Source organism: Balaenoptera borealis (genome assembly GCF_965194805.1).
Source record: "Balaenoptera borealis genome assembly, chromosome: 13".
Classification (NCBI taxonomy): Eukaryota; Metazoa; Chordata; class Mammalia; order Artiodactyla; family Balaenopteridae; genus Balaenoptera; species Balaenoptera borealis.
In genome coordinates, this window is record NC_138870.1 from 47,748,581 (window position 1) to 48,296,025 (window position 547,445).

The following is a 547,445-nucleotide window of genomic DNA, read 5'->3' on the forward strand; positions in this document are numbered from 1 at the left end:
GGCCAGGCTGGCGTGAGGATTTGGGGCCTTTCCTTGACTAGAACTTTAAAAGGGAGAAGGGTGGTGCAAGCCTCCCTCATCTCTAATGTGAATTTCTGGCGTCGCCTGCTGTCTCCCTGATCTCTGACTTCCAGACACCAGAAAGTCAGACACCCAAGGTACAGCCTTAAAACACCGCCCAGAAGGGGGCAGTGGCCAGAAGCACATTCACTGGGCTCTGGGAACCGCTCGGCGCCCTGTGGACTCAAAGCAGCATTCCCTTACGGACTCAGGCTTGGACAAAGGTCCGGCACTCAGCAGACACCTCCTTAGAACTCGAGGCCTGGAAACAGAGGTCCAGGGTCCCTCATCTTATTCCAAATCCCTGTTGCTCGGAATCTAAAACCCCGACTTGGTGGGAAGCCAGTCAGAAGGTATAAAAAAACAAAACACCAAACAAAAAAGTAAATGAGCCCCGACCTCTTGGGGCGAAGGTGGGTGGACCTTCCTTAACCCCACCCGCTGGTGATTCACCTCCCTCCAAACCAGGGCCTGCCTCTCCTGGTGCCAGGCAAACAGGGCGGGGCGGGTACTAAGGTGGGCTCCATCCCCAAGCCCTAGGCGGGCGGACAAGCTCCGGCGTGTCCCGGCGGGTGTCCCTGTTTACTCCAAGTCCGGGAGCGAGGTGGGGGCAGGCTGTCTCGGCCCCTCCCCCACCCCGCCCCCCTCCGCCGCAGGCCCCAATCCCCGTCCAGGTTTTACAAAGTCTCCAAATGAAAGCTCAGCTTCTCCCCGCATCTTCCCCGCGGACTGGCAGCCCCCGACCCCACCCCAGTCATGGGAAGGCACAGTCAGGGTTCCCCCAGGAGATCAGGCCTCTGTCCAGACCTCCCGGTCTTGGATCCGCAGACGGGGCCTGAAATTCTAGGGCAAGACACCGAGTTTCAAAGAAAAGCCGCTCAGCTCTCCTCAACCCCCCTGCCCAACCCCCCTCGCCCCTTCAGCTCCCGAGCGCAAGGGAGAAAGGCCCAGTCACGGGAATGGGCGCTCCAGGCCCAAAATCAGCCAGCGGGACCCCGGGAACCCCCCGCTCTCGGACCGGTAGCCAGAGATCCAAATCTGGTCGCCGCTCTGACTCCCCCTCCCCAGGGCAGCGCGCCAAATCGGCGCATGCGCACTCACAAGATTGCCGCGTAGCTCTTTCTCCCCCCCCCCCTTTTTTCTTTCCCCGCCCCTTCTCTCCCTCCCTCCTCTCCCGGTCCCCTCCCTCTCCCCCCCCCTCAGCCCGCCCCGCGGCACCTCAGTCCGGGGAACAGTGGTGCGAGCTCCAGGCCCGTGCACTGAGGAGGCGGAAACGAGGGGAGACCCCATAGCTCCATCAGGCCCCTTCCGAAGGCTCCCCCACCCGGTCCACGCCCCCCACTCCCCCACCCCGCCTCCTCCCAATTGTGCATTTTTGCAGCCGGAGGCGGCTCGGAGATGGGGCTGTGAGCTTCGCCCGGGAGGGGGAAAAAGAGGAACGAAGAGAAAAGCCGGGGGTGAAGGGTTTGGATTTGGGGGCAGAGGGTGCACCCCCGTCTGCAGGCCCTCCCCACGGGGCTCCGAACTCTACCTCTTCACCCAGACCCCTGGTGAGCTTTGCTGAAGGATAGGATAAGAATAGAGGAGGAGAAGGGAGGAAGGAGGAAAAAGGGGACCCCCCAATTGGGGGGGGGGCGGCGACGGCGAAAAGTAACAGGACCAGAGGGCAGGGGGCTGCTGCTTGCATCAGCCCACACCATGCTGACCCCGCCGCTGCTGCTGCTGCTGCCCCTGCTCTCAGCTCTGGTCGCGGCCGCTGTCGATGGTGAGTGAGATTCCGCGGCCCCCTTGGACCCCTGGGGACACCCACTCCCCAGCCCCCACTCCTGCGTTCGGATGGGAAAGGGAGACGCGGGAGGGGGTGCCTTTTGTTATCCCAGCCCAGCTGACACAGCAGCGGCCTGACTGGGGGTGGGGATGGGGGTCCAATTTGGAGGATAGGGGCCCCAGGCAAATGATGCTTCTGGGACCCCCCCCCCCAGCCCAAACAAAGACCAGAGGCCTGGGAAGGGAGAGGAGGGATCCCCCTTTTTCTGATTCTGGCATCTAGAGGCCTTCTTTTCCTATCTCTGGTGGGGGAGGGCCTCCGCCTCCCCTGCATCCTCCACCCCCCCCACAACACATCTGAATTGTAAAGGAATCCGGATTTGCTGTTTACTGGCTGCAAAAGGGGGCGGGGGTCCTTTTGCAGTGGCCTCTGCATCTGGAAGGGGAGCCGGGTCAGGGGTGCCCCGCTGGGCAGAGGGCAGGCAGGACAGGGGGGATGGCTGTGGTGGGGAGAGAGAGGGCCACGGGAGGGCCCCCTGCTTGGGTGTGGAATCTGGGCCCTTGGAGACCGGGCTTGAAGGCCTGGGTCCAGGATCCAGCGGGCTGCCAGCCTGGGTTCCGAAATGAGCACTTCCCCCTCTCAGGGCCTCTGTCAGTAGCCTGGAAAGGGCTGTGTTGGGGGCTGTAGCGGGTGGGGGAAGGCGAAGCTATATGACTTTGAATTTTCCTTCTTAATTCCTGGGAGCTTTGAGATGAAAAACGTTAGATGTCATCATTGGGGTAGGGGACTGTAGAATGACCTGGAATGCTGAGGTGGGAGGGTGGAGGAAGGCTGCTTTCTCCCTGACTTCTGGTCTGATCACAGTTTGTACTGGAAGGAGAGTTGGAGGCTGGATGGGGTTATGGCTATGCCCCCACCCCCTAATTCCCTGCTCCTTTGGTAGATGTGTTTATTTCTCTCCACCATTTCCCCTCCTCCCCTCATACGCACACACTTTGTATACTGCAGTTAGGTTTGGGCTAGAACTGTGTCCTTTTGGAGAAATGGGGTGCCCTCTTGCCTTTCTTTAATGTCAGCTATTTTCCCTCTTACTTGTGAGTCACTGGTTCAAGTCTTGCTCAAGCTCTGAGCTGGGGTCATGGGGTTGGGCTGGGCTGGGCCCCTGATTTGGAAGGGGTGGGATCTCATCCCTTCCCGTCATTTTAGTCCTCTCATCCAGGGAAAAATCTGGACCCAATACCATCATGCACCCCTCCTCCATCTTCTAAATTTTGCCAGATTGTGATTGGGAAAGTTTTTCTCTGAAACCAGACTATCTCTCTCTCTCTCTTCCCCTCCCCACAACTTGCTTCAGTGGGAGGAGGGAGGTTAGGGGGTCAGGAAGTAGCTGTGCCCAGAAAGACAATATATTCAGTAGCTCTCAATTATGCCGTCTTGGGGACTCTGTCTGCCTAACCCCCACCCCACATCAATTATCTGCCCAAGAGGAGGAAAGAGGCTGTGCCCTGAATACCCTTCAGACTAGCCCTTGCCCATGACTTCTTCAGTTATGCATGTTGTTTCCTCTTGTTCTCAGCCCTGTGAAGTGAGAGGGGAAACTGAGGCAGAAAGATTTGGGTACAGCGGCTTCTGGGAGGGATAGAAAAAAATTTTAAGAGAGAGTGACCCATCAAGAGCCCCACGATGGGAGGTGGATGGAGTTAGGCAGAGGGAAAAGGTGGTCTCTGTGGAGAGCAGAAAAGGTCCCCAGCCTGGTCAGGAATGGCCCCAGGGAACTTCACCCCCAGGGTTCCAGAGCGGTTCTGTCTGCCACACCAAGTTGGTGGGTGGTGAGTGGAAGAGGGAGACTGGATGTGTTTTCCTTAATGGTCTCCCACGCTTTTGTAAGTTTCCACCCAGTCCACAGCTGTAACCCCAGCTCAAACCAAACTCTATCCAAAGTCCTGGAGAGAGGACCCCTCCCCAAACACACATAGTGTTCTCACCTTAAGAATGGGAATAGTGAATCATCAGTTCTACCCCATTCTGTGGGGTGGGAAAGGGAAACTGCACAGACCTGTAGGGCCAATGTTGTCTAGGACAGCCTAGGGATTCCTCTATTCCCACCCCTGCCCTCATGTCTCAGGCCCACAGACACGGAACTTTCTCCTTCATTTTCTGGAGAAGGACACGTCCTGGCTCCAGGTTACCTGACTCAATGTCTAACCTTCCTTTCTGCTGCTATCACAGACCTTGCTGCTTTCCCTCCAGGGAGCAGCCCTAGGGTCCTTCTCCACCATTTCTGCCTTCTCTGCTATGCCTGAACCCAATTCCCAGGGTCCCCTTCTCTTTGGGAAGCAATGTCACTCCCTGCTAGTAGATAGAATTGAGTATACTTGCTACCTGGGAGGATGGAGAAACAGATGGAATGGGGAATGGGAAGAGGAGTTACTGAGGTTCCTGCTGAGATTAGGAACATTTTGTAGTGGAGAGGGCTGGCTGCCTTCCTCTCTCCTACCCATCTCCACGTACCCCCTCGAGCCAGTGTATTACCATTTATCAGACAAACTGGACAGTTAAGTGAGTTATGAGGCTGAGTTGTTTGCCTTCTGGCTCTTTGAGAGATGGTTCCAAACTCCTTTCTCCCCTGGTCAGACTCAGATCTTGGACATCTCCCCTCACCCTCATCTGTCAAACCAGGGATGTGTAGGACATTGATTTGGGGATGGAGGGATATTTTGATGTTTGAGGCTGCTTCTCAAGACTTCCTTTTCTCCTAATCTTGCTCCCCCTTCCTCCATTTTCTTTATATTTTTTTGCCCCCAACCACTCCCCATCACTGGGCCTCTTAAGGATGTCAGCAGGGGCCCTGGCCAGAGCCAGATCCTGTCCAAATCCCCGGAACTTTACAAAACTCCTTCCTTACCTTTGGGAAGCCCTTCCTTACCAAGTCTAACTTTCTTTCCTCTTGCTGTAGTCTCAGCCTTTGCATATCAAAACCCCAAGCCTAAGGCTTATTCCCCTCAGTAGTTTCCTGTCAGGGCACCACCCCCTCCCTCCCCAACCCTCTGAACTCTCCAGCATTCAAGTCCTCCAGCTCTGGATGGGGGCTTCTTGCCCTTTGGGAATCTGAGTGCAGTTGAGTGGGACCATGCAAGCTGTCCCTGACCTGGTGGAGCTGGGTGCTGGGTGTGGGTGTTTGAAGAACCTAGACCCATGCCCCTGTGTTCAGTCCCAGATTTCAGCCTGGTTAGCAGGATCCTGCATTGTTTGGAGAAGGAAGCAGTTGGCTCCGGATTGCTTCCGGTGCGGTGGCCCCAGGCCCCAGTGTTAAAACCTCCCTGGGAAAGAGGTGAGGGACAGTGAAGGGAGGTATTTATCCCTCTTGCACCCCCAGGGAAGATGAGAATCTCCTGGAGGCCTTGGCTTCCCTGTTGAAGAGCTTCAGTCTTCCTTCCTCCCACCCTCCCAATTCCGTGGGAGGCAGCGGCCCCTATTCTGAGTCTCCCTTGGGTCAGGCACTGCTAGGGCAGGGACTCTCTTTGTCCAAGTCAAGGTATATGCTTCCCCACCCTGAGTCTCAGGGATGTTATTCTCCGGGTTCATCCCAAGACAACTGTGTCATTGTCTTGGCAACCTCTCGGCTGAGACCCCTTCCCTGGTTTTTGCCTCTGTCTGTCTATCATTGGTGTGTGCTCTCTTGGCCTCAAACAACCTCTGTCTCTCATCCTCTCATCTCTCTTATCTCATCCTTCTCTCATCCTTTGTGGCATTCTCTGTCTTGTCTCTCTCAGTCTCTGTCTCTTGCTTTGTCTCTGTCTGTCTCCATCCACCTCCATCCAGGCCTCTTGGTATGTTGAAAACTACCTGGGAGCAGAAGTCTCTCCTGGGCTTTCCCACGTGCTCGCCATTTTGGAATTATTCTTCCCCTCCCAGGCCAAGCTTGGAATATCCAGTTCGGCAGTGAAAGTTCTCCCTCCACTTTCCTCCAAGTTCCTCTCTCTTCTTCCCCCTCCACTAATTTTGGAGAGAATGTTTCTGGAAGAAGGGAACTTGATACCCTTTGTGGGTTGAGTAAGAGAGGGAGTGCAGATAATTCAGAAAGGAGGAGGGAGGTTAGACTTCTGGCAGAACTTCCTCATGACCTGAGAACTGGAGAAAGGTGTGAGGAATGGGTCAGGAGCTTAGAGCTTTTACTTCTGCAGCGCATAAGCTGTGTGTGTGTTGGGGGGTAGGTGGGAAGGGCTTCTAAAGGCCTGGTGAGAGATATGCTGACCTCTGGAGACATTCGAAGGGTCTGATTTTACTTGTGGGGAAAGGAAAAGATGGTGGGGAGGTCAGCCTAATGTCCTGCTGAGTCAATATTGACTCAGGATGGAGGGGGAGACCCTTCCCCTCCCCCAGCAGCCCAAGCCATCCTGTCTGTCTGTCCAGGCCGCAAAGCAGAGGCCCAGACTCAGGAATGACAAAAATGTGTCTGAGCCTCGCTGAGCTGCGGGAAGGAGCCACCGGGTAACACCCAAAATACATAAAATTCAGTGAAAAGCTCTTGGTTAGGGTCTGGGAGGCCCCTGCTGTCCCACCCCCATATGTCTGAAAGTTTAGATTCCTGCAGGCTCTGCCCCCCACCCCCTGGCCACCCCCTGGCTCCTCTGTTCCCTTAGATATATCACGTGGCTCCTTTCAGAAAACATCCCCTGATACACAGCCTATCTCTCCCTCTGCTGTGTCTGCTCTTGAAAAGGGTCTCAGGGGTCTTTTTCACGCTTACCCTGTCTCGGGTCTCCTGGGTCTTTAGGAAATCTCACCACCTCTCTTCCTCTCCATCTCTGCTCCCAAGGGGATCAACGGATGGGTCCCCTCCTCTGGAGAAGACTCCCTCAGGGCTGTACTTCCCAGTCACCCTCTCTACTCTGGTCAGGCCCTCTCACCGCCCTTCCCCACCCTGCCCCCAAGGTCCCAGAATGGGACAGGACGACAGCCAAGGCTCAAGCAGGGCAGCGGGGTCCGTGTTGTGTCTGGAAGCACACCCAACCCTACACCTCCCGTTCTGGCTCCATCTTGGTGGCCCTGGGGGCCATGGCTGGGCTGGGTGCCTGGGTTTGAGGGGGGGCAGGGGTGTTGGCCAGAGTTAGCATGGCGGTCACATTCATCTCCGGGCAAAGCTGAGAACAGACGGCCCCTGTGTCCTGGCGTTCTCTCTGCAACCTCACTCGCTCTCCCTCCGTAGTCCTCTCCTCCTTCTTCTCCCTTCTCTCTTCCCTCTTCTGTCCCGTTCTTGTCCCTTTCCCTCTTCTCCACCCTCTCCCCTCCTCTCTGAGGAGCCCTGAAGGCCACTGCCACCTCCTATAATCCCTGTCCCCACTCCCAGCACCAGAGGACCCTGCCATTTCCCTTCTTCATCCTTCTTCATGTGGCTCCATCATCGTGGCCAGTGAGGAACCGCCGGTTCAGTCACTAATCGCTCTGTACCTCAGTTCCCTCGTCTGTATGATGGGGATTGCAACAGTACCCACGTCACAGGGTTTGAGGATCTAAATGAGTTAATGTGTACAAAGTGTTTCAGCTCAGTGGCTGACACAGAGTGACCATGTTGAAAAATGTTAGCTCATATCCTTAGAAAGCCCCAAGTCTCATGAGGGGCGGGAGGCAGGGGAGGCCTCTAGTTGCTCCTGAACTTAAGGCCACGTTGTTCCCTCATCTAAGGCCACAGAGGTGGGTTTCCTGGGTGCTGGCATCGGATGCGGAAGGCGCAGCTGAGGGCAGTGGGGTTGGCTGCTGGCTCTAAGCAGATTACAAGTTTCCTACCCCACCGCACTGCAGCTCCCTCTGCCTCCAAGTGAGGCTTCCCTTGGCTGTGTAGACTGCCCCAAAGTAGGTTATTTGTTTCTTTCCTCCCCTCTTCCCCCTGAAGGAAATCAAAGACAGGCCTCAGCCTTCACACTTGAGATTCCTAGGGCTTTCTCCACCATCCCTGATGGAAAGGAAGTTCTTTCACATCTCTCGAGACCCTTGTGCTGCCCTGACCTGTGGGAGACGTGCACCTCCAGTCCCCCTGCCCCGGCCCAAAGGGATGCTGCTGTGGGACAGGGGCCCTGAGCGCTCCTCTTCCTTTCACTCCCCATCCCCCGCTCCCTTCCCTCCGCAAGAGCACATCTGGTTTGTGAATCTCTCTCATTCCAGCTTTCGGAGTTTGCCAGCTGCTGTTTCCTCTGTAGAGTTCAGGCCAAAAATGGGGGTGGGGGACAGCGGGGGGACAAAGTGAGGGCCAAAGGAGGAGGAGATCGTGGCTGGGACTTGGAATGGAGGGGAGATTGGAGTGACCAACCGGTGACCTCAGGCCTGGGCTGTGAGTTCTACCCTGGGGAGGAGAGGGGGCGTGGACTAAAAGTCCAGGTGGAGGCAGGGGTGGCATGGGGGCCTTTCTGGGCTCCAAACAGCCCATCTGCCTCTGAGTCCCATTCCAGCCCCCTCTACCCGCCCCCCGACCAGCCAGTCTCGGCTGGCCAGGGGAAGAGGACCGTTCTCCGGCATGCTAACTAGGCTGGCGGGCTGTTTCCCCGGGAAGACCTCACAGCTGGCCCAGTGGGGCAATGAACTCAGCATTATCCACCTCCTCAAGGGGCCTTTATTCCCTGCTCAGGGTGGGGGGGAGGGGAGGGGGACTCCGGGGCCGGGGGCCTAGCCAGGCCATCCTTGATGTGTTTCCTGAACTCGGCTCTCATCCTGGCCAGGGGCCTGAGTGCAGTCCCCTCTGCCAGAGATGGGGGTTAGGGAGGGAGGACGTCTTCTCAGTGTGGCTCCCCTCAGACTAACATCCATCCCTGCTCAGAGCCCTGACATACTTTCCTTCTGCTCCGTCCCAGCCCCGAGCTCACTCTGCCCTGCTGTCTTCCCAGGATGCTGTGGCTCCTGAGGGGCCATCTCGCCCCTCCCTGGCACCCCAGTGCCTAGTGCAGTGCCTGGCACAGAGCTGGTTTCCAGTGCACGACAGCCGAAGAGAAATGGGATTGACAGAGACCAAGGAAGAGGCGATGAAGGGCTGGGAGACTGGTTGGGGGTGAAGGAGGGGGGTACTTTTCTTCCGTAGAGGGCATGGTGACGGGATTGGGAGGAACAACTCCTGAGAACCTCTCAGTGAGAATGGGGAGACTGGTGTGCACTGGTTGGTTAAAAGCTTAGAGTCAGCTCAACTGGTATGAGTCCTGATTTTGTCACTTGCCTGCTGTGTGAAGCCACCTTCTTTGAGGCTTGGTTTCCTCATCTAGGAAATGGTGGTATTAGTAGTACCTACTTTGTCATATTGTGGAGAGGATTAAATGAGATGATACATGGAAAGAACTAGTGTACCACATTTCCTGGCACATACTGAGGTAACAATGAGGGTTAGTGTTACCATCTTTAATTCATCCTCAGAGAATGAGGTAAGAGAATGGGGCAGGAGCAGAGGGAAGCTGGTGGGGGTGAAGGGTTAGGGCAAAGAGGTCCCGGATATAGGACCTTAACAGGTCGGCTGGGCTGAAACCAGCTCCTACAGGTCACCCCAGCCATCCCCCTGCCTCAGCTCTCCAGCTCTGTCATCCTGAGCAATCTTAGGTGCTTCTTACCTCTGGGGGCATCTGCTGAAAGTCTAACCAGCAAGGGAGGCTGTGTCTTTAGAGAATGCAGGTGGAGGCAGTGCTCCTCTGCTGATGCCATCTCCAAGCCACCACTGTGCCAAGGGCACCCCAGACACACATCCCATCTGGGGACCTGGTGGTTAGGAGTTGGAGATGGGCAGGATGATGGGTCCCAGGGACCAAAAGTGTCCCAGAGGGCGAAGGAGCAGAGAGGTTAGAAAAGACCAGCTCTGGACCTCTGGCGAGATAGGGAGGAAGATAAAGAGAAAACACGTCAATGGCCTAAATGCCCCATCGCTCTCAGTCAGCAAAGTGGGGTTGCTGGTGTCTGACCAGAGTAACAGAGAACAGCAAGGGCTTTGACCCTGAGGACTGGGGGAGGGCACACCGAACAGGCAGTCTTCGGGACTGAGTGGGGGGCAATTAAATGTGCTCCCTGCAGCCTTCCCCTCCCGCCGTCGCAGGTACGCAGTTTTCCGGGAGTGAACCCCAGCCACGTGCCCCAACACATGGACTGTGGGTCAGAGTCTGGGCCAGATGGAGACTGATGCTGGGGGAGGAGGAGGAGCCCTAGAGGGCTTTAAGGCCATAGAGTTGGCCTCCATCCCTCATTCACACCCCTGTTCTCTTCCCTTGCCCCCAGTCCCTAAGACTTGCAGCCCCAAGCAGTTTGCCTGCAGAGACCAGATCACCTGTATCTCAAAGGGCTGGCGCTGTGATGGTGAGAGGGACTGCCCCGATGGATCTGATGAGGCTCCCGAGATTTGTAAGTGCCTTTTCTGGATCCCTCCCCCACACCACCGATTTATGCCTTTTCCTTTTGGCCCAGGCAGTTTGGGATGAGGACAGTTGAGCTCTAGCCTGGTGTGGACCTTGCTCTATGATTGTTTGTACATGACACAGCTAAAACTGTCCTTTCCCCCTCTTCAAAGAGCCTGGCATGGTGCTTGGTGTGCTCAGAAATGAGCTCCCTCAGCTGCTATACTCCCAAGCCAGCCAGAGATTGTGTTCTCTGGGCTGACAGCTTTGCTGGAAGGAGAGGACCCAGGCTCCCCTCCTTTCTGGCTCATCCCTCTTCTTCCCACCTCTGAACCTCCTGATCCTTAATGAGTGCCCCCAGGTCTTGCTGGGTCCCCTTCCTGTCCTCAGGCTCCCAGGCCAAAGGCCACTGGCTCTTGCTCAGTCTCTGTACCAGAAGCCCCACCCCTGCACACTTCCCGCCCTCCCCCTCTCCCCCTGCCCTCCGTAAGTGGTGTAATCAGAGGCAGCTGTTTAAACTGGGAGAAAGGTCCCCACCCAGGCTTTACCCTGCCAGTGGGGGGGAGTGGAGGACTTTCTGGCGGGACCCTAGAGTCCTGGGCAGCTGGCAGAGTCTCTCCCCTGCTGGGCTAATCTGGGCTGGGGTCTAGGGGACCCTGCATTCCTAGGTCTGTCTCCGTTCTCTCTACGGCTTTATCCTGTCCCAGCCCCATCTCCACACCCTCACCCATAATTATTAGGGGTAATTTTAGGGCCAGAAAGGGAGCCACCAGTTCTCTCTGCCTCACCCCCATACCCTGCCCTGGAGGTGTGGGAGCCAGGGATATTCTGCAAGTGTTTGTATGGGGGGGTGGCTCAGCCTGGAGCATCTTCTTGTCTGATGCCGTCTTTATGCCCCACATTTCTGACCCCAATGCTTGGCGTTAGGGATAAAGAAAGCCATGCGGAAGGTCCAGATCTGGCTCTTTTTATCCATCCTCCCTTTAATTTGATGTAAACCCCACCTTATACACATCCCCACACTGTCCCCACTCATGCACACTCCTGGACCCGTCACACCCACACTCAGCCCCTCCCGGGCACTGACTCACTCCCCTCCACCCTCCCCGACATACACAGACAGAGGCAGATGCTGGCACAGACACGCTCTCACAGCAACGCAGAGTCAACACTCTGAAATGGGGATGCAGAGACACAACCTGCACTCAGACAGATGCTCCCAGACACTCACACACAAACCCAGACTCGCTCCCAAAAGGACATGGAAATGCACATACTGAGGCCAGAAGCACCAGCACACGTGGAGATTCACAGATTCACCCTCACTCCACACCATTCTGCTCCACGGTACACACCTCCCTCACCTGTGCACGCGGACTCCTACCAGGCACAGGCGGACAGGTGCACTCACATACAGACACTCTCTCACACCTTGTCCAGGCTTGGGAGCCAATGGGCAGTGGTCTGTCTACCAGCCCACAGGTTCAGCCAGCGCCCTAGGTCACCTGGCCTCCTTAGAATCCCCTCAGGAGCTCTACCCTGCCCTCCCCCCAGCCTATCTTCTTGGGCAACAAAGGAAGTACCAAGACATCATCAGTGGGCCACAGCCTTTGACCGTTTCCAAAGCCTTGCATCAGGCAAGCTGCTCTGGGGCTGGGGGTCTATAACAGTGCATCCAATAGAAATATAATGCAAACCATGTACACAATTTCGAAATTTTCTAGTTGCCACATTCAAAAAGGTAAAAATAATCAGGTGAAATTAATTTCAATTTTATTTTACCCAGTGTATCCAAACTATTATCATTTCAGTATATTATTTGTTTAAGAGTATTAATGAGATCTTTTGCATTCTTTTTTGTGGCTGTGGTATTAAGTCTTCAAAAGCCAGTGTGCATTTTATTTTATTTATTCATTCATTTGTTTGTTTGTTTTCGGCCATGCCATGTGGCTTGCGGGATGTTAGTTCCCTGACCAGGGATTGAATCCAGGGCCACGGTAGTGAAAGCACCGAGCCCTAACCACTTGGCCACCAGGGAACTCCCATTGTTTTTTGTTTGTTATTGCCAGTGTGCATTTTATACTTACAGTTGGAACTAGTCACATTTCAAGTGCTCAGTAGCCACGTATGATGCTGCATATTGAGAAGTGCAGTTCTAGAAGACTTGGTCCAGCTCTCAGCCCCAGGCTCTGTGACCTGGGGAGCTATGGGAAGGAGGTGTACTTTGTCTCCTGAGTGTAGAATGTGAGGCATTGGGGTCCACAGCATGGGGCATTTGGGGAGTGGACTCTTTGCTAAAACCTAGTTCTCCCCTCCACCTGGCGGCTCCCAGGTGTGTAGCTGCTATTGGGAATGGCAGAGGAGAGCTCGAGGTTGAAGAGTCTATCCAGGCCCTAGGCCTCCTGAGATCTAAAAAGTGCAGGTGCCTGAAACCCCAGTCCCAGTTCCCCACTCCCTCCCCCAGTGAACAACTAGGCAGACAGCCTCTGTAGCCAGCGCCGTCATGCTGGCCTTTCCATCTGCCCCCAGGTCCACAGAGTAAGACCCAGCGATGTCAGCCGAACGAACACAATTGCCTGGGCACCGAGCTGTGTATTCTCATGTCCCGCCTCTGCAACGGGGTCCAGGACTGCACAGATGGGTCGGACGAGGGGCCCCACTGCCGAGGTAAGGGCTCTTCCACCTCTCCTGTCCCAGGTGGATGCAGTGAGTTCTCAGGTGGGCACCTGACAGGTTTGGAGGCCTGCCATCCAAGGACTGTCCTTGCACCTTTGGGGAGGATGAGGCCTTGTCCTGCTCCCCGGGCACTTCTCTGTGTGTTCTTGGACATGTCACTACATGTCACTCTCCAGTCCCCAGTTTCCCACCTGTGAAATGAGAGCTTTATACTAGATCAGCGTTTTTGTACTTTTTATTTTTGTAAATAGCGGGGTCTTTTCTTCAAATGGTTTCTTACATGAGTAGGAAAAGAGAAGAGCAGATGCTGTGATTGAAGCTGGGGTGGGGGGGGTTCTAGAGCTTTGTCCCCCTGCCTCCCCTGCCAGGGCCCCCAAGGGCGTCCCCTGGGAAGTGCAGATCTTTGAGGCTCTCTGAAGTTGCTTGATGGGAAAGTCACCCAGGCTGAAGAGGGAACTGTAGGATGATAGGTCAGACTTCCTTCCCTGACCTGCAGGCAGCTCAGGTCACCAGCTCTGCAGTTCTTCCCCTGGAGGTCCCCATGACCCAGGGAGAGTCTGGATCTCACGTGAGCAATGGGAGAGATTCTTTGGGGGCAGGGGGGACAGGCAGGGCCTCAGGCCTGTGAGTCAGGGAATGGGGACTTCTCCTACTGCCCTCAAGGTCTGGGCCTGGAGCAGAAGGCTTTGTGAGGCCCTAGGCAAGCCCCTGGGTGTGGGGCAATCTTCCCTGGGGGGGTGGGGACCGTGTCCTGTGCCTGTAACGCGTGTCAGAAAACATCTGCCTGTGGGAAGAGACACATCTGGATCCTGTTCACTGAGGGCAGGGAGTGTGGAGCAAGGGAGTTTGTGGAAGATTTTTATCCTTTCCTTTGGTTGATTCTGCATGTTTTCGTCTGAAGCTCCTGGAATGGGATGCAGAGTGTGGGCCTAGGGGCTGACTTCAATTACCACGCACGTCCCATCTTATCGGATGGCGCGTGTTCAAGTTTGCTTGCTTTTGTATACCTGGTCAGTATCAAAAACAACCAAGACCCTCAAAAACCTAGGGTTTGAACTTCCTTCTCTGATATAACAGAAGTTGGACCTCATCATCCTCCCACCCCATATCCAGAAGAGAAACTCTTTTCCAGATTTTCCAGAACAAACACTATTTCCCCCCTGTGTTGGGGGAGGCTGGACAGGGCAGCATATTCGGGCTCTCGGGCAGAGATGGGGAGGAGAGGGAATAACTGGGGCCTGGCCCCCGATCCCAGCTCCTCCTGGCAGGCTTAGTGCCTCTAAACGTCTTAGCATCTCAGGCAGTGCTCTCTCCTAGGTGGGAGGCGGGGAGCAGGGGTGTGAGGCAGCTGGACAAAGGGGTCTTTGTGGCCAGGCCGCCTGGCCCCATGCAAGGCCATTAATTGGGTCGCTGGTCTGGGGGGGCAGCTGCTCTCCCACCTCTTCCCCCTCCTGTCTCATTCCCTTCTGTCTCCCTTGTGGAAGTGGGTCAGTGGCAGGAGGAAGATTAGAGAAGGATCCCAGGGGAGCCAGTTTTGCTCCTCCTCCTATCCTCTACCTGGACCTTGGGCCTTCTCTCTGAGGCCTCTAGAGCTCAAGGGATGGGTTGCAGGGGTGCTTCTAGACAAGAGCTGGGGTGCTGCACAGAAAGACTCGATTCCATGCCAGCTCTTCACCCTCAGCCCCAAAGCCAACATTGCAGTCCTCGGGCAGTGCAGGCAAGAGGTATGTGAAGGGGATGAGAATCACTGTCCCCACTTCCCGTTGACCCCAACAAACTAGCAGAACCCCTCTCCATGCGGACAGAGGGAGTCCAGGGCAGCCAGAGCAGGGAGATGTGGGTTCTAAATCATAATTGGCTGTGTGACCTTGGACCTGCCTTATACCCACCCTTGGTCTCAGTTTCCTCACTGGCACTATATTTTTTAGAGTCGATGCTTCGTAAGCCCCTTCATCTCTGACACTGCAGGCAGCAGAAGTGGTTTCTGAAGGGTTGGGGGAAGGTTGTAGTCTGGGTACAGCTGCCGGGTCTGGAGGCCTGAGTACGTGTCGCCTGCTCCCACACAGAACAGCGAGGACAGTGCTCTCATCTGGGCTGCCAGCACCACTGTGTCCCTACACTCAGCGGGCCCACCTGCTACTGCAACAACAGCTTTCAACTTCAGGCAGACGGCAGGACCTGCAAAGGTAAGTGTGCCCGCCCGCGCGTGCTGGGGGTGAGGGGTAGTGGGCCGCGCAAGACAGGAGGTGGGGTGACAGGCCTTAGAGCCTCAGGGCATGACTGTGGGCCCTAACCACTTGCTTCCACCAGACTTCTTAAAAGTCATCTTAAAAATTATATAAGTCAGGGACTTCCCTGATGGTCCAGTGGTTAAGACTCCACGCTTCCACTGCAGGGGGCGTGCATTCGATCCCTGGTCAGGGAACTGAGATCCCACATGCTGCGCAGCGCAGCCAAAAAAAAAATTATATAGGTCATATGTGAGTTTTCTTGTAAAAAAAAAAAAATTAAAGCATTATAGATAAAACCAAAGTCCCCTTTGACAAATCCTCTTCAGTTCTGGTCCCTTTCCCATCTCTCTGGAGGTCAACTCTGTTACCAGTTTGCTACTTCTCTGTCCAGGCCTTTTTCTGTCCATGTATACATGTACTCATGGAGAATCTAATTGAAAGTACTGTTTATGTGCATGTGATTTTTTTTTTTACATAAATATCATACTGTACATATTTTTTTTCAATTTTTTCACCCAGTATGTTCTAGAGATTTTTCCATGTTTATATGTAGAGATCTACCTCATTCTTTTAAAAACCACTGTGATGTATGACTATTACCACAGTTTACTTGGCCATCTCCCTTTTGACGCGTAAGCTGTTCCCAGTTTCTTCTGTTACACACAATGCAAACTTTTCTGTTTTAAATTTACCTCCCTGGGGTCTTTGCACAAATGCCACCTTCTCAGTGAGGCCATCCCTACTGCCCTAAAATCCCACCCCCAGCGCCTGCATTCTCTGTCCCCTTTCTCTGCTTAATATTTTTCCATAGCACCAGCCACTTTCCATTGCACTAGCTCCTCTAACATGCCATTTACCTTTTTGTCTTATTATCATAGTAACAGTATTTCATTTATTATCATAATTTAAGTTTTATGAGGGCATCAATTTGAATCTGTTTTATTCACTGATGTATCCCCTTAGCCTAGAACAGTACCTGACACATAGTAGGTACTCAAGAAATCTTTTCTGAACGAATGGATAATATGCACGTGTGTGGATATTTCTCCAGGGTAGATTCCAAGTCTGGACTCTCTAGGTGATAAAGTTTCCACATTTCTTATTGTAATAGATTCTGCCAAACTGTCCTCCGAAGTAGCCATAGGGATGGACACATCCCTGGTGGTGTCTGAGGGCACTCCCTTCCCTGCCCTTGGCACGCTGGAAATGACCACACTCTCGCCTTTTCCCGGCAGACTTTGACGAGTGCTCGGTTTATGGCACCTGCAGCCAGCTGTGCACCAACACAGATGGTTCCTTCACATGTGGCTGTGTGGAAGGGTACCTGCTGCAGCCAGACAACCGCTCCTGCAAGGCCAAGAACGGTAGGTGGGGTCACCCGTGGCCATACAGCTGGGCGCCCTCAGTGTTGTTCCCTGATGAGGAGTGGCCGGAGAGGTCCCAGGGCCACTTGCTGCATTGACCCTTCTCTCCTCCGTCTACAGAGCCGGTAGACCGGCCCCCTGTGCTGCTGATTGCCAACTCACAGAACATCCTGGCTACATACCTGAGTGGGGCCCAGGTCTCTACCATCACACCCACTAGCACACGGCAGACCACAGCCATGGACTTCAGCTACGCCAACGAGACGGTGTGCTGGGTGCACGTTGGGGACAGTGCTGCCCAGACACAGCTCAAGTGTGCCCGCATGCCGGGCCTGAAGGGCTTCGTGGATGAGCACACCATCAACATCTCCCTCAGCCTGCACCGTGAGTCACCTGCTCCAGCTTGGAGGGCAGGGAAGGGCAGGGGAGATGGGCAAGACACAGCCTGTCTGGGACAGAGTCAGAGGGATATTCGGGATGACCCCTGTCTGGGGCAGGAGCCTAAACAAAAGCCCCTGACGGAGGCCGAGGCAGGGGGTTGCACATGATGACACTTGTTTGGAGCCGGGGCAGAGTTATGGCTGTGCTTCCTCCCCTCTCTCTGAGCTGAATCTCTGATGGCTCCTGCATTTCTGGCTCAGGGCAGAGAAGGACCTCCCAGGAGAAGTGCCCGATGGGGGCAATAACTGGTCAACCTCCGGGGACCAGGGGCTGTCCCTTTTCAGAGAGAGGAGTGTTGATTAGTCCACAGAGGGGCTTTCCCACACAGCAAGAGCCAGAGCAAGGGAAAGAAGAGGCCTGGAGCCAGAGGAGCCTTGCTAAGTTGTGGCTGAGGGCAAAGGAGCCGTGGCCAGGCTGGATCCATCTCCTCTTCCATCATTTCTCTTGGGGGCATCTCCAGAATGGACTCCCTGCTGCAGCATGGCTGTAGGGGTCCTGAGGCTGTTTCTAGGGGGCTTTGTGGCAGGAATGAGCCCAGAGGAGGAGTCGTGAGCGCTGGGGCCATGTGAGCGTTCTCAGATATCCTGGATGTTCCCCTTCGGGGCTCCCTCCCAGGCCATACTTCGCTGTCTCAGAGGTGGAAGATGGGCTGTCACTGGGGATGGGGCCAGGGCATAGATCCACTGCCTGGAGCCGTCCTGCTCATCTCAGATGCTGCTACATAAACAAACAAAACATCTGGCATCATCACATTTCCAGGAAATGCACCACAGGGCTGAGGGGGGAGGTCTGGCCTATGGTTGATCTCACCCCCCAGGAGAGAGGGTAACTTGATCTGTGACCTTGAGTAAACCAGAACTCCCTGTCTCTGCTTTGATTTCCTTATCTGCATAATGGGTTTGAGCTTGTCTGGCGAGATCAGATAAATTGCAGAGAAAGCCAGAAGTAACTAGAGGCCAGTGCACACAAGGTTTAGGATGGTAAACCTGGGTCCTGTCTAGAAGATCTTGAAGTTCCTTCTCTGGGTCCCCATGTGATGATCCCCACAGAAGACCAAAATCCCAGGAGGACACAAGGGCTTAGTTTTTGAGGAAGCAGGGGTTCCTCCAAGAGCCCTCACCCTCTTGCAGCCTCATTGTGTGGTCCACACCTCAGCTGCAGCCCTTCCACAGCATCCCAATAGCTGTTGGTGACCAAGGCTCACCTGTGATAGACCTGTCCTCCTTGGAGTGCTGGGCTGGGGGCTGCTACGCCTGGTTGGCTGAGCTCTTGAGGGGTGGGCAGTCGTGGTAGGTAGGGTAGTATTAGGGTGAGACCCCATGAGACCGCTGCCTTCTCCCTGTTCCTTGTCGACGGTCCCACCCAACAGGCCTGTCTGGGCAAACAGCTCCAGCAGTTCCCTCCCTGGCCCTGCCTCAGGGCAGCCAATGGGCTGATGAGCTTGTGGGTAGGTGGCTGGCGGGGGTGCCCTGATGGGAACCTTTTTTGCTCTGGCCTGGCCCCTCTCCTGCCTTCCTCCCCAGGAGAAGCAGGAAATAACCTCAGGTGGGTACCCCTCCCTTGGCAAACAGAGCCTTGCCTTCAAAGTTTGCTGGATTCGTTGGGCCCCTCTGGGGCAGAGTCCAGGAGGCCAGAAGAGACCGGAAGTTTCTGGGGAGAAATGCTGCTGGGGCAAATGAATGGGTTCCTCTTGCCCCAGCCTCTGTCCCTTCCTCCTGCCCTACCCCCACCCCATGCCCCATGCCGCCTGAATGTCTGGCTGTCACCCTGAGGATGGTTGTTTTGCTCTCATCCCAATGTCTGGCTGTCACCCTGAGGATGGTTGTTTTGCTCTCATCCCACAAACTAATTACGGACCCTGAGCTGAGGACGTCGGAAGTGTCTCTCCCCAGCACCCTCCCCCCGCCCCCAGTTCATCCCCCTTCGCAGGCGAGGCGGATGGTGTGCAGCGTGGCTGGTCCCAGGCACTCACCTGTGCAGTGGGTTGCCGGCCTGTAATTAGCTCCCCCAGGGGCAGGAAGAAGAAAGGCTGCTGCTTTCTCCTGCTTTCTCTCTGCCCTCTGGGGGAGCCCTCCCTGCAATCATGCCATTCTTGGCTGACCGTGACCTCCGTCGGACCCCTGGCCTGAGCCCCATGCAGGGGGGAGGAGTCTGACAAGGGTGAGGTGCTGGAGCCCAGAGCCCAGAGGCTGAGAAGCCCGCCTGCTGGTGTGGGAAGAAGGGGGAGCCTGCCCTGGAGAAAACTCTGGAAACAGAAATAGAATAGAAAGAAGGAAGGAGGCCAGGAAGTGAGCCCTGTTTCACATGGGTCCTCGGGCGTTTGTGAGCCAGGCCTGCTCAGTCCTGAGCCCTCGGAGGGCCCCTCCCAGGCCCCACAGTGGTTGGTGTGGCTTCATGACTGGCTCTGTGGAATAGGCTTAGGGCCGAGGTCCGGCCTTTTCCTGTCTGAGCCCAGCTCCTTCCCTCCGTTTCTACTCAAGAGTGGGGAGAGACCCACTGACCGCATCCTCACGCGTTCTGACAGATGTGTGTGAGTGTGTGTGCGTGCGTGCCTGCGTGTGTGTGTGTGTGTGTGTGTGTTTTCATCCCTTAACAGGCTGGGCTGCCAGCCCTTCCTCCCCCAGCCTGTGTCTTGCATTGGCCTGGGTTGGGGGGTGGGTCTTAGGAATCAGTCCTCATCTCTTCTCCTCCCTCCTGGGATGTAATTCCACGGTCCATCCTCCCCTCTGCCGCTGCCCCAGCAGGACGGGGAGGTCTCTGAGGACTCTGATCCCATGACTAGAGAACACGATGGGGTGAGCCAGGAGACCCTCAGGGAAGACCGTGGCCCACCCCTCAGGGTTTACTACTGCCTTTCCCAAAGCAGGAATGCCTTGATTTTTAGGTCGTGTATGGACTTGCATTTTTTATTGTTATAGTTATGTTTTTATGTAATACCCATTAGGAAACTCCTACAACTAGCATATCAAATCTATGATTTCATAGATTGTTTAGGATGCAGCAAAATAAGAAAAGTGAGTTGATGTAAAGAAATGGTAGGTAAATGGTAGAGCAAGCTGTGCATAAACATGGCAAGCATTTTGAAAGTGACAGACAAAAGACTGAAGTTCTGGAAACCAAGGCCAAGAGGAGTTGACAGGCCTGGCCTGCCCACCCTACCCCCCACCTCTGACCACCCTCTCAAGGAACCTCAGGCCCTGTCCCGTCCCCTGCAGGGCCGCCTCTGGGCAGGACTGGAGGTCAAGTCTGCTTGACCCCAGCCCAGCCCAGCCCTGCATTATCTAGGCTTCACTCCTCTGACTTGTCTTCCCTGAACTTTGAGGATGTTTCTACTGTAGAAAGAACGAGCACAGACTGCAGGAGCGGGGCCCTGGGAAGATGTGTGTGTGGTGAGGGGAAGTTCTGAGGTTGCAAATAGAGGCCTTGAAGGACATAAGGTTTGCTGAAGTCACTTCGTTTGGGGCTGTGTATGAGGGAATGCTCTGGAGGGGTCCTCGGGGGTCCTAGGGTTTCCTCCCTGTACCATGCTGCATGGGGAAGGAGGAGATTGGAGGGGAGGCCCAGAAAAGGCCTCCTAGGCTGTAGGCTGCAAGGTTGCGAAATGGGTCCCCAAGTCCAGCTGGCCAGCTTCACTTTTCCCTCCCTCTCGTGTGTGTGTGTGTGTGTGTGTGTGTGTGTGTGTGTGTGTGTTTAAAATCACAACAGGAAATCGGGCAGTGATTCGTCTAGAGAAGGGGCAGAGAAAGAGAGAGTATCTCCTCTGAGTCTGATGAACTGGCCTCCCCACTGGAAGGGGAGCCGTGCTCCCACTGAGCTGGGCACCCAAGGCCCTCTCAGCCCCCACCCCAGCCTACAGAACATTTCCAGTGTCACAGATGAAAACTGGCCACCTGCTTCTTTGGCCTTTCCACCCATTGGGTGTCAGAATATTGGGGGGCTCTCGCCAGCCTACTCTTGGCCTTGGGCCCCCCGCATCCTGGTGCTTTTGCTTCCCATTCCCATTCCGAGTTTCCTAATCATTTAATGGCCCTTCTCTCCTCTTCCTGGCCAGGCCAGCCCTGTGTCTCCCGGCACAGCTCCAGCCCAGTCCTCTCCTCCCCCGCTGTCTCCTTGAAGTTGCCTCTCCACCCAGCCTGCTCCCAACAACCCCCTCCCTGTTTTCAAGCCAAAGGAAGTAACTTAAGCAAGAGAGATGTGTTTTAGAGCCCAGCAAGAATTTCTCAATAGTGGGAAGACCCTTGTTCTGATTCTGAATCAGAGTTGCAGAGCCCAAGCATCTCATCCCCGGGACCCAGGACTGAGAGCCTGTGTGGACCTGGGCCAGTCAGGGGAGGGGAGCGGGGCTGGAAGTACAAGCGGGGCAGGAAGGGAGCCCAGGGACAGAGCTGACCCAGTGTGGCTGATCCCCAGACCTGCTGGTGGAACAAGAAGAGCTGAAATCAGGACCCAGCAGGAAACAGGAGTGTGAGGACATGCCATTTAGCAAAACTTCTGCCAGGCCTGCCCCGTGGTCTCCTCCCTACCTGCAAAGGCCCCGGGTTCCCGAGCATCTCCCCCAGCCCTTGGGTGAGATCCCAGAGTGGCTCTGACAAGCAAGAACGTTGCCTGGCAGACGTCTTGTCCCACTGTCTTAGGCATCCTCAGGCCAGAAAAGGAGGATCCTGGCAGTAGAAGGGAAGGAAAAAATTAAGTCCCAGCTCTAGGACAACAGAGTGAGCACTCAGCATTCACCAAATATTTGTTGAATGAATCAGTACGTGTGTGTCAGGCGCTGGGGACAAAAATGAAAGACCTGCCCTGCCCTTACAATATTTGTAATCAGGTAAGCAGGCTGTGATAAAAGGGGCTTATGGAAGCCTGCAATACAGAAATTTTCCTTCTGGGGGCCTGAACTGTCTTGAAGAATAAATAGTAGGTGTCAGCCCCAAACTGCCCACCTGGAGGGCCTACCTTCAGTCAGGAGGCCACAGGGCTGTGGCTGGAGGCACAGATGGAAAAGGTAAGGAAGGATGGGGTTGAGGTGAGGGAGGATCATGCAATGGTATGAACAACAGCTCCCATTTGTGGAGCGTTTATCATGTGCCAGGCCCCGTGCTAAGTGCTGTTAATGCACCATCCCATCCCAGATCAGCAGACTGAGACTCAGAGACATCAAGTGACTTGCCCATAGTTCCACAGTTGGAAGGTGACAGAGCTAGGATTCACACCCAGGCTGTCAGTGTCTGGAGGCTGTCTGGGCCCAGGGCAGAGCAGAGTGATGGGAGAGGCAGGGAAGTTTCCTGGAATAAGGGCAAGAACTCAGTGTGTTCACTGGGGATGTGGTTAAGGTAGAAATGGGATTTTCCTTCCTCGTCCAGAGACCTGGTACCCTATTCTGCAATCTTTAGGTGTGTGGATGTGTTGGGGGATATTTCCTCAAGGCATAGAGACTCTCCTCCTTCCCCAGAATTATTTTAGGAAGAGTGACTAGAATCCTGCGGCTGAAGTTAGGGTCTTCTTAGGAATGGGCTGGGGGCTGTTGTTTTTGGAAAAGCAGCCACCGTTTAGGGAGACACCTCTTGAGTGATGTGAAGTATGGCAATGTCGAGGAAAGCTGGAGTGGTGGTGAGTGCCGAGCGCTGAGCATCAGGGTTGGGGCACAGGGAGGGCTCAGCAGTTACAAACACACAGCCCAGGTCTATTCTGGGACCTGGAACTGAAAGTCCTTTGTGATATCGAAGACAGGCTGTGGTCTATCCTCTGTCTCATTACGCTCCCAGCTTCCTAGCCTCCTTCTCTACCCTGGGATCCCTACCCCTCAGCCTCCAGACCAGCCCCACACTCCTCCCATCACCACACAACATCCCTCCCCTTGGGTTTACAGGATTCTCCTGTCTTCAGGATCTGGGGCCTTTGGCCAGAGAGCCCTTGTGGAGGGTGCTGTGAGGTGGATCAGTCCAGAGAAGGCTGGGCCACGAGGGGCCAGCTGCCCTCTGGGCGTGTGGAGACAGAATGTCAGGTCCTCCAGGCCGAAGCCCAGGACTCCAGTTGCCCCCTCCACGCCCCGGGACAGGGGGCAGTGGCCCAGACACTGCCTGCAGGGAGCCCGGGAGGGAAGGTGCCCTCTCCCAATTTGAGCCCGTCTCACTACACTTGGAATGGGAAGAGTGGCCAAGCTTGTGTATGTGCGTGTGAGTGTGTGCATGTGTGCGAGTGTATGTGGTGGGGTGGGCAGAGGAGTCTGGACTTTAGAAGAGAGGAAGATAATGTGGTGGAGGGGTTGGATAACAAAGGATTTTTGCTTGCAACTAATAGTCTCCAGCTGCAAAAATACCAAAGGGGAGCCCAGGCCGGGCTGGGGACTCCAGTTCTTGCCAACTCCTCACCGGCCTGCTGAGTGGGGCCCTGTCTGGCCTTTGGGAGGTGGAAGAGGAGACGAGCCAAGGGTAAATACCTGAGAGCGGGACGATCCTCTGCCTTCCTTCCTAGGCCAGGAGGGAGGCTCGAAGGTCGGCCATCCTGAGGCTGGAGGGGAGGATGTGGAACTGCATCTGGGATGGGGGGAGCATCAGATCCCTTCAGGTTTCTTCCTCCTCCCCTCTTGCCGAGGGAAGGGTGGATGGGAGAGCAGGGGAAGGGTGTTGCCAGCCTTGGAGCTGGGCAGTGACTCAGGGAAGCCTCAGGAAGTTGGAGAGAAGGACGCAGCTGCCCCAGATGGTGCTGGGAAAACAGCTTTGAATGATGAGGTTCGTCTACATGCCAGCATCCCCCAGACCCCCACCGTGCCCACCAAGTAAAGGGCACACAGCCCTGTTTGCCTTTCACCCACCCTGCTGGCTGCCTGGGACTGCGGCAGGGTCCACCCACCCCCGCCCCCCTGGCCCCAGCTTGGGACCTTGGTTTCCTCTGGACGTGGTCCAGCAGCGTTCATTTTCATCTGTTTTCTCTGTGGTCACAGTGTGGGGTAGTTTGCTCGCCTAACCCCTGCACTGGGCCCTCTTCCTACCCAGCCTGGGACCCAGGCGCCCAGGCTGCTCTGCCCCCTCTCTTTGACCTTGTCAGTAGGGGACAGTACTGGGGCTCAGAGGAGAGAGTTGCTGGGTTTAGGGACACATCAGCAGTCACAGGGGTAACACCTCACCCCTGTGACCTCTTTCTCTAGTCATCTTGGGGTGGGGTTCAACAGGGGGGACCTGAAGAGGAAACTAGTTTGGTGAGAGTCTCAGATTGGCTCTTTCCCTTCCTCCCTCAGCCTAAGTCCTGTGACTGTGAGTCAGTGTCAGGGCCTGGCCAAGTTCCTTGGGAGCCGCGTTCCTGTTCCCTTTGCCCCCCACCCCTACCCACTGTTAGGAAACAGCCCCTGAATCCCTGTGAGGGAGGGGGGAGGATTAGGGAGGGCTGAGCAGAAAAGCCTAGTCATTATACCTGTAGCTGTGTAGGGACTGAATAATCCTTACCAGGTTGAGTGTGGCTAGTGGGGATTTCAGTAAAAAATAAATAAATAAATAAAAAAGTTTCAGCCAAAGACAGGTGGTCCAAAGATTCCTTTTTACCTGCTGAGGAAATTGGTGGAAGTGGAGTGCAAGGCAGGGGTCCCAGGGAGTCATTGTCTTGGAAACTTCCCAGCTTGCAAGAAGTATCACCTCTGATAGCGGTAGTTGGAGGGGGCAGTGGGTGGATGGGAGCCAGTGGGTCCCGGAGAGAAGGAGCTGCACTGCCCCCCGGGAGGCCAGCAGGGGTCCCGTCCCCAGACTTCCTGCCTCCTAGACTTCCTGCTGCCCTTGCCCCATCCCTGATCTCTTAGGCCCTTTTTGCCATAGACTGAGTATGGGCACCTGGTCTCCATCCTCTTCCCCCACTCCCACCCTTCTGAAGCTCCCCCTCTTTCTGAGCCATGCCTCAGTTTACCTTCAGAGTCCTTTGATGGCTCTCCTCCTCTGCACTCTCTCCTCCAGCCCTATATCTTATTCCCTGCTCCTTCCCACCCTCCCGAGGACTGGAAGAAATTGAGAAATAGGGACATTGAAGAAACAGGGGAATGGGAGTGAGTACAGGAAGTTTGACCCATGCCACTGGTTCCAACCTTTTGCCACCATGGACCTTCCCTTTTCCATCTCTGTGGACCCCATATTTGGACATTCTCTTCTCTCAGATTGGATTTATTGATGGATGCCCTGCTTTTCCATTTTTAAAAGTCATGCAGCACGTACGGCTTCCAGTCAGTGCTCCTGGCTAGTGTGATACAACTCGACGTACCATACAAAGATGATGAAAGTCCAGCCGAAAGCAGAGATGTGTGATGTTTTCTTAGCCTGAGTGCTCTTATCTCAAGTAAAAGCAGATTTTAAAAATTCTGGAATGAGCTAGTAGACCTATCCTCACTGCCTTTTGGAACCCCAAGAAGATGGTCCCATTCAAGCAGGGGCTAGAGTTGGGAAACCTGTCAGTCAGCCAACCAGCCAACAATTACCCAGTGCCCCTGTGTGCCCACCCTGAGCTCGGCATGAGGAGCAGGGCTGTGTGGGGGGATACTCAGAGACTTCTCTTTGGAGAGACCCTGTTGGTGAAGGGTGGCCAAGAACACGAGGCAAAATGTGCCACTGCCAGTAACTCCCGTAAGAGCTCAGGGAGGAGAGACAGCCGTGGCATGGGTGGTAAAGGAGGGCACCCCGCAGGAGGTGGGCTTCCCACGGTAGGTTCTGCACCAGCAGAGGATGGGCATGTCTGTGGGAGGACCTCCCCCATAACCCTTTCGTTCACACTCTCCAGACGTTGAACAGATGGCCATCGACTGGCTGACAGGCAACTTCTACTTTGTGGATGACATCGATGATAGGATCTTTGTCTGCAACCGAAACGGGGACACGTGTGTCACTTTGCTAGACCTGGAGCTCTACAACCCCAAGGGCATTGCACTGGACCCTGCCATGGGGTGAGCGGGGCAGGCAGGGGCACTGGCCCTGGAAGGAGGAGGCAGAGGCTGTGGTAGAAGGGAGGGTGCCCAGTGTCCAGACCCCATTTAACATGCCATCTGCTCACAGGAAGGTGTTCTTCACTGACTACGGGCAGATCCCCAAAGTGGAGCGCTGTGATATGGATGGGCAGAACCGCACCAAGCTGGTCGACAGCAAGATTGTGTTTCCCCATGGCATCACGCTGGACCTGGTCAGCCGCCTCGTCTACTGGGCCGATGCCTACCTGGACTACATTGAGGTGGTGGACTACGAGGGCAAGGGCCGGCAGACCATCATCCAGGGCATCCTGGTGAGGAGGAAGTCTCGGCCGGGAAACCCTTCTCTAGGCCTCCTGGGAGGGCGGGGGACAGAATGGGAGCGTGGTTGCCCTGAGCCCTCTGGTAGGGAGGGGGTGGGCATGAGCATCCGGGGGAAAGGACAGGATATGGCTTCCACTCGGATGGCCACAGTCATTTTAGAGACCACCGTTTACTTCCCTTTTCTCACTTGAGTTGGGTTCTTACAACAAGCCCCTGGAAAATGAGCAGGCAGGTGTCTCAGTTCCCTTTTGGTGGCTGAAAAAAGGCAGGATTCAAAGAGGTTAAGTGATTTACTTGAGGTTACACAGCTGGGAAGTAGCACTTGAACCTAGTCTAGAAGCCCTTCCAGCTCAGAGATGACATCTCTATTCTGGGATAATTAGGGTGACCCTCCATCCCGATTTGCCTGAGACTGTCCCAGTGTCAGCCCTGAAAGTCCCCTGGGCCAGTCTTGGGCAAACTGGGACAGTTGGTTACCTTAGATACATTATGCAGGTAGCAGAGGCTGTTATCAGGCTTGCTTGGGGCCAGTCTGTTCTCTCAACCCTCCCAAAAGCTGGGAGCTAGAGGCGGGCTAAGAATGTTCTCTGTGGACAGAGTGTAGGGCCCAACTCTACTTCAGTGCAAAATCATCCCATCATTGAATATGTGCCTGGTTCTGAGAGGGATATGGTTCCTGCCCCCAAGGGGTTTGAGCGTAGTGGGTAGAGTAAACCCACAGATCACCAGACAGTGTATTACAGCCAGAAATGGAGTGTGGAAGGAGAGACTGTCCTCTCTGGTTAGAAGATTCCAGAAGCCCTTCAAAGAGATGCTCTGTGAAGGATGGATGGGATTTGACAAGCAAATCTCAAGAACAGGATAGTCCAGAGGAGACAGGAGTAAAGCACGGAGTCAGACAACTGGAATGAGTTTGGGAATGCAAGTAATGGAGTCTGGAAGAGAAGCTGAGGGGCTCACCAGGGGCAGAGAGGGAGGATTCTCTTCTCCTCTCACGTTGACCGTTCCTGCCTGCCCATCTCAGATCGAGCACCTGTATGGCCTGACCGTGTTTGAGAATTATCTCTACGCCACCAACTCGGACAATGCCAACGCCCAGCAGAAGACAAGTGTGATCCGCGTGAACCGCTTCAACAGCACCGACTACCAGGTCGTCACCCGTGTGGACAAGGGAGGTGCCCTCCACATCTACCACCAGCGGCGTCAGCCCCGAGGTGAGCGGGGTTCCACAGCCCCTCTAGGGACACCCCTGATTCTCTTGTGGCATGACTGCTTCTCCTAGTCTTCCACCCCAGACTACCTCCTCTCCCCCGTCTGCTTCCCCTGCCGCCCCTTCCTGCCCCTCAGCCTCCAGATCCCACCCCCAGGGAGCCCCTTGCCCCTATTCTGCTCGGGACGTAGATCACCGCCCCCACCCCCAGTTCCCTGGCTGGTCTAGAGTAGAAGCATCTGGCTGTGGGCAACAGTGTGACTCTGTCCCCTGACCACAGAAGTCCCCACCCAAGAGTCTGAAGGCTGGGTGGTGTCAGGGCGGAGGAATGCCAGTTCTGTGGCTTCCGAATCCCCAGAGGGGACAACAGGCACAAAGACCTTAGCAGGAGGGAGAGTGGTCAGACTGCAGGAAGCCTTCTCAAGGCCTGGCACAGGGGCTTCGAGGGGTCCTGACCAGCTCTCCACCCTGCCCCAGTGAGGAGCCACGCCTGCGAGAATGACCAGTACGGGAAGCCGGGCGGCTGCTCCGACATCTGTCTGCTGGCCAACAGTCACAAGGCGCGGACCTGCCGCTGCCGCTCCGGCTTCAGCCTGGGCAGTGATGGGAAGTCGTGCAAGAGTGAGTGACAGGGAAGGGCTTGTATGCCTGATGGGGTGGGACGGGAGGGGTCCTTACCTGCCTCCCATAGCGCAGCTGCATCTGTCTGAGATGCAGAAAGATGGAGGGGCTTACCCAAAGTTTCACCCTAGTGAGGGGCAGGGATGGGACTTGCGCTCCCATCCGAGAGCAGGGCTTATCCCGCTACCCGACTTAGGCTCCGGAGAACACTGTCAACTGGCCCATTCATCCCTTCATTCCTTCATTCATTCAACAAGTATCTAGTGAGCACGCGCTGTGTCTGGCACTGTCCTGGCAGTGAGGGTTCAGCACTGAACAAGATAGATGTTGTCTCTGGCCTCATGGAGCTTATAGTCTGGCAGGGGAGGCAGACAAACACATAAATAACTTGAGGTGAGGGTAGGTGTTAGGAAGAAAATAAAGTGCAGCTTAGAGTTAATGATGACAGCGAAGGCTCCAGTTTAGACAACCGTCAGGGAGGGCTTCTCTGCGGAGGTGAAATTAACGTCAAGCTCTCTGTGAAATGAGGAAGTGAATCATGTGAATCATGTACCTGAAGGAAGAGCGTTTCTGGCAGAGGGAATCTATAGTGCCGAGGCTCAGAGGCCAGCGTGAGCTTGGTGTGCTGGAGAGCAGAGAGGCGGCAGGGGGACGGGAGTGGGGCGGCACGTGAGTGAGGGGAGATGAGGAAGGGTGTTGGATCATATTCTAACTGGAATGAGAAGCTCTGGGTGGCTTAACAGATTTGATTCACGTTTGTAAAAATGATCATGCTGGCTGCTGGGTGGAGGATGGGCCGCAGGGAAGTGGCAGGACGCTGTTTCTGCGGCGTAGGCAAGAAGTGATGTGGCTTAGACTAGGACGAACAGAGGAAGTGGTCAAAAGGGACCTGATTCCAACATATTTGGGCCACTAATTTCACTACTCAACAGAAGGCACTTACTGAAAACATGCTACTTTTGCCCCATTTCCCACCCCTAGAGTGCATAGGAAAAACCCCCAGGGCGTTGTTCCCTGGACCTTACATGCTTATGTGTCTGTCCATGTGATTCAGACCCCCTGCTGTCCCCACACCCTTGACCCAGTACAGCCGGTGCATTGGCTGGGTGGTGGTCGTGTGTGTGTGTGTGTGTGTGTGTGTGTGTGTGTGTGTGTGTGTGTGTGTCTGACTTTGTGCCCCTCCTTGTGCCTGCCTTAGAGCCGGAACACGAGCTATTCCTCGTGTATGGCAAGGGCCGGCCAGGCATCATCCGGGGCATGGATATGGGGGCCAAGGTCCCCGACGAGCACATGATCCCCATCGAGAACCTCATGAACCCCCGGGCCCTGGACTTCCATGCTGAGACCGGCTTCATCTACTTTGCCGACACCACCAGCTACCTCATTGGCCGCCAGAAGATCGATGGCACTGAGCGGGAGACCATCCTGAAGGATGGTAAGGGCCCCAAAGCGGGAGGTGTGTGGATGGGACCCCCAAGGCACGCGCCCACCTGAGGCAGGAAGTGATTTGGAGCCTGGGCATCTCTCTCCTGGTGCCCCTTCCAGCGTGGAAAGTCCCCTGCTGACTGGCTAGCTGGGCTGGTTGGCATGGAGATGAGGGGATAGACAGATTGACCCCTGGGTGACCCCCTTCTTGGCTGAGCCGGAAAGAGCCCAGAGGATGGATGGGTAAGGCAGTGTGGGCCGTCCTTGCCAGCCCTTGGGAAAACTCAGGGTCTCTCTGCCATTGGCTCTGAGCCCTGGAGCTGCATGCGGCGCACAGCCGGGGAGAGGCCTGAGGCTCTGAATCGGCGCAGACACACCGGCACACGTGTGCACACACAGGGTCTGTGCAGCCGGACCTCACGGCCGCCAAGAGCTGCATGCTTACATGTCCTGAGAAAATTGTGTTTTGTGAATGGAATCCAGTTTTTTCCTCTGAGCTGCCCCAGCAGGTCAGCAGTGCACTGTCTTCTGAATATCCATCGGCGTGGGGGCTCTGAGCCTCCGAGTGCTGCACCATGCCTCCCGGGTGTTAGGAACTCCCAAACCTGCACTCGGGCCCCCAGGATAAGGCTTCCTAACCAATCAGTCTGGCTGATGCTGGTTACCACCCCTTGCCCTGCTCTCCATCCCCCACCTCGGCTCAGAGAACCTCAGCCGTCAGCAATCATAAGACTTTGGGGAAATCAAAAGTAACTCCTCATCAGGAAAGGATTGGGGTTCCCTGTACCAGGGATGCTATTTAGCTTGAGATGAAGCCTGTAAGTGAAAAATCACTTCCTAACTTATTCATTTTGTTAGCTCAGGATTTTTAGGCCTGGGATGTGGCATCGCACTTGTGCCCAGAGCCACATGCCTATTGCTTCAGCTGTCCACCCCAGCTCAGGCCCCCGACGTGCCTTCTCGAGTGAGCCCACGTGTGCCACGTAGGTTTTCTTGCTGCCGTGTGCAGCTTTGAGAGACCCTGACTCAACACAGATGTGGCAGCACAAAAGACCTCCCTGGCTCCTTCCTCCAACCTCCTATTCCATCCCATTCCAGCCACTGTCTAGGGCACAGGAGGCTCCCTGCATTCCCCACTAGCCAAGTGCTCCAAGGTGCAGGTATCTTAAGAGCCAGAGGCAGGCAGATTTGAGCCTCCTTTGAGGCTCTCCCTCCTTGCTCCGCCCCGCCCACTGCAGGCATACACAATGTGGAGGGCGTAGCTGTGGACTGGATGGGGGACAATTTGTATTGGACGGATGATGGGCCCAAGAAGACCATCAGCGTGGCCAGGCTGGAGAAAGCTGCTCAGACCCGCAAGACCTTAATCGAGGGCAAAATGACACACCCCAGGGCCATTGTGGTGGATCCGCTCAATGGGTGAGTCCTCCCACGGCCTTGGGTGGGGAGGAGCCAGGGACTGCGTGGGCCTCAGGACTGGGGGATAAGAGAGAGAGTGGACAGGGGAGGGCAGCCGAGGTGGCATGCTTAGGCGAGAATTGGGCTAAAAGGGGAAAAGGTGTCCCCATCTACAGGGCAATGGGAGTGATGCTCTAAACATACATAGAAATCTGGTCCTGTCACTCCCAGCGGGCCCTCCCCTGGCTCCCCTTGCCTTTATCAGCCCCGGAGTCTTACAGGGTCTGCCTGCAGCTCGTTTGACCTCATCTGCACCTCATATCCTGCATTTGGAAGTTTTGTCCTCACAGCCTGCTGTCTGTTCCTTAAACCAGCACTCCAGCTCTTCCTCCCTCAGGGCTTTTGCTCTTGGAGTTCCTCTGCCTGGGACTCCCAAGTATTTGCATATGTGGCTCCTTCTCAGCATTCACATCTCAGCTCAGATGCCACTTCCTCAAAGAGGCCCTCCCCACCGGCTGCCCGGTCACTCTCCATGCCATGCGCCTGCTTTGAGTCCCTCCTGACTTTTCTCACTCTCAGTTGTGTGTGACCCTCTTGACTGACTTGTTTCTTGTCTGTGTCCTGGGTGGGACATATTTCTATGAGAGCAGGGGCTTTGGCTGCCTTGGTCTCTGCTGGGTCCTCCAGCGCCAGAACTGTGCCCAGCTCAGTAGGCATTCAACAGATATTTGTTGAATGAAGGAATGAATGAATGAAATATGTGGGCCAAGGGTGAGCAGGGCAGGAAGACCCCTGTGAGGAGCTCTGGGATGGCCCGCATGGATTGGGGTCACAGGGGAGGATGTTGATGGCAGGAGTGGCTATGTGGTGCTGACCAGTAGCTGCCCACAGGTGGATGTACTGGACTGACTGGGAGGAGGACCCCAAGGACAGTCGGCGAGGGCGGCTGGAGAGGGCGTGGATGGACGGCTCACACCGAGACATCTTTGTCACCTCCAAGACAGTACTTTGGCCTAATGGGCTGAGCCTGGACATCCCAGCTGGGCGCCTCTACTGGGTGGACGCTTTCTATGATCGCATCGAGACCATCCTGCTCAATGGCACAGACCGGAAGGTGGGCAGGCGTGCACCTGTGTGTGGGTGTTCATGTGTGCGTTGCTGGACCACATTTGTAAGTGGGTGAGGCTGTGTGTCTGAATGTGTGGGCGTCTGTGTGTGTCCGGGCCTGTGTGCTTCATGTGTGTTTACCTGTGAGCCTGTGGGTGTGTCCCTCTGTGTGCTTGTGTGCCTATGTCTTGCGTTGTTTGAGGATTGCTTCTATCAGAGTATCTCTGTGACCATGCACATGGTCTGTGGGCCTGACCACCTGTGTGAACACCTGAGCATACACATCGTGTGCACCTCTGCCCGGTTGTGCACATACAGGCAGCACACACTGGCGTGTGCCTGCACTGTATGCCTCTGTACAGGTGCGAGATGCCTAGAGACGGTGTAGACGCACGCTCGTTCATTCCGGGGGGCTACGTGCTTCATTCATGAGCCCCGTGCAAGTCTAGGCGTGTGGACCAAGCTCTTTCAGGGTATATAAGGCCCTTTATGATGTGGCCCCTGACCGTCTCTGTGGTCTTCTTTCATCCTCTGCTCCCTGCATCCCAGCACTTGGAACAGCAGCACTAGACAGCTTTTAAGTCCAGCACACGTCAACGTGCTGCCCTCTTTGCTGCTGCTCATGCAGATTTTTCTGCCTCCACCCAGCTCCTCCTCAACTGGCACAGCACTCAGGGGCGGGCCACCTCCTCTGGGGTGTTGTCTCCAGACCCCTCTCCACCGCAGACGGCCTTGTGTGCCTTTCCTGAGACAATAGGCAGCTCCAGAGAAGGGATCACGTCTTGTCCATTTCTTAGTGCTGCCTTAGTAGATCCTGGCAAATGTGTGGTGGATGAAGAAACGAATGTATGGATCCTGGCTGTCTGCTCACTACTCTGTGTGTGCGCGTGCGTGCGCACGTGCACGTGTGTTGGAGGGTTATGAATGAACATGAATCAGCCCAAGAGAGGAGTGTGGGCAAGCTCCCCTTCAGCGCTTTGCTGGGTTCAGGGTCTGACACTTCACGGTGTGCACCCTTGGGGGCTTCTAGGTTGATGGGGAAGACAAGTCCCACACCCAGGCCGTGGACATATGAGTGTACAAAACACTGACTCCCCCCGGACCTCCCTGAGGCACCCCCACTTGTCTCCCAGCTCCTTGGTAACCTCTTCTCCATTCCTAGATTGTGTACGAGGGTCCTGAGCTGAACCATGCTTTTGGCCTGTGTCACCACGGCAACTACCTCTTCTGGACCGAGTACCGGAGTGGCAGTGTCTACCGCTTGGAACGGGGCACAGGAGGCGCGCCCCCCATTGTGACCCTTCTGCGCAGCGAGCGGCCCCCCATTTTTGAGATCCGCATGTACGATGCCCAGCAACAGCAAGGTACCCCTGGGCTGGGACTTGGGTCTGGGGTGGGACCTAGATGGGGGGGTGAGGCTCCTGTGGAGGGTGAGGGCACTCCCCAGGGATCCTAGGCTCTGACTTTTTTTTTTTTTTAAAAAGAAATTCACGTTCTTTTATTTATTTATTTATTTATTTATTTATTTATTTATTTATTTATTTTTGGCTTGTGTTGGGTCTTCGTTTCCGTGCGAGGGCTTTCTCTAGTTGCGGCAAGTGGGGACCACTCTTCATCGCGGTGCGCGGGCCTCTCACCATCGCGGCCTCTCTTGTTGCGGAGCACAGGCTCCAGACGCGCAGGCTCAGCAATTGTGGCTCACGGGCCCAGTTGCTCCGTGGCACGTGGGATCCCCCCAGACCAGGGCCCGAACCCGTGTTCACTGCATTGGCAGGCAGACTCTCAACCACTGCGCCACCAGGGAAGCCCCTAGGCTCTGACTTTTGAGACTCTCTAGAAGAGAGGCCCCCACCCCAATTTGACCTTCTGTGTTCCCCATCTTCCCCCCGCCCCATGCCTGCATCTCCTCTTCCTCAACCCCTCCATATTTCCTCTTTCTGTCTCCTCCTTTTAATGCGTCTCTTCCCCCGGCCTCTCATCTCCCCTCTCTGGCCTTTCCTGACCCTGCTGCAACCCATCCCCTGTCCTCCCCCTCCTTCCTCCTCCCACCCGTGACCCCTCCTTCACAGTGGGTACCAACAAATGCCGGGTGAACAATGGCGGCTGCAGCAGCCTGTGCCTGGCCACCCCTGGGAGCCGCCAGTGTGCCTGTGCTGAGGACCAGGTGTTGAACGCAGACGGTGTCACTTGTCTGGGTACGAGGGGCCCAGCTGGGGTGGGAGGTGGGGGAGCAGACCCCAGCAGGAAGAGGCCACAGTGTCCCCGTCGGAGATGAAGGAGGCAAAGAGGGCCCTGGGGGGTAATAAGAGGTGAGGGATGGGGTGAGAGAAGAAGGCTCTGGGGGCTGGAGGGTGTTTAGGGGTGACCGGGGGGTGGGAGGTTTGGGAAGGCATGAAGATCAGGGGAAACCAAGTGAGGAGCAGGACAGCTATGGAAAGAGAAAACCATTAACTTCTTTTACATTTATTTCCGCATTATTAAAGTTATACAACAATAGTTCAAAATACTGGAAATTAGAGGAGAGAAAAAAAGCCCAATCTCACCAGCAAACACCACTATATTGTTAGTATTTTGGTAAAGGAACACCATCCTTTTTTCCTTAGGTGGGTTTTTACATGGTTGGAATATACTGTATATAAATGTTTTCTGCCCCTTTTGGCTCATATATGTCACAAATTTTCTGTGTTATTATTGCATTATTTTAAATAACCCTATTTTTTAATAAAAGCGGGTCATGCTCATTGTAAAAATAAACAGTATAGAAAAATACAAAAGAGAAAGTACAAATCACCCCAAATTCCACCACCCATAGATTCCACTGTTACCATTTCAGTGAACCACCTCCCAGTTTCTCTATATATTTACTTTTGCTTAAATGGAATCGTGCTGCACATGCTGTTCTGTTTCCTGCATTTGTCACTTGACAGTGTGTCATGAATACATCAGCAGAATTTCTAATGGCCAAAATATATTTCATTTGGTAAACATCCCATAATTTACTGAACCATTTCTCTACTGTTGGATGTTTAGGTTGTTTCCAGTTTTTTGTTGTAATCACTGCCAGCATTTATTGAACACAGACTATGTACTAGGCATGGTTATAAGCAGTCCTCATGCAGTAACTTATTTACTCCTTAAAATATTCCTGTAGGGAAGGTATTTTTATTATCCCAATTTATAGATGAAGAAATTGAGGCCCAAAGTTAGAGCAGGGGTTTGAACCCAGGAACCCTGACCCAGAGTCTGTTTATTAATCACCTGCTCTGCTATTTCCTATAGCTTCATGCCTTCGCATATTCTGGATGATTTCCTTAGGATAGAATCCCAGAAGTGAAAATGGGTCAGTGGGCCATAGCGTACACCTAAGAGTGAGTGACTGAGGCCAGGTGCAGGGCGAGAGGATTGGTGAAGAGGAGCTTAGAAACTGAGGGGCCAGCGTAATGGAAGAGTCACCTATATGGACGTTGAAATCACCAAGAATAAAGAGGGAGTGATTATGGAGAAAGTGACTCTGAACCAGGAGCTAAAAACCCTTAAGGATGCTGGGGAGTAGCCTTGGGTCCTTTGAAGTAGGGGTTCTTATAGTCTAGTAATGTGAAAGTCAACACTGATTTTTCAGAGGGGAGAGAGGGAGAATGGTCGGGAAGCAGAGGTGAGGAGCAAGGCGGACACATACGGCCTCCAGGTCCAGTGGTCCTTGGGACCCACAGGATTAGAGGGGGTGAGAGATGGGTCAGAAAGGCATGCACAGAGTAGTGGGGTCCAGGGCCAGGGACTGACGTGGGCGTCCTGGGCTTCCTGAGCTTACCCTGTGCAAACACAAAGGACGAAGTGATTTCACTGCTGATAGCCGAAGGCAGATGGCGGTGATGAGGTGTGAGTTTTCACTCCTGCCGGTAGAGTTGATGCATTTTTGAAGGAAAAAGTCCAGGGACCAGAGCGGGGTCCGGGGATCCTGGAGATGACTTCCAAGGGGCAGTTCATGGAGATGGCAGGGAGGGGCAAGGGGCGGTCTGCTCGGTGGGGACAAAAGGATGGGGGGCTCTAGGCTCTCTTGGAAGCTTCTTTATTCTCAGACCACATTGCAGTACTGGAAGCAGCAGAGCAAACATCACCCTTGTGGCCTGAGAAAGAGTTGCAGTTTCCATCCAGATAATTTCTTCACGAAGAACTATGCACTAGGAAAGATTACTGTGTATATTATTTTAAAATCATAAAACAAGCAAACAGAGGACAGGGGGCTCAGCACCTGTCCGTGACCTGGGTCTGACTTTCCCCCTCACGCCTCGTGGTGCCCACAGCAAACCCGTCCTACGTGCCCCCACCCCAGTGCCAGCCAGGCGAGTTCGCCTGCTCAAACAGCCGCTGCATCCAGGAACGCTGGAAGTGCGATGGGGACAACGACTGCCTGGACAACAGCGACGAGGCCCCCGCCCTCTGCCGTGAGTCCCCGCTGCACAGCCGGCCCTTGGGCAACAGCTGGAGAGCTGGGGGCCCCTCCCTCTGGCTGACCCCTGACCTCTCCCTCCCCAGATCAGCACACCTGCCCCTCGGACCGGTTCAAGTGCGAGAACAACCGTTGCATCCCCAACCGCTGGCTCTGTGACGGGGACAATGACTGCGGGAACAGCGAAGACGAGTCCAATGCCACTTGTTCAGGTGTGGGAGGGGCGTGACCACACCGGCACCCCTCAGTCACCAGGGCAGGGCAGGCGGGAGAGCCAGGCTTGGGAAGACAGAGGGGCCTCAGGGAGAGAAAGGAGCACGGGGCACCCAGGGCAGAGGGGAGGGAGGACAGGGTTGGCTGGGAGGCCCGTGCTTGCAGGGGATAGAGCACAGCTCTAGGTTGGGGATGACAAGCGAGGCGGGTGGATCTTCTCCTTGGAGGACACCAGCGACCCCTCGAGAGATGGGGTGAAGCGTCCGGTGTGAGACCACGTAGGTGATTTTGAATGATGTCTCTAAGAGGAATAGCTTTGAGGTCCTTGGGGAGACTTCCAGAGAGGCAGAGAATAATAGCAAAGAAAATGAAATTAAAAAGGGGACTCAGCTATGAGCACTCACGCCCATCCCTGTCCCCAGCTCGCACCTGCCCACCCAACCAGTTCTCCTGTGCCAGTGGCCGCTGCATCCCCATCTCCTGGACGTGCGATCTGGACGATGACTGTGGGGACCGCTCCGATGAGTCAGCCTCATGTGGTGAGCAAGACAGCAGGAAGGCCAGGCTGGCACGGGGAGGGAGGGCCCACGAGAGCGTGCCCTGGGGTGGGGGTGCTGGAGAGGTCCTGCAACTTAGTACTTGGGTGGCCTTGAGCAAGTTACTTGATCTCCGTGGGCCCCTGTGAGTTTCATCTGCAGAGTGGGGATAATACTGGCACCCACGTCACAGCACTGACGTAGGGGTTCAGTGAGATCATGCGTGGAGAGCACTCAGCACACGGCCTGCGTTTGGTAATTAGTTGCTTGAAAAAAGGATGCTTAGAGGGATAGGAGTGAATGGGCAGAGTTCCAGGCCAAGGCACCTCCACTTAGCCTTCCCTCCCCCATCCGGCTGGGCTGAGGGCTGCTGGTTATGGGAAGGACCCAGCACCCACCTGCTTGGTGCTATGATGCTAAATAATCTTGAGGACCCTACTCAGCTACTCTTTCTCCCTGACAGCTTATCCCACCTGCTTCCCCCTGACTCAGTTTACCTGCAACAATGGCAGATGCATCAACATCAACTGGAGATGTGACAATGGTAAGAACTTGTTTCCCTTCACCTGCCCTGATTCCTAGGAAAGCTAGAAGCCACAGCCAGGCCCTGGGTGGCAGGTGAAGGGGTTTTAGAATCAAGCCAGGGCCTTCCTCCAGTTCACAGAAGCCCCCCTGGGTTGTCTGGGAGAAATAAGGACAAGCTAGAAACACTGTGGGGGAACCAAGATGGACCCAGGGGATACGCTGCCCATCCTCTGGCAGAGGCTCAGGGGCCAGGGAGAGATGAGCAAGAAGGGCCAGAGGGGCAGAGCAAGGAGAGCCCATGCCCAACTCCATTCTCCCTGCAAACCCCGCCTCCTGGGGTCCCTCCAGGCTCTGGCTCCAGACTCGGGAGCCCACCTGGCGGTCAGCCCTGGACCAGGTGATGTCAGCCATGGGGGCCAGGGGACTGTTGTGTCTGTGCCGTCTTGGGGCTCTGGTCGTGTCTGGTGTGGTGTTGTGACGTGTTGCAGCAGTGGCTCGAGCCCTGGCTAACGTGTGTGAGGATGTATTGGGTCAGCCCCATGTTGCCCCTCATCTTTGCTGTGTCTCGTGTGCCAATGGTTGCCTTGGCGGTTTCTGTGTTTCAGAGAAGGATTGTGGGGACGGCTCTGATGAAAAGACCTGTCCTGAGCCTGCCGGTCAGTGCATAGAAGCACATGCACCATCTCCCCTAGAGCCCCAGCTGGCCTTGGGCCTCCTCCCAGGAGCCCCATGCAGCTCCCCTCCCCAGAGCTCCTAGGATGTGAAGGAAAAGCAAAGAGAGAAAAGAGAGAGGAGATGATAGAAGGAGAAAGAAAACAGTGAAAGGGAAAGCAGAGAGGGCAGAAGGAGCCTTTCACAGGAGAGATGACAGAGAGGTGGGGACAAGAAGACCAAGACAGGGGGGAAAGAAAGCATCAGAGATGCAGAGGCAGCTGGAAAAGAGGCAGGAACACAGCCCAAGGGGGACGGCCAAACCCGTCTTCTCAGGCGTCTTGAAAATGTGAAGGGAAGTCTGGTGGTCCCCCCACGAGGCCTAGAAAGCAGGACATTGGCTCAGTCACCCTCAGATGCCTTCAGGAGGGGCCCCCGTGGCCTTTCCAGCTGCAGGCAGTGCCCCTCGTGAGCCGGGAGCCCAGAGCTTGGGGCCGGTGATGCCCACACTCAGGGCGGGGCCTGACTAACACCTTCCCTCCCCAGCAGAGAGGCCTCACCTATACCCCGCCCACCTTTGTCCCTCCAGAGCCAGAGAAATCCCTGCCTTTCCCCCAAAGCAAGCGGACCCCTGTTCCCACACCCTGCTGAAACGGGAAAGGAATGAGTCCCGTCCCCAGCCCCAGCCTTCCGAGACTCAGGGAAGGGCCCTCCTGGAGCCCGCCCTGCCTCTCCCTGCCCCCATCGCGTGGGCCATGGTGCATGCTGCAGTCTATGCAGTTTCTGTGTCTTTTCTGTTTTTTATTTTCTCAGTGGGAGGGTTGGGGTGGGTCGAGGGTGGGAATGGGGAGGTGGGAGTGGGGGCCCCATGCTGGGGTCATAGAGAAGGCCACTTGCTGACCCCCTGCTCTCCTCTTCCCTTCTTGCCTCCCCCCAGACAATGACTGTGGGGACAACAGTGACGAGGCCGGCTGCAGCCACTCCTGCTCTAGCACCCAGTTCAAGTGCAACAGCGGGCGCTGCATCCCCGAGCACTGGACCTGCGATGGGGACAACGACTGCGGGGACTACAGCGATGAGACACACGCCAACTGCACCAACCAGGGTGGGTGCCTGGGGACCGGTGGGCTGGGGACCAGACCATCCACCATCCATCCACCCTCCCCACTGCGTGTTGCCACCACCTGGGAACCAGAGATAACCCAGACGTGGCTCTTATCCTTCAGCAGTTTCCAGTCCTGTGGGAGAGGGAGGTTGTCGACAAATCATTGTCACACGCTGTTAAGATCTCAGGCTTTGCAGTTGGGTGGCCTTGGGTTTGAGCTCCATCTCTGCAGCTTACTATCTGGGTGGCCTCGAGCAAATTATTTAATCTCCATGGGCCCCTGTGAGTTTCATCTGCAAAGTGGGGATGATAATAGCACGGGCATCATCATGTTGATGTGGGGTTTCAGTGAGATCATGCACGGAAGGCACACAGCTTGTCTTTGGTAGCTGGTAGCGTGAAAAAGGGATGCTCAAAGGGGTAGGGGTGAATGAGCACAGTGGGGACCAAAGGAGAGAAGGGTTGGCTCTGTGAGGTCCCCAGTGCCCAGGCCTCCAGGACCTAGCGTCTGTGGGATCCCCCGTGGAGGCGGGGGTTACTGGAAGGCACGGACCTCCTCAAGGGATGTTGGTTTCTCATCCCTGGCCGATGGTTACCATGGAAGAATGCAGACCCAAGATTGCCCTGACTTCAAGAGAAGTCAGAAATGCAGATTTATATGTGAAATCTACCCATTTTAAAGCACTGGTATATTAGTTTCCTAGAGCTGCTGTAACAAAGTACCACAAACTAAGTAGCTTAAACAACAGAAATTTATTGTCTCACAGTTCTGGAGGCTAGAAGTCCAAGACCAAAATGTTGGCAGGGTTGGTTCCTTCTAAGGGTTATGGGGGAGAATCTATTCCAGGCTTCTTTCCTAGCTTCTGGCGTTTGATGACAATCTTTGGCGTTCCTTGGCTTGTACATGCTTTACCCAGATCCCTGCCTTCATCTTTCCTGGCGTTCTCGCTGTGTGCGTGTCTGTCTCTGTGTCCAGGTTTCCTCTTTTTATAAGGACGCAGTCATATTGGATTAGGGCCCACCCTAATGACCTCATCCTAAGTTGATCATCTGGAAAGGAAGACCTATTTCCAAATAAGGTCATGTTCATAGGTACTATGAGTTAGGACTTCAGCATCTTTTTAGGGAGAGCAAATCAACCAATACAACTGGCAATTGATTTGAAAAGTTTTAAAAACATGGCAGACCAAAATCTCTCTGTAGGCCTCATCTGGCCCCTGGACCACCAGCTTACAACCTCTGCCTTGTAGAATTAAGGTGCGCATAGTGGGGACAGTACTGAAAGCACTGAGTACCCACTGCAGGCCCAGGACTAAGAGGGAGGGTGGGGAGGGTCACCCGAGGCCCGGGAAACAGTCACTGAGCCTCGAGGGCCATCTCTGAGAAGGGTCGGGTGAGTGGAACAGGTAATAGTGCCTTGGGATTCTGAGAAGAGGACCCCTGGAGGCCCGTGATGTGGTGAGGTGGGAAGAGCTCTCTGCCCCTCACAAGCTGGGCGAACTTGGACAAGTTGCTTCCTCTGAGCCTTGACTTCCTCCTCTGTGAAGTGAGAGGAGATGTGCGGGGACCTGGCCCGTGGGAGCAGGGATGTCATGATTGGTAGCAGTTGTTAACTATGGTTGTGAGCTGGAATGGTCTGGGACCATTCCGGAGGAGGTGGGATTTGAACTGGGCCCCGATGAGGGATTAGGCTGTGGGTAAACGGACAAGAGAGGGGGTCTTTTTTTTTTTTTAATTTTTATTGGAGTCTAGTTGATTTACAATGTTGTGTTAGTTTCAGGTGTACAGCAAAGTGGATCTGCTATACATATACATATATCCACTCTTTTTTAGATTCTTTTCCCATATAGGCCATTACAGAGTACTGATTAGAGTTCCCGGTACTATATAGTAGGTCCTTATTAGTTATCTATTTTATATATAGTAGTGTGTATGTGTCAATCCCAATCTTCCATTTTATCCTTCCCCCCCTTACTCCCGGTAACTAGAGGAAGGGTCTTTAGATGGAGGGTGGGAGTGGCCTGGAGAACCCAGCAGTAAGACTTAGAAGGTGAAACTGAGTACTCCTGCAGGGGCCAGTGGGGCTGGGTGGGGCCCCTCAGACTAGAGGGGACAGCGGGGAGTGAGGCAGTGCCTGGAGGGGGCAGATTACAACAGCAGGTGAAAGCAGGTCAGGCACTGGGGACCTTCGAAGGATCTCAGAGCTGGAAGGTGATAAGGTGTAGGAAATGCTTTCAGAAGGCAATCCTGGAAGGGCATTAGATTGGAAAGAGGTTCAGGGGCCCTGAGGAAGGAAAATCAGCTCGGAGGCTGCTGCTGAAATCCAGGCATGAGATGAGCGCATCGACCGTGTTCATGGTGGGGCAGGCAGGAGGAGCAGGGCATGTGGGGCAGCGGGAGTGTAAGGTGAGGCTTGTGCACAGTCACCTGTGCCTCGGGTGCTGCTTCCACTCCTTCCCCAGACTCCTGAGTCCGATCTCACCGTAGCAGCCAGAGTGATGCTACAGAACATGTCAGATCTCTCCCCCAGCCCTGCCCTCAAGCCTGCACTGGCTCCCTGTACACTTTGAATTCATGCTGAGCCCCGCTCCATGGCCTGCAGGACTCCCCCAACCTATCTGACCTGCATTCCTGCCACTCATCTCCTCCTTCACTCTACTCCAACTGTGCAGCCTTAAATATGCCCTGGGCATTTTTCAGATATGCCTTGCATGGTCCTACCTCAGAGACTTTGCACTAGCTGTTCCCTCTTCCTGGAATGCAACTCCAGTTAATCTCATGGCTCACGTCATTCAGGCCTCTGCTCAAACATCTCCTGCTTAAGGGCCTTTCCTGACTGTCTTGTCTCAAGTAGCATCCCATCCTCCCTGGCCTTGACCTGGCTTTGTCTGCATAGCCTTGATCACTACCTGCAGTTCCATTCTGGATTTTTGTGTCATGTCTTCACTGTTTCTCTTCCCTGCTAGAACTTCAGCTCCATGAGGGTAAGGACTTTGTCTTGTTCATGCTGGCACCTGAAACAGTGCCTGGCACACAGTAGGTGCTCAATAAGTGTTTGTGAAGTGAATGAATGAAACGGAGGCTAGGCTAAGGTGGGGGCATTTGAGCTCTGGCTTAGCAAATTGCTTATCCAATCAAGCTCTCGTGTGTAAAATAGGGAGATTAGACAAGATGATTTCTGAGTCCTGGAAGGTGTAATAGCCCTGACTGAGTTAGCGCTTTCGAGGAGTGTCAGCAGGACTCAGAGAACTCTCCATCCCTGCCTCAGCTCATAGCCCCAGGCTGGGTATAGCAGGAGGGGGTTGAGAAGGTAGAGAGGGGAACAGCTGACCTGGAGCCCTTAACCCCCCCCATGCCCTCCACCTGTCCCCCTGCAGCCACAAGGCCTCCTGGCGGCTGCCACAATGATGAGTTCCAGTGCCGGCTGGATGGTCTGTGCATCCCCCTGCGGTGGCGCTGCGATGGGGACACTGACTGCATGGACTCCAGTGACGAGAAGAGCTGTGAGGGAGTGACCCACGTCTGTGACCCCAATGTCAAGTTTGGCTGCAAAGACTCCGGTAAAAAGGACTGAAGGGAAACAACATGGACAGGAGGAGGCCCTGTTGAGAGCAGAGCAGTGGCAAGGGAGACAGCACCGTACTGTGAGGAGTGGGGTGGGGACATTGTGAGGCAAAAGGCTGCACAGAAGAAGCTTGTGCCTGATGCATGGGGGAAGGTATGAAGGGGCCAGGGCCTGCACTAAGGGCCCTGGGAACCAAAACCCTCACCGGTGTTGAGCTTCAACACCTCCTACAGATTCCTGCTTTCTTTGTTGCCCATGTGAATTTGACAGAAAAAGCCTCAAGGTTCCTAGTGGACCCCAAAGCCTTGTAGTCATGACCCTGTTAGAGAAGCCCACTGGGTCTGGGAAGAAGGGCACAGAGAGCCCTGCTGCCCAGGCCTGGCCCCTGATGCTCTACCCATCCCCCAGCTCGGTGCATCAGCAAAGCGTGGGTGTGTGATGGCGACAGCGACTGTGAGGATAACTCGGATGAGGAGAACTGTGAGTCCCTGGCCTGCAGGCCACCCTCACACCCCTGTGCCAACAACACCTCGGTCTGCCTGCCGCCTGACAAGCTGTGTGATGGCAACGATGACTGTGGAGATGGCTCGGATGAGGGAGAGCTCTGCGGTGAGGCCTGGGCCTAGGAGAGGCCCCAGCAGAGGAGTGGGCAGCGGGGCTGGATAAGGAGTCTGGGCCAGGCCAGGGCAGTGGAACAGGACAAGCTCTGTGGGGAGAGGTCTCAGACTGGAAAAGGGCAGCTCTGGCAGCTGGGCAAGTAGTACCCAGAGCAATTAACAAAAGCCCGTGTCGATTTAGGACTCACTTTGCCAAGAGGCTGTGCTAAGCGTCACACTGTTATAGCATTTAATCCATAAAGGAGCCCTGTGAGGCAGATATGATCCTCACCCCCATCTTACAGATGAGAAAACTGAGGCTCAGAGAGGTTAAATAACTGGCCCAAGGTCACACCGCTCGTGAAGTGCTGTGGTGCAGTGCGGCCCCACCCTGCAGGCACAGCCCACTCAGCCACACTCGTGCTGCAGAGCAGTGCAGAGCAGGCTTTCAAGATGAAGGCACCAGGGTTGATGTGGTCAGGGCAGTCTCCCATCCTGCCGAGTGAGTGAGAAGGTCAGGGGAGGAGGGTGTGCATTCAAGATCAGAAGAATGGGGGTCAGGGAGGGCCACATGGTGTGACTTGGGGATGAGGAGCAGAGCAGAGCAGAGCAGCCTTATCTCCTCTGAGCCAAGCAGAGTCAGGTTCTCGGAGGAGAGGAGTGGGAGATAAGGACTGGCCCTGAGAACTGCTGATGGGTCATCATTCAGGGCTGGCAGGTCCCAGCGTGTGTCAGAGGACCCAGAGCAGCACATTCCCTACCACAACCCCCGCAAAATCACACCTACATCAGGAGAGAGAGAGGAAAGGGGACCCTCCCAGAGAGAGGCGAAAGGCTGGGGCCCCCACGGTGGGCTCAAGAAGGGGCAGGGAAATAGAGGCCAGAGAGAGATGCAGCCATGATGGAGGGGTGCTCCTCGGGGGAAGGAGAGGGTTGGTCCTACATGGTGGGTGCCAAGGTCCCAACCCTGGTTGTGAGGGAGCCTGGGAAGCAGTGGGACAGAGGAATGGAAAGAAGGACACCACAGGCAGGGTGCCAGGGTGCCATCTCGGCTACTGGGGACTTGGGGCCCAGCCAGGCCACGGTCCTGCCTCCTTCCAGATCCTGACCCTGATCCTTTGCTCCCCACCCCCCAGACCAGTGCTCTCTGAATAACGGTGGCTGCAGTCACAACTGCTCGGTGGCACCTGGCGAAGGCATTGTGTGCTCGTGCCCTCTGGGCATGGAGCTGGGGCCTGACAACCACACCTGCCAGATCCAAAGCTACTGCGCCAAGCACCTCAAGTGCAGCCAGAAGTGCGACCAGAACAAGTTCAGTGTGAAGTGCTCCTGCTATGAGGGCTGGGTGCTGGAGCCGGACGGCGAGAGCTGCCGCAGCCTGGGTGAGACATGGGTCGGGGTGGCTGGGCGGCTGGGCAGGCCAGGCAGGCCTCTGAGCTGCAGTAAGCTGGACTTGGGTGGCCGAATGCCAGAGGCTGAGGTTTCCATCCAGGCCCGGTGCCAGGGCCCATGGAGACCCTCCCTGCCCCTGGACAGGGTGGCTCGGAGGCAACAGGCCCCTTGTGACCCCATCACACCCCTCCCCAGACCCCTTCAAGCCGTTTATCATCTTCTCCAACCGCCACGAGATCCGGCGCATCGACCTTCACAAAGGGGACTACAGCGTCCTGGTGCCCGGCCTGCGCAACACCATCGCCCTGGACTTCCACCTCAGCCAGAGCGCCCTCTACTGGACCGACGTGGTGGAGGACAAGATCTACCGCGGGAAGCTGCTGGACAACGGAGGTGACCACCGCCTGCCCAGGACCGACGCGGGGCCCAGTGCACCCAGACCGGGCCCTTGGGCGCTCAGAACCATGGGACCAGATGCAGGCTGCCGGGAGCAGAGGCCCTTAGCTCCCCTGTCCCCCACACTCTTGTTAATTGGGTTAGATTTTGCTGTGGGTCTCAGTGCCTGACGCCCCATAATTATTGTCAGCAGAGCTGCCAGACTGATAATTAACAAAATGATCAGCCTTTCTTTGGAACGGCCAGAATTGCAGGCTTGCAAGAAAAAAGGCATTTAGGGGTGGGGTACCTGAACCCTGTCTTCTGTCCCAAGGCGGCCTGACCCATCACAGATTTCCTTCACTAATAATACACATTCCTGGGACTTCCCTGGCGGTCCAGTTGTTAAGACTCCGTGCTTCCACTGCAGGGGGGCACGGGTTCGATCCCTGGTCGGGGAACTAAGATCCCGCATGCCCCTCGGCGCGGCCAAAACCAAAAAACAAAAAAACCCACATTCCTGAGCCCCTGCCACACACACCGGGCCCAGGGGAGACAGCAGGGAGCAAACAGGTCAAAACGTCTGCCCTCATGGAGCTTACACACCCGTGGGAACATCAGATATAAACACAGCAAATGAGTACAACACGGACTGTGACGGAGCGGGTAGCACTGTGGATAAAGAGAAAGGAGGCAAGGTGGGTAGGGAGAATGGGAGTGGCATTTGAATAGGATGGTCAAGGAAGGCCCCCTGAGAAGCTGACGTCTGAGCAAAGACTTAAAAGAAGCACATTTTACTAGAGGAGTTGGTATTTTTTGTAATAGAGAAAACCTGGAACCATCTCAAATATCCATCAACAAGGGGATGGCTAAGTAGACTATGAAAATGTTCACACTATGTAATGGTTTCTAAATTAATGGCATATATATACATATATATGTACACACACATATATATATATGTATATAAAACCATCGAAAAACCTCTAGGACTGTCTGTGGGGTGACTTCTAGAAAGTTCTGTCTGCCTCATATTGGGTCTAGGTCTGTTCCCCAAAGCCCTCACCCTCTGCTCTGACCTCCTACCAGGGGTTAGCCCTTCAGAGAGTTGCAGGCAGAAGATAGCTGCCACTTCCCCTTCTCCAGTGTTCTAGAAGCCAGGCTTCTACTTGACCTCCTGAGGCAGGGGGCCTGGGTGAGGAGACTGGGGGCTCTGGGAACCCCAGTCAAATCTGGAGCACACCAGAGGTGTTCGCAGAGGTGTCAGGGTTGAGGGCAGGCCATCCAGGGTTCCTAGGATATCGTGAATTCACCCTGCCCCAGGTGATTCTAACCTCCTGCAACCTCTCTTCTCCAGCCCTGACCAGTTTCGAGGTGGTGATTCAGTACGGCCTAGCCACACCCGAGGGCCTGGCTGTAGACTGGATTGCAGGCAACATCTACTGGGTGGAGAGTAACCTGGACCAGATTGAGGTGGCCAAGCTGGATGGGACCCTTCGGACCACGCTGCTGGCCGGTGACATTGAGCACCCAAGGGCGATTGCACTGGATCCCCGGGATGGGTGAGGACCCCGCCCAGCCCTATTCTGGCCTCGTGACCCCCCTGAAGCCCCGTTCAGCTGAGCCGGGCCAGGCATAGCTGCCTCCTCAATGCTATTCGCTCCCTCCGGCCTTCACCAAGGATCCTAGCACAGCCCCTTCCCTGGGCCTCGACCTTGGCCATCCTGACCCCCTCCCCGCTCCCCAGGATCTTGTTTTGGACGGACTGGGATGCCAGCCTGCCCCGCATCGAGGCAGCCTCCATGAGTGGGGCTGGGCGCCGCACCATCCACCGGGAGACGGGCTCTGGGGGCTGGCCCAACGGGCTCACTGTGGACTACCTGGAGAAGCGCATCCTCTGGATCGACGCCAGGTTGGCACCCGGCACCTCACCCAGGAGGCCTCCATCCTCCCCTCCTTAGGGACAGGGTGGAGCCAAGGGTCCCAGGACCTGGCAGCCATGAGGGTGGTGAGAAGGCCCGGGGAAGCTGGAGCCAGAGCCACACGGCCAAGGGCCCAGGAAGAGGACTGAGTGAGGGGAGAGTCTGGGCTGGGGAAGAGGTGCAGATGGAAGAGGGTAGAGGCAGGGCTGCCCCCAGCACAGGAGTGCCCGCCGAGGGCCGAAGTGCAACGCCATCCTCACTCACACATCTGTGTGCTCTCCTAGGGGCTCTGTCTGCCCAGGGAGAGGGCATACTTTTTCTAGGTGGTGTCCCCAAAGGGGGTGCCTTTTTCTAGTCTTCACCACACCCCTGTGTGCTAACAGCAGCCCTGGGGAGAAGCAAGCTGAAAGACCTGGGTCAGGGGAATTGGGGTCAGAGCTGGGATCCCAGACCTCGAGCCACGTGGTTCCTGCTCCACAGGGTGCCGTGGGCTGGGGCATGGAGGGTGGGAGCCCCAGGCCACGTGCCCCGAGGTCTGAGGTCCCCACCGGCTCCTCACTCTGCCCCGACCACGCTCTCAGGTCAGACGCCATTTACTCAGCCCGTTACGACGGCTCCGGTCACATGGAGGTGCTTCGGGGACACGAGTTCCTGTCGCACCCGTTTGCAGTGACACTGTACGGTGGCGAGGTGTACTGGACGGACTGGCGGACAAACACGCTGGCCAAGGCCAACAAGTGGACCGGCCACAACGTCACCGTGGTACAGAGGACCAATACCCAGCCCTTCGACCTGCAGGTGTATCACCCCTCCCGGCAGCCCATGGGTAAGGGACCAGAAAGGAGCCAGCAGCCTCTGTAGAAGCTTCCAAGAGAGGAGGGGTCTGTGCTGGGGCGGCGGGGTGAGCCAGCCTGCTGACAGAGGCGGGTCTGGCAGCAGCGATGCTGGGACAGGAAGGGGAGTGGAGAGGGTGTAGGCCAGGTGAGCAGGGCCAGTAGGGTCACTGGATGCTCTTGCTTTCCCCTGCCCTCCCAGCTCCCAACCCCTGTGAGGCCAATGGGGGCCGGGGACCCTGCTCCCACCTGTGCCTCATCAACTACAACCGGACTGTTTCCTGCGCCTGCCCGCACCTCATGAAGCTCCACAAGGACAACACCACCTGCTATGGTAGGAGGCCGCCCCTCCAGAGCCGGGGTAAACCAAGGCTGAAGGGGAAAGGGTCAGGTACCCAAGCTCCAGGTTCTAAGTGAAGGTAGGCAGTCTCAGCTGGGAGGAGCCTGAATGGAGAGGCTCCAGAGACAACTGATGTAGGAAGAGGGTGGCACTCCGGCAGGAAGGTTATGCCCAACAGGGTCTCCCTGATAGCCAAGGGCCAGCAGCAAACAGAAGGAACCAGGAGAATCCGGGGGGGTGGGAAGCGTGGAGGCAGGGGGCCGCCCTCAGTGACCTGCCCCTCGCCCACAGAGTTTAAGAAGTTCCTGCTGTACGCACGTCAGATGGAGATCCGGGGCGTGGACCTGGACGCCCCCTACTACAACTACATCATCTCCTTCACGGTGCCTGATATCGACAACGTCACGGTGCTGGACTACGACGCCCGAGAGCAGCGCGTTTACTGGTCCGACGTGCGGACCCAGGCCATCAAGCGGGCCTTCATCAACGGCACAGGCGTGGAGACGGTTGTCTCTGCAGGTTCTGTCCTGGCCCTGGAACCCCTACTGGGCATGGGTAGCCCCGCAACCCCGCCCTCGCTCCCAACCCTGGTCCCAGCCCCACTCCCTGGTCCCCTTGGTCCTGATGTTCCTTCTCCAAATTCTTTTCCCTCTCTGTGCTCCAGTCCTGATTTCATGATCCCTGTTCCCCCAGAAACCAGGCTGGCCCCTCCCCTCGAGCTTCCTGACCTGTGTTCTGAAAACACCCAATCACAACTCCCCACTGTGTCCCCAGACTTGCCAAATGCCCATGGGCTGGCTGTCGACTGGGTGTCCCGAAACCTGTTCTGGACAAGCTACGACACCAACAAGAAGCAGATCAACGTGGCCCGGCTGGACGGCTCCTTCAAGAATGCGGTGGTGCAGGGCTTGGAGCAGCCGCACGGCCTGGTTGTCCACCCGCTGCGTGGGTAGGTCCAGGGCCCAGGGTTGGGGAGCATGGGGTGTGGGGTGGGGGAAGAAGAGGACCCTGACTCTCCCCTCCTGGCACCCCCAGGAAGCTCTACTGGACGGACGGTGACAACATCAGCATGGCCAACATGGACGGCAGCAACCGCACGCTGCTCTTCAGTGGCCAGAGGGGCCCTGTGGGTACGAGCTTACCCTGCAGCCCTGCAGCCCTTCCTCCCCTAGTTCCTCCACCAGGAGATGCTCTCAGGGTTCTCCCCAGTTGTCCCTCCATCTCCCCAAACTCCTGGCTTAGTACTTGTTCTCACCACCCTCCTCCCAAAACCACACACATACTCTGTACCTATCCCCAGACGTGAGGGGCCCAGCTGGGGCAGGCTCCTGGATCCCGGCCCTGGTGCCGTGCTCTCTGGCAGTGACACCCCCCCTCTTCCAGGCCTGGCTATCGACTTCCCTGAAAGCAAACTCTACTGGATCAGCTCCAAGAACCATACCATCAACCGCTGCAACCTGGACGGGAGTGGGCTAGAGGTCATCGACGCCATGCGGAACCAGCTGGGCAAGGCCACCGCCCTGGCCATCATGGGTGAGGGCCACTGGGTGGGAGCAGGGACCAGAGCAGAGCAGGTGGGCCGGACTGGCCAGGAGACAGGGCTGGCCTGGGGGCGGGGCCTTCCCCAGAGTCTCATCCCCTCCTGCCACCACAGGGGACAAGCTGTGGTGGGCAGATCAGGTGTCAGAGAAGATGGGCACGTGCAACAAGGCTGACGGCTCGGGGTCCGTGGTCCTGCGGAACAGCACCACCCTGGTGATGCACATGAAGGTCTACGATGAGAGCATCCAGCTGGGTGAGGTGGGGGGCAAGGGGCAGGGGCAGTGGGATGGGGGGTCACAGAGGTTGGGGCTGTGGCTAGGAGGGGCTGCAGGAAACCCCGGGCAAGCAAGCGAATGGAGATGAAAATGGGTTAGGCTCTGTTCACCACCCAACGGGGCTCCTCTTTCACAAGGGCCAGGGGCCCTGCAGGACAGAAGACCTGAGAGCTGGGTTGGGTGGTGACCCCCACAAGGTCCAGGGGCCCTGCAGGACAGAAGACCTGAGAGCTGGGTTGGGTGGTGACCCCCACAAGGTCCAGGGGCCCTGCAGGACAGAAGACCTGAGAGCTGGGTTGGGTGGTGACCCCCACAAGGTCCAGGGTAAAGGGGTGTGAGCCTGACACCGCGGTCCCGAGGAGAGCCACTAACCCTTTCTCTCTGCCTCCCACTTGACCCCAGACCACGAGGGCACCAACCCCTGCAGCGTCAACAACGGCGACTGCTCCCAGCTCTGCCTGCCCACTTCGGAGTCCACCCGCTCCTGCATGTGCACAGCTGGCTACAGCCTCCGGAGTGGCCAGCAGGCCTGCGAGGGTCAGTGCCCCTGCCTCTGCTCCCCGCCTTGACCCTGGTCCCCAACCCAACCCGACCCTTCCTACTCTACCGCCCACCTTCCTCTTCTCACCTTGGGGACAAGACCGAGTTCATCGTGTATTAAGTGTTCTCTGGGTTAGATGCTTAGTCAGCGCCCACTGTGCTGCTTGCCGTGGAGGAAGCCAGGGGGCAGAAGTCCCTGTCCCTGTGCTCTGCAGCCTTAACCAGGAGGGGGGGCCAACATGAAGTGGCTCTGACTTCAGTAGGATTTTGGAGAAATAGACGTTGGAGGGGGCGCCAGGGCCACTTCATGCAAGAGGTGTGTTGGCTGCTGGGTTTTATAGGGCACGTAGGATTTGAGTGTGTGGTTTGAAGAAGGGACGATGTGCAAGGCAAGGGGTCCAGAGCAATAGGAGGGTGTGTGCAGGGCCCTGAGGTGCCAACCCGCATGGCGCAGGGTGTGGGGAGCCATGGGTGAGGCTGTGGTGTAGGCGGGGCTCCACGGGTTCTCAGCCAGGAGCACCTGGAAGGTGGTGTTTGGGGCAGATTAACCTGGCGGCAGAGAGCCGGCTGAGTGGGGGAGGGAGAAACCAAGGCAGTCAGACCAGTCAGGGGGCTGTTGGCCTGGGCTGGGGCTTAGCAGCTGGATTGAAGAGAAGGGGTGAAACTCAGAGACATTTCACAAGAACTTGCTGACTGATTTACAAGCCTGCCCCAGGACAGCATTTCCGGAAGTGCACTCCTGGGAACCTCCCTCTTTGATGTGATAGATGTTATAGAAAGAAACACTGGGTTGAACGAAGTTTAAGTGTTTTTCTGCTGCACAGTTTCTCAGAGCCTTGAATACGCTCATCTGCACAGAATTTTTCACGGGACGACTCTAGTGTTTGGGGTCTCCCCAAACTCACTCGACCATGAGTCCTTTTTTTCAGGGAGCCTGAGCAACCAGGACCCATTAGGGGATTCATTTGAGGACAGGCTGTGTGAGGGGATAAAGGCAAGGGAGGATTCTAGGGTGCATGGAGAGTGGCGCCTGGTAAGAAATGGGAAACTGGGAAGGAGACTGGCTCAGGAGCGAGGTGTCAGAGACAGGGGTGTGACACAGACCAGATGGATGAGGACAAAGAGGAAATTAAGGTGGAAACCTAGAGTTGGGACTCACCCAGTCCTATTGTCTTGTGTAAACCTCCCCAGATTCTCCCTAACACCTTTGGGGGTGCAGGGTTGTGTGGAGTGAAGAGGGACTGGAGGGCAGAGCGTGGCGAGAAAGCCAGGTCTCTGCTGCCCTCTAGCGGGCACTAAAGGTCTCACAGGTGGTTCCCCAGAGCTGCACGCTCCCTTGCTCTCTCCCAGCCAGGTGACCTCCCTGCCCAGGCCCCAGGCTAGAGTATGTGTTGAGGGGGGAGGTGTGATGGCTGGGAGAAGGTATCAAAAGGGTTTGAGGGTGACAGAAGCCAAGCTTAAGGGGTGTCAGCAAAGCCCATGCCCAAAGTGTCCTTGTGTTGCAGGTGTGGGCTCCTTTCTCCTGTACTCTGTGCATGAGGGAATCCGGGGAATCCCCCTGGATCCCAATGACAAGTCAGACGCCCTGGTCCCAGTGTCGGGGACCTCCCTGGCTGTCGGCATCGACTTCCATGCTGGTGAGCCATTCGGTGGCAGGAGAGGGTGGGACATGACCTTCCCTTTGGGGTGGTGTGCTCTGGGGCTCCAGGGAGAGGCTACCTGACCACAGCTGGAAGGGGCAACACTTACCAGAGCTGCCCCTGCCCCGCTATCTCAGCTTCCAAGTCCCTGGTCCCCCCAGCTCTCAGTCACCTCTATCCTTACCCCCTTGTGATTTTGACCTCCCACCTTCCCCCTACCTTGTTGAGCGTCCCCATGTTGGCTCCTCCACCTCCAGAAAATGACACCATTTACTGGGTGGACATGGGCCTAAGTACCATCAGCCGGGCTAAGCGAGACCAGACGTGGCGTGAGGATGTGGTGACCAATGGCATTGGCCGCGTGGAGGGCATCGCAGTGGACTGGATCGCAGGTGAGACGCGGAAGGGCTGAGGGACTGCAGGTGAGGCAGAGGACTGGGGAAGTGGGGTCTCGGAAGGAAGGGTCTGAAGAAGGGGTGGGCAGGAACAGATGGGGAGAAACGGGGGTATCAGGGGGCTGGAGGGGACCAGGTACCTGCATCCCCACCCGACCCCTGAGCCCCCCCCTTACTCCCTCCTCAGGCAACATCTACTGGACAGACCAGGGCTTTGACGTCATCGAGGTCGCCCGGCTCAATGGCTCTTTCCGCTACGTGGTCATCTCGCAGGGTCTGGACAAGCCCCGGGCGATCACTGTCCACCCGGAGAAGGGGTGAGGCGCTGGACAGGCTGACCACTCCTGGCTCTGGTCTGGCCCGGTCACTCTGGCCACAGGCCCCCTCTCCTCCATGTTCTGGGGACTGACCCCCCTCTTCCGCCTCCACCCCAGGTACTTATTCTGGACTGAGTGGGGCCAGTATCCGCGTATCGAGCGGTCTCGCCTGGACGGCACTGAGCGAGTGGTGCTGGTTAACGTCAGCATCAGCTGGCCCAACGGCATTTCAGTGGACTATCAGGTTTGGATGCAGGCTTGGCCCTGGGGCCGATGGGATGGACCCCGTACTCCGGGGGGCAGCTTCCCTTACCCTGTGCCCTGCTCCCCGTTGAGTCTCGTGTGATGAGCCCATTGGTGGGTAGATACGGACCCAAGGAGTCATGGGGTCCTCTGGCCCAGCGCCCCACCCAGAGTAGGATCCCACCACCCCAGAAATGGCGGAGGGGGTCCCTCAGAAGCGGGCACTGGAAGAATGCCGAGAGGTCGGCAGATCAGCAGGTCAGGGAGCGGGAGGATGTGGAGGAAGGAGGGGAAAGACGAGAGAGGCAGGAGTGAGTGGGCCCTGGGGACTGGCAGTGAAGCGGGTGCCTCCGGCCCACAGGATGGGAAGCTATACTGGTGCGACGCCCGGACCGACAAGATCGAGCGGATCGACCTGGAGACGGGCGAGGACCGCGAGGTGGTTCTATCCAGCAACAACATGGACATGTTCTCGGTGTCCGTGTTTGAGGAGTTCATCTACTGGAGTGACAGGTGGGCCACTGTCCTGGCCTTCCCCTGGGCCGTCCGTTCCCTCCCCCTGGCCCCGGATGACGTCCTGCTCATGGCCCTTCCCTTCCCCCAGGACTCACGCCAACGGCTCCATCAAGCGCGGGAGCAAGGACAATGCCACAGACTCTGTGCCCCTGCGAACGGGCATCGGTGTCCAGCTCAAAGACATCAAAGTCTTCAACCGGGACCGACAGAAAGGTGAGGCTGGGGCTCCGGGCTGGGCAGGAGAGGCCGGAGGGCCCCACCTGGGAGCCCAGAGTGAGAAGGGCTGGGAGAGGAGTTAGACCCACAGGGCACCCTCTAGGGTCCCACGAGGCTGAGGAGTTGAGCTCAGGGGCCTGGAGGGTTGTCTGAACTGGGGATACTGAGGCAGAGCCGGGCGCCAACCAGAGTTTCCACCTCTGCTGAGATGACAGAGGCACCAAGGTGGCCCTGCTCTCTGTAACCTCTGCCTTCCCCGTTTCCCCCCACCCCCAGGCACCAATGTGTGTGCGGTGGCCAACGGCGGGTGCCAGCAGCTGTGCCTGTACCGGGGGGGCGGGCAGCGGGCCTGCGCCTGCGCCCACGGGATGCTGGCTGAAGATGGGGCGTCGTGCCGCGAGTACGCGGGCTACCTGCTCTACTCGGAGCGCACCATCCTCAAGAGCATCCACCTGTCGGATGAGCGCAACCTCAACGCGCCGGTGCAGCCCTTCGAGGACCCTGAGCACATGAAGAATGTCATCGCTCTGGCCTTCGACTACCGAGCAGGCACCTCCCCGGGCACCCCCAACCGCATCTTCTTCAGCGACATCCACTTTGGGAACATCCAGCAGATCAATGACGATGGCTCGGGCAGGACCACCATTGTGGAGAGTGAGCCCAGACTTCCGTTCTTCCCAGGAAGTGGAGGGGGAGTGCAGAGAGGGTCAGCACAGACTCAGGGTAGAGAAGCCGCAGACACCAGCCAGCCCACCCCTGCCCCGGATCGGAATCCCACCTGCCTCGGTGTCCCTGACATACGGCCAATGAATCACACTGCACCCATTGTAGTTACTTGAAAGTCTCTCCTCAGTTGGAGTCAGAGTTGGCCCCCTCTGGTCATAGTTCTGCCCCCAGGCTACACAGAATAAGCTGAAGCTCTCCTCTGTGTGTCCACTGCTCACAGAACAGGCTACAGAGGTGGGGTGGGTTCAACCCCAGACACAGGATTTTAGTCACTTGGGCAAGTTTTCTGTGCTCTCTCAGCCTCAGATTGCTCGCCAGTGCACAGAGACAGGATGACCTGAGACGACAGGTGGGAGAGCTTAGCTCGGTGCAGGGCACATTGTGTGAGCTCCATGAAGGGTGGGGGGGTTAGAGCTGTCATCCTAGGACAGCCTTTCAGCTCTTTGAAAACTGCTATTTTATTGCACTAGTTTTCTCTTCTCCGGGCTGGATGCTCTTAGGTCCTTTGACTCATTCATTTGTTCACACATTCATCACTCCTGTCCGTAAAGACCTGCCAGGCGCGGAACTAGGAGCCGGGTATACAGTGGTGATAAAAACAGACCTGTCTTTCAACCTCCTTGGCCCTTTTCTGCCTCATAGAATCCAGTCCCCACATCTGTCTAAAAATGTAGTGTCCAAAGCTAAACTCGATACTCTGTAATCGTCGCTTGATCAGGAGAGGCTGGCAGAAGTGTCCCCTCTCTCCGGGCCATTGTTCGGGCTACAATACTTCTATTAATGCGGCCTTCTGGCAACCACATCGCCAGACAGCTTGAAGTCACTGAAACCCCTGAGTCTTTTTTCTCTTAACCTAAGTTCTGCTACGTCTCTTTCATCATGCACTTAGTTCTTAACCTGAGCCTAAGATGTCTACCAGACAATCCAGTTCAGGGTCTTTTTAAGTAGGAAGCTCCCCAGTACAGCCCACGTGGGAACTGATTTACTGAAATCCAGTTTGCGCCCAACTTGGTAGAACTCTAGCTCCAGGAAGTGTGACCACAGCATAAAGCCAAATCTATCCAGCCATGGGAAGACACAGAAAGAAGGGTTAGGGGGATGGACCATGGATCATTTGGGTGGGAAATAGGGGGTTGAAGAAAGGGCTGGGGACACCGAGGGCCACACCCACACACGCTCCCCAGCTCCCACACTTCCCGTCCAGCCCCACCTACACCAAGGGAGAGGGTGCCCCAGGCCATCCCCTTAGCATGGGGATGTCTGCTCTCTGGCTGTGTCCTGACCCATCGCTGCTCCTGTCTCCCCACAGATGTGGGCTCTGTGGAAGGCCTGGCCTATCACCGTGGCTGGGATACTCTCTACTGGACAAGCTACACGACATCCACCATCACCCGCCACACGGTGGACCAGACCCGCCCGGGGGCCTTCGAGCGTGAGACGGTCATCACCATGTCTGGAGACGACCACCCAAGGGCCTTTGTGCTGGATGAGTGCCAGAAGTGAGCTGCGGGCCCAGGGCATGGGGACAGTGGGCCACAGGGTGGCAGGAACTGCCCCCAGGCAGACCAGGAAAGGGGATGCAGGAGCAGGGGAGGCTGGCTCTAACCTGAGCTCAGCCACTTCCTTGCTGTGTGACCTTAGACCAGCTGCGTGACCTCTCTGAGCTTTGGTTTCCTCATCTGTAATATGAGGACAATAACATTTCAGGTGCCTCATCAAGGGGAGGATGAGAGGGCTGTGGAGGACCCTCTGGCTTGGTGATTAATTGATTCATTCATCAGAGAGCCATGTTCAAGGCACACAGTAGGTCCTCTGTCTTTCTGGGTCTCCAAGCTTCAAGCAAAGATTGTTCACTGAACACCTGTTGTGTGGAAGCCTTGAGCTGGGCACATTCAAGCCACCTAGCTGGGGAGAGAAATCACTGGTGGGAAACGGCTGACGGCACAGGGCTGGATGCGATGACCGAGAGGCAGCAGGGGGGCGGTGGGTTGGCACAGGGCCTGGAATTGCAAAGGCCAGGGAAGGGCAGCCCGCATGAGAGCTTTGAGCAAGAGCCGGAGGAGGGAGGGCTCCAGGCAGGGAAAGACTGCAAGGGGCCTCAACCACGCCCAGCCCAGTTGAGGTTCTGGGGCTGGGGGTGCGGGGGGGTGCCGGGGGGTTGGTGGGGGACAGGCTTGAGGAAGCCCAGGAGGCTGGGCTAAGGTTGCAAAGGGAGAATTTGGGAGGAAACCCCCCGGCATGGTACACACCCCCAGCCTCCACCCACTCTGCTCTCCTGCATGGGCAGCCCCCGGCCCCATCACGTGGGCCTCTAGTGAGCCCCCAGCCTCACCTTAGGACTGCTGGCCCACATTCTAGCAAAACTTTTTTCCCCTGGGTTTAGCAGCGCTTGGAATGTTTTCTCAAAGCTTTACTAGGAAACTAAGGAACAAACAAAACCCAAAAGCAGCTACTTAGAAACAGTGAGTGCACCAAACCTAGATTCCTTACCCTGATGTAACTCACGCCCGGCCCAAAGCCGGCCTGCCTGGCACCGCCAACCAGCTCGAGGGTCCTTCCTGCCTCAGTCCTGTCCTGCACGTACATGGCTCATGACGGAGATCCCGTCTGCCCCGCCGTGACCCTCGGCGACTTCACCTGCCTGGGGCGGGCCCCCCCGGGCCCGTCCCTCGTGAGCCTGGAGCCTCCATGGAGGGGCCATGCTCTGGGCCCCCCGGCCTGCCTCTCACGTTTGATTCAGAGCCCACTAATTTCCTTTGCTCTGAGCTCCGGGGATTCAGTCCTTCACTCAGCAAATGGTTTTTGAGAACGAGCAATGTGCTGAGGATCCGATGGGGAGCAGGGTTGTGTCAGCCCTTTGTCAGCATATTTGATTCTTGCCCTCGTGAGGCTGCAGGGAGCTCCATGAGTGGGTGACGAGGACCTGACCCAGGCTGGAAGTCAGGGAACGTGTTCTCAAGGGGGCAATGCATGAGCCAGGTCTGCAAGACGACAGAGTGAACTGAAGCCGGGCAGGGCACAGGAGAAAGAGGTGAACTGTCTGATAGAGGCCCTCCCTTGGCCAGAAGGAGCGAGCGCTTTGGAGGAACGGGAGGGAGCCAGTGTGGAGGGGGCAGTGGCCTCCCCCAGCCCGGTTAGAAAGTCACCGCAACCCTGGGTGCTGACTGCCTGCCCCTCAGGAAAGCCTCTCCTCCCCACCATTCCCCACGGCCCTTTCCCGGGGAGTGGTTTGACCGAACTTGGAATCCACAGTGACAGCACGGATCGTTCTGCCACGTGTAGCAGTTTATCATGATAGCAGGAAAGCCGCTTCCCAGCACAGAGTGTGCTGTACCTGAGGGTGTGGGTGTCCCTGATGGGAAGGAAGATGACTCTAGCAGCCGCCTTGGGACACCCATTTTCTCTTGTGGAGGCCAGAGGGAGATGCCTCCATCTGCGCCCATCCTGATTCCAAGAACCACCAGAAGCCCCCCCTCCCCCTGATGAGGCCTTTAAAGCCAGAGCCTTATCCTCATGGGCTCAGGAGCAGCCAGCATCTCCCTAATGGGAGGGAAGCATCCTTTTCCTACCTGAGCACAGTGGCAGGATGGAGAGACGGGGGAGGGGGAGTGTTCAAAAGAGTGAGACCTGGAGAGGTTTGAGGAGATAAGTCCAGCAGCTCTGCAAGACAGCTCTGTAGCCAGAACAGCAGAAGGACAAGGGACACAGGGGCCCGGGGGTTGGGAGGCAGAGGGCAGGTCCTGTGAGGGAACTGAAAAGCGGATCCGGCTTTGGTGTAGCTCAATGCTTCTCAAAGTCCAGGGTGCATGAGGGTGACCTGGGGAGCGCTGGGAAGTCTGGTTCCCTGGCCTCACCCTACCCTGACTGCATGTGAATCTCCAGGACAAAGACCCAGGAATCGCCATCCAATGCAGGTGGTCTGAGGACCACACTGTCACACCCATGTAGTGCTTGACCAGCCCGGAGGTCTTCCACACCCATCTCTGGGGCCTCACCACCACCCCCACCCGAGAAGCACGGCATGGCTGGCCGTTCCCACCACGTCCTTCACTGAAAGGAAGCTGAGGCTCAGAGGGGCCAAGAGGGATGTTTAGGTCAGAGCTAGTAAGGGGCAAAGCTGGGGCTCAGATCCCAAATATGCAAAGGCCTTAAATTATGGAGAAGGTGATTCTTGGGAACTTGATGGTAGAATCCATGCATCCTCAGGACCTAGGACACACTAGACGCCCAGCGGTTTCCTGGATGCCAGGAGAAGAGAGAAATGAAGGGGAAAATAATCGAAAATCCTCACATAGAACACACAGCTGTTGTTTAATCCTCAAACCACTCTATGGGGCAGGTAGTAGTATTATTCCTATTTCATAGAGTGGGAAGCTGAGGCACACAGGGGTTAAGTAACTTGCTAAGGTTCCTAGCTGGTCAGTGCTGGAGCCAGGATTGGAACCCCAGAGGCTGACTCACTTGGCTACGCTGTCTCAGTAAATGCAGGTGGCCATTTCACAGACACTGAGAAACACTTGTGCACGAGCACATACACACACACACACACACACCCCACGCACACATGCAGGCTGTCTGTGTGGCAGCCCTTCCCAGGCACCGGGGCTGTGTTGGCCTTGGTGGCTCTGAGGTTGCCTGTGGTGCAACCTCAGGTGTCTAGTTGACACCCTGGCCGACCCCTGGGTCTGGCTGTCTGCACGCCCGGGCCTGGTCCCTCCACGGCGGACTCCCTGGCTTTGAGTCCTGATCTCCGTGGCCCTCTCTTCCCCCAGCCTGATGTTCTGGACCAATTGGAACGAGCAGCACCCCAGCATCATGCGGGCAGCCCTGTCAGGAGCCAATGTCCTGACTCTCATCGAGAAGGACATCCGCACCCCCAATGGCCTGGCCATCGACCACCGGGCCGAGAAGCTCTACTTCTCCGACGCCACCCTAGACAAGATCGAGCGGTGCGAGTATGACGGCTCCCATCGTTATGTGAGTCTCCGGGGCAGGCAGGACGGGCGGCACGAGGGGGCTGACATTGGGGTACTGCCGGTCAGCCAGGGAGGAGACTGCCCAGGCTGAAAGCAGGAGAAAGCAGGAGAAAGGGAGGCCACCTGGCACGGTGGGAAGAGCCAGGAGGACAGTGAGGAGTCCCAGTCAGGCCCTGACCTTGCCACTTAGCCATCCTCAGCCTTCCAGGCTTGGTTTCTTCAGCAGTTAAATGAGGAAGGTGATCACAGGTCTTTGCAGATCCTGCCCCTTCCGTGACTGTGTCTAAGGAGCCGGGCCCCTGGTCCCTGGAGCCAGCTGCAGGGGGTGGAGGTAGGGGTGAGAGTGATACCTTTGACGGGCTGATGCTGTCTCCGCAGGTGATCCTGAAGTCAGAGCCCGTCCACCCCTTCGGGTTGGCTGTGTATGGGGAGCACATCTTCTGGACCGACTGGGTGCGGCGGGCCGTGCAGCGGGCCAACAAGTACGTGGGCAGTGACATGAAGCTGCTGCGCGTGGACATCCCCCAGCAGCCCATGGGCATCATCGCCGTGGCCAATGATACCAACAGCTGTGAGTGGGGCCGCTGCCACCAGCCTTGCTCTCCTGCCCACCGTGCCAGCATGTACACACACACACACACACACACGCACACACACAACTGGTCTGAGTCACATCTTTGGACACCCCCAGCACATGCTCTAGCCATTCCTCCCACTCAGAACCATACCTACCCTCCAGAACCTGATCTCACACCCATCCCAGGCACTGCCTACTCCACCCTCTGTGTGCACGTGCACAGACACGGTCCCACACTGGCTTGACGACCAAGGGTCCCCACACAGATGTGCAGCTGTGCCGGCCTCTCACACACTCCTCACACGTGCCCCAGGGCGCCCACCACGACACACACGACCTTAGGCTTGACTCTCTCCAGAGTACGGCTCAGAGCCCCAGTCACCCCACCTAAGAGCACACACATCCTCAACCTCAGGCTCACCCAAATGCTCCCACCCGGCCTTCCCACGGCAGCCCCCGCCCCAGCCGTGAGCCACCGTGTCACAGGCGGTGCCAGGAAGCTCGTCGAAGCTGTTGGGGGTGGGGGGGGATTCTGCGTGTGCACAGCAGAGAACGCGCTTAGCCCACTGTCCTCCATCCCTGCCTCAGGCGAACTCTCCCCTTGTCGCATCAACAACGGGGGCTGCCAAGACCTGTGTCTGCTCACTCACCAAGGCCATGTCAACTGCTCCTGCCGAGGGGGCCGCATCCTCCAGGACGACCTCAGCTGCCAGGGTGAGAGGGGGAGGAGGGAGGAGGGCACTGACGGGGGGCCCTGGGCGTAGACGGGGACCGTCTCCTCCCAGACTCTCCAACAGCCCAGCCCCACAAAGCCTTTCATCAAGGTGCGACAGGATGGCCTCAGTTCCTGGGGGGAGAGGCGTATGGGCACTCAGAGCCCCAAGGCCCTGCCTCAGGAAGCTCCTCCACCTTCCTCCCCAGCCGTGAATTCCTCGTGCCGAGCTCAAGATGAGTTCGAGTGTGCCAACGGCGAGTGCATCAACTTCAGCCTGACATGCGACGGCGTCTCCCACTGCAAGGACAAGTCTGATGAGAAGCCGTCCTACTGCAGTAAGGAGCCTCCTCCAGCCCCAGAGCCCCCGCCCGCGCCCCCAGGCCCCCACCTCCTGAGTCACCCGCCTCAGCCCGCAGCAGGGTGCGGCATGGGAGTGAGAGGAGCAAAAGCCGCCCCCCGCAACCCCGACCCGAGGAGTCTAGCCCCATGCCGGGCCCGTAGCAAAGCCTCAAGTTTGTCAAGGGAGCAAACGCAGGACGCCTCATCAGAGGCAGCCCCTCCCCTGTAGCTGCTGCTGACTGTGGCCTGCTCCCCGCTCCGCAGACACACGCCGCTGCAAGAAGACTTTCCGCCAGTGCAACAATGGGCGCTGTGTGTCCAACATGCTGTGGTGCAACGGAGCAGACGACTGTGGGGACGGTTCTGATGAGATTCCCTGCAACAGTGAGTGGGACCGGTGCCGGGCCTCGGACCGCCCCCAACCCTGCCCCACCCTCTCCCTTGCTGATCTTTGGTCCCCAGGCCCCAAGGAGTCTGGTTCAGGGCACTATATGATGGGGCTGGACAGGCACTTTGGGCCGGGAGCTCTGGCCTGGGCCTGCCTGGCCCCCCCAGGGAGGACCCCGCCTGATGGTACTGGGTGGGTGCTGTTCTAGAGACGGCCTGCGGTGTGGGCGAATTCCGCTGCCGGGATGGCACCTGCATTGGGAACTCCAGTCGCTGCAACCAGTTTGTGGACTGTGAGGATGCTTCGGACGAGATGAACTGCAGTGAGTGATGCCCCTTTCCTGGGTGCCTCCTCGGGTGCCCTGCCCTCCTGCCCGGGCTCCTCTCTGCCTTCCCTCTGGCCCACGTGGCAGCCTCAGTCCCCTCCCAGTCTGCCCCGGGCCTGGGCTCCCTGAGACTCAGGGAGGGGGCGGGGATTGGAAAGTGTGGGCAAAGCACCACCACCCCCCTCCCCCCTGAACAACACGGTTCAATTTTCTAAAACGCTTGAAGGCGCCGTATGGGCCAGCAGCTCTAAGGGAGGGTGTTTGGAGGGAACCTGGTGTCACCCCTCATCCTCGCCTTCGCCAGGCGCCACAGACTGCAGCAGCTACTTCCGCCTGGGGGTGAAGGGCGTGCGCTTCCAGCCCTGTGAGCGGACCTCCCTCTGCTACGCGCCCAGCTGGGTGTGCGATGGCGCGAACGACTGCGGGGACTATAGCGATGAGCGCGACTGCCCAGGTCGGGCCAGTGGGCAGGTGTGTGGTGGGCAGCAGACCCCCGAGGTGGCTGTGCCTTCATGCCTCCCTCGCCCCCAGGTGTGAAGCGCCCCAGATGCCCCCTGAACTACTTCGCCTGCCCCAGTGGGCGCTGCATCCCCATGAGTTGGACGTGTGACAAGGAGGACGACTGTGAACATGGCGAGGATGAGACCCACTGCAGTGAGTGACCGCAAGCACCCGCTCGCCTGAGCTAGGCACCCAGAGGACCTGTGGGGTTGGGGCTTCGCCTTAGCCGCTGAGACCCTGTCCAGGCCCCGCCTCTTGGTTCCCTCGCAGGAAATGCCCTCCTTTGAGAAGGGCACCCAGGGCTTCACCCCATGCTCCCAACCCAGACCCTCAGGCTCTGAGACGGGGGCCGTCTCTCCAGCCCCTGCTGAGCCCCCCACAGAGGGTGCCATGGGTATCTCTCCCATCCGTCCTCTGGCATCTACCTGCCCAGCTGGGTGACCCGCCATCCCTCCCCCATCTAACTGTGGCTTCTGACTGCCCCAGACAAGTTCTGCTCAGAGGCCCAGTTTGAGTGCCAGAACCATCGCTGCATCTCCAAGCAGTGGCTGTGTGACGGCAGCGATGACTGCGGGGACGGCTCGGACGAGGCCGCTCACTGTGGTGAGAGGGGCCTGGGGTCTGGCTGGGGAGGTGGCCCCGGGAAGGGCAGAGCCCCCCACGCACCCCACCCGGGGACAGCACAGCAGTGGGGACGTCACCCCAGCTGCCTGGCCCTGCTCCTCCCGCTCCTGCGTCTCTCAGTGGCTCCCTGTTCCCTCCACAGAAGGCAAGACATGCGGCCCCAACTCCTTCTCCTGCCCTGGCACCCACGTGTGTGTCCCCGAGCGCTGGCTCTGTGACGGTGACAAGGACTGTGCTGACGGCGCTGATGAGAGCGTCACAGCCGGCTGCTGTGAGTGGTGGGGCCACAGTCTCACTTTGCAGAAGGGGAGACCGAGGTCGAGGGGAGGAAGTGTTTCCGCAGGGGTCACTCAGGCAGTCAGTGGCAGAGCCCTGTCTACAGCCCAGGTGTCCAGACGCCCCGTCCAGCGCTCTGCCCATTCTACCACTCAGACCACAGGAAGGTCGGGGGGTGACAGTCAGCAGCCGGTCGGGCGGGGGCTGAGGGGCCGTGTCCGCCTTTGTCCGCAGTGTACAACAGCACCTGTGAGGACCGCGAGTTCATGTGTCAGAACCGCCAGTGCATCCCCAAGCACTTCATGTGTGACCACGACCGGGACTGCGCCGACGGCTCTGACGAGTCCCCCGAGTGTGGTGAGCCCGGGGCCGCGGTGGGAGGGGGCCCCGCCCTCCATGCACAGGCCGCCAGCCTCACCTGCCCCCTCCCACCGCAGAGTACCCGACCTGCGGCCCCAACGAGTTCCGCTGCGCCAACGGGCGCTGCCTGAGCTCCCGCCAGTGGGAGTGCGATGGTGAAAATGACTGCCACGACCAGAGCGACGAGGCCCCCAAGAACCCGCACTGCACCAGCCCAGGTGGGCCCCACGCGTGGCTCCCTCCCCACTCTCGGCCCCTGGCCCCATCGCCCAGACCGCCCAGGACCCGGCTGACCCGCCACCTCCGTCCCCCCAGAGCACAAGTGCAACGCCTCCTCGCAGTTCCTGTGCAGCAGCGGGCGCTGCGTGGCCGAGGCGCTGCTTTGCAACGGTCAGGACGACTGCGGCGATGGCTCGGACGAGCGCGGCTGCCACGTCAACGAGTGTCTCAGCCGCAAGCTCAGCGGCTGCAGCCAGGACTGCGAGGACCTCAAGATCGGCTTCAAGGTGTGCTGTGCCCCGGGTGGGAGCCTCCACGCTTCCGAGCCTGGCTGGGGCTCCCTTCTCCATCCCTCATTCATTCATTCATTCATTCATCCATCCATCCATCCAACAAGGGCTAACTCAGCTCCTGTTTTGCCAGGCAGTGTTCTAGGCACTGGGGACCCAGCGTTGAGCAGAACAGAAATCTCTGCTTAGTTGGTTCTGCATCTGTTTGGAAGGTAGAGCCAGCAGGCTTTGCTGGCAGATGAGTTCAGGGGCACGAGAGAAGGAGGGGCATGCAGATGTCAAGCAGGCACCAGATGCGCAGGTCTGCAGTTCAAGGGAGAGGCCAGAAAGGAGAGAGAGTCTGGGAGCTATCACCATAGAGACGGCATTTAAGTCATGAGTCTGGATAAGATCCCGAAGGGGGCGAGTGTAGATGAGGAAGAGGGAGGTCCGAGGCCTGAGCCCTGTGCTCAGCCACGCTGAGGGCAGTGAGGTGAGGGGGGAGCAGCAGAGGAGCCTGAGCAGGGGCAGCCTTGGGGGCGGGAGAGCAGCCAAGCGAAGAAAGTGCTGGAGGAAGAGGTGATGGGCTCTGTCAGATGAGGCTCGCGGGTCACGTAAGAGGAGGCCTGAGCCTCGACCTCGGGACGCAGAGTCGTGGCGGTCACTGGGGACTCACGCCAGTGGTTTGGGTGGGGGTGAGAGCCCGACGGCTGGCGTGGGCCAGCTCAGTGCCTGTGTGCTGCCTGCTTCCCTTGGTGAGGCTGGGCTTCCCCGTCACAGCCAGCCACCCAGGGTGGAGGGGGCTTCTGACCCTCGGTCTCGAGGTGAGAGGCCTGCAGTTCCTGGGGCGGCCCAGACCCCTGCCCGTGCCCACCCCAGGCTCCCTGTGCCCGCAGTGCCGCTGCCGCCCTGGCTTCCGCCTGAAGGACGACGGCCGGACGTGCGCTGACGTGGACGAGTGCAGCACCACCTTCCCCTGCAGCCAGCGTTGCATCAACACCCACGGCAGCTACAAGTGTCTGTGCGTGGAGGGCTACGCCCCCCGCGGCGGCGACCCCCATAGCTGCAAAGCTGTGACTGGTGAGACGGGGGCTTAGAGGGTGTGCCGTTGGCCCTGGCAGGCAGCCGGGGGCTGTGGCGGGCGGGCTGGAGCAGCAGGGCTGAAGGCAGGCTGGGGACCGGGGGTGCTAGAATGTGCCCCAGCCAGCAGCTGAGCCGGCCTCCTCTGCCTCCAGACGAGGAGCCGTTTCTGATCTTCGCCAACCGGTACTACCTGCGCAAGCTCAACCTGGATGGCTCCAACTACACGCTGCTTAAGCAGGTGCCAGACCCGCCCTCCTCACCCCACTGCCTCCCCAGACCCACAGCTACGTCCCTCACCCAGTACAGCCCCTCGTTCTCCACACTCGGGCCCATGGCCATCCCCCCACTGACTTCTCCCGCCATCCACGTCCTGACTCTTCGGTTGCTCACCCCCCAAACCAAGGGCCTAAACAACGCTGTCGCCTTGGACTTTGACTACCGAGAGCAGATGATTTACTGGACAGACGTGACAACCCAGGGCAGCATGATCCGAAGGATGCACCTTAACGGGAGCAATGTACAGGTGAGGCCGGGGGCAGAGAGTCAGCCCGTGTCCCTGCCCAGAGGGCCCTCTCTGTTTCAAGGCCATCTCCCCTTCTTCTCACCCACCCCACTGAATTATTCCTTTTCCCCGCTCCACACTGAGTCACCGCAGGACTCTGCTTGTCCTTACTCCTCTCTCCCCTAAGCCCAGCGAGCGAGGTCTAGGAGATTCCTGTCTCTCTTTCCCTAATTAGCAGTAAGTTCCCCTTCTGTCTGACCTCCCTTAAACCTGTGCTCCCGGGCACTGTGGGGTTTGGGTTGTGGTCTCTCTCATCCAGAGACCCCTTTCCTCGAGCCTGGGCTGACACCATGCCCGGGGCTGGGCCTTTTCCATCCACTGTGTTCCTAGAGTGGCTGAGAGTCCTGCCCCAACTCACCCAGGGCCCTTCCTCCCTGCCCCTGCCCGCAGGTGCTGCACAGGACGGGCCTCAGCAACCCCGACGGGCTGGCTGTGGATTGGGTCGGCGGCAACCTATACTGGTGTGACAAAGGCCGGGACACCATCGAAGTGTCCAAGCTCAACGGGGCCTATCGCACGGTGTTGGTCAGCTCTGGCCTCCGTGAGCCCAGGGCTCTGGTGGTGGACGTGCAGAATGGGTACGTGGGCGAGGAGGGTTGGGGGAGCCTCTGAAAGCAGCTGGTACACTCGGGCGTCCAGGCCCAGCCTCCCTGCAGGCTCCTGGTGGGACCAGTTGCTGGATCTCTCAGGGCTCACTGCTCACCCACCTGACAGGTACCTGTACTGGACAGACTGGGGGGACCACTCACTGATCGGCCGGATCGGCATGGATGGGTCTGGCCGCAGTGTCATCGTGGACACCAAGATCACGTGGCCCAACGGCCTGACACTGGACTACGTCACCGAGCGCATCTACTGGGCCGACGCCCGTGAGGACTACATTGAGTTTGCCAGCCTGGATGGCTCCAATCGTCACGTCGGTCAGTGTGCCAGTGAGGCTGCCCAGGCACAGCAGACCTAGTGGGGATGGGGGTTCTGAAGCTACAGGGGATCAGGCCTTTGGGGCAAGAGTAGGCTTAAAAGCCAGAGGGCATGGTCTGAGGACACCACCCACCAGGGGTCTGGGGGTTCAGAGCACCCCAGGGTATGCCCCCTGGATCCGCCCAGGCCTGAGGCCACCACCAGCTCCCTCGGGAAGGAGAGAGAGAGGCACCTTGCCATGCACAGTTTCAGATGACAGGCCCCGAGGAAGGTGGGAGCAGGACTGGGGCTGGCGTACCCAGGACGCCCCCACTCCCTCACAGGGAACCGTAGAGTGTATTTGGGCAGGAACCTGCTGTCAGACAGGCCAGGAGTTGCGTTTCAGCTCTGCCACTTACCAGCTGTGCGGCCAGGGGCTGGAGCGGGGCTAGTGCCCACCTCACAGCATTGCTCTGGGGTTAAGGGCCCAGTAGGGAAGGCGCCCAGTACTACTCGGTGCTGACCGGCCGCCCGGCCTGTCCCCCGGCCCCCTGCCGCCCTCAGTGCTGAGCCAGGACATACCACACATCTTCGCCCTGACCCTGTTCGAGGACTACGTCTACTGGACCGACTGGGAGACAAAGTCCATCAACAGAGCCCACAAGACCACGGGCACCAACAAGACGCTCCTCATCAGCACACTGCACCGGCCCATGGACCTGCACGTCTTCCATGCCCTGCGCCAGCCCGATGGTAAGTGGCCAAGGACCGAGAGCCGACCCCCGATGAGCCAGGCACGAGGGGCCCCTGAGGTGGGATGGGGCTCCACCGTCTCAGCAGGGGTTCCAGCCCACCCCTTCCCCAGCACTGACCAAGCAGTGCCTGCAGACACCAGGAGATTCGGAGGCCTATAGACAGGCTGTGCTCTGGCTCTCAGGAGCTACAGCCCAGCTGGGGTCCAGCCCTAGTTTTGTAGCAGCGAGGCCCTGAGGCCGTCCAGTAGAGCAGGTCTGGGTGGAGACCACCAAGGCCAGACCCCAAAGGCAGGCAGGCCAGAGCTGAGGGGGAGAGCACAGGGGAGGCAGCCTGCGGGGTTCGGGTCCAGCCTGATCCTGGGACCTCAGGAGAGTCCTCTCCTATCTCTGGCTTCAGCTCCCTCCTGAAAGAGCAGGGTCTGGACCCATCCCACCTCTGCCCAGGATAGATGGGCCAGGCAGCCTTTGAAAGACCAGAAAACGTGTTACCAGTGAGCACTGCCCTCGCCCTGCCAGAGGCCGGCGGCCCAGGGAGCAGTGGTCCGTAAACTGGGCCAGTCCGCCACCCTCTAACCACGTTTCCTCCGGCAGTGCCCAACCACCCCTGCAAGGTCAACAATGGCGGCTGCAGCAACCTGTGCCTGCTGTCCCCCGGGGGCGGCCACAAGTGTGCCTGTCCCACCAACTTCTACCTGGGCGGCGACGGGCGCAACTGTGTGTCCAACTGCACGGCCAGCCAGGTGAGGCTCTTCCCCAGACCCCGCTCCCCATGCCTCGTTCCCCGATCTCCCACACCACTACCCGCACTCCTCCTGGGACCCCAGCACCCGCCCTACTGTCCTCACACATCTGGTTTTCCCACGCTAACACCCCCGCATTTCTTGCCTACCTCTTGTCTCCCCACAGCAATACTTTTACACCCGTCACCTCACACAAACACCCCACCCCCTAACCCTGACCCCCCCCGCCGACCTCCACACAGATGCCCCCTCGCCTGGCCTTCCTGCGCTCACCACACCCCAACCTCCCATCCAGCTCAACCTCCCCCCGAGATACCTGACCCCCCTGCTTCTTTGAGACATCCCGGCCCCTCGAAAGAAAACCTCCTGAGTTCCCCAGACCCCCACCAACCCCTCTCGCCCCCACCTGCCCTCCAGTTTGTGTGCAAGAACGACAAGTGCATCCCCTTCTGGTGGAAGTGTGACACGGAGGACGACTGCGGGGACCACTCGGACGAGCCCCCGGACTGTCGTGAGTGCCCGGGCGGGGTGGCAAGAGGGTCCTGCGTCAGGGCCGCCCGACTCCCGAGGCCCCGAGTGGCCCACCCCCCGGCCCTGCTGATGCTGAGCCTCCCCTCCCGGCAGCCGAGTTCAAGTGCCGCCCAGGACAGTTCCAGTGCTCGACAGGCATCTGCACGAACCCTGCCTTCATCTGTGACGGGGACAACGACTGCCAGGACAACAGTGACGAGGCCAACTGCGGTAAAGCGCTGCCCTCCCGCCCCGCCTTGTCCTCCCCGGGATTTGGGGGTTTGGTAACTGCGCTCCCAGGGCAAGGAGGCTCAGCCCACAGCGGCCACCTCTCCAGGCTGGACTCCTGCTGCTCCAGCCCTGGGCCTGCGCTCTCCCCCCTGAGGGAGTGGGACCCCCGCCCTTCCCGAGTCCTGCATCCACCGTTAGTGACCCTCCCCTCCTCCCACCCCCACAGACATCCACGTCTGCTTGCCCAGTCAGTTCAAGTGCACCAACACCAACCGCTGTATTCCCGGCATCTTCCGCTGCAATGGGCAGGACAACTGCGGAGACGGGGAGGATGAGAGGGACTGCCGTGAGTGCCCCGGGTGGTGGCAGGGAGGGGGGTGGTGGAAAACGGGCACGGAAACACGATTCACATTGAAATCTAGCCCCCGCTTCTTCTAGGGGTCGTGCTGCTCTCAAGTAATGTTACTAGATGAGCAACATAAATTATATGGGGTGTGACTTGGTTTGCTCGTAAAATCATCATGCACATCGTAGAGATGTGCAGATCCAGAAGACAAAATCACCAAAATTGAAGATAATTTTCCTTCCTCCCAAGAAATTGCTGGCAGGGCCAGGACAAGGCCAGGGCTTGGAAGAGGGAGAAGATGGGGATCTTGAACTGTGGTGGGGAGGCGGAATGGGCAGGTCCTCATTCTCTCCCCAACCCCGCAGCCGAGGTGACCTGTGCCCCCAACCAGTTCCAGTGCTCCATCACCAAGCGCTGCATCCCCCGAGTCTGGGTCTGTGACCGGGACAACGACTGTGTGGACGGCAGTGACGAGCCCGCCAACTGCAGTGAGTCTCCTGGAGCCCACCCTCCCTCCACAGTGTCTGCTGCTCCCACCACCCCCACGTGTGACCCCCCTCGATGGCCGCTCCCACCCAGACCACACCCTCACAGTGCATTCCTGAAAGGAGCCTCCCCCTCATCACTGGGCCACCCCCTTGCAGCCCAGATGACCTGTGGAGTGGATGAATTCCGCTGCAAGGACTCGGGCCGCTGTATCCCGGCGCGCTGGAAGTGCGATGGAGAGGACGACTGCGGGGACGGCTCGGATGAGCCCAAAGAAGAGTGTGGTGAGCTTCCCCAGCCCTGCTCCAGGGGAAGGCACCTGACGGGGTGGGCTGGGGCTGCCTGCCGCCTGGGTCCCCGTACGGCCTGTGCCCACCACCTCCTGTCTAATTCCCGTCCCCACTCCCGCCAGCACCTCATCAGCACACACCTGCCCACCCTATGGGATCTGTCGATCCCCTCCCCAAAGCAGCTCCCTCCACTCTTGTCCCTCCTGCCCCAGAAGTTCCCATAGACTCCACATCTCAGAACACGGCCTGGACTCCCACTGCTGACCTTTGTCAGGCTGGAATGCCCACTCTCCCGCTCCTGGCCATCCTGACCACACCTTCCGGGACCCTGACGTCTGCCCCCCACTCTGTCCCTGACTGCCCTTCAATCTTGCCTCTTCTAGACGAGCGTACCTGTGAGCCCTACCAGTTCCGCTGCAAGAACAACCGCTGTGTGCCGGGCCGCTGGCAGTGCGATTACGACAATGACTGTGGCGACAACTCCGACGAGGAGAGCTGCAGTATGTCCCCTACCCCGTCCCACCCGGCCCAGCAGGTGTCCTCCCCCAGGAGACCTCCCCGCGCAGTACCCCTGCCCCTACTGCCACCAGGCTGCACTAGAGCAGGTGGCTGCTTCCCAGGGCTGGGGGTCAGGAGCTCCCTCCCGCCTCACCCCCCCCCCACCCCGCTCCATGTTGTGTATTTGAGTTTGTGCCATTTCACCTCATCTCATGTTTCTCTCCATTTTCACACTGTCCTCTTGGGGTTGCAGAGGTAGGTGTCTCTGATGTGCCCGTGCTCCTACCACATCCCCTGCTGCTGCCCCAGAGCCCACCTGTCCCCGTGCTGTGCCAGCCCATCATCCTTTACTGACCTCTCCCTAAACCCTGGTGCTTGTCTTAGTGGTCTTGTCCCTCCCTTCCCCTCCCCACACACAGTCTGTCCTGAGGGCAGGGCCAGGGACCCGTGCCCTCTCTCATGTGTCTGCCCCAGAGGGGCAAGTGTGAGTGCCCTCTGGGCCCGACCAGTCCCATGAGGGCAGCCAGTTGGCTTGCCTGGGATTAGTTGAGCATCTTGGTCATTATGCCAGTCAACTGTGGCCTTCAGGGACACAGGGATGGGTGATATTGCTCTGCAAGGGCTGGAGATGCTCTCAAGGGCTGAGTCCCTATGCCCACCCTCCTGGGGCCTGTCTCTCCCCTGTCCTTCCCAGCCCCTCGGCCCTGCTCTGAGAGTGAGTTCTCCTGTGCCAATGGCCGCTGCATCGCTGGGCGCTGGAAATGTGATGGGGATCATGACTGTGCAGATGGCTCAGACGAGGTGGGCAGGGAGACCAGAAGGAGGGAGGGATGGCCTTAGAAGAGTCAGGGCAGGCCTGCAGGGGTGCCCAGGTCTGACCAGGATGCTGCTCCTGCGCCCACAGAAAGACTGCACCCCCCGCTGTGACATGGACCAGTTCCAGTGCAAGAGTGGCCACTGCATCCCCCTGCGCTGGCGCTGTGATGCAGATGCTGACTGCATGGACGGCAGTGACGAGGAAGCCTGCGGCACTGGCGGTGAGCCCCTCCAGCTCGGCTCCCCAGCCCTCCCACCCTACCCCCACCCCGCAATAGCACTTAATCCAAGAGTCAGTTGGGTTGAAATCCAGCAGAAACCTGTGGGCTGTGTCCACCCAGGCCCCATCCCACAAGTTCCAACACAGCAGTCAGCTGCCCTGAGAAGTAAAGTCCCTGCTCACTTTCCTTTCCTGGGGCAGTGAGGCAGCACCTGCCACTGGCCTGGGCTCAACAGCCCAGAGGCGGCAGTGGGCAGGCCGGGTGAGAGAAGGTTGGCGCTTGGAGCAGTGAGGGCAGATATCCTAGCTCTGCGCTGGTGGGCTGAGGACAGGGATTGGACCCTAGGTCTCCTGACTCCCAGCTGAGTGTACCTGCCATTGAACTACAGTAGGCCCCGGAGCCCTGCCACACCACCAGAGAAAGAGGGCTCTCTGGACCCCTCTGGACACTTTCCCAAAAATGCCTCTTCTCCCCTAAATACCAGAGGAGGCAGTTCTGCCCAGCTTACCCAGCTGGTAGAAAATTAGGAAACTCGGGTTCGATCTGGTGGTACCACCACTTTCCCCGTGTTCCCTCTAGGTCTCTGCCCCTGGAGGGAGGGGTCTGGGCAAGACCCGGCCGCCAGCAGCCTGGGGCTCAGGGCTCATTCTTTACTCTTTGCTCCCCCTGACGCCCAGTGCGGACCTGCCCCCTGGACGAGTTCCAGTGCAACAACACCCTGTGCAAGCCGCTAGCATGGAAGTGCGACGGCGAGGACGACTGCGGGGACAACTCAGACGAGAACCCAGAGGAGTGCGGTGAGGCTCCAGGGGCGGGGCGGGGCTTCGGAAGGGGCGGGGCTCCCCGGCGTGGGCGGGGCTTCTGTCGGGGCAGGGGCGGGGTTCTGACGCACCCTGGTGGCTCTCGGCCCGCCCCCGAGGCTGATTCTGACTTGTCTCCTCTCCCTGCTGCAGCCAGGTTCGTGTGCCCTCCAAACCGGCCCTTCCGTTGCAAGAACGACCGCGTCTGCCTGTGGATCGGGCGCCAGTGCGACGGCACGGACAACTGCGGGGATGGGACTGATGAGGAGGACTGTGGTGAGCAGGGGGCCAGTAAGGGGGAGCCTGGGGCGCCTAGAGTGGGGGTGCTGCACAGGCAGTGGGGCTGGGCCAAGTGGGCTCATCGTCCAGTGAGCCGATTCACCAGGAGAGGGGAGGATCCAGAAGAGGGGAGGATCCACTGCCGGGAGCCTGGGGGCCCTGTCTTGGAGGGAAAGAAGCCCCTGAGGAAGGTATTGAGGTGGAGACTGAGAATCAGGATGTTTAACCAGATTCCCCTGAAGCTTGACAGCCAGGCTTGGGACCCCCTCTACCCGTGACTGACTGGGGGTTCCAGTGGGAAGAGGGGGCAGGGTGGTAAATACCCTGGACCTCAAGCCCCGCCCTCCCCCAGAGCCGCCCACGGCCCAGACCCCCCACTGCAAAGACAAGAAGGAGTTTCTATGCCGGAACCAGCACTGCCTCTCCTCCTCGTTGCGCTGCAACATGTTCGATGACTGCGGGGATGGCTCTGACGAGGAGGGCTGCAGCATCGGTGAGACCCGGCGTGCTGGTGCGGGGTTTGGCCGGGAGGGGTGGAGAGCCGAAGCCCAGGCCTAGACTTTCTGTCTTCGCAGACCCCAAGCTGACCAGCTGCGCCGCCAACGCCAGCATCTGCGGGGATGAGGCACGCTGCGTGCGCACCGAGAAAGCCGCGTACTGTGCCTGCCGCTCTGGCTTCCACACGGTGCCAGGCCAGCCTGGATGCCAGGGTAGGAAGGTGGGGCCCAGCGGGTCGGGCAGAAGCCCCAGCCGCAAGACTTTCCATGACCCTCCTGTGTAACCCCCAGACATCAACGAATGCCTACGCTTCGGCACCTGCTCACAGCTCTGCAACAACACCAAGGGCGGCCACCTGTGCAGCTGCGCGCGCAACTTCATGAAGACGCACAACACCTGCAAGGCGGAAGGTAGGAGCTGGGAGAGGACGGAGAGAGGGGGCGGGGCTTACAACGCCAGGATAAGAAAGGGGACCTGGAACGCTGTGTTTTCCTCCAAGCACCCTTGCCCAAGCTTGGAATTCCAGACCCGCAGTACAGCTTTCTGCACTCAGTTCTGGCAGCCCTGCAGGGGCCAGAGGTACTGGGGCTGAGGAAGTTTGGGGGGAGAGCACGCAGGCGCGCATCACCATACTTACAGAGCCAAGTGTACCCTACCTGCATATTCCCATTATGCTTTTTTCAGGTTTATTGAGGTATAATTGACAAAATTGTAAGATATTTAATGTGTGCAAGGTGATGATTTGATGTACATACGTCTTGTGAAAGGATTCCCCCCATCGAGTTAACACATCTATCAGTTCACGTATTTACTTCTTTTTTTTTTTTTTTTTGGTGAGAACATGTAAGTTCTACTCCCACATATGCTTCGACGCACACCTGCACCTTCCTCATGCCTGTATACAAACACACCCCACATCCATGTATGCACACCCAGGCATACACACACACTGTGCACACACAACCCCGCCACACGTGCCCAAGTGCACTCAGATGCCCATGCACACCTGCCCCCCTCCATGGCCATGCTCATACACCCCCACATACGTGTGCACCTGCAAGCAGATATCAGTGTGGAGCAGGGACCGTGGTGATGCTAGCAGAGGCCATGAGGAGGCAGAAGTCCCTGAGGCTGGAGGAGGAGGGACAGCAGGTCACACTAGATCACCTCAGGAGAGGAGAGGAGGGGAGGGGAGGGGAGGAGAGGGGAGGGGAGTTCCAAGGGCTGAGGCTGGAGTCCTCAAGCCTGGCTCTGGGGCAGGATGACAGAGGCTTCTGGCTGGGTCAGATGGTTTGATTAGGAGGAGAGACATTGTTAGTGTGAAAGGCTTTGGGCTGGGTGGGGAGCACATCGCGGCGGCTCCTTCCAGCACCAGGCCCAACAGCCCCCAGCCCCACCTTTCACCCCCGCCAACATCTGGTCTCTTGTCCCTCCAGGCTCTGAGTATCAGGTCCTGTACATCGCTGATGACAATGAGATCCGAAGCCTGTTCCCCAGTCACCCCCATTCGGCTTATGAGCAGGCCTTCCAGGGTGACGAGAGTGTCCGCATCGATGCCATGGATGTCCATGTCAAGGCTGGCCGTGTCTACTGGACCAATTGGCACACGGGCACCATCTCCTACCGCAGCCTGCCACCTGCTGCGCCTCCCACCACTTCCAATCGCCACCGGCGACAGATTGACCGGGGTGTCACCCACCTCAATGTGAGCACCCAGCCTGGGGTGGGACCTACATGGAGGCACGGGCTGGGTGGGAAGACTCCAAAAAGCAGACTGTTCAGAGCAGAGTTTGCAGAGGACAGCGGAAGGGGCAAAGGGTGAGACTGGCATGCAGGGCAGACTTCGGATTATGCCATGAGGCACGGACAGCAGGTAGACAGAGCAGCACCATCATCAGTAGGTGTTTCTGCCACACGGCAGCCCGAGGCTACAGGGCACAGGGGGCACCTGGCCGGCAGCATCAGAGCCACGTTCAGTTCCTGATCGTCACAGCCAGCCCACTAACTAACCTATTCCATCTTACTAACCTATTTCGTCTCTTTGGGCCTTACTCTGTTCCTCAATAAATCAGGGTCATGATATCTAGCAGGGACAGGCTGGCGGGGTGTCGGGGGGCTGGACAATGGGCAGGAAGACAAAAGGTGGAAGCCTCTGAAACTGTAACCCCCTCATCCAGATTTCAGGGCTCAAGATGCCAAGGGGCATCGCCATCGACTGGGTTGCCGGGAACGTGTATTGGACCGACTCGGGCCGAGATGTGATTGAGGTGGCACAGATGAAGGGCGAGAACCGCAAGACGCTCATCTCCGGCATGATTGACGAGCCCCACGCCATTGTGGTGGACCCGCTGAGGGGGTGGGCAGGGGTCCTGGGGGGAGGCATCTGGGCTGGGGCTAGGAAGCCCCTGGGTTGGAGGTGGGTGCCCAGCATCCCCCGGCTTGTCCTTCCTGTCCCAGACCAGCCTGAGGTCAGAGTCCTCCGCAGGCCCCTGGGTCTTCCAGGCTGCGCCCAGCCCTGGCCCTCCCTGATGCTGCCTGGGGTCCTGCTGGCCTGCTCAGGTGGGGCCTGACCTCCACTTGGCTAGCTGTCATGGGCAGCCAGGTTCTGGGCTTCTCCTCTGCTCCAGGGGGCAGCTCTGCCTACTTAGACGACTCTGGAGCAGCACAGTGTGGTTTTAGAGTAAAAGATCTTTAACCTGGTCAGGAAGTTGACTCCCCCCAGTTCTCTCTGGAGGAGGTGGACAAGAGCGCCCTCCTCTCTGTGTACCCAGCAGTCTCTGTGCCCTGTGCCCACCTTGAGTGGCCTCCTGTGGGAGCCCAGGTCCTAGCCACACTCATTCCTTCTCCCTCCCCAGCACCATGTACTGGTCAGACTGGGGGAACCACCCCAAGATTGAAACAGCAGCCATGGATGGGACCCTTCGGGAGACACTGGTACAGGACAACATCCAATGGCCCACAGGTCCGTGCAGAAGTGGGCAGGGGATGTGGGAGGGGTAGGCTCGCTGAGCCTGGGGCCACACAAAAGTTAGGGAGGGGAAGAGGCTTGGACTGGGGTGGGACAGATGGGTTGTGGAGGCTTTTCCCAGAAGAGGTGATTGGGAGTGATCATGGGAACAGAGTGGAACTGTCCCAAACATGGAGACAGTCCTGCTTGCTCCCTCAGCCTGGGGCAGGGAGGCTGGGCCCTCACAGTGCTCTCTGCTCCCCCAGGCCTGGCCGTGGATTACCACAATGAACGTCTGTACTGGGCGGATGCCAAGCTCTCAGTCATCGGCAGCATCCGGCTCAACGGCACTGACCCCATCGTGGCTGCTGACAGCAAACGAGGTTAGAGTCCACCAGCAGCCTTGGGCCCTTGTCCCCCCCTCTGAGCCCAAGGCCTCACCTAGCACCTACCATCCTCCTCAGCCTGGCCCTCAACAGTCTTGCAGTGTCTTTCAGGCCCCTCCCAACCAGACACCCCCTGCACCAGTCCTGCAGGCCTGAGGCCTGACCCTCTGGGCCACTTTTCCATTCATTCATTCTACCAATGAGTATTGAGCTGCTGCGTGGAGGCGATATGGGTAATAATAGGAACTTAGCCAATGTGAGAAGAGGGAGCAGAAGTTGATCCTGACCCCAGACATCTAGGGCTGATGGGACCTTTTGCCAGTAGTGGCCACAGCAGGAGGAATAGGTTGAGGAGAGTTTGCTTTGGGATGTTTGAGTTTGAGGTACCTGGGAGCCTTGGGGCCCAGTGTCCTGGAGAGTGTGACCAGGGCCTGAGTCCCCTCTGACCCCTCTGCAGGCCTAAGTCACCCCTTCAGCATCGATGTCTTTGAGGATTACATCTATGGCGTCACCTACATCAATAATCGTGTCTTCAAGATCCATAAGTTTGGACATAGTCCGTTGATCAACCTGACTGGGGGCCTGAGCCACGCCTCAGATGTGGTCCTGTACCACCAGCACAAGCAGCCTGAAGGTGAGCGGAGACAGAGAGCCCAGGCTGGGGCAGGGAAGGCCAGGGGGTGCTGAGTCTCCAAGCTGCAGCCTCAGGTCCTGGTGGGCAGGGGAGGTTCTGGGTCCACAGGGCTCAGCAACCTCCCCCGCTTGCCCTCACCTGCAGTGACCAACCCCTGTGACCGCAAGAAGTGCGAGTGGCTCTGCCTGCTGAGCCCCAGTGGGCCTGTCTGCACCTGTCCCAACGGGAAGCGACTAGACAATGGCACCTGTGTGGCTGTGCCCTCACCAACGCCCCCGCCGGACGGTATGCTCACGCCCCTCCCCGGTCCCCCATCCCATGCTCCAGAGCCCTCCTCCCTGCAGCCCCTGAATTCCCCTCCCCACCCCCTGGCTCTGCCCCTCCCCCCATGATCCTTCCTGCAGCTCCTCGGCCCGGAACCTGTAACCTGCAGTGCTTCAATGGTGGCAGCTGCTTCCTCAATGCACGGAGACAGCCCAAGTGCCGCTGCCAGCCCCGCTACACGGGCGACAAGTGTGAGCTGGACCAGTGCTGGGAGCACTGTCGCAACGGGGGCACCTGTGCTGCCTCCCCCTCCGGTACGGCCTTCAGTTCTCCTGCTGGGACTCCTCCCGGCCCCTGGGCCCCAGCCCCTCCAGCAAGCCGCCTCCGCTCAGACAAATCCCCAGCCCCTGCCCTGCCTTACTTCACCCCTGCCCCCAACCCCGTGTCGCTTTCCTCTGCCGTCTGCCCTCCGCCCAGGCCCTCCCAGCCCTGTTCCCCTGCAGCAGGGCAGGGCGGCTCAGTGGGCCACAGCCCCGCTCACACATCCTCTCCCGCCAGGCATGCCCACGTGCCGGTGCCCCACAGGCTTCACGGGCCCCAAATGCACCCAGCAGGTGTGTGCGGGGTACTGTGCCAACAACAGCACCTGCACCGTCAACCAGGGCAACCAGCCCCAGTGCCGATGCCTGCCTGGCTTCCTGGGCGACCGCTGCCAGTACCGTGAGTGAGCCGTCCCCGGGCCCTGGGGCAGGGGACGATGGAGCTGGGGGTCTGAGAGCGTAGGGTGATGTCACAGGTGCGAGTTCTCTGGAGAGAGGCCGTTTGTGGCCCAGCCAGGCCCAAGTTGCCAGTGCTCCCCCGCGGAGGGGTCAGCACACTTCCCCCCACCGAGGTAGTGAGCCCTCTGGCATCAGGATTTTTCAAGCAAAAGCAGTGCCCTGTCAGGATGCTCCGGGACATCTTTGTACCCTGGAGCCTGTGACGTGGGGGCAGCCAGGGGCTCAGGAGGAGGCGGGAGTCACCCAAAAGGCCTGGGGGTCCCCTCAGGTGGGCAGCTGCCCCCCACAACCCCTGGGGGACCCTCCCGAGGGTGGCATTCGAGGCACCTCCTCTCGCACCCCCCCAAACCACAGGGCAGTGCTCTGGCTACTGTGAGAACTTCGGCACGTGCCAGATGGCTGCTGACGGCTCCCGGCAGTGCCGCTGCACCGCCTACTTCGAGGGGCCCAGGTGTGAGGTGAACAAGTGTAGCCGCTGTCTCGACGGGGCCTGCGTGGTCAACAAGCAGAGCGGGGATGTCACCTGCAAGTGAGTGGCGCCCCGCCCTGCAGTCTGCCCGGCCAGACCCTGCCCTGTCCCACCCGCCCCCCACTCCTCCCAGCCCCGCCCCGCCCCTTCCCCAGCATCTCACACGCCCTCCATCAGCCCTGCCCAGCCTCTCACTCCTTCCTGCAGCTGCTCCGATGGCCGGGTGGCCCCCAGCTGTCTGACCTGCGTTGGCCACTGCAGCAATGGCGGTTCCTGCACCATGAACAGCAAAATGATGCCTGAGTGCCAGTGAGTTGGGCCTGCGCCTCACTGAGGCCTAGATTATCCCTCCCTCCCCCATGTCTGAGCCGGACCAGCAGAATCCTGCGGTCCCTCCCAGTTTCCCCGGCAGTCACGGTTGTGGACGTCATGCCTCCTCAGCTCTGCCCCTCCCGTCTGCAGGTGCCCACCCCACATGGCAGGACCCCGGTGTGAGGAGCAAGTGGTCGGCCAACAGCAGCCTGGACGTAGGTGGCAGCGGTTGGGGAGGCAGGGCTGCCGGGACCTGGGACAGAGGGCTTTGTGCCTCCTAAGCCTTTCAGACTGAGCTTCCCGCCTCCTCCCCTCTAGATATGGCCTCCATCCTAATCCCTCTGCTCTTGCTGCTGCTGCTGCTTCTGGTAGCGGGAGTGGTGTTCTGGTACAAGCGGCGAGTCCGAGGGTGAGTTATGGGGAGTCTGGAAAATTGTGGCCCTGATTTTACCACCCTAGCCATATCCCCCTGGAATCCCTGCCCCCAACCTCCTTCCTCCTCGCAGGGCTAAGGGCTTCCAGCATCAGCGGATGACCAATGGGGCCATGAACGTGGAGATTGGGAACCCCACCTATAAGATGTACGAAGGCGGGGAGCCTGATGATGTAGGGGGCCTACTGGATGCCGACTTCGCCCTGGACCCTGACAAGGTGGGCTGGGAGGACAGGGGAGGAGGCTTCCAGGACAGGGACAAAGGGCTGTGGGTGGGGTGACCAAAGGTATTGGGCTGGATGATGGAATGGAGGTGGGGATGGGGTACCCGGGCCACAGAGCCCAGCCCCTGAGCCCCACCTGACCCCTCTGTCGCCTTGCAGCCCACCAACTTCACCAACCCCGTGTACGCCACACTCTATATGGGTGGTCATGGCAGCCGCCACTCCCTGGCCAGCACGGATGAGAAGCGAGAACTCCTGGGCCGGGGCCCTGAGGACGAGATAGGGGACCCCTTGGCATAGGGTCCTGCACCATCGGACTTCTGCAGAGAGCCTCCTGCCCCCTGCCAGAGAAGTCCTTCAAGGAGCCCCCACCCTGCCCAGCCAACCCCTCCCCAGCCCTGCTGGGATGTATAAATGTAAAAATGAAGGAATTACTTTTTATATGTGAGTGAGCAAGCGAGCAAGCGAGCACAGTATTATCTCTTTCCGTTCTCCTTCCTGCCTGCTCCTCAGCACCCCGCCCAATGCTGCCTTCCGGGAGGGGGCGCAGGAAGGGGGCCCCTACAACTTACAGGTATAAGGGGGCCCTGCCTCCCACCTTCCCACCAAAAACGCAGCCCCACTGGGAGAGCTGGTGGTGCTGCCTCCCCCTCCCTGTACAAGACACTTCGTCAAGGCTCTCCCCTCTCATCCCCCCCACCCCTCCCAGCTCCCTGAGGGCTGATTCTGGGATTCTGGGGCGGGTGAGTCCTTTGCTGCCCTTGTCTGGAAGATTTGGCTCTGGCTGAGGTAGGAAGGAAAGGATGGAGTTTTTTAGTTCTTCTTGGGGGAGGCCATCCCATGCCCCAGCCCCTACTCTAGGGGCACCTCTGAGATGGCCACACTCAGTATCCCTCCCAGACAGGCCCTCCCCCTCTCCAGTGCCCCCACTGTGGCTCCCAGGGCTGGAGACTTTCTTTGGTAAACACTCCCCCAGGCTCCCCTCCCCTGGGGATGAGGAGGAAGTGGGGCACACCAAGGAAGGGCAAGCGGGCAGCCCCGTTTTGGGGATATGAACGTTTTAATAATTTTTGCTGAATTCCTTTACAACTAAATAACACAGATATTGTTATAAATAAAATTGTAAAAAAAAAGCCGTTTGTGTCTACCTGAGTGGGAGACTCTGGGAGCTGGCCTGTGCTTGCATGCTCCAGCCACCAGAGGGAGCCATGCTCTGTGCTGGAGGGAGGCTTGAGCATCGGGTCTTCAGTGCCCTTCTGGAGCTCCATCCCCCTTCACTGGGCTGTGGCAGGGAAGTGGGTGGCACTGGACTTGACCAGAACGACCTGCTTCTCCTGGCTGTGTGAACTTGAACCAGTGACTTCACCTCTCTGGATCATGTGTTCTCTCTGGCTCTAGGACACTAACTCCAAGATCTGTTTCTCTGTACTGTCACTTCTTTGGGACAACACTGCCACCCCTACCCAAAATTATCTCCCACAGTGAGAAATCCCCCAATAAGAAATGAACACACTGGGGTTGTGAACGGCTTTCTAATCCTTCAGGGTGGTCCCATACAGCTCTCTCCAAGTTTGCTCTTGAAGCACTGACATCTCACACTTCATGGAGAGTAATTAATCAGATGCCAAGAGTCAGAACCCTGGATTCAGGAGAAGGAGGGCCCCTGGAGTTAAAGCTGGGAAGACTAGTTTTCCAGGCCCCACGGTTCACCAACAGACACATCTCACATCCCAGGGGTTGACAGGAAAGGACTGCTACAACCAAAGGGGGTACCAGGTCTACTTCAGCCCCTGCCCAGAGAAGGGAACCTCTTGCAGAAGGTCACACCGCTTTACACGGTCCAAGATTGAGAAAGGGTTAGAGCCCCGCTCTCCCCACAGTAGCAAATATGCTCAGTGATGGCAGCTTTAAACGTCTGAAGGACCCTTGCCAAGCCCAAGGGGGGAGCACTGCCTTTCATTCCCCCTCCCTCCCTGGTTTAACCTTCTCAGTCTATTCCTCCTTTCTTGAGGACGCTATGGGTCCAAGCACATCTAGAAACAAGAGCCCTCCCCTTCCCTCTTAGGCCTGAGATGCCATCTCCAGCCTCAGCTTCCAAGCCAGTTCTGCGATCCTCCACTGCCTCCCGGGCTCCCTAGGGCCCCAGGGCAGAGTGATCCGGCTGGGGAAAGGGGGCGTCCTTGTTGATCGTTTAGAGGGAGGCTTGTGTCCTCATCTGTCCACCAGGTGGCGTACGCACTCCTGCAGCGCAGCTCATCCTCAAGCCCAGCACAGGCCCCTCCCCAGGACACTAATTATGCACCTCCAGGCGGACCCCAGCCCAGCCTCTCACTTCCTTCCCTTGGGCTATTCTGCCACACCCCCCTCTTCCCTCCTCCAGCCCGCTCTTCTCCCTCCCCCAGCGCCTGCCTACTACCCACCACCACCAGCCCCACCCCCTCACTCCCTCCTTCTGCCAGCCGCGCATCTGGCGCCCCCGGGGAGCCACTGATTCTCTGCCTGTCGCCTCAAGATCCTGGGCAGAGCGAGAGGGGCACCCAGCTGCGGCTTGGAACATACACCCCTCCAGTCAGCATCCTCCCTCTGCCCACCAGGGTGGCCAGGAGAGGGTCTACCAGGAGGCAGTCCTCAACAACTCCCCACCTGCCAAGGATGGCACAGAGACCTAAGACAGAGATGGAGAAGAGACAGGGGCAGAACCAGAGGCAGAGGCTGATACAGACGGAATGAGAGACAGAGACACAGAGATGGAGACAGGGAGTGGGGTGTGTGTGTGTGTGTGTGTGTGTAGCTGGAGACAGAAAGCAGTGACCTGAGACTAGCAAAAGGAGGAGAGATGGGGTGGGTAGGACTCCAGAAAACCAGGACTCTAGTGATGGGCTTCTGTCCTGGGTGCCCTGGGCCTGAGTGTGCCTACTTCCCCAACTGCCCACTACCATTTCAGCAGCCCCTGTGCTTGGCACACAGGCTCAGGATTCTGGATGGAGCCTCTTGGCCTTGGGCCTTCTACCCCTTCCTGCCTCCCTCTCTGCCCCACCTGCACCCAGGTTCCTACCTCCTGGCTTCTGTCTGTCTCTCTGGGTGTCTCTGTGTCCACCTCATCTTCTCAGCATTCCTAATCCTTGTTTTGTGTCTGTCACATCCCTATATCTGTCTTTGTGTGTGCCTGGGCTTGTCTTTCGGACTGCCAGTGCCGGTGTACACCTGAGTGGGTGTCCATCTCCATATGTGGATGTTTGCCTCTCTGCCAAGGCAAGGAAGGTGGGGTCGGCTGTGAGTACCTGGCTGGGTATGCTTGTCTCTTGGTGAGAGTGTCCATTTGTCTCTCTGTCTCTGTGTGCTCCTGTGTGTGTGTAAACCAAGTGTGTCCATCTGTGTGGATCAGTGCCTCTAGGTGTGCACCTGTCTGTGTGTGTGCGCTGCTCTCTGTGTGAATGTGTTTCTCTCTGCCTGTATGTTCACCTCTGCAGTGTGGCCTGCCCCTGTGAAGCACCTGCATGCATGCCTGGGGGCATGTGCTGGTGTCTCCGGGTATGTGTCTGTCTCTCTGTCTCTCTATGTCTTTGCTTGTCCCTATCTCTCGCTGTCAAAGTGTCGGTCATACCACAACCTCAGCCACAGCCTCAGTACATAGCAACAGCTGACAGCTGAAGACTCCTTGGGCAGGAGAGAGAGAGAGACTAGTGGGAGGAGGGAGGGATGAAGAAACAGCCAAGAGGACAGGGCCAGAGACAGGACCAGGCTGGAGACAGAGACAAGGACAGAGACAGAGGAGGAAGGGGAGAAGGATCTAGAGGAGCTGATGGTGAAAGATGGGACACTGGGAGAAAAGGGATGGAGACTGCACCAAGAGGCCGAACAGGCGGCGCGGTTCCTGCCCAACCCCACACGCGGGGATGCTCTGGGACGTGTGGAGGGGTCGGCGGTGGGGGGCGAGGGGCAAAGGTGAACGGCGGATCTAGCGGAGAGGTCCTGAGACCGCAGAGGTGCCTTGAAGGCGGGGGCGGTGGGGGGGCGGCGGGCGCCGTTTGTCAGCCCTATTGACAGAAGTGATGGGGTTTCCGTCCGTGATCAATGATTCTCATCTCCGGGCCGAATGAGCCGCGGGGCGCCCATCCATCCCCGTCAGCGCCGCGCGGCGGCAGGCGCCCGGGGCCCAGCCCGCCCTCACCTCGGCCCCTGCCCTGCTTCTGCCCTGGGACCCTCCAGGGCCCGGAGCATCGAAGGGGCCCGGAGCTCCGAGGGACCCTGGTCTTGCTGGGCCGCTGAGCCTCCCCAGGCCCCTGCTCCACCGTGCCCTGCTTCGGGAACAAGGTCCCGGAGCCTCGAGCCCCACTCCCGGCCCTATTCCTCAGCGGTGCACAGACCCGGCCTCTCGGGTACAGGGTGCCCGAATCCCTCAGCCCTCTCCACTTCGCACCTGGGCCGGGGGCGTGTCTGGGGCGTGTCGGGGTGAAAGTCACCTTCGGTGCCCCCAGCTGGGCGGGAGGGGGCGCGCGGGGCGCGGCCGGGATTGGAGCTCCGCGGAGCCCCGCCCCCCAGCCCGCCCGAGTCAGACCCAACTTTCTCCCCCGCCCGCGCCCCGCCCCCAGCGCCGCTCTCCGCTCCTCTCGCCGCTCAGTCCGCGGGCCGCGCCGCCCGCTCCCGCCGCTTCGGCAGCCACCCCGCGCCCTCGACCTCAGGCCCGGCTGCCGCTTGCCCGGGACCCGCCCCGCCCGCCCCGCCCGGCCTCCCGGGAAGATGCGGCTGCTCCCGGAATGGCTTCTCTTGCTCTTTGGCCCGTGGCTCTTGAGGAAGGTAAGGGCTGCCCTGCGGTAGCGCGAGCGCTGGGGTCCGGGATGCAAAGGTCCCAGAGTGCGAGGGGCTCTGTGCGCCCGCCCCGCCTCCCGCTCGGAGCTTCCGAACTTTGCGCGGCGTGGGGGACGCGGACAGACAGATTCCCGATTCAGGATAGGCGCTCTCCCAGCGCAAGTTGGCTGAGGGTCCGGGAGGCTGGTGCCAGGGTGGAGGCCCGACTCGGATCCCGCTCCAGGCGCGGCGGGGGAGGGGACGAAGCCCGACCCGCGAGTGCGCCAGACGGAGCGGGAGTGCGAGACAGACAGACAAGCCAGCAGGGTGTCAGCCTTGCCGTCTTTCCGCGCCAACCTCGCTCGCCTTCCTCGCTGTCTGTCCTTCCGCCCATCCACCCCCGCCTTCTCATTTCTCTTCTCTGCCCTTGTCACAATGCCAGGTGGGCACTGTGTTCCGAGGATACACAGCTCGAACACACGCGCGCACACACGGACTCACACAGATACCGCCGAACTTGGCTACAGTCTCCCATCACATTTCCCGCGGAGACACCATCTCCCCTGCACAACCTCACAGACACACCCCTCTCTCACGCCCGGCGGGTAGGGGGAGAGGGCTGTCTGGAAAGAGTCTCTCCTCCTGCCCTGTCCTCGCCCCCATCTCCCTAGGCTGCCTCCTTCCCTGAGGCTCCAGGGCGAAGACAGAGGCTAAAGGGGCCCCGACTTGATCTGCCTCCCTCCCGACTTGGAGGCTTCGATTTGTGTACACGGCGCGCTCGTGTGTGCTGGTGTGGAGTGCGGGGGTCAGCGTGTGCACCTGTGTGCGTGCCTGTGTCTGGGGCAGCCAGGCTTGGGTGTCTAGTGCTGGGGTCCAGGGTGCGTGTCTGCTGGTGTGGCGTGTGGTGTTGGCTCTGAAGGGGTGAGTGCAAGTGTGCCTGCTTCACAGTGCAGCCATCTGTGCCCTGCCGTGAGTCCCATAATGGGGGCCTAGGCCCAGGACCCCTATCTTCTTCCATCAGCTCCCCTGTCTCTGACTTTACTGTTTCCTACCCTAAGTGTGACCTACCCAGTTTGGGGCAGACAGGTGGCTCCCCAAACCCCTACTCCCTGCACCCCAACTCCCAGACCCTGCAGAATCTGGAAGGGGTGTAGTTCTCCCCACACACCTGGACCCCCACCTTCTCAGCCAGATCGCACTCAGCAGCTCCAGCAGGGCAGGGGCTGCCCTAGTGAAGCTGGCGATGGAGCTCCCTGATTCTCCCAAACCCGCCTGGTGACCTTGAGGAGCTGGAAGGTGGGCAGAGGAGCCCCCTCCACAAAAACTGCTTCCACTGGCAGGAGCTTCTTTTGGACCTGCTGCCTAGCTCTGCCCATAGAGCCCTGTGGGAGGGGGTCTGTGTCCCACAACCCACCCAGGTGTGAAGGCCCCGGAGGAGAGGTGGTGGGGATGGATGGTACTCCCCTGCCCCTCCTTTCTAATTCCTCCCCACTCTCCTCTCCCCTCTCCCCATTAAATAAACTCCCCTGTGGACCTATCTGGTTTAATTTCCTTTGCCCCCTGAAGGGGAATGAAACATCTGGTGAAGACTTGAGGGAGAGTAAGCGCGAGGATGTGAGCGATGGGGATGTATCTGAGTGTGCTAGAGCTGCCGCTGTGGGCCTCCGTGTTGGAGTCCGTGGGGGAGAGTGTATCTACCATTTAGTCCAGCTTGTGTGCATGTGAGAAGCTGTGTTTACGTGTACATACAGACCGTGGGTGTGTGAATATGTATAACTGCATGAGGGAGTGTGTGTAGGAAAGAGTGTGTCTGAGTACCTATCTGTGTGCGCTTGTGTGCACTCGTGAGTATGGGGTGTGCTCATGTGTTTACCCCGAGGTGTGTCTCTGGTGGATATATGTGTGTTGGGGTGCATGTGTTGTCTGTATGTGAGTCTCCGAGGCTTGTGAGTGTGTATCTGCTTTCTTGTCATTTTGAGTGCGTTTGAGTGTGAGCCTCAGGATGTGTTTACGTATCTGAGTGTGGCTTGTGTGTGTGTGTGTGTGTGTGTGTGCGCGCTCAGGGCTATCTCAGCGCCGGAGCTGGCACTGGGTTGACACTGGGTAAGAGGCTGGTGGGGCACAGTTTACAGGGAAACCCTAATTGTCCAACATTAACAACCCTGCCTTCTCCCATGACGCGCTCACTTGCCCCTCCTTCAGGAGCTCTCTCCCTCCTTCCTCCTTGCTCCAGGCTCCCGGTCTCCTTTCAGGGCCTGCGACTCCTGGCTTCCACTGCCCCTGGGGCTCTGGCCCAGGCCTCCTTCAGGATCTTTCTAACACTGTTTTTGAGTCCTCTCTCTGTCTCTGGTCTTCCCCACCCCTTGCCAAAGCGGCCGCCTACTGGGAGAAGCAGCAGGCGATCAATAGTCACTAATCACTAATCACTAATTACTAATTAGCTGGGGGAGGGCAGGGGCGGGGCCCTGTGGGACCTTACAGCTCTATCATGCCTCAGGGAAGGATTAGGCTGAATTGAGTCTCTCAGCACCGGCTGGCCCCAGCCCTGCATCTAGCCACCCCCTCCTGCCTCCCTATTCCCCTCTAGCCCCCCAGCTAATCTCTGGCTGGGCCACTTAGGCACGTGCAGCCTGGGCCAGGGCCCAGAGCTGTCCGCAGGGATTTGGGGGTAATCAGGGGCCGCAGCTGGGCCAGGGACACAGGCGAGGTGGGCGCTGTGATAGCTCCCTTGGGCCAGGGCCTGCGAGTATGGGAGGGGCACCCGCGGAAAGAAGAATTTAAATGGTCTTAGGTTTGGGGTGGGGGAGGAGCTGGAGGTCCAGGACAGGGTGGCTGGGGAAGAGGTGAGGTACTTGGGGGACAGAAACAAGGTAAAGAAGGGTCACTGGGGTCAGAGACAGGGTCTTTGGGAAGGGGCGAGATAAACGTTCAGAGAGACCAGGTAAGTGGAGGGGGCATCCGGGGGGTCAGAGATGAAGTCATCGTCGAGGAGATGCGGAACTTTGGACCGAGCCCTGGAACTCCACATGGGCGGGGGCCAGGACAGGGGACAGGGTAACAGAGAGAGGGCAGGGTCGGTCATGGGGGTGGGGTCCCAGGGCTCAAGGGTGGCTGGGCGCAGTGGGGAGCCGCGGGGCGGGGATGGGGAGCAGGGAGCGCTGCCTTGAGCTCTGGAAATTGGCGAGTCTCCCCCTCTCCCTCGCCTACCCCTCCTCCACCTCCACCCCGCCCACTCCCCCTCCGGCTCCGGCTTCGGGAAATTACATCCCAGCTCCGCGGCTCCCACTCCCCCCCACACCGCGCCCCGGAGCCCGCGCCTTTATAGGCACATTTATTGCAATAATAAAGTGAGACGCAGGGCGGGGGGCGGGGGGCGGCTGTTCCCGGGGGGACTGCGCCGGCTCTGGGAAGCAGGGAAATAAAATAAAATAAAATAAAATCAAAATTCAGATAACGGTGAGCCTTGCGCTGCAGGCCACGAGCAGGCGGGCAGGCGGGGCTGAGGGGGAGGGGGCGCCCTGCCCAAGGGCAGAGCCCGCCCCACCGGCGATCCCCGCCCCCTCACGCTATAGCTATAGTAGGGTCTGGAAGGAGGTATCTTCGCCACCACCTGCCTGGCCCCCTCCCATAGCTTGATCCTGCCGGTCTTCTGCCTTTTCCTCTGACTTGTCTCCCATACCTGTCCTCAGCTCCTGTCTCCCTGTCCCTGTCTCTTATCTCCTTCCTTGTCCCCCATTTCCCATTCTAGTCCCCATTCACATTCCCCATCCCCAACCCCATCCCCTGGGTCTCTGCATCCCTCAGTATCCCTGTTTCTGCCCAATAACCATTTCCCATCCCCCATTTCTCTTCCCACCCCCATCTGGTCCCCATCCCCATCTCCCAGTCCCTATCCCACTCTCATTCTTCCCCAATGCCCATCCCTCATCCACCATCCCTGTCTTCCTCCATCCCCATTTTAGTTCCCACCTTGTTCTGTTCCCCCACCTTCATTCTCCTGGCCCCTATCCCATCTGCATCCTAGTCTCTGCCCAATGCCTGTCCACCGCTTCTGATCTCCTCTTCATCCCTGTTCCAATGCCTGTCCTTGTTCCATCCTTATCTCTGCACCATATACCTGTGCCTGCCCAGTCCCCCTCCATCTCTGTCCCAGTCTTCACCCCAGCCTGTCCAGTCCACCCCACTTCTGTCCTCACCCCCATCTCTATCCCTGGTTCCCAGCCAGACCCTGGCTATTTCACCTGCCCTGACTGCGGTGCCCGCACCTCTTTCTAGGTGCAAGGGTTCAGTACGCTATTCCCTCTCCTTCCCCAACCCAGGCCTGGAGCACTCCTCCTCCCCAACCACAGGGTGCCATCCCCTCCCCCAGTCAGAATCCTGAGCCACCCCGCCTGACCCACACAGCAGGAGAGAAGCCACCGACAGGTCTGGAGGCCTGGAGGCCTGGAGGAGGTGTGCCCTGCAATGCGGCTGGGGGGCCGACAGCCTGATCCTCCCGCATTCCCAGCGGTCCCGTCCCAAAAGAGCCCCCCCACCCCAGTGGAGTTTGTTCAGCAGCAAAAGGCAGCCTCAACTCCTCTCCAATGCGTGGGCTGGCTGCCTTGGGGGCAAAGCACTCCTGGCTCGGCTCCCGCCCCGCCAGGGCCCGAAGGCGTCTGGTGAAGCACACCCCCATCCTCACCCTCCCACTCCCTCCTGCCCCCCTAAGCCGAAAACCGGACTAGCTTCTCCCCTCCGCAAATGTCACTGCGCCCAATTATCTTAATTAAACCAGCTCTGAAGTGAGGGGGACCCTTCCTCAGACAACACCCTGCTCCCACTCTCATTTGTAGAGGGGGAGGGAGAGCACCATGGATTCTAGGCAAAGAGGGACTCCCTTATCACCTTGCTTTCCCCTCCCTCCCATCCCCACCCACGGTTGGAGACAGACAATCTGAAGGATAGAGGGAAAGAACCACAGTTAGACAGACAGAAACAGAGAGAAAAACAGAATCACAGAAGGAGAAAATTAGAGACAGAGTGAGGAAGAGACAGAGACAAAAAGAGACTGAGAGAGGGAGAGAGAGAGAGATGGAAAAACAGTGAGAGGGAGAGGGAGAGCAAGAGAGGGAGAGCGAGCGTGCGGGCAAGGAAGCCAGAGGGAGGATTTGATTTGATTTGATTCCATGTTCCCATTTCTCGGCTCGTTTCCTCGAAGACTCTCGCCCCTCCCTGACTGAGCTCTCCACACAGGGTGGCTTCGGCCGCCCACCGCCCCAGCCCCGCAACTCTTCCCTTTTATCTTGGCTGTCTGCAGCAGCGGGTGGGGGGCGCGGGCGCCCAAAGCCCAGGGATTTGCCAGGATCAGAGAAGTGCAGGCAGCAATTTGTCTGGGATCACAGTGGGGGGACACCTGGCACCCCTCACAGCCCAGCCAAACCTACTTGCCTCTCCCAGCCCCTGCCTGGGAGGAGTCGCTGGACTGAAGCAGTTGACAGGTCCTGCACTGGGTGCAGGATGTCTGGTGCTGCTGGGGTGTGCTGGGAGGGGATAGCTCAGAGGCATTCGGGGTCATAATGGCAGGCTTGGGGACCGATGGATGCCCCGGAAAGAGCTAGTGATTGGGCCCAGAGGGGTGAGGAGATTAGGTGTCAGAGTTCAAATGACTCGCCCCCAACCATTCTTCGACTTCCCCTGGAAGCTTCACACGCTCCCTCCTCCGGGGCTCAGGCCCTGCTCTCTCTAAGCCCACCTCCTGGGGCCTTGCTCCCTCCTCCTGGAAGGCCCTTTCCCCCTCCCCCGTGGCCCTGGACCCCTTCCCCTCAGCCCCTCTCAGGCCCGCCCTCCTGGTGTTAGTTGCCAGCTCGAGCTTGTCAGTCTGAGTCAATCACTCTTGACGCTCCCGCCCCCCTCACCTGAGCTGGGAGGAGAGATGGACGGGAGGAGGAATGAGGGGGGCGATAAATATGTATGACGAGCGGGTGGCGGCGGCATTAATAACCCAGGATCGCAGAGCTGTGGGAATGGGGACCAGGCGGTGGAGATTCTAGCCCAGCAGCTTGACTCTGCCATTCCTGTCCCCTGTGGACACATGGTGTATGCAAACAGAGGGGGACACCCATGCTGCCTGGCCTCTTTACCTACCCAAAGCTCATCCTGCAGGCCAGTGTGGGACACCCCCCCCTCCCCAGAACATTCATATACAACTCACACATATGCACCCCCCAGGGGAACATAATGAGACCACAGTTGTTATATCATTGTGGATACACTGACACACACCCTTGAGAAAGAGCTTGACACATGGACAGGGGATGATAGGAGCTCACACAGGGAAAGTGACACCCTCAGTGAATCACACACAGCCACCCTTAGATATACAGCCAGTCCAGGCATACAACTACACCAGCCACACAGATGCAACTACCACAAACTGAAACACAGCCTCACTCAGATCAACACACACAGACAGACAGACACAGCCAACCCAAGCACATATGCAACCTGGACACCTATACATAGCCATCACAGACTGATACAACAGACGTTCAGTCGCCACAAGCAGGCAGACACACATGACACAGCCTCCTCAGACTGATACACAGGGGCATACAGATACACACACACACACACACACACACACACACACACACACACACAAACACACACACACACACAGAATCATCACTCCAGGCAGGCAGACACATACGTACAACCCTCTCAGGCCAACAGAAATACAACCACCCCAGACTGACACACGCAGTACTCCCTGCCCCCCAAGCCGAACCCACACGCAGTAAGGGCCACACTGAATGGCCACAGCTAGCACAGTCTGACTGACACACTCTGACATGCACGGCTCCTCTCCCTCTCCTTGCTGGAGCAGCATCTCCATATTTCTTCCTCCCGCTCGCTCGCGTCTCCTTCACTCCCGGCCACCACCCCACACACCCACACACACACCCCCGCTCCGCCCCAGATAATTGATGGCCCGGGCCTGCCCGGGCAGTTCTCGCCTATGGATCCATCTTGTACTCCCCCGTGCTGTCTCCCAGATCGGTGGCCACCTGAGACACACGGAGACGAGTGGGGGCAGGCAGGGGGTGGTCTTCCAGCACCCTCCCAGCCCAGGGAGACCACCAGGCGGCCTCCCCCACAGCAGGAGTGCTGGAGGCAGAGAGGGGTGCCCACGTAGCTCCCAAGCCTCAACCCACAGCGTCCAGACTCTCCACTGCTCTCCGCAGCTCTATTGGTTTCCCTTGCTTCTCCACACAAGGCAGTAGAGGCTGACGCCCGGGTGAGGGCTCTGGTCTTGGCAAAAGTGTTGGGAGGTCTCACTCTTTCTTGATGCTGGACACTGACAGTGGTCATGGCCTCCCTTTGCTGGAATCCAGCTTCTCCCTGGCCCATTACTCCCAGCCAAGCCCGAGTCCACAGCTCCACTCCCTATTCAAACCCACATTGGCTTTGGCCTTTTTGGCTTTCTCAGCCCTCATCAGAGTTCCCAGAACACAAGGATTCTCGGTGTCATTTCACAGATGTAGAAATTGAGGCGAGACCACACAGCTTGAAAGGGCTGCAGGCCCACTCAAATGCGCACTCCCTGAGCAACTGCTCCGGGAGGCCCGATTCCATTTGGTTTCCTAGCGGCTGTGGAGAGGGACCGGCGTGGCCCTGGCGGGTGGCCCCAGACAATCCCAGCGTCTCTCTTTTCCTCTTTCTTCGTCCACAGGCCGTCAGTGCCCAGATACCAGAGTCCGGAAGGCCGCAGTACCTGGAGCTGCGCCCGGCCACGGCCGGAGGGGGAGCCCCTGGCCATCGGCTCCCGGCACCGCCGAGGTCCTCCGACGGCCTGGGCACCACCCGTGCCTGGAGCTGGGCCTGGCCGGCTAACCACACCCGGGCACTGGCCCGGGCTGGGGCGGCGGGGGCCCCCGCGCAGCGCACCAAGAGAAAGCCGTCTATCAAAGCGGCCCGCGCCAAAAAGATCTTCGGCTGGGGGGACTTCTACTTCCGGGTGCACACTCTCAAGTTCTCGCTGCTGGTGACGGGTAAGATAGTTGACCATGTGAACGGTACCTTCAGCGTGTACTTCCGCCACAACTCGTCCAGCCTGGGCAACCTCAGCGTCAGTATCGTGCCGCCCTCCAAGCGTGTCGAGTTTGGGGGCGTCTGGCTGCCGGGGCCCGCCCCCCACCCTCTGCAGTCTACGCTGGCCCTGGAGGGGGTGCTCCCTGGGCTGCGGCCCCCGCTGGGGCTAGCGGCCGCGGGGTCGGGGCTAGGGGGCACCCTCGGGGGCGCGCTGGCGGGTCCGCTTGGGGGCGCGCTGGGAGTGCCCGGGACCAAAGAGTCACGCGCTTTCAACTGCCACGTGGAGTATGAGAAGACGAACCGCGCTCGCAAGCACCGCCCGTGCCTGTACGACCCATCGCAGGTGTGCTTCACCGAGCATACGCAGAGCCAGGCCGCCTGGCTCTGTGCCAAGCCCTTCAAAGTCATCTGCATTTTCGTCTCCTTCCTCAGCTTTGACTACAAACTGGTGCAGAAGGTGTGCCCAGACTATAACTTCCAGAGCGAGCACCCCTACTTTGGATAGTGCGCCCCGCCCTCGCCCGGGCCGTGAGCTTCCCGCGAAATCCCGGACTCCCTAAGTGGGACCTCTCCCCGTACCCCGCAGCTCCTGTGGCCGCGTCCACCCTTTCCACTCTGGGGCGGAGAGGAACAGCCCTCCGGGGGACCATCAGTCGGCGTGGGTCCCCTTTTCCTTATTGGGAGTGCCCACGAGGCTGGGGGTAGCCCCCTTGGCTACAGCCCAAAGTGGAGGAGCAAGAGCGCAGCCCCAGAATAGGCGGGGCTTGGAGGCGGTCCCAGCGTCTCCTGCGTCCACACTGGGTCCTCTTTACGCCCCTGGCGCTGGGCTGGATACTCCCTTTGCCCGCAGCTTTAATAACGCCTGGCCTGGCACCCTCATCCCACCCTGACTTATCCCCAGGCACTTGTCCTCCACCCTGTACCCACGTAAATACCATAAAGGCCTATAAACCGTGGCCTATTCCCATCCCCTTCTGCTTGCCGTATGCCTGTCCCCCTTTCCCCGCAACCCCAATAATTAAGGTAGCGGAAGCGGAACTCCTGGGCATAGGCGATCGACCCGGCCCCTGCCCTCCGCCCGCCTCCCTCCGGTCCTTGCCATCCTGCTCCAGCTTTCCGGCTGCTTCCTCTCGGTGATTTTTTTTTTTTTCCTACACCAAAACAGACGGGAAAGGGAACAAAATAAAGTGAAATCCAATACGCGTCTGTGTGAGACCTTTGTAGGGAAGGGGGTGGTGGTGGTGGTGTGGGTTTATGTCTGGCAGAGACCTGGCCAGGGCCTCCTTCCTCGGCGGCTCGTGGGGAAACTGAGGCAAATATTGACGGAGCTAGCACCTTGGAGGTCATCCAAGACCAGATCAGATACAGATGAGGACGACCCTTGGGGTTGGAGCCCTGCCTGAGGTGGGAATTTTCCTCCCAGAGGTGGGCGAAGTGAAGCTGCCGAAAATAGGATGGGGATTAGACCTGACAGCGGACCACCAGCGGGCTACTTTGGGGGAGGCGGTATAAGGCCTTGAATGGGATGGAGATGTAGGGACAGCGTAGGCAGAGCGCTGACAACCTGCTAAGCTCCGCGGGGCTGGCGGGAGGCGGCAGGTGGGGCGGGGGGAGGGGAAACGGTGTTTTCGGCATCTGGAGTCATCGATCTTCCTTTTCCTTCCTAATTCCGTGGGCGCTGAGTTTGCAGACAGTTGGGGGAGGGAGGGAGAGAGGCAGGGAGGCCTGAGACGAGGGGGTGGGGGAAGGGACGAGCGCGAGTTTGGAGAACCCAGCAGCGTCACTGCTGCTTGCCGTCTGCAAACGCAAACAAGGGCCCCTTCAGCCAGCTGCCCACCCTCCCCACCCCCCGCCTCCAGCTCACTCCTGTCGACACAGCTGCTAATTTTATCCGCCCCCAGCCCTGGCCCGGGCGTTAATTGGCTGCGGCTTCATTAGCAGTTCTCAAGCTCAGCTCCCCGCCCCCCGCCGCCTCCCCTCGGGACCCCTGACTGGGGAGAGGGAGGAGGTACAGACTAGCTGAGGCACAGAACGACACCTCGTCTTCAGCCTTCCTTCGCCCTGAGTCCTGGGTCAAGGTAAAACCGGAAGAGATCAGTGTTCTCCAGAGGATTGCCCACTGGCTCCAGCGGGAAACTGAGTCGGAGGTGAGTCTCACCCAGACACACCTGGGAGTGAAAAGTCAGTATGGGGAAAATAAATAGGTGATGGATGGATAACAGGATCAACTGAAAGGAAGAGGAAGGTCGGAAGTGGCTCTGGGTCAGAGATTATAAGGAGAGGAACCCAGCAGACTCCCAACACCAAGCTTATTACTGGAAAAAGCTGAAAGCACCTGAGGCTAGAGTGGGAGGGAAGGAGGTTAGAGCTAACTAATGGGGGACTTCTGAGGCCTGATATGAGAACCAAGTGGGAATGGCTGGAATTAGCAAGTTAGCCCATCTGGGCCTCAGTTTCCTCACTTGTAAAGCAATAATAAAATAGCCTGTTCTGGAGATTAAATGAGACTTTGCAAGTGAATAGGCTTTGTGATGGATTGTCCTCCCCCTCTTTGACTCACAAACCTATCTCCTCCATCGCCATCCTCTCCTCCTCCTCCCCTTGCTCTTAGGACATCTGGACATCTGGGAGCAGAGTAAGGTGCCTCTGCCTGTAATTGCATTTGTTGTTCACCTCTTTATGGACCGGCAGTCAGTGATCTATTCTGATATTTCCACAGCTATGGCATGCCTAGCATGGTGAAGGGGCTCAATGTGTCTGCTGAATGAATGAATGAATTGTAATGTTGTAAGGCAGTGGTTCTCAAATTCACTGCTTATTAGAATCACTAAGGAGAGGTTTTGTTGTGTTTCAGCGTGAGTGGGCAAATGCCCACTCTTTAAGATCCATTGAATTAGAACCTCTGAGGAAAGGCTCCCCACTCATATATTTATATCACATTTCCCAGCCAATTCTGATGTCCAGGTTTGGGAACCTACTCCTGGAGGGATCGATGAGTCCCTCCCCTAAAGGATGAGTCCTGATGAAGTCAGGCTACAAGGAAGATCCCTTCCAGCTCCAAGGATCTATAGCCCTAGGATACAAAGAGAGCTCCGTGATTGCTGGAGCAGCAAGAATGAATTGGTAACAAAATTCAGCAAGTGCAAGGAAAGGAGGGAGCACCTCAGTCAGCTCCCGGATGTCCCAGGGAAAGAGGAGATGGCCACGGAGGAGGCAGGTTTGTGAGGATGAGGGAGGGGAATGATCCATCCAAGAGCATGTTTACATACAGCCTCATTTAATTCCTACATGTTGTTTTATTATTGATTTATAAGTGAGGAAAATGCGGCTCAAATAGGTTAATTTGCTAGTTAGTCCCAGAGCTGGAACTTGAACTTGGGTCTCTCACTCTTCCAAACCAGGGTGCTTTCCAGTGCAACAGGGTTCTTCAGCTTGTATAGGACTCTTTGTATTTCCCAGAGAGCCTAATAATGCTAGGTTCACTCAGTAGACACCCAATAAATTGTTGCTGTCTGGACAACAGACAGGAAAAAAAAAAAAAAAAGAAAGAAAACCTTGAAGAGCTTCAGGACAACGAGGAGATGGGGCGGCACTGGATCTCTTTTCTTTCAGGCAAAAGCTTCTGACCCTGGGGCTACAGACGGGAAATGAAAGTGAAGAAGAGGGGAAAAAAAACTACAATTCCCAAAAGACCATAAAGCGTCCACCTTACGCATGCATAGACCCCGCCCTAATTCTGTGGCTTCCCGGCAGCTCTTTTCGCGCATGCGCTCTCCGATCAGTCTTCTTCCAACCCCTCGTTTTTCCCGGACGGAGTTGGTGCCTGGAACTCCTGCGACCTTCATCTCCGGTTGCGATGTTGCCCTTCTCTTTGCTCTGGGCGACTCGGGTAAGAATGGGGCTCCGGAGGCTGGGTGACTAGTAGGAAGTAAGCTCCCCTCCTATCCTAGTTAACTATTCACAAACTTGGGGTTCTCTTGGCTTTTAAACGCACGTGTCTGGGTCCTCCGGAGGGGAGAGCGGGAGGGGAGAGAGAATGGGCAACTAGGGGGTCCCTGAGACCCCCGGTGCACGCGGGGTGATTGGGGTCCCTCTCCATTCCGGTAACCAGATGCCCCAAGGCCTTGTGACCGCCCATTTGACGTGGCATTAGGGAAGAGAACTGTGGACCCTGTGCTGGCCAGCGAGCGGGGTTCCTGGCCTGGACCGGCGAGCTAAGTCTTTCCTGCGAGCTCTGAGCCATGCAAATGATGCAGCTGGTCACCCTTGCTTGTATCAGGGGTCCCACAGCTCTGTGGGCTGGAAGGAGGTGGAAAGAGTGGGAGCACAAAAGACAAGATGTGGGTTTTGGCTTCCCTGCCAGCAGTCCACCCCCAACCCCGTACACACACCTCGTCCCCAGGGGCTGCTGAAGGTCTACCCTGCCACTTCCGTTGCTCTGGAAACCACCTGTACAGCTCGTTGCCCTAACTCTTGCCAGTTTGGTTGCCTCCCACCCTGACTGGGGTATCACTTTGTGAAGGCTCTGCAGGAAGACCATGCGTTTCTGTGGGTGGGGACTGCCCCTGAGTTCCAGAGACATAGGCTTCTAGAGGACAGACTTTGCCCGAGGCTTTGCAGAGTGGTTCAAGGGCAGAGGTGGAGGGAGAGTCTGAGGTGAGGTGAATGGACCGAATCAGAACCACCCCCTGGACATTGATCTCAACCTTGGCTCTAGAACTGGCTTTTGAAGGTGGAGGTGGAAGTGGTGAGAACTGGAACAGACCGATGAGACAACTGGCTGCTGGATATGGAGCCTGAGGGCCTGATAAGCATGGCTGAGGGTTGTTGACTGTTTTTGTCTGGGCACTTTTTCTTTGACCCTGTCTTTTCCTCCCCCAGCCTCTGCGGAGATGTGGTCAGCTGGTCAGGATGGCCATACGGTGCCAGCACAGCGAGGCAGCCCAGACCCAGACTGGAGAAGCAACCAAGGGCTGGTCAGGCCAGGAGAGTCTATCGGACAGTGACCCTGAGATGTGGGAGCTGCTACGGAGAGAGAAGGACAGGCAGTGTCGTGGCCTGGAGCTCATTGCTTCAGAGGTGGGGCCTGGGAGAGGGGCCAGGGCTTAGGCCACCGTGGGTGCTGCAAGTAACAGGTCATCTTCCTGCTATTTCTCCAGCTCTCCCTTTCAGACTCAGGGCCTTCCTGCTGGACCTCATCTTCCTCTCTTCTTACTGACCTCTGAAGCAAAGGCAGGGCCAGTCTGGCTTATGGGATGGGGCATTAGAAAGCTTCCAGAGCCTCCCGGGGCTCCTATAGTTTAGTCTGGTCCCTCTTCCATCCCAAGAGGAAAGAGAAGCTTGGAAGCACAGGTTCAACTGGACAGGTGGCCTTGCTGGAGACACCTATCACAGCAGCTGGGTTTCTGAGGATGCTGCTCTGGCCCTGCCCCAGGCCTGGCACGGAATCCTGAATGAACAGAGCTTTCTGTAGAACCCGGCTCCTCCCTGCAGCCTGGGCCTCTGGCAGGATGGGGCTGTGGGATCCAGGGAAGGGGGCTCAATACCTTCTGACATTGCCCCCTCCCCCACCCCAGAACTTCTGCAGCCGAGCTGCGCTGGAGGCCTTGGGGTCCTGTCTGAACAACAAGTACTCGGAGGGTTATCCTGGCAAGAGGTGAGGGCTAGGCACCAGAAGGCTGGAGGACAGCCTCAGGGATGGTGATCCCAGTGGGGGACACCTGCCTGTACCCTCCCAGTGTGTATAGAGAAGTGGCCTTCCCAGTCCTTTGCTGCTGGTCCAGGGGGATGGTGGAACCCTTTCTCTGTGCCCTGATCTACTCCCCTCCCATTGCAGGTACTATGGAGGAGCAGAGGTAGTGGATGAAATCGAGCTGCTGTGTCAGCGCCGGGCCTTGGAGGCCTTTGACCTGGATCCTGCTCAGTGGGGAGTCAATGTCCAGCCCTACTCGGGGTCCCCAGCCAACCTGGCTGCCTACACAGCCCTTCTGCAGCCTCATGACCGAATCATGGGGCTGGACCTGCCCGATGGGGGCCAGTGAGTATAGATGGGGTGGGTGATGGGCTTGTGGGCAGTATGGGCGTGGGAGAAGAGTAATTTGTTGAACACCTACTGTGTTCCATGCGGATGAAACAGGGCTCTCCCAGTCCTGCAAGTTCCAGTGAATGAGGAAGATAAGACCCCGGAAAGCGGTGCCCAGAGCCATGAGGGTGGTGCCTGCTAGGAGCAGTGTTCCAGAGACCCCGGCCTTTGGGGTTGGGCAGGAAGGGAGTGGCTAAGTCTGAGAGTTATTCCACTCTGAACCTGCCTACTTCCTCTCCTCCCCTCCCAGTCTCACTCACGGCTACATGTCTGATGTCAAGCGGGTCTCAGCTACATCCATCTTCTTCGAGTCTATGCCCTATAAGCTGAATGTGAGTGCTCCAGGGTGTGGGGAGGGAGCTGTGAGGAGCTGCCCTGCTTTCTTCTTAGGGCTTTAGCTTTTTGTCTGTCTGTCCAGCCCAAAACCGGCCTCATTGACTATGACCAGCTGGCACTCACTGCTCGGCTCTTCCGACCTCGACTCATCATAGCTGGTACCAGTGCCTATGCTCGCCTCATCGACTACGCCCGCATGAGAGATGTGAGTGGAGGGCTGGAGTACCCGCCCCTCCCTAAGGGCTGGTGGGGAGATTTTGGAGGAGGGGCAGCCTTGGGCAGGCCTGTCTGGGCCCTCCCCAGGCTGAGGCCTGTCTCTGTACCTGCCCAGGTGTGTGATGAGGTCAAGGCACACCTGCTGGCGGACATGGCCCACATCAGTGGCCTGGTGGCTGCCAAGGTGATCCCCTCACCTTTCAAGCATGCGGATGTTGTCACCACCACCGCTCACAAGACCCTTCGAGGGGCCAGGTCAGGCCTTGCCTCTCACTGCCTTCACTCCCGGGGCGTCGTTGGGCTGGATCTGAGGAATTCATTCCCACCAGAAGCCCTGTCTATGACAGTTCTCCTTCTCTTGCCCGTGGAGGCAGTTCCCCGACAGGGGGTTTGGGGGTGGAGGTGAGGGCTGCTCCCCTCAGCCCCTGGAGTCTAGCACACTGAGCACAACTGTGCTGGACTCTGAGAGCCTGCGGGGCTGGGCCAGCCAGCTTCCTCTGTTCTCCCCACCCCCTTGCCCTTTCTTTTCGGCTTAGCTTCTGACCACCTACCTCCTGCACAGGTCAGGACTCATCTTCTACCGGAAGGGGGTGCGGGCTGTGGACCCCAAGACGGGCCGGGAGATCCCTTACACGTTTGAGGACCGAATCAACTTTGCTGTGTTCCCGTCCCTGCAGGGGGGCCCCCACAACCATGCCATTGCTGCGGTGGCTGTAGCCCTAAAGCAGGTTGGGGAGCCTACTCTTGTGGGGTGGGTGGGGCATGGCCTACAGGTTCAGACCCTGCACCTTGCCAACTGAAGTTGGAGCTGATGGAAGGGAGGTGCCAGGATGGGAGGGGGTTGGGATGGGGTCACACTATGCTGGGGGTGGAGGGGCAGAAGGGGCAGGGCTTAAGGTGGCAGTGCTGCTGTCTCATCTCCAGGCCTGCACCCCCATGTTCCGGGAGTACTCCCTGCAGGTTCTGAAGAACGCTCGGGCCATGGCTGATGCCCTGCTAGAGCGAGGCTACTCGCTGGTGTCTGGTGAGCCAGGGGGTAGGTGAAAGCCTCTGTACCCTCAGGCAGAGGCCCAGGACTCAGTACTTCCTGCTTACTGTCCCCCCTCAGGTGGCACTGACAACCACCTAGTGCTGGTAGACTTGCGGCCCAAGGGCCTGGATGGAGCTCGAGCTGAACGGGTGTTGGAACTCGTATCCATCACGGCCAACAAGAACACCTGTCCTGGAGATCGAAGTGCCATCACACCTGGGGGCCTGCGGCTGGGTGAGACCTGGGTTCCAGGAGGGAAGGGTGGCTGCCAGGTGGGCTTTGGCCATGCTAATCCTCTCCTGCCTCTCTCCCAGGGGCCCCAGCCTTGACTTCTCGACAGTTCCGTGAGGATGACTTCCGGAAAGTTGTGGGCTTTATAGATGAAGGCGTCAACATCGGCTTGGAGGTGAAGAGCAAGACTGGTGAGTGGGCAAGACCTCCCCTGCCCCCACACAGTTTACATTCACTGTCTCCCCCCTCCTTCAACTGATCGGATGGCCTTCCCCAGAGCTCTGACCACTTTTTTTTTCTCCCCCATCTCTAGCCAGACTCCAGGATTTCAAATCCTTCCTGCTCAAAGACCCAGAAACAAGTCATCGGCTGGCTGACCTCAGGCAACGGGTGGAGCAGTTTGCCAAGGCCTTCCCCATGCCTGGTTTTGATGAGCACTGAAGGCACCTAAGAAATGAAGGGCACAGACTGACGTTTATTCCTCTTCCCCCACCTGGACAAATTAGGGGTGGGGGTAACTGCCTATCTTCCAATTTTTTGCTGGAGGAGGGGAAGGCCGCCCACTTAGGGGAAAAGGCGGGTATAGTTCCCCTTCCCAGGATTTGTAGCTGAGGAGGTTTCTTCTTGTAACAAGACTTAGAAGGAAGAGGCTTGGGGCTTTCTGCCCTAACCTCTCTCATTATCTCAGTGTTATAGACTCCCTGCCCTCTCTTGGGGAGGGGGGAGTTCCCCTTGTGAGCCAGAGGAAGGAGTGGGTAGGCACCCTTCTTTCATTTTTATCTAATAAAATGCTGACCTACCCTGAGCTTCTGTTACTGTGGGAGGGGTCCCCGGGCCAGGTGGTGATTTGTCTCCCTCAGCATGCCTCCCTTCCCTCCCACCACTACCACAAGGACCCCTGGGGCTGCAGTCTCCTCTCCCTCTGATCAGAGCCGACACCAGACGTGATTAGCAGGCGCAGCAAATTCAATTTGTTAAATGAAATTGTATTTTGCCCACGGCTGCTTCTGTTTGATCCCAGGGGACGGAGAGGAGCAGGGGAGGGGTGGGGAAGGCAGGGGGAGGCCCAGGTGTGAGGTGGGAGGGGGTGCCCATTGGCACGGGAAGCAGGGGGCTTGGGCACTGGGAGGAGCAAGCTTCACCTCCTTGGGTGTAGGTGCCTCATCCCAAGCTGGCTGGGCTGTCAGTGACGAGCCTGGCCGAGCCCAGTCGAGCCAAAGCACCGCCCCTGGGCTGGTGCCCAGAGCCTGGGCTAACGTGGGGCCCGCCACGTCACTTGGCACTCAGGCCTCTGCTTGGTCTTGGCTCTCACGTAGGCCACGCTCCACACGTAGTGTGCACCACGCCCTGTGAGGCCCGCAGGGCAGGGGGACTGGCATGGCCTTTTGGGTTGCCCAGGCTACTGCCTGCCCACCTAACTCCCCCTCCCCCTCCCCCTCCCCCTCCCCCATCGTGGGACTGAAGCTGAGGGTCAGAGGTGCTTCCGCTGCTGGGAGCAAAGGAAGAGGGTGGGGGTGGAGCTGCCTGCCTCCTCGTGGGAACTGGCCTGTGTAAGCAGGAGCTGGACAGGGTGGCTAGAGTGGTGCCCTGGGGTTGACGTTGGAGAGTGGAAGAAATGAGTAGGCTGGCTGGTGGTGGTTTACATCGACGTGCTCTGCAACCAGGCTTAGAAGTCTGGCCGGTCTTTCTTCAGTTTCTTATAGTCAGTGGAAACTGCAAGGAACTACAGGAGAGAAAGGGGGATTGCACCGAGTGCCCTAGGCCTCCCTTTGCTGGGGTGGGAGGTGCCAGCTGGGATCAAGAGATGAGCGGATCGAGGCGCAACCCTGAAGCCACTGGGAGTTACCTTGTATTGGTCATTGGGGCTCAGGCGGTTCCAGGGCTCGGGGTTGTTCTTTCGGTCCCAGCTGTGGAGAGGGAGGGCGAGGGAGGGGGAGGGGGAGGGTTAGGGTTTCCTCTCTGGGAGCTAGGACTCTGGAGCTTCAGGGGACCAGCAGGGTCTGCGCCCCCGCCCCAGCACGCCCCCTCTTCCGCGGAGGTGGGGGGCATTTCCCAGAGACTGAGAGGGGAGGGGGCACGTTAGCGGGTGCTGACAAGTGAGACAAGAAGGCTGTCAGCATTGTCAGCCTGGGGCCAGGTGATAGACGTGACAACCCGGCCCAGGGACTCCCGCCTGCTCCTTGCCACCCCAAGTTAGCTCCATAGAGCAGAGCGGTGGGAATCAGGCAGAAATCCCGAGGCGCTGGGGTTGTAGTGACGTGCCTCGAATTCAGACAACGCCGTGGGTGCTTCTGCGTGCTGGAGGACCCTACGCTGCTGCCGCCGCCTCTGGCGGGGCTTTCGGTCTCCGCGCCGCCCCGGCCCCAAAGGCACCCGCAGCAGCTCACCCGGCTACACCCCCAGCGCTTGGGCGGCGAGATAGAGGTACCAGAAGGCCACCGGCGGCCAGCAGAGAGGCGTCACCATGGCAACGCGGCCAGGAGCGGTGCTAGTTCCGCAGCCCAAAGCGGGCCGAGTCGCCAGCCACTGAGGAGTGAGCTGTCTGGTGGGCCCGAGCGAAGGCGGGGAGCCTCGCAGGTCAGGAGCGGGCTCCATCCCCGAGATGCCACCTGCCTGGAGATTCCCGCGAGGACCACTCATTCCCACCATTCCTGGGAGGCCTGTGCGTCCCTGTCTCATCTTGCCCCACCCAGGACCCCTTCCTGCGTCCCAAGCCCGGCCTTTACCAGACGTCGGGGCTGCGCAGGGCGAGTCGCAGCAAGTAGAGCATAGCGCTGCCCATGCCCAGGCCAATGAAGCCGATCATCGGGATGAGCTGCGGGAAGACAGAGGGAACTTTCAGGGGCAGCCCCCTCCCAATCGCCCTTTACAAGCTTTTCTGCTCGGCCCGCCCGCTCCTCCACCCCGGGTCTGGCGCCCCTCCCTTCCGCGAGGGAGGACCGGCAGCCACCCACACCACATTTTTGCCTTAGTCTTCCTCAACCTATTGCGAGTCTGTCTGAGGTGGATTCAAGGGACACGGAGGGCATATTGCAGGGATGGATTGAGGGCACCCTGAAGAAATATTAGGAGCTTTGGGGGAACTAGGCAAGAGGCAGGGTACCGGGAGATTTGGGGGTTGCCAGGGCAGCTAGAGAGTTAGAAGGTAGAATCATGGCTCCTGGGACCAAACTCACCCCGGGATGTCTCTTGATCTGCCGGTAGAAGCGGGCTCCGAGGCTGGTTCCTGCCATATCGCCTCTCCAGTGTCTGGTCCTCTCCAGCGTCCCTGCTCCCTTCCTCCTCCTGGGGTCCCGCCCCTCTCTGGGGAGGGGTCAGCCCAGCCCAGCCTGGCCCAGCCCGGCCGCTTCATCAGACTCACCCCGCCCCCAGTCTCTCTCCCTACAGCAGTTCCAGGCTCGGCTGGGAAGAGAATTGTTGGGGAACAGGGGCATTTCTCCTCATCCACTCTCCACTCCAAGGGGTCAGACCCTCGCCCATGGGATATCATCATGCTTTGGGCTTTGCGCTTGTCCAAGGGAGAGGCCTCTCAGACTCTGACTCAGAGACTGATTGAGGGGGATCCAGAAGTGGGAGGAGGGACTCACCATGGGACAGGCAGACAGACCTCCAGCAAAGTGCAGGTGGGAGTGTTCACAGGTGGGACCAGGAGGGGCCAGGAAAGAATGAGGGCATCTGTAATGCTTCCCTGACACCCCTAGAGCCACCCAGGAGCTGGCAGGTCTTGGGGGCCCTGGTTCTGTCTCCCTCCACAGTATAGTGGGAAGAGGAGGAGGACAGGTAGACCAACAGCACTAAAGCTGCCCCAGCCACTCTAGTCCTGGGTGGTTTCTTCAAGTTGGTTTCTCCAAGTTGTGTTGTGGTTAGCCTGGAACAGTGTTTGGAGGCCAGGGAAGCCGGGCATTATCTTACACCTGGCTCAGAATAGAATAAGTCAGTTGGTTGAGTTTGGGGGCTTGAGAGACTTCCTTCCCCTGCCTACCTGGTGTAGCCATCCACGGAGGCCACGTTCTGTCTCTGGCTGTGATGGAGAGAAAGAGAATGGAGTAAAGGAAACGGTCGAGGAAAGATAGAAAAGATGTTGAAGGAGAAAAGAGAAAAAGAGACAGAAGCGTCGTAGAGCGATTGCCTCCCTTTAGGCGACCAACTGGGGTGTATGAACTCGCGTGTATGCTATGTTGTCAGGGTGGGAAAGCTCACTGCCACCGTCTTTGGGGAACTGGGGTCCTAGGGACCCAGGAGCTGAGACCTAACCACCTCTCCCCCCTCCACACTAACCTCCATCCTCCGTGCCTCCCCCACTGCTGCCCTGGCAGCCCATCCTACAGAGCTCTCTCACTTCTCCCCTCCAGAGCCCCGTGGTGCCCAGGCAGGGGCGAGCTGTGCACCCACCGCTGTGCCCCTCAGAGCACCGAGAGGGAGAAGTCCCTTTCTGGGGGCCCTCCTGCTTTCGCCCCGAGCTGATACATCCCCAGCCTCCTGCGCTGACAAGCGCGGCTGTAATTAGGCTGCGGGGTCCCGAGCTCTCCGCCTCCCTCCGGCGGATAATGAGATAAAGTGTCAGAGACACGGCGAGAACAAAGAGACAGAGACTCAGTGCTTACGTGTGTGGGGGGACGGGGGAGGGCGACTGACGGGATGTCAGAGCCTGGAGCAGCACAGAGCCCGGCCCTCCCTGAGCACCCGCACCTCCAGGGCTGGGTCAGAGGCTGAGGTGTCCTGTCACCTGTGCCCCTTAGCCCTCCAGCCTCTGGGACTAAAAATCACTCCTGGAGCTCGAGGTCGAGGGCCGCACAGCTGGGCTGCACATCTGGCTCTTGTGGCACAGCTGGGGCGCCAGGATGCCGATAGGGATGTCTGGCCCCTGTACCGCGCCCCTTTGCTTCTTGGGCCCTCTCCTTCCTTCCGGTGCCCTTTCTTGTGAGTTCCAGTGACCCAGGCCTAGCGCATTCCGGACCCTCTGACCCGCTTCTTTCCTTGGAGCCGCCGTTGATCCTCCTGCCTTGGGCCTCTGCCGGAGTTCCTTATTACATTACTGCTTTCGCTCTTGCCTCTCTGGGGCTCCTTGCCCCTTCACCTGCTTCTGGTACTTGTCTCTCACCCCTTGTCGGTGACCCTATTTCTAAGGTCCTGCCCATCTCTGGATCGTGGTCTCTGGGGCCAAGCTGAGACACAGAACTCCTTGGGTTCCACATCCCATTTCTTCCCACCTCCCCGCATTTTCCCACCAGAAGGACTCAGGCCACGCTGACCGAGCCGACAGAGGTCATTAGCTGCGGAGTAGGCGTGGCCAGGGGCGGGCTGGTTTCCCGCTGGGATCTGACTCTGAACCCTAACCCGTACAGGACACGAATCTGCGCTCTGGTGGAGCCGAACGTCAAAAGCAGCTGGACTCCACGGAACAAGTTGGCAGCGGGGCCGTGGGTGCGGGCGCCCCCTGGAGGCGGAGCTGCTCTCAAGCTCTTAGGGGACGATGCCCCAGGCGCCCCCTATCGGGCCGCGCTGGCCCTGTGCCCCGCGGCTTTTGAGCAGGTAAATTAGTGCCAGGAGTGTCGGTCCGGCCAGCAGGCCAGCCGTTCCTGCCACTCTCACCGCCAAGGCAGTGGGCCCCTCAGCTTCCACTCTTCTGTTGTGAGGTGGGGCCGAGTGAAGGGAAGGAGAGGGGACGCGGAAGCTCCCACTTCGCCAGCTGTGGGCACCCCAGGTTCAGGCCAGTTTCTCTCGACAGGCTGGGCTGCCCCAGATGCCCGGGGCTCCGCCTCCGCTCCGAGACTGCTCTCTGCCCTCTGACCCTACCCGCCCCAGTCTCTGGCTGCCCATTTTTTCTGTGTCTGCTTCAGACCCTATCACTGTCTCTCTGTTCCTTCTCATTCTGTCTCTCCGTTCCTTCTCATTCTGTCTCTCCCTCTGCAGCTCTCTTTACCTGGCTGTGTCCCCCTGCATCTGTTTCTCTGTGTCTCCCTCCGTTCGTCTCTCCTTCCCTCTACATTGCTCTACCTCGCTGTGCCTCTTTACAAATGCCTCTCTCTCTGTCACTGTCTTTCTCCCCCCCTCCCATTCCCCGGTTCTATTCCTATTCTCTGCCTTGCTGCCCCTGGGGGTCTGCAGCAGTCCAACGGGACAGCCTGGGGACACCTCGGGGCACTGCCCAGGGTCCCCTTCCCGGTCACCTCCACACGCCCGTCACCTTGGCGCGGGCTCCGTCTTCCGTCTGCAGCAGTGGGGCGTGGAGGGGGCGCCAGGGTGGGAAGACACAGTGCCCAGCATCTGCTCGGGAGCCCCGGGGCCCCTGACCCCCTCTGCCGCTATTAAGGACGCCGGGTCCCGAGGCTCTGAGATGATCATGATTGCATCAGCCAGACAGCCGCGGAGCCGGGAGCCGCGCAGCGAGCGAACCAGCGAGACAAAGACGCCTGCGCCATCTGTTTATGCAAAGCGCTCTCCGCCCGGGACCCCGGCGTCCCGGTGCCTGGCCCAGCTCGGGGCATAGGGTCATGAGTCCGCTACTGCCCGGCGCACCCGCCGCGCTGCGGCTCCCCCACTCCCCAGCACCCGGAGGGGCCGCGGGGCGAGCGGAACTGAGGGGGGCGGGGGGTGTTGATGTGATTGGAGCGGACGCGGCTCTTTCTTCAATAATGGATGGAGATGATGCGGACGGCGGAGCCAAGCCCGCCCGGAGAGGAGAGAGGAATAGAAATCGGGAGAGGAAGGGGCGGGGACGGGAGACTCACCCTGGCGAGCGCACACGCGCGCGCGCGCACACACACACACATATACGAGCGTGCGTGCGTCACACTGTCATTCGAATATACGCCGCCGCGCGGCTCACACCCAGGCACACGCCCACGCACTGTCACTGAGGCACACACACCTGCAGGCAGAGACGCCCGAACAACACACACTCACCAGAAGCTTTTCCTTGTTCTCACACATACACGGTCCTGCAGGTAGAAGCGCACGTAAATGCCCACACGCGGGGCACACGCAGGAGTGAAGAATGCACAGACACGTAGACCCGTCAAAGCACATATGTACATCTGACACCCAGGGGCTGAGACAGCCAAAAATCTTAAGAGGTTAGGGGTGGGGCAGATCGGGGACAAGACACATACTCAGCGGCACAGGCACACACCAGGGGCATACATACCAGGGGTCCACACATATACACACACACAACACCTGGGACTCTGATAGACACACATTCAGGGCACAGACACACACACACACACACACACACACACACACACTACAGAGCAGGGACACAGACACCCATAATCAGCAGGGGCACAGAGAAACCCCCTTCCCCCTTTCCCCCACACACTCAGAGTTTCACACCCACACATGCCAGAGCTGCTGCCTGTGCCCTGCGGTGGCGAAGTGTGGCAGAGAGGTCACTGGGATCCTTGAAGCAGGCCTTGTTAGTCTAGCCATATAATGAGTTTCTGATGATAGGAGATTCCTGGGGCTGTGGACCCTGTGCCCCTGCTTGACTGCCTACAAACTTCCTTTCTTGGCCCCCAGGGCCAGTGGTGTAGACCTTAGGCCTCTCTGGCCACAGCCGACCCTGCCAGCCTCAACCCGGGTAGCTGGGGGAGAGGTGGGAAAGCCATAAAGGGATATTAGCAACTGCCTAGGGAGACTCCCAGCACATCCCCAACACAGCCAGGAGGCAGGCTCATCCCTGGTGCTGCTCAATCCTCGGACTTCAAGGGGCACTTTCTTTGCTAAGAGCCGGGTGGGCACTGGGGAGGGGTAGGACGTGGGTTGTGTTCTGGACCCTAGTAACCCGGCCCCTCCTTCAGTCTGTTTTCAATTCAGTCAGCTCCTTGGCCCAGACTTATGACCTTTGCAGTGTGAAGCAGCATCATCCATCACCCAGGTGGCTGCTGGCAGGGGTGGGGGGCGTTGGGGGCTCACACAGGGTCGCTGTCCCTCCTGCCTCCCTCTCCTGAGACCTGCTCTCTTCCCCAGGGTCCACGCGCGGGGCAAGTAGTGGGGGGAGGGTGTGACCAAGAGGCTCAATTGCTATAACTGGGCCTTGCGTCCCCACCCCTGACACCCCAGCACCCGTCCTTCGAACTCGGCACAGCCTCCCCGCTCCTCCCGCCCTCCCTCTCTCGGGCCCTTTGCTTAATTTCCTATTAACTGCTGATAAATCCAATTAAACCGCCGCTCTAATTAGGGACAGCTGCCGGCTCCGGGAGGCGGGGGAGGAGGGTGCCCCCCGAGTGTAGGGGGAGAGAACAGCAGCTCTCTCTGCTTCTCGGTACCCCTACACCAGCACTGCCGCCCAATGAGCCAGTAAATTGGTTTTGCTTCAGCATTATGTGTGTGGGGCGCTCTCGAGGATCTTGGGGGGCTCTGGTTGTGAGTCCCTTTGATCGTTTGATGAAGAGTTGCGACCCAAGCCCTATCCGTCCCTGCCCCCCGCTTTGGTGGTAGGTGGATCCTGAGGAGGGATCGGGGCAAAGGTTTGATTTGTGTGCGGTGGTGGAGGGGGGCCTGCGATCTGCTATTCCAGCCCAAGCGTGATTCGAGGGGGCTGCCTGAGCTTCCCTTTATGACCCCGCCGCCGCCCCAAGGCGTCCGGGACAGTCAAGGGCAAAGGGAACAGAAAACCGAACCAGGTTCTGAGGCGAGTCTTCTCGTGTGCTTCCCTACCCCCAACACACCTCAGCCTTCTGGAAGGAAGGGGGGCGGCTCCCGTCCCGGGCCCTCCTCTTCCCCAGCCCAGCTGAGACTCTGCCCTTCCCCCGCCAGCAGCAGATGGTGCCCGGGCTCCCGCTGCCAACCTTGCTAGGCGGTGCCAACCTCAGGCCTGGCTGACAACCGGCAGAAGAGAAGAGGATCTCTTGACTGGCCAGGCTGACCCTCCCCCACCCGCCATCTCGCTCAAGACCCTCAGCCAGCCCCATTCCAGCGGCCACCCCAGGCTGCCGCTCACTGGTCCGCTCCCAGGTCCCTAAACTCCTCGTCTCCTTCAGCTCCCTTTCCTACACCTTCCCGCTCCCCGCCACCTGCCACCGCGACCTGGGCTGGTACATTTGCATATTTGCATATGCAAATGATACATTTGCATACGGAACACGGCAGTGGGGGTCTCCGCTTGAGCTGCTTAGCTGTCTGCCCCGCGCCCTCTCACTTGGTACCTGTCGCAAAGGGCTGGGGCGGGGGCAGCGCGGGAGGGGTTAGCCCCCCCCCAGTCTCGCTCGCTCAGTTCCCGGAGGACTTGAGGAAGTGTTGCCATGGAGACGGCACGCACCCCACCCCCTTCCAGGACCAGGGTCTCGGGCTTGGTGTCTCCGGTTCTCTCCTCTCCCCCCTGCCCCCCCCCCCACCCCCGTCCCTCGCACTTCAACCGAGATCTTGCATCGCCCCCTGGCGGCCTAGCTCGGAACTGAGCCAGGTTCGGAAATGCAAGGAGCTGCCCACGGCGAAATCACTAAGAGCTAGTGGGGCCTACCCTGCTACCCGATCCTGCTCCCAGCAGCAGGGGCGCGGGGGACGTGACCCCAGTCCAGCTCCCCTTTCTTCATTAACGACAGAGGCCTTGCCTGGGGGACGCATCTGTCTCCCCACCTCGCACCAGCCTCGGCCCAGGTGGGTCTCGGGTTACCCGATGGTAGTGAGGGGAGAGCTGGGGAAGATTCGCCACCCCTTCCTAGGCACTCTCCTCCCTCTCCCCTCGGCCCCCAGTTAAACAGCAAACTTTTCTAACTTTTGTCAAAACTTTAATAAATTCGCAACATTCGATGCTTCGCCTCAATCCCCACTCCCGTCTCCCTAGTGGAGACGCATTCTTTTTCCAGATCTCAAAGGCTGGACCTGAGGGGTTGCGAGTGAGGCTGCTCCCGGCACCAAGTATCCGACGCCCTCGGCGGGGGAGGGGGACGGGAACCAGTCCCTTCCCGGAAGCACCGTCACGTTCCGGCGGGCCTTCCCATCTCCCCCACCCAGCAGTATAGTTGCTTTCGCCCCTTTTCTCCCCAACCTCCACTGGGCCTGCCCAGAATGGGGTTTGGTTATCTCCCGCCAGCAGGCGTCTTCACGCCTAAATCTCCTCCAGGAAGTCGGTGGGAAACAGCCCCACCTTGCGGCCGGTGTAGACCTTGACGTAGCCACCGGCTTCATCTCCTTTCTGCACCACAATCTAAAGGATTAAGGGACGAGGGAGGAGAGGAGTCAAGAGAAAACAGTAGAAGAGCTGAGCAGGGGAGTCCAGAGTTATGGAGGCCCAATCTAGTCCCATTAATGTTTTAAGATCTGCAAGGAGTGTAGTTTGCAGAGAAGCCTCTGGGCCTGGGGTTGAGTTGGGGCACCAGAGCTACCTGGTCCTTCTTGAGAGTGATCTGCCCTATCTCGCGGTTCCCCACGAAGGATCTCGTTACGCGGTGCACACGCTCTCCAGACCGGACCCGAATGATGAAGTTTGGAGGGAAAAATCCGACCTTCTCCCCTATTTTCCCCTAAAGGAGATGGTAGGGGGAATTAATCTCACAATCTCTGGTTCTAAACTCAACCCATGTCCCACCCGAGTCTCAGACATTTCTCTTACCCGCCACCACTCCTCATTGGAGTCATCAATGACTGTGATCTTCTCTCCAGGCCTGGGAGAGGAAGGAAGGGGCCTCTGAGATTTAGGGGCCTTACACATTCAGTCCCTTGGCTGTGCCCAGGTCCAGCCCCAAATAGGCTCCATGCCTGAGTCCCCCCTTTTCCTTTCCCATAGGGAGCTGGGCTCTCCCCTCTCCACTCCCAGTACACCGCCACCCCAATCCTAAGGCCTCTCACGGGAAATCCAGATCGTCCTTCTCCAGGGCTTTGAATCGATAGAGAGCCACAAAGTAATGAGACTGCTGGAAGCCAGGCTGCTTGTGCTGGGGGTGAAAGGGGGTGATGAGTCTCAGGGCACCTCTGTCCCAGACTGAGGGGCAGGAGGCCAAGGTAGGGGTATTTTCTAGACACACTACATTCCACCTCTTTCCTGTCCCAGAACTAAGAGGAATGTGTTGGCTGTGTGTATGTGTGAGGTGGTAGAGAAGACAGGTTAATGATTGGAACCCATGAAATAAGTGTGAGCTTCTGCTGAGGCCGTGAGTGGCGTGAGTGGTGTCAGACCTGGGTTGGGGAGAGGACTGGGGTCTCTGTAGGGAGAAAATATTCTCACTTTGTCATCAGGTGTCTTCTTTTCAGCTTTCTTATCCCCATCAGGGTTTCCTGGAATGGGAAACACCGAAAAATTGTCTCTGGCTTCTGGAGTGTAGCCCTCAATCCCTTACCTTACTGTTCCAGGGCCTCTTACCTCCAAACCTGGCATGGCTCTTTGGCCCTCCATCTCCTGTGCCACAGCTGAGCCCTGACCCTCCTCCATCTCTATGGATGGAGGTGGCTGTTACTCACCATTCTGGGGTTTGCCTTCCTGTGGTCTGGCAGACTCTGGCTCCTCTTCCATCATGGCTGCTAGAGACTGGAGAGGGCACTAGAGTTAGGAAGATGCTGTCTTGGAAACCCATGCTTGCCCTGGCTCTCAAGTCAGACCAGAGAACTAGAGAATAGGATCTCAGTGTTGGAAGGAGCCTTGGAAGAAGTATCTAGTCAACCACCTGCCTAATGCAGGGACTTCCTCTGAAATAACATGGCAGGTGACCACCCACATTGTGCTTGAATGTAGTTGACAGGAAGCTCACTACCTTGCAAAATCCATGTCCTTTACTATAATGTCTGCCCTTAAAAATACTACAGTGTGTAAGAGAAAAATTACAATTTTTAGCACAATTTTTAGAATTCCCTTAAAAGAACAGAACCCGAGTGGGCCTTTCTGGAAGCAGTCAGATCACATTGATAGTGCCTTATAAGTCATAGTTCACTCCAAGAAATCCCTAATTTGCACCCAACTTCCATATCAACTACTTTGAGGCCAGATCTCTAGTTCTGTTTTTGTGCAGTTGGTTTTCTTTTTTTGATCCAAGAACAGTTAGGTATTTTTCCTTACACAATTTTGAATGATTAGTTCTTGGTCTTTCTTCTAGTCTGTAAGATTTTTCAATACATTATTCAGGGTATGAGTTTTCCCTCCTAGGTTTCCCACAAACTTAATGGGATATATCATTTATATCTTCATTTGTATCAGAGAGAAAAATGTCCATAGGTGAGGACTAAGGACTAAATCATGTCATAAAGCATCAGAAATCTCCCTCTAGTTGGAAACTCCCTATAGGACCAGAATCCTTTGGGGGCTGTCATTCAACTAATTTTAGGAATCCATCTAACTGTAACCATTATCCACATTAGTCCATCCTTGTTGTCCAGAAAGATATAAGGATATGCTAACAAATTCCTTGCTGAACTAAATACGTCTATTGTATTACCAATCTAGTAACCTATTACAAAAGGAAATGAAGGTGCTCTTGGCCACAAGCTTTGTGCCTCAGTTTCCTCATCTATAGGATAAATGGGTCAGACCAGATTATCTTCATGGACCCTTGGGGGGGCTCTAGAATTCTCTGATTAGTTGGCATGACAAGCTCTCCTCTCCAAATCCAAAAGCATAGCTTTTCCTCTGTTGCCTGGCAATGCCAGGACCCTGGGGCCTAGCCTTTAGTTAGTTATGGTGGTTTATCTGACAATTTCAGAAGGGAGCTCCTGGAGTAAACACATGCTATGGCAGGAATTGTTAAATTGAGGCCTTTTAAAACTGCATGCAAAAATTTGTCTGTTGGGTTATGTGCAATTTTAGGGGAAGAGGATCCCTACTTCTGTCAGCTTTCCAGAGAGGAGACAGGACCTGCTCCATGGGGTCTCTGGAAGGCCTCAGTAGGAAAATTGGGTGCTCACATTTTTTTTATCTGCCTGTCCCTTCTTCCGTTCCTTGTTTGCCATGATCACCCCAGTGCGAAGGGTTTCAAACACAGGGTCATTGCGATTGGCAGCAGCTAGTTGGAATGGGAGAAGAAAGGAGACATTACTGGGGAGGCAGAAAAAGGCTTGGAGGAAAGAGAGACCTCCTAAGTAAGGGAGAGATGGGACTGAGTAGGTGCGTGTGTGTTTAGAATTAGGAAAGTGTCAGCTGGGTATACCTAGGGTCATCAATTTATAAAGAGCTCTAAAGACATCACTGGAAATGTGATGGAGAAAAATATTTACCAGCACTCCTTCCAGGCAGAGCATTATATGATGTTGGAAAGACAACTCTGCTAATGAGTTGCTTGGGAGTTGGGGAATGCTCAGAATCACTATTTTCCTTTTAAGGAGACTGGTCCTTTAACTGCTGGCTTTTGTTCCGCTGAGTGGCATGTGCAAGCTGGGGTACTACCACCAGTGGGTTCTTCTTTCTCCATCCATGCTCCTCACAGAGTTCAGCCTCTCCTCCAAATAAATGTTGAGCAAATTGTCAACAAATACACTTTTAAGGGTTGCCAAATTATGAATCTGCCCAGGATGCCCACAGCTCTTGGTCTGGCCCTGAGTCTGGCACTATGCTCTAACAAGGATGAGGACAGTCTGCTTCATGCTTAGAAATGGTTTTGCATATGAAGAGCAGAGTTTGAAGTCAGGCAGATGAAGGTTTCAGTCTTGGTTCTGTCTCTTTCTTACTGTACAAAGCCCGTGCTAAATCTTATCTCCCTCTGCTATGAAACAGGGGAATATTGACTCTGCATCCAAGATGGCTAAAATATTAGATTGAGCAAAAACCATAGGAAATAGAGTCTCAGAATTTGGCTTCCCAATCTGGAGATGGTGCTGAAACCATCTCTAGGCTTGCCCATTCCCTCAGGTCCCGTATGGGGCACTTACAGAGATCTTTGACACAAGCGTACTGCTGGTTGCTGTAGAGAGGGGAGCTATAGGCCCGACGGAAACCAGGGGGCTGTAGGATTGGATGGGAGAAAGCATTAGAGATAACAAGGTAGGGTCCAGAACCCATCTCTCCCATGAGTATTCACGCCTTCTTGGAGTAAGAGATGGGTTGAGGAAAAAAAAAGCAGGGAAATGGGTGGGATGATTTGAGGAGGGACTGGCAAGGAGGTAGCTGGCAACACGTCCCCTCCCTTCTACTTTCTTGCTCCCCAGAGCCTACTCACGATCTTGCCGAAGCATCTCTGCATCTCCACATAGGACTGACAGTGTTCGTGGATGTTAGTTTTGCAGTTCTTACAGCGAAGCCCAAATTTGTTGTTGACTTGGGAGATGGGGAGAACATCTGGGTGAGGTTCCTGATTTCCCTTCCCCTTTGTACCATTGCTGCTACTCTAGCTCTTAGGTCCTTTCTCTGTCTGGGACCCAACACTCTCAGTCTGTAATAGTATTTTCTTAAAGCCAAATCTTACCACAGCCTGTCTGATATACAAATACTCCTTTCCTAAACACTTTCCCCCACCCCCTGCCTTCAACATCACACTTTCCACTTCCCTTCATGACTCACGCACAATCATCCGGGCACAGACATCACAGAACTTGGGCTTCTTGAAGAAATGATCTTTGAATTTGTGGGGCTTATCATTAACAAGCTTAGGAGGTTCTGGGGGTGGCTCCTCCTCCTCTTCTTCCTCCTCTTCCTCATAGATGTAGTAGATGGGCCCACCCCCAGCTCCCACTGCCTCCCCATTGGCCTGGGGCTCTGGGGGAAGCTCCATCTCCTTTGTCCCTGTAGACTCCTTCCTGAATAATTGCTTCAGCCGCTGTAGCTGAGGGAGGGAGTGAAGGAAATCCAATGTTAAAAGAACTGTCTTGCTTTCTAGAGTAGGTAAGGCTGAAGCTAACTATACATTTTTCTAGCCTGGGGCAAGGGGCACACCCCAGGATTAGGGGGTATCGGGGGCTGCGGGTGCTAGCTAGCATTTTAACAATAAACGAGTCATATACAAGTGAGATCAATTCAAGCACTTTTCTTCAAGGGCTGCAGTGGTTTCCCAGCTCCCCCCACCCGGTGGTCAGAAGCCCAGACTCACCCCACTTTGCCGAGTCTCTGCTGGGAAGCAGGAGGACTCCAGCACCTCCTTTTCTGTCATCCTGCAAGAGGTTGGACCCCACTGTGAAACCTAATCCCTGACTGCCATTCTTCCCTCCCATATTCCTGTCCCTTGCAGTGGGGTGGTCCTTGAAGGGGAGGCTTTGGGAGAAATTTGGTTAAACAGAGATCCTTCCATAGGGCTTATGAGCAGAAAGATTCCATGCAAGTCCAGAGAAAAGCCCAACAGACTAAAGACCTTCCCAACCAGTTCCTCAAACCAATAACCATCCTTCTACCCTGAGGGGCAACCCGAGTTTACAGCCCCAAGACAGTGCACAAGGCTGTGTGGTTTAGGGATTTTCCTACAGGTACTTTGTTTCTCTTGGGAATCTGTGGGCAATAGAAATGTGACACACACCTTCCCAGATCCCCTTTCAAGAGGTTTAATGTGTGTGTCCACAAGCATGCATGGAGGGATGGGCTGGGGACATTTGTTCTCCTCTACCTCTCTCTTGAGCCCTGGGGGCCCAGTGCCTAGTTCCCAGCCTGCCTCAGGCCTCAGCTATTTTAAGTTTTCAGAGTAATATGAGCCTTTCCTTCCCTTACTACTCCATTCCCCTGATCCCACCCCCACCCCACCCTCTAATCCTAGCTCTTGTCCTGGAGTAGAATAATAATAATTTCACTCCTAAAACCCAAACTACTCACAGACAAGCAGAGAAATGAAGAAGCTGAATAGACTACGGATTGGGGAAGCTTGGGTGAGCAGTCCTGGAAATGGAAAGAGGATGAAGAGGCAACTTACGTTTGGAATTCCCTAAGTCAGTCCACAGCCTGTGGAGGAAAGAGGGAGCCCCTGGGATCTTGACGGTGGTGCTGGGGGAGGGCTGGTCCTCTTCCTTGGGGGCTAAGCCCCCCCAGTACTCTCTGTACTCACACCAGCTACCCAGACGGTGTTTGTAGACCTCCTAGCCTCTCGCCTTGGTGTCAGAGCTGAAATGACAGGGCTGGAGGAAAGTGGACAGCTGAGCGACAACAGCTGACACAGAGAAATTGGACACGGGGAGGGCTGGACCCTAACTCCTCCCACCCCCCCAGAGCTGCTGTTGCCTGGTTTTTCATCTATGGTGTGCAGGTCAGGACTGGCTAAATTCAGGAAGGTACATGCCGCATACTCATATAGGCGATTTTTTTTTTTTTTTTTGGTCACACTCTGTGTGTGTGGCTTGTGGGATCTTAGTTCCCCATCCAGGGATCACACCTGGGCCCTCGGCAGTGAAAGCGTGGAATCCTAACCACAGGACCGCCAGGGAATTCCTACATGTGGGTGATTTTAAATGACTAAAGGTAAAGATGAATTATAAACAGGCTTCTCCGTTCCCTTTTCCCAAGGTCCAAACACCTCCCCAATTCTACCCTCCCTGGATCTACTTTAGGAACTAGCCTTCGACTTCTCAGCCACCACCTTCTTGTGGCCATGGTTTTTTTTACCCTCAAGCATCAATCTAGCCTCCAATCTTCAGGAAGGAAAGGGCTTGGAAACTGGTGAAGAAAGGAACATCTGAATTTTCAGAGCTCTCCTATCAGCCAAACTAGATTGCTTTCTTATCCATGGGTAGTTAGAAGGGTACCTTGCTGCTATCCTGTAAGGGAGTGAAGAACATGTAGTACTGCTTTGTTCCCTCCAGCTGCCCCCAGAGATATCTTTCCCCTATTCCTCTAAAATCTTGTCCACAGGGTGAAAGGAATTCTAAGAGCTATTAAAAAAAAGCCAGGCTGGGACTTCCATCTGAGGGGTTCTGGGGGAGTGAGGGTCTAATGATCACATAGAGATTGTTTTGTTAATATTGGACAGAAGGCAATAGCTGTCACACATGGAGTTTTTATCATCTGTAAGTAATGTCCCCTTTCCCATGGGAACTGCAGACTCTTGGAGGTAGGATGGCCAAGCCTCAAGCTTCCTTTATCATTCTGATTCCCTGATTCCATCTCTTTCCTCTGGTGCATATGATCTGATGGGTCAATGAGATATCTGGCATTCTTATCTCACAGGGATGCAGCCTTTTCCTAGTCTGAGCTGTGGCATGGCTGAAAAAGGAGATACTCCCATCTCAGAGCAATTTGGAGGTGGTAACGTCGTGCTGCTTTATCCCTTGTATCTGTAAGAAGTAAAGGATTATGTTGGAGGTTGGGCCAGACAAGCTTCAGAGGAGGCTGGCTAGAGAGATACTGCTACCCAGACACAAGGGATTTCCAGGGCAATGTGCTATGTCATTTCTGCCTACTGTTCTTTTTTCCTTCTTTAAGGGGTGGGTGACATTGAAAAGGGGCTGCTGGATGGTTCTGGGTCAACAGGCTCTTTAATGGCCCTTGTCTGACAGGCTGCAAAACAACAGGGCTAGCTTTGGGAAGATAGAGGAAAGCTCTATTATCTTACAGGCAAGTGACTTCTGCTCTTCACCTTTCTTCAGCTGCACAGAACAGGGACTGCTAAGCACACCTGGATAGTATGACATCTTGGCACAGCAAGTTCAATTGATGTAGCTTTTATTGTAAGAAACATGCAGTTCTGTTCCTGCCAGGTAGAACCCAATCCTCTGGCTTTGGGATTAAAGAAAGGCCCAAGTCCTCCATCCCTGAAGAGTTTTCAGAATATGAGATGGACAGGTATGAAGCAAGCATCTCGACCCAGTTTTGGACGTCACTCACACTCCTCTGGCTTAGCTACCAGGGCCCTAAATGAGTATCACAGAATTAACAGGGTGGAAGGAACCTCAGAGGTCGCCTAGTCAGTCCAAGTCTCTTATTTTACTGGTAAGAACTCAGAGGTCCAGAGTTGAGAGTGATGTGCTTGATAAACCACAGTTAGTGGCAGAGTCCCATTATAGACCCAGCCATCTATCAGAATTATTTGTAAGGAGTAGGACAGGATGCAGGGAACAGTGTTAGGAAGATACGTGTGCATATGCCAGAGAAAGCCATCCCAGCCCGCATCAAATCCCTCCGACCCCACCCACACCAGGGTGGCAACAGAAAACGGACTGATGTCCAGTGACAGATTTTTTTTTTATATTTAAAAACAAAATCAACCCCCCCCCGAAGAACCCCCCAACAAACAAAAAATCAGATTAAATAAAATTTACAGTGAATATACCCAGCAAACATCTGTATGTGCAATTAAATACTGTGTCTGTTACTGCAGCACAAACCTCAAACAAACAATATACAAGTATTCTAGGGGGTGGAGGGAGGCCCAAGTTTTAACTCTGTGGGGTTTGGGGAGATAAGATGGGGTGGGAGAAAGGGGAAATCAATTTCAATTTTTCTTAATTCTGTCCATATAAATATATTCATAAAGACCAAAAAAGAAAAGGGAGCTTGGGATGGTAAGGAAATAGGAGAACATGGGAGTGTGGGACCCTCCCAATTCTACCTGACCAAAAAATATGAAAGAATTAATTTCATGGTGAGAGAAGAGATAAAAAATCATAGAAGAGGATGGGAAAGAGAGGGAAGCAGACATGGGGCCAACCAGGGAAAAAGAGGGACCCTTGGCAGGGGAGTGAGAAAGAGTCCAGTGCCAGTGTGAGTGTCTGTCTCTGTTTCCATCTTCATCCCTACTCTCTTAGGCTCCAGTTTAGTGTCTGTCTGTGGACCTTACCTTACCTTCTGCCTGTCTGTGGTCTGACAGGACCCCTTGACCCCCTCTACCCTGCCCCACCCCTGCCATGCTGGTCCCTTCTTCTCCTCCATTTATTGGGAGCTGGCTCGCTCCAGGATCCTCAGGTCATAGTTCTTTTTGGCCACTCTAAGTTTGAAGCGACTCACAGAGTTGTTGAGGCGAAGGGAGGCATTTTGGGCAGCCAGAGGGCTGGGGAACACAGCCACGATGGTGTACAAGGCAGCGAGGTCCGAGTGGCGGCCATTCTCAGCAGTCCCACCGTTGTCCCCCCCACCCCCACCAGGCAGCCCCTGAGCATCCTTGAGCCACTGGATCTTGGCGCCGGACATGGCAAGCTGAGTGAAGAGTTTGTCCGCCTCGGTACGGGTGATGCCCTCAGGGAGATCTGTCACCTCCAGCACCCGTCCCAGGACTGGAAGGGGAGGAGACAGGACATGGTTGTAAGAGGTATAGAGTAGGAAGGACTGGCCAGCAGCCCAGCAGAGGAGTATCCAGCTGACCAAGTCTGTATACAATGTCCTCAAAAGCCCAGCCTTTCTCACTTAGCTCTTTCCTCCCTCCCCAAATCAACCCAACTCCCTACCATCCAGACTCTGATCAGGGCAACTAGGAGACACAAAGGAAACTTTCTCTTCTCCTAGCCTAGAGATGTAGGCAAGAGGAGACTGGGAATCAGAATCCCAGATTTAAGATCTGGAAACCTATACCTCAGTTCTCTCACAGGGTGCAATTACTGTGAAGAAAGTGTGGCTTTTGGTTATGTTCTTTCACAAAGTTAATAGCTCAATCTGAAATATGTTCCATTCCCTTCCCAGAGGCTGGCCCAGGTAGATTCCTCTTTCTTATCATCTAGGGAAGTCAGTTTCCCTTCCTTTCCTTGTTTAGCAAACTGCTTCAGTAGGCGAAACCCCAAGAGATCTTGTTATGCCTAGTATGGTAGGCCTGCAGGAGGAGAGTTACTCCCCCATATTCTCTTATCAAGCCTCTCCTAAACTGGGTCTAGGACTACCAAAGGTAGACATCCTAGATCAGGGTCAGGACCACTTCCACAAGATTGTCTGTTAATAGCAGGCTCAACAAGCCCCATCACTGTGCTATTCCCAATTTTCACCCTCGTCTTCCCTAGGACTTGGAATTGCTTGGTAAGGAGGACTGAGACACCTCACTTCTCCAGCTTCTCTTTGGTCTTGAGTACGAAAAGGTCCTCTTTTGACTCCCCACCCTAAGCTGGTTTTTCTCACCATCCTGGGCTGGTAATGCAAGGCTGGAGGGGTAAGCACCTTCTTTTGGGGATCCAGCAACCTGTCACTCACCAACATCTGTTGTCCCCAGGTCAGTGGAGGCAGATTTGAGTGCTTGTCTCTTGCTCCGGTTTCCATGCTTCAATCCACTCTGTCCCTTCAACATTCGAAAGATAACTCTCATTCCAGGTAAACAATGACTGCCTTACATCCCAGTCTTTCTGAGAGATTAAGGAGCAGTACCCAACCCTGAGGACCCCATCCCACCAGGCAGTCAGATTGGCCAGAGAGTGGCCACTGAGAGACAAAGAGCCTCTCCCTCTTGGCACTGGGGAAGGGGTGACAGGAATGAGTACAGGAGTGGGGTAAAGGCTCTTCCCACTTCGTCCATTCTCTCTGTGTTGTCTCTCTTGTCCACCCAGCTAGTTGAGGTGGATGGCTCAGAAGCAGGGGCCTGGATGAGAAGGGGACTCTGATGGCCCTAAGGCTGATGGGAGACACCCTTACCTGGTGCACCGTGTAAGTTGACTGGCCATGGAGCAAGGGAGGGCAGATGGACAGATTGTACTGTAATGGCTGGCCCAAGAGGGAGTAGTGACCATCACCTAGGGAGGAAGAACAGATGGTTTTCTGGGAGTTTGAACTACATGGTATGGCTTTTATGAGACTTCATGGGGCTTTGGAGATGGAGAGCAACAATGCATACTATTGCTACTTTTTCTACGATAGGAGTGCCCATGTCACTGATTTAAGAGTTGTCTCTCTTCCTAAACCCCTTGGCTCTCGGCTGTATCTCAGACAAAAGGGGTTATTAGGTTCCTTCACCTTTGAAGAAGGGCTCTGTCCATTGAAGACAAAAGGCCCTGGAGGAAACCTACAGACCCTTATGACTGTCTTTTGTTTCTCATATAGTTTCTTCTCACCTTAAACCCAGGGCTCAAGTTTCTGACTCACATGAGAGGCAATACAATGCAGTGGACAAGAACACAGACTTACAGCCAGACTGCCTAGGTTCAAATCCTAGCTCTGTTACTGAAAATGGGATGTTGGGTATGTTTTCCTCTCATTAGCACTGCTGAGGTTAAATGACTATAAGACACTTACAGCACCTATAAAGTAAAGTACTTATAAGTAAAGCACTTAGAGCAATGCTTGATACATATTAAGTACCATGTGTTACCTATTATTGGTGATAAATACTGTATTTCAGAGCACTTTGACGTTTTAAACCATATTTTCATCTTAATTTTATACTGCTTTTGATAGCCACGGCAGAAAGCAGATAAGACTATTTCCATCTTATGTGTGATTAACCTCATTTTATAATATTAGGAAACTGAGGTCCTGTTTTAAGTTTAAGTAACATGTTCAACATCACAAAGCTAGTTAGTTGTAGAACTAGAATTTGAACCCAAGTCTTTTAACTCAAATCCAGTATTCCCTCTTCTAAAACCATAATGTTTCTGACACATACCGTTTCTGACACCACCCCATATTCCCAGCCCTCAGACTCAGTACTGATGGATTAAACTCTTTGTTGTTCATTAGAAAGTTCAGTGAACTTCTTTTCCCTGGCTCATAATCACCAGGGACTTGGAAGTAAATACTAAATATCTAACGGAGATCTAGAGTAAATTAACTATGGGCAGCACTAAAGAGGGGCAGGTGTCTTTGGCCTAAACAGGGCCAGAGTTGGATGACCAGCCACACTGGTTCCCTGCCTGTTGCTGCCCTCTTGATCTCCCCACTTGGGAATGGGATGCGAACAGCGAATTTGACAGCAACCAGCCCTTATCTAACCCCTTACCCTGTGCTGGACCCCCAGGACGGGGGAACTGTGTGAGGACAGGAAGGGGACTGAGTCCTGTGCAGACGTTGCTGAGGCTGGTGACAGGAGAGGGTGCTGGAGACTGAGTAGGAGATGTGACGGGGCTGCTGCTCATTTGTGTGTTGGCCTGTGGGAGAGAGAGGAGTACACATCATACACACACTAAACATTACCCTCTGGATATTCCTATGGCTTGGCTTAACAGTCACCCCTCTCAGGAAACTTCTCTTGCTGAACTCTGTCAAAGTCAGACTGCTCCTTCAAACTAGCCCCTTAGTCTCTAATTAGTTTGTATTATTATTATTATTATTTTAAAATTTATTTTATTTTTGGCTGCGTTGGGTCTTCACTGCTGTGCGCGGGCTTTCTCTAGTTGTGGCGAGCGGGGGCTACTCTTCGTTGTGGTGCGCAGGCTTCTCATTGCGGTAGCTTCTCTTGTTGCGGAGCACGGGCTCTAGGCGCATGGGCTTCAGTAGTTATGGTACGTGTGCTCCGTAGTTGTGGCTCATGGGCTCTAGAGAGCAGGCTCAGTAGTTGTGGCGCACAGGCTTAGTTGCTCCGCAGCAGGTGGGATCTTCCTGGACCAGGGCTCGAATCCGTGTCCCCTGCATTAGCAGGCGGATTCTTAACCACTGCGCCACCAGGGAAGCCCAGTTTGTATTATTTTAATATCCACTTTTTGACATACTGTTTTAAGTATTCCCTTAGCATTTTCAAGCATGTGTCCCATCTGCCACCTTAAATCTTAGGTTCCTTGAAAGAAGATGCTCTCTTCTATTTCTTGTGTTTCTTCCCGAAAAGTGCCCAGGGAAAGACAAGTAACAGAGGTTGCTCAGTCAATGGCAAAGATTACTTCCTGAGAAGAATCTGGTTACCTCCCTGCTAAGACAAAGGTGGGTTGCAGGGACTCACCTGGGGGCTACTGTCAGGACTGTACAGGTCTCCAGGTTTCTGCCCCCGCTGGTCCATGCTGTAATATTTACAGTGACTCCACTGGACCATGGATGGGTTCTGGGGGGGCTGGGGTCCATTAGGGACATTCAGCTGCATGACCACCACACCTGGTCCAGAAGGTGACACTCCTGGGTGGCAGGAAAAAAGCAGTTGGTTGTGAATTCAAACTACATTTTAGGCCTGTCAGCTAACCCTAGGTGGAAAAGCCAGTAAGCAAATCCACCTACTGGCTTCAGGGTCACTTAAACTGTGTCCTGCCAGGAATCTGAGATAGTTGCTGATTTGGTCTCTGACTCTCTCTCAGACCAGTGGAAACTTCGAACCAGTGGAAGTTTGAGTGGAAGATGCCAATGCCCTCCTGGCCTTCACCTGGTGAGGGGTACTTTGGTATGCTTGGCAGAAAACTACTTCATTTCTGTCAAAGTTGGGTATTACCAAATGCCCGGGTCAGACTGCTCAACTGTCTGGGCATGGTACAGGTCCCAGTCTGGGGCTTGGGCCAGGGCTGCAGGCACGTGCCGGCTTTTCTGGTAATGGCTGCAGATAAGTCAGCGATCTCTGGTTGTTCTGGAGAAGATAAATGTGCATAGCTTCACTAAACCAGATCCAGGATATAATTCTTGGGCAAGCGTTGGGTGAATTGGGAACATTTCAAGTAGAGGGAATGGCATAGAGATGTATGTCATACTCAGGAAATGACAAATAATTCAAGGTGCTAAGGCACAGGGGCTATGTAGGGGAAGTAGTAGGAGATGAGATACATTTATTCATTTATTCAACAAACGTTTATTGAACATTTGTCTATGTGCCAGTTCCTATGCTGGGCACTGGGTATACAAACAAACAAACAAACAAAAAGACTGGTCTCTACCCCCATGGAATGAACAGTCCATTAGGGAGTCGGACATTAAACAAATAGCTGGTGTCAGAGTTTGAAGCACATTCTGGTAAGGGTTGTATCCCGTAGGTGTTGGGAACAGGACTTGTGTTTCAGAGAGCTAACCCAAGTGGCCGAATGTAAGATGGCTGAAGGGAGGGAGAGACTAGTGACCAGAAGACTAGTTAGGAGGCTACTGAAACAGAACAAAGTGATTATGAATTAGAGCAGTGACAGCAGGAATGGAGTGGGAGGGTGAGACTCTCTGAAGGTTTTACTGACGGTTTAAGGTGACTGACTGGATGCAGCCCTGAGGTTTTAGCCCAGGCAACCATGGATATAGTCTTACCCTCTCACAGTCTGGGGGAAGGAAAGGGCTCAATGAGGAGGAACATTAAGTCCTGAATCTTCCTCATGGTGAAAAGCAAGGTAAGGGGTGAGGGAGAAGCAGTTTGAGGGACAGTTCCTGCTGGGAGAGATGAGCAGGAGCTCTGCTTCCCCACGGGGGACTGTCCAGCATGAGGCTTTGCTCTTGAACCCCCAGACTGTATTTCTGTGGATGGACAGGCTGAGTTCATGTGTGTGTCTGGTGGTAGAGAAATGGGACTGAGGGTCGCTAGCTCGAAAACCTGCTGCAGTGCTGCTGTCTTCATGGCTCAGTGCTCTGGGGCTGCCACTGCTGCCGCCATCGCACTGCTTCCTGTGATGGGAAATGTTGCAGCCTCTGCCCTGGGCACCAGTCATGCTGGGAAGTGAGCGTGATTGCTTTTCTCAGGTAGCATCGGTCAAAGGAAAGGAAAAGAAACCGTGGGAGGTCTGAGAGAACAGCTCAGGAGACACAGCATCTGTTGCACCCTATTCCCCAGTTTGTGCCCCCCCCCATCCTCTAGGGCTCATACAATCAGAGAGCACAGATACTCAGAGCGACAGGCTCGACAGGCTCACCTCTCCCCTTCCCCTGCCAAAGGGGACAGGGTATTCATCAGCATGGCTTGTAAAAGGGCCACAGGAAAATTGTACAGTTGTGAAGTGTCATGCATTTAACAACTCCCCCTTTACTACAGTTGCTCTGGGCATTGTATTTCCCCACCCTAAGAGCTCCACCTGCTCCGATGTTCTTTACCCAAAAAACTGCAACTGACCTTATTCAGACACCTCACTGCTACCTGAGGGGGCCAACGTAAAAATAATCAAATCTATAGCTTTTCTGGAAGGCAGCTTATAACCTGAGCCTAATGCCCTGGGCCAGGAAAAGGTAGAGGATGTGTGAGTATGTAGGGTGTGGGCATAAGCAAGGCAGTAGAAGCTCTTTCTAATACCAACATGTAGCCGTAAGGAGCTATTAGGGGGCTAAAGTGGAGGGGGAAAGAGAACAAAGTCCTCATATTATTTTCTCTGATCCGAACAAAAACAAAGGCAGGGTTCTCAGTTGCAGCCTCATGCCTGAGCTCCTCCCCTCACTGAGTCCTCCCCCGCTGGCCTGGAGTGTTGTTCCTTCACTCAGCTGAGGACAGAGAGCACTACTCTGCTGATGAGATGATTTTTATGCTTCTCTTCCTCAAGCCAGAAGCTGGTGGCATCCATTAGCAGCTGAACTGTGGCTACTTCTTAATGCACGTGGCAAAAAACCCCCCAAATCCCCCAAAACGAAAACCCCCCACAGCACTGCCCAGTGACAGCGCTTCCACCTAATCAGGTTGGGGGAAGGAGCCTGGGTTGGAGTGGGAAGGGGGAAAAGGGAGTTGAATAAGGAAATCAATTTCAGCTTGAAAGCTCTGAAAGGAGAGGGAACGTGTGAATGGCTTTTTAAGTGGCATCATTAAACCTGGGCAGAAAGGTCGATTGGGCAGAGCAAACCGCATAAATATAAACAGATGACATTTATGTCTGGCAGAATTGCTTTTGTTTAGTTTTTATTTTTTTTTTAAATCGCTGAGGTAGAAAACTGATAAGGCTTCTTCCTTACCATCTGGAATCAAATCTATGGAAAGGAATGTCCAGAGAAATAAAATCCCACAGGCATCTTTCCCAAATTACAGGATAGAATCCTATAGTATCTTCGTAGTTTTCCATTTTTTTGGTGGGGGAGAGGGTTATCTTCAGGGAGTGGGGATTGAAAAGAGTTAGTCTCAGCTTTGGAAAGCCCTCAGCTACAAAATGAGCCAGTAAGTAGGTGAGAAGCTATTTCTGTATGTACCTCACTCTGGCCGTGCTGCTGTGTCACTGTGAGTTGAGAGTCTGTGCATAGGTTTCACTGCCATTTCATGTCTGTGTGCCTCTTCCCCAGACAAGCATCCCTGTAGAAACCTCAAGGGACCTGCAAGTCACTATTTTAGCGGGAAGAAAAGTATTTCCTGAGGTTATGGTTATATCTAATATCACAGTGGAGGAATTAACGTCCAGGCCTGGGGGTAAACTGGGCAACTACAAAAATGTATTAATAAACTGGAACAATTGCTCTAGGAACAGCCAATCCTAATCCCTGCCTTTATTTTTGGAAAAGTGACCATGTTGCTACATGGGAGAAGGGCGGGTGACTGTCCTCTGAAGGTGACATAGCAGCCCTTGTGGGGAATGCCAGCCTTCTATCTTTTCAGTAAAGGGCAAACTGGAAAGGAAGGTGTAAGAAGCACTTTTTCTTTTCTTCCACTTCCTCTTAGATTTCCATGAGCAGGGATTGAAGACTTTTAAGATCGATGCTATGGTGAATGGGTCTCTTAGATGATGTGGGTGGAAGAGAGGGTCCCATTATCTAGGAAAAGTACAAGGGGTCAGTCAGAAGCCTAGGGTCAATCAGGGTAGCCAGAAGGAAAGGAAATATAACAGAAAATTCTAAAGCAGCAAGGAAATTAGATGATGAAGAGGGTTTTGTCTATTTCTATTAATTTGGGAAGAGCCTAGATTATCTCCTTCCAATCCCAGTCCAGATCTCTAGTGCTGCCAACTTTCAGAACAATAGCTGTTTCAGTTTACTTAATTAACCCAGCACTAGGTCCAGAGTAGGTACTGAAAAATTATTTTCACTTGATTTGTCTCTAATTCATCTTGTATTTGCAGATGAAGAGACATAACTGCAGAGACCCAACAGATATACTGATATACCACTAAGGATATATACAAAAATTCACATACAAGCATACCCATATGCACACGCACACACTTATTTTAACAAACAGGAGAGAAAACGCCCTGAGGTGCCAAGCACCACCTCAGGCTACAGCAGTTCTTGGAGCTGGTTTCTATAATTTCCATACCCCGTTGGGAATTTCGAGGTCAAGTGCCCCTGGCGGACACTAGGAGAAACAGCTAGAGAGACCAATAATGTAATAAAGGGTAGTAAGGGTTGGTGAATTTTAAAACCTCAGCCTGTAAGAGATCCATGGTTGGTCTGGATAAAGGAAGCAGTCATTACATTGAAGGTAAGAACTGATCATGTCTTGTGAGCAAGCTTAATTCTGGAATTTACTCCAGAGCACCTAACATAGAGTACAGAAAATCTTATGTGAAAAATATTCCATTTCTAAAATAAGAAAAATTGGCAAAATACCTCCTTCTCACCAGAAGAGGGAACCCTGACATTCCCACAATAGAGCTGAATGGGGATGGCTGGAGGCTACCTTAAGACCTCCTCCCCTCCAGAACCCGTGAAGTCTACTTAACTGCAGCGTAATGATATGTCACGGTTGGGTGAAAGGGAAACAAACAAGAGCAGTTGTACTTGGTGTATTGGGGGAGTTCTTGGCAAAGACAGATAGTGAGAGGCTGCAAGGCATAAGTCTATTCACCTTGGATAACTGGCCCCTCCAAAGAAGGCCTTTAGCTATTTAACATGATATCCATTTATTTCCTACTGGAGAGAAAGGAATAGAGTACAGAAACCTGTTGAAAATGTGTTACTGAGGATGTAGCATGGGTTATAGAAAGTGAAAAGACCCAAGTTCAAGCTCTAGGACTGTGATTTTAGGCAAGTCATTTATTCTCTTTGAGTCTTAAATTTCCTCTTCACCAGGTTGTGGTGAGAATGAAAATGACACAATGTATGCGAGCACATAGGAAAAACTAAACAAATCTAAGATACGATTTTAAAAGCATTTTATCAGCCTCCCTCACACTCCCAAGAGAAAAGAAAAGCTGTTTACAGGAAGAATGAGTGCAACAGACAGAAGTAAGCACTTTGTGTCTCAAAGGCATGTGAGTGGTGAGTGTAGTGCTGGATTCAGCAAAGAGGGAGAGGGAGAGGGAGAGGGAGAGAAAACAAGGAACTCAATGGACATGTGACCCCCCCAGGGATAGGGATCAGGCAACCAACCTCACCTTTTGAGGGGTCAATTTCAGCACCTCTGGAAAACACCAGCCAGCCAGGACTTTGGTCTTCCCTCATGATGGGGTCACATTTGGGGACAGAGCCAATCCCTGAACTCTCTCTGTCTTTCCCAGCTCTAAAGCACAAGTCCTTCAGCAGTGTTTGCTCTCACCAGTGCCCAAGACCCCTCAATTCTTTATCCTCTTACCTGAGTACTGCTGTGGCATCTGTGGTGGACTGCAGGGAGAGGGAGACTGAGGCATCTGGTACTGCTCAGAGCCAGGAGGTTGCAGAAACCCCACAGAAGGGCTGGGGAGATGGAGAAGAGAAGAGTGGTAAAGCGGTAGAGGGAGGAACGCAACTCCTGGCAGACAGCTGTTGCTTCCTGGGCCTCCCCTGTGGGAAGTCAAGGCAGCTCCAAGCCATTCCCAGACCAATTTGCCATGCAATTTCTAAAATCACTCATCAGTTCAAAGTTAATTATATATATTTGTACTTGATCATCTTTCAATTAGGAAGCTGCTAATCAGCGCTACGGATGGAATGTCAGTAACACATGCTCTTCCCAACAGTGTAGAAACACCAAACACACACACATGTGCACGCACACAAACACAAACACACACACACACACACTCTGAGAAACACAGCAGAAACACGAAGAGAATGCCAGAGACAGACACACAGGACTAAAGTGCTAGAGAGAGATGGGCAAAAAATAACTAAGGAGATTTAGCATATTTTCTCAATGGCAAACACATATAGTCAACTAAAGACAAATGGGGAAAAATCTCACAAAACTCAAGACAACATGGAGACATACACATAAAAAGAAAGAAATGTGGACACTGAGAGAGACACAGAAATACTTGAGGCCCAGACTTGAGTTCTAGTCCCAGCTCTGCTTCTACTAACTAGTTGTGTGACTTTGGGTAAGTTTCTTAACATCCCTAGTTGGAACTTCCTCATTTATAAAAGAAGAGAGAAAAATAAAACAAGGGGAGTGGACTATTAGACACTTAGAAATGTCTAAATACTTAGACACTTCTAAGGTAACTTCTACCTCTAAAATTCTATTAGCTATGAGCTATACTAAGATATATATAAATAGACATATAGAAATAGGCTATCTCAGATTCATCCATGGATATAGAGGTACACAGAAAAATTTACATATGTATACTCCAAATTGCTTTTTTAAAATAATAAGCAGTCTCTATCTCATAGTTCTGAATCCCACTGATTAGAAAAACAAAAAATGGGGGAAATTATAAAGCCTCTGTCTCCGAAGCATGAATTTTTCCTGCTGATGAATTCTTATGCAGATATCGAATTGACAAGGAGAAGAGGAGAATGAACTCCCTCATGTTCTAACTGCTTTAGCGTACCACTGGGATTTTTACCCCTGCCTTTCTTTCCCAGTGGAAACAAAACCATGGTGCAACAGTTGCTAAAGGTCTGTGGGAGATGCACCCCAACTCTCTGGGAGTCCTCACCTTGTACCGTTCTGCTGAGCTGGAGGGATCATGCTGTAATACACTGGTACGCCCCCTGCTGGGAGGCCCCCTTGCACAGATTGGCTCGCAGTGACCAGCATGGGTTGCTGGAAAGGCGGCTGGACCACATTTTGCGAGTCATTACCCACTGGGACCTGGGTGGAGACAAGAAGAGAATGACCACTCTTACTCCCAAAGAGTTCATCCAAAGAACAGCCTCTAGTCATCACTAGACCAGGACACTCTAACCTCCTTCCCTACCTTTAGAGACTCCTATTCTCCTTACCTGCATAAAGGAAATGCTTAGAGCTACCTCCATTCCCTTCCTCTCCAAACCTCACCCATGGGCATGTGATGTACAGGAAGGAGCCTAATTTCCTCTAGATCCTACTTTTCTGGGTATATACTTGTTTGCATGGCTATATAAAAACCAAACAGTTTAAATAAAGACTGTTCTCAGACTCTCTGGGCCTTCTCTCAGAGGAAGAAAACCTAAAAATTCTAGGGGTAAAGTGAACAATGTTTTAGTGTTCGAGTTGTCAGACTGGAGGATGTGGGAAACTGTGCTCCTTTTCCTCATCCCAAGGACTGGGTGATCTTTCCTAGTACAGAATGCACCCACTTGGTAAGAAGGCAGTGGAGTGTACTGAACCACCAGGCCTTGCATCTGGCCCCCCATGCTGCTCCTCTGGCTGCTGAGCAGGCCCTGGTTCTGTGGCTGCTGGACCCCAATCAAGCCTTGGTAAGCCGCCTGCTGCTGGTTAGGCATCATGGGCTGTAAACCTAGGGATGGGCAAAGCAGAGAAGACATTAGCATAGTATCAACAATGTTTAGGAGGTCACACTCTCTCAGTAATTTTCTTTCTATTTTACTTTTTCTTTTCCTGGAGATCACGGGTTCCTCCATAGGACCCTAATCATTCCTGCCGCCCCCCCGCCCCTGCACCCCCTGCTTTTTACTTTATTTTTTAAAATAAATCTATCTATCTATCTATCTATTTATGGCTGCATTGGGTCTTTGTTGCTGCACAAGGGCTTTCTCTAATTGCAGCGAGCGGAGGCTACTCTTTGTTGCGGTGTGCAGGCTTCTCACTGCAGTGGCTTCTTTTGTTGCAGAGCACGGGCTCTAGGCGCACAGGCTTCAGTAGTTGTGGCATGCGGGCTCAGTAGTTGTGGCTCACGGGCTCTAGAGCGCAGGCTCAGTAGTTGTAGCACATGGGCTTAGTTGCTCCGTGGCATGTGGGATCTTCCCGGATCAGGGCTCGAACCCGTGTCCCCTCCATTGGCAGGCGGATTCTTAACCACTGCGCCACCAGGGAAGTCCCCCCTGCTTTTTAAACAGCGAAGGTAATTCTCTTTCCCAGTCTCCACCCTTCCCTTACTCACTACCTTCTTACATCAGCGGTTCCTCTTACCAGGTTGCTGGGATGGCTGAGGCAGCTGTTGACCACGTTGGGGGCTGTAGGCCACCGGGTGAGAGAGAGGTCGATATTGCTGGTTGGAGTTAGGATACTGTCCAGGGGAATAGTAAGAAACCTGGATCTATGGTAAGAGGAAACAGATGTATCAGAAAGTCCCTCAAATTCAGCCCCAACATCCCCAAACTATTAAATACATCATGGTTAATTCTCAGAAATCTGTAAATGGAGCTATTTTGGGCCTGCAATTGCAGCATTAGTATACAAGTTTGAAACAGAACAGGAAGAACTTGTGTTATTTGAAAGATGGCCTTCTGACTAGAAAGAAGATTCTCAAGTCAAGGTGGGGAAATGGAGGTGGGTAGGGGACAGTTATTCCCTCTGATTTGTCTAAATGAGAGGAAGAAAGAAGGATTATAATACTGGACAAACTGAATTAGTGATTTATTTTTTTAAAAAATATGTATTTATTTATTTGGCGGCGCTGGGTCTTAGTTGTGGCATGTGGGATCTTTTAGTTGCAGCATGCGGGCTGTAGGTGCAGCATGTGGGACCTAGTTCCCCGACCAAAGATCGAACCCGGGCCCCCTGCATTGGGAGCACGGAGTCTTAACCACTGGACCAGCAGGGAAGTCCCTGAATTAGTGATTTAAACTGGGAACCCAAGCCACTCACCTGCTGAGGGGGCTGCATGTAGCCCTGGGGTGGCAGGACTTGCTGAGTAGGTGGTGCATGGTTAGAGGTGGAATAGCTGGAAGTAGGGAGGGGCTGTCCTGTAGAAGCCATGATGAAGCTAGTCTGCTGAGGGTGCTGGGAGATAAGTGGGGGCTGGAACAGAGCTGAGGATGGGTCAGCTGCTTCGGTAGAACCTTGGCGGCTAAGGCTCATTTGTCCAAAGGGGTTGCTGAGATCATCTGTCTGTTGAGAGAGTGAGGGAGACCCAAGGACTGAGGTCATATCAAACCCTAGGTCTTTGGCTTCAACACAGACAGACAGACAGAAATAGTAGCCCTCTCTACAGCCTTCCTTACTTACACTAATTTGGGACACTCCTGCATGTGTGCCCTAGGAGGCGCTTTTTAGCCCTAAGCCTCTGTCATATGGTGTTTTGTTTTATTTATTTATTTATTTCATAAGTGTTTTTTTTAAAAATTTATTTATTTTTGGCTGTGTTGCATCTTCGTTGCTGCGTGCGGGCTTTCTCTAGTTGTGGCGAGGGGGGCTACTCTTTGTTGCGGTGCGCGGGCTTCTCATTGCGGTGGCTTCTCTTATTGTGGAGCATGGGCTCTAGGTGCGTGGGCTTCAGTAGTTGTGGCACGCAGCTCAGTAGTTGTGGCTCTCAGGCTCTAGAGCACAGGCTCAGTAGTTGTGGCGCATGGGCTTGGTTGCTCTGCGGCATGTGGGATCTTCCCGGACCAGGGCTCGAACCCATGTCCCCTGCATTGGCAGGTGGATTCTTAACCACTGCGCCACCAGGGAAGCCCTCATAGGGTGTTTTAAATTGCTATGAATTGAACAGCTGTTTGAAGCCCAACTCCAGAGCCAGTCTCCCTACCACATATGGGGTAACAATGGTCACTCTGATTATGATCTTTATTAGAATTAGTCCTGGGGAGATGGGAGCAATGACACAACTTCTATATATAGAAAAAACAGGACAAACTAGTGGGGAAAAAACCCTACAGAATCTTTCCATTTCCTGTCTTCCTCATGCCTCCAACCATACAAAGGGCCCCTACATTGTCATAAATCTCGTTTTTATAATAAAGGACCCAGATAACACCTTGTGTGGATTATGGGTGGGTTCACGTGGCTCCCCAGCTCTGCCTATGCGGTGGAAAGACTGGTGGGCTCCCAACTCCTGCTGCTTATCTCCTTACTCCCTCTTGCAATCATTTCCACCCCTGTTCTCTGACACTTGCCTAGAGTTCTCCTGCCCTTCAGAAACCACTTCCAATTCTCACCTCTGAAAGGAGGCCAGGGTGAGTGGCTGAGCTGAAGGGCGAGACTGACTGGCTAGTTTGTAATTGCCTTCTCTCTCAGCCCTCTTCTCTAAGCAGAAAGAGTGAGGGTGTTCCATCCCTCACTTGTATGGTGATAGGTTAGTCTGTTAACTTCCTCATCTTTTTTGCTCCATGGACAGTAATCAAAATACACATATACATACACATGCAGAGCAGAAGTTCTTTTGCAAATGAAACTAGTAGAAACAAAAGATAATGCTTTCCTGTGGTTTCACTCACTTTTCAGGGATCTGATCTTAGCTATTTTGCTACCTTAGTGGGCAGGAATAGATGACAGGAGGACTGGACTGCAGTTACTATTTTGAGGTTCATATTCTAGAACTTTTCAGAATGGAGATAAGAGGTGGGAGGAAAGAGGGGTTTCTAGTAAAAAAGCAGACAGGTGTGATTAACACAAAGTTAAAAAAAATCAGGGCTCCTATAACCATGATAGAAGTTATCAACTATGAGACAAATCAGATCTTCAAAGGATTTGTAGTCAGGGTACGAACAATTTAAACAGCATGTGCTATTCAACAGAAGAGGATATTTTTAATGTAAAATAATATGGTAAAATAGGGGAACATTTTAAGTTTTTACCAGTCGTACCAGAGAAATCTGCAACTGTTTTTATTTTTAATTTTTAAAAATTTATTTATTTATTTATTTTTGGCTGTGTTGGGTCTTCATTCCTGTGCGCAGGCTTTCTCCAGTTGTGGCGAGTGGGGGCCACTCTTCATCGCGGTGCGCGGGCTTCTCACTGTTGTGGCTTCTCATTGTCGTGGCTTCTCTTGTTGCAGAGCACAGGCTCTACACGTGCAGGCTCAGTAGTTGTGGCTCACGGGTCCAGTTGCTCCGTGGCATGTGGGATCTTCCCAGACCAGGGCTCGAACCCGTGTCCTCTGCACCGGCAGGCAGACTCTCAACCACTGCGCCACCAGGGAAGCCGTTTTTATTTTTAAAATAAATTTATTTATTTATTTATTTATGGCTGCATTGGGTCTTCATTGCTCCGCGCGGGCTTTCTCTAGTTGTGGTGAGCGGGGGCTACTCTTCGTTGTGGTGCACAGGCTTCTCATTGCAGTGGCTTCTCTTATTGCAGAGCACGGGCTCTAGGCACGAGGGCTTCAGTAGTTGTGGCTCGCAGGCTCTAGAGCACAGGCTCAGCAGTTGTGGTGCAGGGGCTTAACTGCTCCGCGGCATGTGGGATCTTCCCGGACCAGGGCTCAAACCTGTGTCCCCTGCATTGGCAGGCGGATTCTTAACCACTGCGCCACCAGGGAAGTTCCTGTGTTTTTATTTTTAAAAGAAATTATAAAGAATCATTCTGTACAGAATAAACTGGGTTCCTCAGACATGTCCTGGGAGCAGATGAGATGAAGGATGCACATGGTAGAGAGGATGAGGAGCCCAGGTTAGACCAACATCTGATTTTGTTCACTGTCCTGAAACTCAGGGGAATTCAATGTTCTTCTCTGTCTTACATTTAGGCATCTTCTGATGCCTAAAGTACTGTTATGAGGTCACTAGAATGAAGTATAGTTCAGCCTGTGCTGGCCCCTCAAGAAGAAATACCTTCTAACAACGGTCCTTTAAACAGCACAACTGTTTTGCACGGTTGTCAGACTGACCCAGACATGCCCAGACACAGGCCACACACGGACAAGACAAAAAGGGGAAATGGAGTTTATACCATGTTGTACTGCTGGGGCGGAGAGACTGGCAGAAGGACTTGGGGACAGGAGCCTGGAGAGAACTGAACAGGCTGCGGAGAGGGCTGCAGAGCTGGGACTGGCTGTGGACCAGCAGAGAGACATGTGGAAAGGGAAGAGAAAAGGGAGGTACAGGGAGAGGCATAGGCGGGGGTGGGGGTGGGGCAGAGATGGGGAGGGAAAGGGAAGGAACAACAAGGTTAATCATAAAAGAAATTTCACATGAAAAGTAAGGCTTCTGAGCAGGCTGGAGACCAAGCCCAGGACAGCTCATGGTTTTCACGTCTCTGACAAATAAGCAATCTCTCCCATCAGTACAGACGCACTGCACACTCTGCCCCATTAGGCACTCAGAACTCTGCAGCTGTTGTGAGCAATCTCAGAGCTAGGGTCTGCCGCCTGATCCCAAACACAGCTTTTGCCCCAAGCATTTTTCCTGAGCACAGGATTCCTGGGGTGCATAACCCTCCTTGAATGCCCACGTGAGAAGGGATTCCTGCTTCTGTAGGAAGGGTCATCCAAGGTCTGGCTCGGCTCTCCCAGGCATGCTCCTGATTTCACACCACAGCTCTCCTGAAGGAAGTGCTCATTCACAAGAATCATCAGCCTCCCGAGGGCAGAGAAGGAAAAATAAGCCAGTTCACGCCTGGTTCCGCTACTTCCTCCTGCTCCAGTGATTGTTCTATGCTCCTCCAGGCTGTGAGGGCAGTATGAAAAATGCTCCCATAAGCAAACAGGGAGGGATTTAGGAATAAAATATAAATAGCCTAGTTTTAGCTTTGTTCCTTCAGTCCCTTCACTAGCCTCAAGCAGGAGGACTTGCTTATTAGGAACATGGTGTGTTCTAAACCAGCTAATGGGGAGTTATTTTTTTCTCTCTCGTCTTCCCCTCTAGCTATTTCAATCACCTCATCAGTTCTCCAGTCGTAGCCTCTGGAGAAGCTATGAAGAGAAGGGGAAATAACACTGATATACATTGTCTCATTTACATACATTATCTCATTACAACCTCACAATAATCCTATAGGGAGATAAGATAACTTGTATCTGCAGTGAAGATAGTAAGGCTCAGAGAAATTAAATCATACACCCAGGATCACACAGCTAATGCAGCAGAGCAGGGATGGGAACCTAGTTCTGCCTGACATATGTTCTTTCCACTCTACTCTAGCAGTAGGGAGGAGGTAAAGGAAGAAGTCAAACAAAATTACATAAACATCTTTTTGTTTGTGTAACTCTCCTTCCTCTTTCCAAAGTAGAGTATTAAGAGTTGTGGGGGACCAAGGTATCAATACTCTCCTGCCACGTATCTCCTGGGACAGCCTTTCACAGAGGGGACTAACAGTTCCAGAGGCAGGGAGTCCAGGAATTAGAAGACATCCAAGACGGAGAATACTCCTGATATCTGCATTAAATAAAATGTAAGTCATCTTGGCTAGGAAAAAGTTACTGAGAATCCACTGTGTGACGTGGGAGAGATAATGCCACAGCCTTGAAAATAAGCTCTCGGCTCTCCTGGCACACCTATTTTCTGTAAGCCAGTGGCATTCCAAATATAACTGCTGGCCAAGCTGCTCAGCTTGAGCTACTTGTGCTGGTAACTTTTAGACCCATTTTCTATTATCCTAATCCACTTCCTTCTCGGGGGAGGGCCTGCCATACTTCAGGTCTTACATTCTCTGGGGGACAAGGGGAGGCCTTAGGGACAATGAAGTGGTAAAACAACTCTGCCTGTTTTTCCTCACATTTGTGAGTTCTGAGTAAAAAGTGAAGAGAGAAGAAAGGATGCTCCTCTGTTAGGCCTCTCCCAACTGACGAAGGGTAGTAGTAAAGGCAGGCGTCTCAGTGCTATTTTTAAGTTATTCTACCACTACCCTCAGCTACAGTTCTCTTCTTAGAGAGTCTCAAACACCAGTTAGGGAACTTCAAAAAACCACGGGGAAGCCAAAGACTGGCCCTGAGGGATGTGACTGCCACCTACTGGTGACTTCTGGGCTAGATCATTGGCTCTTGGATCCTGACTGGACTCCATGGAGAGGCTCAGAGGACTCCTTCTCAAGAGGTCTACTCTAAGTTAATTGGGCAAAAGGTAGCCACTGGTCCTTTAATCCTCAGTCCCACCCCTTGGTTTCAAACGTTCTACTGATATGTGATATGGAGGCCTACTCTGACAGCAGAGGCCCTCCAAGAAGAGAAAGAGCATAGTTTAGCCAGCACTGTCCTCAGGCCTGGAGCAAATGCTTTTTGCTACAGAGTTAAAGGTTTTTCTTCAAAAGGAAAACCTTTAGAGTAAGCACAGTGGTATATGTGTGTGTGTGGTCACTTCCTTCACCCCTTCACTGTTACGTACCATTTGAGAAACTAAACAGTAAGTATTCTGGGGCTCAGCAACTTGAGTTTGGAGAGCTATCAGTGCTGAGAGACAGGGAAAAAGAGAAAGGAAGGAAGAAAGAAAAAGGCAGTAGGAAGAGGAAGAAAGAGGTAAAGAGAAAAGGAGTTATACATAATGGGGTGGTGCTGGTATAATATTAGCAGCTACCATAAGTGCTTCAGAGACACCAAAACTTAACCAAGCAGAAGATTTTTTAGTTTGGCATTTGTGATCACAATTAATTGCAAGAATAAATTTCTGAGATCTCTGTACCAAATAATGTTCCCCTGTCCCCAATCTATAGGACCTAACCTAGCACTGTACTGCCTGTGGACGATCAATCAATACCAAGAACTGACCCACTGACCCTCATGATTCAGAAGCAGGGACAGAATCTGAGGAAAAGCTTGGGATTTAGGGCCGGTTACCTGAACATTCTATCTAAAAGCTTTTCAGTCCCCACTGGTTAGTCTCTTTACTTATCTCTTTATCCTCCTCCCACTCTTGCTGTCTGTTTCTAGATATGGATGGAAAGAGGAGACAGATGGAAGACTAAGAGGGAGAAAAGGGAACAGAACTGTATTAAAATACACACATTTCAGAAAACTCAAAAAAATACTGGGACCTTAGAAAAGTGAGACACACACACAGGAACAGTAGGGGATGGCTGGAGGGAGAAGTTCAGAGTATACTCACAGGTCTGAATTAAGACACAGACAGGGAAAAGCACACACACATGCTATGCTTCAGTATGCAGCGAGGTAAGCTAATGTGAATGAGACTTAATGAGGTGGTAGACAGATGGTGGTAGAATAAGAAAGAAAGTCAGGACTACAGAGAAACTGATTTAGGGACTGAGATGAAGGACTTGGAATGATTGGCATGTGTGTTACGTTAAGCCACAAGGCAGAGTTTCCTAGATCTTCACTGTTCTTTATTTTAGCTTCATTTCCCAATGTATGAATGGGGTAGTAATGGGCCATTCTGGGGTGTTTCCACTCTAGTTTCCAGTCCCTGGGGTATCAGGGCTTAGGACTTGCTTCTTGTACCTATGGAAGAGATATTTCTGAGGCCAAGCTGGACTAACTGAGCAGGGAGATGAGGGAGCCTGGGAGGTGAAATGAGAACTTAAACTGCAGCAGAAAAGAATACGGACATATTGGCTTCCTGACTACCAGAGAATACTTCAGGATAAAGTATAGGCTCTATTCATGAAGAGCTCTATTCATGGAAGAAAAGAGTAAGTGAAGATCTCAGCATATCTCTCCTCAGAGTATTAAGGAGACTTTAAACCTAAAACACCGAGGAGGTTCCAGCATAGAATAGGATCTGATTCTTATGCTGATGACTTGCACGGTCTCCACAGAAGCAAAACTTTAAACCCCAGTTGGTACCAACATCTAACAGTCCAGCAACAGAAGGAGAAAGAGAGAGCTCTTTCTCTCTCAGGAAACAAAGACAACATTGGGGGGTTTTGTGCTTTATGGCAGGGGTTTTAATGAGTGTTATTTCCTTTCCCCCAAACCCCAACATATAAATATTTGTTTATGGGTCAACAGCCATATGAATACACTCAGCTAGACTATGGTAGGAGCTGTGATGTTTTCAAGCTCCATGTATGGATATAGGGAGCAAAATCGCCTTGCTAATTACACAGGATAGAGGGAGATGGAGTACAGTAGAAATGTGGAATAGGGTAGAAGGTCCTACTGACAGTTCTCAGGAGGAAGAGAAGGAAATATAAAGCAAAACAACTCCCAGGGTGACGCTACTAAGAACACTTTGGCCAAACCCCTGCCCTTCCTCTTCTCTCCCCACAACTCACATACAAGAGGTGGGGGAGGGAGTGGCATGTCTCCAAAAACAGATCTTTCCTGCCACCCACAGCACAAGAGACATGACTGTACCTCCAGAGCTTGCTTGAATCAGAGCGGAGGGGGCTCTGGCACCGAGTGGTGACTCACCTGTGAGATCATGTGATTATTCAAGGGTGGCTGTTGCTGAGGCGTGGGTGGGAGAGCAGGAAGTTGCTGCTGCGGCTGCTGCTGCTGGGCAGTACAAGGGAGAAGGCCCCGGACAGACTGGGATGAGGTGACCTGGTTGCACACTTCTGGGGCACCTAGCGCCATACCTAAGGCAAAGAGGAGACCCAGCAAGAGTTGTAAGCACAAGCCATGAACATACCCTCCCCTGGGGGAGGGGAGAGGGCTTTCCTCTTTCCTTGCTGTTTTCCTTGTCTTCCCTCTTCTGTCCACTCCCCTACTGTCTTGGGGAGATCCATGCATGAGCACAGATGCATTTCAACAGTCCTGCTGACAGGAGTCCTCATCTTAGCAGGTTTCTACTCCCCGGGGACAGTAACCACCTTGACTGTCAACGTTTGGTTTTGGAAATAAACAAAATGTGAAGCTGCTGAGGTACCTTCCCTGGAGTGCCTAGAATCTGTCCATCATGATTAGACAGCTGAAAACATGAATGTTTGCTTCCTGGGAAGATATAGATTCCTAGTCCCTTAAGAAACTTGTCTTCTCTTTGATTTCTTCTCAACTCATAAAAGTTGCTGAAGGCAACCTTCAAGCACATGCCTGTGCACACAGCCCCACACACGTTCATCCAACTATTTTCCTCATTTCCAGGCTCTCCAAGTCATGTATGCATTTACACAAAATACTTTTACTGAATATCTACTATGTGCAGGCACTGTACGATGAACTGAGGACACAAAGGTAAAGGGAACACGGTCCTTGCCCTTGAGCAGCACAGGATCTTCCGACAGGAGACGGACATCCACACAACGATTAAATCTGATAAGGGATGCATCAGTGATACGAATAAAGTTGTATGAAAGTAAAGATGAGGAAGCATAACTCTTGGAAGGATTAGAGGGAAGAATTTAAAGAGGACGTGGCAGGAGTGATGGGTTTGAAGGATGAATAGAAGGCCTGTCAGACCAAGAGAAGACAAAGCTAATGCCATACTCAAGAAATGGTTGGGAACTCCCCTGGTGGTCCAGTGGTTAAGAATCCGCCTTCCAATGCAGGGGACGCAGGTTCGATCCCTGGTTGGGGAACTAAGATCCCACATGCTGCAGGGCAACTAAACCCATGTGCCGCAACTACTGAGCCCGTGCACCACAACTAGAGAGGCCGTGTGCCACAACTACAGAGCCCATGTGCTCTGGAGCCCGTACACCAGAACTAGAGAGAAGCCCGCATGCTGCAACGAAAGATCCCGTATGCTGCAGCTAAGACCCGATATGCAGCCAAAAATAATAAATAAATAAATATATAAATAAATAAAAAGAAATGGTTGGAGGGTCAGAGGAGGATGGACATCTGGAAATGAGACTGAGATGGCAAACTGGAGTCAGGAAGTTATGCTATACTAAGTAATTTGGATTTTATTATGCAGGGAATGCAGAAACATGAATATTTTTAAGAGAGGACTGACATGGTTAGATCTATGTTTTAGATTGGTAAACTGGCTCTAAAAAGGGCTGAGGATAGGGAATTCCCTGGCGGTCCCGTGGTTAGGACTCCACGCTTTCACTGCCAAGGGCCCAGGTTCAATCCCTGGTCGGGGAACTAAGATCCCTGCAAGCCGCACAGTGTGTCCTGCCCCAAACCCCGAAAAAAAAAAAGGGGCTGAGGATAAAGCAGGGAAACCGGCATGGATAAAGGCAGAGGCAGTGGGGTTAGAAAGGAGGTAACAGAGAAGGGCAATAGAAACCTAACAGAGGCAAAATCTTTACCACTACTGATGTCTTTTGAGGACAAGACCTACAGAACTTCTAGGATGAAAGTCAAGCAATTCTTCAGAGGCAGAAGGATGGTGAAATAGAGGCTCACTGGGTAAAAAGAACTAAATACTCCTCTGCTAAGAGTACAGCAGAAATATATGGAGAAGGTTACACAGTAGCTCAGGAGAGCTGAAGGGTGGTTACCAGGCTGGCATGTGGAACATATGCTCCTTCTCAGTGACCGGGCTCCAGAGAAGCAACTGCAGCAGTGCCTCTTCAAGTTCTAGCCTATTGGCTGCTACCAATAAATTACAATATTACAAACTCTAAGGTTCCCTCTGCTCTACAAACCCTCTTTATAATCTCAGGGGCCACAGAATGAAAGCAGCCATCATCCTTATTTTAGTACATAACCTGAACCTGGGTTGATAGGGATGTCCCACCTCGGTCAGAAATCAGATAAAATAACTTAATCCCAATCAGTTTTTTTTCTATTAGGTGTAATTTATTTTTATAATGGGGTTTAGCTGATTTTCAATGCTGTGTTTATGCCGCTTTACACCCACTTGATTCACTTACAGAGAGATATGAATAAATACTTTTTAGGATTATTACTAGTCAGATATATTCTTCTCCAGTGAATAGGGTGTGTGGAGTCCAGTTCACTGAGCAACGAGTAGGTCTTGTCTATTACAGAAAATCAGAGAAGGGACTCAAAAGGACAATGGAGCCAAGAAATCAAATTTCCCCTCATCTGGCTGTGTTAGTGCTTTGTTAAAAGGAAATATCAGTGATGTTTTGCAGAAGATAAGCAAGAAATGATGGAAGGAGAGAAGCTGTGTTACCTGGCCTGGAGATCCTTCCTGCACTGCCACCTTTACTGCTCCCGATGCTGTCACCTCTGGTGAGGATAGAGATACCACTGAAGCTGCTGGCTTTGGTGACAGGGGGCCGCATGCTCCGGACAGAGCCATCAGAGTCCGTGCTGCTCCAAGGCCGTGGCTCCAGGGATTTGAGTTCGCTGTCTGTGCTGCTCTGGCGGCTGCTTGAGGTGCGGCTCAGCCCCTCACGGTTCCCCCTGCATGCAGAGACCGCAGTGGTCAGAGCACCCCCCACCTACCACTTCAGCAGAAGGGCTAGGAGAGAGTTCATTTCTATCCTCTCAGTGACAAAGGAGGGGTGAGGGTTGGGGGAGGATGGACACTGACTTCTTGTTAGTTGGCTGGCCAACCAAGACTTGATGGGAGCAGACACAACAAGGTCCAGTACAGTAACAAAGAGCACAGAGGCAAATCTGGAAGACAGTGCACTGGCAACTAATTCAATACATCAGACCAGAGGTGGATGGGAAACCACGTACATGATGCTGAGATTGGCTGTGGTCTCTTCCCCTGGCCCTTCAGGGATCCCACACATGCAGTAAATAGTGGGGAGCAGAGGGGTACCAGTTCCTTCTGAGAGTTCTTAAAACAAAAGGACTCCTAGAAGTTACTATTGCTGGAAGGCAGGAGTAGCCAATGACATGGATAAATCCTACAACAGGTCTTCCATATAACACATATCTGAGCCAGCAGAGGTGCTGCTTAATGGCCACTTTTTCAGGATTGGGAAGAAGAGTATAGTGGACTAAAGGGGCACTCAGTCTGATAAAGAGAAAACTCAGTCTGAGAGTCTGGAATCAACCCAACCTGCTTTGTGGAAGTTTTGTGTTAGTATCTGAGAACAATTGGTTCCAGGGTCTCTAAAGGCTGACATCCTCAGCAAGATCAAGCAAACATGCCCTTAGGACTCAGGATGGCAAAGAGCAGGGGGCTGACTGTGCCTAGTTGCCTCCATATTAATAACCCTATTGCCCTAGGCAAGGCACAAGGCTATTGAGAAAAGTGCTTCATCCTCTCTTACTTTACTCTGGAAACATCAGGGTTATTCTGATGCTATAATCACTGTTTGTGATTCTAAACAGCTGTACTCCTCAAGATGTATGAGGCTAGCCTGAAAACCCTGAGTCTTGTTGAACTCTTACTGCTTCTTAATCAATAAGGAACCAAGAACCAGGAATTTTCCTTTCAGATCCCCCACCCTCCAACAACTAATGACCTAAGAAAACCAAATGACAATTATAAAGATTTTGGTATGTATACTGAGGGGCAACTGAGCAACAATCATAGTAGCTTGGGTTCCCTCCTTTCCACCACCATCCCACCCAAAGCAAATAGAAAACCCTATCCCAACCCTGGTAGCTTCCAAGACATTAGGCTCAGAGTTATTCTAATAAAGAAAGGTATTTTTCTTAAGGGACTAATGTTAAAGAAAATACCTTTCTTTATTAGAATATCTATTCCAAAGGTACTGTAGGGAAAATGGGCAAAATATACGCTAGGGTCACTATTTTAGTTTTTAGCCACTCACAGTGGGCTAAGAACACACTGTCATAGCTGGTTAGGGACATGTTAATTCTCTGAATCCCAACTAGATGTATATATAATCTCATTGCTTCTCTCTGTATAGTTAGAATAGAGGACTGGAAAATATTCACGTTTCCCCAAGACTTTACCCCTTTCTCTTGGGGATGTCAAAAGTAGAATGGGAAACAAGAAATAAGTATACATCAGGGACTCTCAAGTTATAGACCCGACCTGAAGTGACAGCCAATAGCTCAAGTTTACTGAGCGGACTCAATAAAGATGTGTGGGTTTTTGTGATATGGGGATATAGCAGTAGCAATGAATGAGGCTGCTCATTAGGCATTAGAACTTGAATTTTGCAAGACAAGCCCTAATGGTCTTTTATACCTAAATCAAACACTATACTTCTATTAGGACAATTCTGCCATTTACTTTCTTCTTCTACCAGGGATAGACAGTGAATGAGTCAACTTTAAACCAAACACTCTGGGAAACTTGAGCCAAAGTACTGATCCAATTCCCCCAAGACAGTGATGGCCAAGTGCTCAAATGTGGATTGTCTGATGATCCCGTGACTTACCTGAGTTAGTACACTACACCCCTGAGAATTAGAGAATCTGAGTCTGGGCTAGGAAGAGAGATCAGTTCTCTTTCTCTTGTTCTACAACTAAACCTAATCTCTAGTCATAGTTTTGTACTTCACTAAAAATAAGGCAATTAGGGAAAGTTTACCAGATTTAATTCTGAGCAATGGATTGGGTTGTGTTATGGAGGTGAAGGACAGAGGACATTCACACTTCATAGTCCTATGAAATCAGGAGCTGACTTTGTTTTTACAAGTGAATTTAGTGCTGGTGAAAAGTCCCGTTTACTGGGTCTGGGGTAGAGAGGCCTGTGGAAGAGGTGACAATAAATATCAGTAAGCCTCGGTGTGGCTTATTTATCAGTGGAGTAGAATCTTCCAAAGAATAGGGAAGTTGCCATAGTTACTGCCAATGTGGATGATGGAATCTGGTGTTATGAGTGTTTGTTTCACACACCTGGGAAGAAAGGTTTAAAGCAGTTAGAGAAGATCTGCTTCTAATCATTTGAGTTCTGGACTAGTACCCAAATAGAGGAAGAAGTTACCCCCTTAAGAGTCCATGGAGCTGCAGTTTAGATGATCTAGATCTTTAATCAAAACTCAGTATGGAAAGCAGCCACTTAAAAGGAGGTCTGGATAGGAGAGGACTGCACCTGCTCACTAGATCCTTCAAGCTATTGTCTGCACAGTTTGATGTAGTTTAATGCTCCATGGCACTAATAAGGCCATCATTCTCAGCAGTGAATTAATTAGGGGTGATGTTTGTAGGGAGCTGGTGTAGTGTGGTGAAAAGAACACTGGACAAAGAGTCAGTCTCAGTTTTGCCATTAATAACTATGTAAACTTGGGTTAGCTACTTAATCTCTCTGCTTTTGTTTTCTTACATGTAAACCAGCTTACCAAATCAGGATATTGAGAGAATTCAATCAGATACAGTATACTCTGGCAACCATAAAGCACTGTGCATTGTCACATGCAGGAGTTAATTTAAAACTTCTGTTTACTATAGGTATTCTGGGATGTTTATGGAACATGATTTTTTTTTTAAGGGGGACTCTACTATCTATCTCGGCCACCACCAACAATGCAGAGCCCTTCTGCCTGGGCTTTCTGATGGACCTCAGGGTGGGCTGCTCCAGGAAAAAGAGTTCAAAGATGTGGAAAGGAAGATAAATCCTCCATCCCAAGAAGGGGAAATCTTACTATCCCAATTTCCACATGGTTTAATTAGCTTTAGAAAGGATGACAGGGAAGGGACTACTAAAGTACTGGGAATGAGAGCTCTAACTAATATGTGTTAGTCAGCTCCTACCAAGCTTAGGATTGAAAAAGAGATAAACCCTTTGAAAAGGGTGAGACCTGAATCCTAGTATTAAATACTCAGGTTTTCTGTACTCTATAGTTTTTCTATTGGTAACATGGAAAGAATATACTTAAAATGAGTTAGTGCCGGGACGCGGTCCTAAAATGCTTCTCTCACCACTGCCTTGTGTAATTGTCTGGGGTGGGACTGAGAGACTGAGAGGAAAGGGTGATTCTCATGACTGCTTTGTGGAAAATGGAGAATATTAAGCACTGGAGAGGTTAGTACAGCAGCCTTCACCAACATTAAGAATAAACCATGGACAATCATATAAAAGACATGCTCTAAGTCCATTCTAAGGCAGACAAGTTCTTTCTGAGATCATCTTACACATTACATTGTCCCAAAGAGAAAACTATATAGACAGAGGTATTTGTATGTTTTTTTATATGGGTGTGTGTATTATTCCTTCTTAAGGATACAAAACATTCCCTATGCCGGGTCAGGGATAAACGCTTCACATCTTTCCATAGATTCGGAAAAGGTAGCCAGAAGACACACGTTCTTTTACCTCAATATAAATATATGTTGAAATCCTCCAGAAATGCCCAATTCCAGCAAACTTCTGGGATAGAGCAGTACCTATCCTAGACATACTTATTTGGTCCCCTTCACCACCTATCCAGGACTTACAATGAAATCAGCAACAATAAAAATAAAGTCATTGAGCAATAGCCATTTTTTTTCTAATGGGGAAAAATATCCAATGTTGCAAAAACCACAAATTGACTTATTCCACAAGCAGCCATGCATGGAGCAAACTCACTCCGCTGAAAAGATTACAGCAAAACAAAATAAAATTAAAAAAACAAAACAAAACAAAAAAACAAGGAGAGATATAGACCAAACAGAGGTACCTAAAAATTTGCCTTCTCTTGTGAGAGCTAGAAGAAAAGGCTTCTTTGGAGAGTCTGTTGGTTAACATCAAAGAAAAGCATCATTACAGGATTATATTAACCTCACTGACAAAGCTCAATGAGAAGCAGGGAACATGCTAAGTGGTACTAACCTGATGTCATTTAGATATCCGTTCTGGCCAGTCTAGGTGAAGGGGAGAAAACGGAAAATAACTTATAAGAAAACAGCATGGCATAACCAAAAAGTGTGTCCATGATGCTATGAATACCCAAGGTCCTCAAACCAAGCTCAACCCCAACAGGAAGAGAGGGAACAGCGACAGGATGACCCACACCCACACCCCCAGTCTGACTTCTCACCTTTAATGGGAAAGAGCATTGGGCATTTTTAGCCTTCCCACAGAGTGTTTAAAAAGAGAGGTCAATAAAGGTAGGAGTATGGAAAGGAGAAAGGAAAGTATTAACCTAACTATTATTTCTTTTTTAGCTCTAAATTCATTCTCTCTAGAGGTAAGCTGAGCATAATAATTGGTGTGCTTGGTCCTAAACAGTGTATTCAAAGGAAGGGAAACGGGACACAAGAGAAAGAAATTTAGTTTTTTTGGAAATCATCCTCACTGACTATCCCACTTCTGTCCTCTACACTGGCCAAAATGAAAGACATTCTGACCTGAGACCCAAGGAGAGTAAGAAATTGGGGAAGCAGGTACTTTTCAGAGCCTAGAAAAAATGAGAAAATTAAAAGCCTCAAACATTCCTTTTGGGGATCATTTCCTGACAAAGCCATTGAGCTGCTGAGTGAAGTGAGCATTATGGTGGACTCCAGAGCCTTAGAAAAAGGTAACAAGAGTATTCAGCTGCTGAGCACAGGGGGCTCCATGCAGAGCAGAGCCTATGTGGGGCAGCTTTCCCAGTACACAGCTCAGGCTCCAGAGAAGGCTGCAGCAGCAGCATTTCCATCCAAACACCCTTCTTGCCACTCCCCTTTTTTTTGGACTGCCTCTTCCTCCCCTCTGCCGCAACCTACAACTCCACCCTTAAGCAGTTCCCTTTGACTGGCCAGGTTCTTTCCTCTCCACATGAGAATCTTTGGCATATAGTGGGCTTTGGCCATTTTTCCTTGTCTAGACCTTTTGAGATTCCTGATGCTTCTATCACAGCAAGGGTTAGGAAGTGCTGAAATGAAAGTGATAAATCCATAAGGATTTAACAAAGAATACATATATTAGTAGAGGCTTGAGAGACTAGATATCAGAGAAAAAAGGAGAGAAGAGCTAACTTTGACTTTGTTATGGTTGTAGATAGATATATTCCAGTGTTGTTCATAATAAGCGCTAATATCCTATTAAAAGTTGCTTGTGCTTTCAGAATGGCTTTGCTAATGGCTGGCACGGTGGGACAGTCATTTTCCATGTGTCAGTGAAGCAGAGGAGCACATCACAGATAGCTATGCTATGATGTCACTGGAACTTCTTAATCTAAAGAGCCCAGAGCAGAGCAAGCTATTAAGAGGTGGTTTACTTTAGGGGTTAAGAGCGTGGACTCTGGAGCCAGACTGCCTGAATTCAAATACCAGCTCTTTCACTAACTAGTGGTGTGATCTTAGGTTACTTAACCTCTCCATGCCTCAGTCCCTCATTTATAAAATGAGGAAAATAATGTAACCTATCTCACAGGCCTAGTGTGAGGATTAAATAAATTAATGTGCACAAAGTGCTAAGAACAGGGTCTGAAAGATAATAAGCACTATATAAATGTTTGCTATTAACATCCACCATCCTGCCCTGTCCACAGTTTAGGGTCATCACCAGCCGTAGTCATGTACAAATGACCTCTCTTCTCTCATTCCACTCAACTGATTTGCAGATAAAGTTAGAAAACTGTCTTTGGGCTATAGTTGGATAATTTGGAGGATGGATTTTTCTGACTCAGAATGGAAGATTACATAACATAAGAAGATCCCTTCTCCTTGGACTTTGGGCCAGAAGGTTTGTTGTGGATCTGTCCACAGTGAGGCTCCTTGGAACACTTGGGTCTCCTGAGACAATGGAACAAGTTCATAGAGGAGTTCAGTTCTCTAGAAGTTAGAGACAATATTTTTCTGAACTAGGTGATGATGAGAAGATATATATATTTTTGTCTTGATGAGGGAGGGGAGAGTGGGGGAATGGGAGGAGAGTAGTGTCCATCTAAGTATATTGATTAAAACTGGCCATCTTTTGATGACAAAGGGAGGCTGGCTCTTCTTCCTCTGTTTGCTACTTTGACTCTAACATGGTGCTGCTATCTGGATCATACATTTTCCGGAGATTTGTTTCTCTCTTGACCTTCCTGAGTTTCTCCTATACTTCTGTTCAGTCTGGTAGGCAAAGGCCACCAGATACAGTGGTACCAAGTATATCTGATATGGCCCACAATTCTTAAGAATAAAGTTGCCTATAATAATCCACGTTGCCTTTTGGCCCACGGAGCAGTCCTACTCTAAGAAACAAGGTAAGAAATATAGAAAGGAAGAGACTTCCTATTCAGGTCGAGACTGTAGGGAATAGTGAGTGGTACCCTCTGTGCATGTGGAATGTGGAGCTCAGAGAATGGATGCCACATCTGTGCTCTTATAATCACCAACATAGCCTAAAAATGAGCCTGGCCAAACAAGATGAATGTATAGTCTGTGTGGACACTAAGTCTTCCACTTAGAAGCCAAGATGCCTAAAATGGACGGTGGAAGTGAAAGAGGGTAAGCAGGAGGGTTTGACGGGCAAGATTCAGGGCCCTTCCATAAGCCCTGCCAAAACCATTTCTATTGTCAGTCTAATCATATCTACCAACTTCAGCCACTCCATTTGTTCTCTTTTTATGCCATATGCATTAAAAATAATAAGAATAAAAATCTGCAGCTTCCTAATAATCCACATTTAATTTTAGAGATCAAATATGGGACTGGCTGATGTTGGTTAAAAACAAAATCAGAAAAAAACAACAAAGCATTTATGGAGGTTTCATTCCATTCACAGTTCCAAAGATTAAGAGCTAAAAGCTAGGGGCTGACAACTCTCAGAAGCTACACTTACCTCTCGGGCAAATATTCTCTCTCGGACCCTTTGATATTCCTCCTCTCTCTCTTCTATTGACTTGCTCCTCCTTCCATCCTGCAATGGAACTCTGATCTAGATCGATGAGCAGAATTAAGCTAGTTAAGTTCTCCTCGTACTGCAAGCTCACTGCACACCAGCAAGGAAGAGAAACCGGGAGAGTTTATAGTTGCCATCAAAAAAATGGAAAAAAAAAAAAAAGAAATAAAATTTCCAGTGTTGGACAGGTTTCACTGGGTACATCTGACCATGCAGTTTGGGAGATCAGGTTTTCTGGATGGTTGGGGCCTCTCCATCTCCCCACCCCCCCAACCAACCAGAGTATCAAGAACAATAACTTTTTATAAGGATTGGGTTGCTTCCTTGTGTAATCAGGTACTCTCCAATCAGTAAGGATGAAGAGAATAGCCCAGGGAATAAACAACATTGCTTTGGAGGAAAAGCAAGGGATAGGAGGAAGCTAGAGAGGGAGAAGAAAGAGGTATTTAGCAGAGCTAAATTTAGAAGACTTTTTACAGAACTAGCACCTGACATTATCCCTTTTTTAGTCACTAACGCCATGGCCTGTAGACCCAAGTCACACACAGCTCAGCAAAGAGGGCCTTGGAAGTGAAATCCCAAGGGCGAAGCTAAACTCAGAGCTTAAGCATTTTTCCTCATCTTAACTGCTACTGGAGGGAGGGAAAGAGAGAGAGCTTACAGAAATAGAGAAGAAAGAGAACAGAGCAACACAAAGAAGAAAAGAGAAAGAAAAGGAGAATAGAACAGAAAGAAGGATGGGCAGAGAAAGGACCAGACAAATGAGATACGGTTGAGAAAGGGGAGAGGTAGAACGATAGAAAGGGATAAGAAGTAAATGGAGGACAGAGAACCTTACATTCTCTGAAAAATATAGTGAGGTGACTAGAGGGGATGGCTGGCCAGACCACCACCTCTGGCTAGCCTACGACCCAACTCTCCACCGCTGTCTTTTCCTCTCTTAGCCTGTGAGTTGTGAGCACTGTCCTGGGTAGGATGTTATAGAGTGTCCTTTTCCATACTGCTCTTTAAGGCAAGGTGCTCTGAGGGAGATAAGTCATCAAATGCATGTCATCAGGTTATAAAAGATTCTGACCTTCAATCCAGAGGCTTTGAAAGTTTCAGATGAAGCAACCAAGGAGACTGCTCCTCTAGGCTGATCTTCCTGATCTTCACCACTCTCCAGAGGTAAGCATAACTTCAGGAGTATCAACTTTTGACTAGATGTAGTTCTCACTAGCCTAAATAACCTAAATTCTGCTAAATGTCCTTTTACAAATCCCATTCCAAGAAGACATAGGACCTCAAGGTGCTATATTGTCCTTAGCCCCTAGCACTGGTAAACCAATGGCAGAATAGAAAGAGCATTGGGCTTTGAGGTCAGGCAGAATCTCAGCTCTGCTACCTCTGAGTAATGTCACTTAAGGCAAGTAACTTAACATCTCCTAGCTCAGTTTTCTTATATTTAAAGTGGGGCTAATAACGCCCATCTGGATTGGGTTGTGTGGAGGATTAAAAGAGATAATGCATATAATGTGTTTAGAACAGAGGCTAGTTCAGGGAAAACACTCAATAAAATAGCAGTTATTGTGTTTATTATTAATATTACCGACAGACAGTGCATAGAGCCTACCCTATTATGGATCAAGCCTGAAGCTGAGAGATTAAAAGTTCACAATAGGGAGAGATTCCATTCCACCCCAATATGCCTCTAGGCCTGAATAATTCCTGATCCACAGAAAAGGGGTTTTGGGAAAATGGAGAGAAGGGCATCAGGATGGAAAGGCTCTTTCTTGTTTTTTAAATTTTACTTGTCCTTTTGTATGTTTCATTGTTTTCAATCTGACCCAGCATGTTTGTCCACGATAGATAATGGCACTTTTCTCAAAAGGACTCCCTCAAATACTCAAGTAGCAAGCAGGAAAAGTCCTGGTCTCAAGACCATATAATATCCAAAGAAAACTAATTTTGACTCTAGAGGTAAGATATTATTATAGTTATCATTAATTAGCGAGACTAATTATTGGCTTTACCCAACCATATTCTTTAAACCTTAATCCTGGTTCTCTACCTAACCTCCTTTGGAGGCTAAGCAGAAGCAGGCTGGATCTTAACCCCATGAAGCCAGGAAAACTAACCCCCAAACATCACTATCTGAAGGATGGGCTAGAAACCAGGGCAAAAGCCAGGCCCATAAATGAAGGGATGGGGCAGACTTTCCACTTCTTATTCCCACAGGAGTGGATCAAAAACCTGCCTGAGGTTCCCAGCATCAAAAGCCAAATTAACTCACTCACCTTGGTGGAAGAAGTTGGGAAAAGAATAAGGAGTTTGCAGAAAGGGATCAGAAACACCTTTACAAGTGGGTAAATTAGATAACAATTGTGCAAGTTCAAGGCTAGCCCTGAGATAGGAAGAGTGGAAGTGGGATAAAGTAGCTTTTGGTGGTTCCCAAAGAAATCCAGAACTATTAAAGAAAAAAAGAATGGAGCCATCAGCTGAATCAAGGCTGAAGCAGGGAGGGACCTTGCTTTGTCCCAAAATGAAGTGGAGTTAGAAGTCAGTGGCAGAACCAGGGAGTTCCAGGCCAAATGAGAAAACCCAGCAAACCTCAGCACCATGTCTCTCTGGGGCTAAGAGGGTGGCATTTAGCTCAACAAGTGCAGTTAGTCCTCAACATTAAGCCAAAGCCAACTCAGTATAGCTCAACACTTTTTTCCATACTAAGATATTTTGCGTTTTCTCCATCCCACAAAAATTCTTCTCCCCTCCCAGTTTCTCTTACTGCAATCTCTCTGTATAGACCCAACCCTTTCCATTCTTCACCTGGTTATCATCTCGGTCCATACTGGCATCATCTCTCTTGAGAATGAATCTCTGCTGAAATTCTGTATTCTTCTCATCCTTTATATGTTCTGAGAATCTCTGTTCAGGGCTGGGATTGGGAGAGAAATGTGGAAGGAAGGGAAGAAAGACTCTTGTCAGGAGGCAGACCTCCTCGTACAGTTCTCTTAAATTCTACAACTCCCACCCAGGGGATTTCTGAAGTCAGGGATCCAAAAAGTCACATGAAAGTTTTAAAGAAATCCTCTGGGACTGTTCTTTATACATCTATAACTTATCTTCTTCCAAAATTATACCTGTCCTATCACTAAAGGCGAAGAGAGGCCAGGATCCAGTCTTCACAAAACACTAGTGCCTCTAGCATCTATTTCCAAGGCCTCACAAAGAGTAGAAATTGATAATATAACCCACCCTCCCTCCACTGTCCCCTCTCCAGAAAGAGAAATCTTGATCCTACACCTTCCTCTTCCACCCCAGAGGCTTTCCCAGGAAAGTCTTCCCAATCTGTGGTTTCCTCCCTTACATTCTTGTGTTACTGGTTTTGTTGATGATGACAGCTTTTCCAGTTTGATCAACGTTGTGGTCCATCCCAAAATAGGCAGCTACCCGATGTAATAGCATCCGGTGATATGAGGTCATCTGAGGGAACTTCTTGAACTGGTTGCTGCAGGGAAACCCAGGGGGAAAAAGTGAAATAAGGACAAGTAACAGCAATAATAGCCAATTGTAATTTTTCTTACAAGTGTTGAAAGTGGGGAATTTCTTAGGAGGAAGAGATATTATTATAAGGAAGATATTTACTTGATGGTAACCAAAAAGGTTCTCTCAGCTTTATCTACAGTATTTTGTAGATCCCTCTGACCCACTATCCTCATTAAGACTACTCCTTATGCAATAAGCCCTAGGTCTCACCCACCTAGATGATATTCTACAAAGAAAAAAGAGAAAAACTTAAGAATGGTGAAATATGGGATAAGGGCTAGCTGCTAAATTTTTTTCAACTCAAGTCTAAGCAATAACTTAAAAACTTCATTTAGTTTCCACACATATACTTTTTGATCCATTCTGATTACTTCTCCCCAACTCCTTTTGGTTCCCAGTGAGTTATTACTTCCAAATTCAGACTTCGAGGGAATGATGAAAGAGGGATATCCTAAAATTTTACCTGAATTTCTTTCCAGTACCCCTCCCACCTCTAATGTGTATTTCATTCAAGTAACTTACTTGTTGTCATTAATAAAGTCCAGAATCTCCTGTTCTAATTTTAGCAGCATCATTCTGTCCCTGTTTAAAAAAGATTAAAACAAAACAAAACAAAAGGCAGCCCTCCCATAGACATTGAAAGCAAGGATTGAAAACACAGCCTGCTCACTATACAAGCTGAAGGGAGGGATAGATCCAAACCCCGAGAGTGGATCAAAAATGCAAAGGCTGCTGAGTCTCACTGCCCTGTCTTATGTTACTTTAAAAAAGTAAAACAATCAAGCCTTCTAATAATGTACTTTATTTTCCTTATCAGAAATCTAATTCTGTTGCCAGTCATATTCCTATAAACACATACTTTATACTTATAAATCTAATCATTATTCTACACTCCATCTGGTTATTTATAGAATTTTTAAACAAGTATGATTTAGCTTTGGTACAAATCAATTATTTTTTCTTCTGTGCTTTTTAATTGTATTCTCAAGCCTTCATATTTCTTTGTCTGCATTCTTCTTTCAAAGAATTTTTCTCAACTCTTCTGGAAGCAGGAACCTCAATATGAGGGTATTCTGAATCTCCAACAGAATATAAAACTACTCTGGAGAGAAATGGTGTGTGGGGGGCTAGGCATTCTAGATTCTAATAATGGAAAAATTCTGAGAAGCTATTTGGCCTCTTGGGTATTCTGCTGGTCCTGGCCCCTTTCCCCCTTCCATCAAATCATGTTATTACCTTGGGTTCTTTTTCAGTGTATTTACAAGAAATTCATGTAGGTCTATTCCAGTGGAGTCCGTATATTCTTGGCTGGAGTCTAGAACACCACAGTGAAATAAATTAAAAATAAATGAAACTGCCTTGCATGATATCTAACCCCAAGCAGAAGCCCACAGCCTGATCAGGAGACATGAGAACAGGAAAGGAGAATAAGACTTCAGGATTTTTAGCTTAAAAATCAGAATGACCTTGATTTGCCAGCCCCTCAAAATTCCCCATGACAGTGATATAAGGTGGAATCTGGGTCACAGTGTTACATTCGTATTACATTGAAAAGCCACCTTGCCATCAAGAAGTATTTATTGAATGTCTGGACCAAAACAAAGGTTTTATTCTAGTTAAGGAAAATAAATTCTAGGTAAGGACAGACAGGGCTGAATTTTCCAGAATCTCAGCAGATATGTTCAAATGTTGATTATTTATATGATTATTTATATTTATTTATAAAATTTTAATCCTAAGATTGCCTTTTTCCTCTTAATTAGCATTAAAAAAAATTTATTTGGGGCCGTACTGCACGGCTTGTGGGATCCTAGTTCCCCGACCAGGGATCAAACCTGGGTCCCCAGAAGTGAAAGCGTCGAGCCCTAACCACTGGACCGCCAGGGAATTCCCTTAATTATCATTTTTATGGACCATGTCTTTTGGCTACCAGCCCAAGAATTTAAATCCAAAGAGGGCTTAATAATTACATGCAAATTTACATTATTAAAAAAAAAAATCACTCCAAGCATCCCCAAACCAAAATATAATTATTATCTAGAGAATCTGCTACCAGTGATGATCCATCACTATTTATTCCAGAGCAAAAATAAAATCAGAATTGACTACCATGTCCTCCCCTATGGGTAGCCCAATGTTAATGGAATAGCTCTCTGTCAGCCCTTAAGGCAGGGCTGGATAAAGCAGCAAAGAAAGTAACTTAGTTAGGCACCTCCCCAAACAACAATGAAGTCAGCAGGGCACTAGGAACTGTTGGGTGGATAAGGCCAGTGGGAAGATGGAAGGAAATGGCACTGCAGAGCCAGGCCCCAGGACAGATGAGAAAGGGGGAAAGTCTTCACCTCTAGACAGCATCTTCCTTGGGACCTTTTCTTTGTTTTTGTCCTTGTCTTCCTTTTCAGAGACATCCTTTGTGGACTTTTCTTCCTCCTTGTCAGAGGGGCAGCTGATGTGCAACTGAATTATATCCTTGGACAAGGGGAAAGAGAAATATAATCAAAGCGGAAAACAACTCTCCTGCAGCTCCTTTGAAATCTCAAAGAAGGCATATCTTAGGGTGGCAGCATTCTCTTACAAAAGAGAATATTTTGTTAATTAAATTGTTTTAGCTTTTGTTCTACCAAAAGGGTAGAGGCTAAGCCTTTTCTGTCAACAATCACAGCCTACTGTATGGAAAGCTCAAGTTATGCTTGCTGTTCCTGCCATAAGAATTGGAATGGAAATGGTTCTAACCACCAGACGGAAAGGTGTGGGTCTGCATCATCCTGGGTGGTCCAGGTGTGAAGACCTATACTTCATGCTCTCACCCATGCCCTATTTTACTGCAACAGCCTGTTTCGAAGCTCCTCTACCCCGATTTCCAAGCCTAATGTTGATGCCGTGGTTGCTACACCAGTTTAGCAAACAACTGCCAAACTCAAAAGCTACGCTTACTCTTATAAAGGACCTACCTGGGTTTCTAGTGGCCCGTCAGCAAACGGGGCAGAGGACTCCTCACACACTGCAAGGCTGCGCACCAACTTCAGCTTGGAATTAGACTGAAAAAAATAAATACACATACATATTCCCTTGGTGGACACTGGGAAAGCTTTTGGCTGAATAAAGGGCATTCTCTTTGGCTCTGTTAGTTGCTTCTTCCATAAATAGGGTTTTGTGTTTTTTTTTTCCTTCAAACAGGTCCTACTCATTCATTCCTGATTCACTTGAAAGATAATTCTCTTGCTCACAACAGTAGATATATAACAACAAAACAACTACTTCGGACAGATGATAGGAAAACCACTTTGCTTAGCTCTCCTCTCTCTCTAGCTCAGTGCTCGAATATCACACTCAGAAGTTTACTGAGAATACACAGCAGCAGAGCTTAGTAGAAAGATTGGATTTAGAGCCAGAAGTCCTAGCTTCAACTCCTGGTTTGAGCTATGAGATACTGAGCAAATTACCTGACCTCTCTGGGTCTCTTTTTGGTCCTCAGTAAAAGCGGGATAAAAATGCTTAACGGGTTGGTGTGAGAATTAGATTATATAAAGCATGTAAACCTATGTATCATAAATAGTGCCTAGTATAAAGTAGACGATAAATGCTAAGTGACTCTAAACCTGAGGTGGCAAGGGTATGGAAAGAAGTGTCTAAGAAAAAAGTAGAAAGAAAGAAAACTTTCTAACATTTGGGATTCAATGTGATAACTAATCCACTTGGTTTACTTATGCTGGCTGGAAAATCCCAAAAAGCTCTGAAATCCACTTTATAAATCACTGCTCTCCTAGGTATCTCCAAAGTCAAAAATTATAGTGACTCATTAGAAATCTACCTATAAACATTTATTGAGAGTTCTTACAATAAAATCAAAGTTTACAGTAAATACAAAAGCACAAAACATGGTATGTGTGTTCCAGGTAGCACAGTATAGTGAAAAGAATTTGCAAGTCTGAAGAACTGACTTCAAGTCTAGTTTTGCCACTTACTAATAAATGTCCTCTGTCAAACTCACTCAAACTCTATAAGCCCAAGCTTCCTCCTCTGTAAAATGGAAATAATAACGATAATAACTGTCTCATTTATTTCTAAGGTTTGGGGGGAAGTGAAGTAGCAAAGAACACCCTCTGTTTTTTTTCTTTTTGGTCATGCCCCGCAGCATGCGGGATCCTAGTTCTCTGACCAGGAATCGAACCTGCACCCCCTGCGTTGGAAGCGTGGAGTCTTAACCACTGGACCGTCATGGAAATCCCGAACACCCTCTGTTTTAAACTACTGTCAAGCCCATCACTGTGGATTAGGCCATGTAAGGCAAGCCACAGAGCCAATTTATCATACATCATAGTCTTCTTCAAACCCAAGCCACATACTGGCTGGGACACTCCCAAATTCTGCCATTATTTTTCAAGGGGAAAGGGGTGGACACCCTTAATTATTACTTCGGTTGACAATTCTTCCCAATGCAAGAAAAGTTTAATATTTTACTGTTCCCTAATTAAAATTAAAAAGCTATCACACACTAACACCTATAGTCCTACCTGATAACACTGCTTAAAATAATCTGTGATGTGCTAATTTTATCATACAATGATTAAAAACAAAATCCTCCTCTCTGCCCCAACCTAAAAAGTGAATCAAAACAAAACAAAACGAAACAAAACAAAGCCTATATTTTTAGGATGTCCAAAAATGTTGAATCATTTTACTAATGGTAGAGGATTTATCTTAAAGAAGATTCACATGGCGAAAAACCCCAAAACCGCTGGGGGGCAAAATAAGAGAGCCAGAGATGAGCAGAGAAACTGGCATTACAGCAGAACCAGTACCAGTGTGCTCAGGCTTTGTTTGTGGGAGGCTCTGGCTGGGTATCCTTTCAGGTATCAGAAACAGACTGTGACTGAACTAAAGATAATGGAGAAAAATAAAGCCAGACATTCCAATAGGACATATGTATATGTGCGTGCATGTTTGTGCGTGAGTGTGTGTACGCATGTTCATAATCAGGGTACAAGGGACAGGCAAACTTTGCCTATATATAATCCAAATAAACTAGTTATTAGTGATAAGTCCATTTGTGCAATGTACTACTAATAACACTAGAAAAGAAGCTATAGAGGAAGGGCTCTCACCTTGGCTCTTTTCCTGGCATGACCGTGGTTGGATGTCCGCCTCTGTTAGAAGGGGATTAGAAAATATTAAAGGTGGGGGAAATAAACACTTAAGCTAAAAGCAATACAAGTTTACAGAGAAAAAGCACTAACTTTAAAACCGTTATAATAGCCAGACTATGATGAGACCCAGTTGTTGTGGTTGTCCCCTATGCTACAACTCTAGCAACTGTGACGTGGAAGGGACCACAGGCCACCTACAGACAAATCACCACTCACCATGAAGATAAAGAATAGAAAGATATTGACTGGTTGGCCTATTTCACAGATTGATAAAAATTACTTTTGGATAAACCAGGGAATCCTCTCCTGATTAGGATGCTTCTGGAAATGTCACTACCATAGCACAATAGAGTGTTTTTTTCCCAAGCTTGCTAACAGGAGCCTATTTAGTCCATAGTGGGTGTGAAATATGGCTCCTAACCATCACTTAAAATAACACCTTTATAGGACAACACACTGAGAGTTCTAACTTGAGATACTCAAAAGACCTGTCCCTATGGCTGCAGAAATGGAATGAAGGCCCTTCTTGCCAATTGCCTACCTCCCTGAATATGAGAATTCTCCCAGTTCTAAGCTCCTGGTGGAGGCTCTTATAGCCTGTCTGGGTCATGGATATAAGATGGGACAGGATAAAAAGAAGGGAGCATGGAAGATGTGGATAAGACCTCCAGAGCAAAGGGAGGTAAGGCGAGCCAGTAAAGAGCAGGATAGAAGCTGAGGAAGGTGAAGAATGAGGGCCTGAGGTGGGATGAGGGAAAGAATGACTAATTAATGGATAAGGTTTCGAATAGCTGAGAAGTCAAAATGAGGACTTTCGGGAAGAGGTTGGGTGACACTTAGAGCTATGTGTGACACTTAGGGCTTCTAAGATGTTTGGAATGGAACTCACTGCCACTGGGGTGTGGAAAAAACTGAGGCTGGTGGCTGGAGGAGGGGAAACAGATGGAGGCAGAGTACCAGCATGGTCCTGGGTAGGTGAGGATTTCTTTCCTTTGTCCTCTTCACTAGTTACCAAACAACACTGCTACAATGCAAAATGGAGAACCAGAAAGGTGGATGGAAAAAGTGAGAAATGATGGTGAATCTGATCAGTGGCAAGATCTGTTATAATAAGGGAAGAACCACAGTCCAGGAATATGAAGCAGTATTTGCCACTATTTTTTTCAAATAAGTTATAACATACACACGACACAAACATTCAAGAGTTATAATGAAAGTATACAGAATAGTAAGTCTCTTTTCACATCTGTCCCCCAGCTACCTGGATCCCTCCTAAAGGATCAACTAGTACTGAATTTCTTGTAATCTTTTACAAGAGATCTTTTATGCATCTATAAGATTATTGTACATGTGCACACACACTTTTTTTTAAACCAAATAGACGGATATTGTACACACTGCCCTAAACCTTACTTTTAAACTTTTTTTCAAGGATACCTCCATAGAAGAGATACTGTTTTTCTTAATGCCTACATAGTATTCCATTGTGTGGCCATACCATAACTTATTTTACCAGTCCCTTAAACTGCACCATTTAGGATGTTTCTGATCTTTGTTAGTATAAACAATGCTTCAATGACCGTATCATTGAGTATACCTACAAATATGGTATAGTCCATTCAAAAATCTTATAAAGTATTGCTAAATTGCCCTTCAAAGAAGTTATACCAATTTATAACCCTACAAACAATGTATGAATCTGCTTATTTCTCAGAATGCATAATTTTCATTAGTCAAACATATACTGAAAAGCCTAATATGTATCAGGCACCATGCTAACTACTGGAGGATACAGAGATAAAAGACACAAACCTTGTCAAAAAGGAACTCATAATCCTGTTGGAGAAGACAAATAGACAATTACAATACAGGACATTAAGTGCATTACAGAGGTACTCATGGAGTGCTACAGGAGCACAAGTGTCTAACTCAAACCTAGGAATTCACAAATTCATATGTTCACAAATATTGAGTGCCTGCAAGGAACTGTGCTGGGCCTTCGAGATACAATGATGAGCCTAAACTGACCTAGAGGAGGCCAGGGAAAGAATACCAAGGAGGGCATTCTAGGCAGAGAAAACATGTGTAAAAGCATGCTTTCTCCAAACTTTTCATGGGCCAGCGAATCAGTTAATGCTGGAGCATAGGATTCCAGAGGTGGATGATGGCAGGCAAGGGACTAGGTCACAATATGCCATGCTGACAAATCTGGGACTTAGCCTAGGGCAAGGAGACACACAGAAACTCTGGAGAGAATTAACACAATCAGATCTTTATTTCACAGCCATCTTTCTAAAGCAGTATGGTAGCTGAATCAGAGGGGATTACAAGTATAAAGGCAGAAAGCCTGGCTAGGTTATTTAAAGGACCCACCTAAGTTCAGTATGTGTTAAGTCAGGACTTGCCCATTCTAAACTGAATCTCAGAACCTGCCCTTTATAGCACTGTTTCCATGCCAAAGATGTTCTGAGTTCCAATTGCTGATTCCAAGAATATGTCTCACTCACACAGTACAAGTAATGAAAGTCCCCTTTCCTCAAACTTTCCAGCTCCAATTCGTAACAGGCACTCTCTTGACAGCGTCAGTAAGATTCTTGTGGAGACTTACCAGGTGTGAGTCGGGGGGAAGGTAAGAGAAAGAGCAGAATTTTTAGTGCTATTGAAAGGGAACACTGGTAGAGGGGAGAGGGCTTCTGAAGGGTGGCCAAGACTCTGTAAAAGGAGCAGGAGCTCCAGTAGATGGCAGCAGCAACTCCACCTGCTCTAGCAGCAACAAAAGGAGTCTGAGGGGAGGCAGGTTCCCCACCCAGCCTCCCACACAATCTATCTGTATATCCAGGTGAAGACATTCTTAAACCAAGTGAGTATCCATAAGGCATATAAAACCTATAGTCACCCTTTCTTTTCTGCCTATTCAGGAAGAACACGCAACAGGAGTTCAGAACACCACTTAAAATTGTCTCCTGAGAATAGAGTAACTTGGACCAAAAAGTTCATTTAATTATTATCTCCCATGTAACATGACAGCACATAATTAAACATTCAACACTTATTTGTCCTGAGGATTTAAAATTCATTTTTGGGATCAGTGGAAGCTAGAAGTATAGCTGGAACAGGGCGGACTGTCTCCATAAACTCTGGAAGGATGGGCTGGGAATGACAACTCACATGCAACAGATAATGGAAAGAAAAGCAGCCATGACAGAGATCTGGCAAACTGTAAGAGGAAAAATAGTAGAAAAGCAGGCAGCTAGAGAACAAAATACTTCAGAGAGTTATCTGATTTTAATTCATCCCTTTGTTGTTGCTATCTTAATCTTTACGTAAGACAAGGCCTAGGTGAATTGGGTTGTTAAGAGAAATCATGCTTCAAGTTTCTAGACCCTCCAAAATGTTATTGCTAAACTAACTTACTACAATTAACAGTCTATCTCCTAAGCATATAATAAAGACCAGTCTCACCCCTGGGCAAGAAGGAAAGGATTTATATAATTTGGGCTTGGGTAACAGGAAACTAGTAGTGACCACAGGGAAGAGAACTGGAACAGGTAAGCTAGAGGAGGCCCAGAGGAAACTAGTAGTGACCACAGGGAAGAGAACTGGAACAGGTTAGCTAGAGGAGGCCCAGAGTCTGGCTGGGTACCAAAGAGGAGCCCTGGAAAAAGCTCAGCTGGCCATCTACTGCCATCATATCTGCACTATAGTATGAATTCGGATGGAAAACAATAGGCAACCAAAGAATAAAATTCCTCTCACTCACATTTACCAAGTGGCAAGTTCAGAGACTATTTCTGACCAGAAAATGCTGACTGCTTTAACACAACCAGGATATGAATTTAACACTGTGTGTAAAGCCAGGCAGCTCTAGTTTTAAGAGTTTATTGTAGGGACTTCCCTGGTGGCGCAGCAGTTAAGAATCCGCCTGCCAATGCAGAGAACAAGGATTCGAGCCCTGGTCCGGGAAGATCCCACAGGCTGTGGGAGCAACTAAGCCCATGTGCCACAACTACTGAAGCCTGCGCACCTAGAGCCCGTGCTCCGCAACAAGAAAAGCCACTGCAATGAGAAGTCCGCACACCGCAACGAAGAGTAGCCTCTGCTCGCTGCAACTAGAGGAAGCCCATGCGCAGCAATGAAGACCCAATGCAGCCAAAAATAAAAAAAAAATTTTAATTAAAAATATGGTTTATTGTATAAGCCATATTATGACTTGTTAAATATGTGTTTGTATACAGTTTATTTTCTGATCATTAAAAAATATCAAAATGTAGCAAGAACCAGTGTTATTCAGGTCCTAATAGATTAGGGATTTCATTCTGCTTTCTTTAGACTTCGTTGTGGACTCTGACAAAAAGGGAAGGAGACATTTCTTGAGAGCTGAAGTTGGGTTTTTAGGGAGAACCAAACGTTTGTGTAAGTGACTGGCTTCCTATAGATTTCCAATGCCACCTCTAATGATGTTTCTATTTTGCTATAAAGAGTGCGCATATGATGCACTTCTAATTCTTACCTGTGTCTCCTGACGCAAACTGGTATCTTCACTCTCTTTCTCAATTTCTTCCTTGCTTGGAGTCTTAGATATAAACTTGTTTTTGTTTACAGATTCTTCCACCAGTTTTTTTTCCGATTCTTTCATTATTTCCAGGGTCTCTTGAGTAGTGTTACTGTTAGACATCTTCTTCAATAGAACACAGCAGCCTCTATGGACTCCTAAAGAAACATGAAATGCATTAAACAGGAGCTGTGTATCTAAACTTTGCATTAAACAGGAGCTGTATATCTAAACTTAACACACCTGCAAGACTTGTATTTCACACAGAAGCCTGAAAGAGCCTTCCTGTAACCCAGTATAGGATCCTATGATAAATGTTGCCCCTAGATTAATTTCATTTCTTTAAAAAAAAAAAAAAGCTTTACTGAGGTAAAACTGACAGAAACTGCATATATTTAAAATGCACTAGGAATTCCCCGGCAGTCCAGTGGTTAGGACTCCCTTGGCGCTTTCACTGCCAAGGGCCCAGGTTCAACCCCTGGTCAGGGAACTAAGATCCTGCAAGCCACGCGGCATGGCCAAAAAAAAAAAGTACAATTTGATGAATTAAGAAACACACATACACCTGTGAAACATCATCACAATCAAGATCGTGAGCACATTCATGACCTCCAAAAGTTTCCTCCTGCTCCTTTAAAAGCCCTTCCTCCCCTTTGCCACCACCCCCAGCCAACCACTGTCGCTACAGATCAGTCTCCATTTTCTAGAATTTTACATCATACAGTATATGGATTCTTTTACTCAGCATAATTATTTTGAGATTCACCAGAATTCAGTTCTAAAGCAATGTAGTATAAGTCTCCTTGGCACTTTATTTGCCCTCCCTTGTTCCCTACAGAAATGTGCTTACATCTTCAGCTTGAGCACTCCACAGAGTTAACTCACTAGACTCTCTCCAGAAAGAAGATATAAAGCTCTATTCAGTACCAGAGAGGATCACTCTCCTTTCCCAAGGAGAACTTCCACAGCTGCCACAAACCACAACACTGTTACCAACTTCAAGTATCTCCTCCATCAAAAAGCAGCAAAATCAGACAATGTTTATAGAATCTTAAATTCTTTCCTTTATCTTAAGCAAGCTGAAAAGGCAAGAAGAGAGTTTTGTAGTCATCTGTCCTTCAGAAAGACTGGGTCTCTCCCTGGAGGAAGAGAATCTTTGCTTTGCTATTCACTATTTGGGTTCAGTCACTTTACTGCCTCCCAAAGATGCAGAGATTTGTAGTGCAGGGGTGGTAGCTCTTTATCACTTGCTATCGCTACCTGGGAAATCCTGTAGTGAGGTCAACACAGTAATCCAAGCACCCACTCAGTAACAGAAACTGATGCTCTATACAGAGATTCATGTCCTCAACAACTGTTAAAGTCAAAAATGTTTAGCTCCAACAATGGTTTATAATAGAGGTTTCTCCTTCACGGATTACTGACTGTACTTGAATCCTAAATATTTCTTTCTTTTCTTTAAAAAGATAAGACTGGAAACCTTCCCAGATATCCTGTTTATTCCATGTGACTCTAGAAACCAAGCTAAACAAACAGCAATGCTTCAAGAAAACTGTCATGCTAGACAATTTTTCCTCCTTCTAATCAGTTTCACGGATAAGACCCAGAAGGCTCTTAAGAAGCATGGGTAACCTCATCCTGGCATAAGTTAGTCTGCAAAGATTATTGCTTTGTTCACCTCTTGGTGGCTACTGAGCAGCTGCCTGAAGACTTAGTTTAAAAGGCCAGAGAGTCATTCATACAATCATAGTCATACAGCTGAATTTAAATTCTTTTTATTGATTGATTGATTGATTGATTGGCTGTGTTGGGTCTTCGTTGCTGCGCACAGGGTTTCTCTAGTTGCAGCGAGCGGGGGCTACTCTTCATTGCAGTGCACGGGCTTCTCATTGCGGTGGCTTCTCTTGTTGCGGAGCACGGGCTCTAGACGCACAGGCTTCAGTAGCTGCAGCACGCAGGCTCAGTAGTTGTGGCATGAGGGCCCTAGAGCACGCGGGCTTCAGCAGTTGCGGCACATGGCCTCAGTAGTTGCAGCAGGCGGGCCCTAGGGCATGCGGGCTTCAGTAGTTGTGGCATGCAGGCTCAGTAGTTGTGGCACACGGGCTCTAGAGCACAGGCTCAGTAGTTGTGGCACATGGGCTTAGTTGCTCCACAACATGTGGGATCTTCCTGGGCCAGGGATTGAACCCGTGTCCCCTGCATTGGTGGGTGGATTCTTAACCACTGCGCCACCAGGGAAGTCACATACAGCTGAATTTAAAGATCAGAAATAGGGACTTCCCTGGTGGTGCAGTGGTTAAGAATCCACCTGCCAATACAAGGGACACGGGTTCGAACCGTGGGGTCCAGGAAGATCCCACATGCCGTGGAGCAGCTATGCCCATGCGCCACAACTACTGAGCCTGTGCTCTAGGACCCGCGTACCGCAACTGCTGAGTCCGCATGCTGCAACTACTGAAGCACGTGCACCTAGAGTCCGTGCACCGCAACGAAGAGTAGCCCCCACTCACCGCAACTAGAGAAAGCCCGCACACAGCAATGAAGACCCAATGCAGCCAAAAATAAATAAGTAAACAAACAAACAAATAATAAAATAAAGATGAGAAATACTGGAAGAAACTGGTTACAATAGAAAATGGCTGATATTTTATTTTTTAATTAATTGATTCAGGACCTGGAGGCTTCTATAAAAAAAGTTACAACCTACAGAGCTTACGTTTTTTATTTTTATTTTAATATTATTATTTTTAAATTTATTTTTGGCTGCGTCGGGTCTTCATTGCTGCACATGGGCTTTCTCTAGTTGCGGCAAGCAGGGGCTACTCTTCGTTGCGGTGCATGGGCTTCTCATTGCAGTGGCTTCTCTTGTTGTGGAGCACGGGCTCTAGGAATGTGGGCTTCAGTGGTTGCAGCATGCGGGCTCAGCAGTTGCAGTACGCAGGTCCTAGAGTGCGCGGGCTTCAGTAGTTGTGGCACATGGGCTCAGTTGCAGCACGCGGGCTCAGCAGTTGTGGCTCGCGGGCCCTAAAGCACAGGCTCGTAGTTGTGGCGCATGGGCTTAGTTGCTCTGCAGCATGTGGGATCTTCCCGGACCAGGGGTTGAACCCGTGTCCCCTGCACTGGCAGGCGGATTCTTAACCACTGCGCCACCAGGGAAGTCCCTACAGAGCTTACGGATCGTTGGCTGTACGTGGGAACTGCATATACACATATATTTGTTTTTTCCCCCATGGGTAAATCAAGGCTCCATTCTCTTCAGTTTGAAATACAGTAAAACTCAGCACATGCCTTCTCTATATCTCTTAGCTGGGAAACATCAATAAAGATCAGAATTGGAAGGGTTCTTAGATACAGCCTCATGCAATCTTCCCCATCCTCCCCAAAGAAGAGTCCCTTTGTGTAAGTTCCTGAGAGGAACTTTCTTTCTCCTAGAAAACTCCTGGGACAGGATCAACTCACTATTTCATAAACAGTCTTAACTGTTATATAGTTTCTCCCTATAAAAAGCTATGAACTGTTTCAATCTTGCTCCTAAATCTGCCTTGGAGTCAAACAAAATTAAGTTTACTTCTTTTACCACATGATAGATCTTCAATATTTTTCTTTTTCAGGCTTAAATAACCTTAAACAGATTACTCTGTCAGAAAGAAAAGGTGAGAGGTGGGGAATGGGGGAATTGGATAAAGGTGGTCAAAAGGTACAAACTTCCGGTTATATGATAAGTAAGTACTGGAGAGGTAATGTACAACCTGATGACTATAGTTAATTGTATGGTATATTTAAAAGTTGCTAAGAGAGTACATCCTAAAAGTTCTCATAAGAAAATAAAATTTTTTTTTGGCCTGAAATTTTCTTTAATTGAATTTTAAAAATTCATACAACATAAAGTTAACCATTTTAAAGTGAACAATTCAGTGCATTTAGTACATTCACAGTGTTGTGTAACCATCACCTCTATCTAGTCCCAGTACATTTTCATCACCCCAGAAGGAAACCTTCTATGAGGAAACGGATGTTAACTAAACTTATTGTGGTAATCATTTCATAGTACATGCATGTTAAGTCATTAAGCAGTACACCTTAAACTTATACAGAGCTATATATCAATTATATCTCAATAAAACTGGAAAAAAAAAAGGTGGTGATAGGGACAAATATAAAGCAGCTGGTTGTTTCTTTTTCCAGGATGGGCCTCAATTACCAAATAGCTATATTTGTCAATCAGAATGATAACTTTGCAGCTCCTCTTTACATATAAGGCAGAAAAGGCTCAATCATCTGGACACCTCGACTAACTTCACGGTGTCCAAGCACTGTTACTCAGTCAAAGCACTAATGAAAAATCCCAACTAAACCAAAAAACGGTCTTTCATAATAGCCACCTGTGGAATATGGTCACGCATTCCAACTTAAGTTGTAGGGAGCCACATGGTTTTCTTTGTTCACTGGGAAACAGGAAAACTTGAACTTCAGATTCTTTAAGACGTCCATAAAACAGTGATTAATGCAACCACTTTTAACAATTTTGACAGTCATTTCCACTGAGACTACTGGCCTCTTAGAGAGGTGTGTAAAACAAAGCAATTCCTTTTTTAAAACTTAATTAATTAATTAATTAATTTTTTGGCTGCGTTGGGTCTTCGTTGCTCCGCGCGGGCTTTCTCTAGTTGTGGCGAGTGGGGGCTACTCTTCGTTGTAGTGTATGTGCTTCTCATTGTGGTGGCTTCTCTCATTGCGGAGCACAGGCTCTAGACGCGCGGGCTTCAGTAGTTGTGGCACGCGGGCTCAGTAGTTGTGGCTCGTGGCCTCTAGAGCGCAGGCTCAGTAGTTGTGGCACACGGGCTTAGTTGCTCTGCACCATGTAGGAGCTCTTCCCAGACTAGGGATCGAACCCGTGTCCCCTGCATTGGCAGACAGATTCTTAACCACTGCACCACCAGGGAAGTCCCCAAAGTAACCTGTACTCTGAGGAAAAAGGAAGCAGCAGAGAAAGGGTACGGTAGACACTATACTGGCTACCTATCCAAATCTCCCCTTTCTCCCACACTCAGTCTAGCCCAGATTTCCTTTTGGTGTTTGCCTTCCTCTGAGGACGCATGATCAGGGAAGGTAATCCTATCCCCAAGCCCTAGGAGGTGGATCTTTCTTCTTTTTTTAATTTTATTTGGCTGTGTTGGGTCTTAGTTGCGGCATGTGGGATCTTCGTTGTGGCACACGGAATCTTTTGTTGCACTGGCGGGCTCTTCGTTGTGGCACGCAGGCTTCTCTCTAGTTGTGGCACTCAGGCTCTAGAGCACGCGGGCTCAGTAGTTGCAGTGAGCGGGCTCTCCATTTGTGGCGTGCCAGCTCCAAAGTGCACGGGCTCAGTAGTTGTGGCATGCAGGCTCTCTAGTTGTGGCGTGCAGGCTCCAGAGCACACGGGCTCAGTAGTTGCGGCAGGCGGGCGTAGTTGCGGCAGGCGGGCTTAGTTGCCCTATGGCATGTGGGATCTTAGTCCCCCAACCAGGGATCGAACCTGCGTTCCCTGCATTGGAAGGTGGATTCTTAACCACTGGACCACAGGGAAGTCCCTAGAAGGTGGATCTTAATTAGCTAGACTAATCGTGGTAATTCTGTTTCCTTTTTGTGTCTGGGTTAGGAAGGGACAAGTGACTCAACCATCACCAGTGAGACATGAGAGGATTTTGCTAGGTGGGTGGCTTTAAAGAAAGGCTTCCCACTGTATTAAAAAAGAAAAAAAAGCCACTAGAAAAATGGCTATCTTCTGCTGAAGGTTTGTCTTTTATGCAGATGATGCCTGGACTGCAACAACCTGCCAACACATGGAGAAGGGTGGATCAGAGAGAATAAGATAGTAATGAGGAGTCAGAGTTTTAACTCTAGAGTTAAGATCCATCAGAAGATACACCAAGCTCAAAACTGTATTTCTTGAGCTGAGGGTCTCTTTTGTTCTCCAAAATAACCTTTAACTACAGTCATTTCCATAATCCTATGCAGAAGGCTCTCCTTTCTCTTGGGGCATAAGGATTTCTGGAAATAATTTTTTCTGGGCCAAAACAAAAGCAAAAGTTGCAGCCAAGGGACAAGATAATTTATTAGCAGGAAAAAAAAAGAAACAAAGAAAAAGCTTTAAAGAGGAAGAATAAAGCCAGTAGACAAGGGTTAAAAGGCAGAGAAGTAATTTCCACTGTGGATGGCTTACTCAATGGAGAAAGGAACTATTTCATATATCACTTAACTAGAACAAAGCAAGACATTAAGCTCCCAGGAGAGCCTAGGTGTGTGCTTCTCTGCAACCTGTCAGTGTACGTTGTACATTTCACCCAGGCAAATAGCACAATTTTAAGGCAGGGTGTCTCCTGAGGACACTCAGTGGCTCAAGCTGCACAGAGGGGACTGTCAGAAGTCGAGGGCAAGGATAGGGAGTGAGGAAATAGGATGATACAGGGGAAGATGATTGGGAGCCAAGATTTGGCAATTTTTTCAGGAAGAATACTGCATATTCCCCATAAATTTTTTGACTGCTGAGGTAAGTACCTTCCAGAGCACAGTGAGATTATATATCCTTCCATCAACTCTATAAAAAACCTTCTAGGCATTGTGCCAAAAAGAATATATTATATAGGGGACACTCAGGGAAAGAAGGGCAGTTTCATTTTCTCCCTTTTAATCCATGGCCAAGTAGAGAGAATTCAAGAAAGAACAAAATAGCTATAGGCTAAAAATTCTGACATACCCTGTGGCAAAATCCCTGTAAATTTTCCAGTCCTTTTCTCATTTATATATCAAGAATAAATTACTCCCAGTTGATACTCATACTGAAAAAATATTTAAAATCTAGGGGTTCAGGAGAATGTATAAACAAATTATGGTATATTCATATAATAGAATACTATTCAACAATTTAAAAAATGAACTTTTGGTGTTTGCTTTCCTCTGAGGACACATGATCAGGGAAGGTGACCCTATCCCTGGACCCTAGAAGGTGGATCAATCGTGGTAATTCTTTTTTTGTGACTCGTTTGAGAAGAAGCAAGTGATTCAATCATCACCCGTGAGACATGAGGGGACATTGCTGGGTGTATACTGACATACTCAAAAACATGGATGGATCTCAAAACTATATAGTAAGTAGAAGAAAGTGGATCTCCTTCCCCAAAAATACATATTATATAAGTCCATTTATAGGAAATTCAAGAACAGGCAAAACTATCCTACAGTGGTTTAAATCAGAAAGGTTTGGGGGTAAAATACTGATTGGAAAGAGACATAAGGGATTCTTTAGGAGTGATGGAAATATTCCATCTTGTTAGAGGTAGTGGTTACATGGGTGTATATAACTGTCAAAACTTACTAACTGAATGCTTAAGATTTATGCATTTTATGGTATGTTATTTAAACACACAAAGCGAAAAACATGCCCTTAGTAGTCAAAACACTGGGGACAAAACATTCATAGGGTTAAAATGGTAGGTTAAAAACAAAACAAAACTGTCTAGATGCTCATGATGGCTAGCCTATTTATACACTCTTTGACATTGGAGTTAGGAGAAAAGGAAAAACCATTAATGTTTATTGAGTGCAATTATGAACTTGGTGCTTTATGCACTTCCACTCATACAGCCAAGAGTAGTTAAGGAATTTGCCCAAGGTCTGGTGACCTTGGGCAAATTTCTTAACTACTGTCATACTAAATGACAGAATCAGACCCAAACTCTAGTGCTGATGCCAAAGTCTACATTCTTTCTATGACTTTGATTACTGTTTCTATACATTACTTTAATCATAACAAAACTCTTTGCTAGGGCATTTCTAAGATGAAGAAACCAAAGCTCAGAGGAATTAAATAACTTTCCCAAGATACGAGGGGCAAAGGCAAGATTCCAGCCTGTGTCTGATCCCAAAGCCAAAGTTCTAGGTATCCCAAGGTAGACATTCAGGAGTGTTCTGGGATGTGAAGTAAGGTATGGGAGGAGTGCCTAGATGCAAGGCCTCTCTTCAGAGAGTGTCAGTGGGGGACATATTTGGGGGCTTGTAAACTCTCCCATCTTTCCCCTCAACCTGGGTCACCTCTCATGACTTAAAATTTTTTATAGTTTATAGAAAATATCTTATTTGATCTTCTCAAGGTATAAAATATCACCATTTTATTTATAAATGAAATACATTGTTCAGGGCCATACAGTCTGTATAAGAAGCCAGAATTCAAACCCAGGTCTTCTTGATTCCAAAATCCCATGTTCTTTTCACTACAGTGCCCAAAGGATGAAAAACAAAAACAGTATGATAACTGCATACCTGAAAAGGAAAACTGGTTCAACCGCCCTTGGGAGAAGGACAAGAAAGAAGGCCCTACTGAGTTATGAGGGATATGGGTCCAACGCTCCCTTCTCTTCAGAGAGAAAGCAGAATGTGAGGGAGTAGAGTATAAAGTACTTATGGAACACGTAAAGCTAGTTATGTGACAGTCACCAAGTCCTTTAAGGATTTCAGAAGTCAAATGTCATAGGTTTCACTAGTACTAGGCCAATAAAAATAACAACAACAATAATAACAATTATGCCAATTTTCTAAATCAGGGAAGCATGAGAAAATCATTCTGCTCTATAAATGCAAAAGGATTCACTGGTGTGTAAGGGAGGCCACAGGAGTTGGCTGATGTCCAGAGCAATTCCTTAGGCAAAGTAAACAGAGAAACAAGATTAAAATGTTCTGGACATGTACTCTCTTTGTTCAATATCTGTGATGGTTGTACTTGCCCTGAAATGAGAACTACAGGTGCTTTGATCGATGGACTGAAGTGTTAGTTGGGCTTCGTTTCAGTTTCTAACGGCTTCTCTACATTCTTGGACCAAAATGCCCATTTTACTTCCTTGAGCGAAACAGAACAAATCATATTTCCTCCTCTTCAGACAAAAAGCAGCAGTGCTCAAACAATGAAGAACCTCTGCTGCTTCTATTTTATTTAGCTTTATCATAGTAATGCCACTATGTAGAAACTATCACAGAATCTTAGGGATGGAAAAGACCTTGAAAGTTCATACTGTCCTTTCCCACACCCTGGCAAAACTGCTCCTAACTAAACCCAGACAAGACATTTTGGGAAAGAAAAAAAAAAAATCACAATTTATCTACTGTTCATGGCATTTCAAGATGCCTTCTATTGCTTAACTTAAACACCACGCAACTAAGTCTGTATTGCCCTACTGTGATGAACTTAGAGATCAATGTTACCACCTATTAGGTGGAGAGGACACCTAAGCCAACAGTTTAGTATTAAAAGACTCTTTCAAAATCTAAAATTGAATGTGAGGGGCTTCCCTGGTGGCACAGTGGTTAAGAATCCGCCTGCCAATGCAGGGGACACAGGTTTGAGCCCTGGTCTGGAAAGATCCCACATGCCGCAGAGCAACTAAGCCCGTGCATCACAACTACTGAGCCTGTGCTCTAGAGCCCGCGAGCCACAACTACTGAGCCCATGTGCCACAACTACTGAAGCCCGTGCACCTAGAACCCGTGCTCCGCAACAAGAGAAGCCACCACAATGAGAAGCCCGCACACCACAACAAAGAGTAGCCTCTGCTCTCAGCAACTAGAGAAAACTCACGTGCAGCAGCGGAGACCCAATGCAACCAAAAATTAAATAAATGAATAAATAAATAAATTTTAAAAATAAATAAATAAAATAAAATAAAATAAAATAAAATTGAATTGAGTTTGGCCAGAGAAGTAAGATAAGAACAATCTAATTTCACATGAAGGAACTGGAAAACTTTAAGAATCATTACTCCTTAAGCCTCTGCTGCGAAGGAGAGCCTGCTATTTATTCCCCAATAGCCAATCACCTCTTCCTCAATACAACTACTGATTTAAAAACAAAATTTTTTAAAAATTTATTTTATTTATTCTTGGCTCCATTGGGTCTTAGTTGCGGCACGCTGGATCTTCATTGAAGCATGCGGGATCTTTCCTTGCGGCACGTGGGCTTGCTTCTGTCTAGTTGCGGCGTGTGGGTTTTCTCTTCTCTAGTTGTGCGGGCTCCAGAGCACGTGGGCTGTGTAGTTTGCGGCATGCAGGCTCTCTAGTTGAGACACGCAAGCTCAGTAGTTGTGGCGCGTGGGCTTAGTTGCCCCGCGGCATGTAGGATCTTAGTTTCCTGACCAGGGATCGAATCTGCGTCCCTTGCATTGTAAGGCGGATTCTTTACCACTGGACCACTAGGGAAGTCCCCAACTACTGATTTTTAGTTGGGCACATGGCTGCCTATAAAAATGCTACACATATCCCAACCTCCATTATAGCTAAAAATGAGTGTGTGACTAGGTTCTAGTCCATGGGATGTAAGGAGAAAGAAGTATTGTTATAGGTTGGATTGTGTCCCCTCAAAATTCATATGTTGAAGCCCTAACACCACACAACCCCAACCCCCCACCCCCGCCCAATACCTCAGAACCTGACTGTATTTGGAGATAGGGCCTTTAAAGAGGTGATTAAATTAAAACAAGGCCTAATCTGGCTGGTATTCTTATAAGAGGAAATTGAGACACACAAAGAGACACCAGAGATGTGTAGGCACAGAGAAAAGACCATGTGAGGACACAGTAAAAAGGAGGCCATTTGAAAATCCAGAAGAGAGACTTCAGGAAAATCCAAATCTGCTGACATCTTGATCTTGAGACTTCTAGCCTCCAGAACTGTGAGAAAATAAATTTCTGTTGTTTACGCCATCCAGTTTATGGTATTTTGTTACAGCGGCCCTAGGAAACTAATACAAGTAGTAAATACAACTTCTATGAAGTATCCTTAATGGAAGTGAATGGCCCTTCTTTACTCATCCCTAATTCTTGCTGGCTTGAATGTAGAAGTAAAAGGCTGGCACTTCAGCAGCCATCTGAGACTGTGAGGTGATAGTAGGATTGAAAACCATAGACAGTGGGGCAACAGAAGAAACCTGAGTCCTTGACTAGACCAACCCTGGACTGGACTGGCTCCCTCTGGATTTCCTGAATGTGACAGAAAAATACACTTCTGTCTTGTTTAAGATACTATTTAAGTTTTGCTGTAATATATATTCACAGCACACACACACTCAAAATAATAATAATGATGAAAATAACAGTACACAATTAGTCAATTCCTATAAGCAAGGAATCCTGTAGCAACAACCTGGAGCTTATACGTACTTGGGAGGGAAGAGGTAAAATAAGGGAAATTTGGTACTTTTACAGAGGATATAAAAGCATCACCCTCGTGCTCCAATACTACCTCTGCTGCAAGGAAAAGGCTGAGCATCATTAAAGGGTGAGTTAGGGGCAGCACCCATCAAAATAAAGAACATTCAATCTCTAGAGTATAAAGGGCAGTAAGCATGTTATAGTGGATACGTTTATGGACTTTGTAGTTTGACATAATTTGGCTATAAGACTAATGTTTCTACAACTTATTAACCATGTAACTAAGCCTCAGCCTCCTTATCTGTAAGATTAGACATGATACGTATCTCATAGAGTCATTGGAAAATCACATAGCAAATGTAATGTGCCTACACACAGTATGCTCAAGTAAATGTTAGTTCCTCCTAATCCTATTCTACAGTAAGAAGGTAAAGAAAGATACTTGAGAGACCCCTCTTCCTGGCTGTTCAGTGGTACTGTTTTTCTCTTATGAACAAACATATTTCCATTTGGAATTGGCACCTTTTATACACCCATTTCCCAATCAGTATTGAACCCACATTATTCTGCATAGGTGAGATCCTTGCCTATTTTAATGAGAATTAGAATTCTTATCTTTTTTCTTACTTGCAGTCTTTTACTGCCTATTTACCACTTACTGTACTTGGTTTCCTACTTTGCTTGATACTTTGGTATTTTAAGAATTGTTTTTAAAAAGTCGATTTAGGTAAATGCTTCTTTCAAAAGGAAGAGCTCCAATGTTCGATATAGCTGTAAGCATACACCTAAGGCAAGAGATGGATCAATGAAGAGTGGCTGGTTCCTTCAGACACGTTACTCATGATGTTTAAAGAACACACAACATTTGATGGCTCAGATCCTAAAGAGGCATCACTTCTAGAAAGTTTATCATTGATCACTCTATTGTGTGTACAGGGCTAGACATTTTACAAGTAGATATCACCATTCTCTTTATAGAAGAGTAAACTGAAGACCAAAATGATCAAGGAGCAAATCCTGTTGACTCTAACTTCAAAATATAACCAAAATCTGATGACTTTCTACATTTCCACTGCTACCACCCTGGTCCAAGCCACCATCTCTCTTGGCTGATAGCCTTCTAACTGGTCTCCTGATTCCAATCTTGCTCCCCTACAGTATTTTCTAAACATAGCAACCAGAGTAATTGTGTAAAAACAGTTTCAGATCATGTTATAGCTTTGCTCAAAACTCTCCAATGGATCCCCATCTCACTCAGAGCAAAACCTGAGTTCTTAAAATGACCTACAAGACCTTAAATAATCTGACCACTAATTTGCCCTCTGATCCCATCTCTTACTATTTCTCCAATATATGCAGTTTCAATCACATTGGCTCCTCCTTGTGCCCTAAACCCACTTTATAGTGATTGCTTTTACTGCTCCTTCCTTCTGCCTGGAATGGTCTTCCCCCAGATAAGAGCATGGCTTGCTTACTCAGTCTTTTCAGGTCTTTACTCAGATGCCATCTCAGGGAGCCTTTTTCTGGTCAAAATAACTAAAATTACAAAACCCCAAACACTTCCTATCCTACTTTTCTAAGGTCTCCCTCACAAAAAGTTAGCCAGATATCAAACAGACTTTTTGCTCCTCTTTGCTTAACAGATAAATCTGAAGTTTGGTTTTATTCCTCTGAGACAGAAAGCGATGGTATAATGAGAAGTTCGCATCTCACTCATAGAGACTTGAATAGTTCAAAAGAGGGGAACAAACTCATGGATCTCTTGAAGTCTCTTTCAATCCTTCAAATCTATAAATAGCCAAGCATGGAAACACTGGAGGAGAGGAGAACAAGACCCACCATAACTTCTCAAGTATCCCTGACATAAAATGTAAGAAGAAAAATACAATACTCTTGACTTCTTTCATTTACAAGATCTAGAAGGGGTATTTTCTTTGTATGAATGAATCATTCTCAGTCTCTAAAGCAATAAGGTACAGGAGAAGATACATGCCATGATCTGCTATGACAAGGAACTTATGCTGAGTTAAGTGAAATCTCCCAGACGTATGTCAATAAATATGAACAAGCTAGAGAAGTGAAGATGGAGAATACAGAAGCTACTCCCAGCTAATCCTCTAACTCCAGACCAAATAGTGTGCAAATATAACATTTACAGGGACTACCATATCAGAGTGGAAGAGAAAAGGAAAAACAAGTAAGAAAAAAGCTGCCAATTTCTGACTCAGCTCTAAAGCTACCAAAATAAGCAAGGCAGCTTCAGATATCAAAGACAAATCTCCTCTGGTCTAGAGGCCAGGGTTTGACTTAGACTTGGCATAAGCCCAACTGACTGCAGCAGCAACTCAATTCACAGACAGGTGATAGGTATTTCCCACCATATCTTTTCCCAATCAAATCAAAGTAAGAAGCTATGTATTATTACATTGTTTACATTAAGCAGCAAATTTTGAAAAATAAGAGAAAACCACCTTATACCATTCTGGAAACATTTTATTTACAGCTTTATATACAGTTATGGTATTAATGTCATATATCACTGACTAAATGAATTCTGCAAGGTTAAATGATGATGTGTTTATGTTCTAACTGCTCATTGGCCCCCAGGTCAGCCAATCTGATCCAGGACTCCATGGCAACAGGCTCTATCACTAAGAGGTACAAGATGATATTCCCCTTGCCTCCTCTTTTTTTTTTAATAAAACACTTTCCACAGAAACTGCTGCAAATATTATCAAAGAATAGTCTCTACAGACAAGTAAGCAATGCTGCCATTCTGATATACTAAAAATGAATAGTAGGGGGAAAGAGTGAATAGCAATGACAATGAATCTATGCAAATAACAAAGGATCCTCCAAACTCCAGAAATCTTCCCTTGTTTAATTTCAAAGGAGAAATTCAGGAATCCTTGTACTGTGAAAAACCATCACTAGGATAAATTGTGGGATTAGTATAAGTAAAGTGCTGCCCAGCTGAAATCCCAATATTGAAGCTTCCCATGCTATAGTATATGGAAAAAGCTAAACGTTTTAAGACTGCTAACCTTTGTAAGTTTCCCATAACTTTCTTTGAAATGTTAAAATCATCATCAAAACTCACAGATTTCAGGCTCTTATTTTCCATATTCTCAAATCAAAGTCAGCTCATACAGTTCCTGTAATTCTATGATATCAGTCCTCTTTTCTACACTCCCCTCCCCCATCACGCTCCACTGTGCTTAGAGAAAAAACTGCTATGTCCAAATGAGGAAATACGGTAGTGTCCCCCCCACCCCCACTTCTGCAGCTTTGCTTTCCTTGGTTTCAGTTACCCACAGTCAACTGAAGTCCAAAAATACTGAATGGAAAATTCCAGAAATAATTCATAAGCGCTGTTCTGAATAGCATGACGAAATCTTGTGCCATCCCACTCAGTCCCGCCCAAGACTGGCATCATTCCTTTGTCCCTCCGTATCCCACCTGTCAGTTACTTAGTAGCCTTCTCAGTTATCAGATCGACTGTCATGGTATCAAAAGTGCTAGTGTTCAAGTAAGCCTTATTTTACTTAATAATGGCCCCAAAGCACAAGTAGTGATGCTGGCAATTTGGATACGCCAAAGAGAAGCCATAAAGTGCTCCCTTTAGGTGAAAAGGTGAAAGTTCTCAACTTAATAAGGAAAGAAAAAAAAATCATATGCTGAGGTTGCTAAGAATGAATCTTCTGTGAAATTGTGAAAAAGAAAAAATAAATCTGTGCTAATTTTGCGGTCACACCTCAAACTGTAAAAGTTATGGCCACAGTGCATGGTTAGTGCTTAGTTAAGATGGAAAAGGTATTAAATTCGTACAATAAGATATTCTGAGAGAGACCATATTCACAAAACTTTCATTAATATATTGTTATAATTGTTCTATTTTATTATTGTTGTTGTTAATCTCTTATTGTGCCTAATTTATAAATTAAACTTTGTCATAGGTATGTATGCATAGGAAAAAGTATAGTATATACAGGGCTTGGTACTATCCAGGTTTCAGGCATCCACTGGGGGTCTTGGAACATATCCCCCATGGACAGGGAAGAGCTACTGTAATACCTTTGCTCTTCACATTCAATTCCCAATTCCTTCTCCCTCAGCTACAGATCTCCTTGAAGCAAAGAGGATTCAAGATAATTATAAACTAGATGAGGAGACTAGACCAAAAAGGCCATCCTTCTCCTCAGTGGTGCTCATTAACATTCTAAAATCCACCTGATGTATTACAAGGTATTCCCCTTTCCTTGCATGCTTTTTGCCAATAATTGATATAATATCTCTGGCTGTAACAAGCAACTTTGGTCCCCATCTCCTGGTATACGGTAGTAAGTGAATGCTGAGAAGTAGACAGAATCTGAGGTGTCAGGGTCATAATTAGCTTGGAAACTGCACATTTTCATCTGGCTCACGCTGTTGTGTTTTTTGTTTTAACAGTGGTAAAATACATATAACATAAAAATTATCATTTCAATAATTTTTAAGTGTAAATTTCTATAGTATTAAGTACATTCACATTATTTTGCATTCTGGAAGAGAAAATGGTCTCAGGCACAAAAGCCATGGTGTTAAGAGACTATAGTCATTTTTGTCTATGACTACTTACTAAACATGTATTTATTGTACAAGTCACATATTAAGAACTATAGTGATTATGAAGAATAAACTGTCAAATATTAAAAACATTTGACACGGGGGGAAGGCTGGGAGGAAGGGATAGTTAGGGAGTTTGGGATCGACATGTACACACTGCTATATTTAAAATGGATAACCAACGAGGACCTACTGTATAGCACAGGGAACTCTGCTCAATGTTATGTGGCAGACTGGATGGGAGGGGAGTTTGGGGGAGAACGGATACATGTATATGTATGGCTGAGTCCCTTTGCTGTGCACCTGAAACTATCACAACATTGTAAATCGGCTATACTCCAATATAAAATAAAAAGTTAAAAAAAAGAATATCTGACACTACTGCTCAGTAAAAATAGCCACTGACGTGTATTTCCAGTATGTTTTTCGCATGCTGAAAGTATTGATAGTTTCTTACATGCACATCTCAGTTCCCAAGCAAGTCCAAAGTAGAGGGAAATCTACATTTCTTTTTTATCAGCACTGAGTTCCAAGGGGCCCATATGGTTAGACTAACTTGAGAAGGAACAGAAATTCCTAGAACAAAGAAAATCTTTTCTGTTATACTGTTTCAAATTTCCCAAGAATTCTTAAGGAGGCAACCCAGAAAGGGGGATAAAAGCAACTTACAGTGGGAGTCATAAATTATATCAAAGCTAGGGACTTCCCTGGTGGCACAGTGGTTAAGAATCCGCCTGCCAATACAGATGACAGGGGTTCGATCTGTGGTCCGGGAAGATCCCACATGCCACGGAGCAACTAAGCCCACGCGCCACAACAACTGAGTCTCCACTCTAGAGCCCGTGAGCCACAATTACTGAAGCCCCTATGCCTAGAGCCTGTGCTCTGCAACAAGAGAAGCCACCACAATGAGAAGCCTGCGCACCACAACGAAGAGTAGCCCCTGCTCGCCACAACTAGAGAAAGTCCATGTGCAGCAATGAAGACCCAATGCAGCCAAAAATAAATAAATAAATTTTAAAAATAAAAAATAAATTATATCAAAGCTAAAAAAATTTTTTAAGTCACTGCAGAAAATCACTACTAGGCCCTCTCTACATCAGTTTCCTTTATACCTTCATAAGACAACACAAAACATTTCACTCTGGTCCTACAACTTTTTATTTTTTTAATATCCTGGGCCAGTACATACAGAAGAACAACATATTTATCGACCTCGGAAAGACAAAAAGCTGCATGAATAGTATACTATCTCAGTGATGTTGCCTCCCAATATGAAAGGGCTCTGATCATAGGAGGCGATCTTCCTCAGTACGCAGAAGCTATCATTTATTAAGCATTTACTGTGATCCAAACACTATGCTTAGGAATTTATGTGTCATCACATTTGTTTTCACTTTAACACATTCTGAAATTTTACTTTCAGATACTAACAGAAAGGCTTTTATGATTAGAGAAGTACTATAGGCTTCTTTATACTTATAGAAAACACACAAGTAGAAGTAGAAAAGAAAAATTACCCATACTCTGTAACTCAGAGATAACTGCTATTAATAACACCAATGTTCTGAGATATGTTTTTCTAAACTTTGCTTCCATATTCGAATGGAAATTGTATCCATTTGGATGTTTCCATACCTAATAATTTTTATGTAATTTACATTATACAGAACATTTTTATACCATGCTTTTTTCTATTACTAGAACTGTGACCATTTTCCCCATTAATTACTTCTACCAAAGTCATTTTAATAACTATCTAATATTCTACTACATATATGTACCACAATTTATTTAACCATTTCCCTCTTACTGGATATTCAGGAAGCTGTTAATTTTTATAATAAAATGATGCTGTAATGAGTATCTTTGTACCTAAATCTTTATTCACATTTCTCATCAACTCCCTAGGATAAATATGTTCAAGAGTTTCGGAGATAAAAGATTTCCCCCTTAGTTTACTCCAGAAGCAAGGTCAGTCGCATTATCTAATCACAGTGTTTCTCAACGTTCCCCCAGCAACACATAATGTCCACTTAGCACATCCCTTGGCAGTGCCTGCCTAGACTTTAAGGACATTCACCTGGGTAGTCCTTCTTTTTATTTTTCTTCAATTTATGCTCTCCTTTTTAATAATATTAACTCTCTTTCCCCATATATTCCACTGGAAAAGATATGTAACCAGTACTCCTTAAAACTCACTGGCTTAAGAAAATTAATAGGGAGGAAAGAATAAAACTTTACACAGAAAGGTATTTTCTTCACTATAAATGTTACACACATTACTAGCTCTTGTCAGTGTACCTCTGTAGCTTAGACAGCAATCCAAAAGGCGAAGCCTCAAAAACCACAAAAGAGTAACACTCTAAGTCTTTAATATGAAATTAAAAGAAGGTAAAAGGGCATGGACATATTGGATATTTTAACATTTGTGATTTGATATTTGGTCCATTTAAGATCCTAGATTTTTTTAACATGGGAAAGGAAACAGTCACCTAAGTCCAGGAAGTGCAGAGAGTCCCATACAGGATTAACCCAAGGAGAGACATGTCAAGACACATAGTAATCAAACTGACAAAAATTAAAGAGCCTAGATTTTTTAAGCTAGTTGATTTAAGGAGTCTTGATACACAGGACTTCATATAAACCTTATACTCTCATAAATATATGGAGAAAGAACACCACCACATCAACATACATAGAGAAAAGCAGAGGACACAAAGTTTCAGAGGTAGACACCAAAGGCAAGTGTCCTAAGATTTTAAAGTAGATCAGAACCAATGGAAGAAAGTAAAAAACAAAAACAAACAAACAAACAACAAAAAAAACCAGTCATCATCTACAGAAGTCAAAAGATCAATGATGGCCAAAGAAAGAAAAACAGAGCTGTTAATCTGAGGGAAGGTGTTTGCAATGTGGCCTATGAGCATCAAATTAGAAAAGATACTTCCTAAGAGGATCAAGAGTGTCAATTTTAAGCTTAAATATTTAGATTATACTTATATTCATTTTAAACATGCAACATCCTACATGGCTTGAAAATCTCTTCTGGCTTCCTCAAAAATTACAGGTGATCTGAAGATACAAATGGTATATTCCTGTTTAATTTCTAAATATTAATAATAGCTAATGCTAAGTAAGCCTTTAAGATGACCAGGAACTATCTTAAAGGCTTTACATGTATTAACTCTTTTAATCGTCAAAACAATCCTAGGAGGTGGATACTATTATTATCTTCATTTCACACATTTTACATATGAAGAAATGGAGAGGTTAAGTAATTTGTCCAAGGTCACAGAACCAGCAATTGGCATAGCTAGGATTTGAACTCAGGCAGCCAAAATCCAGAGTCCAAGCATTTATTAGCTACTATATGTGCTTTTCCAAAAAAGAAGCTCCTAAACAGGCTATAAATCAGTGAGTGTAGGTGGGCTAGGAGAGGAGCACTTTGGAGAGAAGTACTTATGGTAACTTTTAGGCACAGAAATAGTCCCTATCAATTTTGCCAGAAAGTTCTTCCAACATATATCACATTTTTAATTATCCCAAACAAGGTGATGCTAAACATTTTTTGCAAAAGCAGTCCTTGATCTTTTCTTTTTCCTTTTAAAAAAAAAAAAGTGAAAAAAAGGAAGGATAAAAAGAAACAAATCTTACTTCTCCAACATCTTTCAACAGCTTTTCTTTCCTTGACCTTTTCTAAAACCTTGATGGTTAGAAAATGAAGATTAAAAAAGGTACTTTCAGCTGAAACAAAAAGACCTCTTAATAATTTTTCCATTGCTAATGACTGAAACATTTAAGAAGACTTTAGGTCTATCCCACCCACTCCCAAATGGAAGGAATACCAAGTTAACAAAACCGTCATCTTTTAACTTCACAGCAGTTTTCTTCCCCCTCAAAGGCTATTCCTGTCCTCGTTGCAGATGGGGAACTGCTCCCAGTGACGTCAGAGCAGTCTCCCAGCAACAATTAATGAGGGTTGTCCACGACAGGGGTTTCCTGAAAAGCTAGCAAGAAATTATCCACATATCTGCAGCAATATTGAGATGCAAGGATGCAGTAGAATTTCTATTAACCCTTATAGCCCTGGTTTCTGGCAACCTTCTAAATAGGTTATTCTTCCAGAATGCTCTTGGTTTACCGTAAGATTGTCTTTCTTTTTCTTCCCCCTCCTTCTCCCCAAATAAAACTAGAATTTTGTTAGTTTGAAATATTTATGGCTGTAATAAATATTAATTGAACTACCATAACAATAGGACTGCATAATGTAAGCTAAAAAACAGACATTACTCTTTTCACTTAACACAGAGAACTTAGAATAAATGAGAGCACAGAACAGAAAAGAGTATCAGGACAGAAAGTAAACCAGCAAGTTCTTAAAGGCACTTTTCAACATATGTTATCCAAACACATCCACAGGCAAACCTAAAATATTCCTAGGCTCTAGTCTACTGAATTTTTCACACTGGCCTCTGCAGGTAGTCCTCCAGAGATCATATTATTAATGTGGAGTTGCATAAAAAGGAACTGGAAGCCCAAACTCTTACTCCAAAAAAGGTAAGTTAGGTCCACACCTAAGAGTATAACAATTTCTTCCTAAGCTTTACTTTAGCTTCATACATTCAAAAATGAGGGTTTCACTCTAACTACAGTGGCAAGGAATTTTATATAGCTACCTATTTTTGAGGTCTGAGAAACAGCGTACAAACTGCCTGCTCAGGACCAGTGCAAATAAGGTAGAAAAATTCCAAATTCCAAAACCCAACCTAGAATTACTCATGTTTGCTAGGTTCCAGAAACCTGCTTACGAGCTCTTTTTCATTCCATATTTACAAAAAGCAATTAAGTAAAATTCATTAGCAGCAGGACATACAGGGTTAATTCAGGCACTCTGCTTCAGCAATCCTGACTTTGGCCTCAGCCTATTCAAAAAGGAAACAAACAAAAGAGCATCCCTATCATTAACAACATCCCACTTTGGCTTCAGCTCTGTTCAACGGTACCCAGTTAGGCATAGATGGGAGAACGCACCACTTCGGATGGATTTTTCTTCTTCCTTCTCTCTGTCCCCTCCCTCTCAGAAGAAAAAGACTGCAAACAAAATCACTACGTCACTGGAGGCAGAGGGAATCCCATCTCTGCACTCTTTAGAAACCAAGGCCAGCAAACAAAAACAAACCAATTATAAGAAACAAACAAGTAATCCAAAATAAGAAGCAGTAAACCCACAGGAAATTCTTATGACAACCTCAACGTCAAAAGGCATGTTTCAGTAAAAAGGCTGAATAAATTACTCCTAAGATGTTCATAATCAAAAAAGCTTCCTAGACACAGCAAAGGTGACATGTTTCTTCTCAACACATTTAAAGACTAGGGGACAGTTATGTAAAGACATAGGACAGAGAAACATATTCACCAACTGGGTGTGGATAGCTGTGGAATGACACAGTGAAGGATATTTATAGGGAATTCCCTGCTTCCTGCAATGTGTGTCAACAGCATCACCAAAAAGAATAGAAATCACCACTATTCTTATAACCTAAATCTGAATGAAGCATCACTTGAAATAGCCATAGAAGAGGTAGAAAAAGACTAGAGTAAAAGTTCTAGCACACCTAATTTTAAAAATATTTTAAAGATAAAAAACAAAAATGCCTACAAAATCCTCACATACTTAACACTTGAAAATTATCTAATTTCCCAAATGTGTATTATACAGTTAAACTGGCCAAGATACAAAAGATATCTTTCTAGCTTCTTCCCTACCCAGTCTGTGGAGTTCAAGGACTTTTATATAAAGAGAAAATTATCCAAAACTCACCCCAGATGGATCTGCACTTAAACCAACAGCGAGCTCACATTATTAATGGAGACTTCATTGTAAGAATCTGTTCTGCAGGAATTTTGCCGGAAGAAATTCCTTCTGGGAAACCTGTGCCTCTTCCCCCGCCCACAGTCCCCTCCCGCCCCCATCACCCTTGAATGAAACGCTACTGATCCTTGCTGCTGCGTCTCTAGCAAGCTAATTGCTCTGACAAGCAGCTCTGAAGCAGACCATGGCCCAGCTGTTCAGAAGGATGCCACCTAGAGCTCTGCCAACAGTCACACTCACATGTGTGAGCGCGCGTGTGCGGGAACACACACACGCTACAAGAGCACCCCCTTCCACCTCCTCTTCTCGCTCTCATTCAAGCACTTCAGTGACAAGCCTGCCTCCACACTGCTTGGAGGATAGTTTTTAAAGACACAGCACCAGCTCTTTTCTGCTACATATGTTGAGATGCCAAAATAGAGTCTTATTAGGGAAGAATAACGAGCTGTGGATGTGTATTGAATTAAAAGTTCATGTTTAAATTTACTTTGCCTTTTTCTCTCCTGCAACATAATTGAGGCCAGAGAAATGGTCTTTGCCTAAAAGGTACTGGGCTGAACTTTAGAAACTAAGGGCAAATCTAGTTACAGAGAATTTTCTTTCCAGAAAGCTATATTTAATAAAATCATTTTTCATTTTGAACACAGGATACCAGTAGCTATCTGTTCCTCCCCCCATATCTGCCCCCAGAATGATGGGGAGAACACTTTAGTTATAAAACGGAATAATGAGGAAACCATGAAGGTACCTTACTGATAGAACTGATGAAAAAGAATGAGAATAGAGCATATGGATGGGAATGAGGATAAACAGATTGAAATGAAGAAAGTGGTACAAAGGACACCAGGAAAGGAGAGTAATAGTTCTTGAAAGTATGCATGGCTCCGGGACTTAGAAATGACTTTCAGGTCCTAATTTTTAAGAGCCTAAGGAGAGGTAGTAATGATCTCTATTGCTACAGCAGGTAATAGACATTACAGGTGGTACAAGGCCTGCAATAACACAAAATAACATACAGGTGGGGTTCAGACATCCTGAGGAAAATAATAAAACCTGTCACAAAGACACAACCAGTCATTCATTCAAACACGTTTGTTGTGTGCTTGTATTCTTACTATTGGCCAAACACTACAATAAGTTCTAGGAATATAAGATAAATAAACTAAGGGTCATATAGAAGAAGGAAAAAAAAAAAAGGAATTCTGGCTTTTACTCTGAATGAGACGAAAAACCAATAGGGGGTGAGAAAGCTGATCTTGAAGGGCCAAACGACCACTAAAAGGAATCTGGCTTTTACTTAGTGAGATGAGAGGCTACTGGGAGTTTTTAAGCAGAGGAATGGCATGTTTCTGACCTATATATGTATTTTTTGCCTCCAAATTTTTGTTTGAGAAGTTTTTAACATACAGATAATTTGCAAAAATAGTACAACAGTCACCCAGATTCACATACAGATTTAGTACACACATGCAGGCATGTATGTATACATTTTTTTCAGAACTATTTGAGATGTTCTCATAATGACCTCTCACACCTAAAACAATTCACCATGTATCTCCTAATAGTAGGTCACTTTGAACTATGAGAATAGCCACCAGTCAAGTCCCATATGAGTTAAGGGGTAGTGCACATGCAAAGCAGATCTAAATAGCACTGTAAAAACTAAGAAAACTGAAATAACTTTGGAATCACCATCCACTGAAGGCTGGACAGAATTCGCAAGCTGAACCCAACCACGTCAAGTGTCTGCTAAAATAAAAGTCAACATTCACCATGGCATTTAACAAGACCCAGACCCTAATAATATTCAAAAATTTCAAGATATAATCCAAAATTACTTAGCATCCAAAGTACCAAGATAATCTCAATCTGCATAGGAAGAGAGATGAACAGATACAACATGGAGGTGACACATATGTAGAAATTATCTGACAGCTATTAAAAAAGCTATTATAAAATATGCTCCCAAAATGTAGGGAAAACACTCCTGAAACTAATAGAAAGACAGAATGTCTCAGGAAAGAAATAGAGGCTATAAAAAGGAACCAAATGGAAATTTTAGAACTAAAAAATATAGCAACAAATACATAACACTCACTTGATGGGTCCAATAGCAGAACAGAAATGAGAGAAGAGTTAGTGAATTTGAAGACTGATCAAGTTCAAATTGAAGACAAATCAAATTTCAACAGAAACATCAAATATGAATCAATATCAAATCTGAACAATAAAAAGAAAAAAGATGGGGAGGGGGAGAACAGATTATCAAGGGCCTGTAAAAAATATCAGAAAGTCTAATATTTGGGCCATCAGTATCCCAGAAGGAGGGGAGAAAGAGTGTGGTGAAATATGTTAAGAAATAATGGCTGAGGGGCTTCCCTGGTGGCGCAGTGGTTAAGAATCCGCCTGCCAGTGCAGGAGACACAGGTTTGTGCCCCGGTCTGGGAAGATCCCACATGCCGTGGAGTGGCTAGGCCCGTGAGCCACAACTACTGAGCCTGTGCGTCTGAAGCCTGTGCCCCGCAACAGGAGAGGCCGCAACAGTGAGAGGCCCGCGCACCGTGATGAAGAGTGGTCCCCGCTCGCCGCAACTGGAGAAAGCCCTTGCACAGAAACGAAGACCCAACACAGCCAAAAATAAAATTAATTAATTAATTAAAATAAATAAAAGGTGATTAAGAAAAAATTATATTAAAAAAAAAAGAAATAATGGCTGAAAGCTTCACAAACTTGACAAAAGACATAAATCTAGAGTTAAGAAGCTCAGAAATCCCCAAACAGGATAAACACAACAAAATCCACTCCTGGATTCATTACAATCTAACAGGTAAAAACTAAAGACAAAGAACAAATCTTAAAAGTAACAAGTCAAAAATGATGCTGGACTTATTAAGGGAACAGTGATTTGAATCACTTCATATTGCTCATCAGAAAACTATGAAGACTAGAAGGAAGTAGAATAACATGTTTAAAGTGCTTAAAGGAAAGATCCATAAACACAGAATTCTATGTGCAGAGAAAATAACCTTTAGGAATAAAGATGACATAAAGACATCCTCAGATGAAGAAAAACTAAGAGAATTCATTGTCAGCAGACCTATTCTAAAAGAATGACCAAAGAAAGTTGTTCAAAAAGGTGGGAAACAATACAACAAAACCTGGAATACCAGGAATGAGGGAAGAAAAACAAAAATGCTAAATATCTGGTTACATATAACATTCTTCTCCTATTGAGTTCTTTAAAATATGTTTTGATGTTTGAAAGCAAAAATTGTAAGGTTATCTCATGAAGTTTTCAATGTATGTAGATAAATGTAATGGACAGGACAACTATAATATTAAGGGGAGAAAAGGAAAGGAACCTATATGGTGCAAAGGTTTTGACATTCCACCTGAAATGGCAAAATAGTAACTCTAAGTAGACAGTTAATAAAAGTTAGGTGCGTGTATATGCACATACACATATACATATGTATATTTGTGTTTGTTTGTATATGCTGAAAGAAAAAGAGAAAAAGAAAGAGAGAGAGACCCCTAGAGCAACCAATTAAAAAACTATACAAAAAGATAGTCAAAACCTTAAAGATAAATTTAAATGATTAAAATGAAATACTACAAAATGTTCAAATGACTCAAAAGGCAGGAAGAGGGAATCACCAGAGTTTAAAAATAGAAACAGCAAAGAAAAAACAAGTTAGATGTAGATCTAAATCTAAAATATCAATAATTACATTAAATGTAAATAGTCTAAAAATGCCAACTAAATGAGAGAGATTGTCCAAATAACTTAGAAAGTCACTTCAAATATAATGATATAGATGAATTAAAAGCAAACAGAATAAACTATTCTGTATGATACTTTAATAGTGGATACATGACATACATTTGGCAAAACCCAGAGAACTGTACAATACAAAGAGTGAAACCTAACTTAAACTACAGACTTTAGTTAATAATAATGCATCAATACTGGTTCATCAATTGCAACACATGTACCACAGTAATGTAAAATGTTAAGTAACAGGGGAAACTGTGTGTGTATTGGTGAAGGGTGGCATATGGGAACTCTGTGTACCTTCTGCTCAATTTTTCTGTAAACCTAAAACTGTTCTAAATAATAGTCTATTAATTTAAATTTTAAAAGATTGAAAAAGATACACTATACAAACACTAGCCAAAAAAAAGCTGGAAGGACTAAATTAATATTAGACAAAGTAAACTTCTGAGCAAAGAAATTACCAGGGATAAAGAAGAGCATTACATAATGATAAAAAGGGACAATTCACCAAGACGACAGCAATTCTAAATGTCTATGCACCTAATAACAGAACTTCATAATACACAAAACAAAAACTAAGAACTGAAATGAAAAATAGACATGCACAATTACAATTGTATATTTCAACACCCCTCTTTTAGGAATAGATAAAACCATTAGGCCAAAAATTAGCAAGGATATAGAAGAACTGAACAACATTGTCAAACAACAGGATCTGGTGGACATTTATGGAAGACTCCAACTAAAAACATAATGCACATTCTTTTCAAGTGCTCATGGAACATTCACCATGATAGACCATATATGCTGAATCATAAAACAACTTGAAAAAATTTTAAAAAAATGATATAATCCAAAGTATCTCCTCTGACCATAATGGAAATTAGAAATCAATTAACAAATATATGACAGGTTCATCTACAAACACTTGGAAATTAAACAACACACTTTAAATAATCCATGGGTCAAAGAGGTAGTCTCTAGAGAAACTGGAAAATATTCTGAACAAAAATGTAAATAAAACATATCAAAATGTGTGGGATGCAAACTTAAGAAGTACTTAGAGGGAAATATATATGTAGCACTAATTATTAGAAAAGTAGTGTAATGTGCCGAATATTTGTGTCCCTCCAAAATTCAAATGCTGAAACCTTAACCCAGTGTGGCTATATATGGAATGAGGCCCCTAAGGAAGGAATTAGGGTTAAACAAGATCATACAGACAGGAACCCTGATCCAAAAGGATCAGTGCCCTTATAGAAGAGACACTAGAGAGTTTGCTCTTTCTCTGCTGGCATGCACAAGAAGAGGTCATGGGAGCACACAGCTAGAGGGCAGCTGCCCACAAACCACGACTAGAGGCCCCAGAATAAAACCTACCTTGCTGGTATATTGATCTTGGACTTTACAGCCTCCAGAACGGTGAGAAATAATTTTTTGTTGTTTAAGCCACCCATTCTGTGGTATTTTGTTATGGCAGCCTGAGCTCACTAATACAAGTAGAAAGGTCTCATATCAATAATCTAACTTTCTACCTTAAGAAACGAAAAAAAAAAAGCAAAATAAACTCAAAGTAATCAGAATGAAGTTAATAATAAAAAGCACAAATCAACGACACTGAAAACAGGGGGGGAAAAAATCAATGAAACCAAAAGCTGGTTCTTTGAAAAGATCAGTAAAATTGACAAATCTCTAGCAACACTGACAAAAAAGAAAAGGAAGAAAACACACATAATAATAGCAGGAATGAAAAAAAAGAAAAGATATCACTACAGATCCTGCAGGCATTAAAAAGATAATATGAGAGTATACACACAACTCTAAACACAATAAATTCAATTGCTTAGTTGAAATAGACCACTTCCTTGGAAACCACAAATTATCAAAAGTCACCCAAGATGAATTAGATAACTTGAATAACCCCATAACTATTAAAGAAATCTACAGGTCCAGATATTTTCTCTGGTAAATTTTAACACACTTGCAGAAGAAACAGTACCAATTCTATATAATCTCTTCAGAAAACAGAAGAGAAGGAAACACCTCCCATCTCACTTTACGAGGCCAATGTTACCCTGATATCCAAATCAGGCAAAAATATTACAAGAAAATGATGTAGAGACATAGAGAACAGACTTGTGGTTGCCATGTGGGAGAGGGTTGGGGGACGGATGGAGTGGGAGGTTGGGGTTAGTAGATGTAAGCTATTACATATAGAATGGATAAACAACAAGGTCCTACTGTATAGCACAGAGAACCATTTTCAATATCCTATGATAAACCATAATGGAAAAGAATATTAAAAAAAGAATGTGTATGTGTGTGTGTGTGTGTATATATATATGTGTATATATATATACCTGAATCACTTTGCTGTACAGCAGAAATAAACACAATATTGTAAATCAACTATACTTCAATTAAAAGAATTTTTTTAACCTTAAAAAATAAAAATTACAAGAAAGCTATAGACCAATATCCTCACAAAGATGCTAAATATCTCCATAAAATATGAGCAAATGAAATTCAGTGATACATAAAAAGGACAATGCATGACAACCAAGTGGAGTTTATTCTGAGAATGCAAAGCTGGCTCAGTTTTTTGTTTTTGTTTTTTATTTGGCTGCGCTGGGTCTTAGTTGTGACACTCGGGATCTTTGCTGTGGCGTGGGGGATCTTTTTTTTTTTTTTTTTTTTTTTTTTTTTAGTTGCGGCATGAGGGATCTTTTAGTTGCAGCATGCGGGATCTAGTTCCTTGACCAGGGATCAAACCCGCCCCCCCTGCATTGGGAGCATGGAGTCTTAACCACTGGACCACCAGGGAAGTCCTGCTGGTTCAATTTTTGAAAAGCAGTCAATGTAATCCACTTTATATTGAGCCTAAAGAAGAAAAAACATGATCATTTCAACCAATGCAGAAAAGCATTTGACAAAATTCAATACCCATTGATAATAAAAACTCTCAACAAACTAGGAATAGAAGGAAATTTCCTCAGTCTGATAAAGGGCATCCGTAACAAACCTACAGACTGACGCCTTCTCCCTAAGATCAGAAAAAAGGCAAGGTTGTCCACTACCACCACTACTATTCAAAATCATACCAAAAGTCCCAGCTAGTACAATAAGCCAAGAAAAAGAAATAAAAGGCACACAGATTGGCAAGGAAGAAATAAAAACTGTTTCACAGACAACATAATTGTATACCAAAGAATCTACCAAAAAGAAAAAAAAACCCAACTAGAACTAGTAAATGTGTTTAGAAAGATCACAGGACATAAAGTCAACACTGCCAAATCAATGAAATTTCCATATACTAGCAATGAATGACTGAACACCAAAACTTAAAAAACAATATCATTTATGATTGCTGTCACCCAAAATTAAATACTTAGGTATATAATTAACCAAACATGGCCAGGGTTTGTATACTGAAAACTACAAAACACTGAAGAAAGAAACGAAGACCTAAATAAATAGGGAGACACACCATTTTCACAGACTGGAAGATTCAACACAGCAAAGATGTCAATTCTTCCCAAATTGATCTATGGATTTAGTACAGGTCTACTCAAAATCCCAGCAAGATTCTTTGTAGATACCGACAAACTAATTCTAACATGTATATGGAAAGGCAAAGAAGCAAAATAGCCAAAACAATTTTGAAGAACAAAGTTGTAGGAATTATATTACCAATCTTAAGACTTACTATAAAGTTACAGTAATCAAGATAGTATAGAATTGGTGAAGGGAAGAACACACGATGAATAGAAAAAGAAAGTCCAGAAACAGATCCATACAAACATACCAACTGGTTTTTAACAAAGATGCAAAGGCAGTTTAATGGAGAAAGGACAGTCTTTTCAACAAATGGTATAGAAGCCACTGGACATCCATATGCAAAAATAAATGAATACTGACCTAAACTGTATACTTACACACAAAAATGAACTCAAAATGGATTGTTGATCAAAATGTAAAATGCAAAACTTTAAATGTTTAGAAGAACACACAGGACAGTAAATCTTTGTGACCTGAGATTAGGCAAAGGGTTCTTAAATAAGATACCAAAAGCACAATCCAAAAAAGAAAAAAATTGACAAGTCGGACTTTATCAAAATTAAAAACTTTTGTTCTGCAAAAGACACTGCTAAAATAAAAAGACAAGCTACCAGATGGAAGAAAACATATGCAAATTATGTATCCAACAAATGATTTGTATTCAGAATAAAGAACTCTCAAAACTCAATGATAAAAAACAAACAAACAAACAAAAAAACTCAATGATAAGAAAATAACCCAACTTTAAAATGGGTAAAGGTTTTCAATATAAAATACTGATACTCCTGGTGAAGATACGGGGCATCTGGAACTCTCATACACTGGTATAGCCACTCTGGATAACAGTTTGGTAGTTTCTTATACAGTTAAAATAAACCTACCATATGACTCAGCAATCCTACTCCTAGCTATTTAACTTAAAGAAAACTTACATTCATACAAAACCTGTATAAGAATTTTTTTGTTCTTTTTAAAATTTTTGGCTGCGTCAGGTCTTAGCTGCAGTACGTGGGATCTTTTGTTGCGGCATGCGGGATCTTTTGTTGTGGCATGCGGGATCCGCCACTCCAGCACGCACACTTCTCTCTAGTTGTGGGCTTGGGCTCCAGAGCACGTGGGCTCAGTAGTTGCGGTGCACGGGCTTAGTTGCCCCACGGCATGTGGGATCTAAGTTCCCTGACCAGGGATCAAAGCAGCGTCCCCTACATTGCAAGAGGGATTCTTAACCACTGGACCACCAGGGAAGTCCCTAGTCCAACTACAATAATAACAACAACAAAAAAAGTGTGTTGACTGGGTACTGAAATCATGGTGGTTCATTAGACCATTCTCTAGTTTGTTTATTTATTTTTGTATCTTCGTTTTGACACACTCCCCTTTGCTTTTTTAAAAATAAATTAATTTATTTATTTTTGGCTGCGATGGGTCTTCGTTGCTGCACACGGGCTTTCTCTAGTTGCAGAAAGTGGTGGCTACTCTTTCCTGTGGTGCGCAGGCTTCTCATTGCGGTGGCTTCTCCTTGTTGTGGAGCACAGGCTCTAGGCATACAGGCTTCAGTAGTTGTGGCATGTGGGCTTCAGTAGTTGTGGCACCACAGGCTTCAGTAGTCGTGGCTCGTGGGCTTAGCTGCTCTGCTGCATGTGGGATCTTCCCGGACCAGGGCTCAAACCCGTGTCCCCTGCATTGGCAGGCGGATTCTTAAACCATTGCACCACCAGGGAAGCCCTCATGTTGAACATCTTTTCTTGGGCTTATTTGCCAACCCCATAACTTCTACGGCAAAGTGTTCACATCTCTTGCCTGTTTTTTAATTGGGTTGTCTTATTGTTGAGTTATGAGAGTTCTTCATATATTCTACATACAAGTACTTTCTTATAGATGAGATCGATGCGTTCAGGGTGGTATGGCCGTAGACAAGTACTTTCCTTTTTTTTTTTTTTTTGGCTGCGTTGGGCCTTAGTCGCAGCACGCAGGATCTTTGTTGCGGCATGTGGGAGTTGCGGCGTGCGGGTTTTTCTCTCTCTAGTTGTGATGCATGGGCTCCAGGGCGTGTGGGCTGTGTAGTTTTCGGCATGCAGGCTCTCTAGTTCAGGCGCACGGGCTCAGTAGTTGTGGCATGCAGGCTTAGTTGCCCCGCAGCATGTGAGATCTTCCCGGATCAGGGCTCAAACCCGCATCCCCTGCATTGGAAGGTGGATTTTTACCACTGGACCACCAGGGAAGTCCCAGTACTTTCTTAAACTTATATTTTCTGTCAGTCTGTGACTTGCCCTTTCATTTTCTTTACCATTGTCTTTAAAAGAGAAATATTATTTTGATGAAATAAAACTTACCTAATTTTTAATACTTTGTGTTCATCTTACGAAATCTTTGCCTAATCTATGAAAACAATGATTTTCTCAGATGTTTTCTTCTAGAATTTAATAGTTTTAGCCCTTACATATAAGTCTATAATCCATTTTGAGTTAATTTTTTGATGGTGTCAATTAAGGTTAGAGTTTTTTGTATGTTTTGTTTTGTTTTTTAATGCGGTGAAAGGTAGCAGAATTTGCCACCCCCCAAAGTGCCACTTCTAAGGATTATTTTGAGGAGAAGGCAATTGAAAAACAGATGCAAGAAAAGCTCTCTGCCCTCCCTGTATTTGCCTAAAAGCAGGAGTTAAATTTACAAAGGTGTCCTCCTCCCCTCTCTACCAGGAAAGACGAAAGTTAATCACATGAGACAACCATTACCAGTCTGAAGATGGCACCAGAGGACTCTTCAAAACAATCTTCACTAACTAGCGTTTGCTTTCCCACAATTTGCCACCCCCAGAGACTCAAGGTCCTTTTCCTTTGTCTTGTCACATCTCTAAAAAATTTATTGTTCCTTTGTTAAGCTATATAAACCTAAGTTCTAACTGAACCTTTGAGTTACTCATTCAAGAGCTTCTCCCACGTATATATGAGATACACATGTTAATGAACGTATTTTTCTCTTGTTAATATGTCTTTTGTTAAAGAGAACCAACTAAGAACCTAGAAGAGTAGATGGAAAAAAGATTTTTCCTCCCTTACAATGGTTATCTAATTATTTAAGGACTACTTACTAAAAAGATACCCTTTCCCCACTGAAATGCTTCGGGAACTATCAAAACTCAACTGACCATAAAACTGTGGATCTATTTCTGGACTTCTATATTCTTCCATTTATCTATATGTTTACTTTCACGCCAATACCACACTATCTTAATTACTAAACTTTTATAATAAGTCTTGAGATCAGGTAGTAAAAGCCCTCCAATTTGGATCTTAATTTTCAAATTTCTTTTGTCTATTTTAGACCCTTTGTGCTTCCAGGTAAGTTTTAGAGTCAGCCTATCAATTGACTGGGATTGTGTTGAATCTATAGATCCGGGAAGAACTGAAATCTTAACAATATTGAGTCTGATCCATAAGCAATGTTTTGTATTTTTCAGTATACAGCTATCGCATGTGTCTTGTTAAATTGAGCCCTAAGAATTTCATATTTTTATGTTATTTGTAAATGGTATGTTTCATCCACTTCAATTCAGATTGCTCTACCAAGTATATAAAGATACAATTTTCATACACTGACTCTGTATCCTACAACCATCCTAAATTTAATTTAATTCCTTATGATTTCCTATATACATGATGATGTCCTCTGCAGTGGGAAAACAGTTTTATTGCACTGGCGAGAATCACCAGTACTATGTTGAAAGAACTGGTGAAAGCAAACATTCACACCTTGTTCTTGTTCTTAGGAGCAAAGAATTCAGTATTTCATCATTAAGTATAGTATTAACTGCAGGTTCTTCAAAGATGCCTTCCCTGGTGGTCCTGTGGTTAAGAATCTGCCTTCCAATGCAGGGGACGCAGGTTCAATCCCTGGTCAGGGAACGAAGATCCCACGTGCCACGAGGCAACTGAGCCTGCACACTCTGGAGCCCGTGCGCCACAACTAGAGAGAAGCCTGCACACCGCCGTGACGAACATCCTGAGTGCCATTAAGTAAGACCCAGCGCAGCCACATAAGTAAATTTAAAAAAAATTTTTTTAAAAAGATGCCGTCCATCATATTGAGGAAGTTCCCTTCTAATCTGTTGAATTTTTAACACAAATGGAAGTTGAATTTTCTCAAATGCTTTTCCTATCTCTTTTCAGATAAGCATATGTTATTTTCTTTTTTGGTCTATTAATACAGTGAATGACATTGTTTGAATTTTGAATGCAAAACCAACCTTTAATTGCTGGGATAAACCCTACTTGGTCATACTATATTGTCATTTTTATAAACTGTTGGCTTCAATTTACTAAAATTTTGCATCTATGTTCATAACAGATGTTGGTCTGTGGTTTTCTTACGTCTTTGGTTTTGGTATCAGGGTAAAGTTCGGCTCAAAATATGAGCTGGGAAGTATTCCCTCCTCATCTGAGTTTTTCAAAAGTTTATGTAGAAATGGTACATAAATTCTCCCTTAAATTGTTGGTAGACCTCAGCAGTGAAGCCCTCTCCTCCTGGAGCTTCCTCTGTGGAAAAGTTTTAAACTATACTTCAATTTCTCTAATAGATATTAGGTTATCTGTTTCTCTTTGATTGAGCTTTAGCAACTTGTGTCTTTTAAGGAACTTGTCCATTTAATCTAAATTGTCAAATTTACTGGCATAGAATGATTTGTGGTATTCATTATTATCTTTATAACGGCTGTAGAAACATCAGTAATGTCCCATCTCTCATTAGTGATACTGGTAACGTGCTCTCTCTTCCTTTTCTAAGTCTGGCTAAAAGTTTATCAGTTTTGTTAATTGTTTTTAAAAACAGCTTTTGAATTCACTGATATTCTCTATTTGTTTTCTGATTTTTTTTTGGCTGCACTGGGTCTTCGTTGCTGCACACGGGCTTTCTCTAGTTGCAGTGAGCAGGGGCTACTCTTCATTGCGGTGCACTTCTCTTGCTACAGAGCACGGGCTCTAGGCACGCAGGCTTCAGTAGTTGCAGCATGGGCCCTAGAGCGTGTGGGCTTCAGTAGTTGCAGCACATGGGCTTCAGTAGCTGTGGCTCACGGGCTTAGTCGCTCGGCGGCACGTGGGATCTTCCCTGACCAGGGATAGAACCTGTGACCCCTGCATTGGCAGGCAGATCCTCAACCACTGTGCCACCAGGGAAGTCCCTGTTTCCTATTTTTTGCTATGATCTTTACAATTTCCTTTCCTCTGCTTAATTGGAGTTAAGTTTGTTTTTCTAATTTCTTAAAGTGGAAGCTTCAGTCAGTGATTTTAGATCTTTTTACTTTCTAATATAAGCATTTAATGCTATAAATTTCCTTCTAAGTACTGCATCCCACAAATTTTGCTATGTCATGTTCTCATTTTCATTCTTTAAAAAATTTTTTCTAATTTCTCTGGTTCTTCTTTGAACTCTATCTAATTCAGTGTCTAATTTCCAAATATTTGGGAATTTGCCAGATATTTTTCTATTACTGATGTCTAATTTACTCCCTTTATGATAAAGAATGTATTTTGTATAATTTAAATCATAAATTTATTGAAACTACTTTTATGGCCCAGAATATGGTCTACCTTAGTAAACATTATGTGAACACTAGAAAAGAATATGTATCATGATGTTGTTGGGTGGATGTTCTATAAGTGTCAACTAGGTCAAGTTATTTACTGATTTTTTGTCTAACTGTTCTATCAATTATTGAGAGAGAGTAGTGTTGAAATACCCAATTATACCAGTGGATTCTCTATTTTTCCTTTCAGTTTTATTACTTTTGCTTTATGTATTTTGAAGTTGTTATTGAATGCATAAATATTTGCAATTGTTAGTCCTCTTGAAGAACTGATCCTCCTTCCATCATGAAATACCCCTCTATATCCATGGTAATATCCTTGTTCTGAAACCTACTTTGTCTAATATTAATATAGTAACTCCTGCTTTGTTCTGATTACTGTATGCATAATATATCTTCTCCCATCCCTGTACTTTTAGTCTGTGTCTTTAAATATATTTAAAGTGGGTTTCTTGTAGATAGCACCCAACCAGGTCTTGCTTTTAAATGAAATCTAATATTTTCCACCTATTAATTATAGTGTTTAGGTCATTTGCATTTAATGTGATTATTGATATTGTTGGATTAAAATCAACCATCTTGCTTTTTGTATTCTATTTGTCCAGTCTGTTCATCTTCCCCTCTGGACATCTTTTATGTTAATTAAGCATTTTTATGATTCAGTTTTATCTCCTTTACTGGCTTATTAACTATACCTCTTTGCTTTCTTTTTACAAGTGTTTTTTTAGGATTTAGGGTATACATCTTCAACTTATCACAGTGTACCATCAAGTAATATACCACTTTGCATGTTATAAGGACCTTAGAACAGTATACTTTTTTTTTTTTTTTTGCGGGAGTTTTTATATTTTACTTTTAGAACAGTATACTTCTATTTCACTTCTCCCAATCTTTTGGGCAATTGCTGTCATACGTTTTATTTCTACATGTCATAAATCCCACAACACAGTTTTATTATTTGTTTTAAATAGCCAATTATCTTTTAAGTGGCCTTTTTCAAATATGAGAACTCTAATATTTTCTACATAGATTTCTGATCCTCTTCATTCTCTCACATAGATCTAAATTTCCAACTGGCATATTTTTCTCCTGCCTTTAACATTTCCTATAGTGGTAGTTTGATGGTGATTACTTCTATCAGCTCTTGCATATTTTTAAAAGGCTTTATTTCATCTTCATTATTTGTATTTTGTGTAATTCATATAGCATACAATTCACCCATTTAAAGTGCACAATTCAATGGCTTTTAGTATATTTAAAGTTGTGCTTCCATCGCCAAAATCAATTTCAGAACATTTCACCACCCCAAAAAGAAACCCCTATATGCATCATTAATAACTTCCCATTTTCTCCCAATACTTGGCCCTAAGCAACCATGAATGTACCTTCTGACTCTGGAGATTTGCCCATTCTGCACATATTCTTCTTCAATTTTGAAAGGTATTTTCACTGCATATACAATTTAAGGTTTACAGGTTTTTTTCATTTAGGAATTTATCACTCCAAAGGTTTACAGGTTTTTTTCATTTAGAAATTTGTTATCACTCCAATATCTTATAGTGTGCAAAGGTTCTGATGAAAACTTTGCCGTATTTCTTACCTTATTAGTCTGCTAGAGCTGCCATAACAAAACACCACAGACTAGGTGGCTTAAACAACAGAAATCTGTTTTCCCACAGTTCTGGAAGCTAGAACTCCAAAATCAAGATGTCAGCAGGTTTGGTTTCTCCTAAGGCCTCTCTCTTTGGCTTGCAGATGGCCACCTTCTCACTGTGTCCTCAGACGGTCTTTCCTCTGTGCCTCCATGCCCCTGGTGTCCCTCTGAGTGCCCAAATTTCCTCTTCTTATAAGGACACCAGTCAGACTGGATTAGGGCCCTTTCTTTCTTTAAAGGTCCTTTCTCCAAATACAGTCACATTCTGAGGTGCTGGGGTTAGAGCTTCAACATACAAATTTGGGGGGATATAATTCAGCCCATAACACCTCTGTATATAGTGTTTTGGGAGGGGTTTGTTTTTGGTTTTGTTCCTGTCTGCTTTCAAGACTCTCTCTTCACTAGTTTTGAGCAATTTGATTAAGGTGTGCCTTGATACAGCTCTCTTTGTGATTCTTCTGTTTTGGGTTCTAATAGAACCAAGCAGCTCAAAGAACCCAAAACAAAAAAATCATAAAGAGAGCTATACCAAAGCATATCATAATCAAATTGCTTAAAATCAGTGAAGAGAAAACCTTAAATGAGCTTTTTTGATCTGTGAGTTTATAGTTTTCAGTAAATTTAGAAAACATACAGCCATTATTTTTCAAATATTTTTTCTGTGCCCACTCCCACATTCCTGAGACTCCAATTATATGTATTCTTAGGCTCTCTGATGTTGTCCCACCACTCACTTATTCATTATTCTCTTATCCCTGTATATTTATACTTTCAATCTTTTTCTTATGTTTCATTTTGGATGCTTCTATTGCTATGTCTTCAAGTTCACTAATTTTTTTCTTCTGCAATGCCTATCTGCTATTAATCCTGTCCACTACATTTTTCATTTCTGCCATTGCAATTTTCATCTTCAGGAGTTTTATTTGAGTTATTTTTGTATCTTCCATGTCTCTACTTAACATGCACAATCTTTCCTCTAGCTTTTTGAACCTATGGAATAGTTAAAGCGGCTACAGTATCCTTGTCTAAGTCTGTCATCTACTATTTCTATTGACTGGTTTTTTTTCCTCAATATTTACTATACTCTCTGCTTCTTTGTATGACCTGACAATTTGTGGTTAGATGCCAAACATTGTAAATTTTGCATTGTTAGCTGCTAGAGTTTTTCTTTAAATTTCTTTAACTTCGAACTTTGTTCTACTAATCAGTGACTTGAAAACAATTTGATCCTTCTGAGGCTTGCTTTTCTACTTTGTTAGGAAAATCCTTTAAACTGTGGCTAATTTGGCACCATTACTAAGGCAATACCCTTCTAAGGACTCCACTCAACATCCCAGATGTCAGAGCGGCTTCTGTGCTGGCTAGTGGAAACAAAATATTCATGGCCCTGTATTCCAGTTCTGACTAATGCTTTCTAATGATCTTTTTCTGGCCTTGGGTTAGTTTCCTCATTAATCATGAACTGACACTCAGCTGAAGAGTCTAAGGCAGTAAAAATCCAATAGAACTTTCTGTGGTGATGAAATTGTGGCTACTGAGCATTTGAAATGTGGTTAATGCACCTGAGGAACTGAATTTTTATTTAAATATACACATGTGGTTAGTAGCTACTGTACTGCACCATGAAGGTTTAGGGGAAACCTCTGCAAATCTCTGTTGCTCTCTTTCCTATGAAGCCCTCTGCCCACAAATTCTAGCTGCCTTGGCTTCCCCGAACTTTTACCTCTGTCTCCTCAATTCAGGGAGACTGCCAGCTCTGTTTGGGTATCCCTTCCCATCCTAGCTGCTGTAGCCTGGAAACTTTCTTTAGGTGGAATGTGGGGCCATGATAGGGCTCAACTTGTTTGTTTTTCCCTTCTTTCAGGTATCACTGTTCTCTGCTACCCTTTGTCCAATATCTGAAAGCAGTTTCTAAAATACATTTTGTACAGTTATTTATTTGTTTAAGGCAGGGGCATAAATCAACTTCTTGTTATTCCACCATGACCAGAAGTACAAGTTCTTTTGCACTGAGTTTTTAACTTTGAATTATGTTTTTTTACTTCTAAAATATTTAATGGCTTATTTTACAAACGAACCAGTGTTGTTTTTTTCCTCTTCTTTGTTAATCATGGTTTTTATTCACACACTCCTATTTCATTAAAAATACTTATTTTACATTCTATAGCAAATAATCCCAATATCTGAAGTTTCTGTGGGTCTGGATCAATTGTTTCTGCTGACACTTGCTCACAGTGACTTGTTTACTTGTGATATTATTATTATTAGCTCATGTTTGTTGGTAATCTATCTCTGGGAATTCTCTGAAGCTAGGGTTGAGGTACGTTCCACCAGAGATGATCTGAATTTGCTTCTCTCAGGTGCCTGGGAGCTCTATCAACTTGCACCTACTTTTTAAAAAAATTCAATTTATATATATCTAACTTTTTGACCAGAAAATAAATTTACGTGGTTCAAAAAATTTAAACTAGGGACTTCCATGGCGGTCCAGTGGTTAGGACTCCGTGCTTCCATTGCAAGGGGCATGGCTTGATCCCTGGTCGGGGAACTAAGATTCCACATGCCATGCAGCCAAAAAAAAAAATTAAAAATTTAAACTAGTTCCCTTCCCCTTTTTCTTGGTTGGGCCTAAGGCACAGTATGTCGTAAAGAATTTAACCTTGCCCCAAAAGAGCTCTGGTTTTTGCCTTTAGAACTCCAGAAGTAATCCTAAGTTGCTGGAATGTCCTGCTTGATAAGAGTCTTTGTTTACTGGGGGGCCTTGAGCTGTGCCAGATAGCCTAACAATGTGATTTATGGTGGGGACTTTGTACAATACTTTGTCACATAGTATTAGCTCCATCTGAGGAGAAGCTGGAGACTGAGGTTGACTACACAGGCCATCAACCACATCTATGGGATGATGGAGTCCCAGTTAAAACTCTGGACACCAAGGCTTGGGTGAGCTTCTTGGATCGGCAGTAGTCTATGTGTACTGTCACGCATCATTGCCAGGAAGAGTTAATGCTGTCCATGACTCCACTGGGAGAGGACAACTAGAAGCTCAGTATTTGGAACCCTCCTGGACTCTGCATCATGAGTCTCTTTTATTGGCTTATTTTAATCTTCATCCTTCTGCTGAAATAAACCGTAACTTTGAGTGGAACACCTTTTAGTGAGTTCTGCGAGTCCTTCTAGCAAATTATTGAACCCAAAAGTGGTCCTGGGGACCCCCAAACTCTGAAATTGGTGCCAGAAGTAAGGGCAGGCTTGGAGACCATTCCCTCACTCTGCACACAGTTAGCAGCATTGGGACTGAGAATTCAGCTGATGTGGCTGGGGTGGGGCTAAGAAGGCAGGATAAGTGGTCAGGAGATTGATTTCACATAGAAGGGTTAAGCAAATAAGTATCCTCAAGTAGCTTTCCTCCTAGTCTTCACCCAGGAACTTTCAAGCTACCAGATCTTACTCTCCTACCCCCTACTCCTACCCTAGCACCTTAACACCATCAAATGATCTAAGAAGTGTCAGGAAAATGAAACATAGCTCCACTTCTTAAAAGGTCAGGGACCCTAGATCTGAAATAAGATTTCTAAGGTAAACTCAACTCTCATGCAAAGTGTCATGGGGGGGTTGGAAATGAGGTTAACAGCCCTGCAGATGATATGCAATTCTGGGTTTGAATGTCACCTAAAAGACTTTCACAGTAAACTAATACAAACTCAAATCTATTAAGAATGTACAGCTATACCATAGGACTGTCAGGGATAGACTTTTTGCTCAGGTAAGCCACCCTTCTAGCATGCCAGTAATAAGTAGGCTTTAACTTCGTTATGCAGACAAAACTTGGATGGCTATTTCAGAAACCAAGCATGTCTTTTGGACATTCAGTCTGTAATCTGTGTCATTTAGTCTCCAAAATATAATTCCAAGTAAGACTGTAAAGTCTTAGTATTCTTACCATTATAAAAGATACAAAAGAGAAAATATCCAATACTTAGGATCCCTCTTTCCCTATATTGATACCTATTATCCAATGAGACTGCCTCATGTTAAGGCAGGTGGCTGTCTACTACATGCCGAGAGCAGTAGGAACAGTTCATCAGATTTCTTCTATGGAAAACAAGACACTTGCTCTTGCTCTTACAATTGAAATCTGGAATTTAAAAATATATATGTGAAATTTAAAACCAAAAGAATTCAAAATAATTAGAAAAATAAGTCCATTCATCTTTGAATCCCCCCTAAGATTAGACCTCCTAGAGTTCAGGGACTATACATTACATCATCAGTAACTTGAAAACAGAAGCCCCAATAACTACAAAAACTAGGAGTACACACAAATTAATAAGAGTTGGGTAGTTTGAACCATGGAAAGTTTCCTAAAGAACATAGTTTTGCACTGGATTTTTCAAGAAATCATGGAAATGTATTGCTAAAGAAGACAGTCAGGATAACTGGGAGGAGAGCAAAAGCACAAGGGGAAAGACAGTAAATGTAGTTTAGTTCAACTTGGCTGACACAGTCCAAAGAAAGGAGTTTAGTGAAATGTCAGGAAAACAGTCAGTGAGTGGGGCTGTCCTTAGGTCCTGCTGAGATATGTGGGATTTATGCAACTGAGAACCACTATCACAGGGCAGTGAAATGATAATGATAAAAACTGGAATCACTGAGCAGTGAGATACCAGTTTCTCAGCCAGTAGCACTGACCAAAAGCAGCAACAGAAGGCCAAAATGCTTGTTCTGGTTCAAAATATAAAAGCATTTCATCATTACTCCAAGAATGGGAACCAAATCTATACCATTACTTTTTTTAAAAAGGTACAAGCAAACTCAGAGATGGACAACAGGGCAGTGGGGACAAACAAGATTACTCTTCTGCCCAAGTGAGTGACAGCCACCTACTTCTGCCTACAATGATATGAAAGGGGAAAACATTTTTAAAAGTAAAGAATATACATATAGTAGTGTGCTCATACATCAGAGGAAAAAAAAGATGCAGGAAAAAACACTGGATGGAGACAAAAGAGAAACATCAGTTCTGATGTACTGGAAAATAGAAAAGGGAAGAAATATTCAAAATAATTGCCTCACTCTTAGATTTGCCATCCTTCTTCCAAGCCTACAATCTGTAAGATGGTGAAAGAATAGGCAATGAGAAGAAATATTCCCAGACAAAACAAACAAATTCCCCACAACCCATACCCCAAGACCAGAGAATTTCAAAGTGCCCCTAAGTATCTGGGTCATATTTATAACTAAATTTGAATCTTGATTTAATGCTATGCTTTTTGTAGGGATTCCTCCCTCATCTTTCCTGAAAATACAACTATAAAAACATAAAATAAGCTTCATCACAAAAATCATCATAACAATCTCTACCTTTGAGCAGAGACTAAGGAAAGAACATTGCATAGCTTCTATCTTTCCCACTGCTGCCAAAACAAAATAACAATAATCTAAAAGCCTGAATGATCTTACAATGTATCACAGATTGTGGCCTGTTCCCACAATGCCTTGCAGCCTTGCGAGGATGAACCAGTGGGATTTAACATGAACCAAATCTGTCAACCAAGTTGAAGACAGACACATGGGTTCTAATGAGCAGTGGTGAAAAAACATACTGCTCCATTCAGCTCCAAACAATGATAAATAATTCAGGAAAAGAGCTCCCGCAATACAGAGCACAGCAGCAAGACTTAAAAATAAACTATAGAGCCTAGATGGAGGAGTTGGGAGTAAGAGAAAATAGATTTATGTCAACAAATTCCCAAGCCCTCTGCAATACAGGATGCTGCTGAAACTGTCACTCAAAACAGATCCAGAATTCCAATTTGTTTTTTCAAAAAACAAGTATTTTTCAGGAACTTGGCAAATTTGGTAACAAAAAAAGGTAATAAACAATAGTACTATTTGGCAACAGTAGGTATCATAAAAAAAGCAAATCCAAATGACATAGGGAAGACATGTTTTTTTAGAAAAAAATTAGAAGGGGGGTTAAAATTCTATTTTTCACACCACTATATTCTAGGTTTAACATCAATTTAGACTTACTAATTATGCCTCTAGTATTGAGGGTACATAGCACTCAAGATTTTACTATTCAGTTTTCCACCCCTAACAGAGCTGATCATGCAACACATGCACACATAAGATTCTCACCTGTTAACAAAAAGGGTACCTTGAAAACTGAACAGAAACCATGATTATGTTCTTTCCATATTTAAATTAAACTCCAAGTCTGATAAAATCGATGAATTTGGGACTTCCCTGGGGGTCCAGTGGTTAGGACACAGCACTTTCACTGCTGAGGCCCGGGGTTCCATCAGTGGTAGGGGAACTAAGATCCCGCGGCCAAAAAAAAAAAAAACGAAACAACAAGTTTATAATTAGATGAGGATAGTCCAAGGTCATGGGTTCATGTGGACTGTGCAGGTTTCAACCTACTCAAGAATGCTTCAAGTATGGGGTCTGATGAATAGTGTGGCTGGACAGTCATCCTTAAAACTGGTGTCCTGAGGACTATAAGAATGATCAGAACCCAGACGTGTTCCACAAACTCAACAATCTGTGTAATGAAAATATAACATTCTACATCCAAACTTCATTTCCTCACAGCCACCAAAATATACATCACTCTCTTCCTAATTCTGAGATCAATTTCAGACAACTGAAAATTTTAAGACTATATAATGATGCCTGATCTACCTTTAACGTATGATATAAAATACAACAGAAACCATAATCTAGTCCTTTTATAAATGCTTCATTCTAACTAAGCAAAACAAACAGTACTGAAGAAATTCTTGTTCAGTGTAAATTCCAGCCCAAAACATAAACAGACCAATATGCTTCTGCCTCACCCATCTTTAGAAGAAAAATTGTATATGTCTCTTCATAACTGTGCCATTCAACTTAAACTACAGAAAGACCAGAATGCACTTGGAACACATGAAGTTTGTTTGTTTGTTTTCAATTCTTTTGTTTTTTTTTTTTTTTGGCCATGCAGCATGTGGGATCCTAGTTCCCTGACCAGGGATCGAACCCATGCCCCCTACAGTGGAAGCGTGGAGTCCTAACCACTGGAGGGCCAGGGAAGTCCCTTTTTTTCAATTCTTAAATTCCCTAGAGTCTAAGAGTAAACACTAAATAGTATTTTCAAAGGAGAAACAGACTGGCTCATTGAAAACATGATCCATCTGAAGCACTTCTCCAAGCATGACATAACATAGTCAGACTAGCTGTTTTCCATCCCTGCTCCACTCACCAGACAGTAAGCCATCACGTCCTTTCTCTGTAAATCCACACTTTCTTACTGTTGACAAAGGACAGTATGGTCAAATGTACCTGGGTTTGAGTCCTGGTGCTAGTACCACCCTTGGCTGTGGTAAAGAAAGCCTATTCTGGGTCTTGCACTTTAGACAGATCCACTCTGACCCTCTTCTGACCTGTCTATCCCCTCAGGGCAAGATGTTCATGGGACCAAGGGGCCATACCTACCTGAAGCCCCCGACTCTGTCACTCCCAACTATATTCTCTGGATTCTAGAATGCCCCGCCCAAGCAGTCCCAAGCTCACTTCCAGGGCCTTCAGTGGATCTCTTCTCAAACTCTGTTCTCGACAGGCAATACTCATTGTTGTTCACATTCCATGGTCTGAATGGTGGGCAAGGGACAGATAATGAGAGAGAGGGGTGTAGACGGAGACTAGACCTAGAGGGTATCCCTGTACTATCCCATCCTATCTCAGAATTTTGGTGAGTCCAGGAATTGTGGCCTTCTAGGTCATTATGAAAGTATATCTAAGCAGGAGGAAAGAATTTTTTTCTAACAGTTGTTTTTAAAATCCTGATTTATAACTTAAATATCTAGACACATGGAATATGTGCTTCCATTCATGCTTTTGCCCTGGGATTTAAAACTGTTAGGAGCAGGTATGCCTAGATATATCACACACCAGCTATGTGATCTCAGAGTAGTTATCACCTCTGTAAGCCTCACTTTACTGACCTGTAAAATAAGCAAGTTAAAATCTCCTTCACAGGATTTTAATGCAATTAAATAATTTTCAAAGTTATTTTTCAGGGTGCCTGATGCACAGCAAATCTGTGACAAACTGAAACTATTATTTATTATATGCTCTTCTATCACTCTTCTTCCTAGTATGGGCAATGTAGGTACTAAAAGGACAAAGAAGTAGAGCCAATTCCAGAGAAACTACAACCAAAACACAGCCATCTGTAAGTCTCATCTTAAGGAATTCTGCATTAATTCCATGGAAGTCTGATGGCACTGATTATTTTTCTTATAACCATTTCTCCCACTAAAATGTAAGCTCCATTTTTCTAACTACACAGGGAGATGAATGTTAACGAAACTTATTGTGGTAATCATTTTTCAATATATGTGTCAAGTCATTGTGCAGTACACCTTAAATTTATACAGAGCTATATGTCAATTGTATCTCGATAAAACCGGAAAAAAAATGTAAGATCTATAAGGGCAGGGATTTTTCCTTTTCTTTTCATTGCTATATCCCTTACTCTCAGATAGTTCCTGGCACAATGCATAAACCATTGTTAATAAACCATTAACTACAAAAAGCAAGTATGGAGTGGTTATCTGATACCCCAACATCAATATCATATGTAAGCAAGCCTGGTATAACCAGAAAGTGAATTATTTATATATGGCTACTTCACTTAGCTGCTCCCTCTAATTTCAGAACAGTTTCTTTAAAAATGAAATTAACTGAAACATCAGAGTATGTCTTTAATGTAAGGACATTTTTGCTCTCTTCAACTTTGATTCCTTACCTGCCTGCATAGAGATACTAATAATACTCAGTAATTTCACACATAATCCTACCAGAGAGGATAATTCAATTAACTAAATTATACTGAAGCTCTTGTTTTAGGCTCCAAATATGATGGGATATAATAGAAAGATATCCAAAAGAGCAGGTTAGGGAAAAGGCACCTTTCTGCATGTCTCTCACGCTTTTATCCGCAACCCCACTGAATCTGGCATAGGTCGATCCTATCAACTCTTAAGAGCTTCAAAGCAAGTCTACAAACCATATCCTACACCCCATCAAGTTCTCAAAAACATTATTATGGTTTTTAAATTTTCTTAAATCAATCCATTTATCTCTCTGATGAATGCTCATTTTCAAACTAAGGGTTAGAACATTGTAGCAGAAGTATGTAATCTTCTATTCTGAAACAGACTGAAACAACTTTGACAACATTATACATAACACTTTCAGATAGACAGAATGATGGCTGGTAAAAAGATACCTCAGCAGCATATCCTGCATAACTGAGAATTAAAAGTGTGTCGACATGGGGGACCTGTTGTGGCTGTGCTTTCTGATTCACACAAATCCCCAAACTAGGCTGGGTCCTTATTTTAATAAAATTATATCCTCCACATTGGTCTGATTCCATCTACAACATAAAGCATCATCTTAAAGAAAAACTACTTTTGGTGACTTCAGAATACTATTAGCAAAAGACAAGTATGATATTCCTGGATACTGGCTAAATAAACTCGCAATAGCCCTAAATTCCATGACTGAACTTAGATTAACATAACTCCTCCCTAAACTAAATTCAAAGCTTTCTTTAAAAAAAAAACAAAGACACAAAGGCCAAAAAGTTCCAACACATCCTATTCTAGACCAAAAATACAAAGCTATAAATGTCTAGACATGCCTCAAGGTGTGTAATTACTAAAGCTAATTAGCATTCTCAAAATTAAACATCCACAGCAATGCTTAAGGAATGGGGGGAGGGCAGATGTATCTAACAAATAAAGAAAACAGGATTCTGGAATTAACCAATGTAACTTGCTAGGAGAATAATTATCAGCTTCCTAAGGCTCAACTAAAATATGAAACTTTTTGTTGCTATTATTCACTGGGAAAGTAGGAATTAATTGGGCAGGAAGCTCAGAACTATGATATTAATTTTGTAATAATGATAACATTGAAAGATCCTTTCATTCGTACTAAAAAGATGGTGTTTTAAAAGAAAACACATTTTAAAAAATCTATAGTAAATCATCTTTTTCTGTAAGATCACGACACTAGGGTTGTGCCATATAATTTTACCTCTAATCCTCACATACCTTTATCCTAACAAAGACTATAAATATGGGATCCTGGGTAAAAAGATTCAGTATTCTGCACAGTATAGTTTTTAGAGATTTGATTTCCCCACCTGCCACTTACAAGCTGTGTGATCTTGGATAAGCTGCTTAACCTCTTGGTGCCTCAGTTTCCCTTATCTGTAAAACAAAGGCTAATAATAACTATCTCATGGGGTTGTAAATATTAAAGTGAGTTAATATACCGGTAAAATGCTTAGATACATGGAAAATATTTTAAATAAATGTTAGCTATTATTTTGTTGTTGTTATTTAGTCTCCTCTAAACCAATACAAGATCAGGGATACTATTTTTTAAATTTGGAAGAATTAATATAGAAATATTATTATTTGTTTTATAGTTTCTCTGAAACTGAGAGCTTTGCTTACATAGAATGAACAGAATAAGTAGGTCCAGAGTGACATTAGGTTTTAAGGCCCTCAACATGCATTTTCCTTTTAGAAATAAATATTTTGGGATGCAGACTAATTTTCCTGTGCCAGAGGAATGAAGTTCCCTTCCTGTACCTACCAGGAAAATCAATCATGCAGGTGACAAATAAGTAAATTCTAATATGTTAAATGCTAGCTAGAGCTGCTCACAAGGTTAAATGGAAACAGAAGGAACAGTCATCTAAATCACACTGGAGGAAAGGCTTCCAGAAGGAGGGGATGCTTAAGCCTAATAATCCTCAAGGACAAACAGTATTTAGCCAAATAGAGAAGTGGAGAAACAGACTTAGATTCCATATTTAACAACTGGATGATCTGAGGAAAGTTACTTCACTCTTTAAATCCCAGTTTCCTCATCTACAAAATAAAATGGTAAAAGTACTTCTTTTGGAAGACTGTGTAAAGATTAAATGAGATAATATATGTAAAGTACTTAGAACAGTGCCAGGAACATAGTGTGAACCCAATAATATCATTAACACAGATGTATGGGTCACCATGATGCTTTCTCAGGACTGCAAGTATTGCGTAAAGAAAGCTATAGTATAAGGTACTCACAGAAAAGTGTTCGGAGAAGAAGCTAGAGGTTAGTGGAAACAGGATCATAAAACATCTTGTGTACTAACTAAAGCAATGGGAAACTTGTAAAGGACTTTCAGAAAGTAGTTATATGATCATATTTCTATTTTAGAAAGATTACTTTTGTTACAATGTGGATGGGTTAGAAAGAAGATAAAATAGAGGCAGAGATACCAAGTAGGGAAAAGATGAGATAAGCATTCTGGCTGTAGAATGAGGGGACTCTGACCCAAGAGGCATTAAGGAGGTAGAATCATTAAGACTTGGTGACACAGGAGGTATGTGTGATGCTTGGGAGAAGAGAAGCCTAAGAGAACACCCAGGCAACCAGAGGGAAAAGGAGTTATCAAAGTGTGGCCTGGGACCCCTGGGAAGCTCCAACACTTTTTCATGGGATATGCAAGGTCAAAACCATTTTTATAATAATGGTTTTGGTTAAGACCTCATTCACCCTTTTCACTCTCATGCCCTCAAAGATACACAAGAGCATTTTCCAGAAGCTACATGACATGTAATATCACAACTAACTGAATGAAAGGCAGATACGAGAATTCATCTGTATTCTATTAACCCCAACACTAAATTATTTGCAAAAATTAAAAACAATGACACATTTCTCATAAATTTTGTTGCTGTTGTTATGGGGAAAAAAATTTTTTTAATTCGCTTTTACGTTACCATGTAATGGATTTATTATCATTTTTAAATGAATTAATGTTTTTTAAATTTCTCAGTTTTAATTTCTAATACATTAATATTGACAGTTATAACCTATATAAAACAAAAGCTCTTTTGGAGGCCTCAGTAATTTTTAAGAGTACAAAGAGATTATGATATCAAAAAGTTTGAGAACAATTGGGGTAGACATTTCCACCACTGAGATACGAATACTGAAGGAGAAACCAGTTTGGGGAAAAAAAAGATAATAAAGTTCTGTTTAAAACATGGTAAATGTGATGTGCCCACAAGCTGACATAATCAAAGTGCCCAATAGGCAGTTACACTGATGGAACTGGATATCTAGACCACCAAACTGTGGCAGAAGTCGAAACCTTGGATTTTAAAAGGAGAGTGCATGGTGAGAACAGTGTCAGATTAACCACAGAAAAGACTAGAGAGGTGAGCATAGGCCTCAGGACACACCAATATTTAAGGAATAAAGAAGAGGAAGAGAACTCCATACAGAGGAAAAGTAAGAAACATTAGAAATAAAATGAAAACTAAAGGAGCATATCACTAGCTATAATTAAAGAGAAAGCTGTTCAGGGCTTTGAAGAAAAGCAAAACACCAATCCATCATTAGTAATGCCAGGGAAAGACAGAAAAGATAAACGAAATCCAGTATTAACTCAAAACTCTCATTTTAGCCAGGAGTTTCAATTTCTTCTCATACAATACTTTTTTCTTATCCGAGTTACTCATAAAGAATGAAATGATTTCAGGCTCATCTTCTTTGCCTTCTTTGTTCACCCTCTGGAGGAAATGCAAACAAAAAAATGACCAAAAGGATAGAGATGGAAAGAAAAGAAAGATCCTGGATGAAATATATGAAGGGAACTGACTGAAGCAGTGACTCAAGGAAGAGGCATTCATTCATTCATGCAACAAATACTCTGTGAGTAACCATTCTGTGCGAGGCATCATGATACACACTGCGGAAAAACAGCTGACTAATAATATACCAAGCTATGCCCTTGTTCATCAGCAGAAACAATAGACTGGGAATAGAAATAAAACTTTCCTGATGAGACTAGCATAAGCAGAGGCAGCTCTATTCTAAAGGTGGCTCTAGCAGATTCCCAGAGCTCAGTTACCTAATTACTGAAATGTGTCCTAATTCCACAAAATAACTCCAAAGAAATATTTTCTTCAAGTGTTTGATAGCTACTAGCCATGTGATCCTGTGGCAATACTTATCTCTCTGAATTTTTACATAGATAAGCACAGCTTTGAAATGCAGAGAGAAATCTTTAAGAAATACTTGTATATATATTAAATCACCATTAACTCTGAGATAAGCTCCAAAACTAATAATAAAGGTCAAAGGAGAATTACCTAGCTAGATGTACCTAGGCTGGAAAAGGCTGCTTTAACTGGTTAACTCTACCCTTTAAATAAAGGAAAATGTAATTTTAAAAATATAGTTATTCTTTTAAGGAAAGGACTATAAGGATAAGAATAGAGAAAATGCATTTGAAAACACCCAGAATCTAGCATTACATTCAAAGAGAATCCTGAACAAGAAAGGATATATTATCACACACAAGCTGTCACAAAAATCTTTTCCCACCATCATTGTGTGCTATGGTAGCTGACCTATTTCTAGCTTTAAGCCTGTATCTATCTGATTGATCTGCAAACTTCCAAAAGTAGCTGGGCTTCAAGAGACACTGAACAGCGTCAGAAGTATCTTTTTGTCTGAGTTATATTTAGCCTCCATTCCCACCTCACCCCCCAACTGGCCCTTTTTTAAAAACAACTTAAGAAAGGAAGGAATTTTGGGACAGTAGTTAATAACAGTGGATGTTCCTAATGTTATTGAAAACTCTGGGGGTTGGGGTGGGGATCTCACTTCTGACTAACTTGGAATAACAGGGATGATGTTTATCTTCCTGGAAGAAACAATAAAAAACCAGACAAATGTGTGAAACACTGGTGTTTAAGACACTGGACAACAGGCAATGAAGGACAATGATTCCTCAGAGATGGGAAACAAATAAGGTAAGCTCTATGATTACCCACGTTTAATGCCTAGGGAGAGTTTCCAAGAAATGTCAAAAAAGGGAGTCTAAGGGGAACCTAGGCATGCTCCAACATGCTCCCTAAGTGGAGAACACAGGAGTGAAAGTCTGAGAGAGCAAAGGAGTCTAGAGCTCATAGAAGAGTAAGCCACAGATTGGAGAAATATCTGCAAACCACATATCCAACAAAAGACTTGTATACAGAATATATAAAGAATTCTCAAAACTCAACAGTAAAGAAACAAACAATCCAAATAGAAAATGGGCAAAAGACATGAACAGACATATTCAAAATCATTAGCCATTAGAGAAATACAAATTAAAACCAAAATGAGATATCACTGCATACCTATCATAATGGCTAAAATAAAAAATACTGTTTGGAATTCCCTGGTGGTCCAGTGGTTAGGATTCCGTGCTCTCACTGCCAAGGGCCTGGGTTCATTCACTGATCAGGGAACTAAAATCCCACAAGCTGCGCAGCATGGCCAAAAAAAACGAAACAAAACAAAAAAACTGTCAATACCAAATGTTGGCAAGGATGCAAAGAAACTAAATCACTCATACATAGCTGGTAGGAATGTAACATGGCAAAGCCACTCTAGAAGAAAGTCTGGCAGTTTCTTATAAAATGAAATATGCAATTACCATGCCACCCAGCAACTGTACTCTTGGACCTTTATTCCAGAAAAATAAAAACTTATGTTTACACAAAAACCTGTATGTGAATGTTCACAGTAGCTTTATTCATAATAGCCCAAAACTGGAACCAATACAGAAGTCCTTCAACAGGTGAATGCTTAAACAGACTTGGGATAGCCATACCATGGAACACTACTCAGCAATAAAAGGGTACAAACTATTGATACACACACACATATACAACTTATATGGACCTCAAGGGAATTATGCTGAGTGGGGGCAAAAAAAAGTCAACCTTAAAGGGTTATATACTGTATGATTCCATTTAAATAACATTTTGAAATGACAACATTATAGAGATGGAGAACAGATTAGTGGTTGCCAGGGTTACAGGTTTATGAGTGGGGTGGAGGTAGGTAGGATAGGAGTGGTTATAAAAGGGCAACAAGGACTTCGCTGGTGGTCCAGTGGTTAAGACTCCATGCTCCCAATGCAGGGGGCACGGGTTTGATCCTTGGTCGGGGAACTAAGATCCCAGATGCTGCGTGGTGCAGCCAAAAGAAAAAAAAAAGGGCAACAGGAAAAATTCTTGTTTGAATAGAACTGTTCTGTACTTTGATGGTGGCTGTAGATATACAAATTCACACATGATGAAATTCCATAGAACTACACACACACACACACACACACACACACACACACACACAGGAGTAGATGTAAAACTGGTCAGATATGAATAAACTCTGAAGACTGTACCAATATCAATTTCCTAGTTTTGATATTGTCCTATAATTATATAAGCGTTACCACTGGGAGAAAATGGGTGAAAAACACATGGAACATGTACAACTTCTTATAAATTATACTTATTTCATAATGAAAAGTTAAGATAAATGACTGAGAAACAATACAGATTATAGAAATAGTAAAGAAAGATATTTAGAAAGTTATTATAACTGTATTCCATATATGCAAAAATCGAAAGGAAAAAGTAGGCATGTTAGAAGAAGTAAAAAAAATCTCTGATATGTTAGAGATAAAACTACACTATGTAAGACTAACAGCAGATTAGAAATTGCAACAGAATACATCAGGGGAAAAAACTAAATAAAATGAACAAATTACCAGTGAACTGTGGAATAATTTCAAATTACCTAATATATGTGTCAGTGGTATCTCCAAAGAAGAGAGAGGAAAAAAATATTACAGAAACAATAACTTAAAAGTTTCCAAATTGGAATAAAACTATAAATACACAGATCCAAGAAGCTCAAAGAACAAAACACCTTATTACCAAACTACCTAAAACGAGTAATACAGAGTAAATCTTAAAAGTAGCCAGAGAAGGGGCTTCCCTGGTGGTGCAGTGGTTAAGAGTCTGCCTGCCAATGCAGGGAACATTACCTCGAGTCCTGGTCCGGGAAGATCCCAAGTGCTGCGGAGCAACTAAGCCCGTGCACCACAACTACTGAGCCTGTGCTCTAGAGCCCACAAGCCACAACTACTGAGCCCGCATGCCATAACTACTGAAGCCCGAGTGCCTAGAGCCTGTGCTCTGCAACAAGAGAAGCCACCGCAATGAGAAGCCGGCACACTGCAACAAAGAGTAGCCCCCGCTCGCCACAACTAGAGAAAATCCGTGTGCAGCAACAAAGATGCAATGCAGCCAAAAATAAACAAATAAAATAAATTAATAAAAAAAAAAGTAGCCAGAGAAAAAGGACTTATTATCTATAGAGGAACAAAGATGAAGATAACAACAGAATTCTCGCTGGAAACTATTCAAGTCAGAAGACAATGGAGTGGTATCTTAAAGGACTGAAAGAAAAAAAACTGTCAACCAAAAATTCTATACTCACAGAAAATATCTTTCAAAAATTAAGGCAAAATAAAGTAAATAAAATAAAACTTTTTTATTTAAAATAAATAAAACTTTTCAGACACACAAAAGCTGAAAGAATTCATCACCAGCAGACCTGTACTAGTCCTTCAAGATGAATGAATATGATAACAGATGAAAATCTGGATCTACATAAAGGAGTTAAGAGCATAAGTGGTAACAATGTGGGTAAATAGATAAAACTCTTTCTTCGTTATTTAAATATCTTTTTAAAATACTCAACTATTCAAAGCAAGAATAATTTAAAATATATTGTACAATTTATATATACAAGTAAATGTATGCCCAGGAGGGAAGAAACAGAAGTACAGTATTGTAAAATCTTATACTATACAAGAAGCAATATAACAACATTTCCTTGAAGCAGAATGTATGGCCCACAAGGAAAAATGGCAGTCAACAGAAAGTCACTTAGGGAGCCCAAACATTGGATTTAGATAGACTTTTAAAATAAGATCAGCCATTTTAAATAAGATCAAAAAAGGAAAGAGGGAGGGAGGAAAAAAAATCAAAAAAGTTAAGATAACTATGACTAAAGTACTAAAGAAAAAATATGAGAAAAATATCTCACCAAAAATAGAATATTAATAGAAAGACAGAAATTACAAAAAGGAACCACAAATGGAAATTTTGGAGTTGGAAACTACAATAATGGAAATGAAAAACATCAGTAGAGAGTTCAACACAAGACCTGAGCAGGAAGAAGGAATAATCAACAAACTTGAAGCTAGGTCAATTAGGCTAGATCTGTCTGAGGAACAGAAAGAAAAAAGAATAAAGAAAAATGAACAAAGCCTCAGAACAAAGCCTAACAATTCATATTGGGAGTCCCATGACAGGAGAGAAAGGGAAAGAAAGGATATTTAATGAAATAATGGACAAATTTTTCTCAAACACTAAATCTGCAAATCCAGGAAGCTCATCAAAAACCATGGAGGTCAGAAGGCAATGGAAGATTTATTCAAAGTGCTGAAAGAAAAAGACTATCAACCAAGAACTCTATCTCCAGCAAAGCTATCCTTCAAAAACAAAGGAGAAATTAAGACATTCCTAGATAAAAATGAAAGAACTCATCACTAGCAGATCTAGTTTACAATAAATACTAAAGACAGTCACTCAGGCTGAAATAAAAGGACTCTAAGGCAGTATCTCAAATCCAAACAAAAAAATTAAAAGTACTGGTAAAAGTAACTATATAGGTAAATGTAAAAGATAGTATAAATAAATGTTTTGTTTGTAACTCTTTGTCTATCTGATTTAAAAGACAACTAAATAAAGCTATGATTATAAACCTGTGTTAATGGGCACACAATGTACAAAGATGTAATTTGTATGTAATAGAACAAAAGACGAAGAGGGAACAGAGCTATACAGACACAAAGTTTTGCACACGACTGTAACTGAGTTGGTATTAAATTAAACTACATTGTTATAAATTAAGATGTCAATTGTAATCCCCAGGACCACTAAGGAAATAACTCAATTTCATAAAAGGAATCTGCAAAACCCCATAAATAACATCCTACTTAAAGACTGAATGCATTTATCCTAAGCTCAGTAACAAGACAAAGACATAAACTTTTGCACTGGAGGTTCTAGCTAAGGCAATGAGGCACTAAGAAGAAAGAAAAGGCATCCAGACTGGAAAAGAAGTAAAAACGATCTCTATTTGCAGATGACAAGATCCTGTATCTAGACAATCCTAAGGAATCCACTGAAAACTAATAAACAAGTTCAACAAGGTTGCAAGATACAAGGTCAATATACAAAAATTGATTGTATTTCTATACACAAGCAATGAACAACTCAAAAGTGAAGTTAAGGGGGGAAAAATTTACAATAGTAACAAAAATAATACTTAGTTATAAATTTAACAGAAGAAGTGTAATGGGGTAGAGTTAAAAAAAATGTAACTTGTATATTGAAAATCACGAACTATTATTGATAGAAATGAAATAATATCTAAATAAGAGTAAATCCATCCTATGTGCATCAATTGGAAGACTTACTGCTAAGATGGTAACACTCCCAAAACTGATCTACAGATTCAAAGCAATCCCTATCAAAATCCCGGCTGGCTTTTTTTTTTGCATAAAATGACAAACTGATCCTAAAATTCACATGGAAATGCAAGGGGCCTAGAATAAACAACATAATCTTAAAAAAGAACAACAAAATTGGAGGACTCACATTTCCCAAGTTCAACTAACTACACAAAGCTACAGTAATCAAAACAGTATTGTAGTGGAATAGCATTGAAAGTCCAGAAATAAATCCTTACATTTATGGTCGACTGATTTTTGACAAGGGTGCCAAGACAATCAAATAGGCCAAAGACAGTCTTTTCAACATGCAGTAATGAGACAAGTGGATATCTATACATAAAAGAAAAAGTTGGAACCATACCTCACACCATACACAAAAATTAACTCAAAATGGATCACAGACCTAAATGTAAGAGCTAAAACCATAAAACTCTTAAAGAAAAAAATAGATTCAGTGGACTTAATCAAATTTAAAACTTTTGTCTGTAAACAATACCATCAAGAAAGTGAAAAAACAACCTATGGAAGAAATATTTGCAAAGCATACATCTGATAAGGAACTTGTACCCAGAACTCTTACAACTCAATAATAAAAAGACAAGTTATCCAATTTTTTAAAAGGCAAAGGATTTAAATAAATATACATTTTTCCAAAAAAGATATACAAATGGCCAATTTGTACGTGAAAAGATGCTCAACATCACTAGTCACCAGGAAAATGCAAATCAAAACCATAATGAGATACTACTTCACACCCACTAGGATGGCTGGACTCAAAAAGACAGACAATAAGACGTTTGATGATGATAGACAAATTGGTACTCTCAAACATTGTCGGTGGGAATGTAAAATCATGCAACCACTTTGAAAGCAGTTTGACAGTTCCTCAGAAAGTTAAACATACAGTTACCATATGATCCAGCCATTAGACTTCTAGGTTTATAGTCAAGAGAAATGAAAACATATTTCCACGCAAAAACTTGTACATAATTGTTCATAGCAGCATTATTCACAGTACCCCAAAGTGGAAACAACCTAAAAGTCCACTAACTGATGAATGGATAAACAAAATGTGATATATCCACCACACAACAGAATATTATTCAGCCATAAAAAAGAACAAAGTACTGGGAGTTGCCTGGTGGCCTAGTGGTTAGGATTCCAGGTTTTCACTGTCACGGCCCAGGTTCAATTCCTGGTGGGGGGACTGAGATCCTGCAAGCCACATGGCGCACCCAAAAAAAAAGAACAAAGTACTGATACATGCTAAAACTTGGATGAACCATGAAAACATTATGCTAAATGAAAGAAGCCAATCACAAAAGTTCACATATTGTCTGATTTCTTTTATATTATATATCCAGACTAGGCAAATCCATAGAGACAGAAAGCAGATTAGAAGTTACCAAGGGATGGGGGGAAGAGAGAATGGGGAATGATTAGTTAATGGGCATGGGGTGGTTTATGGAATAATGAAAAAGTTCTGGATCTAGAAAGTGCTTGTGATTGCAGAACACTGTAAATATACTAAATACCAATGAACTGTACACTTTAAAATTGTTAATTGTATGCTACGTGAATTCACGTCAAAAAAAAAGAAAAAGAAAGAAATTAACTTGGAGGGAAAAATCAAGTATATGTCCATACAAAGATTTGTACACAAATATTCATAGCATAACTTTATCTGTAACTGCCAAAAACCGGAATAAACCCAAATGTCCATCAGTAAGTGAATGCATGAACAAATTGTGTTACAGCTGTACAAAAGATCACTACTCAGCAATAAAAAGGAATAACTATTGATACATGCAACAACATAGATGAATCTCAAAATAATTAGCTTGATAAAAAAAGCCAAACCAAAAATAAGTAAATATGAGAGTATACACTTTATGATTCCCTTTATATAAAATTCTAGACAATGCAAACTACTCTATAGTGACAGAAAATTGATCAGTGGTTGCCAGGAGACCACAGAGGTTGGGAGAAGGATAACAAATGGGGATAAGAAAACTTGTGGAGGTGATAAATATGTTCATTACGTCTTTTTTTTTTGTATTCCATTGTTTATACCAAGGAATGAGTGAGAAATCCATCCAGGGAATAGTTTCAGAGAGCAAGGATTCACAGATTTTCATTATCTTGAGCTGATAACACTTCCTCAGTCTTCCACCTGGCTACATACCCCAGGGTAGAAAAACCAACATGTGTCTCCAGCATACGTCTTGCTCTTTTCTTCCCAGGAAAAAACAAGGTTTAAGTGTGGATTTAAGGCTCCTCCCCAACCTGAGCGCTCTCTGATCACTGACCTCAGTCGTTCCCAATCCGGCTGAATCCCAAGATTGCTTGTAAGGATTGCTGCAAAATACTCAGGCTTCTTCCCAGACCCACCATCTCAGAATGCTGGGCACGGAGCCCAAGATTTGCTTATTCAACAAGCCCTACAGGTGAGGCTGGTGCACAGCCACGTGGGAATCCTGGTCTACGTTCTTGCTACTAAATGTGATCTGAAAGCAGAATCAGCACCAACCTTGTTATAATACAGAATCCCATGCCCTACTACAGACCTTCTGAATCTTACCAAGATGTCCCGATGATTCTTATGCAAATTAAAGTTTAGGACTCCCTGGTCTCTGTGCTGTCTAGACGCAGTGCCAAAACTCTGCAGTCTGCTCAGGTGTGTGGTCTGATCAGATCACGTAGCACTGGGACTTCCAGGGTTTAATCCTTGTTCCTTTCCAGTTTTTGGTTCTTTGGAAAAGATGGAAAGAATAATCCAGGAAACAGCGCTTTAGGACTGGTGAAAGATAACATCACAGCCCTGGGCACTGTCGCTGCCTGAGTGCTTCTTCCTCCAGATCACAGCTCCAGCCACCACAGCTCCAGTGACCACCAAAAGAACCAGGCCAACAATGATGCCGTGAGAACGGTGGGCTGAAGAGGTTCGGCTCTGGTTGTAGTAGCTGCGCAGGGTGTTCAGGTTCACTCGGAAAGTCTGTGCGTGGTGCTTGTAGATCCGCGAGTTCCGATCCCAATACTCCGGCCCCTCCTGCTCCACCCATGGCATCCACGGCTCCATCCTCGGATTCGGGGCGTCGCTGTCGAACCGCACGAACTGCGTGTCGTCCACATAGCCGACAGAGATGAAGGGGGGCTCCCCGCGGCCGGGCTGGGACACCCCGGCGTAGAAATTCCTCAGGGAGTGGGAGCCTGGGGGCAGGGAGGGGCGCGGTCCCGGGGTCCGAGGTGTTGGGGCCGGGAGGGGGAAGGGGGCGAGGGGCTCGTGAGACCTTCATTATGTCTTGATTGGCGTGACAGTTTTACAGTGAACACATGTCAAAACTTAACAAATTGTACGTTTTAATATGTACAGTTTACTGTATGTCAATTATTAAAAGCCTCAAGCTCTTTTTTGAAAATATGATAGGGCAATGTACGCATGCTGGCAACTCAATAATTGATAAGGTAGTAATAAAGCGGTTTTACTTTACCTTGCTGAGTGTACAGGCAACTTCTGGCAACATTAAACATGGAGAACCACTCAAAGTAGCATATAAATTTGAATTTTTGTGAACTTAAAAATACTTCCACGACTTCTCTGGTGGCGCAGTGGTTAAGAATCTGCCTGCCAACGCAAGGGACACGGGTTCGATCCCTGGTCCGGGAAGATCCCACATGCCGCGGAATGACTAAGCCTGTGCACCACAACTATTGAGCCTGCGCTCTAGAGCCCACGGGCCACAACTACTGAGCCCACTTGCCACAACTACTGAAGCCTGTGTGCCTAGAGCCTGTGCTCCGCAACAAGAGAAGCCACCGCATTGAGAAGCCCATACACCGCAACGAAGAATAGCCCCTGCTCGCTGCAACTAAAGAAAAGCCCACATGCAGCAACGAAGACCCAATGCAGTCAAAAATAATAAATAAATTTTTAAAAATTAAAAAAAAATACTTCCGGGGGACTTCCCTGAGGTCCAGTAGTTAAGAATCCGCCTTCCAATGCAGGGGACAAGGGTTCGATCCCTGGTCAGGGAACTAAGATCCCATATGCCACGGGGCAACTAAGGCTACGCACCACAACTACTGAGCCCACGCGCTCTGAAGCCCGCACACCACAGATAGAGAGAAGCCCGCCCACTGCAACGAAGAGCCTGCGCGCTGCAACTAAGACCCGATGCAGCCAAATACATAAATAAAATTAAAAAAAAAAGAAACTTCCATTAACCTACATTATAATTTCAGAGATGCTCAATCTTCATTTTTGACTGATCTTCAGTCGGTAGTGCTAGACACCCTGCCAGTTCTGGCAAGTACTACAATTAGTGTAATCTGTAAACAAGCATTTAGATACACCAAAAAAAGCTCCTACAAGAAACCCTAATAAGGTTCCTTAAACTTGAAAATACTTGTGAATAGTATCTCAAGCGTGATGAAATCAACAAAAAAAAACTCTATTATCTATATTAATCACCTCTTAAGAATTCCTCAATTATAGATATCTACCTTTTGTAGATATTTACTCAAAAAATATAAACTATTGCAAAACTTTTTATCTACTTTCTAAAAAGTTCAAAAAGCTTTAAGGTTAAAAACCCTAAGCTGGGGCTCCCCTCCTGGTGCAGTGGTTAAGAATCTGCCTGCCAATGCAGGGGACATGGGTCCAAGCCCTGGTCCAGGAAGATCCCACACGCTGCAGAGCAACTAAGCCCATGCACCACAACTACTGAGCCTGCACTCTACAGCCCGCGAGCCGCAACTACTGAGCCCACATGCCACAACTACTGAAGCCCGTGCGCCTAGAGCCCATGCTCTGCAACAAGAGAAGCCACTGCAATGAGAAGCCCACACACCGCAATGAAGAGTAGCCCTCACTCGCCACAACTAGAGAAAGCCCGCGCACAGCAACAAAGACCTAACACAGCCAAAAAAAACAAAAAAACAAAAAAACCCTAAGCTGAATTTTTCTTTACCAAAAGATATTTCCACTGTTTTAAAGACAAACTAAAAGGACTTTCCTGGTGGTGCAGTGGTTAAGAATCCTCCTGCCAATGCAGGGGACAAGGGTTCGATCCCTGGTCCGGGAGGATCCCACATGCTGTGGAGCAGGCTAAGCCCATGTGCCACAACTACTGAGCCTGTGCTCTAGAGCCTGCGCGCCATAACTACTGAGCCCACGTGCCACAACTACTGAAGCCTGCACGCTCTAGGGCCCGCCTGCCACAACTACTGAGCCCGTGTGCTGCAACTACTGAAGCCCACACGCCTAGAGCCCGTGCTCCGCAACGAGAAGCCACCGCAATGAGAAGCCCGCACACCACAACGAAGAGTAGCCCCTGCTCACCGCAACTAGAGAAAGCCCATGCACAACAACGAAGACCCAACGCAGCCAAAAAAAAAAAAAGACAAACTAAAAGCATGATGTATTCAGCAATGAGGAAAAGTATGGAAATGAGGGTGAAGTACAGCCAATCAAAACCATTTTACATTCACGATATTTATGCCAGGTAAGAAATGACATCACCTAACCCAAGCTACCATCATCTCTCACTTTGACTATTACAGTAGCCTTTTTCCATTTTTTAATTCAGATTAATTCAATCTTGATATACTGTGAGTCTCAATCTCTTCATCTATTAAATGGGTGCAGTAACACTCCCAACCTTATGAGATTGTGTGAGGATTAAATGAGATCAAGGGTAAAGCACTTAGTTTGTTGCCTGGCACATAAGAAGTATTCCATAAATGTTATCTATTATTACCTGAATAAATGTTCAGCCTCCATGAGTCCAGTGCTGGAATGGCGTCACATATAAGTAACAAGTCTAACCTCCAAAAGAAAAAAAAAAAAAAAGGTAAGTTAAAAGCAATTTCAATCTTAATATATTGAGACTCTCAAAGAAAATAAAAAGATCAATTTCAAATCAGCTTCTTAATATCTTCTTTCCCAATTCCTTTTGCTCACAATATTTTTTATAATCCTACACCTTGTGCTGAACCCTCTATATCCATCCCTACTCTCAATTCACAATAAAACACTATTCATTTGGCTCTTTCCCCTCTGTTGATCCCCTCTACTTATAAGCAGTTCCCGGTCCCCTTTCTAATACAAACAAATCATCCAGTCTTACTCCTTGAAATTCTTCAGCTGTTTTTTACCCATTATCCTTCCACACAAGACAAATCTAGAAACTGAGCTAGCAGATCTAGAATATCTCTTGGTAGGTGCAAAGCAAAAGCAGAGGTCAGAGACAGAATTTTCTTCTATGAGTAGAAATAAGTATCACAAACACATAATTTAATATCTCCTCACTCCAACTGCAATATTTATTATTATTGCTCTTACGGGACTCTGAGGGCTGGCTGCTGCTTAATCCACTTCAACAACCCAGAGTGCTGAGTGCCACCACCGGAACCCTTAATATGCGCAAGCCAGCCTGTGTTCTTGGAAGCCCAAAAAACCTAAGTCCCACTGCGTTCTACACAGTGAGGAGTATCCCTAACTTATAATTTTGTCTTATAACTCTATCCTGTGGATATCACATCAAAAGTCCACCTTCCCAATATCTTACACAGATTTCTATGAAAAAGCTCTTCTAGTTTTTTTATGGCCCCTTCCTCTCAGGGTTTTGGCATTAGAGACGTATGGTAGTTTGGTTAGGACTGGGAGGCATGACCAAAGGATATTGCCCTTCCCCTTTTCACTGCCAATCTTGGTCCTGAAACATGGCTGTATGGTGAATTTTTTCCCCAGGAAATGCCTTGTTCTCCCTCATGCAAAGAAATTACTGGCTGTGTTGCCTTTCCCTACAGGCCCTCAAGTCATGCCCAGATGTGTGGGATTTTTAAGTGAGCAGAGTAGGTTCAGGCTGAGAGCCTTGCCACACCAAAAAGTCACTCTCCAGCTCTGAGTCAGAGAATCAAGAACAACATAATTCAAAGCACACACTAGTACTTATTGCTATAATGGTTTTCTTGCCCTATCTGTAATCTTATCAAAATTAAAAGTGAAATACTTTCTGAAAGAAGTTGAATTCCCTTCTGCCGTCCATCCTCTTTTACCTCCATATAATTGCAGTTTTTTAATAAAATGCAATAGCCTCTTAACTAATCATTCTACTTCTGCTCTGGGCACTCTGCTATCTGTTCTCCCCAGAGAATCAAGAGTGATTTTTTTTTTTTTTAATTGAAGTATAGTTGATTTACAATGTTATGTTATGAGTGATCTTTTTAACACGTAATTCCGATCACTTAGCTTCCTTGCTCAACCAGCTTCCTTCCACCAGTGGCTTCCCATCATCCCAAGCAAGGTCTACAGAGCCTTATAAAATCTGGCCCCTGCCTACTCTTGAACATACCAAACCACATACTTCCCACAAGTCCTTTGTATTTGTTTTTCCTCCTGCCCAAAACAGTTGTCTTTCATCAGGAAATGCTGGTTCTGCCTCCCTTCAATTAATAGTTCATATGTCACTATGAAGAGGTCTGACCACCCAATTTGAAGTATCCCCTTCTCCCTTACTCTCAAATCACATCATCATATCAATCTTCTTCATAGCACTATACTCTGTAATTATCTTATTGATTTATTTGAAAATTGTCTATCTTCTCAAACAAGAATGTAAGCTCTTTGAGGGCAGAAATCTTATGTGTCTTGTTCATATGTGCCTCCAATGCCAAATAGTGTCTGACAATGCATAATAAGCACTGTAACAGTTTTCTAATTGTTTGCTTCATTTACAAAGCCAAGTACTACCTCTAAGGTGTTAGGTTTTTAAAAACTTATTTCTAGGGACTTCCCTGGTGGTGCAGTGGTTAAGAATCCACCTGCCAACGTAGGGGACAAGGGTTCGATCCCTGGCCCAGGAAGATCCCACATGCCGCGGAGCAACTAAGCCCGTGCACCACAACTACTGAGCCTGCGTCCTAGAGCCCGCAAGTCACAACTACTGAGCCCGTGTGCTGCAACTACTGAAGCCCGCGTGCCTAGAGGCCATGTTCCGCAACAAGAAAAGCCAACGCAATGAGAAGCCTGCGCACCACAACGAAGAGCAGCCCCCGCTCTCCGCAACTAGAGAAAGCCTGCGCGCAGCAACGAAGACCCAAGGCAGCCAAAAAAACAAACAAACCAAAAAAAAAAACCCAAAAAACGTATTTCTACAGCCAATAAAATGGCCAAGCTTCAAAACCCTATGTTCTCTTCCACATTCTAACAATCTGCCTTGTATTCTCAGAAAGCTCCCTTCCTTTCTCTGAAGGTAAAATTTGCCCTCAGAAAATTAAGATGGCAATCTTATCTGGCAACACTGTTCTCTAGGTCTGTGGGTTTCAGATCCAATGTTCTCAGGCAGCAGCAATTACCAAAACTCTGGCTACTAGTGTTGCACTGAGGAGTGCCTCACGTACCAGAACCACCAGGCTAATCTGACGAAGCTGCAAACACCTGTGAGAGTACCATAGAGTTCTGTGAGACACTCCCAATGCCTTAAAGATAACCTCACAGGAGTAGGAAGATTTAGTTCAGTCATCTGACTAGTGGCACATTCTATAAAGCCTTAATAGTGACCCTGTCACCAGAAAAACAAATACTTTGTCCTAGCCTTCTATCAACTGCATTTAGCAACCAACATCCATCTTTTGCAATAAAATGCCACCTCTGAGTTCCTATTCCTATCAAATTATCACTGGTTTGAGCAATAGATAAATCAGAAACTACAGTTAACAAATCTACTTGTCTGGCACCCAAGACAATTAATTAAACTTACTTAGAGATGCAGAATAGCCTCTAGTCACCTGGAGACAAGTTTTAAGATGCTAACAACTGTAACACTTCGGCACATCAAAATGGCTATAATGTGAAAAACAGCCACATGCCACTTCCAGTGGTGCACCTATACTGAAAGTGACCTTCCCCCTCCAAAATAAATAATGTTTAAAGTCAGCTGAATCTTGAAGAATGACTCTGACTTTTCTCTAAAATAAGGGCTATGACAGCTACCTTAAGAGAGGCCCAATAAACTCAGGGCAAGGGGCTCACTGTGCTGACGTTGTCACCTCATCTAGGACTTGAGCTGATTCATCCTGATGGGCTGACAGGTCACTAAGACCTGCACCTTGCCCAAGATTCTTATTTACTTCACATATAAAAATACTGTCTACTCAAGACAACTGCAATCCAGACACCTTCTCCTGACAGGGAGGCTTTCCCTTCCTGACTTCACTGAGCACCTTGGGAAAAAAGTTGTCATTTCAGGCCCACTTTAGTAACTGTGGATGACTAACAAGGCATTGAAGGGCCGGGAAGAGAGCCCATAAAAAGACCAGAACGTTAAGTCTCAGCAATTACAAAAAAAAAAAAAGGATTTAAAAAAAAAAGACCAAAATCACCTGGAGAAGAAACTAATCTCTCCAGCATTAACAGATGTTTGGTACAATTAACGTAATTTGAAAAGCAGTCGCAAAGTCAAGACCTGAAAACACCTGGTCCTTGGCCACACCAGGAAATCACAGAAGACATCCTTTAACCAAGTAAGCTGTGTTCTAACATGAATTTCAAGAAGAAAGACAAGGAAAGGCAATTTTCAAAAATCCACAAACTATCCCCTTAATTTAAAAGGAAGGAAGGGAGGTTGGCTGCACTCATGGCGGCGCCCTGCAAGGCGGTGTGATCATCCCCGGGAACGGGGGCTGGGATGTGGCCACCCACGGCTGGTATGGCTGGGTGAAGAGGGGGCTGGAGCAGATACCTGGTTTCCAGTGTTTGGCTAAAAACATGCCTGACCCAATCACAGCTCGAGAGAGCATCTGGCTGCCCTTCATGCAGACGGAGCTGCACTGTGACGAGGAGATCGTCATCATAGGCCACAGTTCCAGGGCCACTGCAGCCATGAGGTACGCAGAGACCCACCGGGTGTGTGCTATTGTGTTAGTGTCTGCGTACACGTCTGACCTGGGGGATGACAATGAACGGGCAAGCGGATACTTCAGCCACCCCTGGCAGTGGGAGATCAAAGCCAACTGCCCTCACATTGTGCAGTTTGGCTACACTGACGATCCTTTCCTTCCTTGGAAGGAACAACAAGAAGTGGCCAACAGGTTGGAAGCCAAATTGTACAGATTCACTGACCGTGGCCATTTCCAGAGCACGGAGTTTCATGAACTGGTTAGTGTGGTCAAGTCCATGCTGGAAGTGCCAGCATAACCAGGGTGGTTCCTGCTGTTCTGCGTAACAACATGGGAGTAGGGCAATGATCAGATTATTAACAGATGACAATCATCTACTATCAGATGAATAGCGGGCATGCAAAACAGATCAAATTAAGGTCCAAAAAACACACAAGTTTCAATATTCAAACTAAATTACAAACAATATTTTCATTTTCCATAGAATCTACATCTCCTCAAATTACTCTGACCTAAAACAGTATTTTTCCCATTTGATAAGGGACATGGGACAGCTTAACCACCCTTACCTCTCCAAAGTGAATAAGACAGAAACGAAACCCAGGTTTCCTGATCCCTAGTCCAGATTAAAACTAAACAGGTTTCATGTTATGCTGTAGGAGTTGCAGCATAACATGTCCTTAAACATGTTGAGAGAGTGACACACAAGGAGGTTGAGGCAGGGGTCTGCAGGGTCAGGCAGGGATCGGTCTAAGACCAGACTGGCGAGGATTAGGGCGACGGGGAGAACTCCTGCTGGGTCCTGTCTGGATTGTTGCCACGTGGGAATTTGGCAAGGCATTGCCAGTTTTCTGATTTTCAAGGAAAGAAATTCATACACTTTTGTATTTAGGAACCATAAGTGTATGTATATATAATACACATGTACATGAATTACGTTCAGTCCACAGACATAAGGGTTATGTTAGTTGGCAACTACAGCGTAAATAAAAAATCTGCAAACACGGCAAGACACAAAGTCCAAGCCATCCATGTGTGACCTCTGCTGTAAGTATTCACTTAGCCAGTGCTTTAGAGCTTGAGAAAAGCCTGAGAAATAGACATGACGTCAAAGGATGAAATCATGGGAACAGTTTGGATTTTGTTACAAAGTCTTAAATATTTTAAAAAATGATCTTTCCATATCTCAAATTTTGTTCTGTAAAGCGTTCTACCTTTTAATTTCCATGGTCCTTTAGATCTTTCAGCATCATTCCATGATTTTTCTTCTAATCATACTCCCTCAAAAAAACCCTTTTTCATTTTCCAATGTTTTTTGGCTATTATGATCCCCAAGTAACATCTCAAAACAATTCCCAGTAAATTCACACCTGATATTTGCTGCAGTAATGTGAATTCCCACACTGTTCATACCTAACGAAAATTCAAAGCCATCATTTGAACCTGAAAAGGCTTTTGATTTCTAAATGTGCTCAAAAAATGTCAGGAGAGATTCTCTAAATTTTTAGCAGCAATTATCTTAGGGGATGGGAATTTTGGTAGTTATGGTGCAGTGGACGTCTCCTTTTTACATTATACACCTGGGGATTATTTGAGTTTGTGCACTGTGTCTTACTTTTATAGTTAAAAATAAAGATTAAAAACAGTTTATTTGACAAGTTAGTGAAAAGCAAAGTAGATAGATAACTCCATTGAATACTTTTCTTACAGAAGCTGTTTAGCACTGATTTGACCGAGCCTATAATCAAAGCTTGATTCTATTTGAATTATTTGGAAGTAGTCATTGTTCTACGTATTCTCTGCCTTGTTTTCTGAAGTCCTTTCTTAAAAAAATTTACAAACTTATACAAATAACAGTTCATAATACTTTATTGTCCTCTTCCTCTGTAGAAAAAACCAAATATATACAATTGAGAAATAAAAAATAAAAATAAAAATAAATAAATAAAAGGAAGGAAAGGAGGGAGGGGAGGGAAGGAGGGAGAAAGAGAGAAACAAGGAGAGAGAAAGAAGAAAGGAACAAGGAAGCGTAATGCCCAGTGTTGTAGATTAAACATGGCCACAGATTATTTGCAGCAATTCCCATCAAGAAGTGGAGCTGGGACTTCCCTGGTGGTCCAGTGGCTAAGACTCCATGCTCCCAATGCAGGGGACCCAGGTTTGATCCCTGGTCAGGGAACTAGGTCCCACATGCCGCAACTAAAAGATCCCACATGCCGCAAAGACGGTCCCGCAAGTGGCAACGAAGATCCCGTGTGCCGCTAGTAAGACCCGGGGCAGCCAAATAAATAAATAAATATTTAAAAAAAAAAAAAAAAAAAAAGAAGTTGAGCTCATTTCCCCTCATTGTCTCAAAGACAATGCTGAGCAAAAAAAGACACAAAGCATATCACTATATTCTATTAATATGAAATTCAAAAACAGATAAAACTAATGTATGGTAATAGAAGCTAGAACAGTGATTATCTTTTTTTAAAATTTATTTATTATTATTATTATTATTATTATTATTTTTGGCTGCGTTGGGTCTTTATTGCTGTGCACGGGCTTTGTCTAGTTGCGGCGAGCACGGGCTACTCTGCGGTGCACGGGCTTCTCACTGAGGTGGCTTCTCTTGTTGTGGAGCATGGGCTCTAGGCACGTGGGCTTCAGTAGTTGTGGCGCATGGGCTCAGTAGTTGTGGCTCACGGGCTCTAGAGCACAGGCTCAGTAGTTGTGGCGCACGGGCTTAGCTGCTCCGTGGCATGTGGGATCTTCCCAGACCAGGGCTTGAACCCGTGTCCCCTGCACTGGCAGGCAGATTCTTAACCACTGCGCCACCAGGGAAGTCCCCAGTGATTATCTTTGAAGTCATTTTTGCAAAAGAAATTCTAGAGCATATTCAGTGTTTCCAGAGAAAACTGTCTATACAAGAGTATTTGAGGGGACAGCTTATAACTGATATGGTGATGGAAGCAGCTAATTGTGCTCCTGCCCATCCAGCCAAACAGATGCTGCTAGGCTTACCTCTACTTTAGGAAGGACATGCTCTAACCCCTGCACCGGTTTGTACAGCCTGGCCCTCTGTGGCTCCATGTCCAAGTCAGTGCCTTAGTTTAGAACCTCATCATTTTCCACTGGACTTACCACAAAACACACTGTGAAAAGGGTGATCTTTGAAAAATACAAATGTGATGGCATCACTCTCCCACACCTATACCATACATACACACCCCTCCTCCTCCTTAAAATCCTTCAAAGACTCCCCAGTGCCTATAAATTCTGCACTCCCTATCAGGGTACTTAAGTTCGTTTATAATCTAGTCCCTGACTACCTTTTTCTCTCTCTCTATATATATATATATCCTGAGTTCCATAACGAATTACTTATAGTTGACCTAGAAAGCACCTCATCTCAGTATCTCTGGGTATAGAGTTGACCCTTGAACAATGAGGAGGTTAAGAACGCCAACCCTCCCCACAGTTGAAAATCCGAGTATAACTTATAATCAGCCCTCAGTATCCGCAGTTCCCCCTGTATCTGGGATTCCACAGATTTGACCAACCACAGATCATTTAACACTGTAGTATTTACTACTGAAAAACCTCCATGTTGTTCAAGGCTCAACTACGTAATGCATCCTCTATCTAAAACAGCAGTTCTCAAAATGTGGTCTCAGGAGGTCTATGAGGTGAAAGTATTTTCATAATAACAAGATGTTATTTGCCTTTTTCACAACGGTGATAAAAGCAATATAGGTATAACTGCTAGTGCCTTAGCATAAATCAAGGCTGGGGCATCAAACTGTACTAGTAATATCATCTTCTCCACCACTCCACATTTGGAGTTTAAAAAGGAAAAGATAAATTTTACTTGTGAATATCCTCGATAAACCAGTAAAATTTAATAATATTATTAAATTTCCAACTTTGAGTGCGTCTTTTTAATATTCTAAGTGTTAAAATGGGAAGTAAGTATAAAGCACTTCTCCCGCTTTACAATAATCATACAATAATTGTCTCAAGGAAAAGCAACTGAGCTACAAGCTGAACTAGCTGCTTTTTTCATGGAATACTATTATTTCTTTTTTTAAATTAATTTTTATTGGAGTATGGTTGTTTACAATGTTGTGTTACTATTATTTCTTAAGTAAACAACTGACAGGCAAACTATGGTTATTCAGACTTGGGTATGTACAATATTTTCACGAAAATGAACAAAGTGAGCCTATGACTTCAAAGAAAACAAATGAAAGTATTTGTTGCAAATGATAAAATTCAAACTTTAGCTAAAGTCAGAATTTTGAAAACATGTATCCCCTATGAGCTTGATGGCTTCTCAATACTTTAAGACTTTCCTGATAAAACGGTAGTGGTATTAATCAATGTGATTTTTAAAAACTGTATAATTAACTGTATCAAACACTTGGAAGATCTGAATAACCAAATGAACCAATATTTTCCAATTAATTAAATCATGATGTTTCAAAATCATACATGGGTAAAAGACGCATTCAACGTACTAAACAAACGAATTTTAATGTCACCAAGTACAAAAGTTCATTAATATGGTTTCATATTAATGAAACCATACAACTAACCTACATTGCAACTAACCTTTAAGAAACTACCACTTGTTGAGTTTGGGTATAATATCAAAGAATACCCACAATTACCTAAAGAAGATATTAAAATACTTCTGTCTTTTTCAGCTACATATCTCCAAGGCTGGATTTTCTTCATATATTTCAACCAAAATGACATACTGCAACAGACTGAATGCAGATGGAGATACAAGAATACAGCTATCTTCCAATAAGCTAGACATCAGAAACTTGTAAAAATATAAAACAATGTCCCTCCTTCTTCTCACTAAATCTTTTCTGTTTTAAAAATTAGTTTTTTCACGACAATGAGGTACCACCTCACATCAGTCAGAATGGCCATCATTAAACAGTCTACAGGGACTTCCCTGGTGGTTCAGTGACTAAGAATCACCCTGCCAATGCAGGGGACACGGGTTCGATCCCTGGTCCAGGAAGATCCCACATGCCGCGGAGCAACTAAGCCCGTGCACCACAACTACTGAGCCTGAGCTCTAGAGCCCGCAAGCCACAGCTACTGAGCCCGCGTGCCACAACTACTGAAGGCCGCGGGCCTAGAGCTTGTGCTCCGCAACAAGAGAAGCCACTGCAATGAGAAGTGTGCATACCGCAATGAAGAATAGCCCTGGCTCGCCACAACCAGGGAAAACCCACTTGCAGGAATGAAGACCCAATGCAGCCAAAAATAAAAATTAATTAATTAATTAATTAATTAATTAAAAGACTTAAAAAAAAAAAAGTCTACAAATAACGGGACTTCCCTGGTGGTCCAGTGGTTAAGAATCTGCCTCCCAATGCAGGGGATGCAATTTTGATCCCTGGTCAGGTAACTAAGATCCCACATGCTGCGGGGCAACTAAGCCCGTGTGCCACAACTACTGAGCACACGGGCCACAACTAGAGAGAAGCCCACACACTGAAATGAGGAGGCCATGCACTGCAGTGGAGGGTTCCGCATGCCACAACGAAGATCTCGTGTACTGCAACTAAGACCCGACGCAGCCAAAAATAAAATAAATAAATAATTTTTTAAAGTCTACAAGTAACAAACGCTGCCGCACGTCGCAACTACCAAGCCCACACACCACAACTACTGAAGCCCACATGCCTAGAGCCCATGCTCCGCAACAAAAGAAACCACCACAATGAGAAGCCCACGCACTGCAACAAAGAGTAGCCCCCGCTCACTGCAACTAGAGAAAGCCTGCACGCGTGGCAACAAAGACCCAGCACAGCCATAAATAAATAAATAACTAAAGGAATGAATGAATGAATGAATGAATAAATAAATAATTAAAATTAAAATTAAAAAAAATGCTGGAGAGGGTGTGGAGAAAAGGAAATCCTTCTATCCTGTTGGTGGGAATGTAAATTGGTACAGCCACTACAGAAAACAGTACGGAGGTTCCTCATAAAACTAAAAACAGAGTTGCATTATGATCTAGCAATTCCATGCCTGGGCATATATCTGGAAAAAACTATAATCCAAAAATATTCATAGCAGCATCATTTACAATAGTCAAGACATGGAAACAACTTAAATGTCCACTGACAGATGAATGGATAAAGAAGATGTGGCATATATACACACACACACACACACACACACACACACACACAAATGGAATACTACTCAGCCATAAAAAAAGAATGAAAAAATGCCCTTTGCAGCAACGTAGATGGACCTAGAGATTATCGTACTAAGTGAAGTACAAATACCATAAGATATCAATGGTATGTGGAATCTAAAATATGACACAATGAACTTATCTACAAAACAGAAATAGACTCATAGAGAACAGACTTGTTGTTGCCAAGGTCGGGGGGTGGGGGAGAGATGGACTGTGAGTCTGGGATTAACAGATGCAAACTATTATATATAGAATGGATAAACAACAGGGTCCTAGAGTACAGTACAGGGAACTATATTCAATATCCTATAATAAACCATAATAGAAAAGAATATGAAAAAGTATATATGTGTGTGCGTATATAACTGAGTCACTTTGCTGTACAGCAGAAATTAACACAACATTGTATCAACTATACTTCAATAAATTTTTTTACAAATTAGTTTTTTCAGGACTTCCCTGGTGGTCCAGTGGTAAAGAGTCCACCTTTCGGGCTTCCCTGGTGGCGCAGTGGTTGAGAATCTGCCTGCCAATGCAGGGGACACGGGTTCGAGCCCTGGTCTGGGAAGATCCCACATGCCACGGAGTGACTGGGCCCGTGAGCCACAACTACTGAGCCTGCGCGTCTGGAGCCTGTGCTCCGCAACAAGAGAGACCGCGATAGTGAGAAGCCCGCGCACCGCGATGAAGAGTGGCCCCCACCTGCCGCAACTAGAGAAAGCCCTCGCACAGAAACGAAGACCTACACAGCCAGAAATAAAAAAATAAATAAATAAATAAATAAAAAAGAGTCCACCTTCCAATGCAGGGGATGTGGGTTCAATCCCTGGTTGGGGAACTAGGATCCCACATGCCACAGGGCAACTAAGCCTGTGCGCCACAACTACTGAGCTCGCAAGTCTCAACTAGAGAGTCTGTGTGCCACAAACTATTAGTGCCCACGTGCTCTGGAACCCACGCGCCACAACTACAGAGCCCGTGTGCCCTGGAGCCTGTGCGCCACAACTAGAAGAGAAGAGTTGCACGCCACAACTAGAGAGAAGCCCACGTGCTGCAATGAAAGATTCCACATGCCTCAACAAAGATCCCACGTACCACAACTAAGACTGACACAGCCATAAATAAATAAGAAATAACAGGGGGCTTCCCTGGTGGCGCAGTGGTTGGGAGTCTGCCTGCCAATGCAGGGGACATGGGTTCGAGCCCTGGTCCGGGAAGATCCCACATGCCACGGAGCAACTGGGCCCGTGAGCCACAATTACTGAGCCTGCGCGTCTGGAGCCTGTGCTCCGCAACAAGAGAGGCCGCGACGGTGAGAGGCCCGCGCACCGCGATGAAGAGTGGTCCTCACTCGCCGCAACTAGAGAAAGCCCCCGCACAGAAACGAAGACCCAACACAGCCATAAATAAATAAATAAATAACTTAAAAAAAAAAAAAAAGAATGCAGCTATCCTTTAAAAAAAAAAAAAAAGAAATAACAGAACTATTAAAAAATTAGTTTTTTCAGTAAAAAGTACATTATAAAAAATTGGGCAGAAGAACTGAATAGGCAATTTTCCAAAGAGGAAATGCAAATGGCCAACAGGCACATGAAAAGATGCTCAACAGCGCTAGTCATCAGAGAAATGAAAATCAAAACCACAATGAGATATCACCTCACACCTGTCAAAATGGCTATCATCAAAAAGAACACAAATAACAAATGTTGGCAAGGACGTGGAGAAAAGGGAACCCTTGTACATTGTTGCTGGGAATGTAAACTGGTGTAGCCACTGTGGAAAAACAGTATGGAGGTTCCTCAAAAAACTGAAAAAAGAACTACCATATGACTCAGCTATTCCACTCCTGGGTACACATCCGGAAAAAACAAAAACACTAATTCGAAAAGATACATGCACCTCAATGTTCATAGCAGCATTATTTACAACTGCCAAGATATGGGAGCAACCTAAGTGTCCATCAAATGATGAATGGATAAAGTGTGTCTGTGTGAATGTACACACACACACACACACACACACAATGGAATACTACTCAGACATAAAAAAGAACAAAATTTTGCCATTTGCAGCAAAGTGGATGGACTTGGAGGGCATTATGCTAAGTGAAATAAGTCAAAGAAAGAAAGGCAAATACTATATTAAATCACTTATATGTGGAATCTAAAAAATACAACAAACTAGTGCACATAAAAAAGAAGCAGACTCACAGATATAGAGAACAAACCAGTGGTTACCAGTCGGGGGGATGGGGGTGGGCAAGAGCAAGCAATATAGGGGTGGAAGAGCAGGAGGTAGAAACTATTGGGTGTAAGATAGGCTACAAGGACATACTGTACAATACAGAGAATACAGCCAATATTTTGTAGTAACTGTAAATGGAGTGTAACCTTTAAAAATTGTATAAAAAATTAGTGTGTTACATATACTAATATGTAAGGAGTTTATTATTTTTAATAAATATTTAAATATTTTCTTAGTTTTAATTTCTAACACAGTAAATACTGGCAAATATAACCCCACATAAATAAAAGTTCTTTAGAGTCTGTAATAACTTTTTGAAGAGTTAAAAGGTCAGACACCCAAAATTTGAGAACTACTAATCTAGAATTTCCCCTGCCCCATTTGTCCTTCAAGGCTCTGCTCCTCCAGAAAGTCTTCCCTGAGAGCTTAGGTAAAGTTAATCTGCTACAGTTGCTTACAGTGGAGCACAAAAGACTACACTGGTTCATAGGCACTCAGTTAACTGTTGAATGAACAAGGCTAAGCTGAGGGCACATGCTGCCAAATATACATGTACGAAAACATTTCAAAGTTGTTATTTTGTATATATCCACCACGACTAAAACCTCTCTCTCAAATCTTGAAACAACTGCTGGTGGAAATGTAAACTTCATATATCTTTGGAAGGCATTTTTATAATGTCTATAAAAATTCCAAAGTATACACCTTTAGAAAATTATCTTACTGATATTACAAATATGCAAAATGACATATGTACAAGGTTATTCATGCTGCACTATTTGTAACTGAGAAAAAAATCAAAATGCCCTTTAATAGAAGAATGATAAACAATACATACATAGCCCATATAATACTGTACAGACATAAACAAGAATAAGGAAATTCAACTTACAACAACACATATAACTTGATGTATGTGTAAGTAAGAAAAGAGTAAGACACAGAACCATTTTTGTAAAAAGGAAGAAAAGAAGATACATACATATTTACATGTATGTGTATATTTTATGCTTATAAGCACACAGGATGCACAAAAACTGGTAATACTAGTTGCCCCTGGAAAGAGGAACTGACTGGTTTTCATTGTAGGAACAAGAAAACTTCTCTACTTTTTTCTATACTTAGAATTTTGTACCATGTAAATGTGATACCAATCCAAAAAGTAAATCTAAAAATATGTAAGAATCTTCATTTCACATAAAGAATAACTTCTCATCTTTCTTTTTCTAGCCTCAAAAAACGTCAATCCCCAATTTTTTTTTTTTTTTTAAGGAGGCAAGTGCTCTCTGCTCCATCTCCCATTTCTTTTTTTTTTTTTTTTAAGTATTTGTTTATTTATTTATTTATGACTGTGTTGGGTCTTCGTTTCTGTGCGAGGGCTTTCTCTAGTTGTGGCAAGCGGGGGCCACTCTTCATCGCGGTGCGCGAGCCTCTCACTATCGCGGCCTCTCTTGTTGCGGAGCACAGGCTCCAGACGCACAGGCTCAGTAATTGTGGCTCACAGGCCCAGCTGCTCCGCGGCACATGGGATCTTCCCAGACCAGGGCTCGAACCCGTGTCCCCTGCATTGGCAGGCAGATTCTCAACCACTGTGCCACCAGGGAAGCCCCCCAATTTTTAAATTTTTTTTTTAATTTATTTTATTCAAGTATAGTTGATTTACATTGTTTTGTTAATTTCTGCTGTACAGCAAAGTGATTCAGTTATATACATACAATACATTCTGGTTTTTTATTATTTACCTTTATTATTATAATTATTTTTTACAATACATTCTTTTTCATATTCTTTTCCATTATGGTTTATTGCAAGATATTAAATATAGTTCCCTGTGCTATATAGTAGGACCTTGCTGTTTAGCCATCCTATATATAACAGTTTGCATCTGCTAATCCCAAACTCCCAATCCATCCCTCCCCCTGGCCCTTGGCAACCACAAGTCTGTTCTCTATGTCTATGAGTCTATTTCTGTTTTGTAGATAGGTTCATTTGTGCCATATTTTAGATTCCACATATAAGTGATATCATATGGTATTTATTTGTCTTTCCCTTTCTGACTTACTTCACTTAGGATGATAATCTCTAGCTGCATCCATGTAACTGCAAATGGCATTATTTTGTTCTTTTTTATGGTTGTGTAGTATTTCATTATATACATGTACCACATCTTCTTTATCCATTCACCTGTCAATGGACATTTAGGTTGTTTCCATGTTTTGGCTACTGTGAATAGTGTTGCTATGAACATAGGAGTGCATGTATCTTTCTGAATTATAGTTTTGGCAGGGTATATTCCTAGGAGTGGGACTGCTGGATCATATCACCATACACACAATGGAATATTACTCAGCCATAAAAAAGAATGAAATCCTGCTATCTGCAGCAACATGGATGGACCTAGAGAATATTATGTTAGTGAAATAAGTCAAAGAGAGAAAGACAAATACTGTATGATAACACTTATATGTGGACTCTAAAAAATAATACAAATGGGGGGGTGGGGGAGGGTTGGATTGGAAGTTTGGGACTAGGAGATGCAAATTATTATATATAGAATGGATAAACAATGAGGTCCTATTGTATAGCATAGGTAACTATATTTAATATCCTGTAATAAACCATAATGGAAAAGAGTATGAAAAAGAATATATATTCATATATAACTGAATCACTTTGCTGTACGCCAGAAACTAACACAATATTGTAAATCAACTATACTCCAATTAAAAATAAAAAATAAAAATAAATAAAAATTAAAAATAATACAAATAAACGTAATGCAAAACAGAAACAGACTCACAGATACAGAAAACAAACTAGTGTTTACCAAAGGGGAGAGGAGCAAATTAAGGGTATGGAATTAAGAGATACAAATTACTATATATAAAATAGATAAGCAACAAGGATATATTGTATAACACAGGGAATTATAGCCATTATGTTGTAATAACTTTTAATTGAGTATAATCTGTAAAAATACTGAATCACTATGCTGTACACATGAAACTAATAAAATACTGTAAATCAACTATATGACAACTTAAAAAAAAAAAAAGGATTTCCCCAGTGGTCCACTGGTTAAGAATCCGCCTTCTAATGCAGGGCACGCGGGTTTGATCCCTGGTTGGGGAACTGAGATTCCACATGCTGTGGGGCAACTAAGCCTGTGTGCCACAACTACTAAGCCTGCACACCTCAACTAGAGAGCCCACGTGCCACAAACTACAGAGCCCACATGCTCTGGAGCCCACGTGCCACAACTACAGAGCCCAGGCACCGCAACTAGAGAGAAGTTTGTGTGCCACAATGAAGAGCCCACATGTTGCAAAGAAAGATCCCGCATACTGCAACGAAGAAGATCCCACGTGCCGCAACAAAAGACCCGACGCAGCCAAAAAAAAAAAAGAAAGAAAGATGCCCACTATGAAGCCTTTAAATTAACTGTGTTAAGTGGTTAACTAGTGATTCTAGGGTAGGGTCAGTATCTTCACCTTTTACCTTGTATACTTTTGAATTATTTAAATTTCTTACAATGATTACATATTACTTTCGCAATTTGAAAAATGCAAATCTGTAAGATTGAAGATACGGAACTTAAAAATCTACAGTCCTGACTTTGAATTAGACATGTTGATATGAACTTGTGATACACTTTCTTTCAAAAAAAAGATACCATTTTCCTAACCTTGTTCACTAAAAACAGCAAGAAACAATGAACAACCCACTAAGCAATGAGTACCTCTTACACCCAGACTGTGGCCTCTAAACATCATTTCCCAATAAAGGGGCAATGGCTGTTAGATGCCCAGGAATGGAAATGTAAAAGAGGATCTCAGAGTATCAGGTCAGGCCAGAAAACAAAGAAACAATCAAAGACTAGGAGGATCATACTAAGAGGACACTGCAGGGAATTAATTCCCTGGTGGTCCAATGGTTAGGACTCCATGCTCTCACTGCCAAGAGCCCGGGTTCAATCCCTGGTTGGGGAACTAAGATCCCACAAGCCACGCAGCATGGCCAATAAATAAATATATTAATTAATTATTTACTTTTTTAAAAAAAGGACATTGGAGCCAACTTGAAGAGGTTCCCATTTGCCATTATCAGTTAATCAGTGAGATATCAATAAGAATAAAAAAAGAAATTGACTGAAACCCATAAATATATTTAAATTGGTGAGTTCATAATGACAATTTAAAAAAAAACTAATCAGTCACCTTTGCAGGATGTTAGTGAACAAATTCATTATTTTGAAAATGGCAATGACTGTTAATTAAAATAAAGACTCAAAGCATTTGTCTCACCTTTCCTGTACAAGATATACCTGAAAGTAACCAACTAAGTGATGAGGGAAGTATCTCTTTATAAAAGTATTCCACCTAAAATAAATTTTAAAATAATACAACTTCAATATCACCATTCTGTAATCACTAATGAAATTCAATAAAGGATGTAGACAATGATCATCAATGACTGCTGACATCATGAAAATTAGACTAACAGACATCACACACTTCCTCCTAATGGAACTACACTATAAAGTATTCAAGCCAAAAACACTGAATCTGAATCTGATCAAGTCTCTAGATATAACTGCCCATTTGAAGGAAATACAAAGTACAGAGAAATATGTTAAATGACACCACTATGATATCAATCACCAAATCCACTTGTGGGAAACTACTGGACAGATAACCCAGATTCTTCAACAAATACACCGGGGGAAGAAAAAAAGGAGGGGAAATTTTTCAGATTAAATGATTTTTAAAGATATATCGACCAACTACAAGGTACAGATTTTATTTGGATCCTATTTTAAACAAACAGGCTGTTTAAGAAATATGATACAATCAGGGAAATATGAACACCAGATATTTAATATTAAGGAATTACTGTTAATTGTTTTAGAACTGTAAATGGTATTGAGGGACTTCCCTGGTGGCACAGTGGTTAAGAATCCACCTGCCAATGCAGGGGACACAGGTTTGAGCCCTGGTCTGGGAAGATCCCACATGCTGCGGAGCAACTAAGCCTGTGCGCCACAACTACTCAGCCTGCACTCTAGAGCCCGCGAGTCACAACCACTGAGCCCACGCGCTGCAACTACTGAAGCCCACGTGCTGCAACTACTGAAGCCCACGCACCTAGAGCCTGTGCTCCGCAACAAGAGAAGCCACCGCAATGAGAAGCCCGCTCACCGCAATGAAGAGTAGTCCCCGCTCACCATAACTCCAGAAAGCCCGCGCGGAGCAACGAAGACCCAACACAGCCAAAATAAATAAATAAATAAATAAAAATTTAAAAATAAATGGTATTGATATTATGTTTTTTTAAAGTCATTATTTAGGGTATATACTGAAATATTTAGGGGTGAAATAATACATCAGATTTCCTTCAAGATAATCAGGAAAGGGGAGCCCAGTTCAATTCCTACCTCATCCCTACCTTTCTATATTGATTCCTCTCTTCTTTTCTTTTACATCTGTTTGTGCTGCACAATTAAATGTAACTAAATTCTACAGCATTCCATCTATAATACAGAATCTAATCCATTATATCTACTGTTGTTTTGTTCAAGTTTCATCTCCACCACTAGCCAGCAAGGTCTTTTAATGCACACAAAAAATTTTTGATCCCACAACCCTAGAATGGTGCTAAGCCTTCTAATAGTCCCAAGTACCTAATCTGACACTCAAGGCGTCTCTGAAAAACCCTGGGACCTACGGAAAAATGCAATATTCTTCCTTGTCACCCCAAGGGCTACTTTGTGCTAAAATTTAAGTTTTAACCATAGTAAAAGCATATAATATTATCTTATTCAAATTTAACAGGGGTTCCTTTTATAACATCAAAATGCTAAGTCTTCAGCAAGTTAGGGCAAGCTAATAAGCACAAGCTTTTCCTCCCAGAGTTCAAATGGGAACTTGAGTATTTATACTCTTTCGCAGAAACAAAATTATACATTACTAGGTTTAAATAGAAATTTTATTATCTAAGTGATTGATTAAATACACTGAAGTTATTTAATAAAAGCTTCAGCTGTAATGTAAAAAGAGAGCTTACCCAAAGAAATAGTCACAAAGCTCAGGAAAAAAAGAACTCACTACCTAACTGGCAACCAGTAGCACTGGAGAACAAGTCTACTGGAGTACTTACAAGTTTTAAGAGTTGATTTATAGCCCCTTTATCCTTTAAAAAAAAATTTTTTTTAATAAATAAATTTATTTATTTTTTACTGCATTGGGTCTTCATTGCTGCGCGCAGGCTTTCTCTAATTGAGGCGCGCGGGCTTTCTCTAATTGTGGCGAGCAGGGGCTACTCTTCATTGTGGTGCATGGGCTTCTCATTGCGGTGGCTTCTCTTGTTCACAGGCACTAGGCACATGGGCTTCAGTAGTTGTGGCACACAGGCTCAGTAGTTGTGGCTCGCAGGCTCTAGAGCTCAGGCTAAGTAGTTGTGGCACACAGGCTTAGTTGCTCCGTGGCATGTGGGATCTTCCTGCACCAGGGATCGAACCCATGTCCCCTGCATTGGCAGGTGAATTCTTAACCACTGGGTCACCAGGGAAGCCCCAAATATGTTTTAAAATAATTGATTTTTTCCCTCTAATCATAAAAGAAATCCATGTTATTTATAAATAGAGATAAACAAAAAAGAAAATAAAAACCATCTCACTACCTCCTTCATAACATTTTGTCTTACTAAACAGTAAGTCCTTTGAGGGCAGCTCACTTCCCCAAGCAACACAGGAAATTGTGTTCTACAGCTCTCTACGGAAGCCCTAAGGGGAAGGAAAGAGGAAAAACCCATGGGCTTAATTCAATGAGAGCAACACGTAGATTTGTCTTTCAGTTTTTTTTACATTTCACCATTTATATAAATCCAGGGTCAGAAAAAAAAAACTTACATTCCACTCTTATGGAATTTTCTTGGTTTATAATAATTTGGGGGGCATTTTTTCCAGTGTCCTCAAAATTTCTTACTATAGCAGCAGCAAAGTCTTACACTTCAAATTGGCAAGTCGGGTAGTAAACATTTCATATTCACTCTGTGTAAAGTCTGTGTCTATTTTAACTTATATTTAAATTAGTTACTCAAAGTACCATTCCATTTATCTGTTATTTCTTATGTTGAGGTCCTACCCAACTCCGTCAACAGATTTTTCTTATTTCATGTAGTTAAGTGTACACTGAATAACTAAGTTTCTCCTCAAAATATCCTACACTAGTCTGAATCTACACATATGCAAAACAATTCTGGTGTCATGAAATTCACCCACAAGTACCCAACTGTAATGCTCACCTGATCTCTAACTCAGATGTATTGCCTCATCCATCCAGGCGAAGTATAATAACTGTACTTATCAAGCATAATTTGAAGAGACACTGGAGAAAGCAGAGTAGATAGCCTCCAGCAATTCACCTAGGAGGGGAAAAAAATTATCCCTTTCACCACCCAGTCTAGGCTCTAACAAGTTTTCAGCAACAGTCAAATAAAATTCTCCGAACAGTTTTGACTTTTCACTGGACTCTGTGTCTTAATTAAGCAGTCTGAGTGACAGTGCAAAAATTAATTTGAAGCTACTTTTCTTCTTCCTTACTCCAAAAAGCCAAATATTGTCTGTCCTGACTATTCAAATCCCCAGAGATTTCAATTCTGCAGGAGCTCTACATGGTTCTAAATTTAGCCAAGTAATAGAAATAGTTGGAAGGCATGCAATTCATTTTAATATCTGCACCTCTATGTTGCCAGGAAGCTAATTTTTAAAGTAGTCTTAGAGCAGTCATCCACATAAAAGAACAAATATATAAGCCATGTAATCAACTGATAGGTTAGTAATTGTGTTAATTAAAATATTACCTATAACTTCTGTAAGTGACCAACATCACCCCTCTGAAAATATATTCTATATTTCTTACACAGGGATAGAGTTTTAAATATTTCAACAAAACATGGGACTTCCCTGGCAGTCCAGTGGTTAAGACTCCGTGCTTCCAACGCAGGGGGCATGGGTTTGATCCCTGGTCGGGGAACTAAGATCCCGCATGCCGTGCGGTGCAGCCAACAACAACAAAAAAAACACGTTAATAGCAAATCACTTTCCCTACGGCTTATTTATGTTTCTACTTCAAAGGAACACATAGATAGGTTTAAGAAGTTTCACCTTCAATGCAAAATGTTTTTGTACACTTTGCCATACAGCACAAATCAGCACAACATTGTAAATCAATACTTCAATAAAAAAAAAAAAAACCAAGGGGGAAAAAAAGTTTTTGTAGAAAGGAATGACATGTCTCATTTCACGTAGAGTCCCAGAGCAGGACATTCTCAAGCTGTTGGACCATAAGTGACCAGGGTGTACCAGATCCCAATTCTAAGGCTAAATCTAGTTTGGATTTTCTAAAACATCAGGCCTCATAAGGAGCCATAAAACCATACTCCAGCATAAATGTTCAATACAATAAACACCCTAATTTCATGTCAGTTTCCTAGACTGCGTTCACAGATCAATGTGTAAAACATATGTGCAGATGAATACAAGATGCAGGTTCAAAGCACAAAGTATAAAAGACCTGGATTAGAACTTTCCCTATCTAAGGAGATTTTAATTCAGAGAGCTGAAAATAACAAAGAGGGAAACAACTCAAGTGACTATACCACAGAAAGAAAAAACCTGGATTACATAAGAGTAAGAAGGATACGAATACTTATTTTCACCTTCACATGTCACCACTAAGTTAGGAGAAGAAAAAACAATACAATGCCAATTTTCTGCACAACATCCCATCTCCTATGGCAAGTCATCAGCACTGCCTATATATAACTCACTTCATTCTGAGAAGTAATTCAATTTAGACACTTTATTATCAAATAATTCTGAGAAGACATAGAAGGGTCTTAGATGTGGAATCCACTCTTATTTTTTGTCCTGGAAATAACTGATCCCATAAAGATAGCAAAGAATAGATAATTAAGAATGAGAAGCAGTTCCCCTTTAAAGGAACCATTCCCCACTAAAGGTATCAGGGTTCCTTGCAGAAGTGACTGATTCCAGGTTTGTAAAGTACAAAGCGAGCCCAAAATACCTTGTTGTGCCAGGATGTAAGGAAGTCCTCAAAACTTGACTGGGACAAGTCAAAAAGACATAGGGGGACTTCCCTGGTGGTGCAGTGGTTGAGAGTCTGCCTGCCAGTGCAGGGGACACGGGTTCTAGCCCTGGTGCGGGAAGATCCCACATGCCACGGAGCAGCTAAGCCCGTGCACCACAACTACTGAGCCTGCACTCTAGAGCCCTCGCGCTACAACTACTTAAGCCCGCAACAAGGGAAGCAGCCACCACAATGAGAAGCCCGTGCACCACAACGAAAAGTAGCCCTGCGTGCAGCAACAAAGACCCAATACAGCCAAAATTAATTAAATAAATAAATATATTAAAAAAAAAAAAAAAAAGACATAGGAGTTAGTTTGAAGGGGCTCCCACTGACCAAAGTGACGACAATTGTTGCATGTATAATACTAAGTATTGTCAGTATTTTTTTAAGTGCTTTTCCTTATTGAAAAAAAAAAATGGAAAAGAACAAAAATACACATACACACAAACTCCAAAGCTCTGAAATTAAGCATTAACAAACCAGGTTCATGATATATGATCAGTATCCAAAAACCCGACTATAAACAATGCCAAGCAGTGCTCCTCAGTATTATTTTTACAACTGTTAGTCATGTTAAGCATCAAGAAAAAGAAAACACATCATTGCACATTACAGCCAACCCCCCCGCAAAAAAGGCTAAAATTTTGACACTAGAGAATTGAATAATGTTTGATGCTATACCACAAACAGCTTCTGATGTATATCCAATGTGAAAAAGTCTTTACACATATATGACATATTTTTTATATTGATAAAGGATTGTAACATATTGAAATTTTTAAAATACCAAATCTATAGTGATCCTCAAAAACAAAAAACGGGAGAAATAAAGTTCTTCTTTGTAGAATAACGCCAACTAGTAAATGTAGAAGGAATGACAGACTCAACATTTTGCAACCACCAATGTAATAACTAATTCAGACAAGGATCATCAACGAATGTTACCACCACTGGGCAAAATGCAGAGGAAAAGAAGAGTCATTCCATCTTAACAGTATCATCCCACAGATTGTTTCTTAATTACAAAGGGAAAAAGGCACCTTTACAAAGAAGAAATGTAGCCTATATCAACTTATCTAAGTGACCAAACTTATATCACAATAAGCACACAATACCTAAATAGTATTCTTGCCAAAAATATTTAATCTGAACCTAATCATGACAAATCCAAATTGTGAAATATTCTTCAACACAACTGGCCTGAACTCTTCAAAAATATCAATGACACGAAAAACAAAAATAGAAAGAACTGCTCTGAATTAAAAGGCTAAAACAATATGAAAATTAAATGTAATTCATGATACTTGAATAAGTCCAGGATTGGAAGGACAGCTATAAAGCAATATCTCAATTATTGAGATGATGGAGGAAATTTGATTATAGACTATAAATAATTATATATCACTGTAAAATATTTAAATGTGATAATGAGTTTGATAACAGTATTATACTAATATAGGAAAATACCTTGTTCTTAGGTGATATATACTTAACAAATTCTGGGTGAAGATTCCTGATGTGTGTAATTTCCTAATACAAATTCCTAATACACAATAAAAAATAATGTATATATGTATAGGGAGGGAAGGGAGAGAGGTGGAAAGTGAGGGAGAGAGGGGGAAAGTGAGAGAGAGAGGTGGAAAGAGAGAGAGAGAACGAGAGAGAGGGAGGGAAGGGGTAAAGAAAGAGTGTAAGAGCATAAATGTGACAAAATATTCAATAAATATTAGGTAAAAGTCATATTGATGCTCATTGTATCACTCTTTCAACTTTTCTATAGGTTTGGAATTCTTCTACATAAAAACATGGGCGTGAAAAATAACAAGCAGCAACATTAACCCAAGCTCTTGGCTATCCAGTATAAATTTTGCTGTGTCCTAAAAGCAATTCCAGGTGATGATTACAAGTGCAGACTTCAGCATGAAACCGGGTTATGTTCTGGCTGCATGATGATGGACAAATAACCTAACCTAACCTCTCTGCAATGGTCTGAATGTGTCCTCTCAAAATTTATATGTTGAATCCTAACCCCCAAACATGATATTAAGAGGTGAGGCCTTTGGGGTGGTTAAGTCATGAGCTTACTGCCTTATAAAAAAGGTTCCAGAGAGATTCCTAGCTCCTTTCACCATGTGAGGACACAGTAAGATGCTGGCTATTAACCAGGACAAGGGCCCTCAGCAGAATCTGACCATAGCTGATCTTGGACTATTCAGCTTCCAGAACTGTGAGAAATAAATTTTTGTTGATGAGCCACCCAGTATTTTGTTATAGCAGTCTGAACAGATTAAGTCACTCCCTAAACCTCAACTGTAAATAGGGATAATACAGTACTACTCCATAGGGACTATCTTCTGAGGATTAAATGATCTAATATGTCCTATTATTATACTTCTGTGATATCACATTCTTTGTTCACTTAACTGCCCTGTAAGTACATGGGGAGACTGGACCAATTCTTAGCCTTTCTCTGACTTGGCAACTAGCTTATAAGCTATAATAACTTTATTAAAATTTTGTGAATTGCCAAATATATCCAAATTCAAATAAAAGAATTAAAATGCATTCCATCTAAGGACCAATAAAAATAAATCCACCATTAGCACAAATGACAGAGCTAACATACTCTAAAGTACCTGTCAAAGCAGTAGCTTTTCACAGCTTACATTTGCTCCTTCCTCAAAATAATACAGGGTCACCTGTCACGAACAGACACAGGCTGCCTTGGTCCCAAAAATGTCAATCTTTACATTAAAATCCAATGCCCTCAGGCCAGAAGTGCCTCTTACATTCTGGAATTTCCTGGGGCTTCATGTCAGCTCTCTTATCACTCTGTAAGTTTGCCCTGCATGATCCCATTTCCTATCATGGACTGAACACCCTTCATGTACAGAGTACTCCAAAAACCTAAATACCCCTGCTTCTCTGTAGAGCTCCAGATTCATTTAGACAACTAGCTGCTATACATTTTCCAAAAGTGAACTTTACCAACACTCCTCTAAGCCGAAACCTGCATCCCCCTTTTTTAGTGATATAATTGACATATCTTAGCTACAGGTATACAACATGATTCAATGCATGTATATACTGTGAAATAATCACAAGTCTAATTAACATCCATCACCAGACATATTCACAATTTTTTCCTTGTAATAAGAATGTCTAAGATCTTCTCTGCTAGAACTTTCAAATATACAATACAGTATTTACTATAGTCTCCATGCTGTACATTTCATCCCCAAGACTTATTTATATATATGTGTGTGTGTATAAACATATATATGTAACTGGAAATTTGTACCCTTTTGTCCACCTTCACCCATTTCAGCCATCCCCCACTCCCTGCCTTTGGCCACCACCAATCTGTTCTCTGTAGCTGTGAGATTCCACATTAAGTGAGCTCATACAGTATTTGTTCTTCTCTGACTTATTTCACTTAGCATAATGCCCTTAAGGTGCATCTATCTAATCTATCTATACTGTCACAAATAGCAGGAGTTCCTTCTTTTTCCTGTATGCGTGTGTGTGTGTGTGTGTGTGTGTGTGTGTGTGTCTGTATACAGCCATATTTTCTTTATCCATTAATTCGTTGCTGGACACCTAGGTTGTTTCCATGTCTTAGCTACTGGGAACAATGCTGCAATGACATCAGGGTGCAGGTATCTCTTCAAGATAATGATTTCATTTTCTTCAAATATATATCCAGAAGTAGGACTGCTGGGTCACATGGTAGTTCTATTTTTTAATTTCTTGAGGAACCTCCATACTGCTTTCCTTAGTGGCTATCCCAATTTACATTCTCACCAACAGTGCACTAGGGTTCCCTTTTCTCCACATTGTCACCAACACTATCGCTTATCTTTTTGATAATAGCCATTCTAACAGGTGTAAGCTAACATCTCATTGAAGTTTTGATTTGCATTGTCCTGATGATTAGTGATGATGAGCACATTTCCATGTACCTGTTAGCCATCTGTATATCTTTTTTGGAAAAATGTCTATTCAGTTCCTCTATCCATTTTTTAATCAGATTGGTTTTTTTCCTATTGAGTTGCATGAGTTCTTTATACATTTCAGGTATCAACCCTTTTTCAAATAAATGATTTTTTGGAAGTACAGTTTATGTACAATATTATGTAAGTTACAGATGTACAATATAGTGATTCATAATTTTTCAAGGTTATACTCCATTTAGCTATTATAAAATATTGGCTATATTCCGTGTTGTACCATATATCCTTGTAGCTTTTTTTATATATAATAGTTTGCACCTCTTTCGAATATATGATTAGTAAACATTTTCTCCCATATAGTAGGCTTTTTCATTTTGTTGATGGTTTCCCTTGCTGTGCAGAGATTTTTAGTTTGATATAGTCCCACTTATTCATTTGTGCTTTCGCTGTCTTTGCTTTTGGTGTCAAATCCAAAGAATCCCCAAGACTGATGTCAAGGAGCTTACTCCCTATGTTTCTTTCTACAAGTTTTATGGTTTTAGGTCTTATGTTCAAGCTTTTAATCCATTTTGAGCCATTTTTTGTGTCTGGTGTAATATAGTAGTCCAGTTTTCCCAACACCATTCATTGAAGAGATTATCCTTTGCCTATTGTTTGTTCTTGGCTCCTCTGTCATAAATTAACTGACCATGTGTGCATGGGTTTATTTCTGGGCTCTCTATTCTGTTCCATTAATCTATGTATCTGTTTCTATGCCAATACCATACTGTTCTGATTACTATGGCTTTGTAATATAGTTTGAAATCAGGAAGTATCATACCTTCAGTTTTGTTCTTCTTTCTCAAGATTTCTTTGGCTATTTGGTGTCTTTTGTGGTTCCACACAAATTTTAGGATTGTTTGTTCCCTGTGAAAAATGCGACTGGAATTTTGATAGTGATTGCATTGAATCTGTAGATTGCTTTGGGTGGTATGGACATTTTAACAATATTAATTCTTCCAATCCATGAGCAGAGAGTATCTTTCCACTTATTTGTGTCTTCTTCAATTCCTTTCACTGATGTCTTATAGTTTTCAGTGTACATGTCTTTCACCTCCTTGGTTAAACTTATTCCTAGGTATTTTATTCTTTATGCTACAATCGCAAGTGGAATTATTTTTTAAATTTCTCTTTTTGATAGTGATTAATGTATAAAAACACAACTGTATATTGATTTTATATCCTGCAACTTTACTGAATTCATTCATTAGTTCTAACAGTTTTTGGTGTAGTGTTTAGGATCTTCTATATATAATATCATGTCATGTCATCTGCAAATCTTCTTCCTTTCTGATCTGAATGCCTCATTTCTTTTTTTGCCCAACTGCAGTGACTAGGACTACCAAAATTATGTTGAATAAAAGTGGCAAGGAAAAGCTTTCAGCTTCAGTTGAGTTTAATGTTAGATGAGGGCTTGTAACATATGGCTTTTATGGTGTTGAGGTACATTCCTTCTATACCCACTTTCGTTGAGTTTGTTTGTAATGCTTTTTCTGCACCATTGAGATGACCATATGATTTTTATCCCTCATTTTGTTAATGGGGTGTATCACACTGATTGACCTGCAGATGTTGAACCACCCTTGCATCCCTGAAATAAATCCCACTTGATTATGGTGTATGATCCGTTTAATGTATTGTTGAATTCAGTTTGCTAATATTTTGTTGAGGATTTTTGCATGTATATTCATCAGGGATACTGGCCTGTAATTTTCTTTACTTGTAGTGTGTCCTTGTCTGGTTTTTGTATCAAGGTTATGCTAGCCTCATAAAATGAATCTGGAGTTTGAGAAGGATTGGTATTAGTTCTTCTTTAAATGTTTGGTAGAATTCACCAGTGAAGCCACCTGGCCCTGGACTTTTGTCTGTTGGAAGGTTTTTGATTACTGATTCAATCTCTTTACTAGTACAGGCATACCTTGGAGATATTGCAGGATCAGTTCCAGACCACTGTAATAAAGCAAATATCGAAACAAAGCAAGTCACAAATTTTTTGGCTTCCCAGTGCATATGAAAGTTATGTTTAGACTATATTGTAGTCTATTAAGTGTGAAATAGCATTATGTCTGAAAAAAACAATGTACATACCTTAATTTTAAAATATTTTATTGCTAAAAAATGCCAAAACAACATAATAGTAACATGGAAGATCACTGATCACAGATCACTGTAACAAAAAGTAATGAAGAAATTTGAAAAATTACAAGAATTACCAAAACGTGACACGGAGACACAAAGTAAGCAAATGCTGTTAGAAAAATAGGGCTGATAGACTTGATCAATGCAGGGTTGCCACAAACCTTCAATTTGTAAGAATCACAGCATCTGTGAAGTGCAATAAAGCCAAGCTCAGTAAAATGAGGTATGCTTCTAATGGGATTCCTCAGATTTTCTATTTCTTCATGACTTAGTCCTGGTAGGTTGTATGTTTCTAGGAATTTATCCATTTCTTCTAGGCTGTCCAAGTTGTTGGCATATAATTGTTCACAGTAGTCTCTTGAGGTACCAGGTGTTAACATCTCCTCTTTCATTTCTGATTTTATTTGAGTCCTCTCTTTTCCTTGGTGAGTCTAGCTACAGGTTTGTCTATTTTATCTTTTTTAAAAAAAATAAAAACTAGCTCCTAGTTCCACTGTTCTTTTCTATTGTTTCTCTATTTTATTTATTTCTACTCTGATATTTATTTTCTTCCTTCTACTTACATTAGGTTTAGCTTGTTCTTCTTTTTCTAGTTCCTGGAGGTGTAAAGTTAGGTTATTTGAAATCTTTCTCATTTCTTAATGTAGGCATTTGTCACTATGAACTTCCCTTTTAGAATTACTTTCGCTGCATCCCATAGGTTTTGTATTTAGTATATTGTATTTCCATTTTCATTCGTCTCTGGGTATTTTTTATTTTCTCTTTTTATTTCTTCTTTGACCTGTTGATTATTCAGTAGCATATGTTTAAGCTCTACATGTTTATGAATTTTCCAGTTTTCCTCTTATCATTGATTTCTAGTTTCACACCACTGTGGTCAGAAAAGATTCTTGACATGATTCGATCTTCTTAAATGTATTAAGACTTGTTTCATGCTTGACATATACTCTATCTTGGAGAATATTCCATGTGCACTTGAGAAGAATGTGTATTCTGTTACTTTTGGATGGAATGTTCTATACATGTGTGTTAAGTCTATCTGGTCTAACTTGTCATTTAAGGCCAATGTTTCCTTACTGATTTTCTGTCTGCATGATTTATCCATTGATGAAAGTGGGGAATTAAGGTCCCCTATTATTGTATTGCTGTCTATTTCTCCCTTTAGGTCGGTTAATATTTACTTTAAGCGCTCCTAAAACCTGCCCCCTTTCTTATCTCTGTTAGTAACACCACCCAGTCACCCAAAACAGAAACTGAGAGTCACCTATTCACAATTACTTCCCTCACCTCTCATATTTAGCCAATTTCCAAACTCTGGCACCATCTCCTGGATCCACTTGATCTTCTCAGCTCCTGTCCTCTCTTCTCCACTCCCATCACTGATAGGCAGAGAATTTAGTTAATGGGACAAGACGCCCAGAGTTCTTTTTTGCCTCCAGCAGAGCAATTGGCTATGTCCACGATGATTGCTCTGTTGGCCTATCAGCCTTTATCCCTGAATAACTAAAATCTCTAACCTATCCTTGATGAACACGTAGTGTGAGTGAGAAATAAACCATTGTTTCAAGCTATTAAGATTTGGGGGTTGTTTCTTACCCATCATACCCATCTCTATCCTGATTTCAACATCTTCTGCACTACTACAACAGCCCCCTAACAAGTGTCTCTCCCTCCACTCTAAATCCCCTGTATTTTTCCAAAGTGCTACCAGAGTTACCTTTATAAAACAATCATTCCATTTCTCTGATGAAAATCTTCAGAGGTTCCTTTTTGCCTCAAAACATTCCAAAGTCCTTAATATACCTCTTAAAGCCTATCGCAAAATTAGGCTCTATATACATTCTCTCCAGCCATTCAAAATAATGCTACCTCTCCATACATACCATAGTTTTTAATACTCCTGAGTCTTTGCCCAGGCTAGTCTATCTGCTTGAAATGCATTCCCACCCTATACCACCCCACCCTACCTCTGTCTGCCTAGCCAAACAAACCACTTGGCAACTGTCCCTCCCATTTTCTCAACAGCTATTCAAATTTCTGTCTCTTCTCAAGGACCCTATTTTGCCAATGCTCTTTATTGGAACACACTAGCCCCCTAACCCAAAAGGATAAGTCTCCTAGATCACAAGGAATATCAGGGCTTTAAGGTAGGAGCTCCCTCAAATTCCTTTGTTCAGTTACCAAACACTTGTCCCCACCCCTTCTTGACCTTTTCCTCTATCTTAATAAAGGAAAGAATTTCACTCCATTATCACCACTCTCTAATGTCTTTTGCTAATTCCCCGAACATATAAATAAGCTCAAGTCTCTCATCTTAAAAAACTCTTCCTTGGGACTTCTCTGGCGGTCCAGTGATTAAGACTCTGCGCTTCCAATGCAGGGGACACGGGTTTGATCCCTGGTCCGGGAAGATCCCACATGCCGCGGAGCAACTAAGCCTGTGCGCCCCAACTACTGAGCCTGAGCTCTAGAGCCCACAAGCCACAACTACTGAGCACGTGCGCCCTAGAGTCTGTGCACCGCAACTACTGAGCCTGCGCGTCACAACTACTAAAGCCCGTGCGCCTACAGCCCGTGTTCCGCAACAAGAGAAGCCACCACAACGAAGAGTAGCCCCTGCTCGCCACAACTAGAGAAAGCCCATGCGTAGCAACATAGACCCAAAACAGCCATAAATTAATTAATTTTTAAAAATTCAATATATTAAAAAAAAAAGCCCCTACCTACCTTTCTAGCCTTTTCTATAAATAATTCCCACAAACATCCCATGTGTAGGCATATCCTGTCCTTGAAGTTTGTCAAAGGCATCATGCTGCTCTGCTCTACACCTCCACCGTTTATGTAGGTAGTTCCTCCCCTACAGGTAGCTCTCTTCCTTATACCTGTCTACCTGGTTAACTCTTGTTGGCCCTTCAAGATTCATAACCCCCTGACAGAAAGTCTTTCCAGATCTCCATTGTACTTCCAAAGCACTTTGTGCATTCCTCTAGCTCAGAGTTCATCAGCCTGCAGTATCCTGACTGACTTCTCTAAGTTCTTTGAAGGTAAGGATTATGTCTTGTTTTTTTACACCCCCAGCACCTAATACTTCGCAACTATTCATATGCTAGTTGAATTAATGAATCCACTGAGACTCAATTCAAACTTCACCTTCTCTGAAAAGTTGAATCTGAAACTGTTATTTAGAATTAAGCATTCTTCCTCCTGCTTTCATATTACATTTTATTACCACCTTGTAACACTCATAACCTTGTAATTTATTTACTCTTTTGTAATCTATAAAAATAAAACACGAGCTCCTTGACAATAGGGACAATGTCGCATCTACCTTGGTATCTTTAGCATATAACACAATATCTAACCAAGAAACGGGCACCTATTAAATGTTTGAGTAAATGAGTAAGTTGCTCTTTCCATAAATTTTCTTGAGGTATTACCTGCCTTGAAGATCACTTTCTATTGTAAAAATGGAGAAGAAAGAGAAACTAAGAGAAGACCTTCTAACAAAGAACTGTCCTGGAAAGAAAACATATAGGTGATGTTTATTTTAACAAAGACTAATAATAAACTGAGTTTCTCTGATTTCTAAGCTAGTACTATATGACAGGCTCATAGTGCACCAAAGCAAAAGCTGGGTTGGTAAGATGAAACAGTGGCAAGTGAATGCCTGTAATTCTTAATTGAAAATCTATAATCTTTTCAGAGGGCCTCAGGTGGCAGACTGCGTGTGTGCGTTTGTGCGTATGGCTAAATTTGTGTCCCCTACTGCGGGAAATGAGCAAAGCACAAGTCAACAATAAAGGACAGGACAGAACAGAGAGAACAGAAGAGACTCATGGCCTAAAACACATTATGGATCTGAACAGATCCTATAGCTGAATCCAGTCAGACTGCTAAACTGAAAAGACAATGGCTATTTCCCAACCTATAAGAAACTAATAGGCAGAAAAACATTTATGAAAGCAATGTTAATTCCAAAGAGAAAAAGGAAAAAAAAGAGAAAAATAAAGCACACAGAAATAAAGCACCATTTTATCTCTGCCAATATAACTTCAATGCTGTTCTGTTACCTAACAGCACTAGAGAACATTATTTAGAGACTAGTAATTTGATCATGTTTAATATAGACAGTCCTTCTGTGAGGTAGGCTATGCTTGCTGACTGTGGCCACCAAACAGATGTAAATACATCCCAGCTACATGGAAAGTGTGCTCATTAATATCTGTAGATACCTTTTTGTCTCTCTTCTGTATTATCTACTAACTACAGGTGAAGTAAAATACTGAAGCTCGCCTAAGAATTCATTAAGCGCAGCTTCAATCTCAAGTGTTTACATTTTAAATGAGTAAATGTATCAGGAAGTATTACTGTATTTAACCTTGAGATATCTCCAAAAGTCAATTTTCCTGTACCCTAAAAGGAAACAGACCAACAACTCCATTTTACATATAAAGACACTGATTCAGCAGAGTTCATGAGGGTAAACTCAGCACAGCCTCAGAGAACTTCAAACAGGGTTAAAAATTCAAGTCTCAAGCACTGGCTCTGATTTTACTCCCTCACAAAGCCTACACAGAAACTAAACAGGTTTGATTCCTTTCAGTAGTCCTATCTTATCAGTCAATCACACTTAATTTTTCAGCCATCACACTCATTCAGTTAAAAAGAAAGAAAAAATATTTCTGCACTATCATATAGGGAAAATACTCCAAGCGCAAACCCTCTTCGTCTTCCTCTTCTTTTCTGTCAAAAATACTGCTAAGGCAACTAAGCCATGTGCCACAACTACTGAGCCTGCGCTCTAAAGCCCGTGAGCTACAACTACTGAGCCCGAGTGCCACAACTACTGAAGCCCACGCGCCTAGAGCCCGTGCTCCGCAACAAGAGAAGCCAGCGCACCACAACATAGAGTAGCCCCCGCTCGCCGCAACTAGAGAAAGCCCGCGTGCAGAAAGGAAGACCCAATGCAGCCATAAATAAAAAATTTTTTTTTAAATTAAAAAAAAATACTGCTAGGACAGAGAGTAAAACACAAAGAATAAATTTTAAACCAAATAACTCTGAAGGGAAAATAAGGAGAACTGGAAAGGGGGATAACTAATTTAAGGCTGAAGATACCATGATAAAGGTAAAACTTTGGTAGTACAGGCACAACTTAGTTCAGGATTTCAGTTGTTGGCCTTAGTATAGGGCAAAAACTTAGTTCAGGATTTCAGTTGTTGGCTTTAGTATAGCTCTGCCCCAAATCAAGACTCTAACAATGATCTCTCTTGGGTACAGTGTTAGCTAGGAGGGGCAAAACAACTGGCAAAGGGAATTCCCTGGTGGTCCAATTGTTAGGGCTCTGTGCTTCCACTGCAGGGTGCACGGGTTCAATCCCTAGTCGGGGAACTAAGATCCCGCGTGATGCGCCCAAAAAAAAAAAAAACTGACAAAATCACAATCTAGACACAGACCTCTAGAACATATGCCTCAAATTATCTAATTATTTTTCTTTCCTTCTCTTTTCCTTACAGCTAGTAGAGGAATAAGACAAAAATCACATGCTCTAGAGCTCTTCTGGCACTGGAGAGATCACGATCCTAGCAAATTTAACTTCAGTGTGAGCAGAAAACTTAGAATGGAATGTACAGAGGTAAACATGGTAAAGACAAAGAGGAACCCAGCTTTGTGGAAACTGGTCCAAGAGAGGCAGACAAAATGAGAGTTTTGGGGATGCCCTGAAGGGTTCCAGAACATTACACCTAAACGAAGGAAGGTTTCTGTGGTTTTCCGGTGGAGAGGTGTCCAGCTGAAACAATGGTATACCCCAGGGCAGCAAGGTGTGACAACAGGGAAGGTGAAAGAACAAGTAATTCATCTGTAGCTGAAGCCTAACCCTGAAAGCAAAGGGAAAACAGCAAAATGTAAGGCAGGTGAGATAAAGCAGCCAGATTTTAAAACTATATATGGGCTTCCCTGGTGGCACAGTGGTTAAGAATCTGCCTGCCAATGCAGGGGACACAGGTTCGAGCCCTGGTCCGAGAAGATCCCACATGCCGCAGAGCAACAAAGCCCGTGCACCGCAACTACTGAGCCTGCGCTCTAGAGCCCGCGAGCCACAACTACTGAGTTCACGTGCCACAACTGAAGCCCGCGTACCTAGAACCCGTGCTCCACAAGAGAAGACACCACAGTGAGAAGCCCACGCACCGCAACGAAGAGTAGGCCCTGCTCGCCGCAACCAGAGAAAGCCCACACACAGCAATGAAGACCCAACGCAGCCAAAAATAAAAAAATACATAAAATAAATAAATTTAAAAAAAAAAAGAAAAAGATTCAAGAGAAACTGCAGAGATAAGAGGCTACTTAACTTATGATTACTGGATATTAAAGAGTAAGAAGGATTCAAGTATGACATCCAGGTTTCTGGCTTATGCAACTAGGTAGTATGATTCAAAGAAAAAAGAACTCAGAAAGAACAGATTTCCATGGAAAAATTATTCCTGCTGTGGGCATGTTGAGTCTGAGGTGCTGTGTAACAGTCAAATGGAGATGTTCAAGAGACCACTGAATAAATGAGCCTAGAGCTCAGGTAAGAGATCAGAACTGGAGACAGAGACTCACAAATTGCCAGCTTATAACAGATGCCAAGTGAAGCCATCAGGGTGGATGAGACTGACAAATAGAACAATGTTCTTCTAAATGTCATCCAAGACAACTGACCAGAGACATCACAAACACCTGGAATGTTTGTTAAAATACAAACTCCTGGGCTCCATCCCAAGCCTACTAAGTCAAAAATCTCTGGGGATAAGCCCAGGAACACACATTTCATTCATTCATTCCATAAATGTGTATTGAGGGACTATTCTAGGCATTAGGAATATAACAGATATAAAATAAACAAGGTCCCTGTCCCATAGGTTTTGGGTTCTAGGCATGGCCAGACTACAGGCAAGAAAACAAACAAGATAACTTAAGATAGTGTTAAGTGCTATGGAGAAAATAAAACAGAGAAATTTAGTGAAGCAATAGTAAGAACAGGAAAGTGTGGTACAAGGTAAGTCAGAGCAGCTGGCAGAGGCGAGATCATGAAGGCTTTTGTAAGCCACATTCTTAAATTCTCCAAGAGATGCTTATGCCTTTAAGGTTTAAGAATCAGAAGTAAAAGGGGAGAATACGACAGTCACCTTACGGAAAACACATATTTAAGGGATGAGCAGGAGAAAAAGAGCCAGGAATGCAAGTGGAAAAGAAAGTAGTATCACTGAAACATTTCAAGAAAGAGAAGGGTCAATATGACAAACACGCCAGAAAACCTGAATTAAGATAAGGATGAAAAGGAGTCCGTTAGATTAACAAGGCCCACCATGTTCTTCCCATTGATTTTGATGGATGCTGGGAGCTGCTCCACCAATAGTATTAGAAACACTAAGTGACCACTTCTCGTAGATGTGTATATTCACCTGTTACCCATCCATAGCACATTGTTTCCTAGAAGTTATCAGCTGGTTACTAGTCCTAGATCTTCTTCTTCCCTTCTCCCACAGAATCAAAAAGGAGAAAATATAATTTGTGAGTATAGGGAGAAAAAATGTATTTCAAATGTATCCCTTATTCAGTTTGGATTGTCACTGCCTTGATTACTTTCCTCCTAGTTCTGTTATAAAGCTTACACAAGTCTGAACCACCCTTCTCCAAGGAAGTATTCCCCATAATGCTGCTCCTGTGCCAAAACCACGCACAAATTCTTACAACCGGCACATCCAACAAAAACACAGCCCCCACAAAAATATGAACTGCATACCTGGAAAATCTAGTCTTTTAATATGAATGTTGACCACTTTAAGGTCCGATCAGCTTTTAAGAAAGAGAAAAGTGCTTTGCAGATATGAAATATGGTTTTGATCATTATTAACAATAAACACTGAGGCACAAATGTTGTTATCAACATGAAATATACCAAAAACATCCATACATGGAAGATAACGAATCAAGTGGCAAAGGAAACTAGCTAATAATGTTAAAAGTCTATCTTTATTCTGTACACTAGACAAGAATTGTATGGAAGACTAATAGTGGGAGCAAAATTACCTCCAAAAGATCAAGATAGCACTTGACTAGTCTGCAAACCAGCTTTTTCTCTTTCTTTTCCCACTACAGACTCACAACCAATAAATATCAATTAGAAATAAACTATTTTTTTAAACTTAGAAGGTTTTGCATAGCACAGGAAACTGTAAACAAAACAGACAACCCTCAGAATGGGAGAAAATATTTGCAAATGAGGAAACCAACAAGGGATTAATCTCCAAAATATGTAAACAGCCATGCAGCTCAATATCGAAAAAACAAACAACTCAATCAAAAAACAGGCAGAAGAGGGACTTCCCTGGTGGCACAGAGGTTAAGAATCCGCCTGCCAATGCAGGGGACACGGGTTCGAGCCCTGGTCCGGGAAGATTCCCACATGCCACGGAGCAACTAAGCCCATGCGCCACAACTACTGAGCCTGTGCTCTAGAGCCCGCGAGCCACAACTACTGAGACCGCTCGCCTAGAGCCCATGCTCTGCAACAAGAGAAGGCACTGCAATGAGAAGCCCACACACCGCAACTAAGAGTAGCCCTCACCCGCCGCAACTAAAGAAAGCCCACGCGCAGCAACAAAGACCCAACACAGCCAAAAATAAATAATAAATTAATTTTTTTAAAAATGGGCAGAAGATCTAAACAGACATTTCTCCAAAGAAGACATACAGATGGCTAAAAAGAACATGAAAAGATGCTCAACATCATCTAATTATTAGAGAAATGCAAATCAAAACTACAATGAAGTATCACCTCATACCGGTCAGAGTGGCCATCATCAAAAAATCTACAAACAAAAAATGATGGAGAGGGTGCAGAAAAAAGGGAACCCTCCTACGCTGTTGGTGCGAATGTAAATTGGTACAGCCACTACGGAGAACAGTATGGAGGTTCCTTAAAAAACTAAAATAAACCCAGCAATCCCACTCCTGGGCATATACCTGGAGAAAACCATAAGTCAAAAAGATACATGCACCCCAATGTTCACTGCAGCACTATTAACAATAGCCAAGACATGGAAGCAATCTAAATGTCCATCATCAGAGGAATGGATAAAGAAGATGTGGTACATATATACAATGGAATATTACTCAGCCATAAAAAAGAACAAAATAATGCCATCTGCAGCAACATGGATGGACCCAGAGATTGTCATATTGAGTGAAGTAAGTCAGACACAGAAAGACAAATATCGTATGTTTATATGTGGAATCTAAAAAAAAGGGTCCAATGAACTTATTTACAAAACAGAAATAGAGTCACAGATGTAGAAAACAAACTTATGGTTACCAAGTGGGAAAGAGGGGGAAGGGATAAATTGGGAGGCTGGGATTGACATACACACACTATTATATATAAAATAGGTAACTCATAAGAACCTACTATATAGCACAGGGAACTCTACCTAATACTCTGTAATGACCTATATGGGAAAAGAATCTAAACAAGAGTGGATATATGTATAACTGATTCACTCTATGGTACAGCAGAAACTAACACAACACTGTAAATCAACTATACTTCAATAAAAATTAATTTTAAAAAAAAGAGAAAGAAACTGATTTATTTTAAACCCTGCTGATTACCTCATTTATCTTTACACTTCTAGCTCTACAGGATAAGGACTTAAGCTGAGATCTTTTGGGACCTGAGTAACTGTGTAGGTGCAAACCTATAGTTTTTACTTGCCTGCAAAAAATTTTGAGGTCTTCAGTGAAAAGCAAAAACAAGCTGCAAAACACATTATTAACGCCTTTAGAGCATTGGGCTAAGTCAGGGAAGAGACCTTACAAAAGCATTTAACCACTAGCTTCATTTTTTTTCCCCAAGAAAATACTGGGAAAGGCCTGAAAAGTACCTCCCAGGAAAAATCAAAGTCTTTGACAATTTAGAAAAGCAAACAAGCAGTTAAAGGGACCGAAAAGATTTTTTGTTTTCTTGTGGTATACAAACTAAGGAGGAATAGAATAAAATGAGTCCTTTAAAAATACCAAAAGTGTTTTGACTATTGGGAGACATGACTGCCTGAGGCTTTTTTACCTTTTTTCCTTATTCTCTCTCTCATCTCAAGGCTGGGGTTCCCAATCTGATCAGTTCTTTTTTTAAAAGCACAGTTAAGTACTCTGGGAAACTTACTGTCAAAACTAGAAAACTGAAACAGCTTTCCCAGTATAGGTTCAAACAACTGGACTGAACAACTCATAAGACATCTTGCAGAAAAGCAAAAAGAGGGGACTTCCCTGGTGGTCCAGTGGTAAAGACTCCACGCCCCCAATGAAAGGGGGCTGGGTTCTATCCTTAGTCAGGAAACTAGCTCCCACATGCATGCCACAATTAAGAGTCCACATGCCGCAACTAAGAGCCCACATGCCACAACTAAGGGATTCCGCATGCCGCAACAAAGTTCCCACATGCCGCAACTGAGACCCAGTGCAGCCAAAGAAATAAATAAATATTAAAAAAAAAGAAGAAAAGCAAAAAGAACACCTGGATTTAGGAAACATCCCAGAATCTTTCCTTTCATACCACCTAAGTAAAAATGATGAAACCACTGCAGATTATTGTACTTAGGGCTTTCAACACCAATTTTTTTTAAGTGTTAGAGAAAATAGATACACACTAAGGAAATCTAAGGGAACTCAAAGAGGAGTTAAAACAGATCAAGGTTAAGAAATCTTTCCTATCTATATCTGTTTTCAGAAATAAATTCAAACTTAAGAAGGGGGACTTCCCTGGTGGCACAGTGGTTAAGAATCCACCTGCCAATGCAGGGGACACAGGTTCATTCCCTGGTCCAGGAAGATCCCACATACCATGGAGCAACTAAGCCTGTGCGCCACAACTACTGAGCCTGTGCTCTAGAGCCCGCGAGCCACAACTACTGAGCCTGTGCGCCACAACTACTGAAGCCCGCACGCCTAGAGCCCGTGCTCCGCAACAAGAGAAGCCACTGCAATGAGAAGCCCGCGCACCACAACGAAGAGTAGCCCCCGCTCACCACAACGAGAGAAAGCCTGCGTGCAGCAACAAAGACCCAGCGCAGCCAACAAAAAAAAAAAAAAAAAAAAAAACTTAAGGAATGGACAGAGTAACTTTATTGGAGAGATGGAACAAGTGCTACACTGCTAAAGTGACAATCATGGTAAGAACAAAAGGTAACCACTAAAAGACAATTAAGTGGCATGTTTTCTACAGACAGTGAAAAGGATACAGCTGAAGGAAAATACTAAAGCCACTGTGTATGAAGAATATCTCTAAAATTAGACCCACCAACTGTATTCATGCACACATATTCAAGCCATGAGTCCAGTTATTTTTCCTACTTATAAGTTGGCAGCACATTCCACAGAGGGACACTCAGAGTCCTTTATCCCATCTTACAAGTAGGCATAGGGGGAAAAATACAAAACAAAACACACACACACACACACACACACACACACAGACAAATACACACACACACAGAATTTCACAAAATTCTCTCCTCTGTACTTCCTGGGACCATGTAACCAAAATGCAACACTTTTTATCCCTTCCTCAAAATCTGCTTTTTCCTGAAAGCTTTCCTTGAGTTCATGAAGAGATCTGGTACAGGAATAAGCAATGCATCATTCAGAAACCATTACCTATACTGAAACATTGTCAGTACTCAGTACAGTATTTATCTCTAAGAGGTGAGAACATGGCATAGAGATGTTTGAATGTCTCTGGGTCCTGAGAAAGACTTCTTAGAAACTTTGTGAAAGGATTTTAAAACAGACAAGAGAAATGAGGTAGAAGCCTTTATTAATGTGCCAAAATTATGTCAGGAATTATTCACAAAATGAGAATATACCTCTTTACAATAATAATAACTGAACCAGATCCAGTCCAACAGATACAAGTTCCCCAATTCTCCCACTCCCACTTCCCACTCAAACCGTTCTCTCATGGGCCTGGAAGCTTTCAATGTCCTGGCAAAAGTTTAAGCAAAAACCTAGCTTTGCAACCAGCATTCCTACAAAGTGTTAAAAGCACTACCTCGCCCGCTTTGCCTTCCTAAGCTGGAAAACAGTTGCCAGGACTGCCCCAAAGAGAAATCTCATCCAGGCCACTCTAGCCAGAAGATCAATGAAGGTAACAAATACACCAATCAAGAAATGAGAAAGGAAAAAATAAATGAGGGATAAACCACACAACTCAGGGGGCCTGCTCTTTTTACCCTCAAACTTAATATAATTTAGTTGCTAAAAGTGACCCCACAAATGGATTTGTAGAAAAAAGGATCAGATGTTCCCCAAAACCGAACACTCCACCATTGTTAAAGAAAGCTATTCTTCCAAGTTTTCAAGCTCAACTGTCTCCACATGAATGGGGGAAAAAAATCTAACCCATACAGCCCAGACCATAAATATTAACATCTTCAGTGTACTGAAAAATTCAAAGTGGAACCAGCCTACTCAGTTCTCTGAGGCCAAAGAGGTAAGGATGGTGATGTTCATCTCATCAGAGATGTGAACAAACCTCAAGGCAAGAGCCTGAAACAGTAAAAATTCTAGCCACATGAAATCTGAGATAATCTTCCTCGGAGACCACCAACACCACACTCCATCCTCTCTGCCTTCAAAGTGCTTTCACTCAATGACCTGAAAGCACAAGACTTCTGTCAAAACAGAAACGTGGCAAGAACTCACACAAAAAAAACTCAAGTTCTTCCAGTAAATACCTTACAAAATCCTAGTGGAAATACATGTCTCTCATTTATGACAATGAGAGAGTTCAAGAATAAAACTCCTCTTCTTGGGGACTTCCCTGGTAGTTCAGTGGTAAAGAATCTGCCTTACAACACAGGGGACGCGGGTTTGAACCCTGGTCAGGGAACTAAGATCCCACATGCCACGGGGCAACTAACCCTGTGTGCCACAGCTACCGAGTTCGCACGCCTCAACTAGAGGTCACGCGCTCTGGAAGCTGTGCACCACAACTACAGAGCCCACGCACCCTGGAGCCCGCACGCCACAACTAGAGAGAAGCCCACACACCACAACCAAGAGCCCGCATGCCTCAACGAAGATCCCCCCCTGTGCCGCAACTAAGACCCGACACAGCCAAAAATAAAAATAAAACAAATAAATCTTTTAAAAAAAAACCTCTTCTTTACCTATTCAATCAATAAATTTGTTGAGCACCTACTGCATACCAAGGGCTATACTAAGGGCTGAGGATACAGCAACTAACAAAACAAGACCATCTAAACCTCATGAAACTTACACTCTAATGCGGGAGACTAAATATGTATAGTATGTTATAGGTTGATAAGGGGTAAGGAGGAAAATAAAGCAAAATGGGATAGGAAGTTATGTAAATATATGTGGAGGAATGGCTTTGCAATATAGATAGCTGAAGAAATGTCACTGTTAGAGTGAAGCCCTCTATTTGAGTAAAGCCCTGAAGGTGAGGGCACAAGGCTATGCAGGTTTACACGGAAAAGGTGATCCATGAAGACCCAAGTGCCAGCTGCTGAGGCAGAAGTGTGCCTGATGTGCTCAAGGAACAGAGCGGAGACCAGTGAATATGTTTGGGGCGGGAGGGGGGGGGGGAGGGGGAGGTTGCTACATATCTTGGACTTTAAAGACGACTGTAAAGTCTCTGATTTTTATTCTGATAGAGGAAGGTAACCAACTCCTCTTCAGACTTCTTTCAATTAAAAAAAATCAGGCACCCTATTCTTATATGTGCAAGTTTTTTAATTTTTGTTTTAAATTGAAGATCTACAGTGTAGATCCTAGAGTGGACGCGAAACTGGAACTTAAACTCTGAAATACAACTTTCGCTGACAGTTCATCAGACCTTCAAGAAAGATTCTCTGTTCTCTCAACCCTGTGGAGAAGTGCAACAGGGAGGAAAAATACAACTAAAAGTGAACTGAATGGACTAACTACTACCACCTTCCACCACTATTTAAGCCGTTTCAGTCTTGATGTCCCAGACTCCAAAAAGGGGGGAAAAAACAGGAGAAATAAAACGAGAGGTGAAAAAAAAAAGCATTAGGAAGAAAGAGGAGCCATAAACAACTGATTCAAGTGCCAATTTGACTATCCAAAAATACAATAAAAAGGCAAGGAATGTGTGACATTCCTGAAGTGGAACCTGTCACCTCCCTCCTCCCCAGTCTCCATGCTGCCTACCAACATAGACAGGGCTCAGGCGTCTCAATTTTGGTTAAGTCTCTTTGAAAAAATATATATAAAAGGACATTCATCCAACTGAGAGCTGAATTTAAATTTTCCAACACCTCCCTTTGATTTAATGAAACTCTGGGACTGTTATTCGATCATTTCTCATCATTATCCAAGAACAATTCACTTTGAGTGAATAAATATTCTGTGGACTTACTAGGCTAATGGTCACAAACGTTGAAATTTTGGGTTCTACAGGTAACCGAAATCGAGAAGAGTTTTCAGAGCCTCAAGAGTTAGTTACGAGCTTAGCGTAGGCCCAACTTTTAAGCTCCAGAACCATCTCCCTGTACGTTCCAACTCAAATCTCTGTCCAATGAACTCGGACACCAGCATAATCTGAAACACTCCAACACCTTTCCCTCCCATTTTTCCAAGGCTCAAAGGACAACGGAGACCCAAGAAACACATGGAGCTAGTCACCCCCGAGCACCACAAGGGCGCAACAGTTTTTAGGTCCCACCGCACAGGCCACAGGTGGCGCCAGCCCCACACCCTCAGCCCCGCGCCCCTCGCTTCTCGCCTGCGCTCCCCGACCACACTTGGGGCGTCTCTGGCCTCGGGGCCGTCCTTCACGGGAGGCTCGGGCCCTGACCCACCGCCCGCGAGTCGGGAAGTACCAGCGCGGGGACCCAGACCGGGGGCCTCCGCCCGCCCGGCAGCCCGCGCGACCGCCACGCCCCCTCCCCACGGGCCGCCCGCGCTGCCCGCCCCCTTGGCCGGGAGGTGGCCTCACCTCACGCGGGCCGTAGCGGGGAGGGCGCCCGCGTTTCCGCCCGCCGCCCGGGCTCACGGCCGCTCGGCTGCGGCTCGGCCCCGACGGCCGGCGGCGGCGCGCTTCTGGGGGCGGACTCTTCTCGGCCGGGGTTTCCCCGGGGCCCAGGGCGGGGGAGTAGGGGGGACTGGGGCGGGGGAGGGGAAAGGGGCTTGGGAAGGAGGGGGGAGAGGGGGAGAAAAGGGGGGAACCAAACCCGGAACGGGAGAAAAGGGGGGAGGGGGAAAATCAGAAGGGGAAGAAAGGCCCAGAGTCCGCCCCCCGCTGCGGCCTGCGCGCTACGTCACCACGTCCGGCGTAATCGTCACCGCGTCTTGCGCCCGGAGCGTCCCTGCTTCCTGTGTGCATGTCTCCACGCCTACAGACGCCCCTTGCCTACTCACCCACCTCCCCAGCCCGCACGCACACGCTGTGCTGTCCGACACACGCGTTCGCTCTGTCGCCTTCGCGTTACCTGTGTCTTCTGCCGCCAATGCAGATCCACTGCGACCCTCAGTTCACCTGAAGCCCATCAAGTCTGTCAGATTCACCCTTGATTTAAACATAATACTAATAACTGTAGTTTAAGTTTACAGAGCACTTTCAAAGTAGCCTTTCACTTAGGACAGTGACTCCTGCTCCCGAAACAGTATATATGCAGTAAATATTTGTGGTATAAATGGATAAAGATCATGTGGTAGGTAAATGTCCATTTTTTCCAGATGTAAAAATTTAACTCTAAGTAAAGTAGGTTTAAGTACATCCCATTTAAAATCACTTCTTCCCGCCACCACCCTCTAACCTACAGTTCTCTTTTAAAAAGTCATCTTAAATTTGCAACCTCCCTGACGAAGTGAGAGAGTGGCATGGACATATATACACTACCAAATGTAAAACCGATAGCAAGTGGGAAGCAGTCGCATAGCACAAGGACATCAGCTCTGTGCTTTGTGACCACCTAGAGGGGTGGGATAGGGAGGGTGGGAGGGAGTCGCAAGAGGGAGGAGATATGGGGATATATGTATATGTATAGCTGATTCACTTTGTTACAAAGCAGAAACTCACACACCATTGTAAAGCAATTATACTCCAATAAAGATGTTTAAAAAAAAAGAAAAATTTGCAACCTCCCCACACTGACCATTCTAGGCAGAATCAATCTAGCTACTAATTACATGTATTTGCATCGTTTCTTGACCAACTCCCTCAAAGAAGCATTGTAGTCTTACATTGATAGAATTCAACCATTAAATATTTACTATGTGACAGGAACTGCAGTAGGAAACAAAAAAATTATAGTATAATGTAAGTGCTATAATAGAGAGGTGTTCAATGTGCTATGGAAACACAAGAAGGAGCAATTAGTTCCTAGATGTAAGAGATTAAGTAAGCTACAGAGAAGTTAAAGGTGAAATTTCAGTTAACCTTGAAGAATATAAGTAGGAGTTCATCAGAAAGGCAAGAATGGAGATTCCAGAAAGGTCATAGAGGTAAGAACTTCTCCTTTCCTTCAAGAATCAGCAAGTTCCAGGGGCTTGCCTGGTGGCGCAGTGGTTGAGAGTCTGCCTGCCAATGCAGGGGACACGGGTTCGAGCCCTGGTCTGGGAAGATCCCACATGCCGCGGAGCAACTGGGCCCGTGAGCCACAATTACTGAGCCTGCGCGTCTGGAGCCTGTGCTCCGCAACAGGAGAGGCCACGATAGTGAGAGGCCCGCGCACCGCGATGAAGAGTGACCCCCGCTTGCCGCAACTAGAGAAAGCCCTCGCACAGAAACGAAGACCCAACACAGCCATAAATAAATAAATTTAAAAAAAAATGCAAACCTTTAAAAAAAAAAAAAAGAATCAGCAAGTTCCAGGTTTTCAAGTTGGAGGCAGGAGATAATGACAGCCAGGAGGAAATAATGGCTAATATTTGTGTTATGTATGTATGTATATAGAATATGTAGCATTCTACAGCTATTATTTCCATTTAATCCTCAAAACAACAGGTATTACTGTTATGCTCATTTTGTAAGATAAGGAACCCTGAGGCACCAAAATCCCAGATTTTGAACTGAGACAGTTTATCTTCGAAGCCTGCTCTTAATCACTGCACTATTAGAAATGTAACTGGAAAGGGCAGGTTTCAAAGAACCTGTGTGTCGTAATGCAGAGTGAAACAGCTGGGTCTTTTAGGGACAAATGCAGTAACTGAAGAACAGCTAAGGCAGAAACATGAGGCATCCAGCCCTAAGAGAAGCCCTCCTCTGTTTCCCCCGCTTTTGCTAACCTCTTTTTCCCCAACTATTTGCCAGCGAGAAGGGGAGCAACTGAAGTCTTCAGATGTGAGGGGGTCTGGGAACTACATACTGTAGTTAAGACATGAAACAAATAGCAGTATAACTACCTCCCCCAACCTCAAGATAAAGTTATATCCATGAATGAAATTGGGAATATTAAAATGTTAGATATAAGATCAGTCCCTGTAGACTGGGAAACTATTAGAGAGTGACTACTAATAGGTACAGGGTTTCTTTTGGGGATGATGAAAATATTCTTAGTGGTGGTGGTTGCACAACTCTGTGAATGTAGTAAAAACCGCTGAATTATATACTCTAAAGGGTGAATTTTTTTTTTCAAATTTTATTTATTTATTTTTTATTTATGGCTGTGTTGGGTCTTCGTTTCTGTGCAAGGGCTTTCTCTAGTTGTGGCAAGTGGGGGCCACTCTTCATTGCGGTGCGCAGGCCTCTCACTATCGCGGCCTCTCTTGTTGCGGAGCACAGGCTCCAGACGTGCAGGCTCAGTAACTGTGGCTCACGGGCCCAGTCGCTCCGTGGCATGTGGGATCTTCCCAGACCAGGACTCGAACCCGTGTGCCCTGCATTGGCAGGCAGATTCTCAACCACTGCGCCACCAGGGAAGCCTAAAGGGTGAATTTTATGTTCTGTGAATTATATCTCAATAAAACCCTTATGTTATAAATAAATAAATTTATACTAGAAACTGAATAATAAATCTACTTCTATCACAGTGCTTAAAAAAGAAGAGGGGCTTCCCTGGCGGTCCAGTGGTTAAGACTCTGTGCTTCCAATGCAGGGGGCTCTGGTTCGATCCCTCGTTGGGGAACTAAGATCCCACATGCCACTCGGCAAAAAAAAAGAAAAAAGAAAAAAGATCAGCCCCTGTTGAAGGGGCTAAGAAACTGTGACACACAAAAATTCAATCTAGGTGACTTGAGTGTAACTTCTTATTACCAGCCTGTAAGCCTGTATTCTAGAATTTATTCACTCAATAAATATGTTTTAAACACCTATATTATATTGTAGGTCCTATGTGCAATGCTGGAATATAGTGGTAAGCAGCAGAGATGACTTAAGTGACTGCACTACAGATAGTGATTGGGGACATGGCCTCTAAGAAAGGAGAGTCCAGAAGGGCAAATATTGGCAGAATTTCTTCAGCACGTCTAGAGGTGAGGGTACTCTGGCCCGCTAACAAACCTATGTAGCAAGAATAACAATAAACTTTTATTAAGCCACTTACTCTGTGCCAGCCACTGTAAAGTGCTTTACAAAATTATTTAAATCTCAAAACTCTCAGATAATCAATACAGACCTATAATTACATATTAAAAATCCATAGGGCCAGACATGTTTCAGAATTCAGAAAATTTCAACTTTTAGAAAGGAAAAATGGAGAATTCCCTGGTGGTCCGGTGGTTACGACTCTGCACTTTCACTGCCGAGGGCCCAGTTTCAATGCCTGGTCGAGGAACTAAGATCCCACCAGCCGAGGGGAAGATCCCGCAAGACGCACAGCGCAGCGAAAAGAAAAGAAAAAGAAAAGAAAGGTAAAATGGTACGTATACTGTATATCGTATAACACCCCTAGGGGTAGCATCCCATAATCAAGTAATGAAGACCCAACACAGCCAAAAATAAATTAAAAACAAAAAACAAAAAACAACAACCTGCATGACAATGCCCTAAATTGTCCTGCCAATGACCCCCTCTTGTTTGAAAGTCATTCTTTAACATTCTATCTTAAAACCTCTGATCTCCCCACCCTACCTCCGTCCCCCACTGCCAGGCTTCCCAGCAAGGCTGTTGATCTGAAAAGGAATTTCATCTCTAACCTTTGTTCCCAGGCCTGGCAGCTCACATGGGTAACCCACTATCTCCCAAAGTTGGCCCAGGGACATTTCTTTCCCCAAACAAACCAACCTCCCCTCACATCCCCCACTCTGTAGTTTCACTGACTATATGGCTTCTGCCAAGTTCTACCTGTAACTGGCTTCATCTCTCAAGTTGGATGTTTGACTGCTCTATCCCCTGCAACCAGGAGTAATGCCAGCTGGACACACTCTCCTTCCGGGGCCCCTGGCGGCTGGGAGGGAGCTGAGACCACAGCTGTGGAGACCCTGAACCCCAGGGTTTGCGGCTCTATCTCAACTGTGTTGCTCAAGGAAGGCCTTCCCCAGCAATGACCTCCTCATTGCTCCTGGCCTTCCTGTTCCTGGCTCCAGACGCAGTGGCCACTCCCAGAGCTGACAGTCAGTGTCTGGCATGTGGGGGGCCCGCCTTGGACCTGGAGAGCCAGCGGGAGCTGCTTCTTAACCTGGCCAAGAGAAGCATCTTGGACAAGCTGCACCTCAGCCAGCGCCCAACACTGAGCCGGCCTGTGTCCCGAGCTGCTCTGAGGACTGCGCTGCAGCGCCTCCATGGGTCCCCACAGGGGGCTCTTCCAGAAGCAGACAGGGGACAGGAGTATGAGATCATCAGCTTTGCTGAGACAGGTGGGTTCTTGGTCTGTAGATCTTCCCCCAAACCCGATCTCTTAAGGAAAGGAAAAACTTCCTCCCCAATCTGACGCCTGACTTTCTCCCCAAAACCATCCCAACTCTTGCCTTCCACAGCATGTAATCTCCCAATCCCAGGCTCCCCCCACACCCCCGCCACCAGGCTCTCTCTTTGTAGTTTAGACTTGACCAATGGGCACCTGGGAAGCGGGTACGTTTCATTTCTTTTGAGACTGCCTGCCGCTATCTCCCATGGCTCCTCTCTCTGCAGGCCCACAAATTTCCACAGGCTATGATGTGAGCCCAGACATTTCCTGGGCTTGGACCAGGGTCTGGGAGCTGGAGAGTCTGTCCTCCCTCTGGCCCTGGGATCCAGCCTCTCTGTACCCCACTCCCCCAGATACATCGTTTGGGTAAAAGGAAGAAAAGTAAAACACTGGGATTACAATACCTCTCCACCCTACTCCTGTCCCCTTGCCTTGATTACCTCGGGTCCCCACGTCAGAACAGGGCCAAAACAGGACTCAGAAAGGTATTTAAAGGATAGAGGATAAAGACGAGAGAGTTCCTTCCATAGAGGGGAGAGGGGTTAGAGAATTTAGTGGGCAGCTGGAAAGAAGATCAAGAATTCAGAGACAGGGGAATTCCCTGGTGGGCCAGTCATTAGGACTCCACACTTTCACTGCCGTGGGCCCGGGTTCAATCCCTGGTCGGGGAACTAAGATCCCACAAGCTGCAAGGCGCGGCCAAAAAAAAAAAGAGAGAATTCAGAGACAGGATCTGAGAACCAGAAACAAACAAGTGATCTCTCTGGCCTCTAAGCTTCTTGCAAGTTCTTCTCTCTTAGGTTTAGAAGGCCCTTCCCAATCCTGGCCCCTTTCCCTTGGTCAGCATCTACTCCCTTCAAGATCCAGCACTCTCATCCTGAAAAAACCCACCCTGACCTGAAGGTGAGGGGCTCCCTCTCTGGTGGCCCCCACACGCTCACCCTGAACTTGGACCTTCCTTATGGAATTGCCTGTTTCCAGGTTTTCTATGAAGTCTGTCTTCCCATAGAATGCAACCCCTTGAGGTCAGGAACAGTCATTTATTCCTCACATTATCATCAGAGGCTAGTGTATAGTAGAAATAGATAACACTTATACAGTGTTTACTGTGTTCTAAGCCTTTTAAATATACTAACTCCTTGAGAGCCTCACAACAAGCCAGTGAGGCAAATACTATTGTTACCCCATTTTAGAGGTGATGAAACTGAGGCACAAAGAGGTTGAGTAACTAGCTCAAGGTCACATGACCAGTAGATGGTAGAGCCAGACAGCCTGGGTCTGGAATCCATGACCTTGACCACTCTACCACTCTGCCTCTTGCAAATATAGTAGATGCTCAATAAACAGCCAAACCATTCTGTAGGTCAGCTCGGCCATGTCTAGAGTCCCCAGTGATGGATGAGACCCTATTCTAGTTCAAAAGGGGGTTTCTGCTCATGATTAAGAACACAAACTCTGGAGCCAGATACACTGGGCTCAAATCCCTGCTCAGCCACTTATTTCTATGTGTCCTGGGTTGTTAATAGTCAGTTTTCTCATTTGCAAAACAGAGATAATGAGAGGATAGTTGAGAGAATTAAGTGAGCTAATACAGGTAATGTACTTAGAAAGGATAAGGTGGGAGGGAACTGAAAGTAGAAGACTCAGCTCCTGCCCATGAGGGGTTTAGTTGTTGCTGCTGGGAATAAATTACTTAGAATATAAGGCAGAGTGAAATAAATGCTAGATGAGGGCACAAGTGCTTAATGGGCCAGAAGTAATTCACTGGGACCTGGTAAGTCAGGGAAGTCTTTCAGAAGAAGTTTGCAAATTGGCTGGCATTGTAGAGTAAGTTTGACTTCAGTGGGTAGAAAATGGTAAACAACATCCTAAATGGAAAAACATGAGTAAAAGTCTAAAGAAACGGACTGCATTTAGAGTTAAAAAGTAGTCTGGAGTGGATGAGCACAAGGTGGACAAATGGCCATGAACACCAAAATCCTGGTTGGTTTTTTTTTTTTCACCTGTCTATCCCTGATACTTAGCCCAGTTTCCTGGCACATTGTGACAGTAATGACGGTTACCAGGTATTTAGTGTACCTGCCTCCTCTCAGTTCATCCTTACAATCACTCCATAAAGTAGACTTTATCATTGCCATCTTAAGAAAGCAGAAACTGAGACTCGAAGATAATTTACATGGCCAAGGTCATACAGCTTACAAGGGGCAGAATTCAAACACAGTTCTCGCTGACTTCAAAGTCTATATACTTTCCACATATTTGCTGATCAATGAATGAATACAGCATTTAGGCTGCAGGGGGTGTGACCTGAAATGAACTTGGAGGTGAGAATGACTGATGCCTGGATTCTACCTTTTACATTTAAATGTTTTAGTTTGAAGTTTTCAATTCCAATTTAAGCTATCATCTCCACCATCGTGTGAAAGAAAGATCTGAGAATTGTTCTTGCTGGAGATATGAAGAGAGAGAGCTTGGGGCCCTGGGGAAACTCGGGTAGGAGCCTTCAATGGTGTCCTGAAACTGGCTCATACTGGCTCATGAGAGCTGATGGTGAACATCTCCCAGCTGTGCATCCAGTGGCATCACATCGATAGTTTGAAATTGGCCAGGATGGGAGAATTTATACCGCAGAAATTGGCAAACACTACAAATCAGGGCCTTTTTTCCCCCCTCTGGAATCCAGTTGTTAAATATTTACCAACACAACACTGCCTATGACCTAAAAATTCAAGTTATCTGCCTCCCACATACCTAACATACAATGCTGATTCAGGGATGGAATAAATAGATACTTCTGTTCCAAATGGCGAATGGGGGAGGGAGACGCAGAGCAGTCACTGGTCCATGAAAATTCTGACACCCAGCCAGCCACATATCTCAGTCTACCCCAAATCCAGAATTCCTTTGGTTAGGGCCTGGTTCTGCCCACTGGTAGGATTTTCCTCTCCTCTTAAGGAGAGCCTACCATTGCTCCCCTAGACTTCTATATCCATTCTCTCAGCTCTTAGTGCCACCCTCTGAGATGTCTTTCCTTTTAAATAGGAAATGACCTGTGTTTGCAGCTAAGTAGTTTTTTCGGCCTGCATGCTGCCCAAAGAAGTTGGGAGCCTGGAGACTTCTTTTCATTTTGAATCATCTCTGTCCCTTTTAGTCCAAACTGGTGCTGCTTTCACTATTAAAATTCTCTTTAACACTCTGTGAGCCTTCTAAATAATAAATTACAGTCTTCTCACTCAGACAAAAGGCACTCCACTCTATCAAGACAGACACTCCTCTTTAGGTTACAAGTCAGGATACCCTCTTACAAGTGAGATAACACTCTTAAGATTCTTAGAAGCCCTCTGTCTAGTTGAGAGGGTCTACAGAACATCTTAAATTTCAGATCTTAACAAAGATGTTAGATCTTAACAAAGGGTCTTACAGTTCCCCCTTTATTATTATTATTATTATTATTTATTTATTTATTTATGGCTGTGTTGGGTCTTCGTTTCTGTGCAAGGGCTTTCTCCAGTTGCGGCGAGTGGGGGCCACTCTTCATCGCGGTGCGCGGGCCTCTCACTGTCGCGGCCTCTCCCGCTGCGGAGCACAGGCTCCAGACGCGCAGGCTCAGTAGTTGTGGCTCACAGGCTTAGTTGCTCCGCGGCATGTGGGATCCTCCCGGACCGGGGCACGAACCCGTGTCCCCTGCATTGGCAGGCGGATTCCCAACCACTGCACCACCAGGGAAGCCCCCCCTTTATTATTTTGATCTTCGCTCTGAAGCTATGTTTTACTGGCAGTGCCCTGGATTTGGTTTTTGCCCTGAGACCATTTATTAGTTTGATAACCTTTTTGCCAGACAGAGAGTTGAGGGATGAAAAAAAATATTTTATTGTTCCATCTAGCAAGTCCTATTGGAAATGTTTTCTCTAAATTCTGCTTGAAAATTGAACAGTTCGTTTTTTAGTTCATCTCACTCCTGAAATGCCTTATCATAGGCAGCTAAAATAAGCCAAATGGCATTTTCAGCATTCTGCCTGGAAATATCTTTAGCTAAATTCACAATTCTGTTAGATACCATTTCTAGCTTCCAGTTACCAGAGACGATAGCCAATACATAACACAGGTTCTCCTTTGTCCAGCTTCCAGTAGCAATTTCCTCACTGTCCTTCCAGACTTCACTAACAGTCTCCCTGCTGTCCTTCCATCCTCTGGTTGCCACCCAGTCCCAAAGCCAATGCTACATATTTTAGGTCTTTGCTACGGAGTACCCCACTTCTGATCCTAATTTCTGTTTTAGTTATCCATTAATATGGCAAATCAGCTCAAACACTGAGTCTTAAAACAAAAAAATTCAATAGTTTCTGTGATTTTGTAATTTGACTGGACTTATTCTGGACAGTTCTCTCACTCCATGTGGTGTAACTGAGTTCATTCAAGCAACTGCATTCAGCTAGGAACTCAGATGGGGCTAGAACATCTAAGATGGTCTCTCCGAAGTCTCCAGATGGCTTCTCATCATTCAGTAGTCTAGCCCAAGTTTCTTTAAAGCATTAACGTTTTCCTACCTCAAAGTGTAAGTACTTACTAAGTTTCTGCTTGCATCGTGCTTGCTTACGTCTCATTGGCCATATCAAGTCACATGCCAAGCCCAGAATTAATATGGGAAGGGATTGCACAAAACCATGAACATTGGGAGGTGTTGTTCCCTGGGGGTCAACAATGTAATGGTCTATCACAGCCCCTGCTGGTCCTGTGTCTGCCTACCATGACTGGGGTGACTTATGAGGTTCTAAATGTTGGGTGCTGGTGACCTAGCAAGAAAAGATTAGCTGGGTCAATCAGACTCTTCTTTTAGGATTTTGGAATTGGAACACTGAAAGATCAGCTCACTTAGCTAGGAAGAGCTAAGTTAAAGGTTCTGTAGATGCAGAAGCTAGGGCCACCATTTTGGAACCTGAGGAAGGTGACAGGGAAGCAAAAGAGGTAGATCCACAGAAAGAGAAGAATGGAGTAGACTTACATAGGGAGAGTGAGATGAGAGAGATCTTGTTGGCTCTGAGAGCTGTCAAGGGCAACCTTATTCCAGACCTTACAATTCACACTAAGTCTAGATGAACTTTATTTTCTGCTCTTTTATGCCCATGAGAGTATCAGTGGCATTCCCACAATAAAGCATCCTTTACTTAAAATAAATAAATATAAATAAATAAGGGTTGCTAAGGCCAAAGCATAATGGCATTTAATTGCCTCCTAAAAGAGTTTGGTTTTTTTTTTTTTTTTTTTTTTTTTTTTTAATTAATTTATTTTTGGCTGTGTTGGGTCTTCGTTTCTGTGCGAGGGCTTTCTCTAGTTGCGGCGAGCGGGGGCCACTCTTCATCGCGGTGCGCGGGCCTCTCACCGTCGCGGCCTCTCTTGTTGCGGAGCACAGGCTCCAGACGCGCAGGCTCAGCAGCTGTGGCTCACGGGCCCAGTTGCTCCGCGGCATGTGGGATCTTCCCAGACCAGGGCTCGAACCCATGTCCCCTGCATTGGCAGGCAGATTCTCAACCACTGCGCCACCAGGGAAGCCCAAAGAGTTTGGTTTTATTCATCAATAAAGTTTTTGAAACCATGAATTTTATGATCTAGCCTTTTTGGAAAATAATTATTGTGTCAGTGTAAAATAAGAATTAAAGAATGAAAGACCATTCACTCACCAAATGTTAACTGAATGCCTATTATGTACTAGGTACTAGGGATACAGTGGTAAACCATACAGGCACAATCTCTACCTTCAAGGAGTTTACATTCTAGCTGGGAGCTGGGAGGGGGAGAAGAGGAGGGGAGGAGAAGCAAATGAACAAAAAACCAAGATGATTACAGAGAGTGATAGTGGCTATAAAGACAATTAAGCAGGATAATGTATTAAAGAGATGAGGGTAGAGTTGAAAGCTGCTTTAGCTAGGTTAGTCAGGGAAGCCTCTCTGAAGAGGTGAATTTGCGCTGAATGCCAAAAAGGAGCCAGTCATTCAAAGAGCTTGGAAAGATATTCCAGGCAGGGGAAACAGCAAGTGCAAAGACCATGAGGTGGGTCCATGTTTGGTGAGTTCAAGGAACAGAGAAAAGCCAGTATAGGTAGAATATAGTCATTAAATGGCAGAATGCCTAATCATACGTGTTTCCTATGTTAAAGGGTTTAGCTTTTATTCAAATAGCAATGGGAAGCCTTTGAAGGGTTTTAAGCTGAGAGGATTAAGCTGATCAGATTTATGTTATAAAAAGATCACTCTGGGACTTCCCTGGCGGTCCAGTGGTTAAGACTCTGTGCTTCCACTACAGCGGGCACGGGTTTGATCCCTGGCTGGGGAACTAAGGTCCCACAGGCCACAAGGCACGGCAAAAAAAAAAAAAAGAGGTCACTCTGGCTGATATGTGAAGAATGGTTTTGGGGACAAGAGTGGACCACTTGGCAAGCTATTGCCATAGTTCAAGAAAAAGATGATTGTGGGTTGAACTAATGTATGGTAGAGGAGGTGGGGTTAAGTGAAATTATATTATGAACTAGAGATAGAGTTGACAGGTCTGCAGATAATTTCAAAGAAGGGAATGAGGGCAAGCAAGACTTTGGTTTAAGCAGTGCATTTACAGGGAAGGGGAAGATTGAAGAAGGAACAGATATGGGTTGCGGGGGATAAATCTAGAGTTCTTCTTTGAACATGAAAAGTCTGAGATAGCATTGGATGTCCAAGTGGAATATCAGATCAGCAGCTGGATATACAAGCCTAGGCACAGGGAGAGGTCAGGGCCATGGATATAGATATCTGGGAGTCGTCAGCATATAGATGGAATTGAAAGCCAGGGGAATTGATGGGTTCTTTCTGGGAGAGAGTATAGATAGAGAAGAGGAGGGAGCTTAGGACCTCCAACATTTAGAGGTCAGGCAGAGGAAGAGGAGCTGTCAGCCAAAGAGACCAAGATGGAGTGGCCAGAGTCATGAAAGCCAAGAGAGGAAATTATTTCAAGAAGGAAGGGATGGTTAACTGTGTCAAACACTGCTTAGAGGTCAGGTAAGATGAACATAAAGAGATGAAACCATTGGATTTGGCAACGTGGAAGGTGTTAGTGATCCTGACAAGAGCAGGAGTGGAGGGAACAGAAACCCAATTAATGTGTTTCAATAGGTCAGGTGAAGGATGAAGAGGGGAAACTGGGCAACAGTAACAGGTACAGGAAGAAATGCATAGCCGTTAGAACCACTGTGGTGAGGAACTGGATGTGGGGAGTTTCTAAAGGTGATAAGGAAGGTAATGATGCCACCAGTTCTAAGAACGGAAAGAGAGGTACATAGGGAGGAAATAATGATTTTCACGTGGGATAAATTGATTTTAATATGCTGGCAGGATGTGGCAAAATTAAGCAGTTAGAAGTTTAGGCCTGAAGCTTGGTGATTCCCAAGGTGCAAAATGGTCTGGACTGGACATACAGATTTGTGAATCACCAGCACAAAACTTGTGTTGGCTGACTGTGAGTGTGGGTCAGAGCTCCTCTCAGTGTAGAGTAAGAGGAAATGGGACTTCCCTGGCGGTCCAGTGGTTAAGACTCCTCGCTTCCACTGCAGGGGTCGCAGGTTCTATCCCTGGTCGGGGAACTAAGATCCTACATGCTGCATGGCAAAAAAAAAAAAAAAAAAGGAAATGAAGGTCAAGGACAGACCCTGGAGAACTCTTGCATTGGAGGGATGGTGAGAGAAAGAAAAGCCAGCAAAGAAAATCAAGGAAGAATCAAGAGAGTTGTGTCATGGAAACCAAGAGAGAAAAGATTTTTAAGAAGGAAGGGGTAGTTAACAATGCCAACAGTGTGGTCGAGAAAGAACAAAGGGAATTCAAGCATGCTGAGAATAGATATGTAGTTGGTAGATTTGACTCCGAAAGCCACTGACTGGGGCTTCTTGTGTCCACAGGCCTCTCCAACATCGACCAGACTCGTCTTGATTTCCACTTCTCCTCTGATAGAACTGTTGGCGGCCTGGAGGTCCAGCAGGCCAGCCTCATGTTCTTTGTGCAGCTCCCTCCCAATACCACGTGGACTTTGAAGGTGAGGGTCCTCGTGCTCAGCCCACATGCCACCAACCTCACCTTCGCCACTCAGCACCTGCTGGAGGTGGATGACAGTGGTTGGCACCAGCTCCTCCTGGGCCCTGAAGCTCAGGCTGCCTGCAGCCAGGGGCACCTGATCCTGGAGCTGGTCCCTGAAGGCCAGGTAGCCTGGAGCCCAGTCATCCTGGGTGGGGCTGCCCATAGGCCTTTTGTGACAGCCCGTGTAAGAGTTGGGGGCAAGCACCGCGTTCGCCGGCGAGGCATCGACTGCCAGGGTAGGTCCAGGATGTGCTGTCGACAAGAGTTCTTTGTGGACTTCCGTGAGATTGGCTGGCACGACTGGATCATCCAGCCTGAGGGCTACGCAATGAACTTCTGCACAGGGCAGTGCCCCCTGCACGTGGCAGGCATGCCTGGCATTGCCGCCTCCTTTCATACCGCGGTGCTCAATCTTCTCAAGGCCAACACCGCTGCGGGCACTGCCGGAGGGGGGTCATGCTGCGTGCCCACTGCCCGGCGCCCCCTGTCTCTGCTCTACTATGACAGGAACAGCAACATTGTCAAGACTGACATACCTGACATGGTGGTAGAGGCGTGTGGGTGCAGTTAGTCTGTGCGGTACAGGCAGCCCGAGGTGGGGTAGGCAAACATGCCCTGACGGAGGCGCTCTTCCTTGAGAGGAGGGGGTGGCCCCGTTACTGCCTCTGTCCAGAAGATGGACTCCCTCTTCCTGAGCAACTTATGAGAATTATCCCAACTTTGACGTGAGGAGATCTTCATCAAAGGAGAATCACTGTCATCTAAGGAGAGTCACTGTACCATCTTCATAACGACCGGCCCCTCTCCTAGAGCATAGTCCCTCCAGCGAGCTCACGTGCTCACCCGCCACCCTAGGGACTCTCATCCACCTCCAACCATGAGCAGTGCCATCTGGTTCCCAGACAGATACCCATAGCCCAACTTTAATCCAGCCCACAATCCACTATGCCTCCCTGCCCTTTCTACTCAATGTCCCCAACTCCAGGATGAGTTGACCCAGTCCCTTCCCCTGCTTTTCTGGATCTCCAGAGAGTCCCTTCCTTAGATTCACCAAACATTCGATCCTCTCCATGTCTTGAGCCCTTTTCCTCTTACTTGCCCAATGGGCTGCTAAAGGCTCTCTTGGCACACTCTCATCCACTCTTCGTCCTTCTCCGTGCTGCTCCATACCCTTGGGGTCTGACTCACCTGAGTTCCTTTGGCCTCTGGCTTCCTGCTGAGTTTGACCAAGAGGAGACAGAGGCAGGAGATCAAAGGAGAAGACAGGAGAAGACAGAGGTCAGGGTGTTTCTTATTCCTCCTCCTTCTGCCTAGGTTCCATGGTTCTGTGTGACTGTGGCTGCATCCATGTCCCTACAGCTCCTGTCTAGCTCCCCACCCCCTCCATGGCTCCAGCTGTGCCTAAGTTCTGACATCACCGCTTCCATGCTATGGGCTTGTAATGGCTTTCCATTCTTGCCGGTCCCTGGGTGCTTCAAAATCCCTCCTTGGTTCCCTTAACCCTGCCCATACCTCTGTAAAGAAGTCCTTCATTAAGTCTTCTTAGTGATGCAAACACAGACAGGTGAGTGGGTCTTTTATGTCATGCCAGGACCCTGACTGACACCCCAGATGACACAGAGCCTGCCTGCCCTGTCCACTTTTCTCTCCTCCCAGTCTCCTTAGGGCTGAACTATTATGTCCATCCCACACATCATGACTCTTCCTTCACCAGGCTGCTTCCTCTTCTTTCTTAGGCCCCCTCCTCCCTCCCAGAACCATCTTTGCTTGTCTTATGGCTAATAAAGACCTGGGTTTTACCTGCTCCTCTCCTCCCTCTGTCCTCGCTCCAAGAAATGAGACAGATCACTGCTCAGTCAGCAAGTAGGTGACAACCTGTGGGCACACACATGGTGGGAGGCAGAGGCATGGCTCCGAGCTGGCTGCCTTCCCTTCACTCACCCCCAGGGCTCCAGCTAGGAGTCCTGTCTGGAAGCTGGAACTGGCCAAGGGCCACTTGAGTGGGACAAGGAGAAGAAAAGGAAGGCCTGGGGTGAGGAGAGGGAGGCATTTGCTCTGAGACTGGGTCCTCTCTAGACCTTTGCCCTCTTCCCCCACCATCTCCTCCCTTTGGTTGGACAGCCCTGAACCATGGGGTCAATATTGTCTGCAGCCCAAGGCCGAGTTTGCGCAAAACCCATGTGTCCTTTGGGAAACGTGATGTCAGTGTTTGCTCAGCATATAACCCCCGCCTATCTAGGTCTGAGGTCCTTGGAAATGGAACCCTAAAAGGAGAAAGTCTGAAAGAGACCTCCTGGGGGACTGCAAATCTGAGCTGTGGGGCTTCAGGAGCAAACTCATGGAAGTTATCCCAACTTTGACTTGAGGAAATCTTCATCTAAGCAGAGAATCTAAGGAAGTCTTCTGGTGGCTCTGCCTCCCCCTTCCACCGCTGTCTCCCACCCCCAATCCACCCGTCCCCCAGATCTAACCTCCCTCCCTCCAACTATAGCTTCAGTCCCCAGGGCCAAGACTAAGGTGAGGAGAAGTGAGGCTCTTGCCTTGGGGACAGAATTTTAAGGGGATGCCAAAAAATTCATCAGTCAAGATAAATAGGATCTTAATGCAATATTTTTAAAAAGCAATGCAAAAAAATCCAAGATGAACAAAATAGCAAATTTTAAAATAAACTAAATTTAGAAGGGATCAGTATTATTCTTTTTCCTTTTTGACTCTGTCTTTAACAAAAAGGAGAAAGAGTGGAATTGTCTTCTTCCAAACCTTTTCTTCCAGAGCTCCCTGGCCCCTAACTCTAGACTTGGTCAGGCTTTTCTCTTTCGGGCAAGATAATCACTCCGGCTCCTTCTACTTCCTTACCCACCCTCAAGCCTGTCGCTACCCCCAGCCCCCAACCAGGTTGGTGGTAGGGCGGGCTTGGGAGGCAGATGGCTGGGGTATTTATAACCTGGGAGCACTTCTTGAGAAAAGTGACTAAGATGCTAAGAGCATATTTATAGCTGGGTTCTGACGTAAGTGTCAGTAGGAAGGTAGGGGCAGGCCAGGCACAGCAGCAAGAGGGTAGGAAGAGCTGGAAATTGGGGGCATCTGACACAGAGGGGAGGGGAGAGATGGGGTCAATGACTCCTGCAGCCACTTCCTGTTGCTTCACTTGACTCAGGCTCACCCACAGGTAAGCCCTCTGAGACAGCACCATGGGCAGAAACCTTTGCTTTGCAGTTCTGTGGTCCAGACCCCAGGGGGTAGAGGGCTGTCACTCACCAGCCTGACCGATAGAGAGGGAGTTGGGAGCTGGGGAGAGCCCTGGACAGATGGGCTTGAATATGACTCAAGACCTAAGGTAGAGAGGAGCATCTAAAAGTCTCATTGTCCCCCTCCCCACCACAGGTGCCCTAAGTTTCTAGGAAGAGCCTGGCACCCATCACCACGCTCCATTGCCACATGTCAGCAGCAATGAGATCCAAAACCAAACCGAAGTTAGCAGTGATGTGGTCCTGACGACAGCTTCTGCTCTCCAGCAGTGGCGAGGGGAGAGAGCTGAGGGACCAGCTTCTCTGTCTTCTGGTGTAGAGGCAGGGTCCCCAGAGTGAGAGGTTGGGAAGCGCTCTGAATCTCTCCACTCCCCAGAGCAGCCCCTTCCCTGGGAAGCTGGTCAGCGCCAAGCCTGCTGCTGTCCAGTGGCTCAGCACTGCCACATGGTGGACACTGGTGGTACTGAGCCCCAGCCCCCAAGGCGCCACCTCTCTTCCCCTGTGCCATATCTACTAGTCTCTCTTGACAGCCTCCACTGGCTGAATAGTGGGGAGACTAATAAATTGGAATAGGGGCACATTTCCAAACCACACTCACTTCCTCCCAGCTTCTTGAAGAAACTTGAGCATAAGGAGAAAGGCTGGCATGAGGCCTTGGTTAGGCCATTTAAAGCCAGTGAGCAGTGTGGTAAGGAGGGCTGGGGTTGGGACTAAGGTTGCTGTACTGGCCATGCTTTGTTCTTAAAAGTCCATAAACCTGGGCTTCCTGGTGGCACGGTGGTTGAGAATCCACCTGCCAGTGCAGGGGACACGGGTTCGAGCCCTGGTCCGGGAAGATGCCACATGCCGCCCAGCAACTAAGCCCGTGCGCCACAACTACCAAACCCGTGTGCCTAGAGCCTGTGCTTGGCAACAAGAGAAGCCACCGCAATGAGAAGCCCATGAACTGCAAAGAAGAGTAGCCCCCGCTCGCCGCAACTAGAGAAAGCCCGCGCACAGCAACGAAGACCCAATGCAGCCAAAAATAAATAAATTAAATAAATTAATTTTTTAAAAAAAAGTCCATAAACCTTCCATTTCCCACCACCATGAACAGAGGCTGGCACCACTTCTAGGATATCCCAAATCTAGGCAGTTCTTACAGTGCCCTGAAAGAGAACCAGCAGCTGGGGACAGGCCCTTCCAACTCCCATGCCCCTCTGCCATCCTTGATGGACTCTGCCCTGCTGTAAGATTGCATCACCACTACCCCCACCTCTCTAGGTTTCCCCAGACATCACAGTAACGTGCTACTCCCCCCCAATGCTCCAGCCCTCGTCCACACTGTGCTCCAGTCCAACTGGACTCTGGGCGGTCAGCACAGGCAAGGTCAGGGGGTGACTTCTGTGCCCCGTGGCACTGCCACCTTGGCCTGGGCAAGAGGACTCCGTTCCTCCCACCCCCAGCCTCTCACCACTGTCCCAGTCCCATTGCTAGAAATAAAAAGACCAGAGTTCACCTTCCAGCCCAGAGAAATAACCACTGGGATTCCCAGCTGCCTCATGGAAACTGCTGCAGCAGTGGTGGATGGGCAAGCTAGACAGACTGTAGGTATGGGGGAAACTGCCCTTCACACCTTGCTCATATGGAGTTCCCTCCCCCGAGCCCCAGACCTTGGGGACTGAGCATGTGAAATCATCCTCCTTCTTGCATCATGCGTGTCCACATAGCCCCCCCACCCCCCTACCCCTGCCTCAAGCTCCGTGACCAGGGCCAGATGGTGAAACCTGAGCTCCAGGGGGGAACCTCCACCCCCTGCAGGGACCTGATGGGCAGCACAGTTGGCCAATCCTGGGGCTCAGAGGGTAGGTCTGCCTGCTGACCACTAGGTGAGGGAGCCCTAGGCTGCTGGCTCTAGAGAGGCCCCAGTCAGTAGCCAGACATAAGCTGTGAGGGTCAAAGTGGCAGACTACACTGAACACAGCTACCCATCGGACCATCCACTGTCTGCCTTCCTGAGTCCCAGGCAACAGAAGACAGGTGGCTCTACCCTTGGCCAAGGGTAGGTGTGGCACTGCTGTCTGCTGCCGCCGTGCCCTCATTGGCCTCCACGCAACCAGACTCAACAGAAGGAGCAACTGCCATCCGAGGCTCCCGACCTGACCCAGGGCCATTCACCAGGAACATGGGGCTCTCTGATGTCCAGCTCCAGCTGGTGCTGCTGTGGGCACTGGTGTGGGCACAGAGGGCAGGGTCTGTGTGTCCCTCCTGTGGGGGCCCCACACTGGCACCCCAAGCAGAACGAGCTCTGGTCCTTGAGCTAGCCAAGCAGCAGATCCTCGAGGGGCTACACCTGACCGGTCGTCCCATAATAACTCATCCTCCACCCCAGGCAGCGCTGACCAGAGCCCTCCGGAGACTGCAGCGGGGAAGTGTGGTTCCAGCGAATGGGGAGCAGGTCATCAGCTTTGCTGCCATCACAGGTGGGTGAGGGAGAGACAGGCAGAGAGCAGGCGGGGGAAAGGGAGGAGGGAGGGGAGAATGACAGCGAGAGCAGAAGCAGAGGGAGCGCAGTACAGGAGGAAGAGGAGGAGTTGGAGCAGGACTGGCCTCGGAGTCCCTGCTTCTTCTAAAGGTGGGAGTTAGGGAGAACGGCTGGCAGGGCTTGCGGGAGTCTCAGGGGACAGCATCATCTCCGCTCGCATTCCTCAATCCCTTCTCCATCTTCCCGGCAGACTCCTCCACCTCCACCTGCAGCTCCACGCTCACCTTCTACCTGTCCACTCCTCGCTCCCACCACCTGTACCACGCTCGCCTCTGGCTGCACGTGCTCCCCACCCTTCCCAGCACTCTTTCCTTGAGGATTTTCCGATGGGGCCCTAGGAGGAGACGCCGAGGGTCCCACGTCCTCCTGGCTGAGCACCAACTGACAACCCCAGGCTGGCACGCCCTGACTCTGCCCTCTAGTGGCTTGAGGCGTGAGGAGTCTGGTGTCTTGAAACTCCAACTGGACTGCAGACCCCTAGAAGGCAACAGCACAGCTGCCCCCCAAACTCAGCAGCTCCTGGACACAGAGGGAGAGCAGCGGCCCTTCCTGGAGCTGAAGACCCGGCCCAAAGAGCCTGGAGCAGGCCGGGCCAGGAGGAGGACCCCCAGCTGTGAGCCTGAGACCCCCTTATGTTGTAGGCGAGACCATTATGTAGACTTCCAGGAACTGGGATGGCGGGACTGGATCTTGCAGCCCGAGGGGTACCAGCTGAATTACTGCAGTGGGCAGTGTCCCCCGCACCTGGCTGGCAGCCCAGGCATTGCTGCCTCCTTCCATTCTGCCGTCTTCAGCCTCCTCAAGGCCAACAACCCTTGGCCCTTGGGTACTTCCTGCTGTGTCCCTACTGCCCGAAGGCCTCTCTCTCTCCTCTACCTTGACCGTGATGGCAACGTGGTCAAGACAGATGTGCCAGATATGGTGGTAGAGGCCTGTGGCTGCAGCTAGCAAGAGTACCTGGGGGTTTGGAGTGAAGAGATCAAGCTAGGGGTTCCTAGGCAAAGGGCATCTGTGTCTGGAGGCGTCAGATTCCTGATCCATACCTTCATCCAGTGGGTCACCTGGCAATATGACTGGGTTGACCCCTCTGGGACCCAAATGGGCACTTTCTTGTCCAGACTCTGGCACATTCCAGGCTGGTTGATGTGTGGGGAGATGGGAAAAGTGTGTCCTCTAAAGGAGTCTACCCAGAAAGTATGATTTCCTACCCTAAGCCATCTGAGAAGATGGCAGAGGTGAGGGAGGGAGGGTGGGAAGGAGAAGGCAGAGAAAAATCACTTAGTCTCTCCAGAGGAGAGAAAGTCCTCAAGTGAGGGAAGGAAGAAGCAGACCAAGGGCCCATTGGGCTTGGGATGGGGGAAACAGGCTGGCCAAGTGTAAGGGCTGTGGAAGTGCTTGAAGGGAGGCTCAAGAGGGAGCTGGGAAAGGGGCTGATGGGAGGTGTTTGGGAGAGCCCCAGAAATGGGAGTCCAGAGAGAGGAGTGCTGAGCCTGAAAAGTTCTCTGGTTTTTCTTGGGGGAGGCAGGACCCATCAGGGAGGCAAATGTTTATACTTTCCTAATAAAAATGAGGAAAAAAAATCAACAAGTGTGAGTCATGAAGAAGGGCTGGGATGATGGTCCAGAGCAATGGTTCTCAGAGTGTGGCCTGGGAACCTCCAGGAGGTCCCTGAGACCCTTTCATGTAGTCAAAACAATTTTCATAATAAAACTAAGATGTTATTTGCCTTTTTAATTTTCAATATCTCAACAGCCTACAGTGGAGTTTTCCAGAGGCTGTAGGACATGTGATTACATCACCTTCCTGACATCTTTGTTAATGGGATGTGTGCTTGTGTATTCTTGTGTTACAAACTTTTTTCAGTTTTAATTTCTAATATGGTAAATTGATATAAATCACGTAAACAAACCTCAGTCATTTTTCAGAATGTAAAGGGACACTGAAGCCAAATTGTTTGAGAATTGCTGATCTAGAGTCCTGGATGGGGAGGAGAAAGCAATGCGCTCTAAAAGAGCTCCCGTGGGACGTCCCTGGTGGCGCAGTGGTTAAGAATCCGCCTGCCAATTCAGGGGACATGGGTTTGATCCCGTGGGGTCCGGGAAGATCCCACATGCCGCAGAGCAACTAAGCCCGTGTGCCACAACTACTGAGCCCGTGTGCTACAACTACTGAAGCCCGTGCCTTTAGAGCCTGTGCTCTGCAACAAGAGAAGCCACCGCAATGAGAAGCCCGCGCACTGCAACGAAGAGTAGCCCCTGCTCGCTGCAACTAGAGAAAGCCCGAGAGCAGCAACAAAGACCCAACACAGACAAAAATAAATTAAAAAAAAAAAAAAAAAAAGAGCTCCCTGGAAGGGGCATGTGTAAGGTCTCTTCTCCAGTTATCATTGATCTTGCCTGACCCTCTGGGTATAACTGTCTGGGTCAAAGTCATGTGGGGGAGGGAGGCTAAAATAGGGCTCCTTATCTGTCCTCCCACAGTTAATACATATATTTGTCAGGCCTCAGACCTCTTCCTAGCTTCACCTTTCCCCTTGACCCTCAGACTGAACAGTTAACTGACTGACTCTCCAGACCCAAGGAGGCGTGGTTCTTGGAAGCAGAGCTAGGATGTGGGAGGTCTATCTGAGGGGTGACAGAAAAAGAAGGGGCTCCTTTCCCCCACCATGCCTTCTCCCCTTTCTCATAAAGAAAGTTCAGAGAGATTAAAATAGCTGCCCCTTAACCACCACCCCCCCCCCCCCCCCCCGCATCCGGTAACCATGGCAACACAAGTCCAAATGGACAGGGCACTCCCCTACACTACCACTCTGCAGTAGCAGTCTCTGCCGGTGTGCCCCTCTGTTTCTTTGGGGTTATGCAACCCCTGCATGGGCTCCCAGCTGGGCTTTGGTGGGGGGACCTAAGCCTCCTACTCCTTCACCTCCCCCAGTCTCCTCTGCCTCCAATCAGACTCGAAGAAGGTGTCATGTGCCAGAAAGACCAGCAGAGGGAGCAGACAGCCTTGAAGAGCAGAAAGAGAGAGGGACGCGTAGAGGTGCAGAGGTGGCCCCAGTCTCCAAAACTCCGAGATGAAGGAAAGTAGGAGTTCTCCGGGAACAGTGCTTCAGTCTCAGGGTTCCTTAGCAACTTTGTGAACACAGGCCCTGCCCTGCACCCAGAGCCTCAGCCACTGCTCCTCCCTTTTATGCTCCATGGACCCCTCACCTTCCGCCCAGGGCTCCCAACCCAACTCTGTCCCAATCCTGTTTCCACCCCAAATCTGTCCCAACCCCTTCATGTTCTATCCAAAGGGTGAGGCCGGCAGAAAAACTACATGATAGTTATGGAATGCTCAGTTAGCACCAACTAAAGTCGACGACCCTACTTCCAATATTATTTTTCTCGGGTGAGTTTTTTCGTCACCCCTCCACCCCCCAATATATATCTCAATTTGTTTTTTCTGGCTCTGATTCAGGGCCTCTCCGTAGGCAGCCGATCCAGGGATCCACGCCGGGATTTACTGCCCACTACCAGCAGCGTGTTCAGCGGGGGGGGGGGGGGGGGTGTTAGGCAGTATAGGGTGCCTCAAGGGAGGGGGAGGATCCTGGGGGTCCTGGGGGTGCAATAAGCCCGGCACCCCCTCTCTTGCTTCCAGCTACCCCGCCTCATCCTCCAGAACGGCAAGAGGGAGGGAAATAGGAGGGAGGTGAGGGGCGAGCGGGAAGAGCGGCGGCGCGCCAGCGGCTAGAGCGAGAAAAAGTTTTTGCAAAAGGGAAAAAAAAGTTTGCGCTTCTCGCGGGTGGTCCCGGCTCGCGGCCCGGCGGGCTGGGCCGGCGGGAGGGCTGGGGGCCAGGTTGGGGGGTGGGGGTGGCCCTGAGGCTGCGCTGCTGTAGCCCTGTCCGCCCCCCCCCCTCCCCACCGCACACCCCCCAGCCCAGACTCCAGCCCTGGACCGCGCATCCCGAGCCCTGCGCCCAGACGGAGGTGAGAAGGGGGGCAGGAGGGGGACCACCTGGGAGCGGTGGGGGAAGGGACCTGAGGGGATGCTCTACTTGCGAGGGACTCTGCCCAGCCAAGGCGGGAGACCTAGGGCATAGAGGCAAAATAAGAGTGGGAGAGCCTGGGACAAGATATTAGAAAGTTTGGAGAATTTTTTCAAATGTATCTCCCTTTCTCTGTATTTTTTTTTTTTTTCTTCTGACAGTCTGTGTGTCTCTGTCTCAGGCAACCGTGGATCTCTTTGTCTCCGCCTCTCCCACATGTTAGGAACATCTCACTTTAATGAGGTTGGGATGAAGAGGTTGGAAGGACGGCTAGCTGGAGGTCTGCGTGGTAGAGAGGGAACTCCAGGTGTGATTGTGAGCGCAGGGCAGGAAGACATCAGTGTTTCTGAAAGGAGGGAACAGCTACGGAGAGACTCCTAGATAGGGTGTGTGAGGTGACAAAACCACTGGGGGGCGGCTGGGCTTAAAACTCTGACCTGTCTTGTGACAGATGTGCTTGCTGGTGCATGTATTTTGGGGAAAAAGAATTGTCTTCTGGAGTAGGAAGGGGGCTGGTGGAGTCAGTCTCTAGTTTAGGCCCTAGGAAGACTCCCCAAGGAATTTGGACTCCTGGGTCCCAATGGCTGTGGGCAGGGTGCTAAGGAGGAGCTGAGGAGACCTTGTCTTGACCCTCTGACCTCAGGACCACCAGGGCAGCTGGGGCCAGCCACAGGGAGACCCCTACTGGGATGGGGCGGGACCACTGGCCACTGCCTGCCTGTGCATCCCCGTTGGCCCCCCTCCCAAACGGGAGCTGGGGACCGAGGCCCCTCCTCTGGCTCAGACCACCCTGCCTGCCCTTGCTCCCCGCTCTGAAGCCTCTTTCAGGCCCCATGACCCCGAAACAATCCGTCCTGGGCAGCTAGCTTTGGGGACAGGATTAGGGAAAGGGGATCCCATAGACACTGGGGACTGAAGGTTTTAGGGCGCTGGAGAACTGGGGTCTTCATACGATAGGTCTTTACGGTCCAGTAGAGGGAGAACGCAGCGCAGTTTCCCGGGGGGGGAGTTGTAAGGGCCGGAATAAGGGTGGGTTTTCCTTGGGGGGCGGGGTCCAGAGACACCCCCCCATTATCTCCCAGGCATCCCCTGCCAGGCGGCACAGACCCCGCCCTTGACGTCACTAGGGGGTTCCCGGGGGTCTGGAGGGGTTAACCCTTGGGAAGCCAGCTGGGATACCCAGGAACCTAAGGTGTCCTGGCCCCTCCCCCTCCCCAGACACACCTTATTTTATTTACCCTAGTCACTTTCTCTCCCTGTAGTTTCTGGATTCTTCTTTCTCACCCCACCAAGGGGACTCCCACTCTCCGACAGTGCCCCCCCCCCCCCCCCCGCCCCGGGCGCCAATGCCAGCTCTCTGGATGCACTGAGGGGAGGAGGGAAGAATGTGTCCCGCCTCTCAGTCCACCCTCCCTCCACTCCGCTGCGGCTCGCTTGACTGGGCTCCCGGGGCGGGCGGGGGAAGCGGAGCCGTCTGCAGCCAGAGCCTGCGGCGGCGACTTGGGTGGGCCGAGGAGGCACGGGGGCGGGGAAGGCGGGACCGAGAGAAGGGGGGCGGGGCCGACTCCTGGGAGTTGGGGAGCGGGGGTGCGAGGGGGGACTCCGGAAAATTAGGAGACACAGAGGATGATTCAGGGCTCCAGCAAGGGAACCCTGGAGCTCCCTGCCCCATCCTGCGCTCTCATCCACACCCCAGAAAAACTTAATTTTGTGAAGCTGGAAAAGTTGGCGAAATCTTCCTTTCACTAATGTGAAGGGGAGACGTGGGTGGGCTGTGGCACGCGTGGGTGAGGAGGGATGTCGCCCAATTTCCATCTCGGCCTCCCCTATGGCTGGGCACTGGGGCAGGAAGATGACTGAGTAGGCCTGTTTGGGGCAGTCTCTTTAGTTTTGGGGGGTCGTTAGCTAGCCCCCGCCTCATTCCCCTGGGTGAGTCATAGAGGAAAGAGGCGGGAGAAGTGTCCCCCCATCCAGCTGCCAGGCAGCTGTGCCCCCCCCCCAAAGTAGTGCCAAGGTCGAGTTGGGAGGTCTTGGTTGCAGGATCCGGATCTCCGCTGGTAAAGGAGGAGTTAGGAAGAGTAAAGCCCAGGCTGCGGGGCTCAGGCTGGGTCATGGGGTCCGGGTTCCGCTCCCCATCTTACCCCGCCCTCACCCTAAATCCCAGCATCCTGGGATCACCCACCGCGCCGGCCGGCCCGCTCCCTGTCGCTCTCCACCCTACCCCGCCCCACCCCACCCTCAGTCCCGGGAGACCGGAAAACCCGGGGTGGAGTAAAAACTGGAGTTTGAGGAGAAGAGCGGACAGCGGCACCCTCTTCTCCCTCACTACTCCTCTCTAATGGATGACTTGTGTGTGTTTGTGTGTGTGTGTGTCTGTCTGTGTGTCTGTTTCTTCTCCCAAAGTTTTCCCTCACAGCCCCTTTCCTGTTCCCCCAAAACAGACCAAAAGAGTTAGGCGGACGCCCAGATTCAAACCACCCCTGAATAACACCAGCTTCCATCCTTTGTACCCAACAGACCCTGGAGGCTCTCCTCAGAAACTTTATCCCCTTCCACACAGTTTTCTGCCTTAGAGAGGAAAGGACAGATCATCTGGGCTCCCTCCTGGTCCCGTCAGCCTCTCTGGGCTGTGGCGAGGGCTCCCTCTGCTGGACACTGGAGAGGTTGTAGACGGGCTGTCACTAGGCAGCGAGCAACAAATGAAGAAAGGGAGAGGGGCTCAGGCTGAGCAGCCAGCCCAGTGCCTGAGGTCAGTCACTCCTCCTCCTGAGTTCCCCCATCCCACCCCTCAAAGCTGGCCCATGGTCAGAACAAGATGAAACAGAGGGCCCATGGTATAAAATCACCTGAAGCTCACAGGCACAATTAGTCCACAACACTCCCCCTACACACACGCACACACACATACATACACACACACACACACACACACACACACACACACACACACACACCCCACCCAGGCAAAGCTCCCACCCGGTTCCCACAAAGATCCCCAAGATTGCCCCTACCTCTATGGGACTTCTCTCCTTACCCTCCCTTGGCTGAGGGAAGCTCATTTCAACTTGATTTCCCATGGCAGATGTCTTGGAGGTGCTCTGCCCAGGGTTCGGCACCTGAGTTAGTTATCTGACCTTCCATATTTCTCTCCTGCCTTTATAACTTGAAGATCTCCCTTCCCCTCCTGCAGTGTCCCCACACTCTCCTCTGAGACACCATGTTCAACTCGATGACCCCACCGCCAGTCAGTAGCTATGGCGAGCCCTGCTGTCTCCGGCCCCTCCCCAGTCAGGCGGCCCCCAGCATGGGGACAGAAGGTCAGTGCGTACACCAATCCCCGGACCTTGAGGACTGGCAGATCTCTCACCCAGTCCCAGGGATCCCTCATCTATCTCCGGCCCCATGCCAGTTTCCCATATACAAAAAGATCTGAGGCCCCATGTCACTGGGGCTTGGAATATGGGATCAGGCCTCACCTGGGGTTTCAAGGTGAGACCTTATGTGTCCTCCATTCCCAACCCCCATTCCAGCTGTACCTCTTTTCTAGGACTGCCTGGCCTGCCCTTCTGCCACCAGGCCACCCTCATGTCCGGCCCCCACAGTTACGGGCCAGCCAGAGAGACCAGCAGCTGCACGGAGGGTGAGGCTTCGGGCAACATCTCTTTCCTTTCTGCCTCTTTGGGACTTGTCCTGAGGGAGAAAGTTGGAGGGCAGGGCATCTACTTTGGAAGAGGAAATGCTTGGAGATGGGATCAAGGAATCAGAGCATGATCAGGAGGTCACAGATGGGGTCAACAGGGCAGAGTCTGGTGTCATTTCTTTTGGCTGAGAGTCAGGACCCATGGGCTGCATGCATGGGGGACATGCTCCTTTACCGTATCTATCTCCCCTGTTTCCTGCCCCAGCCCCACTGTTTCCTCCTCCCCGGAGTGCAGTCAAATTGACCAAGAAGCGGGCTCTCTCCATCTCACCTCTGTCAGACGCCAGCCTGGACCTGCAGACAGTTATCCGCACCTCACCCAGCTCCCTCGTGGCCTTCATCAACTCACGCTGTGCATCTCCGGGGGGCTCCTATGGTCACCTCTCCATCGGCACCATGAGGTGCAGACAGCCTCGGGCTAAGAGGCCCCTAAAGGCCCTACCAAACCCCATTAAAAGCCTCAAGCCCTCCAAACCACCTGACCCTATTTGAATCCTTATCACTTCAAACGTGTGGAAGCCCTCCTCAGTACTTCCCTGGGACTGCCTCAACCACTTCCCATACCGTCTTCCAGAAACCCTCCAAAGAGCTCAAGAACTCCTGAGGCTTTCTGAGATGATAGTCCTAAGTAACTGCCTCTCCTCCTCCTCCTCCTCAGCCCATCTCTGGGATTCTCACCCCAGATGAATCACCAAAAAGGGACCTCGCCTTCCTTCGGGGTCCAGCCCTGTGGTCCCCATGACCCCACCCAGGGTGGGATGATGCCACATCCTCAGTCCCGGGGACCCCTCTCAACTTGCCAGGTGAGAGTCCTCATATTGTCACCTGATTTCCCTCAGTTCAGGGTGGGTGGGTGGTAGACTTTTTAGGGGAAAGGTGAATGAAGAACAGAGGACGTAAAAGTTTTCAGTGCCAGAAAAATTAAGGGGTATGGGTGCCGGGGTTCACTTCTTGGCGTTGAATCAGTCTCTTCCAAATGAGATCCCACCTTTCGCCCATCCTATTCACCAGTGCAGTCTAAGGAGGAAGTCTCTTCCCAACCCAGGGGTTCCCGCTGCTTGGGTGGGGGCAGTCAGGGCAGGAAGACCTGGCTGGGCTCTCTCTTCCTCCTGCTCACTTCTCCCTTCACCATCCTCACCTCTGCCCTTGGGGAAGCTGAAGTCTGAGCTGGATGCGCTGCTTAGCAAGTGCCCGGAGGAGCCCTTGGAAGGTGATATGTGCAGCCCCAACTCCACGGGCACACAGGTAAGGGGGAGCGGGGAGCTTTACCTCTGCAACCTGAGTGAAACAAAAGCTGTCACCCAGGTGACACTAGGATTTTCTCTCCTACCCTAGGATCCCCTGCTGGGGATGCTGGATGGGCGGGAAGACCTGGAGAGAGAGGAGAAGCCTGAGCACGATTCTGTGTATGAGACTGACTGCCGCTGGGACGGCTGCAGTCAGGAGTTCGACTCCCAGGAGCAGCTGGTGCATGTGAGCCGCAGGGGGTAACAGGAATGCTGGCTGGAGCCTGTGGGACATGGTGGAATCAGGCTAAGGGCAGGAGGTCAGAGGTTGGGTGCCCAGTGGGTAGGCAGAAATTCAGGAGGTGTAACTTTGTTTTAGAAACGGAAGAACAGAGCTGTGGGCTGTGATGTTCCTCCTGCCTCTTCTTCCCCCATGATGGGAAGCCATGGAGGGATATGGTGGGGTGGGGAGGTCCAGGGAAGGTCTGTTGTGGATCTCAGGGGCATAGGGAACCTCAGAGAACCTCTGCATCTTCTCCCTCAGCACATCAACAGCGAGCACATCCACGGAGAGCGGAAGGAGTTTGTGTGCCATTGGGGGGGCTGCTCCAGGGAGCTGAGGCCCTTCAAAGCCCAGTACATGCTGGTGGTGCACATGCGCAGACACACAGGCGAGAAGCCACATAAGTGCACGGTGAGGCACCCCCTCCCCAAGCTCAGGGTTCCTTTCTAAATCGGGGCTCCCCACCAAGGCAGGGCTCAATCTGACTTTTGCCTTCATAGGTCCCTTCCTCCATAAACAAATATTCAAAAATTGTATTTTATGACTAGGTTGGTATGAAGATGAACATATTGATATCATATATTAGAACACTTTCTTGGACCTAAAAGCTAATTTTTCCCCTTGTTTTTAAAAGAAATTAAAACATTTTTGTGGGCCCCTAGAAGTACAGTGGGCCGTAGGCACCGGGCCTGCAACTCTGCCTAATGGGGAAGCCCTGCACTGAGGACACACACTCCCCGGATGACCCCTCCTAAGACAGTCTGGGCTCCTCGTGCAGGAGACGTGCCCTGGTTCGACCAGGGGCTGCTCGCTGCCTCAGCTCCATGTCCCTGCAGGCCGAGTGCCTCCAGCTACTTCTGTTCCCCCAGCTCTTGCCTGCCCTTGTCCCTGAATTTTGGGAATTCTGAAGCCCCAGTGCTCTCCCATCTTGAGTTATATTCTCTGATGTATGTCCCTTTTGAGATTCAGGGTTCCACTAACCTCCATGTCCTTCTGTCTGAGAGCAATCCTTTGACCCCCATGTCCCCTAGTTTGAGGGGTGCCGGAAGTCATACTCACGCCTGGAAAATCTGAAGACACACCTGCGGTCACACACGGGTGAGAAGCCATACATGTGTGAACACGAGGGCTGCAGTAAAGCCTTCAGCAATGCCAGTGACCGAGCCAAGCACCAGAATCGGACCCACTCCAATGAGGTGAATGCCCCACTCAAGAGACCCTCCCCACTTAAAGAAGCCACCTACTGGGGAGGTTCCCCCATAAGAAATCCCTTAGCCCAGCACCCACTCCACAGAGGTGAGTTCCCCCTACCCCCGACCCATAGAATTCACCTGAAGAAGGTCTTTCTGAAACCAAGAATTTCCACTTACCACCCCTCCCCCTACCTCTAACCAGCCAAAGGGCTAAACTAAAATAGACCCATTCTAACTAAAAGAGACCCCTGGTCCCTTCAACCCCTGAATTTATGAGGCCTCACAGACCTGGGTTCACCCCCTCATCTTTCCCAGGCCTGGGCTGTCAGTTTTCCTAATCTTCCCCTTGATCCTTTCATCCTTTACTCCAAGGGCCCTACTCTCCTTATTTCCTTGGGTGCTATGCATTCCTCCCTGACCCCCCTCATCCTCACTTACCACCACTTTTTCCCATTTCTTTTGCATTCTCCCGCTTTGATCCTTTTGCCTGCTGTCTTCACTCTCCATTCAACAGAAGCCCTATGTGTGTAAGCTCCCTGGCTGCACCAAACGTTACACAGATCCCAGCTCGCTCCGGAAACATGTCAAGACAGTGCATGGTCCTGACGCCCACGTGACCAAGCGGCACCGAGGAGATGGCCCCCTGCCCCGGGCACCGGCTCTTTCCACAGTGGAGCCCAAGAGGGAGCGGGACGGAGGCCCCATCAGGGAGGAGAGCAGACTGACTGTGCCAGAGGGTGCCATGGTGAGGCAACCCCCTGCCTCCATACCCCCGCCTGCCCTGCCGACATCTTTCTAGTCCCCTCCCAACTGGTCCATCGCCTCCTGTGCAAATCTCTCTTCTGTGGCCGGTCCCCCAGTCTCTTATCCAAGTTTTGCTCCTTGGGCTACCTCAAACCTAGGGATTTTAGTGTAATTAATTATTTAATGGGTTCAACAAACTCATATATAGGAATTAGTATATTATTTTAGGCCTTGTGCCTGTATAATTTCACATACTCCTCACAACAACTTCATGAGAAAGGAACTTACTCTCCCCATTTTCAGATAAGGAAACTCAGGCATAGAGAAATTGTTCAAGGTCATAGAGCCCAAATTTGAGTCAAGGTAGTCTAGGCTCTTCTCATCACCTTTTCTCCAGTTTGCCCTTGTCTTTCACTTGCTCAGCCCTCTCTATACCCTTAAGCAGTCACTGGGACACAGGCTTTAGCCACTCACCAAGTTCAGGGAACTGTGGGGAAGGGGGATGGGTGCCACCCTTAGCCCTCATCTTCCCCACAGAAGCCACAGCCAAGCCCTGGGGCCCAGTCATCCTGCAGCAGTGACCACTCCCCAGCAGGCAGCGCAGCCAATACAGACAGTGGTGTGGAAATGACTGGAAATGCAGGGGGCAGCACCGAGGACCTGTCCAGCTTGGACGAGGGGCCTTGCATTGCTGGCACTGGTCTGTCTACTCTTCGCCGCCTTGAGAACCTTAGGCTGGACCAGCTACACCAATTCCGACCGATAGGGCCCCGGGGCCTCAAACTGCCCAGCTTGACCCACACCGGTGAGAGATGGGTATTGGGGGTGGTTGCTAGGCTGGGATCTGGACCTTCTCTGGGGTTGGAAGGAGGACTTCACCCTTCAGGGCTGCTATACAGCTCCTTTGTACAATTAGAAAAACGTCCTCCTTCCTCAGGACGCTTTCCTTCCATCTATCAGAAAATTGTTGCGATATACAAAGTCTACGGTGCAAATGCTGTCCCCTAGGATTGTGCAGTGTACAACCTGTAGGACTGTTCACAGCGACCCTGAATCCCTGGTGACTCAGAAGCAGAAAGGGCATGGGTGAAGGAGGAGACAAAACTGAGTGGTTAGAGTTAAGGAGCCTTCCTTGGGATTCCAGGACAAGGCTGTCCCTTGGGGGAGGCAGGGTGAGATTCAGAGGGCTCCCTGGCCACCCTGCCTTTTCTACCTATCACTTGCAGGCACTCCTGGGTCTCGCCGTCTGGGCCCCCCAGTATCTCTTGACCGCCGCAGCAGCAGCTCCAGCAGCGTCAGCTCAGCCTATACTGTCAGCCGCCGCTCCTCCCTGGCTTCCCCTTTCCCCCCTGGTTCACCACCAGAGAACGGGGCATGCTCTCTGCCTGGCCTCACGCCTGCCCAGCACTACCTGCTCCGGGCAAGATATGCTTCAGCCAGGGGAGGTGGTACCCCACCCACTGCAGCACCCAGCCTGGATCGGATGGGGGGTCTTCCTGCACCTCCCTGGAGAAGCCGAGCCGAGTATCCAGGATACAACCCCAATGTAGGGGTCACCCGGAGGGCCAGTGACCCAGCCCGGTCTGCTGACTGCCCTGCCCCAGCCAGAGTCCAGCGGTTCAAGAGCTTGGGTTGTGTCCACACACCCCCCACAGTGGCAGGAGGAGGACGGAACTTTGATCCCCAACTCCCAACCTCTGTCTACTCACCACAGCCCCCCAGCATCACTGAGAATGTCGCCATGGATACCAGAGGGCTACGGGAGGAGCCAGAGGTTGGGACCTCCGTGATGGGCAGTGGTCTGGACCCCTATATGGACTTCCCGCCTGCTGATACTCTGGGATATGGGGGACCTGAGGGGGCAGCAGCTGAGCCTTATGGAGCTAGAGGTCCAGGCTCCCTGCCTCTTGGGCCTGGTCCACCTACCAACTACAGCCCCAACCCCTGTCCCCAGCAGGTCTCCTATTCTGAACCCACCCCAGAAACATGGGGTGAGTTCCCTTCCCACTCTGGGCTGTACCCAGGCCCCAAGCCTCCAGCTGGAGCCTATGGCCAGTGTCCTCGTCTTGAACATTATGGACAAGTGCAGGTGAAGCCGGAACAGGGGTGTCCAGTGGGTTCTGACTCCACAGGACTGGCACCCTGCCTCAATGCCCACCCCAGTGAGGGGCCTCCACGCTCACAGCCTCTATTCTCCCACTACTCCCAGCCTCCCCCTCCCCAGTATCCCCAGTCAGGCAACTATACCCAGCCACCTCCTGATTATCTTCCTTCAGAACCCAGGCCCAGCCTGGATTTTGAGTCCCCTACTCATTCTACAGGACAGCTCAAGGCACAGCTTGTGTGTAATTATGTCCAGTCTCAACAGGAGCTGCTGTGGGAGGGAGGGGGCAGGGGAGATCCCCCAGTCCAGGACCCTCTCTACCAGAGTCCCAAGTTTCTGGGGGGTTCCCAGGTTAGCCTGAGCCCTGCCAAGGCACAAGTGGCCACATATGGACCTGGCTTTGCACCTAACTTGCCCAATCACAAGTCAGGCTCCTATCCTACCCCTTCAACATGCCATGAAAATTTTGCAGTAGGGGCAAACAAGGCTTCCCATAGGGCAGCAGCACCACCCCGACTTCTGCCTCCACTACCCACTTGCTATGGGCCCCTCAAGGCAGGGGGCACCAACCCTAGCTGTGGCCATCCTGAGGTGGGCAGGCTGGGAGGGGGCCCAGCCTTGTACCCTCCTCCTGAAGGGCAGGTGTGTAACCCTCTGGACTCTCTTGATCTCGACAACACTCAGCTGGACTTTGTGGCTATTCTGGATGAGCCCCAGGGGCTGAGTCCTCCCCCCTCCCATGATCAGAGGGACAGCTCTGAACATACCCCACCTCCTTCTGGGACCCCCAACATGGCTGTGGGCAACATGAGTGTCTTTTTGGGATCCCTGCCTGGGGAGACACAGTTCCTCAACTCTAGTGCTTAAGGAGTGCGGAATCACAGATCCACATTTCCTAAGGGGTTTCCATCCCCACAAGAAGTCAGGAGGAGGAGCCATAGCCCCCTGGAATACCCCAGGGATGGGAGGTATGGGCTGGGGCTGTACACAGTCTAACTATATTTCGGGAGGAATTTGATAATGACACTGTTTCCTGATAATAAAGGAACTGCATCAGAAAGAGCCCTGCTTTATATGTTATTATCTTGGGGGAGGGGTGATGACAGGGAACTAGAGAAGCAGGGGTTAATCCATCCACCTCCCTCTTTAGAGAAGCTTCCTCACCCTTTCCCAACCCCGCAGGTCAGACTCACAAAGATGGAGACAGTCATCTGGGAGACAGGATTTAAAGGGATATCCTCAAAGCAGAACAACCCCCACCAAAGGCTATCCAAAAGAGATCACCGGAAACACATTTTCTCTTCTTCCTTGCCCCAGTCAGCGGAAGAGGCTGGTGAAGTCGGTGAGCATCAGCTGGACGAGCTGCCCAGGGTAGAGGGCATGGGCCGCTGGGTCAGATGTCTCCTGCTCCGGTCGAAATAGGGTTGGTCCAAACACAATTCCCAGGTTGTGGGAGGTCATGCGGTTCTTGTCTGAGTGTGCTATCACCCTGTGGGCAAAGGCCGAGAGACAGGGCCATAGGGCAGCAGTCGTGCCACTGCAAATAAATCTAACCCTTCAGAGGTTTGAGGAAGAGTTCACTTTGGGATCCCTCCATGCGGTGGCTGAGGAAAATCAAGGAGAGAGCCTCCAGGGGGACAGAGATGAGACCAATGGAGAAGTCTTCAGGATACAACTTGAAGATACAACCTAGGATACACCCACCTCTTCCCAACTTCAGAGACTGCCCCTAGAGTCCTCTCTGCTCACAATTTGGGAGGCTTTAATTCAAATGGCTATGCTCTCTCAGAGGTCACTGCCCAGGCCCAACTCCACCAAATAAGTCATCCCTACTGTCCCAGTGAAAGACAAAGAAGCAGAGGGAAGGGAGAGGGTGAGATTTTTCCTTATTTCTCTCGCAACATCCCTGGGCTTGTCTTGGTCCCCAGTTTCCCACTTGATGCTGACTGAGCAAAAAGGCCTTGACTCTGGTAATATGTGCTCCGCACAGAGGTTGCTTATTTCCTCCATCACCCACTAAACTTAGGTGTTTCCCTACCTTCACTCCATCTGAACACAGAGTCCCAGCTGCAGGCCCCATCCCACCCTCTCCCAACATGAACAAAGATGTTCAGTCTTCCTGACCTGCATAAATGCTCCAGGAGGTACTGTAGAGTGTCATGGTTGGGCTTCGGCATTGAGCTTATTAATTCTTGTATTTGAGAGAGGCGCTGTTCTGATTCAGAGAGTGCTAGAGAGAGAGTGATGGGAAGGGCATGGGAGTGAGGTTAGGGAAGGTGCTAGGGCAGGGTGGGTAAACTCACTACTCTTTCCCATGCTCGGTGAAGACATCATTAATCTATCACAGCTTTCTTTTTCGCTGAGCCCAACTGCAACCTTAGAATTCTTTTAAACTCAGCCCTCTAAACACTCACCAAAAAAACAACTGGAGTTGGCACATTAGTTGAAAGTTATTTTCCATCTCTGTGCTCAGGATGGGACAGAAGAGTATAAGGGAACCTCTACTCTATTCTTTATCACTCATGCTCCCCCCCACTTCCCCTCCACCTCATATCAAGGGTATTGCCCAAAGCTCCCATCCTTTACCAAGGGCAGCACGAAAATGGGGCAGCAGCAGTGGAGGCACCAGAGGCTGGGGTAGCTCCCTGAGAAAAAGCTTCAGGGCTCCAGTGATCACATGAATGTCATCCCACTCAGCACTGTCCAAATCTAATCGGCCTTCTGGAAGGAGAAGGAGGTACAGAGGGGCTCAGGGCTCAGAAATGGCCAGAGGGACCAAGAAACTGAGAGATCAGGAGTTTGGGAAAACATTCAGTTAAGGCAGACCACAGGAATGCCTAGTGGGTCCACAGTGGGGCAAGACGGCACAGATCAGGATGGGGACAACCCCCCAGAAGCAGGACACGGGGAGCAGGGATGATGTGGGTGACTGTTAAGGGTCTGAGGGGCCCTTCATGTAAGTACCTTGTCCTGGCTGTTCTGGGAACACGTACCTCCCATCGGAGGTGATTGCCCGCTCTGCAACATGTATAAGAAGAGATCAAGTGCTAAGACATGTAGCTCCAGACAGAAGACGTCCCTTTTCTTCCAGCTCCCTCACTCAGAACCACCTGTGATTCTGATACATGAAGTTCTTAGTACCACACCTGCCCACAGCCACCTCACCTCTGTCCACCAAGAAGCGAAGTTTCTGGACCACTGCCAAGTTTCCGCTCACCCGGTAAATGCCATCCACATTTAGACCTAGGAGATAAGGCAGGGAGCAGATAAGGATTCTTGCTCTAAAGTATGTGCTGGTGAGGGATCTGAGGGTAGAGTGAAAAAGGGCAGAAGGAAGACTAGGATGGGGGAGGTGGGGAGTTCTGGGCCTTGGCCTGTTAGAAGGGGAGATTCTGGGGTCTCTGGGAAGTGACCTCTCTTATCCACAGCAGCAACGCAGAGCCGCACAAAGCTGGGCACAGTGTCCCCTTCCCGCTGGCACAGTGATTCCAACTGGCAGCCGAACACCTGGTCTGGGGAGGCACAGAGTGAGGTGGGGAGCCAGTGACAGTGTCACCCATAAAAGCTCTTTCTAGCACGAGTCTTCACCCCAAAGTTGGGCTGGCTCTCCTGCCTGCCTGTTCCAGGTCTGGGCAAGGAAGTACACCCCCTCCCCCCAACAATAAGCTGCAGGGGGGAAAATCAGTGGTCTCAGCAGACCGCTGATCCAGTTTGGGAAGCTCTACTCTGAGCCTCGCTGAAGTTTTCTCATCCATGAAATGGGCTGATGCCGAGATCCGGAATGTAAATAAAAGTGCTTGCAAAAACACTAAAGCAGGCACGAAGGAGAAGGGCCTTAGGTGGCCCAGCCCATCTCACCTCGGAGCAGACCCCGCTCCTGCAGGGTTTGCAAGGGCGGTCTCTTTGCGATAAGCCGCTTTAGTTTGTTTCGTACCCGGTTCTGCTCAGCTCCTTCCGGACACCGAACTGCGGAAGCAAGTGCAATCTGAGCATGAGAGCAGCCGCGGCTGTGGCTCCGAGGAGCGGGGAAAAGCCCCCAGACCCCGCCCACCAGGCCTGCCCCTTAACTGGAGCTCCAGCGGCCGCTGATCCGCAGCAGTGGCTTGGACACCGGCTCGGACTCCTCTTCTTCGTCCTCCCCCGCGCTCAGTTCCCCCAGCTCCGCAGGTCCCGAACCGGACAGACGCAGCTCCAGGGGGTTCTCTCGATCCTAGATCGGCACAACAAGATGGGCCGAATCAGAGGTTGGAAGAGAGCTCGGAGAGAAATCTGCACCCCCCTTGCCGGCTGCTGGGGTGCCACACATCCCAGGCCCGCCCCAGGGCTCTACATGCCACCTTGTCCCTCACCACCCCACATCCTACAGTTCCTTCTCCACTCCTTCTGCCCGCCCGAGCCTCTCCCGGGTCACTGTCCCGCCACCTCCCACCCATCTCACCAGGCGCTCGATGACGGCCCGCAGTGCGCGGTGCCAGGCGCGTAGCTCGGCCTCGTGGTCTGACTGCAGCAGGAACTCGTGGCCAGGGACCGTGCGGATCTGAGGGGCCCGCGGGGAAAGGGCTTGGGTCAGCGGGAAGGAGCATAAAGAGCAGGGAGGCCTAGCGGGAGACCCGTGAGGGAAACGGGGGGCGCACCCTCGGGTCGGGTGGGGCTTCGGGGACGAGCGGGAGAGCGCTCACGTGTAGGACGTTGCGGCGGCTGGACAGCTGGCGGCCGTGGGCCAGGGCGGCCCCGCGCAGGTCCACGCTGCTTTCGGGTCGGCTACCCGCTGGTCCCTGGCAATTCGGGGAGAAACTGAGGCCACAGCGCTGTTCCCCTCACGGCCTCCCTCTCACCCGCTGGACTGCGAGGACACCGGAGGCTGCGCTCCTTCCTCTCGACATGCCCTCCCCTCCCCCCCCTCCCCCCGGTAGGCCTGAGGCCGGTAGAAGTTGTGCCGGAACCCCTCCTGCCCCCCGCTGCTCCCCTCCCTCACACTCACCCAGACGGTGCAGGGGGCGGTCGGCGGTGGCTCTCGGTAGAACACCAGGCTGTTACCCGCTAGTACCACCCAAGATGGGCCCCAGTTCTTCCTGCAGGGGCGGCGGGGGGCAGTGATAATTGTGCAGAGGTCATTTACATTCGCGTGGGGAGGGCCCAACACTTGGCGCGCTCCCCGCGCAATCCGACAGTCCCCGCCCCTGCTGCGTTCCCAGTTCTCACCGGAGCTTGCGGCCGCCCTGGGCGATCTTGGTCATATTGAGCATGCCCGACCTTTCCACCTCCTGGCAAGAGGAAGGAAAGATATCAATAAGTCACCCAGAGCCCCCCACAGTCACCATGGCTTTCCCCAGGGGATCTCCCAGGAGTGAGGTCCTTTAAAGTTGAGCGGGCGGTGCTCGGTAAGAGAGGATACCCAGACAACGCTCAGAAAGAGGAAGACCTTTCTGAAGGAGCAAGAACTGGGGGCTGGGCGGGGAGGAGCTTGGCGTTCACAAGGAAACGGGAGACTTACATGGGGGTCGTCCAGGACCTGCGGCAGGGGCCGAGGGGACTGCAGAGCTGAAGGCTGGTCTGAGGGGTCAAGCTGGGAGGCGCGTCTGCAGAGGGAGGGTGAACCCTGGGGGAGGGGATTGGAGAAACAGGTGGAGGAAACTTTAACTTTGGAGTCCCTGGCTGTAGGAGGAAGAGGGGTGCGGATGTGGGGGTGTGAGTCAGGGGGTGTGGTGGGGTACTGAAGAAGAATGTCTTGCATAAAAGAGAAAGTCTAAAATGATGGCTTTTCCTGCATGTGATCAGGAGGAGGGAGGGATCTCACCTGGGAGTCGAAAGGTCCTGGCGTCCCTGTGCCAGATTCTGAGTCCTTTGCCTGAGGTTGCAGGACACCGTTGTCCCTATTCATGGTCTGTGGCCCCTCCATGGAGCCAGGGTTCTGGGGGGAGGGAAAGGCAAAACTACATCCAGATGCCACCTCAATCGGCTCTCAACACCCTTCTTAACAATTTTTTGATTTGTCTGATCTTCTGAGAGTCCCAGTGAGAAAACATACTACTTTGGGGATCAGTAGGGGAAAGGAGGAGATTGGAGGGACAAGGGACAAGCAGGAGGGAAGGTCTCACCATCTCTCGGGTGCGAGTGTGGCGTGGAGGCTTCCAGGATTTGCAGCCAGTCAGCGAATTTATGTAGAAGCAGCGTCCAGAGTTGGGGTCCAAGTGCTGCTCCCAGGCGTCCAGCCTCTGCAGCGGGGGACGTGCAGGGCTTGTGGGTGGGGACCGGGGACAGCGGCGAAGGTCCACCAGGTTGCAGTACACAGGGGGCTCTGACATGAAGGTCTGGGGTCTTGCCTGCAAGGAAAGGGGGAAGAAAGAGGTAGTTATTCTACCTGTGGCCCTCCCCGATCTTCTCTCTCCTAACCATCTCCTCCTCTCTCCCCCACCATTTTCTCACCACCACCTCCTGGCTGGGGTGACCCAGGTACTGAGGAAGAAACCCTAGTCTCCTGCAGCTGGTTTTTTTCTGGTTTTTTTTTTTTTTTTTTTTTGACTCCCTCCCTCACAGTCTTTGCTTTTCTCCTCACTTCCTGTTGCCAACTTCCCTCCTCCCCCACCCCACCCCCACCAGAGGACCTCAGGAAAGGGGAACAGCCTTTCTGTGTGCGTGGAGGGAGGGGGCGAGAGGAGCGTCCCACCCTCACATCCTCCAGAGTAAAAGGAGACAGAGAGGGGTCAGCGGAGTGACTCCTGCTAGCGGAGTGTGAGAGAGGAGGGGCCATTTTTCACCCACTAGTAAGTAAGAGAGAGGGGAGGGGCTGAATCTTCAGGAAGATCAAGGGAGTTCCATCTTTAGAGGAAACTCGCTGGTGACCTGAGCTAGCAAGACAGGACACAGCAAAAAACCCTGCCCTGGGCCGGAGTCAAGAGGTTGAGAGAGAAAAGCAAAGTTAAGCTGGCCTTTCAGTCCCTCTATCATTTTCCAGGTTCCACGTACCCTCAGGATCTTTGCTACTTGCTGTCCCTCAGCTAGAATTCCTTCTCATCTCTTCATTTGTTTCAGGGCTGTCTCTCCTTATTCAGATTCAACTAAATGTCATTTCCTCAGAGATGCATTCCTAGACCACTTCATTCATCCTCCACAACATTTAGCTTCTTTGTAGCGCTTATTAGTACCAAGGGCTATCTTATTTATGTGTTCATCACCCCCATGGGAATCCCTTGAGGGCAGAGATTCTGTCTGTCCTGTTTGCTAATGTGCCTAGAACTAAGCCCCGCAGTAAATGTCTGTTGACTGACTGCTCAGAAGAAGCACTATGACTCACCATGTTCACATCGGCCTCTGTCAGCAAGTCTTCCTGGGAAAGGGATCTTCTACTTGGTCCTTCCTGGAAGTTCTTCAGGAGGCTGGGCCTCAAGTTGGTAACACTGATACTTCTACACATTTTAGGGGGAAGAGGAGGAGGCTGCTCAGATGTAGCCTGGGCTCTGCCTGGGGTTTCCTGACTCAGGTGCGTCTCCTCCAGGGAGCCAGGAAATAACTTTGGCCCTGGAAACAGAAAAATAGGAAGAGTTGGGGGCAGGGTCCCCCCATGGGTCTTGGCTGGGTCCCTGATCTTGGGGGCTCACAGGGAAGACAAGAGCAGGTAGAAAATTACATGAGATCTAGAAGGCTTGAGACTAGGAAGGAGAGGCGATAGGGACACCATGGTGGGGATGAGGGGTAGGAGCAGAGGATTAGCAACAGCTTCGGGGAAGGGGATCTTTCCAATAATTCCCAGAAGCCAGGGAGGTAGGAAGGTGATGGGGGAGGACTTACTCACCAGGAGTCCGGAGGGATTGGCTGGGGGTGATGGTTGTTGGGCTCTGGGAAGGGCTGAATTCCTCTGTCATGTAGGCAGCTGGGATGAAGATGGGCCGAGAGGTGGGGGGTGCTCCCAGGCGCCTTACCAACCACCAGTCTGAGTTGGTCTTTTGAAGCAGTAGGAACCTGTCCCCTTCAGCCAGAGACACCTGCCGGCCATCTGCCCCAGTGTAAGTGAAGGCATACAGGGCACGGAGCTGGGATCCCTGAGAAGGGCTCCGGGGCCCCAGCCCTAGGTTTCCCTGGGTACTTGGCCACCACCAGCTTGATAGCATTGTCATCGGTACTGTCACCTATGGGAAAAAGGGGTGAGGGAGATCCAGAAAAGGACAGGAGTGGCTGCTTGCAGGCAGAGAGACATGGTTCTAAGAGCAGTGTGGGGTAGAAGGGAAGACTAGAAAGCCTGGGGTAAGAGTAGGGGGTAAGGCAGAGAGCCTGAGTGGGGGTCAGTAACAGGTTTTGGGGGGTGAGAAGTCCTGGCTGATGTGACTAATGAGGAAGTATGTAAGTAAGGTGAGAGAGGATGTGGTCAGCAGGGCTTCGAGACCAGCAAGGCAGGAAATCAGAGGAGGGGGTCTAGCTGGGTGATTTTCCTCTAAGTACCTTCTGGGGCCAATCAGAAGATCCAGGGACAAGAGGAGCTGGTCCTGGGTGGTGGTGGGACTCTTGAGCTGGACACAAGAAGATGAGGAGAAAGAATCAGGTCTGAGACAGAACACAGGCAAAGAGACAGGAGTTGATGAATGACAAAGATACAAAAATGTGTGACCCTTTATTAAATTTACACAAGCACCAATGTTTCTATTGCCAATCACCTCAGACCTAAAACTGCGTGCTTCCTGTGCAGATTCAGAAAAACATAAAGACAGAGAAACAGAGAGCCAGAGAGAGAAATACTAAGACCAAACTGGAGAGAAAGAGAAAGTGGCTGGGAGAAACACAGAGGGGTTCAGAGTTTGAGGAAGAGGTGAAAATACCATCCTCTCAATTTAGGATGTGTTTTGGGGAGCTGAGCAGCCTTGATATGATCCTCCGTACATAAGCCTCTTGGGTGGGACCATACTTTAGTGTGTGGGTTCATTCATTCATGCTCTTAACAAGGATTGGCTGAGCACCTCCTGTGTGAAAAGAACAGTGTCAGCTACTGGAGATAAGAGAGGGGAAGGAGATAGACATAGCCCTTGCCCTCTTGAAGCTTAAAGACAGATCTTAACTGATAACATAATAAATTTATTAATTACAATTGAATCAGGGACTATGGACAAGTAGTACAGGATGCTTTGACAGCTTATGGGGGTGAATGGGGGACTAATGTTAGCTTCTCCCTGGTGGAAGGTGGGAACTGACCTCCGCTGTCAGTTGCCAGAGCTTTAAACCCCACACCTGTGCTTCCTCCTTACCTGACCACGCCTCTTTTCCCCTTCTCTCAGTTTCTCCACTGCAAGATGCGAGGATTTCTGTCTGGCTTTGGAGATGTGGGGTAGGGAGTGCCCCACCCCCTTGATGACATCAGAGAGCCAGCTCTCCTCCCCTGACACGTGCTTTGAGTCCTGGGCTGCCAGTATTGGGATTCTGTCTTCCTTAGTTTGCTCTGTTTTCAACTTGTGGAGAACCTTACCTCTCAACTCTCCCTTCCCACTTCCAAAATAGTGACCAACTTTATTCATTTATCCATTCGTCTGGTGGTTGTTAAGTGCTCAAATCTCATCCTCTTCTGCCTTCTCTGCCATCTCTCCTGCACTTTATCCTTTTCCTCTTTATTGGCTCCTTACCATTAGCTTTTAAACATATCCAAGTATCTCCCATCTTTAGACAAACTTCCCTTTACTGTACTCTCCAGTTGCCACCCTATCTCTGTCTTCCTTCTTACAGTCAAACTTCTTGAGAAAGTTGCCTACACATGGGGGTCTCCATTTCCTCTCCCCTCACTCCCTCACCTTTGCAAGCTCACTCCTCATAGGGTCACCCCTAACTCTGCAGTCCTTATGTTGCTTGACATCTCAGCAACAGCCAGCACAGTTGACCTTTTCAGCAGTTCCTTCTCTGTTGCATAAGGAAGGACTTTGCTTGCTTCTTAAACCCCAGAAGTCTGTCTAAGATCCTGTACCCTTTGCATTCTATACACCATAGGTGATCTTATTCTCTCTCCAGCTCAAATGACCTCCATACGTTGCTGGCACCATATCTCTGGTCCAGATCTTTCTCTGGAGCTCCAGTCTAATCCATTGTCCACTTAAAAAATCCACTTGGGTTTTTCACAGGTAACACAAACATAGTATGTTCTGAACTGAACTTGTCAGCTTCCCCCCCAAATCTGTTTCTCTTCTAGTACAACTATTAAGTTAAATATACTTATTTATTTATTTTTGGCTGCATTGGGTCTTCGTTGCAGTGCACAGGCTTCTCATTGCAGTGGCTTCTCTTTGTGCGGAGCACGGGCTCTAGGCACGCAGGCTCAGTAGTTCTGGCTCGCAGGCTCAGTAGTTGTGGCACACGGGCTTAGTTGCTCCGCAGCATGTGAGATCTTCCTGGACCAGGGCTCAGACCTGTGTCCCCTGCATTGGCAGATAGATTCTTAACCACTGTGCCACCAGGGAAGTCCCTATTTATTTATTTTCTTTTTTGGCTGCACCATGCTGCTTGAGGGATCTCAATTCCCCAACCAGGGACTGAACCCGGGCCATGGCAGTGAAAGCCCGGAATCCTAAAACCTAGGCCACCAGGGAACTCCCAAGTTAAATTTAAATTTATAAATATTTATTGAATGCTTACTACCATACGTGCCAGGGCAAGAACCGTGTGCTAGGCATTGTCAATTAAGATGCCCTCTCCTGGGGACTTCCCTGGCCCTGGCCATCCAGTGGTTAGGACTCAGCTCTTCCACTGCAGGGGGCATGGGTTCCATCCCTGGTTGGGGAGCTAAGATTTCGCATTTTTTGGCGCGGCCAAAAAAAAAAAAAAAAGATGCCCTCTCATAACAATTAAAATACAGTGTGATAATCACTATGGTAGGGGAAATACTATCATCTGTTGGAGCACATAGAGGATGTACCCAATTGCCCATGCCAGAAACCTGGCAGCCAATCTTAATTTCTCTTGTTTCCTCACCACTCACATTTAATTGATTACTAAATCTTTCCAACCTGTCTACTTCCTTTAATCCCTACAACTACCGCCCTTTTTAGCCCAGATAATATGACCTTTGAACTAGTCTCCTTGCATATAGTTCTACTCCTCTCCAGTCCATTCCTGGCACAGCAGCCAGAGTGATGCTTCTAAAACATAAAAATGGCCTGCCACTCCCCTGACTTAACCATTCAAAGGCTTCCCATTTTCCTCAGAGTAAAGTCCAAATTTTACAGTGTGGTTTACAGAGACTTTCTCCTTTTAGCCTAGTGTTTTCACACTCCCCACCACAAACTCCATACTCCAGCCACACACTAATTCCTCACATTCCTAAAGAGCATTGAGGTCTCTGGTCCTTTGCATAAGTTGTTTCCTCTGCCTGAAACACTTCCTCTCCCCTCTCCTACCAACCTCCACCAGGCTAACTCTTACTCATCAGCTAGATCTCCGTTGAAAGGTCATTTGCACAAGAAGGCCTCTCTTAACCCCTTAGAGTCAGGTAGGGGCCCTAACTAGGAGACCCTACAGCAGACTTTACATTCCCACATTATAACTTTCATGACACTTTAAAGGTTATTTGACTTTCTGACTTCCCAGGAAGTCTGTGAGCTCCGCTAAGGCAGAAGCCTGTATCTATTTTGTGAATAATCGTATCTTCAATGCATTGTATAGCACAAAGTAACCTCTCTGTACCTCAGTTTCCTCATCTGAAAAATGAGAATGAGAGAAGCTACCTCACAGTTTGTTTGTAATTTAAAAAATAACAACCATTCTCTTATAACCCACAATTTTATGGGGCAGAGACTTGGGTAGGGCTCAGCTGGGTGATTCTTCTGTCCCATGTGGTATCGACTAGGGTCACTTGGTGGTATTCAGCAGGCAGATAGATGGGTTGGTCTGGAGAGCTTCACTCACATATCTGACACCTTGGTGAAGATGACTGGAATGCTGGGATCAGCTGGTGCTGTCAGCCAGAATGTCAACACGACACCTCTCCTACATGGTAATCTCAGGGTAGTAAGACTTCTCACATGGCAGCTCAGGGCTATCAGAGTGTTACAAGAAGCCTGGGCAGAAGCTGCAAGGCTTCTTTTTTTTTCTTTATAAATTGATTTATTTATTTTTGGCTGCGTTGGGTCTTCGTTGCTGTGTGAGGGCTTTCTCTAGCTGTGGCAAGCGGGGCCTACTCGAGCGGGGGCTACTCTTCGTTGCGGTGCATGGGCTTCTCATTGTGGTGGCTTGTCTTGTTGCGGAGCACGGGCTCTAGGCGAGTGGGCTTCAGTAGTTGTGGCACACGGGCTCAGTAGTTGTAGCTTGCGGGCTCTAGAGCGCAGGCTCAGTAGTTGTGGCGCACGGGCTTAGTTGCTCTGCAGCATGTGGGATCTTCCTGGACCAGGGCTCGAACCCATGACCCCTGCATTGGCAGGCAGATTGTTAACCACTGCGCCACCAGGGAAGTCCCTATAAGGCTTCTTATGGCTTAGGTTCAAAAGGCCCACCACAACCACCATAGAGTTTTTTGAGAATTAAAAATTTTTTTATTTTTGTTTTTTTGTTAGTTCTTTTTGAGAAATATATATATATTTATATATATGTATAAAAAACAGTGCCAAGCTCATAAGTACGATTAGGTATTAATTAATCTTAAAGGTATACAAAGATGATTAAGAAGGGTCCCTTTCTCAATTACTGATACGTGCTTCCTTGAATAACGTATACGTATTGACAAACTCTTAGCCTTCTTACTCCGCCTCAACTTACCTTTTTCCTTTACATGCTCCCTTCCCTTTAATGAGGTTGCCTGGCTGCATATGCGCTTCAGAATGGTATTAAATCAATATTTAATAGGCACATTCTTTTTTGTTAATAGGATACGTACCCTAATTTTCATTGTGTCACTAACGTAAGTTTATCATAACTCTCAACTCTAAAACTCTGATTCTTATGAACTCGAATCGAGAGTCAGCCATTGCGAGTAGCCGCTGTCATAACATCGCTACTTCAGCAAGATGACTGAGCGCCTCTGTTTCCGTCACCGCCCTTGGGCTGCGTTACAAGATTGAAGTGCGTCGAGCCCCACACGTAAAGGTCTCCTCGGCCCACCCACCAAAAAAGTGCTGCTCTGGCACAGCATCTACTGCCTCTCCATCTCTATGACACTGTTTTCCTGTTTCCTAGTGTTGCATGATGGGAGAAATAGTCTACTTTCCGGGAGTCTGGCTGGGGGAAAGGCCGCATTCGGAACTCCATTTCCCGGCGTGCCTCGCGGCGGTCGCTCATCCCACTGGCGAGAGACCGGTTCCGGTTGCATCAGCGTGGGATCGACGGCGAAATGAGGTTGTTCGTGAGCGAGGGCGCCCCGGGGAGCCTGCCCGTGCTGGCCGCGGCCGGGAGGGCCCAGTGCAGAGCGGAGCTGCTCATCAGCACTGTAGGCCCGGAAGGTAGTCTGCTGGTGCTGGTGGGCGGTGGATGAGCCGGGCGGGACTGAAAACACGCCGAGGACCACCCTACAGTTGTCTTCGTCAACCCCGCCCCCCCCCCCCCCACGCACTCCCGTCAACCTTCTCCCGCATTATCCTTGGACACCCCATACCCTCTTCCTTCCCAGTCGTACCTTTCATCCGTCACTTCCCTTAATTTCCCTCAGTGTACCCTTTTCTTTCTTCCAGGACCTCGCCTCACTCCAGTGAACCTCTTTCCCTTTTCCAATCTTCTCCCACGCCTATCAGGCAACCCCCTGCCCCCCACGTCACTCACATGATAACCACCAGGTTCTCCTTTGTCGTTCTTAGGAAACCATGCTTTCCTCTCCTAAGAACACAGAGACACACATACTCTCTTCCGTTTACCTCTTCTCATTCCCAGCCATCTGTTTGCGTGACTCTTAAGCGGTTCTCTTGTCAATCCTCCCAGTTGTCTTAATTTTGTTCTCCCACTGTAGCTCAGATCATTCTCAGATATCCTAATTACTTTCAGTTGTTCCACTTCTTGGCTGCAGCACTACCCCAGTACCACCACCTCCTCACTGCAGTCCCCATCTGTTGTTTCCAGCTGGCCGTCTCAGCTGAACACCTGCTGTTCTCTCCAGTTCATTCTGGACCCACCCCCTTTCAGTGGTCCTATCCTGGACCCTCTCCGTGAGACTGCCCATACCCCCTGCCCCCACCCCACCCCCGTGAAGTTGTCCTTCTAAGTTGACAAAGCATTTCTTTTCTCTGTTTTTCACCCGTCTTCCTCTCCCGGGTCAGAGTGTGTGGTCCCGTTCCTGACCCGGCCTAAGGTTCCTGTCTTGCAACTGGATAGTGGCAACTACCTCTTCTCCACCAGTGCAATCTGTCGGTCAGTACTGGTCCTTGATGCAGGGAGGTGGCTGAATAGAATCAGGGATTATTGTCCTCCATGTAGCCTTCTTTACAACCACTGTTTCACTGGGGAGTGAGAAATGGGCTAGACAAATGGGCCCCTTTAATTCTGCCTCTGTTGCTCTCTCCCTGGGTAGATACTTCTTTCTTTTATCTGGCTGGGAGCAAGATGACCTCACCAACCAGTGGCTGGAATGGGAAGCGACAGAGCTGCAGGTAGGGCTGAGATGTGGGGAATGGCAGGCAGGCTCTTGCTCTGCATGGCTGTCCTGACCCGTGTCTCCTGCATTGTAGCCAGCTTTGTCCGCTGCCCTGCACTATTTAGTGGTCCAAGGGAAGAAGGGAGAAGATGTTTTTAGCCTGGTCCGGAGAGCCCTGACTCATATTGACCACAGCTTGAGTCGTCGGAGCTGTCCATTCCTGGCTGGGGTGAGTTGGGCCTTGAGATGCGTACTGGGGAAAGCTGTATGATATACGAATTAAGAAAGAAGACTGTATTCAGAGTTCAGACCTTCCAAACTGCCACTTACTAGCAGTGTAAACTTTAAAACTCACAAAAACTCTTTAAACTTCATTTTTTTCACCTTTGAAGTGAGGGTAATGTATTATTGTCCACCTCAGTGGGTTATTGTGAAGATTAAGAGAGGTAATTTAAAATGCTTAACGCAGTGCTCGACACATAGTAAGTGCTTAGGAAATGTGCGATACTATTATGTCAATTGGGAAGAAACTGAGTGTCTCACCTGTGTACTTCTTCCTTTCTTTCCTCAACAAAGGAGACAGAATCTCTAGCTGACATTGTTTTGTGGGGAGCACTGTATCCATTACTCCAAGACCCGGCATACCTCCCTGGTGAGAACTGTACATATCACTTCTCCACCAGCCCCAACCCCAGGAGCTTGGTGTAGGGGTTACAGAGTGGGCAGTAGAATACTGAGGACCCATTTTGAGGTGTAGCTTGACAGGGCAGCTATAGCAGAAAGATGGCTGAGGGAACTGGGAAAGGCAGCTGGAGAAACTTTGTGAAGAAGGGGAGGGGGTCCCTTCCCGCCTACCCATTCTAGGTCTTACTGATTGCTTCTTGTCTTCCATGCCACAGAGGAGCTGGGTGCCCTGCACAGCTGGTTCCAGACACTGAGTTCTCAGGAGCCATGTCAGCGAGCTGCAGAGACTGTGCTGAAGCAGCAGGGTGTCCTGGCCCTCCGGCCCTACCTCCAAAAGCAGCCCCAGCCCAGCTCCCTTGAGGGGAGGGCTGTCAGCAATGAGCCTGAGGTTTGGAACAGAGCAGAGGGGTCCCCACAGAGCCTCAGTGCGTGAGGTGGTGGGTGGCTTGGAGAGGGACTTTGAGCATGACTACTAACTTTTTCAGTTCATGGAGAGCAAGGAGAAAAGTTCTTTACTCTGCGGCCCCCCCCCTCACCTGGTGAGGGATACTGTCCACTCTTCATAGGAGGAGGAGCTGGCTACCCTATCTGAGGAGGAGATTGCCATGGCGGTAGCTGCTTGGGAGAAGGGCCTGGAAAGCTTGCCCCCTGTTCAGCCACAGCAGAATCCAGTGTGAGTAGGCACACATGAATGGGGCTTGGTTTCTTACGTGGAAATTGTCGATAGAGCCAATACCTGCCTGTCGAATTCTCTTTGCTGACCTTTAATTTTCTGTCCTCTCAACCTCTTGGCTAATACTTTGGATATACTGTCCATCAGTCCCATCTGCACCCATGTTTTCAGCTACTTTCTGTCTACTGATTGCACCTAAATCTGTTTTTTCCAGTTCACATCTCTATTCTGAGCTCCAGACATAGTTGTCAGACTATCTCCTAGATTTCCTCCACCTCCACTGGCATTGCAAACTCAATGTGTACAAAACCAAACCTATTACCTTCCCTGCCAGCTTCTCTTTCTCCTTCATTCACTTGTCTTAGTGAATGACTCCCACCTTCCACCTAAAAATCCAGGCCAGAAATCTTGGTGTCATCTATCTATACCCTTCTCTCATCTCTGCTTGTTATCATTTGTTCCATTACCAGGTCATTGATTCTAACTCCTAAAGAGTCCTTGTATCCATCCCTTCTCCCTATCCTCACTGCTGCTACCTGAGATTGGGCCTCACCATTTCTTACCTTCTCCTTCCGTGCCATCCCATGCTTCACTCTGCCACCAGAATGGCTGCTTAAAACTGCCTATGTTATCATCTCACGTTCCTTTTCAGAATTCTACAGATGGTTTCTTTGTGTAGTTCACAAGGCCTTTCATATTCTGGCCCCTGCCTGCATGCTTAGCATCATATTCTGTTACTCTCCTGAAAGCTAAGATAATATTCACACACATATGTAGATTTTTCCATCGAAATGAAATGTCTGTAGTTCTGAACATGTTGTTCAATAAAGATTTAAGTGTCCACTCCTTGTCAGGCCCTGTGTGCTGGGAACTGGGTCTACAGAGGGGAATGAAACAACAAGACTGTGCTCTCATACCACTTTGAGTCTAGTGGTATAGACAGGTATTTAAAAAAAACTGTCACTCATGAAACTAACACAACGTAGTTAATCAACTGTACTCCAATATAAAATTAAAAGTTAAAAAAAACCTGTCACACAAAGGTATAATTATAAATTTTGGTAAGTACTATGAAGGAAAAGAACAGGATGCTATGAGAAAATATCACAGGAGATTAACTTAGAAAAATGGCATTTGACCTAAGACTTGCAGGAATTCCCTGGTGGTTCAGTGGTTAGGACTCCACGCTTTCACTGCTGAGGTCCCAGGTTCAGTCCCTGGTTGGGGAACTAAGATCCCGAAAGCCGCGCAGCATGGCCAAAAAAAAAAGGAACTAAGACTTGCAAGATGAGTAGAGTTAGGCAAGGGTAAGTCTGGGGGAAGGGTGTCTCAGAGCAAGCACCGTGTTTGGTTCTTTATAAGGAATTTCTAAAAGGCTAGTGGCTGGAGGCTGGTCAGTCAAGGGGCAGTTGGGTCAAGATGAGTTTTAAGAGGAAGGCAGGCTGAGATCATATACTCTCACACCTTGGTGTCTTTGCCCATGCTCTTCCTTCTCCCTGGAATGCCTGCATCTTACCTACCTGCTGTACAGTTGTTCAAGAGACCGGTTCTATAATTTCTTTCTCTATAGAGCTTGTGAGAGTCTTAAGTGCTTCATCTTCTGGGAGCTTCCATTGTCATATTATGTTGTAATTATCTCTTTATAAACTTTTTTTTTTTTTAATTTTTGGCTGCGTTGGGTCTTCGTTGCTGCACACAGGCTTTCTTCTAGTTGCGGCGAGCAGGGGCTGCTCTTTGTTGCGGTGCGCGGGCTTCTCACTGTGGTGGCTTCTCTTGTTGCGGAGCATGGGCTCTAGGCACACGGGGTCAGTAGTTGCGGCGCATGGGCTCTAGAGCCCAGGATCAGTAGTTGTGGTGTACGGGCTTAGTTGCTCCACGGCATGTGGGATCTTCCCGGACCAGGGCTCAAACCTGTGTCTCCTGCATTGGCAGGTGGATTCTTAACCACTGTGCCACCAGGGAAGCCCTATAATTGTCTCTTTACATGTCTGTCTCCTCGCTAATCTGTAAGCTTATTGAAGGCAGGGCCTCTCTCTTCTTTTATGGTACACATTTTCTAGCATAGGGCCAAGCATTTGGTAGATAATGATAAAATTTGAATGAATTAATGAAAGTTCGTCCTTTGTTCATTCACTCATTTTGCGTATTTCTTTGAGTACCTATTGAGGATTGTTTTAGAGATAATAAAGAATAGGAGATAGATTTTCTTAGGTGTTTATACAGGCTAACATGTTTAAATGTGTACTTAGAGGAGGAGACAATTGGCTAAAGACCCTAGAGCCAAACCAGGCTATCTTCTGTGCTTTTCCTTCTGACTGAAGGACATCCCCAGTGTCTTTTTTTTTTTTTTTTACTTTTTTAAAAATTAAACTTTTTATTTTGAGATAACTGTAGATTCACACGCAGTTGTAAGAAATTGTACTGAGCATCCCCAGTGTCTTGATCAGGCAAATTCCCACCCATTCTCGAGGCCCAACTCAAGTAGTTCTGCCTCTGTGAAGTCTTAGTCTTAGGCTGGAGATGCTTGCCTTCCTTCGAGCTCCTTGGGCACTTTGTACCTCTCATCGCACTGATCCAGTTAGAAGTTACCTGATAGAATGTAACCCTCTTGAGGGCAGAACCCTGGGTGTACTCTGCGGTGGTGCATATCTGCCACCGTAGTAAGCACACTCAAGATGAGAGAGACGTTACAGGGTGACACAAAAGGAGCACCACAGAATGTGTGGTACAGGATGCTTATGGACTCGGGATACAAGGATGACTGGGTGGAAGGCCGGTCGTCAGCAAAGAAAGGCTTTCCTGAAGGAGCTGATTTCTAAGCTGGATTTCAGAGAAAACTATGGTACTCAGTCATGGGGAGAAAAGTCAATGAATCCAGGAGAAAACAGTGAGATCTTTCTCAAGGAAATGAGCTGTAAAATGTTCCAGGAAGTAGATGGAACATCTAACCGGATATGTAGCATGCAGCTGGGAAGAAGGGTAAGGTTAACATGAGGGAATCATTGGAGTCTCTATTAGCAGAAGAGGTTATGGGACTCGGTGTGCTCGCAGGATGCCCAGGGTTGAAGGACACAGTAAGTGATGGTAGTCAGCAATTGTAGATTAAGAATGGTTGAAAGTAACGCAACATTGTAAATCAACTATACTTCTATAAAAAAAAATATTAAAACTGAAAAAAAAGAGAAAAGAATGGTTAGAAAGATGAAAGGAAACCTGGTGAGGTGTCAGTGCCGGGGAGGGGGGTGAATACAGGATGTGTGCAGCTGAGCTTTCACTGGTGATGAAGCGTGAAAAGAGAAGAGCAGACTGAGTGACTTCCGACAGCAGATTGAGTTGCATGACTAGGAATGATCCTGGGAAAGTGGGAAGGAGAGGGTGGCTATGAAGGCAATGACTGCTTCCTGCTGGTTTGAGTCAGGCCGTGAGGAAGTGACCGATACGGGTTAGGGAGGGAAGAGTCAAGGGATATGAGAGGACTTGGGAAGGCTTGTGTATGGGCTGGCGAGCTGTAAGCATTTCAGGTAGTGAGTAGAGGTAATGTTAACATAGCACTTGGGAAGAAGGGAAGAGGTCAGTGCTGGGAAAGTGTTTTTGGGTGGCATTGGCGTCTAGGAAGTCAGCAAATGATGGTGGTTGGACAGATCCTGGGGAGAGTTGTCAATACCCCAGCGTTTGGAGCCTGGGAATGAGCTAATGGAAAAGGAGTACTTAGGGTAGTAAAGAGAGACAGAGCTAGTGTCAGAATGAGGCTTCTTAGGAGCAGTACACGAGGCTTGCTTGCTGTGGGCAGGGCCCTGTATTCGCCAACTGTAGGGATCTCATGGCTTTTGGGGGAGTTTATGCTCCAGTGGATTCATGTGAGGAAAGACTTCAGATGGATGTGGCCCTGTTACAGTAGAACAGATGCATCTGGGTGTTCTGTGTACTTTGGGTCCCTCTTGACCCTCTCTTCTCCCCCCTGGACTGTTCTCTTCCTCTTCCCTACCAGGTTGCCTGTGGCTGGGGAGAGGAATGTGCTCATCACCAGCGCCCTCCCTTATGTCAACAATGTCCCCCATCTTGGAAACATCATCGGTTGCGTGCTCAGTGCTGACGTCTTTGCCAGGTGGAGCCGGCTGCTGGGGGAAAGCCCTGAGGGAGCAGTGGGCCCCAAGGGAATAGGAGGCCTCAAGGGGGGAAGCCGGAGGGATCCTGGGTACATGGGAGGGGCTGAGATGGGGCCCCATGATCACCACATTCCCTTCCAGGTACTCCCGGCTCCGCCAGTGGAACACCCTCTATCTGTGTGGGACAGATGAGTATGGTACAGCGACAGAGACCAAGGCTATGGAGGAGGGTCTAACCCCCCAGGAGATCTGTGACAAGTACCATGTTATCCACGCCGACATCTACCGCTGGTTTAATATCTCGTTTGACATTTTTGGTCGGACAACCACTCCGCAGCAGACCAAGTAGGTTTCCTCTAATCAGGCAGAAATGGAGGGCGGGGGCAGTGGGAATATCTAGGAGACAGAAAGAAGGAACCAAGATTGTTCCCCGCCCCCCACCCCCAAACATCCGGATATTGTCCTGAAATGTGTCCCAGGCATTATTATGGGGATTCATTGTGTGCAGAAGCCTGACCAGGGCTGAAGGTGTAGCTGAGGGAGGGAAGAGACAGGACTTAGGCTCATGGGAAGGACCTGCCTTCCCTCTACCGCCTCCCTTCTCTTCCTGGCCGCCACGGTCTCAGGACAGCCCCTCCTACTCCTGTGTTTATAGCAAATACACTCATCTTCCTCTGCCTGATTATCATCCTTATAAAAACTGCATAGTAGACAGGCTGCCAGCTGAGTGTGCTGTGCAGTTTAGCAGCACTCTGATTTAATTTTAATTTTTAGGACATATCAAAGAACTAAACAGTCCTATCCTTTTGGAGATTTTTGTTAATGAAGAATACAAAACAGATAAATCTGTATTTTACAAAAGTAAATTCTAGAGCGATGAGGAAAGGGATTGTGTGGGGAGTTGGGCAATTTATGTGAGGTGTTTGGGCTCATCAGTAAACTCCCTACAAATGACTTAAGTGGCCTCTGACTGATTTCTTTGGCACTTGGACTGAATGGGTTTGGATCCTGGGTGGAGTGGAAGGAGGGAGGGGCGCACCACTTCCTCTGACTTACCCCGGTCCACCCCTCCCCTGTCCCTTGCTCACCTCGTCAGAATTACCCAGGATATCTTCCAGCGGTTGGTGGCCCGAGGTTTTGTGCTGCAAGATACTGTGGAGCAACTGCGGTGTGAGCACTGTGCCCGCTTCCTGGCTGACCGCTTTGTGGAGGGTGTGTGTCCCTTCTGTGGCTATGAGGAGGCCCGGGGTGACCAGTGTGACAAGTGTGGCAAGCTCATCAATGCCATCGAGCTCAAGGTGAGAGGAGGGTCTCCTGGGAGCCCGGAAGGAGACAGTCTCTAATCTTAAGGGACTCCCAGTCTGGTCCGCCTCAGGTTTTTTTTTTTTTTTTTTTAATTGAAGTATAGTTGATTTACAATGTTGTGTTAATTTCTGGTGTACAGCAAAGTGACTCAGTTGTACAAATATATACATTCTTTTTAATATACTTTTCCATTATGGTTTACTCCAGGATATTGAATATAGTTCCCTGTGCTATACAGTAGGACCTTGTTGTCCATAGGATTTTTGTTTTAGCATTCAACACCTTTCACCAGTGGCTCTTCCTACTCTGTCCTGGCAACTCATCACCCAGTCCATTGCATAAATACTTACTGAGCATTTACTATGTGCTTGGCATTGTGCTGGAAAATCGACAAGTTGAGTTCATACTACCCTACCTTTGCTCCTGCTTCATACCACCTGATCTGCATTTGTTTAGTTCTTTCTCTCTTCCATATATACCACCTTTTCTTCTACTCCATGTTTATTCATTTGGTAGTTCATTCATTCATTTACTCAACAAACTTTTTTGAGTCTTTAAAGTAGGGTAGTCACAGTTCTAGGTGTTGAGGATGTGGCAGTGAACAAGACAGATTTTTATCTAGTGCGGGAAGAGACCAACACTAAAGATAGAACAGAGTTACTCCAGGGTAAACTGCCCGGAAGATGTGGTGGAGGGTGACTTCTGGGGGAAGAGTTAAGCTGGGTGATTAGAGAAGGCCTCTCAGAAGTAACATTTGAATTGAGAGTTTAACTGAAGAATGAGAAGGAGCCAGGAGGTGATGAGTGGGGTTAAGAGTGTTCCAAGCAGAAGCACCAGGAAATGCAAAGGCCCGAGGCAGCAAAGCGCTGAAAAGGGGAATTGAAAAGGACAGTGTGGCTCATAGTGAGTCGGGGTGGGGGTGGATGGGTGGTGGTGGATTGAGACAAGGTCAGAGAGGTAGGCAGTGACCCGATTTCCAGGGCCCAGTCAGCCATCTGGGAGTGGAATGGCACGCTGCTCTGTGGATAATGGGTGGGAGGGAAGCAAGAGAGAAAGTGGGGAAACCAGTCTGGAGGCCAGTGGTAGCTCAGAAATGGGATGACGATAACTTGGACTAGGTTAATAGCAGTAGAAATAGCGGAGTGGGAGGGGGGAAGGATTTGAGATATGTTTTGGAGGCAGACTCTATAGAACTGGATAGACTGCAATTCGGGGTGATAGGGAAGTCAAGAGAATGACGACTTGTATGCTTTTAGCTTGAGCAGCTTGGGCTGATGGTAGTACTATCTGTGAACACAGGCAAGATTGGGTGAAGAAGAGCTTTCCTGTGGAATGCAGTGATACTATTTGGGTTTGTTAAGTTTGAGGTGCCTTCTTAGACATGCAAGGAGGGATATTAGGTAGGCAGTTGATACAGGCATGTGGAGTTCAGGAGAGAGGTCCTGAGAGAGTTATAATTTCTCACCTTCAAAAACCCAGATCAAAACTCATTCAGAAGCTTTCATTGGTTAGCTCCACCTGTTTACTCCTTTCGCCATCATCCTTCAATGTTTGTACAATCAAGTTGTGCCATGAAAATAAGTATTTCTTGACATTTTGCCGTGTGAAAGCCTGTGCTTGTTTCTCACGCAAGCCCTCTCTCCCTGGTTGATTGTAACTTCCTCAAGGAGAGGAACCGTGTGTCTTCTCTGCGTGGCTCTCTGCTCCTCACACAGCTGCGTACAGGGCAGGGCTCTGGGTCTAGCCTGTGCTCAGAGAATGCTTTTTCCTATTCTTTGGAGTGAAAGGACACAGATGTGAAACTCTGAGTAGCAGATGTTGTGCTATGCAGACCTGAGTCTGCAAGTTCAGAGAAGGCCCAAGTAAATAGTTCGTGAGTTGGCGGGGTGTGAGCGTGAGGCTAAGCTTGGTGGCAGACGGGGGACCTCATCTCTCTGTGCCTCCCCCCTCGCCTGGACAGCTCCTGGCCTGCAGCCTGATCCTGACTGTCCTACCTTGGGTCACCCCTTCTCTTGACTTCCCCTTCACAGAAGCCTCAGTGTAAAGTCTGCCGGTCGTGCCCTGTGGTGAAATCCTCTCAGCACCTGTTTCTGGACCTGCCTAAGGTGAGTGGGCCTTTCCCTCAAGCCAGTCTGCATGGCCTCCTCTGCCCCCTCTGCCTCAGCCACAGGCAGAGGCAAATTTGTACCAAGTCACCCTCATATGTTTTTAATTTCCATTTTAAAATTATACTTACATGCTTAAGGTAAAAAGATGTAACAAGAAAAGGGCACAAAGTGAAAGGTCCAGGCCCATCTGCCAAGAGGTATTTACTACTGCTGATTTTCCTTTGAAGCACTTGCATATGAAAGTATTCCTATGCCTTTTTTTCCTCCTTAATACAAATTAGATCATGGCATTCATATTCTTCTTCAGTCTACTTTCTTTTACTTCACAATGTGTCTTAACCAATTTTTCACTTTAGTGGATTTGCTGCTTTTTTTTTTTCCTTTTAAACTTTTTATTTGGAAATAATTTCAAGCTTGCAAAAAGAGTTGCAAGGATAAGCAGTTGCTAGAACAAAGAACCTCGTGTTCTTTACCCAGAAGAACCTCATGTACCCATTACCCAGATTCACTGGCTGTTAAGATTTTGCTCCATTTGGTTTAGCATATTCTCTCTCTCATACATGTATGCATGTGTACTTATATAACCTCTTTACTCTTGAATGCTGCCTTGTGTGTTTCCTAAGAAAAAAGACATATTCCTGCATAACCACAGTATGGTTAACAACTTCAAGAAATTTAACATTGATATAATTGTGTGATCTACCAGCCATATTCCAGTTTTGCCAACTATTCCATTGATATCCTTTCTAGCATCATTTTTCCTGTAGTGTAGAATCTGGCTCTGGATCATGTATTGCATTTAGTTTTTCTGTCTCTTTAGTTTCCCTTAATCTGAAACAGTTCCTCAGCCTTTCTTTATCTTTTATGACATTAACAGTTTTTAATAATATAGGCCCTGATTCCCCCTTTTAAAATAGAATATTCATTTTCGATTTGTTGGCTGTTTTCCTCATGGCTAGATTCAGGTTATGCATCCTCAATTGGAATACTACATAAATGATACTTTGTTCTTTCCAGAGGCACATCATGGCCATTTCCCCCTCATTGGTGATGTTAGTTTTGCTCAGTCAAGGTGTTACCCAGCTTCTCCACTGTACAATTAATATTTTCCCCTTTGCAACTTATAAGCAGTCTGTGGGAATACACTTTAAGACCATGCAAGTACTTTTCTCTTTATTGAAAGGTTCCCTCTAAATTTAACATCCATTTATTTAATCATTCTTACCTGAACCAGTTTTCGTTAAGATTTGCCAACTCTGCCACTCTCTCCACATTTACCCTTCTCCTTCATTCATTTATCTCCTTATTTATTATCAGTGTCAACTCATGGATTCCAATTTTTTTCAATGGTTTATAATTGATTCCTGTCCTAAATAATTTTCATATTCGAATTGTCCCTTATTTGGCCAATGGTAGCCTATTCAAGGTTGTTTCTCTGGGTGTTTCTGAGGTCTCCCATCATTTTTTTTTTTTTTTTTTTTAATAAAGTCTCTTTATTCTTTTTTTTTAAATTAATTAATTAATTAATTTATGGTTGTGTTGGGTCTTCGTTTCTGTGCGAGGGCTTCCTCTAGTTGTGGCAAGTGGGGTCCACTCTTCATCGCGGTGCGTGGGCCTCTCACTATCACGGCCTCTCTTGTTGGGGAGCACAGGCTCCAGACGCGCAGGCTCAGCAATTGTGGCTCACGGGCCTAGTCGCTCCACGGCATGTGGGATCTTCCCAGACCAGGGCTCGAACCCGTGTCCCCTGCATTGGCAGGCAGATTCTCAACCACTGCGCCACCAGGGAAGCCCCTCCCATCATTTTTTAAGCACTTCCTTATTTTCTAGCATAGCAGGATATTCTAGATTCATCTTGTTCCAGTCTGGGATTCAACCATTTCTCTACCAAGCCCTGTTTTTTTTTAAGTAGGGAACAGTATTAGAGACCAAGATTTAAGTGTGCTCATTGCTACTGGGGTGTCTTTGCTTCTAGGCCCTGTCAGCAGAGAGTTAGGCATTTGTTTTGGGTTCACACCGACACCTGAAATTCCAGTCCAGCCCCATGGGGTTCTTCCTCGCTTTCCCTCATCTCATATTTTTATTTCCCTTCTTCCAAACAGTAAGTACTCTGGTTCCCAACAACATTATTTACTCATTTGCTCGATTCTACAATACACCTAAAAATTTCAGAATTGCTTCACCCATACCACTATCAAAAAACCTACGAAGACGAGTGTAGGGTTTATTGGCAGTCCTGCCCCTTCCCCCACCAAGCACGGGTATATAATCAAATATGTTCAAAATTGTCTTGGCTTAGTTTTTTCCCCCTTTAGTGTGGTTGTGTTACTGAAGTAAGCCAATAAGTTTGTTTCATTTGCTTCTAGTTCTTTTTTCTCTCCTCATACTTATTAACTTAATTTTTTGAAAATGTAGAACATCAGTATGCTTCTAAAACATCAAAACCATGCAAAAAGGTATACTCAGAGAAGTGTCATTCCCTCATTCCCTTTCCTGTCCAGGCTACCTTGTTCTCCCATCTCCTGTAGGTGATTGGCTTTGTTTTCCGATTTAGTCTTAGTGTGTGTATTTTTGTAAAGATAAGCCTGTATATATATATATATATGTGTGTGTGTGTGTGTGTGTTATTTCCTCTTATACAAAATATAGCATACTGTATATACTCTTTTGCATTTTGTCTTTTTCATCTAACAGTATGTTCTAGAAATGACTCCATATCAGGATTACTTCATATCAGATCATAGAGAGCATCCTTACTCAGCCTTGTTTGTTTGTTTGTTTGTTTTATTTAAACAGCTGCATAGTACTCCATTTTGTGTGGGTACCATAGTTTTTTGTTTTTTGTTTTTTCAAATATTTATTTATTTGCACCAGGTCTTAGTTGTGGCATGTGGGATCTTTAGTTGTGGCATGCAGAATCTTTAGTTGTGGCATGCGGGATCTTTCTTTTTGGTTGTGGCATACGGGCTCTTAGTTGTGGCATGAGGGATCTAGTTCCCTGACCAGCGATTGAACCCGGGCCCCCTGCATTGAGAGCGCAGAGTCTTAACCACTGGACCACCAGGGAAGTCCCGTGGGTACCATAGTTTATTTAACCAATTTCTTGTGTTTGCCATTTAGGTAGTTTCCAGTATTTTGCAGTTAAAAATACTATTGCAGTGACTAACCTTGTGCATGTGTATTTTTGTATTGTGGGAAGTGTATCTTCAGGATAAATTCCTTAAAAGGGATCACTTGCTGTGTGCAGGAGAAATGCATATGTAGTTTATTGCCAAATTTTTCTCAATAGGTGTTATTCCATTTTATATTCCTCCCAGTAGTGTGTGTGTGCACTTGTTTGCCCATAGCCTCACCAGTAGAGTGTGTTGTCAGGTTTTGGATGCTACAGTGTTTATGTGGATGAATCACATGAACCATCCCTTACAAAAGATTTATCTTTGTTTTTCTGCTTACAAAAGTGATATACGCTTGTTTTTAAAATTTCAGAATGAGGGTATTCCCTGGCGGTCCAGTGGTTAGAACTCTGCACTTCCACTGCAGGGGGCACGGGTTTGATCCCTGGTCGGGGAACTAAGATCCCACAAGCCGTGCGGTGCGGCCACAAAAATAATGTTCAGAATGAAATACATGGTGTAAACGTGGATGTTCCCCTTAATCAGCACTGAGATATAGTTTTCCTCAAAAATTTTTTGGCCTCTTTTCCGGGCGGCGAGTGGGGAGGGAGGGCGGGCAGCCTCGGGGCCGGAGCCCGGGTCCCCGCCCGCCCCAGCGCCCGCTGCCGGCTGAACCCCGCCCCTCGCGTCTCATCGTGGGTCGCGGTGGTCGGATGTGCGCCCGGGTTCGCGGGACAGGCGGGCGCAGAGGTCCCTTGTGTTGGCGCGGGTGGCTGCGGCGAGGTCCCGGCGCCTCCGCGGAGCATCGTGGGTCTGGGGCTGGGGGCGCCGCGGATTGCTATCCTCTCCGCACTTTCCCGGCTCTGAAGCCTCGAGAACACGGCTAGGCAGCAGTAGTTTAATGGGGAGTTTGCCTGCTGGGAACTAGGGGCCTGCTGGGGTCTCAGTTCTTGGCTGGCCCCGGAACACGAGGTTGCCAGGTGTGTGACGGCAGCAGGTAGGAGTGACCCGCTGGTGCAGTGATGAGCAGGAAAGGAAGGACAGCGGCTGTTGGCCTGTGAACCTAGGCAAGAATGATCAGCCGACACAGTCCAGACCAAGGTGGAGAGTGCATTTTGCTGTTAACTGAAATGTTTAAGTTGGAGGGTTGAACAAAAGCTGTAGGTCCGTGGGCCCAGCTCGGTCCTGTGCGTCTGGTCAGTGGAATAGACCTGCAGGTGTGGCTCTTGTCACTCTAGGACTGGCTTCAGGACAGTGTGAATCAGCAGTTCTGAGGCAGCAGGCGTGATACAGAAGTGTGAGCAGAGACCGTCTGGAATCCCCAGACTCCAGGGAAACTAAAGGTGACAGCCAGCCTAATGAAGAGGACAGGAGTTGGGGGCCGGTGGCGGTGGGGCAGGAAGGCGCCCAACGGCAGCGTGGCCCATCTGCGGTGGCAGCAGCCCAGCAGGCGCCCCTCACCTCAGGGCCCTAATCCTGGCTCCAGCCGGCTGGTCAGGGGAGCTGCAAGGTCTTCTGGGCGAGCAGAGCCCACAGTCCTGAGCTGTTCTTCTCTGTGTTTGGGTCATCTCCCCCCATCCAAGGGGAGAAATCTAGATGAGGTTTAAGAATCAGTGCTTTAAAACTGTGGATCTCGGAGTTGAAACCTCGGAAGACATGTTTTCAGCACAGGGTGTTAAAGTGAACGGAAGGATTCAACCCCTTTTCAAGAAGGGTGTCTCCATGTGGGCAGAACTAGAGAATAAATGGGTCTTGAATAAACAAAACAAAACATTTTTTGGCCTTGTGCTAATCTGTGTATTACTATTTATTTTTATAAGAATAGGATTATATCATATATTACTGTTTAGCAGTTTATTTAATTAATGTATTTCTGAGATCTTTACATATCAATACATACAGGTCTTCCTCACTCTTTTTAAAGGGCTTATAAGTATTTCATTATGTTGATATACTGTATTTCTTTAAATTCTACTGAACCAAGTGAATTAGTTTTTTAATTTTTGCTGTGGTGAACTGTGCACTTCTTTATAAATACATCTGTACACACTTATGTGAATATTTCTGTTGAAAAAAATCCCTAGAAGTGGAATTGCTATGGCAAAGTCATGAATCCTTAATTTTAATTATATATCACCAAACTACTCCAAAATGGTTGTACGTATTTATCCTTATGGTGACCACACATGCGACTGTCCTAAACCAGCTCTCTGTGCTTCTCTGCTGTCTCAGTTGGGAAAGCCGCTGGAGGAGTGGCTGGAGAAGACGTTGCCTGGCAGTGACTGGACACCTAACGCCCGGTTCATCATTCGTTCTTGGATTCGGGATGGCCTCAAGCCACGCTGCATAACCCGAGACCTCAAGTGGGGAACCCCTGTGCCCTTAGTAGGTTTTGAGGACAAGGTAAAAACCCTATGCTTCATTCATATCTCATATTATTCAGCTTTGGGATTGAAACCCTGGGCTAGCAGAACAGAGTGTTGATTGTGTCTTGATTCAGTCTGAGGCTTTGGGTTGGCAGGGTTTTCCCAGTGTTCTTGCATCTTACTGTGTCTCCTCCCTCCTGACCCTCCAGGTATTCTATGTCTGGTTTGATGCCACCATTGGCTACCTGTCCATCACAGCCAACTACACAGACCAGTGGGAGAAATGGTGGAAGAACCCAGAACAAGTGAGCAGTTCTTTGTTAGCCTGTCAAAGACCAGGGGAGGGTGCGTGTATAGTGGGGTGGTTAGGGGTGGGTAGCTGATCTTTCTTGGGCCTTTGAAGAGGATCTCAGGAGCTCTGTCTCCCAATTATATTCCATAGGTGAGCCTGTATCAGTTCATGGCCAAAGACAATGTTCCCTTCCACGGCTTAGTCTTTCCTTGTTCAGCCCTAGGAGCTGAGGACAACTACACTTTGGTCAGCCACCTCATTGCTACAGGTACCCTGGGAGATTGGAGATGGGGATGTTCTTAGGGAATGAGGGCCAAGACAGTACTTGGAAGAAGCTCCTGGAGAGGTGCTAGGTCTTGAGTTAGGAGTTGAGATGAAATAGGAAACAATTAGAACATGGAAGCTCAACGCAGAAAAAGGAAACAAGAACCTGAAGAGAGCAAAAGTCCAAAGCTAAATTTTGTAATGGGTAGAAGTAAACAGAAGAAGACCAGAATGCAGAGGAAGGATCTCCCAAGTTCTGTGCAGGCCAGCTACTCTAGAACTGAGGTTGAGGGAGAGGAAAGAAGAGTTAGTGGGTCAGAGAGGAAGGACATGATTTTTTTTTTTTTTATACAGCAGGTTCTTATTAGTTATCTATTTTATACATATTAGTGTATATATGTCAATCCCAATCTCCCAGTTCATCCCACAAGGAAGGACATGATTTGAACAGATGGTTCTCATTCTCCTTTTCTGTCCAGAATACCTGAATTACGAGGACGGGAAATTCTCTAAGAGCCGGGGTGTGGGAGTGTTTGGGGACATGGCCCAGGACACAGGGATCCCTGCTGACATCTGGCGCTTCTATCTGCTGTACATTCGGCCTGAGGGTCAGGACAGTGCCTTCTCCTGGACAGACATGTTGCTCAAGAATAATTCTGAGCTGCTTAACAATCTGGGCAACTTCATCAACAGGTGGGACCTGGTGAGGGATGAGAGTCAGCAGATGAGCCTGGGGTGGGGCTAGTAGACCACGTATGCTTGGGGCAAGTTAGTTGTAGAGATGTGATTTAGCAGAGTTGGTCACAAAGTGAATTTTTGCGAATTATTTTCTTATTAATGTTCTTTGTAGAATTGGAAATGTGTTCTTTCCTAGCAAAAAGGTTCACTTGCAGACCACTGAAAAGTTTGGCTGAAGAAGGGGGGTATTTTAGCATAGGGGTAGGAGACTTCTGCTGTACTTTTCAGTTTTGTTACTTCAGGCTCACATTCCATTATTGGTCCCTATCTCAGCTACTCTGCAACCTAAAGAAATATCCTCCATGGCTACACACGCTTTCAGGTTTGCTCATTAACCACATTGAACAGATAGTCCCTACTAGAGGATTTATTTGTCTGGTAGCAATTAATGCATATTTCAACTTGATCATTCTGAGTTTTTAACTTCTTAAAAATAAACGGTTGCTTAACTTTATTAGTTCCCTTTATATAAGGGATATCTGTATATAAAATGTCTGTTATGTGCAGAGTCATATTCTTAGGGGAGAGGGAGAATAAGGAATTAATTTGTTAAGTTTTGCCTTCCAGCTTGAGGGAGCCAGGTGGTTTCAGTTCTGAGAAAATGCAGAATTATGAAAATCCTGTCTCATTTCTCTAAGGAGACTGGGCAGTAACTCCTCTTTTCTCTCCCCTCTCCTTCCCTCCTCCCATCCAGAGCTGGGATGTTTGTGTCTAAGTTTTTTGGGGGTTTTGTGCCTGAGATGGTGCTCACCTCTGATGATCGGCGCCTGCTGGCCCATGTCACCCTGGAGCTCCAGCATTATCACCAGCTGCTAGAGAAGGTTCGGTAAGTATCTACACCTCTGTCTCAACTCAGTGATCTGCTGGCATGTTGAGAGCCCCATACTGGTCCCCCCAGAACCTTACGCCTTGGCCTGCATCCTTCCTTCCCAGAATCCGGGATGCCTTACGCAGTATCCTCACCATCTCTCGCCATGGCAACCAGTACATTCAGGTGAACGAGCCCTGGAAGCGGATTAAAGGCAGCGAGGCTGACAGGTAGGTAAGGAGGTAGGGTTGGCTCCAGGAATAAAGTGGCTGGTAGGCTGCGTCCTCCTGGGGGTTGTGACTAGTATCTTTTCTTCCCCAGGCAGCGGGCAGGGACAGTGACAGGCTTGGCAGTGAATATAGCTGCCTTGCTGTCCATCATGCTCCAGCCTTACATGCCCACGGTTAGTGCTACCATCCAGGCCCAGCTGCAGCTCCCACCTCCAGCCTGCAGCATCCTGCTCACAAACTTCCTGTGCACCTTACCAGCAGGACACCAGATTGGCACAGTAGGTCTCTGAGATTTGGAAGAGTCAGCCTCTCTCAAAATTCCTGCTTTTGCCATGCAGCCTCTGGGGAGGGGTCAGGGAAGAACTTAACTTTGGGCATGAGACTCTCATAGCTATTCTCCGAACCCCTTCCCCACTCATCCCCACTCTGCACTTAGGCTTGTTTCTAATATAAAGTCCTTGGTATTGGTTTACAAGCCCAGTGTTTTCTGTAGCTCATGTATCCTCACTGTCCTTCATGCCAGGACCCAAGGGGCAGGGAGAATACAAGGTAACCACTTCCTCAACACAAGGTGATAAAAGTATGTACACCTCTAAGCTTTTGCATCTACCTAGCATCATTAAATAGTTTAATTTTTGACCCTAGTGAATGCTTTTTCTGGATTCTATACTGAAATCAGCAGGTATTTGCTCAGTGTTACACTCTATAAAAGTTTTTTTTCTAGACCACTGAGTTCCTAAATGTCAGAAGTTGGGGTGGAGAGGCCCTCTGTATAGTCTGGTAGAGTTTATACCTAATCAGTGAATGATTCTGGAATTCTTTTTTTCACAGGTCAGTCCCTTGTTCCAAAAATTGGAAAATGACCAGATTGAAAGTCTGAGGCAGCGCTTCAGCGGGGGCCAGGTGAGAAAGCTAAAGACTGTGCCTCACCCACCAACAGTTAGTATCCTTCAGTAGCCCTCACTCATCCCTCTTTCCATCTATTGGCCCTGCTGCTTCCTCACTTCATTTTTCTTTCCTGTCTTAGCTAGAAGAGTCCTTGTCATTAAAGGTAATCAGTTTCCCCCTGAGATGTTATATAAAACTTGAGGTCGGGGGATGTTTATGGTAGCAGGTGCTAACTCTGTTGTTGATCTCAAGGCAAAAGCATCCCCCAAGCCAGCAGCTGTAGAGACTATGACAACAGCTGGACCACAGCAGATACAAGTGCTGATGGATGAAGTGACCAAGCAGGTATGGAGCTTAAGCCCTATGGGAGGCTGACCAGGCAGGCTTAGGTTCCCTATGGAGCTTAAGCCCTATGGGAGGCTGAATCCTAAATAGGTCATTTTTGGTCTCACTGTTGTGATTCCCCCATCCCCTCTTCTCTTAGGGCAACATTGTCCGAGAATTGAAAGCACAAAAGGCAGACAAGAACCAGGTTGCTGCAGAGGTGGCTAAACTCTTGGATCTGAAGAAACAGTTGGCTCTAGCTGAGGGGAAACCCGTTGAAACCCCTAAAGGCAAGAAGAAAAAGTGAAAGTGAGAACTTGGCTCCTGGAAAGTCACTTTAATGGATGTGGACAGTAATAAATAAATGTACAATCTCTATATACATGCCGAGACCCTCTCCTGTCATCTACCCTAAGTTTTCCCCCTACTGAATAGATGGGGGTGGGAGGGGTACATCGTTGGCACTGGTGAGAAGGTGGTCAGTAGATACTTCCAGGAAGGGTCAGAAGTGGCCCGAGGGGGAAGTGCTGGTCCCAGCCGTTCACGCTTGGTGCAGATTAACCATCCGGTCAATCAGAGCTCGGCGAGTCGCCTCCACTTCCCTGGTCAGGCGCTCAATTTCCTGCTTGAGCCGTTCGTTCTCTTCAGCTAGCTGTGCCACTTTTCTTTCATTCTCTTGTCCTTTCTCCTTCATGTGCTGCTTTCCAGCCCGTGCCGGGGACTGGCCACTGTGTTTCCGTTTCCTGGGTCTTTCTTGGTCTTCCTCTTCTTCCTCCTGAGCCGGGGAGCTCTGACTGGAATCCGGAGAGCTGGGGCTCTGGGAGGTGCACGTGACCGCTGCTCGTCCTGGCTCCTCGGTCAGCCAAGCCAGGGAGGCGGGGTCAAGAGTGGTGAAGGTTTTTGGTCCTTCCTTCAAAGGAATGAGGAAAGGCAGAGTAGGTGTTAATTAGCTGAGAAGGGACAGGCAGTACCCCGCAGCCCCCGCCCCCCCCGCCCAGCCCAGCGTTAGGCCTAGCATTCTTACCTCCTCGTTTCCAGGGGGTGAGACACAGGTACCCCCATTTTCATCTGAGGACAGCACCTCCTGCAAGTCCTCATACCAGGCCTCCAGCTCCCAGCTGGACAGTGTCCCGAAGGAGAAAGGCAGTGACTCAGCTGCCATCTCTGTGGCTGGATCAGGCTCTGGGAAAGGACATACTCAGGATAGTGGGGCGGGGGAAGAAGCTCCACAAAGCCGTCAGTCTACAGGTTGGCACACTGGCCTGCTGCCTGTCTGTTTAGGTAGATAAAAGTTTATTGGAACATGGCCACATCCATTTATTTACATATTGTTTACGGCTGCTTTTATGAGACAACAGCAGAGATGAATAGTTGTGACACAGACTGTTCTGTGTGGCCCTCAACGTCTAAAATACTTACTGTCTGACCCTTTAAAATTTACCAACCCCTGATCTAGAATGATATTCCCTCTTTGCTTTTGCCCAGCACCTGAAGAAGCAAGTGCTTGGATGTGCATTCTTATGGGTTCCTAGTAAAAGTCTTCAGCCCCCCTTGGGGAACTCCACTGGTTGTTTCCAGGGGCAGTCACCAGACCATCTGTGCTCCTTTCTCCTCCTGTGTGGGGAGCTTGGACAAACAGTTCTTGGGTCAGTCTAACCTTGTTGGGGACTGAGGTGTGGTGAGACCTCACCTGACTGCTGACTGCTCACTCAGAGCCAGCTTTCAATTAGGACATGCTCTAAGAATAGTGATTTGGTCACCTTGTTAGGGGCAGGTCAGGAGGATGGACGTGGCCTAATAGCAAAAGCCTGCTCAGATTCAAACTCTCCTCTCCCACCTTCTCTAGGTGTTTTCATAATTTCTTAGGGTCCCAGTAAAGGGGGCCTAAGCAGCAATTCTTAGAAGCTGGTTTTGGGAAAGGGTTGGTTAAGTTTACCTGCTTTCAGGTGTGGTGATGTATGAAGATACACTTCCTTCTGGAACACTGTGGGGATCAAAGATAAATGTTAGCCATTTCTGGAAGTGGGGAGAGAGGCAGGTTCTTTTATCTCCAGCTTCCTACTGCTCCTTCCTTACTTCCTGTCTTATAGAGTATAGTTAGTTATTGGTTCCTGTAGCCATTTCTAAGGACAGAGAAGAGCCTGACTTCCTTTATTTTTAGTTGCTGACATTTGTAGTCCTGATTACATAATAGCAAAATCCTGGCCAACTCAGCTTTCTCTAAATTTAAGGCAGTCCTCAAATCTGCCAGGGTAAGGACTGGACTACAGGGAAGGGAACAAATCAAGTGGCATTTTCCTAATTCCATTCCCACGCTGACATCCTCCAAATGTGTATTTCCAGTCTAGAACCTCTCCTGGGACCTCCAACTCTATCTAACTGCTTACTTGCCATTCTCTTTTTGGATATCTAATATGCATCTCAGACTGAACATGTCCAAAGACAAACTCCTGCTAATCTTCTCCTTCCAAGGTCTTTCCCGTCTCGGTATACAGCAACTTTAGTTGCTTGAGCCAAATACCTTGGTATCATCCTTGATTCCTCTACTCTCACACCCCACAATCCAGTCCAAACCACCAGCAAAACTTCTTAAGTCATTCTTCAAAACCCCAGAATCTAAACACGTCTCACCAATTCCACTGTTTCTAATCTAGATCAAGTTACTATCATCTCTCTTGGGTGACTGCAGAAACCTCTTGACTGCAGGTCTCCCAGTTTCTGCTTCTGCAACCCCTCCCAGAGTCTATTCACAACAGCACCCAAAGTGAGCCTTTTAAAACTTAAGTCAGGCTGTGTCATTCCTCTGTTCAAAACCTTCTCATTTCACACATATTAAAAGCTAAAGTCCTTAAAATGGCTTAGAAGGCCCTCCACAATCTGCTCTTTCCTTGCCCTGTTTTTCTCATTGACCACTCTCCGTCTTGCTCACTCTAGTCCAGCCAACTGGCCTCCTGTTCCCTGAAGATACTATGCATGCTCCCACCTTAGGACCTCTGCTCTTGCTATTCCTTCTCCTGGAAAGCTCTTCCTTCCACATATCACATGGCTTACTGCCTTGCCTATTTTTAGGTCTTTCATTTAAATACCACCTCAGTGGGGGAATCCCTGACCACCCAGTGTAAACTGTAACCTCCACTCAGCATTCTCTACCCTTCCATGCTTTATAGTTTTTTTCTATGGCACTTAACATATTTGCTTACTGTATGCCTCTTCCCACTGAAATGTAAGCTCTGTGAGAGGAGAGATTTTTTTTCTCTCTTGTTCATGGATAAATGCTGGGCCCCAAACTTAACCAGCATAGTAGGTGCTGGTTAAGTATTTGTTAGGAATCAATGGATAAATCTCCCCAATCTCTCACAGGAAAAGGAGGACGAAGCCCAGAGGCAGAGCGGCAGCTGCCTATCCCTGGGGACTGTAGATGCAGTATCGTCCTCAGTGCTTCTCTACAGGGCTGTCCTCCCTGGGGAACCCTCCTTGCTTTCCAGTGTGTGGGACATAGCTTTCATCAGCAGTGGAGCCCCGGGCCAGAGGGCTGCAGAGCCAAGCAGGGGGCTGACCTGATGCAATGGTTACACAGAGATCAGCTGGAGACAGGACAAGGGGAAAGAGGCAAGGACCAATCCCAGGGGAAGGACAATCCACTGGGAGACCTCCAAATGGCTTCCCACACATAAAAGATCCAGGATGCTCTCTTGTGCAGAAGGCTTAGGGACCTCTGGGGAAAAGGAAAACTCATCTCTGCTCCCTGTCCATCGACACCCCTCTTCCCAAAGGCTTGTGTCAGTCTCTTTTAAGATTCTCTCCTCTGCAAGGGTGCAGAAAGAATGTCCTGTGGAGGGTCCAAAAGCCCCATCTACTGACGTGGCTATGCTGGCCCTGAGACGCTCCGGCTGAGACAGGATTGGGGGTGGGGGAGGGGGAGGACGCTGGTGGCAAAGTGGCGGCAGCGGCCTGAACCACTGTCAACCAGGCTTCTCGGCGCGGGGGTGTGTCCTGTTGCCCCGCCTCCCACCCGGCAGGCCTAACGAGGAGGCTTGGGGTCTGCAACGGGAGAGAAAAAATCTTTCTAGGACAGCTGGGGCCCCTTCCCTGAACAGCACAGAGTAGGGCCTGTGCTCCGGGCAGTGACGGGATGCTGCTGTCGTGCGAAGGAAGAGGGGTCTGTTAACACTACTTCTGAATGAAGGCTTCTCCTCATCCCTCCCCCGGACGGTCACTTCACTTCGTTGCGGAGGGGGTGGGACCACATCCTTAAGAGCGGATGCCCTAACTTTAAGGGGATAACTGGTGTTCACGAGAATGGGAGGGTAAAAGGTAGATGGGGGAATCAGTACTCGCCTCTCTCCTCAGGTTCCGGCTCTGATTTTGGCTCTGTCGCTGCCACCCGCTCATCTTCAACATGATACACTCTACGCCTTAGACTCAAGCCTCTGACCCCGATAGCGCGGAGCTGAGCTCTTTTAATAGGGCCTTGCCCTCCTCTCCGGGGGCGGATCCAGAAGCCTACCAATCAGAAAGCGGCACGCCGGCATTGGCCCCGCCTCATACCTTACATCCGCCACTCAGGAGCCCCCAAGGCACCGCCCCCATCGCTCGCTCCCGCTTGGGGGTCGACTTAGTGTTGGACCCGGAAGCGGCTTTGGGTCACGAGGCTTCGCGGAGGAGGTGAGTGAGTCATGCGCGCGCGCGGAGGGGAGAGCTGGCGGGGGAGGGGAAGAAAGGGGGGCGGGGATGATGCAATGTTTGGCAACCGGTGTCTGCGCGCGCACGCGCAGGGCACTACAAGGGTGGTGGGAGGTGCGGGGGGGGTGGGGGAGAGGAAAGAGGGCGGGGCGCCAGCTCCCGGCACCCAACGGCCCCAACAGCGCTCAACCGTGATCGCCCCTAGGCTGCGGTGTGAAGCCTCACTGCAGCTTGTCTCCCTCAAGAGCTCTTGTTCCGCCCACCTGACATGAGCCCCCGTTTTACCTCCTCCACAGAGACTCCCATTTTCTTTGCCCCTCATCCCCTCCCAGCTAGTGGACACAAGGTCTTTTAAACCTCCGTCCTTTGAAAATTTGCATCCAACCACCAGGGTTGTTTGCATCTTCTTGAGTCTTCCTGAAGGGGTCCTCTCTTTTAGCTCCTTGGCTCCCTCAAAAGAGGCCAAATAACTTGAATCCCCTTGGTAGTCATTTTCAGCTCCTCCTCGCTGAAGAGCACCCTTAAACTCTTATCTTTGTAAAGTTTTTGATGAGCCCTTGGCATGCCAGAATTCATGTTCTTTGCCGGGTGGCCCCGATTCCCACTGTTTCCCTTATCACCTTCCCCCGTGGTGCTCTGGTGCCCTTCACCAAAGATCAGGCCCGCCCTTTTCAGTGTACCAGACCTGCAAGTCCTGTGACTCCCTGCTGTGAGGAGCTGGGCATAGGCCTCCTGCTTTCTAGGTGTTTGGGCTACAGTAGGGCTGTGTTGCCTGGAACACTGCGTGCACGTGAGTGCACGACTGCCTTGGACTGGGTTGTCAGGAGCCCAGATTCTAGCCTCAGCGGTCCCTCACTTGCCCAGGGATCCCAGGCCTGGCAGCTAATCTCCCCGTGCTTCACCGTTCTTGTTAGTAAATAAAAGATAACGAGTTGTGGAAGTAAAATGAGAGAATTACGAACTTGGAGGCAGCTTGAACAAAAGTGAAAAGCACCGGGGAAAATGCAAAGTATTTTTCTAGTGCCATTAGGTAGAAAACAGAGGCCATATGGTGGCCTGTTACATATCCTGTCATACCCTCATGGGGGCAGCCGGAGTTTGTCCTAAGTAGAAACTGTCAACAAGGCTGGTTGTGGCTGGGTGGCAGCTTCAGGCGGTGGTGTGACGGTGACAGGTCCTTGGCCAGGCCTGCACCATTGCTCCAGAGCTCCGTTTCTCCTTCTGTAAATGGGGGTGGGGGTGGGTTGGAGCAGATGGTCTCTCCTGGCCCGAAGACATGACCAGGTTGTCAGTGACAGGCAGAGGTCATGTGACTTGACAGGCCGGGGTCGTGTTGTGACTTGTTGACCTGGGGAGGCGGGTCAAGTCCCAGCACACTACCCGGGAAGCCTTTGGGGGCGGGGCAGGGCAAGTCGCGACTTTCATCTTTTGGGGCCGGTTCCTCCCGGACCTGGCATTCCTGGCTCCCCCAACAGATTGTGGCTTCGGAAGGGGCCCCTCCCGGGGGAGGGCTGGGATTGGCCACTAGTGGCCTGGGAAGAGGCTCGGATCCTTCCGCGGAGGCCGGGGGGGGGGGGACGGGGGGGTGGGGCCCGCGTGGGGTGTTTGTTCTCTTGGGGATTAATGGGGGGTTGTGGGGGAGGGGGAGGCGCGCTCCCGCATGCGCACTGCGGCCCCTCCAGTTGGCTCGTCCTTGTCCGCTGGGCGGGGGCCCGGCCCCGCCCCTCTCCCGTCCGGGCAGCGGCGGCGGCAGCGGCGGCTGCGGCGGTAGCGGCGGCAGCGACGGCGGCGGCGGTAGCAGCCTGCGCGGTGCCTTCTGGGAACGGAATCCCCAGGGCTGCCCCTGGCCCCCATGGCGCATGCGCGGGAGGCCGCTCGGTGATCCGCGGCGGCGGCAGCGGCGCTTCCTGCTAGGACCGGCCGGGGCCGTACCGGAGGCTCGGGCTCCACCGACCCTCCTCCCACTCCCTCCCACTCACCCTCTGGGCCGCGACTGCGCAGGGCGGGGCCGGCCGAACCATGGGCCGCGGTGAGTGCAGGGCCCGGCCCCCCCACCCCGCCCCTCCCCCTCCCCCTCCCCCTCCTTTCCCCTCCCCTCCTCTCCCCTCCCCTCCTCTCCCCTCCCCTCCCTACCCTCTGCCCCCTCCGCGTCCTCTCGGCCCCTTTCCCTGGCCCCATCCCCATTCCCCCGCCCTCACCTGCCCCCACCGTTTTTCCCTCTCACTGCTTGACTTTTGCCTTCTTCACCTCCTTCCCCTCAGTGCTTCGCCCACCCTCCGCCCGCCCTCTCCCCAAGTTCCTTCCTACTTCGTGCGCCTTCCCCTCCTCCCCAAGCCGAGGGAAGCAGGCTGGGTGACAGGCGCCTTGTTATGAGAGGGAAAGTTTAGAAGCCGCCGGTGTGGGGTGGGAGCGATGGTAAGGTTGGAGAGGATACTTGCAGGTTTGGGGGGCGTCCCCATGTACATCAGAGGAGAATCCTTCTTGGAGGTAATTTGAAGCCAGTGGGACAGGAGGTGCTGAATCCCCTTGCCTTAGGCTTGGGGGAAAATTGGGAGTTTCTGAGAATCGTGGGAGAAGACCCAAATGAACTAGATCAGTGATTGTCTAGTGGAGCCAGGCATGGGGGGAGTTATGCTGGTACCACCCCAGCGGGCAGTTGGGCAATTGCCTGGTGACCTGTGGGGCAATCTACTTTTTATATGATCTTCCTGAGGGGGAGGGAACAGCAGGGGCCAGACTCTCTGGGAAACTTCCTAGTGGCCTGGTATTATAGGAATTAGCCCACACTCTTGGCTGAAGGTTTCTCTCCTTGGTGGGACAAAGGGGCCTTACCCTTTATATGCCTAGGGATTGGGCTGTGATTCCTTGGTCCCTGGAACTTGAGGCTTTGACCCTCTGGTCCCTAGGGACTGGACATGGAAAGGATGGTTGTGGACTCAGCTAGCAGATCCCTGAGATCTTTCTACCTCATATTATTAAGGATCTTTCCCGTGAGAGTTTCCTGGGCTGTGGTGCTTTCCTAGCTTGGGCAGGTTCCTGATGGTCCCTCCTCTCTCCTGTGTTGCAGGTGTGGGCTAAGCCGGCGGCCCCGGCTTTAGACTGGACCCCACAATGTTTGCAGAGATGTTCAGGTAGCCATGGTGGGATGGCAGAGGGTTCCCCCTCATTCTGTCTCCCAGCTCTCCGAGGGTTTCCCCTTGCCTCCGAGTCCTCTTGAGTCTCCCCACAACCTTTGCTTTTCTTAAGTACTCCCTCAGGTACCCAGCCCAGTTTAATCCTCCTAATGCCACATGGATGTCTGTGTTATCAGGCACGTGGGAGCTGATTACACACAATGAATGGGGGCAATGAGAGCAGTGGAGCAGACAGAGCTGGGGGCCCTGTGGCCACATCTGTCCCCATCGGCTGGCAGCGCTGTGTTCGAGAGGGTGCTGTGCTCTATATCAGGTATGACTCCCCAAAATTCCCCAGTTTCTATCCCCAGGCCCTTCAATTGCCTGTTTTCTCCCATCCCTCCTCTCAAAGCCCAGATTGCTGGTGCCCTGTTGCTCTCCTCTGTTCCTCCTCCTTCCTCAGCCTTTTTGCTCTCTGTGTCTCTGGCCCTTTGCATTTGTTCTCTCTGTCTCTTCCTTACTCTGCCCTTCCTAGGAAGGTATTTGACTAACGAACTGTTCTTTAAGAGTCTCTTCCAATTCAGTGTCATCTAATCCCATACTCTCTGACCCTGTCCTCTCCCAGCCCAAGTGGCACAGAGCTGTCTTCCTTGGAGCAAACCCGGAGCTACCTCCTCAGCGATGGGACCTGCAAGTGCGGTCTGGAGTGTCCACTCAATGTCCCCAAGGTCAGAGTGGTGAGGGGAGCCAGAGAGTACAGGGATAAGCCGAGAGACTTAATGCAAATCACTGACTGTGGTAGCTCTTCTCACAGATTCTGTTCCCTCAGGGTCCCTGTCCATGCTTCCACCTTGCAGGTTTTCAACTTTGACCCTTTGGCCCCGGTGACCCCGGGTGGGGCTGGGGTGGGGCCAGCATCAGAGGAGGACATGACCAAGCTGTGCAACCACCGGCGGAAAGCCGTTGCCATGGCAACTCTGTACCGCAGCATGGAGACCACCTGCTCACACTCTTCTCCTGGTGAATCTTTTCCACTTTACTTTACTTTAGAGACTGAGGAAAACTTAAGGGCCTGGAAGAGGGATGGTGGGAGGAGCTTTGTGAGAGGGAAGCAAGGAGAAGGGTGGAGTGGGGAGCTGCTTGGTGAGAGGAGGGCACAGGGAAGCTGGGAATTTATGGGAGAAGGGATGGAGAAGACAAAAGAAAGTTCTTGGAAGGGGAGCCACAGGTTGATCCTTTGTTTCTCATTTATTGCAGGAGAGGGAGCGAGCCCCCAAATGTTCCACACTGTGTCCCCAGGGCCTCCCTCTGCCCGCCCTCCCTGTCGAGTTCCTCCTACAACTCCGCTTAATGGGGCTCCTGGCTCCCTTCCCCCAGAACCACCTTCAGTTCCACAGGCTTTCCCCCCTCTAGCAGGCCCTGGGGGGCTCTTCCCACAGCCAAGGCTTCCTGACCCAGTCCCCTCTGGAGGCAGCAGCAGCCCTTGTTTCCTGCCAAGGGGCAATGCTCCCTCTCCAGCTCCACCTCCTCCACCTGCTATCAGCCTCAATGCCCCCTCATATAGCTGGGGAGCTGCTCTCCGATCCAGCCTGGTGCCCCCTGACTTGGGCTCTCCTCCAGCCCCCCATGCCTCCTCCTCACCACCTTCTGACCCTCCTCTCTTCCACTGTAGTGATGCCTTAACACCCCCTCCCCTGCCCCCAAGCAATAATCTCCCTGGTCCCCCTGGCCCCCCTGGTCCTGCCACTCAGCCACCAGTGTCTTCAGCCACTATGCACCTGCCCCTGGTCCTGGGGCCCCTAGGAGGGGCCCCCACGGTGGAGGGGCCCGGGGCACCCCCCTTCCTTGCTAGCAGCCTACTCTCTGCAGCGGCCAAGGCACAGCACCCCCCCCTCCCCCCTCCCAGCACTTTACAGGGCCGAAGGCCCCGTGCCCAGGCACCCTCAGCTTCCCACTCCTCATCATCGCCCCGTCCCTCCCGTCCCTCTCAGCGTCGTCCCCGCCGCCCCCCAACTGTACTGCGATTGCTAGAAGGGGGAGGCCCTCAAGCCCCTAGACGGAGCCGCCCTCGGGCCCCCGCTCCCGCCCCACAACCTTTTCCTCTCCCTGAGCCCTCCCAACCGATTCTCCCTTCTGTGCTGTCCCTGCTGGGACTCCCCACCCCTGGCCCTCCCAACTCTGATGGAAGCTTTAACCTTTTGGGGTCAGACGCACACCTTCCTCCTCCCCCAACCCTCTCCTCAGGGAGCCCTCCCCAGCCCAGGCACCCCATCCCGCCCTCCCTGCCTGGGACCACCAGTGGCAGCCTCAGCAGTGTGCCAGGTATGTGAGTGTGATGGAGCCCTTCCTCCCTTCGGGTGGAGAGAGACAGCCAGGGCATTTATGGGAGAATTGAGAGAGCTCTGAGGTGGTTTTCTGGGTTGGGGGCAGGGAGGTTGGATTCTTTGGATGCTGGGAGGAAGGACCTCCCTTGAGCTGAACCTCTCTTTTTCTTTGCAGGTGCCCCTGCCCCACCAGCTGCCTCCAAAGCCCCCCTAGTCCCTAGCCCTGTGCTTCAAAGCCCATCCGAAGCGCTCGGGATGGGGTCGGGCCCAGCCTGCCCTCTGCCTCCCCTGGCTGGTGGGGAGGCTTTCCCGTTCCCCAGCCCCGAGCAGGGCCTGGCGCTGAGTGGAGCCGGCTTCCCGGGGATGCTAGGGACCTTGCCTCTCCCTCTGAGTCTGGGGCAACCTCCGCCTTCTCCATTGCTCAGCCACAGTTTATTTGGCGTGCTGGCTGGGGGAGGGGGACAACCTCCCCCTGAGCCCATGCTACCCCCACCAGGGGGGCCTGGCCCTCCCCTAGCCCCAGGCGAGCCCGAAGGGCCTTCGCTTTTGGTGGCTTCCCTGCTTCCACCACCCCCCTCAGACCTTCTTCCACCCCCTTCCGCACCCCCTAGCAACCTCCTTGCCTCCTTCCTGCCCCTGTTGGCCCTGGGCCCCACAGCTGGGGATGGAGAGGGATCTGCAGAGGGAGCCGGGGGTCCAAGTGGGGAGACATTTTCAGGTTTGGGAGACCTGCCCCCCTTGCTGTTCCCCCCCCTTTCAGCCCCCCCCACCCTCATAGCTTTAAATTCTGCGCTGCTGGCTGCCAGCCTGGATCCCCCGTCGGGGGCGCCCCCCCAGGTGAGGATGAGGGTGAGTGGATGGGACAGAACCAGAGGTAGAATCAGAGATGGGAGCTGGGAATCAAAGGCTTTCAGTTTCATGTCTGAGCTCTTCCTCAGGGTCTTTGGGGAGGGCTTAATTCTTGGCTGGGGGTAGGATGGCTGCAGCAGCTGGGTCTGTATTTAATAAGCATGGCCTACTTCATGTGAGGCTTCAGTGGGATTGTACATATGAAAGTACTCTAAACTTATTGAATACTTTACACATGTAAATGTAATAACTATTCTTTCCCCTTAGCCCTGTGTCCTGAGTGCCCCCCAACCTGGACCACCTACCTCCAGTGTCACCACGGCAACTACTGACCCGGGGGCCTCCTCTCTGGGCAAGGCCCCCTCCAACTCAGGGAGACCCCCCCAACTCCTTAGCCCTCTGCTGAGTGCCAGCCTGCTGGGTGAGTCTGAGGGAAGTCTCTGGTGTGGGAGAGAAGAAAGGAAACAGAAAAATTGAGAGTAGAGGCTGGATGAATTAGGGAAGAAAGTCTCTGACCACCGGGTAAAGCCTAAAAGAATAATAGGGTCTGCTCAGCCTAGGGAGACCCTTGACTTTACAATTCCTCAACAGGTGACCTGTCTTCGCTGACCAGCAGCCCTGGAACCCTCCCCAGTCTGCTGCAGCCTCCTGGCCCTCTTCTCTCTGGCCAGTTGGGGCTGCAGCTCCTCCCTGTGGGGGGAGCTCCTCCACCCCTCTCAGAGGCTTCTAGCCCCCTAGCCTGCCTGCTACAGAGTCTCCAGGTGAGGGTATGGGTGTGGGTGTGTGTTTGTTAGGGAGAGAAGTTTTTCCCAAACTGGAAGTATAGACATTCTGAGTTACAGTACCTCTGCATTTGAGACGCACTGAGATTTTGTTTTGTCTGCAGATCCCTCCAGAGCAGCCAGAAGCCCCCTGTCTGCCCCCTAAGAGCCCCACCTCAGCCCTTGAACCGGAGCCTGCCCGGCCTCCCCTCAGTGCCTTAGCCCCACCCCACAGTTCTCCCGACCCCCCAGTCCCTGAGCTGCTCACTGGGAGGGGGTCAGGGAAACGGGGCCGGAGGGGAGGAGGGGGACTTAGGGGCATTAATGGTGAGGCCAGGCCAGGCCGGGGCCGAAAGCCTGGCAGCCGGCGGGAGCCTGGCCGACTGGCCCTCAAGTGGGGGGCACGTGGTGGCTTCAATGGACAAATGGAACGGTCCCCAAGAAGGACCCACCACTGGCAGCATAATGGGGAGCTGGCTGAAGGGGGTGCTGAGCCCAAGGATCCATCCCCTTCTGGGCCCCCTTCTGGGCCCCATTCTGAGGACCTTAAGGTGAGTGCAGAGTGATGGTGGCCTGGGCACAAAGACTCTGAGGAAAGGTTGAGGCCAAGGCGCCTTTTCCTAACTTTTCCTACACACACAGTCTGTCTTTTCTCAGGTGCCCCCAGGGGTAGTCAGAAAGTCTCGTCGTGGCCGGAGGAGAAAATACAAGTGAGTATTGGGCCCACCACAATACCGGCCTTTCCGCACATCTTCTTGGGTTTATAGAAATAGTTCAAGAGTGACTTGGCTTTCAAAAAGGCAGATACTTGCTTGAATATGAATAAGGATATTACGCCTTTACTATCCAAATGTAGAAAGTTTCCCACCCAAACTCTGAAATTCACCTGGTGCGTGGGGAGGTGTTCCTGATCATGTGCCCCTTGTTGCAGCCCCACCCGGAACAGCAACAGCTCCCGCCAAGACATTACCTTGGACCCCAGCCCCACAACCCGCGTAAGTGTGCGTCCCTGTGTGGGTGGGTGCGAGTGCCTGTACAGGGTGAGGCAGGAGGAGAAGAAGGTCAGTGGGAGTGGGGAGAAAATAAAGGACTTCCTGATACCTAGCTGTTTGATCACTTCTTTCAACTTCCCCTCTTGTATAGGCGGCTGTCCCTCTGCCTCCCCGGGCCCGCCCTGGCCGTCCTGCCAAAAACAAGAGGAGGAAACTGGCCCCATAGCAGCCATACCTGGAGCTGGATCTGACCCTGACTGGGGAGAGCTGAGTGCTGAGCCTTGGGAGCCCCTGCCAGCCACGTGCACCTGTGGACAGTGGGTGGGGGCACTACTCCCCACTCAGAGCACAAATGCAACCCCTTCCCCACAATCCCATCCTGAGCCATTGCAGGGGGTAGGGAGGTCACCCCCTCCCCCCCAAAGCCATGTCACTGAAAAGGCCTGGGGGGGGGTATATGGCCCTCTCCCCACCAGGCTAAGGGGAACACCCCTTTCCCCAGGTCTTTTATTTGTTTAAGTTATTTTTGCACAAATGACTCTTTTATATTTAATTCGACTTCATTGCCTCCCTTCTCGAAGCCAGCAGGCTCAGTTTACAAACCTGTGAGCTACTGTTGGCTGCTGCCCTCCTTCCCAGTGAAAGGTACAAAGCAATAAGCATCATGCACCCTCCCCTCACCCCTACGACACCCCTCTGCCTCTGGCTCAGGTTGCTCAAAGCACAGATCCCCTCTTACCCCTGTCCCCAGGTTTGAAACACATAGCCTCATTTCAAGGTGTAGCCAGCTTCCCTCTACTTTCCTCTGGGATATAAAAAGGGGGTAAGGGGGCAAAGAGAGCCATCTGGGTCTCTCCTCCCATACACACTACACTGCCCCTTCTCCCCCCATCAAAACGCTCAGAGACGTTGTGATGATGCGACTGAGGATTATGCAACGTGGTCCAACCGGAGCGGCCAGCATGACCAGCTGTCCAGGGGCTGCCTCCTGCCTTTTCTTTTGTAAAGACAAGACCTTTGGGAGTTTTAATTCTGTTTTGTACTTGCCCTTTGGGGCCTCCACTGCTTTTCTATGGGAGACACTCTTAATTTAACAGATGAGAATATTTTGAAACTCTGGCTCTGACTCTGTCCTCATTTTTTCCTTAGTTCTTTTGTAAGAACAGGTTACAATTTAAATCCTTCTCTTATAGTAGAGAGTGGCTTAGGCTGTCTATTACAATGTGAATGTCTATCTCCCTAGTGCTGCCTCTTCCCCAGGAAACAGCAGAGGCCACACAGAGTACAACAGCATTTAATGGTCAGAAACAGTTGTACAGTATTACAATCAGTCACAGAAGCTGTGCTGGAGGACAGGACCCAATCCTTCCCCACACCAGGCAAAGCAGTATTGGACAGGAGCTGGCATGTGGCTGGACCCACATCCTCATCCCCGTGGCCTGAGGGGAGACCACCATCTAATATCCCCCAGGTTCCACTACTCTTCAGAGGAGGGGTGTAAGCCCCACATGCAAGAAGAACCCCTTGCCCCCAGTGTCAGATGGGATGTGAGAGTTATGATTAAGGGGAAACCCTGTGTAAGGTGTTAACGGAGTTCAAAGGGGTAGGGAATACCCCTGTTCTCCATCTCCCAAAGGTGCTCACTTTCCCAGTTTCTTCATCCGTTCATCAATGTTGGCAAAGTTCCGCTCAACTGTGGATAGGTTTTCACGCATCGTTGTCTGCACCTAGAAAGTGACACGAGCTGTTTTACTCTTTGTCAGGTTCGGGTGCTTACCTGAATGAGGACCTGAAGAAATTCTCTTACAGAAGACAAAAAAGAAATGGAGGGGAATTCCCTGGTGGTCCAGTGATTAGGACTCAGCACTTTCACTGCCGGGGCCCCGGTTTGATCCCTGGTTGGGGAACTAAGATCCCACAAGCCGTGCGGCGTGGCCAAATTAAAAAAAAGAAAAAAGAAATGGAAACAAGTTGATGGGCCCCAGAGCGGGAAGGTTATTGCACCAGTTTCCAGGCTACCCTGGAATACCGTGGACCTAGCACAGGGTCTGCCAAGCACGCAGGCTTCTTAAGAATTCCCGTCCTGACTTTAACCAGAACAGCTCTTTTATCTGTTTTATGTAATGAGAAACAAGTTAGACTTTGTTGACATGAGGGTTTCAACAGGTCCAGTTTTAGAAAACTGCTCTGGAGGAAGAACATATACCAAGCACTTTAATTTATCCTGATGGTCCTGTGATACAAGACAACTTTGGTGCTTCTCCCAGCTCTGAGAACAGTGCCCCCAACAGAAGCCGAGGACTCGCCATGTGCTGGGCACTGCTAAGAGAATGAAGGAAGAGGCGAGGCTCACTGCCCAGCATCAGGAAGGAAGTGGCAGAAGCAGGTGGGAGCCCAGCTCCTGACTTCAAAGCCCATGTTCCATCCGACATGCTGTGCTCAGGAGCGTCTGGTTGAGGACCCAGGGAGGGTAAAACTAAGCTGTGACTACAGAGTGAAGGGGTAGGTTTTACAGGAAAAACTGAGGTTTACTCAACTCTTAACAATTCACTCATTATTTCACCTAATCCATACAACTCTGAGACAGGTATAATTTTCCAGATGGTAAGATGGAGGTTCATAGATTAAATAAGTTGTCAAATGTCCCACAACCATTCAGAAACAGTACGGAGACTCAAACCAAGCCCCTGCCATACCACCATGCCACCAAATGGGCTAAGGCAGAACCCTATGGAGATGAAGCTGGAGAACCTAGCCTGTGTGTGCTGGGGAAGGGAAGTAGCCGACCAATAAAGGGACACACACCTGGGTCAAGAGGGTGGCGCTGTCCTTGAGGGAACAAGCGATCATCTGCTGTGTGGTATCCAAGTGTGTCAGAAGCTGACCAAACTGCACGGCTATGAAAGAAGGTCAGAACGGTATGTGTGGCGTTAGAATCCAAGACCAGAGGGAAGGGAACAAAAGCTGCCCACTTTCTAATTCCTCTTAGCACCCCTGGCAGCTGGCCTCCCACCTTGTTCATGCAGCTGCCTGATGGTGACAAGTCTCTGCACCAGCTCAGGAAGGGTGGAGGCGAGGGGGCTCCAGCGCTGTATGGTTTCATACAGCTGGTGCACCTGGAGGGACAAGACAGTGGCCAACCTTCAGCGAAGTACACACTGACCACTTCACTAGGGTGGGAAAGGTCAACTTGGTGGGGCAAGAGGGAAGCACTGCCTTTTCTCAGCTATTAAGAGCTTATGAAGACAGGGACCTGAGGATTCAGTGCTCTCATGCTTTGCTCTTAACCACCAGAAGAGTACATAAGGGAGCAGGAAAGGGTATGAAGATGGAGGAAAGGTAACTTCCTGACCTTGCTTTGTGCATCTGCATCCTCTACAGAAGCTTTATGCTTGGCAATCTCATTCACTTTTCCCAGGACACTCTGAAAGCACAGATTTTAAGGTTGATAGGGCATCTAGGGCTTCCAGAGTCCCAAGCTACCTGTAATCCAATTTGCCCCCCACTTAATACCTGTAGACGAGCCTCCACTTGGTCCAGAACTGCAAGGTCCAGGGCGCTCACCTTTGCTTGCAACAGCTCTACAGTCTCCTGGGGGCGGGGATTAGGACAAGCTTCATGAAGGGGAAGAATCAGACTAGAAAAGGCCATCCCATATTCCACTGGAGGTAATAAATAGCTACAGATCCAAAACCAATGTTCCAAGCAAACCCAATCCCGATATCCCCTCTGTAATCCAAACACTCCAGTTCCTTTTACACTCACCATAAGGCAGGCTCCCTGCAGACCTGCAGAAAGGGGATTCTGATGGGGAAAAGGAGGAAAGAAGTCAGTGGTTCTTATCTCTCCATGTGGTTACCACCTTCTCCCATCCTTTCTGGTTCTAGCGGGCAACCCCTGGCTGATCCTGTAACTGGAGCCCTTTCCTGACTCCTCCCAGGATTCTGTGGAATGCTGTGGACCTCAGGGCTCAGGGTGCAGGATATGTGGGTTGGACTAAGTATAGGAGAGCACCTGACCTGAGCATCCTGATCACAGCGTACAGCTGCTTCCAGCTCTGCCAGGCGCTTCTCGAGTTCTGCCACCTAGGGGGAGGAAGGAGGGGAGATTTGCCATCCACCTCCCTGCTGCTGCAGTGGGAGGTAAGATCCTGCTCTTTGCTTGTCTGCTTACCACTCCCCTACCCTCTCCCCACCGCTCTGCCAAGGGACTTCTTTCCCTAGAACACATCCCTAGTCACAATCTTAAAGTCTTCACTGAAAGCAGATGGTGAGGCAAACACGGAGAATGAGACATCAAGAGGAATCAAGCATTCCCAGCACCCTCTCCCCAGATGTGATCCCTTGGAGGCAGGCGGGAAAGTCTCTAGAGCCACATCTCCCCTGGCCCCTCAACCAACATTACATACATACATACATACACACATACATACATACATACTTTGGCAGCTTGAGAGAACTTGTCCTGCTCAGGCCGAGAATGTAGTTCATAAGTGACAAGGCTGCTATCTGGGGGTGTCCCACTGGTGGTCTTTCCCCCTGAACCAGTCCCTTTGCTGTTCTTTGTTGCTTCCAGCTGCAGCAGTAGGCGCCTGGGTCAGGAAACCAGAAATAGTATCATGACTTGAAGGATGTGGGTCAGCCCAGTCACTCTCATTTCTGCCTCACAGCATTAAGGAACAGCTAGGCCACCTCTCCCCTTCGTATCCCTGTCAGTACCTGGCTGAGTCCCTCTACACCCCAGTCACCAATGATTTCCCAACGAAGTCTGGCACCTACTTAGCCAGAGCTCCATCAGGGTCAGTAAGGTTGATTGCGGCATCTGGTCCCAGAAGCTTCTCCAGATGGGAAGCAACCAGCTGCTGCTTCAGGGCTGCCAGCTGTTTAGCCAGCACCACGGGGGTCAGCTTCTCCTCAGTGGCTGACTCCTTCACTGTTGTCTGGTATGAAAACAAACAGACAGTGAGGGGTGGCAAGAGTGAGTCAAGGAAAAAAAATAGATCAAGACCCTTAAAAATAGCTGTGGCTGAGGACTTCCCTGGTGGTGCAGTGGTTAAGAATCCACCTGCCAATGCAGGGGATCCAGGTTCGAGCCCTGGTCCAGGAAGATCCCACATGTCGCGGAGCAACTAAGCCCATGCGTCACAACTACTGAGCCTGTGCTCTAGAGACCGCGAGCCACAACTACTGAGCCCGTGTGCCACAACTACTGAAGCCCGGGTGCCTAGAGCCCGTGCTCCGAAACAAAGAGAAGCCACCGCAATGAGAAGCCTGCGCACTGCAACGAAGAGTAGCCCCCGCTTGCTGCAACTAGAGGAAGGCTGTGTGCAGCAACAAAGACCCAACGCGGCCAAAAATAAATAAATAAAAATAAATTTATAAAAAAAAAAAATAGCTGCGGCTGAAAGTCACTGGGATGGTCCTTACCCACCTATAGCACTGAATATAAATTCATGTGCATTTCTAAACTCTGAAAACCTCAGCCCCCTTATCCAGGAGCTTAGGGAAGCTTTCTCCTCCTGCTGGGAGGTCTTCCTCTGCTATGTAAGTCATAGCAGAGAGGGGAGAAGAGAGTTTATAGTTACCTTGATTTTCTCAACTTCAGTCGTCAGCTCTTGGACCTCATGCAGCAGTCTCTGGTACTTTTGCTGGGGTGTCTCCTTCACTCCCAGACCCTCTCCAAGCTAGAGAGCAAGCACAGATGGTGATGTTACACCTCCCAGTAGAGGGAACCTCAAGAATTTGTCCAAACCCCAGGCCTAGTTTGTAAGTGTATCATACCCAACTCAGAATCCACATCATCCTACTACAGGAGAACTGGAGATAGCTGGAGGCCTGGAGACTCTCCAGAGCAAACAGCAGGGGGACAAAGCATCCTCAACTGCATCCTGCTGGGTTCCTCAAGCCCCCAACCAGAGAGAAACTTGGAATCCCAACTATGTCCCTTGATCTCTCTCTTAAATGCCCGCTGGATAGGACTGCTGCACCATTCCCATCAACACACACACAACAAACCATCTCATATTCTCCAGATTCATATCCCGTTCTTTTGGTTTTTCCAATTCGATCTGAGAAATCTGCCAAGAAAAGAAGATGGAATTGAGGGCCTGATCAAGACCCACGGCAGTCATGGTCTCAGGTGACTGTGAGGGCTTCCATAAGACAGCCCAAAGCAAAAGTCAATAAGGCCTGAGGTCAGGCTTCCCCATCCAATTTCCAACCGGGTCTCACCAAGTCCCTTTGTTCCCACTCTCTTGTCTTTGAACTTGTCATAGGCAGCATTGGGATTGACAATGATGTGCTCCACACTTGTACTCGTCAGCTCCTCCTGCAGGAACAGGTAGTTCAGACCAGGGGCAGACTCATTCCCACCCTCAAACTTCCCCGACCCCACAAAATCCCCAAACCATTGGGAGACTGGGCCATACTTTCCCAAGGGGAAAGAAGGGCGGCTCCATTCCAAGCTATAGACCCAGGTTCAACCTAGGAAATGAAAGCTTCCTGGTAAATTTGGAGTCTCAGTTGTATAAATATTAACACCCTGATTCAACTGGGAACAGAGGCAGCATAACCTCCCCGCCCATTCTGTACATAAGCCTCCCTATCCCCTCCCCTTCCCCAATCCAACTGGGCCCTCCCAGTTATCTGGCACACACCATGCATTCAGGGCAAGAAATCAACTTGACTTCTTTTAACCTCCCCCTCCTAAAAGTAAATTTCCTTGCTGCTGAGGAAGTCTATTTTCAAGCTAACTTCCCATCCTTGCTGGAGGGAAAGAGGAGACAATCAAGCTACTAACTCTGAGAGTGAATATCAGGACTTTCACAGCTGCTGAAGGGAAGATACCAGCTCTTAGATACAAAGGGAAGGTTGGCAGAAGGCCTGACCAGAAGCCTTGTTTCCAGGCTGCCGTGAAGTCAGGGAACTCAGGGGATACAGAGAAGAGGCAAATGCTTTTTAATTTTTTGGCTGCGCCGCGCGGCACATGGGATCTTAGTTCCCCAACCAGGGATCGAACCCACGTCCCCTGCATTGGAAGCGTGGAGTCTTAACCACTGGAGTGCCAGGGAAGTTCCTTGCTGTATTATTTTTTAGGGGACATCTTAGAAGCAACAAGCATAAGCTGTATCTGTTTGCCAAGAGTACCCATGGGCAAAGGCCACGTGTAAGTCCTGAAATGGAGATAGCCCAGGATCTTTTCGGAGAAGCTGCAGTACCTGCCTCTTCTCCCTGACCCCTCTGCTGTTTCTCAAGCACTGAAGCTCTTCCATAAAGAGGGGACATGGTAAAGAAAGTGAAAGAGATTTCACCCTAGAAATTGAGGCAGAAAGGTTCCCTCCTTACTAGATATCTATTAGCTGTAGATTCTAATAACTACACCAAGACCACGCCCTCCAGACTGCATGTCTCTCCTTCAGTTGTCAGCAGTCCGACAGGTCTCATTACGTTACTGAAGGAAGCGGAAGGAGGCCAGGAATCCTCTTCTGTTGGGGTGGACATCTCCACCTTCCACAGGAGGAAGGCAAAGAGAGTCTTCCTTCCTTTAGCCAGAGCAATGATTCTCAACCCTGGCTGCACAACAGAATCACAGAATCACTTAGAAAAGCGGGGGGGGGGGGGGGGGGGGCGGGGGAGAGGCCTGGGTTCACCTCTGTAGATTCTGATTTAATTGTTCTGGGGTAGGGCCAGGGTAGTAGGCCAGTTTAAAAGCTACCCAGGTCATTCTAATATGTATCCACGACTGAGAGTCTCTGTCTGCGTGTGTGTAGTAGGGGTTGATTGGTGGGGGAGCGGTTATGATGGAGAGACATGGAGAAAGAGCAGCAGACACAAGCTCCGTCCTTCATCTCTGCTCTGCTGTTACAGAAGGAACCAGTGTGAGTGGCAGCTTTATAAATAAGGGAGGAGGGGGGTAAGGAGAAAATATCAACTTCGACCTTTACCTCTTCTTCAGGGAAGTGCTAGGCAGAGGGGCAAGAGCTAAAGATTAAGGGAAAATAAAAGGGTTCAATGTCCCATATGCAAGTGCCTAGGGGAAGAAACAACTGAGTCCCAAATTATTCTCTCCTTCATTTTCTCTGAAATGTTATGGCCAGAGCACACACTGGCCAAATAATTGTGTGGTCTCTGGCCTCTAAAAAGTGTTTGTCTGAGAAGGACTCATGTTCAGGAAAGAACATCACCCTCTCTCAAGTTCCCCCTCAAGAATATGCCTCTGCTCCTGTGAGTGCCCTGATCAAGGCCAATGAGGTAGAAAAAAACACCTCTTTGGGAGGCATAGCCTACAGACCAAGGAAAGAAATTAATCTCAGCTACCATTTTGTTAAGCCCTTATTATAAGCCAGGCACTATGCAGATGAGAACCTACTTTCTTATTTACTTTCCTAAATAGGGAAGGTGTGGAATAAGAAAGGGTCAACAAACAGAGCATGAGTCTCAGAGGTTCTGGGAGGGTAGCAGGGATGGTCAGTGCTTTCATCTCACTATTCCTGCTGCAGGAGCACGTCCTGAGTCAGAAGGGCTGCCCGACGCTGGCATCCTCTTGGAGCCTCTCCGAGGGTGTGGCCCCGGAGACTCAGGTCGACAGCATAATTTAGCCCTCCGGTGGCACCTACTCCGCCAGTGACTCGGAGATCTGGGCGCATGGGCTGGAGGTAGTGTCATTACAGTGATTCGTGAGATGGGAAAAGGTCAGCTGGGGCTGGGGCTGAATGGAGGGACAAAAGATCTAGCAGAGATAAAAGGACAGAGAAACAACTGCCCATCATAGCACACCCCGTTAAAAAGCACATGAAAGGTCAGGCTTCTTACCAGCTCCTTGTGGTTTCCCCAGAGGTGAGAAAATCAAAAGAGTTAAACGGAAAGGGAGTGGGGAAATGGGGGTGAGGGAGGGAAAAAAAAGACAAAATTGTTATTAGCAAATTGTCACATGCACTACATGATAGTCTTCAAACATACTGCACCACAGGGCCCAGGGGAGCCTAGCAAAATTTTGGGGCCAAGAAATTTCAGCTGGGGTCACCACATACCCCAAGAGAAAGAAGAGCTTGGGACCTTTCCTCTCTGGTGGTGAGGATGTCATGAAGCTTTGCCATTAACAGCAGTAATTCAGGATCATCTGAGAACAAGTAGTTAGATGTTGCAAGCTGGTGGCATGGAAGAGGAAAGTGGGGGGAGAGAAGGCTGAGATGGAGGGGAAGCTGTAGAAATGGCAGAATGTGAAGCAGAGGCTGTAAAGATATTCTGAGAACCTGTAGCTGATTGAAGGTCCATGATTCTCAAGGGGGAGTCATGGCTCAAGTCTTCTTCTCTCTCAGTTTCTCTAGTTTTGAAGAATTAGGCATCTGGATGGCAGAATCAGTCATAATGAGGGTGCTCATGTGGGTGGTTTGATATGACTTTATGTTAAGCAGAACAAAATATGTCAGGTACAGATGGTGAGTTTAAGGAAATACGAAGTACCTAATTGAAGCCCCATCCTCATTTTCTGTTGCCAGAGGAGAGGCAGGGCAAATCCCGGTCCCTCGTGTAGTCTGGTGTGTTTACATCCATCTTGAGTGGCTGGGAACTCACCCTACAGCTCTAAGGGATCCAGAGCAATTCTGCCATGATGTGCTAGCACAAAAAGTCCAAAAGACACCAAGATTCACAGCTACCAGACATGTGCAGAACATATTTCTTCAACCCTCTGTTCACAAGGTTCACAGGGGTTGGAGGGTACACAAGGGGGAAAGGTGAGAGTATCTCAAAGAGGCTGTATTTTAGTCCAGGCCACGTAGACAAGGCTCCACTTCCAGGCAAGACCGGTAAAGAACTGCCAGGAGAGGAAATCCAGCTGTATACACTGCCTTTCCAGGAACTCTACTGATGGGTAGACAGAAGTGTGGGAAGTCGAGGATGGTTATATGTATATGAAAACACATGATGGGACAAAAACAACTGCATCCTGCCCCAGAGATTTCAACTAGATACATCTGAACTTCAACCTCGCCATTCCCCTGTCTCATGCCAGAGTCCAGCCCAGCCGAGACTCCTCTTTCAGCTCAGGGTAGAGGTGGATCCAGGTCCTGTGGTCTAGGCTGGGATGTCTCTGCAGAGTGGGTGTAAGCACTCACAGGTGCACACATGCAAACACACAAGGGGAGGCACACACACTATACCTTTCTCTTACTTGCCTCACCAAGCTAAAACCAGCTTGAGAAAAACTCAAGGAAAAAGAGAGGACAATGGGCCATAAGTTCAAGTTCAAGTTCAAATCATGAGGCACAAGCAGAACGGGGGAGGAAAGAAAATCAAAAAAAGAAAAAGTGGTATATTTGTTTGTAAATAGTATATACCACCTCCAGGTCTGACCTATGCGTGGGTTGGGAAATGAGATTTTAGGGATAATTTCTGTAACCTGGAGTAGTAATAGTCACCATGGGAACCTATTACACCAGCCAACTTGATTAGAAAATTCTAAGTGCCCTGATCCCAGGTACCAGTTTACCTGGTACAGGACTCCCAGTCCCTCTCACTAATAACCTCCCAGATGCCCCAGGGTTGTTTGGCTAAGTGGCTATGCCTCAGAGGGCAAGACCTGAGGTTCCAGATCAGATACGGGAAGAGGTCACTGCTGCTCTCTGAGCCTGTCAGGCTCTGTGCCAACACCGCAGCCAGGGGCACTTTGGAGCCATGATGACAAGGAAGATGGATAGTGCTGTAGAATAAAACTGTCCAGGATGGACCAACATAGTGCTGACCATCCAACCATTTCTAAAGGAGGGGTACAGAAACAGAAAGACTCACGAAAGCATAAAGAACCCAAGCTAGTACCCTAAAAATGCATATAACACCCCCTTCCTATCCCATTTACCTTTCTCTAAAGGCTTAGCATAGGGGAATATTAAAATGAGGTTTTTACCAGGTACAATCCACATACAGCCAGGAAGTGAGGACTGTTGCTGTCCCCCTTGTTCTCCACCCTTGCCCAGAATGGTTAAAAGTCACTCCCTTTCTCTTAACTCCATTTCAGTCTGCGGAGGAGAAAGGCAACCCCCTTCCAACTCCAGCTCTTAAATGCCTCATGTCCAGAAACATTCTTAGTCTCCATGTTTCTATCCCATCCTCCACTGGACAGTTGTATTCTGCACACCTCACAAGGGGAAGAGACAATGATCCATGAATCATAGTTGTGCTTCTAAACCTTGATTAAGGATCTTTAACCATGAGGCCAGCAGGCCCCTTAGTGACCCAGCTAGAGATGCATTAGAATTTAAAACGATTAGCTGCAACAATAGCACAGTGACAGAGCATTGCATGCGAGATGGCAAATGAAAAAAACATGCAGAGAAGAAGCATCGAATGGTCTTACTTGTGCAAACTAGTGTCCAGGCAAGGTGGTGAGGAGGGAGGATGGGGGAAGCATTAGGAAAAACTCAGATAAGTTCAAGTGCGCCAATAGTCAATGAACACAATCAAGCATACTCTGTGATATCCCAAACTGTAAGGAAAAGAACCTACTATTTCACATCTCAGGCTGGTGGAGTTTTCAGCATTATCTACCCTTTGGAGAACTGAAGCCTCTGCCACAGACCCACCAAACTAAGGCTAGGTCACTTTTTCCCTTTCACATACATCAGGGACAGTTACAGCATAAAGGGAGGAACTAAATCCTACTTCTAGTGAGTTTTCTAAATTTACTCCCCTTGTTCCGGCATTTCAAAAGCCATGAACAGAATGCCTCAAAGACCCAAAGGTAGGCTGTGGGCCCAGGGGGCAAGAAATTCCAATTGGGAATTAGCTTTCCTGACAAGACATTTTAAGAAAAGTTTCCAAAAAGCCCATCACCCCAATCAACCCAGGAGTGTCTGAAATGCAGAGGGGATCCTCCTAGATAGAGGAGGAAAGAGCTAGACTGTGTGGTTTTCTGGCCCATTCACTTTAGAATACTTTAGTTCCTGCTAAAATTGTTTTGAAGGGATAGCAGGAAAATCAGGATCATGTTTACCAAAAATAAAACCTTCTACTACTTTCCTCCCCCATCCTCCCCACTATGGGAATCGCAAACTTTTATGTTTAAGTTAAACTAGCAATTACAATCTTTAGGGACTATTATAGGACATTGTTTCCTTCAGCAGCCCAATTTCTTCCACAGTGGAGCAATGAGAAAGGAAGTGAAAAGACAGTGAGGGTCAATACCCCTTGACTATTTCTTTAAATAAAAATCTGGAGACCGCCCTGCAAGGTTCCATACGAAGCCGGTCATACTGGTTGTCTCCAGGGAATGGAACTAAGCAGTGGCAGGCAGCAGTGGGAAGAGACACTTTCTGTTCTACATGCATATATTACCTAATTCAAAAACTAACAAAATTAAAGTTGAAAATAATCTGGAAACTAAGGCAGAACATGCTCTTGCCAGGAGTGAAGAAGGTGATTGAAATCTCATGGTTCAGCCACAATAGTGGTGATATGCACTGTCACCTGTACTAGATCTTGGGAAGGTAAGTAAGAAGGGGACAGGCCGCTAGTGAGAATCCAGGCCTCACAGAAATGAGGTTTCTGGATTGTCTAAGTACAACCCACTGCTCCTCAAGTTGCACATATACGTCAGTATTGAGAGCAGTGGCAGAACCATTACTCAGCTGACTTCCTGAAAGCTGCCCTCCTAAGGCCCACAGGGACATGCAGGGGCCAGAGACATTAGCTGACATCAGGAAACATCTCAGGCCTCTCCCACTCCCGCCAGGGCTCCTGAAGTAGCTGAAGGTCTCCCCACCCCATTTACTCCTCCCTAGTGATGGAGAGTCATATAGCTGAGCCTTAGGTGATGGAGGCAACTTAGCTCCTCTTGTATTTACCATCCAGTTCCTATATACTTCTATACTGGCATCCTGGGCTACATGCTGCAGGAAATGAACACTTACGGTGTGCTCTCCCCATCAGCCACCCCACTAGATGCTACTAAAATAGGCTGCTCAGGCTCAGCAGGGAGAAACAGCCAATCAGGGCTGCACATTCAGCTCTTCCATGCCTGGGATGAGGGTCATGTTTTTATTAAGAGATAGCCCATAACTTCAAAAGGAAAATTACAATGTATTTTTTTCGTTTGGAAAGGGGACTGCTATGATATTACCAGTTTGTATCACAGCCAGCGACAAAGGGACAAAGTTACACTCATTATCTCACCATGAAGGCTTGATATTTTATAGGCAGAGGCCTAGGCCAGAGTTGAACAGTCTCTGAACTATGGTAGTAGAATGGAGTCCTCGGTATACATACTCCTGCCCCTTGAGGTCAGAGACTGCTCCCTAATAAGATACCTCTTAGAGTGACAGGTCCACACCTAGGTCCTGAGCAATGACAACATCCGCATTATCTCCAGATACTCAAGTTTGGGGGACAAACTGACATGCCAGCAAGTACAGAAGCAACAAGGAACACACCACTCTGAGAGGGGGCAGGGAAGGTGTTCCCCACAAAGTAGGAACCACTTCCACATGGGGGAAATCAAATAAGGAATAAGTGAGTACGCCAAGCCATACATTATAAGCCAGCCACCAGCATTCTCCAGAACTAACCAGCCCCACAGACATAGCCACAGGACTTACAGACACACATACTTAGCCTGTTCCCACTGACTCTTGGTCACAACTTTATTGAGATCTCACACCATCAATGTGACCCTAGCCCAGCTCTCCTTGGAAATTACAGAACCTAAAACACATCCTATAAGACATGCTAACAGATCTTTGCTCCCCTTGGCACTTACATATAGAATTTTTACTATGTTGATTTCATTCACTCAATTTTTTCTTTCATGTTTCCTACATGTATCCTAACTCCCCCATTAGTCTAGGTGGTTTTTGAGGGCAGGGACATTTCTTCCTCTGCATTGCACAAAAATCAACAGAGAATGAACACATTCAATAAATAATGCTAAGTGGTTTCCCTTATGGTTAAAATGTGTCCATAGCTAATTCCTTCCTCTTGAGTTCTTCTTGAATCTGAAAGTGCTACCAGGGCCTCTCCTCTGCTGCTATGAAAGATTTATGTGTTTCCTCAAATTTGTTTTGCTCTAACCAGGTTCCTTATCTTTCCAAAATCTCGAATTCATTTTCCTGCTCCTTGGCCAATGGATACTGTATATTCACATAAAAGAGTATTCCTCTATACTTCAAAGTCTAGCTCTTGTTAGCATACTAACAAACATGTACTGAGCAATATATTTTATGAAGTAGAAGGCCTAGGTCTTAACCTCAAGCAGTTTGTAAGTGCTCAGGATTCATGATTCATTACCATGGACTAGCACCCAGGGCCCTAACTAAGTCACTAGCCCCCAACCTGTTTTAAGATATTTCAATTTTATTTAAAAGGCCCAAGTACCAGTCCTCTTAGCTGTAATTCCACTGACCTGACTCTCCTTCCTGGCATTGCTCATTTGCAAGCCCTGCGACCTACATACCACCCAGGCTGGGTTGGCATACCCGCTTATTGCTGTGGCTCGCCAGAAAAGGGAAAGGGCCTGCCTGGGGGAGAGAGGTCAGAGTCCAGAGGAGTCCTGAGGCAGCACACAGTCTTACCGCATCAAACTCCGCTTGATCATCCTCAGGCAGGTCGCTGGTTTCATAAACATCTGGCTCGTTCCTGGCCTGCAGGTAGAAGCAGTGACCACCCAACCTCACTACCCAGCATCCACCAACACCCCTGACCCCACTCCATTTGAACAAGTTAACAGAGAAAGCAGGCTGTGACGCCAGGATTCTGCCCCTTCTTTCACCTGCCCCGTGAACTGCCTGTCAGTTCCCATGTCTCAGAGGAGTGGGGATAACAGTGGGGACACCTGATGGTTGATGGTGAATGTTAAGTGATGACAAAGATGTTACCCTGAATCTGAAGGGGGGCGGGTCCTCGGCACTCATGTCAGAAGGAGGAGAGGAGCTATCATTAGGCCCTGTACACACTACCCTGGCACAAGGGCTGAGAGTGACTCAGGACCTTAGTACCCAAGGTCCTATCCCAACCCCCACCCCGAAAATGCAGGCAGGGCAGCACAAAGGGAGGGTACATGCCGGCCTGTGCGGGGGTTTGGGAAGGAGGTTCCCCAGAGGACACAGCTCTCCATCTGGCACAAGAGGGGTTCTGTCACGGTAACCTCTTCACTCTTGCCAGGGTGAAGGCCATCACCAAATGGTCTGGTATGTGTGTCTCGGGAGGGGGTGGGGGGCTCATGGGAAGATTTGGGGAGACACGGGTGGTGTTGACACGGATGGTAGAAGCATTCGAGCACAGTGGTAAGTGCCTGGAGATGATTTCTGAGCCGAGAAACCGGCGGCTGCCGGAAAGGGGCCTTGAAGGCCGTCCCACGGCCCGGCCCAGTCGGGTCGAAGGAGTCCGGAGGGTGCAGCGGCCGGTCGGGGAGCTAGCGGCGGGAGCCCTCGGAGCGGAGGAGGGGTTTCAGGCGGGAAGGGTCACGGGTTGCTGTCTGTTGGGGGTCCTTAGGAGGTCGGGGGCGCGGTCTTGGGGAGCCAGGGCCGGCCGTGTACTCACAATGCCGGGAAGGTCGGCGTATTTAGGGTCCGCCATGGCGGCGGCGAGGCGGGGTTGGGGGACCGGGGCCTCGGTGGAGCCGGGGCCGGTGTTCGGGTAGGGGAGAGGCTGGGTCCGGGTCCAGGATAAGGCGGCCGCAAAGGGAGCGGCGGAGGAGGCGGAGGAGTAGGAAGTCTCGCGACAGGAGTAGTACAGGGGAAGGGTGAAGCAAAAGTCGCGAGAACAACCCGCTACCACACCCCTGGAGTGACAGAGATTGGCGAGAACGAGACCTGGGAATGACGTAATGGCGGGGAAGATCCGCCTAGGATTGTGGGATATGTAGTCTTGGACGATCCGGCTTGGGCGGGTGAGGGACAATAACGCGCCTTGGGAGTTACTTCGTACGACTTATTTTCTTTCGTTTTTACGTCGAGTCTGTGAAAGAGCTTTTATAATTCCTGTTTTTCAGATGAATAAATTTGGACTCCCAGAAATTAAATAACTAGGTGAAAATAACACAACTAGGCATGCTATGGCACAGCCAGGGCTTCGAAACAACAATAACAACAAGTAAAATTTAGTAAAGATTTAGTCATGTTAGGAATGAGAAAGTTAAGTAAACTTCTCAGGTTAGGGCTGTCAGGTAAAATACAGAGCACCTAGTTAAATGTGAATTTCGGATAAACAACTAATAGTCTTTTCAGTATAAGTACCATACGGTATGGGACATACTAACACACAAATTATTAGTGTTTCATCTGAAATTCAAATTTAACTGGGCTTCCTGTTTTTGTTTTTCAAATCTGGCAATTCTACCTCAAATAGAATAGGCACTTGGTAGCACCATGTCTGTCTGAATACCTTCTGTGCTCTTAATCCCTTCACTAATGGTTTTCAGAGTTTTGAATTTCACAGTTCAATACAATTAAAACAACAAAAAACCTTTTTGAAGATAGGCATAGTATTGCTACCTTTTTATTTTGCCAAGTAAGTACATTAAAAAAAAAAAAAAAGAAAACCTTCTCTACTATTACCATCATTACTTAGTAGAAAAGTATGGAAGGACATACAGTACTCTCAGAATAAAAGACAGTCCTTTGAAACAACAAATCCAGCTTTATTAAAAAACTTACCACATTCCACATTGTGTGGTGGTTTTTGGGGGGAGGGATGCATACACATGAACTTTTTTCTCTGACCAGTGACCCTCTATGAACTAGCACTTTGAAACTCCTTCACTAAGGATGCCATCCTGGAACCCTTGGGCGCCTGAGGTTGGGCTATTTCCTGAGCTTGCAGGATGCTGCAACAATTAGAAATAGTGCCAGACCAAGTGACTGAAGAGATGCCTATATTTCTGAGTTTATAGGAACTCATTGTCATTCTATGTGTCCTCTCCTGGCTCCTCCCCAAGCCTCTTTCTCCATAGTCCTACTGCCTTCCCATCCAGCTTCTTATGCTGAACCCTTTTCCTTCAGTTTCCTTAAGATTCAAGGTGAGTTAGGGGTATATGTCCAACTTGGAGACCCCTTCAGCTGCCTTCCAAGTGGTTAGGTCTTGTCTGGCCAGGCCATCTTTCTCTCCTCCTTGCCTCATAGTATCTAAGTGACCCTAGACACTTATCAGGCAATTGCTAGGCAGAACCTCCATCCCCTCCTCCCTTCTTCTCCCATCACCCTGCTCCTCCCCTTGGCCTAGAGCCTCAACTCCTGCAGTCTAACTCTGTTGGCCAGCAGAGGCCCTGTGACGTGGAGAAAAATCAATCTGGCCAGTTTCTAGGTGGTTCTGTCCAGGGGCTGCAGCAGGAGTCTGACCTGAGGGGAGGAAGGACACAGAATCTCTAGCCTTGGCTCTTTTTTTTTTTTTTTCCCTCAGGGAAGGGAGAGAAACAGAAGAAGGGCCTGAGAAAGGGGCTGGGGTGTTGGGACTCTGTCCAACAGTACTGAGACAGGAAACACACTCACGTAGGTGCCTAAACCTGCCTGAAGCCCAAATGCAGATGTCTGCTCTAGAGGTCCTTTCTCAAAGCCCCTCTGGCCTTACCCACCGCCATCGCTATCATCACCCCTCCATCACTGCTTTCTGACTCCCTTTCTCTTGCAAAATTACTCTTTCCCACCTCCATCCCAGCCCCAACCTATGAGGCAAAAATGAGAATTTTACCTGCTTTTGAATTCTGATAGGCCAGAATAGGAGTTTTTCTTCCTTCCAACTGGGGATCTATTGTGTATGTTGGGGAGAGAGTAGAGTGCACCTTTGGTTGTAGAAGGGGAAGGGAAGAGCCAGACCTCCCTTGACCCTCCTCTCTGAAAAAATGGGACCTGGACACCCACCTCCATAGGGGTACAGGCAGCTGCCCTTGAAAGCTGAGTGGGCTGGGAATCTTTGCGAGGGTTGTGGGGAGAGGGGAGGAGAGGTGTGCTCCCAATTTGGAGAGAGGATTGTGATGGGGGTGAAGGATGCCTTGGAATAAAGGAGGTGTAAGCACAATTGACTCTCTTCCCCGGACAGCAGACAGGCCCACCTCGGATCCCTCAGCCCTTCCAGGGGGGTGGAGTCCGAGCGAGGGACAGACGGGTCTGGGATGCAGGGGGTGGGACGCAGTGAGTGACTGGGGTGGGGAAGGGGTGAGGACCAGATAATCTCCGAGGGTTAGGGGTGGGGAGAGGAGGCGAGAAAAGAGCAGAGGTGCCGCGGTTCGGCAGTGGGCGCCGCGGAGTGGCAGCCCCCCGCGAGGGAAGCCCCGCCCCGCTCCTCCATCGCCGCCCCGCCCAGGCCCGCAGCGCCGCGCTGCAGCGCGAGGGGCGGAGAGGCAGAGCGCCGAGAGAGGACCAGACACCCAGGTCGTCCGCATCCTGGTGCCGCAGGAGCGAGGAAGCTCGCCTCGGCCCTGTTCCCCAGCCTTCGTCCAGGCGCCCGCCGCGCCTTTCTGAGCCCCAGAGACCGAGCACCTGTCCTCCGCCAGGGCCTCAGCTGAGCCCCTCTCCGCCGGAGCACATACGACTCCTGCAGCAGAAGAAGTGCCCCAGCCCCACGCCGACGACCACCATGGCCGAGACCAACAACGAATGTAGCATCAAGGTGCTCTGCCGATTTCGGCCCCTAAACCAGGCCGAGATTCTGCGGGGGGACAAGTTCATCCCCATTTTCCAAGGGGACGACAGCGTCGTTATTGGGGTGAGTGCCGCCCCTGGAGGGAATTTCGGAGAGGGGGCGGGAGGCTGAATCTTTTCCCCTGCCGAGCCTCAGCCCCTGCCTGTCTCTGCGCCCTCTCTCCACCGCTCATCCTCCATCCTTTTCGCCGCAGCCCCTCCTCTCCCTGCATCAGGATGCCTGGGTGTGGCCTGGCCAGGCCGGCGGCCGAGTCTCTGCAGAGCGAGAGGGGGCTACTTTCCCGTGATCAGGGGACCGGATTCCCCTTTGCTGCTCTCTGCAGCGTCCCCACCCCTAGAGCCAGTCCCATGTTTTTCTGATGTTTTCCTTCTTCCCTAGGGAAAGCGCATCTTCCCTTTGTTATTGGCTCAGATCTCTACCCCCACCTCCCAGGAAGGGGGAGACTAGTGGATGGGCTAGATGAGAGGTGGGCAGTCCAGGGTCTCTGCGGAGGTATAAATGAGAGTGGACTCTAGGATCAAGGCCTCCATCATTCCCTGAAGTAGTTACAGCCTGGACTTGGGGGGAGGGCACAGGTCTGATGAAGGGTTTTCAGAGAAAGAAATATGTTGGTGCCACACCCAGTTTGGTGGGGGAGCCTCTGGGTCCTAAGGAAATGTCTGCCTTTCCCTCCCAGGTACAGTAGGAAGAGGATTTCAGACCCCCCAACTCACCCTAACAAATAAAAATAACCAAACCCTGAGATCCTAACAAGTAGTTGCGTATTCATCCTTTCTCTTGATGATCCAATAAAAAGTAGCAAGCCATCTCCTCTACCTCATCATGACAGCCCCTACCCATGGAAGAGACCTTATTAAGAAGGAGAACTAGTATTTACTGTGTGCTTGTTACTCTACATATATTATTTAATCTTCAAAACAACACTCTGAAGAAGGTATTAATATTTCCACTTTACAGATGAGGAAATTGAGGCCCAAAGAAGTTGAATGACTTTCTCAAGGTCACACTGTTAATTCACAGATCTGAACCTAAATCTGTGACTCCAAAGCTCACATCTTTCCTTCTGTATCACATTGCCTCCACGGTTTTCTGTTCTGGACTTTTATCTGTGATGGCCCCAAAGGAATTCCTAAGGAATTCCTCACCTACCCCTCCTTTCCTAGATTGGTTGGGACTGTCAGGCTACGGGGTGAAAAGATCTGGGGTTGAGTCCAATAGGGAGTAGGGCTTAAGGGGTGCTGGGCCAGGAAACTGTAGCCAGTTTGAGAAGGGAGGGGCCCATATAAGGACCATCCTCAAGGTCAGGGGCACTTCTTAAGTGTCTTTGATCCACAGTGCTTGTCACAGGGCATGCTTGTTAAAGGAATGAAGGAAAAAAGGGGAGGGAGACTGGGCCTTCTGAATCAGTGAGATTGGGACTTTGAGTACACATGCCTTAGGAAGAGACTTGCTTACATGTCCTGTCCCTAAGGGCCCTAGTCCGTCACCAGGCTCTCTCACCCACACTATGGACTCAAATGGGTGCTTTCGCACTGTGTGTGTGCTTATGTATGTGTGTGTTTGCCACATTGAGAGGGCCCCTTCTTCTCTTTGTCTCAGGGACGTTAGACCTTGCAGTCTGGTCAGTCTGGCCAGGCTAAAATAATGCCTGGATCAACCCTCGGGGCCTCTTCTCTGAATAGTCTGGACAGTGGGCGTTAGCTGTGAGAGTTAGAGCTTGAGGGCCCCTTGAGACATAAAGGCTGAGAAATAGGAGAAAGGTAGTTATGGAGGAGCAAATCCACAAAAGCCTAGCTTCCTTGCTCTAGGTTTTTTAGGTAAATCTGAACCAACTCCTTTAGGCTCTCTGGGCCATCCATCCTGGCATGGTGGGCGCAGGGCATGGGGTGATGTTGGGAGAAGGAGTTGTGTTGATCTGTCCAATTTGCCCAGCTAAATAGGAGAGACATGGTGGAGGTGGGGAGGGAGGAGAGATGAAGAGAGGCCCAGGGCCCCCTGCTAATTCAGATTCTATCTTACTCCACAGCTGTTCCTTCCTTATCTGTTTTGCCTGATATTTGCAGGGCTGTACCTTTGTCTCGCTCTGTATCTTCCCTTGCCCTAGCCCTTCCTGTCAATCTCTCCTGCCAAGATAAGTGCTTATGGGGGGCCATTTTGTCTCAGGCAGCATCCTTGGAGCTGGCCTTCCCAGCCTTTCTATTCATTCCTCATTCCAGAGGATGAGGGCTATAGGAGAAGTGATTTTGAGGAGTGCCTTGAGGGTCCCAACAAGGGAAAGAGATCTCCCATTCCCTTTCTTCTCTCTTCCTCTAGCTCCCTTTGGGGACCAGTGTGTGGGAAACTGAGGAATTCATGGAGCAAGCTGCTTCAGGATGTCTGGGAAGGTGAGGGAAGGATGAAGGTGGGAGAGGCTAATCTCTCCAAGCCCAACCCCTGCTCCTTTCTCTGACGGCTCTCCTCTCTGCACTGCGGCTAGCTCTGGGCTACCGAGTCCCTAATGTTTGTGGGCTTTTTCTGCTTGGCAAAATGTAGGAGAATAAGCTGGGAAGACAGCTCTGTGAGCCTTATCCACACCGCCCCCCCCATGACTTCTCCCAGGAATCTGGGGGATGGAGCTTTGCCCAAGTTAATGACCTGAGTCATAGTAGAAGGGTGTCTGGGTGACTGTCTGTGTGTGCTATGTACCTTGTTTTGCTCTTTGGGTCACTCAGAATCCACTGTGACTTTTTAAGTGGACCCATTTAAGTGTCTCTCTGCCTTGGTCTTGGTGGGCAGAGTGCCTGCTGTCTGAGCTGTTGCATCTATACCAGACACGGAAGGGATGACAGTAGGGAAACACATAGCCTCTCCGCCCCCCCCCCCCCAACTTCCTCTGTCTCTCCCCTTCCCTCCCTCCCTCCTTCATTCAAGTATTTACCACATTCTACCTCCCTTAGGTCTCCTGATGGTTAAGTGGGTTCTTACAGAGGCAGAAAAGCAGGGTCACCAAGTACCTCGTTTGGAAAAGCCAGGTTGGGACCTGCAGGATTATTGGAACAGGGTCAGTATTGTTTGAGGTGGCTCAGGATTCCTTTGATGTCTGAAGAGAGGGAGTAGTCTCCCCTTAGCCTTGGGCGAGTCTGTAAAGGAAAATGGAGAGGGGAGGTAATGTTCACTGTGGCCAGTATCTCTCCAGCATTACCATGGCAACAATCCCCAGGGGTGTCACTATGGAAATCAGTCCTGGTGCTCTGAAGTTCAGCCTCTACCAAGTGCTTTAGCAAAGGTTGGAAATGTTGGTCATCTTTGGACCCCTGATCTTAGGCCCTCCCATTAGCTTTAGTCAGCACACACAGTGGAAAACTCCAGAAAGTGCTGGGAAACACAGTTGGACAGGAGACAAGGAAGCTTGGAGTGGGTCAGAGGAGAACAGAGTCCTGGGTTGGGGGACTCTGAAGAGAAGCCCTCTGGAATAGGCACTGAGGAGCGCTTAGACTGCTGTGGGTGGAGACATAGTGGAGCTCAGAGGCATTCCTCGAAGGTGGAGGGTCTCCCTGAGTGTTTCTAACCTAACAGTCTTCTAGTCCCTGACGCTGTACTGAGTCACAGAGTCTTGGATTATTACCTGGAGGTAGAGATGGTGAGGGAGGCTCCTTGGAGAGGATGGGTGGGAGAACTGCATTCTTCTGAAAGAGGGGTTGAGGTTGCCAAAAGGAAGTGAAGAAGGGCTTTAGCTCTGTCCAGAAACATTTGGAGAAATGCCCACATGGAGGGGGGCGGGTCGGGGAGGGGAAGGAAAAGCCACGACAAGGCTCTGACGCAGTGTTGGCACGTCAGTTCTGGGATCACTTAGGCAGTGTGGGTCTGGAATCAGATTGCTTGGATTTGAAACCTTGCTCTACCATTTCTCAGCTGTTTGACTTTGGGAAAGCTACCTTACCTCTCTGAACCTCAGTTTTTGCATCTATAAAATGTAATAATAATAGTACCTACTTCCTACGACTGATGTGAGCATTAAATGAGATAATGCATATAAACTGCTTAGCACAGTGACAGGCACATAATAAACTCCCAATAAGAGTTAGATGTCATTATCATTTTATATGTGCTGTCTCCCCACAAGCTAGCCTTTGACACAACTCGGCAGTGGTTAACATTTTCCCCTCTTACTGGTTGTTTCATCCAAACATCCAGGTCCCTAGTATCTTCCTGCTCTCTTCTTCCATCAATATCTGTGTTTCTTCAACAAATATTTACGAAGAGCATCCTGTGGGCCAGGGACTTTTCTTGATGTTGGGGATTTAGAGGGAATCCCTGCCTTCAGGAAACACTTGGTCTACATGGTGATCCAGGCTGAAAAGTGGCCTGGGCAGAGTCCTGGGAGGGGGCATCAGAAATGGCTTTTGCTAACTGTACATACACTTCCCCAGATTCTGATAAGAAATCCCCCACAATGTACTACAGTCTGACTTGGAATAAATATGTGTCATGAAAGATGTAAATAATGGTGATGCTTCCCATGTGAGTAGTCTAGAAGTGGAAAAAGTGGAAAACCACTGGTCTAGTTATTCTCATAAAAAGATCTGACAAAACGAATTCACCATGGCTGTAATCAATAGAAAATTAAAAGACATTTGTACTTCAACAGATATAAAAATCTTAAGAAATGAACTAGATTTGGAACTCAAGGGCTCAACCGAGAGTAGGGAAGTGGTAGAAGGCCTTCCCAGAAACCCTAGAATTGTATCCATGGCTTTCTCTGCTCACGAGATTACTAAGTGCACCCATTTTTAGCTCTTGGATATTTATTATCCTCATGGTTCCAAGAATGCCACCCTTCCTCCCTCTCTGGTCTCTTCCTTCCTCCCAGCCTAGGCTGAGGAAAAGGAGTTCCTCGGGCAATAATTGCCTTCAGCACTTGGAGAGCGCCCTCCATTTCATTGTGTCCACAGCACCCTCTGGAATCCTGTAACTGGGAGTGTTAGAGAGAGAGAGAGTTAATCCCCACGTTCCCAGAAGGGAAGAAGGGAGGGGCGAGGCTGGCTTGAGAGTTATATTTAATCCCCTTTGGCTGCATGCCTGGCTTCAAGAAGCACGGATAGACATCATTGGTGGAGAAGAGGTGAGAGTCACTGGCCTGAGATGGACATGTTTTGTTTGTTTCTATTTCTTGGCCACTGGATGGGAGAAATATTGAGTTAGATTACAATTCAAGAATCAAGGTTCAATTATAGAATAAAACAAAATGAAAGAAGGATATTACCACTTAGAAGGAGAGGCGTCAAGGCCACTTAAAATCTGTTTATTGTAACACTGTATGATCTTATTCTGTGTAATAAGAATTTTATGCTTTGTAATGAAGTGTAATGACGAACGGTATAGATAAAAAGGGTGAAAAATTCACAAAAGTCCTATGAATAATTCATAAACTCACTCAAACCTTAAAAAAAATCAAGGTAGATTTTTCTTTAATAATTCTAAACGTCATCATAATCTGATTACAACACTAATGTATTTTAATTGTTGACAAAGTTAAAAACAAAGAAAAGCACATAGAAGAAACTAAAACTCACTCAAAATCCCACCCCCCAAAAAAATACTGTTAACAATTTGATGTATTTGTTTCCAGTAGTTTTTTCCTGCATATATACATATAATAATTTTAATAAAAGTGTATCATAAATTATATTATTTAGTAACCTATTTTTTTTTTTTTAGTAACCTATTTTTTCACCAACAAAATATCATGACTATTTCACCATCATTAAATATTTTACATAATTTTATTTATTAAAAAAAACTAAGTTAATTTTTTAATGTCTTACATGCACATGTGACAAAATTCAAATGATATAAAAAGATATACAACGAAAAGTAAGCCTCCTTCCTACTCCTCTTTCCTAGCCACCCAGTTCCCCTTTCAGAAGGCAGCCTTATTGCCAGTTTCTTGTGGATCCTTCTAAAAGAATATCATACATTTACAAGCAAATACATATATACATGCATGCACTTTTTTTTACACAAATGATAGCATACTGTACATATTGTTCTGTACCTTGCTTTTTTTTTACTTAACAGTGAGTCTTGGAGATCCTTCTATATCAGCACAGAAATATCTATCTCATTCTTTTTAGCAACTGTATAATTTGTTGTAGGGATATGCCATAATTTATTTAACCAGGTCTCTATTGATGGATATGGATATTTAGGGTTGTTCTAATCATTTGCTATTACAAACAATTGAACGACCATATGTATATTTAAGGGCCCAGCCAGTGCAATGCATCATCAAACTATTTGTGGCCACTGCATGCACATGGGATCTTAAGTCCCTGACCAGGGATCGAACCCATGCTCCCTGCAGTGGCAGCATGGAGCCTTAACCACTGGACCACCATGGAAGTCCCATTGTCAAACTATTTTATTTTGGCCACTTTGATAGGTTAAAATGCTAGTCTTAATATTCATTTCTCTTATAAACAATGAGGTTGTGCATAATTCATATTTTAAGAGCCATTATCACATCATTTTGTGAAGTGATATTTTATGATAGCACTTACTGAGGTATAATTTACATACAGTGAGTGCACAAATCTTATGCAAACAGCTGGATGAATTTTATAACATATTTTGACACCTATGTGACCACCACCCACATTGAGATCTAGAGCTTTTTTTTTTTTTTTTAATTTATTTACTTTATTTTTGGCTGCATTGTGTCTTTGTTGCTGCGTGCAGGCTCTCTCTAGTTGCAGTGAGCAGGGGCTACTCTTCGTTGCAGTGCACGGGCTTCTCATTGAGGTGGCTTCTCTTGTTGCAGAGCACGGGCTCCAGGTGCGCGGGCTTCAGTAGTTGTGGCACGCAGGCTCAGTAGTTGTGGCACGCAGGCTCAGTAGTTGTGGCTCGCAGGCTCTAGAGAGCAGGCTCGGTAGTTGTGGCGCACGGGCTTAGTTGCTCCGCAGCATGTGGGATCTTCCCGGACCAGGGCTCGAACCCATGTCCCTTGCATTGGCAGGCGGATTCTTAACCACTGCGCCACCAGGGAAGTCCCGAGATCTAGAGCATTTTGATTGCCCCTGAAAGCTCCCTTTTGCCCTCTTGCTGTCAATATCACCCCAAGGCAACCGCTACTTTGACTTCTATCACTACAAATAAGTGTTGTTTATTCTTGAACTTTATATAAAAGGAATAATACAGTATGTGCTCTTGAGTTTCAGTTCTTTCACTCAACTCCTTTTTGAGATTTATTGGTGTTCTATTATGACATCATTTTATTTTTTAATTAAAAAAAATTTTTTTGGAGTATAGTTGCTTTACACTGCTGTGTCAGTTTCTGCTGTACAGCAAAGTGAATCAGCCATATGTATCCCCTCTTTTTTGGATTTCCTTTCCATTTAGGTCACCACAGAGCACCGAGTAGAGTTCCCTGTGCTGTACAGTAGGTTCTCAGTAGTTATCTATTTTATACATAGTAGTGTATATATGTATGACATCATTTTAAATAGCAGCAAAGAATAAAATATATGTACATGCCATAGTGTAATCAATTCCTTGTATTAACCAGTCCCCTAAATGTAACTCCTTTCAGTTGTTTTCAATTTCTCATTATTATAAGCAGTGTTGATAATAAACATTCTTGTGGCTAAATATTTGCTACAAATATTTCCCTAGTACAGATTCTTAGGAGTAGAATATCTGGGTCAATGGATATGTACAATCCAAGGCTTTTGATTATGCATTTTTGAATTGCCCCTTAAAAGTATGGATGTACTGTCCTACCAGAAAAGAATGAGCATGATCCTTTTGAAGAAATTATACCCCCTTGAACCCTCATCTACACTGCATATTACAATTAAGTTTTTGTTTTCCAGTTTGATAGGTGAAAAATGATGTTACTGTTTTTTTCTTCAAAAATGTTGATCATCTTTATGTTTATTGAACATTTGTATTTCTTCTTCTGTTGTTAGTACCTAACTCTTGTCCATATTTTTCTGGTTAGTTTTGTCCTTTGTTACTAATTTATGAGAGTTCTTTATGTAGTAAGAATATTAATATCTTTGTTTAAAATTTTTTCTTGCTTAAAAATTATGTATTTTCATTTTGGAATAGTTTTAATCTAAATCAAAAAGAACAACAACAACAAAAAACTCCTAAAATCCCACTGTCCAAGGATAACTACTGTTAACACGTTTTTCTATGCAAGCTATACATATATACATATATATAATTTTTTTATAGACATGGAATAATGCTTCATATACTCTTTTGTGTGTGTTTTTTTATACTGCATACTATTATAAAAACCACCTTTTTCTTAAAATTATTTTGTGCGTACCTTGTCATTACACATTTTTCTGTAACATCACCTATACTATTTTCTTTTTTTAATTTCAAAGCAATACATTGTCATTGTAAAATATTTACATATCACAGAAAAAATGTAGTAAGCATAAGTTCCTGTCATTCTGCTCTCCAGTGATAACCACCATTAACAGATCTATATACAGTCTTCCATATCTTTTTTCTAAGACTATTCTATCCATATGCTTTTTAAAAATGTATAGTCACATTATACAAATTGTTTTTATTTTTTCACATGATCGATCTTGGACATGTCAATATATGTAAACCAAACTTGCTCCTTTTAATGGGGGTAGATTATGGAGGTATCATAACCGATATCTTCTTGATGGATGTTTGAATTGTTTCTAGTTTTTCTTGGATACAAACGGCTGCAGTGAACATCCTTCTACACACATCTTTAAGTGCTTAAGCAAGTGTTATAAAATAAATTCCTAGCATTGAAATCGCTGGGACAGAGTATGACCAGCATGGACATTTAAATATTTAATAGAATTGTCCTCCAGAAAGCCCCTATCAGTTTACAGTACTCCCTTAGTTGTAGAGAGCACCTTCACAACTTCTTTCTCTTTGTGGATTCTGTTTTTTGGGCTTCAGAATCTTTCACCACAGAGAGACCAGATAAATATTCCAGGCAGATATTTATCGTAAGCCAGATTTAAAAAAAGATTTTTAATGTTAAAAAATATTTATTAGTATAAATAATATTTTCCTTTTTGCAGAGAAGTAAAAAGGAAACAAAATAATACACTATTGTCTCACTCTCTTTGGCATTAATAAAACAAGACAAAACAAAACACTTGTACATGGTTTAAAAATGTAAACTTTCCAGGATGCAAACTGAAAAATGAAAGCCTCCTCTCTCCCAGTTTCTCTCCCCCAAATAACCACTGTTAATACTTTTATATAATTCCTTCTGGAAAAAAATTCTACGTATGTTGATGCAATATTGTAGATATACCTAGACCCACATCTTCAGCTTTAGCCAACTTTTATGATTTCTCTCTTTTTTTTTTTTTTTGAACCGCAAAGACTGTTTATTTGACACCAATAGCATACATCATAGTAAAAAGGAAACTAGTGATCACAATTTAATGTTGTTTGGGGGATTCTAAGATAAAATAATAAAATAAGTGGTATTAACAGTGGAAAGAAATAGACAAAACTATTACATGCATATGATTTCATACCTGGTAATTCAAAAGACTGAACAAAGAAGCTAATAACATTAATAAGATATTTTATAATGTGATTGGATAGAAAATGAATAAATTGAAGGACCTATTATGTCCCAGGATCCAAAAATACACCTTATAATAAAGTATGACTTTTCTTAATTAGTTAAAACGTGTCTCCCAAACTCTGGTGTCCATAGATCTGAAGGTTTACATATCAGTTGAAGAAAGATGGACTCTAGTAAAATAATTTGACAACTAAGTCATAGTCTCTTTATACTGAATGACGGGAAAACACGACTGAGTAGTTTGTCACTTATGACGGAGAACAAGCATAGTCTCATTTAATCTTACCAGAGATCTTCCCTTTAATATGACTAGATAGCAAATATATTCTGTTTGGCTCCCTGGGTTGTAAATATTTTGTATCTTTAGCATTCTCATCAGCACATGTGATTTATAACATATTACCTGAATTAAACAAAGTACTTGTAGGTCTGAGTGACTTGCTTCACAGTTTCTCTTTACTTAAAGCTGCTTCCCTAAAGGGAGATCTATATTTCTTTTTTTTTTTTAATTAATTAATTATTTATTTATTTTATTTTTTGGCTGCATTGGGTCTTTGTTGCAGTGCGCGGGCTTCTCATTGCGGTGGCTTCTCTTGTTGCGGAGCACAGGCTCTAGGCGCGCGGGCTTCAGTAGTTGTGGCACGCAGGCTCAGTAGTTGTGGCTCGCAGGCTCTAGAGAGCAGGCTCGGTAGTTGTGGCGCACAGGCTTAGCTCCTCCGTAGCATATGGGATCTTCCCGGACCAGGGATCGAACCTGTGTACCCTGCATTGGCAGGTGGATTCTTAACCACTGTGCCACCAGGGAAGTCAGAGACCTATATTTCTGATTTCATATATTCTTTTCACAAAGAGAGAGCTTGTGTTAATATTTCCACAACAGCTCAGTAGTTCGGTATTTGTGTATTTCATTTACACAATAGGCAACATGCTATACATCTGTCCCTAACTTTGCATCTTTCACTTAATGCATCTTCAACATCTTTTCATATCAGGACATACGGATCTACTGAGGAAGATATTTTTTAACTTAGTGGTAGATTTTTTAATGTTAATTTATTGTTCTTCACTCTCCACAGCCGGTGGCCCTCTTGTCTTTTCCCATTTGGCTTCCCAGGCTAGGGGTCTGGGATGGTGAGTGCTAAGTCATCACACCCAGACTGAGATCCACTCGTGCAGTCTCGCTGTGTGACCCTCCTCAATGACATTCCACCCCACAGACACAACTCCTGATGTCAGTACTAAATTTTGCCTCTCTTTAGTTTCCCTCATCCCCATAATTGTCCATGTGTACAGAAGGTTGAAGAACGGATGCCTTTTCAGGTGTTTCTCCTCCCTCACACCTGCCTACTGATGTCTGTCATCTTTTATTTCCATTCCAGGGGAAGCCATATATCTTTGACCGTGTATTCCCCCCAAACACGACTCAGGAGCAAGTTTATCATGCGTGTGCCATGCAGATTGTCAAAGGTAATGAATGTATTTTTAGAATGTATTTTTTTCAGGCTCCTCATTCCCTACCCCACTTCTCTCTACCTGTGCTCTTTCTCTGCCATCTCTTCAGATGTCCTTGCTGGCTACAATGGCACCATTTTTGCTTATGGACAGACATCCTCAGGGAAGACACATACTATGGAGGTGAGGGTTCTGACTTTTATGGGCATGAGGAGCTGGGACTGTTAATAGGAGGCCAAGGAATCTCAGTGGGGAAACATCTAGGAATTGAGGGCTGCCTGGTACAGAGGATGAACGGAGGGCAACGTTATAGTGGAAGTTTAATGGAATCCCTTCAGCCTGCTGCAGTTCACCCTCCTTTCCACTACTCCAGTTTTCTTCTTTTCACCTGGAAAAGAAGCAGCAATGAAAGTCCAGAGGGCTGCTCAGTTCCCTCCTCCTTTCACTAAAAGGTAGTGACCATCCCCTTAGTTAGGATAGTCTTCTTAGCAGCTGTTACCTCTGTGTTCATCTGCATACCTCCGAGTTGTCTGATTCCTCCTGAGCCCCAGCCTCATTCCAGAATACCCTTACTCCCCAGGGAAAGCTGCATGACCCCCAGCTGATGGGAATCATTCCTCGAATTGCCCAAGACATCTTCAACCACATCTACTCCATGGATGAGAACCTTGAGTTCCACATCAAGGTGATCAGGGCATAACTGCTGGGCATTCTCTTATGAGACTGGGAGGGGAGGATCTAGTATGAGCCCACTGAGATCCTGGCGCCCCAACTTATTCTCCACCGTGGTTACCTAAGTTCTTCTCTGCCAACATAGTCTCTTCTGCCTTTTCCCTCCCACCACCACCATTTGAGTGGGTCGCATTAGCCTGAGATCCCTGGATCAGATTTAAGATAGGCCCTCTTCACTTCATACTTCTCCTTTCTCCCCAACCAGGTTTCCTACTTTGAGATTTACCTGGACAAAATCCGTGACCTTCTGGATAGTGAGTGGTGTTTAACCCCAGTGGGTGGGTAGGGGTGAGGAGGGCAAGGAAGAGAAAGATCACATTGCTTTTGGGCTCTTGGGTTTTGGTACTGTTTGGTGAGTGATGCAGCAGGCACACAAGGACACACACACTTGTACTCATGTCCCTTGCCTCCACTCACCAAGAATTTCCCAAAACCGAAAGGGTCAGAAGATGAGCTTAAATGCCCAGGCCCACGTATAAACAGCCTGAGTCTAGCTGGAGCCCTGGGGCTGGAATCCTGCAGGAGGAAAAACAGCCTTCAGCGCGTGCAGGGAGTTTAGGCTTCACAGGGGAGTCTTCCTCCCTCTTGCACATAGAAGAATCCACCATCCGAGTAGACTGCAGTGTGCAGGGGTTGGGGAGGTGGGGGGCTGGAAGTGCTGGCCTCGCTCACCCTGAATTGTCTTGATTCAGTGACTAAGACAAATCTGTCTGTGCACGAGGACAAGAACCGGGTGCCGTTTGTCAAGGTGAGAGTGGGGATGGGACACCCAGGTGGGGCCAGTGTATTGAGAGTGCAGGTGTAGGAGGAGGGTAGACCAAAGGCCCACCCAGAAGTTGGAGGGCGGACGTCCTGGTGGGGTGAGACACGCCAAGGGGCTGGGGAGAGTCTGGAGCCTGGGAAGAGGCGCCGTCTTGAGAGGTCATTTGGTCACTGTGCAGGTAATTTAATTTGCAGATCAAAGTGCGTGGGTCACTGTCCATTTGCCCCCTACAGGGTTGTACCGAGCGCTTTGTGTCCAGCCCAGAAGAAATTTTAGATGTGATTGATGAAGGGAAATCAAATCGTCATGTGGCTGTCACCAGTGAGTGGGGAGACAAGGGGCTCTTGAGCGTGGGGTCTGCCTCTCCTCTGTGCCCTCTGGGGCTGAGGGACGCGAAAGTGAGCAAAGGAAGGCTGTGTCCTCCAGAGGAGGAGGGACGCTTGTCTGTGTGACCCTGAGACCCGCTGCCGGGGAGACGTAGGGGCTAGGCTAGTCCTGACGGACACCCCCTCTCTTGGCGGGTGGAGGCAGGGGTCCGTGGAAGCCGGGGCTGAGGGCTTCAGTTCCGCAGGGGTTGGTACAGGGACTGTTTCACCCTCCCTCCTACAGACATGAATGAACACAGCTCTCGAAGCCATAGCATCTTCCTCATCAATATCAAGCAGGAGAATATGGAGACCGAGCAGAAGCTCAGTGGGAAGCTGTATCTAGTGGACCTGGCAGGGAGCGAGAAGGTTGGGGGTCCCGTCAGGGTGGGGTGGGCAAGGAAGGAAGCCTTGGAGGGGGGTGGCCTTTTTGTAAATCAAAATAACTTTCTTATTGAGCTAGAATTCACGTACCATAAAGTTCACCATTTTAAAGCGTACAGTTCAGTGACTTTCAGTATGTTTGGAAGGTTGTGCATCATCACCACTAATTCCAGAACATTTTCATCACCTGTTGACAGTCATGCCCTCTTCTCCCCTCCCCCATCCCCTGGCAACCACTAATCTACTTTCTGACTCTGGATTTGACTTTCTGGACATTGCACATAAATGGAATCGTATAATGTGTGTGTGTGTGTGTGTGTGTGTGTGTGTGTGTGTGTGTGTGGTGAGGTCTGTAGCAAGAGCATTTAGGGGAACAGAGGAAGGGCCTTCTCTGTCCTCTTTCCCTCTCCCCGTCTCCTTGGACTAAGCCACCTTACGTGGAGAAGAGGTGGGGAGAGCCCCCTCCCTCTGCAGCCGCTCACGACATACTCACCCCTTCGTGCCCTGGTAGGTCAGCAAGACTGGAGCAGAGGGAGCTGTGCTGGACGAGGCCAAGAATATCAACAAGTCCCTGTCAGCCCTGGGGAACGTGATCTCTGCGCTGGCTGAGGGCACAGTGAGTGCTCCTTAGGTGTCCGCACCCCTCAAGCCCCACCCCATCTTCTGCCTTCTCCTAATGCCCCACCTTATCATGCCAATTCATGTGTTGCTCCACCCCTAGTCAACACCACCGTCCCTTCTTTATTTTTATTTTTATTTTTTTTGGCTGTGCCATGCAGCTTACAGGATCTCAGTTCCCTGACCAGGGATTGAACCCGGGCCACAGCAGTGAAAGCCCGGAAGCCTAACCACTAGGCCACCAGGGAACTCCCCCACCATACTTCTGATTTCCCCGTTGAATTTTTTTTTCTGATTTGTGTCCTCTCTCTTCCCCCAGAAAAGCTACGTTCCGTATCGTGACAGCAAAATGACACGGATTCTCCAGGACTCCTTGGGAGGAAACTGCCGGACAACCATGTTCATCTGCTGCTCACCGTCCAACTACAACGATGCGGAGACCAAGTCCACCCTGATGTTTGGACAGCGGTTGGTGGCAGGGTCCCCTGCTCCCTGCCGCAGCCCCTGCTGCGCTCTCCTCTCAGGGTCTTGGGAGCCTTAATGGAGGTCTCATCTCTTCGTTCTCCTCTCCAGGGCAAAGACCATTAAGAACACTGCCTCCGTGAATCTGGAGTTGACTGCCGAGCAGTGGAAGAAGAAATATGAGAAGGAGAAGGAGAAGACAAAGGCTCAGAAGGAGACGATTGCAAAGCTGGAGACAGAGCTGAGCCGGTGGCGCAGTGGTTAGCAACGGGTCCTGTGGGTGCAGGGAGCCAGAGAGGGCTCCTACGATCTCCAAGGGGGGCTGCATTTCCAGAGGGGTGCAGTAGAGCAGTCATGAGAGAAAGCGAGAGTGGCTTGACTGCCTTTACCCCCACCCCCCAAAAGGTTGACGGTCCACTTGGCAAGAGAGATGGAGGCCTGGAGGTCTCCGCATTGTACAGTGAGGGAGGAAGGACCCTCGGATGCAGCTGTCCCTTCTCCCATCCCTCACCTTGTTCCGCCCCTTTGCCAGGAGAGGACGTGCCAGAGACGGAGCGCCTGGCTGGGGAGGATGCTGCCCTGGGGGCTGAGCTCTGTGAGGAGACGCCCGTGAACGACAACTCATCCATCGTGGTGCGCATCGCGCCTGAGGAGCGGCAGAAGTACGAGGAGGAGATCCGTCGCCTCTACAAGCAGCTTGATGACAAGGTAAGGACAGTCGGGCAGGGCACAGAGGTGAGAGCCCAGTGGGATGGTAAGTGAGGGATTAAAGAAGTAGCTTATCCTGCCGTTTTTCTGATTTTAAAAGAGATGAATGTTCATTATTGAAAATCTGGAAGATAAATAAAAATATAAAGAAGAAAATTTAAATCATCTCCTCCCACCATTCAGAAATAAAGCCATGCAATTGAGATTATACTGTATATGTAACTTTGCATCCGATTTTTTTCATTCCTCATTATATAATGAGCAATTTCCTACTTTGTTAACAATTCTTCATAAAAGTATTTTAAAATAGCTGCCTAACAGTCAATTTATCAGAATGTATTTAACCATTTACTTATTTACAGGCCTTCTAGGGTTTTTTGTTTGTTTGGCTTTTTGTTGGTTGGTTGTTTTTGCTATTATAAATAGCTCTGAAATGACTGTCTCTTGTGCGAAAGACTTTGCTTTGGAATGATTTGATTAGAATGGAGCGCTAGAGTGGGATTTCTCAGTTAAAGGATATGAACATTTAAAGGCTTTTGCTGTGCATTGTCAAGGTTATACCAACTTCTAGGAAGAAAGGGATTAAAAAATGAGGGCAGGGGTCAAGGAGAGAAGCTGAGGGAAAGACCTCTTTCTTTTTTAGGATGTGGAGTTTCTAAATCAAAGCCTAAACTAGCTGGGTTTTTATCAGGATTCACATCTACCCCAACCCTGTAAGTCTAAACTGGAAAGAGTAGTTCCCTTCACCTCATCTTTACCCCTTTTGCCTCCAACAGGATGATGAGATCAACCAGCAGAGCCAACTCATAGAGAAGCTCAAGCAGCAGATGCTGGACCAGGAAGAGGTAATGGGAAGGAGGGCAAGACACGAGAGGAGAGGGTTGTGTGTTCATCCCTGAAAAGCATCAAAAAGACCTTTTCCTGATAAGATGAAAGAAGGGCCATTCTGCTTAGGGGTTAGTCACCCTCCAAGACTATAGAAATCTGGAAACTTAATTGGGGTTTTGCTTAAAGCACGGATGCCGGAGTCTGGGTGCTTCTTCATTCTGTTGCCCTACTTCTGTGAAGCGGAAAGCCCACTTCCTCTTGACTCTTGCTTTGGCCCTTGCTTCTCTCCTAGACCTATACCTGGGTGGGGGGCTCAGCTTCCCCAGACCAAGGGGCCATCGAAGTGGTCACCGGCAGAGGACTCCCTCACGTGGCTCGCCCCTCCCTTGCAGCTGCTGGTGTCCACTCGAGGAGACAATGAGAAGGTCCAGCAGGAGCTGAGCCACCTGCAGTCGGAGAACGACGCCGCGAAGGATGAGGTGAAGGAAGTGCTGCAGGCACTGGAGGAGCTGGCCATGAACTACGACCAGAAGTCCCAGGAGGTGGAGGAGAAGAGCCAGCAGAACCAGCTTCTGGTGGATGAGCTGTCTCAGAAGGTGGTGAGTAGCCGGCTAGGAGCTCCCTGGCCTTGAACATCCTCCACTTCCAAAGGGACCTCTGCTTCCTGATAGGGCAGGATCCCGTTTGCACCTTTGCACTGCCGTTCAGTGTGTCGTGGGACACTCCCCCACCCCCGCCACTGCACTTTGCCCTTCTGACCCCTCTCCCTTCCAGACCCTTCTGCAGGGCTTGTGTTCTCTTCATAGCAGCCATCAGGGTCATGCGTGAAGGTAGAGGCCTCCGCCTGGGCTGGGGAGGGGAGCAGGAAGATGGCGGTGGGATGACCTGAAGGGCTGTCCCCAGGCCACCATGCTGTCCCTGGAGTCTGAGTTGCAGCGGCTACAGGAGGTCAGTGGACACCAGCGGAAACGAATTGCTGAGGTGCTGAACGGGCTGATGAAGGACCTGAGTGAGTTCAGTGTCATCGTGGGCAACGGGGAGATTAAGCTGGTGAGTGGAGAAAGAGGCGGCAGCCTTGTTCAGGTCATTCTTGTTCTGGGCACTGGTGGGAGGTGCCAGTGAGACAATCCAGGCCCTCAGGGATACTGGGGAGGGGGGGGTTCCAAAGATCCAGGAAACACTCCTGCAAACTAGACACAGGAAAGCAGGTAGAGGTTTGCATAGACTCAATTGAAATACACGTTCTAAATCCACACACCAACTGAAATTCACATTGCTGAATAAAGAAGCAGTGGAGATGTGCTTATAGCAGGATTTGGAGATGGGAGCACAAAATTAGGAATGATATATGCAGATCTGTGGCAGTGACAATGACCCATCTGGGTGATCAAGCAGGTCAGTTTGACTACAGAATATCCTGTTGCTCTATAGGATGAAAGAAGGTCAGAATTGGATCTTTAAGCGCAGAGAGAGGGATTTAGTGTGAAATGACAGGTGATACAGAGCTGCTAGAAGTCATCTGGAACATAGCCGTCCCACCCGAGTCCCTGTGTCTGTGGGTGTGTGTGCCTGGGGGCTAGGCCGAGTAGAAGGAAATGGATAAAGGGCTTCCCGGCAGCAGAGAGGCACCTCCTCCCTTGCTTGCTCTCCCACAGCCGGTGGAGATCAGCGGGGCCATCGAGGAGGAGTTCACTGTGGCCCGACTCTACATCAGCAAAATCAAATCCGAAGTCAAGTCTGTGGTTAAACGGTGCCGGCAGCTAGAGAACCTCCAGGTCGAATGTCACCGCAAGATGGAAGTGACTGGGCGGGAGCTCTCATCCTGCCAGCTTCTCATCTCCCAGGTGAGTGCGGAGGTCCAGAACCTTTGGGTGCCGTGGGAGAGGACGGGCAACTCTGTGCTTATGGGATAACTCCTAGCACCCACGTTTATGTCAAGAGCCTAGGGTCAACTGAAGTCAAGGACAGAAGAGCTGGGGGAAGCATGAGAGGGTCCAGGCTAGAGAAGTGAAGGCTCGGGGGATACTGCCCTCTGATCCAAGAGGGTCTGAAGGAAGGGTCTCCAGAGGAATGTCCCTCGACCCTGCATCCCCATGGGAGGTGTAGCAGGAAAGGAGGAGAGCTGGAGCTTATGGAGGTCTGCACTGCCTGGAGTTGGGTCCTTTGCTGCATCCATCTTCTTCCTCTCATGAACCCTCACCCCACCAGCATGAGGCCAAGATCCGCTCCCTGACGGAATACATGCAGAGCGTGGAGCTCAAGAAGCGGCACCTGGAAGAGTCCTATGACTCCCTGAGTGATGAGCTGGCCAAGCTCCAAGCCCAGGGTGAGGCCCTCTTAAACGTCCAACCCACCCATCCTGGGATCTAAGATCGCAGAGGGGACAGGGAGGGAAAGTGACAAACATCACAGGAAACCACCCAACAGCACACTCACCAAAGCATTAGACTGAAATCGTGGAGTCCAGCTCACATGCTGCTTAGCACACTTTTGCACGTAGCTCATTTTCCATGAACCATAAACCCTCCGTTGTTCTTTGTCCCTGCTGTATGAAATTGGACCATCCTCCCCCAGAAGAACATCCCTGGGGGCCCATTCTGGGTAGACGTGCCTTGCTCTGCCTGGAGCTCTGGTCACAATGTGAAGTTCTGTCCGGAGGAGGTAGGTCTGATGTAAGCTGTCTTCCCCTCTGTCCCTCAGAAACTGTGCATGAAGTGGCCCTGAAGGATAAGGAGCCAGACACACAGGACTCCGAAGATGTGAAGGCGAGTGGGGAAGGCGTGGGGAGGACTGGGGCCCGGCAGGGCTGTGCTGGTCCTCACTGAGCGGGTGTCTGGGAGTCTAGCTTTGAGCTTGGGGTGGGGTTGTTTGCAGAAGGCCCTGGAGCTGCAGATGGACAGCCACCGGGAGGCCCATCACCGGCAGCTGGCCCGGCTCCGGGACGAGATCAATGAGAAGCAGAAGACCATTGATGAGCTCAAAGAGTAAGAGTTCCCCAGGGCGGCTCATCTCCACCCAGTCCCCTCCCTTTGCTGTGCCTACTCAGATGCTCCCTCTTGCACCAGGATCCGGTTCTTTAACTTCCATGTGTCATTCCCCTGACAATGACACGACTTTGCAGCCCAACTCCAGGAGGTACAAGGAGTGAGGACTAATCCCTATCTGCAAGGCTATTCTGATTAGATAGCTCAGGGCCCCTCTGTCATGGAAGCAGTGGCCTGAGTCTGCCTCTGATACCCGAAGGTGGATGCATCAACACTACCAGGACTCACGTGTAGAAGAAGGAAAGTGTTTGAGGAGCTGGGCTTCCCTTTGCCTCTCACTGACATCTTTTTGTTCTCCCCAATACCTCCTTGCCCTCCACAGCCTGAATCAGAAGCTCCAGTTAGAGCTGGAGAAGCTTCAGGCTGACTATGAGAAGCTGAAGAATGAAGAACATGAGAAAAGCACCAAACTCCAGGAGCTGACGTGAGTGACGGGTCTGCCTGCAGACCCTACTCAGACATACTGCAGAGGCAAGACACAATCTAGATGTGAATATGGTGACCACAGGAAGCAAGTGCCTCAGAAGAACAGTTTGATGGGGTGGGGAAGGGGGAAAAAAGGGAGGCTTCTGTTCAATATTAGCAGACATGGAAGGATGTGGGTGATGTTTTGTGACGTGTAAAAAGCAGGTTACAAACAGTAGGAATGGTATAATCCCATAACAGTTATGTGGGATATGCATGCATGGAAGAGTCTGGAAAGATGGACACCAGAATGTTCACGGTGGTTTGATCTGTAAGTAGCAGAATCATGGCTTTTTATGGAACTCATTTACTTATATTTTTTTTTTCTTTTCTAATTTCTGCACTGTGAACATGGGTAACTTGTATAATAAATAATAATAAAATATAGATCAAAGGAATGGAGGAGGGAGGAGAGAGGGAGGCAGGGAGGCCCTGAGGGATTCTTCTGTTTCCCTCTTCCTCCAGATTTCTGTATGAGCGACACGAGCAGTCCAAGCAGGACCTCAAGGGTCTGGAGGAGACAGTTGTGAGTGGTTTCCTTCTCTGCCAGGTCAACAGGGTGTGGGTGGAGGGCTTCAGTTCTTCCTCCCAATTTCTTCCTAACCCCATTCCTCCTTGCCTTTCTGCAAAGTCAGTCTGTGGCATGATCAGGACGCACCTTTTCCTAAAGGATGAGTAACTCACTTGTCTAGAGAGACTGGAGGGTCCAGTAATTTTGGAGGGGGAACGGTGACCGGGTATTTGGAGGCCCCCAATTTTTCTTCATTGTTTCCAGGCCCGGGAACTCCAGACCCTCCACAACCTTCGCAAGCTGTTCGTTCAAGACGTCACGACTCGAGTCAAGAAAGTGAGTGCCGTCTCGGGGTCTTCCCAGCCCCCGTATCCTCCCCCTGTCCTCAGGCTTCTCCAGACCCTGTGGCCTTCAGTGGGGCTGGCTTGGCCTGGTCTGGGTGGGACCTGATTGGCCTCAGGACAGCCACACCTTTCCCCTGCCTCTGTCTCTCATCAGAGTGCAGAAATGGAGCCCGAGGACAGTGGGGGGATTCACTCCCAAAAGCAGAAGATTTCCTTTCTTGAGAACAACCTGGAACAGCTTACAAAGGTTCACAAACAGGTAAGAGTGAGGGTAAGGGGTGAAGAGAACTCTTGAGGCCAGGAGCCTAGGATACCTAAATCTTTGGAGGCCCTTGGATTTAGGAAAATCTACTTGCATATTTTCCTTACTTTTCCCTTTTCCCTTTCCTACTAATCCCTTCTTTATCCTGTATTTGGTTCCACTTTTACCTTGTTCTTGGTTCTATGCCTGTTTTCCCTTTCCCAAAGCTCCCAGCCTGCCTCTGCTCAAAGTGGAATTCCCCAGGCCTACGCTGTTGGAGGGAAAGGTTGAAACTGATAGAGGTTTCAGAGGCATGGGGCCGTGACCGTACACAGGGGATACTGGTCAGATGTTAGCCAGAGACGGAGAGCAGAGAGACAAGAAGCCAGGAAGCTGGGCTTTCTCTCATGGAGAGGACTCCCTCTGCCTAGGCCTGGGGCAGGCACACAGGGCAATTACATGATGTCCTCAGACGGCCCAACCGGCCCCTGGTCAGGGCCAGTGAAAACTCCTGTGTATTAAGTTGCTGCCTCTCTATCCCCCTCCTTGCTGCTGCGGTTCCTTAGGTGGAAGACTGGGTTTCAAAGGTATGGGGTGGGGAGGTGGAAGGGGCAGTCCAAAGGAGTCAGGACAGGAAATGTTTGGTGCATACAGAGCAGGAGCACCCTGGCTAGTGCCAAATAGCTGAGCCTTGAAGACAGATGCAACAGACTGTCAACTGGCTCTTTTAACTGATTCGTAAAATAAACCCTAACCTATACTTCATTCCCTTCTTTTCGAATCCACCTTAAAATTCGTTTTAAACTCATATTCTCATTAAACTACAGCTTAAACTTCTTTTCTTCCCAGTGCCATACCCAGCATATATAGTAAATACCCAGTACACCTTCTTATTTTTTTAAATAATGAAGAAAATCCTAGAACTGTGGCCCAATGATAGTCCACAGGGTTTATTTATTTTTTTTGGACCTGCAGAGGGCTTTAGAACCATCTTTCCCCCTTTACTTATTATAAAACAGTGTGAACAACATTATAGAAAAGTTGAAAGGGAAGAAACATTTGTAATCGGTTTTGCCTTTTTAATTTCTGTGTTCATTTTCCTTCTTAATCCAAATGCATATTACATTGCTTTTTTTCCCCAATTTTTCATTGTAGTAAAGTACACATAACATAAAATTTATGACCTTTAATCATTTTAAGTGTACCATTCGGTGGCCTTAAATCCATTTGTAATGTTGTGCAACCATCACCACCATCCCTCTCCATAAGTCTTTTCATCCTGTAGAACTGAAACTCCATCCCCATTAAATAATAACTCCTCATTCCCTGCTCCTCCACCCGCTGGCAACCCCCATTCTACTTTGTCTCTATAATTTTGGCTACTCTAAGAATCTCACCTAAGTGGAATCATCTGGGATTTGTCCTTTTGTGACTTGTTCATTTCACTTAGCATAATGTCTTCCAGGTTCATCCACATTGTGGCACGTTTGAGGAAATCACAGGCTGTTTCCTTTTCCCCCGTGAAGGCTCTGCCTCTGTTCTAAGTCTCAAAGACCAAAAGCTACTCACCTATAGGAGAGAGGACTCCTAATATCCCACCTCAGGGGACACAAGACTGGAAAGGAAAACATGAGCGATGTAGAAACCTCTCAGTCAACAGAATCTTAAATAGCCAGGGCCATAACCCTATTACAAATTAAGCTAAGTTATTGTCACAGCAAAACATTGTTTATAATCTGTAAATTGTCCAAAATTAAAGGGACAATTCTCCCAGTGTTCCCTGCTGCACTGATTTACCTGGTATCTTCCAAGGCCGGCTCCTTCTGCAATCTGTAGGGCCCTAGTCATTGTGTGAAACCTTGTAAAAAGATCAGGTAGTCTTTTCTGGCTGCAAGGTGGTTGCTACCACACTGTAGCTTAATTTAAATGGGGAGAGGGACAGCCCAGGAAGTCCTTGAACATGAAGGTAATGAGCACAAATGTTTGTGAGACTTCAAAACATTTTCTTTCCTTCCTATGGGGCGGCCATATGTGTGTGTGTGTGTGTCTGTGTGTCTGTGTCTGTGTGTCTGTGTGTGTGTGTGTGTGTGTGTGTGTGTGTGTGTGTGGCGCGTGCGCTCCTGTATTCCAGCTTCTGCTCCTGCTCTACACTGCACCTAACCTGCACTCAGTACCATCTCCACCCTCCAAACTGCTACTGTGCTCTTGCTGCCTCGCCCTGTGCATGCCCACAAAGCCATCTCTGGGGGAGGGGGAGGGGCCTCATTCCCATGGTTGCCCTGGGGCTGTTGGTCTGGCACCAGCTGTGAGATATTGGGGGGTTGGTGGTGTTTAGGCCAGGAGGAGACTGGAACTCTTGCTATCCCAAGAGTTCTGGGCTACAGAGGAGTTGGCATGTTTTTGCTGCCTGGAAAACGATGTAACTTTTTAATGCCTGACTACCATTTGCTAAAGGGAGAAGGAAAGAACTGGCCAGAACAGCAATTAGGTAAAGGGAATGAGGCCTTTGGAGGAAACGACATGGTCTCCACCTTCCCTGACATGACTTTTCCTTATTCTCTCTCCCACCCGCACCCCCGACTCTGCTGCCTTGTTCGCCTCTCTCCCCGCCTCTTCGCTGGGGCTCATCCCACAGCTGGTACGTGACAATGCAGATCTGCGTTGTGAGCTTCCTAAGTTGGAAAAACGACTTAGGGCTACGGCTGAGAGAGTTAAGGCCCTGGAGGGTGCACTGAAGGAGGCCAAGGAGGGCGCCATGAAGGACAAGCGCCGGTACCAGCAGGAGGTGGACCGCATCAAGGAGGCCGTTCGGTACAAGAGCTCCGGCAAACGGGGCCATTCTGCCCAGATTGGTGAGTGGGGAGTGGGCGTCAGTAGGCGGTGCGGGGGGGGGGTTACGGGGGGGATCACAACCTGGGGGAACCCAGCAAATTCCTCAGTGTAACCCCACCCCAGCCTCATCCCACCACCACTACAAAAAAGTAGAAAAGTGAATTACCTTACATGCAACTCAGTTCAGCTCTAGCTAAATGACCTTGCAGGGCAACTGCAAGGTAACAAATAGCCTCTTCACGGTCATTTTCCTTTCTTTGCCGCAGCCAAACCCGTCCGGCCTGGCCACTACCCAGCATCTTCACCCACCAACCCCTATGGCACCCGGAGCCCTGAGTGCATCAGTTACACTAACAGCCTCTTCCAGAACTACCAGAATTTGTACCTGCAGGCTGCACCTAGCTCCACCTCAGATATGTAGTGAGTGACCATGGGCGGGCTGAAGTCCCAACCCAAGGCTCTCTGCACCCTATAAGGCATAAGACTGGGTTAATTATTGGGTGAGAGTTAATTCTTTTCCTAAGTAGCTTCATTTCTAACCCTTTCTCAACTTCACACCTTTGATTAGAAGGTGGGCATCTGCCCTCCCAGCCTGAGGCCATGTTTGTTGTCCTCTGGTCTCTGGGGATGGGAGGGGTGGATGGCTTCATCCCTGAGGGTGAGTGTGGATCAGTGGTCCTCGGAACAGTGGAAGGTGGGTGCCAGAGGTTGCATCTCTCTGCTCTGCTCCATCCAGCTTTGCAAACTCCTGTACCAGCAGTGGGGCCACATCTTCTGGAGGCCCCTTGGCTTCCTACCAGAAGGCCAACATGGACAATGGTGAGTGAAAAAGACGGGTAACCAGCCTGTGGGATCCCCAGGGCAAGTTGAAAAGTATCAGAAAAGTAAGTGACCCTGCACCTACAGCTCAAACACTGCATCCCTTCAGGGTCTTGGACGCTTGGAAGTGGATTCCTCCGGTCACGTGCCTGTCCCAACCCTTACCTTCCTTTCCCCTTCTCCTCTCCTCTGTGAGGGCTCAGGGAGGCTTTTTCTCAAACAAAATAATGATGCAGATTGGGGTAGTTGAAGACGAGTGCCACAGATCCAGATGGCAGCTATGTTCCCAAGACACTTAGCTTTTTCTCCAAGGGATTAGGATGAGAGAGGGTTTGAGGAGACTGTTAGTAACACCCAATCTCTTTTTTCCTTCTTCCAATCTTGTGTCCTCCATGATGTTGTCTTCAGGAAATGCCACAGATATCAATGACAATAGGTACGCCGGTTGCCACTGCTCTTGGGCTCTCTGGGTGGGACCAGAAGAAATGGTTACATTTTCCTCATGCCTTACTTAGAGGTTTGCTGGAGACTTTGGGGAAAGGAGGAGGAAGTGAGAACCATTCTCGCCATCACTGTGTTGTCCAGGAGGTCCAGTCATCCCCTGCCTTGGTGTAACACTGTCCCCTCCTCCAATTCTCCCTGGGGTTCCTCCCCATGCCAGCTATGGGGGCTGGGAGAAAGCGCCACGGACATCTGATGACCTGGGTTTCCCTCCTACTTTTGGGAACTTTGTGACCTGGGGCAAGTCAGCTCTACCTCTCTGGCCTTGATTTGCACTGTATTCCTGCCCTTCATTATCTCACAGGGATGCTGAGAGAGCAAAGTGACAGGAATGATGTCTTTTATACGGAGCTGACAATGCTGTGATTATGCTGGGTTTCTTCTTCCAGGAGTGACCTGCCATGCGGCTACGAGGCTGAAGACCAGGCCAAGCTGTTCCCTCTCCACCAAGAGACGGCAGCCAGCTAATCTCCCACAAGGGCTGCTGCATACCTGCACTTTCAGGTAGTTTCAGGCCGCTTCCTCTGACCAGCTCAGGTTGCCTCCTTTCTTGCCCTCAGCTTCGTTTCTCCTGCTTTTTTTAAAATCATCTCAAAACTTTTACTATATAGTTGTCCCTCAACTCCCGCTGTCCCCTCCCAGGGGCTACATCAGAACTGCCCGGTGTCCCCTAGGCACTGGCCTCCCCTCCCCCCTTGTGCTTGGCCATAGTGGGAACCACAGTACTGCCTTTCTGCCACTAGGGGTCGCTGCAACATGTCAAAAGAAGTGGGCAAGGGCAGTGTCCATCTAGAGCCCCAACACAGGTCACAGAACCTAGTAGTTATTAGGAGACCTTGGGAGATCTCTGTGTCCTATACTAATATCTGTATATGTCACCAATGAGCTTTAGCAAATGCCCCAGGAAGTCTAACTTTTTGTTCCTCTAGCTGCTGTATCAGCACTCCCCTACAATCTTTCTAGTGGAGGTGGAAAACAGCTGCGTGCCCACCTCCAAGCCCCACCTTCACCTCTGTCCTGGGTCCCCTCCCCTGTTCCCTGTGCTCTCCTAGCAGCACAGGCACCTTCCTGGTTCTTGTGTGTCACCGGGCTTCTCGCCAGGGTTGCTTTATGGCTCAAAACGGGCCCTGGGATCCTGTTTTATTGTCCACCTTGGATCCTTGGAGAACGAGAAACGAGAGAACATGGCCAGTCTCCTAGTGGGCGGCATCCAAGCTGAGCCCTCTCCAGGGGTTTTCCAGAGTAATAGGCCAGGCACACGCAGGCAGAAAGGCATGAGAAGCAAGCAGTAGGAATGGGGGAGGAAGAGTTAGGGAAGGCCTGCGGGTGGAGGAGCAGGAGCTGGGAGGATGGCGTCTGGTTGTTGATATCAAAGGAACAGGACTGTAAACCCAAGTTGGTACAGATGCCACCCTGTTCCTCTTCAGTAACCGGGCTGCAAGGTGGTTCCTCACAACCTCTTTCTCTTTCTTCCCCAGTTTCTAAGAGGGACTGAGGCCTCTTCTCTCAGCATGCTGCAAACCTGTGGTCTCTGATACTAACTCCCTCCCCAGTCCTTGTTGTTCGACTGTACTATGTTTGATGTCTTCTCTTACTCTGTATCTCTTTGTACTCTGTATCTATATATCAAAAGCTGCTGCTATGTCTCTCTCTTCTCTCTGTCATACTCTCTAGTATCTAATGATGTATTTAGCAATTTCTAAGCATAGTATACCCTCCTCATTTGGGGCCATAGGGAGGAGGGTCAGCGTTTCTTCTTTCTCTCATATATGCATCTCTCACACTGAATGGTGTTAGTCACGGAGATGATAAAAGGAAAATGGGAGCTAGAGGGCTGTGATCCTTCACAAACACACACACACATGCACGCACACAAAGCCTTAAGCAGAAGAATGTCTTAGCGTCATGAGAAGATACAGAAATAGACTCTTCCTCCCTCCTCTTCCACATTTAGCACAGGGGAGGGTAAAGTGGAAGGACTGCTTAAATTATACGGTGAATTTTCTTCAGACACCCCTCACCCAAACGGAGGGGTTCTGGGTGTGCACCTCTGCCCCTCGAGGTCTGCCTTTTGCCTCCCTCTTCCTGTGCCCCCTGGACAACCAAGAACATGGCTTGCTCAAGGGACCACTTCCCTTTCTCCTCAAAACTCCTTTTGATACTCTCTACCCCAGAGCTCATGACCAGAACCCAAAGCTGCTTAAAATTATTTTGAAAAATTAAGGAGGCCAACCCATTTCCAACAATCTGTCAAATGGTTGCTCATCTGTCCACGGTGATAGTTATAGCCAAGCGTAAGCAAAATGATTCCTTCTTTGGCTTTGGGGGTAAACAGACTGGAAAATTCCTAAGTATTTTTTTGCCACAGTGATGGGCTGGATTCCTTTCTCTGTCCCATATTGGGCTGTATGTTCTTCCCATCTCCACCTTTTGGTTTGGGGGCTTCCAGTTCATTGGCAAAATAGGTATCTCGAAATGCCTTCCTTTCAAGCTGGAGCCTGACTTTTCCCCGATGATACACATTAAAAAATGTTTTTTTCCGAAAAGAATTCCCTCTATAATGTCCTCATCTGGTATTAAGTGCACTTTAAAGAAAAGGGCAGGGCAGATTTTCCAGAGGTGGAGGAGCCCAAGGGCTTGACCCAGGGGGCTCCCCCACTCCCTATGGAATTGACAGGACTATTGTTTTGTTTTCTATCCTGTCCTACCACATGGTGCTAAGGTGGCTTTCCAGGTAACTGCAGGGATGGAGAGTGGAGGTCACAAGGAAGTCCAAATCAAGAAATATAACCTGGTGTCCAGATAGCCAGTCTTATCTGGGATGGAAGAACAGGGTAGCAGGGCAACCCATCACCTAGTTTCTAAGTCAGGAAAGAGAGGCTCAGTGTGAGTGTCAGCTGGTAAATACAGCCTGTATTGGCCTGTGACTCCTTCAAAGAAAAAAGTCCTTTCTCCCTTTACCTGTTGGGCCCTTTTTAGCAATTAAGGAGAAATGCAGGGAAAAAATATATATACCAGAGGGGTGTAGAATAAATCCAAGGCGGTGATATTCCAACATTTTTCAGAACCAATCTCATATAGAACGCTGATATAAAGAATAGCTAAAAGTGACGCAGACCTGGGCAGTTTGCATTTTTGTTGTTTGGTGGAACATGCTTCACTAGTTGAGGAGCCCTTGAACAGTCCTTAAGAGACCCCAAGGATTCTGTAGAGTAGATTGAAAACCACTGCTCTGAGGAAAGGGGTTCAATCTGGCTCCCCTGCCCCAAGCAAAGGGGGAAAGGGTGGGGTTGGTGAGCCACGCTGTCTCCAGACGCAAGCGGAGAGGAAGGAAGATACCTGTGCACCTGGAGACTTGTGCTAAGATCGGCCAGCAGGGCACCCAAGAATCCAGTGGGCTTTATGTAATCTTGCCACCAAATGACTCTTTTAAAACACAGAAGAAAATGTGAAGGTGTAGGGCAGATGAGGAGAGAGGTGACAGAGGGAACAGCCTTCTCTTTAGCAAGATGTAAGGGAAATATCATTCACTTACATAAATAAGAAACGACACACACACAAAGCCTTCACCAGAAGCTTCACTCCACATCCTCCTCCTCCCCCTCACCACATTCCTTTCAGAGAGCCAGGGTCTCCACGAGGGGCACCTGGCCTGCCCCCTCACATCTGCCAAAATGTTGCATGCCAGCGTGGAAGACAAACCAAACTGCACCGACCCCAGTGTGTATTTACTTGATGTACATAGATACCTTTAAAATAAAATAAATTCAATGATGGCTCTCCGGTGTTGTAAGTCTTTATCCCTCCCCAGTCTCAGTCCCTTCCCTGCATGTAATGGCATTATGACAGTGTGGGATATATCCTTCCAGGTGTTTTTCCATATATTTACACGCAGGTTTTTTTCCCCACTTGACAATATGTCCTAGAGATCTTTTCATGTCAAGATACATATTTACCTCATTAAAAAAATACATGATTTTTCATAAACTTATCCTATAATTTATTCAACCATTCCACTATTGCTGGACATCTATCTAGGTTGTTTGTAATTTTTAACAAAAAATGGTATCCTGTTTTCTTCATTGTTTTCCCCAGACCACCCTCAGCCCCAGCATCAATTCCATCCCTCTAGCACGTCTGCATCCCTCCCTCGCCAAGAGCTCAGCTCTCTTGTCCCAAGATTGTTTACCACAATCACCCTTCTAACCCCCATTTTAGAGCATAGCCCTACCTGTCTTCTCTGCTCTTACTTCAAAGTTTCTGAGATAAGTGGAGAAAACCACACAACCAAAACACTGGGGCAATTAAAAACAAAGAGCCCCAGAGGTAACTGGACCTTTGGTGCTGGTTTAAAGTTCCTTCTGTGTGTCCCTGCTGTTTTTTCTCCCACTCTCCAGAGCAGCTAGTCTAAACCCTCACTCCTCAAGATCCCTTCTCACCCTCCTCTCTTAGGCAACAACTTTGTCTGTTTTAGAGGGTAAATTAAGGTGACTATGTGAAATTCTTCATCTCCCCCCCCCCCCCACCTACACACTTACCTCTGTCTACGCAGATCCCTTTGCTTTCTCCCGTCTGACAAGTGATAAATCTCCCTTCTCTGGACTAAATCAAGGCCCTTCTAGATGTTCATTCCTGAGGTACTTACAAAGACTCAATATATAAAATAACTAATGAGAACCTACTGTATAGCACAGGGAACTTTACTCAGTGCTCTGTGGTGACCTAAATGGGAAGGAAATCCAAAAAAGAGGGGATATATGTATATGTATAGCTGTACAGTAGAAACTAACACAACATTGTAAAGCAACTATACTCCAATAAAAATTAAGAAAGAAACTAAAACAAACAAAAAATATATAAAATAACTAAAAGTGATGCAGACTTGGGCAGTTTGCATTTTCTTCGTTAACTTCTGTCCAGTGATTTCTTCCCTTGTCCTTGGTAAAGTCTCCCTTAAAAGTGTGTTTTACTGTGTTTCTCTATAAGCCACCCCCCACCTTGTTTTCTCACAACCAAATTTCCTGATGAAGCCCCACGCTTCCCTTCCCCACTTCCTCACCTCCTATTCATACCTCAGCCCACCTGGATCTGGCTCTTGTTCTGCTGAAAGTGCTTTCCAGAGGTCACTAGTTGCCAAAGACAGTGGGCACTTCTCCTTCCATGTCTTGCCTCACCTTTCCATGACATTTGACACTGCTCTCCATTCCTTCCTTCTCGAAATTCAACTCCCTTGGCTTTTGTGACCCTGCTCTCCTGGCCCCTTTTACTTCTCTGGCCACCCCTTCTCAGTCTTCTCCCTCTAGCCTCTCACATGGTGGCCTATACCAGGGTTCAGCCTTTCCTTGCTCTCCCTGGGAGGTGTCATCCACACCTACGGATTCTTCGCAAAAATTAAACTTTTATCCCCAGCCCAGATCATTCTGCTGAACTCTGGGCCCATATGTCCGGCTGCCCTCAGGTGCCTCAAACACGGTCCAAATTGAACTCTTGTTTTCAACCAAAACCGCTCCTTTTCATGTCACCGCCATCTCTCTACACCTTAGCCAGAAGCCTGGGATTCATTCTCAATGTCTCCCTTTCCCTCAAATCCCACATCCACTAAGGATTTTACAAATTGACATCAAACTATACCTTTAGATGCCAGCCCCTTCTTTCCATCCCAATAGTCATTGTTTTAGTTCCTCATCTCGTGCCTAGACTTTTGCAGTACTCTGGTCACCCTCCAGAATGATGCCTGAGAGGTCTTTCCAAAAGCACAAAACCCACTTAAGGGATCTCCTACTTCAAAAAGAAATGGAAAAAAAAAAAAAAAAAAGAAATGCTTTCGGGTTAGCTTCAGGGCGGAGGTTATTCCTAGAAACTGGGAAAAACCGGAAGGCGGCGACTTTGCAGCAAAGAAGTCCTAGACCAAGGGGTTAAATCAGGCCAGTCCAGGCAGCATCCCCTACGCCTGGATGACTGGTCTGGGCCTCGCGGACTGCTCGCAGCCCTCAGGGCAAAAGGCTTCGGTGCGACTCCCCGCCGCCAGGTGAGTCCAGCCAACGCGCGGGCTTTGGGGCAGACGGGCGGCCGCCAGGGGGCGGAGTCAGCCTGCCCCGCCCTGCTCGCGCGCCTGCGGACCAGCCTCCGGTCACGTGACGGAGGCGCAGGTGAGCGCCGCTTCCGGGGTTGGGAGACCACATCGCGGCCGGCTCTGGCTTTCACTTGGTTGGGTGTGCGGGAGACTATGGCGTCCTCCTCGGTCCCGCCGGCCACTGTACCGACGCCGACAGCGGCTTCCGGCACAGGTTTCGGCTTCGCTTCCAAAACCAAGAAGAAGCATTTCGTGCAGCAGAAGGTGAAGGTGTTCCGCGCGGCCGACCCGCTGATGGGCGTGTTCCTGTGGGGCGTAGCCCACTCGGTGAGACCCGGCCCCGGCCCCGGCCCCGGCCCTGGCCCCGCGGAGGCCCTGTCCGAACGCCTCAGCTCCTCCGGGCTTGTCTGTTTCCAGGCTCCCGCCTCCGGAGCCCCTAGCGCTGCCACTTTTCCCCCAGGCTGTCCTGGTCCCTGCCCACCTACCCTCAGGTGTTTCACCCCGCGTACCTTCTCGCTCTAGACCTTTTTTTTTTTCTTTTTAACGTAGACTTTTGTCTCTCCCTCCGCCCGTTACTCCTCCACTCTGGTTCCATCTTCCCCAACTGAAATCCAGCTCCCTGCCTCCTTCCAGTCAGTTCCAGCCTCAGGCCACGGAGACCGGCCGGGACCCGGCTCCGTCTGGAAGGACATTAGGGAGAGTAGCTCTTCTGGCTTGGTAGTGGTGAGGTCTCCGGTGAGAGTGTAAGTGTAGAAGGGGAGCGGAGAGGGTAACTGGATGAAGGGAATCGTTCACTTCTCCTTTGCACTTTGCTTTACAGCCGCCGTCCGTGACTTTGGAACCTTGGCTTTGGGGGAAGCTCCAGGCTTCCTGGACCTTCTAATCCTGCATGTGTCCCTTCCTTTCCCTTCCAGAGGTACAGCATTTCAGAGAAGCTACCCCACCCTGAGCCTAGTGGTTGCACTTACTCAGCACTTAATGTATGTAAGCCTTTGGTCTTAATTGCAACCCATTGCTGGCTGGAGTAATGGTATTTGGTGTAAGTGGGGGTCATCTTTGACCAAAGATCTGGCTCAGGAGCTCTGGTCATGGGGACATTATGGTGGTGAACTTTAGAATCAGGGAACTGCTGTAGACGGTTGGCCTGGGAATCCGGAAGAGGCCAAAAGAGGCCAGCTCATGTGCTTTCCTGAGGATACCTCAGGTGAAGGAAGCACAGCCATTGCCCCCCTTCCCTCAGATCTGGATTGGAGGGATGCAGTGACCTTGAATGTGACAGGCAATATTTTAAACAAAAATTTTTTTTTTTAATTTATTTTATTTATTTATTTTTGGCTGTGTTGGGTGCGCAGGCTTCTCATTGCAGTGGCTTCTCTTGTTGCGGAGCACAGGCTCTAGGCATGCGGGCTTCAGTAGTTGCGGCACGCGGGCTCAGTAGTTGTGGCACACAGGCTTAGTTGCTCCCCTGCACGTGAGATCTTTCTGGACCAGATGTCGAACCCGTGTCCCGTGCATTGGCAGGCGGATTTTCAACCACTGCACCACCAGGGAAGCCACCAAGCAATATTTTAAAAACTCAACTTCCTTGAAACATTATAGTCATGGTAGTGCTGTGGAGGTGGAAGGGAATGAGGAGGAATACAGTTTTTGTCACATTTTTATGTGGCTTAGAAAGTCATCTGGGGGTGTGTCACCTCCCTTTTGCATTTGTGGCTCTGTGGACTGCTCCCAGCTCAGTCTAAGGCACTTGGTATGGGCAAGGCTGATGGAGGTGGGCTGCCTCTGTTATGACTCATCCATCCATCCCTTTGGGAAGCTTAAGGAGGGTTTTCCTTTGGTAAGGATTGGGGAATTACACATAAGACCTGCGTCAGCTTCCCTAGGTATATATACTTTAGCCCCAATACCCCATCCTCCAGCCAGCACACATTTACTTCAAGGGTCTGGAATGGAGAAATTCCTTGAACATATGTCTTAGTGATGATTCAGCCTGCTTAACAGCAGGTGGCGAGGAGGGGGCATGAAGAACTGTAGCTGAATTTTAGGCTGGGAATCTCTAGTGGCTTTTTTTTTTTCTGGAGGAATATGTTCTGTCCTCCTTTCCTACTGAGAATGAGAGGAGCTGGGTTTCCATTGCAGTGTATGGGATTTAGGTTAGACTACACTTCATAACCTCTGTCGAATGATCAAGTAAGGATAGGCAAGGCATCTGTTTATTCAGTTAATAAACACTTCAGGACCACTGTGGGCCAGATATTGTGCTAGCTAGGCACCTGAGTGATGCAGATGACTAGAACTGGTCCTTACCAGAGCTCACAACCCAGGTGGGGAACTCACGTAAACTAGAGGTTAGAGTCAAGTGATAAGGGTGCGTGAAAGATACTATGGCAACAGTGGGGAGAAAGCACATCTCCTGGGCATTTCTTAGTGCAGGATCCCCCTTTCCACCCTGAATTAGCAGACTGCTGATTCTTGGGGCTGAGGAGAGCATGTGATGCTTGCATCCTTTGGGCTGTGGGTTGGCTTGACTTCAGTGAACAGATGCCTAATGAGCTCATATCCTTTGCCTGCCTGCATTCCCTCTGAAATCAGCTGTTTTTCTTTTATCTTACACCTAGGCAGGTGGGGACCTACTACAGAGAACTGGGTCAGAGTGGTCTGGAAGGACTGGTCCTGTTTGTAAGGAGATGCCTCCTTCAGGATATGGACGTTTCATTCTCGCTGCTGTCGACCCCTCAGAGTCCCCTTAACTCTCTTTGTACTTTGAAAACGCCTTTTGTTTCCAGTGGAGCATGGAACTGTTTGTCTTGAATGTCTTGAGTCTGCTGAGGGTATTTTTTTTCTCTAGAATTTGTCACAGCTTTAAAAAATAGTCCAGAGTTGCTTACAGAGTTTGCCTAATATAAAATGACTGTTGTGAGCATGAAGTTCCACGGGGGCAGGAGTGTGAGGGGCTGTGTGCAAGGGTTGCTTACTGCAGGCCTTGGGCAGCAGAAGATGGCAGACGCATACTCTCACCTTTGTCAAGCATATGCATAACCAGTGTTTTTAAGGGAATGAGGTTTGAGTTGCCCTTTTCTGACTCTTGCCCAGACACAGCGTATAAGTAGCTCTCCAACCCCTACTCACTGCCTTCCTGTTCTTGTTTTGGCTTATCAGATCAATGAGCTCAGCCAGGTGCCTCCCCCGGTGATGCTGCTGCCAGATGACTTTAAGGCCAGCTCCAAGATCAAGGTCAACAATCACCTTTTTCGCAGGTATGTGGGAATCCCCACCCTTCTCATGTCAACCTTCCTAGAAAAGAGAATAAATAATTTTAAGAGTTAAGATTGAATGAGTTGAAGGTTTTAGATTTAGAAGGCAACTTACAAGTTGTTATTGTATTGTCTAACCTTCCTTCCAATGCAGAAATTCAGTATTTTGTAAAGAAACAAACCACTAAAGTAATTTCCAATGTTCCTTACACCCTTACCTATGTGTACTAGTTTACCTCTCCTCTAGCCTGGGGATTCACAAAGTAATAAATACGTTTAGATGCCATTACCATTAGTTTCTGAGAGGGACTCCCTGAAAGAAATACCTGAGTCCTGTAAGCCCTCCTAGTATCAGAAGATGCCATTCAAGACCTATTGCTTATTTAGGGATGTCTCTGACTTGCTTGAGATTTGGAAAATGCTGCTGTTTGGATGGGCAGTAGATCCTGGTTCTACTTAAGCCGCTTACCAGTCATGTGACTTCAGCAGGTCACTCAACCACCCTGAGCCAGCCTCCCCTTCTATAAAATGGAATAATACACCTTTAAAGGACCTCACAAGGGTTTTATGAGGATCAAATAAGGTAATATGTGTGAAGGTGCTTTATAAAGTGTCAAGCCCTACATAAATATAAGGTAATATTGTTACTTTGTTTCTTATCTTGAAAACCCCTATTGCAGGGAAAATCTGCCCAGTCATTTCAAGTTCAAGGAGTATTGTCCCCAGGTCTTCAGGAACCTGCGTGATCGATTTGGTATTGATGACCAGGATTACTTGGTGAGAGTCCATTGGGTGAGGATAGTCCTTTCTCCCTGACAACTGGGGAATCCTTGGGACAGTCATGTTTGGAGAAATGAGGGCCTTCACAGGTATTCTTTACTTTTTTGTGGTCACAGGCATCTAAAAAATCTGAAGAAAGCTATAAACCCTATCCTTGGGGGGAAACGTAGATACATTAAAAATTTTGTTTTCAATTTCATTTAGTCCACATATGGACACCAAATTTAGAACCCTTGCTCATCCTCTTATGTCAAGATTTTATCCACTTTCAGGTGTGTTCAGTTGGCCACTGTCCTAGACTTGCATCTCTATATAAAGGGGAGGAAAAGAGCTTCTAGCCTATTCTGTGTCCCCAGGTGTCCCTTACCCGAAGTCCCCCGAGTGAAAGTGAAGGCAGTGATGGTCGCTTCCTTATCTCCTATGATCGGACTCTGGTCATCAAAGAAGTATCCAGTGAGGACATTGCTGACATGCATAGCAACCTCTCCAACTACCATCAGGTCGGGTCTCTCTCCAGCCTCGTTCTTCCCCTCCCTACTCATAACTCAGCTCCAGAGCACTTGGGAGACTTCCTATCCCTCTTCCTCCCTATAGCCCATTTTGTTCCCCAAGAAGCATTTGACATCATACTTTTGAAAACAAGGCATTTCAAAAAGAGAGCCTCTGCATACCGATTTGTGTTTGATTAAATAGAAGAGTTTGTGTTCCTTCTCATTTGGCACTTCTAATCTAAAACCACTGTGAATTGATAGTTGCATAAAGGGTACATGTAGAGCAAAGTATATAAACTTTAGACTAAGTCAGAATTAGATGAAGTGTTAACACCAAATGTACTATCAGGAATAAATGCAGTCTGGGGAGAAAACCAGGATAAGTGCACAATTGGGATAGATTGGAGGAGGGAAGCCATGATCATATCCAGCCCTAAGTGGGATTAGGGAAGCTATTCTGTCCGATCAGATGAATTTGGAATGTGAAGTTTCTGGACTATTTTGGGAGTAAAAACATGCCTGAATATCTTTCTACTGAAGAAAAATCTCACCAAAATCAATGCGCAAGGAATAAATGAAAGATTCTAAAAGAGTTTTTGGTTATTCAACAAATATTTGATGTCTGTTGTTATTAGTTCTTATGTTAGGCAGTAGAGAAAGAGGTGAATGAAATGGCCGTGGCCCTTGAGTTTCTCTTGTTCTAATGGCAGAGACCAGTAAGCTAGCGTTAGTTAGCACACAGCAAGCTGCGTGCAAGGAGTAAAGGTATCTAGGGGATGCTCTGGGGTGGCAGAGGAAGAGCATCCCAACTCACCTGGGGCAAGAGGTGCACTTGGTAGGCTCAAAGAGAGTTTTTTAGAGGGAGTATCCTAGAAGTTGATTCTTGCATGACTAGTAGGGACCAGCCATTGGACAAGGAGGAAGAGAGCACTCTAGGCAAAGGAAAACAGCACTTGTAAAGGCACCGAGCCATGAGAGAGCTTGGTGTTGTGGAACTGCAAGAAATTCAGTGTGGCTGGGATAAGGTATTGCGGAAAAACAGTTAGGCAGGAGCCAGGCTGTGAGGGTTTTATAAGCCACACAAAGAGTTTGGGCTTTATCCTGGAGGTGGTTTGCAGGGGAGTGATATATATGTTATTTAGAGATATCCCCGTGTCAGCATTTTAGAGAATGGATTGCAGGAGGGAAATACTGAGAGTGGAGATACCAGTTAGGAGGTAATTGTAATAGTCCAGGTGAGAAATGACAAGGGCCTGGAGGGATGATGCAGTGGAGATGGAAAGGAAGACCTTTGGGAGAATTGTGGGAATTAAGGCAGAGGCGCTCCAAATTCCTGCTTAGGGATAACTGGGTGCCCAGTGACCAACAGTTGGGGAGCAGAAAAAGAAACAGGTTTTTGGAGGAAGACAGTTCGGATTTAGGCATGTTGAGTTTGTGGTTTCTTCAGTTCATGCAGATATAGATGTCCCATAAGTGGTTGGGGTATGGAGTTTGGGAAAGAGGACTAGCTTAGAAGTCTAGATTTCAGAACTATAGGTGAATAGATGGTAATTATCACCATGAATGTATTATATTGGTTTGGCCAAAAAGTTCGTTCGGGTTTAAGATTATGGATGTGTAGAGTGAAATGAAAAGAAGATTGAGGAAAGAGCCTTCAGGAGCAAGAAGAGAAAAGAGCCCATAAAGGAGACTAAGAGTTGTCCGACGCTTTTTTTTTTTTTTTAACGTGTTTGCTAGGTTTAATTCAATAGCTATACACACTCCTGCCTTGTAAAAATAACAGAATGCTCCTCTCAAAGTTACATAGAGACACAAGTTAGCACAAGTTAGAGACACAAGTGAGCACAAGTTTGTTGTTTTTAATACAGCTCTACAAAAAAGTTGGCACTAAATGCACATAAAAGAAGTTTTAAGGCTTAATAAAAATACAGACTAGTAACTTCTCAATACAGCTTGGAGGCTGAGAACAGGATGCTAAGAGTTAATGAATCTTCCAAATACAGGCAGTCCCCAATGTATAGAGCATTTTCCAAATACAAATGGCCTCCTCCATCAGGTTCAAAGGAGCAAAAACTTTTTCTTCTGCTCCTCCCAGTGACCAGACTACCCTGGCTCTCTAAAGCCATGCCCACAGCCCCAAGGAGGGAAACAAGGAGGGAAGATGGGAACAAAAGTAAGGCCACGTGGTCACTGCTGCCCAGAGGCTCTGCTATGGTTGTGTTTTCCTCCTTCCCCCAGGCCTCTATCCCCAGCTCTGAAGTCCCTGCTAGGGGACAGATCTAGAGACCTCTTCCCCTCATGTGGCTGACGGTGAGGCTGAGACTGAAGCCCCAAGGGCCAGCACCACGTCAGGGTCTTTTTGGCGAGAGCTGTCAGATGCTTTTAATGATTTATGCCCTCCTGCATTCCACACAGGATTTGAGGATAGAGAGGAGTGGTGTGATGGGAGCTCAGGGTGAAGAGAGTTTTAAGGAGAGGCTGGTCAGTAGTATCAAGTGCCAGCCAGTTAAAATATGATGACGACTAGATACCCATGAGATTGGCAACTGAGGGATTTGAGGCAGTGAGGAGTAGAGAAATTTCAGAGGAGAAATGAGGGTATAATCTGATTTCAGTGGTTTGAGGTATGAATGAGAGAGAGGAAGTGGACTCATGGCTGACTAATTTTCTAAGAAGGTTGGCTATGAGGAGAAGTAGGCAGCAACACTGAGGGAGATTGTAGCATTGAAAGAGGAATTTTTTTTAAGAATCCAGATTATAGACCATCTTGCAAACATTTTTACTGTGGGAGTCTAGCCCACCAAAAAACATTGGTCTAGATCAGTGGTCCCCAACATTTTGGGCACCAGGGACCGGTTTCGTGGAAGACAGTTTTTCCACTGACCGGAGCTGGGGCCGGGATGGGGGCGGCGGATAGTTCAGGCGGTAACGCGAGCGATGGGGAGCTCGCCTGCCGCTCACCTCCTGCGTGCGGCCCGCTTCGTAACAGGCCGAGGACTGGTACCGGTCCGCAGGCCGCGAGTTGGGGACCACTGGTCTAGATAAAATCATTTTGTTGATGTAATTTCTACTACTGGTTCTGTGACTACTTGCATATAAAGAGGGATAATAACACGTACCTTTCCCCATCTCAAAGAATAATAAAGACGAAAGGAGAGATGGCGCTTTAAATTTAAGAGACATTATACACATGGGATAAATGAAAGGTGATGAGGATTCAGAAACTGCATGGATACCAGGGGCATCTTTAGAAAGTCCCCACACCACTTCGGACCTTCTGTAACCTCTCTACTTGAATCCCTATGGAATAGTAGCATTTGAATTCCCATCCCTGAGCTGCTCAGCCTCTTCCGCTTCCTTCCTCCCTTCCACCCCAGTACATTGTGAAGTGCCATGGCAACACACTGCTGCCCCAGTTCCTGGGGATGTACCGGGTTAGCGTGGACAACGAAGACAGCTACATGCTTGTGATGCGCAACATGTTTAGCCACCGTCTCCCTGTGCACAGGAAGTATGACCTCAAGGTAAGGAGAGGAGGTGAGGGCTGAAGGGGAGGCTCCTGATGACCTGAGGGTGGGGAAGGGCCAGGGAGGGCACTGGATGATTCATTTTAAAGGAAAGAAGGCTGTGGGTTTGAGGACTTGTCTTAGGAGCTGGGTCCTGACTGTTCTTTTAGCCACGTCTGCTGACTTTGTCTTTGGGTCTCTCCACAGGGCTCCCTGGTGTCCCGGGAAGCCAGCGATAAGGAGAAGGTGATATAATTTTAGTTGATAGGGTGAGGGATGGGGGAGGGCAGGTCAAAGGGACCTTCTTGGGATAAAGAGGTAGGGATCCCCAGCTGTTTATTCTTATCTTAAACCACCAAAAAGAAGAGAGATGTAAACTTTCCCTGATCCAGGGATTGTTTGGAAGGGGCAGTGGGAAGAGCTTCTTTGGCACTGGCATGGGTTAGTCCATGTGGAAGGTTTGGGGATGTGTGAAAATGCCAGACTTCAAGAGCAAAATGCTTACCAGCCGCCTCCCATTCTGAGCTCTCATATTCAAGCAGCTGTTTTTGCTGCAGAAGAAGAAAGAAAAGTCAGAAGTCAGAATGGAGGTTCTGGACTGAAACCATAGGCAGAAAGTAGTGGGATGTGATTTGGGGTACAGCCGCAGTGGCTGGGTCTGGGGAAGCCACCAGAGGTAAGAACAGGCTCTGGGCAGCATCCTAGTATGAAGTCAGATGAGAGATGGGCTGTAAATCTGTCTCCCCTAGACACCCCAGAGTCAGAGACAAAGCCCTACATAGAGCAGGGTTTTCTGAGAGCATGGGGTAAGGGCTGTATTCCCAAGATGTCCCTTTACCTATTCTCAGGTTAAAGAATTGCCCACCCTTAAGGATATGGACTTTCTCAACAAGAACCAGAAAGTTTATATTGCTGAAGAGGAGAAGAAAGTCTTTCTAGAGAAGCTAAAGAGAGATGTGGAGGTGATGGTTGGGGTGCTGTGGGAAATGGCTTTGTGTCCCTTTTTTGCTCCCCACAAGGCAGTTGCCCATTCACAATACGAGGGAACTCCCCCCCTTCCCTTTGGGTTCTCTGCATGTAGGGGAGTTGGGTATGAGTCATGAAAACCCTCTAGAGGGGACCTATGGAGGGGGTGGCTGGCTTGAGCTAAAAGAATGATCTTAGATACCCAGGACAATTAGGTAATAAAGGGCAATGGTATACTCCCAACCCTCAATTTTTACACTTCTTTTCCCCAGGAGGGCCCCGGAAAGTCAGGGATGGAGGTATGAGGGTGGTGCCTGGGAGTGGAGAGGGAGATCTGGGGCTTCTGATGTGTCAGTGGGGTCTCAGTTCCTAGTGCAGCTGAAGATCATGGACTACAGCCTTCTGCTGGGCATCCACGACATCGTTCGCGGCTCTGAACCGGAGGAGGAGGGGCCTGTGCGGGAGGAGGAGTCAGAGGGGGATGGGGACTGTGGCCTGACCGGACCTCCTGCTCTGGTGGGCTCCTATGGCACTTCCCCTGAGGGTATCGGCGGCTACATCCATTCCCACCGGCCCCTGGGCCCTGGAGAGTTTGAATCCTTCATTGATGTCTATGCCATCCGGAGCGCTGAGGGTGAGAAAGAGCCTGGTAATTTTAAGGGTGGGGAGGGTGGTCCCTGGAGGACAGAGACCAGGGTGGTGGGTGGAGAGGCTGTTTAGCTTTTCACAACAGATCTGACTGGTTCCTGGGGAGAGGGAATTGGGACTGTACTTGCTCTTCATTGCTGGTCTCTCTCCCCAGGGGCCCCTCAGAAGGAGGTGTATTTCATGGGCCTCATTGACATCCTGACACAGTATGATGCCAAGAAGAAAGCAGCTCACGCAGCCAAAACTGTCAAGCATGGGGTGAGGGTTCTCTAAAGCCTTTCCTTTCTTGTCTTGACTATTCAAGAGCCTCTTGTGCCAGAGCAGTGGGGTGGCAGAAGGATGAAGGGTTAGGTATGGAAATGATCTGGAGTGGAACTGAGAGTGGGGAGTCGGGGAGGGGTGCGGGGCCTGACACCATGTTCCATACCTCCTCTCACAGGCGGGGGCAGAGATTTCTACTGTCCATCCTGAGCAGTATGCTAAGCGATTCCTGGATTTTATTACCAACATCTTTGCCTAAGAGACTGCCTGACTCCATGGTGACTGCTGCTCTGTGTTGCAGGTGGTGGGGTTCTGAGAGGCTTGGGGGAATTGTGGATATTCTGGCCACTACTTCTGCTCTTTCTCTTTTGCTAACTGCAGGCTACAGGCTCCTTCCATCCAAATAACTCAGTCTTGTTGAGTAGGCTCTTCCTGGCCCTCAGAAATACATTGTCCTCTCTCCTCTTCCTTTCCTTCTCCCTTCCCCTCCAACAAGTCTGCTTGCTTCATTAGAGTGTTACTGTTGACTCTCTCCCAAGTGCCTTGATCTTTGTAAAATGTCCTGTTGTTTCCATAACATAGGAGGAGCTGGGGGAAGGGTGTTGTTTGCCATCTTCAGGACCTGACTGGACAGATGGACCTGGCTCAAGCTGCTACTCTGGATGCACTTTGCTGTGTGGGATGAACTAAGAGTGTCTGAATTTTGCTGATAACTTTATAGAGCTCACTGTGGCACACTTCTTTCCCGGTAGGCCCTGGGATGGAAGATTTTCAAAATACTACAGATGTGGGTGCAGGCATGCACACATACGATGGGATATGGCCAATCTTATGCGGGTGGGGTGGAGAATGGTGGGCGGGCTGGCAGCTCATGGAGGTGGGACCTGTGAGGACTCTTGTGATTATGCAGGGAACTGGAGGTCTCTGTTGAGGGTTGACTACTCTCCAGTCTCTTCCCTCACTCCACGTTCACCCCCACCAGAGATGGCCACAGTGTTGAATCCTGGGTGAAGGTGTTTCACTGTTGCTGCTCTTCACCAGGACCTCACATCCCTCCTGGAGCTGGAACCCTTCATTGGGGGTGTGGCCAGTTCTGGAGGCTGGGAGGATGAGCCAGGGGTATGAGGTTCACTCCCCACGTTAAATTCCCTTTCTTCATGTCTAGCCACCCCTAAGGTTTTAGACCCAGCAGAAGGGAATATCTCTACCTGGGTTAACCCTGGTTATTTCAAGAGAACGGAAGTCTCACGTGTGGGAACCTCCTCTACTCCCTGGAAGTGTGCCCCTAGCATACTTCCTTCCCCTCTCCTTCTCAAACCCTTTTTCCAGTTGGATTTGTTATTCTGTTCGTCTTATACTGCTACTGTGTCTCTCAGGGGACAGATGGCCGCCTTTGTCATCTTCACTCTCCACCCCCAGAGAGGAGTCAGAGCCATAACCCGGCCCCCTCCAAAGATAGTTGAGTTAAAACGTGATATTCTCAGAATGTAGCAGACCCTGATGAGCTGAGATAGTGCACTCCCTTCCCCACAATGCCCTTGGGGCTCAGGCAGCCGTTCTTCTTGTGATCCTACATCCCCCCTGAGGCTTCTGCACTTCTCTAAAACATAAAGATGGGCACCAGCAAGTGGCCTGTGGGGTACAAAGACTCTTGCTCTGTATCTGCCTGGACTGATCTGTCTCACAAGAAGTCATGAGGTCATAAAGGAGAATTCCTCCTGCCCCTGCATCTTCTGCTCCAAAGGAAGTGACAAGAGGAGTCCCTAGTTAAGGATTAGAGTCCCTATAATATGTTCCTGTCAGGAGGCTGATGGATCTTTTTCATTCCAACCATCTACCTTTCCCCTGTTGAATGCAATAAAACTCCATGACACCAGCAACTGTTGTTCTTTAGAAATGGGTTTTCTGACCATGTGGCTGATGTATCATAAGCATTATGGTCTTCTTCATTTGTTGCTTCTGTTTTTTTTCATCTTTTTTGTTTTATTAATTAATAAAAAAGATCTTGTGTATTTACTCCCGTTGCTGTCACTATATAGAAAATAAATTATTGAATCTGAATTCCTTCACAGAAATGCCTCTTCTTTCCCTCTCGCTATTTTGGAAGCTTGGGCTTACGGATGCGGAGACCAGATGAAGAATTCTGATTGGTCTTTAAGGTGTTGGTCCCTAAGGATGTGGGTTTCAAGATAGATGGCTGTGAACTTAAAAAGGTGTTGAGGAGTGTGCATGGGAATGGAAAACATTCCCCAATTTTGTGGGAGTTAGCTATAGGGGGGCCAGGGACAGCTGAGATGATGTGACGCTCCTTCTTCCCCCAGAGTTCTGGGCTAGATCACACTCCCATCTCTGTAAAGGTGAGCACCAAGCACACATGAGCTAAAGGAGAAGGAATTCAGTGTTCCCGCAGGCTTCCTGGAAAGAAGTCCTCTGGAGGGCAGGAAGAGTACAGCAGGGTCCTGGGAAAGTAAAGAAGAAAGTGACCAACCATCCAGATGGAGAGAGAGTAAAGAAAAGGGGGTGGATTATCAGAAGTTGCTGCCAGTCTGGGAGATCCATCCGGTACTGCTGGCTGAGGAGGTCTTTTGGCTGGTGGAAAAACCTGGCTTGATGTGGCCCCAGGGAAGTGAGTTGGACTGGGGGCGGAGATTGCTCTGATGTGGGAAGCAGAAGAGAGAAGAGCTTTTTTTTTTTTTTTTTCCTTTGAGAGTTTTTAACTCTATTTCAACCATAGACTTGATACTACCATCACTCCAAGCATTAAAAAAAAAAAAAAAAAGTATTCACTTCTCATTCTGCACCAGCCTCAGTATCCCTGTTTGTGTAAAGAGAAAAATCAGAGACACTTACCAATACCCATCTGGGAGCAGGTTTTGCGGGGTCACAGAAGGTAACAATCTGGGAAGAGGCAAGCGATGAGGCAGGGGATTGAAATAGTTTAGTCCTGGACTTATTTTTTAGAACCAATGCTTCTTACTATGACTCTTCTTCCTACCCCATATTCCTCAAAGGCCTTTCTAGAAAAAGGATCACAGAGAAATTGCCCTCTCTTCCCCATCTACGTAAGCGACACTCCTCACCCACCCATCCACCACTAGCTCCCAGAAGCTGCCATGAAGCTGGCTGGGAAAGAAAAGGGAGAGGGCCCCCTCCCGGGAGGGGGAAGCGAGAAGGGTGGCGTCTCTAAGGGATTTAACCTCCCACCCTCTGTTCCACGATACCACCCCAAGCCTCCAAAGATTGGGACGGCGCCTCCATTTTTGTTTTGGGGCAGAAGAGCAGGGGCTTGTGGATAGAAGGGGTCAAAGGAAACGGTGATTATCACCCGTGAAGGGGAAGGGGGGTGCTATCCTCCTTCCTTCCCTTTCCCTCAGTCTGCACCCCCTGCAAACTCCCCCCCCCCGCCCCCCGCCACCTTCTCGGGGTCTCCCCCCCACCCTGGTTGCTAAGGCCCAGACCGTCATCCCAGCAACAGCCTCAGTCATGTGACCGGCAATGGCGGCGCTGACAAGAGGTAGGTGAGCCCGGCGCCCCCCACACCCGCCGCGCGCCCCCCGGGCCCCGCTCACACCTCCCCGCGCGCCCTCCGGTTCCCCCTGCGCCCCCTCCTCCGCCTCCTTCCCCCGCGCGCGGCGCCGGGGCCCCCTTCCAGGCCCCCCTAATCCTCTTTCTGTCACCCTCCAGCCTTGGCCTCCATTCGGGGGTTCTGGGGCCCGCGATCGGGCCGACATCCACCCCACCCAGCTGTGGGGCTGCGGGGGCTCTGTCGAGCGGGGGATGTGGGAGGTGGTTCCGGGTCGGGTCTTGCAGGAGGTCGTGGGGGGAGGGGTGGAGATGCCTCAGTTGATGCCCGCAGGGACCCTGGCCCTTCCTGGCTGCCCCTGTCCGGCGGCCTCTGTCTGGCGAGAGGGACTGGCCCCGTGTCCGGCCTGGGTTGCCCCAGAGGAATCGGACCCAGCATAAACTGTGGCCCCGCCTCCCTTTTCTGTGCCATCAGGACTCGGAGCAAAGGACACCTAGGTCCTGGCTTCTCTCTGATGGGGAGAGGGTGTTCCACCTGGATGGACAGTATGAGCCGAGGCTCTAGGGTTCCAATTTCACTTTCTGAATCTTGAGGTGCATCTGGCCTTGAGGGGACTATGATGGAGGCACAAACGGAGAGCTGCTCCCCTATGGATCAGTCAAGGAATTGAGGTCACACTAATGGCCCTTCTTTCTATTTGGGCTGCATTTGGAGGTATTGTAGGGATAGCTCTGTAGCTGAACACGGCAAGACTCCGGGGAAACATCAGGCTGCTCCAGCGGATCCCTCTGCCTGAGCCCCACCCCTCCCTAAATGTAGCCTAGGTAGCTGGCAGGCTTGGACTTCGCGTGCTGGGTTTAAAAGGTGACAGCGAGAACTTTGTTATTGCAGGGGCTGCTGCCACTTCGTTGGCATTCCAAACAGACTCCAGCAGAAGGGACCGGGTTAACTCTCAAGGAAGGCTCCCTAGCAATAGGGGCTGAATTATTCGGGAATGTGGAGCAGGGCGAGGAATTGGGGAGCAAAGGAAATATCCTTGTCCTTGTGATCTGAGGGAGGTGGCAAAAAAGACCTCTATGTGTGTGGGCTTTTCCCTTCCAGACTTCTTTTATCCGTGCCCCTAGGCTTTCTTAAGAGCCTCAGAGCTGAGGAAGAGGAAAGTTAGCATGCTGAAGTTCCTTCTTTAGCGACTTGGGGAGTGGCTGGGGATGGAATTCTGCAAGAGACAAGGAGAGGAAATGAAAGAGGAGTTTTTGTTTCTGGGCTGACTGGGGAAAATGGTAACATTTGTCATCCTAACCCAGTCCCACCCCCCCACTCCCCCTGCCCCAGTCCTGGTCAGCTGAGTGTGGAAACAGAGGGATTTCTGCTGCTCTCATCGTCCATGGGCTTTCCAGGTATCTGCCTTTCATGGGAACCTCAACTTTCACCTTTAAATTGGTTGCCTCTATTCCATGTTCCAAGTAATCCCATTCTCAGTAACTTATACCCAGATTCTGTCTCTGTTAAGTGGGCTGCTGGGTTGGGGCTTGTGGGAATGGGAGAAGGGGTTTTTCACTTTCCCTCCTTTCCCTTTCCACCCACCAGGTCACACAACCTACAAGTAGGGAGCAGGAACAGAGAGAGAGAGCCTGCATGCCAATTCCAAGCTCTTCAGGATCAAAGTGAGCGAAAAGGAGGGCAAAAATCTCCCTTCCTTTTACAGAACCCACTTCTCACCTGACGTGGGGGGAGGGGCAGGTTGTTTCTGTGATCCTGGGAGCAGTATAGGAGAACCAAGATTGATGCTTGGCTTGGATGATAATAAAGATATAGAAGCTTTCTTGCTCTTCAGTGGGTGCTGGAGTTTGAAAGATAAAAGGAAACAGAACATGAACTTGGGGGAGGAGTTGGGGGTTGACCTCTGAGTGAGTGGAGATAATATAGGGTCGGAAAGGAAAGGGAAGTAGGAGGCACTGATATTTGTCAAATGGGGACCCCCCCACCCTGAGTCCTTTTCACCCTGGGGGCAGTGTCGTTCGTCCTGTCCAGAATGGCAGCCTGTGGAGGCACCTGCAAGAACAAAGTGACTGTCTCCAAGCCTGTGTGGGACTTCCTCAGCAAGGAGACCCCCGCCCGGCTGGCCCGGCTTCGGGAGGAGCACCGTGTGTCCATTCTCATAGACGGCGAGACTTCTGACATCTATGTCCTCCAGCTTGCCCCCCAGGGCCCTCCCCCAGCCCCTCCCAATGGGCTCTACCTGGCCCGGAAGGCTCTCAAGGGGCTGCTCAAAGAGGCAGAGAAAGAGCTGAAGAAAGCTCAGAGGCAGGGGGAGCTTATGGGCTGCCTGGCTTTGGGGGGTGGAGGGGAGCACCCTGAGCTGCACCGCCCAGGCCCGCCCCCTCTCCGAGCAGCCCCACTCCTGCCCCCAGGGGCACGGGGGCTGCCCCCCCCTCCTCCTCCCCTGCCCCCTCCTCTTCCCCCCCGCCTTCGGGAGGAGGCAGAAGAGCAGGAGAGCACCTGCCCCATCTGTCTGGGGGAGATCCAGAATGCCAAGACATTGGAGAAGTGCCGGCACTCGTTCTGCGAGGGCTGCATCACCCGGGCCCTGCAGGTGAAAAAGGCCTGCCCCATGTGTGGCCGCTTCTATGGGCAGCTGGTGGGCAACCAGCCCCAGAATGGGCGGATGCTGGTCTCTAAGGATGCCACACTCCTACTACCCAGCTATGAGAAGTACGGCACCATCGTCATCCAGTACGTCTTCCCGCCCGGTGTCCAGGGGGTAAGAATACCATGGCCTGCCCTTACCCTTTGGTTTTCCCCGCGCTTGTTCTCTGGCCTAGGAAAACTGGGTGAGGGGGAGTACGTTTGTTAGATGTGATACAGTCTTGCTGTCTCCCGGTATGCCTTCCCACTCAAGTGCCCTGGAGCTAGAGGCCCCCTTGAAGCCTAGCTTTTCCATCCCCATGACCCCAAGGCACCCGTGAAAATCAGGTATGAGAGAAAGGAATTGAATTCTATTTCTTTGATGAACTTGGATGTTGACATCTATTCTTGGCAGAGGTGAAGTCTGTGGAGATGGTGGCTCAGGTGCAGACAGGCACGGTGGGAAGGGTCTGACCTCCCTTAACAGTGCTGGGAGCGTTACTCCATTCCAGATTTATGAGAGGGAAAACCTTGATGACAGTGGAAGGTTAAAATAGGAGCGGTCAAGAACCTAAAGGTGTCTTCCTGCTTGACAAAGAGTAATGTCCAGTTCTGGTTTGCAGAGTGATGAGGAAGCTCTGAAGGAGAGTAATAGAAAAATAGAACAGCCTAGACAGTGGAAGATGCATTGGGAGTGTTTTCAGGTGGAGAAGGGAAGGCTGAAAGACAAATTATTCTCAGTCTTCACATTTCTGCTGAGTTATCTGGAGAGTAAGGCCCAGCTACTTTTGAGAATCCATTTGTTGCTGAATTGAGGCTTGAGGGATTGGGACAGCAGAAAGAACCTCTTAATGATGAGGATTTTGTCTGGAAACAGGCTTCTGCTGCCCAGACCCTAGAGTTGCTCCTTCCCTGGAAGGCTGTCGCTGCTCCATCAGCATTAGCTGGGGGTGTACAGCCAGAAGGCTGGCCAGGATGACCCTTAAGATGCCCAGCTGCTCACTGCCCACTCTGCCTCCCCCGCCCCAGGCTGAACACCCAAACCCAGGAGTTCGGTATCCTGGCACCACACGGGTGGCCTACCTCCCGGACTGCCCTGAGGGCAACAAGGTGCTGACCCTGTTCCGCAAGGCATTTGACCAGCGTCTCACCTTCACTATCGGCACGTCCATGACCACAGGGAGACCGAATGTCATCACCTGGAACGACATCCACCACAAGACCAGCTGCACAGGGGGACCACAGCTGTGCGAAACTCCTTCTTCCCTTCCCTTGGCTCCACCCCTTCTCCCCATTTCTCTCTGGGAGCCTCCTAACTGGAGAGGACCACCCTCAAACTATTCAACCATCTTGCCTATCCCCGTTTCTCCTATAGTCATCCTGGTCCTAATGTGCCCAGCTTAACCTACAAAAATAAGCAGAATTGGGCTCAGTTATCTTGGGTTTGGATAATCTTAGGGAAGGTGGGGAGGGGCTAGAATGGGGCACCAGAATGAGGGTGAGCCTGGGGGTAATATGAATAAGCCTGAACGGCTAACCCTGACCCTCATTTCTCTTTGCTCCCAGGTTTGGGTACCCGGACCCCACCTACCTGACCCGGGTGCAAGAGGAGCTGAGAGCCAAGGGCATCACCGATGACTGAAGGACATCCCCTTTGGGAGGCCCCTGCTGTTCTCCTTCAGTAGGACCCAGTGGGAGCCTCTGTTGTCTCTCCCTCTGCCCCCCTCATCACTCAAGTAGGGGACTGTCTGACTGGGGAAGGGGTTCAGAGAAGGAGGGGCGATCCCTTCCCCAGTCCCCCACAGGCTGAGTGCTTCAGTGCAGTGTGAGCCACTCCCTTCTGGCAGAGTCTGATGTCCCAGGCTCTGCTCCCCTCCTCCCCATGTACATACTCCCAGTCTTCCTGCCCCCTCCATTGCCCTTGGCTTTTTCTGGTTTGTGATGTGCTCCAGTGACTAAGCTGAGAAAGGACCTGGGTGGGGAGGAGAGGGTCTCTTGATCCCCCCCCCCCATACTGCTCCACTGCTGAATTTCTGCGCTGGGAGAGGGGTCAGGCTGCTGTGAGCCCCCGTAGAGCCGGCCGCGTGTGTTCTTCAGAAACAATTCCCCTTCTCCCTTAACCTTGTCCCTTCTCTCCTGTGTCTCTGTCTTTGTCAGTCTTTCTCCCACTCTTCTCTGCCCCCTAGAAGGAGCCTCCTTACCCTGTTCTGGAATCGCCGCCAGACTGTAGCTTTTAATTTAATAAAAATAAAGTAAAATATGCAACTCTCTATGCCACACCCGTTCTGTTCTGTGGGCCGGGGTGGGGGATGGGGGGTGGGGTGAGGAGCTGGACCTGCTGAGAGGGAGAAGGGGGTGGTGATCGGGAACTCCCTGGGCGCCTCCCCAGGCTCTCTGCCTCCAGAGGGCCTGGGAAAACGGCATGTACTTAGTGGGCTCCAAGATAAAACTGCGAAGCCTTGGATCGTGCTTCGACAGCGGAGTCAGGGTTAAGAGGGGTTTGTTTGTTGCTGAACTACGGTTGCAGAGAAAGGAACAACCCTACCCCTTTTGAAAAGTTTGGCTGGGGTGGGAGTGGGGGCGGAGCCGGGCAGGGGGCGGATTCCGCGGCGGCAACTCCCCGGACGCACGCTGGCCTCAGAGCCCCCCAGCTTCCGTGCCCCCTCGGCTCTGAAACTTGGAGGAGGGTAGGGGTCCAGCATGAAGCCCCCGGACCGCCCCGCCCCTGGCCGCACTGACCGGATACTGGGGGTCATGGGGGGCATGCTCCGCGCATGCGCCCTACCCGGGCAGGAGGGGGTAAGAAAGGGGGACCACGGTGGGGTCGGGGGTCTTTAGGGGGCTTCAGGATGGCTGCACCCCACAACTCAATTTACCGCAAACAAGAATTCTTCGGGGTAGTCGCAGGAATCCAAAAGTTCCATTAAGAGGATCATAGGCACGTTCTTGGGTAAACTGCTCTCTCCACCCCAGCCTTGGCGACGACCCTTTTATAACAAAGTGGATTTTGACAGGAGGGAGAAGGGGAAGCGGGAGGTCTAGGCTGGGCGTGGAGGGCGGGTTTCTTACGATCACTCTGTCCCCGCAGCACCCGAAGAGAAGCCCCCTAGGGCCGGGGGGGACCGAGCCAGAATCTAACTGTATGGAGGGGAATCAGAGAGGGGAGCGCGAACGCGAGGTCCCCGCCTGGGCTCCGCTGCCCGGTAAGAAGCTAGGGGTGGGGTGGGGCACAGTTTGCCATCCTGCGCAAAGTGGCGAATTAAAAAATATGCTGCTCGTATTAGTATAAAGGTTCGCATCTAATTTGCATGAGACCCATATAAACTCTGAGACCTCCACGCTTCTTCTCGCCCTCTAGCCTGCTGTGTGTCCCCCACCTCAGCGGGTCCCGAGCCCCCGCTGGCGTAGTGTCCCCGCGCCCCACCCCTGGCCCCTCGCCAGCCGAGTCTCCAGGACTTCTCCTTAATTGGTGATTAGCCTCAGCTGGAGTCCCGGGCCCTGGAGGAAAGAAGGGTCCGGCGAGAGGGCGGTACCCGGGCTGTGTTCCCCACAAAGAGCTCCCCATTCACGCACCCCCTACTGGGGGACCTTGTCCACCCCTGCGCGGCTAGACACAGTCCCAACCCCAGGACCTCTTCGCACAGGCTAAGGCCCCATCCGCCGCGCCCTTCTCCGCCGCAGAGGCCGAGGGGCGACCCTAGCAGACCCCGCTGCCGGGCTTAACCCCCACCCCAGTGCTCCGCAGTCGGAGCCGGAGATGCGGGAGGGAGAGGGAACCCGGGGCTGGGGAGCCCAGGCTAGAGAGGAGGGGCGGAGGCGCTGGGGACTTGGAGTGGGAACAAGGTGGTGCCTGGGGGAGGGGGAATTGGGGCGGGAACCCGGCACTGGCTGAAGGGGGAAAGCGAGGGAGAAGGCGGAGCTGGGCCGCAGAGGCCCCTCCCCGCGGCGACCCGGCGGCGGGGCCTGTTATTCTGCTCGCCGCTCGGCCGGGACCCGCGCAGCGCCAGTGACTCGGGGAGTCGGCCCCCGCCTCCTCCCCTGCCCGGGCCTAGAACCATCCCCAATCCGGGAGGCCGGAGACGGAGCTGGAGAGGCTGCCGCATCCCGGCCCAGCCTCCTCCACCATCCCTCCCCTTCCCGCTGGACATCTGGACCCTGGGCCCCGCACCGACTGGGTTCCGGAAACCCTCCCCGCCCAGCTCGGTGGCCCGGCCCCGCGCCGCCCTCTCTGCAGAGTCCCCAGCCCTTTTCCAGACCAGACTTCCGCCTACCCCTGGACGCCCCCTTCCCATTCCCTCCCTCCCCCCCCTCCCCCAGCCTGGAGCGGGGTAGGAGGGAGGGGGGGTGTGCGCCCTGCGCCGTCCCCGCCCCCCGTGATTCCCCCTGCATGGCCCGCCCGGGTGGGGGGTGCGGGGGGGCCTGGGCGCCATGCGGGGGGGGCAAGAGGGGGGTCGCTGTGCCTGTCCCCGCGTGATCCGAAAAGTGCTGGCAAAATGCGGCTGCTGCTTCGCCCGGGGGGGACGTGGTGAGTGTAAGGTCGCGAGGGCCCAGTGTTGAGTGGGGGGCGGGCTGAGGGTTCAGGACTTGTGTCTGTCCCGGCGCTAGGGATTTAGAGGCTGGAGACTATACCTGTGTTTTCCAGGAAAGTGACCTAATAGTTGATCTCTAAGATCCCCTCTTGCCTTCAAATTTCTATCAGTTAAAGTTAAGGAAATTGGGGAAGGGGCAGGGGACTCCTCTCAGCTGGGTATGCACAATCCCCTTATGCCTAGACCACATCTTCCCTCAAATCCTTTTGCTGAGAATCTACTTCACATCTGAAGAGGGACAGGGGGATGGAGGAATGAGGGATGAGGAGGGTCTACCAGGGGCTTTTCCCCAAATCACAGCTCCTCTGTCCCTGAGCCCAGGCCAAGGATAACACCGATGAGCTCTCCTCACTTGCCCCCTCTATTGGGTTTGTGCATGTGCTGGGAAGGTGGGCTGCAGAAGTCTTTTCTTTTTATAGTGACTACTGCACTTGGTGGAGGAGGGGTCTGGGGGTGGCAGATGGGCTCTTAAGCTCTTTTTCTCCCCCCCCCCCACCCTTCTCAGAGAATGGTCTGTACCCATTGCAAGGGGGAGGGTTGTAGGAGAGCAGATGGCCACCCCCAGCTTCCAGTGTCTGCCCGGATGGCTGCCCTCACCCCCATATTGGTGCCATGCTCAGATATGGGGGAACCCCCACATGTAACTGGGGGGGTTCCAGGCCTAGGGAGCCAGGTGTTTTCTGTCCTTCCTCCCAAGGGTGTCCTGGTGAAATTTTCTCTCCTGGCCAACTCCAATGAGGATGGCAAGAAAGTGAGCCCTGAGGGAGAGGGGCTGAGCATCACAGAGCAGAGACTCTGGGAGCTCCCTAGGGACCCTGAATCTGGAGCTGAAGCAAAATTTATCACCCCCTTTCTCCCCCTACCCCACCCCCTTAGAATCCTATTCCATTGCTGGCAGTGAGGGGAGTATCTCGGCTTCAGCTGCCTCGGGTCTGGCTGCTCCCTCTGGCCCCAGCTCTGGCCTCAGCTCTGGCCCCTGTTCCCCGGGACCCCCAGGGCCAGTCAGTGGCCTGAGAAGATGGTTGGATCATTCTAAACATTGTCTCAGTGTGGAAACTGAGGCAGAAGGTGGCCAGGCTGGACCATATGAGGTGAGGAGGGAGCACCAGAGAAGCATGTAGGACATCCATGAAGGGTGCTGGGAGAGGGCAGGTTGGGGGGGCCACTGGTCACTGGGGAGACACAGCTACTGTCCCTGACCTTTGAGACTTGACCTCTGGCCCCCAGAACTGGATGCTGGAACCAGCTTTAGCCACAGGAGAGGAGCTGCCAGAACTGACCCTGCTGACCACATTGTTGGGGGGCCCTGGGGATAAGACGCAGGTATGAAGAAATGAGTCTGGCGTGGCTCCCCTCACCCAAGAGGCATCCATTTGCTTACTCTGGGATGTTCTTCCTTACAGCCACCTGAAGAGGAGACTTTGTCCCAAGCCCCTGAGAGTGAAGAGGACCAGAAGAAGGCTCTGGAAAGGAGTATGTAAGTGTCCACACACTCTCTATCCCTGACCCCCGCAGTCGCACAACTTCCAGAGGATTGTCTCTCACATTTTAGATTTGAGACTTGGAATTTCCCCTGAGGTTGGCTGTGGCAATGAAGGGGCTTCTAGTCCAGGAGGGAGGAAGTGGCTAAACCTGTTCTCTTCCCAGGTACGTCCTGAGTGAACTGGTAGAGACAGAGAAAATGTACGTGGACGACTTGGGGCAGATTGTAGAGGTAGCTCCCTTTTCCCTTCCCAGCCCTGGCCCAGCCCTTTCCCTCTCCCCAGGGCTAATGTTAGGAGATGCCTTGTTGCTCCTCTGTCCCACCTTCCCAGTCTCCCCTACATCCTGGACTTCTTGGGGAGGGGAGGTTCCCACCAGGACTGGCTCCACACACTCATGTTCCCACCCAACCTTCCCACAGGGTTACATGGCCACCATGGCTGCTCAGGGGGTACCCGAGAATCTTCGAGGTCGTGACAGGATTGTGTTTGGGAACATTCAGCAAATCTACGAGTGGCATCGAGAGTGAGTGATGGATCCCTGAGAGCGAGGGGAGGGGCATATGTCTGGTGGTCTCTGTATCCTACCCACGGGCCCATTGTTGCCTGAGGAATGTTTGGAGAGACTTCGTGGGGAACACTACCAGGGCAGACAGCTCTGAGTTGCTTGGAGTAGGGGTATTTGACCAGCCTTTTCCCTCCCTACCCCTCCAGCTATTTCCTGCAGGAGTTACAGCGGTGTTTGAAGGATCCTGATTGGCTGGCTCAGCTATTCATCAAACATGTGAGGCTTGAGAGAGTGGGGCCCAGGAGGGGAGGGGCTTGGGAGTGGGTCAGGACTTTCTGGAGATGTGCCCTCTCTCCTCACTCACTCTACTCTTTCTTGAATTTTCCTCCTGTTAGGAGCGCCGCCTGCATATGTACGTGGTGTACTGTCAGAATAAGCCCAAGTCAGAGCATGTGGTATCAGAATTTGGGGACAGCTATTTTGAGGTCAGTGGCTGAGATACCTTGGGGAAAGGGGGACAGAATCATCAGCATGAGCAGGCTTTCCAGGCTGCAAAACCACCCCGTCTGTCCCTGTCCCCAGGAGCTCCGGCAGCAGCTGGGGCACCGCCTGCAGCTCAACGACCTCCTCATCAAACCAGTGCAGAGGATCATGAAATACCAGCTGCTGCTCAAGGTCAGGGCCACCTGTTCCCTGGGGGCACAGCTGGTTGGGATGGCCCTTTCCTCATTCGTCTCCCCAGGGTTCCTAAGGCTCCCCACCCAGACTTCCGGGGGGCCCTCACCTGTGTCCTCAAGGGAGGATGTGAGGGCTTTTGAGGATGTTCTCATAACCTCCCTGAGCATTTCTTCTCTGTGTCTTAGGATTTTCTCAAGTATTATAGTAGAGCTGGGATGGATACTGAAGAGCTGGAGGTGAGTACTCCCAGATCTCATAGGACACACCACGCACACCTCATCTTCTTAGTCTCCTGGGTTCCTCCAGCTCCATGGGTGGTGAAGGGGAAGGCTGGTTGGCGATAGAAACATGGTCTGAAGACGCCTCTTTCCCAATGATGACAGTGCTCTTCTTTTCACTTTTGTCCCAGCAAGCTGTGGAGGTCATGTGCTTCGTACCCAAGCGCTGTAATGACATGATGACCCTGGGGAGACTGCGGGGGTTTGAGGTACAGGGATGGAGTAATGCTCTTCTGCCCCAGGCTGAGCACTCAGGAGATCCTTACAGGGAACTGTGCTCTCCTGGGGCTGACAGGAGATGGTTGGTTGGGAGTGTCAGGGGAAGGAGGGAGGAGCAGAGAGTTGCCCCTTTTCTCTTATTGTTTTTCTCAAAGGCCATTCTCCTTTGGTTTCAGGGCAAATTGACTGCTCAGGGGAAGCTCTTGGGCCAGGACACATTCTGGGTCACAGAGCCCGAGGCTGGGGGACTGCTCTCTTCTCGAGGTCGAGAGAGACGTGTCTTCCTCTTTGAGCAAATCATCATCTTCAGCGAGGCCCTGGGAGGAGGAGTGAGAGGTGGAACGCAGCCTGGATATGTGTACAAAAGCAGCATCAAGGTGGGGAGGGTGTCCCAAGGGAGAGGTCTGACTGGGCTAGGGGAGGCCTCTGAGAGGATAGAGGCCTCTCAGATCCTCTTGGATTTGTTGGAGGGGACAGGAACCAGAGAGGGCCTGAAGAATTTGGGGGCTACCTCTTGTTTGCCAATCCAGGTGAGCTGCCTGGGACTGGAGGGGAACCTCCAAGGCGACCCTTGCCGCTTTGCACTGACCTCCAGAGGGCCAGAGGGTGGGATCCAGCGCTATGTCCTGCAGACTGCAGACCCTGCGGTCAGTCAGGCCTGGATCAAACAAGTGGCTCAGATCCTGGAAAGCCAGCGGGACTTTCTCAATGGTGAAGCTCTCACCCTCCCTCCCCGACATCCTCCCTTGGTCCTTGGATCTCCTGAATCCCTCACCGCCCAGTCTCCAATCCCTGCCCTCACCCCAGCTTCTCCCCATCCCTCATCCTCACTTTTCCACTACTAGCTCAAGATTTAGTAACTCAGAATCCCCTAAAGCCTCAAGCGACTTACATTGGCCGACAGTTCTTGAGAGCAGAGCCCCTGGGAAAGGGCGTGTCTCTGCTGTAACCCTCCTTCTGTCCCTTTGTTTGCCCCAGCACTGCAGTCACCCATTGAGTACCAGAGACGGGAGAGCCAGACCAACAGCCTGGGACGGCCAGGAGGTCCTGGGGTGGGGAGCCCCGGGAGAATTCGGCCTGGAGATCGGGCCCAGGTCAGCACACACACACCCATCAATGGCTCTCTTCCCTCCCTGCTGCTGTTTCCCAAAGGGCAGGTGGCCAGAGTCCCCCTGTCCCTGGACACACAGGTATGAGGAATGGAGTTCCCTGGTTGTAAGGGCAGAATGGGGAGGTCCTCTTTTGTTCCAGGATCCCCAAACCTCCTTCCCCCGTATCATTCCTTTCTTCCACCACCTTCCTTTTGTCTGCCCCTTCCTACCTCCCATCTCTCGCCCTCCCCCACTCCAGTTTAACCCTGGGAGAAGCTGATGGTCTCAGATAATCTAAGATGTCTGGCAAGAGGGGGTGGCTTGACTAGGGGCTTACACTGACAAGAGAGGAGTGAGGGTGGATTCCTGAACTTTTTTGATCCTCTGACTTGAGTCTCTCTTCAGGCCTCCAGTGACATCCCCCAGGCTCCTCATGACTCTCCTCCAGTTCCACCAATTCCAAACTCCCCTCCCTGCCAAGCCAGACTTGCCAAGCTGGATGAAGATGAGCTGTAACTGGTGAAGGCCATGGGGGTGGTGCTGACTCAGCCACTCTGTTCCCCCAGGAACTGCAGGGCAATCCTTCTGGCAGCGCCCCAGAATTCCTCCCTCTTGGTGTATCTGGAGGGTGGGCAAGGCTGGGAGTGTCAACTTGGAGGAGGGAACCTAGACTCAGAAAGACTTCTTTCTGCTCAAGGAACACAGGTTCCTTCAGCCCCCACCCCTATACATGCATCACAGGTCCCCCCAAAAGGAGGATATGTGGGTGGGTAGGAGGGCTGGGGCAAGGGCCAGACAGAAACTATTGGTTTTGTTTTTGATTTTGTTTTTTCTGTTTTTTGAGAATAAAGGTTTTGTTATATCACTAAAGCTGCTGTCTTGGCAGAGGGAAGGGGAAGCTGAAGTAGGGGTAAGTGGGGTAAAGGGGTATGGAAGAGATCAGCTGGCCCCTCAAATCAGTTATTTGAGGAGGGGTCTGGTGAAAGGAGAAGGGTGCGGGATGTAAGATAAAAGATGTAATTATCTTTGTCCCTCACCTGCAGTTGCAGCATCTCTCAGTCTAGACCTGGAGCTTAGGGCTACTGGAAAACCCCAGAACCTTGACGTATCCTCCCCTTTACCCAGTCCCTCTTTCCCTCCCCTCTGGTCTCTGTTCTAGACCCCACTGGAAAGCCCACTGTGGGGTGACTTCCCACCATTCCCCCCAGATTCTAAAGCACCGAATGCCCAATGTACCTTTCTTTCTGGGGCCACCATGTTCAGCTGAGGGAACACGGGGAGGTGGAGAGGATGCTGGGGGCTGTGGCCCCTTCTGGCTCTGGGTATCCTTATTTTTGCTGTCTGGGAGGTTGTAAGGCATATCCATACTGAGCAGGAAGGGATTCTTCTTCAAGCCACAGACCCAAGAGTGGAGAGCCCAAAGGGGTCTTCACCCCTCCCAACTTCTGGGGCAGCCCCTGGGATAGAGAGCCAAATGTGCAGAGATCCATGTCCAGATGCCCTGTCCTGGGTCCTTGGGCATCGGTGTGTCCACTGTGTCCATCCGTCCCCTGGGTCCAGTCACGTGTACTTGAGCTTCCTCAGCAGACAATAGACTGCTGGGGTGGGAGGGTGAGGAGGAGCTGGAGTCTCCCTGTGGGCCTGAGGTCTCTCTGGCCACAATGGGGGGAGGGACCTCTAAGGTGGAGGGGACAGGACGTACAGCCCAGATAAGACTTCTGGGGAACAATAGGAGGAATTGAAGAGGGGAGACCCACCCTCACTGTACCCCACCCCCAGGGCTTTGGGGTCAGGGACTGGGGAGGGGTGCTAAGGATTCTTGTGAATGGAGGAGGGGATGGGGCAAATAGAATTCTGGAGCTCAGAACCTTTGTATCTCTTTAGGGACCACAGGGGTACATGAGGTGGGTGGGTGACCCTTTTGTGCTTAATTTAACCACATATGTGTTGTTGAGTGCCCACTTTGTGAATAGCACTGGTATGTAATAAACAGTGCTTCAGTGTTTTTGGCTTCTGAGAAATAAAATCAAAGTTCCCTGTCTGTTCAGTGTTCCCCCTGAGGCCCTGAACTGGTAATTTAGGCCCAGCCACTCCCAGCAGAGAGGTGTGTGTGTGGCAGGGCGGTTCTCTATCCATCCGTATCCAATAGCAGCTGCTTCCCATCTAGATAGTTTGTGAGACAGCTGAGGCCAATGGAGCCCCTTACACTTTCTGGGGACAAGCTGCGCCCCATGAGGATTTGGGTCTGGTGGGGGAAAGGGAGGTTGGAACGCCGCTGAACCTTCTTGTGGGCAATGCAGCGGCCCTGGGAATGACCAGTAACCCTAGAGGAGTCAGCGTCTGTCTTCGCCCAAGGTGCAGATGCGGAAAGGAACCGGGAGCGAGAAGGCGGGAGTCAAAAGACCTAGGAGCGGTAAATAGTGGGTGTTGGGTGATGGGGCGCGTTTGTCTTTTGCCCTACCTCTCTGGCTCCTACCCCTTTCCACAGCCATCCCTCCCCCCATAGCAGGCTGCAGAGCGAGCGATCCGGCCAAGGATGTCTGAGGAAACGCCTAACGTAGAGACACCCCCTCCCCAAGGCGCAGCCGGCTCCTGACTGTAGAAGGTCCCCAAGAGAGGGCGCCCTCCAGGACGGGATTGGACCCTGCTTCGCGGAGGCGGGACCCGGGGCCCGCGGGCGGAGGGGTATTTAAGACTGGGCGGAGTTGGAGGTGGCCGAGGGCAAAATGAGTGGGCTACCCGGTGCCAGCACCTGCCCAGGTCCGGGAGAGGCCTCCGACCTTAAGTCCCCCCTGGGCGCCAAGTTCAGGGAACCTCTTACCGAGGCTCGGTTTCAGCAGCTCTTCGGGGACGCAGAGCAGGAGGCCGAGCTACTCGCGGAGCCCCGCTGGTCGCGGCTGCGCCGGCTTTGGAGGCGGCGGGCCCGCGCCTGTTCCGGACCGGGGGCGTGGCGCCTGCTGCGGGCGCGGCTGCCCCCGCTGCGTTGGCTGCCCCACTACCGCTGGCGGCCCTGGCTGCTCGGGGATGCGGTGGCCGGAGTGACCGTGGGCATCGTGCACGTGCCCCAGGGTGAGCGGCGCCAGCAGCAGCCTGTCAGGGGCCCAAGCTCTAGAGGGCTTCGGGTTGGCACGGGGCCTGGGAACCGGTAGCGAAGTGGTGGGTTAGTGTGGCTTGAGGGCTCGGCGACAGGGACCTGAGGCCAAGTTCTGGGTAAGGACAGTGGAGCTCCATCAGATCCCCACCCCCAGCTCCCCTCATCTGTGCAATTATGCGCGAAGTCTTGGACACGGTCCGGCTCAGGGAACTGGAGAGAGGCCGGACGCCTGCCCCCCAGGACGCGGCCGACACAGATCTCTGACCTTATCCGCCCCACGACCTCCCATCGAGGCCCGTTAACCCCTCAGTTCCCTCATGTGGCGTGATTTAGAGTCCCCGGGCCAGCCTCCAAGAGTGCGGGAAGGGAAGGGCAGTCCTGGAGGCTGGGCACCCTGCCCCCTAACCCACACACCGGAGACCTTTCCTTCCACTACTCCCCCAGGCATGGCTTTTGCTCTCCTGACCTCTGTGCCCCCAGTGTTCGGACTCTACACTTCTTTCTTTCCCGTCCTCATCTACACCTTGTTGGGTACTGGGAGACACCTGTCCACCGGTGAGTGACCCAGTGACTCCTCTCCTCTGTGGGGTGGAAAGGACAGGGGTTTGAGGCTTCCGTTCTTGTAAGCTCCCTCGCCCTTATTCCCGTCTTCACGTCCCCTGCCTTCCCTTCCGCCTCTGCCGCTACACTGCCGTGAACCTCTGACCTAGGCAGTGCTCGCTGCGGGAGCTGAGTGGGTGCAAAGAGGCGGGAGTTTACTCGGACTTTTCCTCTCCATGAAATTTGGTTAAAATGAATGTCTCTACGACTTGGAAGAGGGGAAAGGAGATACGCTGTCGCCCACAGGAGCAGGCAGTCCCCAGGGCGTCTGCAGGAGGGGGCAGGGACGCAGTTGGGAGAAGTTTTTTCCCGGCGGGTGCTCCCTCCTTTCCCCCCTCACCGCTGGTTCCGAGCTGCTGCACCAGCTCTTGGCCCCAGAGTCTTCACCTGAGCAGCAAGCCTTCTAGGAGAGGGCGTCTGACGGCAGCATCCTGGGCGGAGAGCGCGAAGCCTGGGCTGTCGCCGCGCCCCAGGTGGCACAGCTGGTGATCTCTGCGTTTGTCCCCCGGCCCTAGGAACTTTCGCGGTACTCAGCCTTATGACGGGCTCGGCCGTGGAGCGGCTGGTGCCTGAACCCCTCGAGGGGAACCTGAGCGGCATCGAGAGGGAACAGCTGGATGCTCAGCGGGTTGGTGCGGCTGCGGCCATGGCCTTCGGGAGCGGGGCACTGATGGTGAGGGAGGACCTTGGGGGAGGACCCTGAGGGAATCCACGCTGGGGGCCCGGGGAATTGGGCCAGGGGAGAGGGAGGGACAAGTCTCCAGCACCGGTCTAGGCGGGAGAGGTGCGCGGACAAGCTGGTGCACTGCGCCGGGGCTGGTCTGCTCCTTCTCTAGTGGTGATGGCGCATCTTCTCCCCCGCAGCTGGGAATGTTCGCGCTGCAGCTCGGCGTCCTGGCCACCTTTTTGTCGGAGCCTGTAGTCAAGGCGCTGACCAGTGGGGCCGCCCTGCACGTGCTCGTGTCCCAACTGCCTAGCCTTTTGGGGTTGCCCCTCCCGCGTCAGATCGGCTGCTTCGCTCTCTTCAAGGTGAGGGTGGGAGAAGAGCGAAGAGGCTTCTAGCGGTCCCGGGAAGAGGGAAACCCGTAAAGAAAGGAAGGGCGGCGAGTGGAGGGATAGTGTGTGGCACGGGCGGAGAAAAGGTCAGAACCACGTGGCTGAATGAGGGTCTCTGAGGAGGTGGAAGCCCTGATGGGAGCCAGGAGAGAAGGCCTCGCCTCAGTCTGGTGGGTTCGCGCTGGGGGCAGTCTACCCTGGCCCCAGGCCCTCTGCTCACTGCCCCTGCCCGTAGACGCTGGCCGCCGTGCTGACGGCGCTGCCGCGGAGCAGTCCCGCCGAACTGACCGTCTCGGCACTCAGCCTGGCGCTGCTCGTGCCCGTCAAGGAATTGAACGTGAGGTTCCGAGACCGGCTGCCCACCCCGATCCCAGGGGAAATCGTCATGGTGAGGATGGGGTCCCAGCCCCGTGCACCGCACAGACCCTGCCCGTCCTGTAGGAACTGGCCGCTGCCGCCCCCTCGTGGAGTGCAGAGAGGTCACAGATGAGAGGTCCTGCTTACATGTGTACTTTTCCAGGCCTCTTCCCAGAACACTTTGACCCTCGGGAATCCCCCACCCAAACCTCCCCCCTTCTCTCAAAAAGCTGGCTGTAGGCGTCTTAGAAAGCCTTCTTCCTCCTTACAGCGCCCCCTTGCGGTGTCGCTCGCCACGGCACCTCCACTCCCGTCTCTCCCCTCACCGGTCCTGCACTGTAATTCACGGTTTATCCTCCTTCCCGCGTCCACCTACGTTTCTCTCTCTCCCCAACTAAACGGGCTCTCCTCGTCTCCACAGATACCCCATATATCCCGTGATATAACCCAGCTTCCCTGCTTAGAATGGCTCGATTGTACCTCTTGATATCCACCATCCCTCATAGCAGCCCCCTCTTACTTCCTCCCGTCCATCTCTCTCCATAGCTCCAGGCATACATCATTCTTCTTTCCCATCCCCACTTTCCTTCACTCTAAACCAGTTGTTAGGCACCCATCCCCAAAACATCCCAGCTACCCCAGTTGCTGGGCTCCTGCAACCACCTAATCCTGCGTTGCAATCCTCTCTCATATTGAGCTCCTTCTAGCGTCTGCCAGGGGCCTATCTCCTCCCATGCTCTAATTTGCTCTCTTTCCCAGGTGCTTCTGGCCTCCGTGCTCTGTTTCACCTCTTCCCTGGACACAAGATACAACGTCCAGATAGTTGGACTGCTGCCCGGAGGGTAAGAGAGAATGAAAAGGCACCAGTTTTCTTTTCTCACAACTCTCCCACCCAACACCTTCCCCTGTCCTGCCCTATGCTATTTCCTCTCTCTTGCTCGTATCCTTGTTATACCCAACCCATCCTCACCATGGATTCCTCTCTCTCTAGATTTCCCCAGCCTCTCCTCCCCAGCCTGGCTGAGCTGCCCAGGATTCTGGCCGACTCGTTGCCCATGGCACTGGTTACCTTCGCAGTGTCTGCCTCCCTGGCCTCCATCTATGCAGACAAGTACAGCTACACTATTGATTCCAACCAGGTGTGACTTTGAGTGAGGACCCCAACCTCATTCAGGAGACAACCCCCTAATGTGATTCCCCCCTCCCAGCCATGCCTTTGTCTCCTCTTCATCTCACTGCATCCCTCCAGGAGCTCTTTGCACATGGTGTCTCCAACCTCATCTCCTCCCTCTTCTCTTGCTTTCCCAACTCGGCCACATTGGCCACAACCAGCCTACTAGTGGATGCTGGTGGGAACACACAGGTAAGAGCACGTCCTTGGGTGAGGAGAAGGGGGGAGGGGCATCCAGGTTGGGTGGTGGTGGAACAAGTGGAAGATTGGCAGATCCCCAGTTGGCAGCTCTATAGAGAAGGATGGAATTCTGTGAGGGAAGGTGAGTGAGGAGATGGGATTACCTGAGTAGGAGGTATAGAAGAGAAGAAAGGTCCATTAAGACCTTTGTAGACTCTAAGCACTGAAAAAGTTTATGGTGCCCTATATGTAGTTCAAAATAAGAACAATACTAATCTGGAAAATAAATTTAAGAAACAAAATTCTGGTGTTTTTCCTTGTGAGGACATTTTCTTTTAAAAAGAAATATCACATTTCAAAGTCTCTCCCTTATATTTTTGGTTTCCTGTACTTTGTTGGTGCCCTAAGCATGTGATTAGCCTGCTTTTAGGGTCATCCAACAGTGGCTTTTAAGATGAAGGTATGCTGGTGGGGGAGGGATAAATTGGGAGATTGGGATTGACGTATACACACTACTATATATAAAATAGATAGCTAATAAGGACCTACTGTATAGCACAGGGGACTCTACTCAATACTCTGTAATGACTATGGGAAAAGAATCTAAAAAGGAATGGATATATGTATATGTATGACTGATTCACTTTGCTGTACAGCCGAAACTAACACAACATTGTAAATCAACTATGCTCCAATAAAGTTTTAAAAAAAGATGGAGGTAGGCTACAAAAATAGGGATGTTGAACTATATCTTGGGGCAGACCAGCAAATGACAGGCATTTAATTGGGGGAGGGGAAAGGTAGGTGTGAGCGGCAGAATATCAAGAAGGGGGTTGAGGGGTGAAGAATATCAGTGTGGAAGGGGATTTGGGAGGAGGGAGACTTCCAAGGAGGATGAGGCAGAGTAGTCAGGGAGACCAACTATCACGTGGGGGTGGGTGAGGTTCCCTTCCTTCTTGCTTCCATCCCTCCTTCCCTCTAGCTGGCAGGCCTCTTCTCCTGTATGGTTGTCCTGTCTGTGCTGCTGTGGCTGGGGCCTTTCTTCTACTATCTGCCCAAGGTAAGCAGCAGAGGAGGTGGAGGGGTGGCTGGGAGGGGTGGCGACATCCCTGCACACTGGGGTGTTCAGCTTACCTCCTCTGCCCCAAGGCTGTCTTGGCCTGCATCAACATCTCCAGCATGCGCCAGATGTTCTTCCAGATGCGAGAACTTCCACAACTATGGCGCATCAGCCGCGTGGACTTTGTGAGAAATGGCAGCATTACCCTCGGACGCCCCCTCCCATTTACCAGCATCCCCAGCCTCTGCCCTTGATCAAAGCTAATTGTCCCGGTCCTAAGTTCTGCAACCCACCCACCCCCAACATGTATACCTCCTAATCCCTTTACTCAGAGACAAGGTGAAGGGTGGAGCTTAAACCTCTTCAGACCTGAATATTTGTAACTCCCCAGATGGTTCAAGGTCTGGGGTCATTACACTTGGTGTGTATCCCCTATTAGGTCCATCCCACTCCTTCCTTCTGTCATTGTTTCTACTTTCTCCCGGGCCATCCCTCCCCATCACTTGCCCCGGCAGTCACTGCCCCTGGACCCCTTTCCCTGGCAGTGATGGCCTGGCATTTCTTTTGGTCATTTCGCTCCCATCCATGTCCTGCAGGCTGTGTGGATGGTCACATGGGTGGCTGTCGTGACCCTGAGTGTGGACCTGGGCCTGGCTGTAGGTGTGGTCTTCTCCATGATGACTGTGGTCTGCCGCACCCAGAGGTGGGAGTAGAGATGAGGGGAGTCAAGATGAGAGGAGGGAAGAGAAAAGAGTGCTTGGGGTGACTCTCCAGCCAGGTCAGGCTGGGAATCTGACTCCAGCTTCCTGCCCAGGGTACAGTGCCTGGCACTTGGACTGGCTGAGGGGACAGAGCTCTACAGGCCACTCAGAGAGAGTCACAAGGTGGGTGGGCTACAGCCAAAGAAGGAAGGGAAGATTAGACTTGGATGTTTCACTGACCCTCTGATCCCTTAGCTCCTCCAGGTCCCAGGGCTCTGCATCCTGAGCTATCCAACACCGCTCTACTTTGGGACCCGTGGGCGGTTTCGCCGCATCCTGGAGTGGCATCTGGGGCTTGGAGAAGGAGGCAAGGTGAGGGACTTGGTCAAAGGGGAGTATGGCTTCTTTGGGGGTGGGAGGCAGGTGGGTGTTCTGAGGGGGGGTCATTGTGCTCAAGGGGTGCATGTTCGTGCTTGTGTCTCAGAGATGGTGACTACCCTTTTCTACTCACAGGAGGCCCCAAAGACAGATGGCCCACCTGATGCAGGTGAGATGGGATGACAATGAGGGAGATTTGGGCACAACCCATGGAGGCATCTGGGTACTCCTGCCTTCTGCCATCCTAGTTGCTGAGCCTGTCAGAGTGGTAGTCCTAGACTGCAGTGGTGTCACCTTTGCAGATGCTGCAGGGGCCAGAGAAGTGGTTCAGGTGAGGGAGAGGGTAGGTTAAGGAGAAAGTCCCCTTGTCCCACGAATCCTCTCTGATATAGGATTTAACCCCCTGCTCTCCCCCCTCCCCCCACCCCACGTAGCTGGCCAGCCGATGCCGAGATGCTGGGATCCACCTTCTCCTGGCTCAGTGTAATGGTGAGATGTGGAGGATGGAGGGATCTGGAGACTGGGGAGTGACTGGATGCTTGGGGGGAAGGAAGAGGACACGGTGTAGATGTAGGACCTGAGAGCCTGACCCCTTCTCCACACAGCCTCAGTGCTGGGGACACTGACCCAGGCAGGACTCCTGGATAGAGTGACCCCAGAACAGCTGTTTGTGAGTGTCCAGGATGCAGCTGCATATGCCCTGGAGAGACTGGTGAGGCGGCAATAGCAACGGGAATGGAAGCCAGGAGGTGCTGGGCTATGGCGAAGGAGGTGTGAGTCAGTGACTGAAGATCCAGGCAGAGGGATTTGTGAAGGGGGCTGAAGAGGGAGATGAAGGAAAGGGGTGGGGATGAAGTGATTAGTCTATATAAGACTAAACCAGGGAGACTGGGCCCAGCTGTGGGTGAAGAACTGAGGAATTAAGCTTCCAAAGCAGGCAGTGTACCCCTGAGAGGACTGCCAAGTTTGGGGTGAGGGAGGGGGGCACCTAATCTACTTCTGACATGTCCCTTCCCTTTTCCAGGAGCTCACTGGTCCAAAGACTTGCACAGTGTGGGTCTGACCCGGTCACGTGGAGTGTGCAGGGTCCCAACAGCATGTGTGTGAGGAGGGCCAGGGTCCCTGAGCCCCCTTACTTAATGTAACTAATAAAATGAAGCTGAGAGCCTCTGGGGTTCATGAAGTGAGTCTGGGTGTCTGCACACAGACCCTTGGTGCCCCGTTCCTCCATGCGCACAGCATTGCAGAGACACAACTGAAAATGGCTTTCACCTGTATGTTCACTGGTCCCCACACCAGCTCCCGTCACCAGTTCTCTCCATGGGGTGGCGCTGCAGTCGCTGCACAGAGTCCTGGATCCAGGGATGCGAGGGAGGCCCAGCCCTGGGAATATATACTGGGGGCTTCCCCACCCCCTTGGTCCCCAGGAGATGAGAGGAGAGTGTTTCCGCTTTAGGTTTTTAGAGTCCCCGTGGGCTCTTTGGCACTTGGAAAGCAACCCCCCCACTTCCTGCCCTATGGGAAGGGGGTGGGGGGAGGACTTGGCACTGGCTGTGGGATGAGTTATGGCTCCATCATGCCCCTGGGCACTCGCAGAAAGGAGGAATGTCACCAGGACAAGCCCCTATTTGGGATCAAGTTCTGAAGGAGATTGGGGACAGTCAGTGGAGTGGTCACCGGCTGGTGGGTTTGCTAGATATTCCTGGCAGGGGCAAGGAGGTAGGCCCAGCCTGACAGTTGGAAGGCCCTGAGTGGCCGTCACTCTGAGGTCATGCACTGGAGCCGGTGTTTGAAGAAGAGCAGGCGGTGTTTGGCCACCTGACTTTCATCCAGTGATCCCGGGTAACGGTATCGAGCGTAAGTCTCTGCGCTAGCATCCCTTGATGTCCAAGGCAACTTCAACTTGGATGCATGATCCACAACAACGTCTGAGCAGGAGCCCACCCGAAGAGTACCAAGTCCATCCAGGAAGAATTCTGGGGGTGGAGGAAAGGCGAGTACACAATGAAGGGTCTTGAGGATACAGACGCCCCACCATTAAAGGAGAACTGAGATTTGGGATATGCTGGGTGCATATAGCAAAGACCCCATTTCTAAGGACCTTGGGCACGTAAATCAACCCTTTTGAGTCTTAGTTTTACTCTTGTATAAAATGGAGTCAATATCCTTACCTCGTGCTTTGAAAACTGATCCTCCGCCCCACCCCCCGCCCCGCCCTGCCCCGCCCCGCCCCCAACACACACACACGCAGAGGTTCAATAAATGCCGAATGGGCTGCTCCGAGGTGGTCTGAACCAGGGGATACGGCTGGGAGCGAGATAAAGGTGCAGGTGACAGTGGTGGGGAAGTTCAAGACGGACCCAGCAGTTGTACTGGCTGGGGAGGTTTAAATGATGTTCGGGGCTGGGAGGGTGGAAGCTCTCTCTCTTGCCCGGGCACAGGTCTTGGTAAATCTTCGTAGAACTGCTCTAGGGGCCCCAGTAGCAGCCGTGGGCTCCGCGGGGGTGGTCGGGGAGTAGTACCCAGGGCCCTTGGCGCCTTACTGCACCGAGCCCAGCCCAGCGCCCCGCGGGGTCCCTGCCGGGCCCGGCCAGGAGGGGGCGCCACTCACCCAGGTGCGCCACGCGGCTGAGGCGCGGGTCAAAGCCGACCTCGCGCACCTTGTCAGTGCGCGCCAGGAAGAAGTTGACCACGCCGTCGGTGACCACGCACCCTGGGAAGCCGACGAGCTCGTGGTGGAAGCCGCGCTTCTGCCGGAGGCAGTTCCCGCGGCCTGGCGCGCCGGGCTCCACGCTCAGCAGCTGCCGGTAGGTGGTGGCGAAGCCGGAGATCTCGCGCACCGCGCCCCCCACCTGCCGGGGCGGGAAGACGGCTGCAGGCGGGGCGCGGACCGGAAGGGGATCCTCTCCCCCCCAGGGCGGCTCTCCTGCCCCGTCCTTTCCCGCTTCTCCCCTGCAGGACCCAGATAGTGCCTCAGGCTCCGCTTCGTCGTCCCCTCCCGTCCCAGGGCTGGCTGCCCTCAGTCGGGTCTACCGGCCGGCCGCGGCCTCAGTCGGCCGAAGGCCCTCCTCCCATCCTACATCTCAAGGCCCCTCCCCTACCAGGTCCAGCGGCGTCCGCTCCAGCACGTCCACAAGCCTCTCCAGTCGTGTCCGCGCCGTGAAGACGAAGTCGTCGTCCACCCACAGCACGTACTTGGTGGTTACTTGGGATACGGCCAGGTTCCGGCCTGCGAACCAGCCCTGGGGAAGGGTAAGTACGGTTGGCGATGCTGTCGAGATAGCACGTAGCCCTCTGCCACCTTTCCTCCTCACTCCTGACCCCTCTCAACAGCCTATGCCCCTCTCCAAACTTTCGAGTGCTTACGAATGGCCGGGAGCTAGGTAAAAAATGCATTTCCCACTTGTGCGAGGCGCTGAGTCAGTGTTCTGGGGGAGGGTATTGGAATGCATTTAATTACTGAGTTCATTCATTCATCAACTATTTATTGAGTCCCCCAGTAGGTGCTAAGCACCATTCTAAGAATGCAGCGCTAATAAGACACACGATTCCTGCTCCCGTGGAGTTTACATTCCAGAAATCCTCATGGTTAACAGGCGCCTCAGTGATTCTGAGGCAGGTAATCCTGGAATCACTATTCTGGAGACTGCAGACTGAGGGTGCGCCCCCTCCCGGTGCCCTGTGGCGCACAGTTCAGCCTCGCTGGCCGCGCACCTTGCCAAAAGGCATGAGATAGTGCTCGATGTGGGGACCTCTAACACTCTCTGGCTTGTCGCTGTCGTCGGCGATTACCACTGTGACTGTCGGGTAGAAGCGGCGGATGCTGGCGATGAGTGCCCGTAGCCGATTGTAACGAAGGAAGGTCTTAGTGGCAATGGTGACCAGAGCGCTGATGTTGTACTGGGCTGGGAGAGAGGGGCAGGGTTAGGTGCAGAGGAGAGTAGGGAGTGAGGAGCAGGGAGACATCTCCCAGGAATGTCTCCCAACTTGTCGCCCTCTCCCAACTTGCTCCCCATCAGGGCTGGATCTATGTCCCTGAGCACACCAGTCTCACCTCCCAGGGGTGGAGACCCAGGTGGGTACAGCTGAGGGCTGGGTGGGTGTCTTATGCGTATGGTGAAGGCAACTTCGTGTCCCTCGGTGGAGAACCGGACTGGGAAGAAAGGACATGAGATGTGGCCCCTAGGGCTTGGACAACATTGTCTTTTCAGTAAATCAATATTTAAGCGCCTACTCTGTGTAGCACTTTTCTAGGCCCTGTTAGACAAGAATGCAAGGTTCTTATCCCCATGGAACTTACATTTTAATGGGTGGGAGAAAGATGATAAAAGAGTTCATTAGAAGCTAACTTTTATTGAGCATTTACTATGTGCCAGGCACTTTTAAAATTACCTTAAATATATGAACTCACTTAATCCTCACAGTAGCCCTATTAAGTAGATTCCTACTACAGAAAAAGAAGGCACAGAGAAGTTAACATGTCCATAATTACCCAACTATTAAGCAACAAAGCTGGGATAGGAACCTAGTCAGTCTGGTTCCAGGCTAAGTAAATAAGAAAATTCAGATACAGATAAGTATTGAATAGAAAATAAGACAAGTAATGTGATAGTGAAGAGGAGCCATTTGAGCTGAGATCCAAATGATAGGAAGGAGCCAGCTATGCAAAAATCTGCGGGAAGAGCATTCTAGGCAGAGGGAACAGCAAGTGCAAAGGCTCCAAAGTGGGAGTAGGTTTGGTATAGAAGCTTTGGAGAGAAGCAGGAGGGCTGTGTTATGCCCCTTTTGCTAGAGGAGAAATGGGGGCTCTGGGAGATAAAGCCCTTTGCCCTCTAGTAAGTGGTGGGCTGGGAATAGAGCTTGAGTCTTCTGGCTCCTGGGGCAGGTCACTTCCTGGGGCCCCCATGGTTGGCCTGAAGGGGGGACACACCCAAGGCTCGGGTTTCCCTCTGGCCTGCTCCAGCCCCAGATGAACAAAGGCCCCTTCTCTCCCTCCCTGGCCCTGCTGGCCCAGCTGAAATGCCCATTGTGTAGCTGGGCAGCGCTGGCCATCGCCCGAGTGTCTCCCACACCCTCTGCCACTTGCTCACTCCTGCCTTTCTGGGTTCCCTGTGTTCACCCAGCCTGTTACTACCTCCACCTGGGCCTCGCACCTATGTCTGCTGTGTTTGCCTGGTAGCTTCGGCTGCTATAAGTGACCAGTTGCAGCTGCCGATTGAGTTGGTCCAGCCCTGGGCTGGCGAGGGTGAGATCTGGCTGCCCCTCTCCAGTGAGAGTCACTCCAGTCACTTCCCCTGCCACGTCCCAGGTGCCCAAGGAGGCAGTCAGGTTCACCTGGGAGAGGGGATTGGAGAGTGCAGGGTGAGGCCCTAGACCCACCTCTTGCCTCCCTGGTTCCTCCATCCCTCCTTTGGCAGCCTTGTTGCCCTCCCGGCATCCTTAATGCCCACCTGGCCTCCTCGCCCTCCTGTTTCTTCTCACCTGGTATACCTCCTGACCAGAAGTGGCCTGCAGGCTCAGTCCTGGGAGGAAGGAGAGGGGATCAAAATCACAGACAATCTGGAATTCCTCATTTTCTCTCCCCTCTTTCACCACACACAGCACAGAGTTTCTCATGCATCCCTCTTGTTGAGGCCACAGCAGGGCACATTGCGTGGCATAGCCCAGAGTAACTGATTTTTTACTCCTTCCCATCAAAGCAGTAGCTCTTCTGTGGCCTGCCCTACCTGTCCACCTAACTTCGGCCAGTCAGCAAGAATAGACCCTTCTCCCCAAACCTCTCCAGTCACTGTCTTCTACAATTCCTGACAATCTTAGAGTCCCTTCTGTCCCCATCTCCCACCTCATGAGCCCTCCCTGACCTCAAGTCTCCCTTTCATCAGAAGTCCCCCACCTCCCATTCCAATCTTCCCTCATTCTTCCTCACCCAACCTGGGCTCTGCCAGCCCCCACTGTGGCTTAGGTCATCCCCTAGGACCGTTCTCCCCACCTGGCACCAAGATGCTCCTGAGGGGCTGGACCTCCACACCCTGCAGGGGGTACTGTAGTGGGGAGTTGGCAGGGGCTATGAGCAGCTGGTCAGCAGCAGACTGGCTCCTGGCAGTGAAGGAGGGGGAGGACAGAGGAGCAGTCAGGGGGAGACGGGCTCTCCCTCCTGCCACACCCACCCTCCAGGCTTCCCACTGCTCTCCCCCTACAGAGTCATGCCCTCCCTTCCCACTTGTACCGGTACCTTGAAAGGAAGGCCTGGAACTCCTGCTCCCTCAAGGCAGATGCAGCCCTCAGCTCCTCAGAGTCAAAGGCCTTGGTGAAGTCAATGGCTTGGACCTGCCTCTGGAAGGGGAGGTGAAGGCTCCCCCCACTGGATTCACAACTGCAATTGTTTGTGGACAGCAGCCTGGAGCCGGGAGGAAGGGTCCTCAGAGCCCAGCCATGCAGCTCACTCATCCCACAGAACATTTACACAGGACCCACATCTTGGCCTTTCAACCCTGTCCATCCAGAATCTGTCCCCTTAAACACTGCTCTTCAAATAGTCCCCAGGAGGAGGAACCACCAAAGGGATGACCCATCCCCTAAATCTGGATTTTACAGAGGTGTAGAATAGGGCCAATTGCTAGATGTTCAGAGTTGCCTACACGCCATTAGGACCCCACCTGGACTGTCCTTTCACAAGGAATCACCAGGACTCAGAAAGTCAGGGCCCTCCCCTGACTGCACACCCTCCCTTCCCCATACCATGACAAGGTTCTTGGAGGACAGATTTGTCCCCCCAGCCAGCACAAGACTCAGTAGCCCCCTCCACCTCCCACTTCACCCCTCCGCAACCAGTCGGGGGGAACCCAGGCATCAGAGCTCAGCAGTGGAGGAAACAAAAGCTTCCCACGCCGCCCCCCCAGCGAGTGCCATGCCGGTACCACGACTCCTTGCACTCACCCCACCGCTTGCTCCTTGATCCTGACTGGGATGTGTGCGTACCGGGGCTCGGGGGCAAGACCTGGCAATTCTGGCCTGGGGTTGCCCTGCAGGGGCGTCCACAGCGCAAGAGGTGCCTGGAGGCCCGGTGCGACCCGGGTGCTCGCGTACAGGAGCCCCAGCGAGGCGCAGGCCAGCAGCAGGACCAGCACACAGAGGGCCCGGCGGCCCAGCCGCATCCTGGGTGGGCGGTAGGGGTGGGAGAGTGAGAAAGGTGGGCAGCGAAGGCGTGGGTTGGGGCCCCCGCGCTTCCAGAGGCTCCTGCCGGCCACCCGGGGCTCTCCACATCTCGCGCGCCAGGATTTGCATAGCGAATCGGTACCCCTGTCCCCCTCCCCTCACTCCCCGGGCCTCGGGTCTCCCGGCCTCCTTTCTTCTCTCCCTCTCCCGCATCTCGCTTTCCTCTCACGCCCGAGGCCGGGCATCTTGAAGCAAGAGACCGTTGGAGGTAGTGGTTTCGATGCGGCGGCTCATAAGTAGAAGAGCACCATTTTATTAGAACAGCTGATGTTCCCGAGCCCGCCACCTCCCCTGGCCCGCGCATCCCCCAACCCCTCAGTCCGAGCATCACCTGGCCCCGGCTGGGCTGCAGAGGGCAGCGCCACACCTTGCCTGTCATGAAAAATGCAGAATCACGCCCGCGCTACTGGGTGGCCCCGGCGGAGGTGACCCCGTGAGTGGCCTCGAGAAGCCGTGCGGGGGGGGGACAAGGTGGACCGGCGTGCGCGCCTGCTCCCGCCTCCGGCTCGGCCCCTTATCCCGCCCGGGCACTGACCTGTCTAACGCTCTGAGGCCGCCGCAAGATTTCGGTCCGGGCTGCGCCAGGCTCTCAGCTCCGGCCTGGGGGTCCTCATGGGGCTGGAGGCGGCCTGATGGGGGAGTCGGGTGTGAGGCTGAGAGTGAGGGGAACCTCCTGCCTCCCGAGCGCGCCCGACCCCTCCCGCCTTCGGACTCTCCGGGCTTTGTAGACCAAGGCGCTGGGGTGGTTCTGGGCGTTTCCTGCGGGGGTGGGGATCGGAGTCGAGAAACCGCCGCACCCCAGTCCCAGAAACAAATCCGGGGCTCCCCGGTACCCTGTTCCACTTGCTGGGCCGGGAGAGGTCGGGCCGCCGCCCGGCTCTTCAGTTCGCGGTGCCGCGCGGCTCAGCTCCCGGGCTGGTTGCGGCGGAGGATCCGGCCACTCGCGGGGGAAGGCGAGCGCTGGGGCGCCTTCTGGTGGACGCCGAGGACATTGCGGGGGCGCCCCCCTCCCCCTCCAGCCCTTCGCCTCCGAACCCTGGCATCTCCCCCGCCTGCCCCCGATCCCAGTCACTCTATTCCCTCTTCGTTCGGAGCCGCCCTCTCATCTAGACTGTAGGCAAGGACAGGAGACAAGGGCTTTGGGAAGAGTTGGGGCGGAGGCGCCCTGTAACCCCATTTCGAGGAAGATTCGGGTATTTAGGGTGAGATAAAGGAAGACAGACAAGACTCTGGAAAATAAAAAAATGCCTGGCTAAGAAAGAGTTTCACAGCCTCCCTCCCATCCTCGCCTCCCCCGCCCCCCAATCCCCAACCCCAGTTATCTAACGAACACTCAGTGATGTACCAAACACTCAGCGATTCAAGGGCCTGCTTCTTCTGACTGCTCCTTGTTGCAGATTTGCGGGAGGAAAGAAACCCCAAACAGTGGCTAGATTGGTTGTAGTTCTGCGTGCAAGCTGCAGACCTGTAGACTCCCTTCTTTGTAGCTGGATTCTTGACGCTGCCGTTAAGTTCCGTGGTTCCACGGTTCTAATAAAAGATGTCACGATTTAATAGGGAAAAAAGATATAATAAGAAATGTAAAGCAATGAAAATGTGGGGACGGGGAGAGGGAAGGATGGATTATTGGGTGAATTGTGTACAAAGAAATGACTAATCAGCTGGGGGAAAAGTGGGATTCTCACCCTCTTTACACCAAAATAAATTCCAGATCTATCAAGTATTTCAGTATTAAAAGTGAAACCACAAAGAGCAGTAAAATAATTCATGGAGTTTGTTTTGTTTTTTACAGTCTTGGAGTGGGGAAGAGATCTCTAAGCAAGATATAAAAGGAAATATTAATACATATTAATATTAATATAAAAAACTTGAGTGAAAAAATTTCTATAAACAAACTTGAGAGATGACAAACTGTGAAAAAGTATTTGCAACATGTAAGACAGATAAAGGTATGCTTTTCTTAAGAGCTCTAAAACATCAGTGAGAAAAAGTGGGGACTTCCCTGGCTGTCCAGTGGTTGAGACTTCACCTTCCAGTGCAGGGGTGCAGGTTCAATCCCTGGTCAGGGAGCTAAAATCCCACATGCCTTAGGCCAAAAAACCAAAACATAAAACAAGCAGTATTGTAACACATTCAATCAAGACTTTAAAAATGGTCCACATCAAAAAAAAAAAAAAAAAATCTTTTTTTTTTTTTTTGAGCTTAAAAACAATTGTATTTAAGAAGTACATTAAAGTTGCTTCCTTATAATTAATTATTATTAATACTAACATTGCCATAAAAGGTAGGCTGGAAGTACTATCAGTCTTTTTTTTTTTTTTTTTCACACACACACACTGTATTTTATTTTTACAAGAGATAAATAGACTGACACCAAGCATTGTACATGGATGACCACAACAAAAGCAACAATGATTGCAATTACCAAACATGAAACACACTCATACTATGTCATAATATTGACATTCAGTCCAGTAATCCTCCACTGCAACAGCTCCTTTACTTTGCAGTGAAAATTGATTTGTATATTCTTTGCCTCTGAGTCCTTGTGGGATTTTTTTTTTTTTAATTCAGACAGAAAGTCACAAAAATTATACTCATCCTCATCAGTTCACTCAGTCCCATGTAATTAATTTTCTTTTTTTCATCTTGATCTTTTGTTAAAAAAAAAAAAGAAAAGAAAAAATGATCAACTACCGCCAAATGAACAAAAATTGTGATTAGGCAGTTGACAGAAAAAGTGAAAATGGCTTTTCAAATATATGAAATTATACTTGACCTTATTCATAATAAATAAAATGCAAATTAGAATAACAATGAAATGGTTTTTTGATTACCAAGTTAGTAAAGGTCAAAGAGCTTGCTAGCACATTGAGTGGTCAAGTATTTGGAGAAACAGTCACTACCATACATTGTTGTGAGTGTAAACTGACACAACTTAGAGCAATTGGCCAATCTATTAACACTTAAAATATTAATCATTTAAATTTTAAATATTAGTAAGTTAAAATTTTAAAGACATGGTTCAGTCAGACAATGGGACACTGGGTTAATCTATATCTATTGATACTGGATGATATCCAAAGCTGTTAAGAAAAATAAACAAGGTACAGAACAGCGTATATAGCTGGCTCCTGAGTGTGGGTTTTAGCTTCTGGGTTTGTCCAAAATCTGGAAATGAAGTGCTGCCGTAATAAAAACCTAAAAATGTGGGAAAGACTTTGGAACTGGGTCTTGGGTAGCAGCAGGAAGGAATTTGAGGAGTGTTAGTGAAAGACCTAAGAATGTTGAAGAGCATGTTAGTAGAAGCCTCATGTCCTTTAAGGAGGCTGCTGATAAAGAGAAGTGAGGAAAGTAGGGAAATTGAAGGAAAGGGAGTCCTTGTTATTGATACATTTAGCAACATTGTCACCAGCAGTGAAGTGGAAAGTAGAAACTATACTAATGAATTGGGGATCTCATTGAGGAGATTTCCAAGCAGAATGTTGAAAGTGCCATCTGGTTTCTTCTTGTTGCTTTTTTTTTTTTTTAATAAATTTATTTATTTATTTTTGGCTGCATTGATTCTTCGTTGCTGCGCGCGGGCTTTTCTCTAGTTGCGGCGAGCGGGGGCTTCTCTTGTTGCAGAGCACAGGCTCTAGGCGCCTGGGCTTCAGTAGTTGTGGCATGCAGGCTCAGTAGTTGTGGCGCACGGGCTTAGTTGCCCCGCGGCATGTGGAATCTTCCCGGACCAGGGCTCGAACCCATGTCCCCTGCATTGTCAGGCGGATTCTTAACCATTGCACCACCAGGGAAGTCCCTTTTTTTTTTTTTCTTTAAATATTTATCTATTTATTTATGCTCTGGGTCTTAGTTGCAGCATGTGGCTTGTAGTTGCGGCATGCGGACTCTTAGTTGCGACATGCATGCCGGATCTAGTTCCCCAACCAGGGATCGAACCCAGGCCCCCTGCATTGGGAGTGTGGAGTCTTACCCACTGGAGCACGAGGGAAGTCCCTCTTTTTGTTGCTTATAGTAAAACATGAAAAGAAAGAGATAAGCTAAAGGAAGGAATGAGAACAAAAAGGATCTGGGGATTGTTGGGTTTGAAAATTCCTAGCCTCTCCACGGACAAATGAGGCTAATATTTAAAAAATGGCTTCCAGGCAAAGATCATATCTAAGGAATGCTCAAGAAAACATGGTCTGAAAATGAAGCCAAGGAGGTGAACATAAATTCTTTGTTAAGAAAGAGTTAAGGCAGTGCCTCAGAGAATAGTTCAGTTTAGCAATAGGACTCTCAGTGATCAAAGAAGAAGCTCAAGGAAGAGAAAGGTCTATCTAATAATATCTGTGAATATGGGTTTCATTTGATGTAGTTAATCTCAATAAGATTCACAGGAGACCTATAAAGATTTTAAGAGAACTGTATCTGCAGAATTTTATTGGTGATAGAATGATTCTCTCTCATCATTCTAATAAATATTTGCTGTTTTAAGTCCCCCAAGTTTGGAGTAATGTATTACATAACAATAGATAACTAATACTGAATATTATACAGTTGACCTTGAACAATGAGAGGGTTATGGGCACCAACCCTCAAGTCGAAAATCCATGTAGGGACTTCCCTGGTGGTCCAGTGGTTAAGACTCCACATTTCCACTGCAGGGGGCGCAGTTTAGATCCCTGGTTGGGGAACTGGTCAGAGAACTAAGATCCCGCATGCCGTGAAGTGCAGTCAAAAAAAGAAAAGAAAAGAAAATCCGTAGTCAGCTCTCCATACCTGGGGTTCTGCATTCACGGATTCAACCACCCATGGATTGTGTAGTACTGTACTATGTATTTAGTGGAAAAAAAAAAATCCTCATATAAGTGGACCCACACAGTTCAAACATGTGTTGCTCAAGGGTCAGCTGTATAGACTGAGAAGAAATGGTCTGCAACTATACATGATAACTCATAATGCTGAAAGAAAAAAAGCCAAACACAGAAGATTACATTCTGTTAGATTCTTTTTATTAAAGTAGAATACAGGCAAAATTTATCTGTGATGTTTATAGTCAGGATCATGATTATCTTTGAGGGGTGGAGTAGTAACTAGAAGGGATCAAAAAGAATCTGGGTGCTAGATGGTAAATGTTAAATTTCCCAAAGTTGATAACTGTGGTTACCTAAGAAAATATCTTTGTCCTTAGAAAACATACTCTGAAGTATTAAGAGATAAAGTGGCATGATGTATGTAATTTACTTTCAAATGGCTTGGGAAAAGAAATAATAAATAATACAGTGTGTATGTGTTGCATATATATGTGCATGTGATATATACAATATGTAATTTATATGTCATTAATTTAATAATTATTAACTATTATGAACTATATAAAATTATATATAGAAAATGGTAAAACAAATGAAAAAGAAACAAATGATAAAACAAATTTTGACAAAATGTCAAAAATTGGTGAAGCTGGTTAAAAGATATGTGGGATTGGATTGGATGAAAGTGGTCAAATAAAAAAATTTTTAAAGAGAGAAAAAAGGATATGTGGGAATACTCTGTATGTATTCTCCAAATTCCTAAGTTTGAAATTGTTTCAAAGTAATTTAAAAAGCAAAAATTTAAAAAGACAAAAAATTTCGCTCCTCTACTGCTTTAGTTGAAAGTGAGCATCTATTTAGTAATTTAGCGATGGTGCTGAGAAATTGTTTCAGCATATTTCTGTCACACTTATAAAAATGGACAAGTAAAAATTTTAATAATGAAATAATGATAATTTAAATATTCTAATATAACTTCATATTATTTTTTGTATCTCAGCATTTCATTCTTTGATGGTGATATTTAGTTTCAGCTAAATACTGATTTTATCACTCTGTATACACACACACACACACACACACACACATTCTTTTTGCTGAACCATTTGTGTTAGTTGTGACTTTTTACTCCTATATACCTAAATACTTCAGTATCTATCTCCTAACAACAAAGATATTCTCCTAAATAAACAACATGATTGTCAAACTCAGGAGATTTATCACTGATAAAAAACCATTATCTAATACACAGTCCATATTAAATTTCTCCAGTTGTCCCAATGATGTCATTTATAGCTTTTAAAAGAATTTCAATCAAGGAGTGCTTATTGTACTTCTTTATCATGTCCCTGTAATTTCCTTATCTTTGAGGATATTAACCATACTTATTTAAAACATTTTTTGAGTTGCTCTATTATTTGCATTTACATAGAGTGATTTCTCCTGTTTACTGAGCTTGTTGACCATCTGTCATGGTGGTACTTTTCATGATGAGCTTTGAAATTTTTGTTTGCTAGCCTGTCTTTTGTGAGCGTCTCGTTCTCACATGTGTGTCTTTGTCAGGGTTTGTTGTAGATGAGGTGTTCATTGTTCGGCATCAGGTGGCTTACAATGTGGTTCTGGGATTGGTTTTTGCATGGGTGATAGTGCCTTCCATAGGGCATTTTTGGGGCTAAGAACGACTGGTGAAGCTACTGGCAGTTGGTAGGCAGGTGTTAGCTAAGCTAAATGAATAGAACAAACCTTGGCAACAAAGACTTGCCAATACAAACTCAGTCGAAAACGCTGCTTTAGGCAGAACGTGTAGGAAACAGCTCTCAGCCTCCAGAATCACAGTTGTTGTTATCAGCAAAACTGTGGTCACAATCACAAGCTTCTCAAAACAGGAAGCTGCTTATTGCAGAACCCCTTGGCCTCTACCACAAGTCACATCAGGTGAAGTGGACACTTTCTACTGGAGGTCATCCCTCCTCCCCCAGTTTAAGGCCTAGTTCAACTTAGGTTTCTTAGGCATGCATTTAACTGATAAAGGAACGTCTAGCTGCAAGGGATTTGGGGAAATGTAGTTTTTAGTACTCCAGTTTCTGCCGCAGAGCCAGATACATTAGAAAAAGGTGCTAAATATGCCAGTCCACTTCAGAGTTGTAGGTTTCCCTCTCTCCCCCTGCATCCCTCACTACTAAGTGGTTTTGTGACCATCTCCCCAGTCCAGAACCAGAGTCGATGTGGAACACGCAGGGATCCAGTCGGGGGTGATGTTGCTGATCCCGTCCCTAGCCAGTTGGGGGTCTAGTTTATTCAGCACGGTAGCCTGGAGGGCTGGCTAGCCTAGTCCTCTCTGCTCTTTGCAGTCACTCCAGGCAAGCAGCTTTTAACTGATAGAGCCCAGTCAGGGGTCACAACATCATACAGCCACCTGTCATGCAGCGGATCGTCTAGGGAACTCTCCAAAGGAACTTGTTCCAGGCGGCTAATACCGGCCCTGTGGTTTCAGCCTCCAGCCATCATACTTGCATTTCCAGTTCAAGGAGATGCTTATTTTGGTTTTTGTTTTTGTTTTATCATGGGTTGCCTTTTAAATATGCATTTGGAATACATTATCTGTCTGTTATTTTATCTGTTTGGAGTGAAGGGAAGATTTTCTCTAGAATTCGCTCAATCCTTTTGATGGAAAGTGACCTTATAAAACTTGCCTACTTATAAACTTTTTTTTTTTTTTAAAGCAGAGAAAGGATTATACTATACTCACTGAACCACACACTACTTTTTTTCACAACACATATCTCTTGTAGGTCTTTTTATAAGAGTACATGAAAATATATCTCATTTTTAAAGTTGACTGCATATTATTTATTATGTTATATGAATATATCATAAGTTATTTAGACAGTCCTGATCGACACCTTGTTTCCTTTACAAATAGGGATGCAATAAACATACTAGGTGAACTTTCGTGAATATGTCTGCTCTATTTAAACCAAATGCCAGTTATTATATGTGAGAGTGCTCTTTAACTTAGATTTTTTTTATTTGTATTTTTTTAATATCTTTATTGGGGTATAATTGCTTTACAATGTTGTGTTAGTTTCTGCTGTATAACAAAGTGAATCAGCTATACATATACATATATCCCCATATCCCTTCCCTCTTGCGTCTGCCTCCCACCCTCCCTATCCCACCCCTCTAGGTGGTCACAAAGCACCGAGCTGATCTCCCTGTGCTATGCAGCTGCTTCCCACTAGCTATCTCTTTTACATTTGGTAGTGTATATATGTCAATGCTACTCTCTCACTTCGTCCCAGCTTACCCTTTCCCCTCCCCGTGTCCTCAAGGCCATTCTCTATGTCTGTGTCTTTATTCCTGTCCTGCCCCTAGGTTCATCAGAACCCTTTTTTTTTTTAGATTCCATATATATATGTGTTAGCATACAGTATTTGTTTTTCTCTTTCTGACTTACTTCACTCAGTATGACAGACTCTAGGTCCATCCACCTCACTACAAATAACTCAATTTCATTTCTTTTCATGGCCGAGTAATATTCCATTGTATATATGTGCCACATCTTCTTTATCCATTCTTCTGTCGGTGGACACTTAGGTTTCTTCCATGTCCTGGCTATTGTAAATAGTGCTGCAGTGAACATTGTGGTACATGTCTCTTTTTGAATTATGGTTTTCTCAGGGTATATGCCCAGTAGTGGGATTGCTGGGTCATACGGTAGTTCTAATCTTAGTTTTTTAAGGAACCTCCATACTGTTCTCCATAGTGGCTGTATCAATTTACATTCCTAACAACAGCGCAAGAGGGTTCCCTTTTCTCCACATCCTCTCCAGCATTTATTGTTTGTAGATTTTTTGATGATGCCCATTCTGACTGGTGTGAGGTTTCAATTTAGATTTTTGACTTGGGTTATGGCAAAGAGCCCATCCGAAACTGTCAATCTGAAGAGGCAACCAAGAAAAGTGTGAGCCACTTACTGCTTGCCATACACACATTTATTCTCATTTGGCAGATTAATGAACAATCAGCAATATGATCAGTTAAATAGCAATGAGAGCTGACAAAGGCCCTGTGCTACTGAATCCACAGAAATGCGTCTGGCCGGGGGCATGAGGTGGGCTCTGAGGAGCTCTGGTTCTTTATGTCTCATCACAGAGAGAATTCAGTGAGAGGCAAAGTGATTGATAAGAAGTAACTTATTAGAATAGGACACTTGTCTGCTGTGTATATTTATGAATGTTAATGAATAAAAACTGCTTGGATGGTATACCTTAACTACTTCATGAGGTTTTTTTGAAGCGTGCAGGAGTTTTAGTGACCTTGTTATTTAAAAAATTAAATACAAGGAGTAAAACTTAAACAAAAATAAAAGCCCAAAGCTTTCCCAAACATTACTCAATGGTTATGCAGCAAAAGCGTTACTTGACAAAGTAGCTTTTGAATAATGTCTGACTGATTCACCTTACTTTGCGTGCCTCTACGCACAAGCCAGCTCTGCAGTGGAACCTGGGCTCGGAGCTGGTGTCATGCTCTGCCCTGTGTGACTGTCCTGTGGCCCTGTTAGTCATCTTACCATGCAGAGCTCAGCCTGTCTAACTCATCCATAGAAGATACACCAGCAAAGCTGCTGTGAGAATCTGCTGCAGGCGTCTGAGTGCCCTAAAAACAAATCCTGTTCTATTTTTTTAAGTTTTTACTTTTTGTGGTTGTTTAAATTTTTTTCAGTTGTTAAATATGTTTTATTCAGGTGTAGATGAATTTCATTTATTCACTGTTCAACAAAGTCAAAATTTTAAAAAAAGAGTAGGATGCTTGTGAGGCTTACAAGTGGGCAGGCAAGGGAGTGTGCGCTGCCCTGAGTACTTAGTGGGTTACATTTTTATAATCAAAGGAAAAGAGGGGAGGGGGTGAAGACCACCTTCTTCTTCGTTCTTTGAGTCTTCCATGATTAACTTCTCCCTCATGTCGGGCCCATCCAGGACTGTCATGGTGCTATGGAAAAATTATTTCAGGTCTCAGTATAATGAGGGTTTTTACTTGGAAAAGTCACCTTTCCCTAAATTATTGTTTTTCATGTGCACAGAGAGCATGTCCTAGGGGTCATCATTGGGCAGGGTGTAGGCCTTATTTTTCCACTATTGTTTTATTGTCTTCAGGCATAACTCATGCCTCCATTGCATGGTTTTGTAAGTTTGCTTTGTTTTGTTGTTAGGCAAGCCTGTTATGATTGCTGTTAGTATGGGACATTTTCACTTTTTTTGTGCTAATATTATGATATTGTATTGCTGATATTTTCTTGGCACTTTTGCCATTTTCTTTTTCTTTTTTCTTTTTTTATCAGTTGACTCACTTTCTTTCTGTTTTCCTTCCTTCCTTCTAGTTTTACTGAGATATATTTGACATACAGCCCTGTATAAGTTTAAAGCATAATGTACAGCATAATGATTTGACCTACACACCTCATGAAATGATGATCACAATAAGTTTAGTGAACATCCGTCATCTCATATAGACAAAATGAAAGAAAAAATTAAAAAATATATTTTCCTTGTGATGAGAGCTCTCAGAATTTGCTCTCTTAACAACTTTCATATATAACCTACAGCAGTGTTCATTATATTTATCATGTTGTACATTACATCCCTAGTACTTATTTATCTTACAACTGGAAGTTTGTACTTTTGACCACCTCCATTCAATTCTCTCTCCCTCCAGGTCCCTCTTCTGGTAACCACAAATCTGACCTCTTTTTCTATGAGTTTGTCTGTTTGAAGTGTAATTGACCTACAACATTATGTTAGTTCTTGGTGCACAACACAGTGATTCAACATTTCTATACATTACAAAATGATCACCATGATAAGTCTGTCACCATACAAAGATAGTACATTATTATTGACTATATTCCCCACACTGCACATTTCACCAACCATGATTCATTTATTTATTATTTTAAAAAAATCTTTATTTATTTGGCTGTGCTGGGTCTTAGTTTTGGCACGCGGGATCTTCACTGTTGTGTGCAGGATCTTCGTTGTGGCACATGGGATCTTAGCTGCGGCATGCAGGTTCTAGTTCCCTGACCGGGGGGTGAACCTGGGCCCCTGTATTGGAAGCGTGGAGTCTTAACCGCTGAACCAGAGGGGAAGTCCAATAACTCATTTATTTTGTAACTGGAAGTTTGTACCTCTTAATCTTCCTCATCTATTTTTTTCATCCCCCTAACACCACCCCTCCCCCAGCAACCACCTGTTTATTCTCTGTAGCTATGATTCTGTTTCTCTTTTGTTATGTTTGTTCCTTTGTTTTCTTTTTTAGATTCCACATATAAGTGAAACCATACAGTATTTGTCTTTCTCTGAATTATTTCACTTAGCATAATACCCTCTAGGTCCATCGTGTTGTCACAAATGGCAAGATTTCATTCTTTTTATGGCTGGGTAATATTCCATCATATGTATATGTCACATCTTCTTTATCCATCCATCTATTAATGGGCACTTAGGTTGCTTCCATATCTTAGCTATTGTAAATAATGCTGCAATAAACATAGGGGTACATGTTTCTTTTCGATTTAGTGTTTCTGTTTTCTTCGGATAATACCCAGGAGTGGAATAGCTGGATTGTATGGTAGTTCTATTTTTAACTTTTTGAAGAATCTCCATACTGTATTCCATACTGTTTTCCATAGTAGCTGCACCAATTTACATTCCCACCAACAATGCACAAGGCTTCCCTTTTTTCCACATCCTCACCAACACTTATTATTTCTTGTCTCTTTGATAACAGCCATTCTGACAGGTGTGAGGTGATATCTCATTGTGGTTTTGATTTGCATTTTTTTGACAGTTAGTGATGTTGAGCATCTTTTCATGGGCTGGTTGGTCATCTGTATGTCTTCATTGAAAAAAATGTCTATTCAGGTCTTCTGCTCATTTTTTAATTGGGTTGTTTGCTTTTTTTGCTATTGAATTGTATGAGTTCTTTGTATGTTTCTGATATTAACCCCTTATCAGATCTGTTGTTTACAAATGTCTTCTCCCATTCAGTAGGCGGCCTTTCATTTGTTGATAGTTTGCTGTGCACAAGCTTTGTAGATTGATGTAGTCCCATTTTAAAATTTTTGCTTTTGTTTCCCTTGCTTGAGGCGATATAGCCAAAAAAATATTGCTAAGACATGTCAAAGAGTGAACTATGTTATCTTCTAGGAGTGTTATGGTTTCAGGTCTTACATTTAAGTTTTTAATCTATTTTGAGTTTATTTTTGTGTATGGTGTGAGAAAATAGTCTGGTTTGATTCCTTTGCATGTAACTGTCCAGTTTTCCTAACACCATTTATTGAAGAGGCTGCCTTTTCCCCATTGTAGAGTCTCACCTTTTTTGTCATAGATTAATTGACCATATATGTATGGGTTCATTGCTGGGCTATCTATTTTGTTGCATTGATCTACGTGTCTGCTTTTGTGCCAATACTATACTGTTTTGATTACAGTAGCTTTGTAGTATAGTTTGAAACCAGAGAGCATACCTTTAGTTTTGTTCTTTCTCAAGACTGTTTTGGCTATTCAGGGTCTTTTGTGTTTCCATACAAATTTTAGAATTATTTGTTCTAGCTCTGTGAAAAATGCCATTGGTATTTCGATAAGGATTGCATTAAATGTGTAGATTGCCTTAGGTAGTATGATCATTTTAATAACAATGTTAATTTTTCCAGTCCATGAGCACAGTATATCTTTCCATTTGTTTGTGTCATCTTCAGTTTCTTTCATCAGTGCCTTATAGTTTTCTGAGTACAGGTCTTTTACCTCCTTAGTTAGATTTATTCCTAGGTATTTAAAATTATTTAAATTTATTTATTTATTTATTTATTTATTTATTTATTTATTTAGGCTGTGTTGGTTCTTTGTTGCTGCGCATGGCTTTCTCTAGTTGTGTCGAGTGGGTGCTACTCTTCATTGTGGTGTGTGGGCTTCTCAGTGCAGTGGCTTCTCTTGTGGAGCACAGGCTCTAGGCACGTGGGCTTCAGTAGTTGCAGCATGCAGGCTCAGTAGTTGCAGCACACGGGCCCTAGAGCACACAGGCTTCAGTAGTTGCGGCGTGTGGGCTCAGTAGTTGCGGCACGTGGGCTCTGGGGCACACGGGCTTCAGTAGTTGTGGTGCGTGGGCTCAGTAGTTGTGGCTCGTGGGCTCTAGAGTGCAGGCGTAGTTGTGGCGCACGGGCTTAGTTGCTCCGTGGCATGTGGGATCTTCCCAGACCAGGGATCGAACCTGTGTCCCCTGCATTGGCAGGTGTGTTCTTAACCACTGCGCCCCCAAGGAAGTCCTATTCCTAGGTATTTTCCAATGCAGTTGTAAATGGGATTGTTAATTAATTTCTCTTTCTGATAGTTCGCTGGTAGTGTATAGAAATGCAACAGATCTTTGTATATTAATTATGTATCCTGCAAATTTACTGAATTCATTGATGAGTTTTAATAGTTTTTGGTGGTGTCTTTAGGACTTTCTGTATATGGTATCATGTCAGCTGCACAGTTACAGTTTTATTTCTTCCTTTCCAATTTGGAAAGCCCAAGCCTTGGGCTTGTCATAGCAAGCCTTTATTATGTTAAGGTATGTTCCTTCTATACTCACTTTGTTCTTTTTTATTATAAAGAAATACACACACATATATACAAACTATAGTTTAAAGAAGAATGACAAAACTGACCCCTGTGTACCCACCATTTGGTTTAAGCAATAAAACATTACTTGTTCCATTAAAGCAGTCATTCTCAAAGTATGGTCTGTGTACCCCTGCGAGTCCCCAAGACCCTTTGTGGGGAGTCCATGAGGTCAAGGCTGTTTTCATAATACACCAAGGTGTTATTTGCCTTTTTTGCCGGTTTGACATTTGCACTGAGGGTGCAAAAGCAACGGTGGGTAGAACTGCTGGCCCCTTAGCACTAATCAAGGCAGTGGCACCAAACTGTACTAGTCATTGTTTTCTTTACTGCCACATGCTTGCAGTAAATAATGCCAGTTTCACTTAAGAATGTCCTTGATAAAGCAGTAAAAACCATTAGTTTTGTTAAATCTCAACTCTTGAGTGCATATATTTTTAAAATTCTGTGTTACAAAATGGGAAATGCCAATAAAGCACTTCTGCTGCATACCAAAGTACGGTCATTTGGAAGGAGAGTATCTGCATTATTTAGATGCAAGCTGAACTAGTCCTTTTTATTTATTTATTTTTTTAATGGAACACTGTTTTTACCTGAAAGCATGATATATAATACTATGTTTGTTGAAATTTGGGAATTTGGCAGGCATTTTTACAAAAATAAATGAAGTGAGTCTGTCACTTGAAGGAAAACTACTTGGCAGTGTTTTTTGCCAATGATAAAACTGGAGTTTTCAAGTCAAAACTAGAATTTTGGAAAACTTGTACCTGCCATCTGAGCTTTATAGTTTCCTGATACTTCAAGACTTTTCTGATGAGATTGGCGGTGATATTAATGAATATGATTTTTTTGATGCTGTGTAATAAAATGTGTCAACATTTGGAAGATCCGCATAACTCCATGAACCAGTGTTTTCCAAATGACCAGTTCATGTTGTTACAAAATTATATAGGGGTAAAAGATCCAGTCAAAACGCAAGATGTATTTTAATATGACAGAGTAGAAAAAACTTATTGATAGGATTTCAGATTCCACATTGCAACTAATCTTTAACAAACTCCTCCTTGTGGAGTTGTTGTATAAGATCAAAGAAGAATATCCATAATTATCTGAATAGGCTATTAAAATACTCCTCCGTTTTCCAGCTACATAGCCAGATTTATTCATATATTTTAATCAAAACAACCTATCACCATAGATGAATGGAGAAGCAGATATGAGAGTCCTGCTATCTTCTGTTATTGTCACACACTAAAAAATTTTGCAAAATTGTAAAACAGCACCCCTCTTTTCACCAATTTTTTGTTTTGGAAAATATAGTTATTTGTTAAAATAAAACATGTTATTTATGTTAAAAGTGGTGGCTTTATTATTGTTATTTAAAGTGACATGAATATATATACTTAAAATTTCTCAGTTTCAATTTCTAGTACAATAAATATCAGTAGATATAACCCAGATAAACTACAGTTGTTTAGAGGACTCAAGTATTGACTGTAAAGGAGTCTTGGGATTAAAAGTTTGAGAATTATTGCTGTAAACCCCCAAAAGGACCTTCCCTATTAAACCTCTTTCCTGCTCCTGTGTAACTCCTATTCAGAGTTTCAGTTATTCCCTTTCTCTTTCTTACAGTTTACCATATATATTCCCCTTCTTGATCACATCTCCTGCCCACATTCTACTGCTGGTGGGATTTGGCTTGTTTCAAGTTTTTGGCTCTTCTGAACTATACTTCTACAAATATTTTTGTACACGTCTCCTGGTGCACAGGTGCAAGAATTTCTTATGGTATATACACAAGTGGAATTACTGGGTCATAGGTCAAGAAATTTTCAACTTTATTAGGTAGTGCCAGATTATTTTCTAAAGTCGTTGCACCAATTTACACTCCCACCAGTAGTATATCGAAGTTCCAACTGTTTCTCACCCTTGCTGGCACTTTCTGTAGTAAGACTATTTAACTTGTGCCGATCTGTTGGCTGAGTAATAATATCTCTTTTTTCTTTTTTTTAATTAATTAATTTATTGATTTTTGGCTGTGTTGGGTCTTCGTTTCTGTGCGAGGGCTTTCTCCAGTTGCGGCAAGTGGGGGCCACTCTTCATCGCGGTGTGCGGGCCTCTCACTGTCGCGGCCTCTCTTGTTGCGGAGCACAGGCTCCAGACGCGCAGGCTCAGTAGTTGTGGCTCACGGGCCTAGTTGCTCCACGGCATGTGGGATCTTCCCAGGCCAGGGCTCGACCCCGTGTTCGCTGCATTGGCAGGCAGATTCTCAACCACTGCTCCATCAGGGAAGCCCAGTAAGACTTTTTGATCAGGGCCTTCTCAATTTTATTTCCCACTGTTTTAAGTCTTAAAGCAATAGAGTTTTCCAACAGTTTAAGACCTAATGTTTCTGGACATGTAATTCCCTGTAATATTTGCTTGCAAAAAAAAAGCCAGTTCTAAAAAAAAAAGCCAGTTCTCATCTCTTTTTTGTAATGCATCCAAAATTTTCCAGTGCATGCTGGCCATTTGATTCTTTCCAACCTCTTCCCTTTGTGCTCAATAGCGTATACTGTGTTCTCCAAATTATTACAGGCATCATTTTACCAAGTATTTTGTCATTGTAGAACATGATGTTCCAGATAGTGTCTTTGGTCTCTTAGCTCCACACTTAACCTTTTAGAACATCTTTTCTAATGTCAAGTAGGACTACTTTCCTAATCATGTGGGTTCCTGTTAGGTTCTGACAGCGCTGGAGGAGCTGCAGTGGTAACATTGGTAGCAGTGTGATTGTGTTCCTGTTCAGGCATCTGGGTTTCAACAGCAGCAGCCTCAGTGCTCAGCAATGGTAGATCCTGGGTAACACCATTTCCCCTTTTGCTCCACTGGCCCTAGAGTTAGTGACTTCCTGCACTTACTAATCATTGAGTAACCTTATCTTCCCCTTTTTTCTACTCCATCCCTTGTGGCACTTTGTAAATGATTATCTGTATTAAATTCTCTCTATTCGAAATACCCAGAATTGTTTCTGTTTTCCTAACAGAACAGTGTTTACTGTCTTATTTACTAACACAAATAGATTGCCATCCTTTGAGCCTCCAGTATAATTTTCTCATTGACGGCCACCTGATTGCTATGTCAGTGCCATGTATTTTGGTTTTTGTTACAGCAGCACACCACTTCCGCTATCATAACACTGATACCAAAGCCACACAAAGAACTACAATAAAAGAAATCTACAGACAAGTATCCTGTATCAACATAATGCAAAAATCTTTGATAAAGATTTCTATTCTTTCTATTCTAGCAAATGGAATTCAGCAGCATATTAAAAGGATCATACACCATGAGCAAATGGGATTTATTTCTGGAATGCAAGGATGAGTCAATATACAAAAATTGATCAGTGTAATATCCCACATTAACAAAATGAAGGGAAAGGACCGCATGATCATCTCAATTGAATAAGCAATGGAATAAACATTCAATTGCTGGAGGGAGTGTGGAGAAAAGGGAACCCTCCTACACTATTGGTGGGAATGTAAGTTGGTGCAGCCACTATGGAAAACAGTATGGAAGTTCCTCATAAAACTAAAAATAGAATTACCATATGATCCAGCAATCACACTCCTGAGCATATATCCAGACAAAACTACAATTCAAAAAGATTATGTTCATAGCAGTGCTATTCACAATAGCCAAGACATGGAAACAACCTGAATGTCCATCAACAGATGAATGGATAAAGAAGATGTGGTATATATACACCACATATATATACCATATATACCATTTGCAGCAACATGGATGCAAGTAGAGATTATCACACTGAGTAAGTCAGATATCATATGATATCACTTATATGTGGAATCTAAAATATGACACAAATAAACCTATCTATGAGACAGAATAGAATCACGGACATAGAGAATAGACTGGTGGTTGCCAAGGGGGAGGGAACTGGGGAAGTGACGGATTGGGAGTTTGGGATTAGCAGATGCAAACTGTTATATATAGAATGAATAAACAACAAGGTCCTACTGTATAGCACAGGGAACTATATTTAATATCCTATGACAAACCATAATGGAAAAGAATATTTTTTTAAAAATAGCAGGGTCTCAAAGAGATATTTGTACACTCATGTTCATAGCAGCATTATTCACAATAGCCAAAATGTGGAAGCAACACAAGTGTCCATCAAGAGATGAATGGAGAAGAAAAATGTGGCATATACGTACAACAGAATATTATTCTGCAATATGCTACAGCATAAATAAATCTTGAGGACTTTATACTGAGTGAAATAAGCCAGTCACCAAAGGACAAATACTATACGATTTTACTTTTATGAGGTACTTAGAGTAGTCAAAACCATAAAGACAAAAAGTATAATGGTGGTTGCCAGGGGTTGGGGTAGGGGATAATAGGGAGTTATTGCTTAACAGGCATAGAGTTTCAGTTTTATAAGATGAAAAGTGTTTACAGGATGGATGATGATGATGGCTGCACAACAATGTGAATGTACTTAATACCACAGAATTGTATACTTAAAAATGGCTAAGGTGGAACATTTTATATTATGTATATTTCAAAACAATAAAAAAGTCCTTTAAGACAGTTGCTTGCCTATATACCAGCAATGAACAAGGGGAATTTGAAGTTAAAAATATATCATGTGACTTTAAAAAAAAATAAATTTGTTTATTTATTTTTTGGCTTCGTGGAGTCTTCGTTGCTGTGCGCGGGCTTTCTCTAGTTGCGGGAGCGGGGGCTACTCTTCGTTGTGGTGCACAGGCTTCTCATCGCAGTGGCTTCTCTTTGTTGCGGAGCACAGGCTCTAGGCACGCGGGCTTCAGTAGTTGTGGCACGCAGGCTCCGTAGTCGTGGCTTGCGGGCTCTAGAGCGCAGGCTCAGTAGTTGTGGCGCATGGGCTTAGTTGCTCTGCAGCATGTGGGATCTTCCCAGACCTGGGGTCGAACCCGTGTCCCCTGCGTTAGCAGGCGGATTCTTAACCACTGCGCCACCAGGGAAGTCCTTACCTTGACTTTTGTAGTAATCACTTCCTTATGGCTCTCTATGGTTTAAGTTTCCAAATGTGACTCCCTAGACACGATAGACTTGCCTAAGACCCAGTCTTAGCCTTCCCCTTTTATGTCACTTTTAAATAAGCAAACATTTTAAAACTTTACGTTGAGATATAATTTACAAGCCATAAAATTCATCCACGATATGTGTACAGTTCTACAATTTTTATTTAATTATGGTTGTGCAACCATCATGGCAATCCAGTTGTAGAACATTTCCATCACCCCCAAAAGTTCCCACGTGCCCATTTTCAGTCAACCCCCACTCCCACCCCCAGCCCAGGTACCCCCTGATCTGCTTTCTTTCCCTAAGATTTGTTTTCTCCGGCATTTCATGTAAATGAAATAATGAAATATGTAATCCTTTGCATCTGACTTCTTTCATTTCACATAATATTTCTGAGATTCATTCATGTTATAGCATGTATCAGTGCGTTCCTTTTTAGTGCTGAATGATATTCTACTGTACGGATATATCACATTTTGTTTATCTATTCATCGGTTGATGGACATTTGAATTGTTTCCAGCTTTTGGTCGTTATGAATATTGCTGCTATGAACATTCGTTCTTAAGTCTTTGTGTGAACATATGTTTTCATTTCTACTGGCTAGATACCAAAGAAAGGAATTGGAGTTTGTAGGGTATGTTTATGTTTACTTTTCAAAGAAACCATCACTTTCCAAAGTATTTGTAACATTTTAAAAAAAATATTTATTTATTTAATTTATTATTTTTTTGGCTGTGTGGGGTCTTAGTTGCGGCATGTGGGATCTTTCATTGCGGTGTGGGCTCTTCGTTGTGGCACTCGGGCTTCTCTCTAGTTGTGGCTTGCCTATTTTGTCTCTCTAGCTGTGGCGCCCGGGTTCCAGAGCACGTGGGCTCTGTAGTTTGCAGCAGGAGGGCTCTCTAGTTGAGGCGCCAGGGCTTAGTTGCCCCGCGGCATGCGGGATCTTATTCCCCTTTGTTGTAAGGAGGATTCTTTACCACTGGACCACCGAGGAAGTCCCTGTACCATTTTACATTCCCTACAGAAACGTGTGAGGGTTCCAGTTTCTCTGTGTCTTGCCAACGTTAGCTATTGTGTCTTTTTCATTATAGCCATTCTAGTGGGTATGTAGTGGTATCTCATTGTGGTTTGAATTTGCATTTCCCTAATGACTTGTGATGTTGAGCATAATTTCATGTGCTTATTATTATCCATTTGTTTATCTTCTTTGGTGAAATATCTATTGAAATCTTCTGCCCATTTTTAAATTGAGTTATCTTCTTATTATTATTGAGTTGAGTTTTTATATGTTTTGTGTTACAAGTCAGTAGGCTCTCCCAGGCTTTCTTTTCATTTTCTTAATGATGACTTTTGAAATGCAAAAGTTTTAACTTTTATGTAGTCTAATTTACTAATTTTTCATTTTATGGCTAATGGTTTGGTGTCGTATCTAAGCATTCTTTGCCTATCTCAAGGCCATAAATAATTTTTCCTATGCTTTTCCTTAGAAGTTTTATAGTTATAGCTTTTACATTTAGGTCTGTGATTCATTTTGAATTAATTTTTGAGTGTGGCAAGAGTCTAAATGAATCTTTTTGCTTATGGATATCGAATTGTCCCAGCAACATTTGTTGATAAGACTATCCTTTCCCGCCATTGAATTGCCTTGGCATCTTTGTCAAAAATCAATGGACCATAAATGTAAGGGTGTTTTTCAGAATTCTCAAAGCTGTTTCATTGATCTATATGCCTACCTTTACCCCAGTACCAAACTCTTTTGATTATTGTGGCTTTATAATAAGCTTTGAAATGAAATCGGCTGAGTCCTCTGAACTGCTTCTTTTTCAAAATTATTTTGACTCTTATAAGACCTTTACATTTCCATATACATTTTAGGGTAGGCTTATTAATTTCTACTAAAAATCCTGCTGGGATTTTGCTATGGATTACGTTTAGCTTATACATCAATCTGGGAAGAATTGTCAGCTTAAAAATATTGAGTCTTTCAAAAGAATGAGAAGGCAAGCCACACACAGGGAGAAAAATTTGCAAAAGACATATTTGCTAAAGTACCATTATCCAAAATATGCAAAGAACTCTTAAAACTCAAGAATAAGAAAACAGACAATACAATTAAAAATTGAGTCAGGGTCTTCCCTGCTGGTGCAGGGGTTAGGAATCCACCTGCCAATGCAGGGGACACGGGTTCGATCCCTGGTTCGGGAAGACCCCACATGCCGCGGAGCAACTAAGCCCGTGCGCCACAACTACTGAGCCCTCGCGCCACAACTACTGAAGCCTGCGTGCCTAGAGCCCGTGCTCCGCAAGAAGAGAAGCCACTGCAATAAGAAGCCCGCGCACCGCAACAAAGAGTAGCCCCTGCTCACTGCAACTAGAGAAAGCCCGCAGGCAGCAATGAAGACCCAACGCAGCCAAAAATAAAAATTAATTAATTAATTAATTTTACAAAATTGAGTCAGTTTTGATAGTTCTCTAGGAATTTGCATATATATATAAATTTATTTCCTAAAGTTTTCGCACTATCTTTTTTTTTTAAAAAACAACACTTTATTGAGGTGCGATTTATATGTGTTGTACGTTTTAATGTATATGACTTGATGAGTTTCACAATATCTTTTTAATGTTGGTGGCATCTTTAGGCATGTTCCATTTTCCAGTCCTGATGTTTCTATTTTTATTAGAATTTGGATTTAGTTAACTTTTGACTTGTTGATCCTCCTCTATTGAATGTTTATTTTATACTTCAATCTACTCTTTATTTTATCTCTTTTTGCTGCCTTTTTTTTTTTTTTTTTTTTTGAACTTCTGGAGATAGATGTTGAGCACATTTTCAACATTTTTTTCTTTATTAATATATGTATTAATAAATGCATAAGGCTATGAATGTCTTTCTACATACTATTTTATTTTCATCACACAGGTTTTGTTATGCAGTACTTTTATTTAGTTAAAATATTTTCCAATTTCCATTATGATCTCAACTTTGACACATTAATTAAGAAATTTCAACATTCCCAAGCATATAAAGTTTTCTAAGTATTGCAACAATGCCAGCATAATTACTTATTTGCTTTACCACATAATACACACAGAAAAGTAGGGTAAAAGTATAATACTACCTCTCATCCTATGATTACTGAAATAGTTAAAGATTTTGTTCACAATTCTTAGGATATATCCATTCCAGTACAAACGTACAAATTATTGTGTTTGAAAGATATTTAGAGTTGTTTCTTCCGTATAGTTATGCCAGCAAATGGATAGTTAGGCTAATTTTGTTTAATTTTGCTTTTAAATTCTGGGTTAACTTTCTCGAGGGGGATGGGAAGAGTTATTTAGTTTTACTTTTATGCAAAATATTTACACAGTCCAAAACCTTATCTACAAAATAAGGAACAAGACTGTGGTAAGCAGAATGTCCCTCAAAGATATCCACACCCAGATCCCCAGAACCTGACAATATGTTATATTACATGACAAAAGGGACTTTGCAGATATAATTAAGGTTGCAGACTTTAAAACAGGGAGATTATTCTGGATTGCCTGGATGGGCCCAATACAGTCATATGAGTTTTAAAAGCAGAGAACTTTCTCCAGCTTGGAGCAGAAAAGATGCAGCAGAAGAGGGAGTTGAAGAGATTTTTCTGTATCTATTGAGATGATCATTAGGTTTTTCATTTAAAAATTTAATTTAATTTTTAGAAACCATCTTGGGACTTCCCTGATGGTGCAGTGGCTGGGAATCTGCCTGCCAATGCAGGGGACACGGGTTGGAGCCCTAGTCTGGGAAGATCCCACGTGCCGCGGAGCAACTAAGCTCGTGCGCCACAACTACTGAGCCTGCACTCTAGAGCCCGAGAGCCACAACTACTGAGCCCACATGCCACAACTACTGAAGCCCACACGCCTAGAGCCCGTGCTCCACAACAAGCGAAGCCGCCGCAATAAGAAGCCTGCGCACCGCAGTGAAAAGTAGCCCCCGCTTGCCTCAACTAGAGAAAGCCCGTGCACAGCAACGAAGACCCAAGGCAGCCAAAAATAAATAAATAAAAAATCATAATAAAATTTAAAACCATCTTAACCATTTAAAGTGTACAGTGAGTAGTGTTAAGTATATTTAAGGTATACTATTGTGCAATGGATCTCCAGAACTTTTTTGTCTTGCAAAACTGAAACTCTATAACCATTCCCCACCCCTTTTAAAATTTTTAAAATATTGTGAAATAAATTAATTCATCTTCTAAGGGTTTTTAATCTTTGCATTTTCTGTGATAATCTATGGCCATTAAGTATTTTTTAGTACATTGCTATACTCAGTATCCTAATGTTTTAATTTATTTTTACAACTACCTTCATACATGAGATTGGTCCATAATTTTTTCTTAATTAATTACTTTATTTTTGGCTGCATTGGGTCTTCTTGTGCGCGGGCTTTCTCTAGTTGCGGTGAGCTGGGGCTGCTCTTTGTTGCGGTGTGCGGGCTTCTCATTGCAGTGGCTTCTCTTGCTGCGGAGCACCGGTTCTAGGAGCGTGGGCTTCAGTAGTTGTGGCACGTGGGCTCAGTAGTTGTGGCTCTCGGGCTCTAGAGCGCAGGCTCAGTAGTTGTGGCGCACGGGCTTAGTTGCTCCGAGGCATGTGGGATCTTCCCGGACCAGGGCTTGAACCCGTGTCCCCTGTACTGGCAGGCGGATTCTTAACCACCGTGCCACCGGGGAAGCCCCATAGTTTTTTTTGTACTGTCCTTTTTTGTTTTGGAATCAACTTATTTTAGCTTCATGAAATGCCTCCAGGAGCTTCCCTCTTTTCTTGTTTTCTGGAACAATTTGCTAAGATAGGGATTACGCTATTCTTTAGAAATTTGGTAGAACTCTTTAAAATGGCCCCATGGGGATGGCTTTTACTACCGATTTAATTTATTTAATGGCTCTACAATATTTTAAGTTTAGTACATCATGAAGTTTCGATAAATTATAATTTCTTAGGCCATTATTCTGTTGTCTGAGTTTTCAAATGTATTAGTGTAAAGTTATTTATGCTGTTTTCTTATTTTTAAATACTGTCAATTTTTGTAGATATATCCTCTTTTTCATTCCTAATGTTGACTTTTGCCTTTTCTCTTCTTGTTGGTCTGTCTTACCAGAGGTTTGTGTATTTTATTAGTTTAAGAACCACCTTTGGTTTTTTAATCCTCTGTATTGTCTAACATTTCTTTAGCATCACTATTTCTTTCCTTTTCTTTTCTCTATGTTTTTTCTGTGTTGTTTTTTTTTTCTGTCTAAATTCTTGGGGTTCTTTTTAGCACTAAAAATATCTGTATTTAATTTTTTGAATAGGTGTTACATTCATATAGGTCACATATAGAAATGTTTTAAAAGATATACAGAGAAAATTCTTAAAACACTCTGTCCTGCATCAGACTATTCTTATCCCCATTGTTAGCTTCTTTTGTATTCTTTAAACATTTATTTATTTATTTATTTATTTAATTTATTTATTTTTAATTTTTTTTTTTGGCTGCATTGGGTCTTAGTTGCAGCACGCGGGGTCCTCTTTGAGGCGTGCAGGATCTTTCATTGCAGCGCAGGCTCTTCGTTGTGGCGCTGGGGCTTCTCTCTAGCTGTGGAGCTCAGGCTCCAGGGTGTGTGGGCTCTGTAGTGTGGTGCATGGGCTTAATTGCCCTGCAGCAGTGGGATCTTAGTTCCCTGACCAGGGATTGAACCCACGTCCCCTGCATTGGAAGGCAGATTCTTTACCACTGGACCACCAGGGATGTTCTTTCTTTTGTATTCTTGCAGAGATTTTTTTAGTGCATATACAACCATATATCTATGAGGTCTTTCCAAATCACAATATAAGGAGCTTCCTTATTCTTTTTTTTTTTTTTTGAGGTGAAATTCACATAACAAAATTAGCCATTTTAAAATGTGCAATTTAGTGGCATTTAGTGCATTCATAATGTTGTGCAACTACCACTTCTATCAAATTCCAAAATATTTTCATCACCCCGAAAGGAAACCCCAAACCCATTAAGTAGTCACTCATCAGTCTTCCCTTCCCCCAGCCCCTCACAACCACCAATGTGCTTTTTGTCTCTATAGATTTACCTATTCTGAATATTTCAAATAAAATGAATCATATGATATGTGACCTCTTGTGTCTGTGGGGTTTTTTTCACTTAGCATAATGTGTTCTAGTTTCATCCTCATTTTAGCAGGTATCAGTACTTCATTCTTTTTATGGCTGAGTAATATTCCATCACGTATATACCATATTCTGTTTATCCATTCATCCACTGATGGACATTTGGGTTGTTTTGGCTATTGTGTATAGTGGTACTATGAACATTCATGTACAAGTATGTTTTGAGTATCTGTTTTCAATTCTTGGGATATATACCCAGAAATGGAATTGCTGGGTTATACAGCAATTTAACTTTTTGAGGACCTGCTAAACTATATTCCATAGTGGCTGCAACATTTTACATTCCACCAGCAATGTACGAGGGTTCCAATTTCTCCACATTCTTGCCAGCACTTATTTTGTATCCTAATAGGTGTGATTTTTTTTAAAAAAATGAGATATAATTGACATATAACATTGTGTAAGTTTAAGGTGTATAACATGTTGATTTGATACGTTTATATATTGCTCTATGATTAACACCATAGTGTTAGCTAACACCTCTATCATGTCTCATAATTATCATTTCTTTTTTGTGGTGAGAACAATTAAGATCTAGTCTCTTAGCAACTTTATAGTTTATAATAGTGTTGTTGAATATACGATTCTTTTTTAATTGCATTTTTTTAAAAATTTATTTTATTTTTATTTATTTATGGCTGTGTTGGGTCTTCGTTTCTGTGTAAGGGCTTTCTCTAGTTGTGGCAAGCGGGGGCCACTCTTCATCGTGGTGCGCGGGCCTCTCACTATCGTGGCCTCTCTTGTTGCGGAGCACAGGCTCCAGACGCACAGGCTCAGTAGTTGTGGCTCACGGGCCCAGTTGCTCCGCGGCATGTGGGATCTTCCCAGACCAGGGCTCAAACCCGTGTCCCCTGCATTGGCAGGCAGATTCTCAACCACTGCACCACCAGGGAAGCCCGAATACAAGATTTTTAAAATTATAGCCATCGTAGCGTGTGTAAAGTGGTATCTCATTGTGGTTATTGTTTGCATTTCCTTAATGATTAATTATATTAAGCATCTTTTCATGTGCATGTTGGCCATTTGTATATCTCTTTGGAGAAATGTCTATTCAGGTTTTTGCCCATTAAAAATTTTGGGGGGGTTGTTGTTGAATTGTAGGAGTTCTTTACATATTTTGGATATTAATCTCTTATTCAACATATAATTTCCAAGTATTTTCTACCATTCTGTTGGTTGTCTTTTCACTTTCTTGATAATGTCCTTTGATGCATGAAAGTTTTTAATTTTAATTAAGTCCAGTTTATCTATTTTTTCCCTTTTGTTACTGTGCTTTTGGTGTCATATCTAAAGATCCATTACCAAACCCAAAGTCATAAAGATTTACTCTTGTTTTCTTCTGATTTTTTAGTTTTAGCCCTTGTGTTTAGGTTGTTGACCCATTTCTTACTCTTTTTTATGGCTGCATTTATTCTATTATAAATCTGTATGATCATTTATCTAAATAGTTTCCTGTTAACAGACATTTAGTTTATTTTAAATATTTTATTAATACAAAAGTGCTACAGTGAATAATCTTGTACCTATAGAATATATCTAGATTAAGTTCCTAGAAATTCGCTCTTGTAATTTTGATATGTACTGCCAAATTGCCCTGTGTAGGTAACTTATTCTCTGTGGTGGTTAATTTTATGTGTCGCCTTGACTGGCCATGGACCACCCAGATATTTGCTTAAACATTATTTTTGGATGTGTCTGTGAGAGTGTTTCTCCATGAGATTAACATTTGAATCAGTAGACTAAGTAAAGCAGATTGACTTCCCCAACGTGGGTAGGCATTACCAAAAGGTTGTGGGCCTGAACAGAACGAAAAGGTTGAACAAGGGAGAATTTGATCTCTCTCCGCCTCCCTGCTGTGATGGTATATCAACCTTACCGCTGGTGATGGTATATCAGTCTTCTTCCATCTGGCTGGAACTTCTACACCATTGCCTCTCCTGGTCCTCAGGCCTTCAAACCTGGACTGAACTTACACCACTGGCTCTCCAGGGTCTCCATCTTGCTGACTGCAGACCATGGGACTTAGGCTCCATACAACTAATTCCTTATAATACATCTCCATATATATATTTATACTATTCATTCTATTTCTATGGAACCCTGACTAATACACTCTCCCTCCAGAAAAGTATAAGAATGCTGGTTTCCCTACAGCCATGCCAACTCAGTGTATTTTTAAACTTTTGGATTTTGGCCAATCATCCGATAGGCATCAGATAAAGAATGGTGTCTCAGCTCCGTTTTTTAAAAATATTTATTTATTTATTTATTTGTTTGCCCTGGGTCTTAGTTGCAGCAGGCAGGCTCCTTAGTTGTGGCATGCAACTCTTAGTTGTGGCATGCATGTGGGATCTAGTTCCCTGACCAGGGATCAAACCCGGGCCTCCTGCATTGGGAGCATGGTGTCTTATCCACTGCCTACCAGGGAAGTCCCTCAGCTCCATTTTAACTTGCTTTTTTTTTTTAAATTTATTTATTTTTGGCTGCGTTGGGTTTCCGTCGCTGTGCGCGGGCTTTCTGTAGTTGCAGCGAGCGGGGGCTACTCTTTGTTGCAGTGTGTGGGCTTCTCATTGCGGTGGCTTCTCTTGTTGCAGAGCACGGGCTCTAGGCACGTGGGCTTCAGTAGTTGTGGCTCGCGGGCTCTAGAGCACAGGCTCAGTAGTTGTGGCACATGGGCTTAGTTGCTCCGCGGCATGTGGGATCTTCCTGGACCAGGGCTCAAACCCGTGTCCCCTGCATTGGCAGGCAGATTCTTAACCACTGCGCCACCAGGGAAGCCCTAACTTGCATTTTTTTTTAGGAAAAGGTATGTAATCTCACTCACGTTTAAGAGCTATTGTCTTTTTTTCCTCCTTTACTCTTTTCTTTCAACCATTTGATTCCTTACTCATTTTTCTAATGGGGTGTTGATTTTTTTTCCTCTCAGTTTATAAGAGCTCTTCACATAATAGATTATCCCTATGTCCATGATAGGAGTTGCAACTATTCTTCTAACTTCTTGCGCAGGATGCTTCCCTCACTCTCTCCTTTTCTAATCATGCACTTAAAGCTACCCACTTCAGGGAATTCCACAGCGCTTAGTGGTTAGGACTCCACAGCGCTTTCACTGCCGAGGGCCCGGGTTTGATCCCTAGTCGGGGAATTAAGATCCCACAAGATGAAAAAAAATAAATAAACAAAATAAAGCTACCCACTTCACTCTGAGGACCATGTTGGTTGCATCCCTCTTGTTTTTTTTTTTAAATATTTATTCATTTATTTATTGGCTGCATCAGGTCTTAGTTGCGGCACGTAGGCTCAGTAGTTGCGGTTCATGGGCTTAGTTGCCCCGCAGCATGTGGGATCTTAGTTCCCGGACCAGGGATCAAACTGACGTCCCCTGCATTGCAAGATGGATTCTTACCCACTAGACCACCAGGGAAGTCCCCCATCCCTCAAGTTTTGATATGTGGTGTTTCCATTTTCATAATGATTTGTACTTGGCTTCAGAACTTATTTAGAAATTATGCTTATTATATTTCTAAACAAATGTGTTTTGTTTCTGTTGCTTTTATATGATTGCTACTGATTTCTAACTTTGTGCCATTCTGTCAATGATTTTTTTGGTGATTGTTGAGACTTTCTTTGGGGTGAGCTTTGAAAAATAGTCTGGGTGTGCTCGAAAGCATGTGTTTTCTCTAATAATTCATTTCAAGATTCTAATTGTGTTGTTCAAATTTTCTGCTAATTTTTTATCCAGGTACCAATCAATTATTGATATGTTGTGTTAAAATCCTCACTGTGATGGTTCATTTGGAAATTTTTATCACTTTTCCTTTATAAATTTTGAGGCTGTGTTAGGTGCATATAAATTGAGAACTGTGGTATCTTCGTGGTAAATTATTCCTCTTATATTTGTCTTATACCTTAATGTTCTAAACATTTTTTCCTAATCACATTTTTTAAAATTACTGTGAAATATATCACAATATGTAAAGTTGTATAAAACATACACATATTATAATAAGGTATATATATAATAAAGTGAGGAATAATAAAGGAAATACCAATCTAATCACTTTATGGAAAAGCACTGACAGGACCTTAAAAGCTCCTCTGTGCCCTGCACACCCCATCCCTCCTTCTCCCTTAGCACAGAGGTAACTGCTACCCTGACTTTGTGAGGATAATCCCTTTGCTTTTCTTTAGAGTTTTACCATATGTATGCGTCTCATTGAATTTAGTCTTTTTCTGAACTTTATACAAACGGCATCATATCACATGAAAACACCCAGAGTATATATACAGAAGTCACTTGTTTCTTTACTGTTTTGATGAGATGCATACATGTCGATGGCTATAGTTGCCGTCCATTCACTAACATGCCCATATACTATTCTTTTGTATAGTTCGTCATCTATCCACCCAAATTACCTTTCATGGACATTTGGATTGTTTCCATTTTTCTGCTATTACCAAAAGTTGCTTCTATGAACAACATTATTTTAAGTACCTCCTAATATTATGTACAAAAATTTCTTCAGGAAGAATTTCATCTGGTAGTACATTGCTGGGTATAGGATATGAAGGTGAGCCCATATCCTATTTTAGTATAATGTCCACTTTATTTGGCAATGCCAATTGTTTTCCAAAATGGTACTCCACTTACAGTGTATAAGAGTTCACAGTGTGTCATATCCTGGCCAATACTTGGTATTGACAGACTCTTAATTTTTTAATAATTTATTGAGTGTTTAATGGTATCTCATTATGAATATAATTTGCATTTCACTGATTCCTAACAATTGATCATATTTCAAGTTTTTATTGACTAATATGAAACTGATTTACTTAATTGATGTACGTAAACTAATGTACTTAATTGATATCCTATTAAGTCAAACTTTAGTATGAAATTAAGTCAGTTATTTATTTTCATGTTAAACCAATTTTGCATTCCAGAAATGAACCCAGTTTGGTCATTATGTATTATCCTTGACTATCCTTTTCATATCTTGCTGGATTCGGTTTGTTAATGTGTGTGTGTGTTTGTGCTATTTTTAAAATTGAGGTATGATTGACGTATAACATTATATTAGTTTCAGGTGTACAATATAATGATTTGATATTTGTATGTATTGTAAAATGGTCACCACAATAAGTCTAGTTAACATCTGTATTGTATTTATTCTCTATTTTATTAATTTCCACTCACTATTTTCCTTCTGTTTTTTGAGGGGCTTAATTTGCTGTTCATTTTTCAACTTCTTTCTTAAAGAATTGAGATATAATCAACATACGTTATATTAGTTTCAGGTGTACAACATAATGATTGGATATTTGTATACACTGCAAAATGATTACAATAAGCCTAGCTAACATCCATCACCACACATAGTTACAATTTTTTTCTTGTGATTAGAACTTTTAAGATCCACTCTTTTGGCAACTTTCAAATATATAATGCAGTGTTATTAACTATATTCACCATGCTGTTCATTATATCCCCAGGACTTATTTATTTTACAATTGGAATCAACTTCTTGAAATGAATGCTTAGCTCATTTATTTCCAGCTTTTCCTCTTTTATAATATGAACATCTCTTATAAAATTTTCACCAAGTACTACTTTAAGTATCCCTCACAAGTTTTTTATGACTATTTTAATTTCCTTATATAATTTTTAAATGAATAATGTTTTCCAATGATTAAAAATCCAGAAAGTATAAAAAAGTGTACAGTGAGAAATCTACCTGCCGAACTTATTTCCCATCTGCTCAGTTCTCATTGTACCCTCCCCCCACCCCCAAGGTAACCCTGCTGTTAGTTTTTCATGTGTCCTTTCAGCCTTTCTTTGTGCATTTACAAGCAATTATGACTAGAGATTCTTTTTTCTGTTCCCTTTATTCACACACAAATATAGGATATTAAATGCACTGCTCTGCAGCTTGTTTTTAATTCCCCTTAATAAAAGGGAATTGTGTTCCCCCTTAGAGACTTTTCAGTAGAAATACATATAGAGTTGCCTCTTTTATTTTTATGGTTGCATACTATTTCGTTTAGGAATGTTTCATCATTTTGTTGCCATTACTATCCTGATTAAAATTGTTTCCCCCAATCTTTTGTTATTACAAAAGATTATTACATTGTACATATGTACATGTATAAATACATCCATAAAAGTATAATTACTGGGCGAAAGGTATGTTTATTTAAGATTGTATTTTTAAAAACATTTTATTATGGAAAATTCAAAACAAATATAAAATTAGAAATGTTATAATGGGGACTTCCCTGGTGGCGCAGTGGTTAAGAATCTGCCTGCCAATGCAGGGGACATGGGCTTGAGCCCTGGTCCGGGAAGATCCCACATGCCGCGGAGCAACTAAGCCTGTGCGCCACAACTACTGAAGCCCACGCGCCTAGAGCTTGTGCTCTGCAACAAGAGAAGCCACTGCAATGAGAAGCACATGCAATGCAACTAGAGAAAGCCTGCACGCAGCAACAAAGACCCAACATAGCCAAAAATAAATAAAATAAATAAAATTTAAAAACCATAAACATGTATGATATCACACTAAAAAATTAACAGTAATTCTTTAATATAATCAAATATTTGGTATTTCCAAAGTTTCCTAATTATCTCAATTTTTTTTTTTTTAAAATAAGAAAACTATAGGCTTCCCTGGTGTCGCAGTGGTTAAGAATCCGCCTGCCAATGCAGGAGACACGGGTTTGATCCCTGGTCCGGGAAGACCCCACATGCTGCAGAGCAACTAAGCCAGTGCGATGAGCCACAACTACTGAAGCCCATGCACCTAGAGCCCATGCTCCGCAACAAGAGAAGCCACCGCAATGAGAAGCCGGCGCACCGAAGTGTAGCCCCCACTCGCCGCAACTAGAGAAAAGCCCGCGTGCAGCAACGAAGACCCAGTGCAGCCAAAAATAAATAAAATAAAATTAATTAATTAATTAATTTTAAAAAAGAAAGAAAGAAAACTATGCTTGGCTTGTTTGAATCAGAGTCCTAATAAGGCCCGTATACTCCGTTAGATTGTTATGGCTCTTTAAGTTTCCTTTAATCTATGGATAATCCCACCATCATTTTTTATTTCCTGCCATTTATTTATTATAGAAGCTAGATGTTTACCCCCTTGTTTTCCATAGTCTGCTTTTGCTGATTGCATCCCCAGGTGTCTTTTAATGTTTTCAGTCCCCCTGTATTTTCTGTAAATTGGTAGTTAAATATTGATCAGATCAGATTTCTTCTTTCTTTTTTTGTTGATCCCACTTTTTGGCCACGCTGCACAGCATGCGGGATGTGGGATCTTAGTTCCCCAACCAGGGATGGAACCCGTGCCGCCTGCAGTGGAAGTGCAGAGTCCTAACCACTGGACCGCCAGGGAAGTCCCCGATCCCACAAGTTTTGATATAACAATATTTTCATTATCAATAAATTATAAATGTTTTCTAGTTACATTATGATTTCTACTTTGAACCATGGGTTCACAAACAAATGACAGAAGAGAACATGGGTGATCACACAGGATATTTATAGGGCCAGAACTGAAGGTAGTGTACATCACTTCACGCACCATTGGACAAAACTCAGTCATACAGTTCCATCTGACTACAGCAGAGACTAGGAAATGTAATCTAGCTGTAGGATCAGGAAGAAAATGAAATCGGTTTGGTGAACACATGATATGGCTTTTACCAGAGTCTATCCTTTTAGTCACCAAATATTCATTTTATTTTTACTGACACATGTATATAACACACTCACCTCAAGTGAGAGAACCCAAATTCCCATCTAGTTCTTGCATCAAGTTCAACCCAAAATCTCAGAGTGATTTGAAGTCCTCTTCCTCAGTTCCAGATGCGGCTCCTCTCTGCCTCCCCACCCCCTCCCTTATAGGTACAGAAGAGCTGCAAATAAACACTCACACTCAGAAAAGTAACGAAGGGAAGGAAGACCAGCTGCAGTCAATGGCTCTTAGTGATATGGGAATCCTTCAGGGCAGGCATAGTGAAGTTTCCTGCTGTGCAGCAGAGAATTTCTCTGATTAGACTCTGGTTCTGCTATTTGAATAAACCTTGTTATCTGTATTCTCCATGGAGCCACCTTTGGCATGGGGGGGTGGTTTACTTATTCTCTATCATCATGATTACATCTCACGTAGGCTTTGGAGAATATTCCCTCCTTGGGGCTATACAAGTTTTAAAGCCAACTTTCTATAGTAGAAATTTGGAAGCTATATAGTGGTTTTATATTTGAACTGTCAGAGACAGTTTGTGGTTTCTTTGCAGTGCAATGCTGCAAAAACTTAGAGGAGATTTTTGCTGTCTCTTAATTCAAGAGAGGACACATTCTTAATCTGTGTTTTGCCACAAGGCTGGATATTAGTAAGGCTTTTTTTTTAAATTGATTGATTGATTGATTGATTTTGGGGTGTGTTGGGTCTTCGTTTCTGTGCGAGGGCTTTCTCCAGTTGCGGCGAGCGGGGGCCACTCTTCATCGCGGTGCGCGGGCCTCTCACTGTCGCGGCCTCTCTTGTTGCGGAGCACAGGCTCCAGACGCGCAGGCTCAGTAGTTGTGGCTCACGGGCCTAGTTGCTCCACGGCATGTGGGATCTTCCCAGGCCAGGGCTCGACCCCGTGTTCGCTGCATTGGCAGGCAGATTCTCAACCACTGCTCCATCAGGGAAGCCCAGTAAGACTTTTTGATCAGGGCCTTCTCAATTTTATTTCCCACTGTTTTAAGTCTTAAAGCAATAGAGTTTTCCAACAGTTTAAGACCTAATGTTTCTGGACATGTAATTCCCTGTAATATTTGCTTGCAAAAAAAAAGCCAGTTCTAAAAAAAAAAGCCAGTTCTCATCTCTTTTTTGTAATGCATCCAAAATTTTCCAGTGCATGCTGGCCATTTGATTCTTTCCAACCTCTTCCCTTTGTGCTCAATAGCGTATACTGTGTTCTCCAAATTATTACAGGCATCATTTTACCAAGTATTTTGTCATTGTAGAACATGATGTTCCAGATAGTGTCTTTGGTCTCTTAGCTCCACACTTAACCTTTTAGAACATCTTTTCTAATGTCAAGTAGGACTACTTTCCTAATCATGTGGGTTCCTGTTAGGTTCTGACAGCGCTGGAGGAGCTGCAGTGGTAACATTGGTAGCAGTGTGATTGTGTTCCTGTTCAGGCATCTGGGTTTCAACAGCAGCAGCCTCAGTGCTCAGCAATGGTAGATCCTGGGTAACACCATTTCCCCTTTTGCTCCACTGGCCCTAGAGTTAGTGACTTCCTGCACTTACTAATCATTGAGTAACCTTATCTTCCCCTTTTTTCTACTCCATCCCTTGTGGCACTTTGTAAATGATTATCTGTATTAAATTCTCTCTATTCGAAATACCCAGAATTGTTTCTGTTTTCCTAACAGAACAGTGTTTACTGTCTTGTTTACTAACACAAATAGATTGCCATCCTTTGAGCCTCCAGTATAATTTTCTCATTGACGGCCACCTGATTGCTATGTCAGTGCCATGTATTTTGGTTTTTGTTACAGCAGCACACCACTTCCGCTATCATAACACTGATACCAAAGCCACACAAAGAACTACAATAAAAGAAATCTACAGACAAGTATCCTGTATCAACATAATGCAAAAATCTTTGATAAAGATTTCTATTCTTTCTATTCTAGCAAATGGAATTCAGCAGCATATTAAAAGAATCATACACCATGAGCAAATGGGATTTATTTCTGGAATGCAAGGATGAGTCAATATACAAAAATTGATCAGTGTAATATCCCACATTAACAAAATGAAGGGAAAGGACCGCATGATCATCTCAATTGAATAAGCAATGGAATAAACATTCAATTGCTGGAGGGAGTGTGGAGAAAAGGGAACCCTCCTACACTATTGGTGGGAATGTAAGTTGGTGCAGCCACTATGGAAAACAGTATGGAAGTTCCTCATAAAACTAAAAATAGAATTACCATATGATCCAGCAATCACACTCCTGAGCATATATCCAGACAAAACTACAATTCAAAAAGATTATGTTCATAGCAGTGCTATTCACAATAGCCAAGACATGGAAACAACCTGAATGTCCATCAACAGATGAATGGATAAAGAAGATGTGGTATATATACACCACATATATATACCATATATACCATTTGCAGCAACATGGATGCAAGTAGAGATTATCACACTGAGTAAGTCAGATATCATATGATATCACTTATATGTGGAATCTAAAATATGACACAAATAAACCTATCTATGAGACAGAATAGAATCACGGACATAGAGAATAGACTGGTGGTTGCCAAGGGGGAGGGAACTGGGGAAGTGACGGATTGGGCGTTTGGGATTAGCAGATGCAAACTGTTATATATAGAATGAATAAACAACAAGGTCCTACTGTATAGCACAGGGAACTATATTTAATATCCTATGACAAACCATAATGGAAAAGAATATTTTTTTAAAAATAGCAGGGTCTCAAAGAGATATTTGTACACTCATACTCATAGCAGCATTATTCACAATAGCCAAAATGTGGAAGCAACACAAGTGTCCATCAAGAGATGAATGGAGAAGAAAAATGTGGCATATACATACAACAGAATATTATTCTGCAATATGCTACAGCATAAATGAATCTTGAGGACTTTGTACTGAGTGAAATAAGCCAGTCACCAAAGGACAAATACTATACGATTTTACTTTTATGAGGTACGTAGAGTAGTCAAAACCATAAAGACAAAAAGTATAATGGTGGTTGCCAGGGGTTGGGGTAGGGGATAATAGGGAGTTATTGCTTAATGGGCACAGAGTTTCAGTTTTATAAGATGAAAAGTGTTTACAGTATGGATGATGATGATGGCTGCACAACAATGTGAATGTACTTAATACCACAGAATTGTACACTTAAAAATGGCTAAGGTGGTACATTTTATATTATGTATATTTCAAAACAATAAAAAAGTCCTTTAAGACAGTTGCTTGCCTATATACCAGCAATGAACAAGGGGAATTTGAAGTTAAAATCACAATACCATTTACTTTAGCACTCCCAAAAATGAAATACTTAGGTATAAATTTAACAAAATGTGTATTATATCTTTATGAGGAACACTATAAATTCTGATGAAAGAAATCAATGAAAAATTAAGTAAATGGAGAGATATTCATGTTCATGGATAAGAAGACTCGATATTGTTAAGATGTCAGTTCTTCCCAATTTGATTTATAGATTCAACACAATTCCAATCAAAACACCAGCAAGTTATCTTGTGGATATTGATAAACCAATACTAAAGTTTATATGGAGAGGCAAAAGACCCAGAATAGCCAACACAATATTAGGGAGAAGAACAAACTTGCAGACTGACACTGCTTGACTTCATGACTTCCTATAAAGCTACAGTAACCAAAGCATAGTGGTATTGGTGAAAGAAGAAACAAATAGATCAATGGAACAGAATAGAAATCTCAGAAATAGGGACTTCCCTGGTGGTCCAGTGACAAAGACTCTGCGCTCCCAATGCAGGGGGCCTGGGTTCAATCCCTGGTCAGGGAACTAGATCCTACGTGCCGCAACTAAGAGTTCTCATGCTGCAACTAAAGATCCCGTGTGCTGCAACTAGGACCTGGTGCAGCCAAATAAATATTAAAAAAAAAAAGAAATCTCAGAAATCGACCTACATAAATATAGTCAACTGATCTTTGAGAAAGGGGCAAAGGCTGGGAATTCCCTGGCAGTTCAGTGGTTAGGACTTCACGCCTTCACTGCTGAGGGCCCGGGTTCAATCCCTGGTTGGGGAACTAAGTTCCACAAGCTGCGAGGCACAGCTAAAAAAAAGAGAGAGAGAGAGAGAGAGAAGGGAGCAAAGGCAATACAATGGAGAAAACACAGTCTTTTCAACAAATGGTGCTGGAACAACTGGACGCCCACATGCAAAAAAAAAAAAAAAAAAGAATCTAGACACAGACCTTACGCCCTTCACAAATGTTAACTCAAAATGGATCATAGACCTAGGTATAAAACGCAAAATTATAAAACTCTTAAAAAACAACGTAGGGTGTAGAGAATGGACTTGAGGACACGGGGAGGGGGAAGGGTAAGCTGGGACGAAGTGAGAGAGTGGCATGGACTTACATATACTACCAAATATAAAACAGATAGCTAGTGGGAAGCAGCCGCATAGCACAGGGAGATCAGTTCAGTGCTTTGTGACCACCTAGAGGGGTGGGATAAGGAGTGTGGGAGGGATATGGGGATATATGAGGGAGGAGATATGGGGATATATGTATATGTATAACTGATTCACTTTGTTATAAAGCAGAAACTAACACACCATTGTAAAGCAGTTATACTCCAATAAATATATTAAAAAAAAAAACAACGGAGGGTAAAATCTAGATAGATAAAATCTTGGGTATGGCAATAACATTTTAGACACTACACTAAAGACACCATCCATGAAAGAAATTATTGATAAGCTGGACTTCCTTAAAATTAAAAACTTCTGCTCTGTGAAAGATGCTGTCAAGAGGATGAGAAGACAAGCCACATACTGGGAGAAAAATCTGCAAAAGACATATCTGATAAAGGAATGTTATCCAAAATATACCCCAGAACTCTCAATTTCAACAATAAGAAAACAAACAAGCCAATTAAAAATTGGGGAAAACACCCAAATAGACACGTCACCAAAGAAGATATATAGGTGGCAAATAAGCTTATGAAAAAATGCTCTACATCATATGTCATTAGGAAATTGCAAATTAAAACAACAACAAGATGGCACTACACACCTATGAGAATGGCCAAAATCTAGAACACTGACAATACCAAATGCCAGTGTGGGTCAACAGAAATTCTCATTCATTGCTGTTGGGAATGAAAAATGGCACAGTCACATCGAAGGACAGTTTGGTAGATTCTAACAAAGCTAAACATACTCTTAGCATACAATCTAGCAATCATGCTCCTTGTATTTACTCAAATGAATTGGAAACTTACATGCACACAAAAACCTGCACACAGATGTTATAGCAGCTTTATTTATAATTGCTAATACCTGGAAGTAACAAAGATGTACTTCAGTAGATGAATGGATAAATAAACTGTGGTACCTCCAGACTGTGGAATATTATTGAGCAGTAAAAAAAAAAAAGAGTTATCAAGCCATGAAGAGACATGGAGGAAGCTTAATTGCATATCACTAGATGAAAGAAGCCCATCTTAAAAGGCTACAGATTGTACCATTCCAACTATATGACATTGTGGAAAAGGTAAAACTATGGAAACAATAAAAAGATCAGTGTTTGCCAATGGTTAATGGAAAGGATGAATTGACGGGTTACAGAGGATTTTTAGGGCAGTGAATCTATTCTGTACGATACTATTAATGGTAAATATATGTCATTATACATTTGTCAAAACTCATGGGAACTAAAGGCCCAGGCCGTGGAGGGAGCACAGGTGGCTGGTTTCAGGTGGAGCAGGATTGTTTGGCCACAGCAGAGACCTCCCAGTCGGCCACAGGAGAGACCTTGAAGGACACTAAGATGCCTGGTGAATAGCAGATGGAGGAGGAGGGGGGAACAGGAGGGGGAAGAGGAAGGGAAGGAGGAAGAGATGCAAGAGGAGATTGGTGCTGCTGGTGAAGAGTGAGGAGGATGAGGGTGAGAAGTATGAGATGATGAAACTCAAGATCCCCATGGACCACAGGGAGGTCTCCAGGGAGGCGCCAGCACCCGTGGCCAATGGGGCAGGTCCACACTTGGGCTGGCCTGCAGCCATGCTTTTGCTGGCCCTCCATGTCGACCAAGTATCCACTGACATGGGTGAGAGGCTCTTCCTGTACACCTAGCGCAGCCAGGGCTCCTTGGTGAGATTGGTGCACACCAAATATGGCCAAAGGAAAAAAAAGAAAGAAAAAACCCTCGTAGAATGTATAACACCAAGAGTGAACCCTAGTGTAAACTGTGGACTTTGGGTGATGATGTGTCAATGTAAGTTCAATGATTATAGGGAATGTGCCACTCTGGTGTGGGATGTTGATAGTAGGAGAGGCTCTGCATGTGTGAGGACAGGGGTTATATAGGAACTCTCTGTACTTTATGCTCAATTTTTCTGTGAACCTGAAACTGCTGTAAAACATAAAGTCTGTTTAAAAGAAAAAAATGAAATGTGGTTTTCAGAATACCAGCTCCAACATCACAGTGGTATATAGAAGGGTGGATTTGAAGCCAAAAGACATAATAATCAGCACACTCTCCTTGCAGACAATACAAGAAACCTTGAACAATTTACTTTATTCATCAAGTTCCCAATGTGTGTTATTGCTTTGGTGTGTTTTGATTCCACCTTAATAGTTAAACCCCAGAAGACATTAGCACTGTTTTTTTCTACTGTCAATAATCATGTAGGATTTTTACCTATTTCTCCACTTCATTCCTTCTTACATCTCAGACCTTCCATCTTGTATCCCTGTCCTTTCCTCTGAAGTATATCTTTCCTGGTTGCAAACCCTCCTGGGGGGTTGTTTTTGTTTTTTGTTTGGTCTGAAAATATTTGTATTTTGCCCTCATTATTGAAAGATATTTTCACTAGCCATAAAATTCCCAGTGGCAGTTATTTTCTTTCATCACATTGACGATATCATTTATTGTCTTCTGGCTTCCACTGGTGTCATTTGAGAAGTCAGTTCTCAGTCCAACTGCTGCTTCTTTGAAGGTAATCTGTTTCTCTGGCAGCTTTTAATTTTATTTTTATTGTGGTAAATGTACATGCAGTGAAATGCATGGGCCTATGTTGTAGGTCAATGAGTTCTGACACATGCATCCACCCATCCAACCCATACTCTGGATGCTTTTGATACCTGCTGTTATTCGTTAGTGTCACTTAGTTTCATGGTGATATGTCTTAAGTATAGACTTCTTTTCCATCTATTCTGCTTTAAATTTTGGGGGGCCTCTTGAATATGTGGATTTTGTATCTTTCATTAGTTCTAGGATATGCTCAACAATTATCTTTGCTTCATTCTTTCTTTCTCTTTCCAGGACTCTAACCAGGTTTCTCACTTTACTCTCTGTATGTCTTATTTTCTCTTTCATATTTCTCTCTTTGTTGCTCTGTGTTTCATTCTGGGTATCTTCTTCTGATGTGTTTTCTACTTCACTAATCCTATCTTCAGCTAAGTTTAAACTTTCTTTGAGTTTTTAAAAAGAAAATTTAAATGAAAAATTTCAAATACAATCAAAAGTAAAGTATAATGAATCTCCATGTATTTATCATGCTGCTTCAACTAAAAATATGGTCAATTTTGTTTCATCTATACTCCCACCACTTCTCCCAGACTCCCACAGAATTATTTTAATGCAAATGCCAGTCATTATACTGTTTCATTGATACATACATGAGTATGTATCTCTAAGAGATAAGGAGTATCTTTTTAACGTAACCATAACACCATTATTACATCCAGCAAAATTGACAATGATATCTTTTTTTTTTTTTTTTAATTATTTATTTATTTATTTATGGCTGTGTTGGGTCTTCGTTTCTGTGCGAGGGCTTTCTCTAGTTGCAGCAAGTGGGGGCCACTCTTCATCACGGTGCGCAGGCCTCTCACTATCGCGGCCTCTCTTGTTGCGGAGCACAAGCTCCAGACGCGCAGGCTCAGTTATTGTGGCTCACGGGCCTAGTTGCTCCGTGGCATGTGGGATCTTCCCAGACCAGGGCTCGAACCCGTGTCCCCTGCATTGGCAGGCAGACTCTCAACCACTGCGCCACCAGGGAAGCCCCGACAATGATATCTTAATATCATATAATATCCAGTCAGTGTCCAAATCTCCCTAGTTGACTCATAAAAGTCTTTTTCTAGGTAGTTTGATTCAGGATCCAAACAAGAGCTATACATTGCATTTGACTGATACATTTCTTAAACCTCTTTTAACCTATAACAGTTCTCTTCCCCCTTCTTTTCTTGCAATATATTTGTTGAAGAAACTGGAATATTGATCCTCTTTTATTCTTGATTCTCATGGTGTTGTTTAACATATTGTCCTGTTTCTCATATTTCTTATAAACTGGTAGTTATATACAGAGTCTTGTTTTTTTGGCAAGAATCCTTTGTAGATGATGCTCTGTACTTCCTACTGTATCCCATCAAGAAGCACATAATGTCTGGTTGTTCCTCTTTTCATGATGTTAAGTTTTATCAGTGTATGCACATGGTGTCAGCTTGATTCATCTATAAGCCTCTTGGCTAATGTTTCTGACAGTCATTGATGACTACTGCCTTGATCAATTATTTCGTTAGGATTATAAAATGATGACAGTATATCATTCCTTCTGCTCTTATTAGCTGGAATTCTTCTCTGAAGAATAATTGCTTCTTAAACTATTTAGTTATTTTATTTAGTTTTTAATTTAAAACTCTATATTTTTATTTCTAGAAACTCTATTTTAAATATGTTAGATTATTTTTATAGTTTCCTGTTTTCTGATATATTTTCAAATTTCTTTTATTTCTTTAAGTATAGTAAGCATAATTATAATCAGTGTCAGGTAATTACAATACTGAATTCTTTTGGGCTCCGTTTCTGCTGTTGTTTCTTCTGGTTCTCATTCACAGTGTCTTATGTCCTTTTGGGTTTAGTTATTTTTCATTATGAGTTACTAACTTCCCTTGGAAAATGATTTGTAGGAGTTCTTTGGTGCCTGGGATGAAGGGGATATTTTTCCAGAGTGGATTTGCATTTGCTTCTGCCAAGTGCCTGGGCCATTATTTTCTCCTCCTCAGAACCACTTAAATCTAAATTTACAGCTTGAATTTTTTTTAAACCATTTAAATGTTGTGAAATTGGTCTGTAAATTTCTTTAAGGGCCTACTTGTGATTACAAATTCTCCTTTGTTTGGCACTGAGGCAAACTTCCTTGCAGTTCCCTGGAGCTGGGGACCTGGGGACAGGTTCACTACCAGGAGGATTTTCTCTCAGAGTCTCCACCTCTAGTGGACCTTCTGTCCCATACTCTAGAAAACAAAAACACGTCAACAAAGCTCAAATCTGTACACTGTTGGTGGGAATGTAAATTGGTGCAGTCACTGTGGAAAACAGTATGGACGTTTCTCAAAGAACTAAAAATAGAGCTACAATATGATACAGCAATCCCACTCCTGGGTATATATCTGAAAAAAAACAAAAACACTAATTCGAAAAGATACGTGCACCTCAATGTTCATAGCAGCATTATTTACAATTGCCAAGATATGGAAGCAATCTAAGTGTCTATCAACAGATGAATGGATAAAGAAGACATGGTATATATATACAATGGAATACTACTCAGCCATAAAAAAGAATGAATATTTGCCATTTGCAGCAACATGGATGGACTTGGAGGGTATCATGCTGAGTGAAATAAGTCCGACAGAGAAAGACAAATACTGTATGACATCACTTACATACGGAATCCAAAAAATACAACAAGCTAGCAGACTCACAGATGTAGAGAAAAAACTAGTGATTACCAGTGGGGAGAGGGAAGGGGGAGAGGCAATATAGGGGTAGGGGATTAAGAAATACAAACTATTATGTATGAAATAAGCTACAAGGATATATTGTAAAGCATAGGGAATATAGTCAATATTTTATAATAACTGTAAATGGAGTATAACCTTTAAAAATTGTGAATCACTATATTGTACATTTGTAACTTACATAATATTGTACATCAACTATACTTCAATTTTAAAAAGAGTTCAAAAAATACATTAAAAAAACAAAGGTTGGGGACTTCCCTGGTGGTCCAGTGGTTAAGAATCTGCCCTCCAAGGCAGGGGATGCGGGTTCGATCCCTGGTCGGGGAACTAAGATCCTGTATGCTGCAGGGCAACTAACCCCATGCACCACAACTACTGAGCCCACACGCCACAACTAGAGAGCCTGCGTGCCGCAACTACTAAGCCCATGCGCTCTGGAGCCCGTGCACCACAACTAGAGAGAAGCCTGTGCACCACAACTAGAGAAACCCGTGCACCACAATAAGGAACCCGTGCACGGCAACGAAAGATCCCGCATGCCACAACGAAGATCCTGCATGCTGCAGCTAAGACCCAACACAGCCAAATAAATAAATAAAAATTTTAAAAAATTAAAATTAAAATTAAAAAAAAACAAAGGTCAACTCTGCAACTTTGGCAAATGCCTTCCAAGCAAATGTGACTACAGGGTTTTGACTGTCAAAACCCTCTAGGTTTTCTGACTTCATTTAGATTTTGGCCTGTTAATTCTTCACTGTCCTGTTGGCTTAACCATGCTTTAAGAAGGAAGATAATTATATTTTACTCAGCATTTTAAGTTGTTTTTAGTGTGAGGATAACCAACCACACTGAAGAAAAAAGAAGTCTGTTTAGCTTTTCCAACACAACTTTTTATTTTCATTGGAATTAATGTCTTTTTTCCCCCTTAACTTTCTACATAATGATACTTATCATTAATATATTCCCAGGCTCTCCTCTGGTTAAACAAATCTGTTCTCAATAAGTTCAAATGTATTAGTATTCAATCAATTTTATTTCTTAAAGAAATCACTCCCAAATCCTTCTGAACTGCTCTTATCTTATGAATTGATCTCTAGTCCTGCCCTACAACTTGGAATCTCCTTTCAACATCGCCTTGGGGATTCCTTTTGTTTCTCTTTTGTGCGGGATACCTTGTTTCTTGGATTTCATACCTTTTCTGTCTTTTGACTAACATTTGTCTTGGTGTAATAAATCCTCTCCTATCTTTCTGAAGAACAATGCATGGAATATCCATATTTTGAGACCTTGCATGTCTGAAACTGTCTTTATTCTGGACTCATAATTAGATCATAGTTTGGCTGTGTGTAGAATTCTAGGTTGGAAATAATTTCCTTCAAAAATTTGAAACCATTCTTTCTTGTCTTCTATCTTACAATGTTTTGATAAGCCTAACTGCTCTGATTCTTGATCCTTGTATGCAACTTGTCCTTTCTCTCTAGAAGCTCTAGAATTGTTTGTCTGTGTCCAGTGTTCTGAAATTCTATAATGATGGATGTGGTGTGGGCCTGATTTGTTTTGCTATCAGTGTGCCCTTTCAATTTAGAGACTCAGTTCTCCATTTCAGGATAATACTTTAAAATAATTTCTGTGATTATTTCTTCCATTCTGAGTCTCTGTTCTTTTTGTGGAACTGTCATTATTCAGATGTTCAACTTGCTGGACTGATCCTTTGCTTTTTATTAATTTTCTCCTAAAGTAGAGCAAATTTGATTTTCAACTTTATCCTCCAGTCTTTCTACTGAATTTTTATTTCTGCTATCATGGTTTTGATTTCCAAGAGCTCTTTTTTTCTTACCTGAATAGTAGTTACTTTTTAAAATAGCTTCCTGTTGTTATCTTACGCACACAATATATTATCTCTCTGAGGATCTTGATGGATTTTTTGTTTAATTTTCAGTTGCCTTTTCTCCCTTGCAATTTGTTTCCTCTAAGTTGCTCTTTTTCTTCTTGCTTGTTTTGGTTTCTTCCTTGTACATTAAATACTTTCCTTAAATGTTTTATGATCCTTGGCTGTCTGCTTATATTTTAGAGTGAGGATATTAAAAAGCTGATTGGAAAGATTGTGTGAGGGCTGGGGCACGTAGGCCAGGGGCTTAATTGTAGGATTCCTTCACCTATTTCTTTAAGAGAAGCCTGATGAGAGTATCTTTGGGATTCTCTTTGGGGCTGGACAGATTCTCCAGATGAGTTTTTCCAAAGATACAGTCATTTCATGTTTATGTTTATTTAGGAATCAATTTCACAGGTTTGCTAAATCAGTTACCATTCCTCCATCTGCTTTCTAGCTTCTAAAATGTTGCTGCTGTTGTCTCTTTTCCCTGTCCCTTTGTTCCTACATGGCCTGGAGGATAATACGTGCATTCGCCGCCTGCTCCTCTCCCCACCCCACCCCACCCCGCTCCCAGTTTTCAACTGGAAGCCCCCGTTATTTCTTTAGGATAATTTTATTAGACAACTGCAGGATCGCGCAGAAAGGTTTTGACAGAAATTACCAGATTGCCCTTAAGTTGTATGTATATGTGAAAAGAGGAATACTATTATATAATAATTGTTTTGCCACAAGTATAAGCAGCTTTCAGGAGTATTGCGTGCACGCACCCATCCGCCTCCATCCTCCGCCTGGCGGCGGCCGGACACAATACAAGAAACGGCTTAAAAAGCAATTAGAGATGCGCACAACAGCTGGGCGAGGACCGAGAAAAACTGCTGAACTAGGCCTAGCGGGTAGACGGTGCCTCTCAGGAACTGATAGAGGGTGGGAGGGGGTCCAATGTCGTTGGTGATTGGTTGGCCTCTCTGACCAATCGTGCGCAGCGAGTGGTTTTGCTAATCGTCGTGATCCACCTCCTCGTGGGCTTTGGAGCCACATTGGCAAATGGGACTAGGGCACGTAAGAGGGACAGAACATTTAACCAGTGACACCTTGGAGCGTCGATGGGCGGGGTGAGGCCGCCGCCAGGTTTAGGGCGGAAGGAGTTGTTCTGGATTAGAAGGGGAACGAAAAATGGCGGCGGAAACGCTGCTGTCCAGTCTGTTGGGGCTGCTTCTTCTGGGGCTCCTGTTTCCCGCAAGTCTGACCGGCGGTGTCGGGAGCCTGAACCTGGAGGAGCTGAGTGAGATGCGTTATGGGATCGAGATACTGCCGTTGCCTGTCATGGGAGGGCAGGTGAGGAGGCGTAGAGGGGACGAGAGTCCGGGGCAGAAGGGGAAGGGGGAGAAGGTAGAGGAAGAAGGGCAGCTGTGGAGTCTGTGGCGGGAGCCTAAGGAGAATCGGGAAGAGTTAAGCAGGGGTTTCATGAGGACTCCTGAGGGTCGTAATCAGAGACCCATTCCCTTGGGGCCAGGGCCTGGGAGGGGTGGGGCTTCCCACTGTCCACTTCAGGTCCCAGTTCCTGATTGAAACACTCAGACTCCTCCCCCGTGGAGAAGTGGGAGTGCCCTCGCCCCTCACCCGCTAAGCACAGCTGGAGGACTTGTGGCTCACTCTGTCTTGACTGGGCTCTTCCCCAGGATATGAAGAGGGATCTCGTTGTTCTCCCTGATCCCAACCTCTCTTTGCCTCCCTGCCCCCCCGACCCCCACTTCTTTCCCAGAGCCAAGCTTCGGACGTGGTGATTGTCTCCTCTAAGTACAAGCAGCGCTATGAATGTCGCCTGCCAGCTGGAGCTATTCACTTCCAGCGTGAAAGGGAGGAGGAGGCACCTGCTTACCAAGGGCCTGGGATCCCTGAGTTGTTGAGCCCAATGAAAGATGCACCCTGCCTGCTGAAGGTGAAAGGGACTGGGATGGAGGGAACTAGGGCTTGGAAACTATCTATTTGGGAACCATTGTGCCTGTGAATGAGGAGTGATGGGGAGGATCTGTTGGAATTAAGAAGGCCATTGAAGGACTAGGCATATTGTACAGATCGGAAAGAAGCAAAGAATCCTGTAACCACTGATGACACTTTGCTGAATGTAGAGGAGAGTTAGAAGAACTCAGAATAAGGGTTAAGCTAAGATTGAGGTGCTAAAGAGGGTCAGTGTGGGGCAGTAAGGTCACTCCCCTAGAGAAGCCTTACTGGCAAAGTCACCCCCTCCCCTGTCACTCTCTGCCCAGTATCCTATTTTATTTTCATCATGGCACTTTTCATGATCTGAAATCATCTTTTTAACTGAATCATCAGTTTATTCATTTTTGGTCTGAGTCCTAGCACTAGAACATAAGTCTATGAAGTCAGAGAATTTATCTTGTTCACAGCTATATCCCCCGTGGCTAAAACAGTATAAGGGAGTTCAATTAATACTTTAATATTCTATGTTTCCCTGGTCTGAGTGCTTCAAGGATATCATGATTTCGTATCTTTATGGACGACAAAGAAGGATTTTTTTTTTTTTTTTTTGGCTGCGTTGGGTCTTAGTTGCCGCACGTGGGATCTTCGTTGAGGCACACGAGATCTTTCGTTGCGGTGCGCGGGCTTCTCTCTCTATTTGTGGCATGCGGGTTTTTCTTTTCTCTAGTTGTGGCACGCAGGCTCCAGGGCGCGTGGGCTCTCTAGTTTGAGGCACGCGGGCTTAGTTGCACCACAGTATGTGGGATCTTAGTTCCCTGACCAGGGATCGAACCCACATCCCCTGCATTGCAAGGTGGATTCTTTACTACTGGACCACCAGGGAAATCCTCAAAGAAGGATTTTTTTGTAAAAAGAGAAGAGTGGAAAGCCCACAGGTGCTAACCACTTAGGCTGTAGAGGTCTCTCTCCAAGTCACAGAAGGCAAACAGCCCTCCCTCCTCACCGAGAACCTGGAGGATTGAGTGTGGAAGCAGAGAGAGATGAAAAGTGAATGAGAGGTTATGTGTCTTGGAGCCAGGAGAGATTCTGGTTCCAAGAAGAGACATCTGTACTCCATCCCCCGATTGTTCATTTTTTTTATTGTCAGACCAAGGACTGGTGGACGTATGAATTCTGCTATGGACGCCACATCCAGCAGTACCACATGGAAGGTGACTCCCGCCTACATTTTTCCTAAGCCCTCAGCAACCTGTCGTGGAAGGTGACCTCCCTCCCCAGTTCCCTTCCCTCCTAGTCCTCTGAGGACAGGGTAACCATGCTTCACTGTGCTTTCTCTTGCAGATTCAGAGATCAAAGGTGAAGTCCTCTATCTCGGCTACTACCAATCGGCCTTCGACTGGAATGATGAAACAGCCAAGGTGGCAGGAGTGTGGGATTGGGAGAGAAAGGGGTCTGGGCTACAGACTGAGAGCCCTGACGAGAAGGGGAGGGTCAGGATTAGCTGACGTGTTTCTTGGGGTTTGGTGGCTATTAGGATAAAGTGCTCCTCTTCCCCCTTGCTGTCTTTCTCACACCCCTCCCTCCTGCCTGATGTCCTCCCCAGGCCTCCAAGCAGCATCGCCTGAAACGCTACCACAGCCAGACCTATGGCAATGGGTCCAAATGCGACCTCAACGGGAGGCCCCGGGAGGCTGAGGTTCGGGTGAGTCTTGGGAGAGGGAAGTTGACACTCCCCCAGTGACAACTCAGGTTCTAAGAGAAGAGGGCAGGGTTGCGTGGTATAGTCAAGAGTTTCTCTCCCAGACCCTAAACTCTAAGTTTAAGACTCATATTTCTAGCTTCATGGCACTGCCTGGATTTTCAGAGGCAGTTCAAGTCAACATTTCCCAAATCCTCCCCTCCGAACCCCCAACCACACTTTTATCTGTGTTTCTCCTTTCTGTCACCTAAGCTGGACATCTGAGTGTCATTATTGACTCTTACTTCTTCACTTTGTCCTCCTTTCATCATTTAACGACTCTGCAATGAGGTCGTGCTGGTGTAGGTATTGGGCTCTGCTCTGGGGGTACAGTGGTGAGCAGACACGCAGCCCCTGCCCTCATGGACTACAGTCAGGAGAGGAAGACAGAGAATCACAGAAATGAGCCTGTGATTACAAACTGAGAAGGAAGTGATATGGAGGAAAGGAATCAGGGTCAACAACAAAGTCCACTCATTCTACTTCTAGACTTCTCTCACAACTCGCCTCTTCTTTCCCATGCTTGGTACCTTCATCTCACTTGCATCACTGCCAACAGCCTCTTAACAAGTGTTCCCGATCCAGTAGTCCTTAACTGAGTTCAGGCAGACAGCTGTATGGTACGCAGAGTTCCTCAGGTGGTTCTAATGTGTATTCACAAACATAAACACCTGTAGAGAACCACATGACACAAGAATTATCTTTATGTAATACAGATTTGCACATGCAGCTGTGTGCTGGTAAATGTGGAACACCGGGATCGCCAGGGTAGGGTGGGGTGGTGGAAGGGGAAGCCCAGATGTAATGTTTGCCAGTATCCATGGTATAAATATCCCCATCATGGCAAAATTCATGCTATCACTGTGATGTCAGTCATCTTGCAACATTCCTGAAAACTTACCAGTTGGCTCTTGTGAACTGGCCTGAGCTGGCTTCAGCACACCCCTATAAGCAAGTGTCCCTTCTCTACCGAGTTCTGGAAAGCCTTCAAATAATTATGCCTCACACAAAGGATAAGATCCAAATACGTCAGCACAGACTGGGGGGTAGCAGTGGAGGTGGTGGGAAGCAGCCAGATTCTGGATATATTTTGAAGGTAGAGCCAAGATTTGTTGATGGATTGGATGTGAGGTGGAGTCAAGTATGACTCCAGGGATTTTAGCTTGAGCAACTGGGAGAATGGAATTGTCATTTACTCAAGTGGGAAGAAACGGGTTTGGAGGAGGAAACTAGGCTGGTGTTGGACATATGAAGGTCAAGATGCCTATTAGATATCCCAGTGGTGATGGTCAGTTGGTAGTTGACTCTGTAATTCTGGAGTTCCAGGACAGGGTTTGGGTTGAAGATATAACATCTTACTGCGTTTCTGTCCCACTGCCCTTCTTCCTGTCCTTTGAACCAGTGAGTCTCATTGTTCCCTCTGCCTAGCGCCATCTTCCCAGAGATCTTTGAATGGCTGGCTCCATCCTCTCAGGTTATATATACCTATGGCACCTCCGCAGGGAGACCTAACATAGGCACACAGACACACACCCCCTTCTGCCTTGATCCTGGTAAACACCTACAGTGTTTTATATTCTTCAATGCATATATCATTTCCTGAAATTAGCTTATTTTTTGAGTTTAATTTCTCTCTCTATCCCCACTAGAATAAGCTCCAGGAAGTCAGGGACAATGTCTGTCTCATTTTATGCTGTATCCTCAGTGCCTTCAACAGCGCCTGGCACCAAGTAGGTACCCAGAGATTATTTATTCAATGAATGGAAGAAATGATAAGCCATTTCAAATGTCACTTTATTTTATGTGACCTTCCTTGGCTAGCCCAGAAAGTTCATTGTGTTCCCTCAGCGCTTCATATACATACAACCACGTCCACATATATCCACGTCTTAGCCTGTTTGGGCTGCTATAACAAAATACCACAGGCTGGGTAACTTATAAGCAACAGAAATTTATTTCTCACTGTTATGGAAGCTGGAAGTCTGAGATCAGGGTGCCAGCATGGTTGGGTGAGGGCCCTCTTCCAGGTCACAGACTTCTTGTATCCTCACAAAGGAGCTCTGTGGGGTCTCTTTCATAAGAGCATTAATCCCATTCATGAGGGTTCCATCGTCATGACCTAAGCATCTCCCAAAGGCCCCACGTCCTAATACTATCACAGTGGGCATTAGGAATTCAATATACGAATTTTAGGGAGACACAGACATTCAGACTATAGCAACCCACAGCATCCACACACATATATAATCTATTATAGCACTTGATTGTATTGTTTGTTTCTTTACTTGTCTGTACCTTCAGTAGGCCGAGAACTGAAGGCATTTTCCTCACATCTGCTGAACCATGTGCCCTGTGCCAAGCTCTATAATAGACGCTGGAGATGAAATGGTGATTGAGAGACCTAGTCCTGCTCTCAGGAGACAGACATTAAATAAAGAGCCACAGGAAGCAGGATAAACTCTCTGAAGGGTGAGGCACTTTTCACAGGGGAGCACACAATAAAGGAACTAACCGAGTCCAGGTCAAGGGGAGGCCTCTGGAGGAGGTGACCTTTGAACCAGCAGTTGAAGGATGAAGAGTTAGTCCAGCAGCTATAGACCAGTGGGAAGGAGAGAGCGTTCCAGGCGGAAGGTACAGTGAGTGCAAAAGGCCTGGAGGCAGGAGGGATTGATAGCCGTTCCCAGTGACTGGAGGGACTTGTGGGAGATGAGGCTGGGCAGTCTTTAGGGGACAAGTCACAGGTCATGAAGCTCTGTAGCTGTGTTGAGGAGTTTGGACAATCTGAGAAACGAGGGGGAGCCAGTGAAGTATTTTGAGCAGAGTGGTGCCATATGCAGTGTTGGTTTTGAAGGCTCACTCTGGCTGGAGCATAGCAAATGATTGGGAGACCAGTGAGAAGGTGGTTGCAGTAATCCAGGTGAGAAAACGAGGTGGTCCAGGGGTGAAGACATGTGAATTATTGGAGAGATTTAAGGGGCAAAATCAATATAGTAAGATTCGCAGGTTTCTGGCTTGAGCAACTGGATGGATGGTGATTTCTGTTTTTGAGACGGGTACAGTGGGAAGAGGAGTAGGTTTGGTGAAGGAAAATGATGACTTTGATTTTGAATATGATGATTTTAGTGGCTGTAGGCATCCAAGTAGAGATATCTGAGGAGGCTGTGGATCTGGGGGTCTGGAGCTGAGGAGAGAGATCTAAATTGAACCCAGAGTGCTGGAGCCATCAACATACTGTTAATAATTGAAGCCATGGTATGGATGAAATCTCCCCCTGCCCCCCGCCCAAGAAACAGGATATAGTGAGAAGTGGGACAGAACTGTGAGGAAGCCAGCATTGAAAGCCTGGGCAGAAGGGAGCTTTGCCAAGAAGAAGCGACCAGAAGGGAGACTGTGGTGACATGGAACCCAGGAAGGACATGTCTCAAGGAGGGACTGGTCCGTGGTGTTGGCTGCATCTGAACCTTCAAGGAAGAGGAGAATTAAAAACTGCTGTGGGTGATCATAGGAATTGTTATTTTAATGAAAGCAAAACACGAACATGGAAATAAAAATTCAGACTGTAGGGATGGGAACCAGAGGAAAATTGCTAAGTCCTCTGCTCCCAGTCTCCCCTGACCAGTCCTTTGGTTGGACTCAATGCCAGAGGTCATTGGCAGTGTCCACCAGAGCAGTTCCAGTGGGCTGGTGAAGCTGAGGTGTTGAGGAACGTGGTGAGAAAGTGGAAATCTTTGAAGAAGTCTGGCTGTGAAGGGAAGGGAAAAGGCGAGCACTAGTTAGCAGGGCTGTGGGCTTGGGAAAGTGGGACTTTGTGCTTGTTGTTTCATGTGTTAAGATGGGAGCGTGTTTAAATGCTGGGTGGACCTAGTAGAAAGGAGGCAAGGTTGAGGTACAGGAGAAAGAATGAGAAGAGAATGTGGGCAGGGCTGGGATCCTGAGAAGGCGGCTCTGTGGTTGTAACTAGAACAGAAAGATGGCATATTTGCTGGGGAGCCTGGAGGTTTTAGTGGCAGAAAGTTGAGGGCGTTCCTCTGTGGCTGCTTTTATATCCTGATGGGCCACCCAAGTTCGTAGCCTGAGTGACTGAGTGAATCCCCAACTCCAGGGCAGGCCTGGTGAAGTTCCATCTTCCCAGTGCCTCCTTGGCGGGAGCAGTGTGCACAGTGTTTGGTAAAAGTGCAGTTTCCGGGGAGTTTGGGAGCAATTGGTTAGCCATCTGGAAATAAATAAATTTGGATCGCTATCTCAATTCGTACATTAAGTAAGATTTCAGAGAGATCTAAGATTTTTCCATCAAGATGTTTAATTATGAAACATTTCAAACATACAGAAAATAATGTCAAAGAGACCCATAAATCCATTGCCAAGTTAAACAGATGTTAACATTTTGCCATATTTGCTTCAGATCTGTTTTTTTTTAATAGAAGGAATAAAATGCTAATGATATAGTAAAAGCCACTCTCTCATTTCTTCCCTCTCTCTCCTCTCCAGAAACAACCACAACCATCTCTATGCTTGCTTTGTACTTTTATTAGTGCTACACATATCACAGACAATATATATATTTTGTGTTTTAAAATTATACATCAGTATAGTTTTTCTTTTTCACTAATTGATGTTTTTACCATTCTGTGGCATGACATGGAGATCCAGTTCGATGATTTTTTTTAAAAAATAAATTTATTTATTTATTTATTTTTGGCTGCGTTGGGTCTTCATTGCTGCGTGGGGGCTTTCCCTAGTTGCAGCGAGCGGGGCCTACTCTTCGTTGCGGTGCGCGGGCTTCTCATTGCGGTGGCTTCTCTTGTTGCGGAGCACCGGCTCTAGGCACATGGGCTTCAGTAGTTGTGGCATGTGGGCTCAGTAGTTGTGGCTCGCGGGCTCTAGAGCGCAGGCTCAGTAGTTGTGGCGCACGGGCTTAGTTGCTCTGAGGCATGTGGGATCTTCCTGGACCAGGGATCAAACCCATGTCCCCTGCATTGACAGGCGGATTCTTAACCACCGTGCCACCAGGGAAGTCCCAGTATCTGGTCTTATATTTAGATCTTTTATCCATTTTTAGTTTGTGTTTTGTATATGGCGTTAGAGAATGTACTAATTTAATTATTTCACATGTAGTTGTCCAGTTTTCCTAGTACCACTTGCTGAAGGGACTGTCTTTTCTCCATTGTATATTCTTGCCTCCTTTGTCATAGATTAATTGACCATAAGTGCATGGTTTATTTCTGGGCTTTCTATCCTGTCCACTGATCTATGTGTCTGTTTTTGTGCCAGTACCATACTGTTTTGATTACTGTAACTTTGTAGTATTGTCTCAAGTCAGGGAGAGTGATTCCTCTACCTCTGTTCTTCTTTCTCACAATTGTTTGGCTATTTGGGGTCTTTTGTGTTTCCATACAAATTAAAAAAATTTTGTTCTAGTCCTGTGAAAAATGCCACTTGTATTTTAATAGGGAAAGCATTGAATCTGTAGATTTCCTTGGGTAGTATGGTCATCTTAACAATATTCTTCCAACCCAAGAACACGGTATATCTTTCCATCTGTGTCAACTTCACTTTCTTTCATCAATGTCTGATAATTTTTGGAGTAAGTCTTTTGCCTCCTTTGGTAGGTTTATTCCTAGGTATTTTATTGTTTTTGATGTAGTGGTAAATGGGATTGTTTTCTTAATTTCTCTGATATTTCATTGTTAGTGTATAGAAATGCAGCTGCTTTCTGTAAATTAGTTTTGAATCCTTAATTCCAATATGATTAAAATTTTCAGTCTTTTTCTTTATAGTTTGTACTTTGGATCTTTTATTAAATACTTTTCTATTCACCTATATTTTTCAAGTTTTAGAAGATTTCTTATTATATTTCGGACTTTAATTCAATCAAAAATTTAATGTACAGTGTAAGCTTGGGACCTAAATATACCTAATTTCCATCAGGATAACCAGTTGTCCCAGCATCATTTATGGAGTAATCTGCATTTCCTCTCTGATTTGTAGCACCACCTCAGTCATTTATCAGGTTCCAATATATGTGTGCACTTTCTTATTGGCTTCTCTTTTGTTTTAAAAGTCTGTCTATTACTAAGTTTTGTTATCTGATAATATGCATTTTCCTTTGTTCTTCAAAACCATCTGGGCTGTTATTGGATAAGTTCTGTGAAAAACTCTTTTGGGAATTTTAATTGGAAGTATGTTGAATTTTAGATTAATTTGGAGAGAATTGATATTTTATGATATTGAGTCTTCATATACTATGAACATGATGTTTACTTTTTCTTGTCTTGTACTTCAGTAAGATTTAAATTTTCTCTGTGAAGCTCTTGTACATCTTATGTGAGGTTAGTCCTAGATACCTTGTAGCTTTTGTTTATTTGTGTCTTGTGTGTATATGTACATGTTTCAAGCATACAGGCACCTTATAGTTTTTGATGCAACTGTAAATGGCATCTTTTAAAAATTACATCTTAATGATTGATTGTTGCTGGTGTGTGGTCACATTAATTGATTTTATGTATTGATCTTGTATTCAGCAACTTTGCTGAACTCTCTCATTTCTAATAGTTTGCAGATTCCCATGGATTTTCTGTGTAAATAATCATGTCATCTGCAAATAGGGACAATTTTGGTTTCTTCCTTTCTAATTCATATACATTTCATTTTCCTTACACTTACAGTGCAATAGATATGGTGATGATGGCCATCTTTGACTTGTTCCTGACTTTAAAGGGAGTGCTCCTGAAGTTACACTAGTTTTTAAAAATATTTTATTTATTTATTTAGCTGTGCCAGGTCTTTTTTTTTTTTTAGTCGCGGCACGCAGGATCTTTGTTGTGGAGTGCAGAATCTTCGTTGTGGCGTGCAGAATCTTCGTTGTGGCGTGCAGAATCTTTAGTTGCGGTGTGTGGGATCTTTTTTTTTTTTTTTTTGGCTGTGTTGGGTCTTCACTGCAGGGCGTGGGCTTCTCATTGCGGTGGTTTCTCTTGTTGTGCAGCATGGGCTCTAGGCACGCGGGCTTCAGTAGTTGTGGCACGAGGGCTCAGTAGTTGTGGCTCATGGGCTCTAGAGTGCAGGCTCAGTAGTTGTGGCACATAGGCTTAGTTGCTCCACGGGTTGTGGGGTCTTCCCAGACCAGGGATCGAACCCGTGTACCCTGTATTGGCAGGCAGATTCTCAACCACTGCGCCACTAGGAAGTCCCCCTGCGGGATCTTTAGTTGCGGCATGCAAGATCTTTTTTCATTTGCAGCATGCAGGATCTAGTTCCCTGACCAGGGATCAAACTTGGGCCCCCTGCATTGGGAGTGCAGGGTCTTTATTTATTATTATTTTTTTAATTTATTTATTTTATTTACTTATTTTTGGCTGCATTGGGTCTTCATTGCTGTGCACAGGCTTTCTCTAGTTGCAGTGAGTGGGGGCTACTCTTCCTTGCAGTGCGCAGGTTTCTCATTGCGGTGGCTTCTCTTGTTGTGGAGCATGGGCTCTAGGCCCACGGGCTCAGTCGTTGTGACTTGCAGGCTCTAGAGCGCAGGCTCAGTAGTTGTGGTGCACGGGCTTAGTTGCTCCGCAGCATGTGGGCTCTTCCCGGACCAGGGCTCAAACCCGTGTCCCCTGCATTGGCAGGTGGATTCTTAACCACCATACCACCAGGGAAGCCCGCGCAGGGTATTTAACCAAGGTTTTTGTTTTGTTTTGTTTAAATAAATTTATTTATTTACTTTTGGCTGCGTTGGGTCTTCATTGCTGCATGCGGGCTTTCTCTAGTTGTGGCGAGCGGGGGCTGCTCTTTTGTTGCGTGCGCAGGCTTCTCTTGTTGTGGAGCACAGGCTCTAGGCACGCGGGCTCAGTAGTTGTGGCTCGTGGGCTCTAGAGCACAGGCTCAGTAATTGTGGCGCACGGGCTCTAGAGCACAGGCTCAGTAGTTATGGCGCATGGGCTTAGTTGCTCTGTGGCATGTAGGATCTTCCTGGACCAGGGCTCAGACCCGTGTCCCCTGCATTCGCAGGCGGATTCTTAACCACTGCGCCACCAGGGAAGCCCGGGAGTGCAGGGTCTTAACCACTGAACCACCAGGGAAGTCCCTGAAGTTACACTTTTTTTAAAAAAATTAATTAATTAATTTATTTATTTATTTTTGGCTGTGTTGGGTCTTCGTTTCTGTGCGAGGGCTTTCTCTAGTTTGGGCAAAGGGGGGCCACTCTTCATTGCGGTGCATGGGCCTCTCATTATCGCGGCTTCTCTTGTTGCGGAGCACAGGCTCCAGACGCACAGGCTCAGTAGTTGTGGCTCACGGGCCTAGTTGCTCTGTGGCATGTGGGATCTTCCCAGACCAGGGCTCGAACCCGTGTCCCCTGCATTGGCAGGCAGATTCTCAACCACTGCGCCACCAGGGAAGCCCTGAAGTTACACTATTAACATATTTTCCTGTAGGCTTTTTGTAGACACTCTTTATCAGGTGAATGAAGATCCATTCTATTCCTAATTTGCTGAATATTTTCATGATGCAAAGCTGTGGAATTTTAACACATGTTTTTCTGTATCTATTCAGAGGGTCCTATGGTTTTTCATCTGTTTTTTGATATGGTAAATTAAAGTAATTCATTTTCTAAGGTTTTTTACCCTTGCATTTCTGGGATAATCCATCGTCATGAACTATTCTTAACACATTGCTATGTTCAGTCTCCTAATACATGATTTTTACAGCTATTTTCATGTGTGAATTGGTCTATAATTTTCTTTTTTTGTATTGTGCTTACCTTCTTTTGGTATCAGGTAATATTAGCTTCATAAGCGCCTTGAGAAGCTTCCCTCCTTCTCTGTTCTCTGAAATAGTTTGCTAAGATAGGAATTCATCTGTTCTTTAAAGGTTTGGGAGAACTCTGTAAAACTGCCTCATCCCCACAATTCACCACAATATTGGTATATTGTGGGCATGGTTTTTACTACTGTTTTAATTTACTTAATGATAATAAAATTTTTTAGGTTTACTATGTCATGAAGCATTAATAAATTATAATTTCTTAGGCTGTTATTTCATTCCTAAATTTTCAAATGTATTAGCATAAAATTAGTGTTTTATTTTTATTTAAAATCTGTTTTTGTAGATATACCCCCTTTTTAATTCCTAATATTGACTTTGCCTTTTCTCTTTTTGTTGCTCTGTCTTGCCAGAGATTTGTCTTGTTAGTCCAAGAGCTACCTTTTGACTTTGTTTATCCTCTCTATTGTCCGATTACTATTTCATTAACATCTTCATTATTTTATCTTTATTATTTCTTTCCTTCTTCTTCTTTTAAGTTTATTCTGTTCTCTTTCTAACTTCTTGGATTTTTTTCACACTTAAAAAATTTTATATTTAATTTTTGAATAGGTAGTAAATTTTCATAGCTCCAATGTAGAAATGCTTTACAAAGTATATAGAGAAAAGCCTCAACACACCTTTCCCCTCATCAGTCTCTTCCCATCCCCATAAAAAGGTAACCATTGTTAGCTTCTTTTTATACACTCAGAAATTTTTTTTGCTCTTATTTTATTAAAACATTTTTAAAAATTGAAGTATAGTAGTTGATTATATTATATAAATTACAGGTGTACAATATGGTGATTCACAATTTTTAAAGGTTATACTCCATTTATAGTTATTATAAAATATTGGCTGTATTCCCCATGTTATACAGTATATCCTTGTAGTTTATTTTATACATTATAGTTTGTACCTCTTAATCCTCTATCCCTATATTGCCCCCCTCTTCATCTCCCCACTGGTAACCACTAGTTTATTCTCTATATCTGTGATTTGACATTAAGTTATTTATTGCTTTTCTAATGTTAAACCAATTTTGCTTTCCTGAGATGAACCCAATTCAGTCATATGTATTACCTTTGACTATCCTTTTATATCTTGTTGGGCTCAGTTTGTGATGTTTTAAAGGATCTTGTATAGTGTATCTCTTGAGAGATATTGACCTGTAGTTTTTCCTTCTAGTACTGTCCTTATCATGCTTTAGTGACAAGGTTATGCTAGCCTCAGAAAATAAGTTGAAAAATGTTCACTTTTTCTATACTCTGAAGGGTGTGTAAGATTCCAATTTTTTATTCCTTAAATGTTTGCTAGAATTCACCTGGAAAATCATCTTGGTCTAGGTTTTCTTTGTGGAAAGATTAATGGAAAACCTTTATGATTTGTGGAAATCATAAAGTTATGATTCATTTGATTTAGTAGTTTTAGGAATATTCAAAGTTTTCTATATCTAGTTGGGTCAGTTTTAGTAAGTTATATTTTTTAGGAATTTATCTAGTTTGTCTCATTTTTCAGATTTATTGGTATAAAGTTGTTCATGATATCCTTCTATTATCTTTCTAATTTCTGTAGCATCTGTAATTAGGTTCCTCTTTTCCTTGTTCATGGGTTATTTTTGCCTTGCTCTTTTGTTACTGGTCAGTTTCTCGAGAGGCTGGTCAGTTTTAGTAGACTTTTCAGAGAACTAATTTTGGCTATGTTGAGCTTCTGTATCGTATTTGTTTTCCATTGTATTTATTTCCATGCTAATCTTTATTTTCCTTCCTTCTACTTTTTTCAGCTTTAATTTGCTGTTTTTTTCTAACTTCTTGAAATGAATACTTAGTTCATTTCCAGCTTTTCCTCTTTTATAATATGCCTCTTATAAATTTCTCTCCAAGTACTACTTTAGGTATGTGTCACAGTTTTCTAAGCCTATTTTAAGTTTCTTTATTTAATTTTCAAATGGATAATACTTTCCCATGACTCAAAACCCAGAAACTATAAAGAGGTGTGCAGTGAAAAATTTCCCTCCCAAACCTCCCTCCCACCTGCTCATTTCCCATTGTGCCCTCCCCCCACCCCCACCCCCCAAGTAACCCTGCTTAGATTATTCTTTGTCCTTCCAGCCTTTCTTTGTGTGTTTAAAAGCAATTATGACTAGAGATTCTTATTTCCTGTTCCCTTTTTTTACACACAATACACAGTATATTAAACACACGTTCTGCACCTTGTTTTTGTATATCTTGACAATAATTCTTAGAGATCTTTCAATGGCAGTGCATCTAGAACTTTATTGTTTTCACATTTGCATAATGTTCCATTGTGTGATTATTCTATCATTTTGTCACCATTACTGTACTGATTAAAATAGTTTCCCCCCTACTTTTTGTCATTACAAAAGATTATTCCATTATACATATGTATATGTGTAACTGTATCTTGAAAGTGTAATTGCTGGGTGCAGGTTATATATATTTAAAGATTGTCTTTTTAAAATTTTTGTTATGGAAAATTTAAAACATAGAATCAGAGATAATTGTCCAGTGACCCACCTGTGTATCGTCTGGCTTGAGCCAATATGGCCAGTCTCATTTCATCTATCCCCTTGCCCACCTCCCTGCACTACACCTCCACTCCCAGGTTATTTGGAAACAAATTACAGACATCATATCATTTCATCCATAAATATTTCTGTATTATCCCTAAAAGACTAGAGCTCTTTTAAAAATATAACCACAATACCATATCACACTAAAAAATTAACCGTAATTTCTTATCACCAAATACTCAATAATTTCGTTTCCCTGATTATCTTATATATCTCATAATTATATAGATTTTCATGGTGGTACCATTTAATTTGAGTCCTCAAATACAAGTCCTGGACCATATAAGTTTCAGTTTGTTGAGACTTGTATGGGCCAGTATATGTCAATTTCTGTGAGTGGTTCTTTGTGCTTGAAAAGAACGTGTCCTCTACTGTTAGGCACAGTGTTTTCTGTATGTCTTTTAGGTCATGATTGTTCAAATCTTTTGTATCCTTACTGCTTTGTCTCCCACTATAATTATGGATTTGTGTGTTATTCCTTATTATTCTTTCAATTTATTCATCGTTATTCTGTCAGCTGTTGCTTTTTGTATCTTGGGGCTATGTATTAATTTATTCAACAAATGTTTATTAAGTGCTTCTTTGTGCCAGGCACTGTTCTAGTTGCTAGCGATATTTCAGAGAACACAACAGACAGAAATGACTGCTCTAGTTGGGAGAGAGAGACAATAAGGAAGATAAAGAATTACACACAATTTAAATTATCTTCCTCATAAATTGAACATTTTAACATTATGAATTGACCTTCTTTATCTTAGTAATTTTTTTACTTAAAGTCTCTTGTGTGATAATAATATAGCTGTAACAGCTTTCACTGAGTTATGTTTACTTATTTTTTTCATCCTTTTGCTTTTATCTCTTCTATATTCTTATGTTTTAAATGTGTCTCTAAATAGCATATACTTGTATTTTTAAACATTTTTTTTTTTTAAACATTTTTAACCATTTATATATGTGTGTGTGTATATATCTGGACTTATGTCTAACGTTTTATTTTATGCTTTCTTCTGTTCCACTTTCTTCTTCTCTCCTTTCTTGCTTTTGGTTTGTTTTATCTTGTCTTAGTTATGCCACTTTTTCTCTCATCTCAGTGGGAAGTTATGCTCTTTATTATTATTTTTTTTTATTATTAGCACCTTTAATTATTATTTATTTATTTATTTTTTTGGCTGTGTTGGGTCTTCGTTTCTGTGCGAGGGCTTTCTCCAGTTGTGGCGAGCGGGGGCCACTCTTCATCGCGGTGCGCGGGCCTCTCACTGTCGCGGCCTCTCCCGTTGCGGAGCACAGGCTCCAGACGCGCAGGCTCAGCAGTTGTGGCTCATGGGCCCAGTTGCTCCGCGGCATGTGGGATCCTCCCAGACCAGGGCTCGAACCCGTGTCCCCTGCATTGGCAGGCAGATTCCCAACCACTGCGCCACCAGGGAAGCCCTCTTTATTTTTTTCAATAACATCTTTATCGAGATATAATTCACATGCCGCACAATTCAGTGTGCAATTTAGTGGTTTTTCGTTTATTCAGAGTTGTACAACCATCACCACAATCAATTTTAGAACACTGTCATCACCCTAAAAGAAATCCACTACCCTTTAGCAGTTACTTTCCATTCCACCTCTGCTCCAAACCCCATCCTCCCCTCTAGACAACCTCGAATCTTTCACTCTATAGATTTGCTTATTCTGGGCATTTCATATAGATGGAATTATGCAACGTGTGACCTTTTGTGTCTGGCTTCTTTCATTTACCGTGTTTTCAAGGGTCATCTGTGCGTAGCATGTACGAGTACTTCATTACATTTTATTGCCGAATAATATTCCACCTTCTATTTATCCATTCATCAGCTGATGAACACTTGGGTTGTTTGCACTTTTTGGCTATTATGAACAATGCTGCTTTTAACATATGTGAACAGGTGTTTGCGTGGACATATGTTCTCATTTCTTTTGGTACATACCAAGCAGTAGAATTGCTGGATCATATGGTAATTCTATGTTTAACCTTTCGAGAAACTGCCAGACTGTTTCCAAAGCAGTAGCATCATTTTATGATCCCACAAGTGGTGTATGAGGGTTTCAGTTTCTCCACATCCCCATCAACACTTTTTTTCATCTTTTTGCCTATAGCCTTCCTAGTAAGTATGAAACGGCATCTCATTGTGGTTTTGATTTGCATTTCCCTGATGGTTAATGATGTGGAGCATCTTTTCATGGGCTTATTAGCAATTTGTCTATCTTCTTTGGAGAAATATCTATTCAGATCTTTTGCCCATTTAAAAATTGCAGTGTCGTTTTATTATTGAGTTGTAAAATCTCTTTATATATTCTGGGTACAAGTCCCTTCTCAGATATATGATTTGCAAATATTTTCTCCCATTCTTTGGGTTGCCAGTTCACATTCTTGATGGTGTCCTTTGCAACACAAAGGCCTTTAATTTTGATGGATTCCAATTTATCTGTTTTTTTTTGTTGTTGTTACTTGTGCTTTTGATGTTGTATCCAACAAACCATTGCCAGGAAGACTTACACCTATGTTTCCTTCTAAGAGTTTTATAGTTTTACATGTAGGTCTTTGATCCAGTTGGATTTAATTTTTTGTATATGGTAGGAAGTAGGAGTCTAACTTCATTCTTTTGCTTGTAGATATCCAGTTGACCTAGCATCATTTGTTGAAAAGACAATTCCCACTGAATCATCTGGGTAATATTGTTGAAAATCAAATGATGATAACAGTGAAAATGAATTTCTAGACTCTCAATTCTGTTTTCTTGGTCTATATATTTATACTTATGTCAGTACCACAATGTCTTGATTATTGTAGCTTTGTAGCAAGTTTTGAAATCCATAAGTATAATTCGAAATCCAATCCTGTTTTTTTTTTTCAAGATTGTTTTGGCTATGTGGAGTTCCTCGAATTTTCATATGAATTTTAGGAACAGTTTGTTAATTTCTGCAAAGAACGTGTCTGAAATTTTGATGGAGGTTGCATTGAATCTGAAGATCAATTTGGGGAGTATTGTCATCTTAACAAAATTAAGTCTTGTAATCTGTGAACTTGGATGTCGTTCTGTTTGTCTTTAATTTCTTTCAGCAATGTTTTGTAGTTTTGGAAGTTTTTTTGTTTTGTTTTGTTTTTTTCCTGGGACATAGTGGGTGTTAAAGAATAGTTAGCTATTGGGGTTTTTTTGTTTTTTTGTTTTGGCTGTGTTAGGTCTTTGTTGTGGTGCACGGGCTTCTCATTGTGGTGGCTTCTCTTGTTGCAGAGCATGGGCTCTAGGCACGTGGGCTTCAGTAGTTGCAGCACACAGGCTCAGTAGTTGCAGCACAGGGGCTCTAGGGCATGCGGGCTTCAGTAGTTGTGGCACACAGGCTTAGTTGCTCTGGGGCATGTGGGAATCTTCCCCAACCAGGGATGGAACACATGTCCCCTGCATTGGCAGGCGGATTCTTAACCACTGCGCCACCAGGGAAGTCGTATTGTTTTTATATTATTATTTTTTAAAATTTTTTAAAAATTGAAGTATAGTTGATTTAGGGAGTTCCCTGGTGGTCCAGTGGTTGACTCTGTGCTTCCAGTGCTGGGGGCACGGGTTTGATCCCTGGTCGGGGAACTAAGATCCTGCAAGCCACGTGGCAGGAAAAACAAAAGTGTGAAGTATAGTTGATTTAGTGTTTTGTAGTTTTCAGAATAATAGTTCTACACTTATTTTGCTACATTTATTCCCAATTACTTAATTCTTTTTGATGCTATTGCAAATGTAATTATTAATTTTATTTTTGGATTGTTCATTGCAGGTGTATAGAAATACAGTTGATTCCTATATCCTGTAGCCTACTGAACTCATTTATTGTAATGGTTTCTTTTTTTCTCTAGTAGATTCCTTAGGATTTTCTATATGCAAGATCAGGTCATCTTGTAAATAAAGATAGTGTTAGTTTTTCTAATCTAGATGCCTTTTATTTCATTTTCTTGCCTAATTGCCCTAGTCAGAACCTCCAGTATGATGTTGAATAGAAGTGGCATGAGCAGACATCCTTCTCTTGTTCCTGATCTCAGGGGGAAACGATTCAGTTTTTTACCGTTAAGTATAGTGTTAGCTGTGGATTTTTCATAGATGCCTTTTTTTTTTTTTTAAATGGCTACTTTTTTTTTCTTTTTTTGGCTGCATTGGGTCTTCATTGCTGTGTGCGGGCTTTCTCTAGTTGCAGCGAGCAGGGGCTACTCTTTGTTGAGGTGTGCGGGCTTATTGTGGTGGCTTCTCTTGTTGCAGAGCACGGGCTCTAGGCGCACGGGCTTCAGTAGCTGCAGCACACGGGCTCAGTAGTTGCAGCACATGGGCCCTAGAGCGCACAGGCTTCAGTAGTTGTGGCTCGTGGGCTCTAGAGTGCAGGCTCAGTAGTTGTGGCGCATGGGCTTAGGTGCTCCGCGGCATGTGAGATCTTCCCGGACCAGGGATTAAACCCGTGTCCCCTGCATTGGCAGGCGGATTCTTAACCACTGTGCCACCAGGGAAGTCCTATAGATGCCTTTTATCAGATCGATGAAGTTCCCCTTTTCCTTGTTTGTTGAATGTTTTGATCATGAAGAGATATTGAATTTTGTCAAATGCTTTTTCTGTATCCATTGAGATGATCATGTGGTTTTTGTCCTTTATTCTATTGATAGGATGTATTAATTAAATTAATTGATTTAAAAAATGTTAACCCAACCCTGTACTCCTGGAATAAATCCCACTTGGCCATGGTGTGTAATCCTTTTTATATGTTGTGGAATTCATTTAACTAGTTGAGGATTTGGGGGTTTATAATCGTGAGAGATTTTGGCCTGTGGTTTCCTTTTTTGTGATATCTTTATCTAGATTTGGTTTCAGGGTAATACTTGTGTCATAGAATGAGTTGGGAAGTATTCTCCCCTCTTCTATTTTTTGAAGAGTTTGAGACCGATTGGTATTTTTATTTTTTAAATGTTTGATAGAATTCATCAGTAGACCCATCTGACCCAAGCTTTTCTATGTAGCTAGTTTTTAAATTACTAACTTAATCTCTTTACTTGTTACTGGTCTATTCAGATTGTCTATTTCTTCTTGAGTCAGTTTTGGTAGTTTGTGTCTTTCTAGAAATTTGTCCATTTCATCTGAGTTATCTGATTTGTTGGCATATAGGTGATCATCGTATTCCTTTACAATCCTTTTTATATCTGTAAGGTTGGTAGTAATGTTCCTTCTTTCATTCTCAACTGTACTAATTTGAGTCTTCTCTTTTTTTCTTGGTCAGTCTAGTTAAAGTTTTGTCACTTTTATTTATCTTTTCAAAAATCAACTTTTATTTTATTTTCTCTATTGCTTTTCTGTTCTCTGTTTCATTCATTTCTGTTCTAATCCGTATTATTTCCTTCCCCCTGCTTGCTCTGGGTTTAGTTTGCTTTTCTTTTTCAGGTTATGGGTTTGATATCTTTCTTCTTTTTTATATTTTACAGGTAAAAATTTCCTTCTAAGCACTGCTTTAGCTGCATTCCATAAGTTTTGATATATTGTGTCTTCATTGTGTTTTCACTCATCTTAGTATTTTCTAATTTTCTTGTGATTTCTTCTTTGAGCCATTGGCTACTTAGGAGTATATTGTTTAATTTCCACATATTTATGAATTCCCCCAAATCCCTTTATATTATTGATTTCTAATATCATTCCATTGTGGTCAGAGAACATACTTTGCCCCTGCTTTCCTTTTTTAATTTATTTCATTGAAGTATACTGGATTTACAATGTTGTGTTAATTTCTGCTGTACAGCACAGTGATTCAGTTATATATACATTCTTTTTCATAATTCTTTTCCATTGTGGTTTATCACAGGATATTGAATATAGTTTCCTATACAGTAGGACCTTGTTGTTTATCCAGTCTATATATAATAGTTTGCATCTGCTAATCCCAAACTCCCAATCCTTCCCTCCTCCACGTCCCCTCCCCACTGGCAATCACAAGTCTGTTCTTTATGTCTGTGAGTCTATTTCTGTTTCATAGATAAGTTCATTTGCATAATATTTTAGATTCATATGTGATATCATAATGTATTTGTCTTTCTCTTTCTGACTTACTTCACTTAATATGGTCATCTCTAGGTCCATCCATGTTGCTGCAAATGGCATTATTTCATCCTTTTTTACAGCTGAGTAGTATTCCATTGTACATGTGTACCACATCATCTTTATCCATTCATCCATCCTATTCATCTGTTGATGGACATTTAAGTTGTTTCCATGTCTTGGCTATTGTAAACAGTGCTGCTGTTAACATAGGGGTGCGTGTATCTTTTTGAATTATAGGAGAACATACTTTGTATGATTTAAGTTCTTAGCTCCTTGAACATATTTATAATGACTACTTTAAAATGTTTCTCTATTATAAAGCAGAAACTAACACACCATTGTAAAGCAATTATACTCCAATAAAGATGTTAAAAAAAATGTTTCTCTGTGAAATCTAACATCTGTGCCCTCTCACAGGCATTTTCTGTTGCCTGCTTTTTTCCTGTGTATGCATCACACTGAACTGTTTCTTTGCATATCCCATAATTTTTTGTTGAAAACCAGACATTTTTGGTATTATATTGAAGCAAGTCTGAATACTGATTCTTGCCCTCCACCACAAGACTTGTTTTGGTTGTTTGCTTGCTTCTTTCTTTAGTGACTTGGCTGGGCTATTTTAATGAAGTCTACTTCTCCTACAATATGAAGCCTCTGATGTCATTTCTCTGAGGGCACAGCCTCGGACATGCACACAGTCACACGAGATGACAGTGGTTTCAGCAGGGCTCACTTTGACTGTTACCCTGTCTGCCTCTGCTGGTATCATACCCAGCTGTTCTTACCCACTAATTGCCAGCTGATTGCTCTATAGTTTGTTACATGTGGGGCATAAGTTGGTCCATAGTCTGATCTAATTAAATTTGGGCCCCTTTACAGGGGTTGTTTTTGATGCTACCAGCTTCTTTAGTGCTTACCATCAAATTTTTCATTTTTTTGAATGTGCCCTTAGGCTTAAACTTCCCCATACTCTGTTTCACATGAAGTCAGTTCCTTTGGAAAGAGCTTTGGAGCTCTCTGTTCTTATGGATTGCCTCTCCCCTGGGCAGAATCTCTAAGCCCCTGCTCCGGAGCTGGTGTCAGGAACAGTGATCCAGTTCTGTCAGAGTGACACTCCTGGGCAGGGGTAATAGCCTCTGGTCTTCTCAGTTTGCATCTCTGTTGTGAAACCTCTGCCCTTTTAGTAATCTGTGGTGGGATCAAGGCCCAATATTCTTGTCCTGCTGCACCTGAGGTAGAGCCTCTGTCCTATGAGTGGGGCTGGGTGGAGGAAGGGAGTCCTCAATCTCTTGACCACATGCAGCAGGAATTTATTCTCTGCAACTCAGAACTAGAGAGGACTGAGAAATATTGGTGGCCTGCCCCTCTGGTGAAATACCGTATCCCTTGGCTGGATGCTGAGGGGATAGGAAGCCCCGTTTTCTGGACCACACTCACCTGGAGTGGAGCATCTGTCTAAGTGAGCTGTGAAGTGGCGGTTGGGGGAAGAGAGGGAGGGAGCAGTCATGGCCCAAGTACTACACACTTTCACTGTCCAAGATGTAGCAGATTTTCTTGAATAGATGTTTTTTAATTTGTTGTATGTCCTTAGGAAAATTTCCAGAGATTTCAAATGTGAGTTTTAAAAAAATGTTCACCGGTAATGGAATTTCACTAAGGAGTGGGTCTGCAGAGCTCCTCATGCTGCTATTGAGAAGTGGGGCCTCTCTTCTACTTTTAATAGTTACTTTAGAAATTACAGTGGTGTATGCTAAATTTATCAAAAGCTAACATTAATTGATATCTTTGTTCTCTTTCTGAATAATACAAGGACCTTAGAACTGGTTGAAGTTTTTTTAAAATCATACACACACACACAAAGAATATACAGATTTCAAATACATATGAAAATATATATCAAATATGTAAAAGTATGTACATACTGTATTTATATAAAGCAATAACGTGAAACAAATCAGCTGGTTACCTACTGTTAAGCTGCCCAAGTTCAGTTCCTATTTTTTACCACTTACCAGCTGGTCAGCCTGGACAAGTCCCTCAACCACCTCAAACCTAAGTTTCTTGAGCCACAGAGTTGAGATACTAATACCTCCCTTACTGGGTTTCTGTGATAATTAAATGAGCCAATGCATGTAAAGTGCCATATGTACAATGTATGCACAGTGCCTGACAAACTATAAGTGCTTAATAGAAGACAGCTGCTCTAAGAACTAATGGTTAATTGTTGGTGGTAATTACTATTTACTCACCCTCTCTGTCCTGGCAGTTCCTCTGTGACGAGGGCGCTGGTATTTCTGGGGACTACATTGATCGAGTGGATGAGCCCTTGTCCTGCTCTTACGTGCTGACCATTCGGACTCCTCGGCTCTGCCCTCACCCTCTCCTCCGGCCCCCACCCAGTGCTGCTCCCCAGGCCATTCTCTGTCACCCTGCCCTGCAGCCTGAGGAGTACATGGCCTACATACAGAGGCAAGCTGGTGAGTAATTAAAACGAGGAAGGAGAGACATGGGGAGGGACACGCAGAAGATGAAGTACCGAGGAGCCGATAGGAATGTGTCCCTGTCCTGCCTACACACTGTCTTTCAGTAGACTCACAGCAGTACAGAGACAAAGCCACAGAGGGCCGGCAAGACCTGGACCCTCAAATATGGAGTGAGACCAAGCCTGGGGTGATGCCCCAAAAGAAAGCAGGTAGGCCCTTGTGTCACCTGTTCCATGAAACATGTCTCCCATTTCTTCCCTTCTACAGTGTTACTGTCCTGTACACCCAGGGGTGTCTTGTCCTTAACAGTCCTGACTGTTGGAGTGGGTGAAAAAGTACTACGGGCCCTAACCCCTTAGTAATAGAGGAGAACGAACCCCATGCTATTTGCTCCCTTCTGTTTCTCCCGTCCTTTCAGGTTCTCCCTTGTTCTCTGTATTCCAGGCGCAAGCCTAGCCAAGGATGACGGTAAGGAATCAGATTTCTGGAAGATGCTTCACGAACCAGAGGAACAGGCGCCAGAGAGGGGGGAGGCACAGGCTGAGGTGAGAGCCAGCTTCCTAGCCGTTTCTCTGATGAAGCTGAACCTGGGCTTTGGGCTGGAGGGCCACTCAAGCTGAGGTCATTATGATGAGATGACCTCCATTTACCTAGGGATGCAAGGATTTACCCAGAGAGTCATTGCTTTAAGAGTATGGTTGGCATGCATAAGCCTGCGTACTTGACTCTGCCCTTTCCTTCTCATTAGGAGCAGGAACCAAACCTTGAGGCAACGGATCCAGCGCCAGGCTCCCACGATGGTGAGTGAACCCTCCACGTCTCCTTTACCGCTTGAATGTATTCTCAGGTTCTGCAGGGGGCAGGTGGGGGGTAGGGGTAGAGCTAGAGCACTGGGAGGGAGGTCGGGCAGCCGGGCCAGCAGCAGATTCCTTTTTATGGGGGCGCGTGGAAGAGCAGGGGACTCGGCAGCTTGTTAGCGTCCTCCTCTCTCTCGCCTGTGAGGCCCCCTTAGGCCACGTGAGCGCTCTCTGGAGGGGTATGTTGGGCCCTATCTCTCAGACTGGACAGGTAGCTCTGCAGGCAGGGACCATGTCCTTCCTTGGCCTCCTCAACTCCTCTCCTTAGGAAGTAAAAACAGAATTAATTTAAGACACAATGGGTCCATTCCTATTCTTTCATCACAGATTTTCAGAACAACGTGCAGGTCAAAGTGATTCGGAGTCCTGCAGACTTGATTCGATTGATAGAGGAGCTGAAGGGTGGAACAAGAAAGGTATGGGCCCTGCTCCAGGGAGGGGTGGAAACTACCTCCCTGCTGGGAGCATTCGGAAAACCACCCCTGACCTGGGCCTGACCTGGGCCCCAAAGAGCTGCCTCAACTTCCTTTACTCCTCCTGAGTCCCCCGCTACCACATCCCTGTTTGTCTGCCCCCCACGTGTCTACAGAAACCCCAGCCATCTACCATCTCCCTCTTTCTCCCGATCCCCACCCAGGGGAAGCCAAAGGCAGGCCAAGAGCAGCCTGGAGACAGTGCTGCAGAAGTCCCTCCCAGGGGACCGGAGGTGAAGGAAAAGGGTGATCCAGAACATCAGAACGAGGTGGAAGAAGAGGAGGACGATGAGGATGAAGAAGATGATGAGGATGAAAGGCAGTTGCTGGGAGAATTTGAGAAGGAACTGGAAGGGATACTGCTCCCGTCAGACCGAGACCGGCTCCGTGCGGAGGTGAAGGCTGGCATGGAGCGGGAGCTGGAGAGCATCATCCAGGAGGTGAGCTCCACTCTTCTGCCTGCTGCTTCCGCAGCTGCCAGCGCCTGTGGGCGGGACAGGCCCAGGGACCGGAGGAGAACAGGGGCAGCACCTCGCCTGCCTGGGACATATGACCTGGCACCCTGAACCGCTAGTTGCTTACTTAATTAAAAGGGGGGATGGTGGGGAAGGGGTCAGAGAGAAGGATGAGAGTGAGATACTACTCCTCCGTGGAGCATGGACTGCCCCTCACACTGCAGACCCTTGACTGTCCACCCCCACCTTGGGCCTCCCAGACAGAGAAAGAGCTGGACCCAGACGGGCTGAAGAAGGAGTCGGAGCGTGATCGGGCTATGCTGGCCCTGACATCCACTCTCAACAAACTCATCAAAAGGCTGGAGGAAAAACAGGCTCCAGAGCTGATGAAGAAGCACCAGAAAAGGAGGGTTGTCCCCCAGAAGCGTCCCCCATCCCCCCAACCAGCAGGTGAGAACTATCAGACAGGAAGGAAGAGCCAGGTCCATCATCTTGATCCCTTCCGAGAATGCTCACTCTCTCTCTCTTTCTGGGATACTGTTCTCACGCTTGCCTTCTTCCCAACAGCTCTATCCCTTTGCCTGGTTACCTCCTAGTCGTCCTTTTGGGAAGCAGCTTTCAGAGGCCACAGGGCCTCTGGCTTGCTTGCATGACTGTTTTCCGGCTTGCTCCTGTACATCCAGTGCCTAGCACTTTGGCCGGCACCTCGTGGGTGATCAGTAGATATTAACCGAATGAATGATGTGAGCCTGTGTGCGGAAGACCGCACGCCTGTGTCAGGTGCTGCCTGTCGATGGCTAGCACTGCGCAGGGAGCGGCCCCAGCTATCAGGGTGTCAGTGGGGCAGCCCAGCTGCTCATAAGCCAGCTGCCTGGACAGACTCGAAGTTCCCTTCCTCTTGCACCCCTTGTGTCCATTCCACGGGGCCTATGGGTGTGGAGACCAGGCATTCCAAATGGAATGTCCTAGTTTCAAACCTTCCATCCCATTATCTCTATTATAAACACTGAAATGTCTTTTGAGTCCCGACATTGTGGGGTGCCAAACCAGTTTTCCAACCTGCTTCTTAAAACAAACTTCTTTGCAGGCCCAGGTGGCCTGATTTTTGCTTCAGAAAACAGTCGTTTTCCTGTAGGTGATGGGCAGAATTATCGGGTTGGGAGGGAAGAAAGGAGACTGAAGTTGGTGGAGGGAGCTTTATGGGTTGCAGTGGGGTGGGGTGATGGGTACTAATTTATTTTGAGCACTGGCTAATATACATGTTCGAGATGGAATAACTGCCGAAACCAACTGATGGCTTAGGGAGAGGCGACCACCACAGCCCCTCACCCTGGAGTCACGGCTCTGCTTTGTGTCTCCCTGTGTGTCTCCCCCTCTAAGAGGAGGATCCTGAGCACAGAGTCCGGGTCCGGGTCACCAAGCTCCGTCACGGAGGCCCCAATCAGGATCTGACTGTCCTCGAGATGAAACGGGAAAACCCACAGCTGAAACAAATCGAGGGGCTGGTGAAAGAGCTGCTGGAGAGGGAGGGACTCACAGCCGAAGGTGGGCCCTGGAGGGCGGGCTGGATTCAGAGCTGTTGGAAGGGCTTGCTGCCGAAGTGGAGGGGCTGGGAACCTCGGCCGGGGGCCCGGGGGCAGAGGACCTGCGCTGAAGCTCCCACCCCTCCTCTCTATTCACCAGCCGTCCCGATCCTTTCCAGGCAAAATTGAGATCAAGATTGTCCGACCGGGGACTGAAGGGACTGAGGAGGATGCACGCTGGCTGACTGATGAGGACACGAAAAACCTCAAGGAGATTTTCTTCAATATCTTGGTGAGAGGCGCCCCGCCCGCGAGTCCTGGACCTCCAGCCTTCCCTCTCCCGCAACCAGCTGAGGTGTTGAGGGTGTGGTTGAGAATCCTCCAGGCACCTCCCAGCCTCGCCGCTGGCTCAGCCTCAGTTTGCTCATCCGTAAGATGAGGCTGTTGGTTCTGGGCATCGGGCCCTCAGCAAGAGCCCCACGAGCCGTGTGCGCTGGCTCCTGCCTCCCCCATGCTTGCCCGCCCTCCCGGATCCTCCAGCGCCCGGGGCCTCCCTCGGCCTCTGCTCACCCTCGTGCCCTCCCACCAGGTGCAGGGAGCTGAAGAGGCGCAGAAGGAGCGGCAGCGGCAGAAAGAGCTGGAGAGCAATTACCGCCGGGTGTGGGGCTCTCGGGGCGGGGAGGGCATGGGGGACCTGGATGAATTTGACTTCTGAGACCACCGCCTTTGGCTCGCCAAGGAGTCCAGAGTCTTCCTAGACTGGCCCTGCCTCCTTCCCCCCGATCCCCCGGGGCCCTGAAGGCAAAACAGCAGAGGAGAGCTGAGCTGTGAGCTGTGGACTTCGAGGCCCTCCTGGGGGTGCGGAGGGGCCTCGGGTTGAGTGCTGCTGCCACTGCTGAGAGCGCCCTCAAGACCTCCTAGGCCTGTGAGGTTTGCTCTCCTGGGCTTCTCCACATACCCGCGTCCTTTCCTCCCGGCTTCCCCCGGGTCGTCTCCCAGCTTGTGGGTTCCTTTCCCCTCCCTACCTAGAGTGTTGTGAGATCTTTTGAGTGGAGTAGAGCAGGGGGAGCAAGAAGAGTGGGGCGGGTCAGCAGGCCCCAAGAGGCACGCCCCACCCCTGCCCCACTCCTGTTCAGAGGCGCCTTCCCCCTTCCCCCAGACTGGCTTGGGATGTCCTGCCCCTTTCCCTTTCCACACTGTTCCCTACAATCTGTGCTTCTGAGTTGAAGCACCTTCTCTCTGTTGCTGAGAAAATGGGAAGAAAGTTGCCCACCACCTCTGACACAATCCCATGAAAAGGGTAGGCTGCAGATCCACCCACCATGTTCTAGAACAATCAGGTTTCTAAATAAAGAACTGGACCATCACACCATCAATCTTTTTTTTTCTTTTGGGAGGGGGTAGGTGGGTTTGGGGCTCAGTAGGGAGGAGACTTGGTGCTCTCCTCAGGATGGAGGGCATGCTCTCTGATCCCATTCTGTGCTCCACAGTCCAGGCAGTAGCAGTGGGGCTGGAGTATGCAGGAAGAGACCAGGACGGTGAAACAAAGCCTGCTGGCCTGGCCCTGACTGAAACACTTGCAGTGTTGGTGTCCCTTCTTTTCGTCATCTGTCCATTTCTGTTCTCTTCTCCCCCTTTATATCCCGCGAGCCACAAGGTACACACAGAGTTACCCCACCACAGGGATCCTCCTGCCGAGCTCTCCTACAGTGCTGCAGACTCCATCCCCATACCTGCCAGCCATACCACTTCATTTCCCAGAAAAGACCTCTACCTTTGGCCATGCCCAGAGAGAGGGCTGCTGCCCACACAGGCCAGCTTCCTAGTATGCCAGTGGTAGGCAGGCCTGGTTAGGTGTCTCCATCTCTTCCTCATTGCCAAGTGCAAATCTAGGTCCCCTGCTTCCCCCACTTTCTCCTCTTGCTCTGTCTGCATCTCTCAGGTGTGCAGCATTTTGCTGAAGACTCCACTGACTCATGAGGTAAGGGATAGAGGGCATGGAACTCCCACGTCTCCAAAAGTGGAAAGAAGGATTCAATTGTTCAAGGAAGCTGTATGAGGCTGACCCTTTTCTTGCTGAAAGCGGTCTTGTACTTATTGTGCAAGTTATGCTTAAATTGTTTTATTTAAAAATGCAAATAGGTAGGCTTCTGAAACGCTGCTTCCCCGATCCATTTGTGTATCTTGAGGGGAGGGACCTAAGACACTGTCTCAAGTGCAGCTACAGTCAGAATGCTGGATTCAAATCCTCACCCCTCCACTTACTATTAGTAGGGCCTTGAACAAGTTGTTTTAACTTTTCCAGTGCTGTATCCTCATGGGTAAACTGGATAACTGTACTGGCCTTGGGTGGTTGTGAGGATTGAATGAGATAGAGGGTGTGTTGTACTCTTAGCACAGTACCTGGCCCACAGGAGGTGTTCAATAACATAATAAACCAGCTGCTGAGTCCTGAAGAGACTAGATGATGGTATTTGGAGGCAAGAGTCATAGAAGGAATACCAAAAGCTGATCAGAAGCTATTTAGAATGGGAGAGTGGGGACAGGCTGGGGCAGGAGGGTTACCTTTGATTTGATAGGGGTAGAATCTTATCATCAGAAAATGGAGTTCTACAGTTAGACTTAATTGATATCTTCAGGCCACTACATCCAAAAAATAAAAATAAAAACAAAAAACAATACACATTCTTTTTAAGTGCACTTGGAACATTCTCTAGGATAGACCACATACTAGAACACAAAATAAGCCTCAGCAAATTTAAGAGGAAAGAAATTATTTCAAGTATCTTTTCTGACTACAATGGCATGAAACTAGAAATCAACCACAGAGAGAGAAACAAGAAAAAAACAATTACATGGAGATTAAACAACATGCTACTAAAAAAACCAATGGGTCAATGATGAAATCAAAGAGGAAATTAAAAAATACCTTGAGACAAATGACAGTGAAGACACAACCATACAAAATCTATGGGGTGCAGCAAAAGCAGTCCTTAGAGGGAAGTTCACAACTATACAGGCCTTCCTCAAAAAATAAGAAAAATCTCAAATAATCAACCTAACCTACCACTAAAAGAATTAGAAAAAGAAAGACAAACAAAACCTAAAGTCAGCAGAAGGAAGGAAATAATAAAGATCAGAGAGTAAATAAAATAGAAATTTAAAAAACAATAGGAAAAGTCAATAAAACCAAGAGCTAGTTCTTTGAAAGGGTAAACAAAATCAACAAACTTCTGGCCAGGCTCACTAAGAAAACAGAGAGGACCCAAACAAAATAAGAAATGAAAGATGAGAAATAACCAATACTGGGCTTCCCTGGTGGCACAGTGGTTGAGAATCTGCCTGCTAATGCAGGGGACACGGGTTCGAGCCCTGGTCTGGGAAGATCTCACATGCCGCGGAGCAACTAAGCCCGTGAGCCACAACTACTGAGCCTGCGCATCTGGAGCCTGTGCTCTGCAACGGGAGAGGCCGAGACAGTGAGAGGCCCGCGCACCGCGATGAAGAGTGGCCCCTGCTCGCCGCAACTGGAGAAAGCCCTCGCACAGAAACGAAGACCCAACACAGCCAAAAATAAATAAATAAATTTATAAAAAAAAAAAAAAGAAAGAAACAAACACCATAAAAGAATACTATAGGGCTTCCCTGGTGGCACAGTGGTTAAGAATCCGCCTGCCAAGGCAGGGGACACGGGTTCAAGCCCTGGTCCGGGAAGATCCCACATGCCACGGAGCAACAAAGCCCGTGTGCCACAACTCCTGAGCCTGCACTCTAGAGTCCGTGAGCCACAGCTACTAAGCCCATGTGGCACAACTACTGAAGCCCACGCGCCTAGAGCCCGTGCTCTGCAGCAAGAGAAGCCACCACAATGAGAAGCCCACGCACTGCAACGAAGAGTAGCCCCCACTCGCCGCAACTAAAGAAAGCCTGCACACAGGAACAAAGACCCAATGCAGCCAAAAATTAAATAAATAAATAAATATTAAAAAAAAAAAAGAATACTATAAACAATTATATACCAACAAATTGGACAACCTAGATGGAAGGACAAATTTCTAGAAACATACATCCACCAAAACTGAATCAAAAAGAAATAGATAATTTGAACAAACCAATCCCTAAGTGAAACAGAATCTGTAATTAAAAAAACAAAACAAACAAAACAAAGCAAAACAAAACCAACCCCCTTCAAACAAAAGTCCATGACCAGATGGCTTCACTGGGGGAATTCTACACAAGAAGAACTTACACTGATCCTTCTCAAACTCTTCCAAAAGATTGAAGAGGAGGAAACAGTCCCAAAGTCATTCTATGAAGCCTCTACCACCCTGATACCAAAACCAAGGACACTACAAAAAAAGAAAATTACAGGCCAATATCTTTGATGAACATATAAGCTAAAATTCTCAACAAAGTATTAGCAAACCGAATCCAACAACACATAAAAAAGATCACGCACCATAATCAAGTTGGATTCATCCCAGGGTCACAAGGATGGTTCAACATACACAATCAATGTGATACACCACATCAACAAAAGAAAAGACAAAAACCACATGATCATCTCAATAGATGCAGAAAAAGCATCTGATAAAATTCAACATCCATTCATGATAAAAACCCTTACCACAGTAGGTATAGAGGGAACATATCTCAACATAATAAAAGCCATTTATGACAAATCCACAGCCAACATAATACTCAATGGTGAAAAGCTGAAACCCTTCCTGTTAAAATGTGGAAGACGACAAGGATGCCCACGCTCACCACTTCTATAGTACTGGAGGTCCTAGCCACAGCAATCAGACAAGGAAAAGAAATAAAAGGTATCCAAATTAGAAGGAAAGAGGTAAAACTCATTTATGCAGATTACATTATACTATATATAGAAAACTCTAAAGACCCCATACAAAAACTACTAGAACTGATAAACGAATTCAGCAAGGTAGTAGGACACAAGATTAACATACAGAAATCTGTTGCATTTCTTTACACTAACAATGAAATATCAGAAAGGGAAAGTAAAAAACCAATCCCTTTTAAAATCATATCAAAAAAAAAAACAACTTAGGAATAAACCTGACCAAGAAGGTGAAAGACTTACATGCTGAGCACTATAAAACATTGATAAAGGAAAGTGAAGATGATTCAGAGAAATAGAAATATAGCTCAAGCTCTTGGATTGGAAGAATTAATAGTGTTAAAATGGCCATACTACCAAATCAATCTACAGATTTAATGCAATCCCTATCAAATTACCCATGACATTTTTCACAGAACTGAAACAAATAATCCTAAAATGTATATGGAACCATAAGAGAGTTGCCAAAGCAATCCTGAGGAAAAGGAACAAATCTGGAGGCATAAACCTACCAAACTTCAGACAATACTACAAAGCTACAGTAATCAAAACAGCATGGTACTGGCACAAAAACAGACATATGCATCAATGGAACAGAACAGAGAGCCCAGAAATAAACCCATACACCTATGGTCAATTAATCTTTGACAAAGGAGGCAAGAATATACAATGGAGAAAAGACAGTCTCTTCAGAAGTGGTGTTAGGAAAGCTGGACAGCTGCATGTAAATCAATGAAGTTAGAACACTCCCTCACGCCATACACAAAAATAAACTCAAAATGTCTTAAAGACTTAAATATAAGACATTACACCATAAAACTCCTAGAAGAGAACACAGGCAAAACATTCTCTGACATAAACCATAGCAATGTTTTCTTAGGTTATTCTCCCAAGGCAATAGAAATAAAAGCAAAAGTAAAACAAACAGGACCTAATCAAACTTTGCACAGCAAAGGAAACCATAAACAAAACGAAGAGACAACCTATGGACCGGGAGAAAATATTTGCAAATGAGGCGACTGACAAGGGCTTAATTTCCAAAATATACAAACAGCTCATACAGCTCAATAACAACAACAACAACAAAAAAACCCAAATCAAAAAATGGGCAGAAGACTTAAATAAACATTTCTCCAAAGAAGACATACATATGGCCAATAGGCATATGAAAAGATGCTCAACATTGTTAATTATTAGAGAAATGCAAATCAAAACTACAGTAAGGTATCACCTCACACCGGTCAGAATGGTCATCATTAAAACAAGTCTACAAATAATAAATGCTGGAGAGGGTGTGGAGAAAAGGCAACCATTCTATACTGTTGGTGGGAATGTATCTTGGGGCAGCCAGTATGGAAAACAGTATGGAGGTTCCTTAAAAAACTAAAAATAGAGTTGCCATGTGATCCAGCATTCACACTCCTGAGCATATATCCAGAGAAAACTCTAATTCCAAAAGATACATGTACCCCAATGTTCATTGCAGCACTATTTACAATACCCAAGACATGGAAGCAACCTAAATGTCCATCGACAGATAGATGGATAAAGAAGATGTGGGATATATACATATATATATATGTATATATATATCTCAGAAAGAGAAAGACAAATATCATATGATATCACTTATGTATCTAAAATGTGATACAAATGAACTTATTTACAAAACAGAAACAGACTCATAGACATAGAAAACAAACTTATGGTTAAAGGAGAAAGTGGGTGGGGGAGGGATAAATTAGGAGTTTGGGATTAGCAGACACAAACCACTATAAATAAAATAAACAAGGTCCTACTGTATAGCACAGGGAACTAACTATATTCAATATCCTGTAATAAACTATAATGGAAAAGAATACAAAAAAGAATATATATATATGTAACTGAATCACTTTGCTGTTTACCAGAAACTAACACAACACTGTAAATCAACTGTACTTCAATGGAAAATAAAGATAAATAAATAAAAAAGAAAATAGAGTTCTAGAGACCTCGCTAGATTTAATCATTGTACTTTCAATAATAAATTCCTTTTTACTTTCCTTTGGCTTCTGGTAAAACTCCCAGCTGTGCTAAGGCACACAAGAGGAGGGGAGCAGGGTGTCTGGCAGATGGTAACCAGGAGGGGGTGAGGAAGAGGGGATGGCGAATGGCAGCAGGAATCCAGGTGAGGACACCAAGGGGAGCTGGGAAGATGGCGTGGATGTTAAGGGGCAGCAGCTCCCCTTCAGCTCCCAGGGAGTCCCCTTCTAGAGTCCTATTCTGCTACAGTCTGGAGGGCTCAGTGTTCTGTCACCCCACCCATGACCACCCTTTACATTTCCCACAGGCCAAGATGCAGCCCATGACAAAAAGGAGCCAGTGGAGTACTTAGTGTGGGGATTTGATGTGGGGTGCTGACACCTTGACCACCTTTCTCTGGTAGGAACTGAAAGGAACTTCCCGCTGGCCTGTGGTTCCCTGAGGTCATTTCATTCTCTCCAGGGTCCTTGTTTCCTCCCCATAGTCTCTCACACTCTTGAGCTTCTGAGGAAGGGAGTGAGCTTTTGCCACCAAGAAGGAAAGTGGGGATGGAGTGGGGGAGTCCAGGGTCTCTGATGAAAGAGGGGAAGGGTGGCTGGGTCTTCCAGTTGAGTCTTCTTTGCTCCTTGCCTCTCTTCCTCTTGTTTTGCCTTCCCAGACCACATGCCTGCATCTGCACCTGTTACTGCACCTGCAACCCTGAATCCACCTTTTCCTGGGTCAGGGTGCTGTGCTAGGTGGTCACCCAGCCTAGGGCCTTATAGAACCCGGGCCTCCCATGTGAGTGGGATCTGGGCCTGTTCCTGCAACCAGCTCAGTGGTGCACCTGCAACTGAATGTCCCTCGTGGGGATGAGGGGTGCAGAGGGCCAGAACCAACCCTACTGGAGGACGCTGGGCCACAGACTGGTTTGTCAAGGTAGCTGACAACACGTGTGTGGCTTTGCCCAGCCCGCGCAGGCTGCTGACCCACCGACGCCCGCCACCGCCCTCCCCCGCCGGTCCCTCTACCAGGTCAAACGCTTTCAGCTGCACACAAGGAACAGCAGGACTGGCTATGTGCTGAACCACGAGATGCTGCTGCTCTTGGCGGCTGCGCTGGCCTCAGGCTGCTGTGTCCTTGCAGTCCTGTGCATGACATGGGGGTGAGCAAATGTCTGCCTCAGCTGAACATGGAGTTTGTGACACCAGGGACATCTGTGATTGGGAGACCTTCCATCCCTTCCCTCCCTGCCAGGAGAGGGACCCCTACAATAAAGCTCTACTTCTGGTACCAGGTGCTCAAAGTGGGTAGGCTGGCCTGGGGCAGTCCTCCAGGACTGATGCTGGAGCCCCTACCAGGTGCCCTCTGAACAGATATTGTTCAGATTACAAATAAACAGATGCCACCAAGGTTACCTGCCCAAGATCACCTAACTATGAAGTGGAGGTACTGGTGTCAAATTCAGATCTGACTCCAAAGTTCCTGCTCTTAACCAAAGCTACTCTATTTTCTCACCCCTCCAAGCAGCCCCCCTCCCCTGTCCTCTTCTCTAAGCTCCACACCCCAACTCCTTCCCAAAACAGGAGTCATCTTGGGAGTTAGTGACTCCTCTGCTCCCTGGGTCCCCACTGTTGCCCTGACCTGCCTGTCTCCTTCCACTACATGAACCTGGAACTGTTGTACATGATGGAGCATCTGACCTACTGCCTCCGTGCCCTTGGATACTGCCCTGCCACCAGCCCCAGGAGGAGGCACCCTCCCTGGCCCTCTCCCACCTCCAATTCCCCACCTTGACCAAGGCCATTCCCTGACCCAACTCTTCAAGAACAGACCAGCAGCTCACCCCCTAGACAAAATCACTTCCTCTTTAATTGCTGTTGAAGAAGATTCACACCACCTGCCTTGGAGGAGATGAGGCGGGGGTATTCCCCCCCTGCCCCCGCCCCTCTCCTCTCCCCAGTTACCTGGTCCTTTGCAAAATATTTTAGCCAGGAAAAAAAAATACCGGAAACCACTGACACAGACGGCCCAAGGGCTGGGTTGACTGAGGGAGGCGGGGCTGGGCCAGGTAAATTCACCCCAGCACCCCCTTTCTGGGGATGAGACAGGGGGCCTGGAGACCCTCCCAGCCATCTCACATCCTCTTAACCCTGGCTGGGAGGGATCCTGGGGTTGAGGGCTGGGTCTGGAGCTGCTCCAGTGGAAGGGAGGGGCTGGACAGAAAGAACAGTGGGGGAGGGGTCCCATTGCAGGGGTGCCGCCTACCCCAGATCACCACGGGCGCTGCACAGTCACAGGTACGCAGTCACGGTCACAGACACTCACAACCCGAGAGCACCCCACCCCACCCCACCCTCTGCCCACCCTTGGCTTCCCCTACCCTGAAACGCCCTCCCCAAGCCCTGCCCGCCCCCGCCCCCTTGTTGGGGAACAAAGCAATAAATTACAAGGCCCCTCCCAAGTCCCCCTTAGCCCGCTCCTGCTCCATCCCTTCTCCCTCCCGAGATAGTAGTGAGGAGGGACCCAGGCTTTAGGCTCCCCCGACCCTCTAGCTTCCATCCATGGGTGGATGTGGGGGGAACGTCCTGATTTCCACTCCTCATGGTCCCTTTCACGGAAAGGGTTGCGGACCCCCTACCCCCATGGGCAGCAGGGGTCCTGCCCCTCGCTGCCCTTCCCCCTTCACTGGGCAGTGAGATTAGCATGGAAGGAGTAGGGTCCCCCTTATTGGCCCCAAGTCCCAGGGCTAGCCCCCCCACTTACTAACCCCTCCCTGTGGCGTGGCGTCGCCCCAGGAGCCAGCCTGGGTAAGTGCTCGCGCGCCGTGGGACTGTCGAGCACAGGCAGGACTGGGTCTTTTCCCCCACCCCTAGGGGGCGCGAGTGGGCACATCCAAACGGCCAGGAGCAGGGACCGCGACGGGGGCGTCCCCTCCCGCAAACACCCAGAGGGTAGACCCAGAGCAATCCGAGTGTGCAAACAGTGGAGAGGGGGCGTGTCAAGATGGGGTCTCCATGCCTCGCTGGGGAGAGGGAGGTGAGTTTGTGTCTTCTGGGAGGCGTGGGGGCTGTGCCCTCTTGGGGGGGGTTAAGAAGTGCTCCCATGGGACGGGGTGCGGATTGGAGAGGTGAGTGGGTGTATCTGTCCAGCGGTCCACCCAGTGTGGTCGTGCCCGGCCCGTGGGGGGGTAGGGGGTGTCTCTCCGGCGGCGCAACTATACCAGCGCGACGGGGACGTCGGCTCGGCCCACGCTGGCGGCGCTGCTCCGGCGGCGGGGGCTGGGCGTGGCGGTAATGCTGGGGGTGGTGGCCGCGCTGGGGGTGGTGGCTGTGCTGCCGCCCTCACCCGGGCAGCCGTGCTGGAGAAGGATGTCGGCGCACAGCTGGCTGCCAGCCTGGCGGGCGTAGAACAGCGCCGTGCGGCCCTGCGCGTCGCGGGCGGACACGTCGGCGCCGTACTAAAGGGCGGAGACGGCCGCGTTACGGAGCGTCCCCGGGGCCAATCCCCGCCCGCCGGCTCCCCGGGATCGCCACGCCCACTTCCAGGGTCCCTTTGGGGCCCTCGGGCTCTCCCGCGCCTGGCTGTTTGCCAGACGGAGCCCTCAGAGACCCCTTTACCATCTCCCCGCTCACGTACCCATAGCAGCAGTTGCGTGATGACGACGTGGGCGAGCTCGGCCGCCAGGTGAAGTGGGGAGCGAAGCTGCGGGTCCTCTGGGCTGGTGTCGAGCGGCCCGTGTCGCGCATGGGCCAGAAGCAGGAGAACGGCGGCCACGTCCTGGGCCTGCACCGCGGCCCACAGCTGGCAGCCCAGCGGATCCTCGGAAGTGCCCAGCGGCGCCAGGAACAGCAGCTGCTCGTACTTGGCGCGAATCCATGACTCACGCTCCTCCCTGCAGGACCAGGGATCAACGGGAAGGGCTCTAGGGACCCCGCATCCAGGACCTCTGCTCCCTACCCAGGGGACCCTCTCGGGAGCCGCACACCCTAAGTCTCCCCTACCCCTCTCTGCACGCGTACCGCGAAGAGTCCCGCGTAGGTTTGGCACGGCCCCGCGTGTCACTCTCCCACACGCGATTGGCCATGTCGTTGCCAATGGCTGTCAGCACCAGGGTCAGCTCCCGCGGCCAGTCGTCCAAGTCGAGCGAGCGAACGCGGGACAGGTGTGTGCCCAGGTTCCGGTGAATGCCAGAACACTCGATGCAGATGAGTGCGCCCAAGTTCAAGCTGGCCCACGTGGGGTCTGGGGACGGAATGCAGGGTGCAGGGGTCAGCTCCTGGCCGAGCAGCACGGGCACACCATCATTCATCAATTCCAGCGAACTACACTCCCTCCCAGGTCCCTCCACTGCTCCCTTGCGCTCACTGGGGGCCCCGCAGTCCACGCAGATAGAGTTCCCCTTGGCGTTCCGGATCGCCTGGATGGCCACGGCTTCGCTTTGGCTATCTGTGCGCAACTGCAGGGAGGGTTGGGGTTAGTACTGACTCTCCCTCTGAGCCCTTATCCGGACTCCTCAGACACTCACCTCTCCTCTCCGCCCGACCCCCGACCCATTACCTTGACCTTGCTGCTCTCACAGCATTGCAGACTGGCTAGGATCTGACTTTCGATGGCCTGAACCCAGGCGTCCCGCTCCTCAAAACTGGCTGCCTCAAAGTGCCACGTCTGACCAGTGCTGGACACGATCAGGAACTCGAAGTTTTCCTCTGGGTGGGGGGATGGGATGGGGTCATGAGGGACAGAATTCAAACAGGAGCTGCCTTCCCCAAACCCTTCCTCCCTGATATCCATCCCAAGGCCCTGGGAGTGGGGCAGAGTCGTTGGGGAAGCAGAGGGTGGGGGAGAGCAGGAAGCCCGAGCACATGCAGGGGAAGGCAGGGGCACCCCCGCCCCTCTGCACCCCAGCTGAGCACCCCACCCAGCTCCCCGCTTGTTACCTGCTTTATAAATATTTCTTAAACTACCAAAGGATTTTAGTTTCCACATTTTGCGCTTGGCTGGTTTCCCGAAGCGAAGGAGATAGAGACAGAATGAAGAGCAGAAGAGAGAAAGAGACGAATAAAGGAGAAAAAGAGAGGCAGACGGAGAGATGGAGAGAGAGATAGTGACAGACAGTTCCAGAGACAAAGCAGGACAGACAGATGGGGAGAGAAAGCAGAACTAAAGTCAGTGGCCCCGGAGCAGAGTAGAGCGGAAGCCAAGAGCCATGAGAGTAGGCAGATCTGGAACCCGGGTCTGAGCACCCGGCAGAGAGCAGGGGCTGTGGGGATTGGTTGTCATGACCAGTGAGGAGCCGGGTCTCTGGGAGGAGAAGGGATGGCCAGGATCTGAGTGAACACGGGGAAAGGGGACAGGTGTTCACACGCCTGGGGTTCAGGAGGAGTCTCAAGGATCTGGGGGGAGTCACTAGGGGCAGGAATGGGAATCACTGTAGTCAAAGGCTGTTGGGGGAGCTTGGCAATCACAGGGAAGTTATTGAGAACAGGAGCTGGGTGGTCAGAGCCCAGGAGCTGAGGAGTCGTGGGGGACATAGAGGTCAGGGGCTGAGTCCCTGGGGGTCCGTGGGGGACATAGAGGTCAGGGGCTGAGTCCCTGGGGGTCATGGGGCCTTCTGGGTGCAGGGGCTGGGGTGATAAGCAGAGCTGAGGGCAGGAACAGGAATTAGAGGGTCATTAGGAGAGGGAGCAGGAGCTACAGACTTGGGGGGGGTCACTGAGAACAGGGGCTGGGGACTACTGGGGTAAAAGGCATTGGCTGGGGAATGGGAGGAAGGACAGGGGCTGAGGGGCATCCATCCATTTTTCACTAAATAATTGTGCAGAGTGGTAATGATAGTCAAGCACTCAGCTCAGGCACTTTTCCTCCTTCTGCAGGAGTGAGGTCAGGGATTTGGAGTTTGGGGGTGAGGGTCCAGGGTGGGAGTAGAACTGCCCACCAGGGCCTCACCTTCAGCCTGCCCAGCCGAGCCTTCAGTTTTAGATGGTGTTGTCAACTTTTTCCTCCTCTGCTTCTTCACCATGGGAGAAGGAGGGGGTTCCCGACTCAGGGGGCTCAGGTCTCCAGATGGGGTACAGTCTTGGGGAGGGGGACACAGCTGCCTCAGCTGCCCCCTCCATAGATTTCCTGATTTCTCCATAGCCTGTCTCCCCTGAACTAGATTTGGCATTTTAGGGTCCCCCTCCTCAGCCAACCCTCTCTAGGAGGTCCCCCTTGATCATTCCTGGGGAGGAGGGCAGATGAGTGGTTTAAGAGTCAGACCTGTACTCAGATCCTGGCTCTGCCACTTACTGGCCTTGAGACCTTGAGCAAGTCACTTAATCTTCTGAGCCTCAGTTTCTTCATCCCTAAAATGGGGATAATAATCTTGACCCGACAAAGTTGTTGTGAGGACCATTTGTTACAATGTTACTTGCTATTTTTAAAAAATACATATTTCCAAACATTCCAGACATTGATGGCTGGCTATGTGCTGCACAATGTTCTCAGTATAAGCCTCAAAGCAACCGTCTGAGGTAGAAACTATTATCTCCCTCTTATGGATGAGGAAACTGAGGTGTGGAGAGGTCAAGTAACTTGCCCAAGTGGCAAGCCAGGATTCAAGTTCAAGTTCAGGCAGCTTAGCTCTAGAACCCAGTTGTCTTCGCCATTATGCTAAACACAGTATGACTGAGCTGGGTGCCTGGGTACCCAGTTGATGCTCAAGGTGTCCACTCATGCATTCAGCCTCCAAGCTCCCACCCCAATTTCATTTCCCACTGCATCCCATCTGGATCTGGAAGACAGTGGATGGAGGGTGAGTCCTCACTGACCAGTGCTGAGGGCTCGGGCCAAATTCCGGTCTGGCTTCAGCAGGTGCTTAGATGTCTGGTCTGGTGGTGGCTGCAGGGAACTGGGGCTGGGGCTCGGGCTTGGGGTAGGAGTGGTGGCTTCTGTCAGAAGGGGAAGAAGATAAATCCTCAGTGAGCTACTCAGTCTCTGGGCCCCATTCCTTACATGGTCCCTCTTCATCACCCACCTTCCCGCTTAACCAGTCCCATTCCCCTCTTCCCTACTACCCCTCCTTTCCCTAGCCCTGGCCCCTCTCCTGCCCCTTTGTCATCAGTCCCACTCACCAGGGCCTTCCCCCATCTGGACAGTGCTCATGTCCTTCACCAGCCCATTGATGCTGGCTGAGGGGCCAAAAGCAGAGATGGCCCGTGGCGGCCGCTTGCCGGGGACTTTGACTGTTGTTCGTAGCAAGTCCATCTCCTTGCCATGGGTACTGTGGATGTAATCCTGCAGCAGTATAGGGGTTGAGAGTATAGGGAAGGTTGGGGTCCTCAGTGGTGCTGGGAAGCAGCCAATAGTATCAGCTAGAGAAGGGGTGGAGAGGGGGCTCTAGGAGCGGACTGGGTTGGGATGAGTTCTAGGGGATGAGCCCAACAGACTGGGCCCAGCACTGTCTCCTCCAGAAAGCATCCCCGAATGGCAGGCCAGGTGGAGGTCCTTCCTCCATTTTCTCCCACTAGACTGCAAGTCCTAGGGAGATGTATTTACATTTCCATCTCCTGCATGGGCACATGGTAGGTGCCTAACAGATGTTTGCTAAACTGAAAAGAATAGGACTAGCGCTTCCCAGAACCGATGTTGGTGTTTGTCAGAGGCACAGACTGGGAGAGCTAGAAGTGCATCCAAGGCCAGCCAGTGTGGCCCAGCCAGTCTCTGGCACTCACATTAATGCTGGGATGGTAGAGTAGGAAGCCATTACTGGACAGGGTCACATATTTCTTCTTCCATTCTTTGTTCAAGGAGTTGCCACTTCGCTTTAGTAGGAAGCTCTGGAGAACGGAAAGAGGCATATGGGAGAAAACCAATTAAGACCACCTACCCCCAGCCTGCCCCCAGTCCCTGGACCACCCACCTGTTTGATGGGGATGGCTCGCCCACTCCCCGTCGTCTCTCCCCGACTGTCCAAGCTCCGCTTCTCAGAGTCACTGCCCCGACGATTCTGGAATGGTTATTGACATCAGTTAGAGGGTGGATAGAGGGATATGCTGACGGAAGGACAGGGAAGACAGATGAAGGAGGGCCCAACAGACAGGTCTAGGGATGAGGGAAGATGGGCAGGTAACAGAGGACAAGATGATAGGAGGTTAGAATGTCCAATACCGCAAAAAGGCTGGTCCTGCGCTTGGCTGCCCGGTGCAGGGACCCTGGGGTGCTCAATCCAGCCACGGCAGCTGCCTCAGCTCGGAGCTCCCGGTGACCAACATTGGGTGAGGATGGGAGGGAAGAAGAGTAATCGCTAGTGTGGCCCCCGTTACTAGCCTGCAGGCAGATGGAGGGGTCAGAACAGCTGAGATGCCCCCACCCCACCAAGCTACAGTTACATCTAGTTCTGAGGAATTTGAGATATTCCTTCATCTCATCACCATTTATTTGTATTGTCATTAATAATAAAACTCCTCACTAGCATTGTCACGGTGCTTTAGATTTTGCAAAGGTTGACTTCACAAGTATTATGCCATACAATTTTCCTGACAACCTTAGGACCTTTAGGTGAGTTGCTCAAGGACACTGCAAATGGTGTTTCAAACCTGGTTGATTTCCAGTCCAATGCACTTTCTACAAATGGTATCACTGCCATTTCCATCTGCCCCCCGCGACCTCCTTGGGTTCTCTGTACCTGTCCTTGGATCACCAGCCCTTCCTCTGATTCCTACCAGCCCCTCTGTGGACCCTGAAACCCCAACTCACCTGCCCAGCTACAGGAGTGGAAGCAGCTGAGTGGCTTGGGGAGCTGGGCAGGGACTTGCAGGCAGCCAGAAGCTGTTGCTGTTTGCGCAAGGTCACCACCTTCTGGGCCACTGAGGGGAGGGGGAGGAGAAGGAGGAATGAGCAGGGCAGATACCCAAGACCATCCTTCGTTGCCCAGCTTTGAGAACTCCCCAGGAGATAACATAGGCCCCAACTTCCTTGTCACTGTGGCCTTCATGCCACCTGTAGCCTAGCCAGCTCCTCCTGCCCAGAAGGACCTGTGGCTATGAAGCAAACCTTCTCTGACCTCCCTGGTCCCTCCTCCCTCCTACGCAGGTAAATTTCCTGTCACTCACAGAGAGAGGCCTGGATGTGTGACCTCTAAGAACATCCTAGTCCCCAGCTCCCTGATTCCCACATATGTGGGGATCACCACACTCACCCTCTTGGAAGACCCGGTCCACATTGAGCCCATAGGTTGCACAAGTCTCATAGTAGCTGCAGCGCTTCATATCGGCACACAGAGCCCTGGCACGAGCATCGCCCACAACCCGAGGGGAGGAAGCACTGATCCGGTCTAAGGGGACAAGAAAGGGGGAGAACTGGATGAGGGGGCCCCATCCCCACTTTGCTGCTTTCCTTTCTCTTGGGCTCTAGTCCTAGACTGGGACCACTAGGACAGGGTATGAGAGAATATCCCTCCTATGACCCAGTGCAATGGGAGCATATAAGCCTTTTGTGAATGCTGGGCCCAGCTCACATGCCCAGCTGCAGCATGAGTAGGGTGGGTTAGCTCTGTGTGAGTGTCTTCAAAGAATACTCCAGAGGTGAATGGAACATCCTGATAAGGTCTGAAATGGCTGAGACTCATGAGTGACAGTCACCCAGCCCTGCAAATTCAGTGAACCCTGAGCTGAGTGGGAGGACACCTGGCATATGAGCTAGGAAGAGGTTGAATGTCCACGGATAACAGGTGGACTGTTCATCTGCAGCAAGAAAGCAGGAGGCAAGCGACAGGTGGAAGCAGCCACCTGCAAGATAGGCATCCAGATAGAAAGTCCTGCCGGCTTTATACAGGTGGGTACTGGAGAAGCTTTCCCTGGCTCTGCTGGAAAAGATGGCCTGGTGGCCCTCTCTGTGTTTTCTCCATCATTTCATGTGTGTCTTCTCTTTGTTTTTAGATAAGTTCCTTTGAAAAGTGTCAGCCTGACCCAGCCGTAGCAAGGGGAAGATGCAGAAGGCTTTCTAGCCACACTAGGGCCTGAGATTTTCTGTATTTACCATGGTGGCGGCATCAGGAAATGGCAGCGTGAGAAACACAAGGTAGGTGACATCTCAGAGGAATGAGGACTGCCACTGTAGCTGTCCCTTCCATCCTGGAGAGTCCTCTTTTCTCTCTCAGACCTTGGTAAGTTTGTGTTTGGTTTAATGACTCTCTTATTTGGAGACCAAGCTTATTTGAAGACACATTACCAAGCTCTCACCTATGTTGGGTGATACCCAGTAGGAATTCCCCTGAAAGCAGCACTTCCCCAGCCCCTCCTTACCTTGTGTCCCCACCAATGCCAGGGCCAGGCCTCCTCGTCCCTCCCCCCGAAGGGAGCTCAGCTGCCCATGAAGACGGCTCACGGCCTGGAAACTGTTCTCATCCTCCAGGCTGAAGACGAAGATCACAGCATCTGCCCAGCCTGAGAACTTGCGGAGCGTGAGGGAGCAAATGGATGGTCAGACAGGTCCAGTCCTCTGGATGCTATTCCCAAGGAGACCTGGGAAACCAGAGCCCTCTCCTTTGGCTAGTGCTGACCCCAGCCCGCCTGCCTACCCCATCATCTCATCCCTCACCTTGGTATCAGGTGCCCCAGCTTCCTCTCGGATCAACACCAGATGAGTCTGTCCATCCACCAACATTTCTTTCTTGTGCTGCTCACCTGTCCAGAAGAGTTGGATGTGGTAGGAGGTCAGAGGTCATAGTCACAAAACCTCCCCATTCTCCTTGTACTTTAGCTATTCTGGCCTCATCCTTCCCTCTGGTCTCCATACCTGCATAGTCATTGATCACACTGCCTGGATCCCTGACCCCAATCCTTAGCTTACTATGGCTCCTGAGAACTCACTCTCTGTCTTCTCCAGCACCTGGTATGAACCGGTCAGGAATCGGTGGATGAGCGATGACTTCCCACTCCGGGCATCACCCAGCACACCCTGAGGACAAGGTTGTAGAACAGAGATTGCAGGAATTAAGAGGAAGGAGGATAATTGAGTCTGGACACTCCAGAGAACTCAGAGGGACTGGCAGTGTTAAATCATCCAAGCAGGGTCCTACAGGGCCTGGCTGACAGTCAGTCAGGAGACAGCATTTGGGAGGATCAGGCCATGCGTGTGGTAAGAAGTGATCTCAAGCTGGAAGTGTACAACAAGCTGAAGAATGTCAACAACTCAGTACCCTTTTTTTTTTTTTTTGGTGTTGTGTTGTTTAGGAAACATACTAGTTGCATGTCTGGTGGGGGGCATGTCACAGCACTAGGCACTAGTTGGAAAATTTTACCCAGTTCTAGGCAACAGAACATGAACGGCTAGAGGGGAGATGTCAGAAATGAGAAGCCTGGAAGAGGACCATGGACAAGCAGGAAGAAGGGAGACTATAGAAGAAAAGGTTGTGCGGATGTATCAAGTCCCAGGAAGGTGCCATGAAGGTAGAATCTCTGGAGAACTGTAAAACTGTTCCCCATTCTCACAGAGAGGGAAGGGAAGAGGTGAAGGAGAGAGAGTTGAGAGTTCAGTGGGCGGGGGGGCGGGTCAATCTTCATACAGACAAGGGGACTGGGTTACCTACCAGGCGCAGTTCAGGAATGGAGCGGCTCAAAGTCCATTCCTGGCTATTGACCACAGCTTCTGTAACGGAAAAGGAGTTGTAAGAGGGGATGCTCCAGGCCAAGGAGGGCTCCCAACCCTCAGCTAGCCCTCCTCCTTTTGTAGCTGCCCAGCCTGGGCTGGAGAGCTGTGTGGAAAGGCTAGGTTTGAGAGTGGTCCCCAGTCCTCCCGTCCTAGCCGCTCTCCCCACAGCTGTTGCTGCCGCTCAGTGGTTGCTTAGCAACGGAGCCAGCAAGACAAAAATACTTCAGTTGGCATCTCCCTTAAAGCACATCCCCAAACGTAGGTCCCTGCTCCAGACCGAGGGACCAAGGCTCTGACAGTGGAGGGTTCTTCCCTCTCGAAGGAGAAAAGGTGTCCTCCCTACCGGCCTGACAGATTCTCAGGGCAGATCTCAGGAAGAGGGGCTGGGACATAGAAGGGAGTGGGTCTTCCTCAATCTCCATTTCACAGGACAGAAACTGAGGTGAGGATATTCTTCCCCCTTTTCAAGGTCAACGGCACGGTGGCCCTGACCCCTCCCCACAGCCCAAGGAATGGAGCTTGGATTTTTCTATACCTCCCTCTCCCATACCCTTCCCACAAGCACCCTCCAAAAGAACGGTGGGGAAGGGCTCCACTCCCTGGCCGAGAGAAGCCACAGGCCTGGGGAGGGATGGGGGGCACGGGGGAGGGAAGGATGCTCCTTCCTCCCGCCGGGTCCAGCCCCCGCGCCTGACACTAGCCGGACGTTCCCGGGGCGCCGCAGCTGCGGCGGGAACTCTGGGATCCGGAGCCATCTGCTCCCACCCGCACCAGAGCCAAACCCCGGGGGCCGCCCGCGCTCTCGGACCCGCCTCCTCTCCCGGGAGTGTGAGCTGAACCAAGACGCCCTCGCCTCTCTCTTCCAGAAAATAAATAAATAAAGACACCCCCCTCCCCGCCAAAAGACACTACTTTCTCCGCACCCTCTCCCAAGTCTCCAGGGGGTAAGAATTGCCTTTACAGCAGTTCCACCCCCCTGAGTCACTCCTGGTCGGTCCCCTGCAGGTTTCAATGCTGCTCGGGGGCCAGGGTGGGCGGTGGGGGAAGTGAGGCTTCCTATCCGCCCCCTCTCCCTTCACACTCAAGTATTCAGCACGTTCCAGCCCCCACGTACTCCCGTACTGCCCAATCGGCCTTCACTGCCTGGAAAGAAACCCACTGCCTCCCTGCTGCCTCACTAGCCTGCTCTCAGCCCAGGAAAAGACCTGTCCCTGGCGAGGAGCTGCCTGCAAGGTCACTCTCATGCCACCTACCCCAAGTGCTCAGGCGAAACTGAGGCTTCCTCATCCCTTTCACCTTCAGTGTTCCTCTGGGCAAAGCAAAGCCCAGTTTCCATCTCCCAGAGTCCAGCTGAGGCTGGAAGTGGGGTCTGGGGCTTCTCTGGGAGCAATTTCCTACAGCCACGCTGACCAAGGGCATTATTTTCCCAGAAAGCTCTGAGGCTTTCTGAGTCCCTCTGAAATCAAGTCCTCTCTCATGTCCCACAATGCCTACTCACCCAGGACCTCTTATCCTTTGCCCCAGTCCTTGGCAGAGAATTGAGCCTGGTTCATCCACCCACCCAAGAAAGAAGCTTCTCTAAGTCAGTCCTGCACACCGCTCCCCCACCCCAAGCTGAGCATTTCAGGTGCCCTCCCCTCCCTGTTCTCAGGCCCTGGTCCTACTCACTAGGGGAAGCGCGGAGCTCTGCACCCAGCAGCTCCCTAGACCCGCTGCCAGAAGACAGGACCGGGGGTCCGGGAGGAGGTCCGGAGCCAGGAGGCCCCCCTGTGCTCTTGGTAAAGATGCCGCTGATAAACTTGAGCATCTTGCGATCTCGAGTGGATGCTCGGCCCCCCTCCCGGCCCCGTTTCAGCCCCGGAGCTGGAGGCTCCAGAGTGATTGGAGGTGCAGGCCCAGTGGGCAGCGCGGAGGCGGCGGTGACAGCAGCGGCTGGAGCCAGGGTTGCTGGGACGGTTAGCGGAGGCGGAGAGCCAGCAGGGGGTCCCGGGTGCAAGTCACTGTTGTCCAAGGTCTTACTCTTGCCTTTCCGAGGGGACAACTTCCCTCGGGCTCCGGGCCCAGCCCCGACCCCACCGGCGGTCGTGGCTGCCGCTCCCCCTCCCCCGGCGGCGGCGACGGTGACAGCAGCAGCAGCGGCAGAAGCTCCAGTCCCGGTGCTGCTCTTTGACCCCTTGACCCTGGGCTTGCCCTCGCTTTCGGGCCATGACAGGCGGCTACCGGCGCCCTTGCCCCCGCCGGCTTTGGCGCCACTGGTGGTCACGGTCTTGCAAGGCTTGGGAGCCGGCGGAGGAGGCGCCACCTTGAGCCTCCGGCTGCCGGTGCCGGGGTGCGGGGAGGAAGAACCGGGGACGCCGCCGCCCGCCCGGCCTTCGGGTTCCGGACCCCCCCAGCTCGGGCTGCTGAGCAGGGGGCGCCGGGAGGAGGTGGGGGCGCCCCCGGGCTTGGGGTCGGGACTCAACCCCCCGGAGAGTGGGGGCCCGGGAGGGGCGGCCCAGAGGGAGAGGCGGCGGCCGGGAGCCGGGGAGACGGGGCGGGCCGGACTGGCCGGAGCCGGGGACAGGGCGGGGGGCTCGGCGCCCCCGGCGCCCGCGCTGCTCGTGCTGATCCACAGCGCATCCTGCCGGTGGAAGAGACGCTCGTGCCGCTTCTTGCCCGGCTCCTCCGCGCCTCGGGGGCTACCAGGATCCCCGGTCTCAGTACCTCTGGTCCCCGGGGCACCAGCTGCGGCCGCAGACGGAGAAGGCGGCGGCGGAGGCACCGACTCGAGCTTGACCAGGGTCAGCGAGATGAGGTAGGTCGTTGTCCGGCGCTGAAGCGCGCCCGCGCCCCGGCTCATGGGGCCCCGAGACCCCCGAGCTGGGGAGGGGAGGGGACTCCCCCGGACTGCCTCAGGGGGGCCCGGCCATGGGGCCGCCCTGCTCGCTGCCCCCAGCCCCCGGACCCCGCTGAGCCCCCGGCCCGGCTCCGCTGTCGCCGCCGCCGCCGCCGCCTCCGCTTGCGCCCCCCTCCCATCACACGGGGCGCCCCCTCCCCATGCTCCCCGCCCTGCCCCCCCACCCCTTTGGAGCCCCGGGACCTTGGTGCTGCTCCAGGGAGGCGCGCCGGACCCCGCACCCCGGCCTGGGTGGCGGCGCTGAGATGGGCGGGGGAGGGCGGGGAAGACTGTAGAGGGGCAAAGAGGGGAGAGGGAGGAAAAGGGGGCAGAAAAGAGGAACCCGAGGCTAGGGAGAAGAACCGGTGCGGGGGAGGCGGGGGGGATGGGGACTCAAGGGGCAGGGGCCGCGGATGGGGGGTCGGAGAGGGGGTCTTAAGGAGGGTGGGAAGCTAATGGGGCTGGTCGTGCGGGGGATTCGCAGGGGCGCGGGGAGGATGCTGGGGATGGAGATACAGGCGCCGGCGGGGGAGGAAGGAGGGAAGCCGGAGGGGGTGGGCACCCACGGGTCTGGGGTCTAGGAGAGGAGGGGCGTGAGATCCGGGCGCAGGGTCTGGGGGGCTCGCCGGGGCTCGGCTTGGTCCGGATGCGCGCTGTGTCCGGGCGCTCCCCTCACAGTGAGGAGGAGGCGGCCCCCGGCCCCCCCTCCCCACTCTATCTCCCCCCGCACCTTCTCTCCCCCAGCACGGCTGTCTGCGAAGGCGGTGCAAAATCCAGGACTGGATTTCCCTCCCAAATCCTGGGCTGGATTTCCTGGAACTTGGACTCACCTACTCCAACACTCCAGCACCCTCCCCTAGCACACCCCGGTCAGGGAGCGCTACTGTTGGGTGTGACATTTAGGCGCGAGAGTAAAGATCGGTGTATGGGTGGACGATCCTCGGAGAAAACGGAGCAAATGCGGGTTCACTGCCAACTCTAGGGAAGCTGATGTGGGAAAGTGGGGAGCCCTGAAATCCCTTTCCCAGGACCCCTTGTTTCCCCCAGGTACTTGCACGAGTCCCTTTCCCCATGACCCAGCCCCCTCGCCCCCCCCCCCAACCCTCCATACGCGGTGCATTGACTGGGCCGTACTTGAGCCTAACTGTCCCAAAGTGAACTTGGAAAGTGTTCCCTGGGGATGGGGACAAACATGGAACTTAGCAGGGTGGGTGGAAGGAGGGGGTGCCTCAGGAGGGGAAAGATCTGCGGAGTCGAGGAACACAGGCCGAAAAGTGAGTCAAAAGACTCCAGCTCGGGGTGGAAGGAGAAGGAATACGTCTACAGACTGACACCACCCCCCATACCAAAATTCATCTGGTCTCCATAGCAACCGTAGCTCCAAGAGTGCCTCAGAAACAGCGGGGATAAGCAGAGAGGAGGATCGGTGTGTATGGTGGGCGGGGGCACCCGCCAGGGGATTTGGGGTTAATGGAGGCACCACCTTCACACCTGGTTACCCACGTGTGGGGTATTTAGCGCCCTGAATATAAAGACCGCCCTCAGCTGAGGCAGAGGGTACAGGCCTCTTCCGGGTTTCCATTCAATCTCCTGAGGTTTTCGGGGTGGGGCTTTTTTAGAAGGTTAAAGAGGAGACAGACAGAAAGAATGGAAAACGTCTGCTCTGTGTCTTCCACCCCTTTAGGGACCCTGGAGTTGAAGGCTTACTGTCCTCCAGCCCAGGGAGAAGGTTGAAGGGGGTAGGCCGATGGGGGACAGAGGCTGAGACCGGGCGTCGAGGGAGGCCTCCTCTCAGCCTTGGAGACCCCTCCCTGGGACTCGGGGAGTCTCAGCGTTCCCCTAATTTGGCGTCCCACCCTCCTGACGCAGCGGAGACTATAATAAGTGCTGCCGTGGGCGGCTCTCGGAGGCTGAAGCCAGCGGCATGCTCGGCCTGGTAGGGGGTAAGGGTAGGGGGGCAGTACCAGGTTGCTGGGTGCCCCCCAGAACAGAAGACCCTTCAGCAGCCTTTTCTGAAAGAGAAGGTGAAGATTTGCTGATTCTGGCTTAATTCTCCTTCCTTCCTTTGGTGGCCTCAGTTTTCCTTTAAGTTCAATGGGAACAGAATACTGACTCTTAGAGTGGAACAAAAATCACTTATGAAGAGTGGTCTTCTCAGAGAGTTCAGCCTCCACCCCTCCTCACTCCCTCCTCTCCAGAGCTAAACTGAGTTCCTCTACCTGCCTAAACCTCTTTTCTCCCCCACCCTTTTCTTTTCTTACTGGCGTGGAGCTTGGAGTTCCTCCTGAGGAGGCTCCATGGGGCCACTCCCTCCTAGGTCTGCCTTTCCAACAGCTGTAGGGAAGGTATCAGCTGTAGTTCTTGGCAAATGGTGGGGGACAGGAGGTGAGAGGGGCACTACTGGAAGAAAGGCAATGGGAAGGGAATCACTGTTCCCTTAGGAACCTGAACCAAACTGGTTCTTCCCCAAGTTATGCTCTGATGGCCTCTACTATCAGAGGGGTCTGGCAGGAGGTATCCTTGATAGAAAGAACAGTATCTTGCCCATCCCCCCACCCCAACTCCCAGGTAAGCAGCTAAGAATGGAGAGGCTGGAAGAGACCAGGATATGATGGAGGATGTGCTTCTCCCAGACACCTTTCATGAGCAAAGTAGCCGGCTTTTATTGGCTCTTTGCAGCTTCGGGGCAAATTAGATGACACCGGCCCAGAGGTGACCTCCAGTTCCACCAGTTCCTTAGTGGTGGAGCCTTGTGGAGAAAGAGAAGCTGTTCCTGCCAGGGCCCCACCACAGGATTGAAGGCTGGGGTGGGCAGGAGGATGTGGCGGATGGTGTTGCCATGGCAGCACTTCCTCCCTGTGTTGTCATCACTTGCTCTAATGGCACTGAGGACGTAGGGCGGAAGGTGTGTGGGGGGGGGCAGACAGGAACGGGAGCATGGGGAGGAGAGGGGACCAAGGAGAGTCCTGGGAACTTCCTTGCACTTCGGCTGTGCAGAGCATGTTGTGTGAGCGTTAGTGTGTGTCTGGGAGCCTGAGATACTCTGCGTGGTGTATTTCAATCTGTTGTGGTGTGTGTGTGTGTGTGTGTGTGTGTGTGTGTGTGTGTGTTCTCTCTACAGCTGGAGAACAAGAGGTCACTGATCCATCATGGGTCCTGGGAATGACCACATTATCCAGTCCCAGAACCTCCTGCCCCAAACTGCTTCCTGCCCCGGACTCCCCAGGCAGGGTCCAAGTCTACCATGGGTCTGTCACGGCCTGTCTTCCCCATGCTCACCCACTTCTCCATTGCCAAGGTCAGCTCAGCAGTGACCTGTATTTTGATCCCCTGGGAGAAGGATCAGAGTTGGGGAAAGAGGAAGAATGATACCTCCCATGTCTTTTTCCATTCTTTCTAAATGTATTCTTCCCCCCAAGTCCCAGCTCCATCTTGGGGACTAGAAAGTGGCTGATTGGGAAATGCTGTATGATCCAGCAAGCCCTTATATGCCCCTGCTGGTCCCCAATACACCCAAGTTGGGAGCTAATCCTTCTCTTACCTCGTACGCGGTCCACTGAGGCCTGAATGCTGTCCCGAAGTTCAGGGTCGCTCACCCTCTCTGCCAGCTTCCTGAGGCGGCTTAGAGCCTGCCTGGCCACCTCATGTCGTCTGACTTCTGCTCTCACTGTAGCTACAGCCAACTGCCTCTGGACATTCATGTTGCCCAGATCTGTCTTGCTGGGCTAACAGCAACCTCTGGCCCTGAAGCCCATAGCCCCGCAGCCCCCAAACCCCAGAAGGCCCCTTCTGCTGTGCCCCAGAACTCCCCTCCCCTGCCTGCCCTTCCGTCTGTCGACTTCACTTCCTGACTGGTGAGTTTCAAACCCACAGCCTGGGTCGGCACTACCTCCTACACCACCCACCCCCTCTAGCGTTGGCCTATCAGCTCTGCCAGCCAGTCCCTGCTACGATTCCCCAGCCGGGTGGATGGAGAGACCTTAACAAGCATTCCAGGGCCTCCTGTGGGAGGTGGCTAATTAAGATGGGTGTTGGTGCTGGGAGAATGTGGCACACCAGGTCCCAGGTGCAATCCCAAACTCTTTTTTTTTTTTTTTTTTAATTATTAGCACCTTTAATTATTATTTATTTTATTTTATTTTGGCTGTGTTGGGTCTTCGTTTCCGTGCGAGGGCTTCCTCTAGTTGCGGCAAGCGGGGGCCACTCTTCATCGCGGTGCGCGGGCCTCTCACTATCGTGGCCTCTCTTGTTGTGGAGCACAGGCTCCTTACGCGCAGGCTCAGTAGTTGTGGCTCACGGGCCTAGTTGCTCCGCGGCATGTGGGATCTTCCCAGACCAGGGCTCGAACCCGTGTCCACTGCATTAGCAGGCAGATTCTCAACCACTGCACCACCAGGGAAGCCCAACAATCCCAAACTCTTGATGACCTACAGGTTTGTGTTCAGTCTCAAACTCTCACAGGAATCCATACACACCCGGTCTGGCACCTTTAATGCCCTGCATTCCAGCTCACAGTTGTACTCCCCGCCTACTCCGCACATCCAAAGAGTTCACATACTTACATCTTGCAGTGTACATCTTGCAGACCTTAGTCGGCTACCCCACTGCAACCACCTCCTGCTTTAAAGGGCCAAGTTGGTACAGGGAGAACAGGTTATGGAGGACAGTAACCTATAACCAGACAAAACCACCAGGCTCCATGTTCAATTAGTTTCATAATAATTAACTCATCTATAACACTTAATAGTTTACAACACACTTTCACACATGTAGACTTCACGACAGGCCCAAGGGGTAGGATTTTTATCCCTATTCTACAGAAAAGGAAACTGAAGCTCAGAGAGGCCAGTAAGAGGCGACACAAGGATACCGATCTAGGTCTTCTGATTATAGTTCTGATACCCTTTTCACTACACCACCCAACTAAGATGCTTGCCAACCAGTTCCCCTTATCCCTAATACCACTGTCTTGCCCTTGATTTAGGACCTGAAAGAGAAGAGGCTGGATGAGGAATTGAAGGACAGAATGAGGATGCAGGGGTGGGTGAGGGGGGAAATAGTGGATAGTTTGGTGTAATCATTTTGTTTCAGGACTCAAACCTTTCCGGCCCTGCCAAATGCCTCTTCTCCTGCTTATCTAACTGATACTAATTTGTGAAGGATAGGGGATGTTAATATATTAATGTGTAGCTGGAGATAAGAATTAGGGTTAGGATTACCCACGGGAAACTGTAAAATAGCCTGAACAATAATAACTAACAATGAGTGTTTACTATGTGCCAGGTACTGTTCTAAGCATTCTATATACATATATTAACTCATTCAATTTTCACAACAACCCAAGAGGTAGGTGTTTTGTTATTTATCCCCATTTTACAGATGAGGAAACAGGCACGGGCCAAAGTTTAAGTAACTGGCCAAGGTTACACAGCTAGTAAGTTGCAAAGTTGGAACCCATGCAGTCTGACTCTAGCGGTAAGATGATGCCACTTAACGCAGTCATAGAATCTAAGTACGCACAAATGTAAATCATTCTGTGGGTTTGAAGGGAGGTTTTTCATTTGTGTTCCTACTATGACTGCCTCTTTCTCTTGGGGGAAAGAGGAACTATGCCCTTTCCCATCCCCACGAAGAAGGCCGTGTGTCAAAGCACTTATTTAATAATAAACAAATATTGATCAACCACTATGGCCGCGCCTAGTGAAAATGTGAAGACCCCTCCTTCCCCTCATATTTATGCATATTCCAGACCCCTCCCTTTGTCATTTTTTTTTTTTTTTACGCGCCCAGGATCAGGCATGTACTCTGGACTCCAGCACACTCATGTCTGTACCTGTGGCTTTGTCACATACAGGAACGCGCCGGCCCGAGGCTGCTGTTTTTCATATTGAATTTCTAGCATGTTCACACCCCGTTAGGAGGGGATATGGAAGAGACTATGTGTACCAGTGGACGCACTTGCAAACATGTGAGTATTTGCTAGGTGTCGCTGTGCCCAACCCGGGGCCTCTGTAGCCGGGGTAAATAGCTCAGTATTTTGCTTCTCTGGGTGTTCCAGAGTGTGATGCAATAGCAGCGAACAAGGGCGTCATCATGAGGTCACTGCAAGACAAGGGGAAAGGGGCGGGAGGGCGCTCCCTTGAGGGGAGGAGCCCTTTCACCCGGCCCTCGAAGCGGCACCTTCTCTCTCTTCACCAGAGTTTCTCTAGAGCCTCCTCCCTCGGATAAGACCTCTTCCAGCTGCCACCACAGAAAGCTCTGTTTTCAATCCGGGGTTTTGAAGTTTAGGCTCTGGTCACTATGAGAATCTCTGGAAGCCCTGCCCCCAGTTTTAAGTTTCATCCAATAAAGAACCTAAAGGAGGGGCCGGCAGGCGGTTCGGTGACGCAATGCAGATTGATTGGCATTCAGGCCATCGACGTCCTGGATTAGCCCCGAGTTTCGCCAATCCAAAGGCAGGGGTGGGACGGTGCAGGCGCAGAGGATTGGGTTTGGCTGGACTCGATTTAAAGAGACAGAAGCTGTCGGGGTCCAAGAAGACGGTACCCAAGACCCTCCCCCAAGTCCTTGGGCCCACTTGGGTCCCCAAAGCTGGGGAGATGGTTTGCGGAGGCTTTGCCTGCTCCAAGAATGCGCTGTGCGCGCTCAACGTAGTCTACATGGTGAGGTTTTGGAGGTGGGGGAAGCTTCAGGGCGGAAAAGCGAGCAGGGAGAATCTCTAGGGTACTTCCGATGGGGAGAGGGGTGTACTGGGGATTCCGGGAAGATTCCCGGGAACTTCCGGCGAAGAGGGAATTCCTCGGGACTTCCGTGGGATGAGGGGAGACTTCCGGTGATCAGAGGGTTTGTCTGGGGGTGGGGGTAATGAACTGAAGGCTGTGGGCATAAAGGCCCAGCCCTCCCTCTTGTGAACTTAAGTTTCTCCCCAATAGAAGTGATGGATGAAGCTAAATGTTCCATTTTATATTCATAGACTCTACTATCCCTGCCACCTCCCACCCCTGTCCCAGCCATTCTGACCTCTGATGGGAGGAACGCCCAGGGATGCTTCTGGTCCTGATAGTAGCACCTCCTCTCCCTCATTCACACAAAACTCAGTTCTCCTTTTTTGTCCAACCCCCGGGCCCCGCCCCCCCCCACCTCCCCCCGCCATGGCCTTTGGCTGTGGTGCACACTAGAATTCTTTGAGATGTATCCTGCTCTGTTTCCCATAGCTGGTAGGCTTGTTGCTCATTGGAGTGGCTGCTTGGGCTAAGGGCCTGGGTCTGGTGTCCAGCATCCACATCATCGGAGGAGTCATTGCTGTGGGAGTCTTCCTTCTTCTCATCGCGGTGGCTGGACTGGTGGGTGCTGTCAACCACCACCAAGTACTGCTGTTCTTTGTATCCTGACCTGAAGTGATGGGGGCACTGGGGCTCCTGGGAGGGCCGAGTCAGCTAGGATGTTAGTGACAAGGGTAGGAGACCTCAGGGATCTTGGGGATATGTCTCCTTGCCCTCCCTTATACCATACTCTATGAAACAGAAGCTGATGATTTTATTGTTTTCAACTGACATAATTTTATAAGTTCTATGACTAGATCAGATGGTTATTATAGGTGGAACATAAGAGTCTAGGACTTTTTGTTTTTTTCCATAACTCTTCCTCTCAGTACATGATCATCCTTGGTTTGGTCTTCGTTTTCCAGTTTGGAATCTCTTGCTCATGTCTGGCTATTAACCTAAGCAAACAGGTAAGAGGGTGCCCTTTCAAGTACTTGATATTTTCCCCCCTCTAACCTCTAACTAACTCCTTACTCTCAGTCTGGCCCCAAAGGTCATTCTTAGGTCCACTACTTCCAGAATCTTGAGCCATTTGCTTCCTCTGGGATGTCTGGCTAATTGTCCATGAGGATGATCCAGAGAAGTGGATAGTTATCATTGTGTCTGCACCTTTGCTTCTGAAGGATGTTAACTCCCTTCACTCGAACAGGGAAACGGAGGCACTTGAACTGGGATCAGGATGTAGGGGATTCTTAAGGTTAGCAGCAAATAATTTCCTTCTGCCTATACCCTCCAGACAGATGTCATCAATGCTTCTTGGTGGGTGATGAGCAACAAGACCCGGGATGAACTGGAAAGAAGTTTTGATTGCTGTGGCTTGTTCAACCTCACAACCCTGGACCAACAAGATTATGCTTTCTGCACTGCAGTGAGTTGGTGTGGGAAAGGGTGCAGGGTGCCGGGGCGGGAATGGTCGGACACTGGGTAAGGCCAATGCCCCAATTGGCAGATTTGAGTTTGAATGTGATTGCCTCTCTCTAGTAGCTCACTTGTATTGGGGCTGTGTGCTGGTGGGAGTGGCGGGGTGGATACAGAGACTAGAGAATTAGCCAAGTGAGATTCCAGTCTGTAGGGTACTGATGAGGAATTGGAAGATAATTTCTAGGGTCATTCACCATAGATATTAGGATAGAGCACTGTAGCAATTCTGCATCCTCCAAACACACATACGTGTGTTTTATCCTCAGATCTGCAAGAGCCGGAGCCCCACATGCCAGATGTGTGGAGAAAAGCTTCTTAAGCATTCAGATGAAGCCCTGAAAATCCTGGGGGGTGTTGGACTCTTCTTTAGCTTTACAGAGGTAACATTCTCTAGTTCCCTTATGTCCTTTCTCTACACCCCTAAGTCTTAGCCCCAGAGATTCAGAATTGGTGCTTATCTCTTTCCCTTTGCTTCTACAGATCCTTGGTGTTTGGCTAGCAATGAGATTTCGGAATCAGAAGGATCCTCGAGCCAACCCCAGTGCCTTTCTATGAGACTTTGGATCCTTCTGACTTCTCTCCTGCTGTCTGCTCTCTCTAAGCTTTTTCTTCCTTCCTTAGGGAAAACCTGGGGTCTATAACCCTTTTTGTTTGAGAAAAAGGAAAGGCCCTTTGCCATGCTCCCTAAAGATGATTGAATAGCTAGGCTTTATGCCTTGACATGTTTTGTTGGGAGCAAGATTATAAGGAATAAAGAAAAACCTTCCTTCCTCTCTCCCTAAGTGGATATGGGAAGCTCCTGGCAGTGCATGAAATGGGATGGGGGTCAGAGTCATTCCTGGCTGTTTCCCCTCTTCTCCCTCTTCCACATACTAGACCATCTCAACACATCTTTGCTCCAAGAGTAAATCAGGGACAGATCCAGAGAGAAAACCAAGAACTCTTGTAATAAGCCGGACTCGGTTTGGGGAAGTTCAGTGAATACAAAAATAAAAACCATTCAAACTCCATAATCAAAGAAGCAACGTAAGTGCCTTTTCTTCTCTTTAGTTAGTTGAGGGGCTCCACTGACTATGTAGGCCCTGTGACCTAAGGAGAATGTGCAGGGAAGTTCCATCTTCCAAATGGTTTTTTCAAATCCCCAAACGGCAAAGCCAACCAGAGAAAGAAACATTAAAAAAAAAAAAAAAAAAGACCAGATTTCTTTGTTTTGTTGTTTTTCCTGTATAAAAAAGGATCCCAATATCAAGGTATAGGGAAGGGGAAGAACAAGGGACATACCCCTTGGTGTAAGGACACAGAGGGGGCAAGAGAAGGATAAGCCTCAAAAGGAGGGGTGGGAGGGGAATGTCATTAAGGCAGCAAAATATTCTCTATAAAAAGTTGGAGTCGTCTCCATAGCCTCAGAGATGAAGGCAGAGATCACCTTCTTAGTGGGGGGCTCTCCACTCAAATGTTCAAAGGAAGGGAAATGTTGGCTTCTCCTGGTTCTGTTGCAACCATTCCATGGCTCACTCTGGGTTACCTTCTGCCTTATGTAGATAAGAGTGCTGCAGGGCTCGGAAGGCAGAGATTCGCTTGTGTGGGTTAAAAGTCAGCATCTCCTGAGAAGGGAGGCAAAGGTCAGAAAACCATGAAAGAAGATTTCTGCTCACCCCCAACAATACCTGGGATGGGCCATTTTCTATATCCGTCTTTGTGGACAGCCATTCAAAGCAGCAATAAAAACTAGCCCATCCACCAACAAGTCTCAGTAACCACAATGTGTTTGGGTCCCTTTTATCCTGCTCCATTTTCCACCCCAATCTCACCCCATGCCCACGCCCAAGCCTAGTACCAGCAGCAGCTGTGCTCCAGACTCTTCCATCTCAGGTACCACCGACTGCACGGGGCGGGGCCCTCTGGGGGAAAAGGCTCCTCGGGGTAGAGACACATCTCGGGGCCAGTCATCCTCTGGAGGCAGTCCGATCAGGCTATGGGGAACAGGAGAATTCTGGTCAGGAGGGCCCTTCTCCAGCCCCCATCTCCAGGGGCAGAGCCAGTTGCCATTCAGGGCTCAGCAGAAAGAGAAGGACTCAGAATGGAAAACTCTTCCCCTCTGCAGGTCACTTACTCAAAGATTTTGCCTAACTGGTCAGCTTCAGAGTTTCCACAGAAGAGAGGCCTAAGGTGAAAAGAGACATTCATTTAGGTAGCAGTCATTTTCAAAGATATGGTAGTAGAATGACTACTACTTAGTGGCTCAAAACACAGGGTATGGAGAATGAAGGGCTACGAAATTCCTAATTCCACGACATTTCAGAGCTGCTGGTTACGGACAAGGTGGCCAGTAGAATTCGAGTGGAAGAGCGGGCAGGGTATGGATGTGGTTTATGAATATGAAATTTGGGAAATTCAAGATGTTCAGGATACTTGGGCCCCGTACTTTCGACGAAACATCTCTGCGAAGATACAGCCAACACTCCACATGTCCACAGGTGTTGCATATGTAGACTGCAAAAGAACTTCTGGAGCACGGTACCAGAGTGTAACAACCTAACGGGAATAAGAAGAGTGGATGAGGGCCCTACGAATTACCCTGAAGCACAACTGCTTCACTAAAATCAAGGATGTGAAAAACACATGCCTTCTCAACTGCTATGGGCAGTCACTCTCCTCCCCCAGCCAGAACCCATTTTGGCTACCAGCATTCTACTGACCACAGGTGTAAGTGCCATCTGGTAGCTGTAGATTCTGGCCAGGCCAAAGTCAGCCAGCTTGACTGTCCCACCACTTGTCACCAGAATGTTCTCTGGCTTCAGGTCTCGATGAACGATGCAGTTGGCATGAAGGAAATCTAGGCCTCTTAGAAACTGGCGCATCAGATCCTGGTTTGGAAGGGGGAGGTACAGAGAAACTGGGAACTAGGCACCATACCTGAAATCACAACAGATGCTACTACAAAGGTCCCAATCTACCTCTCAGTGTCTGCCCACCTTACCTTGATGGTCTCCACTGGCAAGCCTGGCGGGGGTGCCTTGTCCAGATATGTCCTTAGGTCTTGGTCCACATGCTCAAACACCAGGGTCACTTTGGTCTCCCGGTCAGTTCGGGCTGTGGCACAGACGTCCATCAGCCTGGCCGGAACAAATGGTAACTCACTGAGCAATCATCTTTGACCCAACATGGCCTCCTCTATTCCCTCAGGGTCCCCACTTCTCTCCTGACCACCACTCCACACCTATAAGTTAGGTTGTCTTTTCCCTTTTACTACCCACTCCCAACCCTCCATCTTCTCACCGCACAACATTGGGATGCTCAAAAGCCTCCAGCCGCCGCAGTAAAGCCACCTCACGAACTGTGCTGATGGGCAGGCCCCCTCCAGCACCTCCTCCATTGGGGACTCTTACGCTCTTGAGGGCCACAAAGTGGCCACTGTGGGGATCACGGGCCTTATACACCGTCCCATAGGCACCAACACCAATCTCAGCCACTGGCTCATATCGAGGGGTAGCCATTCTCAGACCAGAGGAGACCCTACAATCACAGAGACTCCTACCACCGAAATTCCTTCCACAGTTCGGATGGTATGAGCCTGCAGCAACAAAGTGACTCCCACAAAAGACATCACAAAGACAACACCAACAGCATCCCGTCCCTTTCCCAAACTTCCATGATGCCGACTCCCAGGTAACACAATGACCCTAACCCCAACCCCTCCAGCCGCGTGAGCTCCTAGAATAAAAAAATGCATTTTCCTTTGGGGCGATCGAACCCCGCACAAGGGAAATGCCACACGACACACTCCCTACATCGAAGACCCTACACCCAGTCCCTGAAATTGCACCTTCCTAAGGCCACAAAGGAACATATCACACCCTGCCCCACTTCCCGCCCTCGAGCGACCCTTCCATAACCAACCCGCGTAGGAAGCCGTGGAGGGCGAGTATGGTCCCCATTCCTGGAAAGGGCTACACTTACCTCACCCCGTGTCTGGAGCTGCGGGGGCGGCCCGTTATCGGGGCCCCGGAGCCGGTTCCTGCGGCGCCATACACTCGAGCTCGGTCCGGGACAGCTGGACGCTACGGGCCCGACCATAGACACAGGCCGCAGGCTAGAGCGGCCCCCTTTACCCCCACCCTCACCATGTGACCAGCTGCCAAAGAGGCGCGCGGAAATCGAGGGGGCGGGGCGAACGCCGGACGTTCGGAGCACGTGACCACACTACTCAGGCGCAGAGGGGCAGCCGGGAGCGGCTTTGAACGAGAAGGGGGCGGGGAGGGGAAAGGGGCGGAGGGGCGATGGCAACCACGTGATCTGTTGCTATCACACGTGACCGCTTGACATTGCTTGGAGAAGCAGAGGTGTGGTTACGCAGCAGGGCACGTGACTGGCTGCCGTAACTCCGGCTCGGGGGTGGGGCGGGAGAAGAGAGAGGGTGGAGTCCAATGCGATGCCATGGCAACCGGGGCCACCCAGGATTCCCAACACTGGGCTGGAAGCCGAGCCTGAGTGCATCTCCAGTCTCACTACCCGTCTCTCACTCTCTCTCCTTGCGGGGAGGTGGATCGGGGGACGGGAGGTGGTACGGTCGTCTTTCTGCTCCACCGCTATCGGAAAAATATATTCTCATTTGTGTCTTTGTTTCACTTATTCAACAAATTTTTACTGAGTGCTTGCTTCCTGTATTTATGTGGGGGTTTTGTTTGTGTCCTTTAAACTAGTGATAAGGCTATCTGTGAAGATATAGCCACATATTTTATATGTGGTCATATAAAATAGGGAGTAGACAGTACCCATATGAGGGCAAAACTAGGATTAAAGGACTGATGGAAGGCAGATTAATACAATAATCCAACAGGAAGAGTGGCAAGGTAATGCCCTTCCCTCTTCCCAACTTTCACCTCTTCCTGGGAGTGTTAAGGCAGAGACCAGATACCTTCTGGCAGAGAAGTTATTGATGAGCCAGAAACAGGAATACTTGAACTTTAAGGTTCTTTTCTGCAGTAAGATGCTATGACATATGTGTGTATGTGTATATATATGTGTATGATACTATATACAGCACATATAGATAGGTAGATATAGGAGTGAGCATGTGCAAGGAAGTTACCACCACGCTGCATGAAAATGACTGTGCCCTTCTGCAAAACCTTGTGACTCCTTATATGGGGTCATTGTGTTTCCCTTTTTTCCCCTATTGCAAGCTTTCTTAGCCCTTGCCCCTCCTCAGAACAGACTTTTCCTAAATAGACTCTGTTCACAGACATCTAGGTAGACAACAGGCAAGTTTCTCTGACTTCCCTTGTCTTACTGGCTCCAACTTCTTTATCTCCCAACCCTTTGGGGGAATGGGAATAAGGGAAGGAAGGAATCAGCGTCTCATTTATGATAAACTGTCTAAAATCTGAAACCATTCTATTACTCTATTTGCTCTCCTTGTGCCCTAACTTCTATTCTCCTTAACCATCTGCCTGAGGATGTAAGAGTTCAGGCTTGAGATTAATATAAACCATGCTCCAGGGCAAAATGGAAGACATGTCAGTATAGATTCCCCCTCTTTGCATTCTGCTTGTTGTAGTTCTGGGCCCTTGCTGGCAAAGGCAACTGGGACACCAGTAAGAAAAATCTCAAGGTCCTAACTGGCTAAGGGGCTTGTGAGGAGTATGTTTCATTGGCTGTTTTGCTAGGATTGGTTGGTCTGTAAACCTTCTGGAAGGCTAAGTGTCTCTGAGTGTGTCAAACTTCCATCCTACACCAGCAGGGTCCACTTTAGCCTCACCCTCCACTCACTGTTTTTAAAATAGAAGTCATCCTCTATGTTGGCTTGGGTTCCAGCCCCTTTTTCGGATTCATTCATCCACCATCCAAAATATTTGAATGCTTCATAAGAGCATTACTCTCCTCAATCACTTTCTATTGAGGATCCTTAGTTTGACAGTCTGTTCCTGATTACATACCCTCCCTTCTCCTGTTAATTACTCTTTTACTAATTAGTTTTTTCCATTGTGTTTGACCCATTGAGCTCCCCTGGAATTCCTTTTCTCTAAGCACTGAAAAGGAGAGGAGAGGGAGGATGTAAGTGTAAGGCAGAAATAATGTGATGAGGGGGTACAACTGGTTCTCAGGGTCAAGACCCCCATAAGAGCAAAGAGCTAAGCATGTGCGTGTGTTACGTATTGTTCACTTCAGTTGCAGTGGTGGTGGGTCAGGAGAATACCAGGAAAGACACTCATCCCTTTAGCACTCCAGTCTCCCTTGCTCACTCACCTCCCTCACACATTACAATTACACACTTCTGTTTCTCATACAATCCAATTCGATCCCTTACACACTCATCTCTTTTCCATAGTCACACACCGTGCACACGTTTCAGTCTTTTGTGTAAAAGTGTTTATTGCTTGAGTCCATCTCTTGCTCACTCACCTCGGACAGTTGCATAGCTTGCTTTCTTTGCACACTCCCATTTTGCACAAGCCTCTCCCTCCCTGGTGCACCTGCGTCTTTGACCACTCACCTTCCATCCTCACCCGCTCACCCCCCCAACACACACACTCCCATTCACACACCTATTCTACCCGTGCGCACACCCCCTTTCCTTGGCCACTCCCCTCCCTCCACCCTCCCCCGGGCTCGCACACTCGCCCCCGCCTCTGGGGACACCTGCTCGTGCCGGGCAGGGCGGGGATGCGCAGCCGCGGCCACTTCTCCTCCTCTCCCCTTCCCCGCCCCGCCCCTCCCTCCATCCCTCACCGGCTCCCCGGCTCCCGCCCCGCCCGCCCGCCGCTCCGGGGGGGTCTCCGCCGCCGCCGCCGCCGGAAGGAGCCGCCATTTGCCACCGCCGAGCGCACGGGCCGAGCCGGAGCCGCGAGCCGGAGCGGGACTGGGGCCAGGAGGACGGCGATGGGGGGCGGCCCCGCCGCAGGAGGACCGGGGCGCGTAACCCCGGGAGCCCGGCCCGCCCCGGACCCGGACCCGCGGGGCGCGACACCCTGAGCCCCCCTCCCCGCCCACTGCCCTGGCCATGGCTGCCCGCCCCGCCGCCCCCGGGCCGCCAGCCCTCTCGGCCCCGCAAGCCCCGCAACCCCGGCTGTGGCAGCAGTGAACGGCTCTCGCAGGCCCCGAAGACCCCAGCCGGGCTCGGCTCTCCAGCGCGCGCCCCCTTCCCGGCCTTGTCCTCTCCCTTCCCCCAGCCGCCCGAGAGCCCCCCTTGCACGCCGCCCCCCGCCCCCCGGCGCCCGGACGATGCTCAAGTCTCGGCTCCGCATGTTCCTGAACGAGCTGAAGCTGCTGGTGCTGACGGGCGGGGGGCGGCCCCGGGCCGAGCCGCAGCCCCGGGGGGGCGGGGGAGGCGGCTGCGGCTGGGCGCCCTTCGCCGGCTGCTCGACCCGGGACGGCGACGGAGACGAAGAGGAGTACTACGGGTCCCAGCCGAGGGCCCGGGGCCTGGCCGGCGACAAGGAGCCGCGGGCCGGACCCCCGCCGCCGCCCGCGCCGCCGCCGCCGCCCCCGGGCGCGCTGGACGCCCTGTCGCTCAGCAGCAGCCTGGACAGCGGGCTCCGAACCCCCCAGTGCCGAATCTGCTTCCAGGGCCCGGAGCAGGTAAGGCCCGGTCATCCGGCGGGGCGGGGAGGGGTGGGGCGCGCACCTGGGGCGCCCGGGGAGACCGGGAACAGGGGGCGGGGCCTGAGGAAGCTGGGCGGGACCCAGCGCCCGGGGTGGAAGTGGAGTGAGGTTGGGGGGCTTGGCTGGAGACTCCGGGAGCGCAGATATGGCGTGGAGGGGGATCAGGGGTCCCCAGGAAGGGGTGGGGCTTTCTCCTGGGAGGGCTCAAAATCTCTCTCTCCCCTTAACCGAGACACCCTTTCTCGCCCACTTCTCTCACCCCAGGGTCTCTGTAGGCCGAGGGGGCCTATCCTCTGGGAGGTAGGCAGAGAGGAGAATGCTTCTTGAAGGGAGGGGCCCAGCCGGTGCCCTTGCCTTCCTCAGTAGTTCTCTACGTGGGGCACTTTTCTTCACTTCCCATTCCACAACTTTCCTTCTCATTCCAAAGAATATCCTCTGTTTAAATGTTATGGACAAAGTTGTCCCGGAATAGTATGGGGGGGGGGGTGTCTCTATGTCGTGAGAAATTGCTCTTTGATTAAAGGGGAACACCCTCCACTCACACCCTTAGGATTTCCCCCTTTTTGATACGTGGAAACTGAGGACTGTAACCTATCCCAGTCTGCACCACATCTGTGAAATACTTTACAGTGATGGGGAGTGGGTTAGGAAGGCATGGCTCAGAAGCTCTGACCCTCCCTTCCTGTCTCTCCAGATCCTAAGTGGCAGCCTTCCATTTGGGAACCCTTAAAGAGCACCCTCCTCAAACTCTGGAAACAGAGAAGACCCAATATTCACCGGCCAACCCTCCCCCGGCCCCCCAGTCCCTTTCCATGTCTCTTATATTGGGCCAGGGAAGTTTACCTTGAGCTCTAATTTTTTTTCTTTTAGGCTGCAGCCTTAGCTTCTTGCCCTGTTTTGGGTGAAAAGCCTGATTTATTTTTTTATTTTTTATTTTTTTTAAGGTGGGAGACTGACTGACCTGGAGAGGAGGTTTTCCTCTCCTGTAGTGGAGAGGACTGGGGTCGGGTGGCGATAGCTGACAGGAACCCTCCTCACTCTTCCTCCAGGGGGAGCTCCTGAGCCCCTGCCGCTGCGACGGCTCCGTGCGCTGCACGCACCAGCCCTGCCTCATCCGCTGGATCAGCGAGCGGGGCTCCTGGAGCTGTGAGCTCTGCTACTTCAAGTACCAGGTCCTGGCGATCAGCACCAAGAATCCCTTGCAGGTGAGGTGCAAGGGGAGAACTCTGAGACTGGGGCAAGGGCCTTTCAGCAATTAGAATCAGGGACCCTCCAGGGAGCCTATTTAAGCATTTACTCTTGCTTTCAAAGTCACCCTCCTTACAATTGCCATAATTTAGTGTCTGTCTGTAAATCCTCCCTTCCTTCATTTACTCACAAAGACATTTATTGGGTGCCACCTGTGTTCCAGGCCCTGGGACAACAAAAGAGGAAAAGATGGTAGTGCTGCTGCTACTGCTGGTAGCAAACATGTAGAGTTTTCTATGTATCAAGTTCTTGGTGTGTATTAACTCTTTTAATCTTCATAATAATCCTAATAGTTATGTTACTTAGCCAGTAAGTAATGGACTAAGGATTTGGAATTCAAACCTAGATGGTCTGGCTTCAGAGCATCTGCCTGATCATGCCTTTCTAAAATAAGACAGAAAATGATCTCAAACAATGTGAGAGATGCCACATTCTAGATGTGATCAAGGCACAGAGAAGGAGATTGTTAATCCTGCCTGAAGGGTTTCGGGAAGGCTCCTGGTGCATCCTCCTATTCAGGGCCACCCTAATCTGGTCCTCTGTCTCTTTCTGTGACTTTTTGGAGCCTTTTCTCCCACACAGTGGCAGGCCATCTCCCTGACGGTCATTGAGAAGGTCCAGATTGCAGCCATAGTTCTGGGCTCACTCTTCCTTGTCGCCAGCATCTCCTGGCTCATCTGGTCCTCACTCAGCCCTTCAGCCAAGTGGCAACGGCAAGATCTGCTCTTTCAGATCTGCTACGGCATGTACGGCTTCATGGATGTCGTCTGCATAGGTGAGGATACCTCTCTCTCTCTCACCTGCTCAGCATCTTCCTCCAACTCACACACTTAATTTTCCCTGCCCATTCCCTCAGTTTCATGGCCACATTTTCTACCATTGGGGGCCTTTAGGGCTATCTCCCTTCCCTGCTTCTCCAGGCCCTTTGCAAACCCTATCTCCTCCCCCTGGAGAAATGCTTGCTTAAGTACCTCTGGCCTAGGTCTGGGCAGCAGTTCACCCTGGATTTCTTATCCTCTTGCTCAGGCCTCATCGTCCATGAAGGCTCCTCTGTCTACCGTATCTTCAAGCGCTGGCAGGCAGTAAACCAGCAGTGGAAGGTCCTGAATTACGACAAGACCAAGGACATAGGAGGAGATGCAGGGGGAGGGACGGCAGGGAAGCCGGGCCCCAGGACCTCACGGACGGGCCCCCCGACCGGGGCCACCAGCCGCCCCCTGGCCGCCCAGCGCATGCGGACGCTCTTGCCTCAGCGCTGTGGTTACACAATCCTGCATCTACTTGGACAGCTGCGGCCACCAGATCCCCGTTCCAGTTCCCATTCTGGCCGCGAGGTTGTCATGAGGGTCACCACAGTCTGAACTAAACTCCAGGAGTGGGGATCTTGAATCAGTGCATCAGCCAGAGATAAGCTGTCATGGCTGCTGGAGGTACCACCTGGACAAGGTGTTTGGGGCACACTGCCCCACCACTGAGGATCTCTGTGGGCAGCCTCAAGCTGGAGACATTGTCTGGCCTCTACTGCCCACTGGGTAGAGATGCCTGGATGACATTCCAGCCCCCACTGACAGCTCCTCACACTCATCTTGCGGCAGCCAGTGGGCAGGTGGGGAGAACATCTTTTCTTCCCTAGAGAACCGTCCTTACCTCAGCTCCTAGGGCCTCCAGCCCCCCAGCTCCACTATGGTGACTTGGTGAAGGGGGACCAATGCCAGAAGAAAGGGGCTGTAGACGCCCCCCAATCCCCACCCCATGGCCACAGGGCAGCTGGCAATAAGACTAGTATACATTGACCTCCCATTCCCTGCATGAGGGTGGGGGTACTTCCCCCTGCTCCTCCCCCCATTGCATGGGGGGAGGGCATAAAGAATCATTTATATGCACGTGGAGACTCCTTTCTCATCTGGGGCTTTTCTGGAGGGTTGGGAGGTGTGGGCAGGTTTCTCTGCAGAGGCTGCAAATCCCAAATGCAGCAGTGGATTCTGAGTTGGAGGTGTAACTCCCACTTGGTGGTGAATAATTCACATTGGCTGCTAGGTGGCAGTGCTCAGAAGTATCTAAGGGGTGGACCTGACACCTGCGTGTTGTGTGATTTAGAAAAAAATCTCTCCACGTGGTTTTCCTGTCTACCTCATAGGGTTGGATTGAGGATAAATGAGGGATAGGTTGAATGCCATTGCAAAGAAAATCAGTGATGGCATAAAAAGATCTCTAGACTAGTTGATGGTCCATTTATTTCAAACAATAGCTGGTTAACAAATTCCAAAATGTTTTTCATCTGGAGTTGCACAGAGCCTTGGAAATTTGTGTTAAGTGTTATAATAGATATGGAAAATATGAGGGGAAATAGACACTGCACATGTGAAGGATAGTGGTTATTTGCAAGAATGAGAGCTCCTCCAGCTCCCTAAACATTGGGGAATGGGGAAGCCTGGAGCAATCCTTCTAGTTCTGGGGATCTTGTGGGTTCTATTAATCCCTACCAGGTAATGTGCTCACCCAGAGAAGTGGTATGAAGTGAATTTGGACTCTTTTGGAGTGAGACAGACAGAATTTCTCAGAGTTATGAGTCTCCAACCCCAGTTTAAGCTACTGCTATGGCAATTCAGGGTCACAGGTCTGATCCTGCTGTGCCCCAGCTAGTGATATTAACTGGAAGATCTTGTGCTTGGAGCCAGCAGCATAGAGGGCTGTTGTTTATAGAGAAGAGGTTTGGGACGGACTGGTTAAATGTCAGCCTAAAGCCTGGTCCCTTTCTCTTGAGGCCTTGGGGCTGTGTATTATATGAATGATGTTGTCTTTTACGTGAACTATTCATCAGCAATTAAAATAATTACTTCATAACATTGCTTAAGTCAGATCCAGAGGCCTTTCCTATTATTGGTCCTTCTCTCAGGGAAGATTCTGCTCTGCCTTCTCCCTGGAAATGTTTTGGGGACAGTGCTTCTCTATTAAAGGTCACATATCCTTGCCCAGGAAATAGTCTTCCCCATTCCTCTCCAAAGGGGGTCTTGGTCGCTGTCCGCGGTGCTGGCACCCAGACTCGCCTGGGAATATAGGAACCAAAGCTGTACTTGGGTTTGAGTTACCTGGAAGTGTTGAAGTGCATCACCTCCAAACTTGGAGGGGATCAAAGTGGAGAGAGGACTGAGGCTGAGCCTCCCATTTTTCCAGTGGGAAATCGTTTCCCAGAGAGATAACCTTCCACATTCCCCACCTGGGGAGACAGAAGGGCCAGACTTCACTGATTTGCCTTTCACAGAATAGCTGGTGGAGACCAAAAGGGAGACAGTAAATCCAAGTGACTCTTAGTTCTTATCCTGGCAGACAGGGCTTAGGTAGCTATGACACAGATGAGGCTTGTGCCAAGCCTGGGCTGTCCCCCACAATGGCCGCACATGGAGGCTCAGACATACCCAAGAGCACAGGCACACTTACAAACACACCGCCTCTGTTTCCACCCTGCGTCCTAAAATGAGGCCCGGTGAGACAGTATGTTCCCCTCCCCTTCAGGACCATTGGAGGTCTTGGTATGGAAGTTGGGACCAGCGATCTGTAGGGTCCTCTTTCTTTCCCTTATTCCACCTTTAAGAGATTCTTGTCCAGGAGAGGGGTCATAAGAACTGCTGCCCTCCTCAAGTGAGCCGTCCTATTTTCCCATGAGGAGTGTGGGTGTGCAAAATCTTCCCCAGTGATTCCAGAGGAAAGGGTCTGAGAGGAAGCTGGGCGTTACTTCCCCTCCAAGCTCAAAACTGCTAAAAATCAGGTCACTTAGGTTCAAGTTGAGCTTAGTGATAGGGAATGGGGGAGGAGACTGAGAACCCAGTAGAGAAGGAGCTGAGAGGAGGGGCAATAAGAGCACACAAACCTTGGTCTCTGCACAGGGCCTTGGGTATACACTGCCCCTCTGTAGGTCTTACATAAATAGATAGCTCCCAGAAGGCCAGTGGCTGACGGAGTTTCTGCAGTCAGGGAGCCATGTCTAGGGCAGGGGCTGAGGTGGTGAGAGGAGGGGGAAGTGTGAAGTGAAATCTCTGTCTCCATCTGCTAATTGGAATGGAGGGGAGCAGGAGGAAGGGGAACAAGTCCTGACATGGGGAGGGTAAGCTAGGCTACAGAAGGAGCTGCAGGGAATGTGCTGAGAGATGTATTTGGATGGAAGCTAATCTATATACGTTACAAGGGGAGAACGGAGCCCAGCCACTGGGGGGCCAGAGAATGCTGACTCAGGGAAACGGGCTCCTGCTGCCCACCCCTCTTCTCTTGCCTTGGTGCCCTAGGGCTTCTGGCCACCTCCACACTTGGCTTTCATCCTGTCTGTCTGACTTCACTTCTCTGTCTGTATCCCTGTCTTTCTCTGAAGGAAATTGCCTTGGAGCACCTTCTCCAGGCAGGACAGAGTGTCCATGCTAGGGTGTCCTTTGGTCCTGGCACTCCAGGTTCCAAAAGCACTCTTCTACCAAAGAGTCAGCCGTCTCTGGCCATCTCGGCAAGTCCCTATCCACCCTTTTAACAGCCTAGCCCTTGAAGCTACTTTTCACCACCACCCCCTTAATCTCTTACAGGGAGCCAGACT

At 48.3% G+C, this 547,445-nt stretch overlaps 26 protein-coding genes, 3 long non-coding RNA genes and 1 pseudogene across 116 annotated transcripts; 18 read left to right on the plus strand and 12 right to left on the minus strand.

The window, feature by feature from the left end:
* Positions 1 to 1,265: 1,265 nt before the first annotated feature.
* LRP1 (LDL receptor related protein 1) lies at positions 1,266 to 80,761 on the plus strand. Of its 2 annotated transcripts, XM_082350879.1 has the most exons (89): positions 1,266 to 1,825; positions 10,070 to 10,192; positions 12,715 to 12,852; positions 14,928 to 15,047; positions 16,328 to 16,456; positions 16,577 to 16,840; positions 25,646 to 25,808; positions 25,918 to 26,140; positions 27,175 to 27,364; positions 27,838 to 27,981; positions 29,180 to 29,416; positions 30,645 to 30,825; positions 31,696 to 31,918; positions 33,074 to 33,275; positions 33,981 to 34,106; positions 36,213 to 36,353; positions 36,445 to 36,570; positions 36,994 to 37,110; positions 37,571 to 37,651; positions 39,221 to 39,388; positions 42,766 to 42,948; positions 43,362 to 43,562; positions 44,686 to 44,931; positions 45,137 to 45,334; positions 46,674 to 46,878; positions 47,064 to 47,228; positions 47,820 to 48,064; positions 48,274 to 48,405; positions 48,703 to 48,930; positions 49,186 to 49,360; positions 49,447 to 49,541; positions 49,795 to 49,944; positions 50,066 to 50,206; positions 50,631 to 50,765; positions 52,274 to 52,405; positions 52,666 to 52,800; positions 52,991 to 53,120; positions 53,238 to 53,364; positions 53,725 to 53,876; positions 53,968 to 54,092; positions 54,372 to 54,749; positions 56,131 to 56,320; positions 59,594 to 59,798; positions 60,176 to 60,368; positions 60,963 to 61,088; positions 61,296 to 61,424; positions 61,693 to 61,812; positions 62,025 to 62,138; positions 62,446 to 62,595; positions 62,673 to 62,795; positions 63,129 to 63,245; positions 63,409 to 63,537; positions 63,777 to 63,899; positions 63,980 to 64,120; positions 64,218 to 64,408; positions 65,287 to 65,470; positions 65,626 to 65,711; positions 65,877 to 65,996; positions 66,426 to 66,613; positions 66,750 to 66,955; positions 67,500 to 67,688; positions 68,282 to 68,430; positions 68,848 to 68,941; positions 69,055 to 69,171; positions 69,398 to 69,517; positions 69,883 to 70,005; positions 70,162 to 70,287; positions 70,677 to 70,793; positions 71,486 to 71,592; positions 71,696 to 71,828; positions 72,506 to 72,625; positions 72,782 to 72,904; positions 73,260 to 73,400; positions 73,483 to 73,617; positions 73,696 to 73,815; positions 74,842 to 75,110; positions 75,583 to 75,761; positions 76,261 to 76,367; positions 76,619 to 76,735; positions 77,196 to 77,372; positions 77,517 to 77,657; positions 77,777 to 77,950; positions 78,195 to 78,356; positions 78,770 to 78,944; positions 79,092 to 79,193; positions 79,347 to 79,411; positions 79,515 to 79,605; positions 79,703 to 79,847; positions 80,013 to 80,761. In XM_082350879.1, exons 1-89 carry the CDS (start codon positions 1,759 to 1,761, stop codon positions 80,151 to 80,153), a joined length of 13,635 nt encoding a protein of 4,544 aa, XP_082207005.1. In that variant the 5' UTR covers positions 1,266 to 1,758; the 3' UTR covers positions 80,154 to 80,761. The 2 variants fall into 2 exon arrangements, with proteins under 2 accessions (XP_082207005.1, XP_082207006.1); XM_082350880.1 differs by lacking the exon at positions 10,070 to 10,192.
* On the minus strand, positions 16,016 to 25,633 carry LOC309609528. Of its 2 annotated transcripts, XR_014233466.1 has the most exons (3): positions 23,331 to 25,623; positions 17,520 to 17,614; positions 16,016 to 16,439 (listed from the first exon to the last, which is right to left on the minus strand). It is a non-coding gene; the product is annotated as an uncharacterized lncRNA (long non-coding RNA). The 2 variants fall into 2 exon arrangements; XR_014233465.1 differs by lacking the exon at positions 17,520 to 17,614 and having other exon boundaries at positions 23,331 to 25,633.
* Positions 80,762 to 84,446: 3,685 nt separating the features above from the next.
* NXPH4 (neurexophilin 4) lies at positions 84,447 to 93,913 on the plus strand. Its single transcript, XM_082350660.1, has 2 exons — positions 84,447 to 84,650; positions 92,353 to 93,913. Exons 1-2 carry the CDS (start codon positions 84,594 to 84,596, stop codon positions 93,214 to 93,216), a joined length of 921 nt encoding a protein of 306 aa, XP_082206786.1. The 5' UTR covers positions 84,447 to 84,593; the 3' UTR covers positions 93,217 to 93,913.
* A 2,558-nt stretch (positions 93,914 to 96,471) lies between these two features.
* SHMT2 (serine hydroxymethyltransferase 2) lies at positions 96,472 to 101,406 on the plus strand. 3 transcript variants are annotated; one of them, XM_082350717.1, is made up of 13 exons: positions 96,507 to 96,600; positions 96,823 to 97,051; positions 97,593 to 97,790; positions 98,288 to 98,367; positions 98,548 to 98,748; positions 99,044 to 99,125; positions 99,212 to 99,334; positions 99,461 to 99,600; positions 99,908 to 100,073; positions 100,270 to 100,369; positions 100,454 to 100,609; positions 100,690 to 100,797; positions 100,920 to 101,406. In XM_082350717.1, exons 2-13 carry the CDS (start codon positions 96,953 to 96,955, stop codon positions 101,045 to 101,047), a joined length of 1,581 nt encoding a protein of 526 aa, XP_082206843.1. In that variant the 5' UTR covers positions 96,507 to 96,600; positions 96,823 to 96,952; the 3' UTR covers positions 101,048 to 101,406. The 3 variants fall into 3 exon arrangements, with proteins under 3 accessions (XP_082206844.1, XP_082206845.1, XP_082206843.1); XM_082350718.1 differs by lacking the exon at positions 96,823 to 97,051 and having other exon boundaries at positions 96,472 to 96,600; XM_082350719.1 differs by lacking the exons at positions 96,823 to 97,051; positions 98,288 to 98,367 and having other exon boundaries at positions 96,472 to 96,600.
* Positions 101,407 to 101,571: 165 nt separating this feature from the next.
* Positions 101,572 to 104,003, minus strand: NDUFA4L2 (NDUFA4 mitochondrial complex associated like 2). The gene is made up of 4 exons (XM_082350720.1): positions 103,783 to 104,003; positions 103,333 to 103,421; positions 102,453 to 102,513; positions 101,572 to 102,329 (listed from the first exon to the last, which is right to left on the minus strand). Exons 1-4 carry the CDS (start codon positions 103,837 to 103,839, stop codon positions 102,273 to 102,275), a joined length of 264 nt encoding a protein of 87 aa, XP_082206846.1. The 5' UTR covers positions 103,840 to 104,003; the 3' UTR covers positions 101,572 to 102,272.
* LOC309609362 lies at positions 103,921 to 109,903 on the minus strand. Its single transcript, XR_014233385.1, has 3 exons — positions 106,794 to 109,903; positions 104,589 to 104,627; positions 103,921 to 104,008 (listed from the first exon to the last, which is right to left on the minus strand). It is a non-coding gene; the product is annotated as an uncharacterized lncRNA (long non-coding RNA).
* A 412-nt stretch (positions 109,904 to 110,315) lies between these two features.
* On the minus strand, positions 110,316 to 116,570 carry STAC3 (SH3 and cysteine rich domain 3). Of its 3 annotated transcripts, XM_082350807.1 has the most exons (12): positions 116,362 to 116,570; positions 115,555 to 115,615; positions 115,029 to 115,290; positions 114,688 to 114,785; positions 114,401 to 114,473; positions 113,441 to 113,538; positions 112,007 to 112,073; positions 111,774 to 111,823; positions 111,398 to 111,483; positions 111,162 to 111,213; positions 110,935 to 111,072; positions 110,316 to 110,756 (listed from the first exon to the last, which is right to left on the minus strand). In XM_082350807.1, the coding sequence occupies exons 2-12, from the start codon at positions 115,612 to 115,614 to the stop codon at positions 110,658 to 110,660; spliced, it is 1,083 nt and encodes a 360-aa protein (XP_082206933.1). In that variant the 5' UTR covers position 115,615; positions 116,362 to 116,570; the 3' UTR covers positions 110,316 to 110,657. The 3 variants fall into 3 exon arrangements, with proteins under 3 accessions (XP_082206933.1, XP_082206934.1, XP_082206935.1); XM_082350808.1 differs by lacking the exon at positions 115,555 to 115,615 and having other exon boundaries at positions 116,362 to 116,569; XM_082350809.1 differs by lacking the exons at positions 114,401 to 114,473; positions 114,688 to 114,785; positions 115,029 to 115,290; positions 115,555 to 115,615; positions 116,362 to 116,570 and adding an exon at positions 113,750 to 114,305.
* A 1,516-nt stretch (positions 116,571 to 118,086) lies between these two features.
* Positions 118,087 to 266,357, minus strand: R3HDM2 (R3H domain containing 2). 28 transcript variants are annotated; one of them, XM_082350782.1, is made up of 30 exons: positions 266,119 to 266,357; positions 243,113 to 243,232; positions 223,212 to 223,274; positions 209,178 to 209,233; positions 162,702 to 162,901; positions 160,004 to 160,027; positions 158,150 to 158,191; positions 155,996 to 156,082; positions 155,387 to 155,513; positions 154,281 to 154,359; positions 153,567 to 153,626; positions 152,866 to 153,006; positions 152,325 to 152,433; positions 149,460 to 149,555; positions 146,541 to 146,572; positions 146,389 to 146,442; positions 142,026 to 142,258; positions 139,406 to 139,572; positions 135,052 to 135,153; positions 132,031 to 132,273; positions 131,353 to 131,479; positions 130,560 to 130,720; positions 129,938 to 130,092; positions 128,650 to 128,750; positions 123,697 to 123,828; positions 123,220 to 123,389; positions 122,287 to 122,434; positions 120,987 to 121,084; positions 120,552 to 120,636; positions 118,087 to 119,650 (listed from the first exon to the last, which is right to left on the minus strand). In XM_082350782.1, exons 5-30 carry the CDS (start codon positions 162,864 to 162,866, stop codon positions 119,310 to 119,312), a joined length of 3,279 nt encoding a protein of 1,092 aa, XP_082206908.1. In that variant the 5' UTR covers positions 162,867 to 162,901; positions 209,178 to 209,233; positions 223,212 to 223,274; positions 243,113 to 243,232; positions 266,119 to 266,357; the 3' UTR covers positions 118,087 to 119,309. The 28 variants fall into 28 exon arrangements, with proteins under 28 accessions (XP_082206908.1, XP_082206909.1, XP_082206905.1 ...); XM_082350783.1 differs by lacking the exon at positions 243,113 to 243,232; XM_082350779.1 differs by lacking the exon at positions 209,178 to 209,233 and having other exon boundaries at positions 223,212 to 223,279; positions 266,119 to 266,356.
* LOC309609389 (putative hydrolase RBBP9 pseudogene) lies at positions 227,091 to 227,670 on the plus strand (annotated as a pseudogene). The gene has a single exon. The product of its transcript is annotated as a putative hydrolase RBBP9 pseudogene (transcript).
* Positions 266,358 to 270,600: 4,243 nt separating the features above from the next.
* Positions 270,601 to 280,867, plus strand: INHBC (inhibin subunit beta C). Its single transcript, XM_082350810.1, has 2 exons — positions 270,601 to 270,917; positions 278,889 to 280,867. Exons 1-2 carry the CDS (start codon positions 270,605 to 270,607, stop codon positions 279,632 to 279,634), a joined length of 1,059 nt encoding a protein of 352 aa, XP_082206936.1. The 5' UTR covers positions 270,601 to 270,604; the 3' UTR covers positions 279,635 to 280,867.
* A 3,538-nt stretch (positions 280,868 to 284,405) lies between these two features.
* On the plus strand, positions 284,406 to 286,046 carry INHBE (inhibin subunit beta E). Its single transcript, XM_082350043.1, has 2 exons — positions 284,406 to 284,773; positions 285,026 to 286,046. The coding sequence occupies exons 1-2, from the start codon at positions 284,476 to 284,478 to the stop codon at positions 285,781 to 285,783; spliced, it is 1,056 nt and encodes a 351-aa protein (XP_082206169.1). The 5' UTR covers positions 284,406 to 284,475; the 3' UTR covers positions 285,784 to 286,046.
* A 2,353-nt stretch (positions 286,047 to 288,399) lies between these two features.
* GLI1 (GLI family zinc finger 1) lies at positions 288,400 to 299,087 on the plus strand. 6 transcript variants are annotated; one of them, XM_082350200.1, is made up of 13 exons: positions 288,400 to 288,522; positions 291,420 to 291,608; positions 292,050 to 292,176; positions 292,407 to 292,499; positions 292,765 to 292,960; positions 293,218 to 293,362; positions 293,715 to 293,804; positions 293,895 to 294,032; positions 294,330 to 294,479; positions 295,100 to 295,264; positions 295,776 to 296,006; positions 296,543 to 296,810; positions 297,232 to 299,087. In XM_082350200.1, the coding sequence occupies exons 3-13, from the start codon at positions 292,077 to 292,079 to the stop codon at positions 298,974 to 298,976; spliced, it is 3,321 nt and encodes a 1,106-aa protein (XP_082206326.1). In that variant the 5' UTR covers positions 288,400 to 288,522; positions 291,420 to 291,608; positions 292,050 to 292,076; the 3' UTR covers positions 298,977 to 299,087. The 6 variants fall into 6 exon arrangements, with proteins under 6 accessions (XP_082206326.1, XP_082206323.1, XP_082206322.1 ...); XM_082350197.1 differs by having other exon boundaries at positions 288,416 to 288,800; positions 291,377 to 291,608; positions 292,029 to 292,176; XM_082350196.1 differs by having other exon boundaries at positions 288,416 to 288,800; positions 291,377 to 291,608.
* A 232-nt stretch (positions 299,088 to 299,319) lies between these two features.
* On the minus strand, positions 299,320 to 312,287 carry ARHGAP9 (Rho GTPase activating protein 9). Of its 4 annotated transcripts, none has more exons than XM_082350218.1 (19): positions 311,918 to 312,287; positions 306,546 to 306,613; positions 305,902 to 306,235; positions 305,404 to 305,627; positions 304,208 to 304,432; positions 303,907 to 304,020; positions 303,604 to 303,708; positions 303,312 to 303,373; positions 303,091 to 303,181; positions 302,789 to 302,884; positions 302,548 to 302,646; positions 302,178 to 302,319; positions 301,968 to 302,075; positions 301,523 to 301,621; positions 301,275 to 301,352; positions 301,074 to 301,127; positions 300,696 to 300,830; positions 300,234 to 300,339; positions 299,320 to 299,598 (listed from the first exon to the last, which is right to left on the minus strand). In XM_082350218.1, the coding sequence occupies exons 1-19, from the start codon at positions 311,925 to 311,927 to the stop codon at positions 299,427 to 299,429; spliced, it is 2,322 nt and encodes a 773-aa protein (XP_082206344.1). In that variant the 5' UTR covers positions 311,928 to 312,287; the 3' UTR covers positions 299,320 to 299,426. The 4 variants fall into 4 exon arrangements, with proteins under 4 accessions (XP_082206344.1, XP_082206346.1, XP_082206345.1 ...); XM_082350220.1 differs by lacking the exon at positions 311,918 to 312,287 and adding an exon at positions 307,343 to 307,420; XM_082350219.1 differs by lacking the exon at positions 311,918 to 312,287 and adding an exon at positions 310,830 to 311,221 and having other exon boundaries at positions 305,902 to 308,497.
* Positions 311,311 to 330,919, plus strand: MARS1 (methionyl-tRNA synthetase 1). 5 transcript variants are annotated; one of them, XM_082350215.1, is made up of 22 exons: positions 311,318 to 311,509; positions 312,317 to 312,407; positions 312,568 to 312,646; positions 312,725 to 312,859; positions 313,207 to 313,282; positions 313,530 to 313,702; positions 313,881 to 313,987; positions 317,976 to 318,092; positions 318,235 to 318,438; positions 319,190 to 319,391; positions 321,429 to 321,503; positions 326,852 to 327,022; positions 327,195 to 327,290; positions 327,428 to 327,545; positions 328,021 to 328,234; positions 328,974 to 329,105; positions 329,213 to 329,317; positions 329,409 to 329,595; positions 330,149 to 330,256; positions 330,345 to 330,368; positions 330,458 to 330,550; positions 330,690 to 330,919. In XM_082350215.1, exons 1-22 carry the CDS (start codon positions 311,401 to 311,403, stop codon positions 330,834 to 330,836), a joined length of 2,763 nt encoding a protein of 920 aa, XP_082206341.1. In that variant the 5' UTR covers positions 311,318 to 311,400; the 3' UTR covers positions 330,837 to 330,919. The 5 variants fall into 5 exon arrangements, 4 of the variants coding, with proteins under 4 accessions (XP_082206342.1, XP_082206340.1, XP_082206341.1 ...); XM_082350217.1 differs by having other exon boundaries at positions 311,319 to 311,509; positions 330,149 to 330,220; XM_082350214.1 differs by lacking the exon at positions 330,345 to 330,368 and having other exon boundaries at positions 311,313 to 311,509; positions 330,149 to 330,220.
* DDIT3 (DNA damage inducible transcript 3) lies at positions 330,852 to 331,691 on the minus strand (the record flags this gene model as incomplete). The annotated part of the gene is made up of 2 exons (XM_082350273.1): positions 330,852 to 331,439; positions 331,554 to 331,691. The coding sequence occupies 2 exons, from the start codon at positions 331,689 to 331,691 to the stop codon at positions 331,071 to 331,073; spliced, it is 507 nt and encodes a 168-aa protein (XP_082206399.1). The 3' UTR covers positions 330,852 to 331,070.
* Positions 331,692 to 332,459: 768 nt separating this feature from the next.
* On the minus strand, positions 332,460 to 334,930 carry LOC309609162 (DDIT3 upstream open reading frame protein; the record flags this gene model as incomplete). Its single annotated transcript, XM_082350274.1, has 2 exons — positions 332,460 to 332,513; positions 334,868 to 334,930. 2 exons carry the CDS (start codon positions 334,928 to 334,930, stop codon positions 332,472 to 332,474), a joined length of 105 nt encoding a protein of 34 aa, XP_082206400.1. The 3' UTR covers positions 332,460 to 332,471.
* A 164-nt stretch (positions 334,931 to 335,094) lies between these two features.
* Positions 335,095 to 343,651, plus strand: MBD6 (methyl-CpG binding domain protein 6). 5 transcript variants are annotated; one of them, XM_082350203.1, is made up of 13 exons: positions 335,095 to 335,194; positions 338,280 to 338,343; positions 338,523 to 338,659; positions 338,951 to 339,053; positions 339,183 to 339,345; positions 339,583 to 340,647; positions 340,825 to 341,498; positions 341,766 to 341,919; positions 342,090 to 342,259; positions 342,385 to 342,810; positions 342,917 to 342,969; positions 343,191 to 343,254; positions 343,403 to 343,651. In XM_082350203.1, the coding sequence occupies exons 3-13, from the start codon at positions 338,547 to 338,549 to the stop codon at positions 343,475 to 343,477; spliced, it is 3,060 nt and encodes a 1,019-aa protein (XP_082206329.1). In that variant the 5' UTR covers positions 335,095 to 335,194; positions 338,280 to 338,343; positions 338,523 to 338,546; the 3' UTR covers positions 343,478 to 343,651. The 5 variants fall into 5 exon arrangements, with proteins under 5 accessions (XP_082206329.1, XP_082206328.1, XP_082206332.1 ...); XM_082350202.1 differs by lacking the exon at positions 335,095 to 335,194 and adding an exon at positions 336,878 to 337,241; XM_082350206.1 differs by lacking the exon at positions 335,095 to 335,194 and adding an exon at positions 336,878 to 337,241 and having other exon boundaries at positions 340,825 to 341,486.
* An 878-nt stretch (positions 343,652 to 344,529) lies between these two features.
* DCTN2 (dynactin subunit 2) lies at positions 344,530 to 358,989 on the minus strand. 2 transcript variants are annotated; one of them, XM_082350248.1, is made up of 14 exons: positions 358,779 to 358,989; positions 357,812 to 357,880; positions 349,482 to 349,578; positions 349,266 to 349,327; positions 348,836 to 348,934; positions 348,030 to 348,190; positions 347,692 to 347,842; positions 347,271 to 347,336; positions 347,017 to 347,055; positions 346,765 to 346,842; positions 346,604 to 346,675; positions 346,265 to 346,367; positions 346,057 to 346,148; positions 344,530 to 344,978 (listed from the first exon to the last, which is right to left on the minus strand). In XM_082350248.1, exons 1-14 carry the CDS (start codon positions 358,812 to 358,814, stop codon positions 344,892 to 344,894), a joined length of 1,212 nt encoding a protein of 403 aa, XP_082206374.1. In that variant the 5' UTR covers positions 358,815 to 358,989; the 3' UTR covers positions 344,530 to 344,891. The 2 variants fall into 2 exon arrangements, with proteins under 2 accessions (XP_082206374.1, XP_082206373.1); XM_082350247.1 differs by lacking the exons at positions 357,812 to 357,880; positions 358,779 to 358,989 and adding an exon at positions 351,735 to 352,002.
* Positions 357,903 to 390,302, plus strand: KIF5A (kinesin family member 5A). 2 transcript variants are annotated; one of them, XM_082350208.1, is made up of 29 exons: positions 357,903 to 358,426; positions 372,837 to 372,924; positions 373,019 to 373,092; positions 373,490 to 373,594; positions 373,847 to 373,895; positions 374,334 to 374,389; positions 374,638 to 374,725; positions 375,014 to 375,138; positions 375,665 to 375,769; positions 376,091 to 376,239; positions 376,345 to 376,493; positions 376,766 to 376,941; positions 377,718 to 377,786; positions 378,162 to 378,368; positions 378,673 to 378,819; positions 379,425 to 379,613; positions 379,978 to 380,095; positions 380,470 to 380,534; positions 380,644 to 380,753; positions 381,136 to 381,237; positions 381,744 to 381,804; positions 382,054 to 382,125; positions 382,288 to 382,392; positions 385,010 to 385,226; positions 385,473 to 385,626; positions 385,943 to 386,025; positions 386,434 to 386,461; positions 386,916 to 387,030; positions 388,005 to 390,302. In XM_082350208.1, the coding sequence occupies exons 2-28, from the start codon at positions 372,909 to 372,911 to the stop codon at positions 386,992 to 386,994; spliced, it is 2,898 nt and encodes a 965-aa protein (XP_082206334.1). In that variant the 5' UTR covers positions 357,903 to 358,426; positions 372,837 to 372,908; the 3' UTR covers positions 386,995 to 387,030; positions 388,005 to 390,302. The 2 variants fall into 2 exon arrangements, with proteins under 2 accessions (XP_082206334.1, XP_082206333.1); XM_082350207.1 differs by lacking the exon at positions 357,903 to 358,426 and adding an exon at positions 361,443 to 361,937.
* Positions 390,303 to 392,644: 2,342 nt separating this feature from the next.
* On the plus strand, positions 392,645 to 404,566 carry PIP4K2C (phosphatidylinositol-5-phosphate 4-kinase type 2 gamma). 3 transcript variants are annotated; one of them, XM_082350251.1, is made up of 11 exons: positions 392,645 to 392,926; positions 395,759 to 395,856; positions 396,534 to 396,630; positions 396,990 to 397,133; positions 400,502 to 400,648; positions 400,838 to 400,876; positions 401,479 to 401,592; positions 401,963 to 402,230; positions 402,399 to 402,502; positions 402,684 to 402,806; positions 403,088 to 404,566. In XM_082350251.1, the coding sequence occupies exons 1-10, from the start codon at positions 392,753 to 392,755 to the stop codon at positions 402,762 to 402,764; spliced, it is 1,266 nt and encodes a 421-aa protein (XP_082206377.1). In that variant the 5' UTR covers positions 392,645 to 392,752; the 3' UTR covers positions 402,765 to 402,806; positions 403,088 to 404,566. The 3 variants fall into 3 exon arrangements, with proteins under 3 accessions (XP_082206377.1, XP_082206376.1, XP_082206375.1); XM_082350250.1 differs by having other exon boundaries at positions 402,684 to 402,783; XM_082350249.1 differs by having other exon boundaries at positions 402,684 to 404,566.
* Positions 404,567 to 405,611: 1,045 nt separating this feature from the next.
* On the plus strand, positions 405,612 to 410,923 carry DTX3 (deltex E3 ubiquitin ligase 3). Of its 8 annotated transcripts, none has more exons than XM_082350256.1 (6): positions 405,621 to 406,019; positions 407,333 to 407,425; positions 407,616 to 407,692; positions 408,060 to 408,789; positions 409,683 to 409,900; positions 410,220 to 410,923. In XM_082350256.1, the coding sequence occupies exons 3-6, from the start codon at positions 407,664 to 407,666 to the stop codon at positions 410,293 to 410,295; spliced, it is 1,053 nt and encodes a 350-aa protein (XP_082206382.1). In that variant the 5' UTR covers positions 405,621 to 406,019; positions 407,333 to 407,425; positions 407,616 to 407,663; the 3' UTR covers positions 410,296 to 410,923. The 8 variants fall into 8 exon arrangements, with proteins under 8 accessions (XP_082206378.1, XP_082206379.1, XP_082206383.1 ...); XM_082350255.1 differs by having other exon boundaries at positions 407,361 to 407,425; XM_082350258.1 differs by having other exon boundaries at positions 405,622 to 406,019; positions 407,361 to 407,425; positions 408,041 to 408,789.
* A 330-nt stretch (positions 410,924 to 411,253) lies between these two features.
* On the plus strand, positions 411,254 to 418,367 carry ARHGEF25 (Rho guanine nucleotide exchange factor 25). Of its 4 annotated transcripts, none has more exons than XM_082350239.1 (16): positions 411,254 to 411,452; positions 411,742 to 411,856; positions 414,119 to 414,333; positions 414,470 to 414,565; positions 414,646 to 414,719; positions 414,890 to 414,956; positions 415,146 to 415,249; positions 415,438 to 415,507; positions 415,627 to 415,716; positions 415,814 to 415,906; positions 416,095 to 416,145; positions 416,319 to 416,396; positions 416,583 to 416,783; positions 416,937 to 417,117; positions 417,385 to 417,596; positions 417,903 to 418,367. In XM_082350239.1, the coding sequence occupies exons 1-16, from the start codon at positions 411,354 to 411,356 to the stop codon at positions 418,011 to 418,013; spliced, it is 1,857 nt and encodes a 618-aa protein (XP_082206365.1). In that variant the 5' UTR covers positions 411,254 to 411,353; the 3' UTR covers positions 418,014 to 418,367. The 4 variants fall into 4 exon arrangements, with proteins under 4 accessions (XP_082206365.1, XP_082206366.1, XP_082206368.1 ...); XM_082350240.1 differs by having other exon boundaries at positions 411,256 to 411,452; positions 417,385 to 417,500; XM_082350242.1 differs by lacking the exon at positions 411,254 to 411,452 and adding an exon at positions 411,493 to 411,591.
* On the plus strand, positions 418,294 to 427,277 carry LOC309609154 (solute carrier family 26 member 10-like). Of its 11 annotated transcripts, XM_082350232.1 has the most exons (20): positions 418,294 to 418,407; positions 419,798 to 419,910; positions 420,335 to 420,566; positions 421,036 to 421,146; positions 421,707 to 421,864; positions 422,056 to 422,220; positions 422,483 to 422,635; positions 423,364 to 423,446; positions 423,596 to 423,743; positions 423,854 to 423,967; positions 424,938 to 425,015; positions 425,105 to 425,200; positions 425,612 to 425,718; positions 425,830 to 425,899; positions 425,972 to 426,088; positions 426,230 to 426,263; positions 426,343 to 426,425; positions 426,529 to 426,583; positions 426,700 to 426,806; positions 427,119 to 427,277. In XM_082350232.1, the coding sequence occupies exons 2-20, from the start codon at positions 419,809 to 419,811 to the stop codon at positions 427,155 to 427,157; spliced, it is 2,052 nt and encodes a 683-aa protein (XP_082206358.1). In that variant the 5' UTR covers positions 418,294 to 418,407; positions 419,798 to 419,808; the 3' UTR covers positions 427,158 to 427,277. The 11 variants fall into 11 exon arrangements, 10 of the variants coding, with proteins under 10 accessions (XP_082206358.1, XP_082206357.1, XP_082206359.1 ...); XM_082350231.1 differs by lacking the exon at positions 418,294 to 418,407 and having other exon boundaries at positions 419,659 to 419,910; XM_082350233.1 differs by lacking the exon at positions 418,294 to 418,407 and having other exon boundaries at positions 420,004 to 420,566; positions 426,700 to 426,865.
* A 79-nt stretch (positions 427,278 to 427,356) lies between these two features.
* On the minus strand, positions 427,357 to 435,484 carry B4GALNT1 (beta-1,4-N-acetyl-galactosaminyltransferase 1). 4 transcript variants are annotated; one of them, XM_082350243.1, is made up of 12 exons: positions 434,655 to 435,484; positions 434,143 to 434,538; positions 433,031 to 433,938; positions 432,327 to 432,491; positions 432,084 to 432,190; positions 431,576 to 431,616; positions 431,248 to 431,428; positions 430,149 to 430,247; positions 429,809 to 429,999; positions 429,196 to 429,336; positions 428,706 to 428,946; positions 427,357 to 428,070 (listed from the first exon to the last, which is right to left on the minus strand). In XM_082350243.1, the coding sequence occupies exons 3-12, from the start codon at positions 433,246 to 433,248 to the stop codon at positions 427,853 to 427,855; spliced, it is 1,602 nt and encodes a 533-aa protein (XP_082206369.1). In that variant the 5' UTR covers positions 433,249 to 433,938; positions 434,143 to 434,538; positions 434,655 to 435,484; the 3' UTR covers positions 427,357 to 427,852. The 4 variants fall into 4 exon arrangements, with proteins under 4 accessions (XP_082206369.1, XP_082206371.1, XP_082206372.1 ...); XM_082350245.1 differs by having other exon boundaries at positions 433,031 to 433,249; positions 433,845 to 433,938; positions 434,143 to 435,484; XM_082350246.1 differs by lacking the exons at positions 434,143 to 434,538; positions 434,655 to 435,484 and having other exon boundaries at positions 433,031 to 433,249; positions 433,845 to 434,122.
* LOC309609163 lies at positions 428,791 to 473,553 on the plus strand. Its single transcript, XR_014233294.1, has 3 exons — positions 428,791 to 428,901; positions 429,199 to 429,346; positions 464,692 to 473,553. It is a non-coding gene; the product is annotated as an uncharacterized lncRNA (long non-coding RNA).
* Positions 473,554 to 478,609: 5,056 nt separating this feature from the next.
* OS9 (OS9 endoplasmic reticulum lectin) lies at positions 478,610 to 505,768 on the plus strand. 7 transcript variants are annotated; one of them, XM_082350222.1, is made up of 16 exons: positions 478,610 to 478,807; positions 479,235 to 479,411; positions 480,561 to 480,624; positions 480,755 to 480,831; positions 481,017 to 481,115; positions 482,801 to 482,881; positions 500,875 to 501,085; positions 501,196 to 501,300; positions 501,536 to 501,636; positions 501,840 to 501,891; positions 502,276 to 502,364; positions 502,586 to 502,861; positions 503,137 to 503,326; positions 504,257 to 504,421; positions 504,579 to 504,691; positions 504,989 to 505,768. In XM_082350222.1, exons 1-16 carry the CDS (start codon positions 478,646 to 478,648, stop codon positions 505,112 to 505,114), a joined length of 2,088 nt encoding a protein of 695 aa, XP_082206348.1. In that variant the 5' UTR covers positions 478,610 to 478,645; the 3' UTR covers positions 505,115 to 505,768. The 7 variants fall into 7 exon arrangements, with proteins under 7 accessions (XP_082206348.1, XP_082206349.1, XP_082206352.1 ...); XM_082350223.1 differs by having other exon boundaries at positions 501,199 to 501,300; XM_082350226.1 differs by lacking the exon at positions 504,257 to 504,421.
* A 7,927-nt stretch (positions 505,769 to 513,695) lies between these two features.
* On the minus strand, positions 513,696 to 530,144 carry AGAP2 (ArfGAP with GTPase domain, ankyrin repeat and PH domain 2). 3 transcript variants are annotated; one of them, XM_082351181.1, is made up of 19 exons: positions 524,567 to 526,511; positions 522,837 to 522,895; positions 522,118 to 522,205; positions 521,846 to 521,931; positions 521,551 to 521,698; positions 520,446 to 520,580; positions 520,004 to 520,113; positions 519,416 to 519,574; positions 519,168 to 519,254; positions 518,980 to 519,084; positions 518,380 to 518,542; positions 518,077 to 518,196; positions 517,214 to 517,342; positions 516,205 to 516,264; positions 515,825 to 515,973; positions 515,633 to 515,723; positions 515,287 to 515,509; positions 514,904 to 515,159; positions 513,696 to 514,724 (listed from the first exon to the last, which is right to left on the minus strand). In XM_082351181.1, exons 1-19 carry the CDS (start codon positions 525,735 to 525,737, stop codon positions 514,482 to 514,484), a joined length of 3,582 nt encoding a protein of 1,193 aa, XP_082207307.1. In that variant the 5' UTR covers positions 525,738 to 526,511; the 3' UTR covers positions 513,696 to 514,481. The 3 variants fall into 3 exon arrangements, with proteins under 3 accessions (XP_082207307.1, XP_082207309.1, XP_082207308.1); XM_082351183.1 differs by lacking the exons at positions 516,205 to 516,264; positions 524,567 to 526,511 and adding an exon at positions 529,315 to 530,144; XM_082351182.1 differs by lacking the exon at positions 516,205 to 516,264.
* A 2,073-nt stretch (positions 530,145 to 532,217) lies between these two features.
* Positions 532,218 to 535,037, plus strand: TSPAN31 (tetraspanin 31). Its single transcript, XM_082351283.1, has 6 exons — positions 532,218 to 532,435; positions 532,988 to 533,155; positions 533,425 to 533,505; positions 533,832 to 533,963; positions 534,283 to 534,396; positions 534,497 to 535,037. The coding sequence occupies exons 1-6, from the start codon at positions 532,373 to 532,375 to the stop codon at positions 534,569 to 534,571; spliced, it is 633 nt and encodes a 210-aa protein (XP_082207409.1). The 5' UTR covers positions 532,218 to 532,372; the 3' UTR covers positions 534,572 to 535,037.
* Positions 535,038 to 535,216: 179 nt separating this feature from the next.
* CDK4 (cyclin dependent kinase 4) lies at positions 535,217 to 538,170 on the minus strand. Of its 3 annotated transcripts, none has more exons than XM_082351280.1 (8): positions 537,977 to 538,170; positions 537,296 to 537,532; positions 536,997 to 537,132; positions 536,716 to 536,883; positions 536,442 to 536,551; positions 536,130 to 536,180; positions 535,854 to 535,989; positions 535,217 to 535,620 (listed from the first exon to the last, which is right to left on the minus strand). In XM_082351280.1, the coding sequence occupies exons 2-8, from the start codon at positions 537,511 to 537,513 to the stop codon at positions 535,528 to 535,530; spliced, it is 912 nt and encodes a 303-aa protein (XP_082207406.1). In that variant the 5' UTR covers positions 537,514 to 537,532; positions 537,977 to 538,170; the 3' UTR covers positions 535,217 to 535,527. The 3 variants fall into 3 exon arrangements, with proteins under 3 accessions (XP_082207406.1, XP_082207407.1, XP_082207408.1); XM_082351281.1 differs by having other exon boundaries at positions 537,296 to 537,550; positions 537,977 to 538,108; XM_082351282.1 differs by lacking the exon at positions 537,296 to 537,532 and having other exon boundaries at positions 537,977 to 538,127.
* A 2,456-nt stretch (positions 538,171 to 540,626) lies between these two features.
* On the plus strand, positions 540,627 to 544,752 carry MARCHF9 (membrane associated ring-CH-type finger 9). The gene is made up of 4 exons (XM_082351271.1): positions 540,627 to 541,597; positions 542,671 to 542,826; positions 543,452 to 543,644; positions 543,896 to 544,752. The coding sequence occupies exons 1-4, from the start codon at positions 541,241 to 541,243 to the stop codon at positions 544,228 to 544,230; spliced, it is 1,041 nt and encodes a 346-aa protein (XP_082207397.1). The 5' UTR covers positions 540,627 to 541,240; the 3' UTR covers positions 544,231 to 544,752.
* The last annotated feature ends 2,693 nt before the right edge of the window (positions 544,753 to 547,445 follow it).

What these genes read in the sequence shown, in the direction of transcription:
- LRP1 (XM_082350879.1), top strand. Translation starts at nt 1,759, where the DNA reads ATGCTGACCCCGCCGCTGCTGCTGCTGCTGCCCCTGCTCTCAGCTCTG. An exon ending in TCAATGGCACAGACCGGAAG is followed by an intron (nt 31,919 to 33,073) that starts GTGGGCAGGCGT and finishes CTCCATTCCTAG; the next exon opens with ATTGTGTACGAGGGTCCTGA. An exon ending in TGAGCCCAAAGAAGAGTGTG is followed by an intron (nt 70,288 to 70,676) that starts GTGAGCTTCCCC and finishes TGCCTCTTCTAG; the next exon opens with ACGAGCGTACCTGTGAGCCC.
- SHMT2 (XM_082350717.1), top strand. Translation starts at nt 96,953, where the DNA reads ATGCAAATGATGCAGCTGGTCACCCTTGCTTGTATCAGGGGTCCCACA. An exon ending in AAGACCCTTCGAGGGGCCAG is followed by an intron (nt 99,601 to 99,907) that starts GTCAGGCCTTGC and finishes CCTCCTGCACAG; the next exon opens with GTCAGGACTCATCTTCTACC. An exon ending in ACCTGGGGGCCTGCGGCTGG is followed by an intron (nt 100,610 to 100,689) that starts GTGAGACCTGGG and finishes CCTCTCTCCCAG; the next exon opens with GGGCCCCAGCCTTGACTTCT.
- OS9 (XM_082350222.1), top strand. Translation starts at nt 478,646, where the DNA reads ATGGCGGCGGAAACGCTGCTGTCCAGTCTGTTGGGGCTGCTTCTTCTG. An exon ending in CCCGGGAGGCTGAGGTTCGG is followed by an intron (nt 481,116 to 482,800) that starts GTGAGTCTTGGG and finishes TATCCCCACTAG; the next exon opens with AATAAGCTCCAGGAAGTCAG. An exon ending in AGCGCCAGGCTCCCACGATG is followed by an intron (nt 501,892 to 502,275) that starts GTGAGTGAACCC and finishes CTTTCATCACAG; the next exon opens with ATTTTCAGAACAACGTGCAG.
- INHBE (XM_082350043.1), top strand. Translation starts at nt 284,476, where the DNA reads ATGGGGCTCTCTGATGTCCAGCTCCAGCTGGTGCTGCTGTGGGCACTG. An exon ending in CAGCTTTGCTGCCATCACAG is followed by an intron (nt 284,774 to 285,025) that starts GTGGGTGAGGGA and finishes TCTTCCCGGCAG; the next exon opens with ACTCCTCCACCTCCACCTGC.
- CDK4 (XM_082351280.1), bottom strand. Translation starts at nt 537,513, where the DNA reads ATGGCTACCCCTCGATATGAGCCAGTGGCTGAGATTGGTGTTGGTGCC. An exon ending in CAGTTAGGCAAAATCTTTGA is followed by an intron (nt 535,990 to 536,129) that starts GTAAGTGACCTG and finishes TGTTCCCCATAG; the next exon opens with CCTGATCGGACTGCCTCCAG. An exon ending in CTGGAGCACAGCTGCTGCTG is followed by an intron (nt 535,621 to 535,853) that starts GTACTAGGCTTG and finishes CTCCCTTCTCAG; the next exon opens with GAGATGCTGACTTTTAACCC.
- NXPH4 (XM_082350660.1), top strand. Translation starts at nt 84,594, where the DNA reads ATGCGGCTGCTCCCGGAATGGCTTCTCTTGCTCTTTGGCCCGTGGCTC. An exon ending in GCCCGTGGCTCTTGAGGAAG is followed by an intron (nt 84,651 to 92,352) that starts GTAAGGGCTGCC and finishes CTTCGTCCACAG; the next exon opens with GCCGTCAGTGCCCAGATACC.
- ARHGEF25 (XM_082350239.1), top strand. Translation starts at nt 411,354, where the DNA reads ATGAAGCCCCCGGACCGCCCCGCCCCTGGCCGCACTGACCGGATACTG. An exon ending in TTGGGGACAGCTATTTTGAG is followed by an intron (nt 415,717 to 415,813) that starts GTCAGTGGCTGA and finishes CCCTGTCCCCAG; the next exon opens with GAGCTCCGGCAGCAGCTGGG. An exon ending in TGTACAAAAGCAGCATCAAG is followed by an intron (nt 416,784 to 416,936) that starts GTGGGGAGGGTG and finishes TTGCCAATCCAG; the next exon opens with GTGAGCTGCCTGGGACTGGA.
- LOC309609154 (XM_082350229.1), top strand. Translation starts at nt 420,224, where the DNA reads ATGAGTGGGCTACCCGGTGCCAGCACCTGCCCAGGTCCGGGAGAGGCC. An exon ending in TGGGAGACACCTGTCCACCG is followed by an intron (nt 421,147 to 421,706) that starts GTGAGTGACCCA and finishes CCCCGGCCCTAG; the next exon opens with GAACTTTCGCGGTACTCAGC. An exon ending in ACACTATTGATTCCAACCAG is followed by an intron (nt 423,744 to 423,853) that starts GTGTGACTTTGA and finishes GCATCCCTCCAG; the next exon opens with GAGCTCTTTGCACATGGTGT.
- STAC3 (XM_082350807.1), bottom strand. Translation starts at nt 115,614, where the DNA reads ATGACAGAAAAGGAGGTGCTGGAGTCCTCCTGCTTCCCAGCAGAGACT. An exon ending in AGAAGACACCTGATGACAAA is followed by an intron (nt 111,484 to 111,773) that starts GTGAGAATATTT and finishes TTTCACCCCCAG; the next exon opens with CACAAGCAGCCTGGCTTCCA. An exon ending in CCAATGAGGAGTGGTGGCGG is followed by an intron (nt 111,073 to 111,161) that starts GTAAGAGAAATG and finishes CATCTCCTTTAG; the next exon opens with GGGAAAATAGGGGAGAAGGT.
- B4GALNT1 (XM_082350243.1), bottom strand. Translation starts at nt 433,248, where the DNA reads ATGCGGCTGGGCCGCCGGGCCCTCTGTGTGCTGGTCCTGCTGCTGGCC. An exon ending in CAGGAGCATCTTGGTGCCAG is followed by an intron (nt 431,617 to 432,083) that starts GTGGGGAGAACG and finishes CCTTCCTCCCAG; the next exon opens with GACTGAGCCTGCAGGCCACT. An exon ending in GGCAAACACAGCAGACATAG is followed by an intron (nt 430,248 to 431,247) that starts GTGCGAGGCCCA and finishes CTTTCTTCCCAG; the next exon opens with TCCGGTTCTCCACCGAGGGA.
- DCTN2 (XM_082350247.1), bottom strand. Translation starts at nt 351,914, where the DNA reads ATGACACTACCTCCAGCCCATGCGCCCAGATCTCCGAGTCACTGGCGG. An exon ending in GCTGTGATCAGGATGCTCAG is followed by an intron (nt 347,056 to 347,270) that starts GTCAGGTGCTCT and finishes TTTCCCCATCAG; the next exon opens with AATCCCCTTTCTGCAGGTCT. An exon ending in AAGTGGAGGCTCGTCTACAG is followed by an intron (nt 346,676 to 346,764) that starts GTATTAAGTGGG and finishes CTGTGCTTTCAG; the next exon opens with AGTGTCCTGGGAAAAGTGAA.
- GLI1 (XM_082350200.1), top strand. Translation starts at nt 292,077, where the DNA reads ATGTTCAACTCGATGACCCCACCGCCAGTCAGTAGCTATGGCGAGCCC. An exon ending in CCCCAGCATGGGGACAGAAG is followed by an intron (nt 292,177 to 292,406) that starts GTCAGTGCGTAC and finishes CCTCTTTTCTAG; the next exon opens with GACTGCCTGGCCTGCCCTTC. An exon ending in GACCAGCAGCTGCACGGAGG is followed by an intron (nt 292,500 to 292,764) that starts GTGAGGCTTCGG and finishes TTCCTGCCCCAG; the next exon opens with CCCCACTGTTTCCTCCTCCC.
- KIF5A (XM_082350207.1), top strand. Translation starts at nt 361,809, where the DNA reads ATGGCCGAGACCAACAACGAATGTAGCATCAAGGTGCTCTGCCGATTT. An exon ending in GGAAGACACATACTATGGAG is followed by an intron (nt 373,093 to 373,489) that starts GTGAGGGTTCTG and finishes CTTACTCCCCAG; the next exon opens with GGAAAGCTGCATGACCCCCA. An exon ending in ACCCTGATGTTTGGACAGCG is followed by an intron (nt 376,240 to 376,344) that starts GTTGGTGGCAGG and finishes TCTCCTCTCCAG; the next exon opens with GGCAAAGACCATTAAGAACA.
- DTX3 (XM_082350252.1), top strand. An exon ending in TCCCGCCCGGTGTCCAGGGG is followed by an intron (nt 408,790 to 409,682) that starts GTAAGAATACCA and finishes CCCCCGCCCCAG; the next exon opens with GCTGAACACCCAAACCCAGG.
- PIP4K2C (XM_082350249.1), top strand. Translation starts at nt 392,753, where the DNA reads ATGGCGTCCTCCTCGGTCCCGCCGGCCACTGTACCGACGCCGACAGCG. An exon ending in AACAATCACCTTTTTCGCAG is followed by an intron (nt 395,857 to 396,533) that starts GTATGTGGGAAT and finishes CCCCTATTGCAG; the next exon opens with GGAAAATCTGCCCAGTCATT. An exon ending in ACAGGAAGTATGACCTCAAG is followed by an intron (nt 400,649 to 400,837) that starts GTAAGGAGAGGA and finishes GTCTCTCCACAG; the next exon opens with GGCTCCCTGGTGTCCCGGGA.
- INHBC (XM_082350810.1), top strand. Translation starts at nt 270,605, where the DNA reads ATGACCTCCTCATTGCTCCTGGCCTTCCTGTTCCTGGCTCCAGACGCA. An exon ending in CATCAGCTTTGCTGAGACAG is followed by an intron (nt 270,918 to 278,888) that starts GTGGGTTCTTGG and finishes TTGTGTCCACAG; the next exon opens with GCCTCTCCAACATCGACCAG.
- NDUFA4L2 (XM_082350720.1), bottom strand. Translation starts at nt 103,839, where the DNA reads ATGGCAGGAACCAGCCTCGGAGCCCGCTTCTACCGGCAGATCAAGAGA. An exon ending in AGATCAAGAGACATCCCGGG is followed by an intron (nt 103,422 to 103,782) that starts GTGAGTTTGGTC and finishes GTCTTCCCGCAG; the next exon opens with CTCATCCCGATGATCGGCTT. An exon ending in GCCCCAATGACCAATACAAG is followed by an intron (nt 102,330 to 102,452) that starts GTAACTCCCAGT and finishes TCTCTCCTGTAG; the next exon opens with TTCCTTGCAGTTTCCACTGA.
- R3HDM2 (XM_082350785.1), bottom strand. Translation starts at nt 162,866, where the DNA reads ATGTCTAACAGTAACACTACTCAAGAGACCCTGGAAATAATGAAAGAA. An exon ending in ATGAGTTCCTTTTTGACAAG is followed by an intron (nt 158,192 to 160,003) that starts GTTTGTGTCTTT and finishes CCCTTCTAACAG; the next exon opens with AGGCGGACATCCAACCACGG. An exon ending in GTCCTGACAGTAGCCCCCAG is followed by an intron (nt 122,435 to 123,219) that starts GTGAGTCCCTGC and finishes TCTCTCCCACAG; the next exon opens with GCCAACACACAAATGAGCAG.
- AGAP2 (XM_082351181.1), bottom strand. Translation starts at nt 525,737, where the DNA reads ATGAGCCGGGGCGCGGGCGCGCTTCAGCGCCGGACAACGACCTACCTC. An exon ending in GGCCCGAGCCCTCAGCACTG is followed by an intron (nt 517,343 to 518,076) that starts GTCAGTGAGGAC and finishes CCCCTCCCCAAG; the next exon opens with ACTGTACCCCATCTGGAGAC. An exon ending in GTGAGAGCAGCAAGGTCAAG is followed by an intron (nt 515,724 to 515,824) that starts GTAATGGGTCGG and finishes CCCTCCCTGCAG; the next exon opens with TTGCGCACAGATAGCCAAAG.
- MARS1 (XM_082350215.1), top strand. Translation starts at nt 311,401, where the DNA reads ATGAGGTTGTTCGTGAGCGAGGGCGCCCCGGGGAGCCTGCCCGTGCTG. An exon ending in TCAATGCCATCGAGCTCAAG is followed by an intron (nt 319,392 to 321,428) that starts GTGAGAGGAGGG and finishes TCCCCTTCACAG; the next exon opens with AAGCCTCAGTGTAAAGTCTG. An exon ending in TGGATGAAGTGACCAAGCAG is followed by an intron (nt 330,551 to 330,689) that starts GTATGGAGCTTA and finishes CTCTTCTCTTAG; the next exon opens with GGCAACATTGTCCGAGAATT.
- ARHGAP9 (XM_082350218.1), bottom strand. An exon ending in CCAATCCCTCCGGACTCCTG is followed by an intron (nt 305,628 to 305,901) that starts GTGAGTAAGTCC and finishes TTCTGTTTCCAG; the next exon opens with GGCCAAAGTTATTTCCTGGC. An exon ending in GGGCCGTCATCGAGCGCCTG is followed by an intron (nt 302,320 to 302,547) that starts GTGAGATGGGTG and finishes GTGCCGATCTAG; the next exon opens with GATCGAGAGAACCCCCTGGA.
- MBD6 (XM_082350203.1), top strand. Translation starts at nt 338,547, where the DNA reads ATGAATGGGGGCAATGAGAGCAGTGGAGCAGACAGAGCTGGGGGCCCT. An exon ending in CAGCCTCAGCAGTGTGCCAG is followed by an intron (nt 340,648 to 340,824) that starts GTATGTGAGTGT and finishes TTTTCTTTGCAG; the next exon opens with GTGCCCCTGCCCCACCAGCT. An exon ending in GCCTGCTACAGAGTCTCCAG is followed by an intron (nt 342,260 to 342,384) that starts GTGAGGGTATGG and finishes TTTTGTCTGCAG; the next exon opens with ATCCCTCCAGAGCAGCCAGA.
- TSPAN31 (XM_082351283.1), top strand. Translation starts at nt 532,373, where the DNA reads ATGGTTTGCGGAGGCTTTGCCTGCTCCAAGAATGCGCTGTGCGCGCTC. An exon ending in ATTATGCTTTCTGCACTGCA is followed by an intron (nt 533,964 to 534,282) that starts GTGAGTTGGTGT and finishes TTTTATCCTCAG; the next exon opens with ATCTGCAAGAGCCGGAGCCC. An exon ending in TCTTCTTTAGCTTTACAGAG is followed by an intron (nt 534,397 to 534,496) that starts GTAACATTCTCT and finishes TTGCTTCTACAG; the next exon opens with ATCCTTGGTGTTTGGCTAGC.
- MARCHF9 (XM_082351271.1), top strand. Translation starts at nt 541,241, where the DNA reads ATGCTCAAGTCTCGGCTCCGCATGTTCCTGAACGAGCTGAAGCTGCTG. An exon ending in GCACCAAGAATCCCTTGCAG is followed by an intron (nt 542,827 to 543,451) that starts GTGAGGTGCAAG and finishes TCTCCCACACAG; the next exon opens with TGGCAGGCCATCTCCCTGAC. An exon ending in CATGGATGTCGTCTGCATAG is followed by an intron (nt 543,645 to 543,895) that starts GTGAGGATACCT and finishes CCTCTTGCTCAG; the next exon opens with GCCTCATCGTCCATGAAGGC.